Source organism: Macaca mulatta, chromosome 16 (genome assembly GCF_049350105.2).
Source record: "Macaca mulatta isolate MMU2019108-1 chromosome 16, T2T-MMU8v2.0, whole genome shotgun sequence".
In the NCBI taxonomy this organism is placed as follows: domain Eukaryota; kingdom Metazoa; phylum Chordata; class Mammalia; order Primates; family Cercopithecidae; genus Macaca; species Macaca mulatta.
The window spans coordinates 53,472,137-54,048,852 of NC_133421.1; the positions used below are offsets into that span (position 1 = coordinate 53,472,137).

Sequence of the window (576,716 nt, forward strand, 5' to 3'; positions counted from 1 at the left end):
CAAAATGGTCTTAATCACATGCACTGCAGGGGGATTCAGATGAAAATAAATAAAGCTGGGTGTGGTGGTGTGAGCCTGTAGTCCTGGCTACTTGGGAGGCTGAGGTGGGAGAATGGTTTGAGCCCAGGAGTTCAAGTGTAGCCTGGGCAACATAGCGAGATTTTATCTCTTAAAAAAACCCTAATTAATTAAATGAGACCATGTCAGTAACACATTTAGCATACTGTTGGGCACACAGCAGACTTGCAGTAAATATCTGCTGTTGTTATTTATGAAATCATTCAGGAAGATAGGAGGAAGATTTGCTTCATCTGTGGAGGACACTGGTTTCTATCCTTCTCCTTCTTCTCTAAACTTCCTTGGACCCTTCCCTGTCTTTTTCTTTTCCTTCCATCTTCTTCATGCTCTAGTCTCTTCCACCTTTTTCAGTCCCACCCACAACTTTGAGATGATAGAAAAAGATAGAGTTGTTTATTTTGAGAGTAAATTCAACATTGACCCTCAGAAAAAACGACCCCTGCAATACGCTCTATTACCACGTAAGCGTCACATTTAAACAAAGCCTTTTGGCCTGTACTGAAAATTACTGTCCCACTGGGAAGCATAAACTGGAGGGGCTGCCTGCATGAAGGAGGGACGCATAGCAGCTGGCAGGCCTATGTCCGCAGGAAGGAGGAGCCGAACTCTTTGCTTTATGCATTGATTTCATTTGGAAAACTGTGTTCCCCATTTTCCCTCCAAAGACAGGGAAAACAAGAGCAATCTGTTAAAATGTTGGAAGGCAGGAAAACAACAACTACCATATAATAAAATCAGTGAAATCCCTCTGCCCCCTTCAGCTAGCAGCGAGAGAATTCTGTTAGGACTGCAGAAAAGGTCCAATGATACAGTCTAAAAATGGCATGTTGTTATGACTTTGCACGAAATATCAAACAAACAAAAATGGTGGAGCAGAGGAACTTCCTTTTGCCTGGATAATAATAATGTTAATATTGGTAAAAGCAGACATTTATTGAGTACTTTTCATGTACCAGGCATTGAACTAGATGGTGACTTCACATGTGTAAACTCATTTACTCTTCACAACCAGCTTGTGAGAGATGTGCTGTTTTTATCTTCATTTTCACAAATGAGGAAACTGAGGCAAAATTCAGTAATTTACCCAAAGTCACACAGTTGATGATTTGAGCCCCAGCATTCTGGTTCTAGAACCCATTCTCTTCACCCACTTGTTTTTTTTTTTTTTTTTTTTTTTTTTTTTGAGACGGAGTCTCGCTCTGTCGCCCAGGCTGGAGTGCAGTGGCGCGATCTCCGCTCACTGCAAGCTCCGCCTCCCGGGTTCACGCCATTCTCCTGCCTCAGCCTCCTGAGTAGCTGGGACTACAGGCGCCCACAACCGCGCCCGGCTAATTTTTTGTAATTTTTAGTAGAGACGGGGTTTCACCGTGGTCTCGATCTCCTGACCTTGTGATCCGCCCGCCTCGGCCTCCCAAAGTGCTGGGATTACAGGCGTGAGCCACCGCGCCCGGCCCCACCCACTTGTTATACTGCCTCATTTGGTGGGAGATGCAAGTGAGTTTGCACACACTATATGTGCACACCTGCACACACCTAGCCAAGGACACTAAGCAAACATCTCTAAAACTGCATGGATCTTTCTCATAGACCTGACACTGTGTTGTCTTGGGTGAAGTATAGTCATTTGCATGCATGTCTTGTCGTCCCCTTAGAGATTGCAGAATCCTTGAGGATCTTTCCATTTTAGTGTTCTCTACAGGTCTGAGTACTGCACCTGGCATAGAGCAGGGGCTCAGTAAAGAAATGCTTGTTGAGTTGAGAACAGGTAGGTGCTAAACAAGGCAATGCTGACTCCAGGTGTGAATTAGACATTTCAGAGAAGATTTAGATCCATGAGGGACAGAGAAGCTGCAGAAAGGTATGGGGAAGAGATGGACCTTTAACATTTAGGTAGATAGATGACTGAAAAAAGGTGCTTATGGTGGGGGAAGGCACATGGGAAAAGGATAGATATAGAAAAGAGAATGGCATGGCAGGAGCTAACAGGGAGATCTGGTCAACTACAGTGAGCATGTGAACTTGGTGCAGCTGGTGGTCACCTGGGCTGGCAGAGAGGTTCTTGAGCTAGGACAGTGCCTTGAGGAAGGCAATGCTTTCAGGATCCTGGGGAGCCAGTATAGCCCGGTGGTTAAGTGCATGAAGCCCTTGTCCAGGGCTCTTGGGTGTGAGGGACGTTACAGGAAGGTATGTGTATATTTAAAAAATAAACAAATCTCCGGTTTATTTTTTAAAACATTAATATTTTCCTGGCACTGCTAGTTAGAATTACTTGTCTGGGTGTCCTCAACTCAGCCATTTTCCAGTTATGGGACCTTGAGCAAACCACAAGCCATACATCCCTTTGAGGGTGCTGAGAGGATTAAATGAGATGATATGTGGGCAGTGCGTAACGCAGTAAACAGTGCTGCCCTTATCTGTCTAAAGCCGTAAGTTGAGGGTGCCGAGAGGATTAAATGAGATGATATGTGGGGTGAGTCTGAAGCCACGGGCAAGGAGAACAAGAAGAAGAAGAAGGAGGAGGAGGAGGAGGAGGAGGAGGAGGAGGAGGAGGAGGAGGAGGAGGAGGAAGGGGAAGGGGAAGGGGAAGGGGAGAAGAAGAATCGCTAAGTAGCAGCTTTATACTCAGGCTTCTTGTTTACATAATGGGGAGGTGAGTGGTGTTACCCTACAATTTTATAGGAGTTTGTGAATTATTTGGGCTTACATGCACTCTGTCTGGCTTCCAGGCCAATGGGCTTTCTCCTACCATATCTTGCCAATGTGGTTCAGGATATGGAGGGAAAGGGAATTTTACTGGAGGAAATATCCCTAGGCTACAAGTTGGGGGACATCAGGTAAGTGCCCTAACTTTTAGGAGGCCTCTTTTAATTCCTTCTGCCTTTTGAGAAACACACAAGCCTCCCCAATCCTACCTCCCAGAGATTCTGCCAAAGGCACCTGTTCTCTTTCCTTCTAAAGAATCGCCATCATCTGTGCATCCCCAGTAACCGAGAAGCTTTGTGTGAAACTTAGTTTTCTGTAGTTTGTTTTACATTTCACTGCCATTTCCAAACAAATTTGTGACATTGGGTTTTAAAATTTCTAGGACTAGAAGGTAACCTCCACGAAGGCAGGGCCTTTGTCCAGCTTGTTGACTGTTTTATCCTCTTCACTTAGAACAACACCTGGCACAGGGTAGAAGCACAATAAACACTTGTTGAATGAACATACTTTTTCAAATGACGCATTCTCCTTGGGGATTCTGTGTATCCCTGGCACATATCCAGAAGATGACAGCTAGTATTATTAGTGTGGCAATAAACTTGCTCATTTTCCCAGCCCCAATTCTACAGCTAGACTGTTCATTCCGTACAGTCAGTGTCCTGGGGTCTTTAGAATCTTTTATATCTTATTTCTGAATTTTGTAAGGGGCACAGCACCAGCTAAGTGCTCAGTCAATGCTGAGAGATTGATTTGTTGGTGTTGGTTAAGTGCATGTGTATGTGTGCAGGTATGTGCGTGTGCAGGTGTGTGTGTGTGTGTGCGCGCGCACAGGTGGATATGGGTGTGGTTTCCATACCAGTCTGCCTTCCATGGGCTTGGAGGATGTTTGCTGAAGTTAGTCAGAATGGCTGGGACCCAGGACTCTTGGGTTCTCTTCCGATGATTCATGGGCATTCTGGGGAAGTCTATGTAGCCCTTAAACTGCAGTGAAAGCTGGTATTTAAAAAAAGAGCATGACTTCGTTCCTCGTTCCCTTTTGTACATTTTTCCACTAGCATACAGGCTCCTCCAGGAAATTTTGGATCTTTAGCCATCCTTAGAACAAGTCATTTCATTATTAGTATTTAGTTTTGCTTTTTTTTTTTTTTTTTTTTTTGCATTAGCTGTCTACGAATTAGGTATTTGCTTACAACATTTCATTCATTGTTTAACACTCACTTACTCTGCCCCTACTGTGTGGCAGACACTGGCTGACACTACAGAAATGAGACCCATCGCTGCCCCTGATGGGCTCCTGAGGTGGGGTGACTGATGAGGGCCTGGGAGCAGAGACCCACTAGAGAGATTGGGAGGGTGGGGCAGGCTGAGGGTCAGGGTTCAGGGACGATTTCCAGAGGCGGGAGAACTCTCTGAATGAGAGCTCACAAGGTGCCAGGAATCATGCTAAGCACGTTACAGACATTATCTCATTCACTCCTCACCACTCTATGAGGTAAGTGCTATTATCCCTGTTTTCATGTCACTTCGGATGAATTACTTCACCTCTGTAAGTCTTAGTTTCCTCATCTGTAAAATGGGATTTGTAAAACCTCGGAGAGTTATGGTTTAAAATGTACACAAGGTATTTAACATGTTAAGCTGGAGTTACTAGATGGCTCATAAATGTTACCTACTGTTATTATGATGAGTGCATGGGGCCTGCGGAAGGTGAGTGACTTGCCCAAGTTCCCCTAGAAAGTCAGGGTCAGAAGGCAGGTTTAGATTCTGTGCTCTTGGGTGCAGGCCACACCACCTTGTATGTCTGCGTGGAAGTTTAGGAAGGGTTTGGAGAGTTTGTCCTGGATGGAAAGGTGTATTACTGAAAGATTTTCAGGAGGGGGTGGCCGCCCCACACCTAATCTACTCTACTCCATGATCCCATTCATAGAAGATGTGTTAGTTATCTGGTTAACCTCTAACATGGACATGGCACCTCCTCCCTTGGCTTCTAAACACTATAGCCCTTGAGCTGACGTTTCCTCTTTCTTTGGCATTGTCCAGGAATTATCTACAGTGGAAACCATGAAGCCAGTAGAAGACTAGGGATCCTCGCCATGGAGTTTCTGGGTGGCAAATAACAAAAAGAAGTCATTTTTAATGGTGGGGGGTGGGTGGAGAGGAAAAAAATAAAATAGAAATAAAAGCAATCTATTTCTGGCACTGGAGTTGTTCATTGAAATCATTTTTTATCCTCCATACAGAGTCACGACCAAGTTCTTCTTGGAGCCACCTCCCAGGGCAGTTGTAAGGAGCCCTGATAAAGATTTATGTGGTTTGTTTTCTTTCCCCAAACTTTTGAAGATCAACAGAGGAGGTAATGTTTATGGTTGGTTGGTTAACCCTATGGCTCTCTGGGGTCTCCTTCGGCGACCCCTGGGCTGTTTCTCAAGGCAGGAGGCAGCAGTCCTTGGCTGCCACATCTGGGGAACTGGCTGTTTAAAGGCCAGGGTTGGAGAGAGTTTCAGGCCCAATAGTTCTGGAGGCTTTGCTCACCACAACGGCGTCATCCCAGCCGAACGCCCCCACCTCTTCGGAATAGAACCAATTTATCCCACAGGGGAGTGAACGCTTGAAAATCAGCGTCAAGAGGAAAAAAGAGGTTGGGGGTGACGCTTATAAGGTTCGGTTAGCGAGACACGAATATATTTGGCTCTGAACTTGTTAATCCTGCTCAGGTGAAAGCAGAATTGTCCAGGGCTCTTGGGTGTGAGGGACGTTATAGGAAGATATGTATATGTTTAAAAAATAAACAAATCTCTGCTTTATTTTTTTAAACATTAATATTTTCCTGGCACTGCTGGTTAGAATTACTTGTCTGGGTGTCCTGAACTTCGTTTCTGAGACCCAGCTGAAAACCCTGGACAGCTGGAGGGAAGCAGACACCTTGGAGAACCGAAATATTTGGTATGCCTTTCAGACCTTATTAAAAAACAAATCCATTTGGTTTTTTTTCACATGTTCCTCTACATCCTAGGATAGCTACTGAGAGAACATTGGAAAAACATGTCTTTTTGGAGTTTCATTGGCCTACAGTTCAGGAAAACATAGCTCTTTGCTTCATGCAGGAAACTCTGATCTTAAAGATCCAAATCTTCCATTGCTGTTCAGGAACTCAGGAGCTAGCAGTGGGAGTCTTTAGAGTTACTCTCCTGAGTAACAGTTATAGGGGTTCCTTTGGGAACTTCCACTAAGAAGAAATGTTAGTTTACCTACCTATTGATTCATTTATTGGTATTCTTTCAGTCAACAAACTGTCCACGAGGTACTCAGTAAATTTTCAAGTCATAGCTAAGATTTTAGCTGGCCCACAGCAGTCCTATTTAGGGTAATGGGAGCAATTCTAACCTATTATGGCCAAGGAAACTGAGGCAAGGTGAGGTTGAATAACTGGGTTGCACAGCATTTATGACTCTTTTCACTACTCCAGGCTGCTTTTCCCCAGAACCTACGGTGGAACAGTTCTAAACTTGGGAGCCAGAAAGACCTGAGCTCAAATTCCGTGCCTTCTACTTACTTCAGGTAAGGCCTTGGGCAAGTTGCTTAATTTCTTCAAGCCTCAGGCCATGCATCTGTAGAATGGGGATCAAAGCAGCAATAGCAACTTTGCCAGGGTGGTGGTGACAATGAAACCAGAGGAGGTGTTCAGAGTCCTGTATAGATAGGTTCTTCATCAGAGTATGAATATTGTCATTATTAGGTTGAAGCTGTTATCTTTTGCTCTCATCCTATGGTCCCAGAGGAGTGCTGCAAGTTGACAGAAAGCCTAACTGGCTTTTTTAAGGGGTAGATCCCATCTCGGGTGCTGTGCTATCTGTGTTGGGAGTGGTGGTCTTGAGAACTGTTAGCTTTGGTTTCTCCACCAGGAGGTAGAAATACTTAACATAACACAGTGACCTAATCAGGGGCATACCAGATGCTATCATCCATAAACAGCCATTTATTCAAGTCAAGCAGGCCCCACATGCCACAGGTAAGCTGGGGAAAGAGAGATTGAATTGTTCAGTTTTGTAGGAGTGGAGGCCGAACAGAAAAGCAACACAACCCTTACTCATAACTTCCAATTGCTGAAATATTTTTAAGCAGGTTAAACAGGCTTTCCACTGGAAAGGTGTGGAAAAGACCCAAAGCAGGACAATGACAAAATTTTATTTTTTACAGAATTATCTTCCTCCTGGCTTTCTGCAAATTCTCTCATCTCAAACCATTCTGTCCCCATCCCACATTTTAGCATTTGTCACTGCTCCTGTTTCCCACCACTGAAGAAACATGGAAGGCACAAGTTAGCCTGATTCGACTCCATAAAGACACAGTCTTCCCAAATGAGCAAAATTATTCCCACTTAAAAATATACACAAAATGTTTATGAAATGAGAAGGGGGAGATTCAGAAGTTATAGGAGCTGGCAAAAAGTAAGTAGTGCCCAATGTACGTGAGAGCACCTCTGATGGTTTCCTTTGCAATTGCCATTTAAAATGTGTAGACATGTTCTTGCTCCCTCCCTGGAAGGCCCCCCACTCCCCACCCCCAGCCCCAGCTGCACATGCACACAAAAACCCACATATATATGCATGCTTGCTTTGACTGAGGAATCCAGCAAAACATGGGACTGTTCTTTATAGGCCAGGGAGCTTGTTGTTTTAGTCTGTTGTTTTCATTTCTGTGCACCTGCACCCCTTGCCTAAGACCCCCACCACATTGCCTCTGCCTTGGCCAACAACACGGAGATGTGTGTTTCTGAATAAGTCACACATTATGCAATTTGGTTTCCTCAGGAATTTGGTAGAAAAACTCTGGATCCCGGTGAATTGGGCTTAATTGCATCCTTCAGGTCCTGGGCATGTTTCACCTGCCTTAGGTTTACTCTTTGGGATTCCCCAGTCTCCATCAGTTCCCTCCATCCCTCCCTCCCCCCAGGAGCTGCATGCATGATGAAGTTGAGGTCTTTACCTTTAGCAGGGCAATGAGCTGGGTATGTGGGTGGTAAGGACAGCCTGGGCTGCCCAGAATTCCAGTGGCCAAAGGGTGGGTGGAGGGTGGGCACCAGACTCCAGGTTGATGAAGAGTTATTTCCATGTATTTCACGTCCAGCCACCATGGGATCCTGTTTACAAATGCTAAGTAACCCAGTCAATATGGTACAAATTATCAATAGCAGCAGGGGCAATGCTGACTGCTACAGCCTGGGCTTTGAAGAGATTACTGTGCTCTTGGTGCAACCCAGGGCCAACAAGGTCTTAAATCCAATTTCCGCTTGGTAGGTCTCTAAATCATGGCGGAGGTGCCATTGCAAAAACAAAGCAATGGCTTCTCCATGGTGGGAGCAAGCCAGTCTGGCCCCAAATAAGATCCAGAGGAAAATCATGCCAGGGTTGCTTTGCGTTGCTATGAAGGTGACCTTACTTTCTTAACCAGAGAGAAGATTGAAGGTTAGGAAATCAATGGTGGCTGGTTGCAATATGAAGAATGAGATGAAAAATAAAGAATTTGGGTTCTAAGCTCATACTCATGCACTCAGTGTAGATATCACCTTTACAGTATCCTGAGAATTGGTGGTCCTGCTTCTGGTTGAACACAGGGATCTCACTGCTTCAGTTGTGAGTGGTACCATTTCACTCTTAGACAAAAGTTATCATTTGCAATTATTTTTTCTATTAAGGTTAAATTGGTTTCCTTCCCAGATGAATCTTTTGGTCATCGTATTACTTATCTATTGCCGAATAACAAATTACCCTACAAATTTAGCAGCTTAAAAACAACAAACATTTATTATCTTACACAGTTTCTGTGGTTCAGGAATTCAGGAGCAGCTTAGCTGGTCAGTTTTAGCTAAGAATAGCTCATGAAGTTGAAGTCAACATGTTGGATAGGACTGTAGTCGAATGAGGCTTGACTGGAAGTTGGACAATTGCTTCCAGAATGGTTTGCTCATATGGCTGTTGGCAGGAGACCTCAGTTCCTTACCAGCTGAGCCTCTCCATAGGGCTGCTTGAGTATCCTTAGGACATGGCAGCCAGCTTCCCCCAGAGAAAGTGATCCAAGAGAAAGAGCACAGAGGAATCCACGATGCTCTTCTATGATCTAGTCTTGGAAGTCACACATAATCACTTCTGCCACATTTTAGTCAATAGAAGTGTGTCACTAAGTCTAACCCACACTCAAGGGAAGGGAAATTAGGCTCCATCTTTTGAAGGGTATCAAAGAATTTCTAAACGTGTTTTTAAACTATCATAGTCAATTCTCCTAAATGATGCTACATAAAATAAATCTATTTAACGATTGTCACAATAATCCTCCAGGTATTTCACTGCAGTTATCATACCTCAACACCTCTGGCTAGACAGCTTCAATTTCTTTGACTATTCTGTGCATGACTTGGTATATATCTCTGTATTATCCTTGTATAGTGTGACAATGAAGCTAAAACATGGTATCCTGGATTGAACATAAAACTCAGACTATGAATTAAGAGTACTATGTAATTCCTAGAGCTCATTAACACATTCTAAACACAGTGCCTGGCATGTAGTAGGTATTCAACTAATGTTTGCTATTGAAAGAATGAACAAAAGAATGACTATATGAATGGATCTACTTCTGTTAAAATATCTAGAGATTGCACTAGTGGACTTTTAAAAAAAGCAGCTTTTTATACTGTGCTTAATTCGAGCTTGTTAACTAAAACACTTGAATTAATTTTTTTCCCCAATCCTTTGCCCAGCTAAGATTCTCTCATCTTGTTCTTTGATTACTTTAACCAAATACGGAAATTGTCTTTAATCTCTATTAAATGACATCTGCTGGTCAAGACCGTTTTGAATAATAGTCTATCATCTAGCATAAGCTATGTTTCTTAGATTTATATGGTCTAAAAGTGTAATCTAGGAGTTGTCTATACAAGTCATTGATCAAATATTGCTTCATCAGGCAACCAATTTGTTTCTTCTGTGCAGGTCTGCTCTGCCACCAGGGCTCCTGATTTCCTGCCCCTCTCTCTCACTGGGCTCTGTATGCAATCAGCACTCCAAAAATGACAAACCACCCATAACTAACTTGTTCTAACTGCACTTAAATCCAAGCCATCCTCAACAGATGTGACTCGCTCCCTCAGTAAAGGCCTTTAGAGAGGGAGATTCCACTGCCTCCCACAGTTATCCATTTCCAGAGTCCAACATCTGGAGGTTAGGGAGAAAGGAGTAGGGAGGATGATGTATTGGTAGAATAATTGGGGTGGAGAGGATTTATTCTTGGCCTTTTTAGCAGGAACCAAAGTCTTTTTGGGGGTGAGTGGGTGGAGGGAGAAGTGGGAGCGGGAGGATGGTTCACAATCAAAATCTTAACATCCAGCGGAGGTGGCCATTTTAAAAACAATACAGAGAATAAAGAGGGGATGAGTCCCACACAGATGTCAGTGTCTGGGGCCAATTAAGAGAGTTCATTTGGATGAACCCAAAGATGTAAGGGGAAGAATCTGAGTTTTCTTTGCTCAAATTAGACATGGCAAAATTCTGGGCTTAGTTTATTTTCTTTTTGACTTACTTTATTATTGTTTTAAATTACAGAAATAATATATGCTTTTAAAAATAAAAAGTCAAATAATTCAGGATTGTGTAAAAATGTTAATAAATTCTCCCTTCCTTTTCCTAGCCCAGACTCTGAAGTTAACAACGTATGTTTCTTTTCATATTTATTTCTATGTATGTTTATATATATACACACACACATATATACATATATATGTACATATAACATACATATGCATATAATATAACTTAAAACAATTGCTTATAGCAGGCTGGATTACAAAAATACATTTTATTCTCCCACCTTCCTTCCTTAGCTTCTTCCTCCCAATCCATCATAGAGATCTTTCTAAGTCAATGTAAATGGCCTTTAGTCATTCTGCATAACAATACTAAAGATATAGCAGAATTTGTCTAATTCTTTTGCTATTTGTGGGCACTCAGGTTGTCTCCAGTTAGTTGTGTCACAACCAGCAACTTTGCAATAAGCATGTTGTACAAATATCTGTATCTACTACTGATTTTCTCTCTATTGGATACATTTCCCAATGTATTGATTTTACCTGGTAGCAAGTTTTACATTCTTTTATGCTAGTCAATGGTATGATTGACTAGCTACTGTCTTCTCGCCCTTCTCTTTTAATTTGCTAAGTCATTATTCTGTTTTGTTACGCAGTACTTTATTTTTCAAAGTGACTATTTGGCTGAAGTAAAATCCAGGAAAATGCATCTGTTCACTGTTTAGGTGGAGGAGTGAGGTGGGTGAGTTTGTTTGGACCCAGGTTTGAGATTGGTCTGTATGTGTTGATGAGTGTATGTATACATATGTGTTTGTGTGTGTTTTAAATGACTCAGCTGAAATGCAAGGACTAACCATATTAAATATCACTCCATGTTGATGGATTTTAATATTGAGGCATGGTATAGGATTTAAAGTCAGAACTGCATCTGAATTTTCCGTTTTTTTTTTTTTTCTACAGAAAAAACTGGATAAAATATTTTTTTCTACAGAAAAAATATATTTGGCTATATTCTCTTAGAGTTGGTATCTTCATTAAAAAAATGGGCACAATCATACTGCCCACCTTATACATTGTGAGAATTAAGAGCAAGATTACTTTGTAAACCATATAGCCTTTCCCATGTGTTTTAAATTTATTTAATGCTAGCAAAACACTCCAGAGGAAGGTGCTGTTCTTTTCAAACAAGGCAGCCAGGAAGCAAACAAACAAACAAAAACATAAAGTTAGAAAGAGGTCACCAAGACCTTATGTTGAAGGGGTCTTCCAGAGACCCAGGAAGGCAAATTCCAGTGGCATCCAGGGACCACAGAGGGGATGGCCAGGTTGAGTGGAAGGAACCAGAGGCTAAAGAGTAAGAGTGTATTTCAAAACAGCCACACACAAAGGGCTGTTCAAACATTTTCCGCATTTGAAAGTTCTTAAATCACCTGGCTGACCAGGATTACTTTCTTTTGGAGAGCTGTCTGGTTTTGGTAATGGGTCTAAAGATGATTACTGATAGATTGAGGCTGTTTGCTGCAGTTTTGTGCTAAGGAATCGTTGTATACTTTTCAGGTGTTTTCTTCTTTCACTGAGGCAACCAGTTCATTGGTGTGGCCAGTACTGTTCTGGTTTTAAAACTGAAAGTCCAACGTCCTCAATGCTAGGCTCACTGGACAGTTGGTCATCTTATGTCTTGATCTTCATATGTGAATAATTAAAATTGTTCAAAGAAAATATGTCGTGATCATGAGAGTTGTCCTCCATCCCTCACTTCCCTAGGGGCTATTCTTGATTCTTTAATTTTGCTTTTGTAGAATATTAATGTTCTGTGAGATGAAAGAAGGAACTTTTCCATTAAAATGGAATAACAGCTATTTTTTCCAATTAACGGAAAAAAATTAAAATGACAGAATTTTCTCAATTTTAAGTCCTCTGTTCATCATATGATTTACCATATTATATTATAACATATACTATGATTATATGTTAAATAAGAATTTTATATATAGATATCATGGTATACTATAAAAGACTGTGGCTTTTAATGGGCTTTATGCTATCGAGTAAACTTTAGGGCCATTTTAGAAGAGATTACCTTGATGGAGTGTTAAATAGGAACTCTTTGAAAGACTATAAAGGACGGGGATCCTGTGTCCCAGTTTTCCCAGGTAGTCCCTGGTAAGCCAGCGTCCCAGAGTTCTGTCCAGGTAGCATCCACTCTCACTGTCAAAAATTTGATTAATAAATTTTATTTTCTCTCCCTTTATAAGGGACTTGGCAGGATGGAATAATCTTTGTTTCTGGCTAACATTTGCCAGTGACACAGCAGGCATTGGTTTGATCACTTTCTACGCATTTTGCTCATTTAACCCTTAAGACCGTAAGTAGGCACTGTCAGAGCTAAAGAACCTAAGTCCCAGAAAGGTTAAGTAACATGCCCATGTTCAAAATGCTATTAAGGGACAGACTCAGGAGTAGAACCCATGTCTGGCAAACTCCAGAGCCTGTGTGCTTAGCTGATATACTGGTCGGAGATGTTGGACTTGAGTCCGACCTAGCCACCTGAAACCCTCAAGAATTCCAAGATGTAACCTCAAGTGGCCAGCAGGGCTTCCTCCTGGGGAAGCCGTGTTCATTGCTTAGAGAAAATGAAGTGTTTGTACTCATCTGAGTATTTCAGATAATCCGAGGGACGCCTTGACCATCCCTCATGGGTAGGGCTGGCTGTTTACAGGCATGCTGAGTTTTTTTTTTTTTTCTTTCGCAATTAGAGTATAACGAATCTGCTAAGACCTTGTCCCACAGAGCCCTGCCAGTTGGGTGTTTCGGGGTAGATAAAATGAAGAAGTAGGAGTCCAGCGGCCTGCCCCGGGGTGAGAAAAGGGCATATCTGTCTGTGCCCTAGTAGCCGGCCGCTCTCTCTGTGCCGTGGCCTGTTCTGGGACTGCCAGCTGAAGGAGGCTTGGAATTGCTTAGACCTGCCTCTGTGCCTTTAGCCGTCCGGGTAAAAACATCACCTCTCTGGAGGCCTGTGCTGGAGCACAAACCCACGTATTGTCTGGCCCCTGGCAGGCTGGTCTGTGGAGGGGACACTCTAAGAGCTCTATTTTAATCTTTTGGAGCTGGGCCAGGGTAGGAATTCAGCTGCCAGCCCCAGGCTCCCCACCCCCCTGCTCTCACCCTGCCCCCCACCCCCTTCTCCTGGTTTCATTCGCTCTGACCTCCCATCATGAGAGGTGCTGGTGTTCTTTCTTTCTCCCTTTCTCTTTTTTCAACTACCAGGGCTCTTTCATTGATTTGACCTCCCAAAGTGAGGCAGACCAGGGCTCCTCAGTGGGCTACTCGGGGCTCAGGGCTGGCATGAGGCCAACCCTTGAATCCTGAGATTTACCTCCAGATGTGTGTGCCTCTGTGCTTGTAGGGATGTGTGTATTTGTGTTGTGTGTGAGAGATCTGCATGTATTTGTGTGTTGATGTGTGTTTTTTGTATCTCTGTGACTTTTCTTTCCATGTGAAGAAAATGTATGGATGGAAAAGTTGAGGAGAGGAGATTAGAGGCAAAGAAAAAGGGTGGCCTAAGTCCATAAACCTCCTCCTCTCCCTCTGCCATCAGTGCTTTCCCTGCCCAGAGTCGGATAATTTCAGCTGTCCCTCAACAGGGTCTTCTTATTCCCAAGTTTCTTGGGTCTGTTTTTCTGCGTAGGCCTGAGTCCTGCAGAGAGACCACGTAGTAGAATGGGCATTGGACTCCTATATTAAACTTGAATTCCAGGCTTGGCTGGTTGTGTGATGCTGGGCACGCAATTTTCCTTCCTTTGAGCCTCAGTTTCTCAGTCTGTAAAATGTGGATGATGATGCTACTGCTTTTCACAAGAAGTATAAGGTAGACGATTAAATGGTACTCAAAAGACGACCCATAAATGTTAGCTCCTTTCCTGCTTACCTATTTCTCCCAGGATCAAGTCCTAAGGCAGCAGTTGGGCCTGGCTCCTGGTCCCAGGGAGGAAGCCCTCAGCTGGTAAGGAGGGGTCATGTTCTTCCTAAAAGGGTGGGAGGGGGAAGAGGGTGTGGTCTTTCTTTCCCACTGGGAATCTCCCATCTTCTCTCACCCCCATCCTTCTGGCCTCTGCCAATGATGTGCATTTTCCCCTCTGCACCGGCCTCCCAAACTGACTCATTACCTCGACAGGGTAGCAACTTCCAAAACAAAACTCTTTCAACCAAGGAAAATATAACTATGGAGAGGAAAACATTTCAATATCAGGCCTCCTGGGACCCAGGGAAATGTACTGAATGTTTGTCAGAGAGTGATCATGTCCTGACTTCACAGACTCTGCTGAGGGCAGAGGGAGAACAATGCCTGACACTTGGATCTAGCCAAGCCAAAATGGCCCAAGCAAAGTCCAAGCTGGTGCTCAAGTTGGCCCAAACTTGGAAGAGTCAGATGTGTGTCCAACGTTGAGCTGTTAAACAGACCCACTGTGGGCTGATAAACATCCTTCATAAAGTGGGGCCCAGTACCCTGTTCTACACCAGTCTCTCATCTTCTCCTTGACCCCAAAGGAGATGCCCAATTCAGGCTTGCTGTCTGGCAGAGGACCAGCTTGCTTCATGCCTGGGTTCTGGGAAGTGGCTAATAGAGCACATTCCACACTTAATAATAGTGCCCCCTGGAGTTGTGCAATGCCTTGACCCTTTCTGGGACACTCCAGGGAAGTGATCTTACAGCAGTGATCAGGCAAGATCTAAGAGAACAGCTGGTGGGCGGTGCTGGTGTCAGATTAGATGCTGGGGAAGGTCCAAGGGATATTCCAGACCATATTCGCTGTGATCCCAGTGGCTGGACAGCAAGGAGAGGGGAACTGAAACAGGTGAAATTGTTTTCTGAGAGAGACAGGGGTCAGGTGAGGCAGAAGACTGACCTAAATCTTTCTGTAATGAAAGATTTCTTGTGGGGCAGGGGAATATTGGGGACACTGAGCATGGATTTCTCACAGTTACTTTCTTTCTTTATAATAGATTCAATGTCATCTACATAGCTCCCGCAACCTATGCACACCCCAAAAAACAACAACAACACAAAACGCATCCCCCAAATAGAAACATTCTGAGAATCCCTTCTTATCTCTGATAGGTAGTCAATGTGTGTGTTTTAAATTCATGGAATTTCAAAGCTGAAAAAGAGTTACACATTTTATAGACATCTTTATCTGTAAGTTCAGAGAGGAAAGACACACAAACTCTTTCGCATGAGGCCCAGGTTCTAGCTCAGAGTCAGGCCCTCTGTGACTGTAAGAAAAAGTGTCTTGGTTGCAGTCACAGAGTGCCTGACTTTGCCTTGGGGGAAAGGGTTTGTGTGCTTTGTTGTCCCATTTGGCTGCATTTGCCATTGTTATCTGTATCTGTGTAAATGTCCCCTTGCATGTCTGGCTGTGCAGGGTGTCTTCCACAGAGACAGCTTCCAGTGGCCTTTTAATTTTTTTTTCTTTTCTCAAAGGACCTAACTCAATGGCACGTGGCACTCTAGAAAGTCAGGAGTCCTGGGCCCTAGTTTTCACTCTGCTGAGCCTCACTCTTCTTATTTGTAAAGCGGAGATATACGTTCTCGCCCTGCTAATCTCATAGGGCTACTTGTCAGGCTCAGAAAGGATGGTGCTTGTGAAAAGTATTTTCTAAACATATAGAAGATTGCAGTTATTAAAGCTTGATGAGGAAAATGGTATGTGCAAAAGCAGCCTTACTGGGCATGAGGACAAGACTTTTGCAGGTTTTCTGGGTATGCAGTGGGTGCGGCTGGGCTGAGTGATCTGCATGTCAATCCAGTGGTACCCAATCACTGGGCAAGATATCATGACACTCAGAAAACTGCTGGCCATCTGGAGGTGCATCTTGCACCGTAAGAAAGGGCAGGTTTTTCCCCAGACCCTTGGCTTCCATCAGGTGGTCCAGTGCCAGATTGGACGGTACATTCCCACCCAATCAAGGTACTCTGGAGGTGATGCGTGGGGTAAGTGGTGGAAGTTTTCAGGAAATCCTAAAGAAATACTTTCAAGGTAACCTGAGGGGATAAACTGAGCTTCATCTGAGCCATTTTAGAGAGTTGCAGGCTGGTAGGCATGTGAAAAGGTCTTCATGTCCATTCTTTACAGAGGAATTATGCAAGGTATGGGATTTAACCTGATTTTAAGTGCGCTCTCTACAATTTCTGGTGGTCATCGGTTTATCATTCATTTAACAGATATTTATGTCAGGTACTATAAAATGTGCTGGGGTGGGGTGATGGGTAACAAAGCAGCCAGTTGCTTTTCATTTAGAACATCTGGTCTAGTCTAGTATGGAACTGGTGCCTGAATTCCTGTAGTCAGTATCTAACACTAGTACTTTCTTTGGCAAAATATCTTAATGCAATGTTTGATAGGACAGGCCATTAGAAGGCGCATCATGTAAAGATGGGAATGCCACATGCTACCTGAAGAGGAAATGCATTTGCATGGTCAAAAAATCATTGCAAAGATCTAACTTGCTTGACATTATAATATCGGTAAGATAATTTCCTTATGAATGTTTTTCTCCTGTCTAGGAGTCACTTTAAATTGATAAGAAACTCTTGGTTTAAACTTGCTTACTTCCCTAAAATGATTTCTTTTTATTATAGAGAAGAAGGAGTGATTTCTCGTTGGCAGATAGAAACACTGCATATTGCTTGGCATAACTTATCAAAAGGGTTAGGCATTCCCTGAAGGCATACTTCTCACTTAGCAGGTTACATTTGAAAAGCCTCCTCTTACTCTTTACCTCATTCTCTCCCTACTCCAATACCACCCCAAGAGTGCTCATAGAAGACAGGGGATATTAGAGAAGAATGTCATCTGTTTGGTTTGAAAAAGAGGGTAAACTTTTATTTAGAGAAAGAATTAGGAAAAGAAAGTAATGGTTTGCTTAGAAAGATGACAATTTACAGAGGGAAAACAGCATATTTGGCCAGGACAACAAAACAGCCCTCTGAGACTGTCAAGAAAGCTGACCACAAACATGCCAATAAAGAGTTGAATTCGTCTGTGTGTAAAAGAATTCTGTAACACAGTGTAAGACAAATACGTGGTCCAAAGCAGCACATTTCCCATCCTTGGGAATTCAGGGGAAACTTTGTACAGGTTCCTAGGGTGGAAGCAATCTCTTTGTAGTGTTCTCAAACACAGAAGAAATCTCAAATCTCAGCCAGCGGGAGTAGGGGCAGAAGGAGCTTCATGGGTGTGGAAACAGAAAGGTTGGAGAAATTGAGATGGGACAGCGCATGCAGCAATGCACCGAAGACATTTAAACGTGCATGCAGTGGAGGAAGATGCGAGATTATGATGGCCAAGCTCCTGGGTGCAACTTGGTGAGAGTATTTGCTGTGACGATCTGCTGCTGTATTTTCAATACTTGGCAATAATCAATTATGAAAGAGAAATAACTTGAATGGTACTGATTAATCAAGAGCCAGCTGGTCAGACTTTGCTGATAATTGCCAAAGCAATGCCACAAATGATAATTCTTCCAAAGTTTCAGTGAGGAGATTTTAAAAGCTTAGGCTGAAAAATCTGTGTCTTTCCTGAGACAAGGAAAAGCATTAGGTAAGTCAAATATTAAGAATTCTATTTATTATTGAATCAACATTTTTCCACAGTTAAGACAAATGGGCTTGGAAACTGTCCCTTGAACAGCAAAAAACCTAACGAACAATCAAAAATATTTTTTGACTTCATGCTTGACTTAGATTTCAACAATATTAGGAAAGACATAAAGTATAATTAATGCTTATGAAATAAAGTCATTCCCTCTGATAGCTTAGATTTCTTCTGTCAACAATTTTTCTTGAAAATACACTTAGGCAGGTAAGAAATTACCAAAAATACAGGCCATTAGAAAAATTACCTTAATTCTCATTAATCCCTGACCTCTTATAAATTGGTAGGTTGAGGAGGCATACATTTTACCAGTGCTGTTTTTGACTGAGGGTACTGGACATTTACAATATACATTTAGATTGTTCAAATAGTTTTCAAATGTACATACAATAAAATATTTTTGTTTCAAGAGTGGAAGTCACATTTAACACATCATACATGATCATGATTCATCTGCATATTTACAGAGGTTTAAAGCACACAAAATTGTGCAGATAGCGTACTGAAGTCTAAACTTTAACACACGCTCAGTTGCATACACAGCAACAAGATACAATAAATTCTGAACAAATAACCAACAATCAGCCAGATTGCTATGTACACATTAGGAAGGAAGCAATTAAATACTGCCAAATAAGAATGTCACTTAAATTACTTTTTCTATGAAACATCTCTCTGACACCACCACACACACACGCACACACACACACGCACACACACACACGCACACACTGTTTTAAAAAATCACAAACATCAAACTGATGCTTGTGGTCACATACATGGGATACCCCGAAACATCTGATTTTCACAAGGCAAGAGGCAACACAGCAACTCAGAGTGACTTACAATAATTTGCCAGACTTGGCTTTTGAAAATCAGTCACTGGAGGGTGATTACTGTGAAAGTATTCAGACTTTCATGTCATGGACTGCAGGAAGAGGAGCAAAGAGCCTTAACTAATAGCTTCATTACTTTTGCCACTAAGTTAAACATTGGCTTTTGCTAAAATAAAAAAAAAGTATATATCTGTAGGAGAAAGACTCTATGATAATATTTAAAACAACAACAAATCTCCTACTTCCTTTATCACAATAGAATATTTTTCACAGCCCACCTATACAATTATTAAACAAAACCAATCATCCTTTTGAATAACTGTTTTACAAGGTCATTATTAGTGGAAATAGAATAAATAATTGAAAAAACAAATATAACTGCTGTGTGCAGATGCGGTGGAAAAAGCAGAGACCAGAAATATGGCAAAATCAGTGCTTCATAAACAGTCAATGGATTTTTCTAAAAATACTTTTTGCTAATGGCAAAGTTCAACACCTCAGAAAAAGTCTGTATTAAGATCTTAGAATAAGTTTCCAAGCGGTACAACATGGTTTCAAATACACTACCCTTGTTGTTTGTAAGGCCGCATTGAAGTTTAGCTTAACAGTCATAAGCCACGTGTTTGAACATCTTATGAGAGGTGACCAGCAAAGAAAACAGTTTTTTTCCTTGCTCACCCTATTACCTATGAAGAGATACCATTGCTTTCCGAATAGCTATTTAAAAAATTTCCTTAAAGATATGACCTTGAAGAAAAAAGTCCAGGTTTGCTTCATTAAATCATCTGGAAAAATATTTAGACTTCATAAAGTGACTATGCAACAGTTTGAATTCTCAGAGAGTGTTCTTTGTTAATCTATAGCTACTTTCCCTAATTGGTATGTGATAGCTTAATAAGCACATATACCAAGAGATGCACACTCTTTGCTGTAGCTCTGCTACATACAAAGTTGAGAGAGCTGTAGAAAAATGTTATCACCTTCCTAACGTGTACATTTTCAGAAGTCAGTGAATTCTGTGTCTTGTTGACATAACTAGGCAACTTAAATGCATTGCAGACATACCTAACTTAAGCTGTTAAGTTAGTTCTCCAAGAGAAAGTAAGTACATCTTGGTTGGAGGATGAAGAACCAGAGGAGACCAAGGAGGTATTTTCTGGGATGTCTCCTTGTCTAACAGAGTTATCTTCAAGGGAAGAGCTCCAAACTCACCAGGGCTCACATTTGTGTGGCAGGATAACAATGAACGAGGGGCCAGTCCTCCTTTCCACTTGTCTGGCATGATCTCCTGGCAAGGACATGGTAGGTGTTTGCCAGGTGGCTCCTGGACAAGGTTTCTTTAGGGGAGTACAACAAGGCTTTAGTCATTGCTTTTCATAAAGTGCTTTGGGATCCTTCAGGAAAGAGGACTGGCGAAATATTATTACTAACTTGCTTCAATTTTCAAACCAAATGAAACAATTTTCTCCAGTGTAATTATTGCTTCGAACATTAGTGAATGTTCTTTAAAGGGAATGACTCTCATCTTTAAGTACCTGCTTCTTAAAATACTCATTCCTTGGAGTGAATGTTTTTCATTACTGTCTCCCAGGCACCCTTTCCAATTAAGAGGATGTTTTAGCTTTGTTAAGTAGTTGCCAAACATATACATCTATGACTTGCATTTTCCAGATTGTACTCCCTCAAGAGTCTATACAGTGAGAAGAAATCAAAGATGTAGCCCAACATGCACTATGTCTGCCCGGCTGAGGAGACAGGCTCCTGCCTCTTCTAAGAGATTGTTGAGAAGATGTATGGTGAACATATGGTTACATTCTTAGATCAGATTGTGAGCTTTTTGTGGCCCAGGACTATGTTTCACACTTGATTCTTTGGATCTCAATGGGACTTAGAATCGAGACAGACATATGGGAGAACCTCAATCAAGGATTTTTGAGGATTTTCACAAATGATGAAAGCCAATCAAGCATGTTAGAAAAACCCTGGAAAAGAAGACCTGGGACAGTTTCCTTCAGAGGCTCTCATATTGGATTTAAAAAAAAAGCAAAACAAAACAGTGAAAGACAAAAATCCATTGTATCCAAAATTAAACAAAACAAAAACAATAAAATAAAACAAAATATCCTCAGACATTGTAAAGTCTCTGTAAGTAGGAGATCGGCCAAATGAATAAAGCACTGTGAATTAGAGAACACAGTTGTCTCTCACAAGAATGTATTAATTTAAACTGGGCTCACAAAATATTGCAAAGTGGAGGTATGGGGAAACCTACCTGAATAATAGCTAATTATGGAAGCTATAAAATACCCACTTTTATTTAGGAATATTGCTAATAAAATGCATTTGCAATTGATTTAAGTATGCCCGTTAAAATGTAACATGCATTATTCTTTTTGTGGGCATGCCTTCTTTCCTCACAGAAGATGAAAAAATAACCTTATGTCCCCAATATAAAATAGCAGGTTTAAAATTAATGCTATTTTGGTCCAGTATGCCAGAAGTTACCGACCAAATGAGGGGTCCGAAGGGTGGGTCAGTTTCTGCCTCTGCTGTTTGTTGAATGCCTCCCACCTGATTCAGTTACAAACTTCCTCCTATGCCACCGGAATGATCAGGATCAGGAAATCCCTTGGATTCTTAGTTCTTCACAATCCTAGAATATCATCTCACAAACTCATTGAACAGAACAATCCATTTTATAATTAGAAATAAGTAGAAACTGAGTGCAAATGACTTTGCCATTCTTGTTATTAACTAGGAGGCATAATTTGAAATGTTTTTCCCAAATTTACTTTTTAATTAATTGAGATGTGTATTACATGAAGTTGGTATTCCCTGGCAACAAGCAGCTCTGTAATATTGGAAACTTGTTAGGTAAAGGCTGAATTTGAAATCAGAAGTAGGTAGATGATCTACAAAATAGGAGGCACCCTGTAGACAACAATCAAGAGTTAACTAGGTATGGACCAATTCCCAATGGGACGGCCTGGTATAAAGGGAATGATTCTAGTTCTGATCCTGTCTCTGAGACTAAACCAGCTCCATGACCTTGAGCAAGTCACTTAACCTCTCTGGGTCTTAACTGCCCTACCTGGAAACCCACGACTTAGATGAGTTTTATGGGCCCTTCTAGTTCTAACACTCTCCCTTTCCATGCACATAGAATTCACTTAGACAAGAAAATTGCATTTTAAAATCCTCCCAGGCATGAAAAGGCAGCTGTAGTGATTCTGATCAAGATTCTTTGGGGGTTTCATTGAGTATAAAATCTCTTAAAAAAATAAAGTCTGAGCTCTGGGCTTTAGTTTTCTAATGACCATAGGCCATGGGCCAAATCTGTACCTTTGCAGCAGGGTAATTATTTATGTTTAAATCAAATGTTTTTAAAATGGAAGGGATCAGAATAACATTGTGAACAGGGGACTTTGTATGAACTCCCCTGAGGAGGAATGGTAGAACTCTGTGGACAAGGATAGGGCCATAAAGAGCAATATTTAACTGAAATGCCTGTGAAGCAGAAAAGGATCATTTAGAACGTCAGTGAAGTGAGTGGGTCTTGGCTCCAGGAGCTGAGGAGACTCGTGCCTTTTCTGAATATGCAGTGTGATTTGTCTAATTTGGATTCTTGTGAGAAATTCAGATAGGAGGTAATGAGACCAAAGCAAAATTTCCAGATTTTTTTAGCACATCCTTGGAGTGAACCACTGGTAAGGGCTTCTGAGCATACTTTCTCTGATGCTAATTGGGCCAGATGATTTTGGGGCCAATTTGATGTAAGGAGAGGTAAGATGAAAGGGGAAGGCAGCCACCCTAGCCCTGGACAATCTGACTCTTGATCTATGATGTAGGGTGAGTGGATATGCCTGTGGGATTGTGAGGAGCCCATTGCTGACTGGCCCTATCTGCAGGGCACTTTGTGGTTCAATGACAATTTCATCACCAAAGAATCTGGAGCTGATCCACTATGATTTTTAGAGACACAGCCCCCATGGACTTACATCGCTTAACTTAGAATTGTAAAGGAAATATATTTCTGCCCATGTCTCTCTCCCTCCCCTGTCTTATCTGTAATTTAGGCTTTCACTTTGTTTAGCCATCTCCTTGACCCCTGTAACAATCTATGGTTCATTTTCATGCCTGGATGGGAGCTGGGTATACAGGAAGGGCTACTTTCTGTCCTATTCTGTCTTTGCAAGATAGAGCTGAAAGAGAAGAATTCTCTACTTTTGTTTCTGGTGGTCTCCACATACCACTATGCGAAGAAAAAAAGGCCTGTCAAGGCCTATTTAATCAGATAAGTACTGATGGATAAACTGATAAGGTGAGCCCTGAGAACTCTGTACTTTGGAATGACCTAGTTTAGCTGACAGGGAACCAAGGTCAAGCCCACTTGACCCCAGTGCCCTGGAGACACAACCTGGTGTCTTTCCCTCAAACTCTTCTGAAGGTTTGGAATGGAGGGAGAAAGGATGCTAATCTTATTTTCATTTATGGAACTTCTCTTCATCAATCACAAACTCGTGAAAGAGCCCTAAACCAGGGGTCAGATTACAGAACCAGCTGCAGAACAGAGCATCTCTCTTTGGGCTGGCCAACTTCAGTCATAGGTGCCACCAACAGGGTGGCATGTTTGAGTCATTGCATGTTGTATTCCATGTTGACACAACAACTCCCCCATGCCCTTTCTAGGCTGAAGTGGGAATGGCACTGGCAACTCTGGCCTCCACCCCCGACTCTATCTAAAAAAGGAGGACCCTGAACTTGTAACCTTTGGATTTAAAACATTCAAAACTCTTGAAAATGAATGGGGTCACAGTGGGGCAGGATGGAGGTAAGGGTGTAGTGATGGAGGGGTGGACAGCCAGGATAGGTCTCCCTAAAGCATGCTGCTGAGTATTTCTGACACGGGAGAGGCAGTGGGGCCCCCCTCGCTCACGTCGGGGCCTGTGGGGCTGGGCAGGGTGCTGCGGCCTCCAGAAGGCGGGCTCAAGCCAGCCCATGGTTTTTCGTCCTGGGGCACCAGGGCCGCTGTGTAAGGCTCCACGTAGAGGCGGCGGACCGAAGGCCTCGCGTTCTGGAGACTGCTGTTCCGCTCCTCAGGAAGACTGGCAGCGTGGGCCAGAGTTAGGCCCCTGGGACCATCAAGGGCAGGGCCGGGCCGCTTGGCCTCCTCGGGCTCCTGGGCCAGACCACAGGCCCGGGACAGGTGCTGTGTGTAAATGCCCTCAGAGAGCGATAGCGACTGGGTCTCGCTGTGCATTCGCAACCAGCGATGATGGCGGCTGAAGCCGCCGTAGTGGGGGTGCTTGCCTGGCTTCCGTTTTCCCAGGAAGCCTAGCGGCGGCCGCGCACCTGACACAGTCTTGGCGTGGTTCTTGGGTGTGAACCCGGTGAGGGTCAGGCTATGGAGGAACTCAGCACATGAGCGATCGGGATTTGGGCCCTCGCCCTGGGGATCCTGGCCGGGCCCCAGTGGGGTTTTCACGTCGTGCACTTGTAGGACGTCGGGGGCGCTGCCGCTTAGGCCAATAAGGGTCTGCTGCGCAATGTCGTGCGATGACAGGTAGACGAGGTCCAGGTCTCGGGGGCTCAGGGCATCGCTGGAGTCATAGTCACTGTCGGTGGGGAGGAAGACTTCTGAGCAGCCTTCTTCATCAGAGCAGGGCTGTGAATCTGCGAAGCCAGAAACTGATGTTAGGAAAAATACAGTCTTAGCTGGAGCCCGCTTCACAGGCATAGGATCAGTGCATTTGATCCCGCACTTAGAAGGGTCCTGTGCTTCGTTTAATGCCCTGCTGTCACCTCCTGAAATGCTTACACATTTTGAACAAGGGTCCCCACAATTTTCATTTTGCACAGGGCCCCACAAATTGTGTAGTGGGCTCTGGTCTTAGCGGGAGGAAAGGAAAGAGAGGAACTCTGACGGGTCCAGCCCAGACAGAAGTAGGGCAACCTTCCCTCATTCCCATCACACACGCTTTTATTATTAGCTGGGCAGCTGCGGAGAGGATGAAACAAGCTAGAAAGCTAAATGTTATTCATTTATTCATTCCCTATTATTTCAGAGGTGAGTTTTGCATTTGACAAAGTAGCAGGAATTTAAAAAGGTGAACGAAGAAGAGGAGACGCCAGTGGTGGCAGTTGATAAACCTGGCTTCAAATCCTAGCTGCCGTCCACCTCCATATTCTGAAGGACTACCTTACTCATTAAAAAATACAACAGTTAATTGAAGAAAAAGCCCACATTCTAACCAGGTTACAGTTAGTCTGCTGATGGTGGAAAATCAGACATGATTATCCTCGGAATATTGCAAAATTCATGGATAAAGTTTGATTTGTTTGGGAGTCAGTATCAAGGTTTCTTCTATTTTAGGGACTAGAACTGGACGGAATGCTTTTTTTTCCCTTACTATAGGAGATGATGTGCATACTTGCTCTTAATTGGCAGGGCAAGATGTCAGTTTTGCCTTTTCACTCCTGGTTGTTACCCAGTATCCATTATCCAGTATCCATTATTATTTGTTTAGTTACAAAATCTTAATTTTAATTGGGACACCAATGCACTTATGTAAAAGACCACCTTTTTTCAGCTTCCCCTGCAGCTAAGCATGGTGATATAATTAAGTTCTGACCACCGAAATGGAAATGGAAGTATAGTATGAAACTTCTGGAAGGCTACATATAGGGACCTGGCTTAGCTGGGTCATTACATTCTTTCTCTTTCCTTCCAGTTTACCTGTAACTAGATGTGTTGGATGAGGTCATGGAGCGACCTTGGAGATAGAAGCCACATGCTAGGATGGTGGGGCTGAAAAATAGAGCTTGTTGCCTGAAGACCATTAAGTCTGCATATCAACCCTACTTGTCTCCTTTTGAGCTTCTTTCACACAAGACAGAAAGTACCTTGTGTTTTTGACATTCTTATTTGGGTTTTCGGTAATATAAACCCAAACTTTATCTTAACTGTTAGAAACCTAAATATCCACCAAGAGGAGTATGGCTAAATGAACTGTGGTGCATCTGTACTATGGAATACTATCCAGCAGCTACAAAGGATGAGATCAATTTATATGTTCTTCAAATAATGGCTACCAATAAAAGGATTCCCTCTTCTGCCTTTTTGAGTTCTACTGATCTGTTCAAGGTTTTCCTCAAACAAAACCTCCATTAGGAAGCATCCCCCAACTGTTGGAGATATTTAATTACTCTTGGGGCAGAGATATTTAATTCATCCATTCATTCACAATGAAGATTCTATATTACTTGAGATCCTGCTGTAATAGAAGCACTGTACTTGGTTCTTGAGTGGAAATAAAATTAATAAGAAATTATATCTGTCTCTAGGGAGTTTACTGTTTTAATGGATGTATAAAGAAAGTATGCATCTGTGAGACTGTGGCAGAGCATAGGTTTTATAAGAGAAGTTCAGCAAATAAGTGCAGGTATGTAGGAAAGAGGGATTATATTTTATTGGGACAGGATTGATGAAATACTCTATCATTTCATTTATTTTTCTCCTTCCATTCATTCATCTCTATGTCTATATTAATTTATGTCTTCATCCACTTTAAAAAAATGACTGGAGGTAGCTTTTAATAGCAAATATGCAAACGATAAAAGGATTAGAAACAAGAGAGGAAGAAGAAAGAGCACAAGTAGTCCTGTTTTAATATTACATGAGTTGTATAAAATGTTAAAATTGTTGGGGGCTGAGGGAAGGGTGCATGAGACTTCCTGTATATTTCTTTGTAATCTTTGGGGTCTATAATTATTTCAAAAACCATTTTTAAAAACAGCATTTAATTTTTAAAAAGGTAGGGTGGAACCAGAGGAGGGTACTGAATGCTTAGATAAGGAGTTTGTACCTTATTTTGTAGCCAGTGGGTAGTCATCAAAGAATTTTGCAGAATTGACAAGATGAGAGCTATGATTTAGGATAGTAACTAGGATGTAAGATCAACTTGCTGAGGAAGAGATAGCAGGGAGGCCAGCTGGGAAGCTGTGGTCCAAGCTATATTTTCCCTCCAAAAGTTTATCTTGTTCAGGCTGTGGGGCTAAGCAAGAGCTGTGGTTGTGTGGAAGAAAATAGAAGTCCAGGAAAGTCATTCATGGAGAGATGTTTACGGAAGAGTTATTTTGTGCTAGACAGACATGGTCTCTTCTTTCAAATAGCTCAAAGAGATTGGATTAGACAGTAAGTCAGAAAACACATAAGATTAATTTTGGGTAGTGTGAAGTTCTGTGAAGACAATGAAAGTGGATTTTAACTAGACAGTGACTTAGGAGGAAGATGCTTTTGATAAGGTGGCCAGGGGAGGAAGCATCACTGTACAAAGGGGAGTCTAGGTGAGAACTCAGTGATCAAAGGAACCGGCTATATGAAAGTTTTAGGGACAAGTGTTCCAGATAACTGGGAGAAGTGAGTGTATAGGCCCCAAAGCTATTAGTAGATATCAAACTGTGATTCCTAGGAAGACAGGAAATTAAAGGAGTTAAATTTCAGCCTTGATTTGGATTGGGTGGTAGAATGGATGGTAAGTTTAATTTGGGACAGGTTGAGCTGAGGGAAAGCCAAAACGTCAAGGAGGGGATGAACTGAGAGCATGTGGGTAGCAAAGCTGAAGGAAGGTATTTGTGAGTGTAGAGAAGAAGAAACTATTGGAGAGAGAACGGTTGAATATATGAGTGGTGAGGTTGATGAGATAATAAAGAGGGGTGATCAATTGTGAGCACCAGTGCTGGCATTGGTGCTTAGTGAGAAAGAAGGAACGACACATTGTCCTTAGAGGTAAGTGGTTAGGAAAGAAGAAACATATTTCCAGGTTAAAAGGAGAGAAATGTATAAAGGCCTGGGCTCAATAACTTTGATATTCTTTAAAAAGCCTTAGTACTTTTTCCAATCTTTAGTGGGAAAAATAGGACACTGCAAGTAACAGGATTTCAAAATTGTTGATTGTTTTTGATGATAGCAGGGGTAGGTGCCTTAGGAGTGAGGAAGAAGAGAAGATAACTGAGGATTTGAAATTGGACTTGAAATAGGACCCATCCAAAGAATTCGTAATTGACTAGTTGAACACCCTTCTTCGGTTATCTGATCAGTGCGTTCAGCTGTGTGCATGTACTTGTGTGTATCCACAATGGTAATAAACAATATCCGACATTTACTTAGTACTTACTGTGAGCCAGCCATAATGCTAAGAGCTCTAAGTGCTTTATTTTGTTTAACACTTACAGCAATTCTCATTTTGCCGATCAGAATACTGAAGCTTAGGCTTATCAAATTTTCCAATTTGTATTCTTGATAAGTGGTAGAATAGGCAGCCAAATGTAAATCTGTCTCACTACAAAGACTTGCTATGCTGCCATCCACCTTAGCATTTCCATGACTCTGTGTGGAAACTTCCTGAGGAGTGGCACTTAGTTCATCTAATTCACTTTTTGTGGTACACAGAGTTAAATTACTTAAACTCTCAGGGCTTCTTGACATTGCTGCTACTAGAGAAACATACTAGATCTTGTATTAGTTTCCCGTGGCTGCTGGAACAAATTACCACATACTGGGTGGCTTAAAACAACAGAAATTTATTCTTTTACAGCTCTGGAAGGCAGAGTTTGAAATCAAGGTGTCAGCAAGGCCACACTCCCTCTGGAGGCTCTAGGGGGAGAATACTTTCTCTTGCCTCTTCCAGTTTCTGGTGGCTGTTAGCATTTCTTGTGAACATGCCACTGCTATCTCTGTTTCTGTCTTCTCATGGCCTCTCTTCTGTGTCTGTGCCTTCTTTTCTGTCTCTCATAAGGGAACTTTTCACTGGGTGTAGGATCCACCCATACAATCCAGGATGATCTCATCACAAGATCTTTAATTACATCTGCAATGACCCTTTTTAAAATAATGTCACATTCACAGGTTATGAGCGTTCAGGCATGGACATAGTTTTTGGGGGCCAGGAGAAGACTGATAGTAAAAATTACTAGAACTAGAAGTAACCACCGTAGTATGTGACACTTTCAGTCCATAGTCAAGCACTTTGCAAAATCTGTCTGTATTTTGATCTCCCAACACACGAATAGTGAGAACGTATTGTTGGGAGGAAACTAAGGAGTATATGAAATGTGCCTTAAATGAGCTGACAGTCTAATATTTTAATGGAGTATCATATTTTAAGACCCAATCTCTCAAGGAGAGGCTGTATTGTTTCCCCCAGGTGGAGTTAACTGCTCAGTTCTTTTGCCTCTTAGAGCATTTTAATCTCTGTAACTGCATTTACCAAGTTTTATTATAAATTATCCATTTTCCTATTTGTCTTTCTCATTGGACCATGAACTCTAGGGAGCATGCAATATGTATGTCTTACTCATCTCCGCTTAGTAAATATTGAGTAAGTCAGTCAACAAAGGAATGGACTAAGGAACAAATCAACCAAAGGGATGTGTAGATTCTTTTGTATTTCCCAGATCATATAGTCTGAACATGGATATATGAGTGGACTATGAGGACCTCCCAACTACACTGTGTCTTAAGCATCATTGTATTATTAACCTCTTGTGCTATAAATGGTACATAGAAGACTCTCAGTAAAGCATATTGAGTGGAATTGAAACTGAAACAAATATTGAAATCTGGGAGCATAATGAATAGTGATATTTGACTGTCTCTTAGAAATAATACTAAAAGCAAAGCATCCTGAAAGGATCTAATTTACTTAATCTACCATAGATTCCTGAAAACAATCACCCAGATAATTTTGCTTTATCTTTGCTGATATTTGACTGAAGAGCCAGCCCAAATATAGCAGAAAGAACAATTGTCTTAAAATTAGACAAACCTGGACTGAAGTCCTGTCTTGCTACCTACTGCATATATGATCTTGAGCAAATCACTTAGCTTCTGTGAACTGGTACTATGAATAAGTACTATGAGGAGTAATTTAGTTTGTTAAAGATACTTTAAGTGGGCTGGGTACAGTGGCTTACACCTGTAATCCCAGCACTTTGGGATGCCGAGGCAGGTGGATCACTTGAGGTCAGGAGTTCGAGACCAGCCTGGCCAACATGGTGCAACCCTGTGTTTACTAAAAAAAAAAAAAAATCCAAAAATTAGCCAGGTGTGGTGGTGGGCACCTGTAATCCGAGCTACTCGGGAGGCTGAGCATGAGAATCACTTGAACCTGGGAGCCAGAGGCTGCAGTGAGCCAAATTTGTGCCACTGCACTCCAGCCTGGGCAACAGAATAAATCTCTGACTCAAAAAAAAAAAAAAAAAAAAGATACTTTAAGTGCCTTAAAAACAGAAGATATTAATATTATTGAAATTCTCTTTACCCTAAATACAGAATAACATATTAATATCATTAAAATATAAACCAGTAATCAGATATATTTCAAGGTGAGAATGTTGTTGATAATAAAGGTGAATAATAATTTCTTGTATGGTATCTTCTGCTGGTGATGATCTAGTCCAGTAGATTTCCTAACCTACATTTTAGAGTGAATTAGTGAGTGATATAACTGATTTACTGTAGCTCCCAGAACATGAGAGATAGGAGATTTCGTTTCAGGAAAGATGGGGAGATGACATTTCAGGAAAAACTATTGACTCAGAGCTTCTCTTGATTTCAAGAGAAGACCTAGTTATAACCATAGTAACCTAGGAAGGAGATGCAAAAGAGCTTGAATATTAAGTGGTAAATATTATCTCCTTGGTTCATGGACCCACACTTGGGAAACACTGCTGTAGTGGGAATCTAAATATTTGACTTGCATGGTGATTGTATTATTTATTAGAAGACTTAGTGGAACCTATTGCTTAGGGTGGGATAACCCCTCCCAGAACAGTCTGGGAAAATCTCCAGGATGCCAGCCAGGGCACTGAGGAGAGTTTCCAAGGACTTAGGCCACTGCTGCTCCCTCCCTTCCTGGAAAAGAATGCAAAGTGCAGCTTCCATCCCCAGATTCAGGCCATATGCTCCATTAACCATTGTAGGCACCTTGCCCAGTTGTTATTTTAATAAACTTGCTTATGCTCCTCCATTTCCCTGAGAGGGCCCACTGGGCAGGCCAGGACTGGTAGAGCCTTGAATTTCCCCTCTGGTTGACCCAGGAGCTGTTTGATGAAAGTTCTGCTCATAGTATTAGTGCTGGCTTAGGAAGCTTGGCTTTCTTGCCATTGTAATGAGTGTTGTAACTCCTGGTTTCTGTGGGTCAGGCCAACAACAGCAGAGTAGAGTTGATGTGGATTTTGAGGGCGTTATGGGGAGATGACATTTCAGGAAAGAATAATTGACTTAAAGCTATTGCTTTTTTCTTAAAGGCAGGGGGCATGGCAGGACAGAAAGAAAAGAATAATAATCCATATTTGCCCCAAAATCTATCTTCACAGTTTTAATGTACCACTGTCTAAATATATATATATATATATACACTTCTATATATACACACTTCTATATATATATACTTTTATATATATATACTTATATATATATACATATATATATATATATATAAATAAAATTTGTGCTTCAGTGAATTTATTTCCACTGTGTCTGAGTAGTCTTTAAATAATTTATAAATGAAGACTTTTACTGAATCTTTCATCAGGCCTTGGGTAGAACCTCCGGGGTTTGTTCACCTTCTGATATCCCAAGAGAAATAATACCTTCAGATTCCTGTTGATTTTTTTTGAGCTATGTATTTTCTGCCATAGTGCTCTTAACATCATCTGGAAAAAGGTTACCAAGATTTACATTTGGAAGATCAGGATAACCTTCAAATGCATCCGAAGGAAACAACACCCCCCTCCCCTCTATTGCCTCACCCATGTGTCACTAGGAGTAACAGCAGTATTGGAAAAAAAAATTGCTGCTGCCTGTGACCACTATACCCACAGAAAAGGAGTGGGAGAGGAAATACCCATGTGATGGACCAAATAATTCCACCCCCTGCCTTCAGCTGCCTTTTCTAGGAGCCAACTTTCCCCCTTGGGTCCTTGAGAGATGCTTAATTTTAATTGACTCACAAGAGTTCTACTTTGTGTTTTGAAAACCACACAGAAATGGGAAGTAAGTGAAAGAGTTCCACTCTCCATCCCCTACTCCTAACAGATATACGCAAACAAATTCAAGATACTCAACAGCCTTAAAACAGAATCTTGGGCTGGCACCAGAGGCTAGGTTTGTGATAGGCTCTATATTTCTAGTAGGCTCTGTAGAAGTTAGTGAATCCTATACACACAGAACGGAATTGTGCTGCAAACTTTGCCCTGTGGGTAACCCAGCAGGTATGTTCCTCTAAACTGCATTTCCGCCCTTTCATGAATGGCTTTTGAACAATTCAAAGTGGTCACACTTGTGAGAAGGACAGAGAATGCAGTGACAGATTTCATTGCTCTGAAATGCTTCTGCTTTTGTGAGGGGTAGGACACTGAATGTTTCTCCCCAGCTTTCAACAGCACTTCCCCTTCACTGGGTTCCATTTCTCATTTGCAGCTTTCCACATCTTTGTGTTTCATAGCTCATGGAATCTTGGCTTCCAAGAAGTAAATGGACCCAAGAGAGAGTTATATTTTAAGAAACAGAATGATGATCACTCACATTTTAAGTTAATAATAAAATCTGAATGTAATTGGCCAGATCCTCTTAGCAGGGAGTGGTGCAACCCGTCCTCAGGCCAACGTGAGAGTTTGGCACTTCTGTGGCATAGAGAAGGCCACCCTCATAGAGCCAGGGAGGAATCCACTAAGGACCCTGTGGCCAAGAGAAGATTAAACACTGGGAAGGTTCTGTGAGCTGAGAGGGCAGACAAGGGCTGCAAAGGTGGAAATAGAAATGAAGAGTTGTTTGTAGAGTTAAACAAACTGTAGGACATCATAGCATACATAGCTTTCCTGCCTTAAAAAATGCCCTTTCAATCCTATACTTCTCTAGCTACTACCTTCCCTCCTTCTTCCCTTTTGCAGCCAAGATTTTAAAAGAGTGAAAATTCCTGTCCTACTTCTTTACCTCTCATTTACTCCCTGATTTGCTTCTGTTCAGTTTCTATTTCTTTCCCTTCAAAAACGGCTCTCATCTAGATCACTGATGACTTCCTTGTTGAGAAAAGCAAAACAACTGAAGCTTTTCAGTTTTTGAATTTAACCTTACTCTACACATTTTGATTCTGTGACACTACTCTCTTGGTTTTTTTTTTTTTTTTTTAATCTTTCTCTGGTTGTTCCTTCTTAGTGTAATATGTCTTGATGCTTCATTCCACAGGGATCCTTCCACAGTCTCCTCTTCTTGTTCTACCTCCTCTTTCTAGGGAATCCCAAGCATTTTCCTAGCTTCAAACGTCATTCACATGTTAACGAATTCTTCAATCTATATTATTAGCCCAGTTTTCTTTCCTGAGTTCTAGACTCCATGCAGCTTGTTTTCTCCTGAATGTTTCTTTTTGTACGGAATGTTCCAAAGCCAACGCAAATTCAACATGCCCAACCACCCAAGCTTGTTTTTCCTTCTCTCTTACCTTTTTTTGGTATGTGCCATCATGATACCACGAGGCACCCAAGCCAGAAAACTTGGTGTCTCCTTCGTTAATAACTTTCTAAGTTGCCTCCTTGCTTCGATGTTTCTCCCTTATGGTCTCTTCATACAGCAACCAGATTTGATTTTAAAGAGTAATTCAGATTATATCAATCCTTGTTTAAAAGTTTCCAATGGCTTTCCATCACAAGCAGGATACAATCCAGACTTTTTCTATGACCTACAGAACCCTGCCTACTCTGGCTTCTGGCTTCTGTCTTGCTCTCTACCCTATGTCTCACAATCCACCCTTTTGTTCACTGTGTGTCAAAGATCTTGGCCTTCTTTCTATCCCTCACCTACCTCAGGGCCTTTTGCTGTTATATTGTCTGGAATATTCCAACTCCAGATCTCTGCATTACTAGCTTCTTCTTCTGGGGTTGGTTCAAATGTCATCTTTCCAGATAGGTCTCTGCTGAGCATCACCCCAGTGAATTCAACACACTTCCTGCCTACTCCCACCCCTACTGCTGTTTTGTATTATATGCTGGAATTTTCACGACCTGAAATTATCTTGCTTGTTTATGTTTTCATTGTTTGTCCCTCTTTCTAGAATGTAAGTAAGCTCTACGGGAGCAGATACTTTGCTTTATTTATCACTGTATCCCTGTTACTTCAGAGAGAGCCTGGCACGTAGAGGGTGACCAGTAAATATATATATTTTTTTAAATAGAAAGAAAAGAATGAACAATGTTCTTAGATCCTGAGTTTCAGCCAAACTGCTTGCAATTCCCTAAACTACAAACAGTTGTATAATCTGCTTTCTCTGCCTATAATACTCTTCTCTTTCCTGTTTTTCTGCTCAACTCCTGCTTATCCTTCATACAAGATTCTGTTCACCTCCTCCAGGAAGCTCTCTTTGATCATAGGAGTTTAATATTTAGTGCCTCTGATAAACTTCATAGCAAGTATGCAATGATCAGGTAATTTTTTGTTAATATATCTGTTTCTCTTATCAGCCTATCTTCTGGTAGAGATATTTGATTTGTATCTCTAGGCCAGTGGCAGTCTATAAAAATGCACTCTAGAAACTCTACTTAAATATTTTGTTGAGTTATTTGGTAAGTCACAGACTCCTTTGGTAATGTAAATTAGCTGTCTCCTAAGTTCTTCCACTTGTCAAGTTTTGGCTTAACACATTGGAGTTTTTAAAATACAGGTGCAGACACAAACTTACTCAGAGAAAAGGCTCAGATTCCCAGTAAAGTTTTCTATAATAAAAATAACATTAAATATGATATTGACAATATATTGTGTATTATATACCATGCATCTTTGATATAGATTACCTTATTCACCAGTAACTCTTCAAGGTATAGGTATTATTCTCATTTTACATACATGGAAACTGAGAGTCAGATGTAGTAATCTGTTCAAGCTCATACAGCTAGTAAAACAAACCTGGGATTTGAATCCAGGTCTCTGATTTCTAAGTGCAAGCTCTTTCTGTTACACCATGCCGCCCTCTACGGGACAAGTCCACAAATCAGGCCTATTTATTAAAAATATTATTATGAAGCTTACAAAATTGGAGCTCTTACAAACTATAGAATCAAGAAAGATGATTTGAATTGCCATTACTTTAATTGACTAGAAAATGGCACTAGTCTTAGCATGGCTAGGCAAGAGCTTTTTATTGCCTTTACCTAGTATGCTTTCTCTCTACTTATAAGCATAGAGGTATTTTGTAGAAATTTATATTAACCCGGTCAGGTTTTTGCTGTTACACTTAATACCCAAGGGTGGAGAGGTGCCTTGCTAGTTACCTTCTCCAACTTGTTTAAAGTTCATTATATTCATGATGAGGCCAAGCTACTTACATGCACTCAGTTTCAGGATTCTAGTTTGTCCAAGGTTTCTCTTTCCCACCTTGCACTCTAGAACATTGTGCTATGTGGATGGGAAGTTTTTCCCGAACTCTCACCCAGGTTGGGGCCTGCTTCCCGCCTCATTCTTGTCAGATGCTGTTTAATAGAGGTTGGGCCTGTTCTCCTTCCTTAGTTTGTCTTGCTCAGATTCCCTTGGCTTGTGTGGCCCTCACCTGACATCACAGTGGTTCCCATTCTGCATCTTTGAAGCCGTACCCCTGCTTTATATCCTTTTGCATCTTGTAAGTGTGAGCTAGAACTAGAATGAATCTTCCCTGCCCCCAAAAGGCATTGATCTTAGGTTACTGCTCTAGTTTCCTATTCCTCTACTGTTCCGATTTTGTTTCCTCTATGCTGTTAGACTCTGACCCCTGAGCAGTGTTTTCAACCACTTTCTGGAACCAGTACCTCAGCACGAAAGTCCTTATCAGTGGAGAGAGGACCAAAAGTCCAGGGACTAAACAACAGAACTTCAGATCTCCCGGCTTACCACTCACTGCCTTTCTTCTGTGCATCTCTGGGGATGGGGGTGGGGATGGAAGACAGTCTATATGTGATGATGATGTAGAATTGATCTTCTTTAGGTTCTGCTCATCTGAGGGATCTATCAGCTTAGTGATGGGCAAGCCAGAAACTGGTTGTTTGTATCTTGCATACTGTAGAGCATCCATGATCCATCTCATTTCCCGCCAAACTTCATCTATTTGCTTTGGAATAAAATGGTAAAAGACAGTAAGTTATCAAGTAGTGATTAAAAAAGAATACCTTTCCCTGAGAGTCCAAGATGATCTGATCCATTTTCTACAATATTGGTTTTGGGCAAGAGTAAAATATTTTTAACATAGATTTGTTAAGCCAGAAAATACCTCTTTTTTTTTTGTAATATTTTGTGTTTTGCATATTTTTACCAGAGAGGCTCTGTCATTTAGTGAAAATAGTGGAAGACTTGGATGCTAGCTGGGATATATCACTTATTAGCGATATACTAACTCGTAGCAAGTCACTTGACCTTTCTGAGCCTTAGTTGCTTTATTTGTAAAATGTGGCCAAAACATTTTTCCTTTATATCTCCCATGGTTGCTGGGCTGATTAGTTGAAGTGATGAATTTGAAAGTGCTTTGTGATGCTGCAGGGTACATTGCTCACACATATAAAGGGTTATTATCTCTCAGATTCTAATTAAATATTCCTCATTAAGATATTGTGAAGGCATATGATAAAGCCGAATTTCAGAATATCTTAAGAAAGAAATGTAGTCGTAGTTCTTATATGTGAACTAGAAAAGCAAAGCTGTACTGGAATATTTTTGCTAAGTAGAGATTTTTGGACCTATGTTAGTAGAAAATAATTGACTTTATATATTAAACTTACTGCATTCTTACATATAGAGTAAGGGCTTCTAAAGTTCAAAACGGCCTAAACAGTTTATTCTTAAATAATTTAAACATCCTTGCATTTTTGGAGTAGTCCATTTTAAGTTGTTCCATTTTGATTTTTGAGTTATCAAAGTCATTTTAATGATATTTTCATTATAAAGTACAATAGTAGTTTCCTTGAAGCCTATTTGCATAAAATTCACTCAGATTTTTGTGTCTCTCTATACACAGATGACAAAAATTTTCCAGATCTTGATAGACATGGGCTATGAGCTTTTTTGTTATTCCATCTCAAGGAGGGGCTGTTGGTTAAACGTATTTTTTCTTATGACCCTGGAATTTGTGGTAGGCTTTCTATTTAAATTCACTTGATGACGTGGGTAAGCCATTAACTTCTTTGGGCCCATTTACTCAACTGTAAGAAGAGGTAATTAGTCTATATGATGTCCAAGGTCCCTTCCAGCTCTGAAACTTTAGGAGTTTTGAGGAACATTTGGAAATTTGGTATTAACTAACTTCCAGATAGAAGGTGTTCATTATATGAGTCATGCAAGGTTAATCTCTCTCTCTCTGATTGTTGAAGTTTTAAAACTAAAACACTGCCCAGTGTTATATTTTATTTTCAAAATTTCTTCATAGGTCTTTAATCTGTACTTAAAACCTACTCATTAAGAATATCCACAAACCTGGTCCTCCCAACAAACACAGAGTAGGTCCGAAGTTGTGACATTCAGTCTGCCAAGTTGAGTGAAAAGCTAGCTAGAGTGAACTAGTGAATGGAAGGGTATGGTCTACAGCCGTTTTCCCTTGCTTTCTAGTTCTTGTCAGTCCTGTGGTGACAAGACTCAGCAGAGTATTCCGGGCCAGTGATGAAAGCATGATATTGAGCTTCAGGCTTTTTTAGCTTGGTCAGTTGTGCAGGAAGTTCAGCAGTAGGCAGGTCCATGAGGAGGCACTAAGCCATTTTGAAGGGAGAAATCTAAAGTCTGGGGATAAAGCCAAAGTGGGAATCCCAGATGAGACTCAGATGAATTTTCCCAATGAGATTGTTGTTCTCTCAGCTGGCTTTTACTGGCCCTACCTCATGCAGCATAAACTTGTTGAAAGTTATTTTAAAGGCAAAGCATGACTGTGGAGAGCTTTTAGAATGCCCGACAAGGACAGGGATTGTGTTTTGGTATTTTTTGCTTTCAGCTTTGCAGAGTAGGTATGCACTCAAAAAATGACTGTTTAATGAATGAATGAATGATCTAATTCTTTAGATCTCTACCCGCAAAGAGAGTTATTATAAGGATTAAGTAAGATAATGTAGATGAGTGTACTTTATCAACTATATATTGTTATAAAATGTTCAATTTTTATAATGACAATCATGATTACTGTAGTGGGCTAAATATGGAACCCCCCATAATACATCCATATCCTAATCTGCAGAACCTATAAATATTATTTGATATGATACAAAGTAATTACTTTATATGGCAAAAGATACGATTAAGTTAAGGATTTTGAGAGGAGGCGTTTATCCTGGACTTTCTATGTGGATCCTAATTCTAACAATAAATGTCCTCACAAGGACATTTTTATAAGAGTGAGGCAGAGGGAGATTTGTCAGACATAAGAGAAGGAGGCAATGTGACTACAGAAAGAGAGATTGAAGTGATGTGGCCAGAAGTCAAAGAATGCCAACAGCCATCAGAAACTGAAGAGACAGAGACAAGATTCTCCTCTAGAGCCTCCGGAGGGAGTGTGGCCTTGCCAACACTTTAATTTCAAACTTCTGGTCTCCAGACCTGTGAGGGAATACATTTCTGTTATTTTAAGCCACCCAGTTTATAGGAATTTGTTACAGCAACCCTAGGAGGCTAATATAATTATTAGTAAATAATCTACCTGCTCTCTTTGGATAAGATTGTTTCAGCTTTATTGCTGAGGATGAATAGAGGGATTTAGTGTAGAATTTTTTTTAGAAATATGTAGAAACAATATTTACTTCTTAATTTTTCTCAGTGATGTGAAGAGGTCTTAGCTGAAGGAAAACTTAAAAAACCATATGGGTATAGGGAGGCCTGTGGATTGAGTTTAATGAGACTTAGCTAATTGCTCCAAAAGAAGGCCAATTTTCACCCATTTTACCTTATACTGTTGATCTAAAAGTAACTGACAACATAATCCCCCTGATTTTAAGGTCCAAATTCACCTTCTAAAGACTTGCTGACACATTTTAAAAAAGAAAGACCATGAATTCCCTAGGTCTGTTGATTAAAAAATCTGTGTCCATTTCTCACCCTGCCCCTTAAAAATTTCAGTTTTCATCTCGTAAATTATATTCCTTTCTCTGTACTCAGGCAAGATAATATTTTTATTAAAATGTAAAGGTGATTGGTTTTCTCACAGCACAGCTACAAGGTGCTCGAGGGGATGATAGATTGGCTATATTTAATGAGCTGTGTTTCTATTACAGCTTAGGAGCATTTGAAGCATTACAGTGTATAAATTATAGCCTAATTGCCCTTTAGGCTTTAGCAGCTCAAAATATGCCAAGCTCCAGGTCTTCACACTTTGACATTTCTGTTGCATGTGCTGTCTATAAAGCCTGTATGCGTTATCTATGATTTTCTACACCTCCCCTGGTCTAGCCCTCCCTCTTTCTGGCTGCACTCCTTGGCTTCTTTTCCTAACTGTATTTACATAGACTCCCTTGCTCTTTACAATGTTTGGTTTGTGTAGTGACTTCAACACTGTCTTAGATCTGGAATCATACAAATGCTCTCATGACTGGCGGTCGCCTCTGCAGGTTATGGTGTGTGGTGGGCTGAGCTGTGAACACCAATGGGTGAGTGGCTACAGCTGGTTTTCATTTTGACAGAGAGAGAGAGAGAGAGAGAGAGAGAGAGAGAGACCGAGACCACAAAGTCAACATAAAGGGAGAGATGATATTGAATTGTCTCCACTCAGTGAAATTATTCATGTTGGGAGAAGCAAGGTGGTTCACTGAAGGCTACGGGTATAGGGAAATGGTCTTGTTTCACCCCGACCAAGAAGTTATATTTTGAACCCTTTGAGAATTGGCTTTTATCCAAGTCTGCGTGTACCTGGCTGACTAGAAGGGAAGTATGTAGAGAGGGCTCTCAAGTTACCTGCTTTGGGAGACCAGAGCAGGCTAGAACTTTGAAGAATTCCCAGCCTGGCCTGCCTTTATCCAACCCACTTAATGGTGTGATATAAAAGAAAGAGAAAAAGGCAGTGGAGCCCTAGGCTACATGAAAAAGAAAGGAGCAGGGGTAGTAGTCAGGGAGTAGGAATGAGGCCAGGGAACTCTGGGAGGAGTTTGAGAACACAACGGACTGAAGAAAGTCAGCCTTCTTGTTGGAGGAACATACTGGATTCAGGGAAGCGTAAGTGGAATAAGGCAGAAACAGAACCTAAGGCATGGGTAGAGAAGTGTTCCTCTAAAAATATCTCTGGTTGTTAAGTCATAAAACGTTAGAGCCAACTAGACCCACAGAAGCCATCTAGTCCAGTTCTTTCATTTTACATATGAGGAAATTGAGGCCCCAGAGATCAAATGAATTGTCCAATACTCCAGAGTTTATCAGAAGATTTGGGACTAAAAATGTATGCTCCTTGATTTCTTTTTATTTTTTGTTTGTATTTAATAGAGATGGACGCTCACCGTGTTGCCCACGCTGGTGTTGAACTTCTGGGCTCAAGAGATCCTCCCGTCTCAGCCTCCCAGCCTCCTCTGGGACCAACTTCTGATCTGTTGTTATTCTTACTATGCTCCACTCTCTCTTATAGGGGTTCAAAAATAAGCCAGTCTTTCATATTCTCCTCATGCTGCACTCTTCCTTTTCCCTCCCCTTCCCCACCATCTGTGTTCCATTTTTACTGGAAATGAAATCAATGAAGTAAATGTTTTGAATGTTTAAATTCTACATTCTCAGGCCAATGGAGAAAGTAACTTCTTGAAAGTTATTTCTCTATTCTGAGAGGTCACCTAAGATATCTCATTCACAGGATGAGGAAAGTAGGATAAACCTAAAGATTTGTCTGCTCTCCACTTTGCAAGTAAATTACAATATTTTCTTCCTGAGTGTTTCAAACACCTCGAATCTCACATATTCATATTTCAAAGAATTTCTCCTTCTTGTGAATGAATGAATGAATGAATGAATATACAAAGTACTACACATTTACTGTGTACCAGGCATTTTGCCAAGTATTTTATATGTATTATCTCATTGAATTCTCTCAGTAATATTATGAGGTAGCCTATTATTATCATCCCTATTTTACAGATGAGGAGATTGGGACTGTTGGGACTACAAGAGATTTCTTTGCCCAAAGTTCACAGCATTTGTTCATCTTAAGTCCTCATTACATCTTGTCTGGATAGCTATAATAACTTCTTATTTGGTTTCCCTGCCTTTAGTCTTGTCCTCAAATCCTTATTTGGTGAGCATGACCAGAGTAAATGCTTACAATAAACAACCAGTATGGCTATACCACTGTATACGGAAAGAGTATCCTTCCCATATACATAGATTCAAGAGTATGCTCGAATCTATCCTAAACAGAATTGTGAGAGCCTGTAACTTAACTTTCTTCAAAACTTTGGGTAGCTCCCTATTGCCTACAGAAAAAAGTACAGATTTCTTAATCACGGCTTTTAATAAAGCCCTTGGGATCTGCTGTCATTGCCATCTTTCATTCTTGCCTGATTTCTACCTCTCATCACTCAATGTATGTCCCAACCAATAGCTTGACTACTTACCATTCCCCAAATACTATTTTTCTGCTCTGTCTGCCTTATCTGTTTATACTTTCTCTTTGAATGCTCTACATTCTATTTCACCTTACTATAATCTAACCTATCCTTGTAGGCCAGGCTAGATATCAATTATATCCTTCACGGGAATGTTTCTGATACAAGGGAAAGTAAATTTTTACTTCCTTGTGTTGATACAGAGCTTATTTGTTTCTTTGTTTTGTTTTGGTATATCTTTTTTTGGCACCTAGCACATTTTACAAATTATGTTTACATACATTTCTAATCTACCCTGATGGATTTTAAACTCCTTAAGATCAGAAACCATGTCTAATTCAACTTTATATCTCGCATACAGTGCCTGACACCTGGTTGTTTAATAAAGGTTTATCAAATTGGACTGAATATGTATCATAGTGATATTTATCATGGGGCTATTGCTATTCTACTCATTTTGTGAATTGAGTAACTGATGGACAGAAAGATTGACAGGTTTGGCTAAGGGATTCAGAGGCAATTTCAGGCCAGATCCAAATTCTCTTGACTACTAGTCAGTACCCCTTTCACAAGACCCTAAGGTGTTACCATAGGCTTTACCAGACAAGACCATGGGAAGGGGAACACATTTTCTGATCTTAACAGCCACATATTAAAGTGTCAATTCTGTGAGAAAGAAGCCCAAAACATGAGGAATTTTAGTTCTAATTGGATCTGGGTTAACATAAACTGGTAGGTCATTTTATTTTCTTTTTCTCTGAGATATTGAGTTAATTAATACCATTTTTCTTTCTATTAGAATTGTCAATGGGCTACAAGGTAAGAATAATATTCTAGTTACTGCTTCTGGGGGGTGATTTTTCTCTCCTGTATGGAAAGCTACCACTATCTACCATGGTGACTGATAACAGTTCTTCGTAATATTGTGATTTATCTGTAACTTTTTCTTAAGACTCTGTTTGAAAATTTATCTCCCTGAGCTCCACGTTTTAACCAACTCAATAGGCTACTTAGACACAGTGTTCTTTGAATCAGCCTGGACTGCTGTCCTTTCCCAGGCTTGGCTGTAGCTTTTTCCACCCTGCCTCTTCTCCCTTCCTTTTACCCCAGAAGAAACACACAATTACCTGAATGAAATCTAAAACTTGCTGGTGTCTTTGTTTGGCAGCTGCAACCTCGCTGTCTGAGATCGCTTCCCTGAGGGACTGTTGGGTATTCAGAGAATCCAGCTCCACAACAGCAGAAAGGCGGCAATACAGACTAATAAATTTCTCTCTGTAGCTGCAAAAATGAACTGGAAAATGGACAAGCAAAATAAAACATGTTAAGATCTGGTATCAAAATAGAGAAATTCATACCTCAGAGAAAACAAGTTGAATGAAAACATGATTTATTAATCCTATCAGTGGAAAATATTAAGCCATAAATAAATTATAAATGTGCTCTTAAGGGGCCAGTTGTCTGGCTTTAGTCAGACAGTATTCCCTTTTAAGGTTTACCAACTCCTAGTAAGGTATGGGGAAGTGGGGTTGGCTAAAGCTGCAGTTATGTGGACGTTTCCCTAAAGTTGGGGCTGAGTGTGTGTGTGTGTGTGCGCGTGCACACACATATATACACACACATACTGGGAAAATAAGCTTGCTTATCACTTTAAAGAAAAAAAGCCAAGTAGCAATTTGAAACCTAGTTTTGGGTTTCACATCTGATTTCCAGTACATATCTTGCCTACTCCTTTCCAAGGCCAGAACCCCCAGAAGACAGAAGACATGCTTTTCTCAGAGTGTCTTTGGTCTGACTGCAAAACTTCCCCAAGTTATGATAGGCTTTGATCCTCTTCTGCCTCTCCCCTTCTTGGCCCCTCTGGATGGATGATAAGAGCTGTTGCTGCCTGGACAGACCATTTTTTGCTTTCAGCAGACTTGGTTTTCTTCTCTCAACAGATAATGGGACAGAGACCACAGGAAAGAGTCCAGCCTTCATCTCCATCATTTCCTTTTTTTCAGGAGGAACAGAGCAGTGTAGGATTGAGCCTGGTGTAGGCAGCTTGAGATGGTCAGATTTCCTGTACTTCTCTGACCAGCTCTGATCATATACCGTAACTTCGGATTCTAGTAGGAGGAGGAAAGCACCCTGTTTCAGACTATCATAGTACTGGCTTCTTCCTGGGCATTGATGAATTTGGAGACTCATTCTTCAAGAACCTCTTTTACTCTGTTTACCTCTGACCTGTACCAGTGTGTTCCATGCTTTGGAAATAGGGCTGTTACCACTCACAAGTCTGTTGAAACATTTTTATTCTGGCTTCTTTAGCGAGGAATTCTAGGAAGAACATCTAATTACAGGTAGTAATTACAGGTAGTAATTAGATGTTGATTCCTGAGACCCAGATCTGGCCATTTAGGGAAGCTAAAACCACACTACCTCAAAATGGGGCATTGGTCATCTCTACACCTCAATGAGGAAGCCCTACTTTTCTGCATATTGAGAGAGATTTCTGTGCACCCTACAATTCCCATGTTACCACTGCCTACTACTTCCTTGCTTTCTTTTTCTCTGGGGATAAATCTTAGGTGAATGCCAGGGCAGTGTGCTCTGTCTTTCCTCCCATGGAAGTAGAAGAGAAGAATGGGGTGAGGGTGTGAGGGGTCCATCCTCACTCCAGCTATGCTTCATTTCAAGGAAGTGTTTCTCAACTTGGGAGGCCTCCGTCTTGGGCTTGATTTTTCTCTGTGGTGTCAGATCCTTCCTTCCCATCTTCTCTGCTCTGTTTAGCGCTTTGTTTGCCTGACACAGAGAACTGATTTCATATGCCCTCTCAGTAAATGACAAGCTATGGAGCTTCTCCCAAATGATCTAATTCTCATACTATTTCCCTGCTTAAAGACTTCTACAGAGCTCCCTCTGGACCTGAGGATAAAATCCAAACATCTCCCCATAAGGAAAGCTCCCCGCGATCTAGGATTTGAGTGTATTTTCAGTCACACCTTCCCTCATGCTGCCACCTTCCAGCCCTAGTTCCTCATCAGTCCTAAGCTTTGGTCAAGCTGAACTTACTACGAGTCCCTTTATACTTCCATGCTTTTAAACATGCCTTTTCCTCCTCCTCACACACCTTTCTTTACTAATACCTCCAGGTCAACTTGTGATACGTAAATGTTTTCTCCTCAGCCAGGTTTTCACTGCCATCTCCCTGCCAGGTGGAACTAGTTTCTCCCTCTTTTGTGCTCCTGGATCACTTGTTTCTAAACATTTCATGACACTATCCTACTACATTGTACTTATCTGTTTACTTGACTACCTTGGCATTAGATTGTGATTTCTTTGAGGGCAGGAACTATGCCTCCTATTAATTTTTATGTCATTGAAACCTGGAACATTGTAGCTTGTCAATTAAGGTTTATTGACCAAATGAGTAAATGAATAAATGCATGAACGGATCTTTGAGCTTTCACCCGGAGGCTCCTCTTTTCTCCATTGTCTTTCCTTTACTGTGGGCTTGATTTTCTTGTTTGGAAAGCTGTTTCAGGTCTGTGATATTTCCTGGCAGCTCCACAGGAAGGAATCACCACGACTTTTTAGCTTACTCTTGACCCTGGTAGCTCCCTGAGCGTGTCTTTATGACTTTCAAGGAGGGATTATGTCCTGTTAGCACTTGACAGATGTCCTCTCTTGGCTGGAAGTGATGAGAGTGAAGTGTCTCATACCCTGCCTTTCTAAACCAAGTGGTAAAAAAAAAAAAAAAAACTGGCTTTTTTCCCCTTTCCAAAATATGACTGGAAAAATAGGGAGAGGCACTGAATAACTTCTGTAAAAGAAACACTATCAGTCTGATGTGAATTCTTACAAGCTAGGGAGTTCACAGCTTTCTCTTGTTGTGTCTCCGTGGTGGGAGCCTTGGATCAGTGGGTGGTCTCACAGCACCCACACCGTCCATGCCACGCACCACAAGTGAGTTATGAGGAGGTTTCAACTATAACGCTTCAGTTTCCCCGCTCTTGTGTTTTTTTTTTTTTTTTTTTTTTTTTTAATCCAGACCCTTTAATGTTACTTTAACAAATGTTACTTTAACATAGTCTTTTGTGGTTTAGCAATGATACATTTGGTAGCCATAACCCAGGCAAGAAAGATAGACTGGAAGCTTCTAATTTTTAAAAATGTGAATCTCATGCATTTTATGGATAAAATGGTATAAGGCTACAATAATGTCATTAGCTGGACCACATGATTTGTTAGTAATTCACAGACTAAGATGAATTTTCTGTGGTATTTTTCTCCCTCTTTTTTCTACATAAGATAGTGGCAGACTAAAATAAGGTTGGCATCAACACTAGGAGTATAGTACAGTGGAAAGTACGTGGGCTTAGCTATCTGACAGACCTGGGTTTGAACCATACTTCTGCCACTCACCACCTGTGTGACAGTGGGCATGTGACCTCTGGGAGTCTCAGTTTTCTCATATATAAGACAGGGATTATAATGCCTACCTAGGATTAAGTAATACAATGTATATAAAGTGCCCAGCATAGCATATGGCACATACCCGATACGAAATAAATGTTTGTCCCTCCACCACACCTTTTCACCACCCGTGAAGAATGAGGCATTTAGTGGTAGTGATTAGAATATTAAAACAGGACTGGGATTAAAATAGTCTTCCTAAGGATATCGAACTCACTAAAATCCTAATCAGTCTGGGCCATGTGATCTAGTTTGGAAGCCAAGGAGTCAACGAGATAACCTCCTGGGGTCAGTTTAGTTCAATGAGTCTTTGCCAAGGTGTCAGAAAGAACTGGGGCACAAGGTGCACCTCTAAAGATTCCTAGTAGTGAATGAGTTGACAGGTGGAATAAATCATGTAAAATAAATCATGTAAAATGGGTATTAGGAATGAAGGTTGACACTATGCCATTTCTCGCAAGCCTGTGGCCTGAATTCCATTAGGCTCACTGCTTGGATATTCCATAGGTTCCTTGAAACTCATCATTTGTCATACTGACCTCATCATCATTCCCCTGCCCCAAACCTATTTCTCCTTCCTATGGCCCATTTCGGTAGATGGTAACATTATCCGTCTAGGCACTCTTATTCAGACTCTCTGGCTCCTTCATCTTGCTCTTCAGCCACATCAAATCAATCACAAAGTTCCATCATTTTAACTCCTAAATTCCTCATCTCTCTGCTCTCTCTTCTATACCCCCACTGAGGCTGCCTTGGTTTGGGCTCATGGACCCATGAGATATGACCAGGTGGACCCGCGAGGTAGTCTCTTAATTTACCCGCGAGGTAGTCTCTTAATTTCTTAATTGTCTCATTGTATCCAATGTCAGCCTGATTTATTTGTTTTTTACTCTCCTGCAATCAGTCCTTCATGAGCTGTCAAAATCTAATAAGACCACATCATCCCTTTTCTTAAAATCTTTTCTTTGCTTCCTATTGCCTATGGGATAAAGTTGTACCCCCTTAGTGTTACATAAGTAGCCATGTATGATTTTGATCTTTTAAACTTTTAGCTTCATCTTCTGTCACTCTTCCTCAGGTGCCTTAAGCATTCATCAGAGTGAGCTACTAAGAGTGTACTTAATCAAGCTGCAGGTCTCTGAGCTTTTGTACATACTGTTCCTTCTGCTCAAAATGATTTTCCTTTTCTGCCCACCTTTTCTTTCCCATTCTGAATGTCTGTTTATCCTTCAAGATACAGCTCAAGTATTATCTCTGCAAGGAAGAATTAGATGTCTTTCCTTTGAAACTCAACAGCCTGCCTCGTATAGCACTGCTTTCGTTTTATGAAGACTATTGGTAGGGATACCTATATCCTCTAATGGATTTTGAGCTTGTGATGGGCAGATGGTGCCTTATTAATGTCTGTGTGGTTCAGTCCCAGCACAGTACCTGGCATATAGCAGAAGCTCAGTAAATGTTTGTTGAACGAAGGATGTAGCCAAGCACAAGCCGAGCATGAAATATATAATACCAGGCCTCAAACTATTATTTTTAAAAATTCCTTAGTTTTTTTTTTGTCTTTCTAGTCCAATTGGTGTAAATCATAAAGCCAAGGAAATCAACAAAAACCAACTTTCCTTGTTATAGGCCTGCTGTCAGTTGTGAGCACCCACAAGGTCAGGGCAGGGTGACCTCCTCTGTGCAGGCTAGGCAAGTCCTCAAGAGGCCACATCACCTGATAGAGTTTCTAACGGCTCATGATGCTGCTTTTCCTTCTGTTCCTGGGAACTTTGTAAACAGTGATGCTTGTAGGCCCCCAGAGACATGCTTTATTACTGCAAAAGGGTCCTATCCTGCTCCCACACAAAGGATGGTAGAGTGTCAACCTTCAGGCTGTGGAAAGAGAAGTGGGTTTTTGGTGAATCTGCTTTGTCCCAGCTCAATCTTCCTCATCCAGGTCTCACAACATCCTCCAATAGGACAATTTCTCCTGACCCCACAAGTAATCCTATGAAGGAATAGCCTGTGGGTTTGCTGCAGTCTAGTCCTTATTCTAGGAGACAGAGAACTAAGCTCCTTTATCATTTTGTTTTTGCTAGATCTACGCAGTACTGGAATAGGCAGAGATGCAGTTTCCATAGCTGGTTAGAAAGTCATTTATGATTCACTTAGGCCACTGGCAGAAACAAGGTCAGTTTGCCAAATCTCAAATTATTTCATGGGGACAGGGATGACTTATACAAGTCAAACTGAAATATAGTGCAACCCTTTATTCTATTATAATTTACATATTCCCATAATTCACACCTTTTTAAGTTTCATTAGAATTCCCATGTGGTTATTAAAATTTTCTGAGTTCTGACTGAATTTCCAAAACATTTTCTCCTTTCTCAGAAATGCTTAGTGTATCTCTTGACCCTTTACTGTGTAACTACCTATGAATGGAATTTCCTACTTATAGAAAAAACAATGCTTAGCATCCTTCTTAGAGAGGCTTAGGTCCACTGTAGCAGGTCCTTGGAAGTTCCCATATAAGGTGTCACTAAATGCTTAGTGGCCAGATGCCTAATGGAGGAAGTAGTTATGATAAACTTCCTCTTGGAAAGCTCTGATTGCTTGGGGATAAGATGGAGTTTGTCATGATTCTTACTGAGACCAAGGCCCAGAAATGTTTTTGAAATTGTTGCTGGTGGTGCTTAAGTACAATAATTATTGTATTAGAGCATGTATTAATTTTCTGCTACTGGCAACGTTTCTTCTGTTACCTAAAAAAAGACTAATAGAATTGTTTATGCCCATGGAACTGAGCCCAACCAAGTGGTCTTTTCTAGAAACTTACATGGTCCTCATTAATCAGTTGGATGACCAATGATATGGCAACAAGGGAGGACTAAGAAGGTGAGAAAGTATGCCTTACTCTAGGAAAAACCATCTTAAAGTCAGGCTTTGATGTATGGCCTATTTTTCATAAATGGAAGATAGTATCTGATGCTCTCATATTGCTTCTAGCAATGTGAAGAGGTAAAACAGGTAAAAAGGACAGGCACAATTGAACTTGGCTGAATTCCTGTGTTAATCACATCTCTAGTTTTGTATTTATGTATTAATCTCTTTGTCATAGGCAATGCTACTTAAATTGTGGTCCATGGATTGGCAGCTTTAATATGACCTGAGAACTTACTAGAAATGTAAATTTTCCAGCCTCCTGCTGGGCCTACTGACTCAGCATCTCTGGAGTTGGGCTCCAAGAATTTGTATTTTAACAAACTCTCCAAGTGATTCTTATGCAGGTTAAAATTTGAGAAGCACTGTTCTAGGGCTATCATATCCCAAAGTATATGTTCTACGGATTATTAATAGGTCCCATGCAAAACATTGCTCTAATCATGGTCAAATGAATTTGGAAAATGCTGGGTTAAACAAAGTTGAGCTTTAAAAAATTTTTTTTAAATTTTTTATTTTTTAGGGGGATGACCACTGGATTTTACAGAGCTTTTCATATGTTACTCTGCCACTCAAAATCCTTCATTGGATTTCCAACATACTTAAAGTAAAATCTAAATTCCTTATCACGGCCTGTGAGGCCCTGCATGGTCTAACACCCATGACTCTCTGACCTCATCTCTTATCTTTGTTGCTTTTGCTTACTACACTCCAGATATGCTGATCTCTTAGCCAAGCACACTCTTACTCTAAGGCCTTTGCACTTACTGTTCTCATTGACTGGAAATATTAGGTCTCTGCTCAAATGTTTCTTCTTCAGAGAGGCCTTCCCAGATCACCCAGCTGTATAAAGTGCAGCTTACTTCACTTAAGTCCCTTATCCAGATTTATTTTTCTTCATGACCTTCACTTCTCTGATATTTACAATATTATGGTTTATTGATTGGTTTGTTATTTGTCTCTTCCACTAGAATGTAAGCTCTATGAGAAGTTTTTTCATTGTTGATTCTTCAGTGCCTGGAATAGTGCCTGGCACATAGTAGGTTACTCAGTGAATATTTATTGATGAATGAATGAAAAACTGAATAAAGAAAAGAAATGGATGCTAACAGACTTCACCAAATTATAGAATGGAGAATAACAACAGTGGGACAAAGGGTGGCTACTCAGGAAGAGTGTGTGAGCCTCACAGGAACAGACTAGAGAGGATATTTGCAAGGCTTGGACCTTCAGGGCCTTAGGAGTCACATGTACTCTAATGATTGATACCAAGTTGTAGACTGTTCCCACCAAAGCCATTGAGGCATGGGGGAATGAATTTCATGTATTTTTGCCTGTAATCATGGAATAACAATGACTGTTTAACACAGAATGGAATCCTGGTTAGCTCTCCAATGAAATGTTTTCTTTAATTCTTTTCTCTGTCAATTATATATCCCTGGGAAATCATTCATTTTCACGGTTTCAGCTGTTATTAATAGACACTGGACAGATTTCTGTGTTTAGTATCCAATTTCTCTCCTGCATTTCTACTGCCAGTGAAACATGTCCACTTGGATGTTGACTTAGCACCTTCAGTCTCAACATATTCAAAGCTAAAAGCATCACTTCCTTCAGCAAACTATTTTTCCCCTCTGATTTCCTTACTTCTGATAAAGGCAGCAATAGCCTCATAGTCATTGAAGCTGAAAACAATGAGATTATTCTCTAGACTTCTCTTCTCATTTAAATAGTTACCTACTTTTGGGCAACTTTTTTTTTTTTTTTAATATCTATATTTCTTTCTTTCTTTTTTCTTCTGTTTTTGGTTCCTACCCTAACACTGGATGAATAAAATAATCTTTGAAGTTTTTGACCTCTGCTTCCCATCTATCATAAACAGATTCCCCAGCCTGATGCTGGAGATATTGCTCAATATGGCCCCACCTTGTCTGTACAGATTTATGTCCCACCTTTTCCTCACATTTCTCTGATCGAGCCAAACTGGACCACTTGTTCTCTTCCCAATTCTTTCTGAATTCTTCTGTTTTCATGTTTTTGCTCATTCTACTTGCCCCAAAAGAAAGCTTTTCTTTTTCTTTATGTTTATTAACATCCTGTTTGTTCTTCAACACCCCATATCAGATATCCTCCCCTCCATGAAGGTTTTCTCATATCTTCTTTGAGAAAATGTGCTTTCTTTCTTTCAATATTAACACTTCCAATTTCTGGCATATTCTTCCTTGTTTTATAATAATTTGTATTCTTATTTTACTCCTGCCACCATACGAAAGCACCTTGAGGGAAGAACGTTCGTCTTACTCGCCTCTAAATCTCCACAGTGGGCAGCCAATAGACACTTATGGAAATACCCTGCCCCAAACAGTGTTGTTATATTACAGACTAAAAATGCTTTTTGGCTGAAGAACTCATTAAATGGTCACATTCACATCTAAGCCTCTTGGGAGTGGTATGGCCAATGTGATTAATTGTGTGACACAGAAAAGGTGTAGAAAGGTTAAGCAATTGCCAGTGTCATACAATAGGGAAACTAGGACTCTCAAGTCCCAGTCTACAAGTCTGATTTGAGCTTCTTGTAAGAATACTCCCTCCTCTAGAAAGCCACAATTGCTGTTCATCAGCTTTTGGGCATCTGAAGTGCTTGGAGCAAGGGAAACTGAGAGGCTTAAGCAAATCATCCTTGAGGGATAAATTCAGACGCAGATGCCCAGGGCTCAAATGAGACATCAGGCAGCGGCCTTGTCTGCTTTTAAGTCTGGTGACTGGGGAGCAATCCAAAGAGGGTCTGCCTCTATTCCACCCACCCACTCTCTCACCCTCCTGCAAATGGTATAATTCATTTGAACTGACTGAACTCTTGCTAATTGCCTCTTACTGGCCTGTTTCAAGATGAAGCATGGGAAGGCGACAAAGCCTCCCTATTCACAATCTCAGTGGGCAGCAGGGGTCTCTGCAAAAGTAGAGAAACTGGAGCCCAGGCTATTCATTTTTGAAAGTCAGGACAAGATCTTCCACCATTCAGAATCCCACATTAAAATCACAATATTGCATCCTGGGGGACCCTGTCCATTTCTCAAATGGTCTGTCAGAAATTTAGAGTCTATTTAATAAGTCAGTGCTACTTAAAATTATAGACTTTTTTCGCCTCCAAAGTGATACACACTCTACATTTTAATTTCATTATTATTTTTTTCTCTGGTTGGGGGTGTGGGGAGGGTGAGAGAGAAAGGGAAGAAAGGAGAGAGAAAGGAAGTGGGGAGAGAGAGGGAAGGGGAAAGAGAAAGAGAGAGAGAGAGAGAGAGAGAGAGAGAGAAGGGGCAGTGCTTTTCATGAAAACATCGGTTTTTATGTTTATGTTTTAAGAAAGCAGAAGGGAGGCAAGAAGTCCAGCCTGATAACTGAACTTTCTGTTTAGAATTCCTTCTTCTCCATTGGGCCTTTGCTAGGTTTCAATAATTATTGCTCAGGCACATAGTCTTGGAGCTTTGCTTTTTCTCAGACTTGTACACAGTTCTAGGAAGGGTTGTTGCCAAAGCCATCATGTGATTTATTGACCCTCCACTGGGACAAGGGGGAACAGATATAACTTTGTGATTTTATTATAAGGAGGCTGGGTTAATATTTCTAGGTGAAACAAGCTACTATACCAAGTTCAAACATCTGAAGAGGGAGGTTAAGAAACCCTGAGTGTGGGGTGTAAGGATTATTCTGTCCTGGGGCTGTACAGACGTCGTCTGAGGCAGGGAGCAGGAGAAGAAAGGACACATTGTGACCCATTTCCAACACCTCCTGTGTGTAGAGGCGGAAGTTCCTTGCCTGCAGAGGGACACGCGCGGAGGAAAAATAGGAGAGTTACAACATGGCACTTACATAAACAACACCAAACTGGCATAAAACATCTAACAAAATTACACAACTTCAAGCTTGGAATTTTTATACAACATAAATATTAGGGTTCAGCCCATTTAATAATGCTATATAAAATCAAGATTTAAGGCAGTAATGTTCCACATAAACTCTGAAAACAACATTTATGCTTCTTATAAAAGCAGAAAATGATTGCATTCTGTGGGCTTTTCAAAATGATGACTATAATTACATGAAGCAACAAAAATGGATTGAATTAAAAATCCACTCGTTTCAATTTAAGCTGGTTAAGGGGGAAAAACGTAGTTTCTGGCCAAGGACTGAGAAAATTTTACAAGTATCCAAAAAAAAAAAAAAAAGTTGTATGCACTCTTAGGCAGTTAGGCAGCCTTCTCCCAACATGTATATGTAGCCCAAGAGTCACCAATGAAATATGAGATGCTTCAAACCTGCTAAGTCCAAGAAACACTTTAATAGTATCTACTGTCACAAGTAGAGCTCTTACTTTTTTTTTCTCCTAGTGAACACACAGCCACCCCTAGAATAATCTAGTTGCTTCCCTATTGTCTTTACGGCATCTTGTGCAATTTAGTCTTGATTAGTGTTGGCTGCTTTAGACTTAAAATCAAAAGAGCACCCCAATGGAAGGACATTCTTAGAACTCGAATTTATCCTTCTGCCTCCATGGGTTAGAGGCCAATTCATGGTTCTCTCTTGTATTTAAAAAGAGGCAGTCACTCCTATAATGGTCTCCCAGTTAACAGGCTAAACTTGGTTCACTGTGTGTGTGTGTGTGTGTGTGTGTGTGTGTGTGTGTGTGTGTGTTTTGGGGAGGGAGGCAGGATTGATGAACATAGGCCCCCCCAAAAAAATTCAATAATGCTACCTCATGTTAACCTATTGGGCAGAGCCTAACAAAGTTTTACTATTTTCCTTTATGCCAACAGTTTTTCTTGAAGTTGCTTATTAGTGGAGGTTAGATTTGTATATTTTGATTTAGATATGACAATAATTTTGACAGAAAGTTCTCTGGGAAAAAATAGCATGGCATATCCTTGGGACATTGCTGTAGATTATAGCACCATCATCCTTCTATTCTTAGAGAAATCATTTGTACATGTGAGTACACCTTTATTTATTTGTATGTTCTCTTTGCTTTATGCTATCTTGAAGCCTTGAAGCTGAGCCTGGTTGGCTTTCAAGGTAGACTAGTCATTGATTTTTTTTTTTTTTTTTTTTTTTTTTGCCAACCAGACCATAGTTCAGTGGGGTCCAGAAAACGTGGACGAGGTCCAACACAGAGGAGCTGGAGGAAAGGAGCAGAAGTGCAGCCTGTGTCTACCTGTGGGCATCAATTCAAAACGTGCATGGACGTGCAAAGTGGTGTTTAAGTAAAGGAAAATTCACACACATACACACACACACACACACACACACACACACACACACACACCCACCCCAGACTTAATGTTACAATGCAGTTTCCATGAGCCATAAAAAAAGAAGATAAAAATGGTAAAGTCTAGTACCTGGTGTAGAGGTATATTGATCTGCTGAAGGAGAGCTTTCACTGCCATCTGGAGCTCGTAGAAGAACAATTGCATGGGGCAGTCAGAAGTATGATCCACACTTTCCATAGATTCAGAGCCAGAAAGTTTTTGGATCCATTCCCATTCCTCTCTGTATGTTGAGTCAAGTTAAAATTAGAAATACAACAAAAGTTCAGAACACGGCTCAGAACTTTCTTAGTGTATGTATCCAGAACCTGGATAACCAATACTCGGTGGTGAAAACTCAGTGTGATTCATGAAATTTGAACGTTTTGCCACCCAAATGGAGCTTAAAATGATCTCTTGCTAATTTCAGCTTAGTGCACCTATGAAACCACATATACCTCAGAACAGCAGGCCTAATTTGTATGAATCAGTTTTCGAGATTGGGGTTCTCAAATATTTTGTAATAATTTCCTGACTGTCCTCATTTTTCTTTCTCTGCAGACCCCCTGTAAATTCTAAGATCCTACATTTTACCACAGGGGCATCTGCTGGCTAATTCTGCAGTTTAGTAACCACAGGACTCTGGTCCAACTCAGGCAACAAACCACTTGGCACATTTCAACCCTGGCCTGTTGTAATCATGGAGGATATTTTGGTTTTTCTCCCCTTCCAAAAGTTTGAGGAGAATCACAAACAGGAACACCAGACAATTCCAATAAAAGTAACCAAGGGATGCATATCACTGCTTCTATCCTCCTTACGAACCAGTCATCTGTGTCTTTATTCTGCATACTCTATAATCCTTCCTAATGAACTTTTCCAAATGTCACACAGAAGGGAAGGGAAAAGAATGGCAGTGGGAGGAAAGCACATCTGGTTTGCCCCCAAAGACTGCTCTTCAAAAGGAGCTTGAAAAGATCAAGGTAAATGCCTCTTGGGTAACATTGTTTCCACAGGTCTTTCAGCACAAGTCTCTAAACACATTCAGTTGGCCCAGTTTCTCCTTGGAACTCTGCAGGGAGCAGCAGTAGGCTCTCAGGAGCAGGCTAGAGAGGAAAGGAAAGCCCTCCTTTCAGGGGATGGAAAGAGAGGAGGTGCTGACATAGGTTCCCACCCTAGTGAAAACTCTCCGAGGCTTTCCCCAAAGGGCTGTACCAGCCTGGGCTCCAATCTGTGGGTCAGAACACCAAATTGATTGTGGCATGAGCTTTTCATCAAAAACCACTCTCTTTTAACTAACTACCCTCTTAGAAAAGTTTCTGTTTTCAAGATATCTGTTTCATTTCAAGTCTCACACTGGACAAGACTATGGAAAATTTACCCTTTGTCCCAGTAAGAAAAAAAAAAAACCCTCAAAATTAAATCCTACTTCAATCTGGGCATACTGTTGGCTTCACAAATAATTGAAATCTTTGAGAACCTGCTTGGGAACTATTTTTTTTTTCTCCCATCACTGATACGGAACAAAATGAGAGTTTTGTGACTAGCATATGCACTCATAAAACCTAAAGGACAACAAGGCTAAAATAGGGTTTGTAATCAAGGTAGAAAATAAATTACCGGTAGGACTATCGTGAAACACCTACCACTAATCAGTTTCTGCTAGAAGGATGAAGGAGATGGAACTGACAGAGAAAAGGTTACTGGAATCTTTTGTACAAATGAAAACTGGATCCTTGGCAAGGGAAAATTCACTGGTATAACCACTAGGAGATGGAGTCTAAGCCTTTAAGACACAAATCTAGAAAATGGATGAGTGTAATTATTACTAAGTCAACCCACAAATGAACCATGTAACCTTTTGGGAAGGACTGAGGCGATAACGAATGTTGATTGTGGCAGTGACCACCAGATGGCAGACTTAAAATCCAGGTGTAGTTGGTAAGTGAAAGGAGAGAATATAGTAGTGAGTTCCCTCCTCCTCCTCCTCCTCCTCCTTCTCCTCCTCCTCCTCCTCCTCCTCATTTCCTCCATTGTCATCAAGCAATACTTAAGAAACCTAGTGAGACATTAGAGTTGATAAAGTCTTGCCACTTTAGGGATCACATTTTAAACGACCAAATTAGAGTCTCCTTTGGCTAAGCAAATCCATGAGTGTAACTGGAATCTAGTTTATACTCTTTGGGAGTATCTAGTTTATGCCCTTTGAGGTCTGAAGAATTCTGGATAATTTCTTTTTTTTTTTTTTCTTGTCTATTCCTTCCTTTCCTTTTTTTCTTTTCTTCTCTTTCTTTTTTTATGTTGAGCACAATTCAGTTCATTATAGCAGACTTTCAGAGGCCTGCTATGAGGGTTGTAAAGTTGAGCCAGATTACCAAGATTGGGCAACTTTCCCAAAGCTAACAGGGTAATTCACCAAATGCCAAACTGTACAGCAAGTTTCCAGAAGCTCAGGCCTTGTTACTTCTTTTCTTCCATAGAGAATTATAAGGGTTGTAGAAAACATACAAGGTCCTCAGGCCAGACGGTTAGAGTTAGGGAGAATGAGGGTGAGGAGATATTTTAAGATAGGGGGAATCATTGGCTCTATAAAACCCATTCCTATAGGCCATATATAAAAACAGAAAACAAAAAGAACATGACTGTTTTAGATTACACAGAAAATATCCTGTAAATAGCAATGTTGAAAGAAAAGGTCAGCTGTTCAGTAACCAATTGAACATCAATGGTTGTACCATGAGTAATGCAGAGAGGAATGTGAAAGGACAGTGTCCTCTTTAATGGGCTCATGCCTTCCACCAACCATCAGGCAAACTCTCGTAATTCTAGCATTAAAACTAAACTCTGGCCGGGCACGGTGGCTCACGCCTGTAATCCCAGCACACTGGGAGGCTGAGGTGAGTGGATCACCTGAGGTCGGGAGTTCGAGACCAGCCTGACCAACATGGTGAAACCCCGTCTTTAACTAAAAATACAAAATTAGCTGGGCGTGGTGGCACACACCTGTAATCCCAGCTACTTGGGAAGCTGAGGCAGGAGAATCATTTGAATCGGGGAGGCAGAGGTTGCAGTGAGCTGAGATTGCGCCATTGTACTCCAGCGTGGGTAAAAAGAGTGAAATTCCATCTCAAAAAACAAGAACAACAAAACAAAACACAACAAAACAAACAAACAAAAAAACCCAAAACTAAGCTCTGCCCTGCTCCAGTGTGGCACCTGAGGACACCTCACCGTAAAAACTGCACTGGGAAGTAACACTTCAGTTTCCTTCTGGAACATCAAGTTGGTCATTTGAGCCACTGTTTCATCACAAGGAAAATCTTAACTCCTGATCACTTACCTAGAAATGTTATTGTTTTCACGGATCTTTACGTGGCAGAGAATGTTGGGCAACTTTTGGGTAACGAGAACTTTGATTTGATCCACAGAGCTACAGAGCTTTAGGTAACCCAGATATAATCCAGGAGAGAGACGCTGATGACTCCTTTTGTGATAGGAGAGAATATCCTGTAGAGTAAAAAAAAAAAGAAAAAAGAAAACAAGAAAACACCTTGAAGGGCAATCTCAAAACCTTTTCCTTTCTAAGGCAGGCTGGTCATGGATGAAAGGAGCTGTCACTAAGTAATTAGGTGAGAAACCTCAGGTATACCATGAATGCTGGGGAAGTGGTGGCACAGCTACTGTTACCTTCAGGGGAATTCTCCTCTTGGCCAGTAATCAGTTTTTAATATATTCTATATGCTTATTTGCCTAAGATTTCTGTGCCAGCGTAGATGTGTGAGTTGTGTTTGGGAATAGGTGGTGGTGGAGGCAGCTAATAAAGAAAAATAGAGTTGATAATTTCTGTCCTTGAAGATTTTAATGTTTAGCTGTGAGAAACAGATATTTGCAAGTGTAAAAGCTGACAGAACAGTTACGGAAGCTTTGTAATTTCTGGATTGTTAAAATGGAAAAGTTGTTTAAGTAAAACGATTTAAAACAGAATCCAAATTTTACAGTAAGTAGGCTCCTTATCTTGAAAATTAAAAAGGTACTGCCAAGAGGTTTATTGAATTTTATGTTAACATTTAAGTTGTAGCTATAATTATGCACTAATTCTGAGAATGAAGAAAGAGTGAATCAAGCACTGGTTCTTTTTTGGCTTAATTTTTAAAACTAAATTGTATGGGCCGGGCGCGGTGGCTCAAGCCTGTAATCCCAGCACTTTGGGAGGCCGAGGCGGGCGGATCACAAGGTCAGGAGCTCGAGACCACAGTGAAACCCCGTCTCTACTAAAAATACAAAAAATTAGCCGGGCGCGGTGGCGGGCGCCTGTAGTCCCAGCTACTCAGGAGGCTGAGGCAGGAGAATGGCGTGAACCCAGGAGGTGGAGCTTGCAGTGAGCCGAGATCGCGCCACTGCACTCCAGCCCGGGCAACAGCGTGAGACTCCGTCTCAAAAAAAAAAAAAAAAAAAAAAAAAAAAAAAAACTAAATTGTATGATAGCTAAAATGCTACTACTTATATTTGACTTTTAAAATGTAATGATGAAGAAGATAATGTTTATAAAAGTATTTGAAGTCTTCACATTTTTTTTCCTGGCATCTTTTACAAAATGTTGATATTCAAGTCACACTCTTATGAAATCCTTGTTCGTGTTATGTTTTGCAATCCTTAACTGGTCTACCACTTCTAGATTCTCAGTTGTCAGTGACTTTGCATGTGATTTGATTAGGTCTCTACATCATCAGCTTCACTGAATTATGTATCTTTTACAAGATTTTAAATTTTTCCCTGTAATGGATTTTCATTGAATTTGCATTCTATTGTCACATCATAATATTCCAAAAGCAGCAGAGACTGAACAAAGCTGTTGATTCAATAGTAAGTGTCAACCAAGTTAAGTACAGGGATGTTTAAATGGAATCTTATTTTTTATGTGGTCAGTTCTCCAGTGAACTATTTGGGTTGTGACTTTTGATTCTCTCTACAATTGCAGGGACTCAGATAATGAATAATTACAAGATTCAGATACCATCCCCCCATATCAGTAGGTACAACTTTTTACATTTAGGCAGTGGGGGTTGTGACACAAAGTTAGGAGTGGTGAATCAGGTAACTTAATATGGTTTGGATTTGTGTCCCCACCCAAATCTCAGGTTGAATTGGAGGAGAGGCCTGGTGGGAGGTAATCGGATCATGGGGGTGGGTTTCCCTCTTGCTGTTCTCATGATAGTGAGTTCTCACAAGATCTGATGATTTAAAAGTGTGTGGCACTTTCTGCCTCACTCTCTTTCTCCTACTCTGCCATGGTAAGACGTGCTTGCTTTCCCTTCACCTTCTGCCATGATTGTAAGTTTCCTGAAGCCTCTCAGGCATGCTTCCTGTTAAGCCTGCAGAGCTGTGATTCAATGAAACCTCTTCATAAATTATCCAGTCTCAAGTAGTTCTTTATAGCAATGTGAAAATGGACTCATACACTTATTATAGGAGAAAGTTTCCTGTAGGTTAGAGCATATCCTGGTTTTCAAAAAAACAAGGGTTAAATAACTAAGAGAGTAAAGTTCAAGTGCCTTACCACAAAAAAAATGATAAGTAAGTGAGGTGATGGATATGTTAATTAGCTTGCTTCAGTCATTCTACATTGTATACATATATCAAAACATCAGTTTGTACCCCACAAATATATTAAAATATAATTCATTAATTAAAAATAATACCAATGAAAATAAATATTTTTTTGAAAGGGTAAGGTAAAGGGAATCAACTCTACCATTAAATTCAGGGAAGGTGAGAAAACAAACATTGAAATGTCTATAGAATTCTATATGGAATGGAAAAGTATGGGATCTTCCTTGACCATCATACTCTGAAGGAGTGATCTTTCCTCTGTTGAATTAGCCATCTGCAACATCTAACAGATGTTATTATGTATTGTTTCCTCTGTCTCATCCTTTATCAAACACATATTGAGTCCCTATAATGTGTCAGGCACCATGTGAGACATTGGGGTTTCAGGTGAATATGATGTCATCCCTACTTTTGAGGAGGTCAAAAAGGACAAGTTAACAGATGATCACAATATATTGAAATCAGTTTTATAATAGAGGCAATGTTGGCATACAGCAGAAGGAGTACTTATATTTTTCTTCTTTTGTGTTATTTTCTTGAAGTGGACTGTGAAATTAATGGTAAGGCTATGTTTTTCGTTGCTTTCAGTCCTTAGTACCCAGTACTTTTCTGTACTATGAAATTATGGTAAGGCTATGTTTCTCATTGCTTTGTGTCCTCAGTATGCAGTGCTTTTCTGTATAAAATAGGTATACAACATGTGGAAAATTAGGCCAGATACCTTAAACAGACCATAAGGGAATAGTAGAAGAGGGATAGAATAAGAATGGTCACAACTGGGAGAAACATCTAATGAGCATGCACAGAAAAGCAAAATCTAAACAATTTTTTAAAAGATCACTTGGCCAAAAAAAAAAAAAAAAAAAAAAAAAAAAGGCTAGAAAAAAATTTGATCTCATGATCAAGAAGGAATTCTTATTAGTACCAGGACGGATAAAGCTGAACTTTTTAATGTCTTCTATCCTGTCTCTTCAGCCTAGATCACAAGTAAGTAGTTGACTACAAAAAATTCAGCCAAGGTGGAATTTGGGAAATGAACAGTAATCAAAGGGAGAGAAATGGTTAATGAGGAAAGGAAAAACGGAAGTATTCAAATCCACTGAATTTGATGATATGCACCCTAGGGATACTTGCTAAACAAGCAGATGTGGCTACTGACTCACAGGTCATTATTTTTGAGAAGTCATGGAGAACTAGAGAAGTCCCTAAAGACCAGAAAAGGACAAATATGGCTGTCTTTGAAACAGGAAGGGGAGAAACATAGAATGACCCTAGTAATTAAAGACCGCCAACTTATTGATCTTTAGGAGAAATGAGAAAGAACCATCAAACAATCAATTTGCAGTCATCCAGGAAATCTGGAGACACTAAAGAGGAGTCAGCATGGTTCTGTGAAGAGCAAACCATACAGATTACCTTAATTTATTATAGCAATAGAACAGGATTCCAAGACCAGGGAGAAGTCTCCAGTGTAATCTGTTACACTGGATAACATGGGAAAAATAGAATCTGGACCATGTTGCTTTTACCAAGCTGAATATCTGGGTGGGAGATTTGTACATAATGGAGATGGTGAATAAATAGTAGACATATTATTGAGTGATGGTCCAGTAGGGATTGGTCCTGAGGACCCGTCTGTTCAGCTTATTTACTGACATTCTGGACAAAGAAATCAAGAATGTGTGCATCAAATTTGTGGGTCCCAAATTTGGTATGGTTTTGCCTTTCTGGAAAATAGTAATACAGTTCTAAATGACCCTATGCATTGGAAAAATAAGCCTATGATAATTAGGGTTGAAACTTAATAAGAAAATGTGCTTGTAAAGACCTACACCCAAGATTACAAATATAGGATAGGTAAGAGTATCAGAGAAAAACATGTGGGGGTCAGAACTGACCACAAATAGAATATGAGTTAGAAGTACACTGTGGTTATATAAAAACCAACAGCATTCTGGGATAAAGTAATTCACTCTTTCATTCAATTTTTTAAAAGACTATCATTGAGCATCTACTCCGTGTTTTCTTGCCTTTATGTTGTCATTTTTCCTTCTTTAAAATGTTTTGGAGCCTGAAAAATGTGTGGGAATGGAAAGAAGCTATCTCATCCACATAATCTATGATACGTTAGAAAGGCCATCTGTTTTTTTTTTTGAGATGGAGTCTCACTCTGTCGCCTAGGCTGGAGTGCAGTGGCTTGATCTTCTGCCTCCTGGGTTCAAGCGATTCTCCTGCCTCAGCTTCCCAAGTAGCTGGGATTATAGGCATGCGCCACCATGCCCACCTAATTTTGGTAGTTTTGGTAAAGACGGGGTTTCACCATGTTGCCCAGGCTGGTCTTGAACTCCTGACCTCAGGTGATCTACCTGCCTCGGCCTCCCAAAATGCTGGGATTATAGGTGTGAGCCACTGCACCCAGCCTAAAAAGGCCTTCTAACACCAAATTGAATGCCTGTGGTTCTACATATTACCTGATTTGACCTCTAATCTGCTTTTATAATCTCCATTTCCACTATAGCCCTTTTGTGTTCCTTATCTCTAGTCAAAATGGATTGTTTTTTCTTTCCCCATACATGCCCTAATCTCTCTGTTCCGATTGTTTGTTGTTTCACAAATTCACTCATTCTACCAACTTTTACTGAGCACTTACTATGTATCAGTCATTGTGGCTAGGATATTGATGATACTGAGATGAATAAAACACGATCCTTCCCTTCATGGAACTCACATTTCAGTGTGAGAGAATCATGTAAGCAAGTTTTTCTCACCCAGCATCATAGAGGCCATAAGAAGACTGTGGAAGGTCCATTGTGGGCCTATGGGAGGGTGAAATCCATTCTTCCAGTTTCTACTTCATTTCTTTATCGTGGTTTCAATTTAATTTAATTCTATCTATTTAATTTCTTCCTTCTTCTCTCCTTCCGTTTGTTCTTTCTCTCTCTCTCTTTTTTTTCCATCTGGTTAACTTAACTACCCTCATGGCTCAGCCAAATGCCACCTCTTCTGCAATGCCTTCCCTGATATTTTCAGGCAGAATTAATAGCTGCTTTGTCTGTGTTCCCCATAGTACACCGTTTGTACTGCGATCAGGCTCTAGTTTAATTCTGTCTTGTATTACCTTGATTTGTTTACAAAACTGTCTGTCTTCCTTTGAGACTAGGGACCTTGACTTATTCATTTGTTTTTTTCTGTAGCACCTAGAAGAGTGCCTGGCACCTAGTTGACACTGAAAAAAATATTCATTAAATGTGAAGTGAGAAGACCAGAGGAGGTGGGGTCTGGGGCCGGTCTTTCAGGAGAAAATATGCTGTCCTTACACAGTGACTAGGAAGGGTATATCCACCTTCTCGTCATTGATCATAGATCCTGAGCTTGTTAGAGTAATAATAGGTAGTTGCTTTTTCAATAACTACAGTACTTTTATTTTGTTGGATGGAGTATGAAAGCTCAACCATCTGCGATGGTAGAGGTGACAAAATGATGGCTAGTGGTCTTTGTAGGACCAAGATTATATGGACTGCAAATAATTTAATTTTCTGAATTATTTTCCAAATTATAAAAATAAAAAGACTTTACCAAAATTTTTGACTTTCAACTTATCTTCAAAACACTGAAAAATTTCAAGTCTGGGACCACTTTCTTCCATTGTAATTAGCTGAGGCTGAATCGGAGCTGCTCTCTTTAAAGACAGAGCTGCTCTACTTTCTGTCTTTAAAGGGGACAAGATTAATGCAGTCTTAACTTACACTTGTTTCTTTTTATGTTAATTGAGCTATAATTCATATGCCATAAAATTCACCCTGTTCAAGTGTATAATTCAGTGGTTTTAGCATATTCACATGGTTGTGCAACTATCACCAGTGTCTAATGCCAGACCATTTTCATCATTTTAGAAAGAAACCACACATTCATTAGCTGTCATTCCCCTATCTCTCCCCCTGCTGTTCCTGAAACCACTAATCTACTTTCTGTCTGTATGGTTTTGCCTATTCTGGGCATAGCATATAAGTGGAATCATACAACATTTAGCATTTTGTGTCTGGCTTCTTTCACTCGGCATTACATTTTCAAGGTTCATCCATGTCATAGCATGGATCATATGTTATTCATTTTAATGGCTGAATAGTATTCCATTATATGGATATACCACATTTTGTTTGCCCATTCGTCTGTTGTTTGGCATCTAGTTTACTTCTACTGTTTGGCTATTGTGAATAATGCTTCTATGAATATTGGTGAACAAGTTTTTACATGAACCCAATTGTTTCCTAAGTCCAGCCCATTGCCTCATTTCCAGCAATCTTTCTGATTCCTGTAGGTTTTGATCCTTGTGTTTCGAGCTGCTTAGGGGTAGAAAGAGTAGGAATGTGCTGGAAAAAAAGCAGAAAAAGGAAGAAGAGGTCCTGGGCACCTAGGGTGTAAGAAGAAGAGACTGAATACCTAGAGGTGACAAGGAATGCCTAAGGAGAAGAAAAGGAAAACAGGGATGAGAAGGAACAGAAGACACATTTCACCACAGCTTCCCTACAATCACAAAGGATGCAGAGAAAAGGAGGGGGAAGGGGTGTATAGCAGCCCTATATGGGATGGGAAGGCCATCAGTCTAGGAGTCAGAAGTTGTGGGTTTGGTCCCTCTTTTGGCTGATAGGACCTTGACAAGGTACTTCCTTGAAATTCATGGCTTCTTATGCAAACTGGATACAAAATGACTCACTCATCCTCATTGGGTTTGCAGGAGGATCAAATGATATCATAGAAGTGACAAATGTTAGAAAGCTGAATATATAGTACACATGTGAGAGATTAAGCTTCAGGAAAAAGCTTGCATGTGAGGCTTCCAAGGACTAAAGTGATCCCTGAAGAGAATGGTCGGAGAAACTTAGCATCTGAGAGGGGCCTTTCTGTTGGAAATACTCTCATTGCCGATTAGTTTGCTCATAGGGGCTCTTGTCCACAATAACTCTTTTCCTTCCCAGGCAAGGGTGAGGAGGATTTTTTTGCTCTTTCACAGATAAATGAGAGAGGCCCAGATTTTGTTAAAGCCCTTATCTGTTTTGAAAACCCCATCGTGGATCATTAGTTTTATACAGCTTTTCCTTAGTTGTGATGGAAAGGTAGAAAACGTGATAAAATGCCCGATGAGATGATTAGGCCATTACCAGAGGTCTCCGTGGACTGGGTGTGTCTTGAGGGCAGCCTAGCATTGTTTGAAATTTTCTGAGACATGAATGGTGATTATTATTAATAAAAAGTCAAGAAACAACAGATGCTGGCAAGGCTGGAGGGAAATAGGAAAGCTTTTACAGTGTTGGTGGAAATGTAAATTAGTTCAATAATGTGGCAGATGGTGTGGCGATTCCTCAAAGACCTAGAATCAGAAATACTATTTGACCCAGCAATCCCATTACTGGGCATATACCCAAAAGAATATAAATCATTTTATTATAAAGACACATGCACACATATGTTCACTGCAGCACTATTTACCATTACAAAGACATGGAATCAAGTCAAATGTCCATCAATGATAGACTGGATAAAGAAATGTGGTGCATATACACCATGGAATACTATGCAGCCATAAAAAGGAACGAGATCATGTCCTTTGCAGGGACATGGATGGAGCTGGAAGCCATTATCCTCAGCAAACTAATGCAGGAACAGAAAACCAAATACTATGTGTTTTCACTTATAAGTGGGAGCTGAAAAATGAGAACACATGGGCACAGGGAGGGGAACAACCCACACTGGGGCCTGTTGGTAGGGGCAAGGAGAGGGAGAGCATCACAGCATCAGGAAAAATAGCTAATGTATGCTGGGCTTAATATCTACGTGATGGATTGATAGGTGCAGCAGATCACCATGGCACACCTATGCAACAAACTAGCACATCCTGCACTTGTACCTGGGAACTTAAAATGAAATTAAAACAAAAATGAAAAAAAAATTTCTGAGACATAATAAAAATCACTAATATTTATTGAGCACTACTTTGTGCTACTCTTTTAATCATTTATGTACTAACTCACTTATCTTCATTAGAACCCTATGAAGTAGGTTTTTTGCAGAGGAGGAACTGTGAGGGATGAGAAGTTAAATAATGCCCTGGACACATAACCAGAAAGGGTGGAGTCGGTATCACACCCAGTCATCCTGATTTCAAAGCGGTGCACAGAATGTGATGTGATGTAGCAGAAAGAAGCCCAGGCTTCCAATGAGAAGGCCTGGTGGTCACCACTCCACTACCCCTGAGAAAAGAGAGTGGTCTGTGGCCTGTTATTGTGGGAATTGCCAGCCTGCTTTGGGTACCACCAAGACCCATCTCTCCCTTTATGTTGAATTGGTGGGGCCAACTCCTGACATAATTAAATCTTAAGTCTAGGAGGGATTGGATACCAGTCCTCTTGGTTTTATTTCCCATTTCCTCTCTAGTGTGAGACTTGTATGGGAAGGAGGGGAGAGAGAAGAAGTAGGGGGAGGAGACGGGAGAGTGGGGGTGGGTGGGAATGACATCAGGTGGGAATGTGCCAGTCAGCGGGGGTAAATTTTCCACTTGGATCTATGTGGAAACCCGATCCTGCCTCTATTTTTGGTTTCCTTCTCTAACAACCTTTCACCAGATTGGAATTTTTCTGCACCTGTAACACATTTTTAATGTAATAAGTCTAGGAGAAACCAGGTATTATATCATGCTGAGGCCTGTGCTGTGTTTCTAGGAGCAAAGGTAGCCCAGACCCTAGTTTATCCCTATAGGGGATTAGTGTATTAGTCACCCTGTAAAAGCTCAATTTATTATGATTTTTTAAATGTTTCTTTTAGCACTTGCTTATAAAAGGTGAAGAGGGGAGCCTCAAATGTGTCTGTGTTCCCTGCCCCCACCTGCTTCACACAAGCCCATACTCTCTGTCAATTCCCTATGAACCCAAATTCCACAAAATTAAATCCAGAGGTATTGGCTTTGACCAATTAGCTTACCTTTGCTTCACTGGCCTTTGTCCTGGTTTGGGCCAGTGTGAGGAATGAAAAAATGAGATTATTGTACTTGCCACCCCTTGGCGGGGAATGAAAGTAACTTAGAAACTAAGTTAGCTGTTTAGGGTGACCACAAATGGCTCCTGGGACGGAAGCTCAGATTTGGGTTGTTTCTGTGCAACTGGGTCCTTCCTTCTCCCTTACTCCAGGTTGGCTATCTGTGGATATACCACTGCTTGTATGGGGCTCAGTGTAGATGTTTCTGCCAATTTTTCTACCTAACCGAAGTGTCCTATGCAATTCATTCCTATCACTGGGTTAAAAAAAAAAAACAACAACAAAAACCAAGAAACAAAAACAAGGAAAGAAAGAAAAAAAGAAACAGTTTGAAGCCTACGTTCACAAAAGAATGTGTGAGGCCGAGAGAGCATGCTGGACTCAGGAGCATACATGGGTTGGTGTCCCAATTCCACCATCCAGGCCAAGGGCTGCATGTAAGCTACCTGGATTTTGAATTTTGGTGGATATTCAGTATTCAAGTAAGTCTTTTATCCTTTATTTCATCTCCTGTCCCCCACTCACTAAAATCCTGACTTCTACCTTAGAATGTGATATAATGTAGCAGAAAGAAGCCTGCTTCCAATCCGAAGATAGGAACTGAAGCCTCAGCTCTGCCATTTTCTAGCTGTGTGCCAAAGGACAAAATCAAGTTTTGTGGAGACGCAAGGGGATATAGTTTCCGGTGTCTTTTTTAAGGAAAACGACACAAAGTCATGAATGCAAAATTGCTATGGTCTTTGAGAGGACCTGGAAAGGGCTTGTACAAGTGAAGGCTGAAGGACATCAAAGCTTCATTAGCTTCACTAAATTGCCTCTGTGTGTAGCCCTATGTCATTCAACCTCTTTGAGCTCTAGTTCTTTTCTTTTTTTTTTCTTTTCTTTTCTTTTCTTTTCTTTTTTTTCTGTCTCTCTCTCAACCTCCCTCCCTCCCTCTTTCTATTCTTTTTTCTTTTTTAGATGGAGTCTCACTCTGTCACCCAGGCTGGAGTGCAGTAGTGTGATCTTGGCTCACTGCAACCTCCGCCTCCCAGGTTCAAGCAATTCTGCCTCGGCCTCCTGAGTAGCTGGGATTACAGGCAGCTGCCATCACAACTAATTACTGTATTTCTAGTAGAGATGGGGTTTCACCATGTTGGCCAGGCTAGTCTTGAACCCCTGACCTCAGGTGACCTGCCTGCCTTGGTCTCCCAAAGTGCTAGGATTATAGGTGTGAGCCACTGGGCCTGGCCTCTAGTTATTTCATTCCTAAAATGGACTTAATCATGCCTCTCTGTCCCAAGAGAGTATTGTAAGGAATATGCAGGAGTAAATATGTGTGAGGGTGTTTTTGTACATACACATGCATGTACACACACACACAAATACACATGCACACATATATATACAATTTAGAAATGTATTATTATTACAGTTCGTTCAGATATTGGTTTATTGTTTTGATTACACTATCTAGAGTTTCCCTATCCCCTACTCAATTATTTGTCTCAATGGTTCTTTACTTTTTTTCTTTTCTTTTCTTTTCTTTTTTGAGATGGAGTCTTACTCCGTTGCCCAGGCTAGAGGGCAGTGGCATGATCTTGGCTCACTGCAACCCACCCCCCAGGTTCACGTGATTCTCCTGCCTTAGCCTCCCAAGTAGCTGAGATTATAAGCATGCACCAACATACCCAGCTTTTTTTTTTTTGTATTTTTAGTAGAGATGGGGTTTCACCATGTTGGCCAGGCTGGTCTTGAACTACTGACCTCAGGTGATCCACCCACCTCGGTCCCAAAGTGTTGGGATTACAGGCATGAGCCACTGCGCCTGGCCTCAATGTTTCTTATTGGCTCATTGGCCAGGGTATGAAAATGCTTTATTGGGTGCCCACTATTTGTATTGCCGAATGAATTCCAGATCTAGAGAGTGATAAATAAAAAATAAGCTGCATTTGCAACAACATGTCTCTGGACCCTCTCCACTCCATCATTGCATATGTAAATGGCTCTTGCTATATTTCACTAGACCTTCAATAATTGTGTTTGGAACCTTAAATATACCAGGGAAGTAAGAAAAAAACTACGTACCTGGATGGTTATCAGTAAAATGTCTAATGCTGTTGGCTCCTCAGGTGTTGATAGAGACTTTCTCTGGCTTTGCAGCTTTGAGATCTGCATCCATTTGCCATTAAAAAATGAATAAAGCATCTCCACCTCCCTGATGGTAACTATGAGTATGTTTCCATGTCGATCTTTAATGGGTTCATAGTAAACTCTTCCCAAGTTGTGTGTCCCAAGTAAATTCTGGAAACAAATGGATTACTGGTAGCATAGAGGGTATTATGCTAATAAAGCAGCACAACAGCAACAGAAGACACTGTGAATAATTATCTGATTGCTGAGAAGCTGTTTGCTCTCTCTCTCTTTTTTTTTTTGCACTTAAACATAGAATATATGGCATCATAGAAATGTACTTCACAGAAACTCAAAGAAAATGTCTTTACAAAGACATTGGTAAAGATTGCAGAGCCTGCAAAGATTACAGCAAGACGCACAAAAGTTACGTTTTTTTTAAAAAAAGCAAATTCAGTATCTGTAAATATTTCTTACCCACATAGACGCAACAGTACATAAACCTCAGTTACCAGCGCTTGAAGAGAATCCCAGATGTTTTAAAGAAAAATGTCTGATATTTAAAGTATGCTTCTGTGGAGTTCTCAAGAGATCTGCAGTAAGCTGGTATGAGGTGGGGTTGTTTAAAATGAAGAAGTGAATTGACAATGTAGCACATTGTACAGGTCCCCAAATGACTGCACATTCCCTTCAAGATACTTTCATTGGGAAATTGGCCTGGTTTGACTTATCTGTATTTCAGGGGCTTCTCTTTATTTAAAAACCTGTTAAAATTGCTTATAAACTGGGTCACCTGAGGCAGACAATACTTTTAGGAAGGTAGGAAGGGAAAGATGCCACACACTCAATGTGGAGGGGCTCAGGTTATTCCTAAAATAAACAGGAGTTTTACAAATATGCAGGCTTTGAAGATTTCTAACGTAGAACACTGGATGAATAGAATAAAATCCCCTCTTGCTTTAAATATCTATGATTTCTAAACATTATAAATCATCTTAGAGCTCCTAGCTGTTACTTTTGTGAGCTCACATAAGTGGTGGTGAGATGCCCTGTTAGCATGAATACAGAAATAGAACTGGGATTTGTAAAACTGACGAGGACAACCTAAAAATGAATGAGCCCGGAAGTCAATATCTACATCTATGAAAGCCCCACAATTTTCCCTCACAGGTAGGGACTGCGTCTGAAACCTTATCTTCTTCCTCACAAAGACCAGACATAGGGCAAGTAAGGAATTTCATAAGTAATTTTTGACATAAAAATTCATTTAGCAAGATGATGATTTTTTTGCAATGGCCTAATCACTGAGTCATATTTTTTCTTTCCAACATTTGACTTCTAAATCATAGAGAAGTGGATGAGGCTTTGAGTCCAGCCCTGTGGGGTACTAATAAGTAGAGTGATGTTGGTAAACTGGCTAGCCAAAAAGGAAAAAAAGAAAGAAAAGAAAAGAAAAGAAAAGAAAGGCCTGATTTGTAGCATATGCCAGTTTCAGTGGTATAAATACTCTTGCTGTAGTGGGATTTCAAACTACCCAGAGTTTGACAACATGCTTTCAAAATCCCTGAATATTTAACAGTTGGCTCTCTTGGGCCAGTACAAGTTGGTTCCAGCCTACCATTGCGATTAAGACTTTACTTATATTTGGTATTGAATTTCAGGGTTGGCTACCATTTATTAACTGTTGGACTTCTGAAAAATTATTTACCCTCTCTGGTCCTGAGTATCATCATCTAAAAGTAAGAGTCTTTACAGCTCAGACAGCTGTTATGCTAATCCTTATCTCAGTGAGTGTTTGAGGGATTAAATCAAGCAACTCATGAAAAAGTAGTTTGCAAACTCTCAAGCTTGATACAATGTAGGGTGGGGGCTTTCTTTACTGCTCTAATTGGAATCCCACCCAGGCTTACATCTACTCCTTTCCAAGACCCATCCCAGATTTCAACTCCTCTGGGAAGACTTTTCCAACTCTGTAAGGTAGACTTTACCATCCCTCTTTTGTCCCTTACTGTTTCCTGTACAAAATTCCATCTTAGCATGTCTCTGGCTTTACTGCATGTATTGGCATATGAGTTCACGTTATGAATTCATAGTTGTTTCATCTCCGTGTATCTGTGTCCCTTGCACAGTGCCTGCAACATGGAAAGAACTCAGTCACTTTTTGTTGACTTAATTGACATTTTGTATTATCATTAAGAGGCTGGAAAATGTGATTCACTTTGGACCAAAGCTGATGGGTAGACATTGATTATGGTGGTCTTTTCACTTAAACAAAGTTATTATCAGTGGTTCACTATCAGCTGTAGATAGGTTTTCTAAGGGGTTGAATAAGAAAGCACTAGAAGTCTTCTTGAAATTTTTTATTAACATCAAATTAGGTTAGATAGCTAGCTTTGGGGAGAGCCCAATTTAAAAGTAGAATATTGGCTGGGCGCGGTGGCTCAAGCCTGTAATCCCAGCACTTTGGGAGGCCGAGACGGGTGGATCACGAGGTCAGGAGATCGAGACCATCCTGGCTAACACAGTGAAACCCCGTCTCTACTAAAAAATACAAAAAAACTAGCCAGGCGAGGTGGCGGGCGCCTGTAGTCCCAGCTACTCAGGAGGCTGAGGCAGGAGAATGGCATAAACCCAGGAGGCAGAGCTTGCAATGAGCTGAGATCTGGCCACTGCACTCCAGCCTGGGCGACAGAGGACAGAGCAAGACTCCGTCTCAAAAAAAAAAAAAAAAAAAAAAAAGTAGAATATTACTGTGAAAATAAATTGCAACCATCTTCCATGAGGGAGAATTCAGGGTTCTTTAGGGCCTAGAGGAAAAATAGACCATGTTAATACAGGTCATAATCAAAGTTAGGTGATCTGGGGCTCCTGATGATCCTACAAGAGCCACCTGATGGCTAACAGGAATGCATCTAGGTTATAACCAGGACAAATCACAGGGCTGTCAATAAGCCCTAGGCAGAGGCACAATATTTAGAGGCCTTTATTCAGTTTGGGGTGGCACGGACATGGGAAGGTGAAGGAAGCCCAGAGTTGGGATAAGGAGGCCTGAAAAAGAAGAGCAAAATTTTGGGAAAATCTTTTTTCCCCCTTAACAAATGTAAAGAACACAGTATTCATACATTGGTACTTACCTCTTACTCACTAACACTCATTTCTAAAAGCTACGGAGGAGGAAAGTTTAGCACAACCTGCAGTGTCAGAGTTTTACTCTTTGGGGGATAAGTAGTTTAGACACCTTTCAATACAAGAGCAATGTACACTTCTCCCTCTTGGGGCCCTGTGTCATTTTCCTAAGAGAAGGAAGAACAATGTGGGCTCTTGGTCACTTACAGGCTTTCTCATCTTAATTTTTGTTTCCCAAATGCTAAGATACTTATCTCTCCTCCTGCCTAGGTAATTTTAATTAAGAATAGACTCCTTTTTCTTTTTTTACCATAATATGAGTAATTTTTTCTCTTTAAAATTTTGCAAATTACTACACAGTAAGATGATGAAGAACTGGAAAGAATGCAGGCTTTGGAGTTATATAAATCTGGATTTGAATCTAGAATCTGCTACTTCCTATCTGTGTAACCTTGGCACAAATGAGCCTTCCTAGGCCCTAGTGTTGTGATCTGTTAAAAGAATACCAATAATAGCACTTTCTCATTAGGTTGCAGTAAAGATTAAATGAGATTAAAGTTTGTAAAGCACTCAACACAGTGCCTGGCACCTAGTCTGTTAAATAAATGCAAGTGGTCACTTCATTATTATTTACTATTATATATTAAAGGAGCTCACTAGAGAGCAGAAACCCAGAAAACAAGGTGCAGATTGCACAGTGCTTGATATGCACTGTGATAAAGGTAGGTCTCCTGACTTGGACACAGTGACTAACCCAGTGACTATGAGTGCAGATGCGGGGGAGAAAGTTCACGACTGAGGCCTTTGTGCGCTGTGATAAAATGTCTGAGCCACAACCGGAGGAGTCTAAGTCAGAGAATGCCTTGGTCAGAATCTTTTAGATTGGCTACTCTGGCCAGAGTATGGAGAGTGGATTGGAGGGTGTTAAGATTGGTAGCAGAGGGATGACTTTGGAGGCTTTTGACCTAATTGGAGTATTCAGGCAGTAGTATACAAAACTGGAAAGGAGAGGAGAGTAAAATGAGATGCCCCAGAGGAAAATCAATAGAATTTATTTTTGGTTGATGCCAATCAAACTATGTATAATGCATTTTTACTTTCCTCAGAACACTGTTATTTTACTTTATTTTTTTATTTTATTTTATTTTATTTGTGAGACAGAGTTTCGTTCTTGTTGCCCAGGCTGGAGTGCAATGGTATGATCTCAGCTCACCACAACCTCTGCCTCCTGGGTTCAAGCGATTCTCCTGCCTCAGCCTCCTGAGTAGCAGGGATTACAGGCATGCACCACCACATCCAGTTAATTTTGTATTTTTAGTAGAGATGGAGTTTCTCCGTGTTGGTCAGGCTGGTCTTGAACTCCTGACCACAGGTGATCTTCCCGCCTTGGCCTCCCAAAGTGCTGGGATTACAAGCGTGAGCCACATTGTAAAATATTTTAAATTAGTAGAGTGATCTAACTTATTAACTATGTGTCAGTCCTCAAATTTCTTTTTCTTTCCCTTCAGAAAAGTTTCTCTGTACCTTACACCTCCCTTCCACCTCTCTTACCTCCCTCCCCAACAAAAGGTGCCTTCAGTATTTCCAGACATTTTCTTTGTAGAGACTAGTAAATAGTTTGGGCAATAGGTCCTACCAAAAAAAGGTGATGAACGCAACTTTATCATTGAACTAGGCATACGGAAACTTGGAGAGAAGGGCATGCATACAGTACTCAGGCCTTGAAGGGGGCACTGTGAAGGTGACCATTTATTGAAGACTATGAGGCTCTCTGGTCACAGTGCAGGACTGGAGAGCTATCCATCCAGGTGATAACTATGCTACAAAACATTTCTGTGATCCCTTTTCCCTTTGGCTAAAGTTTCCCTCAAGTATGAGCATTGGGGTACGTGGGTTTGGATTGACAGATATGTTTATTTATCCAACCTGTACTTACTGAGTGTCTACCACATGCCAGGCATTGGGGATATAGTGGTAGCCAAGACAGACACATTCGCTGAGCTGAGGAACTCACAGTCCAAGTGGGTCACTAAACAGATAATAATACAGATAATAAACTCTAGGATTCTGATCACTTTCCTGAATGACGAATACGAGTTGCTATGAGAGTGATTCACTTAATCAAGGGATCAGAGAAAGGCTCTTTAAGGAAGTATAAAAATTAAGCTGAAACCTGGAGGATATGTAGGAATCAGTAAGGCAAAGTGAGGAAAGAAGGGGATTCCAAGCAAAGGAAACAGCTTGAAAACTAGCAAAGGATACTGAGAAAGACCAGCAAGTCGGAAGAAAATCAGGAGAGTGTGAAACTGTAGAAGCCAAGGGATAAGCCAGTCTACACAAGGAGTATGGAACCAAGCGTATAAAATGTTGCTTAGTGAAACTGAAGTCATTGGCAAGACTAGATCCAGGTTTTGTGGGGGCCTGAACCATACAATTTTGAGGCACTCTTTAAGACAAAGAATACAAAACTACAAAAATAAAACTAGGTATGAAAGTGACTCTTTATCTAGAATGATTAAAGAAATCTCCTCTCCAGCAAATACTAGAGTGTTTGGAATTCTGGGTCCCCTTTCCCCCTGAAATTTCTTTAGGTAGTTTGCAAGAAATGCTTCCTGACTGCAATCCAGCTTCCCTTCTGTAAAACACTGTGGGTTCCACACTCACAGGGGTCCCACGCTCATAGCTCATGCAAGTGAGGTGTCCTGAAGCTCCATTTTGGCAGCATCATCTGCCTCTGATTTCTGGTGCCCTTAAAGACCAGTTTTGTATGTATCACGGTAGCTAAAGTCAGAGAGAGGGTTGAGAACCCGTAGAAAATGAAGATATCAGTGGAGAAAGAGGATGTTGGTAACTCTTCCAAGAAGTTTGGGTGTAAGGAAGAGAATAGTTTGGTAGCTGAAGGGGCATGTGGGGCTATGGGAGGAATTTAGGGGGAGATTTAACTGGAAAGACTTGAGTATTTTAAAATAAAAATGAGAGGGAAGAGATGGGACCCAGAGCACATGTGGAGGAAGGAACTTAAGTCAGGAAATGTGAGACTTTATCTTCTGAAATAAAAAGGAAAACAAAGAAGGTTCGGTCTGTGCAAGGAGGTTTATAAATTTGGCAGAAAAAATCATTAATTTCCTTTTTTTCCTTGATGAATTATACAGTGAAATCATCACCTGAGATGTGAAGGAGAGTGTGGGGAAGGAGAAGGGATGTGGGAGAATGAAGAAGGTTTTTATTTTATTTTATTTTATTTTATTTTTTTTGAGGCAGGGTCTTACTCTGTTACCCAGGCTGGAGTGCAGTGGCACGATCTCAGCTCACTGCAAACTCTGCCTCCCAGGCTCAAGTGATCCTCCCACATCAGCCTCCTGAGTAGCCAGGACTGCAGACATGCATCACCACGTCCAGCTAATTTTTGTATTTTTGGTAGAGATGGGGTTTTGCCATGTTGCCCAGCTGGTCTGAAACTCCTAAGCTCAAGTGATCCACCTGCCAGCCTCCCAAAGTGCTGGGGAGAAGGTTTTAAAATAGTTGCTTTACAGTGTGAGAAAGCAAATTTAGTAGAGAAAGGAAATTGGACCACTAGGTAACATTACATGTGAGAATTGTAGTCATGAATTTAACATAAAACCAGTCAGCCCTTTTTTGTGATTTTTTTAATGTGGCAATGTGTAACTACTTTAGACATGTTGGATTCATCCAGGCGTGGGATTTTTCCAAATAAATAATATGAAGGGAAAATATGGAATATTTTCAAGGAAGTGATTAAGATGGGCTAAGGAATCTAAGCTGGTCAAGGAAGGAAATGACTTCAGAAGTGGGCTGATGCATTATGAAAAGGGGTGAGGTCTATAGATTTGGAAGCTGAGGAAGTCCAAAAGTATTGTAATGGGAGTAGTTGAGTAGGGTCACACTGGCCATCATTGCGTCACTCAGTGTCTGACTGCACTGACTTGTAACAGCCTGATCCTTCTCATATTGCTGATATGAGATTAAAGTTCTAAGAAACCTCCAATAAACACATAATAAAGAGCCCCCCCTTGAAATTCTAAGGTTTTCCAGTCTGTGATCCAGGCATGTCTGGGCTGTATGGTAGGGTGATGGGAGGGTCCACTAAGGAGTCTGAGGCTCTTGGGAATGTATTTTATCCTAAAGAAAGAGTAGCGTGAGGTGCAGTGGCATGGGCCAACTCAAGTGGGTCAGTGATGAAAGGACGAGGCACTTTGAATTCAGCAGTCATCATGGTCTGCTCCAAGAACTGCTTCTTGAGTTGGAAGAGAAGATTATGCAATCAAGAGTGAGTTGAGGCCAGGCACAGTGACTCACGCCTGTACTCCCAGCACTTTGGGAGGCCGAGGCAGGTGGATCACCTGAGGTCAGGAGTTCAAGACCAGCCTGGCCCACATGGTAAAACCCTGTCTCTAGTAAAAATACAAAAATTAGCCGGGTGTGGTGGTGGGTGCCTATAATCCTAGCTACTCGGGAGGCTGAGGCAGGAGAATTGCTTCAACCCAGGAGGCAGAGGTTGCAGTGAGCCGAGATCACGCCATTGCACTCCAGCCTGGGCGACAGAGAGAGATTCCACCCCATCCCCCACCCAAAAAAACCCCGAGTGAGTTGAAATGAACAGCTCTGTTTGCTAAAATCTCACCGATCATACAAAGCAGCAAGCAACCTGTGTAATAGAATATATCACAGAGGAGCAAAATTTAAATTTCGGAATTAATTGTAATAGCAACAAAATATTGCAGGAAGTTGAATTGTTATGATTGTGAGGGTTCAAGAAATGACATTCGTATAATTGCAGGTGGGGGACAAAGCCATAGAATTTTTTTTTTTGTTATTATGACCCTATTTTTATGCTGTGACCTACATGGCCTGGCCAAACACAGCTTACATAGATTCCTGATATGCATATTTCTGGGGTTGATGTAACTGCAGATTTGCAGGTAGATACCCATTACTGATAAAGGCTCAGTGATCTCTTAACGGCCCCAATCCCATGTAGCAGCTATTTTTTTTTCTGTGCTAAGATCTACAAATTCACTTAATACTAGAAAACAGTAAGACGAAAACTCAGAAAATCTTGGTTAGAATTTAATGTTACTTCTAGGAGGAGCTCTGTAACCTACAAAGATTGGGGCCTTGATCTGATGTGATTGAGAATATGGAAGGATAAATAAATTCAGGCTTAAAGATAATCTTTTAAGAGTTGCTTTCTGTTTGTTTGTTTGTTTTTATAAGTAAGCAAAAATGTCTGTGCTTTACCAAAATCATCACACCAAGAAACTGCTCAAAATATCTGCTCGTCTCTTTTTTCCATCTCCATATACCCCTTAATGCATAGGACACCAGAGCAGCAGCTGTCCTTCAAGTGATCTCATTAAAGTTCTTTTATTTTGCAGGTGATGAAACTGGGGCCCAGAGAGGAGAACTGAGTTGGCTGATTAATATCAAATCTAGAACTCAAGTCTCCTTACTCTTTGTTTAATGAGTTACTCCTATACACTGTTCAAGAGAGACTCACTTGGAGGAGATTGCTAAAGGTACAGTTTTGCTACATGAAACCTGCACACCTACAGGGATGCAGCTCCAGCTGTTCAAGAAAACTTCATATTCTTAGGGGTCTGAAAGAGAAGGGAGCCCACATTTCCCTTTCTAGGTGGGACTGGTAACTGAATTATCCACGTTCAAAGTATTTTCCTTGGGGGCCTGGGTTGAAACCTGGTCCCTTACCTGTAGCTGTGCTGTTGCTGAAAGCATCTTCTGCCGAGTTTGCAGCACTGTGGATGAGGATGAGGATATTGGTACGCTTTGTCTCAGCCACCTTATATCTTCCCACATACAAGACAGCTGCAAAAGAAGGCACACAGTCATGTCATCGTCCAAGCCAGTACATGATTTAGGTTGTGGCATCAAAGCAAAGCAGGGAGAAAGAAATCTGACCCCTGATGTTTATTCTCCAGTCCATTTTCAGACACACACGAAACAACTTTTTGATCTCTGTCCAATTGGAAAAAGATCTGAATGCTAATGAAACGGTCAGATCCACATTTTAGTCTTTGCCAAATGATCCCATAACTCAGAACAGTGGAGACACATTGTGATGGGATGCAAGCCTCTTTGCTTTGAAAATGTAGTGTACATGTTACTTTGGTGCTTTTTTTAATACGACATAGGGCATGCTAGGGCTGAAAAAGACCTTTGAGATACTTTATTTCTACTCCAAAACTTTGATCGCTGGAGACCCCTCAACTAATGTTTCAGAGATTTGTGTGCAGCAACATTGGTACAAAGTAGAGAAAAATGAAATCAGAACTTAGTATACCTTCGTGAACCACAGAAAATCTGGTGTAATAGAACTGGTGTGAGAGTCATCTATTTCAACAATTGGTACTTGGTCTTCATTGGTGACTAAGATATTGTCTTTATAATAAAATATAACGGCTATGTAGAGTCCCCTAAAAAGAAAAAGGAAAATAAAAGTATTGTCCTCAACCATCTTGGAAAAATATTTGTTTTGGATGTGATAAAAGATGAATTTAAAATATACCTAGGAACACACTCCTTCTAAGCATCACAAGTTCACTAGTTACAACTCAGAGAGAAAATTACTGTCTTGCACAAATTCTCAGGAGAAAAGTGAACTTTATTCTTTTGAACACAAAAAAGAAATTTCTACCAAGTTTCCACTCAGAACCAAAACCAGCGCATTCTTGAAAAGTTAAGATTTCCTGAAAAAACTACATAGAACCCACCGTTTTAAGGTCTTCACAAACTTGTTTGAGGAATGGAACAGGTGTTTCAGGCTCCTTGAGACTGACTGCTTGCGGCCTGTGGTTTGTAATTTTGTACTTTCTGGAATGTATTTTAAAAAATACAGTATAAATTCCACTGGGCAGATCAACACTCCCAATTCTGTCTTCCTACCTTCCTGCCTTCCCCTCCCCCATCCCTTTAGTGTCACTTATCCTCAGGTTCATGTAGGGATTCTGCTCGTTCATGCCTATAAGAAGCTCCTGTGGCCGGGCGTGGTGGCTCTCACTGGTAATCCCAGCACTTTGGGAGGCTGAGGGGGGCAGATCACGAGGTCAGGAGTTCAAGACCAGCCTGACCAACATGGTGAAACCCTGTCTCTACTAAAAATACACAAATTAGCTGGGCATGGTGGCATGCGTCTGTAATCACAGCTACTCAGGAGGCTGAAGCAGGATAATCGCTTGAACCCAGGAGGCAGAGGTTGCAGTGAGCCGAGATCGCGCCAGTGCACTCCAGCCTAGGCGATAGAGTGAGACTCCGTATCAAAAAACAAAACAAAACAAAACAAAAAAAAAACCTCTTGTATCTTGAGATGCCAGTGGTTAACTCAATGAACAACTCCTCAAAAATGCTGGAGATAAGTAGTATTTATAACTGCAGAGGAGACCACCTGTGTGTTCTGTTGATACTCTTTGCTTGGAAATTTTTGATTTATTTTAAGGTAGGATAAAAAGACATGTAATCAACTCCTTTGCCCTTCTCCCTACTCCCGCAATTGCCTTCTAATATTCATACAATTCTCAATGCTGCTAAAGCATTCCCTGTAAATCTACATATTCCATTAACTTTTTTCATTATAAAATTATTATAAGCACATTACAGAAAGTCTGGAGAATAGAAAAAAAAAAGAGCAAAACCCCACCCATATAATCTCTTCACTTCTATATAACCACTGCTAGCATTCTGGAACAGTTTTTTTCTTCATTGTGTATGTTGGTTTACAAAAATGGCTATAGGGACGGGTATGATTATCATCCTCATTATTCAGAAGAAGAAACTGAGGCTGAGAAGTGAAATGAATTGCTCAAAAAGTGAGTACCTGGGAAAACAGACATTCATTAATTGGACAAATATTTATTGGGGGCACTACTATGCATCAGACTCTGCAGCTACAGTGGTAAGCAAATAATTCATTGCCTCTGTTCAGGTCTTCTGCTTATAACATGGAGCTTGCCCTAATAAAGGTAGTAGACTTCCTATACTTCCTATAACAGCCTTTGCAAATAATATTGCACGGAGCTGGACTACATTATCACTATTGTAACTCTCATATTCTATGTAATGAAGGGAAGCTGAGGTTGTTGGCATCACCACCAGACTGCTGACAGACATGTCACTGGAGACGAGAATATGGTCCATATCACTGCTGTTAGGCATAGAAGCCTGGGCAGGTGGCCCATGACGGAGGGCCAGTGTGTCTTTGGTTATGATTACATAGGAACAGCTGACTGACACAAGCGTTCATGCCAGTTTCAAGTTTGTGTTGGTAATGGTTATTCCTTGCAGAACACAGCAAAATCATTCTTTTTTTCTGACTTGAACATGAGTTTGGCTGCTTGGAAATAATGCTGCTGGGACTTCCAGTTAAATATGCAAGAGTGAACATGTTTGTTACATACTGCCCTTTCCCTAAACCTCACTAAAAGCAGAGTAGAAATTAAGAAAAGAAGGAAACAACATAAATTTTAAAAGACAAAGTGATGGGAAAGGAGACAAAAGTAAGTAAATTTCAGTAGCTGGAAAGCAGATGGATAGAAAGATTTAAGACTCAGACAGATGAAGTCGAAGGCAGCAGTGGAGAAAGTTCAGAAGTGATCTGATTCACTCCATGGTCTCCATGGACTGCTCAAAGTGAGGGGTGAGTGTGAGCTAAACACCAGAAGAATTTGTGGAAGTCTGTTAAAAAAAATAGTTAGACTTCTTGATCTCCTCCCTTGTTATATGACTGGACACATACCTCTTCCCCACTCTAGAAGAAAGCTAGTGGCTTGTTCTCTGGAAGTCAACAGATAAACAAACAAAAACCCCAAAGAACAACAACAGGCATCTCTGGAATGGGAGACACCAGGTAGTGTTGAAAATGGAGTGCTGATGATGGTGGTAGTGTACCCCAAATGGGCAGATTTATGCATAAGTTTTTATACATAACATTTCCCTATTGAATTCTCAGAACACTGGTGTCCAAACTTCTACCTTCCAAGCAGGACACTGGAAGAAACTTCTGTGGAAAATTTGACCAGCCTAAGAGAACCTACCCAAAGATTCTGACATTGGGAATATCCCAATGGAAAGGTGGTACCAGGTCACCTTACAATGAATCCTGTAAGTAAAGAGCCCTATGCGTGTGCTCAGAGCTTCCCAATGGCTATTGTTTCCCTTCTCTGAAATCTGAGTATTCATTGAAGGATCACCAGGCAGTTGAGAAGAGCATCTAACATGAAATATAAAGGCCAAAAATTAGTGAACAAAAGATGAACTTACACAAAAGAAAGATTATTCTGAGAAAAGAAAATATAAAATGAAACAAAGCCTGCCATTAATATTCTGAGAAGTAAGAGAAGACTTGCATCCTTATAAACAGAGTAAGAGTCTATAAAAAGAACCAGAGGACAAAAGAGAGCACTGTCAATTAAAAACATGTTGTCAAAAGCTGAGAAACCCAATAGAAGGCTTAGCAATTAAAGCTGATGAAATCTCCAAGAAAGTAAGGCAAAAGGATGTAAGGATGGAAAGCAGAAGAAAAAAAGAAAAGAAAATTAAAGGACGAATGTAGGAGAACCAAAATCTGAATAACAAGAGTTCTAGTAAGATGGAGGAGAGGAAAAGAAGGCCAAGAAATACTTAAAGAAGTAATTTAAGAAAATGTCTCACAATTAAAGGGTATAACTTTTCATGTTGAAAGGACTTTCCAGGTGCCCAGTATAACAGACAACAGATGCCTTAGTACATCATTGTGAAATTTTAGAACATTGGAGTCAAAAGAAAACTTAAAGTCTTCCAAATAGGGGAAAAAAAGGTTTCATATAGAACCTCTGGAATTAGAATGACATCAGATTTAGTCCTGAAAGCTGGAAAACAATGAAACAATACCTTCAAAATATGAAAAAAAGGATTTCAACCAAGAATTCTATACTCATCCAAAACCTTGAATAAATGTTAAGTAGAATAAATACACCTTTAGATATACAATGTCTCCAAATATTAGTTCCCAAGCCCCCTTTCAGGATGCTGCTAGGGGGAAAGCTCCACCATGCGATGCAGAAAGAAGGAACCCAATACTGGAGAGTGATAAGAAGAGTCCTCAATACCGTGGTAAAAGGCAATCCAAGGGTGACAGTTGCACACCAGGCAACCAGTGACCAGTCTAGACTGGAGCAGGACAGAGGACTCCATGAATGTTTCCTTAAGAAGAGGCAATAGAAACATGTAAAGCATCTGATTATATTGAGAGAAGACTGATCCAATTTGAGAATAGTTTGGGGATTAATTATTATAGCCATAGAGAAAAACAAGCAAATGCACAATAAATGGTTGTTAACTCAGGGAAAACAAAAAGCTATACAGGAAAGGAAAATAATCATATAATTTATCATTATAATGTAAACAGTAAATACTGATCTTACTAAAATTCAATATACATGTATTTGGAGATTGAGATGATAGGAACTATGCATGCAAAGAAGGGAGGGGTAGGGTAAAAAGAGATGCATCATTACTTTCTTTAGTGAGGTAATGACTAAAACTGAAAAACATAATTAGAAATATGAGCATGTTATTTAGAGATATGGGGAAAATACTAAAAAAATTAGCTAAAGGTTAAGAGGTTACCTTTGGGGAGGAAGAAAATGGAAGAAGGAAGAAATTGCTTTTAAGAAAACATTAAAACTGTTTTGTTTTACTGAAGTCATTCAATCCTTAAACAATGAATGAATGAGGTATATATAATTATTATCTGCATTTTAGAGATGAGAGAAATGAAGCACAGAGTTGTTTAGGCAGTTTGCTCAAGGTCACACAGCCAGCAAGAGTAAAAGTACAGCCCAGATTTGAACTCACGCAGTCTGACTTCAGAGACACATTATAGTTATATATAGCTTACATAAAAATGAAGATTAAACTAAAAAAACCAGACTACAAATAAAAAGAGAAAAATAAGAAATACTACTACCAGCTGGGAAAAGGGCACATGCAAGCATTAAATATTCTAGGTCTGGTCACATGGTAAAACTGTACTTTGGAGCCCTTGTGGTTGAATGGGGCCATGTGACCACCTCTGGCCGATGAGTTTTGGGTGTAATAACATGCAGAAAGTCTTGCCCATATGAGACCTTCAAGAGTTTTTTTCCTCTCTCCTATGGTTGCTGGCAAGTATTTCCAGAGAGAGGATGATAACAACACAGAAGGACTCCCACTGATCAGTGGAAAATGCATAGCATGAGGGAGAGAGAAAGGTTTGGGGAATCATTTGGTTACTGTAACATAGTAGGGTTCACCTTGACTGACACATGGTCTAAACTAACTTTTCTCCTAAGAACCTTGCGGCTTCTCTACTGTTCTTCTCTGCTTGGTTTGGAGCTCTGGAGCAACAGTTCATTTTCTGTACTCTGAATGCAGTAGTTCCCTAGCTTGTAAGTGCATGGAGCATAGGAGTTTACTTCATTCATGTTGGCATATCTAGCCCCTACTATGTGACCTACAAATTACATAGTAGGCAGGGTTCCAGTTAATATTGTTTTGCAGGTTGAATAATTGGATAATAATATAAATTCATCCCTATAGGATATTGCTATGATGAACATGATTGCTGTTTTAATATTGTAATTCATTATGTATGCCAGTGTACTCACCTTGTGAACAATGAAGTTAGCTTAACATCTCCCTCGAATTTTCATCCCAGTGCTAAGCATGCAGATCGGCTTTGGCCAGTTCTTTAGCCAAAATGTAGAAATTAATGTAGATGTCGGTACCTCTTATTTAGGAGTTTAGTAGGAGAAGTGATTTTTATTATTACTCCCATATTTGGAATATGTTGTATAGTTAGTGAGTCATTAGAGGGTCATTACAGTTCAGTTACCAATTACCCTTCAATTCTAGGGAATATCCATAAAGTGCTGAGGATGGACAGTGGCTCCATTCTCAATGGGAGAAAAGTAAGCCATAGTTTGCCAGGTAAAGACTGCATCAGGTGAATTTAATGCACCTAATTTACTCTTCATAGCAATCCTGCAAGATAGGTAATATTATCCTGACTTTGCTGATCAAGAGGCTGTGGATGAGAGTGGTGAAATGCTCTTCCCAGTAATGAACAGCTTGTAAGTGGTAGAATTGGAATCTGAAATAATTACTTTTTCTAATTGTAAAGTTGGTAAAAGTTTATGTCCCCAAGAAACCACTTAGTATTTCAATGTATTTGAATATTTTAAATAAAAATGTTGTAATAATAAAAAATAATGGATAATAATTTGGTAATTCTCTGTAAGCAATACATATATTATCCTTCATTTATCCTTCTGTACTTAGGGTTATGTTAAATCATCTTAGATTCATTCTTTGTGTGTGTGTGTGCGAGGTAATTTATTTTGGCATATTATAAGTCAGCATTTCCCAAAATTTGTGCTTTGGAATACCGATACTGTGAAAAAGTTTTACATGGCTAAAGAAGTTTGGAAAATGCTTGTTTAAGCAAATGTGATATGTCTCTTTATTGGAGTCTTTAATATTCTAAAGTATATTTTAAATTTCTAAGAGAAGATGTAGAATTCAACATTTCCAAAACTTACGTGACAAGAGAACCTTTTTCAGCTGAGCATATTATTGGACCACTGATCTTTGGAACATACCTTGAGCACTGTTTAAGTGTCCAGAGTATATTTCATATAAAATATATTCTTCTTTGTTGGAAAGTTCTACCTCATGCCTTACTTAAATCTTTCCTGATATTGTGTGCAGATTTACATTCCTCTGGGGGAAAAGCATGTACATGACAGAAGTTGGATGGAAACTATAGAAACGATTGGGCCATCTAGGAAATCATTTTTTGATTATTAGATAGGAATCCAGTGGTAATAGGGAGAGCATGAATCCTCAGACAATATTAAAAAAACTCTCATTCTCATGAGTAGTTTCAGCTTTTCCCCTTCTGATCAAGACCAAACACACAGTGGCTTATGATTTTCCAAGAATCATCTGTCCACTTGCTTTGTTGCCTTTGCTGTCACACAGGAACCAATGGCCAGGGATGTGATGTAGAGGCAGAAGATGAGAAAGGAGCTTTGGTAACAACTGGCCTGGTTAAATGAGCCCTCAATAACCGAAAATTAAGTAGGCTTCGGTCAGTGTGGAATATACTGAAGGTCCTGGTCTGGGTAAAGACTTCTTAGAGATCTGGGAAGGGAAATCCCACTTGGGTTTCAGAGCTACTCCATGCATATTTACATATCCTAATGAACTCGTCACTAGAAGAATATTATTTTCTTGCAAACACTTGTCCTCATTTCTAGCTAGAGCCTACATTGCTGAAGGACCCTACTGTGATAGCTATGTAGTAATTGGGAACAACCTTTTACTAACGCCCAGTATGATTTCTCTATAGCAAGCTCAAACTCAGTGAGTATCTCTTAGTTTCAATTGTGGATTTTTTTTTTCTTTTAAAAAATTGTTATTTTTAGAGACAGAGTCTTGCCCTGTTGCCCAGGCTGGAGCACAGTGGCATGATCATAACTCACTGCAGCCTCGAACTCCTGGGCTCCACAATAGTGGATTTCTTACCCAGCTGTTCCAGCAGTGCCCTAAATCTACAGAGCACAATGCAGTTAGAGATCTGATGGGGGCATGGAAAATGAAAACTTTATGTAGGCTTTAATTCTCCAAATAAAACTAAGTACCTCTTCCACGAATCGTTACACAGATCAAAAATCTGACCCTGTCCCAATTGAGCAGCCCGAGTAGAAAAGAAGCTTTTAAAGCCTTCTCAGAGATTCTCTGGGTGTAGCTGGTAAAAGTCTAGGGAATATGTGCTCTACTTTCCTGTGAGCAGTGGTGCAGAGGAAGATTAAAATTCAGGAGGAGGTTACAGTTCAGTACCCAGTCCTGATGTAAGGGTGCGGGACAAAAATGAAGCGTGTCAGGAAGACTGGACTTAGAACCAGAAAAATCCAGCTTGGAGTCCTGATTCTGTCTTTTCCTGGCACTGTGACCTTGGGGAACACCACTTAGCCTCAGTGGTAATTGCCAAAATGAGGATGAACATGAGATACTGGGTGTGAGATTGCATCGTTATTATTATGCTATTATTATATAATTATTAATATAAATATTATTATTAATTATTAATAATTATTAATAATTATTATATAATTATTGTAATATTATTATATAATATTATTATATTATTATTATAATATTATTATATAATATTATTATATAATTATTATAATTATATAATTATATAATAATTATTATATAATATTATTATAATATATTATGCTATATTATTAATAAATATGGAGGTTTATTATTATTATTGTTATTATAATTGGTTTGGTTCCTATAGGGATACTCAGGGGATTTTTCTTGGAGGCAAAATGTTTTTGGGTGAATATCCCAAAGAGCTAGCCCCACTGAGGAGTCTTGTGAAGGGACAATTCCGAGAGAAGGGAACTCACGGCAGCTGCTGTTTTTCTTGTGCTTGTTTTCAAACCGTTCGGACAGAGGGAGAGGGAAAGGAAGGGAGGGAAGGAGAGAGAAGTCTCTTCTGAAGGGTTAAAGCAAGATAGTGCTGTAAAGTGATTCCAGATGTACAAATATTAATATCTCTCTCCCTGATGAATGAGAAGGTATGACCCAGTTAGGAAACTGCTAAAATTACCGGCGCCACCGAGACCTCAGCTGATGGCCCGGCACAGATTTTTATCCTTACCCCGGCAACTGTAATGCTGATGAAGGGCTCGGACCTGCTGCAGCAGACCTTCCAAAACTTCACTCTGTCCCTTGTGTCTGGGCTCTCTGTCGTCATAGTCTTTCCAGTCTATTGAACAAAAGAAATAAACAGAGTGAAATTTTAAAGCAGGGGAGGCCTCTTCCTTGCCCTGCCTCAGGAGCCGGAGTTTTGCTCATACTACCCACAGACTCCGCGGATGAGTATCCCGCACATGCAGAGCAAGCGGGCGATGCTAAGGATTTGGAAGCTGCCATTGTTCAGAGCTCTGTGCAAAACAGTAATTGTGGTTGGTTTCTTGTGTCGAGCAGTCTTAGGGCAAGAGAAAATGGTAATTGAAGGCCAAAAGAAAACAGGAATTTGGGAGTCCAATCTCACCTCTTCCAACCCCTTCTCCCCTTTTAGCCTTCTATATCCTAACCAGTTCCTCTGCCATCTCTCCACTGAGCACCCCAAGTCTCAACTGGATTTTCACAGTAGGAAAGAAAGGGGTGGGAATGTGCAGACTAGATGAAATCCACAGTCCCAGTGCTTTTATTGTAGGTTTCACACTTTTGGCCAAATTGACATTTCTTTCCAAGGAAAGAGCCCATGTCAGATGCCAAGAAATGGAAATCTACATTTTGCTCTAATGAATGTCTGCTTTGGTTAGCTGGCACAGCAGCCCCTGCACATACTCTGAGCCACCAACCACCCTGTCTGCTCAGTCTCTAAATATACAGTATTAGCTTACAAGGCAAATTTAAATTGCAATACCCACTGAGATTTTTCTCCCCCTTCTGTTTTCATTCCGTTTAGCTATAATGATATCAAGAGTAATAACCCATATGGGACTAATGTCAAGATTGTAATTCTGCTGTCTCCAACTCTTGATTTTTTTTTTTTTCTAGCAGGTCAGTCATTTCAGAGTCCATCCCTTCTTCCTTCTATTTTCTTTCCTCCAGTTTTCCTTTCTGGAGGAAAAAACAGAAAGCAGCAACTTGATGTCCTTCTTAGTGGAGATGCTTTCGGTAAAATTGCTAGTCCTTCTTCCCCAGAAAAGCCAGTTAGTTCATGAGTGTATCTTGGGCTTAAATTCTAGTTGAACAAGTTTCAAACTCCTTCCCCCACAGATTTATTTTGAAATATGGGGTCTTTTTCATTCAGAAACTTAAGTAGATGTCATGACAGTTAAAGTCATGTAAAAGCATTCCATAGTGGTTCATCCAAGGCCCGGGCATATAGCATAGTTAGGAGGACCATGGGTTCTGAAGTCAGGTAAACACAGGTGTGAATCCTGGCTCCTCCAATTCCTAGCTCAGTGTCTGCAGGCAAGTTACTTATACCAACAGGGCCTCTACTTCCTAACATGAAAAAATGAGGATAGTATCTACTTTGCAGGATACTTGTGAGGATTAAATGAGAGATATCTTAGGTATCTGGCACAATGCCTAGTACATGATAGGCATTCGGTAAATATAACTTAAAAGGAAGGGAATTCATGATGGAAACACCATTTCTTACCCTATCAGATGATTACCTATGAAGAAGGGGGCCTCAGCGATTTTCTGATCCTTCTTCCTTTCCACCCTCCCCCATGTACCTGTCTTTATTTTACTTTTCAGAAGACCGGGACTGATATAACCAATCCAGTTGTATATGACTCAGCTTTTTAGTGGCACAGCCAGGGCAATAATAACATCTCCTGACCCTCAATATATTGCTCATTTCATATACCATGGACATGATTTTTATTTTTCTATTTTCTCTTGGGAAGGAAGGTCAGAAGCTTGGTTGGCGTTTGTGTGATGTGGCTTAATTGTGGTCAATGCTGGAGACAGGGAATTGGCATAGGTACCTTTTGTAGAGTCTTTGTTCCTTGTGGTCAAGAACCATGACTTAATTTCTCTTTGCCTCAGATTTTTTCTTTGTAAAGTGAGGTTTTTCTTTTCCTTTTTTTTTCTGAGAAACAGTCTCTCTCTGTCACTCAGGCTGGGGTGCAGTGGCACAATCTTGGCTCACCACAACCTCTGCCTCCCAGGTTCAAGTGATTCTCCTGCCTCAGTCTCCCGAGTAGCTAGGACTACAGGTGTGTACCAGCAGGCCCGGCTAATTTTTGTAGCTTTAGTAGAGACAGGGTTTCACCATGTTGGCTAGGCTGGTTGCGAACTTCTGACCTCAAGTGATCCACCTGCCTTGGCTTCCCAAAGTGCTAGGATTACAGGCATGAGCCACCGTGGGCCTGGCCTGTAAAGTGAGGTTTCTGTTTTTGTTTTTTTGTTTTGAGACGGAGTCTCATTCTATTGCCTAGGCTGGAGTGCAGTGGCGCAATCTCGACTCACTGCAACCTCCGCCTCCTGAGTTCAAGCGATTCTCCTGCCTCAGCCTCCCTAGTAGCTGGGACCACAGGCGTGTGCCACCACGCCCGGCTAATTTTTGTATTTTTAGTAGAGACGGGGTTTCACCATGTTGTCCAGACTGCTCTTGAACTCTTACCTCACGTGATCCACCTGCCTCGGCCTCCCAAAGTGCTGGGATTACAGGAGTTTTTAAGTCTCTTTTTAGTTTGTCTGAGGTTTAAGAAAGCAAAGCACCATCTGGGGCACAGAGCAGAGTCATTAAATGTTGGTGAGGTGTTGTGAATAGAAGCATGATGGTGTTCAGTTAGGATAAGGTACGAAAGGATTTTTACTGGGAAGTTAAAAAATGTTTGAGGAAATAAACACTTGGTATCCTTTAGATCGTTTTTAGCACCCCCAGAATTGGGGCACAGTCAGAATAAACGTTGCTCTCATAGATTCCCACAGGCCATTAGGAGTTTGTTCTCTTAGTTGGATGAATGCATCTGACATGCTCATGATCAGATAAGCAAGGTTGTGTGTTTGAGTAAGACTCCTAGGTGGCTGAATTACTATGCGTCCCTCAACATGCTAATGCATTCTAAGGAGTGTGACTGCTGCCATCAATGCGAGGAGAGCTGAAACAGGCCTGTCTCTTTCAGCCCTATTACATCAGAGGCGAGCTCCATCTGATGACTTTATGATACATTAGAAAATTGCTAATGCTAAATTGCAGCCCGAGCGAGCACTGGACATAATGCCAAGGTTTTTGGAAAGAATGAGTTTTTCTCATAGATGTTTGGAAGGTTCTGACGACTACATAAAATAGGAGACTTTAGGGATGAGGGAGAAAATTGAAAATATATTAAGAAATCAGGAACCTGACAGGAATAAACTTAGCGTGGTAGGAAAAGAGCAGATTGTGCCACATAATACAGCTCACTGTTCTGGTAATGAGACACTTCAACTGCAACACAATGCCGAGCTTACATTCACTGGCGATATCGGGATTTTCCTGATCGTAACTCAGACAAGCCTGTCTGGGTCCTTTTCTCTTATTATGCACCATACCATATAACATAAGTCTATAAAAACACATTAAGGCCTTTTGTGAAAATATTAAAAAAAAGTTTTTATAGCCTACTGGAACATATTACCAAATTTCCAATTACCCTGTCATGTTAGAATACATTGTCCTCTAGTAAATATCTGAATACCGATATATGTTACATCACAATGTCATACTCTGTTTATAAATAGGAGTGTTTTTATATTGTTCCTCCCAAGCGATAGGGCATGGCTGCAACAACTATAACCACATGTTAGGATTTCAGTTCTTTGTCAGTTATCCCTACTAATCAAACGTATCATTTTAGAAAGTGGTGGCTATTTGATATGTTAATTACCAGTTAATAAGTGACTCCTCCCAGTCCTGAACAACTATTGTGGTCATTCTGGAGACAGCACCTCAAATGGGCTGTGACAGATAGTGTCTGAATGGAACGTGCAGCTTATAGAAACTGAACCTCTGAACTTTATCAGCAAATGCATCTATATGGAGATCAGAACTTGCATTTGGAGTGGGGTTCCCCACCCACCTCCTCACTTTCAGGTCAACTGAGACTAGCATTTTTGTGCATTTTCTGTCCCTCCCATAATACACACACACTACTGGCCATCCCCAACATGAGATTGGTTCCTTTTATCTTAATCTTAGAATCCCCAGTTTGTGTTTCTGGCAAATCATTGGTAAAAAGACAACTAGAAATAAATGACTAGAAATAAAAAGGTGACTAGTCCAAATAAGACTAGAATGAAGAAGTCATCAAATGCCAGGAGAGTCAGGGACCTTAGGGATCTCAGGCATCGGTGGTCCAAGGCCCTGTCTGACCTGGTGTAGTTATCTGAATCCGCCAGAGATGGTAGTCAGGCATGGATGGCTGGCTCTTAGTCTGCCCGATAGCAGGGCAGTAGTTACTGTAGCCTCGGAGACATGCCACAGCCTTGACCAATTCAGGCTGGAATCCTGGTTCAGCCATGTACCAGTGTTGTGACTTTTGGAAAGGCAACATCCCTGATCCTCAGTTCAGATGCTGGGCTCTGTGTATATATGCCTCTATGTTTATAGTTCCCTCATCAGTAAAATGAGCCTAATAATAAAAATCACCTCGAGAGGTACGTTAGGAAGATTAAATTAGTTAATCCATATGAGGTACTTAGATTAATGCCCTCCATATAATGAGTCTGATAAAAGTTCTTTCCAATGCTGATAGAGATGCAGATGATAGTGACAATGATGCTTAGTTACAAGACAGAAATAATGATGAAAGATTGCTGCAAGGATTAAGAGATACTGAATGTGAAAGCCCTTTACATACTGCCTGATTCGTGGCTGGTCTTGAGTAAATGGTTGTTATAAAAAAAATACACAGACATATTTTAAAAAACTAAAAGAGACCATAATCTCATAACCCAAATGTCCACTGATAAATTTGGAGAATTATTAAGGCAATGGACACACCCTATCTAATTATATGCAAACCTACAGTTGAATGTCATGTGAAAAAAAAATCCCACATTTTGCATTTTTTTTAAACATAAAACATAAAAGTTACACAGTAGGAGTTTTTTCTTTTTCCACACAATGAGTGTTTTCTAAAAAGACGATGTTTAGTGGTTGTAGTTACGGATATAAAGATAGATATATCATACTTTACTACTAAATTAATATTGGATATTTGTTCTCCCTACCGCACATGATGCTTCATTTTATGAGTGCATTGCTACACACCATTGTACAGACTGGTTTGTTTGCATTTCTTTCTACTTAGGGTAGAGTCCTAGATGTAGAATTACGGAGTGAAAAGAAACAGATTTTCTTAAGGCAGTTGGTACAACATGGCAAACTGTGTTCCATAAAGGATGTAGCAGTTTGTTCTGTCACAAGAAACATATGATATCACTTTTAACTCTCACATTAATAAAGTGTTTTTAAAAAATGAAAATACAATTTGGAGCACTGGGTTCATTACATAGAAAAATCTATGGTATGATATGTCTGGAGATATTTATTCTGGCTAATTAAATTTTCTGGCTAATAGAGAATGCTGAAACATACCAGACATAGATTGTTAATTTTCAAAGAATCAGAAGGCCTTTGCTGGGTTTCTCAGTCACCACTACAAATGCGATAGACAATGTTTGTGGGTTTGCAGCAGAATGCTGTTAGTAAGAAAGCTTTTCTTCTGACAGAGTGTCAGATCCATAAGATTTGTTAGATTTCATTTTCTTATCAGGTCAATATGGATGTGTGCCCTGCGGGTGAGGAAGGGAAGAGGAGAGCTACGATGAACTGTATGTACTCTGGGCTGCCACTCCCACAGTGGCATCTGATCCATCCCCACAAAAACCCTATGAACGGGTGTGGTTAGACTCGTTCTACAGACATGGAATTGAGTCTCAGAGACTTGGTTTTGTTTTTTTCTTTAGAGGCAGGGTCTCCGTCCGTCTCCCAGGCTGGAATGCAGTGATGCGATCATAACTCACTGTAGCCTCGAACTCTCTGACTCTTAGGCTCAAGAGATCTTCCTGCCTCAACCTCCCTAGTAACTGGGACTACAGGCATGAGCCACCATGCCTGGCTGTTAAACAACTTTTGAAGGCCACACAGATGATAAGAGGCATAATGAGTATCAAATTCGGCCTTTCTGTTTCCAAATTCCCTCTCCTTTTACTCCATTAAGCTGCTTCCCCAGGAGCATTTCTGCAGGGGAATCATTCATTATGTGGCCCAGATGCTGCCCTGAGAAGGTCTTATTGGTTGCAAGCAGTGGGGGAAGGGAACAGCAATGGCATCCTGAAGATGGAGTTGCAGTTGGAGTCTGTTCCCGTGCTGGAGAGAGTTCACAGCCAACACCTACTAGAAGGAGAGGCACATGCCGGTGTCGTGGTCTGAGCAGGTCCCCATCCTTTCATATTGTAAGCCGAGACTTGAACATAGTACTGTTGGCCCTGCAAAGTATTGAAATGATGCATCAGGCATTTTATTTGATCATTTTTACCCTAGACTCTATGGGCATAGAGTTTAATTACTATGTTTGATTAACTCCTTCATCTCTTTGAAGCTCTGTTGCCCATACTTTAGCATTCTGGTTTTTCTTGATTATTATGTTTATATGTCACAGTAACCATATTTGAAGTTGCCTCTTAGTGTCTATGCACTTTCTTCTTTTCAAAATTTAACTATCATAATGACTTTTCCTGACCCCCCTAAAACTATATATAAATTTTTAAAAGTCACATAGTTCTACAAGGTTTACCAAAAATAGCAGTTTCCACTCTCACATCATTCTCCTTATTTGCCCCTTCCTATAGGCAATAGCTATCACTTCTTTTAGTGATCAACTTGCTTTGGAAAATGAATAAGTTATAATAAACATCTTTTCAGAGTAATGCATTAAATACCTGCCTTGTTCTTTTTGTGGCTGCATACATTTCACTGGGAGCCAATATTCGGTATCATGTATTTAACCAGTCCCTGATTGGTGGACATTTAGATGGTTCCCACATTTTGTGCAGGGAAATAACTATGCTGCAATAAACATCCTTCATTCAGCTGCACACACATTTAAAAAAATTAACTCTTTGATGTGATTCAATTTCAAAGCCATTCTTAAAACAATGGCTTATATTCTTTAATGGTCTTTTGTGACATTAAGAATTAAGGAATTGTTTTTGTTGGCTGATCATGTTTTAAAATCTTTTGTATAGTTTTTATATTTTATATTTCGCCTTTATATATTTTTCCAGTGAACCCAAAGGGCATTTGAGAAGCCAGCATTTGATGAAACATTGCTTGTAAAAATCGTAAAAATGATGTTTGAAGTAAAAAAAAAAAAAAGCACATCTTTATAGAGACTTTTCTAGGGATCTTAAAATATTGACCTTACTATGTTAGGAAGTCCATTTTTTAAAGTTGAAAATGGGTTTCTATGCCCCTCAAAGTTATAGAGATTGTGTAAAAGTGTAAATCTACTCCTAGGCTTTTATATGATTACAATAGTGTCTGCGTTTCTATCATTAGATGGTCAAGTGGAAAAACTTAATCCCTATGGAAATTAGTTCAGATATTAGAGAAACTCTTTATGGAGAGTTTTCCATTTTTATCACTGTATCACTTTTTCTTTTAAGCAATGAAAATTCCCTAGGGTTCCTTCTGGCCCTCTTCCATCTTGTGAGCCATAGGGTTGGAATCAGTCTTCTGCTGATAGCATCTCTGGGGGCCACCCACTCAGGGGTTTGTTTGCTCTGGTAATCCACAGTTCTGGCCCCTGGTATAGATATGCGATTAGGACTAAACGTCAGGATTCCGTGGTGATTACCCAAGCATCAAAAATTCCATTAGAATAAGCAGGTTTAAACTTGAAGAAATGCAACCTGATGTATTTTTTTTTTAAGGCTGGGCTTTAGGATTATACTTTGTAAGTAACTGTTTTAATCAATCAACCTTTAAGAAAACAACAACAATAAGAACAAAATTATCCCTCTACTTCCCTCATCTGAAGGTCCTAAGATATTAAATATTTGAATTGGACTGAAAAAGGTTTGATTTTACTTTTAAAATATTTTGAGAAAAAAGAATTTTATCTTTTGCATTTTAATTGCTTGAAGAAATACAGGGTTTGCTCTAGTTTGAACTGATTTACAAGGCGTTTTTATTTTTTTGCATTTCATATGCTCATATATTCATAATTCTAAATAATTAACTTTTGAGTTTATATTAAACAAGTAAGTGCAGTTTGTTCCAGTTTTTCATTCACAATTTAATTGGTTTAGGTTACTGAGAAACATAGCTCCACCATATATAGTTTCTTTTTTGTGAAAGCATATTTAGACAGACCTTTTTTTTTTTTTTTAATCAAGGGAAAAGGATTTCTCTCAGGAAATTATGTGACTGCAATTGATGACTGATCTCAACCGGGGCTGAGGCTGTGGGCATGAGGGTGAGATGAAGCTGTTATTTTTACCATCAGACAGGGAGTCAAAACTGGATCTCTTGGAGCCTTTGATCCACTCCCTGCTTCCCCCCAAAAGATTAGACTGTGATCCAGAAAGCAGCAACTTTCAAGGCTTGCATGAGGCCAGTCTTTTTCTGATCTTCTTAGAACACAGCAGTTTACAAAATGATTCATGCCGTCTGCTTACTCCTTTGTGAAATTCAGATTATAGATACCAGACATATCATGCTTAATGAGTGGCAGTTGTTGCCAGAGGACTGGACGTTGGCTGTTGCTTTCAGAATAGGCATTTGCTACTAATATCCCAGCACAAATATCAGTGATAGAGAAATGGAAAGTCTACTGGGGACATTTACCATTGTAAGTCCTGTGATTGTGCATCTCAGAGTCTGCAGATTATCCATGATGATTTCTCCAGCCAAAGGAGAAAAGTCTTTGGACATACTCCATTCCACTGGAAAGAGGAGGGGGGGCAGGGAGAGAGAGAAAGAGGGAGAATAAAATTCAGTCACACATCAGGAAGTACCATAGAAACTCTGGCATACAATCCCTCTCAAAAAGGGTTAAGCGTACCCTCCTTTCTTTATATTGGTGTTTCAGACAATGTTCCTTGAAATGTCAACTTAGTTTCCAAGTTCACATTTTTTTAAAAAGAAGAGCAGAAAAGAATCATAAAACCTTATTAGTTTTTTGAGCCTTGATAAATATAATGTATATTGTGGTACATGTACACTTATGTGATGTTCTTAATGTCAGATGTAAGTTATATTAAATATATTGCTCATGAGGCCATTGCCATATAAACACATTGTGTGTGTGTGCATTTGTGTGTGTATTTGTATGTGTATATGTAGATACACACACATACTCAGGCACAATACATATAACAGTTTGTTCTATATAGTAGATAACTTATTTACTGCATTTGAGAACCAAAGGATCCACTAGGACATGACCTTCTATTTGCTCTCCAAGCCTGACATCTGCTTCACCATTCTACTGAAAATGATCTCTTAAGGTCTGAGTGAAGATTTTCATTCCAAATAAAGAAGCCTCCTTTCATTATCTCCACATCATTTGACACCTTCTCTTTCTGAAAACATTCTCTTCCCCTAATGCCTTATATACTGCTCCCTTCTCCTTCTTTCCTTCTCCTCCTTGATACCTTCTTCCAAGCCTTTTCACTGGAAAAGGGGTTTGTGGCTAAGGTGTTTCATGTTGTTCTCCCTTGACATCCCCAAGGTGAATGCTTATTCCTGGCTAAATCATGCAAATTCTAACACCCCATTTTACTGTGATAGCATATGCTTTCATCACATTTTCTATCAGTTGACAAAGCCATGGTCAGGAAAGATAAATTGTGCATCATCAGTAAAAAGTATCTTAAGTAATTGCTTATACCTGGTGGGATTTAAGGCAAGCACAAATGAAGCAGGGACTTAAGGGACTTAAATCCCATGAGAAGCAAGGCCTCTGTTTCTAAACTTTGTGATAAGCAATAGATCTTAAGATTTAAATGACATTCTCTACATAACACTTTAATACTTCAAAATCAAACCATCTCCAAAGTCTGCTGTGCCACTCAGAGTCACACAATTCCTCTGCTCTGGATGCTCCTGCATTCTCTCCTCTTCTTCAGAATGTTCCTGGGCATCTCGCTTGCTTTCCACACACTCTTGAAACTGCTGTCCTAAAATTCCTCATGCTTTGATCATCAGCAACAGCCTCTCCTTGGGAAATCTTGCCATGTTTGGCCTTCCTCACTTTGTGCAACCTTTTTCTCCCCTGGTTTTGGTTGCACCTGCCTTTCTACTTCTCTTACCCTTTAACTGCCTCTTTCTAGACTCTTCCTGGTTTTGCCCCTTCTCCTTCTCCCTTTGATGTGATGTTCCTTGGGAGTTTGATTGCCTGGCTCTCTTTTCACTCCACATGTTTGTCCTTGGTAATGACTTTATCCACTTTTATGGCTCTAACTATGAGTCTTAAAACCATAATTCTATGTCCAGCCTCCCCCTTGAGCTCGAACTTCCTTCTGTTAATCTCTACTTGAGTGCCTCCCATTCCGAGGATCCCCTAAGTACTTTTTTTTTTTACCAAAATATGTTTCTTCTCTTATTTCCTCAACTTTAGCTAATGGCACTGTCATGTATCCAGTCACTCAACCAAAAATCTCAGTGCATTATTGTCTTCTCCTTTCCCTCAATTCTTCAAAATCAGTTCATCACTAAACTAAGTAGTTTCTGGTTCTAAAATGTCTCCTATAAGTTGCTCTCTTCCCCTGATAGTGTGATTATCCCAAAGAATGGCTTTATGAATATGAACATCAACTCTGTAATAACTCTTTAATTGATTTTTCTGCTTGTTTCCTCATCCTTACATATAATCCTCTTAGGCTGGAGGACAGTGGCTCATGCCTATAATCCCAACAATTTGGGAGGCCAAGGCAAGAGGATCGCTTGAGTTCAGGAGTTCAAGACCAGCCTGGGCAACAAAATGAGACCCCATCTGTGCAAGATACACACATATATATAATATATATATAAAATAGCTGAGTGTGGTGGCATGCCCCTACTGTCCCAGCTACTCAGGAGGCTCAGGTGGGAGGATTGCTTAAGCCCAGGGTTTAAGGTTGCAGTGAGTTGTGACTGTACCACTGCACTCATCCTGGGCCACAGAGTGTGATGTCTCAAGAAAAAAAAATCCTTTTACTATATCCTGAATTATAGCTGAAAAAATGAAGCTGTAATGATTATATTCCTCCACCTAGTATCTTGTCATAGTGTCCAGTTGCTTTGAAATAAGATGAAATCTTAGGAAGGCATTCAAGGACCTTCTTATCTGGTCCCAACTATATATTATTTTTCTAAATTCCTGCCATTTTTCAGAAGAAAGTCTTTATTCTGTAAGTCTCTGTTACCTGATTATTTTGTGCATTTTCTGCTTCTGTGGCTTTTCCGCATCTTCCAACTTCTGCTTGGTGAAACTCTACCAATCTTTGAGGACCTAGCAAAGTCATCTCTAAATTCATCAGGAATAATTAATCAAATACACCTGTTTTTCTGCTCCCTAAGTCCCTTGTTTCTGTAAAAATGAGATTTATTATAATGCATTATGTTTTTTGGTATGTATCTCTTTCTCTTGATCATGAGAAACTTGAGAACAGGAAAAGTGTCATTCATTTTTTTCCTTTCTAGTACGTGGGTCTGTGCTTGGTGCATTGAGGGTGCTTATTTAATACTTACAAATCAAATGCATGTATATGTACACACACACACACAGACACACACACACACACACAGACACACACACACACACACACCCCTAGATTAGTTTTTCCCAACACAAAAATAATTTTCTTTGATGTGAATCTTCTCCTTTTCTAGTTTCTTGCCCCTTGAAGCTCTCAGGTACATTATATAATCTAGTTATAATCAAATGATTAAGATTATATATTAACTCAAATCGGATCTATACCTCCTTACAAATATGTATTTGAAAACACATATTTATGTTTATATATATGTATATGTATTACATATATGTTTCCATTTTTCAAAATGTTTTATTCTACTTACGAGCTACTAACTCTTGAAGAAGCCAAGTCTCTGAAAGTCAAATTGGGGAAGGTTTGCAATCAGAGAATAATGTTACACCTAATTTAGCTATGGAAGAAAAACAGTATGCTTGAGTAAGTTATAACAAACAGAACAAAACAAAAATGAGTAACAAATTTGCAAAGAAATTTAGGAAGAGCAAAGAATATAGGAAAATTCTGGAAACAAAAATATCTTTGGTTGCTATTGAAACAGACATGATTAGTTGCTGTGGTAGAGCTGTAAGCTGAAGGTTGAGAATCGAGGGCTGTGACTCCAGACTAAGAACTCAAGAGAACTTGCCAAAAGAAGAGCAAGGGATTAGTGGGAATAATACCAGATTATTTGGCAAATGATTAATGAAAAGTTTTTCAGAGATACAGTTTTTAGAATTTCTAAAGAAAACTCAATTTATTTTTGAAACTGCTCAAGTTTTACTGAAACATGTTTTACAAAGCAAGTTTCAGGTAGAAAAGAGCATCAGGCTTCTTGCAGAACAAAACATAAACAGAAGCTGGTTGTAAGAAGATGTGGTTCTTCTTTGGGAATTAATAGAGGGTTTTAAACAGTTAAGTCTAATTAGATTTTATAACATATCTGAGTTTCAAAGGGGAAGGGGCTAGAAAAAGAGAAGACTCACATCAAAGGCAAACAATTCTCCATATTAGAATGGCCAGTCTATTCTGGGGCAACCAACAGTCTTTTTCCCTTTGCTTATTTCCTTGGGTTGGTGGACTCCTTTTGGCATGAAGCCATAGAAAGAAGAAAGGAATTTCTGGGCATTTAAAGAATGAAGAAGGAAACAGAGTGAGCAGGAGTCACTTTGAGAGCGACTGGGAATTCTTTTTTTTTTTTGAGATGGAGTTTCGCTCTTGTTGCCTAGGGTGGAGTGCAGTGGCATGACCTCAGCTCACTGCAGCCTCCAACCTCCAACCTCCGCCTCCTGGGTAGAAGCGATTCTCCTGTCTCAGCTTCCCAAGTAGCTCGGATTATGGGCATGCACCACCACACCTGGCTAACTTTTTTGTATTTAGTAGAGACGGGGTTTCACCATGTTAGTCAGGCTGGTTGCGAACTCAAACTCCTGACCTCAGGTGATCAGCCCACCTCGGCCTCCCAAAACGTTGGGATTACAAGCGTAAGCCACTGTGCCCAGCTGCAACTGGGAATTCTAAGAAGGTTAACTCAGAATGGTCTCTTTGGAAAGTTGTATGTAGGCAGTTTACAGACTTACCATTAAACCCTGAGAAAATCACATGTAAGCCGGTTCTAAAACTATAGAAAACTTATAATATTTAAGATCAAGATGAGAGAAACTGTTTCTACTTGGGTCGGAGAAGGAAAAGCAGGGCTTAATTGCACAATGGCTCTTAGCAGTTGAAAATTAGCAAGAAAGGTACTTGATAAAACCTAGGTATTCGTATTCCCTAAAATTTGGCTCTGGCTCAAACTGTGATTCATTGTATTTATATCAAATAACAATGACTATTTTAAATGGGATTCCTTGTTATTTTAATGAAAATTTAATTTTTATCTAGGTTTCAGATATGTAGAGTCATTTGGGCAGGGAAGTTCTACCTGAACACTGCCATTATCTGATGGCAGCTATGTAAATCACAGGCTGAAAGATTAAAAAGAAAAAGAGCCCCCGAAGCCTGGCCCTGTCACCCTGAGGTCTATAATGTAATGGGAAATGTCACAGAATTAGTTACAGGACTAGAAAATTCACAACTCGAAAGAGTTAGGGTACCCAAGCAGAAAACACAGTATAAAGCTCAGGGAAATTTCAAGGCTTATGATGTGGATTACATAATACACTGTGTTTTAGCCGAAAACACTCAAGTTGCAGGCCAGGTTTTGGAGAGGCGAAGACTACGCTAATGTAAAGGTATAAAGACAAAACAGTGCAGCAATGTCTAATTAATTTTTATTCAATTGATCCAAAAAAACCTCATAAAACTTGCTGTTGCGCAGATTCTCCCTGAAATCTCAAATGCCTCAAAGCTCAGAATTGTTTTATCCTGTTCACACATCGGGTAGAATATTCTGTAAAAGTTACATACCTTCTTCTTAATCAAACATCACCCAAATCCTCCACTTAGCCTTATTGGTCACTTGCCCTTAGACCCATCCATAGCTTATGCTGTTTTCTCCTGTGGTATGGCCTCTTCTTCCACAAAAACTTCTATCTCTTTATTCAAATAGTCCTGGTTCAAAGTCCTTTCCTTTTTCTAGTTTTCTCTGGCTTCCCAAGGGAATCACCCTTGCCAATTTTCCCTTAGCAATTTTAATATGTCTCACACATTGCACTTGCTTTATTGTTTTATGTTTTTTGTTTCTCAGTGATCCGTCTCCTCTGTAGTCTACAAGCTCCTTTGGGCAAGGACCATGTCTGATTAATACCACTTTCCAAAGCACCTATCATAGCACCCAGCAGAGGGTAGGTGGCTCAGGAAATGTTGGGTGAATACTTGATTCTTGACTTTGGAATGCTTAAAGTCTACAGTAGACAGGAATTTCATGCTGGTACAGACAGCATAAGAAAACTGTCAGAATGGAGGGAAAAAAGTCAAAAGGAGAATGGCAGTTACTTGTACTGCTCAGTTAGTGGTTGAAATGGAGATTAATTCCTGGCCTCCAGATTCCAAGCATCCTGGACTCTTCACTTGTCCATACTGCTTCTCAGAAACCAAAGAAACTAAAAGTGTATTTCCTATTCCCTATCAGCTCTTTGATGGAACCAAAACAGCATTCTTACTGGCCACATTCACCCTGGCGCCTTAGCTAATGAACGGAATTTGGCTAGACTGCCCAACCCAGCACCAGAACATTATGAAATCTTCCCCCATCTATCTAATTGTGCAGTTTCTAACCTTTCAGGCCATCCATAGCACAAGAAGAAGAGAGAGGGAGAGAAGGATGTGCCGAGAAACGCAGACTGAGATCAAATACAGTCATTTCTAGAGATGAGAAGATGTGTCTTGCTGCAGCATGAACCGGCTCAACACTTGTGGGTTTTAAATTAGGAACTGACGTGAAAACTCTGGATCTGGGAATTCTGTTTAGCTCTGGCAAAATATGAGGTCGGAGCTGCTTGCATTTTTTATTTTAAATTCCCTTGGTAGTCTTAGGAACAGGGGCATGCATTACTTTCAAACAAGAATCTTTATTGTTTGCATAGCACAGTTAATTAGAAAAACATTTTTTTCCCAAATTAAATTTCCCTAGAAAAACAATGATTTAAATTAAGGGCAAAAGCCTTTTTCGTCGTCTTCTTTTTCTTCTTCTTTTTTTTTGACACTAGAAAAACCTTCTTGCATGTACTATTTCTAGAAGATTAAAAGCAAAGTTGGAATCAGAAGGCTAGATTCATTTATTTATTGGCAGGTTCTGCCATCCACAAAAATAATATGTGTTTCTCTGCATATATCGTGTACTATCCTAGTTTTGCTTATCATATGATAGATCTACATACAGATACAGGTAGGGAGCAGAGGTGTCTAAATGTTCAGGATTTTGAAAAATTCATCAGCACTACAAGTAACCAAGTAACCACAAAAAGTCTCCTCCATAGTCTGAACCATTTGCTTGTTAATTGCTCGCCTAATAGTTATTATATTATGGCTCTTGCCTAAGTTTTTTTTTTTTTAGATGGAGTCTTGCTCTGTCATGCAGGATGGAGTGCAGTGGCACAGTCTTGGCTCACTGCAACCTCTGCCTCCAGGGTTCAAGCAATTCTCCTGCCTCAGCAGAGAAATTTGCTGACCACTGGCTGAGACTTAAGAAAGTGATGGAGAAAACGTTAATAATACAGACTAAAGATTTCTGTGACTGTTACAGTTGTAAATTGCACAAAAAATTGAGGAAATATTCTTCTAATACTCAAAAACTATTATTTATTTCAACAAAGTTGCTTATGTCATTGATGAATAAGTTCTAAAACAGGTCTTTGTTGCTCTTTGTTTTACTTCCTTAAAGTAAATGAAAATATCAACCGACATTACATGGGAACTGCACCATTCCATTAACTGCAGCCATCATTTGGCTGCAGATTCAAAAGTTCAACAAAAATAAACAAAAGCATTTTGGTAGAATCAACAGGTGATAAATAATCTACAATACAGAGTATTGTGTATTTTATTATTATTTGTAAATTGTGTGCTACACATTCTATCAGTAAAATTTACAATAGACATATGCATATATATGTCTGTGTGATGATATGCATATGTATATAATTATAGGCACATATAATCTATATATATATATATATAGATTTTTCTTCCCCAGGGTATCAGTTGTTAAGCATTTACCATCACATCACTGCATAAATGCTAGATGATTGCTGAGGCGGACTTTGGAAGGTGGATGTATCATGATTAGCAGGTATAATGAATGTCTGAGGCATATAGACTGCTTGGGCATAATTTAGGTAACATCCTGATATCAGGAGTCAGGAATGAGGTACTTAAGCCCCTTTAGGATACAGGAGTGGCACAGTGAGGGATTCTGGGGCAGAAGGTCAGTTACCAAGCAGTCACCACCTGGGAGGTCTGTGCAGTGGTCAGGCTCCAGGTCTTGGGCAGTACAAGAGCCCAGGTTCCTTGCATTAGCTCTTGTCTAAGCCAGGCCTGGCCCAGAAACTAGTGAAGGACATAGCCTGCCGGGTGGGCATCTGTGGACCTGACTGAGCAATAGGACAGCAGTCATGGACTGACAAACTAAAGGCTGTTCGTATGGATGGCAGGACATACCAGGCCACTACTCCCAATAGCATAAAAGATTATGCGTGAACAGGACTAACCATGCTTATTACTACATTTTATCACCATGTGTAGTAATATTTTATTATACATTATTACAATATTTTATTTCATGTTATCTGGACCTTATGAATAAGCACTTTTAGGACACCGAACCAAAAGTAGGCACATAGGTCACTAACTCAGACAACCTCTTCTACTTTCTCTTCTTCCTTGAAACCCTGCCATATCCTTCAGTAAGATGTCCAGATAGATTGTCACTTGTTTAGACTAGTTTTTTAGGAGAAACTGTCATGAAAGAGGTATGAGCTTTTGAAAAACAGTAATTGATGTAACTGAACAATAGCAAGAACTCAAAACCCAGTGACAATTGGAGATCAGCAGGCTTGGGCTGCTAACCCCACCACACCTCCCTTGAAAAGAGGCAGCCTCTGACAGCGCTTCCATGGGGCAAGAGCTCTCCTGGAGATGTTTCCTGGGATTCTGACATTTTTGTTTTGTTTTGTTTGCAGCAGAGCGATACCCATGTTGCTTGCATGGAGAGAGCTCCAGCAAGCTATTTTACATTCCTAAAGGAACAGAGCAAGGAGAGCACAGGATTAGCTGTCTGATTTATACACACAAAGACCAAGGTATGTAGTCAGTTTACATTCACAGCTTTCTGAGTCCTGTTGGGCCTTCCGGAAATTAAAATCACGAGCCACGGGGGCAAAAGCAAAAACAGTTCAACTTTCTTGCCAGATGCTGAGCCTTCATTTAGAAAGGGGCGCTCTGTTTCGCTTTTCTTTTATTCACCTACCTCATCCATTGAAAATATCCCATTTTCCTCCTCATAATTTTAAGTAATGAATTAAACTCCTTGAGGACAGGATCAATGCCAGATTGATCTTTGGACATCCACTCCCACTTTATCTTGTGGAAGTACAGAATCGGTGCTCAGATTGAGTGGATTTGACTTATGTGTGGACATTGATAAGGGGAGGACAATTTTCATAGTTCCATTTTGTTCCCTGGGAGCCGCAAAATAGGGACATCTTTGCTGAGCATTTACCCTAATTTGTGAACCTTAGTTCACATTATTCCCTGCATTTACCCTGTGCCCAGGGAGGAAAAACCATTTAATGAAAATCCACCAGCTTGTTTTACAGAAAATTTCATCATTATTTCTCACAATAAATAATTTTAACATTTATCCTCACAATTCCTGAAAGATGGGCTAGGTCAGTAATTTAGTAATTCTATCCATTTAACAAGTGGCATAACTAGGAATTAAAGTTAGGTCTGCTTCAACCCAAAACTCCCTTACCATTTCTGGAAGTTCTCGATCTTTCCCCTGGCCTACAAGGCCTGGATGGTCTGGACCTTCTCCATCTACTAGTTTCAGTTCTATCATGCTTACTTGTTTTCTTTCTGTCTCTGGTGTTTAGATCCTCAAACATGCCAGACTCCTTCCTGTCTCAGGAAACTCATGCATACTGTTCCTTTTGCTGGAAATGCTCTTTCTTCCGACTTCCAATTTCTATTTCATTATCTATTTCTTCCTTTTCCTTCAGCCATCAATGTAAGTGTGAGTTCTACACGGAAACTTTCTCTGATCCCCAAGACAACATTGGGTCCTGGTATATCCTCTCAGAGCACCAAATACTGTTCCTTTGTAACACAGTAATTATTGATTTGTGCAATTATCTATTTAATCCTGGTAAGCTCCATGAGGACAGTGACTATGTCAATTTTATATGGCCCTATAGACCTCAGCAGCTAGCATATGCCATAGCATGCAGAACACCACTAAATACTTTTGGAATTGATGTTAGTGTTTTTAGCAGTTGCCATTAAATTTTATTTTCCTTTATATTTTCAAGGTATACAACATGATGTTGTGATATTCATATACATAGTGAAATGATTATACAGTCAAGCTAATTAACATATTAATCTCTCACATAGTTACCTTTGTGTGTGTGTGTGTGTGTGTGTGTGTGCTAAGAGCATCAAAATCTACTCTCTTAGCAAATTTTTCAGTATACAATGCAGTATTACTAACTGAAGTCTACCTAACTATAACTTTTTACTGCTTGATTTACATCTCCCCATTTTCCCTCTCCCCACCCCACTGCCTCTGGTAACTGCTATTCTACCATCTTTTTCTGTTCATGACCTTTTTTAAAAAATTAAAGATTCCACATACAGGAGAAGTCATACACTACTTTTTCTGCATCTGGCTTATTTCACTTAGCATTATGCCCTCCAGGTTCATCTGTATCACAAATGACATTAGATTATTGATCAGCTAGGTTGTAGGGTTATGGAGAGGCATATGACATGATCTCTGACCTCAAGTAGCTTACAGTTTAATATCATGGTCCATTTCTTACAGATGAAAACAGGAGGACCATTATTTTCCCCCATCACAATGACTCTCCCTTCTCTTCTTGTCAAAAACCTATTCAAGTGAAAGACTTGTGATCCATCAACTTCAGGTCATTCTCTCGGGTCCTCCAGAATAATTTCAACTGTCATTCTTTCTGGCATTAATATACTCTACTTCATATTATAATGATTTATGTGAATGCATTTTCAACTCTACTAGCACACTATATTTCAAGTAGGCCTCCTATTAATTTTTTTAAAACTCCATTGCTATAATTACCCTCATCCAAGCCAGAATTGTTTCACATCCATACTCCTACAACAGTTTTATAGCTGAGCTAGTCTATCTGCCTTTATTCATACCCCCACCAATCCACTGACACCAGAACAATCTTTTCAAAGCATAAATCCTATCACAATACTTTCTAATATAGAAAGCTTGTACGGTTCTCTAATGCACCTGGAATAAAATCTAAACTCCTCAACATAGTCTACAACAGGACCTGGCAAACTGAGATCTGTGGGCCAAATCCAGCCTGCTGCCTGTTTCTGTACAGCCTGTAAGCTAAAAGTGGTTTTTATGTTGAAGAAAAAGCAAAATATTTCATAATGTGAAAATTATGCAAAATTTAAATTCAACTCATTGGCTTATGCATTGTCTCAATAGAAGGATTGAATAGTTGGCATAGAGACCATATAACCTGCAAAGCCTAAACTATTTAAGATCTGATCCTTTACAGGAAAAGTTTGCTAAGCTCTGGCCTACAAGGCGTTGTGATCTGGGTCTTGCTTGTTTCTTTGAAAGCCCGTCTTCTACCATTCTATCCATTGTGTTTCATCTGCACTTTCTGTTTCTCCAACTTAGTGAGTGGTTTCTACCGAGTCCCTTTATGCCTCTCCCCAACGCACTATCTTATTTTATTTTTTATCACTTATCAGTATCTGAAATTGTTTTGTTTCTTTATTTACTTACTTGTTAACTTAAGAAAATGTGAGATCCATGGGCTTGTCTGTTTTTATCCCACCGTATACAAGAGGATATCTACATGGCATTTAAAAAAATTGTGTTAAAGGAATATCTTATCTTCCCTGGAACTTCTTCAGTGCAGACTCTGCGTCTAACTCACTTTTGCATCCCTCACAGTGGACAACATTTGTGGAGTAATAGTTCCCAAAATAGCTATTTAATGAATAAAATGACAGTCACTTCACTTCTCTCTCCTCCTAGGACAAAATGAAAAAAAAAAAAAAAAGCATTTGTCAGCTGGGTCCCAAGAAACCATAATGTGTGCAGCATCTTTTTCACCTCATCTACACTCTACTGGATGAGAGCACATTCTAAGAAGGGGCCATGGATCAGGTGCAGTGGCTCACGTCTGTAATCCCAGCACTCTGGGAGGCTGAGGCAGGCAGATCACTTAAGGTCAGGAGTTCAAGACCAGCCTGACCAATATGGTGAAACCCCATCTCTACTGAAAATACAAAAATTAGCCAGGCATGGTGGTGGGCACCTGTAGTCTCAGCTGCTTGGGAGGCTGAGGGATGAGAATTGTTTGAACCTGGGAGGCGGAGGTTGCAGTGAGTGAAGATTGTGCCACTGCACTCCAGCCTAGGTGAAAGAATGAGACACACCATCAAAAACAAAAAACAGAAAACAAAAAAAACAACAAAGAAGAGAAAAGAAAAAGGGGCCATGAATTCCAGTATAGTTCTCAGAGAACAGTTACTATGGGGACATCAAGTGTCCTAGTGAAGGGTATTTCTAGTTGGTGCTGAGTTAGGCCAGGTGTCTTCTGATAATGGGAAAGAACCACTGGCAAAGTGTGGGGTTAGTAGTTTTTCCTAAGAAAATTGCTCCAATTATTTTAAAAATAATCACCTTTTAAAATATAGCATATAATTAATGTCACAAAAGGTGAACGGTAAAAAGAAAATCCTGAAACAAAACCACATTGGTTTATAGGAGCTAACACTTAGTCATCTTTGGAGGATGCTGGGAGACCGTCTATTAATATTTACTGGAGCCTTGTGCTTTAGTTATAAATATTTCTTTCTGTTTTTTATTTTTATTTTTATTTTATTTTTTGAGATGGAGTTTCATTCTTGTTGCCCAGGCTGGAGTGCAGTGTTGCAATCTTCTCAGCTCACTGCAACCTCTGCCTCCTGGGCTCAAGCAATTCTCCTGCCTCAGCCTTCTGAGTAGCTGGGATTACAGGTGCCTGCCACCATGCCTGGCTAATTTTTTGTATTTGTAGTAGAGATGGGGTTTCATCAGGTTGGTGAGGCTGGTCTTGAACTCTGGATCTCAGGTGATCTACCTGCTTTGGGCTCTCAAAGTGCTAGGATTACTAGCGTGAGCCACCGCACGTGGCCATAAATATTTCATTTAATCCGTCTAATGCTCTTATGTGGTAGGTAATATTCTCTTCATTTTATCGATGAGGAAATTGAGACTCAAAACTTTTAAATAACTAGCTCAGATCCACACAGCCCATCAATGCAGAAGCTGGATTCGAACCCCTGTCTGTCTCATCTGCCTCCCAAGTCCATATGGGGAGAAAATAATAAATGGATTAATAGCCATTTTGAGGTCTTTTTGGCTAGAGAAAGCTCCACTATGTAGAGCTCAGATAGTCTGTGAGATATTAGACTTTCACTGACTGAATCTAAGGCAGGGACTCCTGGTTGGCGCCTCTGTCCCCTTTCCCCAAGGGCTAGGGTTGTCTCTAATACTGTGATTTCCTTGTTACACATTTCAAGAGGGAGACAGGGTTGGGGGCAGTGACCACCAAGCAGAACAAGGGGTTGTACTGAGTCTGTGAGTCTCATGAAGGTGTTCTGTATGTTCATATCAGCTACGTGTGGCAATGGTGGCCAAGATAAGTACTGAGTAAAAAAATAAATAAATAAACAGCAATGTAAACAGTCACAGAAGACTCGTGTACACTGCTGGCCCATAACTGGAGCCTGGTTCGTGTTATGCAGCCTTACTGGTGCCAAGTCTTTCTCCTCCTCCCCGTCTAATAGCCTACTCTGAGCACTCTCAGTTCTGGATAAGGTTCATATCTTTTAGTCACCTGTTTCTCTCTCCTCTGGCTAGAGACATGTAAGCCAAGGTGAGAGACAGGATGGAAGACTTGGGAACGAAACAACTCCAAAGGAGCAGCAGGTCCTCAGGACCCAAAGGAATTTGTGGGGAAATAAATAAAAAAGAGAAAACCAGACCCCCTTGGGAGGCCAGCCCCAGTCTTCTTCCCTCTGTGTCTCACTAAAAAGAATGTGCTATTTTGGGCTTTTTTCTTCTGTATTTGTTTTCACATTCTCCTGTAAATTACTCAACAAGGTGCCTTACTGATCCTGAAAAATCCAATCTTTAGATTTTCCCATCAAGTCAAGAAGTTTCCGCAGCTTCCCAGGGAAACAAAGAGCCTTGTCCTCCATTCCCAGGCTCAGCTTCTGCTTTTGGGATGATCACACTGGCTGATGTTGAGACATAAATCTCCATAAGGTCACATGGGAGTTATTTTTTGGGGGATTCTAAAATAGCCTTCAGCAGATCAAAGAAAACCCTTTATGTTATAAGCAAGATATATGTATTTTTTTTTTTCAGATCCCTGTGAAAGGTTAAACATCTCAACATACATGGCATAACCCGGCAAGGGATATTTGAAGGACCTAGTTACTTTTCTTGGGAAAGTGCTGTAGTTATCTCTATTTTGTGTGTTGCCTTTGGTTTCCGCGTGTCTAGAAATGTGATATCTCTAAATTTTCAGCATTCACAAAACACAGTTAAAACAGTAGCTTTGACCTAAAATGCATAATGTGGAGTATTTTCCAGCTCATCTGTTTAACTGGTAGATTGACTCACGCCTGCCTTTTATTTTGGTCCATGACAGTAGCTGGCACATAGTAGGTATCCAATAAAGATATCTTAAATCAATGAACGCAGTTGTTCAATTAGTAAAGAAGACTGTCACATTGACAGCTGAAAAGGAAGAACAAGACTGCTATTTGGAAATATCCAAAAGAGGCCACTCACTATGGGCAGGAGAATATGGTTGAAAGAAAGGAACTCTTCAGATTTTGAAAAGTTTTATGTATTCTAAAGTAACCAAGGTGGGACAGGAAAGTCATTGACCAGGATTAAATCTTGGGAGTAAGGTACTTGGCCCATAGACAGGAAAGATAATTATGTGGACTTATTGGAGGGAAATATACATAACAGGTTTTAAATAAACATAATAGAAATTTTTGAATTTTGTATCTTTTGGACAAATACTAAATACCAAGCTAATTGCTGGTACATTCAGGATAAGAAATCAAATCCAACTTTAAATATAGTGCTAATTGGCTGACTGATTTATCAGACTCTAACTGACACCCTTCTAGGGACAAGGAAATGTCCTGGGGATGTAAATATGAATAAAGCCCAAATCTTATCCTACAGACAGTAACAGTACAATGGTGGGGAGTGAGGCAGTCAAGTCAATTTAAGATTATAATACAATCTGATGAGAGTAATGATAGAGGCAGGCTCAGATTAGGGTCACCCTAAACAGTCTGGCAGGGAGTGGTTAGGGATAACTCACTAGACAGGCTGGCTCCTGGCAGACTTCTGAAGGATGTATAGGAAAGAGTGGCTAAAGTCATTCCAGGCAGAGGTTGCTGTGTGTGCAAAGGCATGGAGTCATGGTGTGGTCAGGGAATTTCAAGGCAATTACAAGGAACAGGAGAAGGGGTGAGGTGAGAAGGGAGTGTGACTTTAGAGATAAGATGGGACCGGAGACAGGAGCTCAGGTTATGCTAAGAAGTATCAGCATTATTTGAAAGCATTTTGGAGCTCTTGAAAGATCAGGCCATTATATGATCAGATTTGCATTTTAGGAAAATTACTCTTGTATTTTGTAGGAGGGAAATTGGAGAGAGTTAATGCTGTAATTAAAGAGACCAGAAAGACATTGGTGCTACGATCTATGTGAGATGTGGTACCAGTTCATTGTGGACATTATCTCCACCTTTGTGAGCAGGAGGAAACTTCCGGACTTTCTGTTACCCACCAAAACCACCTTTTCCTATTCATTGAGCCATCTGTGAGCCAAATTTCTATGTAAACCCAAATATTTGGCATCACAGCATCACAAGCTCTCATAGGAATGCTGAATACTGGAGTTCAGCTACTTTTTTTTTTTTTTTTAACTAAGAGCTATAGCAACAGTGTATACTTAAAAATTTCCAAATCAAATATCGTGGTCATATCAAAAACCATGCTCTCTCTCCAGGTGTATGTAACGGGTCTCAGCTTTACTCGAAGTTCAATTGCAAACAGTAATAAAAACATTGGCATCTCATTGCTCACTTAATATTTATGTAGCTGTCACCATCTCAATTCTACACATCTGAAACCTCAGAGTTGGTTGGAGTTGAGGTGAACTGAAATCCCCTTTGACAGTAGGTTTTTTGGGGGATGCTTTCATCCTTAAATGACTTTCAAAACAACACTCAGATAGTGGCAAGAGATCAAAGAAACACTCTGTTACCACAGGGGCTGCTGAAACTGTTATTTCCCCCCAAAAAGTTTCCCCTTTGCAGAGAATAAAGTAGATCAGCCTTATTAGGGATTGGAGCAAATACTCTGTCAGGAAAAGCAGACCCAAGTCCAGACAGATGTACATTCATACTGTTTCTTCTGCAAGGAATCCAAGAGAGGGATATGGGGGAAGAAGCAACCAAGGAAGGGGAGACTGGGGCTAACTGTCTACTTCTCACTACAAGAGTAACACCTTGAAGTTCCATAACACTTTTACTTTGAGACACCTTCTTCCACATTTTTCTCCTTTGATTTTCACAACGACCATATTATGTATTTTTCTCATTTTAGAGGTGAAGTTAAGGCTTTGCCAGACTGAGAGCACACACTGGGAATGAATGCCAGGGCCAGATTTCGAACCCAGGTCTGCCTGGGTTCAAAATCCAGTGCCTCTTTCTCACACAGTTTAATGAAACTTCAGCATGTACTCAAAAGTGAGGAAAACAGCAGTTGTAGAGAAGGAATTGTGGAGGTACACAGGTCTGTAAGTTTTCATTTTGAGTAAGTCTGAGGGGCGGTACAGTTCTATGGATCAGTGCAGGCCCATGATGAAGGGTAGAGTTTTATGTCTTTAAAGGTGTCATCCCTTGGTGCACCCACCTGCTACCCTGTAGGGCTCTGGAAAAATCGATAGCATCTATTTTTAGAAGGACTATAACACCAGTTCCTTCAAGCACAAAACTCTGAGACTAAATTCACCTTTTATTTAGGTTATTTACCTTCAATTATAGCAATTACTACTTTTTAATGACACTTTCCAGTTTAAAAACACCTTTATGTACTCAGGTTTCTACATATAAAGCCAATCCATTCCTGAGCATCTTTAAGATTGCTGGATGACAGGGATGTAAACATAAATAAGAAATTGTCTTTACCCTAGAATTATCACAGCCCAGCACACAGATGGATAAAGATACAGACAATTACAATAAAAATGTGATGCTCCCTATAACAGGCACATCAGCAAAGTGCTGCTGAAGTGCCAACGACCAACAGAGTTGGGGCAGGGAGGAGGATGGGATAAGGGAAGGTAACATTTGGTCTGGGTTTTGAAGATTGAGTAGGATTTAACTCAACCTTGGGGCATTCCAGGGAGAGAGATTGAGAGCTGAAAAATTCGGGCGCAATCAAGTGAAAAAATGGATGTTCTGCAGAAGAGGAAGAAGAGGAAGGCAAGACGTAGGGGCTGAGGGATGGGTTGATATGCGGAAAGCCTTGTGTGCAATGCTGAAGGTTTATGAGCAAGGGAATGAGCTGATCAATTCCTGGTTTAGTTTGATGACCAGTGTTGGTGTAAGGAGGGGTCATTGGAGACATTTAAATTTTACAAGCTCTGCTATTCTTACTCATATTTCAAATCAGCGAGCTGCTTCTTATACTGTTTCAAGGACTTTGCCCGCTACTAGCTAGTAGGGGTAGGAATCGCCACAGCTTAGCTGTACAATCTCTGACTTCAATTCCTATTGACACCACGTGTCTGTATGATGCATGACTCCAGCCTACTTGCTTTCTGCAGTCTTTGGTCTGTAATATTTGGGGTGATCTGCTCGGCTCATTCACTGTCAACACTGCACAAATCACCTAGATTTCCCTTGAAGGATTGCCCTACATGAGAACAGTGACATTTCTACACTTTTTTTTTGTTTTTACTTCAATTTAGTTATTAAAAGGAATCTCCTCAGAATAATTGCTGGATGGTGTTGACAAAAGTTTGAATCACATCATCTGACTGCAGTTGTGCTGACAGCAGTCCCTGGAGAACTCTGCTGCAGGGACCAATGGTTGCTTTCACCCTCCTAGGGCAGCACCAGGACTTTGGGAACCCAAACAATTATAGTTACAGACCAAACACGTGGTCTAGCAAAAGCTAGAGTCCAGCTGAGTTAAAAAGAGTTATGCAGCTTTGGCCATCTTCTTTATGAAACAGATTCCTCCATTTTTTTTTAGTGGAAAATGCTAAAAAATTTTTAGCATTGGGTCAAGGGTGAAATCAAGAATTTCGGGGAGTCTTCATGGTCACCACAATAATTTATTTCAAGTTATTTTGAATGGTAAGGGTTTATCAAATGTTCATCATCCTCCTCTGAAGGCTTAAAATAAAAAGAAAAGTAATGAGGATCTTGCGCTTCAAGGTTTTGATTTTCAAAAAGCATATGCAAACATTGGACACTGATTATTTATCTAAAAATTGTAGTAGCATATTCAGAAAAGAAGTAGTTGAAACGTGTGTGCGTGTGTGTGTGCTTGCGTGTGTGTGTGTGCGTGCACGTGTGCGCGTGTGCATGTGCGTGTGTGTGTGCACGCGCGTGTGTGCGTGTGCGTGTGTGCACGTGTGTGTGTGCACGTGTGCGTGTGCGTGTGTGTGTGTGGTGGCAGCAGGGGTGGGGGTTTGACTAAATGCTGCCAGGACTGGAGAATGAAGAAAGTTTGTTTATTTTAGTATTTACCGTATCAAAATATCTGGTATAAAACTACAAGGTCCAATAAGGCTAGGAAAATCAATTTACAAGTAAAAGGCCAAGGAAACCCAATAAAACATTTTGTGACAGATATAAGTACCGTGTATTAGCAAGGTGCAGTGTGAACATGTTGCAAAGAAACTCACTTTTAAAATGCATAATTTATGCACAAATTATCTGACTGGTATTAGGAGACACATAGTTTTAAAATTATGTATACATTTGGATAAAATTAGTTTTTATTTTCAGAAGACTTTGGAAATATCTGATTTTTCTAAGTGTACTAATCATTTCACTCATTGAGAGGGATAAAAATACAGGTGAAAGTGGTAGATCTGACATATTTCTTTCAAAAAGAAATGTGACATCACACACGAAAAAAATATAATTGTTGCAAAAGGTTATATCCCCCCTTATTTGGTGTCCCAGAGGCATGCTAATATGAGTTCTTGATTCTCCTTTTAGATATTTTTCCATGTATATAAAGACAGAATATATTCTGATGAACCAGAGTGAAATTACGATTCCTCATGAGTAAAATGAGGCAATATTTCACTGATTGGATTGTTCAATGACATAATGATATGAAAAATCCTTGAACTTTTGGAGGGTTTGCAAATTTTAACCGATTACAGCTTCTTAACCTGGAGTCTGTGGACCTCTAGAAAAGTCTAAAGCTTGGTTTCCAAGTGTTGTAGACACAATATACAGGGTATGTATCCTCATGTATTATTATAATTTGTTTTGTTTTGTATTTTTACTAGGCAGACAAAGCCATGATGGCCAAGAGTTTCTCAAAGAGAGAGTAATCCCAAAGAGGTTTAGTATCAGCCTTTAGAGCCTAGTGCTGTTTTTTTGGTTTGTGCCCTATTCATTGAATGAGCATCAGATGAATGAGAGGAGGAAGATTGCAAGGTGTTAATAGTTGTCCTTGGGACTCTCCCACTCCCTTTTTCTAGACCTCTCTCCCTGTTCTGGCCTTCATCCATAACTGACAGACACTTCACCCAGTGCCTATGTGTTCCTCATTGAGGCATCTCATTCCTCTAACTAAACCCACTGTCTTGCACCATTGTGCCAAGCTTCCAGAACTACCTTCCAGCCTTCTTTCATCATCAAAACTCTGAACCTAGCTATCACAGAGGAAAACACTTCTAACTAAAAATTAAAGATACATCTAATGATAAACTACCTTCCCTCAAAGTGTGATTAATGGTAAGGGCATAGAGACATGCCCTGAGACCATTTTCATTTTTGTATTTTAACTAATTATTTATTTGTTTACCCCCACCCTCCACAAATATTTTCATTTTAAAAGAAGGAGTCAGCCGGGCTCACGCACTTTGTAATCCCAGCACTTTGGGAGGCTGAGGCGGGCAGATCACAAGGTCAGGAGATCAAGACCATCCTGGCTAACACGGTGAAACCCTGTCTCTACTAAAAATTACACAAAATTAGTCAGGTGTGGTGGCGGGCACCTGTAGTCCCAGCTACTCGGGAGGCTGAGGCAGGAGAATAGTGTGAACCTGGCAGGTGGAGCTTGCAGTGAGCCGAGATCGCACCACTGCACTCCAGCCTGGGCGACAGAGTGAGACGCCATCTCAAAAAAAAAAAAAAAAAAAGGAGTCAGAAGAAGCAACATAGAATATTAATTTCTGCCACGGAGTTTCCAGGCCTTTATTTTTGCAGCACACATAACGGATTATGGGTTCTCATATATGCTGAATTCCTATCAATGTATCCAGGGTTATGCACAATTACCTGCACCCTAGGTATAATTTCAACGCTTTCATACTAAAGATAGTGTATCAGAATGCGAGTGAGTAAAAATAATATTACATAGATAACTTTGAGTTTCCCATAACATTAAAAAACAAAAGAAATAATTTCCCAACTTTGCCACTCCAACTTTAGTATCATAACCACTATTTTAACTATTTGCCATAGACCTCATAAGTAATAATCACAAGATTGGTGTGGCCCACAAGGATGCTGAGACTATTTATTAAGATAATAGAGGTGTAATTTAACTTTTTTGAATGGGAGCTGGAATGACTCTAAGTCAGCAGGTTCTCTAGTGCTCCTTAAATTATATGTATTCATTCCTTCATTTTCCATCCATCTATTCATCTATGCAGCCGCTTATTTGTTCAGTCTAGATGTTGGGGAGAGGTAGAAAGGCACGTCATGCAGGGGAATAACGTGGTGCAATGGCATGAAGGCATGACTGTATATGAGATTATAAATACCAAGGTAACATGAGCTGCTCTGGGGATTTGGCCATAGACTGCAGGATAAGTGGTGGGAGATGAAGCTGGAAAGATGTGGAGAACCAGGTTATTAAAAGATTGTCTGTCTATTTAGTACTACGGACCCATGCAGTCATTGCCCCACGAAGCTGGTTATGCTTAAAGGGAATCCATATACAGAGCAAAATCAAATTATTGAATTTATATATATATATATATATATATATATATATATTTTTTTTTTTTTTTTTTTTTTTTTTTTTTTTGAGACAGGATCTCTTTCTGTTGCTCAGGCTGGAGCACATAGCTCATTGTAACCTATAACTCCTGGGCTAAAGCTATCCTCCGTCAAGAGTAACTAGGCCTCTTGAGTAGCTAGGCTGTAGCAGTAGATACTACAGGTATGTGCCACCATGGCTGGCTATTTTTTTTTTTTTTTTTATGTTTTGTGGAGATGGGGTCTTGCTATGTTGCCTCAGGTGGTCTAGAAATCCTGGCCTCAACTGATTCTCCTGTCTTGACCTCCCAAAGTGTGGGGATTACAGGCATGAGCCATCATACCTGACCCAAATTTATATCTTTTTTTTGTGAGATGGAGTTTCACTCTTGTTGCCCAGGCTGGAATGCAATGGCAAGATCTCGGCTCACTGCAGCCTCCACCTCCTAGGTTCAAGCAATTCTCCTGCCTCAGCCTCCCGAGTAGCTGGGATTACAGGCGCTCGCCACCACACTCGGCTAATTTTTTGTATTTTTAGTAGAGATGGTGTTTCGCCATGTTGGTCAGGCTGGTCTCGGACTCCAGACCGCAGGTGATCTGCCCGCCTCTGCCTCCCAAAGTGCTGGGATTACAGGTGTGAGCCACCGCACCCAGCCCCAAATTTATATCTTAACATCATGGCCAGGGCCATGGAGAGGAGAGGCCAGTGGGCTGCTCCCATCCACTGACAGGGGGTTAGCCAACTGCCTGGAGATTCTGACCTAATGAGTTGGTTCCCATGGTCCACTCAGTTAAAAATGCAGAGATCTAAGGGCTGAGGTGTGAACCTCTGAAGCCATTAGAAGTAGCAAAGGCCTAAGAGTTCTCAGCATGTTACTCTAATCCCCCTGAGATCAGAGTTGAACCAAGCTTCTCTTGTTGAGAATGCTTAACTTCTACAAACTCAAGAAATCTCACCTCAGTCCTACAAATTGCTCAGATCCTGGGCAAGGTGCATTAACCCTTGAAGTTCCTAGCCTAGGCTTCGGACTCTCTGTCGTTTCTTGTATTTTTTTTTTTTTTTTTATAACTTAGAAAGTAGTATGCTATAGGGGAAATATAATGAACTGGGAGTCAGGAGTCTTGCATTTTTGTCCTGGCTCTGCCAAATAATTTTGTGACCTTGAGAAAGTCCCTTCACCTTTCTGGGTCTCAGTTTCCTCAGTTTTAAAAGAATAAATTGGGCCAGATAATCTCTGCTTTTATTTTGTTATTAAATTCCAGACTCCTGGGGTTTTCTTTTGTTATTATCACGTATATTTTAAAGGGCTTCTAGTGTTTTATTATTTTATTCTAGGTTTTTAAGATCTCATCACACTGCCATCTTAAGCAAAACTCTACGAAAATCAACTTATACATTTTGATTTTTATTTTACTCTTTTCATCACTCTGCATTACTCTTACTGTTTTAAAACAAAGAGGCTTCTCTTCAAATCATTTTAATCCCAGTTTAAAAAAACTATTACAGGGTTTTGATTTTCCAGAACTGTATCAGGCAATATGAGCAAAAGATCCATGAGGCCAAATTTTTATCCTCTGATCTCAAAGAACATCAAACCAACACAAACACAACCTTCACTTTTGTTAATTCCTCACCAAATAACAAAGAATTTATCACCACAGTGTCAAATAGTTTCAATTATTTAAATGTGGAAGAACAAAACATCAGGAAATAAAGGGAGGTCTTATTTACAAGGATGCCTCCAGAAACCATTTAATAATTATGATCAAATAAAATTTACTAAAAAATCCGGGGGAAATTTTGCCAAACAATTTCTATTGGATAGTAGAAGACTTCTCACATAAAAGTTGCAAGAAATTAGATTCCCTGCCCCTGACTAGTAAAGCAAACAAAGTATATTCTGATTCAAGAAAACACTCATGTAGAAAAGATGAAGCCTCGCAGAAGTGCTCATCCTCCTGTGTGAACAAAACTATCTTAAGACCTAACGCCTTGAAGAAACAAAAGAAGGTGGACTTCAGAGAGTTCTAGTAGGCTCCCAGTTATAACACAGGGCAAAAAAAGGAAAGTCTAGAGTGATATCAGCAACATAATGGAATAGAAAGCTCCTGCTTATCCCTGCTCCCACAGACTCAATGAATAAACACCCACATATGTATCAATTCTCTTCAGAGAAAGTGGAATCCACTTGAAAGACTGCACACTGGGTGACTGAGCAAATATCCGTAACAAAATGGGTAGAAAAAAGGCAGATGCACTCATGCGCTAACCCTACCTTGGGCACAGAGCCTTAAACTCAGGAGAAAACTCCAAATCCCAGTTTCTTCCTGAGGGGACAGGGACTTGTACCACACATATAGTACCTGACTATATAGTCCCTGCTGCAGAGCTTGACTCTTAAGTCACTCTGCTTGAGAAACAGCAGGGACAGGGCATCAACGAATTTCCAACAAACACAAAGAACAAAGGGATCTTGAATTTTTGTATTTTAAAAAACTTTTGTGGGTACATAGTACACGTATATATATTAATGGAGTATAAGAGATACCCTGATACAGGCATGCAATGTGAAATTATCATATCACAGAAAATAGGGTCTCCATTCCCTCAAGTATTTATCCTTTCTGTTACAAACAATCCAATTATACTCTTAGTTATTTTTAAATGTGAAATTAAATTATCAATGACTATAGTCACCCTGTTTGTCTATCAAATACGAGGTCTTATTCATTCCTTCTAACTATTTTTATTTTGTACCCATTAACAACCCCCACTATCCCCTGCAACCTCCCACTACCCTTCCCAGCCTCTGGTAACAATCCTTCTATTCTCTATTTCCATGAGTTTAATTGTTTTGATTTGTAGCCCCCACAAATAAGTCAGAACATGTGAAGTTTGTCTTTCTGTGCCTGACTTATTTCATGTAACCTAATGACCTCCAGCTCCATCCATGTTGTTGCAAATGACAGGATCTCCCTCTTTTTTATGGCTGCATAGTACTCCATTGTGTACATGTGCCACATTTTCTTTATCCAATCATCTGTTGACGGACACTTAGATTGCTTCCCAATCTTGGCTATTGTGAATAGTGCTGCAACAAGCATGGGAGTGCACATACCTCTTTGATATATACTGATGTTCTTTCTTTCATGTATATATCTAGCAGTGGGATTGCTGGGCTCTATGGTAGCTCTATTTTTAGATGTTTTTGAGAAATCTCCAAATTGTTCTCCATAGTGGTTGTACGAATTTGCATTCCCACCAACAGTGTACGAGGATTTCCTTTTCTCCACATCCTCACCAGCATTTGTTATTGCCTCTTTTGGATGAAAGCCATTTTAACTGGGGTGAGATGATATCTCATGGCAGTTTTGATTTGCATTTCTCTGATGAGCAATGATGTTGAGCGCCTTTTGATATGCCTGTTTTTCATTTGTATGCCTTCTTTTGAGAAATGCTTACTCATATCTTTTGCCCATTTTAAAATCAGATTATTAGATTTTTTTTTTTTTTTTCTGTAGAGTTGTTTGAGTTCCTTATATATTCTGGTTATTAATCCCTTGTCAGATGGGTAGTTTGCAAACATTTTCTCCCATTCTGTGGGTTGTCTTTTCACTTTGTTGATTGTTTCCTTTGTTTTTTAACTTGATGTAATCCCTTGAGAATTTTTGCTTTGGCTGCCTATGCTTGTGGGATGTTACTTAAGAAATTTTTACCTAGATCATTGTCCTGGAGATTTTCCTCCAGTGTTATCTTGTAGTAATTTCATAGTTTAGGTCTTAGATTTAAGTCTTTAATCCATCTTGATTTGATTTGTATATGGTGAGAGATAGAGGTCTAGTTTTATTCTTCTGCATATGAATATCCAGTTTTCCCAGCACCATTTATTGAGGAGACTGTCCTTTCTCCAATGTATGTTCTTGGCTTCTTTGTCAAAAATGAGTTTACTGTAGGTGTATGGATTTGTTTCTGGGTTATCTATTCTGTTCCATTGGTATATGTGTCTGTTTTTATGCCAGTACCATGCTGTTTTGATTACTATAGCTCTGTAGTATAATTTGAAGTTAGGTAAAGTGATTCCTCCAGTTTTGTTCTTTTTGCTCAGGATAGCTTTGGCTATATGGGGTCTTTTGTGGTTCTATATAAATTTTAGAATTTTTTTTTCTATTTCTATGAAGAATGTCATTGGTATGCTTATAGGGATTGCATTGAATCTATAGATTGCTTTGGGTAGTATGGATATTTTAAGAATACTGATTCTTCCAACCCATGAACATGGGATATGTGTCCTCTTCAATATTGTATCCTCTGCAATTTCTTTCATCAGTGTTTTATAGCTTTCATTGTAGAGATCTTTCACTTTTTTTGGTTAATCCATAGGTATTTCATTTTATATGTGGCTATTATAAATGGGGATACTTTTTAAATTTCTTTTTCAGATTAGTCACTGATGGCATATAGAAATGCTACTGATTTTTGTATATTGATTTTTGTATCTTGCAACTTTACTGAATGTATCAGTTCTAACAGTGTTTTTTTCTGAGTGTAAAGCCTTTAGGTTTTACCAAATGTAAGATCATATCATCTGCAAACAAAGATAATCTGGCTTCTCCCTTTCCAATTTGATTGTCTTTTATTTCTTTCTCTTGTCTGATTGCACTAGCTAGGACTTCCAGTACTATGCTGAATAACAGTGGGCATCCTTGTCATGTTCCAGATCTTAGAGGAAAGGCTTTCAGTTTTTCCCCATTCAGTATGATGCCAGCTGTGAGTCTGTTATATGTAGCTCTTATTATGTTGAGGTATGCTCCTTCTATACCCAATTTTTTGAGGTTTTTATTTTTCTTTTTTTGAGACAGGGTATCACTCTGTCACTGAGACCAGAGTGCAGTGGTGCGATCTTGGCTCACTGCAACCTCTGCCTCCCAAGTTCAAGTGATCTTCCCACCTCAGACCTCAGAGTAGCTGGGACCACAGGTGCACATCACCACACCTAGCCAATTTTTTGTATATTTTGTAAAGATGGTGTGTCACCATGTTGCCTAGGCTGGTGTCAGACTCCCGGACTCAAGCAATCTGCCCATCTCGGCCTTCCAAATGCTGGGATTAAACACATGAGCCACCATGCCCAGCCTTTTGAGGATTTTTATCATGAAAAGATGTTGAATTTTATCAATGCTTTTCAGCATCAACTGAAATGATCATATGATTTTTATCGTTCATTCTGATTATATGATGTATTATATTAACTGATTTGCATATGTCAAATCAATTCTTTCTCTGTATTATCTCTCTGCATCCCTGGGATAAATCCTGCTTGGTCATGGTGAATGATCTTTTTAATGTATTGTTGAATTCGGTTTGCTAGTATTTTGCTGAGGACTTTTATACCAGTATGCATCAGAAATATTGGCCTGTAGTTTTCTCTTTTGATGTGTCTTTGTCTGGTTATGGTATAAGTGTAATACTAGCCTTGTAGAATGAGTTTGGAATAGTTTGAGTATGCATTGTATTTGTTCTTTACAGATTCAATGCAATCTCTTGATTAAAGATTCAAGGTAATCAAAATAATCAAAGCAAAAATAACAAAACTGGATTTCAGAATATGTTATAAAGCTATTGTAATCAAAATCGCATAGTATTGTCATAAAAACAGACACATCAATCAATGGAACAGAATAGAAAGCCCAGAACTAAACCCATGTATTTACCATCAGTTGATTTTCGACAAAGATGCTAAGAATATACAGTCAAGAAAAGACAATCTTTTCAATAAATCTCACTGAAGCAGGGTAGAAAGGTGGTTACCAGAGGTTCGCGGAGAGGTGGTGGTGGGAGCTGGAGGTGGACAGATGGGGAAAGGGAGATGTTGATCAAAGGACACAAAGTTTCAGTGAGACTGGAAGAAAAAATTTTAGTGATCTATTGAACTGCTTGATGATCACAGTTAATTAGTAATACATTATATATTTCAAAATTGCTAAAAGAAAAGATTTTTAAAGTCCTCACCACAAAACAATAAGTTGGTCAGGTGATGGATATGTTAATTAGCTTTATTGACTTTTTCTACAATGTATACATAGATCAAATCATATTATACGCCATAATTGTAAGCAATTCTTTGTGAATTAAAAATAATAATAATAGGCCAGGCATGGTGGCTCACGCCTGTAATCCCAGCACTTTGGGAGGCCGAGGTGGGTGGATCATGAGGTCAAGAGATCGAGACCATCCTGGCCAATATGGTGAAACCTGGCCAACATGGTGAAACCCTGTCTCTACCAAAAAAATACAAAAATTAGCTGGGCGTAGTGGCACGTGCCTGTAATCCCAGTTACTTGGGAGGCTGAGGCAGCAGAATCGCTTGAACCTGGGAGGCAGAGGTTGCAGTGAGCCAAGATAGCACCACTGCACTCCAGCCTGGCGACAGAGTGAGACTCCATCTCAAAAAACAAAACAAAACAAAACAAAACAAAACCAATAATATAAAATTAAAATAAAGAAAATGAAAACTCTGTCATTTGGGGTTTTACCTCCTAAAATTGGCTTGCCTTTTCTTCTGCTTAATAGTACTCTACTTTCAGTTTTTTAAAAACATTATATATTATATTAAATAATGGTGCATCCATTTTCATGACTCTGAAAACAGAGGCACTGCTTTCCTATTTTAAGAAGGCCAGAGGAGTTAAGTAACTTGTTCAAGGTCACACAGCTAAGCAGAGGAACTGAGAACAAATTCAAATTAATGAAGAAGGTAATTGTGATTGCTTATGTTTAAAAAATGGTACCTGTTTTCCCCTTATTAAACTAATGTTTTAGAAAAAAGTTGGGCATAATAAGAGTATTATAATCATGAGGTAGCTGTCTGGGAATAATTTGGCTCAATCAGGAGGAACAAGGGTTATGAAGTCCATTTGAGTCTCCGTTAAAGAGATGCTGATTAACTTCTGTGAGGGCTCTCTTCATCACAGAACAGTCAGCTATCAGGATTCATTTTGATGGCTTTAGGAACAAACTTTTAAATAAATGAGACTAGTATGAGATGTTCTTCAACTCCAAGTCCCAGAAGTCACCTCTGGGTTGTTCTTAGGCTCTGAGGCTCCTAGCTGGTCTGCTTTCTTTTTTCACCTTCCAGGGTCTTCTTATGCTTGTTTTATGTACAATGTTAAGTGTTTTGGGTTGCATTTAGCAGGAAGAATGAGGGAAAGTACATCTGCTCCATCTTCCTGTAAGTGCAAACAGTCCCAGGATGAGATTTTAAGATTATTGAAAGCCAGCTGCTTTCTTGGAATCTCATAAGGTGGGGAAACAAATCATAAGACACAGACATAAAATTAATCTTGGCCTGGCACGGTGGTTCACGCCTGTAATCCCAGCACTTTGGGAGGCCAAGGCAAGTGGATCACCTGAGGTCAGGAGTTCGAGACCAGCCTGGCCAATATGATGAAACCCAGTCTTTACTAAAAATACAAAAATTAGCCGGGCATGGTAGCAGGTGCCTTTAATCCCAGCTACTCAGGAGGCTGAGGCAGGAGAATTGCTTGAACCCGGGAGGCGGAGGTTGCAGTGACCCGAGATCGCACCATTGCACTGTAGCCTGGGCAACAAGAGCAAAACTCCATCTCAAAAAAAAAAAAAAAAAAAAAATATCTTAAAAGCATTTACCATTTTGTTTTCTAAGTAACATAATCTCATAGCTGCCTCCTAACTCTATCGTTTTTTAATTTTTGTGTTCAAACCCAGTCTAAAGTGAGAGGAGAAACTTCTGTTTTTACATCAATTTAATCATCCGTATAGAATCTGCAATGCTGATCTTTAAGGAGCTAGTTACCTCTGTAACCAGGAAGGATGCTCACATCACAGACTACGCCAAACTTCTCTCTCTCTTTCTTAGTCTGGCATAAATAATTTTGAAATAGGTAACAGAAATAAAATCTTTCACTAGTCCAATAATCTAACCTTAGAATCTCTGACCCTCTCCTCTCTTTTTCTGCAGTATATGTGAGTTGAATGTAGTTTTTGAGAATGAAGAATCTGATTGCTCTTTCTTCACCAGCAAGGTAATGCAGAGTGCATCCCTGGTGGGCCCACATAACAGCTTCCACCATTTTCACAGGTGTATGTATCCTAATCCACTGCTAGCAATTTATACCTATATTAATTCATAACAGGAACTCAGAGTTAACTAGAGTGCCTTAAAGAAAGAAATGGAGAAAATATGGTTAACAAACACTCACATAGGAAGATAAAATTTGTATAAACATCTTTGATAATATTCAAAGAGACACTCAGAATATTATAATGGGCCAACTGATTGACCATTATAAATAATTGAAATATTGGCTGGGCGTGGTGGCTCAAGCCTGTAATCTCAGCACTTTGGGAGGCTGAGGCGGGCAGATTGCCTGAGGTCAGGAATTCAAGATCAACCTGGCCAACATGGTGAAACCCCGTCTCTGTTAAAAACACAAAAAGTAGCCAGGCATGGTGGCCTATGCCTGTAATCCTGGCTACTCAGGAGGCTGAGGCAAGAGAATCGCTTGAATCCGGGAGGCGAAGGTTGCAGTGAGCCGAAATCATGCCACTGCACTCTAGCCTGGGTGGCAGAGGGAGACTCTGTTAAAAAAAAAAAAATTTTAAATATTTAGTTATTTGTGCTTAACACAATTCTCTTCTAGAAAGTTTATATTAAAAACAGTTGTAGTAATTGGCATTATTGAAGAAAGCATCAAGAAATTTTATTGAAACTTATCTCTAAGATCATTCTAGTTTAACTTATTTCTGATACAGAAGTACGTAGCTAAAATGTCCTACAGTTACTGTAGCCAAATAGTCTTTGTGATAGTGTTCTAATCTATTTGCTAATTTATTTTTAATCCTATGGTAGTTTGGGAGTTCTGAGATGAGAGTGGTTGGATTCCCTTTAATTCAAGCCTATGATTAAGAGCCCATAATCAAATACAAATAATCTATCGATCATTAGTAAGCTCTACAGAACAATACATACAAGCCTGAATGTATATTAATATTGATGGAGCTCTGATTTGATGTTATGAGCACACACTTCAGAGAACTATGTATTCTGGTTTCATCACTTACTAGTTGTTAGACTTGGGCAACTTCTTAATTTTTTTGAATCTGAGTTTCCTCATCTACAAAATGCAGTTAAGAATATATCCTACCTCATAAGATTTTTGAGAGGATTAAATGATATAATACATATAAAACATTTAGCTTGGCACCTGGTAAGAGCTCAGTAAATATTTCCTAGTATTACTGCCACTGCTCCTACGTCATTTCTCTCATAAATCAATCTAAGGGATAGCACTTTGTTCAAAATGCTCTGTATGGTAGACTGTTTTTAATCAGATACAGATTTTGTTTACTCTGGTAAAATAATTAAACCTCTTTCTGGGTTCCATGCTAACCTCCAAGTTTGAAAACAGGTACTATTAGACAGTTTTAGCTTATCAAATGTTTATTTTTGGAACCCCTGAGCTACGAAATTACCCACATTTCCTTCCCCCTTTTCCCCTCCCTATTTATACCTGGCCCCATGCCAGACACTTCTTCGGGCTAATTCCAATCAGCATCCATTACAGATCAATCTAGAAAAGATTGGTTATTTATTGTCAGGTGGATACATGAACCTTGGCAGTTTCAGAAACCAGAGCTAAAGTGATCTTATAAAGTTTTAGGTAGATCAGCATGGTACTGTGCTGGTCCCATGATGACTTTCATGAAATTACCTCTGAAATGCTATGCATTTTCCCACTCAGAACCTCACTCTAACTCTATAACTTATACCAAAGATCACACTGTACCTGCTCCTAGCCTTGTAAGTCTCACAGAAGCCCTTGGCCAAAAGCAATAAAATTTGACCTGACCTAATCCTGGAGTCACAATGGATAATGTGTGTATTTTTCATTCAATAATTTAACGTAGAAATTAACTGCATGTGTCACATATTCCCCATCTGAAAGAGAGAGAGTATATGGTTCTAACGTTACGCAAAAATTAAGTATGTAAACACTCCTGTCATTTAAGACTCTTCTCTTTCTCAATAGCTTAAATAAGCATTATAAAAGACTCTTTTGGGGAAATTTATTATTTCATTCAGTATGGGAGCCTGCTCCATGAAATTCACCCTCCGTGGTCACAGAAATGATAGCAATGGAGATATTTTTCTTTCTCCCTGAAAGATTTGAAATAACTTGCCCATTTTGGCTTACTGTATTGTTTTCTCCTGTTTGTCAATATAGAGGGAAAAAACATTGTGGAAATTTACAGAAAACTTTGTTCTCTCTGTCCCTTCTTTCAGGCATACTTTTGAATATTTTCTATTCCTGGGTATGGGATGAAAAGAGTCTGTACCTGGCCTCCTCATTTTGACTGCCCTTACGTGATTTTAAAGACTATTCCTTTATGGTAGCCTTCTGTCAGACCTATTTTTTTCCATTGCCTTTTCCTCTCTTGCCTCACTCTGCTTCCTCTGTATCTCATTAACTTTATTTTTATTTTGATCTTTTTATTAAATTAAATGTTTTAAACAGATCTACATGGTTAAAAAACCAAAAGGTATAAACAGTTATAAAGAGATAAGACTCCCTTATTCCTTATCTACCATCTTCCCAGTTATTAGATTTTCCCTCCACCATAGATATTCATTGTTCTTAGTGTCCTATACATCTTCCCAGAGTTTCTTTATGTATATTCAAGCAAATTTGAATATAGATCCTCCTCCCTCAATTTTACACAAAAGGTAGTATGTACCTTTTGTGTAAAAGAACACATATGTATGTTCTTTCAATTTTTTAACAATATACTTTGGAGGTCCTTCCATATACAATTCAAAATGAGATCCCACATTCTTTTTTAAAGCTGTTTTATATGTACGTGTATGATAATTTATTTAACTAGTTCCTAATTGAAAGATACTCTATATTTTACTCTTATAGACAACATTGATGCAATTTACTTTTTAAAATTCGTATAAACAACTCTTGTGCATATGTTATTTTATACATATCTAGGTGTATTTGTAGGATAAATCCCCCTAATTAGAATTACTAGGTCAAAGATTATTTGCATTTATACTGTTGATAGATATTGCCAAACTGCTCTCCATAAGGGTCATAACAATTTATATGTCTGCCAGCATTATATGAACTTGACTGTTTCCTAGAACTTAATCTACAGTGTATATTAAACTTCTGAAGTTTTTGATATTCTGAAAGGCGAATAGTGATACCTCAAGTTAGTTTTAAGTTGCATTTCTTGCATAATGAGAAAGTTTGAACATCTTTTTATATGCTTAGGAGTTGTCTTTGCTTCTCTGTGAACAATCTTTCCCTCATTTTTTCATATATATTCCAAAAGCTATTTATATATTAGAAATATGGATACTACTGATGCTCTCTGGAAAGAGCCACCTCTCGGCAGGAGGCCATCCAGCATAAAAATAGAGCGTTAAACCGCCATAGCTAAGAATCCTCATGGAGTTCATTGCATCGCCCCCCACCACCACCTCCACTGGAACAGGAGTTGGTATCCATGGCTGACAGACCCATAGATGGTTCACACCACAGGACTCTGTGCAGACAACCCCCAGTACCAGCCTGGAGCTAGGTAGACTCTCTGGGTTGCTAGACCCAGAAGAGAGACAGCAATCACTGCAGTTCTACTCACAGGAAGCCACATCCATAGGAAAAGGGGGAGAGCATTACATCAAGGTAACACCCCATGGAACAAAACAATCTGAACAACAGCCTTCAGCCCTAGACTTTCCGTCTGATAGAGCCTACCCAAATAAGAAGGAACCAGAAAACCAACCCTGGTAATATAACAAAACAAGGCTCTTCTATATCCCCCAAAATCACAGTAGTTCACCAGCAATGGGTCCAAACCAAGAAGAAATCCCTGATTTACCTGAAAAAGAGTTCATGAGGTTAGTTATTAAGCTAATCAGGGAGGCACCAGAGAAAGGTGAAGAGCAATGCAATAAAATCCAAAAGGCGATACAAGAAGTGAATGGAAAAATATTCAAGGAAATAGATAGCTTAAAGAAAAAACTATTAAAAAGGCAGGAAACTTTGGACACACTTTTAGAAATGTAAAATGCTCTGGAAAGTCACAGCAATAGAATTGAACAAGCTAAAGAAAGAAACTCGAAGCTCAAAGACAAGGTATTCAAATTAATTCAATCTAACAAAGAAAAAAGAATAAGAAAATATGAACAAAGCCTCCAAGAAGTCTGGGATTATGACCAAAACCTAAGAATAACTGGTGTTCCTGAGGAAGAAGAGAATCCTAAATACTTGGCAAACATACTTGGGGGAATAATCAAGGAAAACTTCCCCAGCCTTGCTAGAGACCTAGACATCCAAATACAATAAGCACAAAGAACACCTGGGAAATTCATCACAAAAAGATAATCACCTAGGCACATTGTCATCAGGTTATCCAAAGTTAAGAAGAAGGAAATAATTTTTTTTTTTTGACAGAATCCTGCTCTGTCACCAGGTTGGAGTGCAGTGGCACAATCTTGGCTCACTGCAACCTCTGCCTCCTGGGTTCAATTGATTCCACTGCCTCAGCCTCCCGAGTAGCTGGGACTACAGGTGTGCACCACTATGCCTGGCTAATTTTTTGTATTTTAGTAGAGACTGGGTTTCACCATGTTGGCCAGGATGGTCTCGATCTCCTGACCTTGCGATCTGCCCGCCTTGGCCTCCCAAAGTGCTGCGATTACAGGCGTGAGCCACTGTGCCCGGTTGAAGGAAAGAATCTTAAGAGCTGTGAGACAGAAGCATCAGGTAACCTAAAAAGGAAAAAGTATTGGATTAGCAGCAGATTTCTCAGCAGAAACCCTACAAACCAGAAGGAATAGGGGCCCTATCTTCAGCCTTCTCAAGTAAAATAATTATCAACCAAGAGTTTTGTATCAAGCAAAACTAAGCATCATATATGAAGGAAAGATACAGTCTTTTTCAGACAAACATGCTGAGAGAATTCACCATTACTAAGCTATCACTACAGGAACTGCTAAAAGGAGCTCTAAACCTTGAAACAAATCCTGGAAACACATCAAAACAAAAGCTCTTTAAAGCATAACTCACACAGAATCTATAAAACAAAAATACAAGTTAAAAAGAAAAAGCCAAAAAATCAAAGTAAACGGGCACCAAAGAGCATGATGAATGCAACAGTACCTCACATTTCAATACTAACATTGAATGTAAATGGCCTAAATGCTCCACTTAAAAGCTACAGAATCACAGAATGGATAAGAACTCACCAACCAACTATCTGCTGCCTTCAGGAGACTCATGTAACACATAAGGTAAACTTAAAGTAAAGGAGTGGAAAAAGGTATTTCATGTAAACAGACACCAAAAGCAAGCAGGTGTAGCTATTCTTATCTCAAAGAGGGACATTATATAATGGTAAAAGGCCTTGTCCAAGAGGAAAATATCATAATCCTAAATATATATGCACCTAACACTGGAGCTCCCAAATTTATAAAACAATTACTAATAGACCTAAGAAATGAGATAGACAGCAACACAATAATAGTAGGGGACTTAAATACCCAACTGACAGCACTAGATAGGTCATCAAGACAGAAAGTCAATAAAGAAACAATTAATTTAAACTATATCTTGGAACAAATAGACTTAACAGATATATACAGAACGTTTCATCCAACAACCACAGAATATACATTCTATTCAACAGCGCATGGATTCTTCAAGATAGACCATATTACAGGCCATAAAGTGAGCCTCAATAAATCTAAGAAAATTGAAATAATACCAAGCAGTCTCTCCGACTACAGTGGAATAAAACTGGAAATCAGCTCCAAAAAGAGCCTTCAAAACCATGTAAATACATGGCAAATGCATGCATACTGCTCCTTTTGGGTCAAAAACAAAAGTAAGATGGAAATTAAAACATTCTTTGAACTGAACAACAATGACACAACCTACCAAAACTTCTGGGATACAGCAAAGGCAGTGCTTAGAGGAAAGTTCATAGCCCTAAATGCCTACATCAAGAAGACTAAAAGAGCATGAACTGACATTCTAAGGTCACACCTCAAGGAACTAGAGAAACAAGAACAAACCAAACCCAAACCCAGCAGAAAAAAAGAAATAATCAAGATCACAGCAGAACTAAGTGAAATTGAAACAAACAAACAAAAATACAAAAGATAAATGAAACAAAAAGCTGTTTCTTTGAAAAAATAAATAAAATTCACATAGTATTAGAGATTAACCAAGAAAAGAAGAGAGAAAATCCAAATAACCCCACTAAGAAACAAAACAGGAGATATGACAACTGACACCAGTGAAATACAAAAGATCATTCAAGGCTACTATGAACAGCTTTATGTACACAAACTAGAAAACCTAGAAGAGATGAATAAATTCCTGGAAAAATACAACCCTCCTTGCTTAAATCAGGAAGAATTAGATACCCTGAACAGACCAATAATGAGCAGCGAGATTGAAATGATAATTTAAAAATGACCACCAAAAAGTCCAAGACCACACAGATTCACAGCAGAATTCTATTAGACATTCAAAGAAGAATTGGTACCAATCCTTTTATCACTATTCCACAAGATAGAGAAAAAGGAACTCTCCCTAATTCATTCTTTGAAGCCAGCATCACTCTAATATCCAAACCAGGAAAGGACATAACCAAAAGATTGGTTACACACTACCTGATTTCAAACTATGCTATAAGGCCATAGTCATCAAAACAGTGTGGTACTGGCATAAAAATAGGTACGAAGGCCAACGGAACAGAATAGAGAACCCAGAAATAACGCAAATACTTATAGGCAACCTATTTTTGACAAAGCAAGCAAAAACACAGAGTGGGGAAAGGACACCCTTTTCAACAAATGGTGCTGGGATAATTGGCTAGCCACATGTAGGAGAATGAAACTGGATCCTGGTCTCTCACCTTATAAAAAAAAATCAACTCAAGATGCATTAAAGACTTAAACCTAAGACCTAAAACTATAAAAATACTAGAAGATTACATTGGAAAAACCCTTCTAGACATTGCTTAGGCAAGGATTTCATGACAAGGAACCCAAAAGCAAATGCAATAAAAACAAAGATAAACACCTGGGACCTAATTAAACTTTTGCACGAGTTTTTTGCACAGCAAAAGGAACAGTCAGCAGAGTAAACAGACAACCCACAGAGTGAGAGAAAATCTTCACAATCTATACATCTGACAAAGGACTAATATCCAGAATCTACAACGAACTCAAACAAATCAGTAAGAAAAAAAAAATCACATCAAAAAGTGGGCTAAGGACATGAATAGACAATTCTCAAATAGACAATTCTCAAAAGATAATATACAAATGGCTAACTAACATATGAAAAAAATGTGCAACATCACTAATGATCAGGGAAATGCAAATCAAAACCACAATGCGATACCACCTTAATGCTGCAAGAATGGCCATAATCAAAAAATCAAAAAACAGTAGATGTTAGTGTGGATGCAGTATCAGGGAACATTTCTACACTGCTGATGAGAATGTAAACCAGTACAGCCACTATGGAAAACAATGTGGAGATTCCTTAAATAACTAAAAGTAGAACTATCATTGGATCCAGCAATCCCACCACTGGGTATCTACCCGGAGGAAAAGAAGTCATTATTCAAAAAAGATACTTGCACATGTACATTTACAGCAGTACAATTCACAATTGCAAAATCATGGAAAAACACAAATGTCCATCAATCAACAAGTGGATTAAAAAACTGTGATATATATATATATCTCACATTATGTATATTGCATTATACATTGTGTGTGTGTGTGTGTGTGTGTGTGTGTGTGTATATATATATATATATATAATGGAATACTACTCAGCCATAAAAAGGAATGAATTAACAGCATTTCCAGATTTCCAGTGACCTGGATGAGATTGGAGACTATTATTCTAAGTGAAGTAACTCAGAAATGGAAAACCAAACATCATATGTTCTCACTGATAAGTGGGAGCTAAGCTATCAGGATGTAAAGGCATAAGAATGATACAATGGACTTTGGGGACTTGGGGGGAAGAGTGGGAGAGAGGCGAGGGATAAAAGACTACAAATATGGTGCTGTGTATGCTGCTCGGGTGATTGGTGCACCAAAATGTCACAAATCACTAAAGAACTTACTCACGTAACTGAATACCACCTGTACCCTACCTATACCCCAATAACTTATGGAAAAATAAAAACCCAAAGCCTAAATAAAGGGTTATGACTTGTGTGTTGAGAGATTTAAAAAAAAAAAGAAAGTGAAAAGAAATATGAGCCTATGTCCATTGTTATGAATATTTGTCTTATTTACTTTGCTCATAGTTTTTTTTTTGTTGTTGAAGTTCTCTTTTAAAAAGTGAGGTTGAGTTTTTTTCTTGATATTAAACCATGCTATGCTATAAATGCCTTTCCTTCTGTAGTTATAAAAGATTTCTCCCATGTTTTATTCTAGAACTTTTATTATTTTATTTTATATGGAAATCTCTGGTCCCTTTATAATGTACTCTGGAATGACGTGAAAATGAATACAATTTTATTTTACTTTTCAGATGGTAACCCAGTAGCCTTCTTATTGAAATTTATATCTTTTCCTCACTGGTACGTGACATTATTTTTATTTTATACAAAATTTCTGTATTTGGAGCTACTTATGAATTTTCCCTTCGAATCCACTGGTCTATTATGTACCAGCAATGGCATTGGTCTATTATGTACCAGCAATGGCATTGCTTAATTATTTTACTTTTTAGATGGTAACCCAGTAGGCTTCTTATTGAAATTTATATCTTTTCCTCACTGGTATGTGACATCATTTTTATTTTATACAAAATTTCTGTATTTGGAGCTACTTATGAATTTTCCCTTCGAATCTATTGGTCTATTATGTACCAGCAATGGCATTGCTTAATTATTTTGCCTTTATGATGTGTTAATATTATGACCTTTATATTAACCTAATAGTGATAGCATTATCTCACATTTGTATGGCACATTATAACTTACAAAGCATTATAACTTACATTATCTCATTTATTCTTCATAATATCACGTGGGGCAGCTGGGACAGTAATACTCTCCTTATCGGAAGAGATGAAATGTTTTCCAAGATCACAAAGATGTTAGGTGGCAGAGTAATGACTTGTCTCTTAGTTCTGTGTCTCTGCCAATTCATGGTTGTACCTCTCAGGGTATCTCATATAATCTCTGGGTATCTCTTCACCAGAGAGAGCTGGTTCATTTCCATAGATTAACTCTATGCTATTGAATACTAAATTTATGCAGGATCATCAGCTTTATTTAACTTTTGGATTGAGGAAGGGACTAAATAATGAAATTATGGAGTTCTATAGAAGGAGACCTGAGAGATCACAAATTAATCTAGTTGTTTTAAAGAAAAGGAAACCAAAGCTCAGAGAAGTTATGACCTTTGTACTCAAGGTCATATAGTTAGCAAGGAATTCGGGCCAAGCCATAACTCAGACATAGTTCTTTACACTTGGTTTAGCAATAAAGAGAAGGAGGAAAACAATGTGTTTTCTTTACTGAGACTAATTATATCCATGTTCACAGGTACTTCCAGGGCCAGAAATGAGAGGTATTAATTCAGTCATTTATTCATTCGCTCAATAATGTATTATGTACCATGTGCCAGCTACTGGGCTACTCATTGGGTTTGTAATGGTGAATTAAATAGGCATAGTCTCTGCTCTCACGGAGAATATAATCTAGAAAAAAAACAGATATTAAGCAATTAATATATAAAGATTAAATTACAAAGTGGGCAAAGGACTGTGAGAGAAACTTACATGGTTCCCTGAAAGCATACAACAGGAAGCCCTAATTTAGACAGTGGAGTCTGGGAAACCCCTACTCCCACCTCCCCTGGCACTTCATGTTGTCCCATAGGCATCTCTGTGGAGACCAAAATTTCCATAGATGTTTGAAAACCACTGATCTAGTCTTATTCCCTAATGTCTTCACAGGGGAGAACTGAGGTTTAAAGAGGAGATATGACTTACTCAAAGTCACCTATGTAGTTAGGGCAGAACCAGAACTAGCACAATAGCCTCCTGACTTCAGGCTGGGTCTCTTTCCTCTACATAATTCTGTCTTAGTGAAGACCCTGGTTCTGCTACCAAAGTTTGCAATGACCTCATCCTTCCCAGGTCATGGGCTCACAGGGGATTTTGTCACTTTGGCTTAGTTTATATCATGCCATAGTTAACACACTGTATAGAACAGACAAGTCAAGATTTTGACAAACACTTGCCATTGATGTGAGGCATTTTTTAGAATATAGTTAATCTCATTTTTCTTGAGGGGTTCATCAGTCATTGTAATAAAGAGTCGCAAGAGTGGGATGGACTTTCCTAAACCAAGTGCACATTGTTAGAATGTAAAGCACTTTGTAGAACAGACTAAATCCTTCTTTTGGCAGTGGACAGTTCTTTGGCAGTGAACAGTTTAACCTCCATTCCCTTGATGAATTGTTTCTATCGATCGGTGTAGTCCTTAGCACACACGCCATCAGAAGTGGAAATGGTTGACTAGAAGATCTCCAAACCTATTTATTTAGATGTGGTGAATGTGTAGGCAGCCCATCCTGTTTAGCCTGCTCTCAGCATTCATGGATGTGCTCCCATTTAACATCTGAGGCAGTGGGATTAGTTAGGGGTGATGGATCTTCATCTATTTAGATGCCAATTTTTGTTAAAATGTAAGCTACTTGATCCATTTTTTTGAGTATGAGTATAAAATTAACTTTATAATTTTATAAAACTATATATAATTTTTCTAACTTTAAAAAATTTTCTTAATTTTATAGTTCTTTTCTTTGGAGGTGGGGTAGACTGGTAGAATAGGAGAGTTTGATATTATTTCCTACACTACATTTAGCTTTCCGCAACTATATGATTTGAAACAAGAAAAATCAAGATGGGGGAAGAAACTATTGGAACTTTCCTTTAAGCTGATGGGTAGTGAAAAAGCTGGTGGGATAGTGTAGTCCTTAAGAGTAGAGACTCTGGGATCAATGATTGGGATTAAATTTGATTCTGGCATATACTAGCTGTGGGACCTTCAGCAAATTATTCTCTTTGCCTTAGGTTCCTCATTCATTAGGAGAGGATAATAGTAGTACCTACTCCACAGGACTCTGTGAGGTTTAGAAGAAGCAATGCTATAAAGTCCTGACCCACTTGACAAGTATTCATCATTATTTTTAGGTAGGTATAATAATATTATAATTATTATTAAATATATAATCTCAACTTTGTTATAAAATGTCAAAAAAAATACCAGAAGTTTCTTCAAGGAGTAGATTTCTTTGGGATATGAAAACAAGAATGATCTTTTCCTGCTTTTTGCAATGTTCAATACTCTCCTTCCTTCCTTCCTTCCTTCCTTCCTTCCTTCCTTCCTTCCTTCCTTCCTTCCTTCCTTCCTTCCTTCCTTCCTTCTTTCTTTCTTTCTTTCTTTCTTTCTTTCTTTCTTTCTTTCTTTCTTTCTTTCTTTCTTTCTTTCTTTCTTTCTTTCTTTCTTTCTTTCTTTCTTTTTCTTTTGACGAAGTCTCGCTCTTTTGCTCAGGATGGAGAGCAGTGGCGCGATCTCAACTCACTGCAACCTCCGCCTCCTGGGCTCAAGTGATCCTCTTTCCTCAACCTCCTGAGTAGCTGGGATTACAGACATATGCCACCACACCCAGTTAATTTTTGTATTTTTAGTACAGACAGGGTTTCACCATGTTGGCCAGGCTGGTCTTGACCTTCTGACATGATCTGCCTGCCTCAGCCTCCCAAGTGTTGGGATTAGAGGTGTGAGCCACCGTGCCTCGCCCGTGGCCCCTTCTTAAAATGTGCTCTCAAACAGTAGGATGTAGATGAGATGAAAAAGATGCTGCACACATTATAGTTTCTGGGGACCCAGCTGACAACAAGTGTTTTTTTTTTTTTTTTTTCATTTTGTCCCAGGAGAGAGAAGTGATATCATTTTATTCATTCAATGGCGGTTTTTGGAACAATTACTCTACAGATGTTGGCCACTGTGAGGGATGCAAAACTGAATTAGACGTAGAGTCTGCACTGAAGAAGTTCCAGGGAAGGGAATCATGCTTCCCCCGATCTTTGTTTTCTTTTTTGAGACAGAGTCTTGCTGTGTCGCCAGGCTGAAGTGCAGTGGAGCGATTTTAGCTCACCGCAACCTTCACCTTCTGGGTTCAAGTGATTCTCGTGCCTCAGTCTCCCAAGTAGCTGGGATTACAGGCATGCATCACCACGCCTGGCTAATTTTTGTATTTTTAATAGAGATGGGGTTTCTCCGTGTTGACCGGGCTGGTCTCGAACTCCTGACCTCAAGTAATCCTCCTGCCTTGGCCTCCCAAAGTGCTGGGATTACAGTTGTGAGCCACGGCACCCGGTCTACAATGTTCTGATTATTATATTGGTTTTTCCATTGGTACTCTAGAACAATTTGTCTTTTCACCCTGGAATTCTTTATGGACCTTCTCTGTCCCACTCTGTGTCTTTGGGAGGCTGATCCCTATGGACTGCATCACCCAGGGCCCCTGGCCCTCAGGCTGCTAGTTGGGTACAGCCAGTGCCTCCCTCTGGCTGTGGCTGTGTCTTTTCACACAACAGCATCTGATTGGTGCTCCTCTCATCCCACCTTTTACCCTACTCCCTTTCAAGTGTAGGGGTGATAACAGCGGCCCAATGTTGTTAGTCCCTAAGTGCTTTAAAATCCCTTGTCCCTTCATGAAATAAACCCTTCATTAAAATTTCTTCAAAATTCAAGATGAGCATGGCTTCTGTTTTCCGCTGGAACCCTAACTGATATAAGGAGCCTACATTATTTTTATAATTGGCAAAATTGTATTAAAACAACACAAAGGGCCACCTCCACCTTCCACCCCCCACCTCCCAAAGGGAAGTACTCTTTAGGGACTGGAGCGGCCCCTCAGCTTCCAGACTTGAGGGTGATTATTTTTGTTTCAGTTTTGAGCCTTCTCATGAAATTAGGCTTCAGGCTACAACACCTATTTCTTAGAAAAACACACTTTCTGCTGGAGAGAAATTCTAGAAAGCAGTCGCGGGCTATTGACAAACTATAATGCTGCAAAGGGATCTGGCCAAAAATGATTCAAGAGAAAAATCTCTGGGGGGAGAAGGCGACCTAGAAAGCAGCTCATCATCTGCAGTGCCAGCTGCGTGTCCAGTTGGGTAGTCACAGACAGAGCTCTGCTTGAGTCTGCATGTGCCCTGAGTGGAGACCTGCCTATGTGGCCACTGGAAACTCACCAGCCCCTGAGGCGTATGGGCTCAGCAACTGCCAGGCTCCCACGGGATAAGTGATGCCATTTGTTCAGTCCAGGGGTGGGGATTGTGGGGATGGTGGTAGCTGGGGGGCAGGGGAAACTTGGCACGTCACCGTGCACTGCTCCACTGTTAAATCTCCACTGGCAGGCTGACTTTTCCCCAGGAGGAAGTGTGGAGAGGAATCTCACAGTTGCATGGCAATAAAGAGCTGCCTGGTGGGCCTCCATCTCCGCCAAGAAGCTTCATGGCTCCAGAGTTCCGGAGGAGTGTGTGACAGGGAAGAGGGAGGAATAAACTGCTCTACTAAGTTGGTGACATAATCACCTTTGCAGAAACTTTCCAGTGGCAAGTGTGTTGAAGACAGTGAGCTTGGAGGAGCCACCATAGTGTGAGATGAAACTGAAGACAAGGGGTGGGGGTCTGAGAAGAGAGCTGTGAACCACAGTACTTACAAAAGAAAGGGATTTGAGGTGAGGCTCACTGAAAGAAGGGTGTTGGACAAAGTCAGTTAGAAAGTCTCCCCTCAACACTTTGGTCAATGACAGGCTTTATTTTCTTTACACTGCAAAGTGAATTCTTATGTTGGTGAGCTTTGTTTACACCACTAACATCCAAGCTCCATAAACAAGGGAACTGTGTTTAGTCTGTTCATTGTTGCATACTCAGAGCCTTGTGCACTACCTGGTGTATCATGAACACTTAGTATTTGTTGACTGGTAAAGGAATGGATGCCTAAATATTAGTAAATTCCTGCACTGCTTGGCTAGGAACTCCACTACTATGGCAGGAACTGTGCTGATCTTATTTACTGCTGCATCTGTGGTGACTAGAAAAATGCCTGGCACATAGTAGGAACTTCAGCAGTGCTTGTTGAATGATAGGTGAATGAATGAGTGAATGAATGAGTAAATGACATCTTAACTACATGCTCCCTGTGGGGAGAAATCATGTATAATACATCTTCACTGTGCCCACATTACCTAGCTGAAGGTTTTTTGAATAACAAACAAATAATACCTATTCCTGTGTTTTCCTTTTGCTTTTACACAGAATTTTTGCTTTCATAGTTGTTTCTCATCAAGAGTTTAGTTCAGCTCAACAACTAGCCAGGTACTGTGCACTGACAGTTAATAAGGTGTAATTTCTTTTTGCCCTCAAGTTATCCATAGAGACAGGCATGCAAATAAATGTCATGTTGTCTAATGTATTCAGTGAAAATAATGTTCGCAGGCCACTGAAGTGTTACAGAGAATGTAAGTGGCTGGTCCTGTATGGGCGGGAGGTGGGGGCCAGTGAGGGCTTTGTGAAGGCAATGCCTGCACAAAGTTTTGGAGGATGTCTAAGGGTTTATTGGGCAGAGAAAAGGTTTGGAGGAAGGAAAGAACATGTCTAAAGACTGAGTTAATGGTGAAATTTCCACTGGACTCTTTCCTGCAGTGACTTTAGGTGGGAAGAGTTTTAGGTGGATTCCTCAGAGGTATTGTATCCAAATGGCCAAAGACTCAGTTCTGTTGGTATCAGAGCCACTCAGGCCACAGGACTGAAGGTTTTGTTTAACTGTGGGCCTTACACTTAGGAGAAAGAGTCACCATACCATATGAAGGCCAATGAAAGGAACAGGGGATATTTTATAGCCTGGAACAAAATGACCTAAGGCAGGAGAAAGAGGAAGGTGATAGCAATTTCAAATATTAGAAGAGCTGCTATTCAGACTTCCTGGGTGCTCTTGGAGGTCAGAGCTAAAATCAGTGGAAAGTTATCAGAGAGCTTTTGCATATGACAGGAGCTGGCACAATGCGAGGCATATGATAGATACACAGTAAATATTAGAGAAAGTTTCAGAAATATGGTTCCTATAACTTCTGATGCTAATCCTGATTCCACAATCTGGAGCAAATGGATTGGCAGATGGTCCTGAGATTGAGAAAGCCAGATAGACCCTGAGCCTGATTATTGGCCAGACTGTAAATCATCTCAACAGTTGTTTATTTTTGGTTGGTTCTGAAATTTTTCCATACCGTGTGAAGTATTTGGAGAAGATTAGGAGTTTCTGTAGTGTGTTTGCTGTGCCCACGGTGTGTTTATTTTATCTGTGACTCAGCCCACCTGATTTTAAAATGAAGGACACAAGACAGAAAGGTTAGAAACTCCCATTCAACAATGGAAAAGCTGCCCTACTGGGAGGTGCATCCCTTGTGTGTAGAGCTATTCACTCCAAGGCTAGAGACGCCCTCTAAGGGACCTGTTGGGGTAGAGCAGAATATGGGAGATGGGGCTAAATGACTGTCTTGCCATCATGAACAGGACACTTCCTTAGGTTTTAGGTGAGTCAGAGACCAATTCATGCATTTGTTTGTTAATTCAGAGACATTTTATCACCCAGGATTTGCTGGTGGTTACTGTATAGGCCCTTGTGCAACATTGCATGGGTTCAACTCCCTGCTCAGCCCTTACTTACTAAGGGACCTTGCACAAATTTCTTAACCTCCTTGTATCTCAGTTTTCTCAACCATGAATTGACGCAATAATGCCTCCTAAAGATACGCTGTGAGAATTAAGTCAATTCATGTACATAAAGTCGTAAGAACATGGCTTGGCATGTAGGAACCACTTAGTATATATTATTATTATTCCATAAAATGTAAGCTCCATGGAGATGGGGATTTTTGTCTGTTTGTTTATGGCTACATCTCCACTGCCTAGAATATGGTCTGACACATAATAGCTGTCACTAAATTGTTAATGAATAAATATATTAATTAATTGAGTACCCATTGTATATATGGGTACATCCTATGCTAGGAATACAGGGATGAACAAAACATTCTTGCTTACATGAGACTTACAGTCTGGTGGGAGGGATAGATATTAAAAACTTGACCATATGTTCTCAGCCTAGATGAACATTAGCATCACTTAGTAGCTCTTAAAAAATATGTATTCTTGGGCCTTCACCCTGCAAAGACTCAGATTTGATTGGTCTTAGAAGGGGCTCTGGCATGGATCACCAGTAATTCTAACGTTCAGCTTGGTTTGAGAGTTCCTGGTCTAAATATTCTGAAGGTTCCAAGAAACATTTTCCCCATGAAACATCCAGTGATGGTCAAATTAAATTCGGGAAATATTTTATTATATATAATAGATGTGAAAGACTCTAAGAAGTTCTATAATAAAGAAATCTGTTTAAACTTAAAAATATACTATATAAATAAAAAGATGCTTGCAGCTGTAAATATTACCTTGAAGAAAAGGTGGAGGGCATAATAGCACTTATGATAGGCCTGTCTATAGTAAATACTTAGAAAATGATTCTCTGAAGACATTTATGTGGCCAACGAACATATGAAAAAAAATCTCAACATGGCTGGGCATTAGAGAAATGCAAATCAAAACCACAATGAGATACCATCTCATGCCAGTTAGAATGGCAATTATTAAAAAGTCAGGAAACAACAGATGCTGGTGAGGATGTGGAGAAATACGAACACTTTTACACTGTTGGTGGGACTGTAAATTAGTTCAACCATTGTGGAAGACAGTGTGGCAATTCCTCAAGGATCTAGAACCAGAAATACTATTTGATCCAGCAATCCCATTACTGGGTATATACCCAAAAGATTATAAATCATTCTACTATAAAGATACATACATATGTATGTTTACTGTAGCACTATTTACAATAGCAAAGACTTGGAACCAACTCAAATGCCCATCAATGATAGATTGGATAAAGAAAATGTGGTACATATACACCATGGAATACTATGCAGCCATAATAAAGAATGAGATCATGTCCTTTGCAGGGACACGGATGAAGCTGGAAACCATCATTCTCAGCAAACTATCACAGGAACAGAAAACCAAACACCACTTGTTCTCACTCATAAGTGGGAGTTGAACAATTAGAACACACGGACACAGGGAGGGGAACATCACACACTGGGGTCTGTCAGGGGATGGGGGGCAAGGGGAGGGAGAGCAATAGGACAAATACGTAATGCATGTGGGACTTAAAACCTAGATGATGGGCTGATAGGTGCAGCAAACCACCATGACACACATATACCTATGTAACAAACCTGCATGTTCTGCACATGTACTCCAGAACTTAAAGTAAAATTTTCTAAAAAAATTAAAAAAAAAAAAAGAAAACATTTCTCTGAAGAAATGTCTTTTAAAAGACACCTGAACAATCAGTGGGCAAGTGAGTAGGAGAGGCAGTGTACCCAGCACAGGGACCATTGTGTGCAAAGGTCCTGTTGGGGGGGAACTTATTCAAGAGCAAAAAGAAGGCCAATGCTTGTGTAACGTTGCAGGTATGGAAAAGAAATGAAAAAGGCATGATTTCCACCTTCAAGGAACTCGTATCTCAGGAAAAAACTCACATATTCCAAAAACTTCTTAATACTCCGTGGGTCTATAATTTTCCAAATATTATAGGAAGAAGAAGAAATCAATGTCAAGAATAATCCTTCTCCAACTGACATAAAACCTCAGTTTTATATTTGTCTCTAGCCAACTTACACAATTCTTTGAAATACCAGATATACTTCCACAAGTGTTGACTTAAGCTAATGTTAGTCTGAGGTCATGTTTACTGAGCATACAGCCTGAATAAGAAGGAGAAGTGACTTGGAACTTGAATCAAGAGGCCAAACCAACATACTTGCCTACCTACCCCTTTTCTCTCTAAATCCTTTAAAAGGTAAACAAGGTATTTTAAAATGCATCCATTAGCTAGAAAACAAGAAAGGGAGCTATACACACCCTCTTCCCTCTCCCTCATCTCCTCTTGGCAACCACTAATCTGTTCCCTATTTCTATTATCATTTTAAAAGTGTTCCATGAATGGAATTGTATAACATGTAGACTTCTGGGATTGCCTTTTTTACTTAGTAGAATTCTCAGAAGATTCATCCAGATTGTTGTATGTATAAATAGTTTGGTTTTTTAATTGCTGAGTTGCATTCCATGGTATGGATATACCACAGTTTAACCATTCACCAATTTAAGGACATCTGGATTATTTCCAATTTGGCTACTTGGCATAAAGTTGCTGTAAACATTTGTGTACAGGTTTCTCTATAAATGTAAACTTTCATTTTTCTGGGATAAATGCCAAGTGGTAGGATGTATGGTAGTTGCATGTTTAGTTGTTTTTTCTTTTTTTCTCTTTTGTTTGTTTAAGAAATTGCCATTGTTTAAGAAATTGCCAAACAGTTTTCCAGAGGAGTTGTACCATTTTACATTCCCACAATGTATGAGCAATCTAGTTTCTCCAAACCCTTGCCAGCATTTGCTACTGTCACTATGTTTAAACTCTTTGTTACTGTGATAGGCATGTAGTGATAGTTCATTGCAGTTTTAATTTGCATTTCCCTAATGGCAATCCTAATGAGATATTACTATGTAGTGGAACAGGAGTAGAGAATATGCTGAGAGGGAAAATAGGTACTACTCTTGGGGAAATACGTAATACTCTGAAAGGAACATTTGAAAGGAAATGAGAATATGTTGATTGTAAATAATGTAGAAGAGAAAAAAGGTAATTAGAGATATGAAGAAAATACATGGGAAAGGAAATATAATCATAGTACACTGCTTGACTTTGCAACATCAAAAATGTGTACACTCATAATGTATAAACATAGTTGACAATTAAAATAGAAATATAGCTATATTGAGAGAATAAGGGAGTGCAGAGGAGTGCAATATTATGAGAGTTAAGGGCTTTTCTTTTGTAGCTATAATTGCATAGGTATTGACAAATCAAGAAACAGCTGACTGGGTGCAGTGACTCATTCCTGTAATCCCAGCACTTTGGGAGGCCAAGGTGAGTGGATCACTAGAGGTCAGAAGTTCAAGACCAGCCTGGCCAACATGGTGAAACCTCGTCTCATTAGCCGGGTGGTGGTAGCATGCACCTATAGTCTCAGCTACTCGGGAGTCTGAGGCACGAGAATCACTTGAACCCAGGAGGTAGTGGGGGCAGTGATGCAGTGAGCCAGGATCACGCCACTGTACTCCAGCCTGGGTGGCAGAATGAGACTCCGTCTAGAAAAAAAAAAAAAAGCCATAGAAGCTTATTAATTAGATGTAACTGATAGAACTAAAAAAAGTTAAAAGTGGCTGACTCTGAGAAGAGAGTAGGAAGAATGAAGTAAACCACTGCCTATTTTTCATTATAAGCTTTTCAGCACAAATTAAAAAAAATCCCCTATATCACCTGGGACAAAACGATTAAATGTGTATATGAAAAAAGACAGACTCTTAGATTGAGCATATAGATTAACTATATACCCTTTACAAGAGACAAATGCATTGCAAATGTCCTAGAAAGGAGAACAACAGGGAGAGAAAAGACAGCAGGCAATGGAAACATAGACGAAGCAATGTGAACTACAACTGAAATAGAAATCAAGTCAAACTGCATGAAGCAAGACAAATCAAGCAGCTTTTTCAGAGATCAAAGACCAATGGGACAAATACTTTAAGGAAAAATCAGGGTTCTTAAACAATACACATACACATTCATACTTTATAACCTAAAGAGTTTACACACTCTTTTCAAATATCACATATGGCACATATACAACTGATTCAGTAGTTAGCCACAAGTAAGAATGTTAAATTCCCAAAAGGACTGTAGTCCATATTTTTGGATTTTTAAAATATGTGCATAATAAAATTAGACATTAACAATAAAAATACACCAAATAAAATCTGGCCACTTGGAAATTTAAAGTGATTCCTTGAAAAACTCTTGGATTAACATGGAAGTGAAACAAATTACAAATTGTTTACAAATAAATGATACTTACAATACCACATTTTAAACGTTTTGGATATGGACAAAACAGTACTCAGGGGAACATTTATAGCCTTAAACCCATGGATTAGAAAACAAGAAAAATAAAGGAACAAGCAAATTAAGTTTCAAATAAAAGAAAAGCAAAACTGGTAAGGAAATAATAAAGTAAGCCCCTAGAAAGTAGCAGGAATTGGTAACATTAAAACCCAAAATTAATACAATAGAAAATAAGCAAAAAATAGGTTTTATGAATCAAAAAGCTCTCCAAACAAACAAACAAAATAGTCAAATGTTCAATAATTCTAAAAGAAAAGGCACAAAAGCACAAGCTTTTGAAATATTAAAGGGACTATAATCACAGTGATTTAAACATTATGTTCAACAACACTGTATCAATAATCGTAATCCAGATGAAAATGATGATTTCTAGGAAAAATAGAGTAAAATCACGATATAATTTAACATATCTTTCTTAAACAAAATAAAACAAAAACACTTTTACTAAGCTGGTAAGAAAATAAGACCTCTTTAATTTGATAAAGGGTATCTACCAGAAACTTACAGTAGAAGTCATACCTAATGGTAAAATATCATATGAATTTTGCTAAAAGCAGATAAGAGAGTCAGATACCAACTCTCACAGCTACTATTCACAATATAGTGGGAACTGAATTCACATTGATGCTTGTCAAAGAACTGAGATCAGAAAAAGAAAAAAAAATTAGAAAGAGACAAATGCATCCTTCTTAAAGACAATATGCAAAAAAAAAAACCTCATGAGATGCAAGACAATCTACTGATAAAAAGCTATTAGTAAGAGATTTTAGTAAAGCAGCCAATTAATGTTTTTTTAATTAGCAATACTCTTCTATTGTCCCACAACTAAATGTCCTGAAAAGAGAGTTCATTCATAACAGGCACAAAAACTGTAAAATATAGCTAGCATGAAACTCAATAGGAAGTATAGAATATCTATGTAAAGAAAATAATTAGACTGTTCCGAATATATACAATTCAACCTGATTAGGAAGACAGCTCATGGATGAGATTCTCCCCAAATTAATTTAGGAATATGATGTAAATCCAACAAATAAGATTTTTTAAAGTGAACTTGACAGGCCAATTCTAAAATTCATTTGTAAGAGACAATGTGTGTGAATAATAAAGACATTTTGCAAAAGATTGTAATGGTGAGGAACTTGCCTTACCAGATGTTAAAATATACTGTAAAATTACAGTATACATGATAGCAACACTGGTATAGACAGATCAATGGGACAGTGTGTGAATCCACAAACTGTCCCTTCTGCTTCTAGTTAACAATACTAGAAAAATATTCTCCAGATAAAAGAGAGACACATATAAGGATTGTAACATTATATAACAGAAAAAATTAAAATAACCAATATCCATCCATAGGAGAATGATTATACCTTTCTGTGGAATAGGAATATTATACAACTGTAAGAGAAGTCAAACACATTTACATAGATGTGTAATTTATACTGTTGAACTGTAAAAATATCACTGAGTGGAAAAAACTCCAGTTGTAGGATTAGAAAAACAATATAATATTTGTATTAGAGCACACAAACAAAACTATAAATCTTTGTACATATCCATGTGCATATATGTATCGAAAAAGAATTTGTAAGGACATACATCAAACTCACTACAGACTTTGAGGTATGAATATGATTGGAAGAAGGGCGAAGGACTTTGACCTTTTTTTTTTTTTTTTCTTGAGATGGAGTCTCGCTCTGTTGCCCAAGCTGGAGTGCAGTGGCACGATCTCGGCTCACTGCAAGTTCCACCTCCCAGGTTCACACAATTCTCCTGTCTCAGCCTCCCAAGTAGCTGGGATTACAGGCGCCCACCACCACACCTGGCTAATTTTTTGCATTTTTTAGTAGAGATGGGGTTTCACCGTGTTAGCCAGGATGGTCTCCATCTCCTGACCTCATGATCCGCCCACCTCGGGCTTCCAAAGTGCTGGTATTACAGGTGTGAGCCACTGCGCCCGGCCTGACTTTTATATGTATATATATTCCTATACAATATTGTTTGAGGGTTAACATTTTGTTAAATGATGAAAATGCAGAAAAGCTGTTCTTGACAATATACATTATTGGAGAAAGGTTTTGAGGTGGTTTACAAGACGGTTGGAGAATAAATTGGCCGGATCCTAACAACTCAGCAACTAGTGAATGAAAGTAGGATGAGTAAGGATGTAGAAGCCTTAGCAGCTTAGAAGAAGTGACTCTTGAGCAGTGTTGCCTTTCATTTTTCATCCTCTCATCCCCACCAGACTTGTTATTTTTCTCCATCATACATTTAGTCACTAACCCCACTTTCATGTTTTCACCCCAACACAAAAAATGTTAATCCACTAAATTTCATGTCCTCTAGACAACATTTCCTGCTCCTCCTCATTGTTCTCATCTGCAAACCTTTGGCCTCCTCCTCACCTCTCTTTCCCCAAAGAGGCTAAAGAAAGTTATAAATACTTTTGCTTTGTGGAATTGTATCACTTCAGTCTAGTAATGAAGGTAGCTACCTCATACCTATGATCAGATTAGTCCTTCAATAATTAAACATAGAAATAATTATATTCTTTAATGGAATGCATTTTTCTTGATAGGTAACTATCCACTCAACTACAAGGTGTAGGAGGAAAAAACAGAAAGGGTATAAAGAATACATAACACAGCAATGGGCACCCACGCTCTGTAAGGTCAGGGTTTTCTCCAGTCTTGTAGAAAAGATGGTCCAAGTCATCAGGTTATGATCAAGTTCTCATTATTATTATTATAAATGATCGACCCTGAGGGTTTTAATGTCCCAATGGTAGACTCTCCTTCCTAGAAGCTGAAATGCCCTTATACACCTCCCTGGAATTTTTTGGCTGCTTCTCCTGAGAAAGAAACTGAAGGTGGTAGTTGGCAGAGATAGGGGCCTGGTCTCTGCAGAAGCAGATACACTATGAGCTCCTGAAGGGCCCTGGCAGTTTCTGCAAGGAGAGATGCTTTTTACTTTAAAAAAACGTCATCAAATGACTAGCAGTTAAACAATCTGCTATTACAAGTCTTTGTAGGAAGGAACTAGGGTGGTGGTTTCTAATCTGTTAGGGAATGAGGTAGGAAAAGACGCGGGCAAGGGTACCACCCAGAACCCGGGTACTGCACACAGGCAATGCAGCAACTACTGCAGCATGTTGTAATTAGCAAACCCCAATGTGTAGCCACTTCCAGGCCTGATTAAGAAAAAAAAAAAACAAAAACAAAAAACTAGAAAATGTTACATCTTGTGGATGGAAAAGAGGTATTGTACTGCACCTCTTTCAGGATGCTTTCCTAACCATCCCCCGACCCTGCAAGGAGCAGTAAAATCACTTTTGCAAATATTTTCTGCCTCAGGCCTGCAAAGAAATGACATAATCTGCAAATGAGAGGTTCAGGCAGGTGACCCAAGGCAGTGAGGAGAAAATGTGGAACAAAGTTCTGGCTATTGTCCAAAGCATCAAAGCATCTGAAACAACTACAGGTTTTCCTCTGTCAGCCATAAAAATGGGTGAGATGAGACCAAAAGATGCAAACCTCCTTTGAATCCAAGGAGAAAACACCGAGAAACAGACAGTAGCTCTCCTAGCCCTGTTTTACTGCATTCAGGGGGAAATTCAGAAAAAATCACATGGGTCTCACTGAAAACTGTTTCCTAGATTTGATGTGGAAATTGATGCCTTTAATCTCCAAGCTGTGATGGCAGTTGGCCTGGTGCATGTCCCCATGGTGTGAAGAAAACTTCAAAAGAGATGCTCTTAAAAAGATGTCTACATATCAGCGAACTCTTATAAAACAATATGTTGATGCATTGAGTGTAAACAAATGAGAAACAGAAGGATTTAGATTTCCTTTCAAATATACCCTAGCTTAAGCATGAAGGAGGAAAACATTGAGTTGTCAAAATAGGCTTGAGGTTTTGCTGAACCCAGAAATTCTGGAGAATAGTCTGAGATGTTTTTGCCAAACCCTGAATACCGCAGGGGCAAACTTTCCCTCTAACCAATTAGATAATTGTCATTTCATTCTGTAGATTTCCCAGTTGTTTCTTCTTTTTCTTTTCTTTCTTTTTTTGCAAATAAAATGATTATCCTGTCTCAGGGTAATTTTGCTAATATTTTCATAGTTAAATAATGATTTCAACCCCTGAATTAAAAACTGCACTGCTGTCCCTGTGGATAGAGTAGTCTACCAGCTGTTCTAAATAACCCTTGAGAGTGGTCGGGTTAAGGACTCAATTTATGACCTTATAAATTAACACAAGGAAACCTACTCCATAATGCAACAGACAATTCTATTTATAATGCTTAATTAATCCCCTCCAGTCTCTAACAGAACCCACTTGTGACCTTTCATTTCAACCTCACCCAAATGCAAGTCTCCTGAAATGAGAAGTGTTAATATGTGAATGCGGATAGAATTTGCCAGCATTATGGGTAAGTATTAAATTGCTGACAGTCTGGACACACTGGTTCCTGATAGCTCACTCATCAAAGTAAGAAGGAAATGTCAAGGTGGGCAGCACTGATGAAACTCTTCATCAAAATCCTGAGCTGGAGAGAGGCAGAAAGAAAAGAAAATACCCATATCTAACATTGTCTACAAACACTTGCTCTGAATTTCAGTCTTGGCAGAACAGACAACCAAGAGAAGGTATCAGAGCTGTTTCAAAGGATGGCTGTGGGGGGCCATCCTGGGTGGTTTCATTTATCTGCTGTCCTTACTACCCTAAGGCTGGTTTCTCTTAGACTGATACAGAAAATCCAGGGATAATCAATTCAATGCTGCCTTATCTAAAGTATTACAAACACAGTGGCGTTATCTGGAAAATTCTAAGTACCCAAGAAAGCTACAGGGTGTGGGCAGAGTAAAGTTTGCAGAGACATATGAAGTTCCCCCGAGGGACAGTCCTGAGAAGGAGAAAGGAAGGCATGTTCACCACTTGGACATGTTTGTGGGCAGAGAGAGCCATAGTGACCTGAATGCAAAGAAAGTCCACACTGTAGCCTGGAACCCTGGAATATGTGTGGAGAGTTTTATCAGCGTTTAGGGCTGTTCAGTGTAATTCCATACATCCTTGTGAATCCAGAAAATAGCTTTCCTTTTTTGTTTCTCGTATTCAAGAGTCAGCATAACGTGATGAATCTGGCTCTGTTGTAAGCATTTAGGCAAATTCCTTAACTTCTCATTGCCTCTGTTTTTCCATCTGCAAAGTTGGAATCATAACAATACTTGTCTCATGAGATCATTGTGAGGATTAAATAGAGTTAAAACTTTAAACGGCTTTAAATGGTGCCTGGTGCATAGTAGGTGCTATGTAAGCATTAGATGTTATCATCACAATACTTCTGCAGTACCTTTTTCCTCTGGGCTTTCCTTTTCTTTTCCCAGTGCTGCCATCGTAGCCAGGTCAGGCTGTTATGATTTCCTTTTGAATAGGTTCATAATTCATTCCTTATTCTAAATCTGTATTTCTCTCAATAAATCATACACAGTATTACCACTCCAATCTTTCAAAAGTCTACCTCTGATCCTGTCCCTACCTTATTCAATGGTTCCGCAGAATTCATCACATAAAGTCTAAACTCCCTAGCCTTAATTTCAAGCCTCATTCCATCCTTATCTGTTGATCCTAGTTTCCTTCTTTAATCTTAACATCTTACTGCACCTTCTCATGACCCTACGCTCATTTGGAGCCATGCTATTTTCTATTCCCTCTACTTGTTCCCTTAGTTTGCTCTACCTGTTCTGGTATGTTCTTGTTTTTATACCTGTGTTCATTGTCCTTTCCATTTGGAATTTACTTTCCCCCTAGTATCTTCCAGTCCAAAGCCTATTTATCCTTCATAGCCAGGCCTGAATGCCACCTCCACCCCAGGGGACCCTTACTGATCCCACCATTTTATCTTCCATTTGTTCTTTCCTGACCTCCAATGTCCTTTATCTGCATTTCTGAAAAACCTCAACCCTGTTACCTGGCTTTAGTTCTTTTTTTTTTTTTTTTTTTTTACCGCTATTTAGTATGTTCCATATCACAGCCCCTCAGATCCTTGGATCAAGTCTGATTCTTCAGTGTTTCCTACTCAGACCTGTCCCCAGCCCTACGCTGTGCATAGAGCAGGACCTCTGCAGACATGAATGAAACAGTAATTGAGGGGCTTGAAATGACAGCCTGGTCTTGTGGTTCTTCCTTTCTGTGACATTCTCAGTCACTTGATTGTTCCTTTACATGAGCGCCTATGGAAATATTTCAACTCCAAAAGTCAATGGGATAAACACGTTCCTATCAGCAGGAAAAACACACACAAAAAAATGCACAATTGATTCTCAAATAGCAGATGCTTTTTTAAGAAGGAGTGATGAAAAAAATGCCTTGGGTCCAGTACCTTTATACCTGGTAACTACAGCTGCATTGACGCTAAGAGGTTCTTGGAAGCTGACAGTGAGTGATGTGCTGCTGGTTACCATGAGACAGACATTGGTTGGCATCTCAGGGGCTCCTGGGACAGAAGGAAAAACACAAGGATCTTAACACAGCAAATCCTTTTCAAACAACGTTCCTCCCTCTTCAAAGGATACCCTGAAATACACACTATGGAAACATTTGTTTGTAGAGCCTAATAGCTTTTGCTTTTGAACATTTTCATTAGATGTCTCAATGGCTTTTATTTGTTGCCATTGGGGTCTTATTTGAGCAATAGAACATTTTCCGAAAAGGTAAATAATACCAGTTAAGCCTTCCTAAAGCATCCTGCAAACATGATAGGAGATTGGGCTGGATCAGTGAAGAGAAGGGCAGGAAGGGATAGCAGGATCCTACATTGTCTGTGGACGCCCTTATGTTTTGTAAAGTACATCGTTTCACTGGAGGCTTTTTGCAGCCCTGCTAGGTAGGAAGGGCAAGTAATGGCACCCTCACTTTTGGTGTGAGGAAACCGCAGCCCCAAGTGGCCAAATTCCTTGTTCAAGAACACAGTGAAGACAAACAGCCAGGATGACAGCCCCTGGCTTCAGATGCCTACTTCTGGGCTCTTTCCAGTATTGATAGAATTCTAACTCACCTTGCTCTCAGGCTTTCTCCTATTACAAATGAGCAGTATTTTCTGAGAAAAAAATTTATGGGTGGATGTCATGTCCACTAACCTCAGGTTTTAAAGGACTCCTGATGGCTTTTGGTATTGCTTAACACGTAGAAGGTGTTTTATAATTTAGAAAATTACAAAAATTGACATCAAGTCTGAAAATATGTCTGTTTCTAGTATTACGCTGTCCTAAATGGGGAACAATAGCAAATGCATTTATTAAAGCAAGTGCTGAATCTCTTTAAACAAACCCATGCACCCTCCAGCCTTGCTGGAGAGTGTTGATGCTGAAATCAAACTTTCATTAATGTTGCTAAGTTATTTGCTCCAAGAGAAAGGATTAGGCCTAGATTTGGTACTTAGTGTACAGTAGTACTTAAGAAAACATCATCACTGTCTTTGGTCTTTGTCTACATCACAACTAATGTTCCTACAGCAGAGGCAGAGAATTTTCAAACTAATGAAATTTCCCTTATATTTAAAATTTCAAGCCTAATTTTTTGTTGTTGCTGTTTAGATAAGATCTCCTTCTAGAATGAGAGTTTAATATTTCACAAGTGTTTGAATTTTATATTTTGTTTTTATATCAGGAGCTACACTCAGCATTACTTTCCGGTGCTAATGAGTATTATCCAAAAAGAAGGCTTTTCTTAAACTAACAAAAAGAATTGGTAAAGAGAATGGAAGTGCAGACAAAAGCATAATTCTTGAGTTGACTGACTGTTCTTTTCGGTTGCCTGTGTTAACTGAAGTTCACTTTATAGCTCTATATAAAAAATGCAGTGGAGAGTTGAAAACAACTTAAACTTGAGCTTGAAGCAGAAACTGGACAAACAGGCAAACAAATACTTTTCCACCTCCTTATCCCAAAATATAGCCACCTAGGGCATCAGACCATCCAGGTCATTAGGCGTTAGGGCATAGTGGGTGGAAAGTGCTAGATGAGTGTGACATGGTGGAGAGAGGCCAGAGGCATGAAGCCTCATGGCTGTGGTCAGAGCACCCATCAGGAGCCAGAAACTCAAGCAAGACAAAAGACCCTTTGACAGCCTCTCAGAGCCCTTGCTCCACACAGGCTGACAACGGCCATCCATGACCCTGTAGAGCTGAAAAAAAAAAAAAAAAAAATCATTAAAAGAAGGCCTGGCTGTCTCAAACTGAAGCTCAGTCTAGTGAAACGTAGACGTTTTCTGCTTATACTCACTGGCATGCTCAAAGCCTGTTTTCATGCGTCTGTAGAGCCGATACCTCCACTCCCAAGCTTTCAGCTGTTTCTCTTTCTCTGTGTTGTCCAGAGTGAATCCTTCATTCTCCACCTGGGCAGACAGTTCACTCACCCGCTCCTGGGCTTCCTGGACCAGTGTGTTGAGGTGCATTGCTCGGCTTTCCAGGCTGACAACTAAAGGGAAAGAAATGGGATTACTTCTTTCTTGCTGGGGAAATGCTGCTTCATTGGAAGGATATATCCCAGAGTCTACTATGATTTGGAAAAAAAAAAAAATGCCTGGGAAAAGTGGGATCTGTGTTTGTTATCAAGTACCTTACTATGATAAGGTCTAATTAGTGACACTTGCGATCAGATTAAGTGGTAAATTCATCACATTAATATATTCCCATTGCTCTCTGGCCCTCCTATAACACGCACTTCAATTAGCTGCTTAACTCAGCTAATTAGAATTCCACCATCAAGTACCCAAAAGGACCACTTCTCATCCAGAGAGTACACATTTGTTGCCATGACCTCCGGAAGGACAAACACGAAGGGGCAAAACTCCGTACGGCCAGGAAGACCCTAGGAAAAGTCATCCATGAGGCAAGTTGCATTCTGATGAAGTTCTGTTTTGTTTTTGGTAGAACCTGATTCAGATTTTCTGCCTTTAACACATTCTTCCCAGCTTATAGACATTTTTGTATGTGTATCTTAGAGGCATAGTTTTATTATTGTTAATCAACGTATTTATTGCTTACAAAGAGTTCCACTACTGCTGCCACAGTTGAGCTAGTGAGTTCTGATGACTGGCTGACTTGAATGTGATCAGAAATTGATCTTTGATTGTGGTATAATGGTAGGAATGATCTCCAGAGATACCAACGCTCAAAAGGATAAGTTCTATAAAGCCCCTCTTGCTGAGAGAGGTTGGAGAGCATGCTATTTCTATTTTACCCAATATGTGATAGTCTTCTTTGGTTTACATCACATTGTTTAGCCATCCTGCCCTTGTGTTCATGTCAATGAATGGCAAGGAACATTTCCCTTTCTTGTGGTGAGCAGTGAGGCTGCCTCTTATGATCTCCTCATGGCTGTTATGCACATGAGGGCCTGCCATGATGGTCACTTGGTCACTTCAGAGCCCCTTCTGGTTAACTGACAAAAGATGGCCTCAGCATGGGAATATGGTAGGGGATAACCAAGTAACCAAGTAAACCCGAATAAAGTCCTGCAGATCTGTTGCTGAAATGTGTTTGACACTCCCTGTGACCAAAACAATATTTCTCTCTGGTGGGTGGGAAAGAAATATAACTATTTCATACTTCTAATTAAGGGGGAATATATTGTGAAGATAACTCAAGTGAAAATTTGTTAGGTGTATTTTGAAATGGAAATTAGGTGGTTATATATTCATATTCTCTGTGTTCATAGGCATGTTTGCATTAATTACAGGAAATGAATACTAATTTATTATTGCCTCTGTGCACCATCAGTCTAAACTTATTTACAGATGAGGTCAATGAAAAATGAGTTGAGTCTTTTTTCTTTTTCTTTCTTTCTTCTTTCTTTTTAAAGTTGCTGTTTAGAACACTCAGGACTGTGTTTCGCTGCAGATTTGTCATGGTTAATGAATGTTGCTGTAGCAGTCAATCATGTACTCTAAATACTGTCACACTTTTTTTTTAAAAGCCTCAGTCATGAGCCATGACAGAAAAATAAACAAATAAATATAAAGCTAAAAAACTCTTTCACTGAGCAGCTACACTATGCAGAATCCCTGGGGAAGGCTAAAGGAGGCCAGAATAAATGATAATATAAGTGCTGTGGACGTAGGGAAGCAATGATGGGGTATGAACGCAGAGGTTCTGGAGAAAAAAAATACACACACACACACGCGGGCGCACACTCCAGTGGAAAAATTGGCAATATTAGTAGCCTCAAGGTGCAATTTCCTGGAGCAGTGAGATTGACAAGTCAGTACTAAATGCTGTTAATTTAACTAACTTCAGATTAATGGTAGAGTCTGCTATGACTGAAGCCCTCAAACACAGTCTCATTATAGCCTTGCTGGGAAGGTCCTAAATATAGGCATTGACAGTTTAAAACAAATTCGTATACATTTGTGTATTTTTAGACATAGGTTAGGCGTCAGAGTTTGTGTCACAGTTTTCAGGTTGATTAATTGACCCAGTAACTGCACTCTCTACCCACTCCCCCCTCCTTCTTCCACTCCAAATTATAGAGAAAATGGGGGAATTGTCCTTGTTAAGTTATCCAGTGAGCTTTTTATTGTATGCCTGATGTTTGAATTGCATGCATGCGTCAACACTTGGGTGATAGACACATGATTTATAAAAATAAATTTTTCTAATACTATGAAATCCCCCCTATTAATTTTTATATCCACAACAGTTATTACTGGTATGAATTCCAGGTGGCATTTCAGATGGACAGCTTCTCTTGAGCTATGCTTGGCTCCTTCTGACAATTTTTCTGCTTTCCCTAGAGCCACACATTTTGTTTCTGCATTTTCCCTTTCCTTCTAGGCTTTAGATGCAATTTGCGTTATAATGGTAAAGGAATTCCACCTCTTCAAGATAATGCATTTTGCCTCTTCAGAAACTTAAAGACAGAATTTTATAGCTGGGTGAGCCCTGCAAGATTATTTAGATCCCAGTGCACCTCAAACTGGGATATCTAAACTCTAACGTAATATGGTAGTGATGGTGGGTGAAGTAGGGGGAGAAATGATCATCTCTAAAAACACAATAGGAAAGAATGTGTCTTCTTGGAGCATCTAATTTTACGTGCAGATTTTGATTAAGCATATTATTTAGAAATTAAATAGGTCTATTATGGAGAAGAATGGAAAGTGTTTTCAAAAATTGAAGATTTTGAAAAAAGGGAAACTTGGTAAAACTCTATCCCTTTTTTCCAGGTTAAGTCCACAGGTGCCCTTGAGACTATCATTTGCATCTGTTGTGAAAAGTAATTGCATGCACAAGTCAGAGAAGGACTGACTGAGCCACTGGTTTCCAACCATTTCAGCAAGCAAATCTTTATTTATTTTTTCCAGTGGATTTTTTTAATAGCCTAATAAAACACCCTCTTTTGAAAGTTTTTTTTTTGTCTACCAAACCAGCTGACTTATAAAGTGATCAGGTTTCTCCCTATTATTAACGACGTATATAACCATCAATAGAAGCAGCATCTGTTCAGAATGAGATAATCAACCTAACAAACTGGGTTAATAAATTTTAAGTAGAAGCAAGTAAATGTGATAATTATATTAGACTGTGTAGTTTATCTTGAGTAATGGTGTGATAGTTAGGCTTTTTGGAAGCTTGAAAATTGTTCTGGGAATCCCATTTCTATTTTTGCCACCCTGGAATGGGGGCATATTCTTTTCTTTTCTTTTTTTTTTTTTTTTTTTACAATTGAGAAATCATATTAAATAAATCATTATCAATTTTTTTATAATGTTTCAAGCCCATTCTTTGTTGATAGCCTCCACATTTACATGGTTAAGTCATTGTTGCTGTGTTTCTTACCTATGACATTATTTTTATCTCCTTTCATTTGTGGATCTTAAGATGTTGCAGAAGGTTCATTCCTGTACCCCAATACAGATTCACTTCCTTTAGCTTCCTTTTCTAGCACCAATATGCTTTAAAAAAATGCACAAACAACAAGCAGTGACAGTGGCCAATTCCTCCAATGTCCAGATTAATAACTGTAGCATGCTAAAGAAAGGTGTGTGTAAATAGCTGGAGATGGTGTATGGTCCAGAGTCCAGCATAAAATGTATTTCCTTTCTGAGCATTCCCTCCATTCCCCTAACCCGAATACATGCATTAGAATGTAGCAAAACCCTTTGGAAACTTCCGTTAGCTAACTGTAAACTCATCTGTTGCCACAAGTGCAAAGGGGTAGGATGTGAACCAGTATATCACAAAGCTCTTTAGCCACATTCGTTGGCGACAGAACACAAAAGGAAAAAATTCCTAAGTATACACATCAGTCTGTCTCTACTTTTTATAAAACTGGAATAAAATGGAAAAGTGCCATTTTTACTAATCCTAATTGAATTTTAAATGTCCTTTTGACACAAAAAGGTATATACATGACACAGCTACACAACCTGTTTTCAACTGGACGACAAGTATCAAAACCCTGGGGATGCATGGGGTAAAACAAGATTGGTCAGGAAAAGAGAATTGTTCCTATAACTGGTAATCTGACATGATGTCCTATTGGCATTAAAAAAAAAAAGGTAAATTTTCAGTCTATTCAAGTTTGTTTTCATGGTGTTTTATCCCTCTTGATAAAAAAAAAAAAATCAGACTTTTGTAACTTGTGTATCAGAATCAGTGGTGTCAGAATATCTATAATGATCAGGTTCATTGTCACTAACATCTGGTGTTACAGAAGTGTAACTATTACCCTCTGGATTTGATGGCAGAATGGGGACATTTTCAACTTCCTTATTTTAAAGATGAAGAAATTGAGACCCAGGGAGATGGGATGACTTATTCAAGATCTTCATCTAAACCTTAAAGAACTCGGTGGATTTTCTCTAAACCAAATAGAACACAGATCAACCTATTATTGATATATTGCAATTTCTTGATTGTTATCTATTTGGTATGAAATTGGTGAACTCAGTTTGACTGGTTGGTTTGATTTAGAAAATAGAAAGGCTATGTCTGTTTTTATCATTCCTGCCCATCCACTTCTCTTTTTCTTGGATTCATTTCCCTTTCACTTCCACCCACAGGACACTTTTCCCTGGAGGCCATACTCCTGATCTCTTTGCAAGGTTTGGTCTTTTCTCTCATTGCAATTGGTCCCTTCTCCAGCCAAGCAGCTGTCCCTCTGAGCAGCCATGCCAGCACAATGGAGGGTCTGTGACTGTGTGGTAAGCAGTCGGCAGGGGCAAGACCAGTCGGTGGCTCCTGAAACAGGCTCTGTGCTATTGTGGTGTTTAATTATCAACAGCATTTCTACCTCCCAGTGCTTCTGAGTGGATATTTGTTATAAGACCTACCCAGCTAATTAACTACGGGATGGGGTGGGGGGTGGCGCGGGAACTTTGTGTTCAAAGAATACAATTAGAGTTACTGTTTAAATTCCGAGATAAATAATGATCAGGGATTGAAGGGATTTTCTTCACCATTAGAATCTAACCTATGGATTGCCACTTACAGTACAGTTTCTTAATTTTGCCCTTGCCTGCAATTGCTAAATTTGGGCCCGGTTGATAATTGCTTAAAGCTTGAAAATACAACGAGTGTAAAATGTAAACTAATTTTAATTTTTAAGGATTTCAGGGAGCAATTTATTTGGTTTGCTTGAAAAAGACGGACATATTTATCCATTACTAATGATGTGCCATTTTTCGATTTAGTGACAGCTTTTCCATTATTATTGGTATGTTCCTCTTTTTTAATGATGATAAAATGAGGCAGTAAGACAATCATTTCATCTCAGAGTTAGAAGGAAACCTTCCAACCAACCTCAGATACCTCTCCTTAAGTACCCTTGGTCCTGTATAATTTCCTGCATGAGGAGAACTCACTGTTTACTGAGATGACCTTGTCCATTTTCATACAACTCCGAATTGGAAAGGTTCCTTATCCTGAACTGAAATTTGCTTTCCTATTACAGTCATGTGTCACTTACTGACTGGGGTATGTTCTGAGAAATGCATCGTTAGGCAATTTCATTGTTGTGCAAACATTACACAGTGTACTTACACAAACCTGGCAGGTACAGCCTACCACACATCCAGTCTATATGGTATAGCCTATTGCTTGCTCCTAAGCCACACACCTGTACAGTATGTTGCTGTACTGACTATCGTAGGCAGCTGTAAGACAGTAGTATTTGTTTATCTAAATCTATTACAACATAGAAAAAAGTACACTAAAAATACTAAAAATATGGCATAAAGGATAAAACATGGTAGAGTTATATAGGGCATTTACCCTGAACGGTGCTTACAGGACTGGAGGTTGCGCTGGGTGAGTCAGTGAGTGAGTGGTGAGTGAATGTGAGGACGTAGGACATCACTGACACTATTGTAGACTTTATAAATACTATACAATTAAGCTACACTAAATGTAGAAAAAATTCTTTCTTCAATAATAAATTAGCATACCGTAAGTCTTTTGCTTTATAAACTTTTAAAAACTTTTTGAGTCTTTTGTAATAACAGCTTAAAACACAAACAAACAGTACCACTGTACAAAAATATTTTCTTTATATCCTTATCCTATAAGCTTTTTAAAAATTAAAAAAACAATTTTAAACCATTTTTGTTAAAAATTAAGACTCAAACACACACACTAGCCTACACCTATGCCTAGGGTCAACATTTTCAATATCACGGTTTTCCACTTCCACATCTTATCCCACTGGAAGTTCTTAAGGGGCAGTAACACGCATGGAGCTGTCATCTTTCATGGTAACAATGCCTTCTTCTAGAGTACCTCCTGAAGAACCTGAGGCTGGTTTACAGCTCATCATTTTTTTAATAAGTAGAAGGAGTGCACTCTAAAATAAGGATAAGTATAGTAAATATATGAAACAGTAACATAGTAGTTTAGTGTCATTATCAAGTAGTGTGTCCTGTACATAATTGTATGTGCCATACTTTTATATGACTGGCAGCACACTAGGTTTGTTTAAACCAGCATCACAACGAACATGTGAATAATGCATTGCACTGTGGTGTTATGACAGCTACAACATCATTAGGCAATAGGAATTTTTTAGCTCCCTTACAATTTTATGGGACCACCTCCATATACATAGCTTAGCGTTGACTGAAATGTTATGCGCGTGTGATTGTACTTCCAAACTGCAAGCAATGCGGTAAAAGGGCTTTGGGGTCCTATAGATCAAGCACTGCCCTTACATATGGGTGATCCTAACCAGTTACTCTGCTATATTGAGCCCAGGTTTCTCATTTGCAAAACTGGCATTATAATAGCACTTGTCTTATAACTTGTAACAAACTAATGATAATCTTTACATAGAAGACTCTCTTAGTGGAGGTTTGCTTATTATTATTGCCTCCATTGATCTTATATTTTTAAAAGCACACAAAATAAATCAAAATACTTGTTTTATAAAATAACTCTATGTTCTTCCATCAAAAACCCCTCTTGCCTCAAATAAAATTTTTCCATCCTAGTTACTGTTCAGACATATATACTAGTAAGTGACAGCAATTTCAACTCTGTTATTTCAAGGCAGAAAACAAGGTCACTTAGATTTGAACCTTGCATTGTAACGAATATACTCTGGGCAGTTAATAAAATTTATTTTTGCTGATTATAAGCGACAACCTTCTAACAACTTCACCACTGACTTGTTTTAAGGTAGGAATGACAAACAAAGCAATGTAGGGGAATTCTAAAAATTAAATATTTTTAATTAGAAAACTCTTATACCAGAGAAACACAAAACTTGGTTCCAATTTACCCGTCTTAAGATTCAGGACGCAAGACTTATTTTGGCTTCACTGAGGTCTCAAGTTGTTATTACATTTTCAGATTTTCCCAGGGACATTGAGATGTGGTTCCAAAAAGGTTTTAGAGATCTGGAGATTAAATGTTTCATTTTAATTACTGTGAAACTTTCTTCTCCTACAACTTATTACACCCAGACATGGGGATCTGAAGTGTTCTCTGCAACTTTCCAGCGGAATGTTGACTCACAAAGTCCTTATATAACTTAGATTGTAACTGGTGATTTCTTAAGAAGCCAGACCAAATGACACAGAAAGGAATTTTTGGTACTCATCAAACTCAAAGGGGAAAATGGACATCTTCTCTAAAAGCACAACATGCAAGACACTTGAGTGGATTATTTGGGAAATTCAAAGGAGATTGCCCCATGACATCACTGGAGGTTTAAGTAATGAAACAAGATAACCATGTCTTCTGCCAATATTTTCAGTGCTGTCCATAGACGTATAGTGTGAGCCACATCATTTAAAATTTTAGTCATGACAATAAAAAAGCAAAAAGAAATAGGTGAAATTAATTTTAATAATATATTTTACTTAACTCGATATAACCAAAATGCTACCATTTCAACATGTAATCAATATAAAATTTATTAATTTTATATTTTATGTTATTTTTGGTACTAAGACTTTGAAATCAATGTAATTTTATATTTAGAACACTTATTCATTTGCACTAGACACATTTCTTTTTTAAATTTTATTTTATTATAAATTGATAATAATATCATATGTATTTATGGGATACAAAGTAATGTTACGATTTGTGAATACAATGTGGAATAGTTAAATCAAGCTAACTAGACATATTCATCACCTCAAATATATATCATTTTTTTTTTGTGGTGAGAACATTTGGAATTTACTCTTTTACCAATTTTGAAATGTACAACACACTGTTATTTACTATATTCATGACATAGTGCAATAAATTTAATAAAGCCAATTATTTCTCCTAACTGAGATTTTGTACACTTTGACTATCATGTCCCCATTGTCCCTAACCCCCTGACTCTGTAACCACCGTTCCACTTTCTGCTTCTATGAGTTCAATCGTTTTAGAGTCCACGAGACTCTAAATAAATGAGAACATGAGATATTTGTCTTTCTGTGCATGGCTTATTTCACGTAGCACCATGTTCTCCAATTCCATCGATTTTTGTCACAAATGACAACATTTCCTTCCTTTTTAAAGGCTGAATAGTATTCAACTATGTGTGTATATATATATATATATATATATAAAATATATAACATTTTAAAAATCCACTCGTCTGTTAATGGATACTTAGGCTGATTTCATAACTTAGCTATTGTGAATAGTGCTGCAGTGAACATGAAGTGCAGACATCTCTTTGACAAACTGATTTCAAATCTTTTGGGTAAATACCCAGAAGTAGGATGACTAGGTCATATGGTAATTCTATGTTTAGGTTTTTGAGGAACCTCCACTCAGTTTTCATAATGGCTGTGCTAATTTACATCCCCACTAACAGCGTACAAGCGTTTCCTTTTCTCCATATCCTCACCAACACTTATCTTTCATCTTTTTGATAATAGCCAGTCTAACAGGTGTTAGATGATATCTCATTTCTCATTGTGATCTTAATTTGCATCTTCCTGAAGATTAGAGGTACTGATCACTTTTTCCCATAAATCTGTTGGTTATTTGTATGTCTTCTTTTAAGAAACCCTATTCAGGTTCCTTGCTTATTTTTACTTTTATTTTTATTTTTGAGTTGGAGTCTCACTCTGTCGCGAGGCTAGAGTGCTGTGGCACAATCTCAGCCCACTGCAACCTCTGCCTCTCATGTTCAAGCAATTCTCCTGCCTCAGCCTCCCGAGTAGCTGGGATTACAGCCGCCCGCCACCATGCCCAGTTAATTTTTGTATTTTTAGTAGAGACAGAGTTTCACCATGTTGGCCAGGATGGTCTCAGTCTCCTGACCTCATGATCTGCCCGCCTTGGCCTCCCAAAGTGCTGGGATTACAGGCGTGAGCCACTGCACCTGGCCACCTATGTTTAAATTGGTTTATTTATTTTCTTCCTGTTGAATTGAGTTCCTTACATTTTTTGGACATTAACCCCTTACTGGATGTACAGGTTGCAAATATTTTCTCCCAATACACAGGTTGCCTCTTAACACTGTTGTTTCCTTTGCTGTGAAAAAGTTTCTTAGTTTGTTTTAATCCCATTTGCCTACTTCTGCTTTTGCTATCTGTGCTTTTGGGATCATATGCAAAAAATCATTGCCTGGACTAATGTCATGTAGTTTCTCCTGTATACTTTCTTCTAGTAGTTTTACAGTTTCTGGCTTTATATTTATGTCTTTACTCCATTTTGAGTTGGTTTTTTTATATGGTATGAGATAAGGGTCCAATTTCATTCTTCTCCATGTGGATATCTAGTTTTCCCAACACCATATATTGAAGAGACTATTCTCTTTCCATTGTATGTTTTTGGTACTTTTGTTGAAAATCAATTTACCATCCATTCATGGTTTCATTTCTGGGCTCTCTATTCTGTTCCATTGGTCAATGGAAGAGATATATTTCAAATGTTTGATAGTCATATGTGGCTAGTGGATTCTGTGTTGGACAGTGTAGTTTTAGAGCATAAAATTATACAAATTTTAAAAAGTGCTTCTATTGGTAAGTGTTTTGGAATACAAACTATATAACTAACGGGTAAAATATTTAAATTCTTTACCAGGAACTCTTGGGTCATTTTATTTTGTTTTTGAAAGTTAGGTTGGCTAACAATTTTTAGAAATCATTTACAATTGGCCAGGTAGTGTGATAAATGTTTTAATGGTATTATTCCACTTAATTCTCAACAATCTTATATGGGTAATAAGGTAGCCAGCCTCCAGGAGGGCCTGCAGTGACCTATGTCTGCTTGTATTCACACCCTTGTATAGTTCTCGCCCACACTGTACCAGTGCTGTTCTGTGAGATCAGCAGAATTCTGGAGAAATGACACTATGTCACCTCTGAGGTTAGGTTATAAACGTCACTGTTGCTTCCACCTAGGCTGGTCTCTCTTTTTCTCTTTCTTAGATCATTTTCTCTGGGGGAAGCCAACTCCCATGTCATAGAGTAGCCATATGGAGAGACCCATATAGCAAGAAATGCGGGGCTCATGCCAGTAGCCACTATGAGTAAGCTCAGAAGTGGGTCCTTTAGCTCAGTGAAGCCTTAAAATGACAGCAATCTCATGGGGTCCCATGAGATGATGACTGAGCCATAACCATCCAGCTAAAGCCATTCCCAGATCTCAGACTCACATGAGACAAACATTTACTATTATTTTTGGTTGCTGTTTGGGGATAATGATTACACAGCAATATATAATAATACAAGTTAGGTACAATTATTATATCCATTTTACAAATGAAGAAATGAGGCCACAGAGAGAGTAAGGAATTTTTCCACAGCTATAAAAGGTCAGTTGTGGGATTTGAAGCCAGAACACTCTGACCTCAGAAATTTAATTTTTAGCCTTTTCTAAGGGTTTAACTTAAAAGCTGCACCCCAAACAATTCTATTGTTGTTGTGTTTATGTTAAAAATCATGGGGAAAAGTCTGCATACACTCTAAACTGATAACAATGAATACATTTGGGGTTTTGAGGGATGGGAGCCTAGATTGTGTGTGCATGTGGGGGTGAGTTGTGTGGGCTATCAAAGATACTTTTTAACTTTATCTATAATCTTTCCATTTCTGACAAGGAGAAGATATGCTATGTTGCATGTATATTTAAAAATTTTTTAAAAAGAAAAAAAAGATGACTATAAAACAACATGGATGAACCTGGAGGACATTATTCTAAGTAAAAAAAGACAGACACAGAAAGACATAATGGATGATCTCACTTAAATCTGGAATTCTAAAAAGTCAAACACATAGAAACAGAGAGTAGAATAGTGGTTGCCATGGGCTAGGGGTGGGGAAAATAGGGAGATATTGATCAAAGGGTACAAATTTCTGATTAGAAGATGAACAAGATCTGGGGATCTAATGCACAGCATGGGTGGTGATGGATCTGTGAATTAATTTGATTATGATAATCTTTATACCACATATGTATATCAACTCATCACATTGTACACCTTGAATGTATACAATCTCATCAATTAAATATTTTAAGGCAAAAAACAGAAAAATGCAACTATCAACTCAAAGAACAGGTAACAGGAACTTAGACTTTGGCCACCTGGTGTTTAAATAATTATTTGAAAACATAAAAAAGATCAATGAGCCCAACATTAAGTAAAATCATTCTCTTCGTAAGGGATAATATATTCACCCCCCTCCAAAGAAATAGGCTTGGGATTGATTCAATTAAATTCAGTTGAGTGTCTACTGTTTGCTGGGGATTCAGTAATAAATGAGAGAGGTGCTATCCTTTGGAATTTATGTTCTATTGCAGAAGAGATGAAAATAAGCAAATAAAAACATTGAGAACAATCATAAGTGCTATACACAAAATGACAAGACAGTGATGTGATAAGAAAATGTCATTTTAGACTTTGGACTTGGTGGCCAGAGAAAGCCTCTCTTGAAGATGTCACATTTAAGCTGAAATGTGAATGTTAAGAAGGATTTGGCCATGTAATGAACAAGATTAAAAGCATTCAAGCATTCCAAATAGGTGGAATAGCCAGTACGAAGGCCCTATGGTAAGATAGCCTGGCAGGTTACAGGAACAGAATGGAGGATGGTGTGGGTGAGGAGTACGCAGTATAAGATGAGTTTTGAGGAACAGATTTGTAAGTTAGGGTGAAGATCTATACCCCTATTTTAGTGAAGCAGAAAAAAATATTGAGGGCTCATTCTAGAGACCTGTCTAAGGCTTGTTCTTTACATATTCTTATTGGCTGCAAATCTTTGTCCTTTGAGGGTGGATTTGATTTCAGGAAATCTCTCTAAATAATTTGAAGCCAAGTCTGGCGAACACAGAGGGTGATGACGCTAGGCAATGCTGTTTTGGAACAAAAATCAGGTGTGACTCTCAGCAACGAGTCAGATTTTCTCATAAACTGACTCCGAGGACAATTCCAAAGTGTTCAGAGCAATGGCAGCACTGTTGGGGCAAGTGTGGGGTCTCCCAGGAGGACCATGTGGAAGGATAACATTCGCTTGGATTGTAGACTTTCTACTGTGTTTGTTTACATAAAACCAGCCTCATTAGTTTATAGTCACACCTCTTAAGACATGGCCTGACCAGTCCCAGCACAAACACGAACCCCTTACTACTGCAGAAATGAGTGGTGCATCCTGACGAGACTGCCAAAATTGTAACATTGGTGTCTGCACCATACGCAAATGACAGCAATTCTGCAGTTGCATTTTATGAAGTAACTGGACACAACAAATTCTGAGTGACACTTTCTAGTTCCACAGGCAGCATCTGAGAGAAAGTGAGAGGGAGGCATTCACCAAGAAATTCAGAAGGAGGGGAGAGGGACTAGAGAGAAGGAGAATGTAGCTAAGGGAAAGGGCAAAAAGACTGAAACTAGGAGGTATTCCACCATTCTTACTGGTCCATATCATTAAATAGTGTAAAAACAAAAACAACTAGGGCTACATCTACAACCAAATTCTGTAACAATGTCTGGAAAACAATAACAACAGTATTAACAACAAAAGATACCGCAAAGTTTAAGTTACTGGAATACTTGAAGGTTTTTTTCCATACATTCTGTGTATATGCATGTGTGTGTGTGGGTCTGTGTCTGTCTAGGATACACATAATGAATGTATATGTGCACACTAAGACTTGACATCTGTGACTCCCAGTAGCATAAGACAGGGCTGTCACAAAGGCTAAAATTTCAACTGTAGGCCGGGCACGGTGGCTCATGCCTGTAATCCCAGCACTTTGGGAGGCCGAGGCGGGCAGATCACAAGCTCAGGAGATAGAGACCATCCTGGCCAACATGGTGAAACCCCGTCGCTACTAAAAATACAAAAAAATTAGTTGGGCGTAGTGGCGGGTGCCTGTAGTCCCAGCTACTGAGGAGGCTGAGGCAGGAGAATGGCGTGAACCTGGGAGGCAGAGCTTGCGGTAAGCCGAGATCACGCCACTGCACTCTAGCCTGGGTGACAGAGTGAGACTCCTCTCAAAAAAAAAAAAAAAAAAAAAAAAAAAAAAAAAAATTCAACTGTAATTTTCTGAGCATCTACTATGTACTAGGTACTAGAGTCAAAGAATGAAATAAACTCTCTGTGAGTGACCAAATTTGTACACGATAGGCAAAAGAGCTAGTTTCTTTATGATTACTATCTATGGGGCCTTAATGGCCATCTCAGAAAGGCAAGACTCCCATCCATGATTCAGCAAATTCCTCCCGGAGGCTATTGGTTTGAGGGTGGGGGCAGAATATGAGTTAGTCAGAAAAAGGGAGGGGTATATGACTGGGGGCTTTTGTATACAGAGACAACAAGTCTTTCTTTGATAGCAGTTGTTCAATTGAGCATGAGTCATAGTGACTGGGATCCTAAGTGTATGAAACAGTCCATGGCATACCAATGGGTGTCCTGTGGTTCCTCTATACATTGGCTTTCCTAGTTGCAGTCCTTTCAGATTTGCTGGCTGTTTTCCTAAGCTCAGCACATCAGTCTGCAAGAAAGTACTTGGGACTGTACTTCAATAATGGCTGATTGTTTTTCTGCAAGGAAAGTATATTATTTTGTGCTGTTTGCATGAAGATAGGAGGAACAGAAAAAAGTCACTGAACAAAGATAGTGGATTCATCTAATGAGTAGGCTGGGGTTCTGCATATATTTAACTTCAGAGCAGTGTGCAAGTTTAGATGACCGCTTCTGGGATTTTTCTATGAGTAAGGAAACACACATGGTTGAGTTTCAAGCTATGCATACAAAGAACACGTCCATGTGGCTCTGGCATCAAGGGGTTAAAGATAGAAGACAGGCCTGACCAATGGTTTAGGAGTTAAGTCCCTAAACCCTCTGTGTCACTGTGATTCCTGTTAAGAAATGGAAAAAGCTACTGAGGATGTTCTGAATTGTGTGAGGATACTTAGTTGGCATAGTGAAAAGAATACTGGGCTAGTTTTCAGAAGGGAATACACAGAGAAAGAGAAGAAAGAAAATTAACCTTGTTAGAAACCCTGGCCTCTGCACTCTGCTTTGAAATATGTAACTGTCATTAGAAGAGGAGCAGATGGAGAGCCAAAGCAGGGAGGAATTGAGCATCTAACATGTAACAGTGAGCATGCCAAAGCTTTCTCACAAACACCAAGGCAGTTCATACAGATCTGGGTTTAAATCTTGACTCTACCACCCATTAACTTTGTTGTGTTGGGATAACTACTTGACCTTTAAAATTCCAATTTCTTTATTGATAAAGATGAAGAAAACAACTTCTACCTCACAAGCCAGTTGTGAAGATCAAGGGAGATGACGTAGACAAAAGCATTTTTGTAGGTGTAAAATACTCTAAGAGCTTCAGACCTCATTGTTACTTTTCCTCTCTTATATATCCTGCCTCTTTGGCTTCTGAGGAACAGTTTACGGCAGGTGTTTGCTTATCTGGTTCTGGTTGGCAGACTGGTTTTTCTCTTGGGCTTGCTCAAACTCATGTACAGAAGCATTTCTGCTTCTTTTGTACTTGATATATAAAGTGAATTAAAAATGCCTGAAAACACTATGTTTTTCTATCCTGCCTCTGTCCAACAGGACTGACACCTTAGTGCACAGAATAGAACAAAGAAATACATCATATGACTTTAGCAAACAGTAGAAAGGGAGAGGTGCAGGGGCCCAGAGGCCACAGCCCTCCACATTGGTTATGTGGAAAGGCAGTGAGTTTGTGCAGAAAGATTCCAGGTGTTGGCATCCTACAGATTTGGACTTGAGTCCTTGGCATCCCTATTCATTTGCTGGATGTGTGACCTTGGGACAGTCAGTTAACTTCTCAGAATCACAAGTTCCTATCTTTAAAATGGAGTCAATAACCTTATCCTGCAGAGTTGGTGTGAAAACCAGAGATGTCGCATGTGGAGACTTCATAGGTACACAACCAATATTGCATTGCCATTTTTACACATGTGAGTCTATATGTGGTAGTATCTCTTTGCCTTCTTAGGTAGCCAAGGTGACTTAGGTGTCATGTTTCCTGGAGATTGAAACCTGGGTTTATCTCCCATCATTTGTCCTTTACAACTTTGTGATGGTAACATGGTTATCATCCCAGAGAGAATGAGGAGGAAAACCAGGGACCTCTTGAACAAATTTGCTTTTGGTTTCACTAGATATTTAGTACTTGAGTTCTTTTATAGAGGTTTAATTATGCACAGGGGGCTTTGGGAGGTAGGGAGTCTTACTGTTTTCACAGAAAAAGCAGAGTTCTTTGTAGTGTCGCAGGTAAGTAAGTAGGACTAATGTTTCATCCAGCCCAGTGCAGGATGGCCATGGCAACATCTGGATGAATGGTCTCCTTGTTCCTGTAGAATGGGGCTCAGTCTGCGTTCTCCATGTTCAGACCCTCTGATTGTCTCTCCACCCTTCTCTCCCTGGATCTTTGGGACAGACGTTGTTGCAGAATAAATCAGAAGGCAGCAAAGATGCCATTTCAATTTCTTCCATCCTCATTTATCATCCTTCCAAATCCTACAGTTCCACTAAAAAGGGGCAGCACTTTGACTATAGAGCTCTTTTGAAGAGCTGAAATCCTACTGAACCCAAATCTTCACTGTCTCTGATATGGATGTGGTGAGCTTAGCATTTTTAAAATAAGAAATTTTCTGATACAAGGATCTGCTTCTGTACCTAGTCTTTGGGTAGTGGTGATTTATGAAATTTAGGAGCAGAGATGTGACCTCTAATTATATATTTGCTTGCTTCTCTTTCAGCCTTCTGGGTCTCACCACTTGGAAGTAAGTGAATCAGTATTAGTGAAACTAACAGTTTGATGAGTTTACTTTTTTCTTTTAGGAAACATAAAAACAGTGGCTCACAGCCATTGTGGTCAATGGGTCAGAGAGTTTTCACTAAAGGGAATGTGAGTGCCTACTTCATAATGTTGCTGTGAGGATTAAAGGAGTCAATACATGGAAAGTGCTCGGAAAAGTGCCTGACACAGGGTGAGTGCTGCATGATATTATCCCATCCACTCCTGCGTGGGGTCTGCCATTGGCCCCAGTGCAGCTTTCTTCCCCAAGTACTATCAGTGCTACTTCAAAACACATCCAGAAAGAAGCCAGTCACAAAAGACCATATATTATATAATTCTGTTACATGAAATGTCTAGAACAGGTAAATCTATAGAAACAGAAGTTAGGTTCATGGTTGTCAAGAACTGAGAAGAGCTGGGGAGGTTGGGGAGTGATAATAGTTAAATGGTATGATGCTTCTTTTCAGGACGATGAAGTTCTAAAATTGACGGTGGTGATGGCTGCAAAACTCTGTGCATATACTAAAAACAATTGAATTATATACTTTAAATGGGTAAATTTTAGGTATGTGAGTTGTATCTCAATAAAGCTGTTAAAAATATATCCAGGGCCGGGCACAGTGGCTCACGTCTGTAATCCCAACACTTTGGGAGGCCAAGGCGAGTGGATTACGAGGTCAGGAGATCAAGACCATCCTGGCTAACACGGTGAAACCTCGTCTCTACTAAAAATACAAAAAATTAGCCAGGCGTGGTGGCAGGGGAGGCTGAGGCAGGAGAATGGTGTGAACCCGGGAGGCGGAGCTTGCAGTGAGCTGAGATTGTGCCACTGCAATCCAGGCTGGTGACAGAATGAGACTCTGTCTCAAAAAAAAAAAAAAAAAAAAAAATATATATATATATATATATCTCCAGAATTCTGATACTACTCAACATCACTGTGTTGTTAGTCCAAGCATCCAGTCTGTCTCCTGGACCACTAAAATGACCTTGTAACTGGTCTTCTCAATTTCACAATTGCCTCGCCACTGTCTCTTTTCCATAGAGCACTCTAGTGATCTTCTAATGTAAATCAGAATATGTCATTTATCTTCCTAAATTGCTCCACTGCCTTCCCATCGTACTCGCCAAAATTCAAGTTGAACACTGACCATGGCCTCAGGGTCCTGCGTAATCTGGTCCCTGTGACTTCTCCCTCAGTCATCATTCTCCCTCTTGCTACTTTGCTTTGGCCCCATTGACTTTTTTTGTTCTTCCAATATGTCAGTCTTATTCCTGCCTTCCTCAGCATCTTTCTATTTGCCATTCACTCTGCTGAGACTCTGACCCCCACGTCTTCTCATAGCTCATTCCTTCATATCATCTAGAATTCAACTCAGATATTACCACATCAGAGAGGCTTTTCTTGCCCAACCCTATTTATGTATTCATTTTTTAATTGACATATTGTAACTGCCCATATTTATCGGGTACAACTTGATGTTTTCATATACATTTATGTTGTATAATCATTAAATTAGGGTATTTAGTGTATCCATCACCTCACGCATTTATCATTTCTTTGTGGTGAGAACATTCAAAAGCCTCTCTTCTAGCTACTCTGTAATATACAATACCTAACTGTTAACCATTCCAACATCACCCTACTGTGCAGTAAACAGCAGACATTCCTCCTATCTAATTGTCAAAATTAAAAATAGAACTACCATGCAATGCAGCAATCCCACTACTGGGTATATATCCAAAGGAAATGAAATCAGTATGTTGAAGAGATATATGCATCCCCATGTTTATTATGGCACTATTCACAATAGCTAAGATGTGGAATCAACTTAAGTGTCTATCAACAGATGAATAGATCAAGAATATGCTGTATAAGCCAAGCAAAGAAAGATAAACATGCCATGATCTCACTTATATGTGGAATTTTTTTTAAAGTTGATATCATAGAAGCAGAAATTACAGTGATTACCGACAGCTGAGGGGTTGGGATTGTGAGAGATTGGTCAATGGGTACCAACCCATTTCAGGGCGATGGGTTTAAAATAGTCCCTTCCCTATCAATCTCTAGCCACTCATCCATTTTATTTTTTTTCATAGCATTCATCACTATTTGAGTTTGTATTTTATCTATTTACTTGCTCATTGGAAGTCTTCCCAACAAGCATGTAATTTCTGTGAGAATAAGGATTTTTGTCTTGTTTGCTGTTACATTCCTAGCACCTAGAACAGTGTCCCGCACTCGGTGTTTCTTGAATGAATGAATGAATGAAGCCACCGCATTGACTGTGGATACAAAACAGAAACACGCAAATGCTCATTCTTCTATGTATATCTCCTATTCTGTATCCTTACTTGGAGTATCTCACATAATTTAAAGCTCGTGATAAAATTCTTAGAAGTTCTTTGGGGCTTCCTTTTCACCACTCAGCATATTCTATTTAGAAAGGAATTTGATGCTTAGACCAATAAGTGCTGTCATTATTTGCATGAAAAGTCCATGAAAACATCCAAGGGCTATCAGAGTCTATGTTTAGTCAATCATTCCTGCTCTGAAAGTCAGCAATGGCTATTTTGGTGGCATAAGGCTGGAATCTGTCTTTACCAGTACATGTGTTTATTCTCAGGTTACTTACAGTGTGGACTTTCTTGGGCCCCTGTCCTCAGAAGAATCCTCGCAATGGGCACATTGTTGGTCATGATGGCAATATCCAGGGGTGTCAAGCCCTCGCTGTTAGGTGTGTTAAGGTCGAGTTCTTCTGGTGTATACTGACACAGGAGGATCTGCACAGCATCCATGTCCTGCTGTTCGACTGCCTCAAACATGGCTTCATTGCCCTGGAAATTCTAGAGAGGAGCAAAGGTAGATTAACAAAATTTCTTAAACCAGTGTGTCTTTGTAGCTTAGCTCTTTTGAAGTTTAGAGACTGTTTCAGGGACTGCATGTCCACTTTTAAGTGGTATAACTACAATTTATCTCAAGGTCTCCAAAGTAAACACTCCGTTGGACTTCCCCTCCATCATTTCTAATGGATATTGAATAGATGCACTGAGAGAATACAGGATAGCCTGGCTAGGCTGTAGATAAGAGCAAACCTCAGCTTTCCCCAAACCAGTCTTCTGAAAAGTACTCCAATAGTTCATTTGGCTGGGCATGGTGCCTCACCCCTGTAATCCCAGAACTCTGGGAGGCCGAAGTGGGCAGATCACTTGAGGCGAGGAGCTTGAAACCTGCCTAGCCAACATAGCAAAACCCCATCTCTACTAAAAATACAAAAATTAGCCGAATGTGATGTTGGGTGCCTGTAATCCCAGCTACTCCAGAGGCTGAGGCAGGAGAATCACTTGAACCCAGGAGGCAGAGATTGCAGTCAGCTGAGATTGTGTCACTGAACTCCAGTCTGGGCAACAGAGGGAGACTCCAACTCATGGAAAAAAAAAATAATTAAGAGATGTTCTATGAAGAAAATAGCATGTGGTCAAATCAATTTGATAAACATTAAATTAAACCAAGTGTACCCCATTATTTCCCTGTAGGCTTCCTCAGGGTCTTTAATAATTTTAACATGTATTTTATTGCATTTGCTTTGACTGTTCCTGGAATGGTGTTCTACAGAGCACAGTTTGAGAAATGCTGGCATATATAATGTTAAGGTAGCCGTTATGGCTAGCTTGGAATTGACAGTACACTTGCTCTGTTTTTCCTCAAACTCACTCCCTCCCTCCCCATCCCCAGCCTCTACATTGTCATCTCTTGTCTGGACCATGGCAATGACCTGCCTGCTGCTAGTCTTGGGCTCCCCCAGTTCTCACTCTATACTGATACAAGAATAATCTTCTTAAAATATACATATTACATGTTACTTCTGTATTTCCAAATATCTACTAGCTCCACGCTGCCTGCGGGCTGATAGTTTCTGAGCCCTAAGATGAGGGGTCCGAGTGTTAGTGTTCAGGGAGGGTTTCAGTGACTGGATGGCAAATTGGTTTTGGGCCTCATGGGACTAGAGCTGAATATTTATAGAATACAGTTCACTTACAGAAAAAAATCACTTAAGAAAATATGGTTCCTTTGAAAAGTTCTTTCAAAGGATTAATAGTAAACAAAAGAGAAGAACTCCAGAATTCTTTTAGGTACATATTTCTTAGCATGTGGGAGAAGACCAACACACGTATTATTTACACATCTATCTGGTATCTTCACCAAGAGTTGCTTGGTCTTTAAAAGAGTTGAAATACCACTGGTTTTGACGTGCATAGGGATCACCTGATTAACATGTGGAAGATCTCCAGTCACCAAATGTTCAGGTGGTCAGGTTTTATTTTTAGTCTCATTAAAAATCAATTCTCCCTATCAAAGGCTGCAGGTCAGCTTTAGCTGAGTACATAACACAAAATTGAAATTTGAGGAAAATACAAAGCTATTATGCAAATGCTTGTTTTGACAATGGGGACCCAGGGAATAAAGCTATTTTGGTATGCAGTTTTCTTTGCTGCAAGACAATCTGCTGAATGGTAAAGTGTTTTATCCACAATCTGCTAAACTGAAGAGCCTCTGATGCTTAGGCCCCAATTTAACCACAGCCAAGTCCTCCAAAAAGATGAGTTTGAAATTAGAAAACATATTAGAAAACAAATGAGTTCAAAGTTAAAGTGCCACCCCATCCACAGTCATGTATTTGTTTTTGGCTCTTAGTATTCCTAATTTCTCATGTGCCATATTTACTCTCACTCTTAAGTCATTTCCTCCTCCAAGCTTTTGTTGGCAAACTTTGGCATGCTTCTATCTGGAAAGGCTAGGACTCATTTCTGTTTTAAGAGCAAACAAATGGTGCCATTACTCCCTGCAAAAATCCCCTTGCTGAGCATGTTAATATTATGCTCTCAGCTTTTACTGAGGGCCATTCTAAGAAACTATTATATGTGAATGTCTGTAACATCATCAGTTCCACTATTTATGCCATTCTCTATTACATAACTCACTATGACATCTACAAGGTCCAGAAGACTGAGGAGCAGGTGAATATTCATTTCTCCTGATGGACTGAGACATTTTTAGCTATCAACAGATGGGATGCTATAACCAATTGCGTTTCTTTTTCTGCTTTGACTTTCTGGGAACTCAGAGATGAATGTAATGATAAATTTCAGGTACAGGTACTATATTTGCCTAGATTTTTTGATATATCTATTTTTATTCTTATATCCAATATTTTCTTTTCCTAGTTTTTGTGTGTGTGTGTGTGTTTTGTGTTTTTTTTTTCTTTTTTTTACATTTTTCCTTTACTTTCCTTCCTTCCTCTTCTCTCTCTTTCTTTGTCTATCATATAAAACATGTATATTCTTTGGATTCTATTTTGAATGCCTTTGGAAAGAATGTGTGGTATACACAAGAAATCACTAATAATATTATTATTTGAATGAACACTGGAACTCTCAGAAAGCCCATTTAACCTGAAACGTCATATTTGTCAAGCTGCTAGTTTTTGGGGTTTATTTATTTTTTGGTGTAGTAGTGAAATAAAAATTAAGGGAGAAGAAAAAGAAACAAAAAGAAAGGGAAACAGCTCACAATCACTCAGGCTTTGTCTAAAAACATTAATACATGCAGTTACCGCCTTACCTGACTATTCCAGCATTTATAAAATTGCAAGCATCAACTTCTGAAATAAACGTGAATCATCTTAGAATATACTTAAACCCAAACATAACTGAATAAATCAAACTGACACAAGAATAAGAATGGTTTCATTACCACTGAGGTCTTCCTGAGACTCAGCCGATCAGTTCTTGTCCTAAAATAGGCCTCATCGAAGGAAGAGTGGCTCCCCTTCAGTTTCTCAGAGAGGTTCCTGTACAGGCGTTTGGCTGCGTTGGGAGATGAGGGAGCACTATGCTTTTTTGACTGACAGAGATGTAAATTTTGCATTTGTTGGGTCATTTTCACACAACAATTCCTAAGAAGAGGAAAGTCTGATGTTATATCTTTTACACCACAAATTATAAGTTGACATATAATTTTATCATCTCCAGTCAGTATCTGGAATCCAAATACAATATTACAGCTGGTAGGGACCTTAGAGATGATCAGACCCCACTTTTTAATGTTTTAAATGAGAAAGCTGAAACCCAGGGGAAGGAAGCAGCTTATTCATGGCCACAGAGCTAATTGGTGGCAGGAATGAAATGACAACCTCCATTTACTATATAAACATATTCATTTACATACAGACATATATATGATTGAACCTCGACTCAAGTCTTTACTTCTCTATCCCAAGTGAAGAAGCGTCTCTCTGTAACCTAGGGGGTCTGTTCAATTCCTCTTGGGTATATACAACTGGGAGTTTTCTACTTACATCCCCCTAGATGCTGGCGTCTGCTGGGTATATAAGAAAGTGTGGCTCTGTCTCAGATGGACAGACACAAGTTAACTTCTGCATAGCCCCAATCTCTTGAGGTAGCAGTTAACTTGCATCTGTCCTCTGTCCATCTGAGGTTTGGTGAACTATCCCAGTACTCAGAAGCTTGGGGAATTTGTACCCATAGGCCCATCCCTGCTCACCTCAGATACCCTGGATGGGGTCCACCAAAGCACTCACTACTGGCATTCTTCAATTAGTACTTGACTGTTGTTTCAGAAATCTCCAACGAGGTCCCCACCAATGTCACACCTGAAGTCAGTTTCCAGATCAGCCATGCCATTCAAAAGCCACCCACAATGACTTTGGGTGTTGATCTCGAAATTTTGATGCTATCAAGGCTGTGGCTTCCTGGCATGTGTATATATGTATATGTATTGGATGAACAAAGGAATGAATGAAATAACTAGTCAAGGCAATTCTGTGCAAAGTGTCTCCCTGGTAGAGCCTCTGATGCACTGGGCCCAGCACTCTCTGGAGCATGTCACTGCCTTCTCACCACTTCCCCTCAAATGTTTTAAATTTAATTTTTAAAATTAGTACGTAATAAATATACACATTTTGGGGTATATTTGATAATTTAGTACATTTATATAATTTACAAAGATCAAATCAGTGTAAATTCCCATCACTTTAAATATTTAGGAGCCTAGTATATAGGAAGACTCATAGTATCTAATATTTTTGTTGTTGTAGGCATTCAATAGATAATTGAGAATGAGTGCACATACGAGAGTCTATTATATTTAATATACTAGAGCACTACCCAGAAAGTTAATTTCATCTTCATGCCTTTGAACTGGATTCCATGTCTGCTAGCACAAACTAACTTCGATTCACTTTGACTTTAAGAAATGGAGATTCATTTTCATTACATTGTTAAATGTCCTCAGGCTTTTTGTTTGTTTGTTTGTTTCCTTTTTGTTTGATTTCCAGCTTTTAAGTTCATGGCTACATGTGCAGGATATGTAGGTTCGTTACATAGGTAAATGCGTGCTATGGTGGTTTGCTGCACAGATTATCCCTTTACCTAGGTATTAAGCCCAGCATTCATTAGCTATTCTTGCTGATGCTCCCCCTCCTCCCAGCCCGCAACCTCTGACAGGACCCAGTATGTGTTGTTCCTCACCATGTGTCCATGTGTTCTCATCATTCAGCTCCCACTTAAAAGTGAGAATGTGTAATATTTGGTTTTCTGTTCCTGCATTAGTTTGCTGAGGATAATGGCTTCCAGCTTCATCCATGTCCCTACAAAGAACATATCTCATTTCTTTTTATGGCTACATAGTATTCCATGGTGTATATAAACCATATTTCTTTATGCAGCCTATCATTGATGGGCATTTGGGTTGATTCTGTGTCTTTGCTATTGTGAATAGTGCTGCAGTGAACATATGCATACATGTATCTTTATAATAGAACGGTTTGTATTCCTTTGGGTGTATACCCAGTATTGGGATTGCTGGGTCAAATGATATTTCTGCTTTAGGTATTTGAGGAATCGCCATGCTGTCTTCCACAATCGTTGAACTAATTTACACTCCCACCAACAGTGTAAAAGTGTTTTGTTTTCTCCATAATCTGGCCAGAATCTGTTGTTTTTTGACTTTTTAGTAATAGCCATTCTGACTGGTGTGAGATGGTATCTCATTGTGGATTTTATCTAATGATCAGTGATGTTGAGCTTCTTTGCATGTTTATTGGCCACATGTGTATTTTCTTTTGAGAAGAGTCTGTTCATGTCTTTTGCCTACTTTTTAATGGGGTTGTTATTTTTTCCTGTAAATTTGTTCAAGTTCCTTGTAGATGCTGGATATTAGACCTTTTCAGATGCATAGTTTGCAAATATTTTGCCCATTCTGTAGGTTGTCTGTTCACTCTGACGATAGTTTCTTTTGCTGAGGCACCTTTTAAGTTTTGTCTGCAATTTCCTTTGAGATAAAAATACTTCCTAGATCCTTTTAAGGTGGTCCTACTTAGTCAGTCTTAGTGATGTCCAGGAGGCCCTACCCAGTTTTAGCTAAATGGACATATTTACATTTGGAAGGATGATGCAATGCATTGTCTGTAATGTATATATATGTATATGTTTTTATAAATCTTTAATAACCTTCTCAAAAGTAGAAATGGAAAGGGAGGTGATTTGGCATCTTTTTTCTTCCATCTACAAATCCTTTACCTTTGATTCAATAGCAAATAGAGGGTTTTCTCTCACTTATTTTTTTCCATTCCCACAAAAATTCCAGATTCATATGCAAGCTGGCTCACATGGGGATTGCTTTAACCTCCTTCTTTCTGCCTTCTGTCTCTAGCTTTTTCCTTCAGCATTAATGCCCCAGTTCAAGCCATCTGTTTTCTCTACATCATTGTTGTTCCCCAAATAACTCTACATTCTTTTGTATCTCCCACAATGCCCAGAAGTCCAGTAAATAAATTCTTGTCTATTGATCAAATTCCAGCTACTTGCCCTCTAACTGATGACACCTACCCACATGGCCCCTTTTGTCTTTGCTCATCTCCCATCTGTTCCCTTCAGTCAACATAGGTTGACTTTCTCTGTCTCTCTGACTTCCTTCTCATCCTCCCCCAGCTGTCCCTTCCTTCCAGGCTATTCTGTAGCTGTTTCCACTCTTTTAGCTTCATCTATCATTATGTTTTCTTTTTCTACTCTATATTTAAAATTTTGTCAGATAAGATGGTGAGAAAGACAACTTTCTGTTATTCGTTATTACAAATATGCCCCTCCCAACTAATTGTACTCTTAAATTTTTACCTTTATGGAAAGAGACAAGCATTTGAGAATCAGTGTAGCTTTAGTTTTGGAATTTGGCAGACCCAGTTGGAATCTTGATATTGTTACCTACAATCTATGTGACTTTGGGAATCTTATTTAAATTCTATGAGTTTATTTCATCATTTATCAAAAGACATTTATCAAAACTCTTTTTTTCTAGAGTTGTGAAAATTAATCAACAAATGAAAGGTACCTATTCTGTTTTGTGCATAGTATCCACTCAATAAAGAGTAGAAATTATTACGTTAAGTATTTTTCTCAAAATAGAGACACCAAATATATCATAACAATTTAAATAGTTTTATTGCTTGTTTTAAATAATGTCTTGAAATTAATTTTATGTACTCAAGTAGAGACTTCCGTATGTTTGTTTATAGTAACATATAATAAAACAGATATAGGAAGTAGAAACTTCAAACTATTAGAGGGAAGGGTAGAATAAAGATTAATCTAAAATAATTTAAAAATTAAAAAATAAAAAACATAATAAACAGAAAATGTAAAATGAAGTCATAAGGTTAATGTCCTAATATTATCTTTTCATAAATGATGAAATAAACTCAGGGAATTTAAATAAGGTGCCCAAAGTCACAGAGACTGTAGGTAACAATATCAGAATTTGGGCCTGCCATTCCAGAACCAAAACTATAGGTTGACTATATCTGTGCTCACAACATATTCAAAAGTTTATTTTTCCTAATAAAAGACAAAGACTCTCCGACCAGAATTCCTAAAAAGCCATTTACAAATGGTACACCTAAATAAACATTTCACATAAAGATTGAAAATAAAAAAAAAAATAATATGTCAATGGGAATGGTAGAGAAAGGACCTCCAAAAGTCCCTTTCTCTATAAAAGCAAAGAGAACCATAGAAAAATGGCTAAAATTAACTTTTTCAGGATCTGAGAAGTTAACCAAAGGCTTGCAGCAATCCAGGATGTCTTTATTCAAGAAAAATGGCTGAATTTAGTAAGAACAGCAAGCTTTGTGGCATTCTAACTTGCCCTGTTCCCATATTCTCCAGGTCTGTGGCAGTCTTGGAAACCAACAGTTTACATTCATGGTAAGAGCAGTGACCTGTCCCATCAAGCTACCATTGACTTCCTTGGCAGAATTACAAAAAAACTTATTTAAATTTCATCTAGAACCAAAAAAGAGCCCATATAGCCAAGATAATCCTAAGCAAAAGGAGCAAAGCTGGAGGTATCATGCTGTCTGACTTCAAACTATACTACAAGGCTACAGTAACCAAAACAGCATGGTACTGGTACCAAAACAGATATATAGAACGATGGAACAGAACAGAGACCTCAGAAATAACACGACACATTCACAACCATCTGATTTTCAACAAACCTGACAAAAACAAGCAATGTGGAAAGGATTCCCTATTTAGTAAATAGTGCTGGGGAAACTGGCCAGCCATACGCAGAAAACAAAAACTGGACCCCTTCATTACATCTTATACAAAAATTAACTCAAGATGGATTAAAGACTTAAATGTGAAACCCAAAACCATAAAACACCCTAGAAGAAAACCTAGGCAATACCATTCAGGACATAGGCATGGGAAAAGACTTCATGACTAAAACACCAAAAGCAATTGCAAAAAAAGCCAAAATTGACAAATGGGAGTTAATCAAACTAAAGAGCTTCTGCACAGTAAAAGAAACTATCATCAGAGTGAAGCGGCAACCTAGAGATTGGGGGAAAATGTTTGCAATCTGCCTCTCTGACAAAGGTCTAATGTCCAGAATCTACAAGGAACTTAAATAAATTTACAAGACTACCAGAGTTGCTACATCATTAACAAAATGCTTAATTTTCAAGAAAACTATGCGTGAACCATGCACAGAAACAAAAATTATGTCCCATACTGAGGAAATAAAGCAGTCAATAGAAATGATTCCTGCAGAATCCTAAATGCTGGACTTACTACACAAAGACTTTTAAATTAGCTATTTTAAATACATTCAAAGAACTAAACCATATCCAAAGAAACAAAGAAAATTATGAGAATGATGTCTTGCCAAATAGAAAATACAATAAAGAGATTGAAATTATGAAACAAATCAAGAACCAAATAGAGATTCTAAAATTTAAAAGCATGTTAATTGAAATGAAAAATATACTCAACAGCTGATTTGAGCAGGCAGAGGAAAGAATCAGCAAACATAAAGACAGATCAATCGAGATCATCCAGTGTGAGGAGTGAAAAAAATATGAAGAAAAGTGAATAGTGCAGAGATCCTTGTAACACTGTCAAGTGTACCAACATACAAATAAAAGGAGTCCCAGGACAAGAAGAGAGGTATAGAAACGCTATTTGAAGAAATAATGGCCAAAATATCCCCCAATTTAAGTATGCATCCACAGGCTCAATGAATATTAAGTAGAATAAACTCAAAGAGAGCCACACCTAGATACATCATAATCAAACCATTAGAAACCAAAGACATAGAGAGAATGTTAAAGATAGCAAGAGAGAAAAGACTCATCACATTCAAAGGATCCTCAAAAAGATTAACATTTTCACCAAAAATCATAGGGGCCAAAAGGAAGTGGTACGATGTAATCAAAGTGATGAACAAAAAAAGACTGTCAAGAATTTCTCTACCCAACAAAACTACACTTCAAAAATAAAGAGGAAATTAAGATACTGCCAGATAAACAAAAATTTTGATATTATACCCACTCTACAATAAACACAAACAAGACTCCTTCAGGTTGAAATGAAAGGACACTAGATAGTAATGCAAATCCACATGAAGAAAGATAAAGCATTGAGCAATGACACATATAGACTCAAAATAAAGGGATGGAGGAAAAGCTACCAAACAAATGGAAAACAGAAAAAAGCAGAAGTTGCAATCCTAGTCTCTGGCAAAACAGACTTTAAACCAACAAAGAACAACCACAACAACAACAAAAACCAAGAAGGACATTACATAATGGTAAAGGGTTCAATTCAGCAAGAAGGTCTAACTATCCCAAATATACATGCACCCAGTACAGGAGCACTCAGATTCATAAAGCAAGTTCCTAGAGACCTTCAAAGAGACTTTGACTTCCACACAGTAACAGTGGGAGACTGTAACACCCCACTGACAATATAAGACAGATCATCAAGACAGAAAATTAACAAAGATGACCTGAACTCAACACTGGAACAAACGGACCTGATAGATATCTGTAGAACTCTCCATACCAAAACAACAGAATATACATTTTTCTAATCGCCACATGGTACTTACTCTAAAATTGGTCACATGATAGGAAGTAAAACACTCCTTAGCAAATGCAGAACTGAAATCATATCAATCTCTCTTGGACCACGTTGCAATCAAATTAGAACTCAAGACTAAGAGATTCACTCAAAACCATATAATTATATGGAAATTGAATAACATGCTCCTGAAAGGCATTTGGGTAAATAATTGAATTAAGGCAGAAATCAAGAAGTTCTTTGAAACTAATGAGAACAAAAAAACAATGTACCAGAATCTCTGGGACACAGCTCAGGCAGTGTTAAGACAGAAATTTACAGCACTTAGTGCCCCCATCGAAAAGTTAGATCTCAAGTTAACAACCTAACATCACAACAAAAAGAACTAGGGAACCAAGAACAAACAAATCCTAAAGCTAGCAGAAGACAAGAAATAACCAAAATCAGAGCTGAACTTAAGGAAGCAGAGACATGGAAAACCATTCAAAAGATCAATTAATCCAGGAGTAAGTTTTTTGAAAAAAATAATAAAATAGATAAACCATTAGCCAGAATAATAAAGAAGGAAAGAGAGAATATTCAAATAAACACAATCAGAAATGATAAGGGGGATATTACCACTGACCCCACAGAAATACAAACAACTATCAGAGAATATGATAAACACCTCTATGCACATAAACCAGAAAATCTAGAAGAAATGGATAAATTCCTGGTCACATACACTCTCCCAACACTGAACCAAGAAGAAATTGAATCATTGAAGAGGCCAATAAATGAGTTCTGAAATTGATGCAGTAATAAATAGCCTACCAACCAAAAAAAGCTCAGGGCCAGATGGAGTCACAGCTGAATTCTACCAGATGTACAAAGAAGAGTTGGTATCATTCCTACTGAAACTATTCCAAAAAATTGCAAAGAAGGGACTTTTCCCTAACTGATGCTATGAGGCCAGCATCACCCTGATACCAAAACCTGGCAGAGATACAGTAAAAAAGAAAACTTTAGGCCAATGTCCTTGATGAACATTGATGCAAAAATCCTCAACAAAATGCTGGTAAACTGAATCCACGAGCACATCAAAAAGCTTATCCACCACGATGAAGTAGGCTTCATCCTTGGGATGCAAAGTTGGTTCAACATATGCAAATCAATAAATGTGATTTATCACATAAACAGGATGAAAGAAAAAAAGCCGCATGATTATCTCAATAGATGAAAACAAGACTTGATAAAATTCAACATCTCTTCATGTTAACAACTCTCGATAAACTAGGTGCTGAAGGAACATACCTCAAAATAATAAGAGCCATGTATGACAAACCCACAGCCAACATTGTACTGAATGGGCAAAAGCTGGAAACATTCCCCTTGAAAACTGGCATAAGAAAAGGACGCCCTCTCTCACTACTCCTATTCAACATAGCACTGGAAGTTCTGGCCAAGGCAATCAGGCAAGAGAAAGAAAGAAAGGGTATTCAAATAGGAAGACAGGAAGTCAAACTATCCTATCCCTGTTTGCAGATGATATGATCTTATATCTAGAAAATCCCACAGTCTCAGCCCAAAATCTTCTTAAACTGATAAACAACTTTAGCAAAGTCTCAGGATACAAAATCAATGTGCCAAAACTACTAGCATTCCTGTATACCAACAACAGTCAAGCCAACAGCCAAAACAGAAATCTACTCCCATTCACAACTGTCACAAAAAGAATAAAATACCTAGGAATTCTGCTAACTAGGGAGGAGAAATATCTCTACAAGGAGAACTAAAACCACTGCTCAAATAAATCAGAGATGACACAAACAAATGGAAAAACATTCCATCCTCATGGATAGGAAGTATCAATATCGTGAAAATGGCCATACTGCCCAAAGCAATTTATAGATTTAATGCTATCCCTATTAAACTACCATTCACATTCTTCCCAGAACTAGCAAAAACTATTTTAAAATTCATATGGAACCAAAAAAAGAGCCCAAATAGTCAAGACAATCCTAAGCAAACAGAACAAAGCTGGAGGCAGCACGCTACCCAACTTTGAGCTATAATACAGGGCTACAGTAACCAAAACAGCGTGGTACTGGCACAAGAACAGAGACACAGACCAATGGAAAAGAATAACGAACCCAGAAATAAGACTGTGCACCTACAACTATCTGATCTTCGACAAAACTGATAAAGACAATAGGGAAAGGATTCCCTATTCAATAAATGGTGCTGGGATAACTGGCTAGACATAAGCAGAAGATTGAAACTGGAACCCTTCCTTACACCATATACAAAAATTAACTCAAGATAGATTAAGGACTTAAATGTAAATTCCAAAACTATTTAAAAAACCCTGGAAGACAACCTAGCTATGCCATTCAGGACATAGGCATGGGCAAAGATTTCATGATGAAGATGCCAAAAGCATTTGCAACAAAAGTAAAAACTGACAAGTGGGATCTAATTAAACTAAAGAGCTTCTGCACAGCAAAAGAAACTATCAGCAGAGTAAACAGACAACTTACAGTAAAAGAGAAATATTTTGCAAACTATACATCTGACAAAGGTCTAATATCCAGCATCTACAAGGAACTTAAACAAATTTACAAGAAACAAACAACCCCATAAAAAAGTGGGCAAAGGGCATGAACAGACACGTTTTCTTCAAAAGAAGACATACATGCAGCCAACAATCATATGAAAAAAGCTCATCATTACTAATCATCAGAGAAATACAAATCAAAACCACAATGAGATACCATCACACACTAGTCAGAATGGCTACTATTAAAAAGTCAAAAAATAACAGATGCTGGCAAGGTTGTGGAGGAAAAGGAACACTTATACACTGTTGGTGGGAGTGTAAATTAGTCCAGCCATTGTGGAAAACAGTGTGGTGATTCTTCAGAGATCTAAAGACAGAAATACCATTTGACTCAGCAATCCCAATGCTGTGTATATACCCAAAGAAATATAAACCATTCTTTTATAAAGACATACATGCATATGTTCATTGCAGGACTATTCACAGTAGCAAAGACATGGAATCAATCTAAATGTCCATCAATGATAGACTGAATAAGGAATATGTGGTACATATACACCATGGAATACTATGCAGCTATAAAAAGAACAAGATTATGACCTTTGCAGGGACATGGGTGGAGCTGGAGGCCACTATCCTTAGCAAACCAACACAGGAATAGAAAACCAAATGTTGCATGTTATCACTTATAAGTGAGAGCTAAATGATAAGAACACATGGACACATAGAGGGGAACAAGAGATACTGGGGCCTTTCAGAGGGTGAAGGGTAGGAAGAGGGACAGGATCAGGAAAAACAACTAATGGGTACTAGGCTGAATACCTGGGTGATGAAATAATCTGTACAACAAAACCCGATGACACAAGTTTACCTATGTAACAAACCTGCACTTGTACCCCTGAACTTAAACCAAAGTTAAAAAACAGAAGGCACTGAGAAGGAAATTATACAGACAAATATAAAATACAGTATAAATATAAAGACGGCATAAACTTATCTTTTATTTTTGTATTTTTTCTCCTTTCTGATTTAAATGACAATGAAATGGAAATGAAATCAAGAAAACAATTTAATTTACAATAGCATCAAAAAGATTAACATACTTAGAAATAAATTTAACAAAACAAGTAAAAAACTAATTTTCAGAAAATACAAAACGTCATTGAAATAAATTAAGAAAAATATAAACAAATGGAAAGACATTCTTTGTTCATGGATTAGAAGCCTTGATATTGCCCACCCAATGGGAGGCACTGACTGGAAATTGGAGAGTAAGGTAGTGGTATTTACCCCTCTTCATCTGTGGGGTATCCCTTTCAATTCAACTTATTTCCTCTGCATTACAGAAATTGCTTCCTCCTTTTGTCCCTGCAGGCTTTACCATTCCTTACTGGTTTTCACTAACTTGCCCATTCTTTTGTAAGTGCTCTTATTAATAACCTCCCCTCTGTTCTTCTGCTTGAATGCACTGTATGATTCTTGCTGGGATCTTGAATAATACATCATATAATCCCTATAACATCCATGAGAGTATCTTGAAATGGATAGCAACAGTACTCTTTGCAACTTTAAACTGAACTGAAAAAAAATACTCGTGTTAAATAAATATAAGGTGGGCAAAATAAATACAGAGTCCTTTAAAAAGACTGGACAAGGAAACTGTATCTGTTGTGTTAAATCTGGGATATCACTCTTAAGAGAGCATTCCTCATTAGCCATTTTCACTGAAAAACCCACAGGTTGAAGTCTATCATTACATTTTATTCCATTCTTTTTTTAAAATTATACTTTAAGTTCTAGGGTACGTGTGCACAATGTGCAGGTTTGTTACATAAGTATATATGTGCCATGTTGGTTTGCTGCACCCATTAACTCATCATTCACATTAAGTACCTCTCCTAATGCTATCCCTCCCCCAGCCCCTCACCCCATGACAGGCCCTGGTGTGTGATGTTCCCCGCCCTGTGTCCAAGTGTTCTCATTGTTCAATTCCCATCTACGAGTGAGAACATGTGGTGTTTGGTTTTTTGTCCTTGTGATACTTTGCTGAGAATGATGGTTTCCAGCTTTATCCATGTCCCTGAACAGGACATGAATTCATGCTTTCTTATGGCTGCATAGTATTCTATGGTGTATATGTGCCACATTTTCTTAATCCAGTCTATCATTGATGGACATTTGGCTTGGTTCTGAGTTTTTGCTATTGTGAATAGTGCTGCAATAAACATACATGTGCATATGTCTTTATAGTAGCATGATTTATAATCCTTTGGGTATATACCCAGTAATGGGATTGCTGGGTCAAATGATATTTTTAGTTCTAGATCCTTGAGGAATCGCCACACTGTTTCCACAATGGTTGAACTAGTTTACACTCCCACCAACAGTGGAAAACATTCCTATTTTTCCACATCCTCTCCAGCATCTGTTGTTTTCTGATTTTTTAATGATCGCCATTCTAACTGGTGTGAGATGGTATCTCACTGTGGTTTTGATTTGCATTTCTCTGATGACCAGTGATAATAAGCATTTTTTCAGGTGTCTGTTGGCTGCATAAATGTTTTCTTTTGATAAGTGTCTGTTCACATCCTTTGCCCACTTTTTGATGGTGTTGTTTGTTTTTTTCTTGTAAATTTGTTTAAGTTCTTTGTAGATTCTGGATATAAGCCCTTTGTCAGATGGGTAGATTGCAAAATTTTTCTCCCATTCTGTAGGTTGCCTGTTCACACTGATGGTAGTTTCTTTTGCTGTGCAGAAGCCTTTTAATTTAATTAGATCCCATTTGTCAATTTTGGCTTTTGTTGCCATTGCTGTTGGTGATTTAGTCATGAAGTCCTTGCCTGAGCACCCAGATTCATAAAACAAGTCCTTAGAGACCTACAAAGAGACTTAGACACCCACACAATAATGATGGGAGATTTTAACACCCCACTGTCAATATTAGACAGATCGGTGAGATAGAAGGTTAACAAGGATATCCAGGACTTAAACTCAGCTCTGCACCAAGCGGACTTAATAGACATCTACAGAACTCTCCACTCAAAATCAACAGAATATACGTTCTTCCAAGCACCACATCACACTTATTCCAAAATTGACCACATAATTGGAAGTAAAGCACTCCTCAGCAAATGTAAAAGAACAGAAATCACAACAAACTGTCTCTCAGAGCACAGTGCAATCAAATTAGAACTCAGGATTAAGAAACTCACTCAAAACCGCACAACTCTATGGAAACTAAACAACGTGCTCCTGAATGACTACTGGGTAAATAACAAAAGGAAGGCAGAAATAAAGATGTTCTTTGAAACCAATGAGAACAAAGACACAATGTACCAGAATCTCTGGGACACATTTAAACCAGTGTGTAGAGGGAAATTTATAGCACTAAATGCCCACAAGAGAACGCAGGAAAGATCTAAAATTGACACCCTAACATCACAATTAAAAGAACTAGAGAAGCAAGAGCAAACACATTCAAAAGCTAACAGAAGGCAAGAAATAAGTAAGATCAGAGCAGAATTGAAGGAGACAGAGACACAAAAAACCCTTCAAAAAAAAAATCAATGAATCCACGAGCTGGTTTTTTGAAAAGATCAACAAAATTGATAGATCGCTAGCAAGACTAATAAAGAAGAAAAGAGAGAAGAATCAAATAGACGCAATAAAAAATGATAAAGGAGATATCACCACTGATCCCACAGAAATACAAACTACCATCAGAGAATACTATCAACACCTCTATGCAAATAAACTAGAAAATCTAGAAGAAATGGATAAATTCCTGGACACATACACCCTCCCAGGACTAAACCAGGAAGAAGTTGAATCTCTGACTAGACCAATAACAGGCTCTGAAATTGAGGCAATAATCAATAGCCTACCAATAAAAAAAAAATTCCAGGACCAGATGGATTCACAGCCGAATTCTACCAGAGGTACAAAGAGGAGCTGGTACCATTCCTTCTGAAACAATTCCAATCAATAGAAAAAGAGGGAATCCTCCCTAACTCATTTTATGATGAAGCCAGCATCATCCTGATACCAACACCTGGCAGAGACACAACAAAAAAAGAGAATTTTAGACCAATATACCTGATGAACATCGATGCAAAAATCCTCAATATAATACTGGCAAACCGAATCCAGCAGCACATCAAAAAGCTTATCCACCGCGATCAAGCTGGCTTCATCCCTGGGATGCAAGCCTGGTTCAACATACACAAATCAATAAATGTAATCCATCACATAAACAAAACCAATGACAAAAACCACATGATTATAGCAATAGATGCAGAAAAGGCCTTTGACAAAATTCAACAGCCCTTCATGCTAAAAACTCTCAATAAACTAGGTATTGATGGAACATATCTCAAAATAATAAGAGCTATTTATGACAAACCCACAGTCAATATCATACTGAATAGGCAAAAACTGGAAGCATTCCCTTTGAAAACTGGCACAAGACAGGGATGCCCTCTCTTACCACTCCTACTCAACATATTGTTGGAAGTTCTGGCCAGGGCAATCTGGCACGAGAAAGAAATAAAGCGTATTCAATTAGGAAAAGAGAAAGTTAAATTGTCCGTTTGCAGATGACATGATTGTATATTTAGAAAACCCCATCATGGCCGGGCGTGGTGGCTCACGCCTGTAATCCCAGCACTTTGGGAGGCCGAGGTGGGCGGATCACAAGGTCAGGAGATTGAGACCACGGTGAAACCCTGTCTCTACTAAAAATACAAAAAATTAGCCGGGTGCGGTAGCGGCGCCTGTAGTCCCAGCTACTGGGGAGGCTGAGGCAGGAGAATCGCGTGAACCCGGGAGGCGGAGCTTGCAGTGAGCCGAGATCGCGCCACTGCACTCCAGCCTGGGAAACAGAGCGAGACTCCGTCTCAAAAAAAAAAAAAAAAAAAAAAAAAAAGAAAACCCCATCATCTCAGCCCAAAACCTCCTTAAGCTGATAAGAAACTTCAGCAAAGTCTCAGGATACAAAATCGATGTGCAAAAATCACAAGCATTCCTATACACAAATAATGGACAAACAGAGAGCCAAATCATGAGTGAACTCCTATTCTCAATTGCTACAAAGAGAATCAAATACCTAGGAATCCAACTTACAAGGGAAGTGAAGGACCTCTTCAAGGAGAACTACAAATCTCTGCTCAATGAAATAAAGGAGGACACAAACAAATGGAAGAACATTTCATGCTCATGGTTAGGAAGAATCAATATCGTGAAAATGGCCATACTGTCCAAGGTAATTTATAGATTCAATGCCATCCCCATCAAGCTACCAATAACTTTCTTCCCAGAATTGGAAAAAACTGCTTTAAAGTTCATATGGAACCAAAAAGAGCCTGCCTTACCAAGACAATTCTAAGCAGAAAGAACAAAGCTGCAGGCATCATACTACCTGACTTCAAACTATACTACAAGGCTACAGTGACCAAAACAGCATGGTACTGGTATCAAAACAGAGATATAGACCAATGGAACAGAACAGAGGCCTCAGAAATAACACCACACATCTACAACCATCTGATCTTTGACAAACCTGACAAAAACAAGCAATGTGGAAAGAATTCCCTACGTAATAAATGATGTTGTAAAAGCTGGCTAGCCATATGTAGAAAGCTGAAACTGGATCCATTCCTTACACCGTACACAAACATTAATTCAAGATGGATTAAAGACTTAAATGTTAGACCTAAAACCATAAAAATCCTAGAAGAAAACCTAGGCAATCCCATTAAGGACATTTTATTCTATTCTTTATGGTGGTCTTAAGCACAGTATTAAAAGTATGACTCTGATAAGAGGTTGATTGAACTTTGTTTCAGCTTTTTAACTTATTAACTATATGACCTTGAGCAACTTACTTAGCTTTCCTGAACCTCAATTTCCTCATAATTAATATTATTCCTCACGTTAATAGTAATAGTCATGTATTGTCCAAAAAGGGATATCAGAATTTTAAATGAGCAAATACATATACATTGTTTAGTAGCATGCTGGAAAAAATAGGTGTTCAATAAATATTAGTTATTATCTTTTAACAGGTCTTTTGAGTTATAATTAACATAAAATAAACTGCATGTTTTAAAAAGTACAATTTGATTAGCTTTGACATAAGTGTTCACTCATGAAACCATTGTCACAATCAAGATAAAGAACATATACATTATTCTCAAAAGTTTCTTTGTGTCTTTTTGTAATCTTTTCCCCACTCTCCTGATTGGTCAAAGGTGGGCTGTTCTCTACAACTTGGCTATAGGACAAGGCTTTAGGAGATATTAGCTAGGAGACTACCTTTTATGGGAACGTTAATTTCTAGTTTTACATTTTCTTTTTCTGCATGCTAATAATGTATCCTAAAATCTTTAATAAATGCCATGTTAAATGTTACAGCCTACCAAACTTTTAAGGAATGATACCAATTCGACACACAACTCTTCCAAAAATTTGGCTTCATTTTCAAGGCTAGTTCCACCCTGATACTAAAACCAGGAAAAAGGCAAGACATGAAAACAAAGGTATGGACCAATGTCTGTCATGAACATGGAGGCAAAAAATTTCAACAAAATGTTAGCAAATTAAATCCAGCAATGTATATTATAAAAAGGATAAAGCATCATGACTAGCCAGGGTTCATTCCAAGAAGGCAAGGTTAGTATAACATTTATCTACCCGTTAATGTCAACGTAATTTAATACATTAAACGAGAGGATAAGGAGGAAAAATCATATGATCATCTCTATAGATTCACAAAAAGCATTTGGGTTTAATGATCTACATTTATTCATGGTAAAAAAATTTTACAGGAATGTAAGGGGACTTCTTCAACCTGAGTAAGATAATCTTTTAAAACCTATAGCCAATATCATACTTATTGAGTAAACATTAAGCTCTTCTATCTAAGATCAGAAACAAGGCAAAAATGTCCACTCCTACTTTTTCTACTGTATTGGGCATCCTAGCCAGTGAAGTAGGGCAAGAAAAATAAGTCAAAGACCTATATATTGGAAAGAAAGAAGTGAGATAGTCTTCATTTGCAGATGACATGAAAGTTTACATAGAATAATCTACTAAATCTATAAAAATCTACTCATGAAAAGCCTGGATGCTGAACATGACATGATATTAAATAATTAAATTAAAGAAGAGCTATATATGTATATACACAATGTGTATGTGTGCATACACACACACACACACACACACCCCTTGTTCATGGATTGGAAGAATGGGTATTGTTAAAGTGTCAGTTCTTCCAAACTGACCTATACATTCCATGCAATCTCAATCGAAATCCTAGCAGGCTTTTTATTTTAGTAGAAATTGACAAGCAGATTCTAAAATTTTTATAGAAATGGAAAGGATCTAAAATAGCCAAAATGATTTTGAAAAAGAACAAAGTTGGAAGTTGTGATTTCAAAACTTCCTATGAAGCTACAGTAATTAAGACATATAGGATTGGATTAAGGATAGCCATATAGATAAAGATAATATCATAAAGATAGAAATATACATAAATGAAACAGAATAGAGAGCCTGGAAACAACCTGTACATATATGATCAATTCATTTCTGAAAAAGGTGTCAAGGTAATTCAATAGGAAAAATGATAATCTTTTCAACAAATTGTACTGAAACAATGATATATCCATACAGAACAATTTAAAAACCCTCAATCCCTATTTCACATCATATACAAAAATCAGCCTAAAATAGATGATCCTAAACCTAAATGTAAAAGCTAAAACTATAAAATGTTTAGAAGAAAACATAGGAAAAAAATCATACAGTAGCCTGGAGAATGCAGATACAAAATGAGGAGTAGCCTGTGCAGAGTGGAGCCTCCTCACATTGGCTTCACAACCACCTGTTCCCTGGGCTTTGCAGCTTACATAAACAGAGAGCCTCGATTGCCACCATCATCCTGTCTCCTAACACTACCAGCTGTCTCAGGTAGGGGGCGTGTTTTGACATGACCCCCATCATGCTGGTTGTGACAGTAGCTGCAGCAGCCCTGACCCATCAAGACCCACAGAGGCCTTAGCTTTGCTTGTGGCTACCCTAAGAGACTGAGTAACACCACTAAAATGGAGAAAATTGGACCGGTGAGACACAGGAGACTTTCAGTAGCCAGTAGATAATTTCCTCTCTATTCCTTGTTGTAGATTGTTCTGAGGGCTACCTGGAAGCCAATACATACAAAAGAACAACAAGATGTGTCTTCTTGTGAAGCAATTGCTATTTCAGTTACAGCCACCTTGTTTTCCTTTCTTCCTTGACTCACTTCCCTTTTTTCTTCACTCCTGATGCCCTGAGGTTGTATCTCAATATCCAATGTATCATTTGCAATTGGCTTTACCTTAAGTTTTGTTTGTACATGCTAAAACAAGATATAACAATAATTCTCTGAGGAAATAGCTACTTTTAACTATATTCTCATTTTACTGAGGCCCAGAGAGGTTAGCTAACCTGTCCAAGATGTTACAGCCAGTAAATGGAGCAGCAGGATTTGAACTCTGGCTCCAAAGTCCACACTTATAACAACTCTGCTATTATTATTTCTAAGGGACCTTGATCTGGCTGCCTGTCAGCTTCATCTTCCTAGATCTTGATTCTGAAGTCAAGACTTCTTGCCATGTTGTGTGTCCTGACACCTCCAGAGTTCATGTTTCACTGGAGCTTGGTTGTGGGACTTTCTTAGCATATTTGTACTGTGACAAAAGATCTGAGCCAGTCTGGATGAGAAGCAGTCGTAAGACACAGCATATTCAAATAGGAGTTCTAACCATGTTTGACAGCTGAGTAGACAGATATAGTCAGTGAGAGGGACATTTCTGACTGGGAAAAGATTGCTCTTCTAGCTGTGATGTGAACTAGGGGACCTTAAGGCTTCAACCTGCCTGTCACTAGGCAGAAAAGGAAGTTAAACTCTTTCCATTCCCCACCTGCTGTTAACATAACAGGTATGTCTTTTAGTGTGAAAGGGCGGCCAATTCTATTACAATGATGACACAGAATGGAAGCCACCTTTCTAGTTCCTGTGCCCTTTAATGTATATATATTAAGTGACAAGTTTTGAAGAGTCAGCTGTCACTCCATGGCAAGAGGAACACTAATTTTGATGTACGAAAGCATTTGTTTATGAAGAAGAGGATAGAAAGATGATTAGTATTGATTCTATAGTTCATCAAGTACTTATGGATGATCTACTTTGTAACCTGTATCCTGTGATAGATCCAAGGGATTGAAAGTAAGTAAGACAGTATCCCACATAGGGTAACCAACTGTTTTAGTTTGTTCAGGACTGAGAGAGGGTTTCCAGGATGCAGTACTTTCAGAGCTAAAACTGGGACAGTCCTAGGGAAATTGAAATGAGCTGGTTACCCTACCTGTTCCCAAGGAGCTCATAGGCTAGAAAGGTAGTCAGTTATGCAAATGCATAGCTATGAAATAGTGTGGTATGTAAATAATACTAGCTTATATTTCTTGATATGGCTTGACTGTGTCTCCAGCCAAATTTCACCCTGAATTGTAATAATCCCCACATGTCAAGGGCAGGACTAGGTGGAGATAATTGAATCATGGGGGCGGTTTCCCCCATGCCGTTCTCATGGTAGTGAATAAATCTCATGAGATTTGATGGTTTTTTAAATGGTAGTTCCCCTGCACAAGTGCTTTTGCCTGTCGCCATGTAAGATGTGTCTTTGCTTCTCCTTTGCCTTCTGCTATGATTGTGAGCCCTCCACAGCCATGTGGAACTGTAATTCCACTAAACCTCTTTACTTCATATATTACCCAATCTTACCTTTATAAATTTCCTTAATAGCAATGTGAAAACAGACTAATACACTTCTATAACACTTTCTATGAGCCAAGTGCTATTTAGAATAATGTATGTCTTAGTCCCTTCAGGCTGCTATAACCAAATACCACAAACTGTGTGGCTTATAAACAATATACATTTATTTCTCACAGTTCTGGAGACTGGAAAGTCCAAGACCAAGGCATCCAGAAGATTTGGTGTCTGGTGAGGGCTGACTTTCTGGTTCAAAAGACAGAACTCTCTTGCTGTATCTTCACATGGTGGAAGGAACTAGTTAGCTCTCTGGGGATGCGCACTAACTTCAATGATGAGGGGTATGACCTAATACCTTCCTGAAGGCCTCAGTTCCTAATACTACCACCTTGGGGGCTAAGATTTCAACATTTGCCTTTGGGAAAAACATAAGCATTCAGTGTGTTGCAGTGTTTTTACATGTATTAACTTATTGAATCCCATCACAGCCATATGAAGGAAGGACTATTAGTATCTCCATTTTACACAGCTAGAAATTGAGGCACTACTAAAGGGTAGTAAATCTGGGATTCAAATCTAGGCAGTATGAGTCTAGATTTGAGATCTTAACCTCTAAACACTTCTCTCAAAAAACCTAAGACATAGAAGTAGCACAGAGGGGTGAGTGATGAACTTTCTGGGTGACAGGATGTGGTCATTGGATAAGAGGTGGTGAGAAAATGCGTTAGAGAAGGAGATGCCTGAGAAGGATTTTGAATGATGAATGAGGAATTAACTAGCAGAAGGGCAAAAGGGGCATTCTAGGAATAATAGTTCAGGTTAGGATATAGAGATGGGAAACATCATGGTGACATTGGTAAGTCAGTGCCAGTGAGGGTCCCCATGAAATTTTTCTGGGCTCTGACACTTACGGTGGTACATTTCATCAACCATGCCAGGACATTTGGAAAGAAGCCCAAAGAGGTAGCAGGGCCAGACCACCAAAGGACTCTTATGCCACGATAAGAATCATAGACTTTAACCTTTACCTAACAGGGCAGCACTGGAGACTTTGAAGTAAAAATTGAGATGTGCTTTTTTAGAGAATTGCTGTGGTAGCAACTAGAGGATTGCTGGAAAGGGGAGAGATGTAGGAATAGTGGCAGGGGACAACCAAGTATGAAGCTCTTAAAAAATTACCCCATGAGAGCTGGCGACTTCAACTAAAGCTTGTGGCAGTGGGGATGGAGTGGGCTGGACGGATTCAAAAGATGAAGGAAATAAAATGGACTAAATTTTGTTAGTGATCGGATGAAGGGGCTAGAGAGATCAGGAAACCCAGTGATAAATTCTGTGAGCCTTATTAGCTGACTGGGTGAATGATAGGTCACCCCCCTCACACACACACACGGTTTTTTTTTTGTTTGTTTTTGTTTTTTGTTTTTTTTTTTTAAAGGAACATAGAGAAGTGAGTTTAGAAAGGGAAAAGATAGTGAGTCTGGTTTTCCACAGTGTGACTCTCAAAAGCCTATAGGAAATCTAGATGGTATTGTCTAATCCAGATATTCCATAAAAGAAGGGAATAACTTGCCCGAAGGGTACTTATTTTTCTGATGAAGAGTGAAATAATAATTATAAGTGAAGTTCTTAGAGACAGGTATGAAGCAAATACAAAGCAGAATAATTAATAGAATACTAATTCCACATCCTTTGGGTTACCTTTGAAGTAGAAAAAAATTAATACACTCATTTATCATAAAGTATCAGTGGCTTACTTTACTATTTCCTCTTAGAAATGTTTGAATTTTATGAAAAAGACATCAATACTTAACTGAATCTCTGATGAAAGAATTTCAGGTACCCTAATACAAAGAGATGGGACAAATTTTGGGGGGTGGAAATCAGCCTTCTAGAGCTTCTCAAATCATAGTACATTTGCAGCTGCTAATTCCATACGCATGGGTACAGGAGCAATTTGAGCAGCTGAAAGTTGCCTGCCATAGTTCTATACATGGATTATACCCATACCTGAACTACCCTCTGAAAAAAATACTTCCATGTTTGTTTCAAAACATTGATGATCTTTAGGATCTTGGGGTCATAAGTATAGCAAGTCAGTTATCACTAATCAATATTTTAAAAAATCCTATTTATTTACATGACCTATTTATTTGAACTTGAATTTTTTTAACACCACTTCTCAGCTCCTTTCTCCTCTTCTAATTCCCTGAGTGTGATCATGCTTCCTTCAGAGTGTTCTGGATCTCTTAGATGAGGGAAGGGACATGGATTCCCCTCATCCTCACATAAACTCTCATCTGTGTATTTCTGATGAATGACCCCTGGATTAAAGTACATGAACAATGATCTTGAATACCTAATGCATCATTTAACAAAAGAATCTAAAGTAGTATCTCATGAATACATTAATTGAGCTTAGCATGTCTTCTTTGAAACAATTAAGAATAGAAGGAATGGCAGAACAGAGATCCACAGAGGCTAAGGAAATTTCCAAAAGACACATCTTTAATCTGGGAACCAGCACAAATACGCGACTATCCTGACATCTCACCAGTCCTGTAACCAGTAGGCAATTCGGTCTCCTTGCTATTAGAATGCCATCATTTATGAAATGGCCAAATCACCTGGGAGAATGACCTTGGCTCTTGTGATTGAGTGGCTTGGAGATCCTTTCCACCAGGCAAAACTTCACCCATCTCTCCAGTTTCCTAACTTTGGTTTTTATTTAGAGAAACATGCTGCTCACTGTTCTAACATCATTCATCTTTGTCAGCATCCAAGGCCACAACTTTGTCTGAACAGCCAGTGATATACTGCAGATAGAGTACACCAAAGACATTAAACTCTATATGACACTTATATGGACTCTGAGTTCACCAGAGATGGATTGATGCTGCCATAAAGCCTTGGGGTAGCCAGACAAACAAAAGACTAAGGAGACTGGTGGGGGCGGGGATGGTGGTAAGGAAAGCAATATCTTTCTACAGTCACTTTCTCTCTCTGCTGAGGTTGGCCTATATCTTATTTAGAAAATGAAGAAACCAAGTGAGTATGGGGATTTTTGGAGCCCAGTACAGAAGCAAACTCAGCCTTGATTATCAGTGGAGTTCCTGATGACTCTGACCAGGCCAGTGATCAGCACGGGTAACTGGATACTTAGAACATCCCACTTTGAACCCAGTGCACCTCATCAACCATATATCTTTTATGAAATAAAGAAAAGACTTAAATAACATAGATGCAAAAGTAGTGGTGGATCAAGCAAGGGTTTAAACATACATCCATTGATTCCCTTGACAGATATCCTCAGTATCACAGTCATAATGTTATTTATGGGCATGCTCACCCAGGATGAACAGAGTGCCAGCATTCCACTCTGCTTGCCCAGTCTGAAAACTGGATTAAAGACAGTAATATATCTGGGTTTGCATTCAGGATTATCAGCACGATGGAACTCATCTTTACCTGACCCAACAGGTGTTTTGTTAGGGACTCAGGAACCTGACTGGAAAATGATTTTACACAACAAAACAGCAATTTATTTTTCACAGCTAATGCTAATCAGTTATGCAAGCACTTAATGTGATTAAGCTTACTGCAAACAAAATGCCCAATTATCAGAAATGGGGCTTCCCTACCCCCGTCCTGTCTCTCCACAGGGACGTGTATGTACAATTGCAGACCACTGTGTGTGTGTGTGCTTGTGTGTATTCTTCATGGACCACCTGCAGCTAATTTTGGAAGATACAGATTTTTAAGTGTTATTTAAGCCACAGCAACATATACACACAATAAAAATAATCAGTGACTAAGAAAGCTCCATATTCGCATGAAGAAAAACAACAATAAATTTGACTTACCAGTTTATGCTGTTCGAGGCAGCAGAGGAACAAGTTGTTGGTAATTGTCCAGTGCTTTCATTCAATAAATCACATTGGCTTTGCTTTCTCCTGTGGCTCAGCCTCTGTGCAAAGCAAGCGAACTTCCTTCCTATTCTGCGTAAAGAATGAAATGCGAACAGGATCACTACAGGCGAGAGCCGAAGTCCATGATCACCAAGCTACTCTTAATGCAAAATAAAAGAGCAAATGATGCATAGGGAGAGAAAGGGAGATGTAAATAGCTTGGCTCAGAGGCTAGGTGTATTCTCTAGACTGCAGCCTGGGGAAGGCTTGATTCCTGTAGCTTGTGTGCATGTAGTAAAAGGATACCATGACTTCAGTGTGTGTTTAGCCTATCATATCTGTGAGGATCATTTGAAATGGCTTACAGAGACATCTAGCTTCATGGCAAACAAGACTGAATCCGAACTGACTGTCACTCAGGGGTGAGCAGAGGGGCAGTCGGTCACTACATCAACGGCAGGGAAAGAAATATTGTCTGGCATCCAAGAGCTCATCCAGCAATCTGTGAGTGCAAATGATCTACAGCCCTTCTGGGGCCAGACACCCCCTTGTTTCCACAGCCGTCTGGGACCAGAAGCACATAGGTGGCCGTCACATCCCTCTACCACAGGGCACCTGCGCAATTCCTTACAAGCCCCTAGCAGGAGCTAGGGGGCATCTTAAGAAAGCTCTAAATCCAGTCAGGGCTGCTGAAGCTGTGCTTGGGTTTTTGTCTGAGCAGGTTCAGAGAAAGCAGTCAGCAGACGTGGGACTTAGGGCAGCAAGAGGCTCAGTCTCAGGAAGACGATTCCAGTGCTGCTTCTATGCCAGCCACATATGGGTATACCCGGCTCCTTTCACAGCATTGTGCTTTACATGACTAAGGAAAGACGCAAATAGATTTCCTAGAAAGCTGCATATGTAGGCATTTTTAATGGTTCTCACTGAAATAAAATGGCAAATGACCTTCACAGGCTGCTTGTTATGTTGGGGGGTGGGACTTGCCGATTGATGGCACATATGAATACTGCACACGTGCGCGTGCACACACACACACACACACAGCAACACATGGCCCTAGCAACAGCATTAAGAATCTTTCTAAAGCTCTGTTCTGATTCTTTCTCTACCAAATGAATGTTTAGCTGCTGTGATGACTTCAGGAGTAATTTTGGACTCTTCTGCTAGGCACTGACTAGTCTGTTATCTATACCTGGAGCCAAATAAACTCTCAAATTTTGAATGAGAATGTAGCAAATCAGGAGAAAGTCTCTTGATCATAAACAAGAGGGTGGAGAGTTAATCTTTGGCCTGGTAGTTGCTTAGAATCCTGGAAATGACATCTTGTATTCCCCAAACTCTCCCCCTTTCTAAAGACATTATCTCCCCCCATAGCTCGCTCGCCCCCAACAGGTGGCTGTTCTGCAGCTCCGATCTGAGGCAGGGCTCAGTGACTCATAAAACCTGGGTGGCCAAAGGAAGAGCTTGGTTTGGCTTTTAACAATTGTCTTACTTTTTCTTTTCTTATTAAAAAGGCAAAATATCTTTTTTGAACATTTACTATCACTTTCTATCCTTGGATTTATTTGTCCATGGAAGCATTGCTATGAATAATCTAATTTAGTAATATTCATGCCCTTGAGGCTTAGAGGGCTATGTTTTTCATCAAGGATTAAGAAAGAGTCTGGCTTCTCTTGCACAGCCTAGGCCAAAATGATTGCCAGGTAAAACTCTACCCTTTCATCGAGAAACATTTTGGCTTTAATGCAGATTTACTTGAATTACATCTGCTGTGGTAAGCTAGGTGACTGAGTAACTCTACTAAGGTTAGGGGGTTGCCTCACAGGGGTCATGAGTTACACGTGCCATACAGACCTAAGAGGACAGTGCCTCTGATAATAGTAGCAACACTTTCTAGAGCAAATACTCAAGTTGAGTCAAAAAGCTCATGTTTATTGCAAAGGAAATTCATTAATTCATCCATCTATTCATTAATCTACTCTTCAGTAGACAATAAGTATTTAGTAGGTTAGATTCATTGTGCTACATACTTTAACGTTACTTAGAGCCTATTGATGAAGTATAAACTCCTCGACATACCCTAGAAAAATTTCCCATATTCTGGCTCTTCTTGTCTCTCTATCCTAATTTCTTACCACCTTTCTATTTGCATTCCATGCTGTAGCTTTTTTGAATATCTCTTAGTTCCTTGGACATGCTATATTCTTTCTGAATACCAGATTATCAAATATGATGGGTGTTCTTCTGCCTGGATGCTCAGTTCCTTATGTCTGGCTAACTCCTGTACAGCCTTGGAATCTTGGCTTACACATCAACTCTCAGAGATATTTTTCTAGCCCCTAGGCTGTTAGGATCCCTGTTCTGTGGTCTGAAAGCATGACACCTTATACTCTGCCATCATTATATCCATTATATTTTATTGCATTCATTGTTTAGCATCAGTCATCCCCATTATATTGTCAGAGTTTAAGTGCAAAGTCTCTTATTCTCTGCTGTATGTCCAGGGTTTAGCAGAGTTCGTGGCACATAGAAGGCATTCAATAAATATTTGATGTTTTGTTGAAGTGCTTAGCATGTATTTATTGAATGAACACATAAATCACCTCAAGGAATAATGGGAAATGGGGTCTCAGAATTGAAAGGAATCTTAAAGTTCCCTTGGTATGTCTAATCTTTCTTGCCAAGTGACCATCCACAGAAGGCTTGCCTCCTCCAATTAATCCTTCTGGATTAATCTCAGCCCACATTGATCACACTCTTACTTTGTCTCCCATTTTCTAGCACTTTTACAGGATGTTCTTCCTTTTTGTTCTCTGGCTGTTTCCTGGACTTCGTCTCATCTCTGCAAACTGGTACTCTGTAACTCTTAACATAAGCCTGCAATTATCTGATGCTTGATTCATTGAACATCAAACACTTGAACAGGGAGTTAAATGATCAGAGTCTTGTTTTAGGAAGATTTCTCTGGTTCTGAGGGAAGTATAAGTGAGATTAGCCAGACCTAGAGAAGACTCTAATAATGACTACAGCAAGAGATGGGATCTAAAGGCAGCTTTGCCCTTTCTTTCCTTCTACTCCTCCCCCATGACTCCACCCTCCATGTCATAATACCAATGTTCTCATTTGGAACACTGAGAATGTTTGTTCCACACTCAGAACTTCCCCTCCACCCAATTCCACCCCCACAGTTATTTAACTTGCTTAGGGTATTTGCGAATGTGTCTCACTGATTCAATTAAAGGCTCCTTTAAAGGCAGGGATTGTGTTTTATTTTGCATCTTTCTCCTTCAGCCACTACACCTCCTGCCCTAGTAAGTGCTCAGTAAAAGTTAAGAAAGAAAATCATGTATTATATGCAGTGTATTAAATGAAGCAATGTGGTTGGGAGGGTGCATGGCTCCCATTCAAAGATGAACAGGGCATCTTTTCAAAGATAAAAGAGATATATTTAGCAAGAGATATGCAACCGATTACAATACAAGGCAGAATTAAGTAAGTGCCATAAAAAAGTATGAGCAATGTGTTAAGGGAACATAGAATTATTACTTCTTTCTGTAATGCATAGAAAAGATTTACCGAGAAGGTGGCATTTGAACTGGAACTAGAGGAATGAAGATCTCTCTACAGGTTGAAAAGAAGAAACAGGTTTGGAGTCAAGGCATAGTGTCAATGCATAGAGTTCCAGGGCTCTTAGGGAATGACAAGTAGTCCAGTGGTCTGGAGTGAATAATGTAGGGAAGAGCTGATAGAATTTGTCTCAAAAAGTAAGCAGGAGCTAAACTGGGGAGAGCTTGAACGCCATGTTAAAGAGTGTGGACGTTATGCCATAGGTGACAGTGATCTGAGCAGGAGAATGCCGGAACAGTTGATTAGGATCCACCTGGCCTGGCCATCGTGGATAGCGGTGAGAACCCAGAAGCAGGAAGACACTAATGATATGAAGATCCGTGAAGATGTAAATTAGGAGATGAAAGTCCTATCTTTGGAGATAGAACTTACAGGATTGTCAATAGATTAGGTGGAGGACGGGGAGGACGAGAGAGAGAGACAAGTTGAAGGTGACTTAAAGTTTTAGCCTACATGATGGCGGATGATGATGACATTAATTTATTCTAGTATATACACCTGGAGATGATTATGGCATGCAGGTTATGGTCTGTGCTCTTTTTTTCTAAGACAGAGAAAAGAACAGAAGCTGAGTCCTTGGAGTCATGTCAATGTGCCTAGACATTCATAGAATGCTTTGAAGAACCCATTTAGTACCAGGTAAAGACTTCAGTCCAGGCTGTGACAGATGAGCTGCCTCTAGCAACATTCAGGGCCATTTCCAGGGGGCATGGGTACAGGGTTTCCATTAAATGTGAGTTTGCGGCTTCCCACTGCAGTTGTTTAGCTCATTGGAAAGAACCTGGGTCTGGGAATGGGGAGTTTGAACTTGAGTCCTTGAGCTGCCCTTCACCAGCTGTGTGATCTTGGGCAAGTTACTTTTTACCATTAGGCTTCATTATTCCCACTTGTGAAATGAGAGAGTTGGACCAGTTAAATTCAAAGGTTTCTTTTAGTATACTCTCCTCTGATTTGTGACATATGATGTTTAGAATTTCAGAATACTTACAAAATTAGGCCAAAGCCCACCAATATCAGAAGCCAGTAATGTCCACTTTCCCCTGCAAAATCCTGACCATATTTTGAGAATGTCCATATATCGCTGCAAATGCATGTCTGCCCTGTGGTTAGTTCCATGTGGTTTGTTTGTTAGACATAAATTTAAATTGATCACTTTTTGATGGCTATTTTCTAACAATTTTTCACCTTTTTTTCAGTGAAGATTTTTTTTTTTTCTTAGGGAGTGCCTTTTCATCAGTATCTCAAAATTAAATTATAAGAAGTGGCTTCCCTTACTGTGGTCAGCAAAGAGCCTGGCCAGCCTTCTTCCGTTCCCTAATCTCTTGACCTTCCTTAGGGCGCGGCTACTCAATAACGGCTCCAATTCTTTTTTAAAAAATAAAATGTGCTACTTACCGAAAGCTGCTAAAAAGGAGACAAAAAAATAGGAAAAGAAAACTAACACCCCAGGGTGTATCTGAATATGCTTACTATGTGTGAAGTTGTTAGTAATGAATGTGAAACTCTTCCTCCTCCTCCCTCTCAATTTCTAATCCCCAAAGAAAAAAGAAAAGGGGTGGGGGAGTGCATTGGCTATTCAATCCAAAGCAGACTTTTTTTTTTTTTCCTCTAAAGAAAAGATGCAGACTGCTCACGGGCATGCTAGTTCTTGATTATTTTGTTTTAAGTACCAATTGACCTTTCAGACTAAAAGTAACGGTCCCAAAATATCCTGAGAAAGCCTCTTTCGGAATTTTTCTCTAAGTCTTGGAGACGAGACACATTGCATTCAAAAAGACTCTTCAAAAAGAGATGGCCCATATTCCTGGTAGTGCAATCCGATGACAGAGTGTTTATCTGAACTAATCATGTGGGATTTTCCAGTGCCACATTTATGAGAAACGGGATTCTCTTAAAGGAGGTTACAAACACTTCACTGAAAGCTTTCCAAGAACGGCTTCATCCATCCTCTCAGCAGCCTCTCACCGGGCTGTAGCACCGACGTGATAATCAGAGTCCATGCTTCTGAAAAGCCTTCTTGTCCTGGCTGCCACCCTCCTTTCAGTCATCATTAGAATTCTCAAGTTATGAATCCCCTATTGTCTGTATGAGCCCAGGATCCCCCACACCATGCCGAGGAAGGAATGTGAGCCTCCTGGGTCTGGCTCTAAGTCTCAACCTTATCCAGCAGGTCACAAAGCCCCATTTATATGTAGCTCCAACATTTTATCATAATTCTTTATCTGCTCGGCCCCATATATCCTCTAGGGCAGTCAGGAGACATTTGGTAATGAAGCCCATTTATCCTCATTTTCTCAATTGGCACACTTCAGGTTCTAATATTTATGTTCACACTGTCTTAATTTTGGATGTCAAAGATACTATATTAGACAAGTAGCATTGCCAAAGGATAATTGAACCATGTGGAAGAGTTCACCGGAGTCTGATACATGATGTGGTTTGTCATATTACCAATCACTGCATCAAAATAGTTACTTTTAATAGCTCAGTGGAAAAATAATAATAAATGCTGCCATTTATTAAATACCTTCTATGTGCCATGCAAATGGTATCACTGAATTCTCACACCCTACAAAGTAGGATCATCCACTTTTTATCGATGAGGAAACTAAGGTTTAGAGAGATTAATCAGCTTGTTTATGTGCATTTAGGGACTGAGCTGAGACTCAAACCCAGGTCTCTGCAAAGTTTGTGGTATTTCCACCTCATTCCTTTGCCAAGAAATAAGAAATAATACATAATATGTATAATAATATAATAAGAAATATAATACATTTCATTAGTTGCTTTACATTAATGTAACATAATTATTTTTCACCAAAAACATGTCCATAATTATGAAATTCGGGCTGATAAAATGCTTTGGCCGAGAAATGAGATCTGCTCTGATAAGCATTAGCACATCAGGTCAGAGTAGGAATTTGTAGCATAAATTTCACCTATCAATAGGTGGCAGTATTCACCTAAATCTCTTTAAAAGGAGCCAGCACAGGTTGCTTCTTCTTATGACCAATCCCTAGGCCATCTGTATTCTTTGATGCACTAGATTTGGTCATAATGAATAACGTGTGTAATAGGTTGGTGGCTAATTGGACCTCAATCGTGCCTTTGTATAGTGATATCTGGACTGTAGTGCAGTTGTGGTAGAGGACTATTATCCACGGCAGAGATGTTGGTATCCCTCTCCATCTACAACACTCATTTTGGCCGTTCCTCTGGGGAAGTCTTTTATTGGTGCTTCAAAGCTGAAGATGATTTTTGTGTCTTGGATTACTTTAAGGATGTTATGTAGAATTCTCAAACAATTTGAAAATGAAATGGTTAATACTCTAGGATTTGATAATTCATAAACCAATGCTTGTCTAGATTAAAAAATAAAACATTTATCAGACTTCAGGGTTTCAGCTTTTTCAAAACCCTATGTGTATGTACAGCTACCCGTCAAATCATATGAATCTTCACCAGTAGGCACGGAAGCTGGAATCCATAAGGTGACTATTCAATAGACAAGTCAAAATGGTTGAGTTGATTAGTCAAAATACTGAAGGATAAACGACTACTCAATTTTAGGCAGACCCTTCCTCCTCCTCTTACTCCTTTGTCTATGTTTTTTCTTCCTCCTCTTTTTTTTGTAAAGAAAATCTTAACATTGAAATACCTGTAGTTAAAAGTCACAGATTCAGTAGCTATTTTCTACTTGCCAATGGGAGTCCACTTAGGAGAATTTAGCTTTATAAAGTCAAGAAAACAGGTAGATAAAAAGATAAAAGAATAAGCTGAAAGACTCTTTGACCTATCTTTATGCTATCTTCTCCATTTTCATTTGAGATACTTGGGAACAGATCATTATCAATGACGACCAGCAAGCACTTAGAAATTGGATAGGTGAGTAGTCTTAACTCTCAGAACTAAGAAGTTGACTCCAATAAGATTCTCAGCAGACCAGATTTTCTTAAAAGAATACAGATTGGCTGGTGGAATAAGGAAGGTGGCCCTGAAGACAGCCCATTCACCTCTCTTTTATGTTCCCAGTGGAATGAGTGTCTTTCTCCTCTCTCCTTGTAGTATTTATAACAATGTTAACACTCTCAGCACAGCCTAACTTCATTAGAGGTACTCGGGGCTCTATGTAATTCCCTTACTGGATTGAAATCCCCATGAGGGCAGGACCCGGGCCTCACTGATTTTTGAATTTTCCTCTCAGCTCTTGGATTGGGGCCCTTTGCGTGGTAGATAATTTTCAATACATATAGGTTTAATTGAGCAGAATTAAAGATTACTCAGAGGAATGCATTTTATACTTTTGCCCAGTGTAAAGAAAAAGTGCGGCGTCGGTGTTGGATGCTATGCATGCTCATATTTCTAATTTCTCATCTGCTTCTTCCATTTCAGAACAGTACTGGTGATGGTAGACATATCATGCCAAAGGCCAGCACCCTCCCCCAGAAGCATTAATTATGTATTTTTACATCCTTGGCAAGGCCATCTGATTTTGTAGAAAAATGCCCTGGTGATATGAAGGTTAAATGCAGAGGCAGGCCAAAAAATAAAAATAAAATTTAAAAAAAGGCAGTTACAAGGGACATTAAGTGACCTACTGTGTCATTCCAATCACTAATATTTCCTGCCTTTGTGGTTTGGAGACTCAATCCGCACTAAAGAGCTGAACAAGGCAACGCTATTTCCTGGTGGCGGTTATCATTGTTTCCCATATTAGGACAAAGCTAAGCACAAGGGGAGACAGTGTGTATCATGTCTCACAAGGGAAGAGGAAGCATCTTCAAAAGCTTACAAAATTACATTGAACCCATTTAGGCATATCAGGACATATTGCCAAGCTGGAGAAATGAATTACCCAGCTGAATATCACAGGCATAATGAAGTTGTCAACAGCAACAGTGCAGCTGTAGATTGTCTGATTATGTGTTGACTGTGCTGGCCATTCAGGGACACACCAGGAAGGAAATTGTTGTCATATTGTCCACCACATTCCAAGCCCCATCCCAGCCATGGTGATAAACCTGATACCCTGGGGAGTACGTGGAAAATAAAAATAACAACAGCAAGCCAGAAAGAAAGAGCATCCTCTTCTGATGGTCTCTTATATCTAGCATTGCTGGAGTCTCTCCCCCTCCGTGACTCCAATCTGTCATCTTCTTTTAAAAAACTGACCATGACAAGGAATGCAAGTTTAGATTCTGGCCCTCCAAACAAACATTTCACAATGGGCTTTTTAGCCTTTGTTCAATTCAAAATAAGCAGGAGTTCAGCAAGAAAGCTTTAACTACGTGGGTGGTATTTACACCTTTCCTATGAGTCAAAGATGAAGGCAAGGCTGGAGTTTTCCCTTTTGCTGCAGCATCTAAAAAGGTTGATTTGCAATGTTTCTGGACAGCAACTGGAATGTTCTTGAAGATTCTTCTGGCCTTTTTTTTTTTGTTTTAAACACCTTCACTTTTCTCCTCTAAGTGAGGGGGTCATGCTAGATGACGTTGAAAATCATTTCTAGCTCTAACATGCTATGATATCAAGAAGCCATAAAGCACTTAACACATAGAAGAACTTCTCTGCCACAAAGGAAAAAAAAATGCTTTATTTCAACCCAGCTAGTCTTGGTTTGTATTGGACATATAGTCTAATATTTCAGAGTCAATATATGTGATCTCTATTTCCAGAGAGTGTGCTGAAATCTGCTTTAAATGTTATTTATCAGGAATGTTTTCTTTTTTTAAAAGGAACTAATGTAGATTTGCCTCATTCATTAATAGAATTCTATTCTCTATTCAGGTTTTCTTCAGAGAAAGCCAACAAGATGTTTCTATGAGTGGGACTGGTGCTTTTTAAATGCTTACAATATAGCACAGGAGCATTTGATCCTTTAATTACCCTAGGTGGCCCCACTCAGTGGGTGGTGATTTGGGTGAGGAATCTGGATAGCTTTAATGATCAGTCAAGCCATAGAGAAAACTCTCCTCCCTCCACCCTCATTTATTGTTCTCTCCTGAGTGCCAATGAAAATGAGTTTTTTGTTTTTTGTCAATTCTTGTAGGAATACTTCTGTTTGGCATTTGAGTCCAGGCTTAAGTTAAATTTTAGGCGCCCAAGACCAAATTCCCAGAAGGGTCCTCGCACTCTTGGTTAACTGCTAAATAAATAAATCTCTAAAGAAGCCTTCCATATTTTCCAGGTCCTTTTCTCCATTTCTTTCACAGCCGAAGTGTTCCTTAGATGATACTCGTGTGGGTGGCTTGTGACCCAGTCTCCTGCCAAATTGCTCAGCTTTCTACCACCATAAGAAATACCTCCTCCCTTTGACAAATGGAAAAGCCTCCTTGGTTTATCTCCACAACTTCATGGAATCAGATCCTTAGTATTAAAAAGAGAATTCTTTGTCATTAATCACAGTAAGAATTTGAAATACTAAGAGGAGCAAGGAAGTTAATTCTATTTGCACATTCACACATAATAATGAAGACCTATAGCTTGTAATAAGACCCAGCAATTATAAAGGCCATCTGCACTATCAGTTAAACATTGTCTGTAAATGCCACTTTACCCATTAAAATTACTCTCAGCTTAAAATAAAAACTTTGTCCCCTTTCTTCTAAAAACATCAGATGAAGTTTGCTGTACAAATGCCAGGAGCGTCTGACCTAAGGCATATGGCAGCAAAGAGGCATTTAATGAATTGGAGAAGAAAGAAGAACAGAGGAGGGGGGAAAAAAAAAGAAAGTTGAAGAAGTTGTAGGAATACTTTTAAGAAGGCTTGACTGATTCATCTTGTTAAATTGTAGCCTCATCTCTATTATTCCCATCTCCTCTTCACAGACATTGGTGCGACCCTTTTATTTCTGGCCTAGTTCTTCCATCTTCAGACTTCCGTCCAACTTCTCTTTATTCATTTTGTCCCAGACTCTGAACTCCTATGAAATTAGATAGAGCAAGGTCTGAATGGGCTGCTGTGGCCACTTTCTAAGGAGTAGAGGAGCTTTCTAAGCTCAGAGGAGCTTTCTCAAGGACTGCATATGCCAAATACTCAATGTCATTCTTCCGCATTGTGAAACCTACTGGATGCACCTTGCAGTACAGCAAATGCATTGAATGGAATTAAAAGGTCAATGGCTTATTCACTTCCTTCACCATTTTGGAGAAAAGTACAAGATTTTGCTCAGAGAGGATTAAAAGGACAGCAACAGGCACCTTCTGTCTGTGCTGCCCTGCTAGCTAGCATATCTCCGCTCGGTTTGAAAGGGGAGTCACAACGTTTCACCCATTTGTCAGATGCTCAAACTCAGTCTGTCAAGTACAACTATCACCAAGGCTGGCTATCCATTCTTATTGTTCCATCAGTGATTTATCTTCAGCATCAAAGAAAAGTGGGAGTTTTCTATGACATTTGCAGCTTCAAAGTACATTTAATTCTTAAAGAAAAAGACAGAGAAAGAGAGAGAGCGAGAGAATGAATCATGCTACATATTCACCATCTCCTCCAGCTATTCTAGTGAGAAAATCAAGCCTCAGGAGCATTAACACTTCATTAACCAAATATTAACTTACTGCAATGTGGCATATGGACAGGAGAAATTGTGGTTATTTTAACTGATTGAATTAAAACCAAATAGGCTGAAAAGAGTTACATGTAGCCCAGTGAAACACATTTGCACCTGAACAAAAAAGGGCTTATTTTGAGCTTGGCAGCATTGAGTAGTTGACACTGAGAATACCTGCCTGAGAGGGTATCAGGTACCAAACAAGAACTCCAGAATTAGAGTGATGGTTTTGAGGACTATTAAAAAAAACATTATGTTGCTTTCAGTTAATGTAAAATCATTCACCTCTTCTTTTGTCTACATCCATACATTTTTTGACTGTGCCTTTATCTAAAATGTCCTGAGGTTCAGGATGCTGTAAAGGTTACTGATGAGGGCAGCCTAAGCTTGAGACCCATTGTAGGAAAAAGTCCAGTATACTGGAAATGAAATACCAGTTAGAGTCAGGAGATATGAGTAAAAGACTTGGGTTTGCTACTTATTCGCTGTGAATCTTTGTAGTCTTTGGCCACTTGACCTAAGTCTTAATTTTCTTATCTATAAAATGAAATTAATAGTAGTCACACAAAAGACTAGAATAGACATATTACAATAGAAGATATACAAATGGTCAATAAGCACATAAAAAGTGCTCAATATGATTAGTCCTCAGAGAATTGTAAAATAAAATTAAAATGAGATACTAGTTTACACCCACTAGGATGGCTAAAACCAAGAGTTGGTGAGGCTGTGGAGTAACTATAGTGTATTTAGGTTGCTGATTGGAGTATAAAATGGCATAACTTTGGAGAACTGTTTGACAGTCTTTTACAAAGTTAAATATACTATACCTTATGACTTAGCACTTCTACTTTTGGGTTCTACCCACAAGAAAGAAAAGTAAATGCTCACAGAAAGAATTACACAAGAATATAGCAGTCTCAGTTAAAACAGCCAACCTGGAAATAGCCCAAATATCATCAATAGAGTAATAGCTAAACAAATTGTGGTATGTTCATTCTATGGACTATTACTCAACAATAAAAAAGGAATAAACTACTGAGACATACAATAATGTGAATGAATCTCAGAAACATCAGATTAAGCAAAAGAAGCTAGACACAATAGAATATTTACTACACAATTACATTTCCATGATGACCAAGTACTGAAAAAACTGATCAGTAGTGACAGAAATCAAAACACTGGCTGCCTAGGTAGGACTGGGGTGGTGGGATATTTGATTGGACAGTGGCAGAAGGAAACTTTCAGGCCTGTTGGAAACATTCTGTATCTTGATTTAGGTGTTGGTTAGGAGGGTATATACAATTATTGAAACATAACTAACCAAAACACAAAATCTATTCATGGTATTGCATACAAATTATAATTAATGAATAATGCCTGTCCTAGCTACGTCACAGAGATATTGGAAGAGCAGATGAGATTTGAAGCAAATGTAAAATGCCATGTAAATCTGAGTTGTTATCATTTGATAGATGAGATCAAACATAGACTAATCTAAGAATGGGCAGGCATATGGAGATGGGTATTTCTAAGCTGAGTGCAAGATCCCAGGATGTGGACCCAAGCGGCAGCCCAAGGACCAACAGAAAAGGACTGAGAGCCATCCTCTTTTCACCTCAAGGCTCAGATTGCTACTAGCTCATACATTGTCTTTATGAGGCTCAGAAAAAGAACCACTTCCTTCCCCTTACGGTGGCAAACTGCTTGGGGAACAGAGCCTGGCTGGGTTTCAGCATTCCCTTTACCTCCTGGACCAGGCTTGTTTGTGCCCTGAACAATTTGCACAGGTTCATATGAGGTCCTCTTTAAGGCCTTTGCGCATACTGTTCCATCTGCCTAAAACATCTGTCCCTGTTTCATGGGACTGGCTCCCTTTCATCTCTCAGGTCTTGGCTTAAATATCATTTCCTCGGAGAGGAAATATCCTTCCCTCATGTCCATTAATCTTTATTTCAGCACCCTGTTTTTTTTTTGTTTGTTTGTTCGTTTGTTTTGTTTTTGAGATGGATTCTCGCTCTGTCACCCAGCCTGGAGAGCAGTGACGTAATCTTGGCTCACTGCAACCTCGCCTCCCCGCTTCAAGCAATTCTCCACCTCAGCCTCCCGAATAGCTGGGATTACAGGCACCTGCCACCATGCCACCATGCCTTGTATTTTCAGTAGAGATGGGGTTTCACCATCTTGGCTAGGCTGGTCTTGAACTCCTGACCTCGTGATCCACCCGTCTTGGCCTTCCAAAGTGCTGGAATTATAGGTGTGAGCCACCGTGGCCAGCCCCCTGTTGTTTTTCTAAAAGCACCAACCATAGTTTGTAACTACTACTTGTTTGGTAATCTGCTCCCTTTTAGACTGTGAGTTGCATGGCAGCAGAGAATCCATCCCCTATTCACAATAATACCCCAAGGTGTAGCATAGTGCCCAGCACATAGTAGGGGCCCTACAAATATGTGATGAATAACAAAATCAGATGGAGGTTGGAGAGGTGTGAGGCTGGAAGCTAGTGACCTTTCCAGTAGGTGATCAGGTAGCAAAGGCTGAAAAACTGGAGACCAGCAAAGGAAGGGAGGTCGGTGGAGGACCATGGAGGGCCAGAGATCTGGCAGTTAGGGCAGCTAGGATTAGGAGAGAGGCTCCGAGAAAGTGGGAAGTACCTATGTTAGGGATTCAACTAAAGGAGTGTGAAAGGAGGTGCTGGGAGAATGGGTCAGAGTAAGATCCGCAGAAATAATGTTTAGATGCTAACCCTGAGGTCTCCTGGGATCGGCTTTCTTTTATACTCTGGGTCTAGACTACATAGGCAGCGCTGGGCCACAGACAGCATCAAATCAAAAGGTCTCTGGGAATTGGCAGCCAGACATATGTGGAAAATCAAGCACCTTCTCACAGAAAAGTATCATTTAATTTTAAGCAAACCAGAGCCAAGCTGGGAGTGGGCAGAAGCACAGAACACAGGTCTACTGTCAGGTAGGCGGAGGATGGCTTCCAGTAACCACATGGTAGCCCTCAGCATGTGGAGGGGCAGACCTACTACGGTCAGACCAACACTGGGTGGTGGGGGTGAAGGAAGATAATGTCCAATGGGAATAGAATATTTAGGAATGACTCTTGCTTTGTAGAACCAAGTTTTTGGGTGAACTATAGACCTGAAAAGGAGATTGCAAAGAGTTCTAGATTCTGTGATCAGAGAGTGATCACAAAATAACAACACTGATATCACAAAATAATGGGACTACAAGTTGAGTATCCCTTCTCTGAAATGCATGGGACCAGCAGTGTTTCAGATTTTGGATTTTTTCTTGGAGTTTAGAATATTTGCATATACATAATGAGATACCCTGGGGATGTGACCCAAGTCTGAATACAAAATTCACTTATATTTCATACACACCTAATACAAATAGCCTGAAGGTAATTTTATACAACATTTTTTGCTAATTTTGTGCATGAAGCAAAGCTTGTGTACACTGAACCAACAGAAGGCAAAAGCATCACTATCACAGCCACCCATGTGGACAATCTGTGGTTGTTTGGCATCACTGCCATTCCTGCTTCTGAATTTATATGCTACCAACAAGCAATCATGTTTATACGTTTTCACACATAAATACTTAACAGTAAAAAAAATGACATGCATTAATACAGTGAAAAGATAATGTACTCAGGGTAGGTTGTAGTGTCACATTGGCACTGAAAAGTTTTGTAGTTTGGAACATTTGGGATTTTGGATTTTTGGATTAGGTATGCTCAATCTGTACTTGATGAGTCCCTTATGCTCACCAATTCTTTTGAACCCCCCAGCAACCCTGTGATGGGATGTAGCATTAGAAGCATCTGAATTTACAGATGAGAAAAGTGAGGCCCAAATCTCATGGCTAGAAGGTGGCAGAGCCAATACTTTGTAAAAAGAATCACCTTCACATGAACTGTGAGTAATGGATAAAATAAATGTGGTACACACACACACACACACACACGAGAGAGAGCAAGAGGGAGAGAGAGAGAGAGAGAGAGAGAGAGAGAGAGAGAGAGAGAGAAATATTATGTAGCCCTAAAAGGGGGAAATTCTATTATCTGTGACAACATGGATAAAGCTGGAGGACATTATGCTAAATGAAATAAGAAATAAACCAGGCACAAGAAGAGAAATACTTCACGATGTCGCTCTAGCGTAGTATCTAAAAAAGTTGAACTCAGAAGCAGAGAGTAGAATGGTGGTTGCCAGGATCTGAGGCCAGGGGGAGGAAATGGGGAGACACTGGTCAACGGTCACAAAATTTCAGTTACACAGGTTGACTAAGTTCTGGAGATCTAATATACAGCATGGTGACTATAGTTAATAATACTGAATTGTATACTTGAAATTTGCTAATAGAGTAGATCTTCAATGTTCAGACACACACACACACACACACACACACACACACACACACACACACACAAAGTAACTGTGAGGTGATGGATATATCAATTAGCTTGCTAATGATAATCATTTCACAATATATATCAGAACATGGAATTGTACACCTTAACTATATACAATTTTTAATTTTCCAAAGCACAGCAGTCCCTCCTAATTTGTGGTTTTGCTTTCTGTGGTTTCAGTTACCCATGGTCCACTGCAGTCTGGAAATATTAAATGGGGAATTCCAGAAATAAACAACCATAAACTTTAAATTGTACACCATTTTGGATAGCATAATGAAATCTTGCACCACCCCAGTGTCCTGCCCAGGACGCGAATCATCCCTTTGTCCAGTGTATCCATGTGGTATACACTACATGCCCCAAGTCATTGATTTCATCTGCTCCTGATCCCTAACTATTGACACCATCATGGCTCAATTATCCAGGACCATGTGAAGCAGATAATCCTCTTTATGATGTATCATCAGAAAGTCAGGAGTAGTCTAGTGCTACATCACAATGTCTGCGCTAGTCACCTCACTTCATCTCATCCTGTAGGCATTGTCTCATCTCACATCATCACAAGAAGAAAGGTGAATGGAGTGCAATAAGATATTTTGAGAGAGACAGAACACATTTACATAACCTTTACTACAGAATATTGTTAAAAGTATTCTATTTTATTATTAGTTATTTGTTGTTAATAGCTTACTGTGCCTCATTCATAAATTAAACTTTATCATAGGTATGTATGTATAAGAAAAACGTAGTGTATATAGTGTTCAGTATCATCCAGGATTTTAGGCATCTGCTGGGGGTTTTGGAATGTAGCCCCTGTGGGTGAAAGGGCACCATTGTACCAAAAGAAAGCCAAAAGAGATTTCAAAAAATTCTTCCAATCTATGAATCAAAAAAAGAGCAGAAATCTATGATATTGCTAATAGAAAAACAACAGAGAAAATCAATGAAACAGAGAAAATGTCTTTAAAAAGATAAAATTGGCACCTCTAGTAACTGTTGAAGAACAAGAGAGAAGATGCAATTTATCAATATTAGGAATTAAGTGGGGATGTCATTACCAATTTTACAGATATTAAAAGGATAATAAGGGACTACAATAAACAATTTTATAACTATAAATTTGATACCTGTAATGAAATGGACCACTTTCTTAAAAAACAGACCATCACAACTCACCCAATATGAAATTGATGATTTTAACTGTCTTTTAACCATTAAGGAAATTGAATTTATAATTTAGAAACATCAAAAAAAGTAATGTCTAGTCTCAGATTGTTTCACTGGAGAATTTTCTACCAAATGTTCCAAAAAGAATTAAAGAATTAACACAAATGTTATACAATCTCTTCCAATCCAAAAGAGGAGGGAATACATAATATTTTATCTTATAAACCTAATATTATCTTGGTAACAAAACTGGACAAAGACAGTGCCAAAAAAGAAAATATTCCTCACCAATGTAGATGCAAAAAAATCATTAACCAGTATTAGCAAACAGAATTGAGAAACATATAAAAAGAATAATATACCGTGACAAAGTGGTGTTTTGGTGTTTATTCAATGGATGTGAGGCTTATTCAATATTTGAACACCAATCAATGTAATTCACCATATTAACAGATAAGAGGTGCAAACTCACATAATCGTATCAATTGATGAAGAAAAAGCCTTAAACAAAATTCAACATTCATTCATTCATGATCATAACGCTCAGAAAATATCAATAGAATGAACATCCTCAGCTTGATAAAGAACATCTACCAAAAATTCAACAGCTAACGTAACAGTAAATGGTAAAAGACAATGCTTCCTCCTAAGATCAAGAATAAGTCATGCCTACTCTCATCACTCTTATGTATCATAATTTTGTGAGTTCTAGTCAGTAATAGAAAGCAAGAAAACACAATAAAAGACATTTTATTGAAATGTTAACTAGAAAAAAAATTATTGGCTAGAAAAAAATAAAACCATTCCTAGAATTGTGCAGATGAAATGATTGTCTATAGAAAATCTGAACAAATCTACAAAAAGACCACTAGAACTAATAAATGAGTTCAGGAAGGTCACAAGATAAGAGATGAACATACAAAAATCAATTGTATTTATGTATACTGGCAATGACTACATGGATGTAATTTAGAAGTGTAATACCATTTACAATTGCTCAAAAAAATTAAAATCTTAAGTGTAAATCTAACAAAACACATACACGACTTGTATGCTGAAAACTACAAAATGCTGATGAAAAAAAATCAAAATCTTAATCAATGGAAAGACATACTGTGTTCATGGATTAGAAGATTCAACATAGGGCCGGGTACAGTGGCTCACGCCTGTAATACCAGCACTTTGGGAGGTCAAGTCGGGTGGATCACAAGATCAGGAGATCAAGACCATCCTGGCTAACACAGTGAAACCCCATCTCTACTGAAAATACAAAAAGTTAGCCGGGTGTGGTGGTGGACGCCTGTAGTCCCAGCTACTCGGGAGGCTGAGGCAGGAGAATGGTGTGAACCCGGGAGGTGGAGCTTGCAGTGAGCCAAGATCGCGCCACTGCACTCCAGCCTGGGCGACAGAGTGAGACTCTGCGACAAAAAAAAAAGAGAAAAAAAGAAAAAAAGAAGATTCAACATAGTAAAGGTGTCCATCCTCCCCAAGTTGGCACTACATTTAATACAATTCCTCTTAAACCCTCAGCAAGAGTTTTTTTAGATATGGAAAAGATTTTTCTAAAATATAGTTGAAAAGGCAAATGAACTAGAATAGCTAAAACAATTTTGAAAGACAAAAATAAATTGGGAGGAATAAGGTTACTCTGTTTCAAGACTTACTGTATATCTATAGGAATCAAGAATGTCTGATGTTGGCAGAGAGATAGACACATAGACTAATGAAACAGAACAGAGAATCCAGAAATTAACCCATACAAATATGCCAACTGAATTCTGACAAAGGTGCAAAAATCATCCAACATAGAAAAGACAGTATCCTAACAAGGGATGCTGGTACAAGTGAACAACCAGAGGCAAAAAAACCGAGCCAAAAAAACAACCCTCAACTTAAGCCTCACATCTCATACATGAAATTTAGTTCAAGATGAATTACAAATTTAAATATAAAATGTAAAATTATACCACTTGTAGAAAAAACATAGAAAAACATCTTCAGGATCTAGTACTGGGAAGAGTTTTAAAACGGCACCAGAAGCACATCCATAAAATTAAAAAATGACAAATTGAACTTTAACAAAATGAACTTATATTTTGTGAAAGATCCTGTTCAGCAGCTAAAAAGACAAGCTACAGAGTGAGCAAAAATATTTTCAAGGCATACATCTGACAAAGAACAAGTATCTAGAATACATAAAGATTTCTCAAAACTCAACAATATAAACCAAATATTCCAATAAGAAAATGGGCAAAAGACATGAAGAGATATTTCACTGAAGAAGATATGTAGGTGGCAAAAATGAAATCAGCATTTGAAATAAACATGTATTCAACACCATAAGAAAAGCTGCAGAGTGAGAAAAAATATTTTCAAGCTATATGATATGGTTTGGCTGTGCCTCCACTCAAATTTCATCTTGAATTGTAGTTCCCATAATCACCATGTGTCATGGGAGGGAGCCGGCAGGAGGTAATTTAATCATGGGGGTGATTACCCTCAGGCTGTTCTCATGATAGTGAGTGAGTTCTCACAAGATCTGATGGTTTTATAAGGGGCGTTTCCCGTTTTGCTTGGCACTTCTTGGTGCTGCCATGTGAAGAAGGATGTGTTTACTTCCCCTTCCACCATGACTGCACGTTTCCTGAGGCCTCCCAAGCCCTGCAGAACTATGAGTCAATTAAACTTCTTTCCTTTATAAATTACCTAGTCTCAGGTATGTCCTTATAGCAGCGTGACAAAGAACAAAGAACAAGTATCCAGAATATATAAAGAATTTTCAAACCTCAAGAATAAAAACCAAATATTCTAATGAGGAAATGGCCAAAAGACATGAAGAGATATTTCACTGAAGAGGTTATATGGATGGCAAAAATGCAACAAGCATTTTAAATAAATAAGTAAAATTATACTCAACACCATTAGCCATTGAATAAGCTTGTTAAATTATATTCACTATCATTAGCTATTAGGGGAATGCAAATTAAACCACAATCACAACAAACCTATCAGAATAACTAAAATAAAAAAAAGACAACACCAAATGTTTGTGAGGTTGTGAAGAAACTGGATCACTCATACATTGAGTAAGAATGTGAAACTGGACAACCATTCTGGAAAACAGTTTGGGAGATTATTTTTTAAACTAAGCATGTAATTAACATATATTCCAGCAACTGCACTACTAGGCATTTATCCCAGAGAAATAAGGACTTTAGTTTGCACAAAAATCTGTACACAAATGTTTATAAAAGCCTTATTCATATTAGCCAAAAGCTGGAAACAACTCAGTTGTCCTTCAACAGATGAATGGTTAAAATAAACTGTTATTTACATCAATTCCACAGAATATTACCTAGCAATAAACAAGAACAAAATGTTGATATACACAACCACCTTGATGAATTATCCTGAGTGAAAAAAAGCCAACATTAAAATGTTACATACCATATTATTCCATTTATATAACATTTTTGAAATGTAAAATTATAGAAATAGAGAACAGATTAGTGGTTATCAAGAGTTAAGGAGGGGGTAGGGACAGGAGGGAAGTAGGTGTGGTCATAAAATGGCAAGTTAAAGGATCTTTGTTGTGATGGGAATGTTCTGTTTCTTGACAATATCAATATTCTGGTTGTGGTATTGTTATCATTGGATGGAAGATGTTACCATTAGAAGAACCTGGGTAAAGAGTACATGGAATCTGGACGGGTGCGGTGGCTCACGCCTGTAATCCCAGCACTTTGGGAGGCCAAGGCAGGCGGATCATGAGGTCAGGAAATTGAGACCATCCTGGCCAACATGGTGAAACCCTGTCTCTACTAAAAATACAAATAAAATAAAATAAAATAAAATTAGCTGGGTGTGGTGGTGCACACCTGTAGTCCCAGCTACTCGGGAGGCTGAGGTAGGAGAATCGCTTAAGCCTGGGAGGTGGAGGTCACAGTGAGCCAAGATTGCGCCACTGCACTCCAGCCTGGCTGACAGAGTGAGACTCCATCTCAATAATAATAATAATAATAATAATAATAATAATAATAATAATTTTTTAAAAGTACATGGAATCTCCCTCTATTGTTTCTCTCAACAGCATGTGTGTAGAGCTACAGTTATCTCAAAATAAGAAGCTTAATTAGAAAGTTGATCCACTATGAAAATAGCCTGCTTCAATAGTCTGGTTTAACCTTCTTTAGTATGCCTCCCATTAGTGGTTCCTTGGCATAAAAGCTAAAATGAGCATTGTGGAGTGGTTCTGGTGTTACTATGGCTTTGTCAGCTTGGGTGGCAACAATTTGGTGTTGAGCAGCAGATGAATTTTGTACACACTATTTACTCCAGTGGCCTGGAGGTATGCTACCAGATTTACCACTGTTTAACCAGAATCTAGTGCAGCACTTTGCACACGCCTGTACTCCCACCCCCAACACCAACAAATCAATAGGTATTTACTGAATGTAATAATAAATAAAAGGACACTTTCATGACTCTGCTAACTGTACTGCCTCAGAGTTGGACTGTGTTGATTTTACCTCAAGTCTAATGGAATTGTCAGCTTTTAGATTCCCTCGTGATGAAGTCCAAAGGAAAGATAAAATTACTTGTCTGAAAATTTGGTATCCAACTTACTGAGAAATCAACAACACCCCTTGGTGGAAGCCAAAGGAAGTGGCCTTGTCTAGTAGACAGAGCATGAGTTACATATTATCCTATAATTATCCATCACTGAATGTGCAATAACAAATAAACAGGCAGCATACATTTCATTACAGTAGTGCCTCTAGTCACCAAAAGTTGAAATCAGTCAAACTATTTAATGGACTTTAAACCATGACAATTCTTATAATAGAATACCATGCAGTGATTTAAAGGGATCTGGTAGGTGTGTATTACTGACACAGCAAGATATTCATGAAGAATTTTAAAAAGCAAGTTCTAGAACAGTTCTTGTTTTTGTGTAAAAAATTTGTATGTAAGTCTCTTGGTTTGGTAGTTTATACATAGAAAAAATAGAAATACATACTGTGTTCTATTAACATGATTATCTTGTGGGGGTAGGATTATGAGGAACTTTAAACTCTGTTCTCTATTTCTTTAAGTTTGTATGGAATGGATTTCTATTAATATCAAGAACTTTTGTTGTAATTAGACAAATACGTTTTTCTTTTTTCTTTCTTCTTTTCTCTCTCTCTTTTATTTTTATTTTTATTTATTTATTTATTTTTTTAGAGGCAAGGTCTCACTCTGTTATCTAGGCTGGAGTGCAGTGATGTGATTATGGCTCACTGCAGCTTTAAACTCCTGGGCTCAAGCAATCCTCCCATCTCAGCCTCATGATTAACTGGGACTGCCACCATGCCTGGCTAAGTTTTTAATTTTTTGTAGAGATGAGGTCTTGCTATATTGCCCAGACTGTTCTCAAACTCCTGGTCTCAAGTGATCCTCCTGCCTCAGGCTCCCAAAGCAACGGGATTACCGACATTTTTCTTTTAATGAAAGAGTATGGGCTTTGGAGGTTAACAGACTTGTGTTTGAATTCCAGCATTTTTGTTAACTATGTGAATTTGGACAAGTTACTTGGTCTCCCCAGTAAGTAATTTTAGGAGCCCCAGTTTCCTCATCTGTAAAATAGGGAGAATGATACTTACTATAAAGTTCTGTAGATTCAGTGAGGTAATATATGATCCGGGACCAGGCTTAAAGTAATTAATCTATAAAGTAAATTCCTGCCAAGGAATTCCTTTTTCAATTGCCAAGACTGTTGAAGAGTGGTAGATTTCTGATCATTGCACTTGCCTACAACATCTCAATCACATAAAACCTTGATATCCACCTGGCCCTGTGGACTCACTGAATTTCTAAGACAGCTACCTCCTGTCAGTTGTTTTCTATTCTCATCCAAGATCCAAAGTCAATGTCATATGCAGTCTCAGTGCCCTGGTTTGGTGTTCATGTTCTACAGACATACTTATCAATTATTCTTCATTCAGCCATTCAGGTTCAAAATTTCACCATTCTATTTCTATTATAAGTTAATTTACTGATGGAGAGAAGCCCTTTAAAGCTCTGTGTCTTCATCATTCAGTAAATCTAGCTAAATGGTGCTAGGTGTAGAAGCAACCAGGATGTTCTTTGATTGGATCTCTTATTTGCAACTTTGTTTTGGGAGACAAGTGTTCCCCTAGCTTTTGGCCCCTGGGGCAGAGAAAGACTTAGCTTGGGCCATTACACTACAGAGTTCTGATGTTGTGTAGTAAAAATGGGTTGAGATAAGCCAGCCAGATGATTTTAGAGCATTTCAGATTAAACCAAGCCATTATGGTTGATTAGTTCCAAACTATTACATGCCATACAATGTAAGACTCTGTGACCCTAAGTGTCCAGAAAGATTCAGCCCATTATGGCAGTGAGCATGTTGCCAGGAAGGAGACAAATGAAAGATGATTGCCAGCTGAGGGTAGAAGAGGTGACATGGCTAACAGCATGGAGCTGATGCAGGTCAAACAACTCCAAATATCCTCTCTTATGGCTGAGAGGTGGTACAAACACATGGGACATTTCTGCCTGCACTGTGGATATCTGGGACATTGAGAGTAAATCCCTTCAGTTACAGGAAACTCACTAACTTTGGAGGAATGCCATCTTCACCAAGCTTTGTGAGAACATTGCCTATGGCTACTAATACAAGCCTGCCAAATTCTGTGTTTTCTCTCTAGGGATGATGTGGAAAAAACAGTTACTATGTTTTGGAATTAGTGGCTACAATTCTCTTAGACTACTTGCATGCATGAGTTTCTAATGCTGAACTTCAGGATTTGACCAAGGTGGAGGGACCCAAATTCTAAGCAACATGGAACAGATCTCTTAGTATAGAAGTACAAATAGAAAGACCCTCAGGCTGGTGGGCAACCAATGAAATATCTGAGGACTCCATCACAGTACACTGCCAATGACTGACATCTGCCTAAGTGTGGAATCTATCTTCCTATCACCCTTAGGAGCAGCAGTGAAAGATGACATTTTCTCAAATGCATTGCTCCTGGAGCTTATCTGTCTGATCCATCAATACTGACCTTGAGACTTTCAGTTTGATTCGTTGTCTTTTAAAAAAAACAACAACACAATTTCCTGTGTCTAAGGGAGAGAGGAAAGGCTAAAAAATATCATTATAAAGGCTCCAAAGATTTTTGGGACATCAAATTGCTCTGACAAACCATTTTTATGAGTTAAGTGTAAAGGAAACAGAAACATGCGGATTAAATTTCCCTTAAAATACACATGGGCTTAAAAATTAAGGGGGGAAAGAAGGACTTGGCAACGTGGGTTTCAGGCTTTGCCAAACCCCAACTCCTGAGAAATAACTTGAGATGCTTGACAAACCCAAAAAGCAGCTGGTTTTGCCCTGTGCCCTCATCGAGCGACATCTAGAGTCCTGTGTGATTGGAACCTCTAACTGAAATGTGCTAATTTACGAACTCATGCTCTGATTCTTCAAATTACCCTAAGCATTCCCTGTTTATAAGATTTCTCCCTAAAGGCCTAGTCTTCCTCAGGTTTTCCTTGTACCCAGGCAGAGTCAGAGATCAGCGTTATAATTCACATTTCATGGGTGAAAACACGGAGCTCCATGAGGTCTAAACTAGAGAACTGGTGGCAGGTTTCTCAAGACAGAAAATTGACCATATGCACCCCACACTTGCCTTAAGTACAGACAATCCTTGATTCATCAAGTTCTGTGGTGAATTTGCAGACAGATGACAAGTATAAACTTTTTATTGAGCATTGAGAATTCAGAGCGGTGTGTTTAAATTTAACTAATAGCATTCATTCATTCATTCATTCAGCCAACACACAAATGCTTATGGAGTTCAAATGTACTATTCGAATTGCAATGGAAATAAAAGCTGCTAGCTCTTATTTGGGTTTACCATGTGCCAGTTATTGTGCTAGCCCCTTGACATGCAGTATCTCATTTAATGCTCATTTCAACTCTCAGAGGTCTGTGCTACAACTATCTCCATTCTACAGATGAGGAGGGTGACATAGAGGAATTTGATAAATTTCCTAAGATTGGTCAGAAAGAACAGATCTGTGATTCAAAGCCCAGACTGACATTAGAGACACCTGGATGCTGCCTGCTAGAAGCTTGGGAGTCCTCTGGGAAAGCTAAGTCATATTCAAATGTAAATATAATAAAGAGGGATAAATATCCCAAAGACATTCAGAACATACAGGGATTACTTTCTGCTAAGATTGGGAAGGCTTTATGTAGGAGGCAGCTTTTGCAAAGAATTTTAAAGGATGGGTACAACCTGAATATCAGGGGAGGGGTCAGAGTCCTTCCGGATGGGGAGACCATCCAAGGATGGGGGAGAGGATATTAAAGAGAGAAGCCCAGGGAACGCTGGAAGTTACTGGAGAGATGCAGGGAGACCTCACCACATGCAGATTTGACCTAGGCAAATGCACTTGTGTACTATCAGCCACCGAAACAAAAAACAAATCCTCCAATGTAATTTAAATAGCTCAGGCAATTTCATCTGCTATTGCCCAGAAAATGAGTATAAGATAGAAGGAGTCTGTTATTTCCTCATTTGGGTTCTGACTGAGACTCTCTTGTGGTGTGAGCATCTCACAGTGCTAAAGTAATTAAAGGTGTACATTTTTGCACAACATAGCCTCTGCCACGTTGGCTGGGACTCAGAAGAAGTCTATTCCAAGACTGTTCCAGTCTACGCCGGTATCACCAAGATGGGGTAAATGTGATCATATGTGATATTGGCTGTATTTTCTGATTTTAGAACTTAACTCTCCTGTATAAATGCAGATCCACTATATCTGCTTACTTTGTAAATGAACTCTTGAAAGAAGGGTTAAGTTGTTAAAAACACTTTGAGAAGATGCAGCAAAAAACAAATAAATTCAAAGAAACTGTACATTGTGTGTGAAAATATATGTAAAAGTTAAAATTGTTACTAATGGGTGAAAATATATTATTCTCTCTCTATATATATAAAGAAATATTGTGCTTAACGAAAAAACAACTATTTGCTTGTTTCTGACCAAAAAAAAGCAAAGAGATCTTTGATGAAAATGTTGTTTGTAAATAATAGCAGGGGGCTTTAAGACTTGGGGGTGGGAAAGTCAGTAAATAAGCAGCGAAGCTGAGAAAATTCATCAAAGAAAATACAGGGAAGTTGATTTGTAAGAAAAAGAAATTGAAGAACACTGAGGATGCACGAATGGTTAAATCTTCAAGACAATCTTAATATGGTATGAGCTGACATGATACATGTGTAGCAGAAATACATAACTATTCTTTTGACTTTTTTTCTCTAAATATAAAAGCAAAATATACTCATTTTTTTAAAAAGTAGAATATACAGAAAAAAATCTCACAAAACATAAACAGGAAAAAGCAAAAATCATCCATAATTCTATAATAGAGAAAACTACTATATCTTTTGGTGCATTTTCTTCCATATGTATATGTTTTCCATTGATTTGGGCTCTATATCAATTGATTTCAAAATTTAACACACATCAATTCACTTGGCTATTAAAACACACAATTGCTCACCCTTGGAGTCTCTGACTCAGTAGGTCCAAGGTAGGTCCTGAGCATTGGCATTTTTGCCAAGTTTCCAAGTTTCCAGATGCTGCTGCTGCTAGTCCATGGACCACACTCTGAGATCCACTGCTCTACAAGGTTTTGGTTCTTGCTGTTTTCTCTGTATATTGCAGTAGGAGCATTTCCCCCCAAGCCATTAAAATTACATAAAAGTATATTTTCTAATGGTTGCATAATGTTTTATTACATGATTTATTAACCATCCCCCAGTGTTGAACAGTCTTTCCATACCCATTAACTGGAGGTTTCATATTTCTTTACCAAAATAATTCTAAGATGACTGAGATATACCTCTAGCCTTGAGACAGAAGCACACCTAAGGTTGTGAGGCACTAGGAGACGTCTTATGGTTACTTTGCATTTTAGAGGATCAGATCACAACACTCACACCACCAATAGGAAGGCTCCTGATTAAATAATTTTAGGTGTGTGCAGCAAGGACCTCATAAGCTGAGGAAAGCTGCATGTCCCATGAGGTTGCTACCAGTGACTTCTACAATGGACTAGGTGGTTCTTTTGAAGGAGATAATCAAAATGGGTCTCAGAGACTGCTGTTTTGATGTACAACTAGCTGAAATAGTAACAATCTTGTTCCAGAAGCTGCTTGATAAACTTATGGTTCCAAAGAGACCTTGGAAGCTCTTGGTGAGCAGACTCACCACAAACAGAATCACGAGTAGATTGCTCTCGCCCTCCTGCCCTTTTCTCATCCTCAGCAATGAGCAACAGAAACAGTTAAACCGCCAGCAGCTCCCAAACAGTGGTTTCCGCCCTTAGCGACTGCCAGCCCCTGCAGGCTCACCACACACAGCCTCAGAGGTCTGGCTCTGAAGCTCCTCTCTGCCCAGACGCCGTAACAATAAGGAGAAAGGAAAACTGCGGTCACCACAGAGCTTCAGAGGCCAGTGATCCGAAGCAACCTCCACTCTTACCCCATGGCCTGTGCCTTTCTTCTCATCCATTACCTTTCCCCAAAAGTTCACAAATATCAATGACTCTCTTTCTCATTCATTGTCTCACACTCTGCCTGAAGAAAAATTCCAGAGATCCAATGAATCTACATTTCACAGGAAGTATTCTCTGGATACTCTTGTACTATTCAACATGGGTGAGCCCAGTAAAATAATAGTAACAAGGAGACCAAGTATTGCTTGATCAGTGATATTTACCAAGCATGCGATGTGTGGGTATTATCTAATTTAATCCTCATATGAGCCCTGGGAGCTCAGCACTATCAGTCTTCCCATATTACCAATATAGAAAGAGGACCGCAGAGGTTAAACTACTTGCCCAGTGCCACTCGGCAGTGGACTTAAGTCTGTCTGACTCCAAAGCTCATGCTCTTCACAGCTGTTTTTGTTTGTTTGTTTGTTTTGTTTTTTATTTTGAGATGGAGTCTCACTCTGTCTCCCACGCTGGAGTGTAGTGGTGTGATCGCAGCTCACTGCAACCTCCGACTCCTGGGTTCAAGTGATTCTCCTGCCTCAGTCTCCTGAGTAGCTGGGATTACAGGCACATGCCACCATGCGTGGCTCATTTTTGTATTTTTAGTAGAGACAGGGTTTCACCATGTTGGCCAGGCTGGTCTCAAACTCCTGACCTCAGGTAATCTGCCTGCCTTGGCTTCCCAAAGTGCTAGAATTATAGGTGTAAGCCACCTCGCCTGACCCACAGCCGTTTTAATCAGCTTCTTTTACAAAGATATCTAGTATTTAATCTTCTGTTCATAAGGCTCATTTAAACGCCAAAGGCCAAATATTTCACTTTTTTTTGGAGAATCTTAAATGGTAGAGCTGATTCTTAATAATCTAGTTTAACTTAGTCAATAAAATGTTCTCTGATTTCTTAGACGGCTGGTTCACACCGTGCCCCTCACCTCCGTGCTCAGATCACAGGGAGCATGTGGAGGTTGGTGTAGAAGGGACTTAGAGTTATCACATCAAACAGCAAGAGGTTTCAATAAAAGCTACTACCTTAATTAAAAAAAACAAAACCCTGAATTTAAAAAATCCATAATTTGGTACATATATAGCCATAATTTTATATATTTAATACACGTGTATCCATAGTGGTTTGAATGTGCCCCCCAAAAAGTATGTGTTGGAAAATTAATCCCCAATGCAACAGTGTTAAGAGGTGGGACCTTCAGGAGAAAGTTGGCCCATGAGGGCTCCACCCCGATGAATCCTTAAAGTTCTTAACTTAGGAGTAGGTTCATTATAAAGGACGAGTTTGGCCCCCCTCTTCTCTTTCTCATTCTCTCTTTCCCCTTCCACCATGTGGTGCATTCTGTAAGATGGCCCTTGCCAGAAGCTGGCACCTTGATCTTGTACTTCCCAGTCTCTAGAGCTGTGAGAAAAAATTCCTGTTTATTATAAATTAACCAATCTGTGGTATTCTGTTATAGCAGCACAAAACTGACTAAGACAGTAACTGAACACACACACACACACACACACACACACACACACACACACACACGGCTTTTTAAAAAATATCATGGTAGACCCCAGATTTCTTAATGAAGAGTAGAATAGTGGTTTTCATGTGTCAACATGCATCAGAATCATCTGGAGGGGTTGTTAAAAACTGCTGGGCCCCACCCCAGAGTATCTGCTTCAAGAGTCCTGGGTGAGACCCAAGCAGCTGTTTTCCAGGTGATACTGATACAGGTATTACTGGTCTTGGCATCACCTTTGAGAATGATAGAAGTAGAGGATATACCAAGGCTTGACTCTGTGGAGAAAGGAGACTCTGTCACAATATTTTAAAGGAAATTGCCCTTCTTCCTTGAATTCACACTGCACTGCCTTTTCGCTGAAATGAGTGGTGATATAACTAGAAAGGCTGACCATCTCAAGAATTGGGCCCACTTCAAACCGAGTCTTTTGTATCATGACATGGGGTTTCCCCAAGGAAGGGTTGTAGCCCTTAACTCCCAGGGGTGGTCATTAACAGATTAAAGCCAGAGGAAACCCAGTGTTTTCCAATAGGCTGGCTTAACACAGTCTTCTCTTTGTCAATAATGGGAAAAGATACTGGCTTCTTTGTTACCTGATGTAATTTCAGAGATGGTCACAAACAAACTCAGTCATTTTCTGTAGCTGTCACAGAAATTGGACTTTCCTCCTGCTGCCAGAAAGATCATGGTCTCTTGCTAGAACGATGATTGCTTCCCAAATTTGCCCATCAAAATGCCCTGTGAAAGTTCTTCCAGGACTCAATGGCTCAGGCCTTGTTCTGTATGCATTGATTCTGGAAGTTTCTTTGTGCACAGAGTAGAGAAAGTTTAGAATTAGTATTTAGTAATATTTTCATCTAAATTAACGGGTTGAGTTCTGTGGCAGAAAGTTTCTGCTGTTTCTGCCAGACTTGGGCTGTCCCTGAATGACACAAACAAGCAGGTCAGGCCCTTGTTCCAGTTTGAAATTCTTTGTGTCTTGCACTATTTTGGTAAAGTAGAATGGCATCCAAAGTGCTGTACTAGGCTACACATTCTATATTATCAAACAATCAAATTCTCAAACCTCTGCTCCCTCTGCCCAGGAGGGAGAAAACCAGTCCAATTTCCAAGGCTTGCAGTCTGAGAGAGAAGCAGAGAGCTAGAAAATGTAAGTCTGTTTTCTTCTTTGATAAGCTTCCTTGGCAAAGTCCAATGACCTGAATTATGGTGTGGCCTGTGGCCTAAGAATCTTGAAGTTGGCTCCTCGCTTCCCCTGCCTCTAGCCTCTCCTCAGGCAGTGGTGCCTGGCCCATAGTGCTGTGGATCTATCACTTGGTTTCCAGTGGCAATCATGCATTCTCTTCTTGATTATCGGCTACTGGAGGGAAATAGGGCCACAGATAACCCTAAACAGAGCTAAACAAGAAGCCAATTCTAGTGTTTGGCTTGAGAAGGCATTATTTGGTTTCTTTATATAGCTATTTTGTCCTTCTAGCTGATGGCAAAACAAATTTTTGTTCCCTGAGTACATAAGGTCTCATGGTGATGGAGGTGAACCAACAATTTGCTAATCAGGGAAGAAAACAAAGCCTGAAATTTAACAAACAGATGACTGAATATGCCTCTAAAGGATTCCTCCTTTGCGGAGAGCATCTGCCAGGTGGCTAAACCACACGGTGAAAACGTTTATGCCTAGGTTATTAAGAAGGAAGCTTGTGAGGGCCTGCATTCCAGATCTGTTCCCTAGATCCCTGGAGAAGGGATAGAGGCCCTGGGACTGTAAGAGATAATTAGGGCCCAGCTCTCACCCTCAAGGAGCCCAGGGAACAACAAATGGCCTAATACTTAGTCATTCATTTAGTGAATATTTATTGAAGACTTAGTATGTGCCAGGGAGATTGTTTTGGCAATCAAATCTCAGAGTAGAAAGAATCTCTCGATTTGGGGTCAGCAATCTCCTGGGTAGCATCTGTTCTGGGCTGTCCTTGGTGGGTCATCACCTGACCTCCAACCACATCTCACCTTTGTGAGGCAGCTTATCCCGCTGTCCCACAGTCACCATCACTTAAAGGTTCACTTTGTACTGTCCTGAATCTGGGATCTACCTTCTTATGTCTTACCCTGCACGAAACCAGTGCATATTTGCAAGAATACGTTGGAATAACTCAATAACCTTACTCACCCATCTGAAGTCTACCCTCCTCTCCCTTTAAAATGACCACAAACATGAACACACACAAAACCTGAAAAGTTGTGTTTGTTTTTGCTTCTGTGCTTAGTGGTGATGGTGGCATTTGTGTGATACAATGAATTAAAAACAAGATGGGGGAGAAGATTAGGATAAATATTTGTGTCCCTGTGCCTAACACGGTGCCTGGCATGCAGTAGATCTTCAGCAATGATTTGTCAAAATGAATAAGTAAATGAATGAATGAATGACCAGATGAATGAATAAAATATGAATTACTAACTAGACCATAAATTTTTAATGTTATGGACTTTGTCTCATATATCTTCATATACCCAGTACCTAAGACAGTACTTGGCCCATTTATAGGGGTTCAAAAATAAGTAATTTCTGAATGAATAAGTGAAGTCAGAAAATTGATAACCATTGGCATATAAGTGGGCATGAAATAAATGTTGTCTGAACAAATGAATGAATGAATATGCAAGGCAAGGAAAGATGCTTCACTCGGGATCGTTATTAGATTTCAGCTGGAAAGACATTGTAATTATAATGGGTAGGTGAACAAAGTATGACTGTTTAGTAGGGTTATGGTTGCTTTTTCAGCATGAGAAACTTTTTCCTATTGTTGACTCAGTAGCCCAGGCAGTCAGGCTTCATCCTGTGCTGTTTTCTAGCGTGCTAGTTTTTGCTAGGTGAGATGGTAGTGTTTTTTTTTCCCCCCAAATCAAACTGCTTTGCTTAGAGATGCTATATTTGCTTGATTCACTTCCCAGTTGCTTAAGGGAATGTGGGATGTTAACTAGAAATGGTTACAGATGCTAACACAGAAGTTTTCTGGTTTGGTATTGGAGAAAAGAAAAATATGGAGGATATGAGCAACGCATACTGATGTCTGTGCGCCTGTCCTCCTAGGACCACCTGGAGACCCATCACAGACACAAGAAAAGAGTGGACATTCCATTTCTTCCAAGAGATTTCTTCTTGAATCTGGAACACTCTTGGTAGAGCAAGTTTATTTCCCCCAGGCACGGTCCTTAGCTTCTTAGAGTCACACTCTCTGAAGAGGAGATCGTATTTTTCTTTTGATCTCATCATTTCTGGCTCCTGGAAGGCAGCCCAACATGGTATAGGATTAAGAGTACTAAAACCTGATTTGACTTTCCTCCTGCAATTGTTAGATCCTTAACCTCTGAGTCAGTTTGGCTACACTCCCCAGGAAACCAAATTTTACTTTGTCCTAGCAAAAATCTGACTCAGCTTATGCCTCTTTGGAAGGCATTGTGATTTCCATGCCAGTGATGAAAAGGAAAACCAGGGAGGTACAAATGATGCCCACTACTTAGCAACAGGCATTCTCACAACCTCCTCCTTCTGAGATGCCACCTGATTGGCTCTCCTATGCTCTACTAAAATGAGGAACAAAATACTAGCAGCAGTATTTGGGGGATACAAAAGGTGCAGCTCTAAAGGTAATAAAAATTTGTCATAAACTTTAGGAGAATTACATGTAGCCTAGTGGATTAAGTACCTTCCTCTCTAAGCTAACTAATTACTGGTTCTTTGTTAAACTAGGGTCATTTGACAATTTATTTGTGAGGCAAGTATTTGGTGCTAAAAAGATACTTTAGAGAAATAAGTGAATAGGCTAGGGAAGCTCAACAGATGCCCTGAACCATGTGTCAGAAGCCATCACCCTCCCTTGCTTCAGAAGGATCCCTGAAGAATTTCTGGATGGCCCACAGAAAGAGCCAGTAGCATCCTAGGTGGCTGGGCCATCTGCAGCAAAGAACTACAGGCCAAGTTCACAAGATAAGCGAAGGGTACTCAAGGCCACTGTTAGAGGCAGCTGGCCAGTGTTCAGGTCTGCCCAGCTAAATGAAACCAGGTAAATTAGCTGGGATAAATCATAATAATCATCACAATAAATAAATAATAATAAATAAATAATACCATAAGACCCCTAAATGTATGGCTATTAGACATCTGGGTATCAGAAGGTCAGTTCTGTGCAGTAGGATAGCACATGTCTATTGACATAGGCTTGACCTGGATTAATTTGCCCTACTTGGACGTTACTTGTCATCATAAGCAGGTATCTCCCAGTCATATGAGTGTCTTCTGTTACAAGAATGAATCCACTCAAAATAGACAATCCCATATGTTTAGTCAATAATGAGTTAAAATACCATCCCAGACAAGGAATTTAGGGAGATATAAAAAACATTCTGAAGAGACATAGTCCTAGAATCAAATACACACAGATTTTTGAAATGATCCAGTGACATTCTCCTGTGGATGTTTTGCCCCCTCAGAAATTATTGACAGCTTCCACAGGGGTCTATCTGTTCTGATCATTTGTCAGGATGGAACGGGCTGACTGATCCAGACTCTTCTTTTCAAACTAGAAATAATACATAATACTTTTAAGAGTTGAGGGGCATGGTTTTGAGATATTGCCTTTCTTTGCCTCTCTAAATTAGGATGGAAGTATTTAAATCCTCATTTATTAAGTCATTGTTCTCTAAGCATTCCAGTCCCTCATGGCTTGGAGGCTGGAGACAGGCACTCATGAAAGCTTGTCTTCACGTCGTTAATTTTCAGAGGAGGGAAGGAAATGAGATCAGACACTGTTCCAAGAGTAATTTTGATATCAGATATTCTTTCAAACATCTGCAAATCAATAAAAATTGAGGTGAGAGGGGTCACTAAGAAGCATGGTACAGTGACTGATGAAACTAGTTACCGTCTATCTGCCTAAACTGGACTGTAAATAGATAATTTAATACTTTCACTTTCAATTTCTGAGATATCCTTATTTACAGTACCAAATAGACTCAACTCTTCACTGGACTCTTAGAATATTTAGTTTGCGTGTTTCCCTAAGTAGAAAGGATGGTGGGTGAGAATGCCCTCGGGTTTGGCTGCAACTCAAATGTGCCAGTTTAACATTATTCAAAATGTTAAGAGAAGGTTAAAATCACTACATCAAGGCATACATAAATTTGATCTAAAGAGATAGGTTATACGTAGGTCCTATATCAATATTTCCTTGGGCTCTTCTGGCTTAAGAACCTATACAATTCTATTATCTTACAGTTACACACATGATATTCTTATTTCATAGCTGGAAAAAATGAGTCACAGAAAAGCAAAGAGATTCCCTACGAGTTGTTTAAGTTTCTGTTGAAATTGCTGGGTGAACGGTAAAGTTGGTGCTGTAATTCTAGAGGGTTCTTGGTCCTGCCTGAAATCCTTGTTAGAACAAGAGAGTTGAAGAGAACGAAGAGAAACAGATTGAGCAGGAGGAAGAAGGTAAAAAAGGAGCAAGGAATGGGTAGAGGAAAACAGAATTGGAGAGAAAAGGGAAAGGGGAAAATTAGAAGGGTGGAAAGGAAGAGAAAATAAAATACCCAGTCATGGCAGTGAAAGATGTAATGATCTGGGAGTTTGCATCCCAGCCCTACAACTAACTAGCAGCATGATTAGACTGTCTGAATCTCAGTTTTCTTATCTGTGAAATGGGACTAACTATATCTGCCTTGTTTTTTTCACAGGGCTTGCCAGACCACAGGAGACCAAGTATATGAAAGAGCTTTGGAAAACACAAAATGCCGTTCAACTCCTTAAGGCAGCACTATGGCAGAAACAGTTACTCCATATTAGGGATTTGGGATTTTGGTTACCCTGGAGGGTCACTTAAGACGTTTTGAACTCCCCATTGCTATTGAGTGAAGAGTGCCACACATTACAACGGGGCCAATGTGGGCTTCCTTTATAAACAGTGAGGATTCCAAAGCAATCCCGAAGGGAGGAGGGTAAGCTGCCCTGAAGCATGGGCTCCAGGCGCCAGGAGAAACGGAGCTGTCTCCCTGCTTTTGGATGCCAAGACATCAACACTTAAAGCAGCCACAGGGCAAGTTTGATTCTGAACCAGCAAAGCAGAGAAAGAACTCAATTGAGATGCCCTGCCCTGTAGGCAAGCTTCCTGCTGACGTGAATGAGAACTTCACACTGGTAAGGAGCTGAGGACTGGCTCGTAAATTTTAAGTATCCCTTGGGTTTTCTTATGAGCGAATCTGCTGTCCTTTTGGCCTTGGAAGCAGAATTAGAGGCCTTATAGTCAGGCCTAAGTGATGGGCAGAAAAAAAATGGAAAACTATTTCTGAACGCCAGCAAAATGGCTGTTTCTGAGTCTACAAAGCAACTTCTAGGACTCTAAAGTGAGGCTCTCCCCTAGCCTCATGGCATAACTCTTAGGAACTATAAACACTGATTAATTTGGCCCCTTCACTTGCCTCTCATTAACGGCAAATATCAGACTGCCTAGCCAGTAGAACATTCAAGAACATTTTCTTGAAACAATGAGAGAAAAATGCAGGGCCTTTCCATGACTCTGGTTCCACCGTTACAGAAATGGATACATACACAGTTACATTTAAATGGCATCTGAGGGTAACTTGCTGAAGGCCTCCCAATTGTGTTAACCTTGTGCTCTGCCCAGCCATCAAAGCTTGGCCCACTCAAAGATCATTATGTAGCACCCATTCCCACACTGTGTAACAAAGCAAACCTCCCTAGCCCCAGCAGCCTCTATATTCAGCCTTTTGAGCTGGAGATTTAATATTAGCCTATATCCCATTCAGTAACATCTGTTTAGAGGAGTTTGAGAATTGGTTGCCCGTTTCAAGGTTTCACTTACAAACTTATGAAAAAGAACAATATTTTGCTATGAAAAAAAGATCTAAGATGATTGGCTTGCCGTGTGATTTGAGGATGGGTCCCACCTACACCTAGATGCAGAATACCTTTTGTTTGTCATGGCCCAAATCAGCATTTACTTCTTCAAGATCTTTTTAAGAAAACCTGGCTCTAAATGTAGTGTGTCAGCTGTTAGATCACACACCATTATCAAAATTAACTTCTTAGGTGCTGTTTGGTGGTCAAAGATGTGTTAGGCACCATCCTATGCACTTCACGAATATCATTTCATCTCATGGCAGGAACTAAACGCATGAGGTAGGTTGTATTGCCTTCATTCCAAGGATAAGAAAACTGAAAGTCAGGGAAGTGAAACTCTTTGTCCAAAGCCACAATGCTGTAGAACCAGGACTCGAAGCCAGGCTTGTCCGATCTGAAGTCTGGGCTCAGACTACAGTACTGTGCTGCTTTTCTGTTCGTTGAGGTTGGTTGGTAATAGAAAGAAACCCAATGCCACATGTCACTGACTGCACTGAGTCCCAGCTCTGTGACTTTGAGTAAATTATTTACCTTTCTGTATGTCCTTTCTTACCTGTAAAATGAGAGAATAAGGCCTCCCTTATCTGCTTCACAGAGTTGTGAAGACCAAATGCAAAGATTCTTGCAACTGTAACACGCCTCACAACTACAAGGGATTAAAGTATTTCTGATTAGAGAAGCCTCACCCCCATGTCACAATATCAGGGAACTCATCCTAGAAAAATTTTGATAGAAGGAGGTAACAAGAATGGTGACCCTTTGCCTATGGTTGGCAGGGTTCTTGGAAGGGGTGGCTGATTATATTTCCCAAATATATACATATATGTATACACATATATGTGTATACATATATGTATACATACATGTGTATGTTTCTATGTGTTTATATATATATGTGTGTGTGTGTGCCTGTGTGTGCATATACATATATGCCATACCATATGATCATCTTACAAAAAGGAGTGTAAAGGTGGTGGTCTAATGTTCTTTGCTCTTGAATCTGGGCAGTGGGTTGCAACTTTCATGATCAATGTAATATGGTAGAAGTCATGCTATGTGACTTGAGAGTTGATTCTACATCATTTAAAGGATACAGTCTCCATCTGGCTCAGGATACCTGCCCTTGGAATACTGCCGCCATGTTGTAAGGAAGCCCCAATCACATGGAGAGGCCATGTATGGGTGTGTTCTAGGCAACAGACACAATGAGGCCCTCAGCTGACAGCCAGCATCAACCTCCAGACATGTGAGCAAATGAATTTTCAGATTATTCCAGATATTTGATATCTCCAACCTTTGAACCTTCCAGCTGAGGCCCCAGGCATCATGAAACAGAGACAAACTATCCCCAACATGTCTGAACTGAATTTCTGAATCACAGAAACTATGAGGAATAATAAATGACTATAGTTGTTTTAAGTCACTAAGTTCAGAGTGGTTTGTTATGCAGCAATAGATACCTAATGTAGGGAAACACTAAAAATAGGGTCAGATAGACTCCAGGATAACATAGTTTTCTCTAAGATTCATCCTCCCAGGGGAGCTTTCCATTCTTGATGTTTGAGATGATGCTGGGAGTAGGAGATGTTGAGTCTTGGCCAATTTGGAATTATAGACTTGAAGGATGAACCAGCTGCAGGCCACTAGAAAATAGCTAACCAAGCAGGCAGAGCAGGATACTGGATAGGGTAACTTTTCCACACTGAAATGCTTTATACATTTTTTTTTGAAAGTGAAAAGGGGTATAATTAAAATAGAGTCACTCTGGGACTCTGGGACAACAGGTATAGATGGAGATGTCCTGGGTAAAACAAAATTTGTGTTACAAAGACTAGGTCAACACTGGGGAGATCAGTAGGAGGTGATCATCATCATCATCATCATCATCATCATCATCATCATCATCATCATCATCATCTGACAGGCTGCCCAACCACAGCAGGGGGAAATCAGGGAAGAGGATTATTTGGAAAGGAAGAGGAATCTCTTCTATTTAGACTATTTGGGGAATTGAAGAAGAGGAGTATTGGGAGGAAATCGAGGAAGAGGACTATCCGGGCAGCGAAGTCTGTGTTTGCAACAGTTATGGAGTCACAAGTTGTGGTGAAGAAGCAGGAGTTGAGTTATACATGGGGAGAGAGGAGCCCAGTTTTAATGACAGAAAAGCTAAGAAGGAAAACACATCAGCGTTATACTGCTCCAACACTGAGCAGTATCTTAATTGAGAGGGTGAATTTCATCTACATCCATTTTCTTTTGAGAAAAACTCCTTAACGAGAAGTGGAATAAGGAGGAAAAAAGGCATAAAGGGGACATCTGGAGAATTTGTTATGTATGGAGAGCAGGCAGGCACATAAGAAAAGGAGCAGGCGGGCGCCTGTAGTCCCAGCTACTCAGGAGGCTGAGGCAGGAGAATGGAGTGAACCAGGGAGGTGGAGCTTGCAATGATTACGCCACTGCACTCTAGCCTGGGCGACAGAGAGAGACTCCGTCTCAAAAAAAAAAAAAAAAAAAAGAGAGAGAGAGAGAGAAAAGAAAAGAAAAGGAAAGAAAAGGAGTAGAAGGAAGTTCTAGAGGGAAGATATTTTTGGGCAGACTTGGGCTAGGGTGCTGGTAGCTGTAGATTCTTAAATACATAAGGATGGTATGCCACCTCCAGCCCAGTAGTTCTAGGGAATAAGTCTTTAGGAGCTTGTCCAGTGTCTGCCTCATACTCTTCAGAGACTAGGAATTTGCCTGCAAGGGAAAGACCACACACAGTCCCCAACCACACCCCTGCTGTCACCCTAAGACATTGTTGTGGTTCAATTAAAATTTTGTGAGAGAGGAACAGATTACAAGGACATTGTAGTTGTAGATTTCTCCATGAAGTGATTTACTGAAGTACTCAAAGATTCCTTTTTATCAAAAATGGTCACAGAAGAAATATGATCTTGACTTGTACTGTATATTTTACATAGCTCATTCCAGGTAATTTGGGTCTTTCTGACATGTTTCTGACAATTATGGCAATTGTTTCTCCTCTAGGGAGTTGGGGAGAATTTTCCTGCTCTTCTTCACTCATCTCACTAAGGCTGTGCTCAATGAACTAATAAAGCTTCTCTTTAGGGCTGCCTAGGAATTTCCTGTTTGTTCCTGGACCTCTTGCACTTCTATACATCGACACTCCTAAACCCCAGTTCTTATGCCAGATTTGAATTTTCTCACCTGTTTTGTGGAGTGGACATTTTGTGCCATTGCATGGTGCAGTGGCCTTCAAATGTTTCTGACCATGACTCAGTAAATGCATATACTGCGTATGTAAAACTGAAACAAAAATTTCACAAAATGTTATTGACGTCACATAGGACCCTGCTTTGTACTCTAATGGTTTCCATCACATATTGTTTTGAGCTGTGCTTTCTTATGCCAGGTGATTCTATTAGATTAAGTGAAATTCAATCACTATAAATTGGAAATCATTAACCCTGACTGGAAACATTTTAGACTTAAGAATTGACTATGTGTTTACTTGTGAAGAAAAAGAAAAAAAAAAAAGGAAATATCATAGAAGTATTTTCATCTCATACTTTTAAAGACAACTTTAAAAGGTGAATTACAATTGGAAATTTTATACTTCTCAGTATCCTAGGAATGGAATTTGTAACAGTTAAGTCTGTTGCTGAAATTTTACATGCCAATTTTCCCACAGGAATTTCTCAGAGGAAATTTGAGTATGTTGTATGTATGAAAGTAGGACAGAGCCTATAGTGGGATTTCAGGAAAATCAATCTCTTCTCTCATACATGAACATGAGTGTTTGCCTGTGAGTGTGCGCACACGCACACACACGCACACACACACACACGCACACACACACATTTTCCAAATCTCTATGAAACTCTTGTGAAATACCAGGATACAGAGCATTTAATTTATCAGTCAGATGTGTCTCTGAAAGTCTATTACTAGGTGAGGAAACACACAAACTATAACCTAGTTAGTCTTTTGAGTCTTTTGAAAGTGGTAAATAATATCAGACTATTTTCTATTTTTAAAGTGGCTGGGTTGTGGTGGTTAAAAAAGAATAAATAAGATTTAAAAAATTATTTCCATAGGTTTTGGGGGGAACAGGTGGTATTTGGTCACATGAGTAAGTTCTTTAGTGGTGATTTGTGAGATTTTGGTGCACCCATCACCTAAGCAGTATACACTGAACCTAATTTGTAGTCTTTTATCCCTCACTCCCCTCCCACCCTTTCCCCTGAGGTCTCCCAAGTCCATTGTATCATTCTTATGCCTTTGCATCCTCATAGCTTAGCTCCCACTTAAGAGTGAGAACACATGATGTTTGGTTTTCCATTCCTGAGCTACTTCCCTCAGAATAATATTCTCCAGTTCCATCCAGGTTGCTGTGAATGCCATTAATTCATTCCTTTTTATGGCTGAGTAGTATTCCATTATATGTATATATATCTCACAGTTTCTTTATCCATTTGTTGACTGATGGGCATTTTGGCTGGTTCCATATTTTTGCAATTGCAAATTGTGCCACTATAAACATATGTGTGCAAATATCTTTTTCATATAATGACTTCTTTTCCTCTGGGTAAACACCCAGCTGTGGGATTGCTGGATCAAATGGTAGTTCTACTTTTAGTTCTTTAAAGAATCTCCACACTGTTTTCCATAGTGGTGGTACTAGTTTACATTCCCACCAGCAGTGTAGAAGTTTTCCCTTTTCACTGCATCCACACCAACATCTGTTAATTTTTTATTTTTCTCATTATGGCCATTCTTTCAGGAGTAAGGTGATACCGCATTGTGGTTTTGATTTGCATTTCCCTGATCATTAGTGATGTTGAACTTTTTTTATGTTTGTTGGCATTTGTGTATCTTCTTTTGATAATTATCTATTCATGCCCTTAGCCCACTTTTTGATAGGATTGTCTGTTTTTTTCTTGCTAATTTGTTTGAGTTCCTTGTAGATTCTGGATATTAGTCCTCTGTATAGATGTATAGATTGAGAATATTTTCTCCCTCTCTGGAGATTGTCTGTTTAGTCTGCTGAGTGTTCCTTTTTCTGTGCAGAAACTCTTTAGTTTAATTAAGTTCCACCTATTTATCTTTGTTTTGGTTGCATTTACTTTCAGGTTCTTGGTCATGAAATCCTTGCCTAAGCCAATGTCTAGAAGGTTTTTCCAATGTTATCTTCTAGAATTTGTATAGTTTTGGGTCTTAGATTTAAGTCCTTGATCCATCTTGAGTTGATTTTTGTATAAGGTGGGAGATGAGAATCCAGTTTCAACCTCCTGCATGTGGCTTGCTAATTATTGCAGCACCATTTGTTGAATAGGGTGTCCTTTCTCCACTTTATGTTTTTGTTTGCTTTGATCTAGTCATCTAATATGAGGAAACAGTTCCCTGAAGAAGTAAAAATCTCTGTAAAGAGAAAGGTGAAAAGGGGCTGGTACTTAGCCCAGGTGTTGATACTTAACCCAGGTGTTAGGTGCCTGCTAACACATCAAATATATTAATTCATTAAAGCATTACGATGATAGTGTGAGGTCAGTATTCATTCATTGAGCCACATAATCTATGCAATATATGTGGCATCTACTTACCTATTATGTTTTAGGTCCTGGGATTAATAGTAAGCAAAGCCCTCAATGAGCTTACACTCTGTAAAGAGATTATGCTTAAATGCTTTGCAGGAGAGGCTCCTTGTGTTATATATATGAATATCTAATTAGTGGATCTGAACTGAGGTTGGGGCTTCCCTGGAAAAATGACTTTGAGGACAGAGAGGGTGTGTAGAGAACACTCAAGGCTGATTACTTAGGCTGAGCAGCATCCCTGAACAATATTGAAAGCTGCTAAAGAAGCTGGTGTTGTCAGAGTAAGCCTGCCATACTCTACAAGTTTGTCCAGAATAGTCCTTTATGCTTGAAGCTGAGTATGGTTAAAAGAAGAGGGGAGAAGAGGGTTTTTCTCCTGGGTATCTGTACTTGTTGTTCAGCAGGGACACTGGTGTTGGGAGCTGTCATGCAAACAAATGCTTCTCCCTGTGCTTTACAGAAGGTGTGGTGTGTCTGTGTGTGAAACATGGAGGTAGGTGCGGGTTGGGGGAGGCTTTATTCCTAGATAATTTATTAATTGAGATTTTGTTATATCACATTTAAATCAGTTTTACCCTTTAGCTTTGTAGACATATTTTCATATTATTGTATGGTTATTAATAGAATTTGGTCTATGGAATGTGATTTCTGGACATAGTCCCTAGCAAATATTTCATGATGAATATGCCAAAAGCAACTGCAGCATAAACAAAAACTGACAAACGGGACCTAATTGAACTGAAGAGCTTCTGCATAGCAAAATAAACTATCAATAGAGTAAACAGGCAACCTACAGAATTGGAAAAAATATTTGCAAACTATTCATCCAACAAAGGTCAAATGTCCAGAATCTATAAGGAACTTAAATTAACAAGCAAAAAAACAAACAACCCCATTAAAAAGTGGGCAAAGGACATGAACAGACACTTTTCAAAAGAATACACGCACATGGCCAACAAGCATATAGAAAAATGCTCAACATCACTCATCATTAGAGAAATGCAAATCAAAACCACAATGTGATACCATCTTACACCAGTCAGAATGGCTATTAATAAAAAGTCAAAAATAATAGATACTGGCAAGGTTGCTGAGAAAAGGGAACACTTACATTGCTAATGTGAATGTAAATTAGTTCACCATTGTGGAAGGTAGTTTGGAGGTTTCTCAAAGAACTTAAAAAAGAACTACCATTTGACCCAGAAATCCCATTATTAGGTATATATCCAAAGGAATATAAATACTTTTACCATAAAGACACATGAACGTGTATGTTCATTGCAGCCTTACTGACAATAGCAAGCACATGGAATCAACCTAGATGACCATCAGTGGTGGACTGAATAAAGAAAATATTGTACATATACACCATGGAATTATTTGCAGCGATTAAAAGAACGAGATCATGTCCTTTGCAGCAATATGATGGAGCTGGAGGCCATTGTACTAAGTGAATTGAGGGAGGAATAGAAAACCAAATACTGCATGTTCTCACTTATAAGTGGGAGCCAAACACTGAGTACACATGGACACATGTATACTTAAGGATGGAGGGTGGGAGGAGGGAGGGGATTGAAAAACTACCTATTGGGTACCATGCTTATTACCTGGATGATGAAATAATCTATACACCAAACTCCCTTGACATGCACTTTACCTATATAACAAACCTGCACATGTACCCCTGAACCTAAAATAAAAGTTAAAAAACAAAATAAAATCATATAGGGTAGCAGTTCCTTTCCATCTGCTACCATACCTAAGGGAAAAAAAGGATGTGATTTCCAGTATGACATTTCTTATGCTTTTTTTTAAAACTTCAATTTAAAGGTATTTTGCTAAAATTGCCAAGAGTAACAATTCATAAAGTGAATGTGCCAACACTTTGTCAAAGCTTAAAGTTTAGGTACAGATAGGTACAGATCACTCCTAGTACCAGGCTTTCAAAAAATATTCCTAGTTAGAGTGGGTTAAAGGGTGCTGCGTTCATTTCTAAGTTATAAAATAAACTCATTTTGTTGGATGTAATCACTTCAAATATGCAGATGAAAACTGGAAACTCAGAGCTATATCATTGTTTAGCACCAGTTCACTACTGCCATCATCTCAAACTCATCTTTGTCTCAAGAGACTTCAAAAATTAAAACACTTTATAGTACTTATATAACACTTTATAGTTTATGAAAATGGTTTTTGAAATTTTAATTTTTGATGTACGCTTACATACGATATTTTAAGTCTGATGAGTTTTAACAAATGTTTCGATAAATGTATATACCTACGTAACTCACACCCCAATCATGATAGGAGATTTGTAGCACACCAGCGAGGTCTAGTCTATTGCACACCCTCTTCCCTCCAATACACACACACACACACACACGGCAACTGTTCTTCTGATTTTTATTATTATATAAATGCACTCATACTGTATGCATACTTTGGTGTCTAGCTTCTTTCACTCAGCATGTTTTTGAAATTCATCCATGCTGTTGTTTGTATTAGTAGTTTACTGCTTTATATTACTGAGTACTAATATACCAAAATTTATTTATCCTTATATCTGTTGATAAATATTTGGGTTGCTTTCAGTGTGGGGCTATGATGAATAAGACTCCAATAAACATTCATATGCAGGTCTTTGAATGGACACATGTTTTCCTTTATCTTAGGTAAATAGTTAAGAGTAGAATTGCTGGGTTATAAGGTAGGTATATGTTTAATTTTATAATCAATTACCAAATAGTTTTCCAATGTAATGATTCCATTTTATACTCCCATGAACAATGTATGTGAATTCTAGATGTCTACATCCTTACCAACATTTGGTATTGTATTTTTAGCCATTAAATTAGTGTGAAGGGTATTTCATTGTTATGTTAATTTGCATTTCCTTGATGTCTAATGAGTTTCAGTACTTAAAAAATGTGCTGCTAATCATTTTTATATCTTCTGTGAAGTGTTTATTCAAGTTTTTTGCCCATTTTAAAAATTGGGTTGTCTTTTTGTTGTTGAGTTTTAGTAGTTCTTTATATATTCTGAATATAAGTCCTATGTGACATGAATATATTTTTCCAGCCTGTGGCTTGCTTATTCATACATTTTTAAATGGAGTCTTTTGAATTTTTATTTAGATGAAGTACAGTTTATCCTTTTTTAATAGGTATTACTTTTTGTGTCCTGTTTGAAGTCTTTGCAAATGGTTTATCTTATATTTTCTTCTTTATAATTTTAGCTTATACATTTAGGTCTGTGATCCATATAAAATTAATTTTTGTGTATGGTATGAGGTAGGGGTTGAGATTCTTTTTTTACTTCAAATTATGATCTAGTTTTTCTAGAACCATTTATTGAAAATATTTTCTTTTCCTGATTGAATGGTTTTGGCACTTTGGCTGAAAAATCAATTAATTATTTCATAAGGGTCAAGTGTTACATTATCTGTTCTCTATTGGCCTACTCATCTGTGCTTACACTAATACTATATATCTGGATTACTGCAGTTTGATAGTCTCAAGGCCTCTGTATTAGTCCATTTTCATGCTGCTTCTAAAGACATACCAGAGACTGGGCAATTTACAAAACAAAGAGGCTTACTGGACTTACAGTTCCACATGACTGGGGAGGCCTCACAATCATGGCAGAAGGTGAAAGGCCCATCTCACATGGTGGCAGACAAGAGAAGAGAGCTTGTGCAAGGAAACTCCCCTTTTTAAAACCATCAGATCTCATGAGACTTATTCACTATTATGAAAACAGCACGAAAAAGACCTACCCCTCATGATTCAATTACCTCCCACTGGGTCCCTCCCACAACATGTGGGAATTCAAGATGAGATTTGGGTGGGGACATAGCCAAACCATGTCAGCCTCCAACTTTGTTCTTTTTTTGCAAGATTGCTCTGACTATTCTATATCCTTTGCATTTTTATAACATTGTGGAATTTATTTGTCAACTTCAACAAAAGAACTCTGTAATTTTGTATTAGCCATGGTTCTCCACAGAAACAGAACAAATAGGATATATATAGATATATCAGAGATTTATTATGGGATTGGCTCACACAATTATAGAGGCTGAGAAGTCCCATAATATGCCATCTGCAAGCTGGAGAACCAGAGAAGCTGGTGGTATAGAATTGAGTTCAAGTTCAAAGGCCTTAGAACCAGGGGATCTGACAGTGGACAAAGACTTGAGAACTGGAAGAAAGAGCAGGGTCATTCTGGTGTAAGTCCTGGAGTTGGAAGGCCCAAGAACCAGCAACTCTGATGTCAGGAGGCAGGAGAATATGGTCATCCCAGTTTAAGAAGCCAATCGCCCTTCCTCTGCCCTTTTATTCTATGGGTTCTCAGTGGATTGGATGCTGCCCTCCCACATTAGTGAGGGTGGATCTTCTTCACTCAGTCTACTGATTCAATTGCTAATCTCTTCTGGAAAAAACTCACAGATACACATAGAAATATATATTAACCAACTATCTGAGCATTCCTTAACCCAGTCAAATTGGCATATAAAATTAACCATCACAGATTTTCACTGGGGTTGCATTAAAACTATGGGTAAGTTTTTTACAGTTTGAGTCTCACAACAGAGATGAGGAAACTGATGCTCAGAGGATTCCATGGTCCAAGCTCAGAGGACCATGGAGCTAGAAAAGACACTGGATAAATTGTAGTTTTCTTTGGTGGTTCCCTAACTTTGTTGCACATTGGATTCAACTGGGAATCTTTAAATAAGACATATGTGGCCAGGCACGGTGGCTCATGCCTGTAATCCCAGCACTTTGGTAGGCCAAGGTGGGTGGATCACGAGGTCAGGAGTTTGACACCAGCCTGGCCAACATGGTGAAACCCTGTCTCTACTAAAAATACAAAAAATTAGCCAAGCATGGTGGCATTCACCTGTAGTCCCAGCTACTCAGGAGGCCAAGGCAGGGAAATTGCTTGAACCCGGGAGGTGGAGGCTGCAGTGAGCTGAGATCACACCACTGTACTCCAGCCTGGGCAACAGAAAGAAACTCTGTCTCAAAAAAACAAAAACAAACAAGCAAACAAACAAAAAGACATATGTGGCTCCCAACCTTAAATATTCTGATTTAATTGGTTTGGCAAGCAATCTGGGCATCAGGATTTTTAAAAGCTCTCCTTTTAAAAGGTGATTCTGGTGTGCAGCAAACTTTGGGAACCACTGGTTTAGTGCTCATATTTATAATGTGAAAACTGAGGCCCAGAAATGACATACAAGTTGCCTAAATTTTCAAAACTTACAAATAGACTCATTTTAAATGTCATATGAATATTTTGTTCAATAAATGTGTGTAGACCTTAAAAATCAACAACCACTGCAGCTTCCAACCCAAAGCTAATAGTTGTCACTTTTCTGCCAGAAGACAATGTCATCTAGCTCTTTGTGTGGCACTGAGCAAAGTTCTATATATGAATATCCTCAGGGAAGCAACAAAGAGAAAAAACAGAGAGAGGGGGAAGACTGGAAGAAAAAACATAGGCATTAGGACCAGGTGTGTTATTCTACTCCTGGATGGCAAGTCAATAGCTGTCTTTGTGTTGTCAATTTTCTAGCTATAAAAACAAAAGACTATCTGAAGAAATTCTATGAAGCCTGAAGCCTTATGCTTCTTGGGTGAAAACACAGAATATCTGATAATATTACTAATTCAATATCAGCAATTTCTATTTAAATTTCATTTAGAGAAAACTGCTTTCAGACATCACAAGAAAAAAGAACATTGCTCAGCATGCACATTTATTATTTTTCTCTGTGGGATTCCACTTCTTTCTGTTTATAAAATGGAAATTATAGGACAATAGGTGGAAAAACTGATGTTATATAATTTTTAGTTCTTTGTATTGGGTATATTAGAATTTGTAATTCCTTTTATTTTCCAGCATAAGAGTTTTTAATCTCCTCAAAGGCAGAGGCTACACTTTCTTTAGCTGGTATATTCTCATTAGCACTGTGCATGGCACAGAGAGGGGTGTCAACAAATGTGGAACTGACATATCTCACTAAAGAAGAAAAACTAAAGGACATATTAAAATGCTTCCAGCAAAAGTCTCACAGCTTTTACTTTAAGAATCAGACACTGTTCATTTTGAAGCTTAAAAAAAATCCACACTAAATAGATCTTTCACCTTTAAGCTTCATGTTGTACATCTTTCAAAATAAATGTCATAGTTTCAAAGTTTTTATCACTTCAAGGCAGTTCAAGACAATAGAAGACTATTCTAATGTCCCTGTTCAGTTCAAATGTCTGAGCTGTTCAGCTTTGTTTTTGATTATTTGTATTTGGTCATAAGGCATCTTTCAAGATGTCTTTCCAGCTGTCTCTTGGTCATCCACTCTCGGAATTACTGTTGCCAATAAAAGATCCATTCTCGGCTTTGCAGACGCTGCCGCCGAGGAAAGTCCTGTACTACTAGCCATGGTCAACCCTACCGTGTTCTTCGACATTGCCGTCGACGGCGAGCCTTTGGGCCGCGTCTCCTTCGAGCTGTTTGCAGACAAGGTTCCAAAGACAGCAGAAAATTTTCGTGCTCTGAGCACTGGAGAGAAAGGATTTGGTTATAAGGGTTCCTGCTTTCACAGAATTATTCCAGGGTTTATGTGTCAGGGTGGTGACTTCACACGCCATAATGGCACTGGTGGCAAGTCCATCTATGGGGAGAAATTTGAAGATGAGAACTTCATCCTAAAGCATACAGGTCCTGGCATCTTGTCCATGGCAAATGCTGGACCCAACACAAATGGTTCCCAGTTTTTCATCTGCACTGCCAAGACTGAGTGGTTGGATGGCAAGCATGTGGTCTTTGGCAAAGTGAAAGAAGGCATGAATATTGTGGAGGCCATGGAGTGCTTTGGGTCCAGGAATGGCAAGACCAGCAAGAAGATCACCATTGCTGACTGTGGACAACTCGAATAAGTTTGACTTGTGTTTTATCTTAACCACCAGACCATTCCTTCTGTAGCTCAGGAGAGCACCCCTCCACCCCATTTGCTCGCAGTATCCTAGAATCCTTGTGCTCTCGCTGCAGTTCCCTTTGGGTTCCATGTTTTCCTTGTTCTCTCCCATGCCTAGCTGGATTGCAGAGTTAAGTTTATGATTATGAAATAAAAACTAAGTAACAATTGAAAAAAAAAAAAGATCTATTCTCTTGTTTTTTAAATAGAACTTAAAAAAAATACTGGTGATGGGCAAGATGCATATTCAGAATTAGTCTGCATATTCCTAAAGCAATAGGAATTTTTTGAACTGGAGTTGTATGTGGGGTCTACCCTTAAAGCTGTCCTGTTTGGACTGGGGTCAAATGAAGAAAGGAGACCGGCAACATTTTGAAGTTTACTTTTGGGATAGTAGAGGATAAAATGAGACTTCAAAGAGATATTTCTTTCTGTTATTTTTATCTGCCAGATTAGAGGAGAAAATCATGATGGAATAAACATGTACTTAATACCTAATTTGGGAATTTTGGAGAACTTAGATCCAAGAGGATGGCTGAGGAGGGGAGTGATTGAGGGAGGGTGTGGGGCAACAGGGAAGGAATCCTTCAGGGATCCTCTTGCCAGAACCTGAACTGTATTCCCCAGTGGTTACCTTTAAGAAGGAAGAGAGGTTGGCAAAGAGCCATTTAGATGAGTTAAGTCTTCCTTCAATGTGAGATGTAAGCTGCTTTGATCATTTTGATATTGTTGTGGACAGGTAATTCAAAGGAGCTTTTATTGGGAATTGCTTTTAACAAGTTATCAATTGATAATATAGAGCCAGTTTATCTCTTGGTATTTGCTCTATAAATGTTTACCTTCCTAAGGAAGCAAGGGATTTTCAAATGACCCTTATCAGACATTCTGACACACAGAGTGTGTATCATGTCTTGATCTTATTTGTAGAGTCATATATTGAAAAGGTCACCTGTGATGATGCCACTGACAGTGATACCATTGTCTCATTATTTGAAATACTGTAGATCATATGACTCAATATTCTCTTACATGAAAATATACCTATACTGCTAGCTTTCAGGTTTTGATAAAATCTCTCTTTGAATGTATCATTTCTGGCTAAAAATATAATTTTATGGCGATGAGCTAGATAAAACTCAAACTCTGAAGGGTTGCAAACTCAGTTCTCAAGCAGTGTAGACTATGGCTAATATGGAGTTAGCCATATTTGGGTTTGATTCTGGTCCTGACATTTATTATCATGAGACTTTGTACCATTTTTTAAATCTTTAATGACATCCTCTGTAATGGGAATACAAATACTGACTTGTCAGGTGTACTCGGAGGATGACATAAGAAAATGTACATGAAGCATTCAAGATAGTGCCTGGCACATTGTAGGTACTCAATATGTGAGAGTGATTATTATTATTATTCTTAGCATTATTATTATTCTACTACCACAGGATAACTCTGTAGGTCAATAAATGAATAAGAAATAGTCTTAAATAAAAATAAAGAGCTCACAAGATTGATGTCCTGCAAGTCAAACATGTAGAATTTGGAACTGTACATTCCTATACTTCTCATTACCAGTTTGTCTAGGAAGTGCTTAGTTATTATTCTAGAATGAGATCAAAGTTACTTTATTAGTGTTGATTCAAATAGGTATTTTATTCTATTGAATACTGTAGGAACAATTAACAGAAGCTGGATGTACCAAACAGCTACCATCTGATAGTCATTCCCTTACATGGCAGTGGGAGCTTGGCGTGAATGGCTTCTATATTCTAGATCATTATTTTTTAGCTGAGATTTTAGGAGTTAGTGGGGGTAACCCATAAACATTACTACCATTGTGCATAGAGTACACTTTTGTTTAAGAAGCCTCCTTTCCCTTACATAAACCTCAAAATGGAATTTGTCACAATTCAAAGGAAATGCAGTGAAGCTGGGGCTCCCTCAGCAAAAAATCATCTCATTCAAAGCATTTAAATTATAGCCTATGATGAACCAAAATAGATCATGAATGAGAAAAAATCTGGGGAGAGGTAAGTTATTTAAAATAAAGGGAATGAATTTTCTGTGGGAAAAGGAATAAGAATAAATTCCCTTTCAGCTAATACCCAGAATCTACAAAGAACTTAAACAAATTTACAAGAAAAAACAACCCCGCCAAAAAGTGGGCAAAGGATATGAACAGACACTTCTCAAAAGAAGACATTTATGCAGCCAACAGACGCATGAAAAAATGCTCATCATCACTGGTCATCAGAGAAATGCAAATCAAAACCACAATGAGATACCATCTCACACCAGTTAGAATGGCGATTACTAAAAAGTCAGGAAACAACAGATGCTGGAGAGGATGTGGAGAAATAGGAAGGGTTTACACTGTTGATGGGAGTGTAAATTAGTTCAACCATTGTGGAAGACAGTGTGGCGATTCCTCAAGAATCTAGAACTAGAAATACTATTTGACCCGGCGATCCTATTACTGGATATATACCCAAAGGACTATAAATCATGCTACTATAAATACATGTATGTTTATTGCAACACTATTCACAATAGCAAAGACTTGGAACCTACCCAAATGTCCATCAGTGATAGACTGGATTAAGAAAATGTGGCACATATACACCATGGAATACTATGCAGCCATAAAAAAGGATGAATTCATGTCCTTTGCAGGGACATGGATGAAGATGGAAACCATCATTCTCAGCAAACTCTCCCAAGGACAGAAAAACAAACTCTGCGTGTTCTCACTCATAGGTGGGAATTGAACAATGAGAACACTTGGACACAGGGTGGGGAACATCGCACACCAGGGCCTGTCATGGGGTGGGGGACTGGGGGAGGGATAGCATTAGGAGAGGTACTTAATGTGAATGATGAGTTAATGGGTGCAGCAAACCAACATGGCACATGTATACCTACGTAACAAACCTGCACATTGTGCACATGTACCCTAGAACTTTAAGTATAATTTAAAAAAAAGAATGGAATAAAATGTAATGATAGACTTCAACCTGTGGTTTTTCAGTGAAAATGGCTAATGAGGAATGCTCTCTTAAGAGTGATATCCCAGATTTAACACAACAGATACAGTTTCCTTGTCCAGTCTTTCTAAAGGACTCCATATTTATTTTAGCCACCTTATATTTATTTAACACTTGAGTATTTTTTTTTCAGTTCAGTTTAAAGTTGCAAAGAGTACTGTTGCTATCCATTTCAAGAAACTCTCATGGATGTTATAGGGATTATATGATGTATTATTCAAGATCCCAGCAAGAATCATACAGTGCATTCAAACAGAAGAACAGAGGGGAGGTTATTAATAAGAACACTTACAAAAGAATGGGCAAGTTAGTGAAAGGGACAAAAGGAGGAAGCAATTTCTGTAATGCAGAGGAAATAAGCTGAATTGAAAGGGATACCCCACAGATGAAGAGGGGTAAATACCAGCAATTCCACTTGTGGAGACACTCTCATTGAAAGCATGGTCTCATAGCAACCCATCTTCATAGTAACATTATCCACAATAATCAAAAGGTAGAAGCAACCCAATTGTCCATGGATGGATTAATGGATTAATAAAATGTGGTATATACATACACTGGAATATTATGCAGCCTTAAAAAGGAAGGAAATCTTGACACATGCTACAATGTGGATGAACCTTGGGGACCTTATGCTAACCTTGAGGATATTATCCTAAGTAAAATAAGCCAGTTACAAAAAAAGACACCTATTATATAATTCCACTTACATGAGATTCCTAGAGTAGTCAAATTCATAGAGATAGAAAATAGAATTGTGGTTTCTAGGAACTGAGGGGAGAGGAAACAAGGAGTTGTTTAATGTGTATAGACTGTCAGTTTTGCAAGATGAAAATAGTTCTGGAGATAAATGGAGGTGATAGTTGTACAACCATATCAAAAGTAGACTGAACTGTACATTTGAAGTGGTTAAGAGAGTACTTTTAAAGGTATTATACCATAATAAAAAATAGAAAAGTAAATGCAACTTTTGAATTATTTAATTTTCCAGGTCATGATTAGGACAGGTGTCCTAATATTGTAACAAAACCATGTTTTCTGGGCTCATTATGATTAAAATGTTTGCAACTGTAGTCTCTCCAATAACAACAGCTACTATTTATTGGGTACCCTTTTTATATCAGATCTTGTGTTTGGTACTTTATACATTTGATATTATATAACATGCTGTTATCATGCCCATTTTGCAAAAAAGGAAACAAGCTCAGGGGGGGTAAATGCCTTGCTTAAAGGCAAATTGTCAGTGACTTTCAGGGGCAGGATGTAGGCCTTGGCTTACCCAACTCTGGCTGCAATCTCCCTGAGTCACTCTGGTCTCTTGCAGGTGCCATGTCCCAACTTGTCTTATAGCATCAAGCGTTCTAATATTCCATGGATTTGGGTCAGAAGTTGTTCCTCTATCACCTGTTTTAGAATCCCCTGCCCTTCCTGGTCACTGTCACAGCAGCTGCCTCAATGGCCAGATGCTTGAGAGCAATGCATCGATACCACCTTATCCAAGAGAGAAATGGGGTTCTTCTAGTGTCTGCTTGCTTCTGCTGCTCTAAGACCAGGAGACATTTATTTCCCTGGCTTCTTAAGCTTATGTATGATTCTGGGTTAAACAGTTGTCAAGGACAGTCATTCATTCACTCACTCATTTAAATATTGAGCTACTTCCCTGTGTCAGGTATTGCTTTAGGCACTGAAGATTCAGAGGTATCTAAGGAAGAATGGTCCCCGACCTGGAGCTTACAGTTTGGTGGGGGCCAACAGAAATAATCATATAGGCCAGGCATGGTGTCTCACACCTGTAATTCCAGCACTTTGGGAGGCTGAGGTAGGTGAACTGAGTCCAGAAGTTTGAGACCAGCCTGGGCAACATGGCAAAACCCCATCTTTACAAAACACACAAAATATTAGCTGGGTGTGGTGGTATGCCTGAAATCCCAGTTACTGGAGAGGCTGAGTTGGGAAGATCGCTTGAGCCCAGAAGGCAGAGGTTGCAGTGAGATAAGATCATGCCACTATGCTCCAGCCTGGGCGATAGAGCAAGACTCTGTCTCCAAAAAAATAAAAATAAAAAAAATTATTTTACAAACAATGGCACAATTACAATAATGTTAGGTGGTGGTGCTAAGTGCTAAGAAGAAAAACACTAAAGAGCAATTTAGGGTAGAGGTACTACTATAGCTTGAGTGATAAGGGAAGAGGAGTGTCTGAAAAAAGAAAGCAAGCATAAGATGGAGGTAGCCATATGACTGCAGGAAAAAGAACACTACAGGCTGAGGAAACAACAAAAAGACCCTGAAACTGAAATGAATTTGACATGTTCAAGTTAGAGAACAGAAGCTCTTTCCCTGCAGTAGAGTGAATGAGGAGAATCGTAAGGGCTGAGGTTGGAGGAGTCAATGAGGTTTGGTCATGATGACTACTTTGGCCATGGTGAGGAATTTGGGTTTTATTTAAGGTACTCCAGGAAGTCATAAGCCAGGGAAAGGCATGCTCTGATTTATATCTGGGATGAAGGAGGTCAAGAGTGGATGCGGAGCCACCAAAGAGGAGGGGGTTGCCGGAATCTAGAGGTAGGATGATGGTGACTAGGACAGCTTACCTTGGGAGCAGAACTGTCTTTCCCTGGGGTGACTGTCTTCTTCTGAGCCAGCAATTCTGTAGCTTTTCTCTCTTCCTGCAGCCTCGGAGGCTGGGCAGGACAGAGAAAACCCTTTCCCTCCAGTCTGCCGCCTTGTCTGTTTCTTGCTGGGCCTTGCGGTGGTCCACATGGGCCTGGTCATGGGCAAGCTGCCCTGTCTCAAGCTTCTTCAGGCTCCTCTTGTGAAGCCCCGTGACTGTGGAGCCTCGGAGACTCTGCTAACCAAAAATGTCCCTCTCAGTCTCTAAGCAGATTGGGGTGTGCCTGTCCACTAGGCTCTTTAAGTGCCCAACTTTGTTACATGTGCTCAACTCAAGCACGAACATGCCAGTAAAAACAAAATAAAACAAAACAAAAAACAAAACAAAACAAAACAACAAAAAAACACAACTTCCAATGGCTTACTAAAAGGAAAGGAAAAGATTCCAAAAGATTTTTGGACACCAGATAGCTCTTCTTAAACAGAGCTTGATGAGTTAAGTGTAAATGAATCAGAAACATGTGCGTTGGATGTCTCTTTGCAGGCACTTGGGTTTAAAAATGAAACACAAGGGTTAGGGGAATGAGGGAAAACATGGTTGAGTTTTGCAAAGACCTGAATGAGAACTTCACAGAACAGAGGGCCCCAAACATGGTGCAATTTTTCCCTACTCTAATTTATTTCATCCCCAGACTGTGAGAGCTGCTTGATGTATGTGGCATTCTGTTGCATTTTCCTTGCAGACACTATGTCCCTAGTATTCCTTGTTTCCTTGCCAAAGGCCTTGTTATGCTGTGGGTTAAAACTATGCTTCACCAAAACTATTTTGACTTAAGCATCTTAAGAAGTTCACAGACTTTTTTTCTCATGAAATCCAGGCTTTTGATGGCGAGAGCTGACTCTATCTTTTAGGCTGTGCTGCAGCCTTATGTAGTTGAGAGAGAACACTGTTTTGGCACCATTCAGAAACTTACATGAGCTCCATGCCCTTGGGCAAGTCAGTAATGATACTATCTCAAAGCCAACTTTCTCATCTGTAAAATGAGGGACAACTCCTTCATTATTTGCTTCCAGAGTTGTTTGGGAGGGCTGTGTAAATTGCAGAACACATATAAATAAAATGGACGATTACGATGAACATACGAGAAGGGTTGTAAATGACTTTAAAATGGTACAATCACCTTATCTGGAAGAGATGTCTGGTAGAGGGGACAGTGAAATGTAGTTTTCTTCTTTTATGCTGAGGAAGGGTCGGAATGAGAGAAGAGATGAAAGTCAGCATGACTTCCTGTTCATGTTACACAGCTATCATGACTTAGAACCCTAGAATTCTAGGGCTTGGATGACATTGTGTTAGACTCTTTATTTCACACTTGAGAAATCTGAGTCAAATGGGGAAATAACTGGCCCAGGTCATGTAACTACCCCCAAAAACTGCCGGGATGCCTGTACCTGAGAGAATAAGGTGCATTCTTAGCAGTGGAAATGTCACAAAGATAGGAGTCAGCTATTTGTAAAGCATTTTCTCAGCATTTTGTGTCTTTATTTATTTATCTTAAATCTCCAGGGCTTAGCGTAATTCCTGGGATGACATACACATTTAATAAAAAATTGCAGACTGAGAAAGAGGGAAGAATGTCAGATAGGAAGAAGATGAGCTGAAAATAAAGGGAAAGCATGATTTCCATCCTGGAGAAGCTTATAGTCCAGCTTACAGTCTTGTCTGTGGAAACAAGATATATATGGAAAAAAAAAAACTTTTATTAGGCTAGCTAGCAGTTTATCAATCTTATTTATTCTTTCAAGAAACAAACTTTTGATTTTTTAGTCTTTTGTATGGGTTTTTGCATCTCAGTTTCATTCCACTCAGTTCTGATTTTGGTTATTTTCTTTCTCCTGCCAGCCCTGGGATTGGTTTGCTCTAGTTTTTTCTAGTTCGTCTAGGTATGATGTTAGGTTATTAATTTTAGATCTTTCTAACTTTTTGATATGGGTGTTTAGCACTATAAACTTTCCCCTTAAAACTGTTTTAGCTGTTATCTCAGAGATTCTGGTATGTTATATCTTTGTTATCATTAGTGTCAAAGAATTTCTTGATTTCTGCCTTAATTTCATTATTTACCCAAAAGTCATTCAGGAGCAGATTGTTTAATTTCCACGTCATTGTATGGTTTTGAGAGATTTTGGTATTGATTTCTATTTTTATTGTGCTGCGGGCCAAGAAGGTGGTTGATATAATTTCAGTTTTTTAAAAAATTAGTTGAGAATTGTTTTATGGCCAAGTGTGTGGTGAGTTTTAGAGTATGTGGCATGTGTAGATGAGAAGAATGTATATTTTGTTATTGGGTGGAGTATTCTGTACATATCTGTTAGGTTCATTTGGTGAAGTGTTGAATGTACGTCCTGAACATCTTTGTTAGTTTTCATTCCATGCTCATGGACAGGAAGAATAAATATTGTTAAAGCAGCCATACTTCCTGAAATAATTTACAGATTTGGCACTCTTTCTATCAAAATACCAACATTTTTCACAGAATTAGAAAAAAAAAATTCTAAAAATCCTATGGAACCAAAAAAGAGCCCAAATAGCCAAAGCAATCCTAAGTGAAAAAAAGCCAGAGGCATCACGAGACCTGACTTCGAACTACACTTGAAGCCTACAATAACCAACACAGCATGATACTGGTACAAAAACAGACACATAGACCAATGAAATAAGTTAGAAAACCCGGAAATAAAGCTGCACACATACAACCATCTGGTCTTTCACAAAGTTGACAATAACAAACAATGGGGAAAGCACTTCTTACTCAGTAAATGGTGCTGGGATAACTGGTTAGCCATATGCAGAAGATTGAAACTGGACTCCTTCCTTTCACCATACACAAAAATCAACTCAAGATAGATTAAAAACTTAAATATAAAACCTAAAACTAACCTAGGAAATACCATTCTGAACACAGGCCCTGTGAATGATTTCATGATGAAGACTCTAAAAGCAATTGAACAAAAACTAAAATTGACGACTGGGACATAATTAAATGAATAAGCTTCTGCACAGCAAAGTAACTATCAACAGAGTAAACAGACAACTACCATAGGGAGAACGTATTTGTGACCTGTGCATCCAATGAGGTCTAATATCCATAATCTATAAGGACATTAAAAAAATTAACAAACAAAAATCAAACAACCTTATTTAAAAAATGAGCAAAGGACATGAACAGACACTTCTTACAATAAATTATGTCCTTTGCAGCAACACAGATGCAGCTGGAGGCCATTCCTAAGTGAATTAACACAGGAACAGAAAACCAAATACCATATGTTCTCACTTATAAGTGGGAGCTAAGAAGGGAGCAAGGGACACTGGGGCCTACTTGAGGGTGGGGGTGGGAGGAGGCTGAGGACTGAAAAACTACCTATTGAGTGGAGGAAAGAAGAGGCTGGATGAGTTCAGAAACTAGGATAAGGATCAATGACAACCAAGTGAAAGACTCGGCACTGAATTTCTTGGTAGCCAAGGCAGAAAAGAGGAGAGATGAATTCCTTTCCTAAATTAAAAGGAACAAAAACAAAAGCACTCCTCTAAACACTCTTGAGTTTTGTGGCTGTTAGCCACTAAACACAAGCAAAATGATTAATTGAGAGGGAAACATAATTTTTGTTTTTTACTGATGAATCCTAAGAAAAATTGGTCACATGGTTCTTCATATAAGGGATATTGAATTACATGGTCTTTAACAGAAAATTTACAAAAGATGCAGAAACATTCTTCATATGGCTGTTTCATTTATTGACATTCAACAAAAACCAAGGACATTATGAAATTATAGCTCTTTGTAGGAATGTCTACACTGGCAAACTAAGGTCATGTAGCCTGATACACTGTTTAGAAGATCTCAATTTACATAGGGATAGATAGGCTTAAGGACTCTTAGGAGGGACACTTAACAAGTTAACCCAGTGGAAACCACCAATGTGCACACAGAAGGTTATCACCTCAGTTAATTGCTAGTGGAGAAAGGTGAGAATAGGGTTCTGAATGAAGGGTATGTATGTAGAGCGATTCTGACAGTAGAGAGAAGGAGATGGAAGGGCAGGATGGAAGGGCTCAGGTTAAAGCAGCATACAGACTCATAATGATTCAACAACAATGTGTCTGGGAGGCCACAGAATTAGATTCAAATGTAGGTAAAATTCTCACAGAGTATAAAGTGCTTGTGCAATGAGGCCTACCTTTGAGACCCCGAATAAGAAATTAAAGAGACAATAAATAGCCCAGGGTTCAAAATGATTGTATTTCCAAATGGAAGAGATCTCCAACACCCAGATAAACAGTGTTATTTATGATTCAAGCACTACTGAAAAATGTCAAGAAAATCAAATTTTAACATTTACAGCTTACAAAAGTTATCTACTCTGGTGTCCCAGAGAAGAGCCAGTAGCTAGATACTCCTCCAGGTAATAAGACTTTTTTACATGTGTCCCTCCCCTATCAGATAATATGCCCTTTGACTGGTTACTTTGCCAACAGAGTAAGCTCTTTACATCTACAGGTTCTGCATCTGTGGATTCAACCAACTGAGGATTGAAAATACTTGAAAACAAAAAGAGAGCAAAACAATAAAAACGATACAGTATAACAACAACTTATATAGCATTTACATTGCACTAGGTATTATAAGTAATCTACAGATGATTTAAAGTAAATAAGAGGGTGTGTGTATGTTACATGCAAATACTATGCCATTTTATATAAGGGATTTGAGCATCCATGGATTTTTGTATCCATGGGGGTCCTGGAATACTGAAGGCCAGCTGTACAGTCCTATACTTGGCTTCCATGCTGTGAAAGTCCTTTTCAGGCTCCCGAAATCTCTAACCACAGCCTAAAATTCTGACTTTATTAAACATTGTACATGATATGGCTTGGCTCTGTGTCCCCATTCAAATCTCATCTCAAATTGTAATTCCCACATGTCAAGGGAGGGACCTGGTGGGAAGTGATTGAATCATGGGGATGGTTTCCTCCATGCTGTTCTCAAGAGAACTGATGGTTTTAAAAGTGTTTGGCAGTTCCCCTCTTTCTTTTTCTCTCCTGATACCTTGTGAAGAAGGTGCTTGCTTCCCCTTTGCCTTCTGCCTGATGGTAAGTTTCCTGAGTCATCTCCAGCCTTGTGAAACTGAGTCAATTAAACTTTTTGTTTATAAATTACCCAGTCTCAGGTAGTATAATTAGAGCAGTATGAGAATAGACTAATAGAGCACCATTTGCCCAAATCTTGGGATTGTTCTCAGAATATCTGTGGTTCTTTACATCCCACAAAACCCATGAGCCTATATCAACATATATTATTATTTTTAAATAATATTAAACTGGCATGGAAATGGATGCGTGGAGCAGAGAGAGTTAAGAGGGATTTTCAGAGTGGCTATAATTTAGATGGGGATATCACATAAAAATGCAAAAAAGTAGATGAGGATATGGCCTGAGCTAGAGGGCTGGGGGAGGGTAATGCTGTTTATGCCAAAAAAACAAAACAAAACAAAAAAAAACCCAAAGTATTTGTAGAGGGCAAATATAGCACTAATAGGTTTCATGGGTCCCAAATAAGATGGACTATGAATCATGGAAAGGAATTTTGAGGCCATTGTTAACAGCCCAATGTAGTAGCTTACAAATGAGAAAACTGAAGCCCAAGTAGACTGCCATTTTTCTAAGGTCAGAAAGTGGCAGAGCTAATGTTAGAATTCAAACCCACAGAATCCAAGGTCAGTGCTCTATGCTCACTATGCTGAAGAGTTGTGAGTATGGAAGAGCTGTCTTGTCATCCTGAGAACTCATTGACTTTGAGGGGCCTGAAAAGCACAGGGAAGATGAGATATGTGTGGGAAATGTTCCCAAATCAATAGAAAAGGAGGGAAAGAAAGTGTATGTAGACTGCAAACTTGAAATTTCCTTCTGATGTCTTAATGAGCTCTTGAAAACCAGAGCTGCTGGAAAATATTGAGAATCCTCTAAGTTTGGGAAGTCTAACAGGCAGAGTAGGCTTGTGATGCACAAAAGTTGCCCATGTCAGCCCAGGCAGGCATGTAGCCAGCAGGTCCGGCTGTTCATATTTCAGAAAAAGGGCAAAGAGATCGATGGAATCTTTCTGCAGAGGAAAAGAGGCTCCAGTATATGAATAAGTTACATAGCTCAGCCTCTTCAGAGACAACACAAACCCACTGTGGTTACCTGACTTCATTATGTGGCTTTCCCACAGATTTGACCAACATTTAGCAATCCATTTCCCAGAGTTCCATGGCATCTTTCTGTCAACTTGATTGATGGGCAGCTCCTATAGGAACGTGGATCTCTATGACCATCTTCAGTGAGACTACAGTACCGTGTTACCTGTCTGGAAAGTGAGGGACGTGGGAGTCTCACACAAAACACTTCCTCTCCTCTTTTCTTTGCTCTCTTCGATTTTTTTTTTACAAAATGTAATGTCACAATGGCAGCCTCAGAGGTTAGACTTCCATTGTTACTTGGCCCCTAGAAGGGGTCTTTAAATCTAGAACTGTTGAAAGTCCTTTGGGATGGAGGTTAAGGTACAACAACAGGTATCAGAGGGACTATGACAAATGAGAATGGTGTCAAAAGAGACTGTTCAAATAAACAGTTGGATGCTTGGACGTATAGTCTGAAGACCTCAGATCTTTCTCTCTCCTCTGTTATTCTTTCCCCCCAAAACAGAAGATTAAGTTTGCTGTGAACATGAGCTGATGAAAAGAATTCAAATAGTGCTTTGAATAGGACCCCAGTCAGACCCACAGGAGAGCTACAAATTGCTTTTGGAGACACCAGTCTCCCTTTACAGAAAGTTAGCAGAAAGCCCACATATCTTCTTTCTATAAGGTACTAACTTGTAAATTAACCTTTAATGGTGTATAAATGATGTTCTGAAAGAACTGCTTATGCAGCTATATTTATGATCTAGAAAATTGCAAATATTTACAAGATTATAGGTGTTAATGGTCTGTCAAAAATGTTTGTATATTGTACATACATTAAACCCCAGTTTCAGACCACCCTGGTATAAAAGACCACCACTCTCTAGTCCCATATAGTGTTTCACTTTGAATCCATATATGCCAATCCCTATAATTAGCCTGCTCCCTAATATAGATCAAGTCCACTTTATAGGGAATTCTCTCGATAGTTTTCATTTAGTTTAAATCCAGTACCCAGGCTGCCTATGTAAACTGTTTGCTAAATGGTCCAGGATGGCCAATCGATCTTATGTCAGCAATGCCTGTGAACTTGTTCATCTTGTTTCTGAGTTGGCCCCACTGTAGAGCCTAAGTGCCCTTGTTTGATTCCTTTCCGGAAATAAAATTAAGCATATATTCATGCCTCCATGACTCGACCTCTCTGCTAATGTTTGGTCATTCGAGCACAAATGCACGTGAGCTGCAGACATAATTCAGTTCCAAGAGCTGCTTAATGTTACAAAAGCATCTTAACTACGGTGCTTGACAATGGGAAAGGGCATGGACAAAGGGGGAAAAGAATCTTCTTTCTCCTGTAATTGTTACTCCTTTTGTGGTTCGTCTCTCTAACTATCTTGCTGTATTACTGCTCTGTGAGGGGGTATGGCAGGAAAAAAATAAAAAAGGTCACAGGTTGTTTTGAAATGGTTCTTCCATCCTCATCTATTATCTCATTTGCACATTTTCATTAATGTCAAACTGTTTCTATGGCTGTCTCAAGACGATCGTTCCCCGGAGGCATTTGCCAGAGCTATGTCTGCTTCGTAGGAATTTATAGAGCAAACTTATTTTCAAATGCTACAAAAGAAACTGCCTTCCCACCTACTCTGATAAAAACATGCAGGAATACAGTTGCCGAAAGTCTTGACTTGAAAAGGGTAACTTAAATTTCCATATAAATCTCCAAATAATCCCTCCAACCCTCCTCCCCCATCTCACCCTTAAAAACAGAGCGGGGAAACAATAAAATCAATTTTCCCTTAATCCCTTTAACGAGCCTTGATGACACACACTTAATTTTCTTGAAAATAAAATGGTGTTTGGGTGGCTGCGATGGATTGAAACCATTGAAGTTACTGCAGAAGTCTTAAATGGAACAGGCCAAATGGCTTCAGATTCCAAATGAGGAGCAGGATGCCCTAGATGGAAGGAAGAGGCTGGTGACTGCCCTGAGGCATCAGAAACTCTGTGTTGGGAAGAAGGTGGTGGAACCTTCAATCCTTTCCAGCTTCTCTCTGAGATGATTCTCAGAGCTACCAAGTCTTTCAACCAACCTAGTATTTGGGAAAGCTTTGTTAAAATTATATGAGAATTCTTGGAGGGCTTAGACCCAGAGAATTCCACTGGAGCCGATCTGGAAATCTCTTCACCTTGATCTTGAAATGCCTTTCAGATCCCTTAGGCTAATGATTATCCAACTAGAATCATGGCCCTTGGAGACCCAGGCAGGGAGAAATGGTCTTCTCTGAGATATTCCCATATGTCTGTGATGGTTAATATTGAGTGTCAACTTGATTGGATTGAAGGATGCAAAGTATTGTTCCTGGGTGTGTCTGTGAGGGTGTTGCCAAAGGAGATTAACATTTGAGTCACTGGATAGGGAGATGCGGACCCATCCTTAGTCTGGGTGGGCACCATCTAATCAGCTGCCAGTGTGGCTACAATAAAAGCAGGCAGAAAAACGTGGAAGGACTAGACTAGCTGAGTCTTCCAGCCTTCATCTTTCTCCCATGCTGGATGCTTCCTGCCCTTGAACATGGGACTCCAAGTTCTTCAGCTTTGGGACTCTTAGTTGACCACAGACTGAAGGCTGCACTGTTGGCTTGCCTACTTTTGAGGTTTTGGAACTCAGACTGGCTTCCTTGCTACTCAGCTTGCAGATGGCCTATTGTGGTACTTCACCTTGTGATCATGTGAGATAATACTCCTTAATAAAATCCCCTTCATATATACATCTATTCTGTTAGTTCTGTCCCTCTAGAGAACCTTAGTACAATGTCAGAAACACTCACCAGAGTTATAGAGCTACCCAGGTTCAACTGCAAAGAGGAACTAAGACATATTTTCTTTCTGTTAACTGAAATGCTAGCAACTCAATGTGTTTCATGTTGGTCTTCTTACAATGGCAGTTTTTGATTAATAAGAAAAATGTGAAAATTATTTCTCAATAACAGCATCTGGCGTGTAGACAATATTGTTCAAAATATAGTATCTGGGAGGAAAGGAAGATAACAAGGTCTGTGAAGGTGAAAAGTGCGGTGCCACTGGCTTAGGGGTGGGACTCTGCACAGGCTACTAAGCACCAGGTCACTGCTTTTTAATTTAGGTGCCAAATGAGGAAGCCAAAGAGTAAAGCAAACGCAAGATGCAGAACCCATTTAGGGACAGATTCCAATCTCTGTTCAATTTCTCTTTTATGTTTATCTAGGAGAACAAATGGCTGAACAGTCTACTGTATTTGCATGCTCTCAAAAGAGGAGTAAGTTACCTCTCTCTGTCATTTGGGAAGTAATCCTCTTTTGTGTAGGAAATGTGCATATTAAAATTAGGAAGCCACCCAGGCACTAAGCAGGTGAGACTGTTTGGACCTGGCTGTTCCCTAGTGTTGTTTAAAGGAGAGGTGGCTAGAGTAATCACCCAAACAGCCATGCTTCTACTGTGCCTGGTGAGGCTGGCAGGGCCTGGGAGGAATTCATCAATTGTTTCAAACTATTTTTTTTTGAACATTATGGGTTTGGCAAAACCCCAGACATACTTTACCAAGTACTTTTTTCCTTCATTTTTAAATCCCCTGTGTATTTCAAATGCAATCCGTATGTTACTGATTCATTTACACTTAACTCATCAAAAATGCTGGTTGGGATGAATTAGTTGATGCCCAAGGAGAAGTATGGTCTCCTTTTAAAGGAGATGTTAGAAACCTTGACCCCACCCACCCCTATTTGCCAAAGGCAGTGCAAAGTGAATCAGCACCCCTACCCTGCCCCACCACCACCACCAATTTTTAATAACATTAGAAAAGGCAATTCCAAGGAGTACTAAATTTGGGGAAATTCTTTATTCCACTCTCCCTCATTTAAAAATCTTGTGCATTTTAAGGGAAATCTAATCCATATGCCTCTGATTCATTTACACTTAAATCATTAAAATGTTGTTTTGAACAAGCCACTTGGTGAACAGAAATGAATATGAGCTTTCTTTTATTATTATTTCTTCCAGCTCTTTTCTGCAAAACAGGAAGTCACATTGGGAAAGCTGAATATCCTCCAAAAGTTTAAATTTGGTATGATAATTCTTAGGCCACCATGGTTTAGATAAATCTATTTTTGCCTATCCTTGCATGGAACCCAGTGCAGCTCTCTGCTTGGATGGCAGATGTATGCTTATAATTGCATGTAATCAGTTAAATTGCATGTGCAAGTATGTTACTTCCTTTGAGTAATTTGCAAAGTGTGTGTGTGTGTGTGTGTGTATGTGTGTGTGTGTGTGTGTGTGTGTTTGGAGGTGGGGTAGGGGAGTGATACCAACTCTTTTGGATCCTAAATATACCTGGTAGAATGGGACTGAAAAAGAAACTATATGCTGAAAACAGAAGAGAATTTACTTGAAACTGTTTATATATTTGCCACAAGCATTAACAGGAAACACATTAGATATAGTTTTCATTAACTACAGAGTCATTGAACTAGTATTATCAAGCTCACCGGCAAAGTTGCAAATTTTTAGTCTCCTTTTTCTCCATCCTCTGTGATAAGAGATGCCAGTGAACTTCACTCTCTTTTTTATCATTTTATTTCCCTTTCCTGAATCTCATAGTAGCTTATGGTATACATTCTACTGGGAACACCTCCCTACCCCAACCTTTTCATTTTACAGAGGAGGAAACAGAAGTCTAAGAGTTAGTGACAAAACAGGGACAATCCATAGAAAACTGGGCTCCTGAAGTCAGGCAGTTTCACCACTTTGCCCTAGCAGTACTTGCCAAAAATCAAATGCCTATATACAGATATATGGCACATCACATACATTAATCTCTTCCAATCCTTAAAGAAGTTCTAACGTAGGAGCCACTGCTACTCTCCTTTATAGGATGTGAAAATGGCAATTTTGAGCAATGTTACAGAGTTTGTAAGTAGAAGAGTCGGGATCTCACATGATCTCCCACAGGGGCAGCGTAGCATGGTGATTAAAAAGGAGGTCTGTGAAGAGTGTTTGAGTACTGGCTTCACCATTCAGTAGTTGATGATTTTAGGCCTGTTACTTCACCTTTCTGCATCTTTGTTCCCTCAAATATGGAGATAATGGTACCTACACGACAGAGCTGTTGTGAAGATTACACAAGAGACTCCACGTCACAGTGTCTAGATGTAATTAATAAGCACTCAAGTCACATGGACACTCTACATCTCTAATACTTTGGAAATTTCATCAGTGCAAAGGAAAACCTCTACCATTTAATTTTAATTTTTTTTTGAAATGGAGTCTCACTCTGTCGCCCAGGCCAGAGTGCAGTGGCGCCATCTCGGCTCACTGCAAGCCTCCCGGGTTCAGGCCATTCTCCTGCCTCAGCCTCCCGAGTAGCTGGGACTCCAGGCACCCGCCACCTCACCGGGCTAATTTTTTTGTATTTTTGTAGAGATGGGGTTTTATCGTGTTAGCCAGGATGGTCTCGATCTCCTGACCTCGTGATCCGCCTGCCTCGGCCTCCCAAAGTGCTGGGATTACAGGTGTGAGCCACTGCGCCCGGCCTCTACCATTTTATTAATAAAGATGCCAGTACTAGATGCTGTGGACCAGTTAAATTGTATGTATCCTGAAGTATTGCCTCTCTACCAGCCCCTTATTCCAAATTCTGCCCCATGGTAAACAGGCTCCAGGTGCACACAGGTCTGTGGCAGAAAGCACATGGTGTCACCATCTTCCCAACATGGAACCGAGCAATAAACCCTCACACCTTATGGGAATGTGAAAGCAAAACTGAGATAATTTAGAGGAAAAAAATAGCATCATAGCAACCATTTTACAATATTGTCTTTATTTTCACATCAAGAGCCTAGTGCTGTCTTTAAAATATAATTTTTAAGCCATAGTAGGGGGCAAACATTTCCAGTTTGGATCATGAGTCATGAAAGTTCCTAAAAGTTCACCTAACAGGTAAAGCCATCTGAAGCCCATTAAAATTGTGGAATGAAGATTTCATGGCAAATAAAAATACTATATCACTTTAATAAAATCATCATGTGCAGGTGAACATGGAAAGAAAACTGAACTGGATGTGTAAGTCCTTATCCAGCTCTACTTACTCTGGCTGAAATTGTAAACCTCCAAGAGAAGAGCCTGTTAGCAGCCACGTCATCAATCTGCTGAAGAAGCTGGTGTTAGTGTCTAGATCTGTCAAATATTCTAAGTGGAGTAATGACAGTGAGGCTTCCAGGGTAGCATCTGAATAGGGACAGAGTGAGCAGCTGACAACACGCTCTTGGAAGGTGGAGGGGTTGGAGAGAGGGAAGAAGACTTCGCCAGGTAAGAAACCAACATGTTTCCCCTTTGGTTCCAAAATCCTCTCCTGGAGCTCCAAATACTACTTGAGAAAACCTATGGGAACCTGTTTTCTAGATTGAGGGTGACACACCCTTTAATAATAATTTCTTAAATTGTCCAAGGGAAACTATGGCTATCTGTTTCCACCGTGATAAACACCTGGATGAAGGCTGGCGAGAAGGAGTCCCCTGAACAGGCCCTGTGTCCTCATTTCCTCGTAGCCTGGAGGGTAGGTGACTGTGAGTATACTGGCAAGGGTTCTGAGAGGGCATCGTCCTGGGAGAGAAGCTAAGTTTGGTGTGGAGAATGTTGGAAAATGCTCCCACCACCGTATCATCTGGGTGTCTGCAGGGCCTGAGCCTGTGAGATTTCCCCTCTTTTTCCAGACGTATGAGCAAGACAGAGACTGTCAATGTTTAAGGGCCGGTGAATAACCAGTCGCATTGCACATTCACATGAATGTGGCCCTATTGTTTGCAGTTCCACCTGCAGCCAAAGGCAAGGAACAGTGAATCCTATAGATGCTTAAGGGTTCCAGGATTCTAGGATCTCTGATCATTAACCCTCCAGTGTCAGTTTTTCTTAGTAGAAAAATGACATCTGTACCCCAAGTACCACTGCATTATCATCATCGCCATCGCCACCACCATTGATACAAAAACTATTGAGTTCTTACTATGTCAGGCACCAAACCAAGGCCCTCAAACAATCATTTCACTAATTTACTGTAACCCTTTGAAGTTGGTCCCATCACAATACTGCTATTTATAAATCAGTAACCCACAGTTAAATGAGTTAAGTGACTTGACTAAGGTCACCAGGACAGCGAGTGACAGGTCTAAGACTTGACTTCAAAGCCTGTGATGTTGCAGTTAGGCAATCTGGGACTAATATGAATGAATCAATGAATGAGTAGGCAAATAAGTATAAAGATCCATTCTGACTTGACTCCCTTTAGTGACTCTTGATAATATTAGGGGATAGTAGTATTTGGTAAGAGAGCTAGGCTTGGGTTTGAATTCCAGATGAGTCACTTTCTAGATGTGTGGCCTTAGGCTGGTAATTACCTATCTGAACTTAATTTTCTATCTGTAAAATGGAGGATATTAGCCACTCTATAGATTTGTTATAAATATTCTTGTGTATAATAGATAAAGGGCTTGTTTCATCATTGGTCCTTGATATGGGTTACATACTATTTTCTCACACTTTAAATGTTTGTTTCAATTAATCATTTCATGTGACCTAAAGCTATCATTCAGAAAAAGAAAAGTGTCGGATGGCAGTCTCATTTTCTGCCCCTCACTTCCTACAATTGTTATACCTTCAAAATGTAAGACTCTTCTTCTTCTGTTCTTTATTCCAGGTTTCACAACCCCAAATAATTCTCCACCATGAAAAAGCAAACCCTGCACATTGCAGCCTCCTGTAATAAGGACGGAGAACTAGACAATAGGCTTTTGTCTGCCATGAGGAAAATGCCTGAGTTTTGAGAGACTAAAAGAAATATTACATTGTTCTTATTCTGCAATTTGTAAATAATTATTTCCTTCCAAGCTCACAAACAAGGGATTAAAATAAAGACTTTCCCATTTCCCAATAAAATAGCTTGACTTGAGTTTTTGAAAATGTTTTCATTCATCTTTTCTAACTCCTTCGCAGCTGTTCTCAGACTAACTCTAGCACTGGTGATGTACATTGCTAGACAATGAAGGAATTCAGAATGGAAATGGCCACTCTTGGGGCAGGGTTCAGCTCATGATACATTCTTTCTTCAGACAAAATTACTATGTCTATATTTTATTTATTTATTAAAATTAAAATAGAGATACAGTTTTGCCAGGTTGCCCAGGCTGGTCTCAAACTCCTGGTGTCAAGCAATCCTCTTGCCTCAGCCTCCCAAAGTCCTGAGATTACAGGCATGAGTCACTGTTACCAGCCCCAAATTACTATCTCTAATGAGTTTTCTCCATGGCAATTTTGCAGTTCCTACATAAATTCCTAATATTAGATTATGGAGGCTTAACAAGTAATGATAAAATATAATCACGGTACTCAAACGTTTTAAACTTGATGGTCTTGAATGTCTAACATTTAACAAGCGTGTGTAAATGCTGTGCGACATATAATAGCCCAGTGAAAAGTTGACCCATTTACAAAGCGTGATTGGGTTACAATGCCACACTGACCTTCTTGCTTTGTAAACAGGCCACATTTTCATAGGGTAACATGTAGATTAAATTTCCATTAAAAAATAACTGCTTCTAAATGTACGCCATTAATTCTGACTTTTTTGTGGGGCCAAGGAAAAGATGGAAATGCAGTATTTTCATTTTTCCAGTCTGATTCTCACAAGGAATATCCCTCCCACACTGCCTGAGTCTAAAGAAAGTAATGATTGTCTTTCGCGGGGGCAAACCTCTGTGGTTAGGGGATTGTGTTGGCAGAGAAGGATAAACCCTACTCCTAGGTGTTTGGAGCTGTGCTATGCCTCAAAATAGGGAGGAATCTGAGTAAAGCTGAGACTTACTTCTTACTGTATCCCCTCTGCATCCCAAGCCACCAATGTTCCCTCCAGTATGTCTGAGGGCCCCTGGTTCAAGGACTGTGGAGACACAACCAACAATACCATCTTCTCCAAAACACCATCAACACAGGGCTGGCATAAAAGGGAATCATCTGAGAGTTGCAAGGCCATGGTCAAGGCTGGTTTAGAATGGAGGAATTCCTTCCATGGCTACCTTTGTCCCCATCCTCAGTCCTTTCTATATGGGTTTGTTGTCTCATTGCTCACTCTCTCTCTTTTGGACCTTCTCTGACAGCAGTCATTTAAGTCTTAGTGTTAATGGATTTCAGAGGCCAGACTGGTCTGATGGCTGGAGGCAGGATGTGCAGAAAGGGGTGAAAGAGCAGGGTTTTTTGTGTCTGGGGGTTGCCATATATTTGCAGCCATGGCTATAGATTTATATTCCTCCCTTCCAGAGCACAGGTTCTTCACTCTTTCATCAGCCTCCCTCCTTACTATCCCTTCTTCCCAGGGATCTGGGGCCCATGTTCATGGTGACCTCTTTTGGCCTCTGCTCTAACTCTGTCTTGTGAAAGTTCCATCCCAGAGTGGCTGAGGTCAATGCGACCTGGATGGAGGGCTTTTTCAAAGCTCCCCTGGTGATTCTGATGTGCCCTAGGGGTTGAGAAGCTCCTCAGAAAGAGGACCCTCGTTTCCTTCCGAGAACCAGCATGAATGCTAGGGAAATTAGGCTGCTGGAAATGCCAGAGGACAGCAGATATGGAGATAGAATCAAGGGAAAGGACATACTGGGACATCCCGGCTAGGGAAAAGAAGCACAGTCATTCACAAAATCTGGTAAGCACAACTAACCACCCTTAGATAATGAAAGGTACACACAGACAAAGTCAACAGGGCAGCTTTGTTGTAACTTTCAATGTGTAAAACCGCTATGATTCATCTACACTTAGGCTCCCATTGACCATGTAGTACTAATTGTTATAACTTTAAAATTGGTAAAAACATTCACACCTTGCACCCTCTTGGCACTGTAGCGCTCCAGAATAGTATAAATTACCAATTACCTGGAACAATGGTGAGCATGGGGCAGTGGTTCAGAAATCCAATATGCTGAAGGATTGTTTTATTTGTCTTTGCTCCTCTAAGCATTTTCTGACACATGTTCTGTTCTGGTGAAACATTAATTTTCATAAAAGACTATTGGGGTCAGCATTAGAAAAATTTCAGTAATACTGAATATTTGTTCTCCAAATTCTCAACAGAATATATGACCTTTATAACCTTGAATGTTCCATCTCATAGTCCTTATTAAAAACTAGTTTAAAGAGATAATAAATAGGACTTGCACAGAAGATATGAAGATACATATGTAAATGCCCAAAATACAATGTCTGGGCACACTCCAAAAGCCCAATCAAAGCAAATCCTTTATTATTGCTCTAGGTGATGTAAATCCTGGATATCCCTGAATAAAGCTGGGCCCTCAGTGAGCTGTATGTGTGGACTCATAACATTCTGGATTTTTTATTTTTATTTTTATTTTTGAGACAAGGTCTTACTCTGTCGCCCAGGCTGGAGTGCAGTGGGGTGATCTCAGCTTACTGCAATCTCTGCCGCCCAGGTTCAAGTGATTCTCTTGTGCTGTGGCCTCCTGAATAGCTGGGATATAGGCACATGCCACCATGCCCTGCTAATTTTTGTATTTTTAGTAGAGATGGGGTTTTACCATATTAGCCAGGTTAGTCTCAAACTCCTGACCTCAAATGATCTGTTCACCTTGGCCTCCCAAGGTGCCGGGATTATGGGCATGAGCCACCGCACCCGGCCTGGCCTCCTATCCAGATATTTTCATTGTCCTGGGCATTGTATACCCAATGGCCTTCAGAATGGCTCAGGAAACAACCTGTCAGAATTCACTGTTGAATTAATAGAAGCAATGTCTTTTCTGAGGACCTAATGGAGAAATTTCATTGAGGCTTCAGGGCGAGAACAGTTGTATTTCTTCTGAGAATCTAGACTCTTGATTTGATGCCTACCAAAATTTATGTTTTCATCCTTTCTCTGCTGCTAGGAAGTACAGCATTAATTGGTAGCCCATTTTTAGCAACTGTGTAGAATCTTTTCAGTGCATTTAGTTTACCAAAGCTACTTATTGCTTCACTTAATTTTCCTCATTCTTCTTTCTCACTCGAGATTACATCAATTATTATTATTATTTGAAGACAAATTCTCGCTCTGTCACCCAGGTTGGATGCAGTGACACAAACATAGCTCACTGCAACCTCAAACTTCTGGGCTAAAGCAATCCCCTCACCTCACCCTCTTGAGTAGCCAGGACTACAGGCATGCACCACCCTACCCAACTAATTTTTAAAAATTACTTGTAGAGATGGGGTCTCACTATGTTGCCCAGTCTAGTCTCAAACTCTTGGCCTCAAGTGATCCTCCTTTGTGGGGCTCCAAGAGTGGTGGGATTACATGTGTGAGCCACCATACCTGGTCCCTCTATTATTTTTATCTTATTATACTGTATTTTTATCTTATTATACTGTAAGTATTTCAATGATCTTATTATACTGCAATCCCCCTACCTCACTCTCCTTAGTAGCCAGGACTACAGGCATGGCATGCCCCACCCTGCCCAGCTAATTTTAAAAAATTACTTGTAGAGATGGTGTCTCACTATGTTGCCCAGTCTAGTCTCAAACTCTTGACCTAAAGTGATCCTCCCTTGTGGGACTCCCAGAGTGGTGGGATTACATGTGTGAGCCACCGTACCTGGTCCATCCATTATTATTTTGATCATATTGTACTGTAAGTATTTAAAATTTAAAAGAAAAAACATGTAAGAAGTGGGAGGAAACCAAACAAGCAAACAAATAAATGCAGCTGGACTAGAAATACATTTAAATAATTATGTTGCAGATTTTATGCCCTCATTTTCTCTGTAGTGAAAAGAGCATATTACCAAGAGTTCTAGTCTTGGTGTCATCATCGGTTAGCTGTGTAACTTGAACAAATCACTTTACTACCTCCAGGTCTTCTGTTTCTTCAGCTACAGAATGAAGAAGTGGAAATCCATGATGAAAGTTACTTTCACTAGTCACAACCTTAGATGTATAAACGAATTTGCTTCTCTGAGCAGATATAATCAACTCACAAAGGCTCTGAATGGCAAATAGAAGCTAGCTTATCATCCTCTATTATTCTGTGGTTAAGCCGGAGTCTGTAATTCATAAAAAATTCCTGATAGTTAATTGTCTTGAGCCAACTTGGTACCTTCTAGGGAGTTTATAATCTAATAGATATCTCTAAAATTCATTCTTCTCAATATCCTAAGGAGAGCAGGCATGCAGTAAGCATTTACTAAATACATAGAAGGATGAATGAGTGGATGAATACATTCTTGAATAGCTTTTCAAAGTTAGGATTCTTTTGTAGGGTCTCAGAGATCTCTTTTTACAGAAGCTAGGAGTATTGGTGACTTTTTTTTTTTCTCTTCTTTTAACTCTCTTGATAGAACATGCATTTCCATGTTAGCTTTCAAATTTCATCTGGAGTGGGACTCAAAACAAATGAGATGAGGTCAAGTGGATGGTTGTTACCATCAAAGCAAGTAAGTAAAAATAACCACTGTGCAGTTCTGAGATAGATGGCTAATCTGGAACTTGGACAACGGGGAAAAACCTTTTGGGTAGGGAGAGATTCACATACTCTGCTAACTGCTTCACAAAAGTCTTTCCTGATCTATGTGCAATTAAGTCAAATGTTGGCTTAACTAGAATAAAACTTGCCCCAAACAGAGGCTTCATTTTTAAGAAAATCAATTACATGCACTTAAATAAGATTTCATTTATTACTTTACTCTTCGGGTCAGATATTGCGTTTTCAGAGTCTCACTCTGTTGCCCAGGCTGGAGTGCAGCTCACTGCAACCTCTGCTTCCTGGGTTCAAGTGATTCTCATCCCTCAGCCTCCCTAGTAGCTGGGATTACAGGCATGTGCCACCATGCCCAGCTAATTTTTTGTATTTTTAGTAGAGACAGAGGTTTCACCATGTTGGTCAGGCTGGTCTCGAACTCCTGGCCTCAAATGATCTGCCCTCCTTGGCCTCCCAAAGTGCTGGGTTTATGGGCATGAGCCACTGCGGTCAGCCTTCAGAAGCGCTTTATCAATGTGACAGTTGAAACGTTATTTCACAGCATTGCAAAGCTGTGCATAGCTCTCATGTTAAAGGAGACCCATTAAAGAAATACTGAGTAAATACAATTTAGCTTTCTTTGGGGAAAAAAAAATTACCAATCTTTATTTTGTCGTTAACAAGATTATATATCTGGCACTGTGGTAAGCAGTTTCAACTTGTTTCTGGAAAGAGGTGAGGTATAAATACATTCAATAAATAAAATGATGTGACAGGTTTAGCTTGCCCTCCAACTTTCCTGCATGGGAAAATTGTCCAAATTGTTAAAAAGTAATAAAGCCTCAGATAATAATCAATGATAGTTATACTATTTTAAATACATGGCCATACATAATGGTCTATTGTACTGAGAAGGGAAACCTTGGGCTGAACACCATATTTCTTAATCAATTGTTGGCTTGCTTAAGGCAATTAACTCTTGATGGTACCCTTTTCCCATCACTTAAGAAGAGCTGGGATACGATGTATAGATCTACTTTGTGTGGCATAGATGCTTTAAGAAAAAATACTCTGTGTGCAGAAATTGGTACTGATTTACTATTTTCAATATTAATATCAAGCTCCCTGGGTGAATGATGTAATAATTATGTGTTTAGTTTTGGATAGGAACATGTCAATTAAAGAAGGATAAATTCTTGGCAAGTATGCCATCACTTTCCCCTACTGTGCCTATGGCAGACATGAGTAAACAACTCTGCCCTTCTTTTTCAATAGCTGCGCTGTGACTTTAGGATCATTTGAACCACTGTTTCAGTGGATTGTAGTGCTCATGTAAGATGCAGCCTGATTTCCCATGCATTTTGAAGCGGGCAAAATGTACCAGAGGAGGGTCCATGGAATGTTTTAAGTAGGTGTATTTCAACACTAGATTCTAAATGAAGAATAAAACCGGGTTTTTTGAACTCCCAGTTTCCAAAGGAAATAGAGAAGGGAGTATTCTTGGGTTATTGTTGTCTTTTCTGCTCCATTTTTTAATGAGAACATGGGCCTCTGTTCCTACGGATATGCTGGGGGTGGGTGTATCAAGGGGCAACCAAGCAAGTTGGGCTCCAACGTCCTTACCTTTGTTTCAACCACTGTATAAATGTGTACAGTAACACCATTCCACAGAAGTTTGTTTTTGCCTTGGAAATAATGCTAACAATGGTGCAGCAGAAAATCCAGAAGCCCTGGAAACTGCCCCAGTGACTACATCTCCATTAGTGAGGTGGGACAGTTGGCTTTCTATACGGGAAAAAGTAAAATCCTCTCCTAATTTACCTCCGTATAAAAAACCAGCAGACCCACAGCACTGAACAATCTACCATTTCCCACTGATGTCTCCCCACTGATGTCTCACGATTTCCACTTTTGTTTACCAGGGTCCGCTATGGGTCCATTTCTGAGATCTCTATCCTAGTCCAGCATCCCCGGGACAATACATACTACCTTAGTGGCTGCAACTTGGTAAGTCTAGCTGACTATTCATGGCAAGTTTGCCTAATCTTTATTCTTTTTTTAAAATTGTCTTGGCTATTCTGGGACTTTTGTTCTTCCATATGGAGTTTAGAATCAGTTTGTCAAGTCCTATAAGTAATCCTGTTGGGATTTTTATTAGATTTCTTTTGAATTTACAGAGTCCTGTGCTGTCATCCAGGCTGGAGTGCCGTGGGGCAACCTTGGCTCACTGCAACCTCTGCCTCCCAGGTTCAAGCGATTCTCCTGCTTCAGCCTCCCGAGTAGCTGGGATTACAGGCGCCTGCCACCACGCCTGACTAATTTTTGTGTTTTTAGTAGAGATGGAATTTCACCATGCTGCCAGGCTGGTCTCGAACTCCTGACCTCAGGTGATCTGCCCACCTCGGCCTCCTAAAGTACTGGGATTACAGGCATAATTCAGATTTACTTTTATGTCTTTCAACAACATTCTCTTAGGAAAATCTCAAAGGTTAGGATGATCTTAGCTATAGGTAAATTACTTGCTGAATGATACCCCAAGCTATTGTAACCAAACTGTAGGTGATCTGGAATTTTTCAGCTCTATTCTATGCTGTTTCCACATAACAGCGTTCTCTTCACCACCTCCCCTGTACCCTTTGGTCCTACTCACTCCAGTAGGATTAAGTTTGGTTGCTCACAATGTGAACTTATTGGATAATGGACCTTTTTGGCTGTCTTCCCTTTTGTCGCTCACTTCCCTACTCTCTTACTCATGTTTCCTGGGATCGCCTCCTAATAAACCACATGTACTTTCATCCTTCCCCCAGGATCTGCTTCTGGGGAAACCATGACAAGTGTTAAATAGATTTCCAAACCAAATGTAATAAAATCTAATTCTCAGAGCCTAGAAGCAAAACCTCCATTAATAGTAATCTCTGGGTAGAGTCATTCCTGGGCAGAGGATAGGCTTTGGGGTCTGGTAGATGCTTAAATTCCAGCTCCTCTACTCATACTGCATGGCCTCAATTCACCTCTGCCTTCCACCTACATGAAAATAGTAATATAAGCCTCATAATATTGTTCTGATCATTAAATGATGTATAAAGTCTTATACTCATTCAACAAATATTTATCCAGACATAATATACATTAGGAACATAGTTAAGTAACTAGTACAGACGGTTGTACAATAAGTGGAAACTATGGGATTGTGTATACTAATGAATTAGAAGCAGAACAAACGTTGAGGGAACTTGTGACAACAGCAATATTTGGTAGTAGAGGGACACACGTCTGCCAGAGAAGAGGTCTATTACCTCTTCTTCTCTCTGCAGGTGCATGCACCAAGCCTTCTCATACTCTGTATCACGAGGTGAGCCTCTGAGGGCAGAGGCTGGGTTCAAGTACCCTGTGTATTAACTCGATCTTGTTAAGTTCTCTAAGACTATCTGTAGGATGGTAATCATGATATCTACATAAAGGATTATGGTGAAGAGTCAATGACGTAATGGACCAAAAGGTCAGGCTCCAGTAATGTTAACTTCTCTTAATCGTCCTTCCTGAAAATCTCATGGTTGCTGACTGCTAAGTAAATTGCATCATTCTCTTCTGAAATGATAATGTGTTCCATTCAAATGTTGTTTAGATAAGTCTGACTGCAAGACACTACTCTGTCCAATTCTTCTCCAGAATTAACAGCAGTTAAATCAACATTGCTTTTTATACATTTGATATAGGCCACAAACAAGACCCTGCTAATCATTGTCTAAGAAATTTTCTAGAATGGGGCTTTGAAGAGAACATACCAAGGTCAAATTAGAAGTCTGGGGAAATGTAACAATTTTATTTAGTTTTAATAGACAATCTTAAGAAGGAGACAAGTCAGTGTGGAAGAAAGCAGGGGTTTTGGTCTCAGACTTGATTTTAATTCTAGTTCTTCCATTTTCTAGTTACATGTGATCTTGGGCAAAATGATTCCTCTTTGACCTTCAATTTCTTCTATAAAATGGAATCCTTATTTTGTGGTGTTATTAATAGGATTAAATCAGGTAATTAGGAAAAATCACTGGTATAAAATACTCATTTTAATGCTTGGCACCTAATAAATACTCAAAACAATAAATTTCTACTATGTAGCTACTTGTATAACTCTGAAGTATTTATCTTCTTTTTTTTTGTTGATTTGTCTGTTTGTTTTTACCTAGGGTTGTTAGCCTAAGGCCTGAAATATCTGTGAAAAGTCTGTGGCCGGGCGCCGTGGCTCACGCCTGTAATCCCGCACTTTAGGAGGCCGAGGTGGGCGGGTCATGAGGTCAGGAGATCGATGTCATCCTGGCTATTACGGTGAAACCTCATCTCTACTAAAAAATAAAAAAATTAAAAAAAAAATCAGCCGGGTGTGGTGGCGGGCGCTTGTGATCCCAGCTACTCAGGAGACTGAGGCAGGAGAATGGCATGAACCCGGGAGGCAGAGCTTGCAGTGAGCCGAGATCATGCCACTGCACTCCAGCCTGGGCAACAGAGCGAGACTCCATCTCAAAAAAAAGAAAAGAAAAGTCTGTATCTTACTTCCAGTAGATGTGGTGCTCGAGTTTTAAAAGTTAACTTTCAAATGACCTGCATTTTTGTTTATTATACATTTAAATCTCTAAATTTTCTTTTCTGTGTCAAATTCAGACTTACACCTTAGCTTATCAAAGAACCATTTCAAGTTTTCTTTATGTGGTGCTGCTTGCCAATCAGATTTCATGGCAATGCCAATGTTTTCTGCAAAGCAGCATGTATTTGTCAATTATCTGAGTAGCTTATTGTATTTCTGTTATTTTATAAAAATGAATGGAAAATGAAAAAAATGATAGGATTCTAGTAACATGCATAGATTTAAGAAGGAAACCATTCTACTTGTTGAAACCAACAGATCTTTAACTTTAGCTTGATGTTCTTTTGACATAAGCTAATTAACTGTGTTTTCTGGTAAAGAAAAATTAAACAGAACTCTGGGATAAGTAATTGATGCTTGAAGCTTGAACATAAAAAGGAAGATGTAATCGGGAATTTTATAATGCTTTTTCAGTTTCTCCGAATAGAAATTCCCCCACAACATGTATGACTACCCTTTAACAGTCACGTACCAGATTATATCATAATTATTAGTTGTGTATTATATACATCAAAGGAAATGGCCTGTGTTTTTTAAAAGTCTAATTGAAAATGTGAAGTTTCTTTGTTTCTTTACGGAATTGTAACAACTCACATATGGCATCAGTCAAATCAAAGTTCTGATTGGCAATTTGCAATTTTGATTAATACAAATTATAACATTTATTGTTAGTTAACTATTTACTTAGTAGGCTAAGCCCTTCAAGGCATGTGCTCCACCAGGGAAAAGAATTGCAAAAGGAGTTTTTAAAGAAAATACTAAGAAAAGGCTAGAAACCAAATAGGTCCAACACACATAGCTTGAGCTGTAGCCATTAACTTTAGTTACAAAAGTGGGTCAATGGCTAATATTATGATGTATCTGTTAGAGACTTGATATCTTTGAACATATTATTTCCTTTCTTTTTTATTATCTTAATCTGAATACAGCAGATTATTTTCTTAGGAGAGGAACAGATAAAAGGTCTCGGTTCAACCCTCACTAAGCCTCTGCCCGTGATACTACACTTCATCAGAGCCAAAAGGCTGAGAAGTGATTGCCCATGATACTATGAATGAGTCAGGTTTGCTCCAAACAAGCAAATTAGGAAGAAGACCTCTGAGTATCCCAAGTTATATTTCTGATGCAGTTCGGAATCACACTGCAACTCCTACTGATTCATCTGATTAGAGGCAGTGGGCTGTAGAACTATAGAAAGGAGCAACTTTGATTGTGAGTGCCTGTTTCTGGAAAAATAATATACGTGCATCTATAAAGAGATGCTATATTCTAATAGGCAGGACCATTTTAACTTGATTCAGGAGAAGGGGCCCATCTGCTTTTTTCTCTTTGACCTTTTGGTAGATTGATGCTACCTGTCTTTGTCTTACTTTTTAATACATTGTAACAAAGCTCTCCTATTAAAAGAATCCATAAAACAGGACTTAGTGCTATAACAAAGCTACAAAAAGCAATTACCAGCAGGGCTCCTGCAGGTCTGTGTTGAAACGTCAAAGTAGGATTCTCCAGTTTCCTTAGAAAAGTGCTTTTCCCTTGATAGTGTCTCCCAGCTTCCACTTCTGTTTCATCTTCATTTTAATGACATAATTAAAAAGCACTAGAATGTTTCTACTTTAAAACGTTATAAATGAATTTTTATCCAGATAAAACAGTATTATTTTAACTGTTTGCTATCAGCTTTAAAATGTTACTGATTAAATTTTAGAATTGCTATCAAGTCACAGCTCATGTGGGATTTAGGGTTTAAAATTAGCATATAAGGTAAAAATAATCAATTGTCAAAATTAGCGGTGAAATTTCATTAAATCTCCCATAAAGTACACTACAGAACCACCTTTCAATAAGTCCAGCAGAAGTGTGGCAGGAAGGATCGCTGGTGAGAACCAGATAAAATAGTTGTCTTCTGTTGAGGTGCCATGATGTTAGAGAAGAAACAAAGGAAAAACCCTCTAAATACTAGATTCACTGTCTATTTGACGAGCTCTTGACTCTGTGAGAGTTATAAAGGGCAGGGAATGAATTACCTGAGGAACCACAGCTTCAGACCCTCCACTGATTCCTGTGCCTAGTAAAGGGTTAGTGTGTGGAAAGGCATACAACGTTTCTCACATGATTTAGCTGTTTTTATTTTCCAGAATGATACATATTTAAATTTGTCTTTTGCAGAGATAGACTATTAAATACAAAGAATTTGAAATACAAGTAGGGTTTTTTGGAGCTATAGCCAGCAAATTTCAAGGAGCTATAGACAAGTAAGCAATGTATGATTCATATAATCAATATTATTGAAAGACTCTTTTGAGAAACATATATTGAAATTAGAAAAACCTTAATTACAAAGACTAAGGAAAGATGTTGAAATCTGAATGGAACAAAAAAATTGGCCATCTGAGTGATCCTTGTCTAAATTAAACCCTTCCAAACACAAAGCAGTGGCTTAAATTGTCTATTTTACTGAGGAGCAAACTGGGACGAGCTTCAGAGAGCCACAATGGAAATTCTAGGAAGCTTGGTCTCTGTACGCTCTATACCCTGCTGGTACTCTTAGTAAGTACAGCTCTAACTGCTCTGCTAAGGTCATCTGGACCCAGCAATGCTCATTCCTTGCCTGCTGGCTGTATGCAGCCTGCCTGGATTCATGAAATGACTGAGCATATAGTTTCAAGCACAAAAATCCAAAAACCATAAAGATGAATGGTAACATCACTCACTCCTTCAGCTTTCTCACACCTTGGTATTGAGAAAACCCTTCTAAGCTGAGTAATTCCGTTCTCTCCTTTGGCTGCTGGACCCTGAGAGTTGAAGATTGAGAAGTTCATGATGCAATAACTTTGAGTCATGGAGCCAGCTTCTTCTGGGCATGTGACTTTGGGTACCAGCACACAGGGAATGCTATGTCAAATCTTACTGAGGAAATATTCCCGTAGAGCTATTCTGCCCCATCTTCACTTTACCTTTTCCACTGGAATATAAGCCCCTTAAGGTAATAGGCATTGTCTGTCTTTTTTTTATTGACTTCACCTAGCACAGTGTCTGACAAATAGTACATGTTGATACATATTTTTAAAAGTAATGTGTTTAAGTTTACAAGATGTGAGTAGAGAAAGAAAGCTCATCACTTATACAGTATTTTATAGTCACCACTCCTTTTCTGCCGCATGCCACATTCTATGTATGCCACTCAGAACTTCTCTCCAAACAACACCCTGTCTCCACCTTCCTGCTTTCCTAGTGGTCACTACTAGTTCCACTCCCCACCCCTGACATGTCATGAGGGTCTGTGGCTAAACTAGGGCTAACTGGCTTCTCCACCCCAGTACAATGAAGTTTCATTTAACTAAAAATGCCTTCAAAGGCCCAGAACTACAGAACATGATAATTGCGTAGATTTCAAATTTTAATTAAAAACCTAACATTCTTGAAACACTCCTTAGTGCATTTGGAGATTAAAACTAATTCCAGATTTAAAGTGCATACGTGTGTGTGTGTGTGTGTGTGTGTGTGTATGTGTATACATAATTCTATAGATCACAAGTTAAACTGAAAACTAAGGAGATAAACAGGGGATGGCATGCGGGTGGAGGTGAAGCCCTTAGCCACCTGGGCTTCCATCTGGAATCAGAGCTAGGAAGGGCTAGAATCAGGGAGGGCTAGGAGTTTAGCACCTGTAGTTTACCACAAAGTAAAAATACTTCATATCAAGTAGACATCTGAAGATGCGCTTACTACTTGAAACCAGGAGTAATGTAGGTCTTCTCAGTTTGTCAAAGGGGCAGAAATAGGTCACTGTCCTTGAGACTATTGAGTTGTGGCCCAGGAAGGCTGGAAACACTGGCTTCACCTTACAGGCATCAACTGAGCCAAACTATCACTAGCTTGGAGGCTTGGCTCTTGGATAGTCCCAATGTCACCATGGAGCAGGGGCATAATCCCCTATTAAAGGTATGGTTGGAATGGGAGTCTTGGGTGAGGCCCTCAGTAGAGGCAACAGCAAAGCCTTTAGATAAGGAGGACTAAGGAGAGTGAGATGGAGGGAGGAAGAGAAAGAGAGGAAAGTCTCAAAGAAAGTAAGATATTCATAAAATTCCCAAAGCACAAAGAAATTCAATGCTAAATAAATGTAAAAAAGAATATAATGACAACCACAACAACAAAAGAAAATTATAGACTATTCTTGCAAGTGAACATAAATGAGAAAAATTGAATGGAACATTTGCAAATTGTATAGCAATACATTTTTAAAAAAGCATTACCAAGTAGACCAAGAATGCAATAATAGTTTAATGTCAGAAAATCTATGAATATTTCACATGAAAGGATCAACAGAACAAAACCATAGCATCATCTCTATAGAGGCAGAAAAGTATTTGATAAAATTAAATACACAATCGTGGTTTTTTTTTAAATCCTAGTAAACAAGGAATGAGAAGACTTTTTCTTAACCTAATAGAAGTCATTTAACAAAAAACATACAGCACACATTATTCCTAACTGTGAAATTTTAAATAAATTCTTATTAAAGTCTGAGACAAGTCAAGAATAGCTATCAGCATCCTGGTACTCAAAATGAATTGAAGACCCAAAGCAATGCAATAAAACCAACAAAATCAGAGGCTCAAGAATTAGAAAGCATGATACAAAATTATTCTTATTTGCAGAGTATATGATTATAGACAATCTTTGAATAATCTACAGAGATACCATTAAAAAATTAGAGAGATTAGTAGTGTTGCTGGATTTAAAATCGAACATGAAAATCAATTGTATTCCTAGATAGCAAGAATAACTATCTGTAAAAAGTATAAAGATCATTCACATTAAAACTATACTAATAAATACATCAAAAGGTATTTCATAGTTTTGTAGAGAATACTATAAAACATTTTAAAAGTTTATAAGAGATTAAATATATTATACAACATGTTATACCCATGGATGCAATAATACAGTATAACAAAGATGCCAATTCTCCTGAATATAAATTCTATATAATTTCATCAAAATTCTTATAGTGATTTTTGTGGAAATTGACAGACCAATCTTAAAAATCACACAAGAAATTAAAAGACAGAGAAGATATAGATAATACTGAAGAAAAAGATCTAGGTACAGAACCTGGTCCTATCAGCTACTAAAAATTACAGCAGTCCTACCTTACTTACAGTTTCATTTTCTGTGGTTTAAGTTACCAGTGGTCAAACATTATCCAAAAGTATTAAATGAAAAATTCCAGAAATAAACAACTGTTAATTTTAAATGATCCACCATTCTGAGTAGGGTGATGAAGTCTCACACCATTCCACTTTGTCCCAGCCTGGCGTGAATCCTCTCTCTGTCCAGCATATCCACGCTGAATATGCTACCTGCCCCTTAGTCACTTAATAGCCCTCTTGGTTATGAAACTGATTGTCATAGTATCCATGGTATTGTAGTGCTTATGTTTATAAGTAATCCTTATTTTACTTAATAATAGCCCCAAAGCACAAGACTAGTGATATTGGCATATTGTTTTAATTGTTCTATTTTATTATTAATTATTATTAATCTCTTACTGTACCTAAGTTATAAATTAAACTTTATGATAGGTATGTTTGCATAGGAAAAGACATAGTATATATACTATAGGTTTTGGTACTTTTTGCAGTTTCAACCATCCACTAGGGGTCTTGCAACTTACTACTCATGGATAAGGGGAGATTGCTGTAATTTAATGCCACAGTATTTTAAGAGAATGTGCCTTTGGGTCAGAGAATGATCAATAGGCTATTTGAACAGAGTAGATTCCTTAGAAACACATCCAGACATATGGAAAGCAAGCTCATGATAGAGAAAGCATAGCAATTCCATGGGGAAATCATGGACTGTTTGTTTGTTACATCATGTGGGGTGAGTTGATTTTCCAAAAGAAAAATATAAAGTTAGACCCCCTACTTCACAGCATACAAAATATAACTTTCTTTTTTTGTTTATTTTTTTTAGAACAGGGTCTCAGTCTGTTGGTCAAGCTAGAGTGCAGTGGCACAATCATAGCTCACTGCAAACTTGAACACTTGGGTTCAAGTGATCCTCCTGCCTCAGCCTCCAGAAAATATAACTTTCATATGGATAAAAAACACAAATGCGAAATCAAAACTTTAAAACTTACATAACAATGTACAGAAGCATATCTTTACATCATCAAAGTAGGAAATAAAAAACGTTTTAAATGAAAATCTTAAAAATATAGATTATGTTAGAATGTCAATGTCTCTATAATTAAAATGATTCTACAAAAAGTTAAAAAAAAAACACGCCAACAACAGAGTTGGAAAAGGTATTTGCATATAACATACAATAGATTACTAAATGGAAGAGATAATTAACTTATACAAAACCATAAAAATAAAATAGTAACTCATTAAAAAATAGTAAAATATGTGAATAAGCAATTCACAAAAATATGACCAAGAAACATATTAAAAGATGCTCAATTTCACTAGAAATTTGGGAATTGAAAACTGGAAAAATGACACACCATTTTACTCCCATCATATTGAAAAATATTTTTGAGGTCTGAAAATAACCCATGTTGGCAAAGATTTGGGGAAACCGAAACTTACATGACCTGCTCATACAAATGTAAACTGGCCACCCTAGGAGGGTTATTTGGCAAGATCTGGTAATATTAATGAGATATATATTTTATAATCCAATAAGTTTACATCTTGGTATCCTGGAGAAAATTCTGCCCAGGTGCATGAAGCTACAAGGATAATCACTGCAGTATTTTTTTAATAGCAAAAATTGGCAACAACCTAATTGCTCACCAATAGAATGAATGAATGAAGGAAGGAAGGAAGGAAAATAGCAATATATTCATGCAATGGAATACAATCTAGAGTTAAAATAGCGAATCATACCCACATGTCCAGTTGAATAAATCTCAAAAACATAATGTTGACTGAAAAAAATACAGAATGGCACATATGACTTGGTATCATTTATGAAAACTTAAAAATTATGACACAATGATGGATATTGCTCACTGAGAGAAAAACAAGGATAAGCACACAGGATTGTGATTTTTTTTGGAGAATGATAGAACAGAATCAGATCAGGAAAGGGGGCATATGAAGATTTAATTATATTTAAAATAATTTATTTCTTTAAAATCTATAAAAATCTGAACCAAAAATTGATGTACTCAAATTAGTTAGATGTGAGTGACAAAACATAGGTACTCATTATATTATTTTCTCTATGTTTGAAATATTTCATAACGCTTCTTCTTCTTAATGAAAAAGCCTATGAATACTACACTAAAAATGTCAATCATTATGTTTTTCTATTCACAGCTCCCTAATATGTAAGCTGTCTTTGCCCATAGTCCTTGATGTTCCTCTGACCCTATCCTTTCCCACAACTCTGCTGGAGTCACATCTAATGGAACCAGAAGTGTTTCAATCTGAGGAATCCCATTTGTATGCTGACCAGTAGCCTGCCAAGGAAAAAAGACTTGAACCATGTGAATTTTTTTCTTTGGAGTTTAGAAATCCTTGTGGATTTCCCAAGTGGAAAGAGGAGCTAAAATGTCTAATCCTTGATGCCTGTGGCTGCCATTTGGGGACATATACAATCTGGAGAGTAAATAGTTTGGCCTTGTCAACAGAGGTAGGTGATACCATGAGGCCCCAGAGAGAAGACAGCAGCTCTGATTCCTTTTAAAAAATATGTATTTTAGTTTTTAAAAGGTTGATACATTTAAAAAGTTGTACACATTTATGGAGTGAAAGGGATATTTTGATACATGCATACAATGTTGTAATGATCACATCAGGGTGACTGGGATATCCATCACCTCAAACATTTATTTTTTATGTTGGCAACACTTCAATTGTTAGCTTGTGGCTATTTTGAACTATTGCACCACATTATTGTGAACTACCTTTCCCTACTTCACTATTGAACACTAGATCTTTTCCCTTCTATCTAACTGTAATTTTGTAGCCATTAACCAACCTCTCTCCATTTCTTATGGAGCTCTGCAGTTCAGATTAATATACGATGCAACTAAGCTTTTTTTTCTATTTGTGGATTTCATTAAATATCTGTACCTTACAATCCTCTCCTCCCCATTCTCTTTAACTTGTGATTCTTGTAGTCGAAAAAATTGTTTAGAAAAGATAGAATGATGAAATCTTTGAATCATAATTAATACTAAAGATGAAAATATTTTCATGGCAAGGATGGTAGAAACTGCCTGCTGAAGACTTAGGAGATTGTCTCTGATCTTTGGCAAAAGTCTAAAACAGATTTTAAAAAAATTGTAATGAGAAAAAAAATAAACTTAATATTCACAATCATATCCCAATCTCTTCTTCCCACTTCCTATCCTCACTGCTCTCTAAAGAGGAAGGACCAGTGTTATGCTAGAGATGGTTTGTACCAGTTTGCCGGGGAGCAACTGTCAGATTTTCAAGAATTTGTAAGCTATTTGTTAAACACAATCATTGCTACAAATTAAATTATTCAAACTTAGTTAAATAACTTGCATTAAAATCAAGGGACTCATGGTATGCTGTCTGCATGAGACCCATCTCACATATAATGACACCCATAGGCTCAAAATAAAGGGATGGAGGAAATCTACCAAGCATATGGAAATTAGTAAAAAAGCAGGGTTGCTACCCTAATTTCAGACAAAACAGACTTTAAACCAACAAAGATCAAAAAGGACAAAGAAGGGCATTACAAAATAGTAAAGGGTTCAATTCAACAAGAAGGTCTAACTATCCTAAATATATATATACTGAACACAGGAGCACCTAGATTCATAAAGCAAGCTCTTAGAGGCTTACAAAGAGACTTAGATTCCCACAAAATAATAGTGGGAAACTCCAACACTCCACTAATGGTATCTTTGAAGACAGATCATTGAGGCAGAAAATTTGCAAAAATGTTCAGGACCTGAACTCAACATTGGACCAAATGGGTCTGATAGACCTCATCAGAACTCTGTCCCCAACAACAGAATATACCTTCTCCTCATCACCACACGGCACATACTTTAAAATCGACCACACAATTAGACATAAAACAACCCTCAGCATATGCAAAAGAACTGAAATCATATCAAACATACTCTTGGACCACAGCACAGTAAAAATAGAAGTCAAGACTAAAAAAATTGCTCAAAGCCATGCAATTACATGGAAATTAAACAACATGCTCCTGTATGACTTTTGGGTAAGTAGTGAAATTAAGGCAGATACCAAGAAGTTCTTTGAAAAGTTCTTTGAAACTAATGAGAACAATGATACAACATACCAGAATCTTTGGGACATAGTTCAAGCAGCCTTCAGAGGGAAATTTATAGCACTAAACTCCCACATCAAAAAGTTAGAAAGATTTCAAATTAACAACCTAACATCACACATGAATTAGAGAAGCAGGAGCAAGCCAACCCCAAAGCTAGCAGAAGACAAGAAAAAACCAAAATCAGAGTTGAACTGAAAGAAATTGAGACACACAAAAAACCATTCCAAAAGATCCAGGAGTTAGTTTGTTATAAAAATTAATAATATATAATCTACTAGCTAGACTAATGAAGAAGAAAAGAGAGAAGATCCAAATAAACACAACTAGAAATGACGGAGGGAATGTTACCACTGACCCCACAGAAATAAAAATAACTATCGGAAACTACCATGAACACCTGTATGCACACAAACTAGAAAACCTAGAAGAGATGGATAAATTCCTGGACATATACACCCTCCCAAGACTGAACCAGGAAGAAATTGATTCCCTGAACAGACCAATAATTAGCTCCAAAATTGAATCAGTAATTAATAGCTTACTAACCAAAAAAAGGGGCAGGACTGGATGAATTCACAGCAGTATTCTACCAGATGTACAAAGAGATGTACAAAGATGTGGGTGTTTAGATCTGGTACAATTCCTACTAAAACTGTTCCAAAAAATTGAAGAGGGAACTCTTCCCTACCTCATTCTATAAGGCCAGCATCATCCTGATACTAAAACTTGGTAGAGACACAACCACAACAAAAACTTCAGGCCAATATCCTTTATGAACATTGATACAAACATCCTTAATAGAATACTTGCAAACCAAATCCAGCAGCATATTAAAAAGCTAACCCACAACAATCAAGTAGGCTTCATCGCTGGTATGCAAGGTTGGCTTGACATATGTAAATAAATAAATGATATTCATCACACAAACAGAACTAAAGACAAAAACCCCATGATTATCTCAATAGATGCAGAAAGGCTTTCAATAAAATTCAACATCAGTTCATGTTAAAAACTCTCAATGAAGGAACACAGCTCAAAATAGTAAGAGCTATCCATGACAAACCCACAGCCAACATCATACTTAAAGGGCAAAAGCTGGAAGCATTTCCCTTGAAAACTGGCACAAGTCAAGGATGCCTTCTCTCACTCCTCATATTCAACTCATTAGGTTGGTGCAAAAGTAATTGCGGTTTTTGCCATTATAGTAAATGTAAAAGCCACAATTACTTTTGCACCAGCCTAATAGTATTGGAAGTCCTGGCCAGAGCAATCAGGCAAGAGAAAGAAATAAAGAGCATCCAAATAGGAGGAGAGGAAGTCAAATTACCCCTGTTTGCAGACAACCTGATTCTGTATCTAGAAAACCCCATAGTCTTGGCCTAAAAACTCCTTCAGCTAATAAACAACTTTGGCAAAGTTTTAGGATACAAAATTATGTTCAAAAACCACTAGCATTCCTATATACCAACAACAGCCAAGCCAGGATCCAAATCAGGAATGCAATCCCATTCACAATTGCCATGAAAATAATAAAATATCTAGGAAGACAGCCAACCAGGGAGGTGAAAGATATCTACAATGAGAACTACAAAGCATTGCTCAAAGAAATCAGGGCCAGATGCAGTGGCTCACTCCTGGAATCCCAGCACTTTAGGAGGCCGGGGCAGGCGGATCACGAGGTCAGGAGTTTGAGACCATCCTGGCTAACATGGTGAAACCCCACCTCTACTAAAAATACAAAAAATTAGCTGGGCATGGTGGCACGTGCCTGTAGTCCCAGCTACTCGGGAGGCTGAGGCAGAAGAATCGCTTGAACCTGGGAGGCAGAGGTTGCAGTGAGCTAAGATCAGACCACTGCACTCCAGCCTGGGCAACAGAGTGAGACTCCATCGAAAGCAGGAAAGGAAAGGAAAGGAAGAACGAAAGAATCAGAGATGACACAAATAAATGGAAAAACATTCCATGCTCATGGATCACGGATAGGAAGAATCAATATTATTAAAATGGCCATACAGACTAAAGTGATTTACAGATTCAGTGCTATTTTTATCCAACTACCAATGGCATTTTTCACAGAATTAGAAAAAATAATTTCAAAATTCCTATGGAACCAAAAAAGAGCCTGAATAGCTAAAGCAATCCTAAGCAGAAAGAACAAAGCTGGAGCCACCACGTTACCCAACTTCAAACTATAACACAGGGCTGCAGTAACCAAAATAGCATGGTACTGGCACAAAAACAGACACATAGACCAATGGAACAGAATAAAGAGCCTAGAAGTAAGGCTGCACACCTACAACCATCTGATCTTTGACAAAGCTGACAAAAACCGTCAGTGAGGAAAGAACTCCCTGTTCAAGAAATGGTGCTGGGGTAACTGGCTAGCCATATGCAGAAGATTGAAAGTGGACCCTTTCCTTACATGTACAAAATCAACTAAAGATAAATTAAAGACTTAAATGTAAAACCCAAAACTGTAAGAACTCTGGAAGACAACCTAGGCCATACCATTGTGGACATAGGAATGGGCAAAAATGACATGATGAAGATGCCAAAAGTAATTGCAACAAAAGTAAAAGTTGACAAATGGGATCTAATCAAATGTAAAAGCTTCTGCACAGCAAAAGAAACTACGAAGAATAAACAGACAATCTACAGCGTGGGAGAAAATATTTGCCACCTATGCATCTCACAAAGGTCTAATATCCAGCATCTGTAAGGAATTTAAACAAGTTTCTAAGAAACAACAACAACAAAAAAACATTAAAAAGTGGGCAAAGAACATGAACAGACACTTTTCAAAAGAAGACATACATGTGGCTGAGAAACATATGAAAAAAGTCAAATATCACTGAACATTAGAGAAATGCAAATGAAAACAACTGTGAGATACCATCTCATACCAGTCAGAATGGCTATTAGTTAAAAGTAAAAAAAATAACAGATGCTGGCAAGGTTGCAGAGAAAAGGGTACACTTAGACACTGTTGGTGGGAGTATAAATTAATTCAACCATCATGGAAAGCAGTGTGGTGATTCCTCAAGGAGATAAAAACAGGACTACCATTCAATCCAGCAATCCCATTAATGGGTACATACCCAGAGGAATGTAAATCAGTCTACCATAAAGACACATGCATGTGAATGTTCATTGCAGCACTAGTCACAATAGTAAAGATATGGAATCAACCTAAATGCCCATGAATGACAGATTGGATAAAGAAAATGTGGTACATATATACCATGGAGTACTATGCAGCCATAAAAAAGAATGAGATGATGTCTTTTGTGGGAACATGGATGGAGCTGAAGATTATTATCCTTAGCAAACTTATGCAGGAACAGAAAACCAAATACTGCATGTTCTCACCTATTAGTAGCAGCTAAATGATGAGAACTCATGGACACAAAGAAGGGAACAACAGACACTGGGACCTACTCAAGGGTGGAGGGTGGGAGGAGGGGGAGGATCAGAAAAAGTAACTATTGGGTACTAGTCTTAGTACCTGGGTGATAAAGTAATCTGTACAACAAATTCCTGTAACATAATTTTACCTATACAACAAACCTGCACATGTACCCGTTAACCTAAAATAAAAGCTTAAAAAAAACCCAAAGGAAATAAGTGCTAAAAACTCATCACTTCTTAATTATTTTGCTGCATTTTAAATTACGTATGCTTTTTAGTTTATTTGCATGTTTTGTATCCGTATGGTATGAATACCATATAAAGGTGTGTTGCTGCACATCTTCCTAATTACACATTTAGTGACATCACGTTAACTTGAAAATGGCCATGGCAGGAGCATTTACACCACAGAAATTGGCAAATGCTACCAACCAGGTCTTGATTTATTGTTTTGTTGATCGTCTATGTTTAAGAAAGTTATGGGACTGTTACTAATGCAGATTAAACAAAAAGGAATGTTCTGTCTGTAGCTGTCATACTGTAACATGGAAATTTGAGGAAATATTCAACTGTATTCAAAACTATTATCCAGTTTAGCAAAGAAGTTGTTCACATTACTGATGAAGAGTGGACCTGTGATGTATATCTTTTCTGTTTCATTTTTGTCTCACTCATTAACATATATATATAAATATCAACAACGTTTACATGGAAACTATACTCATTCATCAATCATAAATTTTGTTACACATCTATTATATCAGTAAAAGTCATAATATATATTATACATTAGGCATATAATATATAATGTACACACACACATACACATAGGCAAACATACACATCTTTTCACATGCCACCTGGAAGGGCCACATAAAATTATATAGGGAATGGAGGAGTTATAGACAGAAAAGATTAGGCTAGTAATTTAGTAGTTCTGGAGAATTGGACATGATTAGGAGAGAAGAGGTAAATGAGAACAAAACAGCACATTTTGTTTTTATAAAGCAGAGAGAGAATGGTAAAATGTTTCAGTTGTTACTCAAAATGAGAAATTTGGGTTAAGAAGATCTTTAGAATATTTTGCTGTAGAATGTAACATAATTCCCCTTTGAAGGACTTCGGTAAAAATTTACATTGTTGTCACTTTTTTAGATGTTTTGAGTTTTTCATTTTCCAATGCATGTCTGAGCTTAAATGGCCCACGAAACAGTCAGTTATATTCAGATCACACTAGCATTTTGATAATAAAATTATTAGTTGAAGTCAAGATGGGTTTAATATGAACAAGTTATACCAAAGTTATTTTTTGTTCCTCTTAGGATTGGGTGGTTCTATTAGCATATATTGAAAATAATAACAAAAGCAACAACAATACAACTATTACTACTATTAATTATTATTTTTATATTACCAGTAATTTTTCTATATTCTTTACATGAAATTTGAGCATGCATTTACATGCCTCACAAAAACATTATGAGGCAGACACAAATAATTTATTGTTACATTTTATTTGTCAGGAACAGACAAGGTGATCTAATTTGCTCCAAAGCACATAACCAGTAAAGTCTAGCAAGATTAGAATTCAGACTATCTAGCCCTTGAGGTGGCACTATTAGTTAACTCTACAATGCTACAAAATTGCCAAGCATTAGCAGTATAGTGTATTTTAAGTATTTATCTTAGTTTCTAAAGGGCACAGATATCAGTTTAAAGACCGGTTCCAGTCTGGGTGTTAGAAAGCTACTTTGTATTTGATTCCGTTGATCGAGTTAATATAAGCATTTACTGAGCATCTGGTTGTTTAAGAGAATATCACAGACATTTCAGGAGAGACAAAGATGAATAAAACATGGTTCCACCTTTGAGGAGCTTAAAATCCAGATATTCACTGTCTTTACCAATCTCTTGAATGAAGCCAAGAGGCAGATTAAGCTGGCAAAGGATTTAAAATAATTCAAACTCAAAAAACTCCGAATAGTTTCACTTATATTCTGAAATTACTAAGTGTTGCAGGGATAAATGTATTTTGCATCATATTCAAAACCAAGTGCAAAGATACATGACTGAAAATCTGTTTTTGTAGCAGCTTTTGTATCTAGAGGTTTTAGATTAACCTCAGGACTAAAGTGCTGTTCAAATTTTTGATGTGCTCTTAGTTATTGTAATAAAACTAACACACCAGAATGAGCATTCCTTTTTGTTTTTGTTTTTCCTAGAAGCTCTATACTGGTCAGCCATCTCAGCAGTATTCTTTTCATTTCAGGCTGTAACATTTTAAAAGGAGCATTGAAAAATGCAACTGGGATACATGGAAAAGGATAACTAAACCAAGTCATGCGAAGAATGGCTGAAGGCATTGAGGATGTTTAGCCTGGACAAGGAAGACTCAGAGAGTATATGGGATCAGATTCCAAAATACTTGAAGGGTTGTCATGTGGGGAAGGAGTCAACTTCTGAGCTGCTCCAAAAGGTAAAACTAGCACAAATGACCCAAAGTCAGACGGAGGTTATCTCAGGTTAGCAAAAGAAAGTTTGAATGCTGAGCTATTAAAAAATGGATTACGTTACCATGTGAGATAGAGGAAGGGCTTCGAGAGAAGATGTGAGGACAACTTGGGGTGGGCTGCTGAACTGCATCACATTGAAAGCATCTTCCAAAATCAAAGTTCCATGATTTATGATTTATGATTCCATAACAGAAGTAATTCCCTAAACGTTTGTAACACACACACAGTAAAATCATATTTTCCCGAAATATGTGAAATTTGGGGGATTGTAATTAACATATGAGGAGCAATTAGAAGTACAAGAAGCAGTGATATTTAGGTCATGACAAGAGAAGAAATACGTGGCCTTTGTGCACGGAAAGCCCAAGAACAATGGGCATAGGCCCTGGGAATCCACTCCACGGGAAACAGAGGACTGTTTTGATATAAAAAAGTGAACAGAGAAAGAATACAAGGTTAACACTGGATGCAACTTTAAATCCTTCAGCACAGTGCCTAGCAGCCATAAAAAAGCAAACAGAAGTCTGCAAACCCTTTCCAGAGGCGATGAATAGAAACAGAACAAATCACTCTCGCCTAGATAAATGCTACATCCCTGTACTGCTTTGCTGACCACAGACCTCCTCTGCAAAGGGCATTAAAGCCGTCGGGAAGGGGAAGAAAAGGCACCCAGAATGAGGGCAAAAAATTCTGGTGCATAGCTCTTGAGCTAATTTACACAAAACAAGTTAATGTAATTGGCAAATGGATACTTAGAGATGGAATATTTAAAGAAAATCCCTCTACAAGAGGCCAAGGAGACAGTGAAAGAGACTGCTCTAGGCTTGTTGAATACAGGAAAAAAAATGAAGAGAAAAGATTGATGTTGTAATCCAAACAGAGCTCCGTGGAGAGGCAAGAAGAATTAAGAGAACAGGTCTTTGCCCAGACGATGAAAGACCCAGCTAAAATCCTAGCCACACCATGCAATTTATTAAAAGATGTTTCTTCCCCCGTAACCAACCAGCTTCCACTAGTCTCTAGCGTTCTTTCTGACTTATTTCATTAACATTTCCTTCTTTTTCTGGAGCAGTCAGGGCCCCAGGGAATCTTTCTTTTTCCCCACCTCACCCCCACCAATGGGGCATTGAATGAGAGCCAGGGTGTTGTCTGTGAAAAGAGAAATTGCAAAACCACAAATTGCAGAAAATGGTTACTGCCAAAAATCGAAAGGAACACACGATATCACCATGCCTCTTAAAAAGCAATTGCGCATTTTACAGGCCTCTGGATAATTCAGGTTTGTTTGGCAACTTTCTCACCCATACCACCCAGAAGATAATTCTCTTCCACCAGAGGCAGTGGTCCTAAAGAATATGAGAAGTTGAAAAGAAACAAAAGAATGTGGGCACAAGTCTTTCCAGAGCACTGACCTGGCCCAATAGTGTTCTATTTTCTTCTATTGTGTGGTATTAATTTGAAAGCCCAAAGCTTGCCACCAGAATCCCAAGGACTCCCACTAAAACAGGGAGGGTCTCCAATAATTTAATAAGATTATTGGTAATACAAAGCATTTTTAGATGGTAGAATTTTTCCAAAACATTATGTTATGTGATTATCACAACAACCCTTTGAAGAGGTCAGGAAAAATGTCTTCCTTCCTCTCTCCTTCCCTAAAAAGATACTTTGAAACTGAAGGGTTAAGTAACATACTCCAAATCATACTACTGAAGGAGTGAACTGGGACTTAGCCATTAAGAGTTAGCCTTTTGATTTTTGCTCCTGAGTTCCTTCCACCACCCAGCCTTATTCCTCTATGGGGGCATATTTTCCTGACTTGGCTGAGGCTGTCCTCCATCTGTGGGTTGGGATTTTATGTGTTGCATATACATTTGCAGGACCTTCACTTGGAAAGTCTCCTGTCATTCACTATAGATGTAAGCCTTGTCTGAATGGAACGTTGATTAGGTCGTTTTCCATTTGCATTGGTTGAATAATACAATCATCATGAGGACAAAATGTCAACTCCAGAGGGGCTGATTCCACGTAGCTGCCAAAAGGAACCCAGGTCAAGACTGCCTGGTGATTTTAATGTGTTTCTGTGACTCCGTGGGTCAGACCAACCTTTCCCCAGTTGCTCAGAGATTGCTTGGGGAGCTGGGTAGACCCATTTTGTCTGGATTGTGTATAATTCCAGTGCAATCTTCCTTCTTCTGAAAATATTTACTAATGAAACATATAGGGTCACTAAGCACCCTGTATGTTTCTAAGAAAAAAAAATACGAAAAGAAAGCAAACAATCACAAGTTGAGACCTCTAAGGTAAAATAGCTACTTTCCACCCTCTTTTTTTATTTTTACTTTTTTCAGTCTGAAAGATAAAGGGCACTTTCAACTGAAATTTTGATGAAGAGATCCTAGGGTAACACGTAGGTGTTTAAATTTACATATAGTGACTTAAAATGCTGCCTTAAATTGCCCTTCATCAAATTTTCATGATTAATATACACCAAGTATCTTTCGGTATCTAACATTAACTCATTTAAAATACTAGTAAAACCTAAATAGGCAGTAACAGTATGGTAAAGAGCTACCAAATATGAATATGCAAGAGAGTAAACATAGGCAATTTCCCCTGAACAGCTTTCTGTGTTCAAAAGAAAGAATACAGTCAAAAGTTAACATTTGTACAAACAATACACTCATGATAGCACATAAAAAGGAGACTACTCATAAAATCTAACATGACTTTCTTGGTAAAAGCTGCTTAAAACATTCATAGCATGCAGGTGTCTTGATAATGCAATAAAGACTAAAGCAAGATAATACAGAGATTGACATTTAAAAAAAATTCAGTGAATGCGTAATATGTTGACATTAAATCTGAATGTTTTGAGGGTGAATGTCTTTTGTGCTAACGCTTGAATATTTGATGTATAGCAGTGGGATCAATTTATTCTAGAAAGCAAACAAAAAACTATCATCCAGGGAAATCAGTTAAAAACTAAGTTTTTCCTGCAGTTCAGCTGAACATATAATCTTCTCAGGGACTGAATGATTCAAAAGAGAATTTATTAGAACATGTATAAGATGTACAATTTAACTGTGCTCTTTGGTTTCTGATAGGTACTAGAATGTCTAATTAAATGCTTCAGTGACTACTGAGATGCATTCTCTGCTGGAAATTCTGTATGAATTAGAAGCTGAGAGTTGATGTAGCCTCCATGAGTTGATGTAGCCTCCATGAGGGTACATGACTCAACCATCTACCTTAGAGTTGTTGATTACTTGCTTAGTGACAAGCAACTTACACATTTTGAGGTAGCTTTGAACAGCTAGGGTCTTTATATTACAGCTAAATCTACCTCCTGCTTGTGGACATTGGATATTATTAAATTACACCAGAGACATATGAAACTTTCTTTTTTTCCTTTGTTAAAATTATTCTTACCTTCATTTCATTAAAAAAGAAAAAAAAATCACCCTAATTCCAAAGACAAAACTCAGGAACTCCCAGTTCAGATCTGCTATAATTTTATTTGGTCTTTCAGAATAGAGGGGATTTGTAATTTAGGTATAGACACTGGAAGTACTAAGAATAAAGAAACATAATACACAGGAGATTAGTTCTGGAGAGAATACTGGTTTACAGAGTGGCCATAACGCAGTACACACAGGAAGGAATTATTAAGGTTACTACCATGCTGTTAAACAAGAAACAGTCTGTGACTACATGGTGAGGAGCAAATGGAAAAAGAATAATAAATTAGTCATTTAAGAGAACTGAATATTTAAATGTTTAGTGTCACATGGTCATAATATATAAATGAACATTGCCTATTTTTTTATTCCTCACTTTTATCTAGTTTTAGATGCAATATTGTCACAACCACAATTAGGCTGCATCTGCTTCCAGAATGGTTTCTGAAATGCTCCATGGTGTTATACAAATCAATAGTATGAAATGTTAGATTGGCTGTGTGTGTTGAGCCAGACTTTAAAAATGCAGCAATGTGAGATGGGAGCCTTAAAGATTAGGAGGCTTAGGAATTACAGCTGAGAAGTAGATACCATTTCAAGGAGGAAACGTACTTACATTTTGCTGCAAGTAAAATGCCTGTCTTTAAACAGTAGCCTCTGAAACAAAGAAAGAAAAAAAGTATGTTAAAAAATTATACAGCAATTAATTCAAAATGAAAAAGGAGTCACATTTGAAGCCACTGACTGAAAAAAAAAGAGAGAGAGAAGCCTAGCCTACGGAAGAATATATATTTATGGGGAGATTTTTCTTGGGGATACAGGAGGCTGTAGCCCAGAAAGAAAACATTTATGCTAGCTGTTGTATCTCATCACATGCTCTGCTCCCTGCTCCTGAATATCCTAGAATTTCAAGACTACTTGACGCTTGCTTTGTCTCCCAGGTCCAATCTTGGAGACAGAAAACATGGTAAGTCTGGCTGGCTCATTCAATGGCTTAGACGCTCATCACTCTCTTGCTTCTGGTTCACACTGACATTGTACCTTGTTCTTGTTGGCCAAGTTCTGACATATTGTTCCTTTAAATGAAACTTCTCCTAAAAATATGGTTTTCTCAATTCATACTTATTAGGCTAAATGGACAGTTTTCTTTTCCAAGAAATAGAAAGCTTTTGTGGGAGATGCGAGGAGGGGGATTGAAACCAAAGACAAGTTTCTCTTTATTCAAGATGTTGGTGAAAGGGGAGGGACAAAGAGACTGTGCCTATGCTTGGAAGGCCAATTGTGCAGGCAATTTGTTCAGTGTGGCAGCCCACCAGACAATTCAGCTTGCTTCCAAATCCATAATTTATTGAACCTATTGTGGTTATATTGAAAGGGGTACTTTTTAGTGCAGTAGGTTTAATAGGAAATGGCAGGAAAGTCCCTATGATTGATATGAACTATTTGCATTCTGAGATTCAAGTGATTCCAGATCATCTCTCAGAGTAAGCCCTCAAATTGTGGTGTCCTCAGACCTACAGAAAGATCTTTCCACACCACCCACAGTGATCTGGATAGGTCAGATTAGTTACTTCAGTGGACCAATGTTTTTCCAAGCTCTGCCATTTCTTAATAATAGTGTGATTTGGGCAAATTGGCTCAATGCTCTAAAATTGATAGAAATATTACTAATGGCTATTTCAAAGAATTGCCGTAAGGGTTAAATAAAATTATATATATAAAATAGTTAGATAAAGTCCTCCTCATGTCAATGTGCTCCAGAAGCAAGAAAATGATGAAAGTCTTAAGCCATTGAACTAGCCAACCAGACTTACCATATTTCCTCTCTCCAGCACTACCTGGTGTTATTACTGTTGTTGTTATTATTATCAGCAGACCAAGTTGTAAAACCAAATTAAGAATATATGATAAATCCATGAAATGGGAGATGGGAAGGTAGCTATGGAGGTCTCGCTTGGGTATCCATTTATGACAGTCAAAGCTGCACCCTTGTCCCAAATTCCTCTTCCAGATTGTTTTTCTCCAATTTTCATTCCTCCAACTACTCAATATCTCCAGTCAACATCCTTATTAAAAAATCCCTACCTGTTTTAGCAAGCCACCTAATTCCTCATTTACTATCTGTGAAGATGGTTAGGAGGGGGGCTTATTGATCGACAAATTGTTAAATTATTAAATTTCTGGGCCCACAAATAATACAGATAATTCCTCTTTATACAGGTAAGAGGTTGATACATTTTTATTGGACTGAATTTCTCAGACAGATTCTATAGTTTGACCCAACAAGGTCTCACATGTGTCACTAACTGGAAGAAGTTATTATTATTAGTTGTTAGTTATTATTCTATAGTTTCGGAGCCAACAAGATCTCACATGTGGCACTAACTGGAACGCTGTTCTGATCACAGCCTGACACACATTTCCTCCCACCCCCTGGCCTTCCAAACAAAAACAGTGCACTGAAAATTCTTCTGAAATTGTGTACCCTTCAGCTCCTTTGAAGAACTTGTTGCTAGGAAACAAATTTGGAACATTCTCACCTACTGAGAAAAGTTTTTACCGCTGCCTCACATAATGGGTTCTTCTTTGGCCACAAAAGTATTAACAAAGAAAATTATCTGTCTATTACTTGACAGATTCATTGGACAAGAACTCTTCATTTGGGCAACATTTTCACAGCAATATCATTGATTACTTTGAAAACTATTCAGGGATGTCTTTGAGACTACATTATGTATCTATTCAATTCAATGTTACTGATCATTTTTCTTGAGGTACAAAATAAATCAAGCAGTTAAACATACTGTGGCAGTGTGCTTTTTCAGACCAGAGAGTTACATAAAAAGACACCTCTGCTTTTTTAAAGCTTATTTCCACAACAGACAAAGAAAAACCTGAATTCTTAAAGGAGAAAGAGAGGCCTTCAAAGTATTAACTCCTTCACTGAATGCTTATGGAGTGCCTACTATGTGCAAGGCACTGTGCTGGGCCCTAATAACACATCCCCTCCCCTCGTGATTAACCTCTGTCTGGCTGGAGAGACAACTGGACAGTTTAGAGGGATTGCATCACAATGTAACACAAAGTTACAACAGTGGTCAGTGAGGAGGGAAGGTGAAATTGGGTAATCAATCCAGACAGAAAGGTCAAGGAAGTCTAATTTGGGGAAGCATTGAAATAGCATCTGGTAAAAAATTCATATTTAATAATAATAACAGTTACTATGGAGTGCTTAATGCATCAAGAACCTCCTAATGTACTGTGTAGTTTATTCCTCATAGTAACCCTAGGGAGATATTATTCTTACCCTACAGCAGGACATAAGAAGGCAGATGGCGAGTGTGGAGCAGACCAAGCAAGGGAACATCACTGAGTGCAAGACCCTGGGCAGGAGGAACTGGCTCATTTGAGGGACCACCATTTGTATTATTTGCATACACTTTGGCGGAGTCCATTCTCCCACCACACAAGGGTCTTTAAGAGATCATAAATGGGGATCTCCTTATGTGGATCTTAGAAGACTTTAGCTAGGGAAGCCTAGTCTCTCTGCTCCCACCTCAGGGGAGATGTGAGGTACATCCTGGCTCTGCCCTGTGCTATGCCCACCTCAGAAGATCTGCATGGCCAGCAGGTTATCCTCAGATCATGGTAGGACATGTGCCTGATTCAGTAGCAAGGTTCATACAGAACAGACTTTGCCCGAAGCCCTTGGGACACATTCTTTGGTCCCTTTGCTGAAATCCACTTTCATATGAACTGTGCTGAACACTGAGGATACATCTCTGTCTGTGATCTCTTCTAAGAACATCTTATCTTTAAACCAAGTGCTCAACTAGGGGATTCCCCATACCATTCATTGATCTCAACTTCTCACCCTGGTTCTTGTGGTTGATCCCATCATGTTGTCATCTGTAACCTACAATTGATACTCATTAGAAAATAAGATCACTTAGATTTCTGAGTGTTCTATGCTGATTAGGATATCTGGTTTGAGTTGTCAGTTATTTAAAATGTTTATGGCTTATAAAAAGTTGCATCAATGCAAGTATAATTGTATAATGTAACCTATGGAGTAAAATCTCCTATATACCTATTCCTCTTTATGATACACAATAATCTAGTTCCTATATGTTCAAGATTATGAATTTTGAGATGAGGTGGCTACTGCCCTCTTATTCTGAATTTTGAATTAATTCTATCTTATGTTAATTTTACTTATTTGCTTAATGCTATGGTAGGACTACCTATTCTCTATCCCACTTATTCTCGGGAGTATAGGTAACCACTTAAATTACCTGTGAAATTAATTTAAGAATGAAGGTTTTATTTAAGATAGAATATGCCAATTATCAGGTAATAATAATAATAATTTATGAATAGTGTATCTCCTCTTTGCTTTGATCAAGTGTTCTTTAAAAGCCAAGACTATGTGATGAAGGCATAGCGATGTGATGTCAAGAATTGTAGGGGTTCTGCCCATGGCCCCCACTCTGGGGACAGAAGCAATATCAGAGGGCCAGGAGTTCAAGTCTCGATTCTTCCACCAACCTCCAGTGTGACCTCTGGCCAGTTATTTAATCTCTCTAAGTCTCGAGACCTTCATCTACAAAATAGAAGTAAGAGTAGCACTGTACTTCTCCTAATATTGTTGTGTTTATTGGAGGATAATACATATAAGGCATTTGGAAGAGAACTGGCCCAATCCTAGTGCTTACTGTGTGACAGTTATGTTGTCTTCATTAAGTCCAAACTGAAAACTTATTGTACAAAGAACTGTACCACCCATTGGATTAAAATATTCTGTACTAGTTCCTTAAATGGTTATAATCGGGGGACATGACCTCTTTTTTCTCTGTGGGTTCTGATTTGACCCCACAATGAACTCAACTTCAAAAAGTGATATCAGATTGTTTTTCATGACTTCTAATAATTTTGCTCACAGTAGCTTTTTAATCCCTTGGCCTCACTCGTATTTTACTAATTTTATAAACACTGCCAATGGCTTCTCCTACGGTATTGGAATTTGCTGCTTTTTGCTTTTCCTAGCCTTGACTCTGTGCCTTTGCTGAGGCCTTGGTGAACCATTCCACTGACTTAGCATGTTTATTTATAAATGACTCCTTGTGTTTTGATTTCTTTATAACTTTTTTAACAGTTACAAATATTTTTAATTTAAATAAGCAATTTTCATTATCAAACATTTAGAAAATATTAAAAAACCCACTCAAATGAAGTAAAAGAACTCAGAACTGCACAGATTTATTTTGAAGCACACAAAGGAGTGAACGCTTTGCCCAACACCCCCATTTTCCAGAAGTAATTCTATCAACAGCACATGAGGGTATCCTTCTAAATATTTTTATGCTTATGAAAGCATGCATATATAAACCTTTATCCATACATATGTACGTCATGAAAATTTTTACAACAAAAACAAGGTCATGCTAGATAATTTTCTATAAGTTAAGCTAGATAATTTTCTATAATATGCTTTTATTCTCTTAATGATATTTTTGTGGACACTGATTCCAAGTCAGTATATAGAGATCTTATTCTTTTTAGTGGCTAAGTAGGAATCATTTATGGACATGTCCTAACTAATCCTATATTCACAGATATTCAGGTTGTTAGTAATTTTTTGCAATTACAGTGGGCTTGTAATGACCAAGCATTTTGAACATTTGCTTTTAGATGTGTGGTCTTATACTGTAAAGTAGTTCTTAGAATTGCAAGTACTTTATAATAGGGTAGATGCAGCTTAATATTAGATGGGTTGTGCAAATCACTCTTCAAGAAGGTTGAAACTATTCATCCTCTACCAACAAGAAGATGTGTCCTCCATATGTATTTTTCACTTAGCATGCATAATTTCCATTTCTTTGAGTTTTTCTTCTCTGTGTGCTAATCTTCCACCTGAACTTCAAGACACCTTATTCAGTTTTCAGCAATGTTTTTGAGTTTCAAGAACTCTCTTTTTCTTGGATCATTCCTTTGTAATAATTTCCCTAGTCTACCTAGGAATTTGCATTATTTTCTTTTAGTGTCCTTTTTCTTTCTTTCTTTAAGACTACCTCACAGAGAGCCACTTGTTCTGATTGTGTTGTTCTTTCCTCCTTCAAACTGCTGAGTCATCTTCAATGCCTTGTGCATTTTTTCTCCTCACTGTTACTTGTCTGCAAACATCCAGATCTTTCTAACCCATTACAGGGAAATGAGTCCTCAGCACACGTGTAGACAGACTTTTGGGGTAGTAGTGGGTCTGCAAGTTGTGAGAGGCAAAGGAGGAACATTTTCCTGATGAACAGGCTGGTAGGCTAGGACCCCTCAACTGAGGGTGCAGGGGAGGCCTCCAAGTTCTCAGGATCCTCCAGACAAGTGCAGAGTGTGGCAAGTCTCTTTGTGTTACACAAAAAGAGTATCTTCTGGGCTCCTCCCCAGCCATACATCTAAAGCAAGCAGTCCTGCTGAGAACAACCTCTAGGCCAGTGCTCCTGGGACGTGGATCACCTGGGACCTTGCTAAAAAGTAGATTCTGGTTTGGAAGGTCTCGGGTGGGGACTGGAATTCTGCATTTCTTACAAGTTTCCACATAGGGCAGTAGGCTCTATGGCGTGGGCCCCTTGGACTGAAGAGAAAAACAGCCTATGTTCCCTGTTTCCTGGGAGGCAGGCATCTTCCCAGGCTTCAGTGCCCTCACATTACCCAGCCCTGTAAATGATGGTGTCCAAAAGCTGCCAATCACTGGCTGAATCTGCCCATCACCTCCAAAACCTGCAAGCCAGGGTGTCGGGGAATCCTTCTGCACTGCCAACAAATGTAGGCTGAGCTTTTCCCATCTACAGATAACTGTATTCAAAATCGCTTTGTCACCCCTGCAGAGAGCTGGGAAAGAGTTCCTTCAGGTAAAGTTCATCCATGTTTCCAAGCACTTCAAATTATATTTGGACTTCTGTATATCTTGATTACTACAAGAATATTTGAATTTTATTTTTAACCATTTAAAATTGTTCTTGATATAGACTTATATCTGGCTACCACTGAACTTCTTAACAAAAGTATTAATTTCTTGTACATCATATAAGCTTCTGTTTGATTCTAATGTTTATTGACATTTAATTTTCCTTATACATTTTCATAATTTGGTCACCTTTCATCTACTTCAGGCCTTTCATCAATAGGCATATATACAAGCAGATGTATAAATATGGCATATATTTATATATTTGATATAGTTTCGATGTGTACCCTGCCGAAATCTCATGTTTAAACATAATCTCCAATGATGCAGATGGAGCCTGGTGGGAGGTGACTGGATCATGGAAGTGGATTTCTCACGAATGGTTTAGTACCATCTCTTGGTACTGTCCTCACGATAGTGAGTTCTCATGAGATCTGGTCATTTAAAAGTGTGTGGCATCTTCATGCTCTCCCTCTCTCTTGCTCCTGCTCTGGCCATGTGACCTGGCTGCTTCCCCCTTCACCTACTGCCATGATTCTGAGTTTCCTTAGGTCTCTCCAGAAGCCGAGCAGATGCCAACATCATAATACTGTGCAGCCTGCAGAACCGTGAGCCAATTAAACCTCTTTTCTTTATAAATTACCCAGTCTCAGGTATTTATTTCCTTCCTTCCCTCCTTCCTTCCTTCCTTCCTTCCTTCCTTCCTTCCTTCTTTCCTTCCTCCTTCCCTCCCTCCCTTCCTTCCTCCCTCTTCCCTTTTCCTTTCCCCTTTCCCCTTTCTCCTTTCTCCTTTCTCTTTTCCTTTCCTTTCCTCCCTTCCTCTTTCTTTCTTTCTTTTTCGATAGAGTCTCTGTCACCCAGGCTGGATTGCAGTGGTGTAATCACAGCTCACTGCAGCCTCGACCTCCCTGGTCTCAGGTGATTCTCCCACCTCAGCCTTGTGATTAGCTGGGACTACAGACACGCCCCACCACACTCAGCTAATTTTTGTATTTTTTTTTAATAAAGATGGGGCTTTGCCATCTTGCCCAGGCTGGTCTTGAACTCCTATGCTCAAGCCATCTGCCTGCCAAGTTGGCCTCCCAAAGTGCTAAAATTATAGGTGTGAGGCACCGCGCTCAGCAGGTATTTCTTTATAATAATGGGAGACTGGACTAACACAATATTTAAATGTGTTTTGTTTTTGTTCCCATTGTATTAACATAGCTTCAGGGCTAATGTTTTATTATTTTATTATCTGCATTAATTAATTCAATATTTATGAATATCTCTTTTTCCAGGTATTGTATTAAGCATGAGAGTGATCAATAAGTGATGAGCTCTACCTTTCAGGGGCTTGCATTTCATTTGGGAGTACCTTGTTGAACGCTTTCAAGCTTACACAGTTTTTCCATAGATCATCTCATGTAATTCTCATATCACCTTCGGAAGACAGAGAATAAATTTATCAGCACATTAAGTTACTGGTAGAAACAAGAATCAGTGAGATTGAATGATCATCTCCAAATCATGCTACAAGTGATTTGAACTAGAATACAGATTTTCTGACTTCAATATTACTGCCTTTTAAGGTCATTTTGGATTTGAGCTTAATATTAAAAAGCCAAGGGTCTCCTAATACCTTTAATGAAACTGCTGTGACAGTTTGTGCTGGTTTCAGTAGCCACCATTGGGGCAGAAAATGACCCCAAATAACTCACAATTGAGTTGTGGTCTTTAGTTGTGGTCTTCTTAAAAAACAAAACACACAACAGCAGCAACAAATTCAAAACTGACTCCCAAAACAATAAAAAAGATTTCAATGCCCATGCCATATTGAGAAGCCAGACCAAGCACCAACTCTTATCTTCAGGATAAAGACATTAAGAAATGTACTTAAACATGGCACTCTCAGAAAGCATGTCAATATCATAAATTATATTCTATCTTGAATATTAAAATATTTTATCAAAACAATGATATTGGCTGGCCATGCTGGCTCATGCCTGTAATTCCAGCACTTTGGGAGGCCAAGGCGGGTTGATCACCTGAGGTCAGGAGTTCGAGACTAGCCTGGCCAACATAGTGAACTCCAGCCTGGGTGACAGAGTGAGACTCTCTATCAAAACAAAAAACAAAAAAACAAAACAAAACCAACAACAAAAACAACAACAAAAAACACAACTACTCTTTTTGTTTTTTGAGACTGAGTCTCGCTCTGTTGCCCAGGCTGGAGTGCAGTAGCGCTATCTTGGCTCACCGCAAGCTCCACCTCCTGGATTCCCGCCATTCTCCTGCCTCAGCCTCCCGAGTAGCTGGGACTACAGGTGCCCACCACCATGCCTGGCTAATTTTTTGTATTTTTAGTAGAGTCAGGGTTTCACTGTGTTAGCCAGGATGGTCTCTATCTCCTGACCTTGTGATCCACCCGCCTCGGCCTCCCAGAGTGCTGGGATTACAGGCATGAGCCACCGCGCCCGGCTAGGCACCTACTCTTTAACATATGTGAATTATTAATAGCAATGAACTAGATTGTCCTTTGTCCAATGTATTTATTTATCAAATATTTATCATATTTAAAATGTGTTCTAGGTATTGGATGTATAACGCTGATAAAAACATGGTGATTATTTTATTATTGAGGCATTGTAGTCAGTCTATTGTATATGATACCTATTAGAAAATGACTCTGCAATTATAGGGATGTGTGAAAAGTACTGTAATAGAGCTATGCCTGGGGTATCTATAGGAGCAAAGAAAGCTCTTCCTAAATCAGATTAAGGCAAAATTTTCCAAAAAAAGATGATAAAAGGTTTGTGGAAAAAAAATAAGTTAAATGTTCAAGTAAGTTTGGGAAACATTGGATCACAGATAAATATATCTTTTTATGGCAGTCTTTTTCCAGAACTTGCAATATTCTGATATTGGGCATGAATTCCAGGGAGAGGGACTGTCACAAATTTATGTGATGAAAGTACCCTTTACTCCAAGGGTATTTGAGAGACACACATATTGAAGGATGGCTCCAGTGATACACAGACACTCTCCCAGAGCAGTGATGCTCATGTCGGAGCTGAGATTTCAAGATGATTAGGTGCTGGGCAAGAGGAAGAGGTGGAAAAGATTATTCTTTGCTGAAAACAGCATGTGTGAAGTCCCCGAGACAGGGCATGTGCTAAAGTAACACAAAGTAGCTCAAAAAAATTAGACTAAAGAATTACACATGGAAGAGTGAAAAGAGGTGGGACAGAGACCAGCAAGAGTTAGATCACCTCAGCCAGGTAAAGGGTTGAACATTATTCTGAAAGCCAAGAAAGGTATTTAAAAGTTGCCAAAATAGGGAAGAAGTATGAATGGATTTATACAGCATGGATTTTAGAAAGGTCAACTTGGAGAAAGGAATAGTCAGAAGGAGTTATTTAATTAACCCAGATATCCATGTTGAGGGACTGAACCAGAGGAGTAATATAGGGGAGGGAAGAGGGGAGGGAGGGAGGGGGAGAGAGAGAGAAAGAAGGGGCTAAGGAGAAACAGGTTATAGGACCAGGTGATCTATTGGATGTGGGCAGGGGATTAGGTGACACCTGGAGAATGGGGTCGGTGACATGGCTAGCCACAGAAATGATCGATATGAGAGAAGATTTTGTTGGAATCTAATGACTCACTAGGAGGTAGCATACAGGTGAAAAAGGACGAAGTTCTAAGCTATAGCTGTGGCCAAAGTAGTGTTAGACATGTTGAATTTGCGGAGCCATTGGGACATGTAACTGTTGAGATCCTAGCAAGTAAATCTATTAGAGATAATAGTGCTAGAAATCTAGAAGTCACATAATTATTCTTCAGGGAACGCAGACATCATTTAAAAGTTCTATACCCAAAACCTCTTAACTGGGGAAAGACAAGTACAAATTATTTTAAAACATAGTATGGTGAAAAAAAATACTATTCAAAAGCTAAACTGATTGGTTTCCTTTGCCTTTGAAGGGGAGATGCACTTACTCATATCAGTGGGAAAATAAATTTCTATATTGGTTTCTCAACCTTAGTACTACGGGCATTTGGGGCCTGATTGATTCTGTGTTGTGGAGGCTGCTCTGTGCATTGTAGGATATTTGGCAGTGTCCATGGCCTCTACCTGCCACATGCCAGTATTATCCTCTTCATCATTTGTGACAACAAAAATGTCACATTTGTGACAACAAAAACATTATCAAATGTTGCTGGAGGGGCACAATTGCTGGGCCCTTCCTCTCCAGTTAAGAACCACTGCTCTATGCATTCCGTTCAACATAATGCGGTGGAATTTTGAAGAACTCTGCTAACACTTTGGAGTCACTAAAAGGTGAAACCATGAGGAAATGGTCTTTGACTTAGCAAATGCAAAGTTGGTCTAGACCTTGAATCAGTGGTCTAGGAGCCAAATGCTGCTACAGAAGACAGTGAGAGGAATGAAATTCCTAAAGTCAGCTAGGGGGAGTTTGTTGAGCAGTAGAGAGGTGAGACCTCTGGAGAAGGGAGGGCGGTGTGAAATTTTTGCTGGCTGGGAGGATGGAGGGAGGACCTTTAATGACAGGGATGCTTGGTATTCAATCCTCAGTTATTTACTGTTCTTTAGAGTAAGATTTCTCCCTTGTCCTAAAGTCCTGATGTGGGTGAGAGAATGTTATCTCCCAGGATTTTGCAGAGATTTTAAGTGTGGGGTTTAAGCTTATAAGCTTTGACCACACCACTGTCATCTTCTCTTTCTTTTTATATTTTCCTTTTTCTTCCTTTTATTTCACATCCTGCAACAGAAGCTTTCCTTCTTTGAGCATAATTTATTTGCCTAGAATCCCCAGTAAGCTTAATTACCCCGTGGGACGCTGAATTTGAGGTGTAGGAGGCCAGAAAGGCCCTTTAGGCTGATCTGGGCAGAGTATCACCTAAAGAGTGGCATCATTAACAATGTGGGGTCCTCCACCTGAGGCTTTGCTTTACAGATGGGTAAACTGAGGCACAGAGGCGTGTGCTTTGTTTAAAAAGTAGAAATTAGGTCTTTTGGCTCCCGTTTTTGTGCTTTTTCTAGCAGAGCATGTCATCTATGGAAATCACCCTTCTCTGACTAACTGATCAACATTTAGAAAGGTCTTTGATTTCTGTACTAGCCACTTCAATGTCATAACCCTGCTAGAATGAAAAAGCAGAATAAGAGCTGTTTGACTAAAGACTCTCCAATGAGGCCTTGAAGTTCCATTTGTATTCACATCTTTTCTACATGATATCATTATGATCTGACTCTGAATATTTTCAACTTTCAAACATTTCAAATTTCCAACTCCAAGTCGTCAGCTGACAATACAGACTCACAGAAATCTTTCGTGTCTCGTAGGTTACTGTCCAAATGTTATAATTAAATAATAAATTTCTAAGGATTAGTTATTCCAATATCAAAGCAGTAGTTTTTGGTAAGGAATAAAGGATCTGCTTTCAAAACTGCTGTGGATAATATGAAAGCTGATCCATGGCCAGTGTTTACCTATTCAGCTATCAATTTTAATAGAACATTTTCTTTGAGGTCACTTACAGAAGAATATTATGAAGTCTACATACATAAAAGTTGGGGGAAAAAAAGGCCACACTGAAGTTCTTTCTCACAAAAGGTAACCTCAATTGATGCTACTCTAAAACCCTTCTAACAGGAGAGTACATGGTTTGAATTCCTTATGAATCGGCGCATGAACTCAGGCAACTGTTGACTCATCTTTTTATCCTCCATGGTGTCTAGCATATTCAACACACCGTGGCTATTCAATAGAGTGTAGTGAGGTGAACAAATCTCTAGGCTTCCTCAGTCTGCCCAGCAGCCTCCCACCCACACTGCCTCTGGCACCAATACCTGTGCCCGGGACCAGGTACATAATTTGTGGGGCTCAGTGAAAAAATGATGCCCCATATTATAAACTTATTAAGAATTTCAAGACAGTGACAGCAGAGCATTAAACTGAGCACAGAGTCCTGTGTGGCTTCACTGAGTGCAAGCCCATGGAGCTGGCCCTATCTGTACCCAACTAGTTTTACAACCTTCTGCTTCTTTCATCCACATGAATCGCACCTCCTCTGCTAAGTGAAAAACCTATGCTTGGGCTATCCTGAGCTCCTTCTTTCCTGTTTCAATCAGATACTTTCTTCTTGGGCCCATGCCCCTCCATCTTCCTGTTCTTGTCCCTTTCATTGTGTTTTCTGGACCCCTGTTCTAAGTTGAGAAAAATCACCTCTGTCTCAGCCTTCTCCATGTGTCTGCTCACCTTATTGGTAACGGGCTTTCTCACACAATAACCCTGTACGGTAGGTACTATTCTCATCCCAATTTACAGATAAGGAAACTGGGTGTGGTGAAGGGCAGACAGAGAGGTTAAATACAATGCCCAAAGTCACAGCTGATATGTGATAGATTCAGGAGCTGGACTCAGGCAGTGTGGTGCTCTCATACCTAACCACAGTGCTCTGCTGCTCCAGGGTCATCCCCAGTCAGGGCTAAAGTGTACAGCTTCCTTGTACAGAGCCCAACTTACTTGGCCACATAAGGTGACTCTATACCAGAGGCAGGAGTTTGGAGATGAGGATGATAGATAACCATAAGTGAACATAAGCATCATGCAGGAAATCCTCAGAGATATTGGAAAAGTGGGTGGATTTCCTCCAGTTATGTGGATGGGGACTTAACTTATTTAACTTGGTTATGAAAGGAAAGGGTTACTGCCCCAAAAGGCTAGAGGCCTTGGGGCACTTGGGTTATACATATCAATACACATTGCTATACATCCTTATTTTTAATAGTTGTGTATTATTTGTTTGCCCATTTTTTTTCATAGAGGACAACAACAGGAGATAATGGAAACCATTAGGAGAAATAGACTAAAATGGGCTGAATATGTCAAGTGGGTTAAATATTCCAGAGGTCTAAAAGAATGAGGGCTGACTAGTAGCCTTTGGGATTAGTGATGGGACAGGTCAGAGGAAATCTTAGAGAAAGGTATTTTGCAGAGTGGAATGAGTGGAAACCAGGTTAGAGAGAATGAGGAGTAAGTGAGAGCTGCAGCTGAAGAAAGAATGAGGTGGGGAGACACTAGCATTCTTTTTTGCTAACCATGTATGTATGAGGCATATGCATTACCTAATTTGAATCTCCAAATCACCCGTGCAATGGGGAGCATCACCCCATTTTTTAATACATGAAAGATGAAATCTCAGAGACATAACTCTCTCAGGCCACACTCCTGGCTCATCTATTTTCAAAACTTGCTTTTCCTACTCTTTGAAAAATTTTGGCTTAGAAAGCCAACAGCCCCTCTGGGAAGCTTTTCTTGATGCCCTCCACCCTCAAGTTTCACCATCCCAAACAGAGATCATCACTGTGTATCTTGGATGTACACTTATTAGTGCATATTTGGTTGTTCTAAAAGTTTTCTACTAAAAGAGCTCTACAACAGAGGTGAGTAAAGGCACATCCCCAGAGGTGTGAGGATATGCCAAAGAGACCTCCCCACATTTTTGTGAAGTCTGATGGGTCCCAGCTACTCGGGAGGGTGAGGCAGGAGAATGGCGTAAACCCGGGAGGTGGAGCTTGCAGTGAGCTGAGATCCGGCCACTGCACTCCAGCCTGGGTGACAGAGCGAGACTCCGTCTCAAAAAAAAAAAAATAAAATAAAATAAATAAAAAAATAAATAAATAAATAAATAAATAAATACAGGCTAATTGTGTTTCTGCTCCCAAATACATTCTTGTTTGTGTTAATACTAAAATGTTTTAAATTAATTACCACTGAGGTCACTCAATCCATCTTTTATACCTATATTTCTGGAGTAAGAGACACACTAGTTTTAAAACTTCTTCTGTACTACTGTCTTGCTTCCTGGGGCATGAGAATGCACATTTGGGATGTGTGGATATATATTAATGACAAGTCTTCAGGACTGTCCTCCCATCCTTTGCCTCCCTGGGCACAGTACGATCCCTAACATATGAAATGTTTAAGTGAACTGAAGTGAACTCAAAGGGATTTCAGCATATATTAAATAGCCATGTGCTTATTGCTTTAAGAACAGCTTTTGGGGTAAGAGTTATGTGGACTGAAATCCCAAATTACTTCAGCCTCAATTTCCTTTGTAAACCAGAGATCATATTAGTCTTCTCCCAAGACTGTTAGACAGTTGAAATGTGTTACTCTATGGGCAGCACTTAGGATGGCACCTGGTACATAGCAAAACTTTCTTAAATCAGGGGAAAGGTATAGATAGCTTAAATAAATGGAGAGGGAGAAATGTTTCTCCTGCCTCCTGCCTCCCTCTGTTTTCCTTGAGGTAGAGGCTTCCACACTCCCACACATGAGTGAGAGATGTGAAGTGAGAATGACTGACCCCTCTCTTCACCCTTTTACTTTCTTCTCTGTCCAGGAGGAGATCGTCTTACTAGACTGTGCGAAACCAGACATCCAGTGTGGGCCATGTTTCTATGGTGGGTTGGCTTGCTGGTTACAACCACTGCTCTTGTGTGCACAGATACTTGGGTTTCTGTGTTGATGCTGCGAGTCAGGGGCCTGCTGTCTTGGGGCCAGCTTTTCTGCCTGTGACAGGATGGTTGAGTCACATTGCTCTGGTGCCAGCTCCAGGCTCTCCAATTCAGAGAAGGGCAGTTAGAAACCCTGGTTTGGCTTCTTTAGTCAAGCTTCCCAGCTGCTCTGTATTTTAAAGTTACTGGATACTCCCTGGCTATCAATAAAGTTGATACTTTGATACCACTTAGAGAAGAAGAGGGGGTGAAGGATTAGCATCTCAATCCCAATAAGTTAGTGTACTGCCTGGAAACGTTAAGAATAAATACAAAGAACTCAGATGTGAGGCTGCTGCTCTTGGTACAGCTGTTGTGAACAGTTTTAGCATGAATGGGCAATGCCAGTCTTAGTTTCTGGCTTGCTTTGGTGGCAATGGCTTATAGTAAATGTGCTGCTGAGACCAACGTTGTGTTATTTGGACCAAGTAGCAAAAAATCCCCAGCTAAATTCCATGCAAGGTAAAGAGAACTAAAGTGAGTGGTTTGGGCCTTTTGGTACAGTGCTAGGCACTGGAACTACTAGCTCAGCTGATCCAAATTGGGTTCCTTTTTTTTTTTTTTTTTTTTATATGGAGTTGCATAGGCTCAAGGAGGACTGCTGAAAGACTAATTTCTCATTCATGTAACCTGCCCACAGGCCCCCGGGGCTCCCTGCCCAATGGTCTCAAACTGGATTCTTTCATAGAGCTTATTTCTTATCCTGTTGACACTATTCCAAAAGAGAGAAAGAGAGAATCCTCCCTAAATTACTGTATGAAACTGGTATCACCCTAATATCAAAACCAGGAAATAACATAGCAAAAAAAGAAAACTACAGAACAATATCTCTGATGAACATAAATGCAAAAATCCTCAACAAAATCCTTGTTAACAGAATCCAACAGCATATCAAAATGATAATCTATCATGACCAGGCAGGTTTCATACCAGGGATGCAGGGATGGTTTCACATCTGCAAGTCAATAAATGCGATACACCACACAAACAGAATTAAAAACAAAAAGTACATGACAATCTCAATAGACACAGAAAAAGCATTTGACAAAATCCAGCATCCCTTTATGATTAAAACTCTCAGCAAAATCAGCATAGAAGGGACATACCATAAGGTAATAAAAGCCATTTATGACTAACCTACAGCCAATATTATACTGAATGGGGAAACGTTGAAAACATTCCCCCTGAGAACTGGAACAAGACAAGGATGCCCACTATTCAACGTAGTACTGGAATTCCTAGCCAGAGCAATCAGACAAGAGAAAGAAATAAAGGGCATCCAAACTGGTAATGAGGGAGTCAAACTGTCACTGTTTGCAGATGTTATGATCATATACCTAGAAAATCCTAAAGACTCATCCAGAAAGCTCCTAGAACTGGTAAATGAATTCAGAAAAGTTTCAGGATACAAAATTAATGTATACATATCAGTAGCTCTGCTATACACCAAGAGCGACCAAGCTGAGAATCAAATCAATAACTTAACCCCTTTTACAATAGCTGTAAAAAAATTAAAATACTTAGGAATTTACTTAACCAAGGAGGTGAAATACCTCTACAAGGAAAACTACAAAACACTGCAGAAAGAAATCATAGATGACACAAATGGAAACACATCGCATACTCATGGATGAATAGAATCAATATTGTGAAAATAACCATACTGCCAAAAGCAATCTACAAATTCAATGCAATTCCCATCAAAATGCTACCATCATTCTTCACAGAACTAGACAAAACAATCCTAAAATTCATATGGAACCAAAAAAGAGCCTGCATAGCCAAAGCAAGACTAAGCAAAAAGAACAAATCTGGAGACATTACATTACCTGAGTTCAAACTATAGTATAAAGTCATAGTCACCAAAATAGCATGGTATTGGTACAAAAAAATAGACATATAGACCAATGGAACAGACTTGAGAACCCAGAAATAAAGCTAAATACTTATGGTCACCTGATCTTTGACAAAGCAAACAAAAACATAAAGTAGGGAAAGGATACCCTATTCAACAAATGGTGCTAGGATAATTGGCAAGCCACGTGTAGAAGAATGAAACTGGATCCTCATCTCTCACCCTATACAAAAATCAACTCAAGATGGATTAAAGACTAAAATCTAAGACCTGAAACTGTAAAAATTATAGAAGACAACATTGGAAAAACCCTTCTAGACACTGGCGTAGGCATAGACTTCATAATCAAGAACCCAAAATCAAATGCAACAAAAACAAAGACAAATAGATGGGACTTAATTAAGCTAAAAAGCTCCTGCACAACGAAAGAAATAATCAGCAGAGTAAACAGACAGCCCACAGAGTGAGATAAAATCTTTGCAATCTATACATATGACAAAGTACTAATATCCCAAATCTATAAGTGATATGGTTTGGCTCTGTGTCCCCACCCAAATCTCATCTTGAATTGTAATCCCCATAATCACCATATATCATAGGAGGGACCTGATGGGAAGTAATTGAATCAAGGGGGCGGTTTCTCCCATGCTGTTCTTGTGATGGTGAGTTCTCATGAGATCTGATGGGATTATAAGTGTCTGGCATGCCCTTGCTGGCACTCATTCTCTCTCCTGCCACCCTGTGAAGAGGTGCCTTCTACCATGATGGTAAGTTTCCTGAGTCCTCTCCAGATATGCCGAATTCTGAGTCAATTAAACCTCTTTTCTTTATAAATTACCTAATCTCAGGTATTTCTTCATAGCAGCATGAGAACGGACTAATACAACAAAGAACTCAAACAAATCAGCAAGAAAAGAACAAACAATCCTATCAAAAAGTGGGCTAAGGACACAAATTGACAATTGTCAAAGGAAGATATGCAGATGGCCAACAAACATGAAAAAAAATGCTTAACATCATGAATTATCAGGGAAATGCAAATCAAAACAACAATGTGATACCACCCCACTTCTGCAAGAATGGCCATAATCAAAACATCAAAAAATAATAGATGTTGGCATGGATGTGGTGAAAAGGGAACACATTTACACAGTTTGTGGGAATGTAAACTAGTACAACTAGCATGGGAAACAGTGTAGAGATTCCTTAAAGAACTAAAAGTGAATAAACCATCCTGATCCAGCAATCCCTTTCCTAGGTATCTACCCAGAGGAAGTCATTACACGAAAAAGATGCTTGTACACACATGTTTATAGCAGCACCATTCACAATTGCAAAAATATAGAACCAGTTCAAATTCCTGTCAGTCAACAAGTGGATAAAGAAAATGTGATACATACATTATCTGTCTGTCTGTCTATCTATCTATCTATCTATCTATCTATCTATCTATCTATCTATAATATACATACCATGGAATACTACTCAGCCATGAAAAGGAATGAAATAATGGCAGTTGTAGCAACCTGGACGGAACTGGAGACCATTATTCTAAGTTAAATAACTCAGGAATGGAAAACCAAACATTGTATGTTCTCACTTGTAAGTGGGGAGCTAAGCTATGAGGACACGAAGACATAAGAATGATACAATGAACTTTGGGCACTCAGGAGAAAAGGTGGGAGGGGGATGAGGGATAAAAGACTACACATTGGGTACAGTGTACACTGCTTGGCTGATGGGTGCACCAAAATTTCAGAAATCACCACTAAAGAACTTATTCATATAACCAAACACCACCTGTTCCCCAAAAGCCTATTGAAATAATAAAAAAGTTGAGGGAGGTTCCAAGATGGCCGAATAGGAACAGCTCCAGCCTGCAGCTCCCAGTGTGAGCCACGCAGAAGGTGGCTGATTTCTGCATTTCCAACTGAAGTACCAGGTTCATCTCGCTGGGGCTTGTCAGACAGTGGGTGCAGCCCACGGAGCAGGGCAGGGCATCACCTCACCCAGGAAGCGCAAGGGGTTGGGGAATTCCCTTTCCTAGCAAAGGGAAGCTGTGACAGACGGTACTTGGAAAATTGGAACACTCCCACCCTAATACTGCACTTTTCCAACAGCCTTAGCAAACGGCACACCAGGAGATTATATCCTGAGCCTGACTCAGAGGTTCCCACGCCCATCGAGCCCCCTCACTGCTAGCACAGCAGTCTGAGATTGAACTGCAAGGCAGCAGCAAGGCTAGGGAAGGGGCATCTACCATTGATGAGGCTTGAGTAGGTAAACAAAAAGGCCAGGAAGCTCGAGCTGGGTGGAGCCCACTGCAGCTCAAGGAGGCCTGCCTGCCTCTGTAGACTCCACCTCTGAGGGCAGGGCACAACTGAACAAAAGGCAGCAGAAACTTCTGCAGACTTAAACGTCCTTATCTGACAGCTTTGAAGAGAGTAGTGGTTCTCCCAGCACAGAGTTTGAGATCTGAGAACAGAGAGAACGGACAGACTGCCTCCTCAAGTGGGTCCCTGACCCCTGAGGAGCCTAACTGGGAGACACCTCCCAGTAGGGGCTTATTGACACCTCATACAGCTGGGTGCCCCTCTGAGATGAAGCTTCCAGAGGAAGGATCAGGCAGCAACATCTGCCATTCTGCACTATTTACTGTTCTACAGCCTCCACTGGTGATACCCAGGCAAACAGGGTCTGGAGTGGACCTCCAGCAAACTCCCAACAGACCTGCAGCTGAGGGCCCTGACTGTTAGAAGGAAAACAAACAAACAGAAAGGACATCCACACCAAAACCCCATCTGTATGTCACCATCATCAAAGACTAAAGGAAGATAAAACCACAAAGATGGGGAGAAACCAGAGCAGAAAAGCTGAAAACTCTAAAAATCAGAGCACCTCTTCTCCTCCAAAGGAACACAGCTCCTTACCAACAATGGAACAAAGCTGGATGGAGAATGACTTTGACAAGTTGAGAGAAGAAGGCTTCAGACAATCGGTAATAACAAACTTCTCCGAGCTAAAGGAGGATGTTCAAACCCATTGCAAAGAAGCTAAACACCTTGCAAAAAGATTAGACGAATGGCTAACTAGATTAAACAGTGTAGAGAAATCCTTAAGTGACCTCATGGAGCTGAAAACCATGACACAAGAACTATGTGATGCATACACAAGCTTCAGTAGCCGATTTGATCAAGTGGAAGAAAGGGTATCAGTGATTGAAGATCAGATGAATGAAATGAAGTGAGAAGAGAAGTTTAGAGAAAAAAGAGTAAAAAGAAACAAACAAAGCCTCCAAGAAATATGGGACTACGTGAAAAGACCAAATCTATGTCTGATTGGTGTACCTGAAAGTGATGGGGAGAATGGAACCAACTTGGAAAATACTCTTCAGGATATCATACAGGAGAACTTCCCCAACCTAGCGAGGCAGGCCAACATTCAATTTCAGGAAATACAGAGAATGCCACAAAGATACTCCTTGAGAAGAGCAACTCCAAGACACATAATTGTCAGATTCACCAAAGCTGAAATGAAGGAACAAATGTTAAGGGCAGCCAGAGAGAAAGGTTGGGTTACCCACAAAGGGAAGCCCATCAGACCAACAGCAGATCTCTCAGCAGAAACTCTGCAAGTCAGAAGAGAGTAGGGGCCAATATTCAACATTCTTAAAGAAAAGAATTTTCAACCTAGAATTTCATATCTAGCCAAACAAAGCTTTATAAGTGAAGGAGAAATAAAATCCTTTACAGACAAACAAATGCTGAGAGGTTTTTTCACCACCAGGCCTGCCTTACAAGAGCTCCTAAAGGAAGCACTAAACATGAAAAGGAACAACCGGTACCAGCCACTGCAAAAACATGCCAAATTATAAAGACCATCAATGCTAGGAAGAAACTGCATCAATTAACGAGCAAAATAACCAGCTAATATCATAATGACAGGATCAAATTCACACATAACAATATTAACCTTAAATGTAAATGGGCTAAATGCCCCAATTAAAAGACACAGACTGGCAAATTGGATAGAGTCAAGACCCATCAGTGTGCTGTATTCAGGAGACCCATCTCACGTGCAGAGACACACATATGCTCAAAATAAAGGGATGGAGGAAGATCTACCAAGCAAATGGAAAACAACAACAACAAAAAAAGCAGAGATTGCAATTCTAGTCTCTGACGAACAGACTTTAAACCAACAAAGATCAAAAGAGACAAAGAAGGCCATCACATAATGGTAAAGGGATCAATGTGATGAGAAGAGCTAACTATCCTAAATATATATGCACCCAATACAGGAGCACCCAGATTCATAAAGCAAGTCCTTAGAGACCTACAAAGAGACTTAGACTCCCACACAATAATAATGGGAGACTTTAACACCCACTGTCAACATTAGACAGATCAGTGAGACTGAAAGTTAACAAGGATATCCAGGAATTGAACTCAACTCTGTACCAAGAGGACCTAATAGACATCTACAGAACTCTCCACCCCAAATCAACAGAATATACATTCTTCTCAGCACCACATCACACTTATTCCAAAATTGACCACATAGTTGGAAGTAAAGCACTCCTCAGCAAATGTAAAAGAACAGAAATTATAACAAAACTGTCTCTCAGACAATAGTGCAATCAAACTAGAACTCAGGATTAAGAAACTCACTGAAAGCTGTTCAACTACATGGAAACTGAACAACCTGCTCCTGAATGACTACTGGGTACACATAATGAAATGAAGGCAGAAATGAAGATGTTCTTTGAAATCAATGAGAACAAAGATACAATGTACCAGAATCTCTGGGACACATTTAAACCAGTGTGTAGAGGGAAATTTATAGCACTAAATGCCCACAAGAGAAAGTAGGAAAGATCTAAAATTGACACCCTAACATCACAATTAAAAGAACTAGGGAAGCAAGAGCAAATACATTCAAAAGCTAGCAGAAGGCAAGAAATAACTTAAGATCAGAGCAGAACTGAAGGAGAGAGAGACACAAAAAACCCTTCAAAATATCAATGAATCAGGGAGCTGGTTTTTTGAAAAGATCAATAAAATTGATAGACTGCTAGCAAGATTAATAAAGAAGAAAAGAGAGAAGAATCAAATAGACGCAATAAAAAATGATAAAGGGGATATCACCATACCACTGATCCCACAGAAATACAAACTACCATCAGAGAATACTATCAACACCTCTAGGCAAATAAACTAGAAAATCTAGAGGAAATAGATAAATTCCTAGACACATACACCCTCCCAAGACTAAACCAGGAAGAAGTTGAATCCCTGAATAGACCAATAACAGGTCCTGAAATTGATGCAATAATTAATAGCCTACCAACCAAAAAAAGTCCAGGACCAGATGGATTCACAGCCGAATTCTACCAGAGGTACAAAGAGGAGCTGGTGTCATTCTTTCTGAAACTATTCCAATCAATAGAAAAAGAGGGAATCCTCCCTAACTCATTTTATGTGGCCAACATCATCCTGATACCAAAGCTGGGCAGAGATACAACAAAAAAAGAGAATTTTAGACCAATATTCCTGATGAACATCGATGTAAAAATCCTCAATATAATACTGGCAAACCAAATCCAGGAGCACATCAAAAAGCTTATCCACCATGATCAGTTGGCTTCACCCCTGGGATGCAAGGCTGGTGTTGAACGCAACGCTGATATGCAAATCAATAAATGTAATCCATCATATAAACAGAACCAAAGACAAAAACCACATGATTATCTCAATAGATGCAGAAGGCCTTTGACAAAATTTAACAGCCTTCATGCTAAAAACTCTGAATAAACTAGGTATTGATGGGATGCATCTCAAAATAGTAAGAGCTATTTATAACAAAACCACAGCCGATATACTGAATGGGCAAAAACTGGAAGCATTCCCTTTGAAAACTGGCACAATACAGGGATGACCTCTCTCACCACTCCTATTCAACATAGTGTTGGAAGCTCTGGCCAGGGCAATCAGGCATGAGAAAGAAATAAAGGGTATTCAATTAGGAAAAGAGGAAATTAAATTGTCCCTGTTTGCAGATGACATGATTGTATATTTAGAAAATCCCTTCATCTCAGCCCTAAATCTCCTTAAGCTAATAAGCAACTTCAGCAAAGTCTCAGGATAAATAATCAATGTGCAAAAATCACAAGCATTCTTATACACCAGTAACGGACAAACAGAGAGCCAAATGATGAGTGAAGTCCCATTCGCAATTGCTTCAAAGAGAATAAAATACCTAGGAATCCAACTGACAAGGGATGCGAAGGAACTCTTCAAGGAGAACTACAAACCACTGCTCAACAAAATAAAAGAGGACACAAACAAATGGAAGAACATTCCATGTTCATGGATAGGAAGAATCAATATTGTGAAAGTGGCCATACTGCCCAAGGTAATTTATAGATTCAATGCCATCCCCATCAAGCTACCAATGACTTTCTTTACAGAATTGGGAAAAACTACTTAAAAGTTTATGTGAAACCAAAAAAGAGCCCACATTGCCAAGACAATCCTAAGCGAAAAGAACAAAGCTGGAGGCATCACACTACCTGACTTCAAACTATACCACAAGGCTACAGTGACCAAAACAGCATGGTACTGGTACCAAAACAGAGATATAGACCAATGGGACAAAACAGAGCCCTCGGACATAATACCACACATCTACAACCATCTGATCTTTAACAAACCTGACAAAAACAAGAAATGGGGAAAGGATTCCCTATTTTAATAAATGGTGCTATGAAAACTGGCTAGCCAGATGTAGAAAGCTGAAACTGGATCCCTTCCTTACACCTTATACAAAAATTAATTCAAGATGGATTAAAGACTTAAATGTTAGACCTAAAACCATAAAAACCCTAGAAGAAAACCTAGACAATTCCATTCAGGCCATAGGTATGGGAAAGGACTTCTTGACTAAAACACCAAAAGCAATGGCAACAAAAACCAAAATAGACAAATGGGATCTAATTAAACTAAAGAGCTTGTGCACAGCAAAAGAAACTACCATAAGAGTGAACAGGCAGAAAATTGTTACAATCTGCCCACCTGACAAAGGGCTAATATCCAGAATCTACAAAGAACTTGAACAAATTTACAAGAAAAAAAATCAAACAACCCCATCAAAAAGTGGGCAAGGGATATGAACAGACACTTCTCAAAAGAAGACATTTATGCAGCCAACAGACACATGAAAAAATGCTCATCATCACTGGCCATCAGAGAAATGCAAATCAAAACCACAATGGATACTATCTCACACCAGTTAGAATGGCGATCATTAAAAAGTCAGGAAACAACAGGTGCTGGAGAGGATGTGGAGAAATAGGAATGCTTTTACAGTGTTGGTGGGAGTGTAAACTAGTTCAACCATTGTGGAAGACAGTGTGGCAATTCCTCAAGGACCTAGAACTAGAAATACCATTTGACACAGCCATCCTGTTACTGGGTATATACCCAAAGGATTATAAATCATGCTGCTATAAAGACACATGCCGCACTATTCACAATAGCAAAGACTTGGAACCAACCCAAATGTCCATCAATGATAGACTGGATTAAGAAAATGTGGCACATTTGGGAGGCTGAGACGGGTGGATCACGAGGTCAGGAGATCGAGACCATCCTGGCTAACACGGTGAAACCCCGTCTCTACTAAAATACACAAAAAATTAGCCGGGCGAGGTGGTGGGCGCCTGTAGTCCCAGCTACTCGGGAGGCTGAGGCAGGAGAATGGCGTAAACCCGGAAGGCGGAGCTTGCAGTGAGCTGAGATCCGGCCACTGCACTCCAGCCTGGGTGACAGAGGGAGACTCCGTCTCAAAAAAAAGAAAAAAAAAAAAAAAAAGAAAATGTGGCACATATACACCATGGAATACTATGCAGCCATAATAAAGGATGAGTTCCTGTCCTTTGTGGGGACATGGATGAAGCTGGAAAACATCATTCTGAGCAAACTGTTGCAAGAACAGAAAATCAAACACCGCATGTTCTCACTCATAGGTGAGAATCGTACAATGAGATCACGTGGACACAGGGTGGGGAACATCACACACTGAGGCCTGTTGTGGGGTCGGGGAGGAGGGAGGGATAGCATTAGGAGATATACCTAATGTAAATGACGAGTTAACGGGTGCAGCACACCAACATGGCACACGTATACATATGTAACAAACCTGCACGTTGTGCACATGTACCCTAGAACTTAAAGTATATATATATATATATAAAAGAAATAATAACAAAAGTCCCTCTCCTAAAAACAATACAACTTATTTCTTATATAAGTTATTATTTCTTAAATGCATATCTGGTTATGACCTCTGATTTAGGAGACCCTGACTCAGATAATGGTCAAAGAGAATTGGGGCCCCTGGTTTGTTATCTTCAGGCATTCAGCTAAGTAGTATATTTAAAAGGCTGTTTTCTTGACAATCTGTTTATTTCACACTAGGGTAAATCCATTCTTCCTTAACTTTCTGAGTAAGTTTACCCTAGCGCTGTTATTCTATTGATATCCAACCATCAGGGATATTGGTCTGTAGTTTTCTTTTTTTTGTTACATCCTTTCCTGGTTTTGGTATTTGGGTGATATTGGCTTCATAGAACAATTTAGAAAGGATTTCCTCTTTCTCTATCTTTTGGAATATTGTCAATAGGATAAGAGCACTAGGGTAAATTTGCTCAGAGAGTTAAGGAAGAATGGAATTGTTTAAAACACAGGCTTTGATCTTGCATTTAGAATATGAGCTATTGGAAATGAAAGAAAAATGATGGAAGATGCTTTGATGAGTGGAAGAAAAGTAGTTACTTCTTTAGGAAAAATGTTGTTATTTTAGAGACTAGGTTGGATGATATAAACCTGAAAAGTTTTAAATGCTCTTAAAGGCATACGCCTGTAGTGCTAGCTAACTCGGGAGGCCTAGGCAGGAGAATCGCTTGAACCCGGGAGGTGGAGGTTGCAGTGAGGCAAGATCGTGCCACTCCAGCCTGGTGACAGAGCGAGACTCTGTCTTAAAAAATAATAATAATAACAATAATAATAATAATAATAATAATAATAAAAGAGGCATCATGACTGGTGCCTAAACATCCAACAAGCAAAGAAAGAAAAGAAAGGAGACCACTGTCCCGAAAGATTGTCCAGATGCGGGGGACTAGTAGGAGACGTACTCTTAAAGCTGCTGCATTGAGGAATAGGAGAGCCACACTGAATAGCGTGTAAAATTTGTATTGGACTATAAAGGATGACCAGGAAGATCAGAGTGAAATTGTTCAGGGATTATTTTACTAGTGCCAAGATGACACAGTTATTATAGCGGTGAGGCAGGATCAGTGGATATCGTGAGGAACTGCGTGCAGGTAATCTTCTAATGGAAGGTTCAGGGAGAATGAGATAGCCAGACTAAGGCACTGGCTTTCCCACTGGGAGATTTTTCACCTCACCCCCAGGAGACAGCTGCCAATGTCTGGAGACATGTTTTGATAATCAGGATTTTGGGGGGCAGGGAGGGGGTGAAGCTACTGCCTGCTAAAAATCCTATAATGCACACACAACAAAGAATTATCTAGTTCAAAACATCAGCAGTGCTGAGATTGAGAAACCTTGTCTAACGGCTGGGTGTGGTGGCTGATACCTATAATCCCAGCACTTTGGGAGGCCGAGGCAGGAGTTTAAGACCAGCCTGGCGTTGGTCAGGTAACATGGTGAAACCCCATCTCTACTAAAAATATTAAAAATCAGCCAGGCTTGGTGGCATGTGCCTGTAGTCTCAGCTACTCTGGAGGCTGAGGCAGGACAATCGCTTGAGCCGGGGAGGCAGAGTTTGCAGCAAGCCAAAATCGCTCCACAGCACTCCAGCCTGGGTGACAGAGAGAGTGATACTCTGTCTCAAATAGGAAAAAGAAGAAATCTTGTCTAAGGAAAGCCAGTCTGGGCTACAACTTTTGAGTCCAGATGGAGTCAGATGTCGGGCTGATGGGTACAAGTATCCTGCTTGGAGAGTTAGACGTGGACAGGATTTGCTTAAACTATGGATATTTTGGCAGCTTCTGAAGTTACTGGCTTCACATCTATTATTAAGGAAGATCTAGAAGGACAACATCTGGAATAGTATCATAAAGAAAACAAATGAATGGGGGTGAAAGCAAAGAGAAAGAGAAAGAAAAAGGAGAGAGGTGCTATGATCCAGCCAGGGTATTAGCAATACATATGGAAAAGGGAGGGAGCCAAATTAGGAAGAATATTACACTTTTACAAACAGCTGAGTTTGTTTGAAAAGAGTGGAGAATGATAAGACAAATGAAAGAGCAGAGGCCTTTGCCACTGCAATAGGAATGAAGGTGGCAGAGATAAATGTTCTGGCTATCAGTGAAGTAGCATAATTCACTCAAGGCCTGGAGATTTAAAGACCAAGGAAAGGAAAAGCACATGGTAGAGGATGGAATGCCTACCTAAGCAAGCCAGCTGCAGCTACATCCGTAAAAGCTTCAGTTTGAAGATCTGTTGAGATAACTATGCCAGCAGAGGAGGTGCATCACTCAAAGACATGACTACAGCAGTGGTTCTCAAACACAGCGTGCATTAGGATCACCTGAAGAGCTTGTCAAAATCCAGATTGCTGGGCCCCAGCTTCAGAGTGTTTGATACAATAGGTCTGCATGCAGTTTGAGAGTCTGTATTTCTAATGAACTCCCAGGTGATGCTGATGCTACTGTTCAGGGGGCACATTTTGAGAAGCACTAGTCTTCAGAACTCCAGTGTAGGAAGCAAAGACAATAGACACTGCCTCCTGTGATTCTGCTGCAGCTGCAGAAATATAAAAAGGAGAGCAAGATTGAAACTCTGGGGAAGGCACAACCATGCACCTTGCTTAGACAGGGTCCTCTCACTCTTGGAGCACTCTGCTCTGAGAGGTAGAGGATGCTGGGCTATTGTAAAAACCTACCCTTGATTGAACATTGAGGAGGGGGCAACATGTAGGGCTCAAATCTGGAATGGAAATTAAAAACATTAAAATGTATAACATAGAACTGAGCCACAAGGAGACCCAGAGACACAGGCCACCATTGAAATTTCTTAATTTTGCAAGTAGAGAGGAATGTCTCAAAGTCCAGTCTCGGAGAAAGGAAACAGGATGCATGGGCCCATCGCCATCTCTTGCCAAAGGATATGGGAAGCACGGGGATAGTATTAATTTCTTCATATCGCTTGGCACAAAATTTCTATGTTCAATTATTTATGCTCCCAGGTCACAAATGCTAGAGCGGCATTCTTACAAAACTGAAACCAAAAACATTTTCTCTTTTTTCCAGATGTTTCTGGCAACCTTCTCCCCCAGATAACACTGTGATCCATAGCTGATAACCACAGTGTGGGCCTGGTACTTTCCATCCCATTGACTTCTTTGCTATTCTCTGTGCATATATTCTACCAGCAGAAAGGGGGGTTGAATAGACAGATTCAGGCCACAAACTCCATCTGTGCTTCTCAAATCTAGTAAGAGACTGCTCAACTAAACTATATACATCCATCTACTAAGGGACTATCATGTAACCATGGGCCATGGGGAGGGGAGAACTTAATGAACAGTTGTAATTACTTGGAGGAAAAGCTCATGATACAATGGAAAATAAAGCAGAAGACAATTGAATAGATAATAATATGAATTACATGAAAACACAGCAAATAAAATACTATATATAGACAAAACTATAAATGGAAATGCACTGAAATATATACTAGGGCTATTAGTAAGTGGTGGGCATTTTGTCCGAAATTTTTTATAATGAATTTAATATATAATAGGAATAATAAACTTTATCAACTTTAAGTATTTTAATGCAAGTGTTAATATTATAAAGTCATGAGGATCTTGATTTCTCAAAGACAGGAAAAGTAGAAAAATAAATTTCAAAATGGCAAGGAAAATGTGGATGGAAGCATGCTTTCAGGTGATAAAGAGACTTGTGATCTGATAGAGGATAAATGAAGAGGAAAGGGTGATTACTTCTCCTATAGGGGAGGGATTATTAACCAAGAGATTCTGTCATTTCTTGATATTTCAGGACTAGTGTAGATTTGATGCACTAGTGTAGAAAGATGTCAAGCAAAGCTGGCCTAATATTGCTAGCGAATTGCAGAAGTGTGAAAGAAATTTTAACACTCTATAGATATAATGAAAATCAACAAATTTGGGAATGACTTAATGAATACCACATGGAAAAATAGAATGAATTGGCTATGAAAAAAAAAATCAGAAATTTCTCCTTGAAGGGATGGCTATAGTATCACTTTTCATTATAAATGAGGAATATAAACACACTGTCAAAAATACACATTGTCAAATGAATTCAAACAAAAATATTTTAGCTGTCAGTTGAGTAGAAAAAGTTTATATTTTAATTTAAGTATCAAGAGAAAGGATTTAATGGCTTATGAGTAACTTTGCAGAGAGCAGGAGCAATAAAAATTGCAAACAGATGATATGTAAATAAATATTTGTATCAACTTTTATAAATATTTAGAAGTGCTGACAACTCCCAATTATTTTGTTTTAACTGGTTCACACAGAAACTAATTTTTGACAATTATACCCAGCTAATTAATACTTCAGTAGCTCAGCTAATGTCTTTAATGTGAAGAGTGCTTTGGGGAACAAGACTGGGTAGTCACCCCTTTGTACTAGGGAGAAATAAACTCTTCATTCAGTCCTGAAATCACAGTGATTTGCAAGCCTCCTTCTGCAGCCAAGGAAATTTTGATTCAGGAGAATGGAGCCAAGAAGGGTAAATACAAAATTTTTGTTTTGTTTTGTTTGTTTGTTTGTTTTTTGAGACAGAGTCTCGCCCTGTCGCCCATGCTGGAGTGCAGTGGCGCCATCTCAGCTCACTGCAAGCTCCGCCTCCCGGGTTCACACCGTTCTCCTGCTTCAGCCTTCCGAGTAGCTGGGACTACAGGCGCACGCCACCACGCCCGGCTAAATTTTTTGTATTTTTAGTAGAGACAGGGTTTCACCGTGTTAGCCAGGACGGTCTCGGTCTCCTGACCTCGTGATCCGCCTGCCTCGGCCTCCCAAAGTGCTGGGATTACAGGCGTGAGCCACCACTCCTGGCCAATACAAAGTTTTTAAAACCAGGTGCTGGGATTACAGATGGGGAGGAGGTACAGGGGCAAAGCTCACAAAAAGCGTTTGACATTGATTTTGAAATGTCTATATTATGACAATGGTTTCCAATCCATAATGTATGATCATAAACAGTGCCTGAGCCAGGCGCAGTGACTTGTGCCTGTAATCCTAGCACTTTGGGAGGCCGAGGCGGGCAGATCACTTGAGGTCAGCAGTTCGAGACCAACCTGGCCAACATGGCAAAATCCCAGTTCTACTAAAAATACAAAAATTAGCTGGGCATGGTGGTGGGTGCCTGTAATCCCAGCTACTCGGGAGGCTGAGACAGGAGAATCACTTGAACCTAGGAGCGGGGGATTGCAGTGAGTTGAGATCATGCCACTTCACTCCAGCCTGGGCGACAGAGCAAAACTCCATCTCAAAAATAAAAATAGGCTGGGCATGGTGGCTCACACCTGTAATCCCAGCAGTTTGGGAGGCCGAGGCGGGTAGATCACCTGAGGTTGGGAGTTCGAGATGAACCTGGCCAACATGGTGAAACCCCAGTTATACCAAAAATACAAAAACTAGCTAGGTGTGGTGGTGGGTGCCTGTAATCCCAGCTACTCAGGAGGCTGAGGCAGGAGGATCGCTTGAACCCAGGAGGCAGAGGTTGCAGTGAGCCGAGATTGTGCCACTGCACTCTAGCCTGAGCAACAGAGTGAGACTCCATGTCTAAAAAATTAATTAATTAATTAAATTTAATATAAATAAATAAACAGTACCTGATTTCCCAAGAGGGACCACTAAGATATCATTTCAGAGAAAAAGCAGGCATAGCCTGAAAGTTTGCCCATTTCTTGCCCCTCTTCCTCCCAATTTATATCCCACTATGAGCTTTCTTTGCTGGTTATATACTTTTTATTATAAAAATAGATGCCCCTGGCTAGATTATGCCTAACTTGTATTCTAAACCAATATCCAACTTTTATTGAGCCTCATAATAGTTACTTACACTCTTTGCCAACTGTTTCTGACTCTCCATCTTCTAGGTACATGGAGAGCTGACTTCCTGACTCCTTTGTACATGAATGAAATCACATGACTAGTTCTAGCCAATGAGTAAAGAGCAAACACAAATAACAGGAAGTTACTTCCTTGACAGCTCATTCATTTGCTGAGGCAAGACTCTGGAAACTCTGTTTGCCCTCTGGCATGGCAACCAGTCAGGCTCAAGATGGTGGGCATTCCCTCAGTCCCTGAGGTCATGTTTTAGGAAAATGAAGCTGAACACAGTGTGATGCGCGGCTTGGAGACTAACCATGGAGATCAAAGTCCTAGAGATCAGGAATGAATATTGAGGACCTGGACTTGGCTAGGGCAGTCAGAAAAGCACCATGAGGGGAGCATCACCTGATGATGGATGTGAATGGGCACAGGAGACAGACAGGGCAAAGGAGATGTCTTCATTATGTCCCTTATTAAAAGTGTGGGATGTGTGCACTACAATTTGAGGCACTGAGGATGAAAAGGCCTAAGATGTATGTATGTCCTGTGGACATCTTAGATACTTAGGGAGACCTTCAGAATGATGAAATATTCATAAAAACAAAAAATGTCCCAGGAAACTTACAGTAGATTACCTACGTCATGGTAAGAATTAAGAGAGAGAATATTCATCAAGGTCTGAAATGGCCTGTGTGTATCCAAAGTCCACGTTCATCATGTCTTTTATTTATTTTCCTTTATAATAAAAGTAGAGCATGTTACAGAAACTTTAGATACCACAGAAATCTAAAAACACAACAGTGGTAGTAACTCAAAGTTCCCTGACCCCAAAATAATAAGGGTTAACATTTTAACCAACATTTCTCATTTGTATTTTATGTGTGTATACATGTGTATGTATTTTTAAAAATTATAAATGCAGTTTTGATTTTTTACTTTTTACAGTTACGTGATAATGAGCATTCTTTCACATCATTATATTTTTTTCAAAATCTTTTTGAACAGTTCCATAATATTCTAATATATGGACACTCCATGGTATCTCCCCCCTATTATAATGGACAATCTACCCCTATACAAATTCATGTTCTTCCATTATGAATCACTTCATCTGAGCTGATGACATCAAGGACATCTTCTTGGAGGAGGCAGAATATTTATTGGTCCCCAAAAGATGAATAGGTGAATGGTGAAAAGGGTGTAGAGGGGGGAAATGGAACAGGTACAGCATGGGTGATGTTTGGCTTCCTTGGTTCATCATACATAGGTTAATTGGAGAGGAGAGTAGGGGCAGACTGGAGGGTTAGCAATGCTAGGATAAGAAGCTTCCTCAATATTCCACAAATGGTGGAGAACCTAAGAAGGCCCCCACAAGTGTCCTGTCTGTGCATACAAGTGTTTTAAGAAGATTATGCTGGTAACCATACAAAGGCCACCCAGACTGGAGGCATGGAGATGAGTTTGGAAAGCCCTATTCTAGGCTGGGCTGAGGAGAAAGTCTGACTCTTACTACTCATTTAGGTACTGATTCTGTAACTCTTGGATGTGATACTATTGCTGATCATATAATTTAATTTGGGTACCATGAGGGTTAACTGTTTCTTTGAGCTCACATCCATTTCCAACTCTCCCCCTGCTCTGTTGTATATCAAGTGTAATCACTTCCCAGGCTACTTTACCTTCTGGCCTCTGGAAAAGAGCTGGAAAAGATTAAAGGACTGGAGGAATGGGGAAGGACATTTCTGCCCTTTGCACTTTGCCTCCAGAAGCATCTCTGGCAGAAGCAGTTTTTCCTCTGTGCTCGGGCTCCCATGGACATATCCTCCCACCATGGTCTCAGTGTCCACTGGATGGCCCTAGTTTATTTCTTCTTCCAGTACAGGGATAGTAGTAGTTTTCTGCATTGCTAACTTGTGAGTTGCCTTATGGTCTCCTATTGAGTTTTTCAGTGGTTTTACCCCTGTGGAAATATTTTATTAAATTTTCTGTGTTAAAAATGCTAGAGTAGTCTTTCCCCACTTGTGACTGATGTGAATAAAACATTAAATCACAATGATTACAGATATATAGAGAATTAGATATACTGAATAGCTAAATTGTTTTTTTCCAAATAACATTTGATCAACCAAAGCACTCATTAGTTCTTAACTCTTGTGGCAAATCTTTGTAAAAGGTATGAACACATTTCTCTATCTCGTAAGTAATTTAATCTATAAATATTTATTAAGGATATATTATATGTCAGACACTGTGCTGCTGGATTTTTATGGGGTTTACAGTTTATAGTTTTGTAAAGAAGACAGACATTAATCAAACAATCGCATGAACAGGCATGGATATATAATGATAACAAGTGATTGTGAGGATATGGGCCACTATGACAGTGCACAATAAGGCAGTCTACTTACAGCTGAGAAAGCAGCACTCAAATAAAGGTCTGCTGGATGAGTCAGTGTTAACTTGGAAAAGAGAGAAGGGAATAGTTTTCTAGGTAGAAGAACAGCGTATGTAAAGGCTTGACGGTGGGAGGAACTATGGTGGGTTTGAGGAGGAGCCTCCAGGCTAGAAAGAGAGTGCTTGAGAGGTATCCAGGACTGGGTGAGCTTCACTGAGGGCTGTTCATTTTATATTAAGAGCAATGAAAGGCAACAGTAATGGTGGGAAGGCTGCACTGTGTGTGACATGGTGGGGTGGTCATTTAGAAAGGGTCACTCTTGAGGAGGCAAAGAGATTGGATTGTGAGGGCTCCACCATTAGAAGGTGACTGCAGTGGTCCCACCCACTGGAGCTATTCTGGAGGGGTGCAAGGAGAAATCTAGCATACCACAGAAATTAATCTTTTTATGTAATGCTTCAGAATCTTCTGATGACCTTGATCATCACTATGACTATTTTTATTAAATGAGACTATAGCTATAGAGGATTGGGATGACTTCAGACTAATAGATTCCCTCTGCTTCATCAAAGAAGAATCAAGAGTAGAAATTAAGCATTGGTGACTAGAGATGTTACTCTCTATACATCTATATGCCTATCTCTTCTCAGGTAATCTGTACTTGATTATTATACTACAGTATCATGTACATATGTCAAAGCAGATTGGGATGCTGGTCTTGAAGACTGTACAGCCCAAAGGTGTCCATGTTCTACAGAGTTCCTTAAGGGGCCACTCTGAAGGGCAAGGGAGAGTTGAGTCGGGGAACCCTGGACTTGCTGCATCTTCTTTAAATAGAATTGCTCTCTTTTATCTGCATTACATATTGAGGTTCTATGTAATATTTCATTTCTAAGGACCCCACTACTAAAACAATGCTTGATAACCACACCTATTCCAATGGTCTTGTTTTATGGATGAAGCAACAAAAACCAGGAAGTTGAAGTGATTTGTGCATGGCCAAATAGCCAGTTCATGGTAGAATCAGAATTTGATGTCAGGTCTCTCGATTCCATTTCAGTGCTCATGGTTCTTTCTAATAATAAAAAGATAAAGTGATATATTCACTTATCTTCTGAATTTTAAAAAAATCCAGTTTTGAAAAGTTTAAAAACTGACTGTACTTTTCCCTTTTTCTTGGATTCTTTGGCAGTTAGTAGACTCAGTCACACCTGTTTGTTCCTCTACTTAAGCCTCAAAACATTTTACAGTTCATGTATTCCAGTAATATTCAATAAATAGTTGATGATCTGCTTGCCATCATTCATGCATTTTGAAAATCCATTTAACAACCAAATGCCTAGGATACATCAGCTGCCAGTAGCTTCTGAGGATATGAAGTAGCAACTGAACATATCATTATAGCAGAATATTAACCAAATGATAATAGACAAATGTGCATAGAGATGTGTGATCCCAGAGGTGAACTTGGCTTCAGAATTAGAACTGGCACTAGGGTTGCCAGATTTACCAAAGAAAAACACAGGATTCCCAGTGAAATCTAAATTTCAGATAAACAACAAATAGCTTTTTAGTATAAATGTGTTCCAAATATTGCATGGGACACATTTATACTAAAAGCGTATTTGTTGTTTATCTGAAATTCAGATTTCACTGGGTGTCCTCAATTTTATCTGGTGACCCTGCCTGGTGCACCTGGACAGACTAGAGGATAAAGTTCCATGGGGTGAGTGTTAGAAAAGGGAGCTCTTATCCAAGACACAGAGAGATGCTGGAATGCACTAAGGGGAGTCAAATCCAAATGCCAGGAAAAGGAGGATATTTAGGGGCTGGGCTGGGGAGAGAGAAACATCAAAGTTGGGAGATCAAAATTGATTTTGTGATTTTGTATTGTTCTGGAAGTTCAGGCCAATGTAATGAGAACCAGAGCAGAAATGAAGAGCATGACCTTTGCCTATTGGAAAAGAGAAAAGAAAATAATTATTATCAGAAAATAACTTCTTAAAAATCCCCTAAGAATTGACTAAAAAAATGTTGGAATAGAAAAGAGTTCAGTAGGGTCATAAAGTAAGAAATAAACATTTAAAAAGTCTGTGTCTTTTCTTTTGTAACAGCAATAACAAGCTAGAAAACATAATGGGAAAAATTGTATTTGGATTATCAACAAAAAATACAAAGCAACTGTAGGTAAACTATACAACTACGAAATGTGCAGGACTTATAGGAAAAAATTTATCAGAGACGTAAAAGGAGATGAAAAGAGGGGGATCATGCCATATTCTCATATGAGCAGAGCAAATACTGTAAAGACATAAATTTTCTCAAAATGTATTTTTTAGCATTAATGAAATTTCAACCAAGATCTCAGTGGAATATATCCAGAACTCCAAAATGATTCTAACATTTATCTGCAAGAACAAATTACTAAGAAGAGCTAAATAGTTATTAAGAAAAAGGATTAAAGAAGGTGGTAGCGATCCCTACCTGACATTAAAACATTCCCAATGCTACATTCCTTATATCAGAGTTGTGTTTGGGAAGGAATAGGCAGGAAGATAACAGAATGGAGTGGAGAGCCCAGAAACAGACCCAGGCGTCTGAAACATCTCCTTACACAACATGGGAGAAAATACAGATCAGCGGGGAAGGGAAGGATCATCTAAGAAAAGGCGTTATAAATCGTTGAATATCTAATTGGGAAAAAAATAGCAATTTTTACCTCATAGGAAACACTAATTTTCAGATACACTGAAGAGTGAAATGTGGAAATAAAACCAAAAAGAAGAAAATAAGGACAAATGTTTAGCTCAGGGGTCCCTAACCCCTGGGTCGCAGACTGGTACCTCTTGGTGGGTGGCCTGTTAGGAACGGGGCCGCATGGCAGGAGGTGAGCAGTGGGTGAGCAAGCAAAGTTTCATCTGTTTACAGCCACTCCCCATCACTCATTACCACCTGAGCTCTTCCTCCTGTCAGATCAGCAGCAGCATTAGATTCTCATAGGAGCGCCAACCCTGTTGTGAACTGCGCACGTGAGAGATTGAGGTCGTGCGGTGGAACAGTTTCACCCTAAAACTGTCCAGTGGTTTGTAAAAGGGTAGTTTTAGTAAAACCTATTTTTATTATTCCCATATATGAGACCTCTCCACAATTCAGGTCTTTCAACCTCTGTGCCTAGCATAATCAAATTCAGTGCTTCCCAAGTTCTACGTTTTGTTTTCTCAGTCTCTGGAAACACAGTACAACTAAGTTCCACTGTAATCATCCTGAAACTGCTTCATCTCAGATCATCAGGCATTAGACTCTCAAAAGGAATGTGCAACCTAGATCCCTCACATGCACAGTTCACATTAGGGTTGTTTTGTATTTTCTGAGACAGTCTCCTTCTGTTGCCCAGGCTGGAGTGCAGTGGCACGATCATGGCTCTGTAGCCTCGACCTCTTGGGCTTGAGCAATCTTCCCACCTCAGCCTCCTGAGTAGCTGGAACTACAGGCACGTATCACAGGCATCCCCCACCTTCCCACGTCCCTGTGCGTGGAAAAACTGTCTTCCATGAAACTGGTCCCTGGTGCCAGAAATGTTGGGGACTGCTGGTTTAGCTGATCTTTGGATATAAATTATTTTCCACTTGGTTTAAAAGTCTTTGAAGGCAGCCATAAAAAAGCATGAGTTCGTGTCCTTTGTAGGGACATGGATGCAGCTGCAAACCATCATTCTCAGCAAACTATCGCAAGAACAGAAAACCAAATACCGCATGTTCCACTCTTAGATGGGAATTGAACAATGAGATCACTTGGACACAGGAAGGGGAACGTTACACACCGGGGCCTATTGTGGGGAGGGGGAGCGGGGAGGGATAGCATTAGGAGATATACCTAATGTAAATGACGAGTTAATGGGTGCAGCACACCAACATGGCACATGTATACATATGTAACAAACCTGCATGTTGTACACATGTACCCTAGAACTTAAAGTATAATAATAATAAAAATAAATAAATAAAAGTCTTTGAAGGATATAAATCCAGGTATTAAGAAGACATGAAGGGTTTTTAAGGGGATTTGTCCTTTTCAGAGCATTTGCTAACTGAGGAGAGAGTTCCTGCAGTCAGCAGGTTAGTTAGAAGACCACTGGAATAATCATCCAGAGACGCCAGGAGCCTTACTAAAGTTTAGTAGTGGGGAAAACGCAGAAGAAAATGAAAACTAACAGCAGCCTCCCTAGGAATTTGCTGTGTGTAGTATGTGTCTAGACACAAAGGAATACACTCGGGATACCTCTGTCCGATGGTTTGTAAAAGGGTAGTTTTTAGTAAAACCTATTTTTATTATTCCCACATACAAGACCTCCCCACAATTCAGGTCTTTTAAACTCCACGCCTAGCATAATCAAATTCAGTGTTTCCCACTTTCTATGTTTTCTTTTCTCAGTCTCTGGAAACACGATATAACTAAGTTCCACTGTAATCGATAAAATATTATACAGTGTGTGCAGAATCAGATAGGTCTGTGTTTTTATAAATGTACATTAGAGAGGGACAGGACTGGAACAGAACAAGGCTGACTTGTTCATGGTTTTTAATATAGATACGCTGTACTAAACAGCATGATATGTCATAAAACGAAACCTAATATTCGAAAATGAGATTGCAGTCTCTACATGTTTAAATGGTTTTCCTGGGAGACAAATCTTCTTTCAGTTGAACAAACACAAAAGTGTTTTTTATGAAGTACTAGGAAATATCCAGCAGTAAAGTTGTGTCAGTGAAGTAAATACTGACACAAGTCAAATCAAGACACACTTAGACCTGCTCACATTAGGATTTCAAATTGCCAGGTTAGAAAGGGTCATTTGCATGACACAATGGGCATGACCTTTCTGATGAGCCATAACTTCTTCCCAAATCCTTAATATTCTATCAGGCACCAGAACAGCTATGGCAGCTCAAAATGAAAAAGAGCATCAGGGAATCTTCCTTCTCAGGATTTTCTGTTTTATTCGTTGTGACAGGGTCTTGCTGTGTCACCCAGGCTGGAGTGGAGTCATGCATTCATAGCTCACTGCAGCCTCAAACTCCTGGGCTCATGCAATCCTCCCACCTCAGCCTCCTGAGTAGCCAGGACTATAGGCTATATGGTGTCATGCTCTGCTAATTAAAAAAAAAATTTTTTTGTAGCGACAAGGGTCTCACTATGTTTCCCTGACTGGTCTAGAATTCCTGGCTTCATACGATCTTCCTGCCTTGGTATCCCAAAGTGCTAGGATTACAGATGTGAGCCACCATGCCTGGCCATTTCTCAGGATTGAAAGGCAGTTGAACCAGTCCTCCTGGCTGCAACTCTGATTAAACCTTCAATTCTCGTACTTGATTCCCTGGTAGAATTACTTGACTGAGTACATGGAGGAAACAATAATTCTTTATATCTACATGTCCCCTAAATGGTGTCATGACTTCACTTTTGTTGTTGTTGTGGTTGTTGTTTTGCCTTTTTGGAGACAGGGTTCTGTTGCCTGGGCTGGAGCACTGTGCTGCAATCGTGGATAAGTGCAGCCTCAACCTCTTGGACTCAAGTCGATCCTCCCAAGTAGCTGGGACTACAGGCACGAGCCACCACACTTGGTTAATTCTTGTATTTTTTGCAGAGATGCAGTTTTGCCATGTTACCCAGGCTGGTCTCAAACTCCTGGTCTCAAGTGATTCTCCTGCCTCAGCCTTCCAAGGTGAGAAGGCCCATAACTTCACATTTTGAATGCTTTACTTGATATCACCTTTTTTCTTAAGTATCCCTTTTTATGTTAATAAGAAGTAGTGTTAAAATATTTGAGGGGGGAACTAATTATCCTGTAATGTGGCATATATATGTACAATTCCTGAGCATTTTTATTTTTTCTCCTTATTTTATTTTTTCTTATTTAAGCACATGGGAACATCATCAATAAAGATACACGCCCTGTTATGGAATGGAAGCTGAAAAGCTGTAGGCACACGCAGAGCGAAAAGAATAATATGCTGAGGGATACTTTTAGTTATTTGTCCTGAGTCTGGCTGCTGTCATAGACCCCTGAGAGTTTACTTGATGGGAGAAGGAAATGGACTCAGAGTTATTCTTTTTGCTTTGAGCATATAAGCACCTGCTTCCTTCTGGGTCCTGGGTTTTCCTACATAGCCAGTTGTTTAAGACTGGATGTTTGGCACCAGGCACAGGGTTAGAGATAATGACACAGAGGAAATAAGGCAATTAGAGATGGGGGCCAAGAAAGAGGAACTAGGAAGAACTGAGTTTGCCTCTGGACCCGTGATTGTGTAAAATAAAATCCTCTATAATACACTTGTCCCATATACATTTACCAAGGACTTGTCTGCAGGAGCTAGGTAGACCCTTGAAAAGGCAGAGATGAATTAAACACAGATTTTGAGAAGCATAGAGTCCAGAGAGGCAGAAGACATGATTTCTGGATGACAAGTTAGTTTTTAACATTCAAAATGGTAAATGTTCTATTTGTATTGTGTGCAAAGTGCATGGGAGCACCAAAAAAACCATCCAACTTCCTGAAAGAGCCAAAGACGATGCTGATCTAGATGGAGGAGTTTGAAGGTCAAAGGAATATTAACGCTCTTAGGGTGAACTGTTCAAATAGGTTGATCAAATATTCATTGTAATACAAAAAGGGGAGCTAAGAGATGCATCTCATGTGCCTGCTCCTGAGGTATCTTCTGTTTCTTCTCTCCCCTTTCATTCATGAAACATCTTCAGCTGTCTACATGAGTCATAGAGAACAGAGATGAATAATAGGAAGGAGGGAAAGGACAGCTCACCTATATTGTTGTTTTTTGTTTTAAATAGATTTTTATCTTTTAGAGTAGTTTTAGATTCACAGCAAAATTGATAGATGGTACAGGGATTTCCCGTATATCCTCTGCTCACACCCTGCCTAGCCTCCCTCACCAGAGTGGTACATTTGTTACAATTGATGAACTAACATTGACACATCATTATCACCGAAAGTTTACAGTTTACATTAGGGTTGACTCTCAGTATTGTATATTCTGTGGGTTTAAGACACCTGTATTAATGTGTATCCAACATTATAGTATCATACAGAGTACACTACCTAAAAATCCTCTGTGCTCTGCTTAAACATCCTTCCCACCCTGCTAACCACTGGCAACCACTCATCTTTTTATTGTCTTCATAGTTCTGCCTTTTCCAGATCGTCATATAGTTGGAATCATACAATATGTCGCCTTTTTCTTACTTAGTAATAAATATTTAGGTTTCCCCGTGTCTTTTCATGACTTGTTAGCTCATTTCTTTTAGTGTTAAATAATACCCCATTGCCTGATGTACTACAGTTTTTCCATTCACAAACTAAAGGATGTCTTGGTTTCTTTCAACCTTTGGCAATTATAAATAAAGCTGCTATAAAAATCAGTGTGCAGGTTTTTGTGTGGATATAAGTTTCCAACTCCTTAGGATAAATAGCAAGGAGTGTGATTGCTGGGTACTACAGCAAAAGTATGTTCGGTTTTGTAAGAAATCACCAAACTGTCTTCCACAATGGCTTGCATTGCTGTCAGCAATGAAGAGAGTTTCTGTTGTTCCATATCCTCACGAACATTTGATGTTCTCAGCCTTCTGGATTTTGGCCATTCTAATAGGTGTATAGTGGTATATCACTGCTTTAATTTGCGTTCCCTAGTGACATATGACATGGAGTACCTCTGCAGGTGCTCACTTGCCATCTGTATATCTTCTTTGGTGAGGCATCTGTTAAGATCTTTGCCTCTTTTTAAAACTAAACTTGTATGTTTTCTTCTTGTTGGGTTTTAAGATTTCTTTATATATTTCAGATGATAATCCTTTATCAGATGTCTTTTGCAAATATTTTCTCCCAGTCCATGGCTTGTCTTTTCACTCTTTTAACAGTATCTTTTGCACAGCAGAAATTTTTAATTTTAATGAAGTCTGGCTTATCAATATTTTCTTTCATGAATTGGGCCTTTGGTGTTGTGTTTAAAAAGTCATTGTCAAATCTAAGACCATCCACATTTTTGCCTGTGTAGCTTCTGGGAGTTTTATGCTTTTTGTTTAGGTCTGTGACCCATTTTGAGTTAATTTTTGTGAAATGTGTAAGGTCTGTGTCCAGATTTTTTTTTTTTTTTTTTGCACATGGATATCCAGTTGTCCCAGCATCCTTTGTTGAAATGGCTGTCTTTTCTTCATTATACTGCCTTTGTTTCTTTGTCAAAGATCAGTTGACTATATTTATGTGAGCTGACTTCTGTGCTCTCTATTTTGTTCCATTGAAACCACAAGTTTTAGAATTGTATTTATGAATGATAGAGCAGAATTACAAGTTCAGACTGAAGTGTTGTTTATTCCAGCTGTGGTAGGCTGAATTATAGCCCTTGCAAAAATGTCCAAGTCCTAATCTATGAAATCTGTGAAGAGGTAACATTATATGATAAAAGGGACGTTGCAGATAGTGTTTTTGGAGCTGTTTATGAATCATGAACTGGCATTAGATCCTGCAGTTAAAGGGTTCAGTCCCACGAGACTGTATCGAACTTCAGATCCCAAAAGTCCTAGGTTGTCAACTGGCTATAAAGGGAGGGTCCCTGCATCCCCTTCCTCATGTTTGATACTTTGCTATAATGGCTCACAAAAAGTCAGGGCAACATTTACTTACTTAGGTTTACTAGTTTATTATAAAAACACAACTCAGGAACAGCCAGATGGAAGAGACGCAAAGGGCCAGGTATAGGAAAGAGGTGTTGGGTTTTCATGTTCTCTAGAGGTGCACCACCCTCCTAGTACCCCCATGTGTTCACCAACCCAGAAGCTCTAGTTCAGGGATATTTATGGAGGCTTCACCACATAGGCATAATTGATTAACTCTGTCTCCAGTCTCTATGCTCTCCTTAGAGGATGGTGAAATGGGACTGAAAATTTTGAGCTTCTAATCAAGGTTTGGTCTTTCTGGTGACTATCCCCCATCCTGAAGCCATCTAGAAGCTCATCAAGAGTTGCCTCATTAGGGCAAAAGACACTCCTATCACCCAGGATATTCTGAAGGATTTAGGAGCTCTGTGTCAGACACCAGGTCAGGGAACAAATATTAGCACAAAAGACGATTCTAATACCCCCATCACTCAGAAAAGCATAGGTGTTTCAAGAGCTCTGTGTTAATAACTGGGAGCAAAGAACAATATGTGTATTTCATATATATAGAACTTATTTTATTTCTTATATGTAATAAGAAATACATATGCATATACATATTTAAGAAACACATATACTTATTTAATACTTATAATAATTATTATCTCTTATTATTTCATAGGCAGACTCTAGAAGCTGAAAAAGACAAGAAGAGGAACATCCTTTAAATCCCCTAGGCCTTTAAGGGAGATTCCTCTTCCTTGCCTTTTTAAAAATCAATGACATTTTGATTTTAGACTTCCGGTTCCAGAACTATGAGAATAAATTTAGGTTGTTTAAAGCCATTAAGTTTTGGGTAATTTGTTACAGAAACACTGGGAAGTTAACCCACCAGCTCTTCATCAATATAGATAGAAAAAGCGACCTCAAAGCCAGTGAGTTCTTAGGCAATATCAAAAGGCACAGTAACTTACATTAGCCCCATGCGATTTTTAACAACACCTTTAGGTAACAGGATGCCATACATTAGCTCCTCATTTTGCATATGTGTTTTAAGCAACACGCAGCTAGTCTGTGCCTGAACTGGCTGTAGGTGATCCTTAGCACTGTGCTCTTGTCCTGGTGTAGACCATTTCTCTGATATGTAGGGAGCCAAGGGATAAGTCATTTCCTGTGCCAAATAGTTTTCTTCTACACAAAACGACCTTAGAGATTTTTGTTCCAATTCATACATTTTTGCTCTTTTGCGTCACAGTGGGCAACGTGGAATGCTCTGGCGCCAGGACGTTGTTGGAATCACTGACCAATTCTTAGTAGCTCCTTGGACGAGCCGCTTAACCCCTCTTGAACTGTAAAATGGTATCACAACACAGATCATTCTTAACTCAAGTTACTGAGGATCAAACATGATAATATATGTGAAAGGGCTTTATAAGTTCTATTATGCCATTTAGATGTGAGAAATTATTATTTTTATATGTTCAAGAAGGCTGGCACGGCCCCTCTCCCAGGTGACTAGAAAGCATATGTGATTTTTTTATTTGTTCCAATAATTTTATTCTTATTAGTACTTGTTCAGTATACTACATGGATATGCACAATGCACAAAGCATTTATTCTTCTGGCTGCAGTAACTACCTACCCCCCTCCAAACTTACCCTTGTAAAAGCAAATAAGACTTGTAAAACAAAAGAAAAGTAGAAAGGGGGGAGATGGCATTATTTGTAACTGCACGCCATCAAACAAACTCACCTGTCACTTGAAACATGAGCTGCCTTTTGAGAGTGGACAGTTAATTCTTTTGACCAAACAACTGCCCAAACTAATGGATCTATTGCTTTTTCTTCTTTCTTTTTTTTTTTTCACTTTAATTTTTAACGTGGTTTCCTAACTCTCCACTTCAGGAGGTAAATACAATTCTGGCGGAGTCCCGGTCGAATTTAGTTTATTAGGGCTTTTACTACAAGTTTTTAAGCACTTGCTGATTTTCAAAAACATATTAAAATGGCCGTGGCCAATCTCGTAGATTGGTACAAGTCCACATTTCCCAAACGACTTAATAGTCTGCAACTTGTGCCAGACAGAGAATGATTTCACCATTCTCTTTCCCACAACTTAAAGGCTGGACATTGTTTTTAACTCTGTGATGGGAGGGAGCGGTTTGCTTTGCCACGTTAGTCTCCTCCCTAGAATTCCTTCCTACAAGTTTTATAGGTCCCACTGTCCTGGAGGGCACATTAGGTCCCCAAAGAACATCTTTGTAGGCCATTTTTGGCACAACCAGCCCTGCTCTGACCCATTCTTGGACAGAGAAGCTCTTAGGGATGTTTTTCCAGACAAAGTTTGATATTTTGGGCAGGGGGGTTATAAAGGTTATGGAGACCCTGTCCTATGGCAAAATAATTAAAACTGGGATTTATGTCTCAAACTTTTTTCCTTTTCTATTTCTCCATTTCTTTTCCAATTGCCAGTAAATTCAGCAAAAATTTATGCAGAACAAATACATGAATGGATAAATATTTGAGATCTTCTACTACTAGGCTCTATGCTGAAAACCGGATCACAGAAGTGAACTTGCAATCTAGTGGGGGAAGTCACATCAGTACATACGTACCATATAACACCCTGGGATGACACTTGGGATTGAGTTTAGGTCGAGATTTCAAGGTGGTACAAGGTGAACTACATAGTTAACTACATGGACAGAGATTGATGAAAAAGAAAGATGGTGAATTCTCCACAAAAATGACAAATACACCCATGAAATGCTATTACATGAGCACTGTGCCTGAGATTCCTGTTCTGTCGCTTACTTGAAGGTTGACATTTTATTTCCATCTGTTAGCTTGTGTGCAGCCCAGAGTACTATTCTTTGCCTGAGGACCTATGGAAGATAGCACAATACTTTAATATTCCGGTGTAACAGTTGAGGGGGAGTTCTGGTTTGAGTTCTACCACAAGTGGTGAACTGACCTTGGATGTGTCACTTCATTTCTAAGATGAGACAATAGCAGAGGATGTGCCAACCTCTCAGGGTGGATCTGAGGATCAAATGAGATCATGAGAATGATGATTTATACTTAAAAAGTTTGAAAATTTTCTCAAATGACACTGAAGCATGAAGCAGTGCATATGTGTATATGCCTTGAGGAATTACAGCTACAAATATATAATGAAGTGGTTTTGAATGCCAAAATCATAGTTAATGTTTATATCATTTGCATGTAGGAAACAGGCCTACCTTGGGATAATGCGAGCTGAGATCCACGCCATTGCAATGAAGCAAATATCACAATAAAACAAGTCACGTTGATTATTTTGTTTCCCAGTGCATATAAAAGTTGTATTCACAGTATACTGTGGTCTATTAACTGGGCAACAGCATTATGTCTAAAAAATAATGTACATGTCTTAATTTAAAATATTGTTAAAAATTGTGTACAATCAACTCTGAGTCTTCAAGTCTTAACCTTTTGGCTGGTGAAGGGTCTTGCCTCTCTGTTGCTGGCTGCTGACTGATCAGGGTGGCGGTTGCTGAAGGCTGGACTGGCTATGATAATTTCTTAAAATAAGACAACAATGAAGTTCACCCACATGGACTGACTTTTCCTTTCACAAAATATTTCTTTCTACAGAATGCTGTAGAAGGATAGCATTTTACCCACAGTAGAACTTCTTTCAAAATAAGAGTAAGTCCTCTCAAACTCTGCCACTGCTTTATCAAGTAAGCTTATGTAATCTTTCAAATCCTTTATTGTCACTTCAACAACGTTCACAGCATATTCACCAAAGAGTGGATCTCATGGCAAGAAACCACTTTCTTTGCTTATCCATATGAAGCAACTTCATATCCATTCAAGGTGTATCATGAGATCGCAGTAATTCAGTCACATCTTAAGGCTTTACTTCTAATTTTAGTTCTCTTATTATTGGTACCACATCTGCAGTTTCTTCATCCACTGAAGTATTGAGCCTCTCAAAGTCATCCACAAAGGCTGGAATCAACTTCTTCCAAATGCTGGTTGTGTTAGTCTGTTTTTGCATTGTTATAAAGATATACCTGAGACTGGGTAATGCATAAAGAAAAGAGGTTTAATTGGCTCACAGTTCTTCAGGCTATATAGGAAGCATGGCACCAGCATCTGCCTGGCTTCTGGTGAGGCCTCAGGGAATTTTTACTAATGGCAAAATGTGAAGCAAAAGCAGGCATATCACATGGCAAGAGAGGGAGCAAGAGTGAGAAAGGGGAGGTCCCAGACTCTTAACCAACCAGATCTCATGTGAACTAACTTTGAGAGAACTCACTCATTACCAAGGGATGCTAAGCCTTTCATGGGGTATCTGCCCCCATGATCCAGTCACCTCCCACTAAGTTTCACCTCCAACACTGAGGATCACATTTCCACATGAGATTTGGAGGGGACAAACATCCAAACTATATCACTGGCTAATGTTGGGTATTTTGACTTTCTCCCATCTACGATAAATGTTCTTAATGGCATCTAGAATGATGAATCCTTTCCAGAAGTTTGTCAATGTATTCTGCCAGGATCCATCATAGGAATCACTATTGATGGTAACTATAGCCTTATGAAATGTACTCCTTAAATAATAATAGTTGAAAGCCAGAATAACTCCTTGATCCATGGGTTGCAGAATGGATGCTGTGTTAGCAGGCATGAAAATGACATTAATCTCCTTTGCAGATCTCTATTAGAGCTCTTGGATGATGAGCTGCATTGTCAATGAGCAGTAATATTTTGAAAGAAATCTTTTCTTTCTGAGCATGTTTCAATAGGGGGCTTAAAATATTCAGTAAACCGTATGCTGTAAACAGATGTGCTGTCATCCATGCTTTCTTATTCCATTTATAGAGTACAGGCAAAGTAGATTTAGCCTAATTCTTATGAGCCCTAGGATTCTCAGAATGATAAATGTCCACTGGCTTTGACGTTGGCCGCCAGCTGCATTGGCCTCTAACGAGAGAGTTGCCCTGTCCTTTGAAGCCAGGCATTGACTTCTATTCTCAAGCTATAAAAGTCAGGAATGGCATCTTCTTTCAATAGAAGGCTATTTTTCCTACATTGAAAATCTGTTGTTTGGTGTAGCCACTTTCACCAATTATCTTAGTTAGATCTTCGGAATTACTTGCTGCAGCTTCTCCATCAGCACTTGCTGCCTCACTTTGCACTTTTATGTTATGAAGATGGCTTCTTTACTTAAACCTCATGAACCAACCTCTTCTAGCTTCAAACTATTCTTCTGTAGCTTTGTCACCTCTCCCATCTTTCAGAAAATTCAAAGAGTTAGGGTCTTGCTCTGGACTAGGCTTTGTTTTCAGGAAATGTTGTGTCTGGTTTGATTTTCTATCCAGACCACTAAAACCTTCTCTATATCAGCAATAAGGTTGTTTTTTTTCTTATCACTTGTGTGTTCACTGGAGTAGTACTTTTAGTTTCCTTCAAGAATTTTCCCTTTGAATTTATAACTTGGCTTACTGCTTGGCACAAGAGACTTAGCTTTTGGCCTCTCTTGGCTTTCAACATGCCTTCCTCACTAAGCTGAATCACTTCTAGCTTTTGATTTAAAGTGAGAGATGAGCGGCCCCTTCCTTTAACTTGAACACTAACAGACCAACGTAGGGTTATTAATTGGCCTATTCTCAGTATTGTGTCTCAGGAAATAGGGACATCCAAGGAACAGGAGACAGATGACAGAATGGCCCATTGGCAGAGCAGTCAGAGTATCAGTAAATGCATGCATTTATCGATTAAATTTGCTATCTTATATGGGAGCACTTTGTGGTGCCCCAAAACAATGACAATGGTAACATCAAAGATCACTGATCATAAATCACCACAACAGATAAAATAACAGCAAAAAAGTTTGAAATATTGCGAGAATTACCAACATGTGACACAGAGATACAAAGTTAGCATATTCTATTGGAAAAATGATGCCGATAGGCTCACTGCAGGGTTGTCACAAACCTTCAATTTGTAAAAAATGCAGTATCTGCAAAGCACAATAAAATGAGGCACAATTAAATGAGTATGTCTGTATACATAAGCACATAAAACATATATACACACATATATGACATATGTGTGTATATGCATTCATACATGCATATGTAATGGTCGTATATGCTAAGAAGAGAAAGAAAACAATAGGCGACAAGCAGTGATCTGATCACCGGAAGTTGCATTTCACTGGTCTACCGCTGTAATGGATGACTGGAAATTCATCCTTGAAAGCCAGCCTGCCTGAGCTTAACTAGTAGTGCTCCCACTCATTGTCATGTCATCTTAGATTAGTCACTTCACCTTCCTAAGCCTCAGTTTCATCGTCTGTAAAACAGACACATAACAGTGCCTTCCTTGTCAGGTTGTTGCAAAGATGAAATGACACACTATTTATATAAAGTATTTTGCAAAGGATTTAGCACACAGTAAGTGCTCTATAACTAGTAGTTATTGCTATTATGAAAATGTGCACTTTCTTAAAAATACTTTGGGGGAAATCCTCCAGTTTCAGAGATCAGAATACAAAAAGAATATTAAAAATATGTAGGAATAGCTCTAAAACTTTCCAAATAAAAAAGCATCCATGCAAGAAAAATGAAACTTCTTCACTGTGTTATGCTATAGATATATTGACATTATACAGAATTAACATTACTTTTCTAATAACAAAGAGCATCACTCATTCCCTAGACTCAAACAGCCAACTGGACTCTGGGGAAAGGCATATATTATGTTAGCAACTTGGAATAGAAACTCCCTTTGAAAGCTGCTCAATAAAGAGCCCTTAATGTACTACAAGTAAGGTAAGGCAACATGTTTTGTAGTTAATGAACCTAAAAGCTAAAGCCAATGGTGTGGCTTAGAGAACAGCACTCCTTCCTCGATGCTACAAGGTAAATTAGCATCAAGTCCTATGTCATGAAACTTTCAATAAAGAACTGATTATATAAGGCATTAAGTCTTTCTCTAATTACAGCTATAAATATAGATAATCAAGTCATTCTGAGTACTAAAATCAATTTTACTGTTTATGCTCTTTCCATTTTATATATTTAGCTGTTGACTTTTAACTTGAAGACATAAGCAGCTGGTGAAAAATATGCTTAGAATACGAATTATGCTGTCATGAGGGATACCAATATATGTTGCCTGTAGGAGAGTTAATAAGGATTGGAAACAGTATAATTGTTTTACCAATGAAAACACTATATACTGGGGGAACCTATGATTTCATTTTATAAATTAGATGCTGAATACATTACTCTGGTGATTTTCAGTAGTGTCATCTCTATAATAAAGTTCCTTTTAACTGCTTAGTTGAATGTTATGTGGAGGCCTGAGGCTCAGATGAAGGCTTCTAGGCTGAATCTTAGGGTTTGCACATTTGGGTAATGTGAGGAGGTAAGAACGGGCTTACAGAAGAGACCCTGAGTCCCCTCACACAGCCATAAACATGGATGAGGACCACAGACACGGTGACACACCTAGCGACAGGCAGTACAAAGAATGGCAGGTCTGCTAAATTTGGCTCTATTCTACTTGTAGCTCAGAGACAGAATATGACCTTGCCTCCTAGAAAAATGTGGTCTAGTGAACTGTCAGAGTAACCACACTTCTCTGTTGGAGAAGGTCAAGTAAAGGGTAGAAAGAGAGGTCAGAAGAGTGCCCACCAATACTCCATGGTGAGAAGAGGAATGGAAGGCTACATGCATCCCCTGGATATCACTTCTTCCTCTGTGAATCTATGATTCTGTTTGTTGACTTATGAGTATTCACTCATACAAAAGTATTTATTGAACACCTTCCCTGGTTAGTCATCAAGCTATGAGATGAGCTCAATCTACTTGTTTTCATACAATAGAATGTGCAATGAATGCTTCTTGAATCAAAGTCAGCTTAAAGAAAATTGCTTCCAGATTTTGGGAAGGAAGGAAGGAATGCTTTATTAGGCTTCATATGTCTCCACTAAACACCAGGCTCTGTACTGGGTGTCTTACAAATATGATTTCATTGGTACCTCAGAGAACTCCTATGTAGGCAGACAAAGATTTAGACTGGTAAAGTGACTTGCTCGAGGTCACACAGTTTGCAAGAAGTCAAGCAGAGATTAAAATTCATGTCTCAGATGGCGTTTCTTCCTAACATTCAGCTCCTTCAGGTCTCTGTGTTTTCCCAGCCCGAGCTAGTGGCAGAAAAGCCAAAGCTCATTCTGCTGCCCTACAAATGGCACTTGTCTCAATTTTTGCCTGCTTTTTTATCCCCCCTCTGGCGCTTTGAAAAAATGTGTTCCGTTCTTCAAGTTGTCTGGAGCAGGAGTACTGCGTTTCAAACAGGCCAGGGATGTATCAAACAAGGCCAGGTCAACACCAAGAGAACAATGGTGACTGGCAGGAGCCTAGTCTATTGCTCCTGGTTAAGAAAACACAGGAGAGTTTGTTTTCCATGCCCTTGTGTGACTAAAAGCTTAGAAAGTGTTAACAGGGAGTCTCTCTACTTTGCCTTCTCCTTTCCTAAGCCTAGAATTTCCCTAAGTATGTTTTAAGGGACATTTGACCTGTGATCACGAAACGTGTTCAAATAGGCTTTACAACTTGGTTAAAATAAAGCTGGTATGGATTTGCAGGGGAGGGTGAATGACATCTCACCGCCCCCAAGCAGTTCTTATGATTCTCTTGGTGCCCTCAAGTCATACAATACATGAAGCAGCCTGATGCGTCAGATCGTTCTGGGGTCTCATCAGAGTTTAATCCAGGCCCAGCTCACCTAAGTCTGCACCTCTCCCTCTGAAGAGTCTTACAACATTTTAGGACTTTTCAACCTGGTTAAAACAAAGTTGGTATGGACTTTCAGGGGAGAGCAAATGACATCCCACTATCCCCAAAAGACTGGTAATCAATTTTAAGGGCTGGTTACATTAATACACAAGAAAAATTGGTAAATTTCTTTAGCAGTTATTATGCATTTATAACCAATTCCACTGTGACGTTCCTTAAGTGACAGTGAAATCCTAACTAAATAATGTACTTAATTGGAGAATATTGCATAGAAAATAACTTAAAAATTAATAATATAGTAAAACAAACTTCAGGATCTCACAAAAACAAACAAAACAAAACAAAAACAAAAACAAAACCCTATGTTGGCAGTTATAGTAAAATTAGGAGCTTAGGTAGTTAAAATACCAATATCATAGAAAATAATATTTTCACATCTTTATTTCTGCTGTTGCAGACATCACGTACTTCAGCCTATAAGAGGAATGTGTTTTCTCAAACAAATGTTATATTGATCTTTTATCTTGTGAGGCACATTCTGATTCCTGCAACGAAGTCCATCTGGAACGTGGGAGTCACTGATGTGTGGGCTTGAGCATCAGCCAAAGGAGGAAAATTAATTGTAAGTGGATTATGAAAAATGTTCCCTCGTAACCTCTTTCAACAGGGCAGATGGAACAGGAATCTCCAGTTTGTACTTGGCTCTTGCTTCTGAGAGGCCTATTCAAGCCCAAGGTGAGATGATTTTTCACATCACACATACGCATCATGGAAACTTGGAATTCATTCCCATGTTGGGAAACCAAAATTTCATCTGTGTTGTTGGGCAGCGGCAGAAGGGCATGCACACAGTGGCCTGAGGCTGCACCCTCTTAAACATGGACCCCGTGAAGCTTGGCAAGGTCATGCAGTTCTGGCATAGGCCTGTGGTTAGATGGGAACCCCTTGGGAAAACCAAACCGAATGGTTGAACAGAATCCAGGGTGGCTCGTCAACTTTTCACTCTGCCAGTTAGGCTGGAATCATGTCATTCACCGAGAAGAAAAGAGCAGGAGGCCCTTTCACCTGGGGGCTCTGGGGAAATGCCTACCATTCTACAGTCAAAAAGGGCAAAGGTGGCTTGAGTTCCTGGTAACCCCAACCTGGCCTTCTTGGAATTACCTGGCTTGCTTGTTTTAAGTGATAATAGGATTGAGTGATATTCCTTAGGGGAATAGCAAGTGTTTCAGCCTGGACAAAAGGTATTGTGTTCTGTGAGACTCCATATTCCCAGTGATAGGGTGATTTTTTTTCTTTTACAACATGTAATCAGTCCTGAGCCAGTGACATTACAGGGAAATAGAAGATACACTAGAGTGTTCAGCTCTTTCTGGCTCTACCCTCATCTTTGTCCTTTGCTTCATATTATCTACTCTCTCTTCAAAGAAGTGTTTTCCTACATACAAGACAGGTGACCTAGTTCAAGGCTCCATTTGCACGTAAGTCTTTAAAAAGTGCTTTTAGTACCTTGGGCCAAATTCTCTTTCTCATTTAATGTCTTTTGAGGGCCAACGATGTTCAAAATAAGGGATCAAGCACAGACTTTGACATAGTGACCACAAGGAATGGTGAAGACTGTCTGCTTTGCTATAAATGGAGTTCTCTTAACTCCTTGTGCGCATTGAATGGGTTCCAACCTATAACAAACACTCCAATCCCATGCATTCCCAAGTGCATATGCATCAAATCCAAACTTTAAACTTGAGTAAATATATCTGTCTTACAAAGTCCAAGGTATTTATTACAGGGATCACCCACTTCAGGAATTTAAACAATGTTCAGACCAAGGAAAAATTCCTTACCAGGGGTTTTAAACTCCATTTCCCCTCTCTCCAGCTGGCTAGCAGAGCCTGGCATGAAAGCAAGCGAAGCGATTGCCATTCTTCCCTCCTTCAGTCCCTGACTCCCTAGCCTCTTTAACCCCTCCTTGCCCAACCACATGGATTTGCATCATTTACTAAAAAACTGCATTAAGTTGGTGCCAAGCTGGCTGGAGTTCCCCAAGGGACTCACAGCAGGGTGATAAGAACCATCCTCCCCTCCCAGTACCCCGCTTCATGTCACACTCTGCAAAAATCAAATAAATAGATTTAAATTAGAAGATCATTAAAAAGGTTTTTTTTTTTTGACTCTCTCTCTCTCTTGCTTCCCCTTCCCAGACCCCCCACTCCCAATCCCCACCCCCCTACTATCTTATAATAGGCTATTAATTCCAGCCATTTCAGACCGTCTGAAGTGTGGTGTGTAAACTGTGGCTGCATCAATCAGAGTCGTGTGTCTAGTTATTTCAAGCATTCCCTGTTGGCATAAAGAAAGGCTGGTTTGTCCTGCTCCAGCCCAAGTGCAGCTGAAATCTCCATTGATTGATAACTGAATGCATAGGGCTGGAAAGTTCTACAGCTGGGACGGCAGGAGTAAGCATATCTGAGTAGTCCAAGGAGGGAGTGGGGAATGGTGGAAATGGATGGTGACAAGGCATTTTATCCAGTGAAGGCAGGTGGGGATCTGGACTCCACCATTGCTTGCCAACTGGCCTCACTGGCTCTGACTTCATGAGCTGAGTTGCTCATTTCTGAAGATGTCTCACAAGGGCTTTGCAATGTGTGTAGGAAATTCCCCAAACAATTCCACTCACCACCTCACAGCACCAGGTATGGTGGCATCATCTTTGTGATAACACAGGGCATTTCAAGATGCCGATGTCTGTGAGTGGTAGTGTCTTCACCCCCAACCAGTTATATCTAGGTGTTTTGTTCGCTGTTATTTTTTGGTTTGTTCGTTTTACCTCTCACCTTGTAAAAACAAAACAAAACAAAAACAAACAAAGCGACAACAACTAACTGTCTGGCACCCAAAATTCCTACCCTGTCATATCATGAGTAAACTTTTCCAGACTAAAAAATGACAATTTGAAATAGGTCCTCAATCAATGGAGTACATATTTTGATATCTTACTGTGTATAAGTAAAATCCTGCAGACATCAAAGAATAATGGTGGACGGTAGTCTGGGTGTAAAAGTTAGAAAATATTTGCTTAATGCAAACATGGATATAGGTTTTCTTCCTGTATTACTCTTCATTTCAAAAGGTGGGTGGGGGTGATCAGGAAGCAGGAAAAGAAATTGTGACACAGAGAGACATAATTAACTCCCTCCCACTGAATAAAAAAATAAATAAAGAAGGTCCACTTAAGCTTATGTATCTTATAGACTCATTTTGACCTGAGTAAATCCCATTCCCTGCCACTCCCTCTCAAATCCCCAGGGTTAAGCTTGGCTTTCAAACACTGACATTCAGTCTGGGGGAGGGGAAAGATGAAGGGAAGCATAAAGGTGGGAGGAGGGGCTCCACTAGGGAGATCAATCTTTGTTCATCCTTATTCTCTGACGTGGGAGTCAGTGAATAGATATGAGAGTTGAGTAGGTAGGGGTCTGAGTGTCCCTGGAGACTTCGCTGGGCAAAACACAAACAGGGAGCTGTAGCTCTTGTGCTCTGTCTAATTATAGGACCCTTAGCAGGAATGAACAGCTGATCCATAGGCAGAAAACAACCATGAATCACCAAAGATGATGGTGAGAAGGGGGAGAGGCTGTCCCAAAGGCACAGAGAGACTCCAAGGAGGGGGAGTACAAGTAATTGCACCAGGTCTAGCCAGAGAACCCTCAAGCAATTCACTAAAAAGATCACCGCTTAGAAGATTTGGAAGCCAATCTCAGTCTCCGCTCCCTCCTCCAATCCAGCTGTCCCAGAATGTGGCTGCTTTGCACACTTGCTAGGGATTCCAGGTGGCATCAGCTCCAGGGTCCCCTGGCTAGGCTGCCTGAGGCTTTGCAGTGAAGAGTGTCTCTGGAGGGCTGAGTGGGCTCACAAGCCTTTGAAGGGCTGCTGGCAAAGAGAGAACCCTGCAGGCATCTGGCTCTGTGGACAGTCCAGGAAATGAAAGCAGCCTCCAGAGAATGAATGCAGTCCCTCCCCTCCCAACTGCACCACCGACAATGTCAAGCTGACCCACGGATTCTTGGAAGGCAGCAATGGCACCTGATAGCACAGCAAGTACAGGGGAACCTGGCAGATGGCATGGACCTGCCTGGCCCTAGAACTCAGCTATATCAGAGAAAGGAGGCAGGAGTCTACCCTGATGAAGAAGGAGTACTCAGGGCAGATTGTGGAGAATGTCAGCCAAGTCGTTAATATTTGGGATCAGGGGGTCTCAGAAATCTGAATTTCGACATTTTCCAGATGATACTTATTCATTCACCAAATATTTATAGAGTATCTTCTCTGTGCCAGGCACTTTTCTAGGAATTGGAGAGACAGTATAGTAGTAAGTTAAAAGGACAAAAATCTGGCTGGGTGTGGTGACTTACACCTGGGATCCCAGCATTTTGGTAGGCTAAGGTGGGAGGAACGCTTGAGGCCAGAAGTTCAAGACCGGCCTGGGCAGCATAGGGAGACCCTGTCGCTATAAAAAGAGAAAATAAAAAATAGCTAGGTATGGTGGTGTGCACTTTTAGTTTCAGAGGCTGGGGTGGGAGCATAAAAAAAAAAAGACAAAAATCCTTGTAATTTCCATTCTTGTGGGAGAGAAAGTGAAGTATATGGCAAGGTGGTACATGCTGAGTTCTATGGGGAAATATGAAGGCGTAGGAAGCACAGGCATCTGTGTAGCATAAACCAGGGTGGTAGGAAGGTTAAGGGAAGCCTCATTGACAAGGTGATACTTAAGCACATACTTGAACATGGTGGTAAAAGAAGCCATACTCATGTCTGGGGAAATACATTCTTTGCAGGGGGAACAGAAGGCAATGGGTGAAGGCAGGAATGTGTGGACAACCGCCAGGTGGCAAAGTGGCAGAGCCCAAGAGTGATGAGGAGTGACCAGAGAGGGGAGCCAGGAGCTAGCAGAGGACAGGCACGCAGACAGATCCACAGGCAAGCTGACATTTGAGGACATCATTCTAAAACTACAATTATTGGAGCTAGTTGATAAAATCCACTTCCGCAAATTTTACTTAGGGTCAGATAGAGGCCCAGGGAGTGGATGGAGAAAGCCAACCTACAAGTGTAATTGGCATTCTTGCTCTCAGCCTGCCCTCTAGGACCTTGTATCACAGTGGTGGGGACTGAAAACTAACCACACAGCATGACGTTTGCCAAGAGCTAAGTGTGCGGTGCTGACAACAGATGATACAAGTGCTCCAGGGAGGGATCTGTGTGTCCCTATCTGCTGGCTGGTTCCAGAGGACTTCCTGAAATGGGCCTTGCCTGACCGGTAGTATCAGTTGTCAGGTAGTGTCTTTAAGACAGCATGGGACAGGGGCCAATTGAGAAAGTGCTCCCACTCCAGTACTCTCTGGATGCCCCACATGGGCTCCCCAGGCCAAACAGCTTGTTTCAGCAAACACACCCCATGCTCCTGTCTCCAATTACTTGGCAGCTCCCCTGGCTCTTAATCCTGGGCTCAGCCTCTAGACTCTGAGTTGGCACCCGCCATGTCCTGCTCTTGGGACCAATAAGAGCTCTCACTGCCACCACCTAGCACTGAGCATGGTAGCTTTCATGGCCCTGTCTTTTGTATCACACTGAGCTTGTCACCGGCTTGCTGCTTCCTAGTCCTGAATCTGCTGGATACAGTTCCTCCCAGCCTGATGTCTTGGCGTTTCACTTGATATGATAATTAAAAATCAGATAAGTGAAAGAGTGAGAAGATACTGCTTGCAATCAAGGATGCAGAAGAAGAAAGCTACAGGAATTGTTGAGGAAAAGAGGAGTAGACATACCATTTTCTCTAAAGTTAAGAGGTAAATAAAATGAATAGTGCATCACAGCCTTTCCAAAAGACGTATTCTTTCGAATTAGACAGGCATGGATTTGAAATCAAGTTCTGCTATGTCTCATCAGAGGCTAAGAGCTACTTAATAACATTGAGATTAATTTTTCTCATTCATAAAATAAGGATAATAATACTTACCTTTCAGAAAAGCAGAGAGTATAAAATAAACTACATTAATCATTCATGTATATAACAAAAACATGGTAAGCCCGCAATTAAACACAGACTTGTTTTTGTTTTTTGCTATTATTATTATTGTTCCTGATAACAGCAAATACCAAAGGATGCTGGGGATTAAGTTCTAGAAGATCTTGATCAAGGAGGTTAAATGTCAGTGTGATAAATAGAAAAGCCAGGACAGAGACCCTCCTTGGTTCTTTTGCTAGCCCTGCTAGCTAGTAGTTTCCTCCTTAAGACATCAGGGTATGTCTGGGTAGAGTTTGCATTTCAGTCACATGTTTCCCTGCTGTTTCTGTCTTCTCATCTGTGCCTGGCCAGTCTTAATGGGTCCGTGTGAAGACCCAGACTCAGTATATGTGACCCAGCTGTGGACAGCCTCTTGTTTCAGAGAATTGGCCTCTTCTCAGAGGGATACCAAAATGAAGAAAACTTTTCCTTGGCAGTTTCTACAAAGTGAAATGTCAGTCCCCAGCCTTTGGATTTTTTTCCCCTTCTGTTCACCCACGCTGTTTATGGAAAATGAATCATGCCACTCATTCACACAAATGGAGAGGTAGTTTGGGGATAAACAACACAACTTCCTGGAATGCCCTTGGCTGCTCATTACACTGCTGTTATCACCAATGCTGTTGACCGTTGGTTTGCAGAGAGCCTCCTGGGGTACAGAAGGTGCTGTTTAGGTCAGAGGGAAAAACACAGGCTCCTGGCCCATCCACCAGGCTAATTAATGCCAGAGGCAGAATTCCCGTGTGTACGTTGTTCCTTCCCTGCCATGAATCAAAACCACTGGCTCCAATCTCCCCAGCACTAGTCCCTCACTTCCTTCAAAAGGGAGAGTGAGTACAAAAGGCCAGGGGAGATGGAAAGAAGACAATGCTTCCTCGTACTTCTGCTTTCAAATGGAGAGTTCCTAGTGAAGCCCTGAGGCCATTTCCCATCATATGCATTTCCCTGCCAGTGCTGGTTCCTGCTTCCTTCAGAGACTCTCATTGAGTTTCTAACTCCTGCAAATCTCTCTCTTGAGGATCAGCCCCTGCCACACCTGGTCCTGAGAAAGCTTTACCACGCCTGCTCTCCATTTCCTTCCAGCCCCCAAAGATAAGTTTAAAAGTTGTTCTTATTCCAGAGACTTACATCAACTTGAGAAAATAGGGATGTATGTGTGTATGGTGGTGGTAGTAAGGGCAGATAACTAGATATATAAATATGGGGGGTGTGTGTGTATATATATATATATGTGTATATATATATTTTTGGACAGAGTCTCACTCTGTAGCCCAGGGTAGAGTGCAGTGGTGTGATTTGGCTCACTGCAACCTCTGCCTCCCAGGTTCAAGAGATTCTCCTGCCTCAGCCTCCCAAATAGGTGAGACTACAGGCATGCGCCACGATGCCTGGCTAATTTTTGTATTTTTAGTAGAGATGGGGGTTTCACCATGTTGGCCAGGCTGGTCTTGAACCCCTGACTTCAGATGATCCACCCGCCTTGGCCTCCCAAAGTGCTGGGGTTACAGGCATGAGCCACTGCACCCGGCCTGTTAGGTTATTTTAATACATTTAATGAAGACTGGCATTAAACACATCCCTCTACTTCCTGATGATCCACTTAGCTCCAGCAGCCTGTCTGCCTCCTGCAGACTCTGTCGCTCCCGCTCTGAGTTCTTATAGGTCTTATACCTATTCCTGTATTCATATTGGCAATTATTTGCTTAGGTGTCTGTTTTACTCTCTGGGCAGGTATCCCTGAAGGGGCAGGGAGCCTTCCTTCTTCCTCATGGAGGAAGTTCAATAGGAGGAGCTCAATAAATGTTGACTGACTGAGTGAATGGGTGCCTTCACTAATAATTTTCTTTGCCTCCCAGGTCATTTTTGGAAGATTCTTCCATATTTGTTTTTCAAGATGGAGCAAAGAAGGTGAATGAATCCTTGAGTCTTAGAACAAGAGGACACTCTCAGGACCTGAGATGGGGGCTTGCAAGGTCTTTTTTCTTTAGCATGGCTGCCACTGATCCATGTGGATTTACCAGATTGGCCTGATCAGGGCCTCTCTCTGTTAACCCAATCTCTGCAGTCTAAGCTTCTGGATAGATGATCAGATTGGCCAAAGTCAGTGAACCCACTTGATTAGGATTACAAAGAGCAGCCTTGGGGCACTTGCTCTTGCCTGCTGCCTCCCCAGCACAAGCACCTTTAGGGTTTGTCGCTGAGGCTGCCAACAGGGCAGAACAGGGTGTAGCAGTGCAGCTTGCCATGGATGTGTTACTAACATCTCTACACTAAGCCCTCGGGATGGCTTGGTACTGTCTCCTGGGATCTCTAGGAAGCCTGCTCTGCCACTCTGATCAATGCTCATCTTACTTTTCTGCTCTCCTTAAATCTGCCACTCATCCTGCTACCCTTCATCCCTTTCCTCCTCACTTGGTGTATGTACTACTTCATAAAAATATTAGAAGGCTGGGCATGGTTGCTCATGCCTATAATCCCAGCATTTTGGGAGGCTGAAGTGGGAGGATCACCTAAGGCCAAAAGTTGGAGACCAGCCTGGACAACATAGTGAGACCCTGTCTCAATAAAAACATTAAAATATTAGCTGGATATGGCAGCGTGCCTGTAGTCACAGCTACTTGGGAGGCTGAGGCAGGAGGATTGCTTGAGCCCAAGAGTTCAGGGTTATAGTGAGCTATGATTGTGCCACTGCACCCTAGACTGGGCAACTGAGTGAGATGTCTCTGAATAATAATAATAATAATAATAATAATAATAATAATAAACAATAATAATTTTAAATGGAATTAGAAGCTCTCAAATGGAAATTAAATTTTTCCTGCCAGGGTCACACACCTCCCTGCCTCTGCACACTTCCTCTGCGCCTTTCCTTTAGCTTCAGAGGAGAACATGCCCCTCCTTTGGTCCAGGGCCAGGCCTTCAGATGATTTCTAGATGTGCCTCTTTGATGCTCTCTAAAGACCATTGTTTTCCCTGCTTTCTCTTACATCTCCAAACTCCCCCTGCCTTCCAGATCATTCCTCACAGTATTCAAACAGGCTCGGTTCCCTCCATATTAAAACGAAAACAAAACAAAACTCCTTTGAAACCACATCTCAATAAAGGCAGTGATCTTTAGTCAAAAATTCTAGAAGCAATGGTCTAAGCCTACTCGCTCCACTTATCCATTCACTCCTCCACCTCCCTTTCCAAATAGCCTCTACCCCTCTAAAGTAACTGCTCCAATTAGGGTGATGATGGAATTCATTAGCACCTGTATGAAACCAGCATCATCATGCTAACAAGATGCCTTGTAATAGTAATGAAATATAGGCTTATCAACAAGTTGCGTGAATTCTAAAAGTGTCTGTGAAAACAAACAAACTAAACCAAAACAAAACAAGAAAAAACAAAGCTAAGAGCTTACGAGGACGTCTATCAATATTCTAGATGTGACAATTATCCAAAATGGTAATCCAAAATGGTAATCCAAAATGGCAAAATGGTCTTGCAATTGATTATAACCACAAAAATACATTTCCTGTGAATTTAAAATAGCCTATGAAAAACAATTGCAAATTTCTTATTTAAATTATTTAGTGAATATTTATTGAGTAATATGTGCAAAGACTTAAGTTTGAAATGAAAAAGGAATAGCAAACACATATACAACTTGTCCCAATTCATTAGGAAAAAAAGAGGAAAAACACCAACAGTTGCTGAAGGCCTGTCCTATCTGCCTGATGAGGTTATTACGTTTCATTCTCCTAAGAGTACTACACAGTAGTCACAGTAGTCATTATTATCCTCATCAGCCTTTTCTTTTCTTTTTTTCTGTGACAGTCTCACTCTGTCATCCACGCTGGCAGGATGATCTCGGCTCACTGCAACCTCTGCTTCATGGGTTCAAGCAATTATTGTGCCTCAGCCTCCTGAGTAGCTGGGATTACAGGCATGCACCACCATGCATGGCTAATTTTTGTATTTTTAGTAGAGACGGGGTTTCGCCATATTGGTCAGGCTAGTCTCAAATTCCTGGCCTCAAGTGATCCGCCTGCCTTTGCCTGCCAAAGTGCTGGCATTACAGGCGAGAGCCACCACACCTGCCTATTCATCAGACATTTCTAGTGGTCACTGACATCTGGTTCACTTCTCTTTCTGAGTATGTGGAAGCCTGCATTTTCCAGGCTCACTGAGGTTGGGTCTATGACTAGAAGTGACATAGGTCACTTCTGTGTTGGCCATTAATTGCTTAAGTGAGAGCCTTTACACTCTCTCTCTCCCTCTTCCCCTGCTGTAGCACTGGAAGTTTTCACATGTTCCAGATGACATAGTTGTAAGGTGGTGAAGCCTAGATCCATCAGCCTAGGTCCCTGAGTGACTACATGGTGCAGAACTTCCTGCTTGCCTGCAATGGATATGTAGTATGAGTGAGAAACTTTTGTCATGCTAAACCACTGAGATTTTGGAGTTGTTACTACACTACAGTGTAGTACATCTGAATATACACAATGAAGATATTCAGGAGTTAGGTAACTCACCCAAAGTCATCTAAGGCAGAAAAGTGGGGCAACAAACCCAGATTTAATTGGGCTCCAAAGTTTGCACTGCTTTACCACACCATGCCAGCTTTCATAATTATGTGAAGTCCTTGGCACACAATTGGAATTTAGTATTTTATCCCTTATTATTGTATCATTATTACTGATAGTAACTTAGACATTTTCAACATTTGAGCCAAGGTTTTCCATTATATATATATATATACACACACACACACACACACGTATGCACACACATATGAATGTATATATGTAACATATATGTATACATGATATATGTTTATATAGCATGTTTAACATATAATATTTATGTGTATATGTATATTCATTTAACTTCCACACTAAGCTCATGAGGTAGATCTTAGTAAATTTCTCTCTTTATGTCCATTTCTTCCTTTCTTCCTTCTGTTAAACAAGTCATTGATTTTCTAAGCTATGCCAGGCACAGCACTAGGGGCTGGGTATAGAGTGATGGCTGATCCAATAATTAAAGAGATTCAATGATTTATCTCATGACAACTAATAGGAAGAACTGGACTTTGAACATAGGTTGTCTGATTTTAAATTTCAGGAGTTTATAATCTAATGGAAGGCAAAGAAAGCTACACAAATATTCAATACAGTAGTCAAAAAGCTAGAGAGGGGATATAGAGTTTGTCATCAATATATGTTATAACTAAACGAAAAAATACTATGGGGATTCAGGAATGAAGGGCATGGTCACGTCCAGCTAAGTTTACTGGCAAAGGCGTCAAGGGAGAGTGGAACTCACCTGAGCTTTGTAGGGTGGGTCAGATTTTGACTGAAAACTGTGACTGAAAACATTTTAGGCCATTCCTGCGGCCTAAAATGTTCAAAATGCATTTAGAGGAACTGTTCAAAATGCTGTTGGCTGCAGTATGGGATTCACGTTAGAAATAGTAGGTGGTTAAGATGGAAAGAGACTGTAGGATTGCTGAATGTTAGAGCAGGAAGCAACTTCAGAGATCACACCATCTAGGGAGGTAAAGGGCTTTGATCTCAAAAGTTAACTGGTCTGTTGGAGGTGACTGAATGCATAATTTTGAAGCTCATTAGGGCTCAGTGAGAAAAAGCCAAAGATCAATTAATGATGAATTCCAAGGACACTATAGGAAAGTAGTGGTGCCTGAATGTCATTTATCTGGCATCTCTGATCTTGTCCAATCACTTCATTCATTTCACATACAAGCAAACTAAAATCTAGAGAGGAAAAGCAACTCTTCAAAGCTAACTACAACCTAGACAGGGAAAGTAACTCTTCCAAGGTCACATGGTTACATTGTGGCATAACTGGAATTAGAACAAAGACCACCTGATTTCTTTTTTTGCGCATTTTTTCTTCACACTAGGCATCAGATTTTGGAAGACCTAGTGCATTTGAACTTCGGTAGGTGAGAGGGAAGCTCTGCAAGTTTTTCAGCAGGGAGATTGCATTGAAATGATGATGAGAGTATAGTGGGCAGACTGACATGTGGAAAACAGAGGCAGGGAAGGTTAGGTAAATTCCCAAGTAGAATTAGGAATCATGGACTAGGGTCTGAATTGGGGCACTAGAAGTAAAAAGGATGGATGAGTGTGATTTCAACAGAAGAGGAACAATTCTTGTTGTTAGTAACAACACTGGCACTGTTGTTCATAAACAGGATCAGATCTCTGTTCTGGAAAGTGATGTTGAAAAGAACATTTTCCTCCAGAAAACCCAGACTAATCCCATGTTTAAACAATCCTTGGATCCTGTATTTCAGGCTGAAGTTGATTGTTTCTCTGAGTGCCAAACACCCATATGAAAACTAAAAAAAAAAAAAAAAAAATGAGTCCAACATCTGAATGTTTGGTTTATATGACGCCAAGCATCCCATGCAGCTGATTCAGAGGCAACAAGAGGGTGTGTGATGCTGACTGTTGGTGTGGACATTTTATAAATTCCACTAGAACTCTGAAAAATTTGGGTATGTAGAACACGTTACCTAGACAACACTTTTTTGAATCCTTTTGGCAAATCTACTTCACTTGACAAGGAAATGAGACATAAAGCATACCCTATCTCATTTAAATAAAATCCTGCTTAGAATAGTGAGTGGCCTAGTTAATAGTGGTCGGTCTTGTGTAATATAGAATAGCAGTCTATGTAATAGCAAGTGTAATGGCATGGAACACTGACTCGATGGGTGATTCTGAAATTTTTTTTTTTTTTTTTTTTTTTTTTGAGACGGAGTCTCGCTCTGTCACCCAGTCTGGAGTGCAGTGGCCAGATCTCAGCTCACTGCAAGCTCCGCCTCCCGGGTTCCCGCCATTCTCCTGCCTCAGCCTCCCGAGTAGCTGGGACCACAGGCGCCGCCACCTCGCCCGGCTAATTTTTTGTGTTTTTAGTAGAGACGGGGTTTCGCCGTGTTAGCCAGGATGGTCTCGATCTCCTGACCTCGTGATCCACCCGTCTCGGCCTCCCAAAGTGCTGGGATTACAGGCTTGAGCCACCGCGCCCGGCCGATTCTGAAATATTTTCTGTTGTAATTGCTAAGCCATGAGCTAGATAGAGGATGGTATAGAAAGAAACAGATCCTATGTGACCTTAAAGGAATCTGCATTTGGGTTTACTCAACTTTAAAACATTTAACAGAATGAAAGGCACATAGCAATATCAATTTTCATTCCATGATACTGACACAGAGCTTAAAGTTCATAAGACAACTTGAGTGAACCCTATTTTACTGGACGAAAAGCAAATTAGGTGGGCTCTGAAACATTAACTAAGTTGTACAGTGCCACCTAACTAGCGAATGATGGGGATCAGGTTTGATGCCTTTTGGCTGTAAATCCAGTGTACTTCTCACTGCACCATAATAATGAGCATTTTATGTATATTACCATTTCTTCTTAGTAGGTTATAATTTTGGCAATCTGTACTAGATTTTATTTTCCAGTATGGCTTGTGCAATAGTTATCACCACCAAGTATTTTTAACTGACAGAACAGATTTCTATTGAGAAACAAATTGAAGTATTATCCTGAGAAACTGACTGAACTTTATGATGTGAGGCCCCAAGAATAATCTACAGGTCACAGACAATTTTCAACTTAGAATCTGGGGGGCATTTGACTGTGTTAAAAAGACTTTGCTATTTTCAAATAAAGAGGCCTTCAGAACTTCCAGATTGTTGATTGTTGATATTAAGAAAGCTGTGTCTCTAAATTGTTCTTTTTCTCATTTAATTAATCCATTTCTTCATTCAGTCATTGATCTAGCCATTAAACATTAATCATGTGCCAGCTACTGTGCTAAGTAACTGTGTCAGCTACTGGAGAGTAAGAGGTGAGATAGACAGTCCCCACCCTCAAGCATCACAGAGTCTGGATAGAAACAAACAAACTCACAATGAATTAGGGTACAACATGAGAACCAGATCCAGTAGAGATGGGCAGTATACTATGGCATGTTGAGGAAGGGCATCTGACTGAGACCAAGGAGTAGGGAGATGGGCAGAGAAGGAATAGAAGAGGATCTGGCATCTAGGCTGAAATGCAATACATGATTAGAAGTCATCTGGGTATAGAGAAGGGTGGGATGCAATGGAGGTCTTTCTGGGCCAAGGGAGCAGCAGATCCAAAGGCACAGAAGGGTGGAAAAGCAAGGTGAGTGGAGTATGTGGCCAGAGTAGATGGGAGTAAAAGACAAAGCTGGAGATATGGATGGAAGAGAGATCATGAGAGGCCTTGGGGATCCACATTTTTACTGTTTGACTCACATGGGGGATTACTTTTTTACACCAAAGTCACACCTGCTATTGCTGATGTGGATTTACCCAAATTCCATGATTATGTGTACAAACACCAAAACACACACACCACACAAAACACATCACTCTGAGGGAAGAGTAATAAACCAAACTGTTCTGCATGTCTAGATATTTTCTCCCTTATAGATGGGAGTTGGCACCTTCACTCATGTAGCTTGTGTGCTTGTTCAGATTGTCTTCTAAGTCTGATGGATTAATATTCACAGGCATTGGAAAGGAAGGAAAAGGAAGGCAAACACTATTAGGTAGAGTTAAATGGACAAGTTCCCATTGATGGGCAGGCCTCATGGCACTGCTATGCGACTTTTCACCCTACAAAGATGTCAACAGCACAAACTACCTCTTAACTTTCAGGAGTAAGCTACCTCTCAGTTCCTTGGTCAGTAGAAACCTGTTGCCAAGGGCACATCTTTCCAAGGAAACATAGGTATGGAGGTATGGAAGTCGGCATGGGTCATGGAAGAAGCCCACAGGTATGTTGTGTTGAGAAAATGTGAATCACAGAATTATAAACCAGGGTTGCTGGAAGTTTTAGGAAGCAAGCTAGATAGTCCAGGAGACAGCCAGGACTTTCTGCACCATTACATGACTATTATTTGCTTCATGTATTGCTTGAGGCTGGACAGTGTCAAGTTTAAACAGTGGCTAGTGTCCAGATGAAAATCTGTATGCGTAGTGGAGGTAATAATGAGTCATTTCTGCTTGGCTCTGCTCTTAGAAAAATCTCTCTGAACAATGTTATAGGCAAAATTGGCATCTCGGTTAGAAAGGGTTTACCAACTTTCATTTGTTAAGGTTCAAGTATGGGTTTCAAAGAGAAAGAACGGGTTGGGGGAGAAAAACCTGTTTATTCTGATGAGCTCAACCAGCAAGTATGGAAGTTAAATAACTCTGTAGACTTTACTAAGTGATTACTCTTTTTTTTTTTTGAGACGGAGTCTCACTCTTGTCATCTAGTCTAGAGTGCAGTGTGCAATCTCGGCTCACTGCAAACTCTGCCTCCTGGGTTCAAGCTATTCTCCTGCCTCAGCTTCCTAAGTAGCTGGGATTACAGGTGCCTGCCAGTATGCCCGGCTAATTTTTGTACTTTAGTAGAGACGGGGTTTCCCCATGTTGGCTAGGCTGGTCTTAAACTCCTGACCTTAGGTGATCCACCTGCCTCAGTCTCCCAAAGTGCTGGGATTACAGGCGTGAGTCACTGCACCTGACCAATTACTCCATTTTTACTAAAAGTGTTATAGATAAAATAGGTGTTTGCTAACTGATATTTCCACTCATTTGTGTTTACAACATGCGGTTACAGCCTAAATTGTGTTCCCTCACCCAAATCCATATGTTGAATTTCCACACCCCAGTACTTCAGAATTTAATTCTATTTGAAGTTAGGGTCTTTAAAGAAGTACTTAAGTTAAAAAACAAAGTCATTGAAGTGGACCCTACTCAAATATGACTGTGTCCTTATAACAAGGAGAAATGTGGACAGATATGTACAGAAGAAGGACCACACGAAGGCCCAACGACAAGATGGCCATCTATAAGCCAAAAGAAAAGCTTAAAACAGACCCTTCCCTCATAGTCCTCAGAAGAAACCAACCTTATTGACACCTTGATCTTGGGCTTCCAGCCTCCAGAACTGAGAGACAATAAGTTTCAGTTGCCGAAGCCACTCAATCTGTGGTAGTTTGTGAGGCGGCCCTAAGCAAATAAACGTAGATGCATACTTATTATGTATAGCTATTATTAAGTTTATAATGTGGACATTTTAAATTTGGTTACAGAACCCTGACTTCTTTTAGGTAGGGGAGAACTACCTATCCTTAGTTTTATGTACTCTTGGTGAGACACTAAATAAGACCCCCTGCCCTGACTACACTTGGGGATGGGGTGGACATGTGACCCAAGTGACTTTCCTGGGACTTTGACTTTGAAGTGGAACTAGGATGAAAATAACAATAGAAACTTACCAGTGAAGCTGGTAAAGCTTCTGCTCTCACATCTGTGTTGCTGCCTGCATCCTGCATTTTGGCAAGCATGGTTGTCCAACATTCCTATAGACTCCGAGAACTGTTCCATATCTTCTGCAAATTATTTTCTTTTAAGTTAGGAAAACACATTTTCTATGGCTTGTAAGCAATTATATTTCTAATTCAATTCATGAATTTTTTTTTTACTGAAATCTAAGAGAAAAGTTAATTTTTTTAATTTAAAAACTTTTCCTTGCCTAGTTCTCTTTTATTCTTCTCTACAGGGTTTATGCAATAATTCATCATTCAATAAATGTTTATTAAGCACATATGTGTCATACATTATGTTAGCTGATTTCATCAAACTAGATGTCAAAGGATGTTCTGTGTAATGTGGGGAATTATGGAAATTTAGAAATTAGTTATTTCGTAGATTAACACATTGCATTATATACAGCCTGTATAAGTTTGTATCAGCAGCTCAAGCAAATTTCATTTAAATCTAGAATTTTTAAATCAGGAAGTAATTATTGAGCACTTACGGTGTATAAGTTTCATATCAAAGTAATACAGAGTGGGATACAAAATGGAAATAATGATTATCTTTCCTGAAGGCAGTTACTAGGACCCCTTCAGATACATTTCTCAATTAGTAAATAGGAACAAGTTCTGTAGTAAATGCCAAACCTTACGAAAATGAGAAAAGTTATTCTGAATCCTGTTAACCCTATTGATACAACCACGATGGAATTTGTTGTGTTTACACTATGCTAAGCAATTTAATGCATTTAATACTTACAGCAAACCACTGAGGTGGATACCATCATAATCTTTATTTTACAGAGGAGAAAACTGAGGTTGAATGAGACTAGGAAACTCTCCAGCAACCTTTATAGTTCTTAAAGTGGCATACAAATCTCCTCTAATCCTATTTGATCTTTGGCATCACCACCATCTCAAGTATTAGAGGCCAAAAGAACCCTCTTGTTTTTTCAAAATAGTTAACAGAACAACGTCACACCCTAAGGTTCAATAGCATTAGAACCTGAACACTATGTGCCACTGTCTCCTGTCTTGTCCTGGGTTTAGAACTTTGATTTATTTGATCATTCCTTCTTCACCTCTAAGGTATCATAACTGTTTCATTTCTGAGCCTGGAGGGTGTGAGCTTTGGCAGCAGTCTCTACCAAGACTGGAATTTCAGAATAAATCAATAGGCATCTTCCACAGGATTCATTACAAAGGGATTTCATACTTATCATTACTTGGCTCCTAGACTAATTTAATGGAAGCAATTGGCAGCTCCCATCTCTTATAAAAGTTTCCATAAGACAAAACATGAGAGCTCTGTTCCATTTTTTTTTTTCCTGGAACTCTTTATCTCTTATGAGCATCAGTAATCAAAGTGGCATTTACTAGCTTGGCAAATGAATAAACCTTTACTTTCCCACAAGTTCGGTTGTAGGCATCAAGCTCTTCTAAAGTTTCCATAGCAAACAGACTGCTGAATGTTGTGGAAAATAAAGAAAAAGAAAAAAAAAAGAAAAAGAAAAAAAGAAAGAAAGGAAGAGAAAAAGAAAGCTAGCTATAAGGAAAAACTGTGTAAAAAGGACCACACTGATTCTACATTAATTTCCTAGAAACTTGCAGAGTTTGTAATTTTTATCATTTACCTTTCTCTCCACCACACCAATTCCTAGGGGAGGGTTCATTTTTTATTCATTCTGAAAGTTTACCATCAATCATCCTCTTAAAGAGCTTGCCAGAAACTTGGACAGAGCCTCATAATAAAATTGCAGAGACAGAGGACTAATTGATTTCTATAAATAATGTTTAGCTGTAAAGATATGAAAGGTGGTTAGAACCACATGTATTAATCTCCCTTTTGCTCCATCTGTGTCTGCAAAAGCAGACTATACCTTGACAAAGTACCCTGACTATTTTGCCCTGCAAACACACAGCAGGAGATTAACACCAGATGGCCCACCCTTCCCACCCTTCCCATCTCTCTGCCCTGCCCTCCTGCCCTGCCCCCACCTCTGGTCAAATCCTCTAATTACTCCTATCCCCCGCCCCCGCCCCTTTGGTTATATCCTATAATTTTAAGATGCTATTTCCATTACTATCCCTGCTCTAACAACATGCAGGAAAGTTGACCGTGCCCCATTTCTCTCTGCTCCTCCAGCTTTCTGTCTAACGAACAAAAACACAACCCAAACCCCAAATGCAAAAGCATTTAATCAGACTGCAAGACTGACGATGTTCAAGAAAAACAGTAACTACTGGTGCTAAAGTGTTATTAATGCATGTGTCTTGGAAAGCGGGAGGGTAGAAGTTAGAGTGTGTCTCCAACGGACACTCTCACGCACTACTAGCTTTAATCACATCACATAAAAACACTTAGCAGTTATTATTTGTCAACATCTTATAAAACGGGAACAAAATTATATCTGGGGAAATATACGCTGGTTGGACAAAGATAATGTTCTAAATCTCATATTTATTTCAGAGTTGCTGAAGAAATGCTCAGAACTCACAGAAGTACTATCTGCTCAGGCTAACTGTGACATGCTGAAATAAAAGGCGAATTAGAGACAGGGCAGGGGCTGTGTGATAGATGTCCAATCCTAAATTATGAAATTAGGTCATTCCAGACTCAAGTGCTGACTCATAAGGGCAGCACTGTAGCCTGTTCAGTCAATCAGCTGGTTCCAATCCCAACTAAACACAAAACAAAATGTCACACTTAACATGGAATATCATTTTCTCAATATTGATTAAATGCAGAATGATGACTTTCATTCAGGAGACAGGGAAAGTTCTCACGCTAGACAGAATTCAACAAAATTGGCCCATTTCTTTCTCTTCTTCTTCTATTTCTTCTTCCTCCTTCTCCTCCTCCTCTTCTTCTTCTTCTTTCTTTCTTCTTTCTTCTTTTTCTTTTTTTTTTTTTGACCTAGACCACTCCTAGATGGTGGTAAATATTTTCTATACATAAGAATGCTAGGGAATCTTGTTAATGGGGCAACACAAATGCCTAAATTGCTGTAAATAAAGCAATTCTGTATTAGTTTACTTCTGATGGCATCAAGTATTCCTGATAATTATCCTACTTGAAATATGGTAATAATTTTAAAAGCTCTCACAGATACCTTCCTTTTCTGTAGCTTTTTATATGAGGCAGATCAAAATTCCCCAAAGCTTTTATTTTAGGGGGGAAAATACATGCGGTGTTTAGCAATTTTAAGCCTCAGTAAAGTTAACCACACTTGTAAAAAATCATTTATTTTTAGCATGGGCTCCTCTGTAGCATTCCCTCCCTCTCCACATGCTGTGTCGTTGTCTGTCTTTACCCCCTTGAATCTGCTTGCTCAATTCATTTCAGCAGTTTCATATTTTGATGGTACATTCCAAGAAAGTAGAAGCTGATCTAGCTCCACTTGCTTTGTCCAAGCTCCCAGTGACTTAATGAAGGCTATTAGCACTGATAACAGGCAGCAGTGTTTTAGATTTGCTGACCTTTTCTTATAGTTTCATTTCATTTCATTTCTGCTAGGGTTGTAACCTCATCTAAGCACCAGGATGGAAGAAGGCAAATGGAAGGGAATCATTGTGGAGGCTAAGATTGCTTTTCTTCCTCCTTTTTTTTTTTTTTTTTTTTAAAAAAAAAAGGTCTTGGGATGGGAGGATGAGCCCATGTTGGAACTGGACTGTCATGCTACTTGAACTCAGTTACTGAACAACTTCTAGGAATTAGGCAAGATAACCACTGGGGTGTATGTGAGAGGAGTTGCTCAGTCTGTGGATTAGCTAGAGTGTTAGGGTACTGGGTGACTGATCCAACCCGGAGTCCATGGTGTTCAAATGGCTGAAGCATTCCCAGCAAGTGAAAATTTAGCACATCTGTTCATTAGATCAGTGGGAGGAGCCTACTGAGCCTGAAACACCATGGCAGATGGGTCTGGTGGATTATTTAGCATTCCTAAAAGCTGGGGTGTTCTCCATGTAGGCTGGCTGGAAAGTTATGAGTGCCAAGAAATACATGGCCCTATATTTATATTACCTGGAGTTGAAGAACTGTGTAACTCAGTTTCCACTGCTTAAGGCAACAAGCCTGAAATCGGGAGTGGAGTGGAACATGTACCGGTAAAGTTAAAGTTCGGATTCCACGTATCCAATCAAGTGAAGCCTCCACTGCTTTCTGACCTATAGATTTACACCTATAAATGTATCCTCAAGCACTAGATTAAAACCTTGAGGTAGGTAAGTAATCACTTGTCAAGACTGAATGCATCAGTAAGTTTAAAGGCAGTGGAGTCTGGGTACAAGAGCCTATTTAAGTGCATCAGTGGGAACTTGGAAATCCAAACACTTGAAGCCAAGCTATGAGCTTCCTGAGTGCCAGGCAGGGAAATAGTCCCTGGTAAGAAACCATAGTCCACACATACTCCTAAAGTCTCGGGAGAGAGAGGAAGGAGGAGTCATCAGAAAGACCCATATGCATTTGAACTGTGGTCTCTGGGAATAAGCAAGCATTGTTTCCCAGTGTGCTAATGATGGTCATCCGGGGGTATAAAGTGATGAGCAGCCCTGAGGTCTGGCTGATCCCTGATAGGTGTGTCCCAGAGAGACCCACTCAGCAGTGCACATTCAAGATGTGGTCGTCAGATGAAGCTGCTGCATTGCCCATATCCTGAGCCCTCTACATTCCTCCTCACCTGTTTTAGATAGCTGTCTCTGGGGTCTGAAATAGCTAAGGGCAAGTATTTGGGATTCCCTTCTTTTCTACCCAGGTACCTATGCCCAGAGTCCCCATCCTCTCCCTTTTCTGTCCCCCGCCAGGTGACCAGTGTGTTTCTGTTGGCTCCCAGTGGCCTGAGATCTCTCACTGCAATATTCCACCAGGACAGTGCTCTGAATCCCTCTGTTTTGGAGACCTAGAGAGGCCGGCCCTTCCTATTTGGTAATATCTAAGCTAAATACAATAAAGCCATGCCAATTAAGGGAGAAGAATGGTGTAGATGGGGGGCTGGCAAACTTTTTCTGTAAAGTGTTGGCAAGTAAATATCTTGGCTTTTTTGGGTCTATGGTCTTTGTTGTAACTACTCAACCCTGCTGTCCTGGTGTGAAAACAGCCACAGATAGTATATAAATGAATGAGCATGGCTGTGTTCAAATAAAACATTATTTATAAAAACAGAGGGCAAGCTAGGATTGGCCTATGGGGCTGTAGTTTGCTAACTCTAAGCGTAGAAGAAAGAACATGAGGCAGGAACAAAGAACCTGGCCCCTAGACACAGCCCTGAACTTAACCAGCTGCAAGACTTGGCACAAGTCACCTTACTTCTTCCTTTTCCACCTCCCACATTCCCAAAGGGAGCAAGGTATAAAGAGGATAATATATGAAACCCACCATGCACCTTACATTTCCAGTGGTCTTGCTCATCTGTGGCCCATAGTGCAAAGGTTATGGGATTAGTTTGGACAACAATGCTATCATTTTAAGCAGCTGCTTTGAGATGACATATGTAATCTCTCTGCTTTCATCTTCACAACTCATTGAGGTAGAAAATGCGATCCCTCTTTACGAGGTGAGGAAACAGGCCGGGCGTGGTGGCTCACACCTGCAATCCCAGCATTTTGGGAGGCCAAGGTGGGTGGACCACTTGAGGCCAGGAGTTCGAGAGCAGCCAGGCCAACATGGTGAAACCCTGTCTCTACTAAGAATACAACAACAACAAAAATTAGCCTGACGTGTTGGTGCATGCCTGTAGTCCCAACTACTCGGGAAGTTGAGACATGAGAATTGCTTGAACTCTGGAGGTGGAGGTTGCAGTGAGCCAAGATTGCACCACTGCACTCCAGCCTGGGCAACAGAGTGAGACTCTATCTCAAGGAAAAAGAAAAAAAAAAAAAAGAGAGCGCGCGCGCACGAGAGAAATGAGGAAATGGAGATCAGGGAAGTTAAATAACTTGCCCAAATTACATAATAGGTCAGCCTCAAGATCAAGATTCAAATCCAGGCCTATCCAACCATATTCAAGTTTCCCAGACACCATGTGACTTCCCACATAGGCGGCTTAGTTTCCAAGCCCTTCACTGTAACTAACCACTTTACAGTTAGGGTCTCTAAAACACTGTTCTCTGCACAGTTGCTGGAGTGATCAGATATAATTATTTCTATGTAAAAATTTGTCCAATGGCTTCCCATTGGTCCCTATCATGACCTATAAGTCCCCTGTGATCTGCACTATCTCACTCCAACCTTCTGACCTCTCCTCTCTGCTTCACTCTGTTTCTGCCCCGGGCACCTTGCTTTGCCTTAAGACATGCCAAGCTGACTCCCAAATCAAGAGACTCATACTTACAGGGGTGCTCAGCCTGGAGCCCATGCTATTCTCCCAGTGTAAGCAGGGCTCATTCCTTCAGTTAACTGGTGCCTCAGCTTAACTGTCACCTCTTCAAAGAGAACCTTCCTGACCACACTATCCAGAAAAAAGGAAACTTCTTGGCTTTCAGTAATTACCTGTTGATTGTTGAATAAATGAAAGACTATATTGGAATGAAGTGACAGAGTGTGTCTGGCTTAGGACCAGCTGCTTGGCACATTCCAAGGGCAGAGATTCAGACCTCTCAGCAGTGAGAAGCCTTGTCGCATGGAAGAAAGGATAGCTTGCTGGCCCATATCGGAACAAATAACGGTACTGCTTTGTGTCATTCTTCAAAAGTACCTAATATAGGAGAAGTGGCACCAAACTGGGAGAGATTAGTCTCATGACTCTGAATGTCAGAGTTACAAGGGACCTGAGGAATCCTCTAAGGTCTAGCATTTTCCAGCTTCCAGTCTCTGAGCCACTTCTTGCTCTACCTCTTCCTGTATGTGCTATGTTACTCTTTACAGCAGCTGTTCTTGACCAGACTGGTCTCCCTCTCCCAAACCCTCCTATCCTCCAGGCTTGAGGGTGGCATGAAGCCTTTAGATAACTACTTTTGTTGGGAAAACACTGTTTTCATTTAAACTCTTTCACTTGATGGATGAAGAAACTGAGGGTTAGAGAACTGAAATAGTATGGCCCAAGTTCTGCCACTAATTAGTGCCAGCTCTGAGTCTAGAGCCTAAGTCTTCTGACCACAAGACTAGTCCTTGCTCTACACTTCATGGAACAAATGGTAATAATACTCCACACTGTTCATTCAATTCAATTCTACAACCATAAATGGAGCCCCCCAAATGCACCTGACCCCCTAACTGGTTAGAATCAGGGGTAAAATATTGGAAACTGTATAGTTCTTATCCCCAAAGGGTTTACTATGAATACACAGTAAAAGGAATAAGTGTTTTTTTGTTGTTGCGGTTTGTGTGTGTGTGTGCGTGTGTGTGTGTGTGTGTGTGTAGTGGCATATTGGTTAATAGGTTAATGCAGTAACCAGTTTAAACTCAGCAAGTACTTCAAGGTACTGATCTCAGAGGTTCCATAAGTAGTTATGCTTAGGCCTCACTCTGGATGTGATTTTATAAGGAAGGAAGGAAAAAGAAAGAAAGGAAGGAAAAGAGAGACAAGGAAAGGAAAACTGAGCAGTTCTCTGGCCTCCTACTTTCATGCCTTACTTGCACTTATCTCTGCTTTTCTCAAAGGTCTTAAGCTGCAGGCTCATTCTTGAGAAGCTTTTTGGTAAGGTCCTCACCTACTCTAAACTCCTAAGGGGAAGTGAAGGCGCTGAATCAGTTCCTCCTGTTAGTATCCCCTACCAGGACCTCAGCCAGGACTTCAATAATAACCTTCTGAATTATTGTAGAAACCTGTGATTAGTATTAACCAAGTCAATAACAGGCATTTCTTCCATCAACCAAAGGCACATTTGAGGTCTTCTGGACCAACCTGGATCAGTAACAGGGATTCCAATACCACCGACACAGCCCACAGGGTTCATATATGTCAATCAGTCCCTGTCCTGCCTAGCGCTGGCTCAGCTCTTCAGAGATGACCTCTTACAAAAAAAAAAGTCCACTTCCAACTTTAAAAAAAATTTTACTTCTCCATCGTCATGACAATAAAGTCCATAAAAAGTGTGAGAGAGAGAGAGAGAGAAAGGAGAGAATCCATGCAGGAGAGAGTGAGAGTGCATGCACAGTCAGCAATCATGAGCAAGAGTTGGCATTAACATGGAGACAAGTAATCCCTGGTTTCCTTGCCTTTATTATAAATAAAAATGATAAAGATAAAAGAGAAAATAAGACAATAAAGTAAAAACTTGCCTCTGGGAGCCTCTCTCCTTTCATCTCCCATTTTCCCACCTCCCAAAAGACAAAGACACACATTACAGACCCAAACTACTTCGGATCAACACTTGCCTGTTTACAGAAACGAAACCAGCTTTCCCTCTGCCTGACCAGGGATGCTCACCAGCTCACGCCCGAATTCACTCGCCCACTCAACTCACATTTTCCTGCCTGTTGAATGCAAAACAATGGTCTCCAAACACCAATTACCGATATTCAGAACTGTTGTTTTCCTACCCTGGTTAGAGACGCCTCCATGAGAGACACAGGACTGAGCTCTTGAGTTGAAATAGGACCTGGGGGGTGGAGGGAAACCCCTTTGCGAATGTCCACACGGTCCCGTTGCCAAGGGAACCCTGGCTTTATCCAGGGAGACTGAGCATGGCTGCCTCTCCCACGGCTTGGCTCCAGGAGTGTCCAGATTACAGTGCAGGGTCAAGAGGAGAGGCAGGGGAAGTGCCACACAGGCTTGGTGACAAAGAAATCATTTTCAAAGAATGAAAGAAATGGTGAAAAATATCTTAGGAGGTGCCCGGTGGGGAGGGAATAAGTTTATTGATGATGCTGCGATCAGATTTGAGTTGGTCTTTGTGCCCCTGAAAGGGGTGGGATTCGAATGCATATCTGAAAGGAGACAGGGCGGGAAGGAGAGAGAGAGTGAGATGGAGAGAGGAAAGGTTGAAAGGGGTGGGTTTCAGCCTCCTTCTGCGGATGCTGAATACTAATCAGGTAAACAATTATTTAGTTAAGATGCTCAGTTGAAGCTTTGAAATGGATTATTTTGGCTACTGCATTGGTTGGAGGAGCTGTCTGGCTATTTCCTAGAAGTCTGGTGGGAACTGGAGGGGAGATGATAATATCTTGATAGTCAAGCAAGTTTTTATTTGGCCTGCACTTTAAGGGCTGAGGTTGGCCTTGCTTTTCAGAGTGAAATCTCTTAGGAAATGTGCCAAAGGAGGCACATTATGTGCGTGCTTATTTTGAAAACCCATTTGTCAAAGGAAGAGTGTGTTGAGCAGTGGTTTGGAGAGTTTGATTGGACCCTGATTCCTACCCTAGTGCCTGGCACAGTGTAGATGTTCAATAAAACATTTGCCGCCTGAATGATTGCTGAAGAAAAACTTGTTTCCAGCAACTTGCCTGTCCAGCAAGGTATCAGGATGAGTACTTTGAAGCAGTTGAGGCTCAGGGGATGTGGCTTACCTATTGACCCACAGATGAACGGGAACGAAATAAAGGACTTGAGCATAGAGCCCCATTACCCTTGATCATGATGTCTAACTGCTTTTTTAAAAAAAGAGAATTCAAGGGAACTCTCCATCTAAATGTTGCGGCTACTATACAATAGGAAAAAAATGGCAAGTAAATGAAAAGAAGTAATAACAGGTATCTCTGCAGGTGATCTGGGCTAAACATGGAGTGAGGCTATTCACACTGACAGTGATGCACTCAGAAAAATTAAACACACACACACATACACATACACACACATGCGCGCACACACACACACATATATATATTTCCCTGCAAGATGGTGAGCTTCTTATATTACTCATCTTCCAAGGCTTAGCTCTGGCATCAGTTACTCCAGGAGCTTTCCATTACTATCCCCAGCTTCAGCTTCCATAGTACTTTTTACAGTTTTTCCTCAGAATGCTTATCAAATGGATTTAGTTGTTGCTGTATGTGTATATAATCCCAGGAATAGCCCTCTACCAGAATAGACTCTCCTTGATGGAAGGCACCATGCTTCATTCATTTTCTTTAAAAAAACTTTTTAATGCTTAGTAAAATGCTTGTTACATAGGAAGTGCATGATACATATACTCAAGAATTGAACAGCAATGAGTCAATTTGTGAGTGTTTTGTTGAGTGTCAGCTACATTAAGCTCAAGGGAAGATTCAAGTAAAGGTGAAGTTATAGTATCTGCCTGCTTCGAAAAGTTTAAAATCTATGTAAGATAAAGGTGACTTGGTCTTTAACATTACTTAGGCTTATTGCAGTAAGTGTAGCTAAGAGTAACAGAAGTAATGCTTTTATTTAATGGATAAAAACCAGCTCTCTCAGTGGTGCTGTTGGTCAGATGGTGGCTATGAAATCCCAGAAACTCAGAGTTACAAAAAGGCCCAGTTAGGCTTTCAAGGTACATGCTTATTTCTTCTTTTCAATACCCTTGGCTTTTTCAGCCCATCTCCTCTAAAGAGACCCCATTTAAGGGCGTGTTTCATAGTAGTAGACAGGCTGGAAATAGCCCCATCCCAGCACTTTCTCCACTTTACCATGCTGCTTATTTTATAAAAAAAAAAAGTCATCTAAATCCAACAAAACCTACTACCAAAGTGCACAAATTACAACTGCCACATAGCCACAAACCCAGCATTTTAGACATTCATATCATTTGGGAATATCTGGACCCAGATTTCCTTCTTATTTTCTTCAGGGGATGATGACATAGTACTTACTTTGCATGGCTGACAGTGCTAATCTTTGGAAGATTCTGACCAAAGGGAGCAGGGTCCTGTCCTCACTGCACCCTCATGATGAAAACAGCAGGTAGAGGGTGTTAGGTACCACAGTGAGTAATAGAGGACCAATGCTTTAAGGTCATGAGGAGATCACAGATGAAGACTGAGGCCCAGAGAGGTGGCTGCATACTGAGTGAGCAGAGATGGGACTACATTCTTAGCCCAGAAACGCTCAGCCACAGCTTCGCTAGTGGGCTCCCCATGTCAGGTCCCTGTCCCTCCATCCTGCCTCTCACTCTGTCCCCACAGTGAGCTCTCCAGGCTGATCATTCCACCTGCTCAGGCCACTCTGTTCACTTCCCCAGTGTCCCAAATCCTTTCCCAAATAATCAGCTAATTGTTTCATCACATTCTTTCTCTTGCATTTTCCTTTGCCAAAATCTGACTCAAGTGACAGCGATGTCACTGATATCTCCCTGAATCAGCTGGCAAGATCACTCTGCTTGGGCTAGGGAGCAAGAAGCGAGACATCATGGAATGAGAGTCTTGGCAGAAGGAGGCTAACCTGGGGTTATGTTACACTACAGTGGCAGGAAGGGACAATATTTTGGTGCCCAGCATTCATCAGAAGGTGCTGAGCATTTTGGGAAGAGAATGTGATTAGCAGAAGAATGCCTAAAGGAAGGGGAAAGGAATTTGAATTCAGTCATATCTATTACTCAAGTGCATTTATAATGTCTGGGCACCAACTAGCTTCTGCTTAAACCAATACCATTACCACACATTGGGATCTCAAAGTTAAATGCCTACAGAGGCCAGCTAAGTGAGACATATGAGGGCAGTGGGTTTTGTGTCAGGTAATAAAGAGTGGTGGAGACTGTGGCAAAATAGGGACCAAATGCTACATGTAAAGGGGGTATCAGTAACCCAGCTCCAGCTGCTTACTGACATGTGGGGTTCTGACCCAGGAACTTTTTGTATTTTCCAGGGCTTTTTATATTTTTAAGAGAAGCTAGAAATGTGAAAATGTGTGAAACTTCCCAGCTTAATCATGTTGATTCCAAGTGTTAACAAACATCGTATAGGTCAAAGAAAATTACATATCAGTGGGCCACATCTGGTTTCTGGGCTGCCACTTTGTGACCTCTGCCCTATATGGAACTTTCCAGTGTATGCATAGATATCTGCAGGCAGGGGTTTGTAGCTGTTGTCAGTAATTCGGGCGAAAAAACTTAGGTAGAAACATTCTCAGGGCAACGAGAGTCATAAACAATGTCACCATGCTACTCAGCAAAAGAGAGGGTGATCTGGTGAATGGATAGAAAGAATGGAAAAAAAATAATATAATAAGATCTACACCTCCTCAGAAAGCATGGCTTTGTTCGAAGTGGTAATGGGATTGCTAAAGGCTTCCTTCCAACCTTGGGAGCTGGACAGCTCCAGAGGCAGTCTTCCCAAATCCTCCTGCAGGGCGGCTGGGCTTGTGGAGGGGTAGGGAGGGACATCGTCATGGAGAACAGGATTACCATGCCAGGTGTGTAGACACACGTGTGGTTCAGCATAGGTTTTTCTTTTTCTCACTGGCCTCAAGCATACTTCTCCCAGCTCTTAGCCAACATAACCTCAAGGCTTCACATCTGGGGAGGGGCTGACAATGATGAAATTCCCCTTTCCAAGGAAGCTCTTTCTTTACCTGTGACCACCCGTAGAGGTACTGGCACAAGTGCATGCGGCCCAGTCATTCACAGTGGTTGCCCTGCCTCTAGCCCTCTCTGTTTAAGCATGAAGAGGAAACAATGCTGGCCTTCAAAACCCTTTTCATCTACTTTCTCACAGTGATGATACTATGACTGTACCTCCTGAGAACTCGCCTTTGGTGCCATTTCAGCTCTTCCTTTTCCTTTAGTTATGATTCAAGTCTCACCAGTTATTTTTCTACAAAGCTTACTCATCCCAAGACATCATTTTCTATTTCTACAGCCACCATCCTTTATCCACGTGCCCAAGATTTCAAATTCCTATTACTATTCATGGCCTGTGAAAAAGGGGTTTCTTGCCTCCAGTCTCTCCCCACTTGCCCCAAACACCACTTCCATCATGTCATCTCCTTCCCTATTATTTATTATCTCAAATTAAAATACACAAACATGACCTGAGAAGACTACCCTCTCCCACCCCCCACTGCCTCCATGTATAGCCTATCCAGTTACCTTCAGGCAACAGAAAGAGAATACATTTTGGAATCACACAGACCCATTTATGTCTTGACTCTGCCATTTGCTCCCTATGTGACCTGAATGAATTATATGACCTCTCTTGCCTGAAGTCACCTCATCTGAAAATTGGGAAATTAATACGTAGCTTTCATGGTTGTTGGGAGAATGACATAAGCAAATGTATGCTATCTCACTGTAAGTACTCAAAAAATAGTAGCAGTCATTAACATTACTCTCCACAAATATAGCCTTAGAGAGACAAAATAAGAGGGTGTTTACATCTGTCAGCACATGATAGAAATGTCAAAAGAATCTGAAGCAAAGTAAATAATTAATGGAAATGTGCACTTATTTGTTCTGCTATTGAGCAAAAGAAAATGTTTAAGAATTTATCAAAAGAGAAGATAAAAGTCTACTGCTACCAAGTTTTACCATTTTTTTTCCTCCTAAACATTTTAGTTGTGTCATACCTATGTTCTCCTTCAACACAGATAGGTGGTTTTGATCAAAGTCCCTGCATGTCCCCTTGTAAACAACTAGAACATGCTCAACCTTGTGCAATCTGGCCTGCAGTCACTTTCCACCTTCATACCACAATTAAGAATGGCAGAGCAGAAACATGCAAATTGTCTGAAGTCAAACAAACCCAAATGTGAATCCTGTCTCTATTAAAGTCCTAGCTGTGGGACTGCAAGCAGGGTATTCGATCTCTCCAAGCCTCAGCCTCTTTCCTGTAAAATTAGGAGAATCATCCCATTCATGTAGGGAATGCTAGATTAGTGTCACTTTGAAAGGGATTCACCTATTTTAACGATGCAATAAATGTTACCTCCCATTTTCTTTCCATTTAAGTGGTCTCCAATGTTTACAGCTGCTAAGAAATTTCCTTGATCAAGTCCTCTTAACGCTAACTGCTACTTTACTCTGCACCATCTCATCAAATGAAATTTTAAAATTTTAGAATTACAAGAAAAAAGAGTTTTTGAGTTAGACTGACTTGGTTTTGAACCTGGTTTCAACAATAACTAGCTGTGTTATCTGGATAAGTCTCAGTTTCTTTATCTGTAAGACAGGAGTAACAACAGTTCTTCCTTTAGAGAGCCTTTATGAGGATTCAATGAAATAAGGCTCAGAACAGGATCTGGCAGAGAAAAAGGATCCAGCAGAGGGTAGCCACTCTTATTAAAGTGGCAAGTAGAAGAAATTGTAGCTAACAGGTTGAGATTTTTATCTTAACTTGACACAAATAGTCCATTCCCATAACCTCTCTGTTTCCATATCTGGAAACTGAAAGTCATATACCTGCTTTATATCCCAGGAATCTTGTGAAGACGAAATAACATCATGGATATGAAGATTTCTTGAAAAATGAAAAGTACAGTGATATATTTTGGCTGTGTCCCCACCCAAATCTCATCTTGAATTGTAGTTCCAATAATCCCCACATGTGAAGGGTGGGACCAGGTGGAGATAATTGAATCATGGGGGTGGTTCTCATGATAGTGAATTAGTTCTCATGAGATCTGATGGTTTTATCAGGGGCTTCCCCTTTTGATCAGTACTCACTCTATCCTGCTGCCCTGTGAAGAAGGTACCTGCTTCTCCTTTGTCTTCCACCATGATTGTAAGTTTCCTGAGGCCTCCCTAGCAATGTGAAACTGTGAGCCAATTAAACCTCTTTCCTTTATAAATTACCCAATCTCAGGCAGTTCTTTATAGCAGCATGAGAATGGACTAATATAATAAATTGGTACCCGTAGAGTGGGGTGCTTCTATAAGGATACTCGAAAATGTGGAGGCGACTTTGGAACTGGGTAACAGGCAGAGGCTGGAACAGTTTGGAAGGCTCAGAAGAAGACAGGAAGATGTGGGAAAGTTTGGAACTTCCTAGAAACTTGTTGAATGGTTGACCAAAATGCTGATAGTGGTATGGACAATGACATGTCCAGGCTGAGGTGGTCTCAGATGGAGATGAGGTACTTGTTGGGAAATGGAGTAAAGGCAACTCTTGTTATGCTTTAGCAAAGAGACTGGTGTCATTTTGTCCTTGTCCTAGAGATCTGTGGAACTTTGAACTTGAGAGAGATGTTTTAGGGTATCTGGCAGAAGAAATTTCTAAGTGGCAAAACACTCAAGAGGAAGCAGACATAAAAGTCTGGAAAATTTGCAACCTTATGATGCCATAAAAAAGAAAACCCCATTTTATGGGGGGAAAAATTCAAGCTGGCTGTAGAAATTTGCATAACTAACAAGGAGCTGAGAGTTAATCACCAAGATAATAGGGAAAATGTCTCCAGGGCATGTCAGAGACCTTCATGGCCAGGGGGTAAGAATGGTTTCCTGGCCCAGGGTCCTGCTGCTCTATACAGCCTTAGGACACAGTGCCCTGCATCCCAGCTGCTTCAGTTCCAGCCACAGCTAAAAGGGGCCAATGTGCGGCTCAGGCCATTGCTTCAGAGGGTGCAAGTCCTAAGTCTTAGCGGCTAACACATGGTGTTGGGTCTGTGGGTGCACAGAAGTCAAACATTGAGGTTTGGGAACCTCCATCTAGATTTCAGAGGATGGATGGAAATGCCTGGATGCCCAGGCAGAAGCTTGCTGCAGGGGCAGAGCCCTCATGGAGAACCTCCACTAGGGCAGAGTGGAAGAAAAATGTAGGGTTGGAGCCTCCACATACAGTCCCCACTGGGGCACGACCTAGTGGAGCTGTGAAAAGAGGGTCACTGTTCTCCAGACCCCAGAATGGTAGTTCCACTGACAGGCTGCATCATGCACCTGGAAAAACTGCAGAGACTCAACGCCAGCCATGAAAACAGCTCGGGGGGGCTCATGCCCTGCAAAGCCACAGGGTAGAGCTGTCCAAGGCCATTAGAGCTCACTTCTTGCATCAGCATAATCTGAATATGAGACATGGAGTCAAAGGGGATCATTCTGAAACTTCAAGGTTTAATGATTGCCCTACTGGATTTTGGACTTGCATGGGGCCTGCAGCCCCTTAGTTTTGAACAATTTCTCACATTTAGAATGGGTATATTTATACAATGCCTGTACCCCCATTGTATCTAGGAAGTAACAGATACAATCAAAAAAATAACAGATACAAAAAAGGCTCAGATATTGTAATTCCAATAATCCCCATGTGTCCAGGGTGGGACCAGGTGGAGGTAACTGAATCATGGGGTTGGTTTCCCTGATGCTGTTGTTGTGACAGTGAGTTAGTTCTCATGAAATCTGATGGTTCTATCAGGGGCTTCTCCCTTCGCTTGGCACTCAGTTCTGCTGCCCTGTGAAGAAGGTGCCTGCTTTTCTTTTGCCTTCTGCCATGACTGTAAGCTTCCTGAGGCCTCCCCAGCAAAACAGGTGAGTCAATTAACCCTCTTTCCTTTATAAATTACCCAATCTTGGTCAGTTCTTTATGGCAGCGTAAGAATGGACTAATAGTATAGGTTTTACACATCTGCTAGCAAAAAACGTTCTATTTTTCTGATTCCCTTTATGTCTGTCTGTTGGTCTGACAGCTCATTGAAGTCAGGGAAAGATCCTTTAATTTCTTTTGTACCCATTGCATGGTTTCTAATTCCCATTGCCTGCTCAGTGCATACTCACTACTTGTTTCTCACCCATGCCTGCCTTATAGAACAAGATAAAATTAAAAACACCTACCCCTTTTGTGTGGGCAGTGTTTCTGCCAAGGCAACGATTCAGCTCCTGCCTGGTATGAGGGCCTGAGCTGCCCCAAGGAGAGGGGAAAGATTAAGCATCTATAATAAATGTTCCCTAGGCAGGGAGGGAAAAATCACCTAACGCTCTTGTGGCTTTTAGAAAAAAAAGGGGAAGAGAAGGAGGAAAAAGAAAACCCTGAGCTTTAAACAAGTGGCCGGGCTGTTTGTCATCTGTAAAATGAGGCGATGGAAAGCAGGAAAGGGCAGTGGTCCCTGGGTCTGCTTCAAGGATTCGTGCCTCAGACATCTGCTCCAATGCTCTTGGGCTGTCCATCTGCAATTTCTTTTTTCTTTAACAAAAACAGAGAACCCTCACTGGGCTGAAGTTTCCCACCTGGGCTGAGTTTTCAGACCTGGCCTAGGTGGTCCCTAAGTAAATATTTTTATCCTCACTCACTCACCTCCTCCTGAGGAAAAAAAACCATCTTTTTGCTCAGTGAGAGAAGAAAGCACCCAAACCAAACAACAGATTCTTTGCAGCATTTGAACCCTCATTCTAGGGACTCCCACAAGGGCATGTGGTTTAAATCAGAGTACCCAAGCTACTTGTCTATCTTATGGACAAATCTGATTAACATGGACTCGGAGAGAAAGTTTGGATGCATGCCAAAGTACTTTAGTACCTGTGCAGACTGGTGCATGGACTCTTCCCATTACCCAATAGTTCTAGACATCCACCTGCAGGCAAAAAGTAAAGAAACAGCTTAACCTAAAGTGCAAACTATGGTGTACTCTTGATTTTTCACATGGAGCCCTTCATGATTTCGCCATAGCTGGCAGATTCAATAGAAGTCCTCCTGCTGTAGACAGAATTTCTATGGTCCTTTTGCCTCTGCATTCATTTGGTTTGGGCTGAGTAGTTTTTTTTTCAGATGCGCCTCCATTTGTGTCAGGCACTTGTGCTGGGCTGGAGGGATCCAAAGATGAACAAAAGACAACCTCTGCCCTCCGGAAGCACACTGCTCTTGTGATAAGGATAAAAATCCAGACTGATGATTATAAAGTGATCAGTTTGCTAGGGTTCCTACAGCAGATTGTCACAAACTTGGTGACTTGAAAAAGCCTACACTTACCCTCTCACAGTTCTGGCGGACAGAAGTCTGAAATCCAGGGGTCAGCAAGGTTCATTCTTTCTGGAGACTGTGCAGAAGAATCCATTCCGTGCCTCTCTCCTGGCTTCTGGTGGCTGCTGGCAGTCCTTGGGATTTGTTGGCTTGTAGCTGCATAATTCCAATCTCTGCATTTGTCTTCACTTGGCCTTCCCTTTGTGTCACATCTCCCTCTCCTTTATCTTATAAGGACACATCACTGGATTTATAGCCCATACTAAACCCAGGATGACCTCATCCAAAGACCCTTGAGTTAATTATATCTGCAAATATCTTATTTCCAAATAAGGTCACATTCATAAGGTAATGGGGCTTAGGGTTTGGATATATAGTTTGGGAGAACACAGTTCAATCTATAGCAAAGATCAAATATGATATGTACTATAAAAATAGAGGCAAACACAGGACATGATTGTAGCAGAGAAGAGGATGGTCCATTGCAGCTGACTGAGAGTCAGGAAAGGGCTCTAGAGGAGGTGACTCATAAGGGGAGTTTGGGACGACAAGCTGGAGTGTGTCCTAAGGAGGGGCTGCTTGTGTGAAAGTGAAGAGGTTTGCACGTGTCATAAAGGGGATGACTCCATCTTTGGTATTTGAGTGTTGGCAGGATCCTGGGATCCCTTCTGTGCTCAACCTTCTTCTCCACCACTGCCTTTGCTACCTGACAAGAAAGACCTCTCTGAGCTGGCTGGAATTTCAAACAGTGTAGCCTCTAGCCTACCGTGCATGAAGCCCCCCAACTTGGCCTCTCATCTAAACATAAAAAAGTCCCAAACTACCCCCCAACCCCACCCCTAATTGTTCTCCTTCTCATCATTGGAATTCTTTGCAATGTCTTCCCTTTCTGAGAATCTCAGCCTGCTGTGAATACTAACTAAACATTCATTCATATTCATTGGTGAGTGTCATCTGGGTGAGTGATCAGATCCTGCCTCTGGGTGAACTGACCAAATAGAAAAAATGGTGGGAGTGGGGAATCATAGAGAGTTTGTGTGAATGGGGTGTGTGGAGTGTGAGTAGGGTGGAAGAGAAGTTAGTTCAGATTGGAGAGGTAAACAGAAGGCAAATTATGGAGAGTCTATCATAACAAAAGTCCTACAGCAAACACAAACTGGAAAAGGTGTATTGAAGCCAAATGGCTCAAATTCACCTGTAAAACACAGGTGCTGCTGCTAGGGGACCACCCTGGTTTTTAAGAAATGAAGGCTTAAGCATTAGGAAATACAGGATAGGATGGATGAACAAACAAAAGTCTGAAGCACAGAGAGCCTTCTAGAGGTGGAGCTTCCTGTCTTTAGAGCCAGAATTTTCCAGGGTCTGAATTTCATTCTGTAAGCCTGTTTGAGGTGAGTTAACCCTTTAGGCATGTGGTGCAGATGATTAAAGTTCTTGGGCAGTGTCCTTTGAGCCCATCACTAGTTTATAAATCTTATGTGCTTGCAAAGGCATCTTTTGTTGGGCCAGAGGAATGATTTACTCTTCGTGGAGTAAACTTGGCCAATAGCTACTCTTGACATAAGTGTGGAGGGACAAAACAATAAGGAGATTTTCAACTAGTCATTTCCATCCAGTTGACAAAATTATCAGAGCAGCATCGGTGTGACTTCTTTTTTGACTCCCATGAAACTGCCTAGACCATAAAGTAAGCCCGAGCTGGCCAGGTGCGGTGGCTCATGCCTGTAATCCCAGCACTTTGGGAGGCCGAGGCGGGCAGATCACGAGGTCAAGAGGTCGAAACCATCCTGGCCAACATGATGAAACCCCGTCTACTAAAAATACAAAAATCAGCTGGGCGTGGTGGCGGGCACCTGTATTCCCAGCTACTCGTGAGGCTGAGGCAGGAGAACCGCTTGAACCCGGGAGGCAGAGTTTGCAGTGATCTGAGATTGCGCCACTGCACTCCAGCCTGGGCGATAGGGCCAGACTCCATCTCCAAAATAAATAAATAAAAAGTACACTCTGGTTATGAAAAAGAGGGGGCTATCTTACACGCTGACATGGGGTTGGAAGTGCTTTTTGATTAAGGATGTCTGAGGTTGCTTTGGTGTGAAACAGTTCATGAATTTGTGGCAATTATCCACCCCCACACTGATTGTGCTGCTTCAGCTGAGGTCACAGCATCAGGGTGAGGATTTGTGTGGAAATTCAAACTTCACTGGAACGCTGTCCTCAAAGAATTCTCCCCGCTTCACTGCCCCCCGCCCCGCCCCACACACACCCTGAGGAGTTTTTGCGAATGATCCTTTATCCTAAATACCCCACCACTCCAGGAACACTACATGGCTGATTCAGAAGGCCACATCCCATGCATTCTTGTTGTCCTTCCAAACTCATTATTTATGTGTGGCTTTGGATGGTCTTCAGAAGATTTGCTGAAGCATTCACACCACTCCAATCCAAAACTTCACTCTATTGCTAGACTATTCTTTATGTGACAGCTATGGCATCCCAGATCATTTTAGAATCAAATGTCAGGTACATACCCTTTCAAAGATAGAAAATGGAGGGAAAATCGCCAGCTGCCCTAATCTTCAACTACTTCTCCTTAAAGGCCCTATGGTATTCCATATTAGAGGCTTGGAAAATCACCACACGGCTGTCAGCAAACTGCAGGAATTGTACTGGCAAGATTGGCTTGTGGTGGCTCTGTCTACAAATTTGTGTTTCTTGTCTGCCTGCCAACACCCACTGTCCCTGATAAATGTAGCGCTCAGAGATGGCTAACAAGAGAGGTAGATTGTAGCACATACACCAAGCCCCTGGAGAAGATCAGTGAGGGGAGGTTTAGAAATAAAGCAGAGATGGTGAGATTGAGAATTGGAGAATCTGGGTGCACATCCAGAAAGCCAGGAGCAAATCAATGTTTCAGTCATTACTTGCATATCTCTGATAGGTAAGACTGATAGTAGGGACTGTGGAGATATAAAGAAACACATGATGTGACCTTTACTCTAAATGAGCCTTCAGTCTGTGTGGGTGGCTAACAGATGTCCTATGCAGGAGTGTAAGTGACAACATAATTTAATAAATGGAGGAGATAAAGGTTATGTCTATGATATATTAATAGTGAACATAGGGGAAGACATATATTCCAATTTGGCATAGTTAGATGATTTGAGTTTGAGATGATTATAGACTTCTAAATATACATGTCCATCAAACAATTGCTTAAGTGGGACTTGAGCTTAGGAAAGTGGTCAAATTTGAGTTTATAGATAGATTTAGGAACCATTAGTGCAGAAGTAATACAACTGCTCCAAGGGATAGAAGAGCAGAGGTTAAGGACCGAACTTTGTTTCAATCCAGTTGCCAGAGGAAATGGATTAACTAATAAACAGAGAAAAGGATATGAAGAAACTTATAAAACTGAGATAGTGTAACATTGTGGAAACCAAGGGAAGATGATGCAAAAAAGTTGGTAATGTGGTCAGTAATGTGTAATGCTGCAATGAGGCTACGGAGATTGGGGAAAAAAAGTCCTATACAGCATTTAAGGGCCAGAAAAAAGACAGTGACTTCTGAGCAACCCATATGAGTGGGGTGGTCCTTTTCTCACTTCTTCAGGCAGTTTGCCTGTTCTGTTAACATTTCCTGATATAGAATGGTTTTAACGTTTTCAACCTCCTATCACTTTCCTCTGTCTGTCAGCAGAAGAGCATAATTGGGAGGAAAATCACATAGGCTCAAATCCAAATTTGTTTTTACCTCTGCCGGTAAAAACAAATTTGGCAACCAACTGAGCAGGTCACAAGCTGAGGGCAGAACCCCTGATTCTCATGGCACAACATTTCCTCAAGCCTGTCAGTCTTTGAATGCAATTAGTCAACTGGGTGTGAATCCATTTGAGATATTTTGTTGAATGTCTGGTTGAAATTAATAAGTGCTATGTTTGGGAGTAGTCCCTTAATTTATCAGCATAGTAAATTTTAGCTCAAAGGCAAATGAAGTTAACCTGCCATGATTTGTTCTTAGTGAACAATGGTGGGTTCTTGGTGATCACTTTATTGGTTGTTTGGGTTTTTAGCCTATAGTTTAATCATCTTTTCTAGAATTTTGTCAAGGATTTTAATAATGGCATTAAAAATAAAATAAAAACATACAAATGTTTATGAACATTTAGGTTTAAGGAATTAGATATTAGTAAATTTGGATAGCTTCTGATCACTAGCCTTCTGAGAACTCTCCCATTCATTGTATCATCTGATAGTTAATAAGATTGTTAAGAGGACATATGTATATTTATTTTAGAGCTTACAACTTTCCAACGCCTAAACAGTTGAGCTCATGAGTGCCTAATTGTTCTCCCTCAATCTTGACTTGAATTCCTTTTTTATATTGTTTGTTTCATTGAGTGTAAAGATAATTCTTGCTAGAAAATAAAAAAACTAAAGAGAAGTTGAGTGTTGTGGCTGGGTGCAGTGGCTCACACTTATAATCCCAGCACTTTGGAAGGCCAAGGTGGGTGGATCGCTTGAGGTCAGGAGTTCGAGACCAGCCTGGACAACATGGTGAAACCCCGTCTCTAACAAAAATGTAAAAAATTAGCTGGATGTGGTGGTGCACATCTGTAATCCCAGCTACTGGGAAGGGTGAGGCAGGAGAATCACTTGAATGCAGGAGGCAGAGGTTGCAGTGAGCCGAAATCATGCCACTGCAATCCAGTCTGGGTAACAGAGCAAGACTCTGTCTCAAAAGAAAACAAAAGAAAAAAAAAAGTTGAGCTTTCTTCCTTCTCTCTGTTATTCAGGACAGCAGTTCAGTCTGATAGCTGTTTAAGCACCCACTCTGTATGCATGCTATGAAAGGCTTCAGTGATATGAGGATCTTACCCAAGATTTACTTCATTCTGTTTTTAGTGGTCAGCAAATAACTGGCACTAATACTGTATCTTCACATTCAAACCCATTTTCTGGATGAATTTTTTTGAGATCTAAATGCACAAACCCCCACTACGTATCCAATAGGGTTCATGAGTTGCCCGTTTCCTTTTATCTTTGGTGGGATTATTTTCAACTGAGTAATCACAGTGTTAACTCTCAGTATTCCTCAAATTTAGAAGTCCTCAGTCTCTTTAGATGTCTTCTGGATGTGGACTTGCTTCTAGCTATTCTCTGAATTTCTTGAAGCCTTAGGTAACATGTCCAGCAATCCTTACTGTATCTTTAACCTTTTGGAGAAGGTTCTCTCAAAATTCCTGTTAATTCAAGACTGTTTTGAAGGCCAATTCTAAGTCAAAGGGAAATTCATCTATGTTTTCCCTCTGTTTGCTAAATGATAAAATTGTCAATGAGGCTAATGTTTGTGAGATAGTCTAATTTTAATGGAATCAGACTTCTGGTAAACATATGTAGAGTTAAAGTCTCCTATCCTATTATCTCTGTATTTTAAAAATATACTCTGTATTAGGAAATAATTTTAAATAATTTATATTAGAAAAATATCCTTAAACACCATCTGGCTAGGTATCCTATGATATAATTCCACCAAAACAGAACTTTTGATTCTCTTTCCCTTTATTGCAATTGATAGGCTTTTTACTTTACTTCCCCTCTCCAATCTATAGGTTTTTATACTAGTATATGACTCCATTATTTACAGGTCTAAATTCTTCTGCTTTTTCTCTGCTTGATAGGCAATATCCCACCTGGTTTCTTCAGATGGGATTAAGAAAAGATTTACAAGTAAGCAAGACTTTGGCTTGCAAGACATTGGCTTGCAAGACAAGCCAATGTCAAGCAAGAAAGGCTTGAAATAGATTGGAAGTTTCTATGAGGGCTCATCAGGGCTGGCAGTAAATAAGGGAAACTTGGGCAAGGGATTTGCCTCATGAGAAACTTCTTTAGCAGTGCTAAGATTGACCCTGCTTAAGCACCCAACTTCTGATGTTTTGTAAGATTTGTGTCTTATAGAGCCAGTCCCCTAAGGGAATACATCATTTTCATTCATCCACAAACCTCCAAAGCCAGTATTCAAAGAAGGGTCACATTTTCTGCTGGGAAACTCATTCCCTTTCAATCCCTTTCATTCCCTTTCATTCCCTTTCAATAAAAGTGAAATGATTTTCACTTTTACCCCCAGTATACCTCCAAATACACCTGACCTGCTGGATTTAAAATATTCATTTTTCACATCTCTCTTCCCTAACAGATTGCAACCTTGTGGAGGGCAGAGGCTGTGTCTGCCTCATCTGTGCATTTCCACCACCCAATCCATAGTAGATGTTTCTTGAATAAATGATCTTATTTCCTTTGTGAGCAGTTACGGTGGATCCCAGGTAAGGGTGTCTGTTTGTATGTACCAAGAGTAACCCTAGTCTTTCAGAGCAACAGAATTCCCATCTTTTGTGACTTAGCAAGGGCAAGAATTCTGGTCAGAAGTATTTGCCATTTAAATGTGTTTCTCTGGATAGGATTAATATTCCTCTTTTGGCTTTTTTATAATGGTTCATTTATTGTATATTCTAGTCATAGGCTTCACCATGCAAATAGAGAAATATCTAGAAGGTTGCATATATCTTTGAATCCTGACATGTCAACTGTTTGTCCCCTCTACTCTGTAGGTTTGGTATATAAATGACATTTACCATTGCCTAAGAACTACTAAGAACTTCTGCCCGCCCTGTGCTTCATCTTGTTATGTCAGATATAGCATCTTCCATATAATTCTGTTTTGCAGTATATTTGGCCTTTTTACCTCTCTCTGACAAAAACCCTGTTTCCACTCTTGTTGATCAGGGCAGAATTGTCTGCCAAATACATTCTTCCCAGTCTTTGTGACGTGTAGCCAGATTCTACAGATTCTAGCCAGGACATTTGTTCTGATGTCATAGGCCACAGTCTAGGAAATTAACATCTTCTCTTCAACACTGTCTCTAGCTGTTCGCTCCCTTAGCCTCCTTTCTTTTCCAAAGACATGACGTTCAGCTGGAATAGCTTAAAACATCACCTGTGTCCTGAGTGCCCATTTACAATTTTCCATACAGAACACTGGGGTCTCTGGGCACCCAACCCACCATTCGTTTCCATGGGGGCCAGTGAATGGTGAGATTCAGGGGTCTTATCTTGTATATTGCCACATACCCTCTCTACTGTGGTCTTGTGACTGACTGTCCATGCATAGGTGCCTCTGGATGGCACACGTCAAACTCTTCCTGACATAATTTCCTCCAGGAATAATAATGGGGTTCTTTTATGTGATAGCCCCTAAAAATCTCTTTTATTGTTCTTAGAGCATGAAATGATACTTTTTATCAAAATATCTCATAGCATGCTCCACTACAATCTCTGTGGAATTTCCTCCTTTCTTCTCATTCACATAACTTTTGACATCTATTTCTATTCATAATTTTGGCATCTTTTTCTACTTGGTTGCTTACTTCCTGGATTAGTTTTTTCACTTCCTATTATGTTCATTCTCTAATAAACTAGAATGTAACAAGGTGATCCTCAAACTTTTTCTTTCATTTTTAATGGCCACTGAAGCTTGAACGTAGAGTAAATAGAACTCTTAATCAGAGGAAGACAAACACAAATAGATTCCAAAGGTCAGAAAGCTCTAATCTGTACATCACTTCCAAGCCTGAAGAACAAGAAAACATCTTGGAACGGCAGGGAACGATTGTTTTCAAGCCCCACTGACTGGAACAAAGTAATGACCTTCTCATTCATTTTCTGTTAAAAGGGCTCTGTATATTTGAGAATCTTCATGTGGCTTCTCAGCAGCTGATACTGACACATTAGAAAGCCCATAATCAGCACCATGATGTTGTTAAAAGAACACCAGGTAAGGAATCTGGAGAACTGGGTTCTAATACAAATTCCTCCATTGTGTGGTTTGGGGCTATTTATTTGAATTCCGAATCTCATTTCCTGATCTATTGACTTGGGGCAGAAAATAGTCCTTATTGTTTTTCACTGGGTAGTTGTGAGGTTAACACACACACACACACACATTTTACAGAGTGAATAGTGCTGCACAAATACTACATTTAAATTATCATTGCAGCTTTAAGGCAGCTTGCAAACCTATAGCCCTCATAAAAAGGATAAGCTAGAATGAATAATCCTAGATTCTTTGATTTTTTGTTTGTTTGTTTGTTTATAGCAGAGGGGTATCTATAAGAGATTGATCAGGCCACTCATCCTGTTTGAGAATTCCGCTATCTGTGAACTGGGGATGATAATAATATCTGGCCTTCTAAGTTCTGCTTTCTGGCCTGAGGCTCAACCTCTTCACCTCATGAATGACACCAGGAAGATTCAGCCTTCAGGAAAAAGAGTGCCCCTACTCAACTCTGAAATCACAACTTTACCTGAAGAGTCCATCAGGACAACACAACAGAAGAAAAAAATAATAAAACCAACATCTATACATACATGCCTTGTATATAATAGCTGATTGAGACGGAGGTAGAAAGAATTGACATTTCTTTGCACTAGGGTATTTTATACTAGGGTACAAAATAGCTTGAAGTAGAACGTATCTTTTCAGCTTACAGCTTTTGATAGCCATGCCATCCTTAATTGGTTATTTGATTTTCTATCTACAATTCTTTATTATACTGTGAAATAATAAGAAATACACATATTGTCCCCAGTTTCTGGCATAGAGCTGCTAAAACCCTTGCAATTTCCTGAACAATAGGGATGCTAGGAGGATCTTTAGTTCTAATATTTGGTCTTCGAGCCTGGTTCTTGACACAGAGCTCCTAAATCTCTAGGAATTTCCTGGGTGATAGAAACATCTTTTGTTCTTTTGAGGTTACTCTTGGTAGGCTCCTGGATATGGGCCGGTCACTAGAAAGATCAAGCCATGATTCTAAGCTTGGAACTTTCAGCCCCAGCCCCCATTCTCCAGAGAGGGGAGAGTGGCTGGAAATGGAGTGAAAAATAAATCATGCCTACGTGATGATGCCTCCATAAATATCCCTAAACTGTGGGGTTTGGAGAGTTTCTGGTTTGGCAAATGCATCCATGTGCCAGCAGCACGGCACACCCCAATTCTATAGGGTCAGAATCTTCTGTACTTTGGGACCCTTTTCAACTTCACCCTACATATCTCTCCCACCTGTCTGCTCATCTATATTCTTTATTATATCCTTTACTAATAAACTGGTAAATGTAACTTTCCCCGAGTTCTGTGAGCCATTCTTAAACCCAAGAAGGAAGTAGTGGGAACCACGATTTACAGCCCACATACCTATATAGTACACTTGTGTAGTATAGGTAACATCCTACTACTTGCGATTGGCATCAAAAGCTGGGGTAAGTCTTACAGAACTCAGGCCTTAACCTGTGGGATCTGATGCTATCTGCAGGTATGTAATGTCAGAATTGAACTGAATTGTAAGACATCCAGCTGGTGTGTGCTAGAGAACTGCTTGTTGTATGATAAAATATCCCTATACATCTGGTGTCAGAAGTATTATGTTGAGTGGTCTGTGAGAGTAGGAAAAAAAAACACTTTGGATTTATTTTTCTTATCTCTAATAGTACAGTTCAGCCAGAACTACAGATTCAATGATTGTCTACACTGACAAAGCTTGAGAATCAAAGAGAGAATGACATTAGTGGGCACAGACTCAGACACATGACATGGAAATGTAGAGTGATGGAATGTAGCCCAGAAAGCCCAAAAATCTATGAGCACACAGGAGGAGATATAGATATGTATACACACACACCACACACACACACACACACACACACACACACACACACACACACAGGTATACACCTCCCAAATGGTATCAGAGCTGAGAACAAACAGGCGCTGCTATTCTATTTTTAAGGCTGTCATTTTTCAGCAGATCAGAACAAAGTAAAACACAGTAGGAGAAAAAAGCGAACTGAGGGTTCTATTGCTTTTGTTTGAAGTCATCCATGCTGAAGTTGATTTTAATTTAAATGTGGGGTTAGTTTACCTTGGGGGTCATAGTGCACGTGCAAGCTAAGACCCTCAGCAATTATCTTGCACCATGTAAAAATCAACGAACCTGTGCACTTGAGGAAAGGCTATTTGTTACTTTTTCACTAGAAATAAATTAACCAGCCAACTCAAGGATACATACACTTAATGACAGTGACAAAAACGAGTCGATACCTTCTTTACTGACTTCCCCCAGCAAATGTAACGGAGAGTTGACTTTCCTGGGTTGGTATCTAGAAAGGTAAGCCTGAATGGTTATTTTTTAAATAATCTCTCATGTGTAAACAGAATATACTTCCCTGTTTTGTATTTGACACTTGCACCAATGTAGCGATTTTAAAGTAAACAATTTTGGACTAGAATCCTCATGACTTGCTATGGTCTGAATGTTTGTTTCCCCACAAAATTCATGTCTTAAAACCTAATCACCAAGATGATGGTATTAGGAGGTGGAGTCTGTGGGAGATGATTAGGTCAGGAGAGCTCCCCACTCATGCATAGGATTAGTGCCCTTATGAAAAAGACCCCAGAGAACTAGTTAGAGGGCTACCCTTCCACCATGTGAGGACATGACAAGAAGTCAGCAGTCTGCAACCCAGAAGAGCGCCCTCATCCGATGCTGAATCTACAGGCATCTTAATCTTGGACTTCTTAGTCTCCAGAGCTGTGGAAAATAAATTTCTGTTACTTATAAGCAACCCATTTTAGTGTATTGTTATGGCAGCCCGGACAGACTAAGGCATGACTTTTCCCAATGACCTACTGTGTCTGTGATTTATTGATGTATTCCAATTTGAGGAAAACCCATTAGAGACAGTCCTTGCTTCATAAAATTGAAGAATTGTGAATAAAGAAAATATTGGTAGATTGAATCTCTTATGAAAGATACTAGTTAACTCATTACAGTGGAGCCTTCACAGTTGCAAGAGGTGCCCTGAGAGCAGGTGGCCACATATGGCTATGCAGAGGAGCACTGCCCCATGCCAGGTCACACCTCTTAAACAGACCTGAGATCTCCAGAAAATGCCAAAGTTGCTTTAATGCCATGTTTCTTCATTTATCAAATGGGGAGAGTAAATGCATCCTCACTGAGCTGAGAGGATTAAAAGATACTTTCATATTAATTGAGAAAAACAAAACTGGACTGAGATGCGGGTGCTTGTTTTGCACGAAGTGATCAGCCTCTGCACATCATCTTCGTAGCTCAGAAGATTCAAATTAAAAAGAAATCATGAACTACCTATCATGAGTCACTTGCAAATAGCTACAACTATGAACAGTAAATGAAGCCATGAATTCTTACATTGAAAGGAATTCATGATTACAACTTTTAATTTGAGGGTCAATACAATTAGATTCTCAAGTTAGAGTACACCTTTGTAGATTTCAGAATAATTCTATTCCTCAGAGGAGTCTTCATATGATCAAAGATTCACCATAATGTTCTCATCTTAAATTGTTTTTAGAGACAGGGTTTTGCTACGTTGTCCAAGCTGGTCTCAAACTCCTGGGCTCAAGCAATCCTGTCTCAGTCTCCCAAAATGCTGGGGTTACAGGAATGAGCCACCATCCCTGACCATAGAATTTTCTTAATAGTGAGATTCCCACATAATTTTAAATCTCTTTAAATAACCTGACTTTGTAGAACCACACTGCGGTGAATTCTTGCTACATTCGTGCCCAGAAGGATATACTATTGATCACATCATGAGATAGTTCTGAATTCTTGGGTAATTAATGTCCTTGGAACAGGTTCAAGATTGGAGTCCACTAGAAAAGGTCAAACTCTAAATGAGTGCATTTTGTAAAAAGAGGTACATAATTAGAGTCAGAGATTATTTATTTATTTATTTTTGCCAACTGAAACAACTATGGTGGCTTCAGAGATTTCTGATTCAGTGGCCTTAAGCGTTTCATGCAAACTTTCATTTAGACAGTCCTCAGATCTTCAGGGCATCCTATATGTAGTAATGGGTTATTTCAAAAGCTGCTACTAAAAACCTACTGAATATTCTACATGTACACATATTGAGGCTATACAGATACAGTTTGTTTCAAGACATAAGAAAGAAGATAACAAATAGCATTATGGATGGTGTATTGAGAATCACTATCTTATGTTCTAGCTACATAGTGAGTCAAAATATTCAATTGCAAAGTGACAACTTCCATTTGCCCTTTATCTGCCTGGAATTTTCTGACAGTTTCTCCTACAGGTTTTTGAGTTCTTTGGTATCATATAGGTTTAGTCTTTACAGCACAAAGCTGGGTTCCTTTCAGCTGCTCCTGTCTTTGTCTCAGATGCCCCATTCAATTTAAGATATATGCCTTTTTGCTTCTGTGAAAATGTAATCTTTTAAGTGACTCACAGAATAAGAAAAAACAAATTGAGTTAGAAGCCTGACAAACACCCAGATCAGCCAGCCTCACCCAATTCAGTCCAAGGAGGTTTGACAAGTTGCTATACAAAAAAGCAGTCTTTTGGAGGCAAAACTGCTTGCCAGTGTGCACATCAACTCTGACTGAGGGCAAAACACCAGCTGCCTGAATACGCTCTCAGGCTGCATCTCCAGGAGCAAAAAAGGGCTCTTCAGTTTCAGCAAAGTGAACCGTCCTCCCCCCAGCTAATCAAAACGCCCCTTGGTTGGCAGATCGAAATATCCTTCAATCCAGTAAGCCTGCATGCATGACTTTTCACAGCTAACCTCTGCCCAGGGAGAAGTCAATAAAGAAACAAAATGCAAATAAATTAGCATTCATCACTGCTGATCTAGTATAAATATTTATAAGGGAAAGATGCAGCAATTTTGAGTGATACCATGATCTGGACCCCACATAAACAGTTAAAAACAGCCATACTTGAGATATTGCACTTTGCATTTTTTTTTTCCATTTCACATCACCATAATCACCCAATAAATATTTAAATGGACCCATTTGCTGTAACTATAAAAGAACCGTGTAAACTTGTTGTCATCTAGACACATTAGCCGTGGTGGAGTCAATGAATTTCAACAGTCACTTAATATCGCAGCCACTAGCTACCTTAAAAACTGCCAGCGAGGGCCTGCCAGGAAGCTACTGTAACAGGCCAGATCACTGCCTCCTGAGCAAGACACGAGCTTCATTATGAATGCGAGCATTGCTGCTCTAATTAGGCCTGGGAGAGGTTTAACAACCATCCTACAGTCTTGCTGCTGACAAATATAAAAATAAAGCCTTGTTCGAATTAGCAATGTGAAGTGAGAAGGTCTAGAAGCACCAACTGTCTGAGCGGCCCTGGGACGGCTCTAATCTATAGTGAGGTTATTTTGGTTCATAAACTGCTAGTATGTTACCTGCAGGAGGTCTCCCCTGTAAAATGAATTATAGTAAGCTATATGTGATAATTAACCATGCATTAGCAAATATCTTGAAACAGGGAGGCTCTGTTTTCTCTGTATTTTGACTAATAAAAGCATGAATTTGTTCAACAAATGATCATTTAGGTTGTGGAATTCTAACCATATTGGAAGGACACAGTGAGCAATACAACATTGTGCTGGTCTAAGGGTTTCCTTACCCAAACAGGCTGCTTAATAGGCTGGCTCCATACTATGATGCTATTCACAGACCTAAAAACCACAGCGTTGAGAAGACAAATACAATATACATTTAAAATAATATGAACCTTGTGTTCTTATTTACTTTAAAATCACCCTATATGTGACAATTAAAAAAATACATGGGTAAAGTTCTATTTCAGAAAGTAACCTTATGTTTTGTTTAAAATATTTAAAAAGAATTCCCATGACTTTTCAACAATTAAAAAATATATGTATCATTGTACTTTTTTTTTTTTTTTTTTTTTTTTTTTTACAGTGTGGGTTTCTAAGAACTTTCTTTAGATGGTTTCAAACATGCTCTGGAAATAAAAACTAGATCACAACATTGAATAAGACAACACTGTCTTCTGAATTACTTAATGCATCATCCAAAAGAGTACCAGGGAGTATATTGTACAGGTATCAATGACTTTGAAAGAAGTGTTTTGGGTGCTGCCTTGGGGCTGAAGAGTGGGCTGGGCTGAATAAAAAGAATCAAGGGAGGTTGATGAGAAGAAGCGTCATCTCCAATTGTCAGGGCATTCATGGAGAACAGGAGTTCAGGTGTTTTTATCATTTAGGAAGCTACATGATGCTAATTTTGTTACCAGAGCCTGCCAGCAATAGAAGGTACCAATGATGTCTTAAAATTAATAGGTTTTCCCTTGTCCTGCAAGACACCAATTGCTTCTTTATAAAAAGGAATATCTTCTCCTTTTTTTCTCCTGCTCTTCTAACCTCACAGCTAAAATGCATATTTATATGGAGTATATATAAACACATGCACACATACTTACACAGATCTAAAAATAATTCAGACAGACCACGAAGGCAGCTTCAGTGTTTATTTCAAATCTGTGACCAATAGTTCTGCTTTAAATAGTCTATCCAAATCCATCAATAAGTTGAGGTTATCCCTTCTAAGCAGTTCCAAGAGTTTATATGTTTATACCCAAACTGTTTCCATGGGATATTAATAGATGTTAGCTAAAAGGGTTCTGTGGTCAGATATATATGAGAATCCCTGGATTAAGTAAAGTGACATAGGTTTCTTTACTGTAGGACTTCTCAGAGCCTTTACTACTGCCTTGGGAAATACTGCCCCAGTGCAAACATTAGATACACATAGCCAGTTCTCATTAGAAAGAGCATCTAGTTTTATAAAAAGTTTCACCAGTGATGCAGAGATGGAAAGAGATGTTGTTTCTGAAGATCTTGAAAGCTTTGTGGGACTAAAAACCAGGACATTGTTACAGACCAGAACATCCTATACTCCTATACTCAATGAGAGAACATTCAATCCTAAGTGAGACTGAAGTCTTTCTTAGTTTGGCTAAGGGGCAACACTCTTGATAATCAAAACATCCTTCAGTTGCAAGTCATTCACCCACTTCAGGATTGTAAGGAAAATCACAAAGCAAACACATTTTGTCATCTCAGCAAAGAATCCCTTCTTTCCATTGCATGTCAAGTCAAAGTATTTCTACTCGTAATCACTCAGCACCTCCCAGGAAAAAGAAAAAAAGTGGCTACTGGCTTCCGGGAGGGAGGTAAAAACACACCCCCTAGCTCTATACAGTCTTTCTAGCTCTTTCTGAGCAAGAGCGCTCTTTTTTTTAACCTGTCAATGAATTGGGTGGTTACAGTGCAGACTATAAACTCCTATGAAAGCAGAAATCTTCAAGTTGAGTGAAGATCCTGGGAAGGAAACGGGAAGAGGACTGGTGCTGAAATAAAATGAATTCTGTGAAGTTTGAGGACTTGGTTTTGGTGTGTTTCATAGCAATAGTTTTGTCATTACATAGCAGGTGCAGAAGCCTGGAGAGACTCATTGAAAGGAAAACAAGCAAGGATCTTCCAGACACCAACAAACATCTTTGGAGGCTGATGGCACAGGGAATACCTCCACTACCTAGCCCCTCAGTTCTTCCTTTCTCCACAAACAAGCTTTGCTGAAAAAGTGAAGAATTTTAGTTAAGGTCTTTGAGTCGAAATGGAATTGTAATCTACAAGGGATTAGAGCTTTTTGGCACTGGTTTCAGGCTTTGGTAAAGTGATTGTGGGGGTCTGAGACTAAGTGAGAAAATAATGCATTATGAGCAGAAGATCCTAAACCATTTTTTGTCTGATAGAAAAAGCTCAGGCTGTCTGGGTGCGGTGGCTCACACCTGTAATTCCAATTTCAGCACTTTGGGAGGCCAAGGTGAGCGGAACACCTGAAGTCAGGAGTTCAAGACCAGCCTGGCCAACATGGCAAAACCATGTCTCTACTAAAAACACAAAAATTAGCTGGGCGTGGTGGCACACGCCTGTAATCTCAGCTACTCAGGAGGCTGAGGCAGGATAATAGCTTGAACCTGGGAGGTGGAGGTTGCAGTGAGCGGAGACCATGCCACTGCACTCAGTCTGGGCAACAGAGCAAGACTCCATCTCAAAAAGTAAAAAAAAAAAAATTTAAAAAAAGAAAAAGCTCAGGCTTGGAATCAATCAGACAGACCTAGGTTCAAATCCCGCCTCTCCTACATACAAGGACAATATATTTAGTCATTCTGAGCCTCAATTTCCTCATCTACAAAATGATGATAACAAGATAATGTATGCAAAGTGCTCAGTGCACAGTAGGAATTGAGTAATTACTTGTTATCCCTCATTCCTGTCTAACGGTATTCAATATAAAGACTCATTCCATTATTACACTCCTGTGCTATGAGCCAATCTGGACCTAGCTTCAATGCCCCTTTTAAGAGATAGAAAAAGTTGAGTACATAATAGCTACTCTTTTTGAGCATTTATGATAGATGTGCCAAGGCATTGTGCAAAGCAATTTTTTGTGCATTTATCCCATTTAATTTTAACCATCTCCCCATGATTTAGAGCTTCTATTTCTAGTTGATGAAAAGTCAGAAAAAAAATTTAAATCTCTAGTAATGAGGCTGGTTTCTTTCACCCCATTCTGCTTTCATCAGGACCAATCTTAAAGCCTGGTGCTGTTTCTGCAGTATTTTACTTATCAAAATGGTATTATTGATTGGGCTTGGGAGCAAGTGCTAAGAGTGCCCCCTTTTGGTCCTGGAGAGCCTTACAACTTATCCAGGAGAATTAGGTGTGAAGCCTCCTCTTTGCGAGCGCATTCAGGGTTATTTGTGTCTCCTACTGTTGTGTCCCCTGGTCGGTCTGTATGTGGCTTTTACATTCCTTAATAAAGTAATAGACATGAAAGAATTCTGTGGCCGACGCCAGCAGCCACAGAGAACACCAAGTCTAAAGTCAGCAAAAGGTAAACATATGGAGCCATCCAAGGAATGTAGCAATAAAAATTGGAACATATGACGAAGCCTCCCCTCCCCCCTCTATTTTTCTGGGATAATTGTGTCAAGGAGGGGGAGAAAAGCATCTCCTTGCAGACAGCATGCCTTCATTGTGATCCGCTGTCGTCTGGCAGGGGGAGCCAGTCAAGCAATCTTTCAAGAAATAGTTAGCCCCCCCCTTTTTTTCTCCTGAGTGTTCAATGACCAAAAATCTCTGAAATCAAATCCAAAGACAATTATTTATTTTCCAGACTTAATTTAATAGCAAAAACACCCCTGGAGGACTGAATGTGGTATTTGACTTTTATTTGGGCCACTCTGGGCATCACCAGCAGTTTTATTCTCCAAAGTGTGACTTTGCAGTGAGCTCCTTGGCCCACAGAACAGTCCAGGGGCACTGGCTGGGATCCTTGTTCCCCACACAACAGCAGCCCCGGGCAGGGCCAGAGACAGCACATAAATAATGCTTCTCAGTGCAAGTTTGACTCGGTATTTCTTCCCCGTGGCTCATAGTCTTCATTCTCATGAAGGGAAAACATGACCCCGGACTGTGCCCAGACCACCTTCCCAGCCTTGCCTGGCACCATGGTGGCCCCTGCTGGCCTGTCTGCCCCTGCTGTGTGGGGTGCATTGCTGCTTCCCTCTCTTGTCTTGCCTTTGCTCATGGCTTTACCTGCGCCTGGAGCATTTCCATCTCTACCTAGAGCATTGGTATTCAAAGTGCATGCTGTGGAGTTCCAGTGATGGATTCAAATCATAACTTTATTACCCACATGCCTGGAGAAAGTGAATTGGTCTCTCTGTGCCTTTCCTTGTGTTTCCTCATCTGTAAAATAGAAATGATCACAGAAACAACTAACTTTACAGGGCTATGATGAGGATAAAATGAGCACATGGTCTAGCCAGTGTCTGGAACACGGTAAGCACACAATACCTTTTAGTTATTATTATAATTATTAGTAATCCCACTATGGAAGTCCTACTCACCCTTCGAGAGAGATCAACCACATTTCTCTTATGAGACCTTCAGGGAGTCTCCTCCTCTGTTCCCAGCTTCCTTTTTATTAAATTGTTCTTCCACCTCTGTGGTTTTTGTTCCTTCATTATACCAACTATTAGTCTGACTTGGAATAATTTCATTCATTTAACAGCCACTTACTAAGCACATACAATGTGCAAAGCATATTGCTGGAGATAGGAGGACCAACCAGATTTGGAGCTCCCTTTAAGGAACCAAAGATACAAAGGGAAGCCACAGCTCAGGCTGCCCATAGTGAAAGGTCAAAAGTGTCAAGTGCTATGAGACACATGAAAGGAAGATGCTGTTGGGCAGGGGGGTATAGAGAAAAGAGAGGTCAATGTAAGTTGAGGTGATTAGGAAAGGCTTTATGGAAAAATGGTGTTTGCAGTAGATTCCTCATGTTTTATGCATTTAAAGATGGGAAGAGTGGGGAAAAGAACAAAGCAGAGAGACAAGTGACTGGTTATTTGCTTTCATTATGCAACTAAAATGTTAGCCCCAGGAAGCTAGAGACCATCTCAGAAATAGTATCACCTTGCCATTAGGCATGTCAGGAGGTCACACGGAGACCAGGAAAGAGAACCAAGGACAGCATGGGTTAAAAATATGGAGAGAAAAGGGCTGGCCCCTTGAGGGTGTGACTGGCAATGGCAAACAATCCCAAAGGCAGGCTTGTTACTCTAGAACATTCCAAGTGGTATTCTAATTCATTGGTTCCATCCAAGGGGCAGAGTGAGGGCCTGTAGTTGTGTCTAGTGGCTAGTCCAACAAAAGTAATGGGAGTCGTTCTGAGTGTCTGATTGGGACAATAGAAAGTGGGCCCAATCCTAGGTTAGGAGTTGACTGGGGTCCTGAACAAGAGGGTTAGAGTGGGTAAAGCCAGACTCCTGTCCCAGCATACACCAAACCCAGGCACCCAAGAAAACAGTGGGCTGAGTAAACCAGCAGGGATGCTGGGGCCTGTCCTGTGTCCCAGTGCCAAGGACCACGTTTGTATGCCACCACACTGAGTCTCAAAGAAGCTGCAGCTTGAATGTGCATGTGTGCTACAGTGGTATATAACAGGAGCAGTATGGATTCTGTGGCCATCACACATGGACAGAACCCACTAGCTCCATGACTGAGCAAATCATTCAGTACTCTATGCCTCAGCACTTTTATCTGTCAAATGTGGAAATTCACACACATTATATTAGGATCAAAAGAGAAAATTATGTAGACTTTAGAGTGTGGTTCACAGACCAGCAAAATGTCTGTGAATTTGTTAGAAATATAGTCTCAGCCCCCGTCCCAGACTTACTGAATCACAATCTGAATTTTAACTCGACACCCCAGGTGATTTACATGTACCTTAGAGTTTGTTAAACAAAGGACTAACTAGATTAAAAGTTGGTATACTTGCTTTGTTTTCTGCGCACCATGGACCCCTCATCTACTGGTCAGCAGGTGTGACTAATTGCCAGCCCAAATTCAGAAGAGATTCCTTCTGGGGGTTCTTACTGAACCCCTAGAGTGGGACTAAGACTACTGGGGAATGCCTCTCATAATTCGTGTAGACTTGCAGTGACTTGCACAGTCTCTCTGTCTGTCTTTGTCTCTTTCTCTGTCACACACACACAGACACACACACAATCACTCATGCACACAGGCTCACACCCATAATGTACACAAGGCCTTTAGAAAAAAACAAACTTGAGTTTGTTAATCCATGAGCAGCAAGGTCCCTCTTTACACCTAATTACTCCTAACTTCTTGACTCATTTTTTAGATTTTCAACCTAGCATACCTACTGATTTCACACTTCAATGTGCTTTTCACTTACAATACTGATTTTAAGTGCAGTTGCTTTGATTCTCACTGGATAAAGGCCCATGTGGCTCCCCGCTATAGTAAAAATCTTCTGTGTGCTTTTGGGAGGCCTGAAAGAGGCTGAACTCTAAACCTGCCAAACACAGGTCACACAGGCCACAGAGCACTCTCCCTCACTTTCTGTTCTGGCCCACCAGATGGTTCTGGCATATTCCTACCCCTGACCTCCCTATCATCCTCAAGCCTATCCATTAAACTCCCATTTTGTGAGGTTTCAGCCCCCGTTCCCGCTGAGATGCTCAAAGCAGGAGCTGTTCCGCATTCTCAGAGTTCGCGAATGGAAGATGCAGCCACTCTGGTTGACATGGTATTGGCAGAAACAGTCAACAGCATGGGCTACAGAATGCAGCTGATGGACTTAGCACTAGCTAAAATGTGTCTGACCATATATTTAGCCACTTATTGTGTGACCTTGAGCACATTACCTAACCTGTCCATGCCTCAGTTTCCCTGTGTATAAAGTAGGGGAAATAATGGTACAGGTTTCAATGAACTCTTCCAAGGAAAATGCTTAGTATAGTTCCTGGCACATAATAAGTACTCAATAAATGTTTGCTATTAATATTAGGCTCACCTTATACAAAGAGGTTACTCTCTGCCCTCCTTTTCCATTTAATAAGCAAACAGACAGCTCAGACTTGGAACAGAGTTCTGGTGAGCTCCACCCAAATGGAAGCCAAGTGGTGCCTCATAATCCCTGAAAAAACAACAGGTAACCTCCAAACTACACACCCACAAGAGCCAAGACCAATGCTTTAGTGCCCATTAGTCCCTGTCTGGCTTTCTATAGGAAATATGACCACTTTTTTTCAGTGACTAGAATTTGTGGATTAATTAGACTATTTGATTTTCTTTCTCTTTCTTTCTGATGGCCAGAGGGCCTCATTAGCACCTCCATTAGCATTTGGTCAGGGACAGAAGAAGCAGTGGTGAGTTCCAATAGTCTGAAGCAGAAGAAGGGAGTATGGGATGAATGAAGTTTTCTCTATGAGATCCTGAGCTTGAGATGTGGACAGGGATGAACAATCTATCCATTCATATATCACATGCTTATTAACACCCTGTGTATACATACTATGCTTCTAATCATTGTAGGGAGTAGAAGAAGCAAACTGCGGTTGAGAGCAAGACAAATATACATAGAAAAGCAAATCCATGATATGGAAGTTAAACAGCGACAACAAAGCAGATCTCAGGCACGTGTCCTTCCTTTTAGGTTCCTCATCTATAAAATGAAGAAAGTACGTTATTATAAATTTATAAAACTGTAATTTCAAGGTTTGAAGGAGCCGTAAAGGTCTTCTAGGCCAATATTATGTACTATTAGCTCCAATGGTTAAAACTTAGATGATATTTTACTGAGAATGTATCTCCTATAACTTCCTCCTGTTGGTAGTATTTCTGAAAGCTGTCCAAGTCTTGGAAAGCCACTACTCAGACTGTCCAGTTCTAGGGGTAGATTCTTCCTATGCCAAGTTTCAGAATGTCAGCCTGTTAACTGGTCAGATCTGATCTTCAGCTAGTAGGTACTAGTGAATATGTGCTAGTTGTTAAAGCACCTCTGTACTAGGGTTAGATAACCACTGCCCAAACTATCACCCCGTCACCAACCCCTGCTACCCTAAAACTCCAGCACCTTCCTGAGGAATGTCTAACTTTGCCACGATCCAGAAACCAAAGGCGTCACGTCTAGTACAGCAAGGAGGCCCTCTAGGGCTCTACGTTCAACCTACAGCCAATATCCTTTCTAATGGATTCTTGTTTCTGCTGTACTGATTGCTAAAATATTTTCATATAACCCATGTTAATGACCCCTTTATTCTCTGGGTCACATGGACTAACTCTAAATATTTTTCTATAACTATGTGGAGACAACTGTCCAACCTACCAACCCTGAATATTCCCATTTTCAGATCTCTCCCCTACCCTTTTTTCTCCATCTGAACGTATTTCATTTGGTCACTGTCCCTCTTTGATGTGACATTCCTGGTGGAGGCTGAATCACACACAAGAGATCAAAGGTCCCCATATAATGAACACTTTACCTCTAGTAAAACAGCCAAAGATAATGTCATCTTTAAGAGTCTACCAGATGTAAAATTCTAAGAAATGAAAGACAGGCAAAAACAAGGCATTACATGACTAACATCCAGGACATGATTAAGCTAGCTGAGTGCTCTTAGCTCATACAATGGGAGTCATTAACACTAAGGTGCTGATTCTCTGAAAGATGTTCAACTTAAGAGAGTCTTGAGGAAGATGATTGTATGTGAGTGAAACTATACAAGCAAAGGAGAGAAAGCAAGAACAACTCCAGGGTGACACTGGGATAAACACAAGTAGAACACACTGCTTGGAATAAGATTTTTTTAAAAAGAAGCAGGAAGACATTAAAAAGATGAAAGGGTAGGATGGGGATATCTGGACATTATTTTTCAAATATATGGAGTCACAGGGTTTTTTATCTGGGTAGTGATATGATCAAAGTGCAGTTCTGAGCAGATTAATCACTGAGTGTTGTAAGTGAGGAACTAGGAAGACTAGGATATAGGTTAAAATGTCAGGGAAATGGGAAAATTGATAAATTCAAAATCATTAAGGAATTTGAGTAATGATGACTAAATGGATGATAGTAGAGTTGGTGGTATGGGGCAAGGGTTATAGGAATCAAAATGATATTAGAGTTTTGACTAATTCTAACATTACTGGACTAGTAATAGTTCTAGTTTGTACTGGAAGAACAAATAGCATACTGCCAGGAAAAGAACACTAAAGAAATGGAGCTGATTATGGCAAGTTAACACTCAAACCTCCTGAATTCAAGGTGATGGTGCAACCATCACTGGAGGTGTCAAGAAGACAATTGAAGTTGTGAAACAGTGCATTCTACGAAGTTCTCTATCAAGGTATATTACTCATCATATCAATTGGCATTGCGATTTTTCTCTTATTTTCATGCTTGTCCAAGGTTTGTCCAGATGAGGCTGCAGTAATCTGGTGGGCATTTTTCCTGGGTAGGAGAGTCATAAGAGTTGAATTCCACTAGGCATGGTATATTCCAAGATTGCCAAAGACCATTAGAACCACTCTAAAAGAAATCCTAAGGGTTGGATTAAACTGAGAATATCATATCCCAAGATTGCCAAAGACTATAAGAATCATTCTAAAAGGAATCAAATTCAACTCTAGGGAGAAAATATCACAGATCAATTCCAAAGGGTGATGAGAGGATGGACATAAGAGAACAGTGGAAAATGTGTCTTGTAGAAGGGCAGAATGGAGTGAGATGTAGAAATAGATCAAGTCAAGCAGTGTAAGCCCAGGACTGTGAATGGCAGGTTGATGCTGGGGAACTCCCTTTTATGGAATGATAATGACAATGATGACAACAGTAGATGATTAAAAATATGGCTGAGTAATGTAATCAAAATGGTAAAGCCATGTTGAAAAATTGAATACATGTTGATGATGGGAGAATGAAGCATCATTTGAGAATTAGGCTTAGGAACAGGAAACCAAGTTAGCTATTTGAAGCTTAGATTAATGGAAACAACATCCCTGCCAGCAATGAAAACCTAAGAAAGGATTTGACTAACACAAATCCCACAGCTGTGTGGAGCGAAATAATAAACGCTACCATTTATTGGGAGCTGTCTATGTGCCAGGTGTGATAATAATGATTTTCATATGCGATTTCTCATCATTGCAACAATCCTGAAAGCAGGATGAGGAAACTGAAGCTTAAAGCAATCAAATAACTTAATCTATACATGACAGGTCCAGGATGGAGTTTGTGTTTTTCTGCTACCCTGTGCCTAGTAAAACTTTCAACATTTGCTCAATCTATACACAAAAGGTGCAGGCAAAATTAATAAAGTATAATTGAACTTGGAACATAAATCATTACTTTCATACTTAATTCTTACCAATAGCCATAAGTACTCTTCTAGCATTTTCTATCAAAGGCAAAGTGAACCATGTTTCTTTCCCTGCTAGTTACTGCCCTATTCCAGATTCTTCTCTACCAAGCTTTTAAAAAGAGTTATAACATTTTTCTGCCTCCATTCCATCATGTTCTACTGGCCTGGTGTACTCTCCCACACTACCCTACCACATGGCTATCCAGAAGGTCACTAATAACTGCCAGGCCTCTCAATCCAAAGCGTCTTCACTCTTCTGGGCCTCTGAGTGGCATTCACAACTGTTGATGGCTCTTTTCCAGGAAACACACTTTTCTTCTGGCTTCAGGAGCATTACAAGCTCTTGTTTCTTGACTGCCTTGTCTTTCTTTAACTTGTCTTTAAATGTCAAAGTTCCTCGAGGTCTAGTCCTAGAAAGTCTTCTCACATCATTTTTTTACCCTTCCCCTAGGCAACTGTGCCCATGATTTCAGTGATCTATGGGACTCCAAAATTTATACATTGAGCAGATCTCTGTTCTAAATTCCAAACCTGTATTTCCAGCTGTTTATTATATGTCTCCCAGATCCCTAAAGATCAACATGTTCAAAAGAGAAACCATATTTTTTTCTGTCTTATACCCACCTTTCCACCTCCCCAAACCTCCATGCTCCTTAAGAAAACAGCACAACTGTCTTCCTGCCACCCCAACTGGAAACCTTTTTGTGCATCACTTTCCATATCAAGTTAATCAAAAATGCATCTTGATTTCATTTCTTAAATATCTTTCAAATCCATAGATTACAAATTCATTAAGGACAGAGACCAAATCTCTTTTGCTTATAGCAGTCAACTTGGTAAATTACATGGTATGCCTAGCAGAGAGGGCATGCTCAATAAATATTGCGGACTGAGTAAATAGATAAATAAATGATGTAATATGTTCACTTCTTAATATCCCACTACTGTTCCTCCAGTACAAGTTATCATTATTTCTCATCTAGACTATCTATTTTAGAGGATTGCTGGGAAGATTAAATGTGTGTTAACACATGTACCATACCTGACCAGTGACTGTAATATCATAAGTCCTTAATAAATTCTATGTATCATCATCAATAGCAGCAGTAGTAGCAGCAGCAATGTTAGTAAGGGACTAATAAGGGACATAAGTAAATATCACAGATTCTAAGATATAAGTGTACCCATTTGATTTTATGACAGAGATAGTTATATGCAAATCAGGTATTACAAGAAATGTATTTGAAAGTTAAAAGAATATGTGGGAAAACGAAAACTTGCATTCATTGCTGGTGGAAAAGTAATATGTTGTGGCTATTTTTGAGAGCAGTTTAGAAAACAGTTCCTCAAAGAGTTAAATACAGAGTTACCATCTGATCTACAGATTCCCCTTGTAGATGTATACCCAGGAGAAATGAAAACATATGACCCCGCAAACTTGTGCTTGCAGGTTCATTGTAGTGTTATGCATAATAGCTAAGAAGAAGAAAAAGTACAAATGTCCATTAACTGATGAATGTATACAAAAATGTAATGTATCCATGTACTGGAGTATCATTTTACAATAAAAAGGAAGGAAATACTGAAAGACAATAATGTAAATGAACCCTGAAAACATCATACCAAATGAAAGAATCTAGTCACAAAAGACAACATTTTGTATGATTCTATTATAAGAAATGTGCAGAATAGGCAAACCTATAGAATCAGAAAGTCAGTGAGTCTGGTAGCCAGGCCTGGAGAATTGGCAGAGATGGAGAGTGACTGCTAATAGGTACTAGGCTTCTTTGTGGGGTGATGAAGATGCTCTAAAATGGATTGTGGTGATGGTTGCATAACTTTATGAATATATTAAAAACCATGGAATGGAACACTTTAAATGGGTAATTTGTATGGTTTGTAAAATATAGCTTAAAAGAAACGTTACAGAACAAGAAAACAGAAGAATCTGGGAAAATTGCCCTCCTGGGATACTATTTGTCTTTGCATATTCGTTTTCCAGTTCTCGCCTTGGCTATCTCCTGTGTAATTGGTAGATCATGAGAAAGAACAGGAAGTCTAACTTTAAAGTAAATCAACATTTGAAGCCTTCTTGAGATAAATTTCTTGCTCAGTAAAAACTTCTCTAGAAGATAATTAGATTTTGCAAATGCCCCGGTAGTGTTTTTGTGGCCCATCCCATTTGGAGGGAAAATTTAAGGGCATTTATTTAAGTACTTTTGCAGTCCAGTGATGACTACTGTGAGCTCACAATCTATCTCCTGTTTTTCATCCATTCGATAAGAATAGTCTCCTAATGATGCAACTAAAATCAGGTGTCCTTTGTGATGTTACTGAGTGAAAGGCAATCACTTCATTCCTTGTTACTACAAGTATTCATAGAAAATTCAACAAATAGTCATTGAGGGCCATGTGCTCGGCCCCACTTGAGGCTCTGGGGACATGGTGATGAAAAAGACTGACAGTGGTCCAATCCTTATGGATTTAATAAAGGCATAAATTTATAATATAATACCATGGAGTGACAAGAATTATGAAGAAAAAAAATAAGGAAAATAAGTCAAGAATAGGAGCTATTTTAGATAAAGTGGTCAAGATGGACCTGTCTGAGGAGTTGAAAATTTTTTAACTTTTTATTGAAGAAGAACATATATACAGATAATTGATAATTTTTCACAGAATGAGCATATTTGTATAACTAACTCCCAGATCAAAACAATAGAATATGACCAGCATTCCAATAGGCCACCTTCATGCTCCCTGCAGTCACTATCCCCTGGAAAGGTAAACATCACATCTATCATGAGAAAGTCACATTTTAACTTAATGCAATCTTTTTTGTCTTAACTTGCTTTCTGTCTTAGCCTGTTTCTGTTGCTATAAAGGAATACCTGAGACTGGGTAATTTATAAAGAAAAGAGGTTTATTTGGCTCACGGTTCTGCAGGTTGTACAAGAAGCCCGGTGCCAACATCTGTTTCTTGTAAAGCCTTCAGGGTACTTATCTCACGGCGGAAGGTGAAGGGGAGCCAATGAGAGAGGAGGTAAAAGAGAGAAGAGGTGCTAGGCTCTTTTCAACAACCAAATTTCATGGGAACTAAGAGTGAGAACTCACTCACTTTCTTGAGAATGACATCAAGCCAGACATGAGGGATCTGCCCCCATAATCTGAACATCTCCCATCAGGCTCCATCTGCAACATTGGGGATCAGATTTCAACATGAGACTTGGAAGAGTCAAATAAACCATATGCAAACTATACCACCTTTCATTTATCTACTGGGTTGTAAATCCTTTGAGTGTAAAAAAGTACATCCTGTTTATAATAAGGATGTACTTTTAAGTAAGGCCCTATTATGTGGAAGGCACGAAATACCACAAAGAATAAAGCATTATGCCTGAATTCAAGAGATATACAGTCTAGTTGAGGAGACATATGTAAAAACAATGAATGCAATCTAGCATTCAGTATAAATATAGATAACATTAACAAGGCTGAAAAAAGAGGATGCTCAGTTCTACCTGGAGAGGTGGCTGGGAAATGTCAGGAAAGACTTTGGAGAGGTGATGTTTGAACTGAGTTATGAAAGATTTCCATTCCCCATATTGGCCACTGCAGTGCTCTATGCACAAAAAACTTAATGCATTTTTGGGAAATGGAACATTCAATGTTGTCCTCTAAAATGTAATAGCATAACTAGTAGAGAAGGTGCTAGAGAGCCTTGACTGTGCACCCTTGATTCCTGCCTTGCCATTCCCCCGTAGGACCAGGGGCTCAAGAGAACCAGAACTCTCCTGGCCAGGACTAAGAAAACTGGGAGTCCTGTGACTTCTAGCCCCAATGAAAATTCAGTCATTCAAAATTATCCTTTCTCCTGTATGCTGGAGCATTTTCTTCCCAGACATGTTAGCACAAGGTCCTTTTGCATTCAAGTGGACCAAACCAAAGGAGAGGTATATGTGAGCTGGGGAGAATGAGTCTTCAGGTGATCTCTCATTATTTTTCAATTAAATTTTATTTTAAAGTTATATAAGGAATAAACTTTTCAAACTCAACAGTCTTCCGCATGGTTATAACTGTTTTGTTTGTTTTCTGCACGGTTATAACTGTTTTGTTTGGCATGCATCCTTCCATTCACTTGTATGGATTATTAAAATATATAATTTAGTTGTGTGAGAGTGACAATTTTATATGATTGGTATATACTGGGTGCAGTGGTCTCCAACTTGCTTCTTCGGTGTGTTTTGTTTTGAAGGGAGAATTTGGCATGTTAGTTACTTACAGATCTACTTCATTCACTTTAACATCTGCTTACTATCCCATTTCATGGATAACATGCTGAAGTCCCTGCAATTGTTCATCAATACAAGCAATGTCGCAGCAGACATCCTTGACTGTGGTCCCTCAAATACAAATTGCAGTGATTCTCCAAGGTAATAACAAGAAGAGGAATGGCTGAGACAAATGGCACAACACATTTCGATTGAAATTTTAATAGAATTATATTAGTTTTCTATTGCTGCTATAATAAATTACCACAAACGTAGTGGCTTAAAACAATACAAAACCTATTATCTTGGAAGTCTGACATGGATCTCACTGCACGAAAATCAAAGTGTTGTTATGACTGCATTTATTTCTGGAGGCTTTAGGGGAGAATCTGCTTCCTTTCCTTTTCCATCTTCTGGGGGCTGTGCATACTCCTTGGCTCATGGCCCCTTCCTCCATCTTCAAAGCCAGCAATGGCAGGATGAGTCTTCAAAGCATGTTGACCTTGCTGTCATTATTTCTCCTTCTCTGACTTTGATTCATCTGCCTCCCTCTTTCACTTTTAAAGACCCTTGAGATTACATTGGCTCTCACTGGATAATACAGGAAATCTCTCTATTTTAAGATCAGCTTATTAGCAATTTTAATTCTATTTGTAAACTTAATTCCCTTTTTCCATGTGACCCAGTGTATTCAGAGGCTCTGGGGATTAAGACATGGATATTTTTGGGGTAGGAGCATTAATCTGCCAGGAGCTGTCCAAAGTGCTTTCCAAATGTATGTATTAATTTCTCACTCCTCACACTATGTTTGAGAGTACCTATTTCCTTATACTCTCACCAGCACTTGACGTTATACTCTAAAATATTTGCCAATCTGGATGATGAAAAATGAACCACTCCTAGCCCATTATAGGCACTCAAAAATTCTTGTTGACTGCATAAATGAAGGACTAACGTTTTGTCTTTCCCTGATTACTAGCAAAATTGAGCATCTTTTCACATGTGTGTTAGCCATTTGTACTTCCTGTTCTGTGAATTACCTGGTCTTCACTTCGTCCCATTTTTCTCTTGAGGTGTCATTTCTTTATTGATGTGCAAGCACTCTTAACTTGGTTATTTTTCTAAAAGCTGTCATCCAAAATCAGAAACAAGAAATAAAAAGGTGCTTTGGCAGACTCATTCTTCATTATATCTTTCTCTGTTTAACTAAAAGATGAAGAATAATTCAGAAAATATGAATATGGAGGAAACATGGACTTGTAGTTGGAGGCACAGATCCCAGTTTTGGTTCTCTTGCTTGGGTAGCTGTGTAATCTTAGGTAAAGTCACTTCTCTCTGAGTCTTGGTTTCTCATCTACACAATGAAATTTTTGTATTCCATGGCCTCTAAGATCCCCTCCTGTTCTGACAACTAATTAGTTTGCAATTAGAAGATAATTAATCATTTCCCTCTGGCTAACTGTACTCTGCTCTACAAAGGATCAATGAATTTCTCTCTAACATCTCTCCTAATCATATATCCATCTGACCTGCTCACTTGCCACTTAGTCACTGCGCAAAGACTCTATTTCTCCCTGTGGGTGTATGACTGTCTATTTGACTTATGATAATAATAGCAATAGTAGCTATTGTGTTCACTATTATTATGGCTAACAATTATAGAGCCCAACATTTATTTTCCAGGCACTGTGCCAAAGATTAGACATGCACTGTCTCATTACAACTGTCCTATGAAAATGACAACATTTCCATTTTATGGATGACAAGGTTGAGATACATGGAAGGTGTGTAACTTGTCCATGGTCCCGCAGTACACGTCCAGATATTCAATGAAAGCTTGTACAGTCTGACTCCACCAGCTTGTTTTCTACACAGCATGCAACAGGCTAAATAGGGCCCTTTCCATTCTTTTATCTTGCTAACTTTTAACATAATTAGCACTGCCTCATTAAAGAAGTCAGCTTGGGGCTCCTTTTCATTATGTATGCAGTTCTGAGCTTAAATGGTCTCATTTTCTTTCATTTTTCGGGTTCTGTACAGTTCTCAATGACTGTATTTTGCTTCATCTGAAGGTTTATTACACAAAAAAACGTAAAGATAGGGCTAGGTCCACCTCACTCCCAACCTTGGAAATGCAGCGGAAATCAGCATTGGCATGTGATTTTCTACCCACCAGGTTGGCAAAAATGAAATGATGAATAATATCTAGCGGGGTGAAGGCATGGCAAAAAGGGCACCATCACACACACCATCACACAGTGTAAATTAGCAGAGCACTTTCAGGTCACATGATAGTATCCCTGACAATATCAAAGTTTAAGTTGCATGTACAATTTAGCTCAGTCAATTGCTCTTTGGGGAATTCATCCTACAGAAATACTACGTCATATAGAAATGCTGTAGAAATACACACACACACATCAATTACATACACACATACCCACATGCATATATATGCATGTATATATACATCTGATACATATCTGTTATTGTGAAGAAACAGAAACCATCTAAACTCCAACAATAGAAGAAAAGTAAAATAAACCATGGCAATCTATAGAATGGAACACTATACAATAGTTTAAAAGAAATTAGGGTGTATCTATACATATTGGCATAGTTCTCTATAACATATGCTTAAGTGGAAAAAAGCTTGTTGCAGACCAAAATATATAGTGTGATTCTATTTAAAAGTTTAAGATAATCTAACCCCATGTGAATTTATTTTCATATATAATCTCCGTGTATGTGGTCCTGTTCATTTTTAGAAAACATTATCCAGTCAATGGTGGCTATATCTAGAGAGGGAAGGGAACAGATTTGGCTTAGATACATGGGTTAAAAAGAGAACTTCACTTTTTACTCTTTATACATCTGTTCTGCTTGGCTATTTTACAATCAAGTATTACTTTAGTAATTAAAAATCAAAAATGGGAGAAAAAAACCCAGAGGCTGGATAAAATTGATTTTAGTTGTAACCCGACTAGATCCTCACGTTATGACTCATAAACAGTAAATCAGATTAAAGTAGCAACCACAGCTAAACAGTCTTCACCATTCTGGAGGGAGGCCATCCTTTTGTAAGTCAACTCCCTCAGGAATGATATTAGAATGGTTTTAGTCATGAACAAGCTCTGGAATTATACAATGCATAACTCTTCCTGGACTGTTAAAAATGACTTCTTGCTCTAATAAAAGACTGCATCATAATAGCAATGGCCCTAAATGTCTGCATAATTTATATATCACTATGACAATTTTTTGTCAATAAAGCCTTGCATGAACAAATTTAATCTATAAGGTGAAGATAATTTCATCTGTAATTAGCCTCTTGAGAATTCTGTCATGCACTTAAGTAAAAATATATAGCCCAGGCAACATACTCTTGATTCAGACCATAGATTTCTCCCTCAGATTACCATTTTTGTCCTTGGTTCAGCAGGCTGTGCCGCTGGAATAGCAGCCATTCTGCTTGTTAAGATTTCAAGTGCTCTTCAGAGTTAATGGAGTAAACTCAATGAGTTATGTCACCACTGTTTTGCCATCCTCTTTTTTAAAAGATGTACTTTATAATTATGTTAGCTAGTTACCTAAAAACTTTAGCATTAATTATCTGACTTTTTCTTTCTGACCAATACCATCAAGTTTCATTTTTACATACCCCCAAACAGGTAATTTAACAAATTTAGAACTATGGGAGATGTCAGCTAAGATGCTTATTTTGGGGGTTTGCTTGTACGTTTTATTTTTATTCTAGCATACATTTGTACCAAGGGATTTGTTCCTAGTAACTCAGCTTTACTACAGCAAATCTTTTTTTTTTTGGCCATTTATGAGAAGTTTTGTCTTAAATATTTACTTGTATTACTTTTAGGTATGGCACGCATGGCCTCAGCCAAAAGCAGTATGATCATATTTCAAAGAGAGAAAGAGACTCACAGGCACACAAGGAGAGGCAGAGAGGTGGTGGGCAGAGAGTAAGTGGCATTTGAGCAGGTCCAATCGATGTGTGCCTGGGAAAGACGCAATGAGCAGCCCACTGATTCTCTGCAGACCAGGGTTCAGTTAACCAAGGAGAAAGTGATTACTCCTTACTGGAGGTGGAGGCGAGCACATGGGTGCGACTGGGCCCCAAGCCAGTGGGGAAGAGATTTGGATTCCCTCCAGGTTAAAGGAGGGAAGAAAATGGATTTCCATTCAAGTTTGGAAGGCCAGCTGCCAGGCTAAGGGTCACGGGGAGTGGGCCAGATGAATGAGGCCAAGAGCTACCCCTAAAACCTGAGAAAGAAGGGCAGACTTACCACCTGGGGCTCGGAAATGGCCTGTCAGTGCTCCCAGCCTTCAGGCTGTCCCCCTGGGCTCCAGCTTGAGGTTGCCCAGCCAGCTCTGTTTAGAGACTCTTCACCATGGTTCCCAACCAGGAACTGGGAGCTCTGTGCAAACACAGCTACTGTGGTGGCATGCATGCCAGGGTGAGGCACTTGGTCACTGTGTGTGCAGGTGGCATACCTTCTGCTAGGAGTGCCCTCAAGGAAGTGAAGGACCTGACATTTTAGGTTAGGACTTTTTCCCACTTTCCTTTCCTGGAAAATGTATTGTTGGGGTGAGTACATTGTTACCCGCAGCATGGTTTAAAGGAAGGATTTCAAAGCAGGTATCAGTAGACCTAGAGTTTAGTCTTGGCCTTCATTCATTCATTCACTTTGCCTTCTTTCATTCACTTTCATTCATTCGTTCATTCACTTTGCCTTCATTCATTTGTTCATTCATTCATTCAATCTATATTTATTGAGCACCTACTATATTCCAGGCAAAAGGCCCCGGGGTTACAAGGTGAGCAAAAGAGAAAAAGTCATGACTGATTTGGAAACCAGTAAGGGAGACAGACACTAATCAACTAATCCCACAAGTAAATATGTAATTACAAATCGTAATGTGTGATGAAGGAAAGGCTTCAGGTCTATGAACATTTATTAGAGTGAGGGTGGAGAAGGGAATATCTAGCCTGAGAAGTCAGGAGTGCTTTTCTGAAAAGTAAACAAATTAGTAAGAATTAACGAGATAAATGGGACAGGAGCCTTCTAGACAGGAGAAATAAAAGACCCCGAGCTAGAAAAGATGGTATCTATGGTGTATTCAAAGAAGAAGGCCCAAGTGGCTAGAACACCAGAGTAAGGTTAGCTTACAAACTAAGAGGCTGGACTGCTTTTAGGCAGGGCTCAACCAGGTTCTTTGTTGATGTTGTTGTTGTTAAATAATAATAGGAATCTTCAATTGACCAACAATATTGATTCATAAGAGCACTCTTTGCAATTAAGCACCACAAATTAACCAACCTCTCCTGGCCTGTAGATAAAAGAAAGCTCTAACAAGTGAGGTGTGAATTCTATGTCCCTACAAAGGATCTGTTGGTAGAGCCAGTTTGACCTATAGCTCCATTCTTCCCAGCCTGGCCAGCCCTGCATTGTGTTCTAATATCAATGGTTCCTAAGTAGTGAACTCTTCTTATTGTTGCCTGGCACTGTGTTAAACACATCACATGCAGTATTTCATTTAATCCTCTCAACAGCCTTAGATGGTTGTTTATTAGAACTGTTGACAGGTATTTCAGCTCTCCCCCTTCCCGATTTACAATAATACTGTACTTCCTACCTCCTTGAAGTTAGATTTGGCCAAGTGGCCAGCTTTAGTCAATCCACACTGAGGAAAAGTGAGTATGTCATTTTCATGTGGGAGCATTTCATTGCCGGTGTTCTGTTCAACCTTTCCCTTTTTTCAGCCGTTCTGATTGTTCTGCTTATGGCAGTGCATGTGTAAATCAGTGATTCTCAACCAGGGGTGATTTCTGCTTCCCATGGGACATTGGACATTTCTGCAGATAGTTTGGGTTGTCACTGCTGGGGGAAGTGGTACTACTGGCAGCTGGTCCGTAGAGGTCAGAGATGCTGCTAAACATCCTGCAATGCACAGGGCATCCCTCACAACAAAGAACTCTCTGGCCCCAAAATGTTAAGAGTGCTGAGGTGGAGAACCATTGGTCTAGGTGGAGGATCCATCCGCCGATGTCCCTGAGTAACCATAATGGGCAAATCCCTTCTGCTAACCTGCAGTGAACATAAGCTTGAATGAAAAACAAACCTTGGTTGTACTGAGCCACTGATAAATGCGAGATGCCTGTTACTCTGGCATAAGCTCATCCTGACTGATAAATACAGTGGTAGATGCAGTGACTATTCTCATTTTATAAATCAGGAATCTGAGACTCAGAGATGTCAAGTAAGTTGCCCAAGACCACACAGCTAGGCAGAGCTGAGACTGTTACCCAAATCATCTGAACTTTAAAGCCTATGTGTTAACCACTCTATTAATGATTAACCAAATGTTAGTCATTCAGGATCCTATTCACAGATCTCAGAGGAAAATGGCCTTAACCAAGAGCCACTGGGAAGAAGGTGGCTTATAAAATTACTCCTATTTATCTGATACCTGTTTGCGGAAAGAATTCAGAAAGATGCTGCAAAACAGGTTCAGCTTATAAAGCAAGATAGTATCTCAACATTGTAATATTTTGCTTTTGTTCCCCATACTTCCTCGTACATATACAATAAAAAACCTTCTTCCTAGTCCTAATTCTAGTACTTTGGAGATATCCTGTTACCTCCAGAAAAATTAGCATTGTTAGTTGTTCATTTGCCAGAACTCTGGAGTTAGGGTTTGAATGTCAGTTCTGCCCTGTACTAGCTGTGTTATATTGGTTAATTTACTTAACCTCTAATTGACTTAGTTTCCTTATTTGTAAAATCATATGGAGTAGCAATAGTACTCTTCTAGTGAGGTTATCGGGGGATTTGAATATCCAATATTTGCAGTGGTTGTCACACAGTGTGTTCTAAGCATTTGTTAAACACGAAGTTTCCGGTGAAGGAATGCAAGGAGAAAAGAAGAGTCGAAAGAAGAAAAGCCCTAGTTGCCATCTAAGATGACTCAATGTGTAGGCATGTAATGAAAGTGCTATGGGAGGCCGGGTGCGGTGGCTCACACCTGTAATCCCAGCACTTTGGGAGGTCGAGGTGGGCAGATCACAAGGTCAAGAGATTGAGACCATCCTGGCCAATGTGGTGAAATCCCGTCTCTACTAAAAATACAAAATTTAGCCGGGCATGGTGGTGTGTACCTGTAATCCCAGCCACTAGGGAGGCTGATGCAAGAGAATCACTTGAACCTGGGAGGTGGAGGTTGTAGTTAGGCTGAGATCACGCCACTGCACTCCAGCATGGGCAACAAGAGCAAGACTCCATCTCAAAACAAAAACAAAACCAAAAAAGTAGCCAGGTATGGTGGCGCATGCATATAGTCCCAGCTACTTGGGAGGCTGAGACAGGGGAATCACTTGAACCTGGGAGGTGGAGATTACAGTGAGCTGAGATCGTGCCATTGCACTCCAGCCTGGCAACAGAGCAAGACTTCGTCTCAAAAAAAAAAAAAAAAAAAAAAAAAAGGTGCTATGGGAATGCAGTGACAGTGAATGTATTTAAGGGTAGGAAGTTCAGAGAAAGCTAGTCAAAGGAACCACTGCTTGGGTCTTAGGGAAAGAGTAGGAGTTACCAGGTGAACACAGGGGAGGGGCCAGGTGTGAGGCTTCCAGAAGAAGGCTAATGTGGACTGAGGGAAAAGGCAAGTTTGGATAACGTGGAGCAATTCCCCCTGGATGACTGGTTTAAAGGTGTAATAAGAGAGAACACTAGCAGGCTCTTTGGGATCAGGAAAAAAATAATTTTGACTGTAGCTTAGTTTCCCAACAAGTTCCTTAAACACAGCCCCTTAAAAATAAAGAAAACACAGCTAGGCCCTAAAGCTGTGGGAGTGAATAATTGCTCTGACTTCACTCAGATATCACCTTACCTGACCTGTCCTTGTAAAATTCATTGCTATGACCCTCCAAAAACTAGCCAGATTAAACGAATAATGGTTTAGCCATTGGCCTTTTTTGGGGTACATGGATGGAGCATTCAGACAAGATCTAAAAACCACCAAGCTAGATGGGCAGAATTCCTAGTCTCCACTTACATCCTAAGTTCTTGGGCATCTTGAATCCTCCTTGAGACTTCAGGTAACTCCAGCCCAGCCAGTGCCCAGACTCCTGGGTTCTTTCAGCAACTGAACTGCCCCCTGCCATGGCTTCTGAGGTGGGAGGAAGCAAACACCCACCAAAGTTCATCTAGAAATCCAGGCACTTGATCCCTGACATCAAAGAAATGGGGCACTTTGCCCCTTGGATTATATGATTTTCTTTGGCACAAGGGTTGAGGCACATGCAAAATTGAAGCTTCCGTGATGTTTTTGGGGACAGCATGAGAGTGAAGTAGTATTTCAACTGTAAAAATCTCTCAGTGTGTCTCTCACCAGTAGATTCCTGGGAAAATGCCCACTGCTTCAGTTACCCAAGCTGGCTCCCAATAACAATCATTGTTACACAGAAACACAACCATTTCACTTTATACATTCTCAAGCGCCCTCCCTTGGATTTTCTATTTACTCCTCACCAAAATCCAGAGGGAGAAATTGGTAGGACTGAATGGCCTTCTAGAGGAGATTTTTGAGGAAAACCAAATATTATTATTCCTAAGTGAGAAGATGAGGGAAATACTTCCCAGAAAAGGTAAATACTTGCCAACATGTCATGATTAAATTATGACAGTTCTGGGATCAGAAATTGGGATTTCAGATTCCAACCCTCTATCCAAGCTGCTGAGAGAAAAGGAACCCACAGATTAATTTGGTGTTATCATCATCTGGCAGTGAAATCAATCTGTGAAGCCTACTGTTTGAGAGCCAGGTGGGATTGTGTAGCTCAGTCAGTTCTGAGGTCTCTGTTTTATCGGTAAGGGGATCTGAGGTCCATGCTTACCTTTGTACACATGTAACATAAATTGCATTTCAGCTTATGTGCTGCTTTCACAACACTCATCTCACTTACTGTTGTCCTCATAACAACTCTAGGAAAGGGCAGAGCTGGTATCACTGGCCACGGATTTACAAAGGTACAAAAAGGATGGGTGGGGCAGAGGTTATTGGAGCCCAGGTTTTAGAAACACAGCTGGTTGGAGTCCTGGCTGTGTGACCCCGGACAAGGTGACAGAAGTCATCTGTAAAATGGAGACAATAGTATCCTCCTTGCAGGGTTGCTTTAATGAATATATATTATAATATTTAGAAAGTCTTAACTCTATGTTGGGCTGAGAATAAATACTCAGTGGATGACAGTATTGATGTTATTATTATTAAAGTCTAAATCAAGGTTTCTCAACTTCTGCATTACTGACATTTTAGGCCAGGTCATTCTTTGCTGTAGGGGCTGTCATACACGTAATAGGACATTTAGCAGCATCCCTTGCCTTTACCTCCTGTCACCAGTAACACCACCACTGTCCTCTCACCACCCCAATTGTGACCATCAGAAATGTCTCCTGGGGAATGGGCAAAACTAGGTCTGGCTGAGAACCATTGATCTAAGACTTTCTGACTCAGTTCACTGTGATGTAACTCTCTCTCTCTCTCTGTCTCTTTCTGTTACACCCACACACCCGCACACACAGACCAAACAAACCCCCAAAACTCCAAAATTAACCGAACAAAAGCAATAAATAAACCCCAAGAAGGAAAGACAGACAGGAAGAGAAAAATGAAGAAATGGAAGGAAGAAAAGAAGAAATGGAGAGAGGGAGGGGAGGAAGTTGGGAGGCATGGAAGGAGGAAGCGAAGAAAGGAAAAGAGAGAGAGAAAGAAAAAAAGAATACAAAGGAAGGATGGAAGGCAGGGAGAGAGTGAGAGAGGGAGAGAACAATTTCATCCAAAGGCACTGAATTGTTCCAGAAAGCCGAGTATTCCACACGTGCCTTGGAGGTGTGCAGGGGTGGCTGGCAGACTCCCGTGATCAAGTGTGCATCTTTCTGGATCACTCTTTGTGTTCCACCTTGTCCTCTGCCAGTCCTCTCAGCCCACACAGATTGTGTTCCATACAGAACCAGTCACTCATCAATCCCTCCAAGTCCATGCTCCTTAACTATTGTTTCCACTGCCTGGAGAGGGTCTCCACATTCAGGGCTCCTGGTAAAAGCCTAGCCCTTCTTAAAGATCCTTCCCAGGTTCATCTTCCTCTGAGAGACCTTCTTACCCATTCCCATCCAGGCAAAGTGGCTGCATATTTCCCTCTGTACATCCATTATATGCTCTACTCTTAAACGATTTGTCATTCTCCATTAAAATGACTAATTTCCATATTTCTCTTCCCCACAAAACTGTGACATGCTTGGGAGCAAAGATCACCTCTCATTCATCTTTGATTCTCAATACCTGGCCCCTGGCTAAAGGAGGTTTTGCAAAGCACATCTGAATGCATGAATTTTTTAACGTAGTCATCCTGTGACCCTCTCAAGGACTCTAGAATCCTGAAACACCATTGTGCAAAGATTTACAATACTACCTGCGTCCCTCCTGACACCTCTTCTCTTTTCAAACATTACTCAAACAATTAACATCAGGAAGCAGAGCAGAAGCATAGGGCGCTGCCAAAGGGAAACATGGACAGGACAGCGCCTGCTATTTGTGTTGTATTTGTCATGCAAATCACCTGAGCCTCCATGACTACCATGGACACTGGCGCAGGGACCAGGAGAAGGACTAGCTCTGGGCACCTCCAACCAGCAGCCTCCCCAATCCTGATACCCACAGGGGACTATGCTTCTTTATTCTGAAGGTTGAAAAAAGCAGTAAGTGTGCTGAACTGTTTGTCAGAAAACCCTGATGGAACCCAGGTTCCACGACTAACTTTCTCTGTGACTTTGCTCAAGCAGCGCCCCTCTCTGGGTCTCAGCCTTCTCATCTATGAAATGAGGAGCTTACCTTTGACAAGTGTTTCACAAATTGAGAGTTGTGATCCATCAAGAGGTCTCAAACCATTATTTAAAAAATGAAATAGACTAGAAAAGAAAATATTGGAATGCTTTGTGCTTTGCAAAGGCAAGTATATTTTTGAGGAATGTTGTTTCCCAGGTGAGTGAATGTGGCTACAATCTACATATTAAAATGGGTTGCGGTAAAGTTTAAATGACATCAGGTCATATGATTGCTAAATTTCCTTTCAGCTCCAGTTTTTCTATTCCATGAGTGAGCCAAGAAGAAGACAGAGACACCCTCAGAACCAGAACCAGAGGATATCAGTGGCTTGCTCTGCTCATAGCCCTGTTTTATATTGGAGCCACATCAGAGAATATTTATAATTGCTGGGCATGCCACAAACAGCCAATCTATTTCCTTTGCCAGGAATATCCCTCCTTTCCTCCCCATGTCACTCTGACCGCTTGTGTACCTGGTGAAGTCCCACGGATCCTTGAAGAGCCAGTTCAAATATCACTTTGTCAATTTCCCCAAGGCCCCAGACAGAATGAACTGCTGCTTCCTGGATGGGCCCTGCAACTCTGTACATAACACTCTACCAGCCCTTCTTGTTTTATTTGAGGCAGCTGTTTATGTCTGCTTCCCCCTGCAGACTGGGAACTCGGGGAGCAGGATCTGTTTATTTCATTTCCTTATCATCAGCCTGAGACACAGGCTTGATTATGCTGGTTGAATGAAACTGAATTCTCTTTTCAGCAGATCCTACATCTGCTGGGCAGTTCAGGAAAAGAAATCACTTTTACCTCATGGAAGAACCACACACCCTATGGGACTTGGTGGAGCACTGTTGCCCAACTCGCTGCAAGCCCCTGGTCTATTGCTGGCAAGGAGAAGCCACTGCTCAAACTCCCCCATGATGCACGCTGCTCTCCAGTCCTCCTCCAGCAGATGTTCTCTAGAAGAAGCTCCTCTGTTCTACTTTCCTGCAGTGCCTTTGGCTTTGGCCTTTTCCAGACTTGATAACCAGAGGCTGCCACTGATGGCATCTGTGCCTTCCATCCTGCACCTTTGATCCTGCTCAGCTCAGCTCCTCTTGCTCTGCCAGGGATGCAGCCTGCAGAACTCAGGGTGTACAATTCCAGGCAGGATACATAGCATGGCAGAATGAGATTCTTTTTCATGTCACTCATTACCTGAATTGCCTCACTCTCTCCTTCAGTGCTGATTGACTTTTCAAAGGCGACTGCAGCCAGCATTTTTGCTCATTTTATAAATATCCAGATGCACACAGTCGCCAAGATCATCAAGGTAGCAGCCCTATTAAACGTCCCGCTGTGTTAACTACCAAATGGCAGATGCTCATTTACATATTTTCCTGCATACTATTTATGTAATATTTAATTATCAAACATCCATGTTTCTCAGAGCTTTGATTCCCCTACCAGACACAATTCTCTCCTAAGAACTTTAATACTTGGGTTACAATATTTTAGCGATAGGCTGGGCACAGTGGTTCATGTCTTTAATCCCAGTGCTTTGAGAAACCAAGGCAGGAGGATCACTTGAGCAAGGGTTTGAGGCCAGCCTGGGTAACAGAGTAAGACCCCATCTCTAATAATAATGATGATGATATAGGAATAGTGTTATTAACTCTGTGATTTCCAAAATCTGCCTGCATACCTAAGTCATGTAGAGAACTTGACAATACTGTTTCCTGTGACTCTACTTCCTGAAAAAAAATGGCTGGGAAGGGCTCAGGCATTTTTCAGAATCTCCCCCAATGGATTCTAATGCTTGTCCCTGTTTGAGAGCCACTGCTTCATATGACACTGTCAGGGAATGAGATGTTCCCTATTCATGAACTCCAGATAAATACCATTTACGAATTCAAGAATTTAACCATTTAACCATTTATGTAATATTGCTGTAAAATGTAATTTATTAAATTTAAACAGAATGTAGGGAACATAATTAGCCTTTATATTCATGACAAATGTCACCTTGAATCTTAAGTACTATGATGTAGTCTAGTGATGCGCTCATGTATAATTGACTGTATAGTTAAAGAGGCATTGTTTGCCCCTTCACTGAATGGCTCCAGATAAAATGACGTTAAAAGAAGGAGGATCTCCAGATTTTGGTTGTAGGGCAGGGGGGCAGTGCATTACTATCTGTTCATATGTACAAACTCTTTACAATGGGTTCTTTTTTGTACACACATAGGATGTGGCTTCACTAGTATATGGAGTTGAAACATTTCCCAAGTGTTGAAGTGGGGGGTTCCAGGGGTACTTCTTGGTGATAAATGCAATCTCTGCCCTTAAGGACAATCATTTTAAATGGCTGAAATGGGAATGGAATCTTTCAAAACTATGTTCAAATTGATATAACTAATTGCTTCTCAAACTACTATGAGGGAGCATCTCAGTTGCTTGTTTAAAACACAGGTCTTATAGCCCTACCTCTAGAGATTCTGATTCATTAGGTCCTAGGATAAGGCCCAGAATCTGCATTTTAAATAAGAGCTTCAGGTATTCTGATGCAAGGGACTGGTCAACACGTGCTTCTCAAACTATTTCTGAATGATCAGTTTTATTTTTTGCATCTCAATTTGCTGCCAAAACCTAGTCCCTCAGCTCATTCATGGAACTTAACCATACAAATTTGACTAGATCCAAACCGGTCTGTGTCCTATTCCACAAAAATTGTCTACTGATGATGTCTTCTTGTGCCAATGACAGTTTGCTTAAAAAGTTTCTAAGTACTTACTCTTGAAGACTGGCACTGGTGAACAGAGCACACTTTGACTAGTACCACCATATAACACATGCTAAGAAATACCTCATTAAAGTATGAGTTTCTGAGAAGTCCCTAACCCTAGTAATCCTAGGGGGTCCTAACAATCATGGCTTTTGACACAGATGAATATCTAATTGGTTAAAGTGTAGGTTAATGAGGAGGGAAGTTTGGCAGCATGTGATTTAGCTCGAGGAGAAGAGAATGGAATGATTCATCTGTGACATTGATTTGTTTCCTATATGGTAAAGGAGTGGGGAGGAAAGAATTGTAAGAAGACAATTGTCTTTGTCATTTCAGGTTGCTGTAATAGAATACCATACACTGGTGGATTAACAATAGACATTTATTTCTCATAGCTCTGCAGGCTGAAGAGTCTAAAATCAAGACTCTGGAAGACCTGGGGTCTGGTGAGAGCCTACTGTTCAATTCTGATTTGTAGAGGGCCATTGTCTCATTGTATCCACGTATGGCAGAAAGTGGGGGTGGGGGTGGAAGTGGATCCCAGTGTCTCCTCCTCCACTCTCATGACCTAATCTGATTACCTCCCAAAGGCCCTACATCCAAATACCATCACACTGAAGGTTAGAATTTCAGCATGTGAATTTCAAGAGGACACAGTCAGCCTGTAATAACAATGGTACAGAACCCTTGCTAAACAGTTCTGTGTTCTTAACCTAGATAGGATCCAAACCACAGGTGAAGCTCAGGGGAATCCCAAAGGACAAATTGGCTACATCCTAAATTTGGGAACTGGGACAGAATAGACTTTTTCTTTAAGATGCCCCTGAGGATGCTCAGGTCTAAGGCTTCAGCTGGAAAGCTTGGCTTGGAGAAGGGAAGGGATATCTGAAGACTACTAACCCTCTGTTACCCTACAGCCTCTTCCAATCTCTCTCACTAGGGGATTGCAAAAACACTGGAATTAACTTTAGAAATAGAAGGCCAAGAGCTATCATTATAGCAACTGTTTACTATTGCTACTTAATTAATATGCCATAAAATAATCATCATGTGGTCCACTAGATGCATGTCAGGGTAGCTTTGATGACTACACTAAAACATCTCTGCTACATTTTTCATGTGTAATAAAATGATCTGTCTACAATCTGAGGGAAAATATTGTCTCCAAACACAACAGGGCTCCATAGGTTATGCTCACTGTCTCCATTTCATCAGCTATAACAATCATCAGAAAAGTTGAATGGCACAGACACCTAACCTTAAAATCCTAGGATCCCCAGCAGGCTCCTTCCACGATCTCATTTTCCATATCTGATTCATTTGTAACTCCTATAACAACTTCCTTGCAGAGAAGATGGGACAGATACAGAATACTTGAGAGTGCACAAGTTTTTTTCAGTTTCTGGTCCTGCCTTCACTGCCATTTTGCAGCAGAATTATGGCTTGAATATTAGAAAGAATAATGATTTCCAGCAAATTATTAGTGCCTGTGGGGGTTCACTTATATCTAATTTGTTCCATCTTTTCTGTGTTTGTTGCCGCTTTCTTTGTTAGTTTCATCTCTTCCTTCCGAAATCGGCATAGCCACCAAACCAGTCTCCCACTTCTGCTCATTTCCCTCATCTATCTTCCTTCCATGTACGCCCAGAAGGGTGAAGTGACAAAGTCACTCTCCAGTGAATGTCCTTCTGTGAAGTCACCTACTGGCTAGAGTCCCAGTACTTGAGCCTGGTGGAATGCCTCATGACTTGGTTTTTTGTTGCCCCTCAGGCAACATTTTCCACCTCTGTCATCACCCTGCCCTCTGGCCATGCAGAACTATCTACTGTCTCTCAAATGAAGAACAGACTTTCCTCAATCTTGTTGGTTCTCTACCAGGAACCTTCTTCGCCTTAGATTCTGCTAGGAGAATTTCTACTCATTCTTTAAGACTGAGCTCCAATGTCTAAATTTCTGGCTTCTCCAGGATACCAAGACCTATTTGGCAAATAAGGACTGGGTTTAATCAACCTTTGTGTCCCCAGAGTGCAGGTGGCAGAAATCTAGTAGGCACTTAATCCACATGTGTTAAGCACCCTCAGAAGAATGGTAGAAGCATGATGAGTCAGAGTGGAATGAGGAGAGGAAAGAGGGAAGCTTGGAATTCTAAGATAGTACCAACTCCTCCCAGTCCAAAATCAGCATTCTATTCACCTGAAATTTTTCAGATATGTTACACGAAACATCAGTGAAGGAATAAAGCCAGAAAATTAAGCATCGAAGTAACTTGTGATCTGATCCATCAATCCCTTTCTGTGTTCTTTAGAGTGAAAGCCTCAGTTGTGCCCTGTTTGGCTAACAAGATTCAGCACTTAAATAGGAACCACTTTCTCTCCCCTTAATCACTGCTTATACAGGCTCCTGGGGTAGAAAATTGGTGCACAGAAAAATAGCTTGTCACTTCTGAGTTGTGACAAAGTAAGACTATCCATCCATTACAGCTCCTGTTCTAAACCTGCTGGGCAAATCATAAAATAGTAAACAATAACTTGGCAGGTGTGGACGGGCTGAAAGGATGCAGCTCACTTTTCTCTTAACCTCAGGGCATCTGAGCTTGGCAGATGTAACCTCAAAGACATTGTGTCCTTCTGTTTCTTTTATCCAGCACTCAACACACACATACACACACACACATACACACGCATGCACGAACACACACACATACACACCCCTCTGACTTCTAGAGATTTACTCTCGGCAGCAGTAGAATAAATGTATTTATTGCTACTTTTCTGGTCATACATATGAAGGTGAGGTCTGGGTTGCAGTGAGGTGTTGAAATATAAATTATAATTTCAAAGTTTCTAAGGTTCTTTATGCAGTTAAAGGGGAAGGCTTTCATTCATTTACTCAATAAGTAATTAGAGAGCCTTCACTTTGATCCAGGTACTTTTCCAGGTTCCGGAGATACATCAGTTAATAAAACAAAGTGCCTGCCCTTACAGAGCTTACGTGATGGAGTAGGAGATAGATAATACATAAATGAACTCATAAGTATATCACATGTCAGAGTGATGAATGCTATGAAAAACACTAAATCTGGCCGGTGTAATGGGGATAGGGTGGTGAGTGTATGTATGTGTGTGCGTGTGTGTGTAGAGGGCGCTATTTTTGTATGAAAGGGTCAGAAGACATCTCCCTTCCATTCTTTTCCAGCTTCTGGCAGCTGTCAGCAATTCTTTGACTTGTGATTGCGTCACTCCCACCTCTGCCTCTGTGGTTATATTGCCTCCTCCAATCTCCTTCTGCTTCTCTCTTGTAAGGATATTGTGATGGCATTTAGAGCCCACCCAAGAATCCAGGATAAACCCCCCTTTTCAAGATCCTTAACTAAAACTTATCTTTTCTATAGAAGATAACATTCACAGATTTTGGAGATCAGACCATGGATATATTTTTGGAGGGCTACCATTCAGTCCTCTGAATGTGAGGAATAATATTACCCACATAATATTGTACAGATAGGATATCTGGGGGAGCAGTGCTTCAGACCAAGAAAACAGAATGTGCCAAGGCTCTGAACCAGCATACCTTGCCTGATAAAGGAGGGGTAAGAAAGCCAGTGTGCCTGGATTGAAGACGAGGCTGACAGAGTGTAGCTGTGAAGATCATGTAGGCCAGAAAGGACTTTTGCAGCAGTCACTGGAAGGTTCTGAGCAGAAAAGGGATATGAACTGACTGTGTTTCACCTAAGGACTCTGCTTAGATTGCAGAGAGGGACTGGGCACAAACTCTACCCTAACAGACGATTGATGCATTTTTGAAGATGTGCAGATAAGCCTAGAACAAGCTTTCAGTGGCCCTGGAGTTTGAAAAATAAAAATTCTCAAGTAAGACAGAAACAAGCATTTTGGAGGTTACAAACTGGTGGCAGGAAAGAGAGAAGGGAGGATAGGGTGGACTACAGAGACAGGTCCAGTAAGAGGAAGGCAAGCTGGAATCTAAGGCAGGGCAAAACTGGGGAATGACCAGCAGGAAATGATCTTTGGTGGGCAGGGATATCTGGGTTATCTTAGCCACACAATCTTCAAAATCTTCACTTCTAAGTTCTTGCCTATATTGTCTCTTTAACTTTTATTTTAGGTTCAAGGGTACTTGTGTAGGTTTGTTATATAGGTAAATTGCGCATCATAGGAGTTTGGTGTGCAGATTTTGTCACTCAGGCAATAAACACACTACCTGATAAGCAGTTTTTTGATGCTCACCCTCCTCCCACCCTCCACCCTCAAGTACACATGTATCCGTCTGTACTCAATGTTTAGCTCCCACTTATAATCAAGAATATGTGATATTTGGTTTTCTGTTCCTCCCTTAATTAACTTAGGATAATGGCCTCTGGCTCCATTTATGTTGCTGCAAAGGACATGATCTCATTCTTGTTAGTGGCTGCATAGTATTCCATGGTGTATATGTACCACATTTTATTTATCCAGTTTACTGTTGATAGATGTTTAAGTTGGTTCTTTATCTCCCCTACTGTGAATAGTGCTGCAATAAACACACATATGCATGTGTCTTTACGGCAGAATTATTTATATTTCTTTGGGTATATACCTAGTAATGGGATTGCTGGGTCAAATGAGAGTTCTGTTTTAAGTTATGTTGAGAAATTGCCACAGTTTTCCACAATGGCTGAACTAATCCACATTTCCACCAACAGTGTATAAACATTCTCTTTTCTCTGCAACCTCACCAGCATTTGTTATTTTTTGACTTTTTAATAGTAGCCATTTTGGTTGATATGAGATGGTATTTCATTGTGGTTTTGATTTGCCTTTCTCTGATGATGAGCGATGTTGAGCTTCTTTTTTTCTATTGTTCCTCTTCCATTGTCCTAAACCTTCAGTAAAGATTTACTACGAAACGTACCACCCTTGGGTTAGAGTTCCTTTGGATAAAAGCAATTCCAACTGTTCTAAAGCACTTTGGGACTATTGCTTGGAATCGGAACCAAAGTCAGGTAGACTTGAACTCAAATTTCATTTCTAGGACTATCTGGGGTGGGCAGAGGCAGGCAGAAGATACTGAGAAATGAAAAAATGATAGAATGGTAACTAACCTTTGTAGAGCACAGGACAATAACGTCCCGGTAATCGGTCAGGTCATTTTATATCTCTCTCTCATCAGACGACCACATCCTGGTCTCTAGTTGGTGTGGGAAGAGCTATGCCCTGTGGAAATGTAGCTCAAAGCAGCTGTGGAGAAGGCCAATGTGGACCCATCATCTGTTGGGCACTTAACATGTGCCAGGCCCTGTCCATAAATTCTCTTTAATTTAGTGCTAACAACAACCTTAGAAGTAAACTATTATTATGGCCACTTTACAGGCAAGAAAACTGAGGCCTGGGAGAATAAGGTAAAATTGTTCGAGGTCATATAACCAATAAACAGCAGGGTTGAGATTTCCACTAGGCATCTCTGATTCCAAAGAGCCCACATTCTTTACATCAGACTAAAATCCTAGGGCTCAGTTAGGCCACTCTGTCCAAGGACTTCTTACTTCTCTGGGAATTTATTGACTTAACTAAGTCAGACATTGCACAGATCCTGCATTTTGGATTTCTGCTTCCATCGTGGACACTCCTGTGAGTCACAGACTTCTTTCAATGCCTGCCCAACCCAGTGACCTCCCCTGGCTCTCACAAGGAACTCAGCATGCTTTGCGTTCAGGGCATAAGCACTTCCCCCAGACATAAAGCCTGGCTTCTTTCTCTATAGCTTTGCTAGCTCTCTAGGACACCTCATCCAAATTAAAGCATTCAGACCAGATGTAATGGCTCCTGCCTGTAGTCCCAGCACTTTGGGAGGCTGACACGGGATGATTGCTTGAGGCCAGGAGTTCAAGACCAGCCTGGGTAACATAGTAAGATCCCATCTCAACAACAACAAAACCCCACAAAAATTAGCTGGGTGTGGTGGCATGCACCTGTAGTTCCAGATACTCGGGAAGTTGAGGTAGGAGGACTGACTGAATCCAGAAATTCAAGGTTGCACTGAGCTGTCATTGTAACACTTCCCTTTAGCCTGAGACCCTGAGTAAGACCATGTATCAGAAAAAAAAAAAAAAAAAAGTAAAGCATTCAACAAGCAGCTGGGTGGGTTTCCTCTGACCTTGTCCTGATGTTAGTCAGTCAAAGGGCTGAAAATAGTTACATTGCTCTTAAAAGGCCTATTTTTCCAAATCAGCAATATTCCTTATCAATACACAGTTTCGGCAAGTGTTGATGGGGGCCCTATATTTAGCATCTGTATTCTCTTGCTTGCACAGTACACGGGTCTCTCTAAATAAGCAGTTTCCACAAGTTTATACTACAGTGAGCCATTGTATAAAGATTTTAGGCTGTTTATTTGGGACTTGGAGCACCATTTAACCCTTACTGCTATTTGGAATTAACCCAAAATTCAGTTTTGAAACAGGCAGTTTAATTAGGATAGCAATGATAGCCAGCATTCACTAGTGCTAACCTCATTCTGAATACTTTACATGCACAGTCTCATTTAGTCCTCACAATAATCATATAGGAATCCATTTAATAGAAGAAACAGGCTGGGCACTGTAGCTCACGCCTGGAACCCCAAGACTTTGGGAGGCCAAGGTGGGTGAATCACGAGGTCAGGAGATTGAGACCATCCTGGCCAACATAGTGAAACCCCGTCTCTACTAAAAATACCAAAAAAAAAAAAAAAAAAACAATTAGCTGGGTGTGGTGGTGTGTGCCTGTAGTCCCAGCTACTCAGGAGGCTGAGGCAGGAGAATCTCTTGAATGCGGGAGACGGAGCTTGCAGTGAGCCAAGATCATGCCACGGCACTCCAGCCTGGCAGCCTGGTGACAGAGCGAGATGCCGCCTCAAAATGAAAAAAAAAAACAAAAAAAAAAAAAAAAGAAGAAGAAACAACTGAAACAGTATTTAAGTACAGTCATTTCTGCTACAATGCAATATATACATTCCTAAGCAATATTATCCTCCTATGCTAAAATTATGCTGAAAATCATAATTTTACTCTGCAAAACCATGAAATAAAATCCACAGGGCTTATGAGAAAATTTGGATTGCATCCGCATTAGTGTCCTATGGTTGCCATCAAAAATACCACAAAGTGCATCTCACTGTTCTGGAGGCCAGAAGTCCAAAATCAAGGCGTGGGCAAGGTTGGTTCCTTCTGAGGGCTGTAAGGTTCACTCTGTTCCATGCACCTCTCCTGTCTTCTGATGGCTTGCTGGCAATCTTTGACATTTCTTGGGATGTAGATGCATCACCCTGCTCTCTGCCTTTATGGTCACACGGTGTACTCCCTGTGTGAGTTCACAGATTCTTCCTCTGTACCTGTCTGTCAGCGTCCAAATTTCTCCCTTTATAAGGACAGAAATTACAATGGACAAGGACTTACCTGATGACTTCGCTCTAAATTCATTACTTCTGAAAAGACTTAATGTCCAAATAAGGTCACATTCTGAGCTATTGGGGATTAGGAAGACTTCAACATCCTAATGGTTGGGGAGCACAATTCAACTTATAACAGGTACCACACTCAAGAAACTTCATCAATGACACATTAAAATAAAGGTAGGGAACTCATAAAAACAATAGTATAGTTTTGGGCATATTACATAGTTAAGAAATACACAAATACTCCAATAAATATGGAACTTCACCTTGGGGCTTGATGCTTACTTGTGAAAGCAAACTTGGGAAGTGGTAGGAGGAGGATCGTCTGAAATCAGAAGGCAAGTTGTAGCACTTCTTGGATGGGTGTGGCTCATAACACATGCAGTGGACTGAGGAAGTCGTTTGAAATGTGTGCATTTTGTGTATTCCTAAATGCACATTCAGGGTGCCGTTTTTTTGCATTCACTTAGTATTCCATGAGAAGGAAATTGTGCGTAAGCAAATGGGAAGCCTGCCTGATGCTCAAAATCTCCCCTATATGCCAGTGTCTCTGGAACCATTGACATGTTCAAAACAGGCACTATAGCAGAAGGGACTTTAACTTGCCCAAGGTCACACAGCCAGAGTTGAGAAGCTGTGTTTTAAGCCCAAGTAGACTGACACCATGGCCCACATCCTGTCACTAAGCTGCTGAACTCTTGGTGCTAGAAGGAGATTAATAAAATAAACGATTTAATATCATGCCATCATGACAAGGCTTGGTCATGCTCCCTGTGGAAAGCAGAATCTCAGGATACCCCTCTCCCTCTGCCAAGGTGGCCCACCCTGATTCCTGGGACTGTGAACATCATGAGATATCATGCCTGAGATCACATTATGCTTCCTGGCATAAAGGATTTTGCAGATATGATTAAAATTATTCATTGGTTCATTATGAATTAATCAAAAGACATGCTAGCCAGGTGAACCTAATCTAATCACAGGAGCCCTTGAAGAGTAAACTGTTTTCTCTGGCTACAGGCAGAGAGAATCAAAGCATGAGAAAATTCCAAGCAACTTGGCAGGCGTTGAGTGTGGAGGTCCCCAAAGAGAGTGGTCTCTAAGAGTAGAGAACAACCCCACACCAACAGCCAACAAGGAAAAAGGGTTTTCAGTCCTATGACCACTTGAAACTGAATTCTGCCAATAAACTGAATGAGCCTGGAAGCAGATTCTTCCCCAGACCCTCCCAGACAAGACTCTAGACCACCAAAACCTTGACTTTGGCCATGTGAGATGCTGTGTAGCAAACTCACCCGACTTCTGACCCATAGAGCTGTGAGCTAATAAATGGGTGCTGTTTTAAGCTGCTAAATTTACAGCAATTTGTTGCACAGCTTAAAACACATATTACCAACTGGGCATGGTGGCTCACGCCTGTAATCCCAGCACTTTGGGAGGCCGAGGTGGGTGGATCATGAGGTCAGGAGATCAAGACCATCCTGGCTAACACGGTGAAAACTCATCTCTACTAAAAATACAAAATATTAGCTGGGTGTGGTGGCGGGTGCCTGTAGTCCCAGCTAGTCAGGAGGCTGAGGCAGGAGAATCACGTGAACCCGGGAGGCAGAGGTTGCAGTGAGCCGAGATTGCGCCACTGCACTGCACCAGCCTGGGTGACAGAGCAAGACTCCATCTCCAAAAAAAAAAAAAAAAAAAATACTACCTTACTCCCTGTGTCTACACTGCGATGCAGACAAAGTAAAACAAAAGAAAGAGCAAATTCCTTACTGGTTCCTCTAGGCAGATGGGTCTCTATACAGTGCAGACCATTTCTAATTTGTACCAACCCTTTTTTCCAGCTGCCCTGGGGGTACTTGTGCAGAAAGGCTACATTGTTTTTCTTTTGTAAACATACGCTTTATGATAATCTTTCTTTTGTTTTCTTTTCTTCTTTTAGGTATCTTGTTGCAAGCTTTCAAGGTAAGAGCAATTTGGAAATGCCATCCAATTAAGTTTGTTTCCGTAAGTGACATATTTAACTTAGTTCTAGAAATTATTTTAGGTGGGGGAAATGGTCCTCTCCCTATCGCTCTCCATGTCCCCACATGAAGTTTACATAGACATTACAGGGGATTACATTTCAATTCCATTAGTTAATACATTTACCTCTGCAGCACTAGCTGGAATCACAATCCTCTCAAATAAAGTGCTGTTCTTGACCACATAGTCTCTGGCTGCTTTAGGTTGGGTCAGTCCTGAGCATCTCCCTCTTTGGTTGAAATAATTCAAATCTGGACATTATCAGCATGGAAAAATGAGCTGGCTCCCAATTTGCTTTATAAGGAAGTCAGTGCTTTGAACACAATGTTCACTTCTTTTCAGATAAAAACATTTCTTGATAAGTGGAAATATTTTCTCAACAAAGAACCTGCTGCTCCACATTTGTTAAAAAGCTGGTTCAACAATCTGTTTCTATTCCTGTGTGAAATGTTGCAGTGAAAAGAAGGTTGAGAAATGAATTCTGTGTGTGTGTAGGGGTGTGTGTGTGTGTGTGTGTGTGTGTGTGTACGTGTGTGTATGTGTCATTTGTTTGGAAGAAAAATGAAGAATTTGAAAAATAAATTTTAGTCGATAAATAAATCCTATTCATTTAAAACACATATTGCAATATCAGTTGTCCAATTTTACTCAATGACCTTGTTGTATCATGCCTATGGTTTCATGTTGTTTTACAGTTTTGGTTAACGTTTTTACCATGTGTCTGTCATTATTGTTGAACCATTTGCCAACTTCTTTGCTTGGTTGGTATAGGACTTTATATCTCTCTTTCAGGTGCTACCATTCTCTACAGAATTCAGAATATTTTACTTATTTCAACAAGAATTTTTTGAGGCGCTACTACATCCTATGCTTTGGACCAGCTGCTGGGAGGAAAACAAGAATAAAGAGTGCACCAGTCTCTGCCCTGAAGATGCTCATAGTTTGTAACAATTGTTCACAAGTGTGTTTCAGAGATGGAGACACAGAATTCCTCATACTTTTTGCAAACACCACGTTGGTATTGGTATAATATATTTAAATTAAAGCAAACATCTAGCCAGGCATGGTGGCTCACACCTGTAATCCCAGCACTTTCGGATGCCTAGGTGGGAAGATCACTTGAGCCCAGGAGTTTGAGACCAACCTAGGCAACATAGGGAGAACCAATCCGTAGAAAAAAATTAAAAAATTAGCCAGATGTGGTGGTGCATGCCTGTAGTGGCAGCTACTCAGAAGGCTGAGGTGAGAGGACCCTCTGAGCTTGGGCGTTTGAGGCTGCAGTGAGCCATGATTGCACCACTGCACTCCAGACTGGGCAACAGAGTGAGACCCTATCTGAAAAAAAAAGCAACACGTTACAATGTTATGATGGGCCAGATACAATTTTGTATTAGAATCTAGTATAGACAGTGTTTGTGACTACCAAAGATTAAAGAAAGAAAAGCAAAAAGGCAGGAGAACACCCTAAGCACACAGACAATTCTACACCTAATTCTCTCTGTAGATTGGGAAAGGGCCATTGCTACTTTAGGTGATCATGGTTTGGGTTCATTGTTCTATTAGGAGAAGTCAGTATGGAAGCAAATTGAATATGGTGGGTTAGAAGTCCTTACAAAGTTTACCTTTCAGGTGACAGCTCTCTTCCTGTGCTTTTCTCCTCCAAAATTTCCAGCTCTTCTCTATTGCAGAAAGGTTGGAAACTTAACGACTTACCCGCACCTGCTACTCAGTGCTCACATTCTGGCTCATACACAATACAGCTCCCCATTTCACTCCACGACATGCTCTGCCCTAGCCACTCAGAACTGCGTTCTGTCCCCATTCCCACCTAGACATGCTCAGCATCTTTCTCCACACATTTTCCCACAACAGTTCTTCCCTCACAGCCCCATCTTTCTAAGAAACAAGTCCAACTAGAGTCCACAAATCTTTCCCTGATATCCTTCCCCTTTCAACAGTAAGCATGGATGCTTTCTTTTCTATCTTTCCCGTTCATATTGTATATACTTAGCAAAGTCTCTCTTGCCATGGCGGTAGTAGATGCCATTTTCCAGCCAATATGTGCCAAGTACAAGGTTATTATCATGCATATATTTGGATGAGAAAACAGAGTGCTCAGTGGAGATGACCCAGATGGTAAATAGCAAAGCTACAGTTCAAATACCAGGCTTTCTTTCAAAGACAGTGCTGCTTCCATTATACCCTAGAGTCTTCCTTCACTATTTTTATGGGGATATAGGCAGAGATGGTTCTTTTTCCTGTCTTTGTGCCTTATGCCTGGCAGCCACTCAAAATACATCTATTGAATTGAATTGAATTTATATTAGGTGGAGAAAAAGGTAATATCACTTTTCCTAGCTCCTACTGGCAAATCCTAAAATGATTGATACTATTCAGTATTGGAGAGCAGGTAGAAGAAAAATAATCTCTTTAATTCATTGTTAATGGGAGTGTTAATTAAAGCAGCACTTTAGAACTCTCTATTAGAAAAAAAAAATATGTACATGCCCTGGCATGCAATTCTGCTTTTAGAACTTTCTTCCAGAGAAATAATTAGAATCAAGTGCAAGGATATGTATATGGTGTATTTATTGCAGTATTATTTACGGTAGTAAAACCTTATGCAATCTAAGAGTTCATCAATAGGAAAATGAGTAAATACATCAGGGGATGTAGTATGATGGAGTATTATGCAGACATTAAAAAGGTTAATGTAAATGTGTACGTACAAAGACAGAAAGGTATTCACAATATATCAGTGACTAGATAAAAGCAAGTTTTGACATGATAAATAGAGCACTTTCCTATTTTCCTCAAAATGAAAAAAATCCCTCACCCTTTTAAAATCCTCTCCTCCACATACATTCATACAAATGCAAACTGTTCAAATTGACAAGTGAATTTTTTTTATCAGTATAGTGGCTACAATCCAAAGACAAGAACAAATGCTAAGCAACCTACATTCTAAGGAGAGCCACTAGCAACTGGCTGTGGCCACCCTCCTCTAAGCCAAGTTAGACCAAGCCAGAATGGATTCTACTACCAATATATGTATGCCTCCTTTTTCCCTCCTCTGGGCCAAAAACAAGAGTTGCTAAAGAAGCTATTAGCCTTGTGAGGTATACAGGGGTTGAAGTGAGAGGTTATCATTCCTCTTCTCAAGGGGGAGGGGAGCACAAGGGAGGACAAAGGTTACAGAAAATCCCATCTTAAGGTTAGAAGTGTGTGCTGTAAGGAGGAATCACAGTAATTTTCCCTGGATGGATGTCAGCTAGGAGAAAGGAGAACAGGAGGAAGATAAGTGGAGGGAGTCATGCCCCCAAGGTAGCTGGGGAGGAGATGAGAGTGGAGGCTGGAGCCAGGGCCTCTGCCATACTAGGGGATGGGGAGGCAGAGAGGAACATATCAGAGAGATGTGTGGTGACTGTCACTAGCTAGAAACCAGCCAGAAGGAGTGACCGGATGCCTCGAGGGGCTTCCAACGCCTGGCAACTAACCACTCATTTCCCCACACTGAAGCCACCAACAATCTTCATGGGGCTGACAGACAGACAGCAAGATTGGTAAGTTTGTCTAACCAAAGAGAGAAATGCAGTATCACCAGTAAAGTAAGGACCTTTAAACTTTTCCACCCCTCCCTCCTCATCCCTCTAAAACTGTTTTGTGAGTAGAAAAGGGAGATGGGATATATCTTGAAGCCAGGGAGTATGTTATCCTCAAGTAGCTAGGGCCATACTTCTAGCTGGTGCTAAAAAAACGAGATGTATTTATCAGTTTACCAGACAGAGACTTTTAATAACTGAAGGTGGTTGAAAATTATAAAAGTGGACCTAGATATCATTAAAGAAGGTTCTACCTGAAGGGAAAGTAAGAGCAACATGACTTAGGTATAGATGGTTACTGGAATTAATAAAACCTCTCATGCCTATACCTAATGGATTGAGCCTCAGTAAACTGTACACACACACACACACATATAAAAGTATGTACACAGAAAATATTCTATAGTCTAGGGCAGAGGTCAGCAAACTCTTTCTGTAAAGGGCTTTGTAAGCCATACACGCTCTGTTGTGACTACTTAATGCTGACATTGCAGTGCCAAAGCAGCCATGGATAATATGCACACAAATGAGCATGGCTCATTTAATAAAGTTCCGACAAAACTTTATTTATAAAAACAGGCAGTTGTCTAGTCTTGATCAGTGGCTGTGCTTTGCCAACTTCTGTTCTAGAAGAACTAGCAGGACATCCATCACGATGTTCCGTCAAGGACTGGGAGGCGTGCTCCAACACAAATTGCAACGAAGAAGTGGGTCAACGGGAACCTTTTGAAAAAGTTTTTGGAGGCTGAGAATGGAAACGGATGTCACCATCAAGTGCAGGGGAACCAGCCGCCTGTGATTCCACTGGTGTTGAGCTAAACTGAAGGGCAAAAGCAACAGCAGGAATCTAGAGCAGAAGGTAAGGTTTTTAGAGAGTGCTGAGTACAGAGAGACACAGCCTGGATAAAGAAACCACAGTCTCCCTGAAAGGACGTAGTGGGTTCCATGTGCTTTCCAAGGTCAGGTGAGGCATCATGGTCACTGCTGTCCATGGTCACTTCCCTTCTGAGAGTGAGGAGTTCCTGTGTAGTCCACAGTGCCCTTCTGGGGCAATCCAGGTCATGTCAGTGGCCAGATTCACCCATGGCTAAGGCTTAGCCATTGCCTTGTTCCCCATGATAGGCCCAGAATGTAGTCAAAAGTAGTACAGACAAAGAATCAAACAGATCGGGGAACAGATCCTGGCTCCATCAGTGCCATCACTGTGACTCTTGGATAAATTACTTAACCTCCTGAGCTACTCTCCTCAGTAGCAGTAGTGGCAGCAGCAACAACCAACATAAATGTTTCCTATGTACCATTTTAGACACATCATTGATGGTCTTCAAAAACTTCCTGCCAGATAAATACTGTTAATAATAAATGCTAAAAAGGAGATGATACTATCCCCCTGGCAGAATTATGTTGAGAATCCAAGGTAATTCATGCTAAATTCCTACTGTGGCACTTGACCTAGTATTGGAGTTCAAGAAATGATACTTATTATTATCCTTTTTATTAATCATTTTTCAGGAGTAGTGTGAACCTGGCACTAGGCATGGAGCTAGAACAGTCATCTACTGCAGGTCTCTGTGACTCTTTAGTAAGTTTCCATAGGACAATGTGCACATTTCTCAGATAACCAATAAAAGAAGACATTGTGGGCTAGGCCAGTGTTTCTGGAAGCCAGGTCTGCTGCCCAGGATGGGATTATCCCCAACATATGGTTCAGGTAAGAAGCCCTAGGCGAAGAATCCAGGTGAAGCCTCTGGCTAGCCTGATAAAAACCTTAAATGGGGGAAATCTGAAAATTCACTGACAAATGGGAAGAGTGGCAAGAGAAGACACTGGAAATGTGAATTTTGAAACTGTAACCCTTTTCCCAGTGGAGGCCAATCCACTTTCAAACATAACAAATTGATTTTTATTTTATTTGAGATGGAGTTTTGCTCTTGTTGCCTAGGCTGGAGTGCAATGGTGTGACCTTGGCTCAGTGCAACCTCCACTTCCTGGGTTTGAGCGATTCTCCTGCCTCTGTCCCCTAAGTAGCTGGAATTACAGGTGCCTGCTACTATAACAGGCTAACTTTTGTATATTTAGTAGAGATGGTTTCACCGTGTTGGCCAGGCTGGTCTTGAACTCCTGACCTCAAGTGATCTGCCCGCCTTGGCCTCCCCAAGTGCTGGGATTACAGGCGTGAGGCACTGCACTCGGCACAAATTGATTTTTAAAAGCTTATTTTCTCTACCATAAATTCTATATTTTATTTATTAAATTTTAAAATTTTATTTAGAATAAATTATATATTCTAATTATCTATTTAATGCTATGTTATATTTATTAAATTATATATGTTTTCCACCACCTTGTAGGTTCTTCACATTTCCTTCTTTTGCATCGTCTAACAACTAATCTTTTTTTGGGTCTTAAATTCAAACTCTGCAAAGAGAAGAATCTAATTGGTCCAATTTGTTCATCACAGCCTGCTTACAAGCTTGAGTCAGATGTTTTCTCCTGATAAACCAGCTGCCCCAAGAATGACATTGTCATGAGGTGGGGACCACGGTAACCTGAGCAGAAAGAACCACCTTGGATTGTACTCTCAGCAGGGAGCTTTGAGTTGAAACAAATGGTGTTGCTGCTTCTTGAAAGTCCTTTGTTTTCCATTTGCTTGGTAGATCTTCCTCCATCCCTTTATTTTGAGCCTATGTGTGTCACTGCATGTGAGATGGGTCTCCTGAATACAGCAAACTGATGGGTCTTGACTCTTTATCCAATTTGCCAGTCTGTGTCTTTTAATTGGACCATTTAGTCTATTTACATTTAAGTTTAATATTGTTATGTGTGAACTTGATCCTGTCATTATGACATTAGCTGGTTAGTTTGCTCGTTACTGGGTATATACCCAAAGGATTATAAATCATGCTGCTATAAAGACACATGCACACGTATGTTTACTGCAGCACTATTCACAATAGCAAAGACTTGGAATCAACCCCAATGTCCATCAGTGACAGACTGGATTAAGAAAATGTGGCACATACACACCATGGAATACTATGCAGCCATAAAAAAGGATGAGTTTGTGTCCTTTGTAGGGACATGGATGCAGCTGGAAACCATCATTCTCAGCAAACTATCGCAAGAACAGAAAACTAAACACCGCATGTTCTCACTCATAGGTGGGAACTGAAAAATGAGATCACTTAGACACAGGAAGGGGAACATCACACACCAGGGCTTATTGTGGGGAGGGGATGGGGGGAGGGATAGCATTAGGAGATATGCCTAATGTAAATGATTAGTTAATGGGTACAGCACACCAACATGGCACATGTATACATATGTAACAAACCTGCATGTTGTGCACATGTACCCTAGAACTTAAAGTATAATAATAAAAAAAATTACAAAAAAATAAAAGAAAGTCCTTTGTGCATACACAGATGGTCATCCCACAAAAGAGGAGAAGTCAGTTGCCAGGTCGTGGGCCTGAACTCCATTGTATTCATTTCCTAAAGCTGCCATAAGAAATTATCACAGACTCAGTGGCTTAAAACAATAAAAATTTATTCTCCCTCAGTTCTGGAAGCCAGAAGTCTGAAATCGAGGTATTGGTAGGACTGTACTCTCCTTGCCTTTTCCAGTTCTGGTGTTCCCAGATATCCTTGGCTGGTGGCTACATCTCAAGTTCTGCCTCCATCTTCACATGGCCTACTCCTATGTGGTTCTCTCCTCTGCACGTCTCTGACAAGGATACTTGTCAAAGCGTTTAGGACTCACCTGGTAATCCAGGATCACCTCATCTCTTAGTTATGTCTGCAAAGAGCCTTTTTTCAAATAAGGTCACATTCACAGGTTCCCAGGATTAGGATGTGGACATATATACATATATATACACATATATATGTGTGTGTGTGTATATATATATATATATATGTTTTGGGAGGGCAACATTTAAACAGTGAAGGCTAAGACACAACTATGAAATATTTAAATTATTTAATTAAATATTTAAATATTGAAATATTTAAATTAAATATTTAACATTAGTCCAACTCCTGAACAGCCTGGCACATATTAACAAATATTTGTTGGATAAATCGAACAACTGAGTACTTTAATTTTACCAATTGGGAAACTGAGACCAGGAAAGGTGATTTACCAAGATCACATATCTAGATTATATTAACTCTTGAACTGAGCCCAGATCGTCTGCCCTGGGTCTGAGGCTCCTGACTCCACAGTAGGCCATCACCTTATTGCTGTTACATTACAAGTAAGAATAACTGAGTTTCAGAGACACTTGACCAAACTCATTAACTTGTTACGAACTGGCCTACGTCCCCAGACCCTCAGCCCAGAGCCACTTTCCTCTCATACCACAACTTGAAGGCTTTCTTCATCAAGCCTGGAAAGGAAGTTTCAGATAGTAAAATGAAGTTCCAGAAAATCCAAGGAGAAAACAAAGAATAGCATGAGGTATATTTTATCAGTACTAAAGAAGGTTGGTGACAGAATCACATTCTATTTTTCCACCTTTTCTTATAAATTCCTCAAAGATACACTGTCAACATGCAGAAAGGACCAGGCCCTTGCCCAGTGGAAAAGCTTTTGAAGCACAGCTCGATATTTTCAGATACACAGCCAGCCCACACGATAGAGGCTCAGTCACCTCAGAACTAAGAGGGCCTCTCCTGACTTCTCTGAGGTGCTGCAAAGCCAGGAGAGCAGTGTGAGAGAAAAACCAAATGTGTCTTACAGGGAAAATCAGGTCTTATTCACACAACATCCTTCATGGTTTTTATCTAAATGCAAAAGCTACAAAAGAAAAAAGGGAAGAAGGAAGTTATCCTTTCCCGGTACCCCATTCTTGGTTGCCGTGACAACATCCAACTACTGCACATCCTGTTCATCCTCTTGGTTTCCCTTGTCCCCACTCTCTGAAGTGGCCATTTGCCTTCTGGTGCCTCCCATTGGTTAAACCTAACCAAAACATGTCTCTAGAGGATGCCTATTTCTTTCTTAAATATTGAGAAAGTTCAATAGAAGTCAAGATTTCCTGCTTCTTTGGAAACATCCTCGGCTCATGCCGGAGTCTGAATTCCACAGGGCTATATAAGGGGCTTGAATTTGGAGTTTGATGATCCCTCCCTCTGAGTACAGCCTCTCTAGGTCGCCCCATTGTTTCCACTTGACTGCTTCTTTCCTTCATGGTACCTGCCTGAGGGCATTTTAATTTTACTTTGAATCCTTTCTTTTTGTCAACTGGTATCCATTCAGCAGGTTTCAGCTAAGCATGTCATTTACATTGTTGTAAGATGACTACTCAAAAATAGGCAAGTGCTATTCATACCTAGCTTCACTTAAACTTTCAAAAGTGACTTCCACAAATGAAGGTCCTATCTAATCTCTCATACAAATTTGAGCTTGAACATCTATTGGATTTTCCCTCAGCCACCTTAGCTCTGCATCCCCACAACACCAGAGGTTTCTGCTCTTTGGATGCCAGTTTCTTCTGAGTACTGGACAGCTCCACTTTCATATTCTGCTTAAAGTCAGAACATGGGCATCTAAAAATATCTCAGTCATCACTGCACTGACATAATGCTTCGGTTGTTCTAAGAGCAGATACTCTGTCAAAAGAATCATTTCAAGAGCCAGTTTGGTTTAAGTTCAATAGCCACATGTGAAATGACTGTGAGCTTTCATTTTCTCTCTCTCTCTCTCTCTCTCTCTCTCTGGATGTAGAAGCTCTTTCTAAAAGATCTGGATATTGCAAAATAGTAGGAGGGAATGTGGAGAACAATTCTGCCTGGAATTGTAGAGCATGCTTTGACTTAGCATGTGCAAAGGCATTAGTCCCAAGCATATGTCTGACACACGAAAGGTGCTCCAAATACATTGGAGGGAAGATGGAGATAGGCTTCAGTTTCTCCATCTTGTTTTAGTAACCTTTATTGAGCACCTACAATGTGTAAAGCATTCTTCTAGGCACGGTTAAGTTTCATTGATTCACTTATTCATTTATCCATTCCCTGAATGTCCACTTGGCTTCCCTACTGTTCCATTTGCATATGTGATTTCAGTTCTCGACTGTCAGCTCAGAATCTTATCACTCACCGAAATATTCTTTAAGAGCAAAAGGCTGCTCTTATCATCAGCAGTTATCACAATACATTTGCTATCTAAATTTAACAGGAAATCTCCTGTATTTGTTCCACATGGTATACAAAAGAATCTCTGCAACCACTCAGGAAGAAAATTCTCTAGTAGCTTTGTCTGTAGGCTGGAGTGACTCACATCATCTCAAATTTACCTAAACCCTGGAGAGCTCACTGGGACAGGTGTAATGGCAACTGGTCCACTGGACCAAGTTCACTGAATGGTACCTTGCTAACATCTAGAGAGTAACTCACCAACAAGGAAGTCATTGTGTTGTTTCATCAGATTGTGATCAAGCCCGTCCACCTCCCCAAAGCATAATATTTGACAGGGACTAGGCACTCAACATACTTTTGATCCATGAATGAATGAATGAATGCACAGAGAATGAATGAACAAACAAGGCACCAGTTTTTCAAGTAAAATGGAGACCTAGAAATCCCTGGGCTTCTGTTCTAACCACTAAATCAATCACTGTCCTCCCCAACAGGAAATCTTACTCTCAATGGGCTGAATGCACAACCCTTTTCATTTTATATAATAAATTCAGAACTCTGACAAGGCTCAGTGCCTCATTTTTTATTTATTTATTTTTTTTTTTGTGGTAGGGATTTGAGAAAAAAAAATACAGCAGGTTTCCTTTACCATCTGACAACAGAGCCCATGGAGATTCAAAAATATCACATCTTCCAGACAAAACTTGGAGAAACCAAAAGGACAAAAACAAAAACAAAAACAAAACAACAACAACAAAAAAAAACTTGGTTTTATCACGAAGCAGCTTGGGCAGAGGAGAAATTGAACTGAGGTCTAGTTTCCATAAAGGCTTCAGCTGATTTGTATGGGAGCTTGGAAACTGGGATGTGTTACTAACTGGTAGCTAGTCAGATATGAACAGGGCAGGAGAGGGACCCCAAACCCCACCAGGAAAGTCAGGTGGCCATCAAGTGATGGTCAGGCCATTGTCACATTGCCTCTGTAAAATAATAATTGGTTGCAGCCAGCACCAGGGAAAGGCAGTTTCCTTGTAGATAGAAAAAACCTAAAACTGGTGATCAGCAGCTTCCTGATAAGATCTCAGGAGTTGGGTGCATGGGCTCACACATGCCCACTCAGAGGCAAATGGCAGAATTTAACTGGTATGTGACCTTCCAGGGGCATTCCACCAGAAAAGGGAAGAAAGCCTCAGGTAAGCATGTGTACAACTCCAGTAAAAACACACTGTGCTTGCTTACCTCCTAAGTGCTAGCAGGCAACCAAGCATGCAGGCAGCTCACCCTAAGGGAAGAATCAAGGGAAATGGAACACAAGATGCCAGAAGTAGGTCAGCATATAAAACCCTAAGTCAGGCCAGGTGCAGTGGCTCATGCCTGTAATCCCAGCACTTTGGGAGGCTGAGGCAGGCGGATAACCTGAGGTCAGGAGTTCAAGATCAGCCTTACCAACATGGTGAAGCCCCATCTCTACTAAAAATATAAAAATTACCTGGGTGTGGTGGCGGGTGCCTGTAGTCCCAGCTACTCTGGAGGCTGAGGCAGGAGAATCGCTTGAACCCTGGAGGTGGAGGTTGCAGTGAGCTAGATCACACCACTGCACTCCAGCCTGGGCAACAAAGTCAGACTCTGTCTCAAAAAAATGAAAATAATAAATAAATAAATAAATAAATAAATAAATAAATAAAACCTTAAATCAAAAGGTCAAACGCCACACTTGTCCTTCAAGTCGCCAGCTTGGTCCACTTCCAAGTATACTTTCATTCCTTTCCTTCCTGCTCTAACACTGTTTAATAAACTTTCACTCCTGTTCTAAAACTTGCCTTGGTCTCTTCTTCTGCCATATGCCTCTTAGTCGGATTCTTTCTTCTGAGGAGGCAAGAATTGAGGTTGCTGCCGACCTGCACGGATTCACCACTGGTAACAAGATGGACCTTCAGAATCATTTTAAAAGGAGGCAAGGGGCCAGGTCTTTGTATTCCACGCTCTTCCAGCATCACTAGATGTGAGTTGCCCCTCAACCCTGCAGAAGGGGCTTTAAATATGGAGGGGGCAGCCCCCTTTGACAGAGGGCAGTTTCTGGGGAGGGATTCAGTGATGAGCCATCAGCAGCTAATGGCTCAAGCATGTGGGTGAATGTGTGCCTTGTTCTTTAAAGGGCAACTAGGTGGCACACTACAAACATATACTGCATTATATGCATTTTCCAAAACACACACACTTTCTATGTCTCTATGAAAACATGAAACATGTATACATATACAAATAAGGGAAAATAGAGCATAATAGTTAAAGACACACACCCTGGAGCCAATCCTGAAAATATACTTAAGCTCTCTGGGCCTCAGTTACCACGTGGTTAACATGGTGGTGGACGGGGGTGGTGTGGTAATAATAGCATTAGTCATAGGGGTATAGGGAGGATTAAATGAGTGAATTAATACAACGTTCTGAGAATGGAGACTGACACATAGAAAAGCTTAGCAACATCCTTGTGCCACTCAACGATTATCTTGGACAAGCTTCTCTTTTATTTATACAGATGTACCTCATTCTTATTAGTAGCTGAATAATATTCCTGAATCCTGAATCTTGTGGATTAGCCATAATTTCTTTAATAATTCCCTTACTCTTGGGCATTGGAGCTGTCTCTGGTTTCTCTCAATTACAAGTCATGTAATAGCGAACAATCCTTGTACATATATTCTTACATACTTGGAAGAATGTCTATAACATGGATACCTGACTGGTTATCAAAGGATAAGCACATTGAATACTTTGACAGGTACCGTTAATTGTTCTCTGAAAAGACTGTATGGTTCTAATGTGGACTTCAACATCATGAGATGAGAGTGTCTGTCTCCCCCATTTCCATATCAACATTAAATATTAAAAATCTTTTATACTTTTGCCAGTCTGATAGGTGAAAAATGCATTTTCTTGTTTTATTTGCATTTCCATTAATCCCTGAGTAACTAATCCTTTTTTGTTTCTTTTTTCTTAGACATTCATCTCTCTGCTCCTGCCCAACTGTTCCTTTCCTCTGAGTTACCTTGTTGACATGTCTTTTAATTTATTATAAAAAGATTACCTTGCCCCTGTGTCTTTCAGCCTGCTGAGTGTGTCTCTCAACTTACAGAAGCTAAATTTCCATGTGCTCAAATTGCCAATGTTTTTTACAGAATCTAGATTCAGAGTTCTGTGCATGTAGGCAGTGCAAAAAGGGAGTCACCACCTTGTCATGGTCTGATGCAAAGCTCCCTTTTATCCTCAGAACTGCAAGATTTTTTATTGTTCCCAAACCCTTTATCTGCCTAGAGCAGGAAGCTTCTTTTTCCGTCATTTCTCTTTTTCTTTTTCCAGCCCAGTCTTGATAGTCAGAGTCTTAGACAATGTCTAATCTACAATCTCATTCTCACAGTATCTTTCACATGGGTCTTTCCTCTCCTCCTCTTTCTGACTCTATTTTTTCTTTTCACTTATTTTGACTGTACCTGGCTTGTGAGGATGAATGGGGCAGGTCAGTTTCCAGGAGCGTGTGTCATCATCTGGCTGTGGTCACTTCTCTGCTAGGCCCCAGTGCTGGTATCATCCTCCGTTTGGTCCTGGCACTAATGGTGCTGGTTCTGGCTCTGACTGGTTGCTAGTGTGTGATTGGAGCCAGTAGAGTGGGGAGGCAGAATGGAAGTGTCTATGTTTTCAAAGTGTTTTAGTGCATTGGGAGTGCTTTCTGACGCTATGGAGGCATCTAAGAAGTGCATCATTCTCAAGCAGCATCTGTTTCTGCTGCCTTGTGGCATGAAGGGCCTCCTCAGGGGCAGTTACCTTTCCTTTTGACCCTTGCCACACTCCTTATGAGAAACAACTTTTGGCTCCTTTTCCACAGATAGACTTCAAGCTCTGGCAGCAGGGGTTAGAAGAATGAGGTGGCTCTATTCGTGAGCCCCACTCCTTTAAGAGCTACAAGGCACTTGGATGGAGTCTTCTGCCCTCTTGATTGCTCTAAAATGCTGGCCTTTCCCAACCCGCTGGTGTGGTGTACTTTGAAAATCCTCCTGTCTCTAAAGTGAGAGCTGTTTGCTATGTGTCCTCTGTGGGAGAGGTGGCTAGGAGAGAATAAACACCTTACCAACTGTGCTTTACTCAAGAAAATAAGTCTTCCTCCTTTTCTCCACATATATGGAGACTCAGAAAGGGTGACATTCCCACACAGCTTCTGGAGAGAACCACTGCTGAGTGATGCAAATGTTCCAGAGATACATTTTGGCTCCTTTTGTCTGTCAGCTCCACGATGCCTGCCCAGGGTATCTGTGATTCTGTGACTCTCAGAAAGAGAGGACTTATTATGAGAATAATAATAAGAGTATTCACTCATTGAGCATTTCAGGAGTTCTGCATTCAGTATAGTGGAATAATCCCCCAGCAATCTAACATGCACAAACAGCAGTTATAAACTCTGGGCAAAATATTAAAAGAGGCAATATACTTAAAGACTATGGACAGCTAACAAAGGTATATGGATTTTAGATTGGAGCTAAAACTTGGAAGGAGAGATCAACAGAGCATGAGCTCCCCCATTTTTTTTCCTGCAATTTTGTCCTAGGGATGGTCCATAGTCATAGTATGACACAGGCTGTCTGAAAGCGTAAGAGAAGATCTACCATCTTTGTGGCCTAAGGAATTGAAGATATAACCCAAGGTGGCCACAGCTTCAAGAATGGGAAGAAGGAAGCCCAGAAAGGAAAATGACAGAGTAGGGGAGCCCTAGGTTCTATGTGTCAACTCTGGCTAAGTCTCTACCTTACTCCCAAACCACACATGAACAAAGAAGACTAAAACTAGCCCAGCTAAAATAGTTGAACTGAGATTTGAGCTGCTGCCTACCACAGGTGTCTTACTAGACAGAGTCTTACAATTTGAATTTAAACAAATTTACTGTCTGCTACAAGAAAAACAGTAACACTCTTTAGAGGAATATAACAGAATCTAGAATCTCCACAGCATACCAACACAATGACTAGAACACAATATAAAATTTCTCCATGAAATAGAGATAACAAAAACTTCTTTTTAGGAGTGGTCATGAGACTTAAACGAGATAACGTATGTAGCATAGTGTTTGCAAAGTACCTGGCATGCAGCTAATGGATGAGTCACAACCTATGTCTCCTTTGTTCTGGAGGTGATATCACAGGGAACTCCCACAAAGAGGCTGCCAAATGCAGTAAACATTCCAAGGTGGGAGAGAAAGCACATCTGTCATTACCAGCACATTTAGGATCCAGAACCCTAGAAGTAGGGGAAAGGCATTGAAAGGAAGATCAGCACTTGAGTTACTTGTCAAAGTTGTCAATGAATTGGCCAGAGAAGGGGAGTAAAGAGTTGTTCAGAAAGTACACAAAATAAGCCAAATGTGAAAACAATAGGAGCCAGGAGGCCAGTCCAAAAAGTACCAGGAGGATGAAAAAATCACACACAGGTATGTACATGTCAGGGCTGGAATAAAGACAAGAGCAGGACCACTTATGAAAAAGTTGGTGAGGGTCAAGGATTTGAGAATTTGGGAAAGCAGGTTTAGATCAGGTCTACAAGTTGCAGCTGAATTTTCCTTGTGATGGTGGGCACATTTTGGCTATCCATGAAGGGCATCCTAGCACTGCAACCCAAGGTTCTTTATCCCTTTATTGTCTCAAGAGGAAAGCATTTCAGAGGATGAATTAAGGGTTACCATTACCCTCCATGGGTAAAATGGAAGAATACAATGGTTGACCAACACAGTAGGGAAGCCTGTCTATTCTAGATGAAGAAGTATCACCTTCCCAATTCAGGACCAAGGCCAGCATAAGGCCAAGTTTAATTTCTCTCCAATATTATCTACCTGCCTCATACAACAAAGCCATCGATAACATTTGATTTGGGTGGTCTCCTTGTCTATCTATTACTCCTACTCAGTGTTAGATCAAAGTCTTACTTCCATGTTGAAAAATAAAGAGATACTATAAGAATGTAAAATCTTAGCAAAGATTTTATTTCTACTAACTATAATATCACAACCCTAGAGATATCCCAGAAATCAAATCTATCACAAGACTAATGCAATTCTTATTTTTGGAAAGGTAGGTTGGTGACAAACAGAAGAGAAATGCTACCTGCTGATGTTTACTCAAAAATATTTTAATTTTTTTCTTGTCTTTCTGCTTTATCCACCAAATTACCTGCATATAATAATTATTAAATTGTATCAAACAGTGTGCTGGTTGCATTACAAATGTTACTTCATTTAGTCCCTATAACAATACTATAAGGTAGATGCTATTGTTATTAATCTCATTCCACAGATGGAGGAATGGAAGCTTAAAGAAAGCAAGCTGCATTTGAAGGGTACACAGTAAGTGGCAGAGTCAGGATCCAAACACAGCAATATGGATTCAGAGTTAGTGATCTTAATCATTGTTCTCTGCTATCCCATGTGGTGCCCCCATAGTAGAGGCTCACTAAGTGAGGGCAATTATAACAATAATGAGAATTATATCTTCATAACATAGTGAAGGCAATTTCATCATGCATTGTCAATGTATTAATTCAATTAGCAGATTATACCAATGTGCTGAGAGCTTGTCTAATGAAAATGTAGTTCCAAAATGTGAAAAATAAATAAAATCATTTCTCTCTCCATGTACTTCTGCAATACCCATCTCTGGTATAGTAGCAGCACCTGGTGCCCTGTGGGTGTTGAACAAATGCATATTAATTTATGGCTCACACTGGTTATAGAACAAAATGATATAAATATTACTAGTAATATTACAATTGTTATGGATGAGAACTCCATATTACAGAAAAGTACTATTGAAATATTAGAGTACAGAATGGATCTTACAAGGGTTCAGACTGAATGACCTTTCCAAAATGTACCAAATTCCAAATTGTGTATCAGAGATAGGTACAAATACCAGAGCAATTAGTTCTGTTCTGTCCCTTAATGGTTCAAGAGGGTTAGTCTGTCTTTGAGGAACAGCATTTTCTGAAAAATATGTCAAGCCTCTCAGTCTTGTCATCAAGTTTGACCAATTCAGAAATTGTACAAGGGGAGGAAAAACTATCACTTGCCTATGCCTGCCATCAGTGCTTGATGTGGTCAGTCTTCAGGATCCCAGTTAACTTCTGTTTGAGAAAGCTTGCAGAACTAGGAACAAAATAATTACTAATGCACAATGTACCAGGCTGCAGTGTTCCAGCCCCTCTTCCCTTTCATGTTAAATTCACTGCCTTAACTAAGTGGCCCTTTGCAAAGCCTGCCTTGTGACTAATAGGCCTTTGATCAGGTTTAGCTTCCTGACAGCTGTACATATAAATGAATGTTTATCCCAATTAAGTAATGAACATTGATTCTTTCTACCTTCTGACTGCAAAGGGGCCTCTCATCTCAAAGTACGTCCATTGTTCTTATGCCATGAATAATATTTTTCATTTGGAAGAACTCTGCTTGGGGCTGGAGCATGTGCAATTTAGGACACTTTGGAGAAAAAGAGCAGAACTTGAGGAGGTGCTGAGAACAGATTTTCTAGAATTTGTTATCATGCTCTAGTTTGGGCAAGAAAACTACAACTTTTTGAATACCTGCAATTACTGGTATGCAAGGTACTTCACATATATTGTTTCATTTTAACTCATCTTATGAGTTAAGCATCATTAGTTCCATTGTACAGAGAAGGAAAATGAAGCTAGGGGCTAAATGACCTACTCATGGTTATGTGGCTTGTCAGTGGCTAAATCACAATTCAAATAGCCCAATTCCAGGTGCTACATGATTCCGCAGTTTTATTTTCCTAATACCTTGGACTCTCACTATCTTTTCCTCATACAGCAGCAATAGTACTGGGCTTGAGGTTTGGGTCTGTTTCCTGTTAGCTTTATGACCTTGAGGAAGTTCCATATCATTTTTAATCTGGACCTCTTCATCTGCAAAATCAAGATCCACCAGCACCTTCTTGCTTTACCTGACAAGGTTGTTGTGAACCTGATTTGCACATGATAACGTGCTGTACAAAATGTGGTGGGTTATTGGCATGCTTACAAACAGCCTTTGTGGCTGGCTCTGCTCCGCTCTGACTCTCCCTTTGCTGCTTCCCTTTCCTGACTCTCCTAAAGCAACACTTGGGTATGCTTTGCCAATAACAGATTTATTTTCATTATTAAGGATGATTCTGTCTTGAAGTTGGAACAGAAATGGCAATTGAATGTGCTTTCATGGGAATTTCAAATATTCCATTTTTCTGAGGGAAAGAAGAAATAGGAGCTAATGGGACAGCAATTAAATCCATAGTTTAAAAACAAATGCTACTAAGGCACAGATGACATCATGCAATAGTTGGAATTTCTCCTGTTTTCTCAGGCTGGTGGAGCAGGGGCAGCCCTATGAAATCCCTCACCAGCTGTCAGTGCCTGTTTCAGAAGCTACCACTCCCAAGCATTTCTTTGGCAAATTCCTCTCTCCAACTCAAACCTGTTGTACTGAGCTCCTAGCAGAACCCAGGAAACCATGAAGGGGTCTGGTGCTGCTTCAGCCATCAATAGCTCATGCAGTGGCAGAGGGGTCTCGCTCTATGTGGCAGTCTCCTGGAATGGAGACTCATTGATCATTCAACAGGAACCACTAACTGAGCTGTGGGTGTCCCTGCAGGTTATATCCACTGGGTCCCTCTAATGCCAGGTGAGTTGACATGCCTACAGGAGATGAAAGGAAACTGTAGCCTGTCTAATCAATCCCTCTTCTCGCATACCACTAAAATCCCTGCATATTTTATCCAGAGAGGAAGCTACTCAAGGGAAAAACTGAACAAGAGAACGATCCAGATTGAGCAAGTGATTTCCCAGGGTTCAAAAACCTCCTACCAGGGAAATAGTTTGACAGTTCCTCAAAAAGTGAAACAGAATTACCATATGACCCAGAAATTCTACTCCTAGGTATGTACCCAAATGAATTGAAAACAACCTCTGAAACAAATCCTTATATACAAACTCTCAAATAACACAATCTCCAAAAGGTGGAAACTACCCAAATACTCATCAGTGGATAGACATACAATTCATGATATTTGTATACAATGATCTCATTCAGCCATAAAAGGAATGGAGTACTGATATGTGCTAGAAGTGGATAAAACTTTCAAATATTATGCTAAATGAAAGAGGTCAGACACAAAGGCTATATATTGTATGATTCTGTTCACATAAAATATCCAAAATAGGTAAATCAATAGAAACAGAAATCAAATTGGTAGTCGCCGGGGATTGAAGGGAAAACAGAATGAGGAGTAACTGCTTAATTGATAAGAAGCTTTATTTTGGAGTGAAGAAAATGTTTCAGAACGATACATAGGTGGTGGTTGTACAACATTATGAATGTACTCAATACCACTGAATTATTAACTTTAAAGTGGCTAATTTTGTGCTCTATGAGTTATATTTTTTTAAAGAAAAACACTACTAAAAATCTGCTGCTTCCTTTGAAATGCACAAAAAATAAAGATGAACTGACAAATGAACAGACATAAATATGGAATAAAGCACTAAAAGTAACATGCTAATTGTAGAACCCAGGTGGTAGACACATGAGTATTCACTGTAAAAGTCAATGTTTCGATATGTTTGAAAATTTTCATAATAAAACGTTAGGAGGTTAAGAGAATAATAAAACCTTACTTATCTCAGCAGGCAGTTAGAAAGGAGGTACCAAAATCCTGCTTTCTAATATGGGTCTTCTGGTCTTGGTCCTGGCCAAGATACATTTGGGAATTTCTCAGGATATTCTGTGAGACTTACACACCTCCGTTACAGGCCAGTGCCTGTGCTAGGTGACTTACATTCACTGTCTCCAATTCTGAAAACACTCAAAGTGAGTTACTGAAGAGAAACCTGCTACAAGGATGAGCAACATCAGACACAAGAGTACATACATTTCATATAAGTACATTGTATATAAAGTAGGAAAAGAGACAGACAAAATGAATTTATGCTGTTAAAAGGGAAGATAATGCTACCTTTGGGAGGCAGCATTAGAAGAGCTCATGAACGGGGGTTCTGGGAAGTTTCCTGGTATGGAGACTTATTGAACATGCAATAGGAACCGCTAACTGAGCTGTGGCAGTACTATTTTGTTTCTTGATCTAGTGTTGATTATACTTGTGCAATCAAGTGTATTTACTTTGTGGAAATCCATTGAGCTATACTATGTGTACCTTTTTATATGTACACTACATATCAATAAAAGTTAAAAAAGGAAATGAATGAAAGACAGTTAAGTAAAATTAATCAGTAAGCTAGAAGTCAATTTACTGAACAGATTAGTTAAAAAGATAAAAAGAAAGTGAAAACACAATTGATTAATATTAGGAATAAGAAGAGATATAACTACCAATACAGAGAGCTAAAATTTTACAGCAGAATACTGTATACAGATTTATCCCAATTACCTCAAAAATCTTAATGATATGGATGCTTTTCTAAGAAAATGACTGAAACTGAGATTGCAAGGGAGCAGCAACCAATCACAGATGCCGCTGCTGCTGTCTGGAGTCTGAACAATAGTAGAATTCACAAATCCCTGGTCTCTTGCTGTGCCTGGAGGGCCCAGCAACATGCACTCAGAATGACCAATTAGTAAATGGCTAGGGGCCACTGTGAATGGTAAGTGCCTTGTTTTGCAGAAACTCCAAAACCCTGCCTATGAACGGTGGTGAAAGTCACTGTGGTTAGCGTCTAAATCCATTTCTTATGAAATTGCAAAGCACTGGGACATGTCCTTGTCTTGGTTGCCTTCCCGAGGCCAGGTGGTGACTAGATTAGACTAGGATGGCTCAAACCTATTGAACAGGTGCAAAGTTACATTGGGAGATGGATATAGTGTTTTTATTGTAATAGATATCCTTTTATATATATCTCTATATAAATATATAAAAACAAGAAGCCACCTTTTGTCCACTTTACAGGCAATTGGAAGTTATTTTTGCATTAGATTGATTCTTTTTTTTTTTTTTTTTGAGACGGAGTCTCGCTCTGTAGCCCAGGCTGGAGTGCAGTGGCTGGATCTCAGCTCACTGCAAGCTCCACCTCCCAGATTCACACCATTCTCCGGCCTCAGCCTCCCGAGTAGCTGGGACTACAGGCGCCCGCCACCTCGCCCGGCTAGTTTTTTGTATTTTTTAGTAGAGACGGGGTTTCACCGTGTTAGCCAGGATGGTCTCGATCTCCTGACCTCGTGATCCGCCCGTCTCGGCCTCCCAAAGTGCTGGGATTACAGGCTTGAGCCACCGTGCCCGGCCTTAGATTGATTCTTAAAGAAAAGTGAACCCAGTTGATATGGAAAGGAAGGAATACAACAAATGTTAAGTTTGGAAAACAATCCATCAGTATCTAGGCAGAATATTATTGAGGGAGTTTTTCTTTTAGCTGGACAACCCCTGTAAACCCTAACTTTATACTCCAAGGTCAGTGAGAAACTTCAAACAGGAAGAGTCATTGCAGAGGGAAACACAAGGACCAAAGAGAACCAAAGTTTATGGGGTTAAGTAGGGGTTTAGCAACCTGAACTTTCCTAGTAAATTCAAAAAGGCAGTTTTTGCAATGAGAGCAAAACTCAGCCCAGAAATGGGTGCGAAATGAAAGAGAGAAGGGATCCTTCCTTGTAATGGTTGTGGAGGGGGAGGCTTTTGTGAGGTGTAGGTGGTGTTAGAAAGGAGTTTCTATGTCAAAAATAGAATCAGTTAGAGAGAAGCTTGTTTGTTTAAGGTCAGAGCATACTTGCAGGATGAAGGGAAGGATCAAGTCAAAAATGTTAAAAATACAAAAGAGACCGGGCACAGAGGCTCACACCTGTAATCCCAGCACTTTGGGAGGCTGAGGCAGGTAGATCATGAGGTCAGGACACATCCTGGCCAACACGGTGAAACCCCGTCTCTACTTAAAATACAAAAAAACAGCTGGGCATGGTAGTGAGCACCTGTAGTCCCAGCTACTTGGGAGGCTGAGGCAGGAGAATTGCTTGAATGCCAGAGGTGGAGGTTGCAGCGAGCCGAGATTGTGAGACTGCACTCCGGCCTGGTGAGAGTGAGAGTATGTCTCAAAAAAGAAAAATACAAAAGAGAAAATGGAAATTATCAACAGAACAAGATCCTAGATTCAGGAAGATGAGACAACACGGACTCAAAAGGAAGGTTTGGCTTTGGAGAGGTGGCAGGTTAAGAGAACAATCATAAACCTCTATAGTGGGGGTACACAGTCACCCCAAAAAGGTATATTCATTTCCTAGCCCCTAGTACTCATGAATGTGACCTTATTTGGGAACAGTCTTTAAAGATATAGTTAAAGATCTCCAGATTAGATTATTCTGAATTTAGGATGGGCCTTAAATCCAATAACTGGGGTCCTTATAACAAAAAAGAGTGGAACATTTGACACAGGCATAGAGGAGACACATAGGGGAAAGGGCCACATAAAGAAGGCGACAGAGTCTGGAGTCACACAGCCCCATGCCAAGGAACTCCTGGAGCCACCAGAAGCTGAAGAGGCAAAGAACAATTCTCCTCTAAAGTCTTCTCCCCTAGAGGAAGGGCAGTGCTTCCCGGACACCTTTGTCAGAGGCATTTGAACCAGAGCAACTCCATCTTGAGTAGGGGTGAGGTAAAATGAGGCAGACACCTAGTGGGCTGCATTCCCAGATAGTTAAGGCATTCTAAGTCACAGGATGAGATAGGAGGTGGGCACAAGACACAGGTCATAAAGACCTTGCTGATAAAACAGGTTGTAGTAAAGAAGCTGGCAAAATCCCACCAAAACCAAGATGGGCAAGAGAGTGACCTCTGGTTATCCTCACTACTACACTCCTATCAGCACCATGACAGTTTACAAATGCCATGGCAAGGTCAGGAAGTTACTCTATATGATCTCAAAAGGGGAGGCATGAATATTTTACCCCTAATGTAGCATATAATCAAGAAATAACCATAAAAATGACCAACCAGCAGCCCTAGGGGCTGCTCTGTCTATGGAGTAGCCATTCTTTTGTTCCTTTACTTTCCTAGTAAACTTGATTTCACTTTACTGTATGGACTCACCCTGAATTCTTTCTTGCGGGAGATCCAAGAACCCTCTCTTCCAGACCCCTTTCCAATAACACCTTCATTTCAGGATTCTAGCCTTTAGATCACAGGAGAATGAATTTCTGTTTTCTAAACCACACAATTTGTGGTAATTTCTTATGGCAGCCCCAGGAAACAAACATACCCTCCAAACTTCAGGTTAAAGATTGACCTAGTAGAGGGAGCAAACCGAGATGCACCAACATACTTCAGAGATGTGTCCTCACTCAGTGGTTTGGTTAGGAGGAATGTCCAGTTGTCGCAGTGAAACTTTGTTCCTGGAATACTCATGCCTGTGTCAACCTCTCCCTTAAATGTACTCTTCATGGTCAAGGTACAGTCTCAGGTCAGCCTTTGCTTTTCACTACTCTAACTGGCATTTCACGCTGTACCCCAGACACTCCATTCCATCACTTCAGATACAAAGCATTAAACCCTCTGGTTTCTCTCTCCTTGCCACATAGGTTTATATGAAAAATCCAATTAAACAGGCCAGGAAAAAGTTTTATTATATATGAAACTTCTGCTCCCCAATTTTTATTCAAACAACTATATTGTTCTTCGTGAGTACCCACACAAACACTTCTTTTCATGGTTGGCCTAAATTATTGCTAATTCCTTCCACTTAAGTTCAATTTCCTCAATTCCTCATGATTAATGTGCCACCAACTACAGAATAATGAGGCAGTAATAATCATTCATTTGAATCATTTTAACTCCCTTGCTGGGATTCATAGGAGGGGGACATTAATTCTATATATCTAATTCATTGAGAAATTCCTATTCTAGAATCAACATACATCATGTAGGTTCCAAAGAGGGCTTTAGAAATACATATGTGATAAAGGAATACCTCATTTACTCTGTATGTATTTAATACCTACTCTTTACCAGGTATTTTGCCAGGTGTTAGAAATATGTGTATGAATGAGAGGAAGGAGTGTGACCTTCAAAGAACTCATTGTCTTTGTCTCATGTGTAGTTGGGGAAAAGCATTTCATTGAACAATGTGAATACAATATGAAAAAGATTATCCTGCAGTGTAAATGGTGCTGCTAAGGAGTCTTGAGAAGGGAGTGTTTCTGGAGAAAGAGTTTGTAGGATTGCGCTGGACAGTTTCTGCTTGCCCTCTGAATCTACCACCACCTTCTTCCACCTGCTCTGTGCCCTGGGGCTGCTGAGCTCTATGGGCACTCATGCCATTTGCCTTTCAGATGGCTCAGTCAGTGGGAGAAAATGGCAAGACGTGAGAAAGTGTAAGAGGGACATCTGTTTTTCTGCCACACTAGTTGAAGTCACTGGTCTACCTAGAGCACTCTTATGAGTCTGGCCATGTCCTAGCAACTCCTTCCTTCTTCCGGCTTCCAGCAGCAGCCTTAGGCTGCTTCACTGTGTCATCTCAATCTCTCTTAACACTGCCCACACTTCTGTAAATAGTTCCATCATTCAAGTCCCTTTAACCACTCACTGGAGTGTGACATCTATTTCCTGCTGAGACCCTGATGGATACTGGCGTCAAGGGATGCTTCATAGAGGGGTGATCTTTGAACTATGTCCTGATGAATGGGTAAGGTTTCACCAGATGCATAGAGGTGAGATGGGGTCTCCCAAGCTAAGGTAAAAGAAGTATGAAGGCTGGGAAGCCCAGGAGTCCACTGCACATTTGGGCAGTAATAAGGAATACTTTTCTTCACACAGAGAGGTCTGCAGGGAGTGGTGGAAAAGGAAACTGAAAAGCAGAAAGGCCTTAGATGTTAGGCTAAGGCTTTGGGGTTTTATTCTGGAAATGACAAGAAATTCCAAAGACACTGATGACATTCCAATGCCTTGCATCTCTAGATGCCCAGGTCTTTCCAGGAGAACCGTATTCCAGAAATGAGAAGCTGGTGTTGATCTCTGCTCTGAATTTATGCTTTGTTGGTTTTTGCACTCTTCCCTGCATGGTAGTTAATAAAATTTACTTGCAGCTGGTAAGCTGAGTAAACCTGTTGATTTTTTAAAAAATTAAACTACTTCAAAATCTTTTCTTTCTCAGTCCCAATTTATTGGGTCTTCTACTTGTGTATTAAGGAAAAAAAAGTAAAATTCCTCTTGAGAAATGTCAGTTTCGTCTAATTGCAAAAACACTTAGCTAAATGTGACAGCCTTTCATAGATCTTTATAATCTTAGTGGTTGATCAGAGCTGAGATTCTTGGCTTAGGTATTAGGGAAGGGGAAGGAGAGAAGCCAAACTAACACCTGGCGAAGGGTAGTTGAGGCTTCATGTATGGGAGTGAGAAAGAGAGGCCATGAGATAAAGGACGCATCAAGGAAGACAGAAAAGTTCAGAGCAGCACTGTTCAATAGACATATAATGTGGGGGGCACCCAAGATGACCGAATAGGAACAGCTCCAGCCTCCAGCTCCCAGCATGAGCGACACAGAAGATGGGTGATTTCTGCATTTTCAACTGAGGTACCGAGTTTATCTCACTGGGGCATGTCGGACAGTTGATGCTGGTCAGAGGGTGCAGCCTGACCAGCGAGAGCTGAAGCAGGGTGAGGCGTTGCCTCACCTGGGAAGTGCAAGGGGGAAGAGAATTCCGTTTCCTAGCCAAGGGAAACTGAGACACACAACATCTGGAAAATTGGGTAACTTCCACCCTAATACTGCACTTTACCAAGGGTCTTAGGAAATGGCACACCAGGAGATTATATCCCACGCCTGGCCCGGAGGGTCCCACGCCCATGGAGCCTCCCTCATTGCTAGCACAGCAGTCTGAGATCTAACTGCAAGGCGGCAGCTAGGCTGGTGGAGGGGCGCCTGCCATTGCTGAGGCTTAAGTAGGTAAACAAAGCTGCTGGGAAGCTCGAACTGGATGGAGCCCACCGCAGCTCAAGGAGGCCTGCCTGCCTCTGTAGACTCCACCTCTGGGGACAAGGCATAGCTAAACAAAAAGCAGCAGAAACCTCTGCAGATGTAAATGTCCCTGTCTGACAGCTTTGGAGACAGCAGTGGTTCTCCCAGCACAGAGGTTGAGATCTGAGAATGGACAGACTGCCTGCTCAAGTGGGTCCCTGACCCCTGAGTAGCCTAGCTGGGAGACATCCCCCAGTAGGTGCAGACTGACATCTCACACCTCACATGGCTGGGTACACCTCTGAGATGAAGCTTCCAGAGCAAGAATCAGACAGCAACACTTACTGTTCAGCAATATTCTATCTTCTGCAGCTTCCGCTGCTGATACCCAGGCAAACAGGGTCTGGAGTGGACCTCAAGCAAACTCCAACAGACCTGCAGCTGAGGGTCCTGACTGTTAGAAGGAAAACTAACAAACAGAAAGGACACCCACACCAAAACCCCATCAGTACGTCACCATCATCAAAGACTAAAGGCAGATAAAACCACAAAGATGGGGAAAAAGCGGTGCAGAAAAGCTGGAAATTCAAAAAATCAGAGCGCATCTCCCCCTCTAAAGGAACGCAGCTCATCGCCAGCAACAGAACAAAGCTGGATGGAGAATGACTTTGACAAGTTGAGAGAAGGCTTCAGTTGATCAAATTTCTCAGAGCTAAAGGAGGAACTACGTACCCAGCACAAAGAAACTAAGAACCTTGAAAAAAGAATGGAAGAATGGATAACTAGAATAACCAAGGCAGAAAAGTCCATAAACGAACTGATAGAGATGAGAACCATGACACGAGAACTACGTGACAAATGCACAAGCTTCAGTAACCAACTTGATCAACTGGAAGAAAGAGTATCAGTGATTGAAGATCAAATGAATGAAATGAAACGAGAAGAGAAGTGTAGAGAAAAAAGAGTAAAAAGAAATGAACAGAGCCTCCAAGAAAGATGGAATTATGTGAAAAGACCAAATCTACGTTTGACTGGTGTGCCTGAAAGTGACGGGGAGAATGGAACCAAGTTGGAAAACTCTCTGCAGGATATTATCCAGGAGAGGTTCCCCAACCTAGCAAGGCGGGCCAGCATTCAATTCAGGAAATACAGAGAACGCCACAAAGATATTCCTTGAGAAGAGCAACTCCAAGACACATAATTGTCAGATTCACCAAAGTTGAAATGAAGGAACAAATGTTAAGTGCAGCCAAAGAGAAAGGTTGGGTTACCCACAAAGGGAAGCCCATCAGACTAACAGCAGATCTCTCAGCAGAAACTCTACAAGCCAGAAGAGAGTGGGGGCCAATATTCAACATTCTTAAAGAAGTGAATTTTCAACCCAGAATTTCATATCCAGCCAAACTAAGTTTCATAAGTGAAGGAGAAATAAAGTCCTTTACAGACAAACAAATGCTGAGGGATTTCTTTACCATCAGGTCTGCCTTGCAAGAGCTCCTGAAAGAAGCACTAAATATAGAAAGGAAAAACCAGTACCAGCCACTGCAAAAACATACCAAAATATAAGACCAATGATACTATGAAGAAACTGCATCAACTAGTGTGCAAAATAACCAGATAGCATCATGATGACAGGACCAAATTCACACATAACAATACTAACCTTAAATGTAAATGGGCTAAATGCCCCAATTAAAAGACACACACTAGCAAATTGGATAGAGTCAAGATGCATTGGTGGGCTATATTCAAGAGACCCATCTATGTGTGCAAAAACACACATAGGCTCAAAATAAAGGGATGGAGGAAAATTTCCCAAGCAAATGGAAGGAAAAAAAAGCAGAGATTACAATCCTAGTCTCTGACGAAAAAGACTTTGAACCAACCAAGATCAGAAAAGACAAAGAAGGACATTACATAATGGTAAAGGGAACAATTCAACAAGAAGGGCTAACTATTCTAAATATATATGCACCTAATACAGGAGCACTCAGAGTCATAAAACAAGTTTTTAGAGACCTACAAAGAGACTTAGACTCCGACACAATGATAGTGGGAAACTTTAACATGCCACTGTCAATATTAGACAGATCGATGAGACAGAAAATTAGCAAGGATATTTAGGACTTGAACTCAGCTTTGGATCAAGTGGAACTAATGGACATCTACGGAATTCTCCACTCAAATCAACAGAATATACATTCTTCTTAGTGTTACATGGCACTTTTTCTAAAATGGACCACATAATTGGAAGTAAAACACTCCTCAGCAAATGCAAAGGAACTGAAATCATAACAAACAGTCTCTCAGGCCACATTGCAATCAAATTAGAACTCCAGATTAAGAATCTCACTCAAAACCACACAATTACATGGAAGTTGAACAACATGCTCCTAAATGAATCCTGGGTAGATAAGGAAATTAAGGCAGAAATCAAGAAGCTGTTTGAAACCAATGAGAACAAAGAGACAATGTACCAGAACCTCTGGGACATAGGTAAAGCAGCGTTAAGAGGGAAATTTACGGCAGTAAATGTTCTCATCAGAAAGCTAGAAAGATCTCAAATCAACACCCTAACATCTCTAAGAGCTAGAGAGGCAAGAGCAAACTAACCCAAAAGCTAGCAGAAGACAAGAAATAACTAAGATCAGAGCAGAACTGAAGGAGACAGAGATATGAAAACCCCTCCAAAATCATAAATCCGGGAGCTGTTTTTTTTTTTTTTTTTTTTGAAAAATCTAACAAAATAGATAGATTGCTAGCTAGACTAATAAAGAAGAAAAGAGAGAAGAATCAAATACACACAATAAAAAAAATGATAAAGGGGATATTACTACTGACCCCACAGAAATACAAACTACCGGCCGGGCGCGGTGGCTCATGCCTGTAATCCCAGCACTTTGGGAGGCCGAGGTGGGCAGATCACCTGAGGGCAGGAGTTCAAGAACAGCCTGCCGAGCATGGAGAAACACTGTCTCTACTAAAAATACAAAAAATTAGCTGGGGTGGGGGCAGGCATATGTAATTCCAGCTACTCAGGAGGCTGAGGCAGGAGAATCATTTGAACCTGGGAGGCAGAGGTTGCAGTGAGTCAATATCGTGCCACTGCACTCCAGCCTGAGTGACAAGAGCAAAACTCCATCTCAAAAAAAAAAAAAAAAAAAAAAAAAAAACCTACCATCAGAGAATACTATACACACCTCTATGCAAATAAACTAGAAAATCTAAAGACACGCATAAATTCCTAGACACATACACCCTACCAAGACTAAACCAGGAAGAAGCTGAATCCCTGAATAGACCAATAACAAGTTATGGAACTAAGGCAGTAATTAATAGCCTACCAACAAAAAAAGCCCAGGACTAGACAACTTCACAGCCGAATCCTTCTAGAGGTACAAAGAGGAGCTGGTACCATTCCTTCTGAAACTATTCCAAACAGTCAAAAAAGAGGGACTCCTCCCTAACTCATTTTATGATGAAGCCAGAATCATCCTGATACCAAAACCTGGAGAAGACACTACTGAAAAAGAAAACTTCAGGCCAATATCCCTGATGAACATCGATGTGAAAATCCTCAGTAAAATACTGGCAAACTTAATCCAGTAGCACATCAAAGAAATATACACCATGATCAAGTTGGCTTCATCCCTGTGATGCAAAGCTGGTTCAACATACATAAATCAAAAAACATAATCCATCACATAAACAGAACCAATGACAAAACCCACATGACTGTCTCAACAGATGTAGAAAATGCTTTTGACAAAATTCAACATCCCTTCATGTTAAAAACACTCAATAAACTAGGTACTGATGGAAAATATCTCAAAATAATAAGAGCTATTTATGACAAACCCACAGCCACTATCATATCAAATGGGCAAAAGTTGGAAGCATTCCTTTTGAAAACCGGTACAAGGAAAGGATCCCCTGTCTCACCACTCCTATTAAACAATTAGGCAAGAGAAAGAAATAAAGCATATTGAAAAAGGAAGAGAGGAAGTCAAGTTGTCTCTGTTTGCAGATGACATGATTGTATATTTGGAAAATCTTATCATCTCAGCCCAAAAACTCCTTAAAGTGAGAAGCAACTTCAGCAAAGTCTCTGGATACAAAATCAATGTGCAAAAATCATAAGCGTTCCTTTACACCAACAATAGACAAGCAGAGAGCCAAATCATGAATAAACTCCCATTCACAATTGCTACAAAAATAATAAAATACCTAGGAATACAGCTAACAAGGAATGTGAAGGACCTCTTCAAGGAGAACTACAAACCACTTCTCAAGGAAATAAGAGAGGAGACAAACAAATGGAAAAACATTCCATCCTCATGGATAGGAAGAATCAATATCGTGAAAATGGCCATACTGCCCAAAGTAATTTATAGATTCAATGCTATTCCCATCAAACTACCATTGACATTCTTCACAGAATTAGAAAAAACACGTTAAATTTCATATGAAATCAAAGAAGAACCTGTATATCCAAGACAATTCTAAGCAAAAAGAACAAAGCTGGAGGCATCATGCTACCTGACATCAAACTACACTACAAGGCTACAGTAACCAAAACAGCATGGTAGTGGTATCAAAATAGACAAATAGAACAATGGAACAAAATAGAGACCTCAGAAAACCACACATCTACAACCATGTGATCTTTAACAAACCTGACAAAAACAAGCAATAGGGAAAGGATCTCCTATTCAATAAATGGTGCTGGGAAAACTGGCTAGCCATATGCCAAAAACTGAAACTGGACCCCTTCCTTACACCTTATACAAAAATTAACTCAAGATGGAATAAAGACTTAAATGTAAAACCCAAAACCATAAACACCCTAGAAGAAAACCTAGGCAATACCATTCAGGACATAGGCATAGGCAAAAACTTCATGACAAAAACACCAAAAGCAATTGCACCAAAAGCCAAAATTGACAAACGGGATCTAATTAAACTAAACAGCTTCTGCACAGCAAAAGAAACGAGCATCAGAGTAAATAGGCAACCTACAGAATGGGAGAACATTTTTGCAAGCTGCCCATCTGACAAAGGTCTAATATCCAGAATTGACAAGGAACTTAAACAAATTTACAAGAAAAAAACAATCCCTCAAAAAAAGTGGACAAAGTATATGAACAGAGACTTCTCAAAGAAGACATTTAAATGGCCAACAAACATATGAAAAAAAGCTCAACATCACCGATCATTAGAAAAATGCAAATCAAAACCACAATGGGATACCACCTCACGCCAGTCAGAATGGAGATTATTAAAAAGTCAAGAAACAATAGATGCTGGTGAGGCTGTGGAGAAATAGGAACTCTGTTACACTGTTGGTGGGAATGTAAATTAGTTCAACCATTGTGGAAGATAGTATGATGATTCCTCAAGGATCTAGAACCAGAAGTACCATTTGACCCAGCAATCCCATTACTGGGTATATACCCAAAGGATTATAAATCATTCTACTATAAAGACACATGCACACATATGTTTATTGCAGCACTATTTACAATAGCAAAGTCATGGAACCAACCCAAATGCCCATTAACGATAGACTGGATAAAGAAAATGTGGTACGTATACACCATGGAATACTGCACAGCCATAAAAATGAATGAGATCATGTTCTTTGCAGGGATGTGGATGAAGCTGGAAGCCATCATCTGCAGCAAACTAACACAGGAATAGAGAACCAAATACTGCATTGTTTCACTTATAAGTGTGAGTTGAACAATGAGAACACGTGGACACAAGGAGCGGAACAACACATGGCAGGGCTTGTTGGGGGAGAGGAGGAAAAGGGAGGGAACTTAAAGGATGGGTCAATAGGTGCAGCGAACCACCATGGCACAAGCATATTTATGTAACAAATCTGCATTCTGCACATGTATCCTGGAACTTAAAGTAAAAAAGAAAAGCTGGAAGGTAGCAGAGGTTGGTTCATGAGGTTTAAGGAAAGAAGCTGCCTTCGTAACATAAAAGTGCAAGGTGAAGCAGCAAGTGCTGATGTAGAAGCTGCAGAAATTTTTCCAGAAGATCTAGCTAAGATCGTTGATAAAGGTGGCGACACTAAACAACAGATCTTCCATGCAGATGAAACAGCCTTCTGTTGGAAGAAGGTAACATCTAGGACTTTCATATCTAGAGAGAAGTCAATGCCTGGCTTCAAAGTTTCAAAGGACAGACTGACTTTCTTGTTAGAGACCAATGCAGCTGGTGACTTTAAGTTGAAGCCATTGCTCATTTATCATTCCAAAAACCAGGGCCTTTAAAAATTACGCTAAATCTACTTTTTTTGTGCTACACAAATAATGTAAAATAATGCCTGAATGACAGACAGCACACCTGTGTACGGCATGGTGTACTAAATATTTTAAATCCACTCTTGAAAAGTACTGCTCAGAAAAACAGATTTGTTTCAAAATATTACTGCTCATTGACAATGCATCTAGTTACTGAAGAGCTCTGATGGGGATGAAGATGATTTCCGATGGAGATCTACAAGGAAATTAACGTCGTTTGCATGCCTACGAACATAGCACTGATTCTGCAGCCCATGGATCAAGGAGTTATTTCAACACATTTTGTGTTTTTTTGAGACAGAGTCTCACTCTGTTGCTCAGGCTGAGTGCAGTGGCACAATCTCGGCTCACTGCAACCTCCGCCTCCTGGGTTCAAGTGGTTCTTCTGCCTCAGCCTCCCAAGTAGCTAGGACTGCAGGTGTGCGGCATGAAGCCTGTCTAATTTTTGCATTTTTAGTAGAGACTGGTTTTGACCATGTTGGCCAGGCTGGTCTCGAACTTCTGACCTCAAGTGATCTGCCCACCTCTTCCTCTCAAAGTGCTGGGATTACAGGCGTGAGCCACTGTGCCCAGCCTTCAAGTCTTGCTATTTAAGAAATATACTTCTTAAGTCTATAGATGCTGTATATAATAATTCCTATGATGGAGCCTGACAAAGTAAATCAAAAGCCTTCTGGAAAGGATTCCCCATTCTAGATGCCATTAAGAACATTTGTGATTCATGGGGAAAGGTAAAGGTATCATTAACAGGAGTTTTGAAGAAGCTGATTGCATCCCTCATGGTTGACTTTGAGGGACCCAAGCCTTCAGTGGAGGAAGTAACTGTAGATGTGGTGGAAAGAACAAGAGAGCTAGAATTAGAAGTGGAACCTAAAGGTGTGACTGAATTGCTGCAATCTCATGATAAATCTTGAGTGGATGAGGAGTTGTTTCTTATGCATGAGCAAAGAAAGTGTTTACTTTAGATGGAATTTACTCCTAGTGAAGATGCTGTGAACATTGTTGAAATGACAACAAAGGATTTTGAATATTACGTAAACTTGAGTTGATAAAGCAGTAGCAGGGTTTGAGATAATTGATTCAAGTTGTGACAGAAGTTCTGCTGTGGGAAAAATGCTATTAAACAAAATATGCTACAGAGAAATATTTTGTGAAAGAAAGAGTCAATCAATTCAGCAAACTTCATTATCTTATTTTTAAAAATTGCCCATTTATCTTTTTTCGTTTTTGTTGCATTTTCTTTTGGAGTCTTCATTATAAATTCTTTGCCTAGGCGAATGTCCAGAAGAGTTTTTCCTAGATTTTCTTCTACAATTTTTATAGTTTCAGGTCTTACATTTAAGTCTTAATTCATCTTGAGTTAATTATTTACATATGGTAAGGGATAGGAGTCCAGTTTCATTCTTCTGCATATGTCTAGCCAGTTTTCCCAGCACCATTTGTTGAATAGACTGTCCTATCTCCATTGCTTATTTTTGTCAACTTCGTCAAAGATTAGTTGGTTGTAGGCACTTGGCTTTATATTTGGGTTCTCTATTCTGCCCCATTGATCTATGTGTCTATTTTATATGAGAATCATATTGTTTTAGTCACCGCAGCCTTGCAGTATAATTTGAAGTCAGGCAATGTGATCCCTTTGCCTTTTTCTTTTTTTATTTCGCACTTAGAATTGTTTTGGCTATTCAGGGTCTTTTTCTGGTTCCATATGAACTTTAAAATTGTTTTTTCTAATTCTGTAAAAAATGACATTAGTAATTTGATAAAGATTGTGTTAATCTGTAGATTACTTTTAGCAGTATGGGACTTAATTAAAATAAAAAGATTCTACACAGCAAAAGAAAAGAATCAACAGAGTAAACAACCAACCAACAGAATGGAAGAAAATATTTGCAAATTATCCTTCTGACGAAGGACTAATATCCAGAATCTACAAGGAACTCAAACAACTCAACAAGAAAAGAGAAAAACATTAAAAACTGGGCAAAGAACATGAATAGATGTTTTTCAAAAGAGAAAATATAAGCAGTAAAAAAAAAAAAAGAAAAAAACATGAAAAAATGCTCAACATCAATAATTGTCAGAGAAACACAAATTAAAACCACAGTGAGATATCTTATGCTAGTGAGAAAGGCTATTATTAAAAAGTCAAAAAACTATAGATGTTGATATAGATATGGAGAAAAGGGAATGCTTATACATTGTTGGTGGGAATGTAAATTATTTCAACCTCTGTGGAAAACAGTACGGAGATTTCTCAAATAACTAAAAATAGAACTACCATTCAACCCAGTAATCTTACTATTGAGTAGCTACCCAAAGAAAGACAAATCATTATATAAAAAGACACCTGTACTCATATGTTCACTGCAGCATTATTCACAACAGCAAAGTCATGAAACCTGAGTACGTGTCCATCAGTGATGGACTGGATAAAGAAAACGTGGTGTGTGTTTGTGTGTGTATATATGTGTGTGTGTGTGCATATATATGTACATATATGTGTACATATATATATGTGTGTGGTATATATACGTATATATACACATATATGTATACGTATATATACCACACACACACATATATGTATATACCACACACATATATACCACATTAGGCATACACACACACAGACATAATGGAATAATACACAACCATAAAACAGAATGAAATCATGTCCTTTGCAACAACATGATTGAAGCTGGAGGCCATTATCTTAAGTTAACTAACTCAGAAACAGAAAACCAAATACCATACGTTCACACTTATAAGTGGGAGCTAAACAATGGGTACACATGGACATAAAGATGGAGATAATGAACACCACTAGGGACTCCAAAAGGGAGGAGAATTGGAGGTGGGCAAGGGTTGAAAAACTACCTATTAGATACAATGTTTACTATTTGGGTAATGGGTACACTAGAAGCCCAATCCCCACCAGTATGCAATATATCCATGTAACAAACAACCACACGTGCCCCCTGAATCAAAGAAAATAAGAGAGAGGAAAAAAAAAGAAACTGCCACAGTCACCTCAACCTTTAGCAACCACCACCCTGATCAGTCAGCAGCCATCAATGTTGAACAAAAATGTTATGACTTACTGAAAGCTCAGATGAGCATTTGTATTCTGTAGCAATTTAAGTTTTTTATTTGTATTTACTTATTTTTATTGTTTTTGAGACAGAGTCTTTCTCTGTGACCCAGGCTGGAGTGCAGTGGTGTGATCACACCTCACTGCAGTCTTGACCTCCCAGGCTCAAGTGATCCTCCCACCTCAGCCTACTGAGTAGCTGGGACTAATTCTTGTATTAGTCTGGCTAATTTTTGTATTTTTTGTTGCCCAGACTCTTAGGCTCAAGTGATCCACCTGCCTCAGACTCTCAAAGTGCTGGGATTACAGGTGTGAGCCACCATGCTCAGTCTGCAATTAAGTATTTTTAAATTCAGGTATATGCGTTGATTTTTTAGGTATAATGCTATTGTACATTTAATAGACTACAGAATACTTTAAATATAACTTTCATATGCACTGGAAAACCAAAAAATTCATGTAAATTTTGTTTTATTGCAATATCCACTTTATTTTGGTGGTCTGAAACCAAACTTGCAATGTCTCTGAGACATGCCTGTAATAGGCATCAGGGTCAGACTCACTAGCTCTATGACCTGGGACAAGTTGCAAAACATCTCAAAACCTGAGTTAGTTTCTTGGTGAAATAAGCGATATGGATGGTGGCTATTTTTCATGGATGTTGTGAGGATTAAATAAAAATTCATGCACATGTTTAAGTATCATTTTCTTATCATGAATTCTTTTCCTTTGGGTACATACCCAGTAATGGGATTGCTGGATCAAATGGTAGATCTACTTTCAGCTCTTTAAGGAATCTCCATACTGTTTTCCATAGTGGCTGTACTAATTTACATTCCCACCAGCAGCAGGTAAGCATTTTTCCCCACATCCACGCCAACATCTTTTTTTTTTTTTTTTTTTACTTTTTAATACAGAGTGATATAACGAACTTTAGAGACTCGGAAGGGGGAGGAAGAAGGGCGACTAGGGAGAAAAAAACTACCCGTTAGGCACAAGGGACATTACTTGGATGGCAGGTGCACTAAAATCTCAGAATTCACCACTATAGAACTCAACCACTTGTACTTCAAAAGCGATTGAAATAAAAATTTTAAAATAATATTTTTTTCCTCATTAATTAAGGAAATTGATTAAAAACCAACATCAAATGCTGGTGAAGATGTGGAGAAAAGGGAACCTACATGCACTGTTGCTGGGAACGTAAATGAGGACGACCACTGTGAAGAACAGTTTGGAGTTTCCTCAAAAAACTCAAAATAGAGCTACCCTAAAATCCAGCAATCCCACTGCTGGGTATATACCCCAAAGAAAAGAAATCAGTACATTTGAGATATCTGCACTCCCATGTGTTTTGCAGCTCTGTTCACAATAGCCAAGACTTAGAAGCAACTTAAGTGTCCATCAACAGATGAATGGTAGAGAAAAATGTCATATATACACACAATGGAGGACTATTTAGCCCTGAAAGGGAATGAGATCCTGTCATTTGCAACGTCATGGAGAGAACTGAAGTTGTGGTTATGTTAAGTGGAATGAGCCAGGCACAGGAAGACAAACTTTGTATGTTCTCACTTACACTTGTGGGTGCTAAAAATTAAAACAGTTGAATTCATGGAGATAGACAGTGGAAGGCTAGTTACCAGAGGCTGGGAAGTGTAGTGAGGTGGTATGGGAGAGTGGCAAGTGGGGCTGGTTATGAGTACAAAAAGTAGTCTGCAAGTTTAAATAAGGCCAAGTATTTGATAGCACAACAGTGTGACTATAGTCAATAATGATTTAATTGTACATTTAAAAATAACTAAAAGAGCATTACTGGGTTGTTTGTAACACAAAGAATAAAGGTATGAGGTGATGGATGCCCCATTTATCCTGATGTGATTATTACAAATTTTATGCCTATATCAAAATATCTCATGTACCCCACATATATATACACCTACTATGTGCCCACAAATATTAGTAGTAAAAAAATTTATGCTCAAAGCCCCTATAAAAAGTATCTGGTACATAGTAAATAGCATTAGTCACTATTGTGATGTTGTCATCTTTACTGTTATTATCATTATTACTAGTGCATTTTAGCTGCACAGTAGTGTTTTAATGCTCTTTTAGAACTTCTTTTTTCTTTTTTTTTGAGATGGAGTCTCGCTCTGTCGCCCAGTGCAGTGGTGTGATCTCAGCTCACTGCAAGCTCCGCCTCCCAGGTTCACGCCATTCTCTTGCCTCAGCCTCCCAAGTAACTGGGACCACTGTATTTTCAGTAGAGACGGGGTTTCACCATGTTAACCAGGATGGTCTCGATCTCCTGACCTCGTGATCCGCCCGCCTCGGCCTCCCAAAGTGGTGGGATTACAGGCGTGAGCTACCGCGCCCGGCCTCTTTTAGACTTTTGATCATTCCCTCATCCCATGTTAAATGAGTTGATGGTCCAGTGATTAAGAATGCAGACTCTGGAGCTAGACTGGGCTCAAATTGTGGTCCTACAACTTTCAAGTGGCATGAGACCCTTTTCTCTTCTGTCATGCCTTCTCATCCGCTGGCTGGCATATGTGAGACCCCATCTACTCTCCGGTATAACTTCCTTGTTTCTCATTTTTAAAAGGGAAATAATAATAGTGCACACCACTAGGGTTGTTGTGAGGTTGTTGTTGTTGTGAGGGTTGTTGTGAGGGTTGTTGTGAGGATGACATGAAACAATGTAGATAGAACACTTAAAGCATGGCCAACACACACAGCAAGCTCTAGGTAAGTGGAAGCTGTCATTATTAGGTGAGAGATGGGAATGCATGCAGTGAATAAAGCTGAAACCACATTTGCCCTCCTGAAGTATAATTTTGCAGAAAAGCTAGACCTTAAACCAATAATACACGAAAGATTGAGAAGTGTTATCATTTAGAAAGTCCTCCTAATGTCTTCCTTAAATACTATCGTTTAAAAGCCTCTTACCCTCTCCTTAGTGGACAAAAGCTTTATTCTTTCTCACAGGCCATGGACACACCATTTCTCCTGTCCATTCTAGATGTCCTTTCCTTCCTGAACCACTGCCCCACCACTTCCACTTCAAATCACACTCAGATCAGAGTCCAGCTTCCAGTAGTTCCCCAGTTTTATAAAGCAGTCCTTCTTCTAATAAGCCCTTGCAGACTGAAAAAATCAGTAAAGCTTCTAAAAAAAAATCACATGTATCAAACCTGCTTCTATATGGTAGGAAAGTCTTGCTCCCAAGACAGTGCTATTTCCCACTTGTGCAGGTCAGAGTGGGCAAATGCATGCTGAGCTGCTGTGTGGCTGCCACTGGGCACCCTTGGCCTTTGCACAAATCATTATTGAATGAATAAAAGAGATTATCACTGAAGCAATTTATAAGTGAGTTACCTAGGAGGTCAGGAAAGCACAGATTAATCTCCAAATGGATAAGACACAAAGCAGGAGAAAATAAAAGAAAAGATAACTTGAAAAAATTGTCCTCACAGCAGGTAGAAACTGAAAAAGAAGTATTCTAGAAATCTGATTTGATAGGGGTTGACATTCAGAAACCCTTACGCCCTGTCTGGCTTCCATCACTAAAGCGCATGCACTTGTGAGATCATTACAGGGCAGTGGAAACCACAAGACATGTTCCTTTTTTTCCCCCTGATTACCTTTGCTAGTCTTCACCTTCCCCAAAACCCCAAACCCACTCCGCCAGACATGAGCTTCAAATCCTGCCCAAGAAATGGGCTTAGCTCTATTCTGTCTCTGTTAGGGGAGGGAAGGAAGACAGAGGCCCCAAGGCATCTGCCAGGATTGAGCTCTAGGGCTTGGAAATATTCCAGGCTGGCTTCCCCTCGTGTAAACTCTGGCTCATGATTTTCAGGTGCCCTGGTACAGGGTGGAGATCTTCTACTTTTCCTTTCTTCATCCTTTACAGGATGGAAATCAGAGGCTGCTGAGCTTGATTTCCTCATGCCTGTCATGGACAGAGTGAAGGCACCTGGGAAGCTGCAGGCCTGTCCTGGGGAGGACAAGAATGCTTGGCTCACTAGGAGTCAAAGCAAGCTTTAAAAATGAGGGCCAGTACCATTTTACATCTCCTAATTTAGGGAGAGAAAAAAATAAAGAATCTAATGTGCATCAGGCTCTAGAAAATTGGTGTTTATCTGGACCATATTATTGATGATTTTGGAAAATAGAAACATGTTTCAGAGAAGAGTCCGGTAACAGGCATGAAAAGCCATAAAAAATTCATATTTTCTTATCTCAGTAATGTCAATGTTGAGAATTCAACCCCCCAGGAAGTAAAAGCTCTTAGGGCACAGAAATATTCATAAATGGCATTACAATTATGAAAAAAACTATAAGCAATTATATCCAACAATGGCTAAACAGATTACAGCATATCCATATAGGGATTAATTCATTCAATCCAACCACAGTTGATAATCTGTATGAAAGTTGTACTGAAATAAGGGAAAGTATTATTAAATAATACTAGGGAATAAAGCAAAACAAATACCTATATCTAAACCATGGTTATGACTATGTCAAAAATGTATACATGGACAAAGATTGGGAGATGGCACAGGGAAAAATCAGAGGTGCTAAAGGGGTGAGATTAGGAGAAGATCCTTTAAAAACACTGTAACGTTTCTGCGATGCGTTAATAGTAACAGGAAAAAATAAAGAGTCACAGGCATCAGATTATTCATATTGCCCCATTTTGTTGGCTTTTCCTGGGTTGCTTAAATTAGCTCTTCTCAACCTGTCTGCCAAGGCACACCACTGTGTCATGGAAGGGTCCAGATATGGTGTTGGCCCCTCGCATTGAGCCCTGTCCACTTGGACAACCACTTGAGCCCTCTTGCTACTCATTACCTGATTGGAACAGCTTTCTCCGTTTACCCCCATGTGTCATGGTGGGAGAAAGCATGGGGAGAACTGCCTCAGTGAAAGAATTTCTTGTAGAAGACAGATGGTTCCTTTCTCTCCCCAGTTCCCATCCCCTGGTTCATATTTCATTGTATGTCCCATAGCAACTTGGGAGCTGGGGCCCTGACCGTCCTGCATAATGGTATTCAGTTGTGCATCCAAGCATCCGGCTGACCACGCCATTCCTGGCCAAGTTCCAGCACACAGTGCCTCAGACTCTTCAACCCTCATTACACAGAGCTGCTGCTCAAAGCCAGCTCTAAGGATAAGCAGAGTGCCCCTCCGTGCTCCTTCCTTCTTCCCCCTTTCCGCCTCTCTTGGAGATGAACTAGTGTGCATTTACTGCAGATTCCCAAATATCTAGACCTTCAGCACGACATGCTGAGAAACATCAAAGCCTCTAAAGAAAGAAGCAGGGCAGAGAGGGGGATCCTCTGTCTTCAGACAACTAGGATATAGGCAACTTTATGACCAGATACACTTTTGCTCAGCACAATATTAACATCAGTAACGACCATTACCCAAAGGTATACAGCACTTTCCTACGCTAAGACAACCTGATGCTCACCGCAAAAGTGTTTCACAGCAAAATCATTCTTACCTGTCTCCTTTCAACTTCAATCTATCCAGCGTTCCCAGATAGCAAATTTCAGGGCTTAATAAAAAAAAAAAAAAAAAAAAAGGAAAAGGAAAAACTTTCCCGTAGTTCAAAACAGGTGTCAATGCTGAAATACCTCGTTATTTTCCCTAGGCTGAGAGGATGGGTAAAATGCAACTCATGCTTTTTCCGTGCCCAGACTGTGTTCTTTGAACACATTCAACATTGACAGTTGAGAGGTTAAACCATATTGGATTTGGTGCTGTTTACTACCAGCAACTCCAGCTGAGAAAAAGAGATACAAAAGTCACCCTCATCTTTTTGCAGCTAGAGGGATGTAAATACCCCTCCAGATTAAGGAGCTTGATGGCAAAGACATAGCGATCACACATCTGCAAAAGAAACTTGGGAAAGGAACCCTCTAGGGAGTTCTTTCACCTGGGAAAGCTCTTCTGGACAGTGATGTCTTTCTGCCATGCAGCCCACTTTAAAGACTGAAGAAGAAGAAGGAGGAAAAAAAAGAGAAAATATTTCCCACCTGCTGATATTTTTTTATGATCTGCAGAGAAAATGCAAGTGCGTGTGGGCACACTCCTGTACCTCCTTTGGAAGAGGAGGACAGATTTCAAATGCACTTGTTAATTGCTCCCAGCCTCAACCCACACACATATGCCCACCTCACAGCTGAGCCCCCTCCCCAGCATTCCTTTCCCAGCTGCAAAGAAATCATAAAATGCTACTCACATGCGGCAGCCTCAGCCTCCTTTTACCTCTTCCCAGCCTGTGCACGGGCTCCAGTCGCTGCTGCTGCTGCTGCTGTTGCTGCTGCTTTTCCTGTTGCAAATGAAACAAACCTTCATCGACAGAGATGGTTTTCCTCTGGGCTGCTTTGTCTGAGATTCCCCAGATGAACACCGACTCGTTTATGTCATTATCCGTGTTCGATAGCTCCCCTAACACAGGCAGGGCTTTGGGGCTGTTAGCTTCCACCGGCTGGGCTTCTGGTGAGAGAAACAACAGACCTGAAACTGACAACTGATCGCATCAAAACACTCCAGGGGATGGCAACCCAAGACTATGAAGTAACACATTAGCTAACAACGATACCATACAAAGCCATAGATCATCTGTCTACATTGGCACTGTGAGCCTAACCAAGTTGAAGAGACATTATTTATGAACTTACAGCATCCAGAATGGCACCAGGTAAAGCCATATAGGCACAGTGTCATAGAAGGATTCTGCAACCCTCAAGACATGTTCAACATTGTGGAAATCAATAAGGAGGTAATATCATTTAGTTAAAGGCTTTCAAATAGACCAGGGCTTACAGAAATTTAAGTAGACTTAGGTTTAAATGTGAGTTCTATCACTTCTTAGCTATGTGAATTTGGGCAAAGTCCTTGCCCTCTCTGAATCTCTTTCTTCATCTGCACATTAGAGATAATAATACTTACCCCACAGCATGGTTGCAAGAAGTGAGATAGTATATATAAATAATTGCTTTCAGTGCATATCACATAGTAGGCACCCCATATGAAATATAAAGATTCACCACTCTGCAGCAGTTCACTTTGGGGACTCGTCGTCTCTTAAGGAAAGTCCTTGTATTTGTATTATAAAATACCAGGATCATTCCAATGGTCCATTTGAGCCTTAATTGCTTCCTCAGAGGAAACAGGTTATGACACTTATACATATTTGGGGCAGCCCTAAATTCCATGTCTCAAGCATGTAAGAATTCTGGGATGTCCAATTCTCAGTTGTGGGAAACAGAACCACGGATTGATCAAGTATGCTCAGTACAAAGAAGACACTGACTTCTGCTGCTTTCCCTTAGAAACAGCCTCATAAGTAGAGAATGGGGAACTACTTTCACGGAAGCTCCTTGTTTAAAAAGGCTGGGGGTTTCTCAGGACTGACCGGTTTTGACAAGGGGACCCTCAGTAGAGAAATCTGTGTTCACTTCAAAACTTAAAAGAGAGTGTGTTCAAGTGATAAAAAAAAAATAAATAAATAAATACAGAGTGTTAATGCGTGAGTAGATCTCTAGGGCATTCTCATCCTAACTTCTCTTTTCCCAATTGGGAATATTGATGTTCAGGGTCTGGTCTTTACTGACTTCTCTCCTGCCTCCCACTACCCCCAAAACAGAAGAAGAAAGCTTGTCCTGTACCCCAACCCTTGGAAAAATGCCTATTGCCCTGTTTCAAGGGCTTTCTACTAGTGAAGCCAACATAAAGTAGACCCAGGGTTGGCAAATAGCTTAGCCCAGTCTAATGCACCCTATCTAATCCCACAAAGCAAGTTAGATGGAAAGTATGCTTCTGTGTCCCGGACACTACTATCTCAATGGATCAGGGTGAATGAGCAAACGTTAGCAACCTCAACCAGGTAAGTTGCTGGTCAAGTCTTCTCTCACGGGGATGACATGAAGGGATATATCATCGCTCAAGGCTTTAAAAATCAATTTGTGAATTTGTAAATGAACTTAAGATACCAAGGGAAAACTGAAGAGGTAATCAGTCAACCAAGTTACACACTGGTTCCTTCTAAGAGCTTTGAGAGCCTTAATAAGGCCCCATGAACATGGAAATGCCATTTTGTGAGGAATGTATACCAAGTGCTTGTACCAGTGTCTGCTACATTGTAAGTGCTCAATAAATGCTGGTAATTAATAATAATAACCAATAAGGAGGAAGATGAAAGAATTCCTATAATTTGAGCTCATAAGTTTTATCAGGCATCACACCAGCATTTTACATATGTTGTCTTATTCAATGCTCACAACCACCATGGGAGATATTATAATTCCCATTTTTTGGATGAGGAAATTGAGGCATAGGAACTGAAGCAATTAGAAGAGAATGTTCACAAAGTTCCATGACGACACTTGCCCAACTGCTAGCATCTGTGCCTGCAGACTCTGCCTCCTCCATTACTGTCGATGAATTGTTGCTTTCCTCATCTAAGGACACCTCCTGACTACTCAAGGACATCACTGCAGCAATATTCTTAAATCTTTATTTCCCTATCAATATTTCCTTCTCTACTGGATAATTCTCAACAGGTTTATGCTATTTGTTCTCTTCTTAAAAAAAAAATACAAACTTCAGCTGATCCCACATTCACCTCCAGCTTCTGCCCGTTTAGATATTCCCTTCTACATCAAAAATTCTCTCAAGAATAGTCAAGATCATTGTTTACATTTCCTTTCTCTCTTGAACTTACTCTAATCTGACTTTTACTGCCACCCATCAACTGAACTGCGTTTGTGAAAGTCATTGACGACCTCCAGAATTCTACTGTCAATCCTCATCTTTTTTGGCCTAACAGCGTCATTTGACACAGGTGATCCCTCTGCTCCTTCTTGAAATGCTTTCTTCAGTTGACTCTCAGGACCCCACATTGCTCTGTTTTTCCTTCTCCCTCACCAGCTGTCCTTTCTCAGTCTCCTCTGTTGCTAGCATCTCTCTTCTAGTTACAGAAGAGTGTCAGAAAGCAGTCAAAAGCCCAAACTCTAAAGGCAGAAAGCCTACGTTGAAATCCTGGCTGCACAAGTCAGTAGGTGTATGATCTTAGGAAAGTTACTTAATCTCTTTCTCCTAGTTGTGTCATCTATCAAATAAGAATAATAAAGAGTTCTTACCTTATGGGGTTGCCGTGAAGATAGTAAATGAATTAATATATGGGAGCACTTAGAGCCTGGCACCTAGTAAACACTGCATGAACAGCAGCTATTTTGATTATCCACCTCTTAACACTGAGCACCTGAGGTCTTAGTCCTTGCATGACTGCTCTTCTCTGAGCGACCTCATCTCTCATGGCTTTAAAAATCATTTACAGGCAGATTTAAATCTACAGTCTAGCCCTCTCTGCAACAAGGTGATCCCAATGGCCTAATTAGTATTTCCTCTTAGATGTTTACTGGGTACCTCAAAATTGAGATATCTAAAACCAAACACCTGTTTTTCTCAACAAACTTGCTCCTCCCTCAGGTTTCTTCATCTCAGTTAATGACAAATCCATCTTTCCAATCGCTCAGGTCAAAAGCTTACCTTTCCCTCGACTTATCTTTCCCTCACACCCAACATGCAGTCTATCAACAAATCCTGGTGGCACTGTCTCTAAATATATTTAGAATTTGCCACCTCCCACTTTATCCATGGCTACCTACCTGGTTCAAGCCACCATGATCTCTTGCACGGATCATTTCAATAGCCTCTCACCAGTTCTGTGTGCTTCCGTCACTTCCCTCCTGCAGACTATTCTCAACACAGTGGGATCTTTTAAAACCTGGCGCGGTGGTTCACGGCTGTAATCCCAGCACTTTGGGAGGCCGAGGCGGGCGGATTGCCTGAGCTCGGGAGTTCCCGACCAGCCTGGGTAACAAGGTGAAACCCCGTCTCTAGTAAAATACAAAAAAAATTAGCCGGGCGTAGCAGCATGCATCCGTAGTCCCAGCTACATGAGAGGCTGAGGCAGGAGAACTGCTTTGAACCCGGGAGGCGGAGCTTGCAGTGAGTAGAGGCCGAGATCGCGCCACTACACTCCAGCCTGAGCAACAGAGTGAGACTCCGTCTCAAAAACAAAAAACGAAAACAAAAAAAACAAAAACCAAAAACCAAAACAAAACCTGGGGCCAGATCATTCCGCTCCTCTGCTCAAAACTCTCCAGGAGCTTCCCACTGCACTCAGGAAACAAATGCCAGTGTCTTCATAATAGTTTCTAAGCCCCTAAAAGGTCCAGCTCTCTGCTTCCCCTCTTAAATCTCTTGAGGCTCATTCCCTTTTACTCTCCCATCACTTCAGGTGCCCTAGACACACAGACTTCTTGCTGGTCTTTGAACACACCATGCTCCACTCTGACCCCTGCCCCTCCAGGGCTTGTAAGCTTGCTTTCTATCTGCCTGGAGCACTCTACTCCCATATACCTACCTGATTCATTTCTTTACCCCTTCAACCTTCTTTCCAATGTTACCTTCTCAGTGATACCTTCCCTAATCATCCTATTTAAAATTGCTTTCTTCAGCCAGGTGCGGTGGCTCACGCCTGTAATCCTAGCACTTTGGGAGGCCGAGGTGGGTGGATCAGCTGAGGTCAGGGATTTGAGACCAGCCTGGTCAACATGGTGAAAACCCGTCTCTACTAAAAATACAAAAATTAACTGGGTGTAGTGGCAAGCACTGTAATCTCATCTACTCGGAAGGCCGAGGCAGGAGAATTGCTTGAACCCGGGAGGCGGAGGTTGCAGTGAGCCGAGATCATGCCATTGCATTCCAGCCTGGATGACAAGAGCAAAACTCCATCTCAAAATAAATAAAATAAAATAAAATAAATTGTTTTTTTCTCAGCACTCTCTCTTCTCCAACTGTATTTTTCTACATAATACTAGTCACTGAATAACATGCATTTTCTACTTATATGTGTGTTGTTTTTCTTCAAATGTCTCCCTTTATAAATATGTAAGCTTGATGAGAGTAGTTTTCTCTCTCTCTCTCTTTTTTAACTGCTGTCCGTCCATTGCCTAGAAAAGAGCTTGCACCAAATAGATACTCATTAAATATTTCTTTTGAACGGATGGATGGGACTAAGAGGATGAAACCTCTTGCCGGAGGCCACAGAGTTAATACATGATGGAGCTGGACTTAAACAGATCTTTCCGCTTCACAGCCCTTGTTCTTTCCAATGCACCAGTACTATCTCTACCGAAGTGTTGTGAAGACCATACTAGACTTACTAGTGCCCACCTAAACAATGTTTTAAATTCTTAGTGACTGATGGGTCTTATGCTACATTTCACTGGCTTCAGGCTGCCTGGCTCTCTGTCACTGCTTGCTAACATTTCTATCAACAAAATACTTCGTGAGCTGTGAGTGTATTTTACCAAAAGGCAGAATAGCCACTTTATTGCTTTGAATAGATTTATTGGAAGTCAGCATTCTGACTGAAATGAGAATTTTCCTTATGGTAGATGTCCTTGGCTGTCCATTCAAAGACAACATGCTGTCTGCAAGGCCTTTTAAATGTCTTTTGTGCGGCCAGGCGCGGTGGCTCAAGCCTGTAATCCCAGCACTTTGGGAGGCCGAGATGGGTGGATCACGAGGTCAGGAGATCGAGACCATCCTGGCTAACACGGTGAAACCCCGTCTCTACTAAAAAATATAAAAAACTAGCTGGGCGAGGTGGCGGGCGCCTGTAGTCCCAGCTACTCGGGAGGCTGAGGCAGGAGAATGGCGTGAACCCGGGAGGCGGAGCTTGCAGTGAGCTGATATCCGGCCACTGCACTCCAGCCTGGGCGACAGAGCAAGACACCATCTCAAAAAAAAAAAGAAGAAAAGAAAAAAAAAAGAAAAAAGTCTTTTGTGCACAAAATTATTTGACAAAAAATAAACAATACCCTGGAATAACTGAGTTTTTGAAGCATGTTTCAGGACCAGTGGTTGAGCACTATGAGGGATCAGAGACTTTGTGAGTTGTTTTCAATAATACGTGAGAAAATAAATTTGCTTTTCACTGATTACCTTTTGAATCTCTTTAGTGTCCATCGGGAAGGACATGCTGTCCTTACAGGGCAGTCTAGGAAGGACCCTCCACTGGGAGAGAACTCTGGTGAAGTTCAAAGACCTCTGGCTTAGCAGACAAAAATCCTAGGTTTCATTCCCAGTTCTATCCCTGACCATCTGGGAGGCCTTGGGGAAAGCTCTTCAATCCACTTGGCTTCTGCTTCTTTATCTATATAAAGCAAAGACTGAACTAGCTTATCTTTGTTGTCCCTTCTAGGTTTAAGTTTCTGTTAGATGACGAGTTCCATTCCCAGTTGTGAGGGTGAATGTGTGTTTTGTTACAGTGAAGTGACTGGTGACTGAGTTTAAGCCTGTAGACTACTCTGGTTCTAAGCAGACCAAACCTACCTGGTCAGTGTGAGAATGTATTCATTCATTCAGCACCCATTAGATACTTGCCACTCTGTTACATGTTAAGTATATAAACAGGAGTAAAACAGTTTGTATATTAAAGGAGTTCATAGCCCAATGTGCAATGCAGCAAAGCACATAAACAATTATAATCCTATGAGGATGAGGGAAAACAAAGGAGGGCCATTTGATTAAGTCTAGGACTTAGGGATGGCTTTTTGGAAGATGTGACCCTTAGGCTGAATCTTGAAGAATGAGAAGGAGTTGTCCTGGAGGAGAAAGGCAGGAAGGGGTAAAATGGGTGATCCAGACAAAGAAAAACATCATCTGTAAAGGTAAGAAGCTGCAATAATGGGCTCATGTTTAACCAACTGAGATTTTTGAGTAGAGTTCTGACTTTATATCTTATTTCTCCTACTATTTTCTGTAAATTTAAAAACTCTTATCTTTGTTCATTCCAAGGATAAGAAAGGAGATTTGCATTTCAAATTCTATTCAATAGCATTGTATAAGAAAGATGGTGAAGAAATTGACCCAAAGTGATATCTGATCATTATTTTTATATTTCTTTGCTAATGTTATCTTTGTGTCCTGCCATCTGTGTCTCCCACTCTGGCCCTCACTATTCTGCTGAATAAATTATGTACGTGTACCACAACCTGCCAGAATGTGTCAGCATTCATCAAGTAAAGATGTAACACAGCCAGATAAATCTTGCATGAGGAAATGTTTTATCCTGAGAATTAGGATGGGAGGCCCAAGGCACACACATCCTGGGCTTGAGTTCTGCCTTGGAACTCATGTTTTTCATCTATAAAATGGGAGGAAATGACAGTATTTACTTCAAAGTTTTGTGAATTAAAAGAGATAATTCATATAAAGCTATTGGCCCAATGACTGGCACAGGGGAGGAGTTTGATGACTTTTAGTTGATAAATTCTAGTACAGGCATTTTCTTAGAAATAGGCATCTGAAACTCAAAACTTATTTAGTGTTGTGTCACTTGACTCAATGCACTCCCTATATTAAACTATAAAACTTGGAATTTAATTATTAGGTTTTAGCTAGAATGCAGATATCATTGTTCAAGCAACTGTGAAAGTAATCCTATCAGACCCTAACTTGCCAATGTTCAGTTACTGGGCAGCCAGCGGCCAAGACTGAGGTACATGTTTAGCCAGCGGATCCATGAACTAAGACCAGGCTAGATTTGCCAAGGATGTTGCTCTTTTTAAGGTCAATTACAGTTTACAAACCTTTTTTTATTTGAGTTCCTGGGGCATGGATTGTCTTCAACTTTATATCTTCAGTGATTAGCACAGTGTGTGGCAATTGTAGGTGCTTTTCGAGGCTTTGCATTCATCTGCCATAATTGGTACCGCTTAGGCCTTGTAGATAATTAACTGCACATGTCCACTGTCATATTGCAGAGTTACATGGTAATTGTGCACCTATGGTGTCCAGTCACTGTTACAGAACTTGTGGGCAATGTAGCAAGATGGCATGTAGGTGCATACCAAGAACTTGGACCCTCATTCCAGATATGTATCATGGACATGAGACTCAAAAGGCAGTTTTTGCAACCATTAAGGTAACCTCAACATTGCCATGAGAAGGAAGTAAAATGATGTATGTCAAAATAATGAAATATACAATGTTTAGTAGCTATTGGACAAGGTAGGAGTTGCTGGAGCTGCCAGTCCCTACCACTTCTCAGCTTCAAGTTTCAACACGGTATCACAGCATAAGGATTCATGAGAGTAGGTGCAATACACTACCTTCAACACACTGCAGCCACGTCTGTTTGCTCACTGGAGAAAGGGTGGAGTTTGTCTCCAAAAAATATGTCCCTCAAGGATGTCTATAATATATTAACTTTGATATGTTCTTTACTTCTCTCAAAGTGGATGGTCCACTGGTTTAAAACGCTGTGATATGCCTGTAATCCCAGCATTTTGGGAGGCTGAGGCAGGAGGATCACTTGAGGCCAGGAGTTCAACACTAGCCCGAGCAGCATAGTGAGACTCGTCTCTACAAATTTTTAAAAATTATTTACTCTGAAGGGTCCTTCCTTTGTTCCCTGTGTCCCTTTTCTGTGAATGTCAACACTTTATTTTGGTGTAAACACAGGGATCTGGAAAATATATTGTATTTGAAATTTTCTTGGTTCCTGAGCTAATCTGTTTGAATTTGAATACTTAAAGGGTAGTGGGGTGAAAGGAGAAATAGGGAGAGATTTGTTTAAGTTTACAAAATTAAGCTATATAGGAGGAATAAGCTCTAGAGTTCTATACAACTATAGGATGAATATAGATAATAATAGCATATTACATAGTTTCAAATAGCTAGAAGAATGAATGTTGTTGAATGTTCTCAAAAAAGAAATGATAAACATTTGAGATGGTAGATATGCTAATTACCCTGATCTGATCACTATATATGTACGCAACATCACTGTGTACCCTATAAATATGTACAATGTTTGTCAATTAAAATTAAAAAAATAAAGCACTGATAAATATATAGGTAATAAGACAGGATTTTGGTGGAGGCGGCCATGTTAAACCTTGCGAAACTTGCAATATTCCCTGGGATAAAAAAGAAATTATTTGCCCTAAGAAGTCGAAGGGATGTTTTTGGACTGAGACTAACAATTATTCAAAAAAGTGAGGTTAACTTGACAGATTCCCATCTGCTGAACAGGGAGCCTACCCTTTTCTCACCTCCAGAGAAGTGATTTTTCATCAGAGGAGAAACCTGTCACACCTTTGGGCTTCCAAGCCATAAATCTTCTTTCTACCAACTTACTAATAGTTTTTCTTGCCACCTTTCCTGATAATCCAGAGTAATTGTTATGAAATATGGGCTTGTTCTGTCTTTCCCAGCTGCGGCCTCTCTGTCCTCTGCAGGTCCTGGGGAGAGGCAGAGGCTCTGTGTTTGTCACTGGCTGTTCGTTAGAAGCACAGCAAATGCTGTTACTGAAAACGTGACATCCCGACGAAACCGGAGGCGCCACAGAGCAGCCCTGAAATATGAGAGCCAATGGCCCCTCCTGCCCAAAACCTATCAGCAAGTGACCTCTGGTTTATTTAGAGCATTCTGTTTCTTGGGGAGACAGAAAGAAAATGACCCCTATTTAATCACAGGGATGAAAACATTCTTTCATGCATGCTTTTACTTTTTCCACAGAAATGTATCGAGCATCTGAAACTGTTCGGCAGAGTACTGGGTTAAGCTTGATGAAAATGAGCAATTTGACATATACTTGCACATCTTATAGAAGTCGTAATTAACTGAAAGGATATTTTCTCTGGGAAGAGTATCAGGAGACGTTGGGCTGGGGAAATTCAGAAAGTGTGGCATTAAGTCTCCCCTGCTCCTTATGAAGAATATGCTCAGAGCAGTGGCTAGGGGATTTTGCCTGCCCAATATGAGCTCCTGCCAGATCTTGGAAAACCCTGAGAAAGACTTGCCAAGCTTCTTGGACTCCCTACATGGATCCTGAAACCTCAACATTAAGTTTACAAAATTAAGCTATATAGGAGGAATAAGCTCTAGAGTTCTATACAACTATAGGATGAATATATTCACCCCACTACCCTTTAAGTATTCAAATTCAAACAGATTAGCTCAGGAACCAAGAAAATTTCAAATACAATATATTTTCCAGATCCCTGTGTTTACACCAAAATAAAGTGTTGACATTCACAGAAAAGGGACACAGGGAACAAAGGAAGGACCCTTCAGAGTAAATAATTTTTAAAAATTTGTAGAGACGAGTCTCACTATGCTGCTCGGGCTAGTGTTGAACTCCTGGCCTCAAGTGATCCTCCTGCCTCAGCCTCCCAAAATGCTGGGATTACAGGCATATCACAGCGTTTTAAACCAGTGGACCATCCACTTTGAGAGAAGTAAAGAACATATCAAAGTTAATATATTATAGACATCCTTGAGGGACATATTTTTTGGAGACAAACTCCACCCTTTCTCCAGTGAGCAAACAGACGTGGCTGCAGTGTGTTGAAGGTAGTGTATTGCACCTACTCTCATGAATCCTTATGCTGTGATACCGTGTTGAAACTTGAAGCTGAGAAGTGGTAGGGACTGGCAGCTCCAGCAACTCCTACCTTGTCCAATAGCTACTAAACATTGTATATTTCATTATTTTGACATACATCATTTTACTTCCTTCTCATGGCAACCTCATGAATTAGGCATTGTCTTTCATTGTGCAGATTAGAAAATTGACGCTCAGTTCCCCAAGGTGAAGTCAGCACTAGGTCTCAAGCTCTGGACTCCTTTGCTAATTCTCTTTCCATGACACCTCCTTCTGGCATTGTGCAAGATGAGAAATGCTCATCCTCACTCCTACACACGTACTTCTCCTTGGAATTGACTATTTGGTATCGGTGTCCTGATGGGAACATATTATACATGATAGCAGACAGGCTGAAGCCAAAGAAGCCAACAAAGTAAGGAGCAATGGAAAGTGCCTTGGGCTATCAGCCTAGTGTGGTTTAGCTTCAAATCAGATTCTGTATGCTGCTTTGATTTGAAAATAATAGCAATAATAATATTTCATTTGTGCCTCACAACCATTTGCCAAGGGGGTTTTCCCATCCTAGATTTACCTATGGCTGAGGCTAAAATAATTTTTTACTGAGGCTCTCAGTTGGCAAGAAGTTACTGATTCATAATCAAATTCAGAGTTTCTTGGCTCCAAGTCCAACACTTTTAAAATAACCTCTTAAAGCTTATATGAACAAAAATCAGGTTCATTAGATAGCCTGATAAGAAATGAGCTTATAAATTTTCCAGATCCTGCATGGAATTAATAATATGGTTAATCTGAACAACAAAAAGAACTGTATTACGACTGACCCTTTAATGATAAAAGTGTAATGCCTCGTACATAGGAGGTACTCAAGAAATGTCTGCTAAGTAAATGAATGTATGAATAAAAGAATTGAACTATACTGGCACATTAGCATACCTTGAAAGGTTGGACAACCCAGTGACAGGATTCACTGGTGCACAACTGACCAATTCACTGAATACTAAACATCAAATATCAAGTCTTCTGAAGTCATATGAAGCATCTCCTTACAACCCATTAGGGAGGCCAGACAACTTCCCCAAATCCAAACAGTGGTGATTTGATTTCAGGAGCACACAGAAGGCCAGGAGGCAAGTGGTCTAAGCAATCATCAAAATCTTCCCTGGGTGACCCTCACTGAGAGCAGGAGGTTTAACAGACTGTCACTTTGCTCCCATGGCCCTCCAGTTCCTACAGCTGCAGCCACTTGACTTTGACCACAAACTCAGCCCCATCCAAGCCTCCTAGGTCAAACTGCTGCTGCTGAAGGCTTTTTAAGGAGATAGGACTTAGTAGTGAGCTTCCTCAGGGTCAAGACAACCTTGCTTCTGGTCCAGGGCTAACCTTGTGCTTTTATTGGGGACTTACCTCATTCTTATGCTTAATCTTTTGCCACCTTTTATTTTATTCCCTTGAATCCAAGTCTCTATTTTGATAAACTGAGAAGTATCTTATGTTCTTCAAGCCAGGCCCTGCCTTGTTCCTATCAACTCTGTAATAGCCATGACAGACCTGCTTCAGGCTGCTATTGGTAACACTCCCAAATTCTGTCTGCACAGAACAACTCTTCTCATCGCCAGCTCCCAGCCTCCCTAGAGCTATCATGCTCTAACTTCTTTCTCCTATATCCCTCCCTTCCCCACATCTATTCAGTCAGTGGGTCTTGCTAAACACACTATTGCATTCAGCTGTCACTGCATTAATGTAGACCTATCTTATATCTCATCTGATGATTATAATAGGCATTCAAAATGTAATCTCTCCCAACAAGATGGTCTACATTGCCAGCAGAGGAATCTTCCCTGACCAATACCTATATGTATCCTCCCTATAACCCTGCTTAAAATATTTCCATTGTTCTCTACTATGTGTAGTGTGCTTGGTAGCGTAATGGCTCCTTAAGGATGTCCTAATCCTCAGAACATAAGAACATATTAGGTTATACGGAAAAGGATAATTAAGTTTGTAGATGGAATTGAGATTTCTCATCAGCCGACTTTAAAATAGGTAGATTATCCTGGATTATCTATGTGAGCCCAGTCTAATCACAAGAGTAGAAGAGAGTAGCAGAAGATGGCTCACAGAAACGTGACTTCACAGGCATTCAACCTGTGATTTGTTGTTTTGAAGATGGACAAAGGGAACCACAAGCCAAGAAATGTGGCAGCCTCTAGAAGCAGGGGATGTCAGTTTACAGCCAGCAAGAAAACAGGGACCTCTGTCCTAGAACTGCAAGGCAGTGGATCCTGCCAACAGCCCCAGTGAGCAAGGAAACAAATCCTTATCTAGAGCTCGAGTTTAGCCCCATGAGACCTATGCTGAGCATATGACTTACAGATCAATAAGATAATAAATTTGTGTGGTTTAAATCCCTACACTTGTAGTAAATTTGTCACAGCAGAGATAGAAAACAAATACTAAGAGATAAAGATAAAGCTCTTCCCGTGGACTGCCCTGGAATATGGCCCAGGGTGGTGTCTTCAGCCCTAATCCTGGTTCTTCCTAGCTGCTGCTTCTGCTCCAAGAACACCAAACTGACTGTGACATCCCCATGATTATCTGCCAGCAACACTCTCCCTTGTCTGCTCAGCCTGGGAGATTCATCTCTGGCTCTAGAAACCTCCTAAGTACCCCACATGTCTGTCCCTCAGTCTCCCAACACCCTGGCCTTAGGACCTCTTCTTTGTGCTCCCAGAACTCCCTGAGACTGTAAGTCTCTGTCTTGCCATGTGACACTCGCTTTATCTGTTTATATGTCTACTATATGTCCCCGCCCTATCCCAATCTGTAAACTCCTTGAAAACAAGGATCTTACCCAACTCTCTGGTGCTTTAAGCATTTAGAAGAGTGCTTAGTATATAGTAAGGCCTGAATAAATGGTTTTTGAACCAAACCTTCTGGGATTCTCTGGCACTGACATTTAAAGTTAGCTCTAGAGTATGTGGTTGTATTGGGGCAGTATTGTGGGGAATTGGGAGAAGGGGGATTATACAGAGCAGGCCTCATAGTCTACTTTAGGCTGAGATTATTTGATTCTTAGGGAAATAAGAACCCCATTCCTAGTCCATGCTTCCCAAACCAGCTTATCAGATTATTACATTGAAGCTTGGACCAAACCCTTCCTAATGATTATATAACAACTTATAGATATAGATAGATAATGTGTAGGTTTGGAGGGAGGGATATCCTTGGGTCCCCAGGTACAACACCATTTAATAGCATTCCTCAGACCCTCTAGATAGCACCTTTCCTTGCCTCATTCACAGTTCCTTCTTTTTTGTGAACTTGGGTTCTTCTGTTTACATCTCCAATGCTCATATGGGATCGTATCTAACATCTAACTTAGGATCCTTCTTTCACTGCTATACATGCAAGAACTTCCCATTCTGATAGAAAAAGTGGTTCTGAACACCTTGCTAGAGCCTTTCTACAGAGTCAGGAAAAGGCAAGAAATAAAGGTATTTCCTTCAATTCACATATTGTCAACTAAGCTGCAAACTTACATAACTTTGATCAAAGAATTCCAGTGATAGTTTTAAAATGTCCTTTGCTGATTTCCTGGGCCTGTCCTCTTTGCAGGATTCAGCCCATCTGGAAGTGTCTTGGTGTCTGGCTGTGGGGACTATGGGACAGCCAAGATGGGCCAGTGGCCATAGACAGGCAAACAGAGGAAGAACCAACCTGAACAGCCATAGCTCTAAATTTTCTCAGAGAGAAGCATGCATTTACAGATCACAAATGGTCGACTTACACATGCATCGAGTGGTTCTGTGGGGGAATGTATCTTGGCCTTCCTTGCAGGGGTCTACTTTGTCAGCTCTCAAAATGTTCAAGGGGACTGGGCATGGTGGCTCACGCCTGTAATCCCAGCACTTTGGAAGGCCGAGGTGGGTGGATATCACTTGAGGTTAGGAGTTTGAGACCAGCCTGATTAACACGGTGAAACCCCATCTTTACTAAAAATACAAAATTAGCCGGGCATGGTGGCAGGTGCCTGTAATTCCAGCTACCTGGGAGGCTGAGGCAGGAGAATCACTTGAACCTGAGAGGCAGAGGTTGCAGTGAGCTGAAATCGGGCCATTGCACTGCAGCCTGGGCGATAGAGCAAGATTCTGTCTTAAAAAAAAAAAAATCTGTGGGACTACAGAGAAATGGGCAGCTCCTGCCCACATCCAGAAGGTTCAGTTTCTCGGTTCTGAAGGAACGGCTTCCCTGTGTTCCTTTCAGTGTGCTCTAGAACTCACCCCTCCCACCTCTTCAAGGTATTTGCTTCAGCAATTTCTACTCCATCTCTAGCATTGCAATTATTTTCCTCCCAACCAGATAATTTTCATCAACATATAGTAATGTTTTCCCATAGAAAATCTTTTTGATACCATGTTTCTCTCTAGCTACCGTCCCATTTTTCTGTACCCTTTCCAGCAAACTACTCTTGAGTTATCTGTGCTTGGTGCCTCTCAATCCTCTCCTCTCATTCTCTCTTGAGCCCTTTCCAATCCTGCTTTTGTTTCCACACTTACACTGAAACAATTATTGTCAAGGTCAAACATGACAGCCAATGTCCCCTTCTTAACCTTCATTTGACCTATCAATAGCATTTTACATTATTGAATTATTTTTCTTGAACCATTTTCTTTGCTTATAGGACTGTCCTCTAACAAGCCATCCCCTACCCAGTTTCCTATGTTAATTTCTTATTTCTGTCCAACTTCTTACACAGGAGTTGTCCAGTTCACTCTTCTCTGTCCACGTCCACTCCCTTAGCACATTCATCCAATCTTAGGCTGCTAAATATGATCTGAACACTGTGGAGTATGCTCTTGACTTTAGTGTGGATCTTTCCTCTAAACTCCAAACTAATTTGTTGAATTGCCTCCTCACTATCTCCATGTGGATGTTAACACACATCCACATGGCTTAAACAAAGCCCACCTTCAAGCCTCTTCCCTCCTAAGATGTCACCATCTTGAAATTGTCATGTTCTGAATCTTGTTCTCTTTCTTTCATACATCTAACCCGACTAACCCATCATTCAAAGTTGACTCTCCCTTCAAAACATATCCAGTACTTTGCCATAATCCCACCATCCTCACCTCCTGCACATCTGCCCCAGGTCCAAGCAAGTCATCTCTTGTCGGGCTGTGAACAAGCCTCGTAATTGGGCTGTCGACTTCTGCCTTTGTCTCTACACAGCAAAGGGGAGATCTTTACAAAGGTGGTTCTGATTCTAAGCACAAAGCCAGAATGATCTTTTCAAAATGTAAGTTTCAGTTCCTGAATCACTCAAAATAAAAGCCACAGTCCTGACCATGGCTTTGAGGCTATATGGGATTTGGTCTCTGAGACCCCATCACCCACCACATTTCTCTGTCCTCATTTAACTCAGCCACGTTGACCTCCTTTCTCTTCCCAAAAAAATGAGAAGCAGGCTCCACCTCAGGGTCTGGGCACCTCCCTTCTCCTTGGCTTGGAGCACCTTGTTCTTCGTATATTCATGACTCATTCTCCTGCTCTCCAGATTTATCCTTCAAAGTTACCCACTCAGGAGACCCTCCCTTGGTCACCCTACATAAAATAGTCTTCCCTTTCCCACAGCAAAAGACCCAAATTTCTGCTTTTCTTCCCTGTAGCAAGAACAAAATATGACGGAGGGGGAAAAAAAGAAAAATACAGAGAAGGGAAGGGAGATACATCCTTATCACAAAATAACATCCAATCACAAGAGAAACAAGAAAATAAGGAGAGAAAGGAGCCAATTTCATGATGGGCTTGGGGCACATTGAGTGTAGGGGTGCAGGGAAGACTCCAAAGTGGAAACGCCCAGTGGTCAGTTATTTTACCAGGTATCTCCTGCAGAGACAATGCTTTGAATTGCTGGAGCATGAAGGAAAACTGAACAGGTAGCCTATTTTGTCAAGACTTGACTTGAAGGACATGATCACACCACCAAGGATGATGTGAATCTGGAATGCAGCCCCTTGTGATTGACATACCATCATCACAACCCCTTGTGTGTGCATAGAACTTTAGAGTTTGTAACTTGCTTGCATACATGTGGCTTTGTGTGACCCTCCCCACACTGTGATTTCAATGGGACCGGCATTACACGTCCACATCACACAGGAAGGATGCTTGTCATGTAAGCCTACCAGAAGGGAAAGAGGCAGCTGGCAGCTTGCAGGATCACTATCCTCAGCAAACAACAACAACAAAAACCAGCATACATAAAAAAAAACCCCAGAGTTTCCTGGGCCTTACCCTGCTTATTCAACTGGTAGTCTCTTGATGTATTCAGGAATCTGCATTATTCCCAGGTACTCCAGGGAATTCTTAGGCACACTAATAATTGTCCAACAACCTCCATCTTTGTTGTTTACAGTTGATATAAAGTGAACCCCCAAGTACATTTGTAAAACTCAGGCCACACAGGGTGTGAGTTATGAAACTCAGGCTCATTCAGCAGGGAGATTATCCCAACCACATAGCAGCTTTCCTGTCACGAGAATCAGATTGGCTCTAAGGCAACCTCCAGACCCTGCAGGATCCAGCAGGTCTTCCCTGGGCTCCTATCCCATGGAAGCAATGAGTACAGGGTGATACAGGAAGGCCCTGTGGAGCCCTGATGTCATAGGTGTTATCTTCATCTGCTAGGTTATTCCACAAGCCAAGCATCCATTTCTGTGAAGCCCTGGCCACCTGCTTGTCTTAGGAGTAGGTGGTAGCTACCAGGGTTGAGTGAGAAAAGAACCCCTCTTGGTCTGTTCTAAAGGCTAACCAGAACGGGGATTACCGAACTTTTTCTGTAACAGGGAAGAGAGTAAATATTTTCAGCTCCATGGGCCATCTGGTCTCTGTCACAACTACTCAGCTCTGCCACTGCAGCTCAAGAGCAACCATACATAATATCTAAATAAATGGGCATGGGTATACCTTAATAACACTTGACATACAAAAACAGGCCATGGGCTGGGCTGGGCTGGGCTGCCAGCCCTACATTGCCAACCTCTGCACTGGAGTCAAGACAGATGTCCCATCTTCTTGATTTTCTAAACTGATAAAGGTGATATGAATAATTCAAAGCAAATGAAAATATCTTTTAAAAAGCCTAAAGTCCAGCATTCTCCACACTCACTATATAGCTTTGGAAAGCATTACACTAGTCTTGTGGCCGCAGATTTAGCTTTCTAATTATGTTTTGCTCAGGATATTAATATGGGCTTACATTCTCTGAGCAGATCCCATTCAGGACTCAGGAGGAGGCCACAAGTGAATGTGCAGAGCAAAGTGAAAAGAAAAAAAAATAAAACAAAACTGGCCTTGGATTAAAATTAGCCACAAGTAATTGAGAAAAGACTGCCTATAACCTGCCAGTGGGAATGAGAGATGCACTGTGAGTGGCTGTGGGTTTATTAAATTTGAAAATGGCATCTCTCACCTTCATTTACTTGGTTCCCAAAGGCCCATGTTCAAGCAGGTGAAAGTCAGAAGGGCAGGGAGCTCTCTCCTGAGCCAAGGAGGATATTCTCCTGACATGCACATTCTAAATCAGGGAAGCAGGAAATGGTGGAGAGTGTTAGCATTTGTTGATTGCCTATCACCTATGAGACATGTTGTAAGTGGCTTTATGAATAATAATAATAATAACAGCTAATATTTTTTGAGCACTTGCTCCTTACTAATTTTTTGCATAAGTTATTTCATTTACACCTCCCAAGGATGCCACAGATTAAGTACTATTATTATACCCTTTTTACAAAAACTTAGATTAAATGACTTTCTCAAATTCACAGAACCATTTAAAATAGACAGTATGACTCCACAGTGCTCACTTTTAAGCAATGTTCAATTGCCCCTAAACTATCTATTTCTCACACACACAGACACACAAACCTTTCTATAAGGGAGGTGTTATTAGCTCCACTTTGCAGATGAGAATGCTGAGAATATAGGTGACATCTCCGGCTGAATACAATGTCAGAGGCAGCCCCAGATCCAGGTCTGTTTAACTGAGAGTCCATATTCTATTCACTGCCAGTTGCTACCTGGTGGCCTAGGCCGTGTCATTGACCCACCTAAACCTCCTGCCCTCTGCTGTAAAATTAAGATAACAGTGTCTGTCTTGCCTACCTTCCAGGACTGGTAGAAGGCTTAAATAATAATCCTACACTTTCAAAATCATGCACTTTAAAAATGAGACTGTACTGAGTAATTGCAGCTTATTGATTAGAGATATAAGCTTTGGAGTCTGATAAATCTCAATTCAGCTTCCGAATCTGTCACTTGCCAGCTAGGTAACCTTGGATGAGTTCCCAAGTCTCTCTAGTTTTACATGCTTTTATCGGTAGAGTGGCTGTAATAGTACTCTCATTCCCAGAAAGTTGTTGTAAGTATAAAATGAGATCCTGCTAGACCTTGCCACCAAGATACTCAAAGTATATAATTCCTTACTCATTTTATATTGATTAGAGAAATGGAAGAACTCAGAGGTTTTAAAACATGAGATTAAGAACTCTGGGAGTACAACTGCAATAAAAAAATTAATAACTTAGAGAAAGAGACTTTTGGCAGAGGTCATGTCCTTGCCTCCTGCTAGATGACTCCTTTCTTCTTGTTCAGATACCTCCACAGCTGTGGTCATATGAATACTTCTGCAGACACTGTGAAAATAACTCCCCTGGATCCTATTGAGTTATCTACTTCCATTAACAGAAACCTATACAGCCATAAAGACTAGGCATATAGCATTTATTGCAAGCAGGAGAGTCAGTGGGGAAGCCCAAACTTGGTTTCCCAATTCTAAAAATAAGGAAGTGGCTGCAGACCCAACTCTCTTGCCTCTGAGCCCAGTGACAGCCTCTCCAAACATGCTAGAACAGATTAGGGATTTCTGTAGATGTGTGCAGGCTTTGTCAGAGTTGAAGCAATTGGCCCATCAATGACAGAGACCCTGACCTGCAGAGTGTGTTCCAAAGTCATCTTCCTGCAAGTCATTTCATTCGAAATTAGGAGCCACTCCACCCCTATAAAAACAAGATAGTGGTTTGCTTCCCAGGCCAGGCCTCACATAGTCTTAAGCTGAGGAATAGCAGCCCTAGAGTAGTAAACTCATTAGGACTGCCAGTTTCAGTCTTTGTTTCCCCAGAAAAATGCATTACATATCCCATAGCAAGACAGGCATGAAGACCCAGGGATGAGCTGAATCACCAGCTGCAGCAATATGAGCCATTCAGTACCATGCCTTTGGAGAGCCAGGAAAATTAGGGGGTCAGAGAAAATGAGACAGTTTTTTTTGTAAAGCACTAAACAGATAAGAGGCACTTTTGTTATTGCTGTTGTGATGGAGATCACACAGACCATGGGTGACCAAGACTATGAAAGAGATTTTCCTCCATAACCGTGAAGGCTGCTTTACACTCTGTGCATTTTAAGACAAAAAAAGGATAATAATATTAGATATCCTTATCCTTTTGAGGACTTTGGAAAACTCTATGTAATCTCTTTTACAGAACTGCTGTTGGGAGATTAGCACTTTTCTTAAACGCTGACTGTAACTGTTAATACAATGTCCATTTTCATTGAGTACTGACTGTGTGCTAGATATTGTGATTTATATTGACTGTTGTGAGTACTTGTAACAACTCTGAAAGGTAAATATTCCCACTGTCATTTTACTGATGATGAAATTGAGACATCAAATTTGCTAACTGTCCCAAGGCCATGTAACTAATAAGCAGTTGAATTGGTATTAAAGCCCAGATCATTTTGACTTCAACACTTGTCTTTTTCTACCACATTATTACTCTGTTTCCTCAGCCTTTTTCCATTAGACTTTCTTTCTATATGGGTCAGTTGGAAAAAGCCATTTGCTCTGTGCTGAATTTAGAGCCTGCTGAGTTGTGTTGAAACATGGCTCTGTCTCTTTGACTAATTATCAAGAGTCTTCGTATGACCCCACACATACTTTGCTCTGTCAAAGAGCTTGAGGAAAGGATTGCAACATGAGTGTGTTTTATGATAGTCCCTGGTGAAATTAGTGACCTTGGATAAGGTTTCAGGATAATTCTTTGGACCATTGTTCTATATCCACTTCCTTTACCAGCTATCAAGGTAGTTCATATCATATTCTTCTTAATGGAAGGATCCATTTCCACCTCCACCTTGCTGCCACCAACACATACACATACATATTTTCACGCTGCTTTCAAATAACTCTATATCAATTAGCTCTTTTAGTTCCCCTTATAAAGGAAGAGAAAGAGATCCAGGCAATGGAAAGTTAAAAAGATATAGTTTATAATGCAAGAGCTAAGTCACTTCTACCTCAGTCTTTGAGATGTGCTTCTCCTGGCTTTGAAAATTCACAGAAAATTTTAGTCAATCAATAAATCAATAAAATGGATGCTTCATCCCCTTCTATCCTAGACTCCTGCAGTTGCTAAAATTATTGTGCAATATGCAAAGGATAGTAGACACGTTTTTCCCTGTAAGAGCATTTGCATAACCACTTCTAGTTTATATAAGCAGTGTACCGATTTATCCAATTTTTCTTTAGAGAAAACATGTTCTGCTCAGAGCCTGGTTCTGGTCTGCTTGGAGGCACATGATATCAACTTCTCCCAGCATGATTGTCATCTTAGCCTCAGTTTGATGTAGCTCTCTGGTCCTTGTGCCTTGTGTTCTCTTGTATCATGTCATACATTGAAATACTGTTTTTTGTTTTTTGTTTTTGGCTGTGGTTCAATTTGTTACAATTAATGAACCAACCAATACATTATTATTTACTAAAGTTCAGAGTTTATAGTAGAACTTTATGTGGTATGTTGTGTTTTATGAATTTTGACAACAGTATAATGACATGTATCCATTATTATAGTGTCATACAGAATAGTTTCACTTCCCTAAAAAATCCTCCATGCTCCACCTATTCATCTCTCCCTCCCCATACCCACCTATCCCCAGAACCTGGGCAACCAGTGATCTTTTTACTCTTTCCATAGCTTTGCCTTTTCCAGAATGTCATATGCTTGAAACTATATATTATATAGCCTTTTCAGATTAGCTTTTAAACAGTATTTTAACTTTTAAAAATCTGTGAAACTAGCTCTCAAATTCACTAGGAGTGGTCTACCAATTTGTATTAATTTTGCAAGGTCCCTAAACAAGGCAAAATCTAGAGGACTGATTTTACTGCTGCTATCAATTTCTGGGTTGCTGCAGAAATGTTTTGAAGAGTGAGGTGGTTTAGTATAAAAAGGTTGAGTCAATCATTTTCCCTAATTCCACAATCATTGACCCATTCAAAGTCTTTCATTTCTGTTTGAATTTTAAAATTTATCCATCTCTTTTTTTTTTTGGATGGCTGCATAGTATTCCATGGTGTATATGTGCCACATTTTCTTAATCCAATCTGTCACCAATGGACAAAAAAAAAAGGATGAGTTTGTGTCCTTTGTAGGGACATGGATGCAGCTGGAAACCATCATTCTTAGCAAACTATCACAAGAACAGAAAACCAAACACCACATGTTCTCACTCATAGGTGGGAACTGAACAATGAGATCACTTGGACTCAGGAAGGGGAACATCACACACCGGGGCCTGTCATGGGGAGGGGGGTGGGGGGAGGGATTGCATTGGGAGTTATACCTGATGTAAATGACGAGTTGATGGGTGCAGCACACCAACATGGCACAAGTATACATATGTAACAAACCTGCACGTTATGCACATGTACCCTACAACTTAAAGTATAATAATAATAAATTAATTTTAAAAAATTTATCCATCTCTCCATCCATCCATCCATCCATCCATCCATCCATCCATCCATCCATCCTATTACTTCCATACACTCTTATGCCACTATTCTAATATGTTGAATATGAAACTCTAAATTTTATGTACTCTTGTAAAATTCATAGCATTTTTATTGTTGTGAGCATGTTATACATTTACTTAAATGGCACTGTGTTAATAACAGCATTTTGTTTTTATGTTCTCCAACTGTTTCTGGTAAACAACCTAGATTGTTGCTTCTTCCTGCTAAACGGCATCCAGATGGATGTTTTCCATGTTGGCTCGCCCATTCCTCAGAACTCCCACTAGCAATGTGGTGATGAACAATTCAGAAACTACGTTGTTTGAATATAGTAACTCTTGAACAGTCATTGCTCCTGCAGCAAAACCAATTTGAAGGAGAACCCAGTACTTTCCTTTAACAAATTCAAGGAATAGTTTCATGTCAGCAAGGTCTTAAGGAAAAACATGATTATTTTACTGAGGATTTGGTGGAGAGGGAAAGATGAGAATGAACCACTTACTGTCTTATCCTTATCTCCAGGTTCCCTGACAGCAACTCTACTTCAGTTTCCATGTTTTTTTTTCCTGTACCCCCAACATTTATATCCCTTTTCAAAGGTAAAGTGGTTTCTCTCTCAGATCTCTTTACATTCCTCTCCCTGATCTGCAAATACAGGATCCTCTTAGGGTGATGTTTTCTTCTTAGAAAGGATATGTGTGCTGGAAGGTGGGGTTTCACATGGGATTACAGTTATCTATCATATGTAAGTATACATTTATTCAATTTTTACTTGATTTATTCTTTATTTTTATTTAGTGCAATAATAGACACATGCTAAAATTTTTACATTTATTATGGGGGAAATTAGTGGTACCTTATACAAGATTTTCCTTTTGAACAAGAATACAGAAAATTAAGATTGTTGTAGAGCTGCAATGAGTACAGTAAGCACATAACTGAAAGCCTTCATCATAGTGTGCATCTTTAATTACTGCTTATGTTACTTTGATCACGCTTTACATGAATTAGCATAGATTCTTCTCTAATTAACCCAAAGAAGAAAATGAGATTAATTTCATCACATGTGTACTGTTTATAATTATTATGTAGCAAGTATCTCTATGTTCAGTGATTAGAATACGTGGTCTTATTTAATTCTCAGAATAGTCCATTGAATCTTTTAAATCCCATTTTAAACATGAGGAGCCCTAGGCCTAGAATGGTGATGCATTTTTCCTGGGGTCACAGAGGCACTCCACCAGCAGCAGGTCAACCTGCAGACTTGCCTGTCTCTTCTACAGCTTACTCGTTAAATCTTTAAAGTAGAATAATCCATTCAGTATTGAAGGAAAGAGTTCCACCTCCTTTAACACTCAGTAGAATTTATAATCACCCATGCACAGATTTTGAGAGCCATAGGGTGTCTTATAAACAGCGGGATGTTATTGGCAACTGGGCAAGAAAATTCTTCCTCAGGCAATAAGTCCTCAGCATCCCCGGATGTTTAGCATCCCTCAAAGTTGCCCACCAAATACTAGTAAGAGTCTCAATTTATCTTCTAAAATATCCTCCAGAGTTCTAAACCTCACCTCTCTCACTTTCAGAGGAAGAAACTGAGGCACAGGAGGTGGATTAACTGAGTCACATGGGGTTTCAGCTCTGACTGAACTTCAGATTCACCCAGAAAGTGCTTTTTAAAATACTGATGCCTTAACAGAGTAGTTAGGAAACCAGGTGTTATAATCATTCTTTCTAGGTTCAAATATCAGTTCCACCAACTTTAGGCAAGTTGCATCATATCATATATTAAAGTGTCTCGGCTTTAAAATGCAGTTAGTAGCATTGACTTCCTGGGATTCTTGTGAGGATTGTATGAGTTAATATATGGAAAAGTAGCTGGCAAATAGTAATAGTAAATATTTATTATTATTATTATTGTTATTATTATTACTATTCCAGATTCCAAGTCTCCTTATTTGCTTACTGATATTCCTTCCACTAAGCTTTCAAAGATTTTTGGTGCTTTATCGACAAAACACAACCCTCAGGTCTGCAAATTCAGCCCTAAATCTACATGGAGGGTAAGAAGGAAGAACAAGTATGAAACGGTCTCCATAGGTGAGGAGGAAGGAGCAGAAAAGTCCTTCATGTACTGGATTATCTTGGATAGTGCCCCTCAGTGGGACAAATGATTCAGTGAACTGCTTTGAAAAAAAGAAGGGTCACTGACATCGGTTCAGGTGCCTTGTGGAGGACACAGCCTAGTAGCAGGAAAAAAAATATGAACTTAAGAATCAAACCAGTCTCCAAATCTTAGTTCTGCAGCTTCTCAGCTGTGTGACCTTGGGCCTAAACTCTCTGAGTTTCACTTTCTTTGATGGAGATAAGACAACTTGCAATGCAGTATTATTGTGGGCATGAAATTAAATAATGAGTACAACGTTCTTGGTACAGAGAAAATACTCAATGGGCATTAGTTCCCTTCCTTCAAATGCTTCTCAGAAACTGTCCCTCCCTTGCTCTTAACTCTGGTTTTCCTTTTTCTGTTCACCTCCACCATCTTCCTTGACTCTCACCTTTCCGAACCACCCCAGAAACTTGAACAGAGTGGAATTAAAGCATACCATGTTAGACTCACAAATACACAAGGATTGAAGAGGTTTAGGAGACCTGTTTAACAGATTTTGAAACTCTCCTGGATACCAAGGGAGAAAAGGCAGGGAAAAAAACATTGCATAACACATTAAAGCAATTTTGCCTCAAAAAAAAAAAAAAAAAAAAAGAGGTAGTATGCCTTTTTTGCCCCTTGTTTAGCTCAGCTAGTGTTTCCACTGTGAGTTTCCAGCTGGGCTCACTCTGCAATATTATGGGCTGTACATCGTACTCTGAAGACAATAGAAAAAAAGAATTTTGGACTTCTGCTCCAGATCCCTAAGTAAAAAGCCTGGAAGAAGCTTCCACATTGGACACTGAGCTTCGAACTGAGAGTACGCCAATGCCCACATCTCTGTGAGTATGTGTAAATGTTCAGTTGAAGGACAGCCTGAAACTGGGTCTGGTGAAGCTCAAGGTGCAATAGCAAATTGTAACATCCTGAATCTCTGTTTAGTTTCCAAAACTTTGTCTTGTAATAACCCATTTGATCCTCAAGTAGTTCTAGAAAGACAGTCTTCATGTTACAGATGGGGATACTGACACTCCCAAGAAGTTAAACTGATCTGCCCGAGGTCATAGAGAATAACCAGGTGACTTAAGATTTAAGACTCAAATCTAAGATGGTACCTTAGTCTGCTCAGGCTATATTAGTCCGGGTTCTCCAGAGAAATAGAACCAATAGGGGACACACATACACACACACACACACACACACACACACACACACACACAGAATTTATCATGTGAACTGGCTCATATGATTTTGGAGACTGAGAAGTCCCTTGATATGCTGTCTACAAGCTGGAGAATCAGGAAAGCTGGTGGTATAACTCAACTTGAATCTGGAGGCCTGAGAACCAAGGGAATCCATGGTGTGACTCCCAGTTTAAGGCCAAAGCCTAAGAAGAGGTGGGGGTGGGGTGGGTGGGGCAGGCTTGTACAAGTACCAGAGTCTAAAGGCCTGAGATACTGGAGCTCTGATGCCCAAGGGCAGGAGAAGATAGATATCCCAGCTTCAGAAGGGAGAATGAATTCCCCTTTCTCCACCTTTTTGTTCTCTCTGGACCCTCAACAGACTGGATGCTGCCCACCCACATGGGTGAGGGCAGATCCTCTTTACTCAGTCCACTGATTCAAATTCCAGTCTCTTTCAGAAACACCCTCACAGACACACCCAGAAATAATGTTTTACCAGCTATATGGGTGTTCCTTCACTCAGTAAAGCTGACACATAAAATAAACCATCACAGGCTGCTATAACAAAATACATGGAGTAGCTTATAAACAACAGAAATTTATTTCTCACAGTTCTGGGGTTGGGAAGCCCCAACTCAAGATGCTGGCAGATTGGGTGTCTGATGAGGGTCTACTTCCTAATCCTTAGATGGCACCTTCTCTCTATGTCCTCATGTCGTGGCAGGGGCAAACGAGCTCCCTTGAGTCTCTTTTATAAGGGCACTAATCCCATTTGTGATGGCTCCACTCTTATGAACGATTACCTCCCAAAAGGTTTCACCTCTTAATACCTACACCTGTGGGGTTAGAATTTCAACATGTAAATTTGGGGGAGACAAACATTCAGACCACAGCAGATGGCTAGCTAATTTCCATTCTTAGTATTCCAATTTATGGCCATCTTTATAAAATAGCATGGAAAATGTGAAGTCATTACTACTCATAACTATATTCCTATTTCTCCTCTGAAAATGTGGGAGAATTATATCTCTCTGGTTCCTGAAGTCATAGCCATATAACTTGCTTTAGCAAATAAAATGTGGGCAAAGTGATATATGCCATATCCAGGCAAAAGCATTTCATTGTCACTGAAAGACTCTAGATCAGGAGTTAGAAAACTGTGGCCTGCTGGCCAAATTCAGCCCACTGCCTGTTCTGTAAATTAAATTTTGTTGGAACACGGTCATACTCATTTGTGTTTATTTATGTTCTAAAACTGTTTTCATGTACACTGGCAGAGTTGAATAGCAGTGACAGATGTCATGGCCCACAAAGTCAATAATATTTACTATCTGGATCTTTAAGCTTACCAACCCCTTTTCTAGATAGTCCTTTCCTGCCTGGTGAGCATACCTGTGGTACAGATATAAGATGATGGAGGCTTCTTCTAACTGCATTGCTTAGCTTTTGCATGGAGAACAGTTGCCTTAAAGAGTTGCTCAGACCCATCATTGACTTTGTGTAAGTGAAAGGTAGGTCTTTATTGTGTTAGGAGACTAAAATTTTGGATTTTTGTTAACATGGCATCATCTGGCTTCGCTTGACTGATACACAAGCTGAGTCAGTAAATGCCGAGGATAAAATAAAAATACGCTGATCAGAGTTTGTTGAGGTCAGGATGCCTTGAAAAAGTTGAACGCTGAGTGATGGAAATGAACATAGCAGGGGTGGATGGGTGTTCCTGCTTTTGAAACTGGCACATCCTGTGATTTTAAAATGGAGAGTTGTGGGCCAGAGATTGTGGGGAAGTTTACATTGGTGATAACTCTGCCTACTGGGTTTAAGGTCAAGGGAATTTCCAGGTTACTCACTGGTGAGAAATAGTCATGTTTCCCTAAAAAGTTCTGTAAATTAAGTTTCTGCCTAAAGACTTTGAGTGCTGATGTGTGAAAGACAAAATAGGTTCGCAGTTCTGAATTGTTCAGGTAACACTCTGAGGGAATGTTCTGTTCCTTAGGCTTAACTATTTAATCTCTTATAGTGGTTGATGTTCAATATTGAACAATAGATTAACTCTGATGTTGAGGCAAATGTATCTTTGTTGAAAGACTGACTCTTCTGCAACAGGTTTAGCTGGTTATTTGCAGGTCGCTCTTGGTCCCAGTGCAGAAAGACCAAATCGGGGCTGCACTGGGACCAAGAGCGACCTGCAAATAACCAGCTAAACCTGGTGCAGAAGAGTCAGTCTTCCAACAAAGATACATTTGCCTCAACATCAGAGTTAATCTATTGTTCAATATTGAATATCAACCACTATAAGAGATTAAATCGGGGCTGCTTCAGTGGTTTTAGAATTCTCATAAGTGAACAAAAAAGGGACACAAAGAAATAAACATCACTTTCACTTCTAAATCTGGTAAATCCCCAGACTCCAAGGAATTTTTGTCAGAATATCGGAAATGAATTTCTAAACAGTTTGAGACAAATTCAGCAATGTTCCAGGGACACGGTGAACTTAGATGGAGGAATAATTGTGATCATAATGCCTTCTGTCCTATGTTGTATGTCACATGCTTAGGCCAAAAGGGCCAAGGGTAATGTAATTTAGACTTAAGATTCTGAATGAGGGCTGACCAGTATAAGCCCTTAGCTGGGTTCAGTGACAGTAAAGAATGGGCACCATGGATCCTAGAGGCATGTGTTACTTGGTGGGTGAAACAAACACATACCCAGTATAACTCACAGGGCATCAACTTACTGGATTCATAATATTTACCTCCTCTAACACATATTTCCAGTCATTGTCCTGCCTCTGAAGTTGGTTCCATCAACTTCTGGTGTAGACAAATGCAAACTAGTTCAGAGGAGAAAGGGGATATGAGTATACCAATGGGACAAGGTTTACATGGGGCATTACAGAGAGCATGAATAAAACTGGCTCTGGCTGCATCTGAGGAAGGGTTGCTGTTGACCAGTAGAGATGGTGGTGACAGAAACCTTGGACAATATAGCTGAAGAACTCCATAGACAATCCCTCTCCCAACCTCCACTGTTTTTGTTTGTTTGTTTTGTCTTGTTTTTTTTTTTTTTTTTTTTTTTTTTGAGATGGAATCTTGCTCTGACTCCCAGGCTGGATTACAGTGGCACGATCTCTGCTCACTGCAACCTCCACCTCCCAGGTTCAAGCAATTCTCCTGCCTCAGCCTCCTGAGTAGCTGGAACTATAGGTGCACACCACAACACCCGGCTAATTTTTGTATTTTTAGTACAGTCGGGGTTTCACTATGTTAGCCAGACTTGTCTCAAACTCCTGAACTCAGGTGATCCACCTGCCTTGGCCTCCCAAAGTGCTGGGATTACAGGTGTGAGACACCGTGCCCGGCCTCCACTGGTTTTTAAAAACACTACTTCTCATTTACCACTGTTCCAGAAAAAGAAATATAAAAATGCTCAATAAGTATACTCCTAAAATATAACCATTTTATCTTTGTCTTAACAACTGAAAGTAGCAAAGAACCAAGTAGCTAGCTTGTATCTTTAAAAACTTTTCTTCATTAAAAAAAAATCATTAATAAACATTTCAGAAGATTTAGAGGAACAGGATTCAGCACACTACCCATGAACACAACTGGAGACCCAAATTCTTGTCAAGAGAACAATTGGGATATCTTGTAACTACAGTGGCCTCCTTAACACTCTATTAAACCCAGTTTGCTATCAACAGAGGGCTGCTTTTCTTTTTCTGCAATTAGGGTTGTTTTCCTAATTATTTTAGCACATTACAAATATCCCGTTTGGATCAAGAGAATCTTCCACCAACTTCCTTACTATTTTATTAATCTACTTTCCTCTTCTGTGCCTAATCTAAGAATGCAAAAATAGCTCATGTGTTTGAATGCATATATCGCAAGTGTCAAAATATAACTGTTGAAGCCAAATGGGGAGCAGCTTTAGAGGACGGTGGAGTGAGGAGACCAGGGCTTCCCCCAGCACCCGCTTGTCTCACAAGGCACAAGACAACACTTGAACTGCTTTGATATGGGAGAAACACAGTTATAAGGGAGGAAGTGTGCACATTTCAGTGCATACCTAATTGTATTAAAAAATGAGAAACCAAACACACAGCAAAGGGGATGAGAATCAGGAGGAAAGATCCGGTTTCCATGACAACTGGAGAAGCACAAACATCAGCACGGTGAGAGGTCTGACCTGGAGCAGTTGTGATGAGAGCTTCACCAAAGGCCTGTCATCAGGTTTTCCCTTACCCCGTGTGCCTTTTTCAGTCATCCTCTGTCTCCCTAAAGTCTTGGGATGAATAGGGACTATGCACCTTCCTGCCTGCAGATAGGGATGGTGCTGGCTAACATCCCTTAGCTTTTACTGTTACAGAGGGAGATAGAAAATAGGAGTTTTCTTCAGATTATTTACCAACTCAAGCATCTGGATTAGAGTCCCATGCTGTCACTTCTGTGACCCTCAGCATTCCATATTTTCACCTTCCAGAGATACACACACACAACCACACACACAACCACACACACATACGTGCACACACACAGCGAGTGAGTTTCTGCTAGGGTTTTTGGTTATGTATCTCTATGGACAGCTGCACCCAAATCCGTCACCCAACATGCACATCTTCTGATGCTCTTCATGATAATCTGATGCTTCTTCACAAGGAAGCCTTTTTAACCCTCAGCAAATTTCATCATGAAATCACTCTTGCAAAGCAGATTAATTAAATAAGCAATCCTCAACACAGGACGCATATTAGAATCATGTGCAGTTTTATTTTTTCTCTAAAGTTTGGAAGGAAGGAAGGAAGGAGGAAAGGGAGGAAGGAAGGAAGGAAGGAAGGAAGGAAGGAAGGAAGGAAGGAAGAAAGAAAGAAAGAAAGAAAGAAAGAAAGAAAGAAAGAAAGAAAGAAAGAGAGAAAGCTTCTCTGATGCCCAAGTCCCACCTCTAGATTTGATTTAGTGTGGCTCTTAAACATCACCATTTTTCAAAACACCCTCCCATGTTATTCTAATGTGTAACCTGAGTTGAGTATATTTTGCTAATTCATTCAGTGATGATTTACTTAGTGTCTATTTGTGGGCTGGTCTGTGGGCTGGATCTTAGAAATCTGAAGATGAATAAGGCACCAGAGTTTCCAGTCTACAAGTGGGAGACAGATGTGTAGGCAAGGAAGTGCATGGAATCTTGTGGAGGTCTTAGGCTGGTCTGTAGGAGGTAAGTGAGAATATATGAGTAACTGGGTCTGTCTGGGGTCAAGAAAACATCATGCAGGAGTAGATGATGCCAGAGATCAGTATTAAAAGATGTTTATAGATGAATGAGGGAAGAAAGATCATTCTGGATAGAGAGGGTGGTGTGACAAAAGGCACAGAGAGCATGATATGGGAACTGAAATAGTTTGATACCACTGACATGTAGGTTTGAGGGATATTTTGTAGTGAGAGATGAATATGAATTTGTGAAATATACAAGAGGTCAGAAGAAAACATATGGATTAAAGAATGAACAGAGGAAAGGATAAAAATTATCCCCACTGCAAAAAAATAAGAGATATATGGCATTAAAGGTCTAACACAAATGAAATCCTAAAAAGAAGGACAAAAGAAAATAAGGAAGAATTGATGTTTAAAGAGATAGGGGCTAATATATATGGAACTGACAAAAATACCAAGCCACAGATGTTAAGTACTATGAAGCCCAAGCAGAATAAATATAAAGAAAATAAATCTAGACCTACTATAGTAAAACTATTGGAAACTAAAAACAGAAGGAAAATATTAAAAACCAGACAGAGAAAAAAAATTACCTTCAAAGGAATAAAAGTAAAATTGGCAGCTCATTCAACAGAAAACAAAAACCACAAGCTTGACAACCATGGAGCAATATGTGCCATAAGTTAAAAGAAAATAAATGCCTAAAACTGGCCATCAGCAGACCCCACTAAAAGAAATAGTAAAGTTCTCCAGAGAGAGGGGATATGATTCCAGATAGAAGAACAAAAATGCCAAAAGTAGAAAGAACAATAGAAAACACAAATACGTGAGTGAAAATTAACTGTATAAGACAATAATAACACATATTACATAATTTTAAACATACATTGAATCACAACATATGGCAATAAAAGCATGTAAGTTGGAAAGGACTAGGGTATAAGCGCTAATATATTTAAAGTTCCTGTACTGTCTGGAAAGTAGTACTAATTTATGTTAGATATTAACAAACCAGGGATATGAGCTGTGATTTCTAAGGTAAGCTCTAAAAGAATAATAAAAAAGAGATAACATCCAAGCCAAAGAGGAGGGCAGATGAAATAAAAACGAAAAAATAGCTCCATGAGTAGTAAAAAAAGGAGAGAAGAGGGGAAAAAAGGAGATGTGGAAAATGATAACGATAAACCCAAATGTATTTATAATTACATTAACTTTGAACTAAGTTTTCCAATCAAAAGATAAATATCAGACTGAATAAAAAAATAGAGCCACTTTTATGCTGCTTACAAAAAAAGAACTTAAATATAAAGACAGAGATTGAAAATGAAAAGAAAATTTCCACTTCTATGCATTTATATAAGAAAAATGAAGACTTATATTCACAAAAAGCCTTCACAATGTCTACAAATGCTTTATTCTTAACGGATCCAAACTGGAAACAGCTCAAATATTCATCAACAAGGGAATGAACAAAGAACTTTGCATACATACCATTATACTACTTGTCAATAAAAAAGGAACAAACTAGTGATTACATGTAACAAAAAGATGAATAAATTCACAAAGTGTTAAATTAAAGAAACCAGACATAAAAGAATAGAAAAAAGTAAACATATAATAATTTTAGTAGAGGCAGCACATTCCGTAAAGTTCAACACCCACCAATGAGAAACACTTTTAACAGATTAGTAATAAAGGATACATGTTTAAACTGGTAAGTGATATATATGATGACCCAGTATATACTTAATGGAGATATGACAAAAGGTTTACTTCTGAGAAGTCAAGCAAGAAAATAATGTCAACTATTTTATTTAATACTATACTGGAAGTCCTGCATAGCTAAAAAGGCAACATATTGGTGCAAAAGTAATTGTGGTTTTTGACATTGAAAATAATAGTAAATGTAATAAATGTACTAGAATCAGGGAATAACAAATTAGTCTTTTTTTGCAGATAGGCTGATTATATATGTAGAACATATGCAAGAATTTTTATTAGAATAAATTTAAAAACTTAGCAAGGTTTTTAGACACATTGTCAGTATACAAAAATGCATTGCATTTCTTTATAACAACAACAGATGGTCAGAAAAGGGCATCTAAAACATTTTATTATTTATAATAATGTTAATAAGATCAAATACTAGGAATAAATATAACAAAAGATGAGTGATAACTCTACCCCAAAACACTGTGCACTTTGGTTGACAGAAAATAAAGGAGCCATAAATAAAGGAGGAATATACCATTTTCATGGATTGGGACATTTAGTATTGTAATGACATCAATTCTCTGCAAAGTGATCTATAGATTCAGTGCAATGTCAATTGAAATCCTAAGAAGTTATGCTGTTTGTTTTTGATAAGCTGATCCTAAAAATTTTCATGAAAATAAAAACTATCAAGAATAGCCAACACAATCTTTTCTGGTGGCAATAGATGAGGTGCCTTTAATTTTCACCTGGAAATCCAAAGGGTTAAGAATAACCAAGACAATCTTGTAGAGAAAAAGGAAGAAGGGTGAGGAGGAGAAGTAGGAAAGATTTACTATAATCAATACCAAGATTTATTGTAAAATCATAGCAATTAAAACAATGCACACTAGTGCAAGGACTTATCAATAGGCCAGTGGAGCAACATAGAGACTCCATAAATAGAACCACATAAGTCAACATTTTATTTATTTATTGTTATTTCAAGACAGACTCTCGTTCTGTCGCCCAGGCTGGAGTGTAGTGGCGTGATCTCAGCTCACTGCAACCTCCGCCTCCCAGGTTCAAGCAATTCTGCCTCAATCTCCTGAGTAACTGGGATTACAGGCACCTGCCACCATGCCTGGTTAATTTTTGTATTTGGGGTTATAGGCCTGAGCCACTGCACCCAGTCAATACCTGATTTATAACAAAATTAGCCCCAGCAGAGCAGTGGGGACAAGAATCGAGTTTTCAATAAATGATGCTGTGTCAATTGGATATCCATAGGAGAAAAAGAAACTCAGCCCTTTTTTCATACTATACACAAAAATAAATTCCAGAAGAATTGTAGATCTAGCTGTGTAAAACAATAATGTTTCTGGAAGATAAAACAGAATATTTTTATGACTTTGACATAGGGTAGATTTCTAAAGATGAATATTGAACTTTGTTAAAATTATGAACTTCTAGTCATCTAAATATTTAATAAGAAAGTAAATATTTCTAAATATCCTAAATATTTCTTATTTCTAAATATCCTAAATATTTCTAATTTCTAAATAAGAAATCTAAATATTTGATTCATGTAAGTCATAAACCAGGAGAAAATATCTGCAGCACAAATAACTGACAAAGCATTTTTATCCATGATATATAATATCCACAAATCAATAAGAAAGCACGACACAATGTAAAAATGGGCAAGACATCTGAACAGGCTCTTCTCAGAAGAGAATATTCAAAAGGCAATACAAATATTTAAAAGTGCTTATCTTCAAAAGTAATCAAGAAAATGCAATTAAAACCACAAGGAGATCCTACTTCAATCTATTCATGGAGATGGAAATTAAAACCATACAATACTGCAAAAATAATCAAAAGATAAAATTCCAACAATAATGCCAAATGTTTTAAAGGATGTGGAGCAAAGGGAATTCCTGTAAACTGATGGTAATGTAAATTGGTAAAACTCCTTTGGAAAACAGTGTTACATTATCTACTAAACTAGACACACACCCTCTATGACCTAGCAATTTCACTGCTATTCCACCCAATAGAAATGTGTGACTGTATAGATTAAAGGCAAATAAAAGAATATTCATAGCAGGATTTTTCTATAATAACTAAAAATCTGGAAACAACTCCAAATATTCACAAATGTGACATATTCATAAAAAGGAATATTACACAGCTAGGAAAATGGAAAAACTATAGTTGCACAAAACAATAGGTATTATTTTAAATGAGATAATCCAGACCCAAAAGTGTACATACTGTATGCTTCTATTCATTTAACTTAACAAAAATGAAATCTAATATATGGTGTGCTATACTTTGGATGTTTGTTCCCCCAAACCTCATGTTGAAATTTGATCCCCACTGTTGGAGGTAGGGCCTAATGGGAGGTGTTTGAGTCATGGGGGAATATCCTTCATGAATGGCTTGGTGCTTTCCTCATGGTAATGAGTTCTCACTGTATTAGTTCCCAAGAGAGTGAGTAGTTTAAAGAAGCCCAGTACCACCCGCCTCCCTCTCTTGCTTCCTCTCTCACCACATGACCTGCACACATAGGCTCCCCTTTGCCTTCTACCATGAATGGAAGCAGCCTGAGGCCCTCAGCAGAAGTAGATGCTGGGGCTGTGTTTCTTGCATAGCCTGCCAAACTGTGAGCCAAATAAACCTCTTTTCTTTATAAATTGCCCCACCTCAGGTACTCCTTTCAAGCAACACAAATGAACCAAGACTGGGTGGAGAAGCAGCATAGTGATCGGGGAAGGGTATGGAATTGGGCTATTAAAATTCTCATAAACTTCTATTTTTGACCATTTGACCAGGATGGTTGTTGCATTATTCATTCAATGTGTGAAAAGATCATTGATATGTATACTTGTGATTTGTGCACTTTCCTTATACTTAAGAATGTTTTCTAAAAGGATTTTCATTTGACTTAGAGTGTTTTCACTGACGTGAATTCTAGGATCATTACTGAAGATTTCAGTTATGATAATAGAAATCTTGGGTGAACAAAAGAAAACAATATCTACTACATTCTATGAATGTTTTTGATCTGCAGTTTTAAATTTATTTTGATTTTATCCTTATAGATAAGCTGTAAGCAAAATGATTTTATAACTTGTTTACTGGCCACACAGACTTAAGTAATGTTATAGAAAGTCAAGTTTGTAGATTTATTTGTACTTTACTCAGATATATTAAGAAATATAATGTCTTATATTTCTCTATAGCTGATATGGTCTTCTTTATGAGCCCCCATCCATTGAATTGTGGAAGAAAAAACAAAAATATAGCCTAATTTATTTAACTTAATTCAGTGCCAAAACAAAAGTCTTTTTAGATAAGTTATTGATATTTTTAGGTAATATATGCATTCTTTTACATTTCCTTTCCCTCTCCCAGATCTTCTCCTCAATAGCATCTGGGTGTCTAGAGGAGGGTATGTGGCTGATGGCAATGGATGACAGAGGTCTTAGAGTCTGTAGAGCAGACATTTGTACTTGCTGCATAGTGGCAGGGCTGGTTTGCTCCCTTCAAGTGCCACTTGTTCTACCCCTGACCATCCTGCCTTGGCCTGCTGTGAAGCCCACCTGTGGTGTGCCACAGGATCTGGTCTCACTTGCCTTGGCCTGTGAGTTTTCCCAACATGATTCAACTTCATCTTTGATATGTCTCATGTTGCACAGTCCTCCAACATTCTACCCCCTACTCTACAGCTGGCCCCTGGCTTAGGTTTTCTATCTCACCTCTCAACACCACAGACTTCATGGTAGTCTCCCAGCTCTCCACTCAGATATATTATGCATCCTCCCCTTTAAAGACAAGCAGAAGTGGATAGAAATTTGGGAGTGCTAAATATCGATCCTTCCTCTACATCTCAAATTTTGGTGTGCAGCAAAACAGCTAATTTAATGATAAAGTTCATTAAAACACAGATTGTTGGTCCCCACGTCAAGTTTCTGATTTAGTAGGACTGTAATGATGAGGCCAGTCTGTTGATTTCACTTTGAGAAACATTGCTTACATGAAACCAAGTGACCTTTGTTTAACTCACCCCCAGATTGGTGTGCCTGCAAGGTGACTTCCTTCCAAACTCCCAAGTGTTAAGTGGGGCTATGTCCTCTCTACCTCCAACTGCTCCCTGACCTTTCCCTTCTTCCCACAATCTCTTGGGTCGGAATAGGCTAGGTTTTTGTTAGAGCTGATCATTATGCTTGCTTTTTGTTTTTTATTTTTTAATCTATCTGGGGCTTCTGCAAGTATTGCTAAAGCCAGAAGAGACTGACTTTCTTCTCTTTTTTTCTCCCACATTATTCTCCCCTTCTTCCCCATTCCAGATTTGAAAGAAAGCATTAGTGGTAGATGATATTCAAGAGAGAGAGATGAGTTTCCTGATAAAGATGTAAATTAATACTCCAAAACTTTGAATATATTTTAATAATAAAAATAATTTGAGGGAATATTGAGTGTCTGTGAAAATCTTTTTCCTTTTAAGTGAACTTAAACAATATTTAAGTTTGAAAACATGAAAGAGTAAAAAGAAGACCAAACTTAGAATGAGGCAAGAGCTTATAAGAGCTCATAGAAATGTGAGAACGCAGGATCTAGCTCTATCTCTCCAGAGCCTTTACTCGGGGCTAGTAGATCAAGACCAAATCTGAATGATAGCAGGAGAGCTTCTGTTCTAGGCCAGAGCACGCTGAATGTCCAGAGAGACTTTCATCCTGTGAGGACTCTGTCCCAGCAAGGATATGCAGACCTAGGACCATTCCCAGGCAATAAGCTCGATGGGTTCATGTGCTCTGCAGTGCTTAGGAACCAGAGAAGAGGAACAGAACCCCACATCCAGAGACCTGGTCGTTGTCACCAACCAAGTGCAGAGCAAACCCCAGTCAGCTGGTGAATGATATTAGATAGACTCTGTTTGACAGTCTTATGCCCAGGAAGGGTGGAGGCTCAGAAAATGCACAGTGTCTTGGACTCTAGAGGAAGGGATTCGGGCAGCAGCTGGGCTGTCTCACAGGGTATTGGGATGGGATCGTCCCTCTATTATGGCCAGGGGTGCAACCTGACACCACCAGCTCATTCTGACTCTTGTAATCTCTTGCAAGGGCTGAACAAATTCCAGCTCTGGGAGAGGAGCATAGCAACAGCTGCAGTGGGGCTAAGAGGAGCATGAGGATTGTCATGGGAAGTAGAAGGCCAAGACTCAAGGTCAACCCTTCACCCTCATATCCCAGGCCAGGAAGTGAAGCTCTGCTACTGAGAAATGTGGACTGGCATTCCTCCTCTATAGAGACAGCAAAGTGGCAGCTCCTCACTCCTGCTGTGGCTGTCCTCTAATGTGGTTACTAATCCCTTTCCTGTCTCTTTCATAGAGTTGCCATATGAATCCAAATGCAATGACTCAGGTGAGAGCATTATTAAGCTCCTATACAAATGTAAAGTTTGACATGCTGGGGATAACCAGGTTTATGCTCTATGCCAGCTTTAATCCTTTGGCTAAGATAAATACTTTTTTTTACAGCACTACGGCTTTTCAACTGAATCTCACATCGGCTCCTCTGTCGTGGCCTCCTACAGTCCTGCATTCAGCTTCCTCTTGAGTCAAATCCATCTCACATCATTTCCTCTTTTCAAACGAGAGAACAAGTTAATAATAGCATTTGGTTTTAGACATAGAAAGCAGCTCATATTTAGTGTTTGGAGATGGGGGGCAACACAAGTCCTTGGTTTTTCGTTTAACACTGTGTGGCTGTTCCTGTAGGGTAAGATGCTGAGTCTGGAGTGTTGGTGAGCAGGTGTGGGGAGTTACCATCTTTTAAAGCAAATGCAGCATAACCCCCTGAACTAGTGGTGCACAGGGAGAGAGAGGTATGGACATGTGAACACAGTGCCTGCTGTTTGACCTTGTCTCCAGTCTTTAAACTGGGCAGATTCTCCATTCACCATGCCACTGGAGCCATTACAATAAAAGGGCCTCTTTTTGCTATTTGCTGAACATTTTCTACATTTTATCGTCTAATTTCTGCTTCTGCTGCTCCTGCTTTTTTCTTGTTTGTGTCTCAGCTTTTGATTTTTTGGCTTGATTGCCTGTCTTATTTCCGCACACACTCTTTGAACTTGATGACAATAGTGAATTTAGTTCTGCCACTCTTCTTCCAGCTGTTTACCTATTCCAGCTCTGGCATCTGGGACCCAGCCACGGCATGCTCCTCCTTTGCTATTGCTGCTAGAGGCCTGTCTCAGTCTCCAACAGTGGATATAAGTACTTCCCTATAGAATTATTCAATCTGAGGTCAAAATTAATGGGCCCAAGCTATAAGATAAATACTGCCATATTATTATACATCCAGAAAGAAATGTGGCAGTGAGGGTTCCATTTATTCCTTTTCCCACTGTTTTCATCTCACCCATGTTCAACTTCGCAGCTACTCTTTGCCAACTTGGAGTCCATAGAGGGCTGTTCCCCACCTGGGTCTTCAGAGAGACTGGAGGAATTCCAGGAAATGTCCATATTCAGGATTTCAAAAATCCTGAGAGGAATTAAGTGTTTATCAAAGATAATGTTTGTCTGCTCAGGCAAATTGGAAATCAAACTCATTTGCTGTTGCTAAGGGAGATATCAGTTATTGCTGATAAGCATTTATACGGGTAACTCCTTTGGCCTTTTATATGACCTGTGGCTAAAGACATCATTGGAGAACTTCTGATCCGGTGGTCATAATGGAAGATGTGGGCAACTTGTAAATTCTACCAACAGTATTTTGGGTGACCATGTAAGAAATCCACTAAAATTATCTTTTCTTTCCAAAAAAGTACCCAAGAAGGCTCCCTAAAAGCAACAGCGTTAAATAATCAATGAATCTATCTCTAGTTTATATGTCATTCCTTTACCAATTTTAAAAAAGAGCAGATATGTAAATTCAACAGTTTTCTTACCTATGATTGCTTACTAATTTAAAAATCTGCTCATATAAAGGGTTTTATTTTAAATCACTGCCATGTTGTAGGTAAGTTTTGTCAAGTCCATTCTGGAAATGACAATATTGGAGCTGCAGGTGGCAAAGTGGCTGGCTATCTCCAGTAGGCATGTAACTATTTCCTAGTAAGCATGAGACATCTTGAGCTTAAGGGCACTGTGCACTCCTACAAGTAAATCTGGGCATTTCAGAATGATTTAAAGCTCCAATGATTTTGTTGCAGTAGCTGGAAAGATGATCATTAAATGACCTAAGCCAACAAGCAAAGTAAGTAATGAAAACACTTAGGAAACTAAGGCTTTCCAAAAGACAGAAGGCAAGTTTTTATTCTAGCATCTTCTAAACTATGCCTCAAGAGCATTAATGTCCCAAGATATGTTAGTAGATATTCCTAGGGTAAGAAGAATTCTGAAGTCAAACAAGTTTTGAAAATACTGCCTATATTTTTATTAAAGATGAATACATGAAAAGTTCTGAGCCCTTCTACAGTAAAGAAACACATTCAAATTTGTTTACCAACACTTTCCAAACTTATTTGACCACAAAATGACTTTTTGTCGTACAATTACTGTTGCCAAAATGTGGAATACATGTATTCCAGCATATGGGTTGAGAACACTAATTTAGACCAAAAAAAAAGTGGAAAATTGTCTCCAGTTTACAACAAAGAACAGGGCTAGGGGAAGAAATCAGTGGCCATGGTCATTTGCTGTCACTCGGCAGTATTCTATGGCCATGTGATTTTTAAAAAGTGAGGCACTGTCTGACTCAACTCAAAGATGACTATCTCTAACTTGACATTTCTACTTTACAGTGATTTATAATCATTAGACAGGGTATAATCTCTTTAAAGAAAGCATATTGGGAGAGCTTCTGGCAGTATGGTATGGTTGTGCTTGAAGCCCCCAAGACTGCTCCTGGGTTTGGAGATTCACTAGAGGGACTCATAGGATGCAGCATAGAGTCCTCCTCACAGCTAAAACTCATTTTCTCAGCAATGAGTTATGGCAACACCTGTGAAATGTTGTATACCAGGGAATCGTACTAAAGACTCAGTGGTCAAAGCTTTTATTGGGGCCTGATCACTTAGATGGCCTCCACCTATGATATGTCAAAATTTCAGAATTCTGGAAGGAAACTAGGTTTTCAACATAAACCACTTGTACTGTTACTGGCTTGTACTGTTGTAGGCACAATGAACCACTATTACCAGTTCTGGGAATGGTGAGAAGCCTCCAGATACCAGCCAAGGGCTAACCTTGCAAACAGGCCTCTGTAAGGATGGTATTCTCAGACTTGCTATACTAACTCTTTTTTGAGTGATGATAGATGATTAAAACAACAAAATGCTGGAGGAAATGTTGAAATCTCCTTTGGATCTAAAACTATAAAAAGAAATTTACAGAGGCCAAAAATCAAGTGAAAGAAGAAACCTGGGAGGTAAAGAAGAAACAAAGCCATCTTTTGCCATGCAGGTTCTGCTGAACTTAGGAGAATGTGAGCTTCTTCTTTGACAACCTGGATTCTAGCTCCTGCCATTCCTGGCAGAGTGCCAGGGAAGCTTAGCAGGGGGAGGAGATTGAATCCAGAGCCCACTCCAGATGGACAGTGTAGTTAATAGAATACTCCTATAAAAAGTCAGTACCTATATGGACTGCAAAGGACTGCATCTTCTTTGTTAAGAAAAAGCCTGCTGAACGGAAGATAACTGTAAGGAAATGTGCTGGTTTCTACCTTAGCATTAAGTGGAAAGGAACATTTCTCTTAGAATTTTAAACCATAAGCCAGGCCTCATGCACCTTTGTGGTCCAAATGAAAGTTATTCTTGTGAGATATCTATCTGTCTGTCTATCTATCTATCTATCTATCTATCTATCTATCAATCTATCTATCCGTCTACCTATCTACCTAATTATATATCTGTGGGATATATATGTAGCTATTCTTGTGATATATACATAGTTTTATATGATATAATTATACATTAAATATATAATTATATAATTATATAATGTATATATCATATACATATCTAGATACTATATATCATAGGTATATAAATATGTGATGTGTATATATATCATTATATAATAATGTAACCTCTGATATATATCTATGTATAATTATGTATGTTATATTATTATATATCACAGGTTATATAATTATATACCTGTGAGATATCTCACAGATACATATATATGTCTGTGTGTGTGTGTGTATATATATCACTCTCTCACAGGTATATAATTATACATAGAGTGATACACACATATCTCACATCCATCTATCTATCTATCTATCTATCTATCTATCTATCTATCTATCTCTCATAGGTATATTATTATATTTAGAGCTGGTACAGTTTGATAGTGCTCCCAGGACAGGAAAGAGCTAAAAAATATATAAATTGTCTCTGGAGAAACATGACTTTGATCTAATTCTTAAAATTAAATACCCTCAGATAAATTCCAAGAAAATGAGCAACTTACAGTCAAATATCACAAAATACACATAGAAACAAACCATCCTGTGACTATTAGCAGTACAAAAATAGCTAAATCTGATTTATAAATATTTTAGACATTGGAATTATCGGACACAGAATACAAGTTTTATGTTTAAAGGAATAAAGAAGTTTTAAATATGAATTAAAAATAAAATGATTTAACAAATGACAAAGCAAAATTTAAAAAGAGCCAAATATAATTTTAAAAAAATGAAAACCATGAAAATGGAAATTATAATCTTGACAGAAAATTAGACACAGCCAAATAGAAAATTAGCAAATAAAAAGTTAGACCCAAAAAATTATCTAAAATATAACATTGAGAAGCAAATCTTTGGAAAATGTGAACCTAACATTAACAGACATGGAAATAATTTAACAAATATTTAAATAATAATTCCAGAAAGAAAGGTCAGAGAGAATGGAAAGGAGGCAATGTTTCAAGAGAAAATAATGGGTCAGAATTTTCCAGAATTGTTAAAAACATAAGCTTCATATCCAGGAATCACAGCACATCTCAAGCAGGATAACCTTTACAAAATGTAATAGAAAAGCAGAAAGACAAAGGAAAGGGAGGACCTATTTCAAGCAGCCATGAAATAAAAATGAAAATACAACTTATCAAAAGTTGTGGGATGCAGCAAAAGTAGTGCTTAGAGGAAAATGTATAGCTTTTAATGCATACATTTAAAAAGAATATATTTCCAATGATGAATAGAAAGGTAAAGATATTTTTTGTAAACTGTTGATGATGCAACCATTCTAGAAAAAACACCAAATTATTTTTTTCTATTTTCTCTATATTGAAAATACTGCCAAAAATGTAGGAGAGACTGTTATAGAGACATATAGAACAGGTGGTTAACACAAATATTCTGTAATCACAATATATATGGTATTGACCAGCTTTTTAAGGTTTCTAATTTGTTGTGACTTCCAAATAAATATTGAATTGCCTAGTTAATTTTGGATTCATAATTTTGCATTATTTTTCTTAAAGAGATCCTCTCTTTCTCCTTCAGTTTGTATAAACTTCAGCTTCTCCAAAGCCTGGCCTCATTCTAATACCAGTAGTGACATTAATACCTGGCCACCAGGAGATAAAACAGTCAAGCTGTATCTCAAGAAATTGGACAATGTAGAATGAATGCCTTGAATAATTTACTATAGTCTAGCATCTGACTATATTAGTTCTACAGGCTCAGACCTGATTTTGTTAGTACATCCTAAACAGATCCATCTCTCAGAGAGAGACTCACATTATCTGAGCTCATGAGACTGATGTATTAAATTATAATGGCAGTTCATTTATTTATAGGGTAAAATTACTATCATAAGGATCAGAAATATTTGAAGTACATCTGTTCAGTACATTTTCCTTCTGTAGAAAACTGCATAGGAAGCCAATAAATTTATAATGAGAAATCATTGACAGAAGGGCTAGAAATACTTGAAACTGTAGGAAGCACATGTTCTTTCCCTGAAGGTAGATCTGCCTGGAAAACCAAATTCTAATGAGAAATTTACTTGATGAGCATGAAATCAAAACAGAGAGCTAGATAAATTGCATATTTAATGATCTCAGACTAAAATTCTGTTTTGAATGTTTTTGTCAATGGGATCTGCATATTTAAGACCAGACCACTTGGGTACAAACCAATACGCCCAATTCCACTCTAGGTATCATTCTGTTAGTGGGACTGGAACTACCCCAGGTCTCAATATTGAGGATACCTCTTCCATCAACAATGTTTAGATGTGACTTTCCTTTTCTCTAAGCTTTTATGGCTGGCCCTTTTTGGCCATAAATACTGTTACCTGTAAGATTATGTGAACTCTATTATGGATCTTAATATTTCATTTTCTGAAAAGCATACTGTATTTTATTTTAGACACAGAGTCACAATCTGTCACCCAGGCTGGAGTGCAGTGGCATGATCACAGCTCACCACAGCCTCCAACTCCTGGGCTCACACTATCCTCCCATCTCAGCCTCCCAAGTAGCTAAGACTACAGGTGCACATCACCATGCTCGGCTAATTTTTTAAAAGATTTTTGTAGAGACAGGGTCTCGCTATGTTGCTTAGCTGGTCTCAAACTCCTGAGCTTAAGTGATCTCCTGCCTCAGCCTCCCAAAGTTCTGGGATTACAGGTGTGAGCCACCATGCTCAGCCATACTGTATTCTTCATATATTGGGACTGTCCCCTAGCAAATGTCACTCACAATATTTTTTTAAAATTATCACAAACTCCAGAAATGGCCTAATGTATTATGACAAGGACATGACCCAGAACATTTTGGCTTACCTCTTCAATATACTATCATATAGTTAATAAGATTTAATATGTTGTAAACTAGATTGACAAAAATAGAATGCTTATGTTAAATGTTGAGTGAATAAAAGGCACACTGTATATGTGTATATGTGTCTATGTATAATTGCATATACAAGACATATACCAAATGTAAACAATTAGGTAAGCTTTAGAATTACAGTTGGTTATGGACAAGAATCAAAAAGGGTAACTTTTTATTAAGAATTTTATTTATATAGTTATAATCTTTACAGATCTAAACCATTTTCTAAAACTTTTACTTCTTTCTAGTTGATAGAAAAAAGCAGTTATCTGAATTCTAGTTGATGTAAAAGAGCAGTTGTCTGGATTTCAAAAGTAAATGGAATGTAGTCACAAATTGTCACAAGTATTTGAAAACTAGGTTTTCACTAATATCCATTCATTTGGTCATTTGTTTATTAAATAATTTTTAGTAAAGGCCTATTATGGATCCAGTGCAGATCAGACTCATATCTTATGAATGAAAGCATGGACATCCTACTAATTAAGAAAAGGGCAGATTTACCTAGTCCCAGAGGCAATCGATTGTAATAGACAGAAAATTGCCTGAAGTAGGAAAATAAGATAAAGGACTTTGAAATGTGGCCATCAAGTGGTTAAAATTCATTATTGCATCTGAAAATGTAAATTAGTTTGTTCTGGGAAGTTAGAGGTGGAATTCATGGAAAATCCAAGCTCCAAAAGCCAAAAATAAAAATTCTGACTTGGCCAGGCATGGTGGTTCACACCTGTAATCCCAGCCCTTAGGGAGGCCTAGGCGGGTGGACCATTTGAGGTCAGGAGTTCCAGACCAGCCTGGCCAACATGGTGAAACCCCATAACCCCATCTCTACTAAAAATATGAAAATTAGATGGGGGTGGTGGCGGGCACCTGTAATCGCAGGTACTCACGAAGCTGAGGCAGAAGAATCGCTTGAACCCTGGAGGCAAAGGTTGCAGTGAGCCAAGATCACGCCACTACACTCCAGCCTGGGTGACAAGAGCGAAACTCTGTCAAAAAATAAAAATAAAAAATCTAACTCAATGTAATCTCTCCAAAATTTGGCAGACCACAGTCTGCTTAAAAAGAACCAAAGCTTATGAGTGAGAACATGCGTTGTTTGGTTTTCTGTCCTTGTGTTAGTTTGCTGAGAATGATGGTTTCCAGAGTCATCCATGTCCCTGCAAAAGACGTGAACTCATTCTTTTTTATGGCTATATAGTATTCCATGGTGTATATGTGCCACATTTTCTTTATCCAGTCTATCATTGATGGGCATTGGGTTGGTTCCAAGTCTTTGGTATTGTGAACAGTGCTGCAGTAAACATACGTCTGCATGTGTCTTTATAGTAAAATGATTTATAATCCTTTGGGTATATACCCAGTAATGGGATTGCTGGGTCAAGTGGTATTTCTAGTTCTAGATCCTTGAGGAATTGCCACACTGTCTGCCACAATGGTTGAACTAATTTACCCTCCCTCCAACAGTGTAAAAGCGTTATTTCTCCACATCCTCTCCAGGAGTTGAACAACAAGAACACATGGACGCAGGGAGGGGAACATCACCCACCGGGACCTGTCAGGGGGTGGGGGGCTAGGGGAGGGACAGCATTAGGAGAAATACCTAATGTAGAAGACAGGTCGATGGGTGCAGCAAACTACCATGGCACGTGTATACCTATATAACAAACCTGCACGTTCTGCACATATACCCCAGAACTTAAAGTATAAACAACAACAAGAAAAACAACAACAACAACAAAGAACCTAAGCTAGTGAAGGGATTGACTTGTTAAAATAAACCTGTTAAATATACAATCTGCAATTTTCAATATAGGTCAGGCTTCACCAGTATTTAATGAAAAGATGTGGAGGTTTCACTCTGATAATCAGAAAAACAAATGGACTAATCCTAAAATACTACTTCCCTATACCCCCTCCCCCAGAAAATCAAATCAATCATGGATTCTATGAGTTCTGCTTCTTAAATATGCCTGGAATCTGTCTGTTTGTATTTACTCCTACAGCCACTATCTTTTACCAGGATTACTGCATCAGTTTCCTGCTTGGAGTCCCTGCCTCTGATTTTTCACCCAGTTCCTTCTCCACCTTACTATCAGTGTGAGTGTCCTAAAACACACCAGGTATTCTCCATAACCCTTAGGTTAAGTGAAACAGCAAACAGCATGATTTACCTGGTCTTTTGTGAACTGGCCCCTCCTATTTCTCCAACCTTTTTTATTTCCCTGGCTGTGTCATGCTCCCTCTTTCCTCTGAGTCTTTTCACCTGTTGTTCTTTGCAAGCTTGGTATACTCCAGTACCCTCTTCTGTCTACAATACCTTATTTTTCTTATGGCTTGCCATCAATTATACAGTATGTTAATAATCTCTTTACTTGTCTATATCTGTACCAAGACCATAATGCTGGTTGAGACCATGGTCATCTCAGTTACCACTGTACCCCTGATACCTCCCAGAGACTAGAAGCTCAATAAATATTTGTTGAATTAAGTAATCCAATATAATATGTTTCTAGCACATTGGAAAAAAGGATACTAATTGTCTGAGCATCTATTTTCTACCATAACTTATACCAGGGATCTAGCAACATAATTTTGTTAATCCTCAATGCTACACTGTGTGATGATAATATTCACCATATACTGAACACCTGCAGAGTGCTGGGTTCTGTACTATGTGCTTTTAAAGAATGTCAGACAACAGCCTTCATTTGTCCTTTTTTTCAAAAGGCAAAATTAAGGTGCAGAAGGGTCCCTTAACAAGTATTTATACAAAGTTAACTAAAAGTACAAAGTTGTGGCTGGCATGGTGCCTCATGCCTATAATCTCAGTGCTTTGGGAGGCTGAGGCAGGAGGATTGCTTGAGCCTGGAACTTGAGGTGACAGTGAGCTATGATGGTGCCACTGCACTCCAGCCTGGGCAATAGAGTGAGACACTGTCTCAAACAAAAATAAAAACAAAGTTACAAAGCTGAATTCTCTATTTTCATACCCCTCCCTGCATCTCAAAATTAATGTCACAGCCCCACTCTTATCTTGTCTCTGCCTCCCACCCTGACTTTAAAACTGTCATGAGTTCCTTTTATAGTCTTATGCTTAGAAACCACCCTTCTGACAGATTCCTAGCCTCAGAGGCAAATTGACCTGGAAGGAACTTGGGAGACAAATTAAACCAACTCTCTCCTAATAGAGGTGATATCACTGAAGCCCAGAAGAGTAAAGTAATTTTCCCAAAGCCTCTGAGTTCCTTCTTAGCTGGTCAAATAAGGTCTTCCTACTTGCTGTTATTTCTTAGGGTATGATATGATACCCTAAGATATGATATCATTTGTCTGTGTCCCTACCCAAATCTCATCTTGAATTATGACTCTCAAAATTCCCATATGTTGTGGGGGGAGCTGGTAGGGGATAACTGAATCATGAGGGCAGTTTCCCCCATACTGTTCTCTTGTAGTAAATCTCACAAGATCTGATAGGTTTATAAGGGATTTCCCCTTTCACTTGGCTCACATTCTGTCTTGTCTGCCATCATGCAAGATGTGCCTTTAGCCTTCTGCCATGATTGTGAGGCCACCCCAGCCACATGGAATTGTGAGTCCATTAAACCTCTTTTTCTTTATAAATCACCCAGTCTCAGGTATGTCTTTATCAGCAGTGTGAAAACAGACTAATACAGTAAATTGATACTGGGAGAGTGGGGGCACTGCTGTAAAGATACCCAAAAATGTGGAAGTGACTTTGGAACTGGGTAGCAAAGGTTGGAGCAGTTTGGAGGTCTCAGAAGAAGACAGGAAAATGTTTGGAACTTCCTAGAGACTTGTTGAATGGCTTTGACAAAAAGGCTGATAATGATATGAACAATGAAATCCAGGCTGAGGTGGTCTCAGATAGAGATGAGGAATCTGTTAGGAACTAGAGTAAAGATGGTTCTTGCTGTGTTTTAGCAAAGAGGCTAGCAACATTTGACCCTGCCTTAGAGATTTGTGGAACTTCGAACTTGAGGGAGATGATTTAGGGTATCTGGTGAAAGAAAGTTCTAAGCAGCAAAGCATTCAAGAGGTGACTTGGGTTCTGTTAAAAGCATTCAAGTTCAAAAGGGAAACAGAACATAAATTCTCAGAAAATGTGCAGCCTAAGGATGCGATAGAAAAGAAAAGCCCATTTTCTGAGGAGAAATTCAAGCTGGCTGCAGAAATAGGCATAACTAATGAGAAGACAAATGTGAACCACCAAGACAATGAGGAAAATGTCTACAGGGCATGTCACAGAACTTTGTGACAGCCCCTCCCTCACAGGCCCAGAGGCCTAGGAGGAAAAAGTAGTTTCATGGGCAGGGCCCACACACCCCATGCTGTGTACAGCCTAGGGACTTGGTGCCGTGAGCCCCAGTCACTGTAGCCATGGCTAAAAGGGGCCAAGGTACAGCTCATGTCATGGCTTGAGAGGGTGCAAGCCCCAAGACTTGGCAGCTTCCATGTGGTGTTGAGCCTGTGGGTGCACAGAAGTCAAGTATTGAGGTTTGGGAACCTCTGCCTAGATTTTCAGGATGAATGGAAATGCCCAGATGTCCAGGCAGAAGTTTGCTGCAGGAGTGGGGCCTTTATGGAGAACTTCTACTAGGGTAGTGCAGAAGGGACATATGGGGTTGAAGTCCCCACACAGAGTCCCCACAATGGCATTGCCTAGTGGAGTTGTGAGAAGAAGGCCACCATCCTCCAGGCCCCAGAAAGGTTGATCTACCAACAGCTTGCACCATGTGCCTGGAAAAGCTGCAGACACTCAACCTCAGTCCGTTAAAGCATCTGGGAGGGAGGCTGTACCCTGCGAGCCACAGGAGCAGAGCCACAGGGTTGGGTTCCAAGACCATGGGAACCCACCTCTTGCATCAGTGTGACCTGGATGTGAGACATGAAGTCAAAGAAGATCATTTTGGAGCTTTAACATTTGGCTACCTCACTGGATTTCAGATTCACATGGGGCCTGTAGCCCCTTTGTTTTGGCCAATTTCTCCTATTTTGAATGGCTGTATTTACCCAATGCCTGTACCCTCATTGGATCTAGGAAGTAACTAACTTGGTTTTGATTTTACAGGCTCATAGGTGGAAGGGACTTACCTCGTCTCAGGTGAGACTTTGGACTGTGGACTTTTGAGTTAATGCTGAAGTGAGTTAAAACCTTGGGGGACTGTTGGGAAGGCATGATTCATTTTGAAATGTGAGGACATGAGATTTGAGAGGGGTCATGGGCAGAATGATATGGTTTGGCTGTGTCCCCACCCAAATCTCATCTTGAAGTGTAGCTCCCATAATTCCCACATGTTGTGGGAGGGACCCAATGGGAGATAAGTGAATCATGGGGGCAGTTTCCCCTATACTGTTCTCATGATAGTGAATAAGTCTCTCAAGTTCTGATGGTTTTATAAGGGGTATCCCCTTTCACTTGGTTCTCATTCTCTCTTGCCTGCCGCCACGTAAGATGTGACTTTTGCCTTCTGCCATGATTGTGAGGCCTCCCCAGTCATGTGAAACTGCGAGTCCATTAAGCCTCTTTTTCTTTATAAGTTACCCAGTGTCAGGTATGTCTTTATCAGCAGAGTGAAAATGGACTAATACAGTGTATGTTTAAAGTTTTAGCAATACCACTGGTTGCTAATATTTTTAAAATACATGGTTTTCACATTTTATTTTCATAGGATTTACATAAGAAAATTATTTAAAATGTGGATACTGAGTCCTTAGTTTGGTGGTAGGGCTCAGGAATGTGTATCTTGTAACTAGTTTCTCTGGTGATTCTGACTCAAGTGCCACAGCAACCCCACTTTGGGAAACTGTTTTAACCACTCCTCAAGTGTGGTTCTTATCAAGTTATTTTAAAATGGGTGAGCCGCTGCTTCCTCCCAGACTGTGTCTCTCCTGAAGGCAGGTGTTAGGTCTCACTGCTCTACCCCCTATTTGCTGAGACCTGGGCAAACCTTCTGGATCAGTCCCAAGTAGGGCCGGGGTCAGGTAGGTCCGCCTCCCAGGTTCATGCCATTCTCCTGCCTTAGCCTCCCAAGTAGCTGGGACTACAGGCGCCCACCACCATGCCCAGCTACTTTTTTGTATTTTTAGTAGAGACTGGGTTTTATTGTATTAGCCAGGATGGTCTCGATCTCCTGACCTCGTGATCTGCCCACCTCGGCCTCCCAAAGTGCTGGGATTACAGGCGTGAGCCACTGCACCCAGCCTCATTGCTTGTTTTTTAATGATAAAAGGAGGACTTACTAACCAAAGAAAGCAGAGCAGCAAGGAGAACCCACAGATAACCTGTGCCACAAAGGCACAGGGAGAAAAAAATGGACAGATGACCTGTTGGAAAGATGCTAAGTAGAAAAAAAAAAAAAAAAAAAAAAAAGGCTGTCTCAGAGCTTAGTATAGATCTGGTCTAGAAACACACCTATGATCAAGTTTCAGGGACCTAAACAAAGCTGGAGGAGGAAGATGAAGCTATAGGTGAGAGGCAGAAGCTTAGGTACTAGGAGGGCAGGCTTAGGTACTAGGCATCAAAGTTGGACAGCAAATGAAATAAGAGTGACTGAGACCGTCGCCTATGAAAGCCATGTTGTGTGTGTGAGGGAGAGAGGAAAGGTGTCTGCATGCATTCATCTGTGCCTCCCTAGTGCTTATTGCAGGATCTGGGGCCACACAGGGTTGCTGCCTTGTGTTCTGATTCCTCAGGGCAGGTGGCCCAAAGCTCTGCACACATTGGGCTGGGCCTTCAATCTATTTGTTATGTTTCATTCCTTCTTCTTTTTTTTTTTTTTTTTTTTTTTTTGGAGATGGAGTCTCGCTGTATTGCCCAGGCTGGAGCCCAGTGGCGTGATCTGGGCTCACTGCAAAGCTCCGCCTCCCAGGTTCATGCCATTCTCCTGCCTTAGCCTCCCAAGTAGCTGGGACTACAGGTGCCCGCCCCCACGCCCGGATAATATTTTGTATTTTTAGTAGAGACGGGGTTTCACCGTATTAGCCAGGATGGTCTCGATCTCCTGACCTCGTGATCCTCCTTCCTCGGCCTCCCAAAGTGCTGGGATTACAGGCATGAGCCACTGTGCCCGGCCTCATTCCTTGTTTTTTAATGATAAAAGGAGGACTTACTAACCAAAGAAAACAGAGCAGCAAGGAGAACCCACAGATAATCTGTGCCACAAAGGCATAGGGAGAAAAAAAAGGACAGATGACCCATTGGAAAGAGACTCTGTTCCTCTTCCCCTAAAAAGTGAAAGAATGGCAACTTCCTGGAGCATCGTCCTGGCAGGCTTTAGCGAGGGGCTTTACTCAGTCTCGGGATGTTTCAGGAGGAGGTCCTCGAGCAGTCTCCCTTGAGCACAACAGACAGCAGTTTGCTTCCCATAGTGCCGCTTTGCTGGTGTCCGTCACCACGCTCCATGTGGTAAGCTGTGGTGGAGGCCGTGGAGGGTGCAGCGAGGACTTCCAAGGAAAAGTGGACTATAAATAATCTGGTGACAGAAGTATCGTGCTGTCTGTCCTTTCCCTTTCCCCATCACTTCGGGAGACAGCTGGGGGAGGCTGGAGCCCTTAGAGTGGCTCCTTGGCTCTTCTGTCTGGCTCTTCTACTTGAGAGATAACAGCACAACACTAGGGAAACTCAGCTGCTTATGGTCACTGTCCTAAAACTGTTCTTTGTGGCTTCACACTGGGAACCCTCCTTATTCATGCCTGTGTTCATCACATACCTAAGATGCTCACGCAACAGGGGCTGATGCAGCAGGGTTTAGGACACATCCAGGTGCTTATGATGGCTCTGAGAGAGGTGGGAGGAGGCAGCATAAGGAAATGCAGCCTTCCTGGCCCACAGTTGCCTGTCAGTGCACTCAGGTTGACTGTGAACACCTGGAGGGTTGGGAGCCAAAGCACAATCAAATTCCAGAACCTGCATGATCAGTACTAGGTGATCAATTAATGTTGGCTGAAAACAGAAATGGTTGATATTGAAATGGCAGGATATAAAATGCATTCTGAAGCTTAAACACCACTTCAGAATTGCCAAAGTCACAAGAGCTATGCCCGACATGGTGTTAGTCTCTTTAATTGAATCATTTCATTAACTACCAGGACCTTGAGCTGAGGAAGCTGAGGATTTACATAGTACTATACCGTATCCTTGCCTGTTATTAAACAGTTAATCACTAATAGATCCAGGATCAGTGCCCAAGCAGCCCTTTGCAAAGCCATCCACTCTGAAGTACTGTGCTACCCATCCCAGTTACATCTCAGCTCTATGTGGCTTCATTCTTGACTAAATAAGTACAAGTTCAAATGTCACCCCATTTTACAATGATTTTCTCATGGGGTGTCTGTTTGTATGGAGGTCAAAGTCATTTCTCTGAAGTTTCCCTGCTGAAGAAAAAGGCATTCTGAAAAATTCTTATTGGAATGATGTTTAAATCATAGATTTGATTGAGAAACTAGAGCAAAAAACCACCAAAATGCTTAGGAGGTGGCAGGGGAGGAGGGTAGTGAAGTTTTATTAGTGCTGCAAAGGACAGCTGTCTGGGAACCTGCAACTTTTTAAAACAAGATTTAGGGACCTGTGGTGTGGGAGCAGACTTCAAGGCACATTCTCATCTTATTAGACTGATAAATAGAGTGCTACTCTTGCAGGGCAAGATATGGTCTACAGGTTACTTCTGTCAGTACGGCTCCTAAAGAATAAGTTTATCCTTCTCTATCTTTCTTTACATAAGTAAGAGAGGGGAAAAGAACAAAGATGATGTTTACTTCAAAACTCATATTAACAAAAATATCTCAATAGCAAAAGTCACCTCTTCTTCCCTTCCACCCCCTCAGCACTTCTTTCTAGTTTTTGCCGGTATGATTTTAACTCATGACAGACCAAGCTAAATCCGGCAGCAAGGTTTTCGTACACCAACTGGAATGACTTCAGAGTTGCAGGCAAATGAAGCAAACTCCCCAAAATTGCTGCCCTTGAAAAATCAGACAAACATTGTTCTTCATGTGCTGGGAAAGCTGATGAACAAAAATGAGAAAGCCTTGAAACCTGATAAAATTACTTCCCTGAACCCCTGTGACTCCTTCCCTCTGAGAAGAGAGGAGAAAGGAGGAGAAGATGTCTGACTCGCACAGCAAATGGGTCATCTATTTGTGAGCTGTGTGTGAGATTTCCTGTGGGAGGGACACTAAGTGATAATGAGAACACCTGTCCTGGTTATGCCAACACAGAACTTGTCTATCAAAACTTGCTTCATCTCCAGCTGAACTTGGCGGTGTTTTCTCTCTAGAGGCAGTTGGAGTTTAGTGAAGAGAGGTGGACCAGCTTCAAGGAGGCTGGACTTGGGTTAGAGTCTTAGCATCTCTCTGTGACTTTGGTCTGATTATTTGAGACAATGAACTTCTGGAGAAGTTCAACGGACTTCTGCTGAGATATTAGATGGCTTTACTATCTTCAACTTAGCCCACAGGAATCAGGGCAGCCCTGTCTCATGTCACCTCTTAAGCTGCATCTTACATCATGTTTCCTTCTCCTGGTTCTTTATGATTCAGCCACACTGGCCTTTCAGTACCTCAAACTCTGCTCATGTGACATAATGCCCTGCACATACTCTTTCCTCTTACAGAAGAATGGACATGCCACTCTCATCCCAACCTCACAACTCTGCCTGCTGAACTCTGACTCATCACCCACCTGGTGAAGCATTCATTCATCCCTGTACCAGGCTAGTTATTGGCTCTCATATACAGCATCTTAGAGCTTCATTTCCAGCATGCTCCAGATATGTAATGAAATATGTAATTTCATATTTACTTGTATAATGTAGACAACCATAACTCCATGAAGGCAGGCATGTGTTTTGACACTTAGCAAACAGTCAATAGATAACAGTCCAGTCATTGAGTGACCTTTACTGAGCCTCAGTTTCCCCTTTTGTAAAATTGCAACAATAATACCTGTTTCACAGGATTGTGTCACAATTAAATATGTTAAAGTATACTGAAGTCTATTTAAGCACCTAACATGGTCCTGGTTTCCAGCCTCATTGCTCTAGTGAATGTGCTCCTGATAAAATCACCAAAGACCTATGGATAAGACAAATTCAAAAGTTACTTCTTTGTTTCTGTGGTAGAGACAGTAGTGCTCACCACATCCAAAATCCCATTGCATCCCTTACATTTCTTAGTTTCCTTGTAAGCAGTCAGAGTCATGTGACTAGTGCTGGTCAGTGAAATGTGTGCCAAGACATTGTGTCAGCATTGTCTCAGCAATATCTCAGCATCTCAAACTTAGCATGTCCGAGAGTAAATATATTACATTTTCTCCTATTCTCTTTTAGATGGAGGCAGTGATGCAGTCATGTGTGGTCTCCAGCCTCTTTTTTTCCATCCCAGTGGCTGGGATGGTTCAGGATCCATATGCTGTGGTTGGAAGATGGGGAAGCCTCAGTCGTTCCCAGGTCCTTGAGTAACAACATGGAGTATCAACCAGCAATGGCCATACAACACAAGTAAGAAGTAAACCTTTGTTTTCTTAAGCCAAGGGGGATTTGGAGTTAATTTGTCATTGTAGCATGTACCTAATGAATACAGACCTTATCATACTCCACTTCTGCATCATTTAGGATTCTTATCCACAACAACCTCTTTGGAATAATTTACATCTCTGGCTTCTGGAAATCCCCTCTCTCCTTATTCTCCTCCCTCTCAGACATTGTCTCAGTAGCCTTGAAAGTCTTCTCTTCATCTACCCATGTTACTTCAAGAGATTGTTCCCTAGGATTCTTTCTGTGGTTTCTATTTTCTATTGCTCTCCACACTTTCCATGAATTATTTTATAAAGGCCCATATCTGCAACAATCAAATTTATCCCAATAGGCTCTAAATGTATGTTGCCAGATCATTTCTTTCTTTTGAATAACAGGATCATATGTTTAATTACCCCTTGGACATCTGTGCCTGGGTGTTCCCATAAGCATCTCAAACTTAGCATGTCCAAGAGTAAATATATTACATTTTCTCCCAATCCCTTTTCTTCTTACAATCTTCATTAACCTAAACATCAGAGTATGTTTTTCAATACTCTGGGTGCAATTGCCAGAAATACATCACAAACTAGCACAAACAAAAAGAAATATACTGGCTTATATAATAACTAAGGTGCCTAGGAGATGGAACAGGCTCTGAGGCCTCTGGGAATCCAAATGCTGTCTCTATATCTGGACTTGTCTATGTCCAGTGCTTTCTTCTCCCTTTCTCTCTTTTCTATTTCTCAAACTCTTTTAGTCCTTTGTAACAGGGAAGTGAAAAAAGTGGGGGCAGAATACATGGCCATAGACTTTTCTAGCTTAATATTATCCCAGCTTAGTGACCTCAGAAAAAGAAGAAAGTCACTTTCTACAGGTATCTATATATAAAATATCAGGGAAGAGCCTGATCATTCCTTGGCAAATCACTGTGTACAGGGCATTAGTGAACTAAGATGACTATGAATGCATCACAAGCCCTATTCTAGAGCCAGAAAGCCTTGTATGGTTGTTGATAGAGGGTACAAAAGGGCCACATGGAGTGGAGAGTTATTCCAGTGGAAGGGGCACTATTTGTAGAGGGATGACAGAATATTGAGTAGACTTTTGTTTTCTCTATACTCCAGCTTAGTCTTGTACTTCTCCTTATTCACAAACCCTACATTCTGGCCATGGAAAACCCACCAGTTTTCCCAACACACCAACTTGATGTATGACTCTACTTCCTTGGATACTCTTTTATCTTTTCCTGAAACACTGAGACCATCCCAAAAATGATTTGGAAAACTCCTACTCATCGCTCAAGACTTCCTTTGGGAAGCCTGTCCTGATGGTCTTGCAAGGAGAAATGATCATTGCCATCTAGCGCCCAATGTGTTTTGTTTTGTTTTGTTTTTGTACACATCAACTACGACACTTATACCATATGAGAATATTCCTTCATACAGCAATTCTTAGTACACTATTTGGGACACCTGGAGGGTAAAGTGGATCATAATCATGTTTTCAATTTCCATACCTACATGGCATTCTTGCTTGAATGGCACAATAAATATTTGTCAAATCTGAACATAATTGTGCAATAACTCACCTCTTTGAGTGCACTCATTCATCTATTCATTTGGGAAATTCTTATTTTGTTCTTCCTGTGTGCCAGGCATAGTTCTAAGTGATACACATACATAAACAGCAAGACTGATGAGATGCAGACCCTCAAGCAGCTTCTATTTTAGTAGTGGGAGACAGACAATAAATACTTAAACCAACAAATAAAAATATTTTTTCAGACAATGAGGGAGATATGAAGAAAATACAATAGAGTAATGGGGCAGAGCTTGTAAAGGCTGAGGAATACTTTAGTCATGGAATCTGAGTGATGATGCCTACTGATAATTAGGCAGCCCTGCATAGGTCTAGGGCAGAGAGTATGTATCAGGAGCAAAAGGATTGATGAGTGTGCTTAGGGAACAGAAAGAGGCCAGAGTGAATGCAACATGGTGAGCCAGGGAGAGGCTGCTGGAAGATGAGGCATGACAGGTAGGCACAGGCAAATTATGTAGCACTTTTAAGAACATTGGATCTTGCTCCACTTGCCAAAGGAAAGTGAAAAGTGAGCAATGACATGATCTGCTAAATATCACTGTAGCTGTTGTGTGGAGAATGAACTGGTGTATGTTGGAGGAATGTGAGTATAACTGGCATGACTTAAAGCAAGGTTCCTAAGAAGGGGGGCAGTGTGTGGGTTCAAAGGAAGATGATGGTATATTAGAATAGGGGTATGGCAGACAATATTGTAAGATTAGGCCAGATTTGGAGTGTCGAAAAAATATACATATATGTGTGATATGGGTTGGCTGTGTCCCCCCCCAAATCTCATCTTGAATTATAGCTCCCACAATTCCCACATGTCATGGCAGGGACACAATGGAAGGTAATGAAATCATGGGGGTGAGTCTTCATGCTTTTCTCATAACAGTGAATAAGTGTCACAAGATGGTTTTATAAATGGGGTTCCCCTACACCCACTCTCTTTGCCTGCCACCATGTAAGACATGACTTTGCTCCTCTTTGCCTTTCACCATGATCATGAGGCCTCTGTAGCCATGTGCAACTGTGAGTCAATTAAACCTCTTCCTTTATAAATTACCCAGTTTCAGGTATATCTTTATTAGCAGCATGAGAACAGACAAATACAATGTGCTTCTCCCAGTTTCCCATCTAAGCAGATCCATGATCACTCCTTTCTCCCTATATGAACAAGCAGTAGAGGGCTTTCTTCATTCATCATTCATTCACTCAGTGGATATTTATTGAGTATACCCCAAATTCAATCTTTCAGGCTAAGAGCCAGAGAAGTGGTATTTAGCAAGATCAACTCAGCTTCTGCTATTCTATAGCTTGGAATTTTGTGGGGAAGGCAGGCATTAAACAAGCAAATATTTAGATAAATTAAGTAAATATCACTGTGATAAGTGAGTAAAAGGAGAATTAGAAGACATAAAAGAGGACAAAAAGTGATGTCAAAATGTGACCTGAAGGATGAGAAGGAAGTATGTCAGTAAAGAAGAGAAATAAGAGTAGTTGAGGTGGAGGAAATAGAACTTGCAGAAGCTTAAAGTGGGGAAGGAGAAGGTACTTGGAAGAAATGAGAAATGACTTGTACTGGGTCCTCCATCATGAGGCTGTCTGGGTAGAAAAAGATGAGGAAAGTAGAGGCCAGATTGATTGGGCCTTGTAGGTACTGATAAGGAGACAGGGAGTATTTTTTAAATTCAGAGTTTTAAATTTGTTATTTTTGCTTGACATGTGTAAATTATATATATTTATGGTATATAATATGATGTTTTGAAATATGTGTATATTGTGGAATGATTAAAGCAAGCTAATTAATATATTTGCCTCACATACATCTCATTTTTTGTGTGTGGAGAACACCCAAAATCTACTCTCTTAGTAATTTTCAAGAGTACATTACTCTTAACTTTAATTATCATATTGTACAATATATCTCTTAAGCTTATTCCTCCTGTCTCTTAAACTGATTCCTCCTGGATAACAGATTTTATTTCTTTTGATCAATATCTCTCCAGTCCTTTCCCCCAACCTCAGCTCCAATAACCACCATTCTACTTTCTACTTCTAGGAGTCTGAATTTTTAGATTATACATATAAGTGAGAACATGCCATATTTAATTTTCTGTGCATGGTTCATTTCACTTAACATAATGTCTTTGGGATTCATCCATATTGTCACAAATGTTAGGATTTTCTTCATTTTTAAAGGCTGAATAGTTTTACTTTGTGTATATGTACCACATTTTCTTCATTCATTGATGAACAACTTAGGTTGTTTCAATATCTTGGGTGTTGTAAATAATGTTGCAATGGACATGGAGTGCAGATATCTCTTTGACATATTGACTTCATTTCCTTTGGATATATACCCAGTAGCTGGATTGATGGGTCATATGGTAGTTCTCACTTTATTTTTTAAGAAAGTTCCATACTGTTTTCCATAGTAACTTTACCAATTTACATTCCTGCCAATAATGTATAAAAGTTTCTTTTTCTCCACATTCTTTCTGACACTTTCCTCTTTTTGATTATAGCTACCCTAACAGGTGTGAGGTGGTACATCATTGTAGTTTTAATTTGCATTCCCTAAAGATAGTGATGTTGAGTCTTTTCTCATATGCCCGTTGGCCATCTGTATGTCTTCTTTTGAGAAATGTCTGTTCAAGTCCTTTGCCCATTTTTAATTGGGTTATTTGTTTTCTTGCTATTGATTTGTTAGAATTTCTGAGATGGAGTCTTGAGTTGTACAATGGCAAGCCATCAAGGCATTTTAATCTAGCACTGAAGAAAGCTTTTTTTTTTCTTTTTTAGCATGTGTGCTGGCAGTGTCATGGAAGACCTGAGAAGACTTCTTACTCATCACTATACTCCCATCTGCACATGCAGATTGAGAAATTTAGCATGCAGCGAAACATTCATTTTTATTGCCCTCAACTCTCCCAGGGAGAAAAGGGTTTGGAACACAAATGGAGCCTATGGAGGGAAGAGTAAGATCTGGTGTGTTACAGCAAAGCACAGGCTCTGGGATCATGCAAACTTCCATATAAATCCTGCTTCATTATTTATTGAATGCAAAGTCAGGCAAGTATTCAATTTGCTTGAATCCTATTTTCCACCTCGGCATCATAGGGATGACAAATCTATCAGTTAGGAAACTTTGAACTGCAGGTCACACATACACACAAACACCCTGATTTACTTGAACTGATGCAGAAAATTTATTATATCACACTGCAGGAAGTTTTGAGGTAAGGAAAGTACTGTTGGTGAATTAGCAACTTGACATCATCATGCCCTCGGGGTTTTCTCCTCTCTATTTTCTCTCTATCCGCTTTGGTGCTTGTCAAACTCCCCTCATTGTCATGAGAAGGTAGTAGTCATTCCAGGCATCACATACAGACATAACAATGACCAGTGGAGGAAGAGGATGTGTTCTTCCTGTGGACTCTATGTCAACGAGGAAGCAACCCTTTTCCAGAGTTCCTGTGCAGTCTGCTTTTCATATCTTATCAGCTAGAATTGTGCTATATGGCTGTGCACAGGTCGATCACTGGTAAGAGTGACTGCATCATTATAACTGGCTTAGTATCATGATGATTCACCCATAAGGCTGCAGTTTCAGCCTGCTTCACTTGCAGCATAAAACCACAAAAGAAAAATGGACAGTTCAACTAAAATTGTTAAAAATGGAGAGGAGGACAATGACTTGTTGAGTAGGCAATCCAGCAATGTCTAATAAGTTAGTGTCTATCTTCCAGGGTTATAGTCAGTATTTGTAATAATGTCTCTAATAAATGGTAACTATTATTACTATTTCTTTTTGTTTGTTTGTTTTTGATGCACGGTTTCACTCTGTCACCCAGGCTGGAGTGCGGTGGTACAATTGTGGCTCACAGCAACCTCAACCTCCAGGGCTCAAGTGATCCTCTCATCCTAGCCTCCCAAGTAGCTGGGACTACAGGTGTGTGCCACTACATCCAGATAATTTTTTTGTTTTTCTCTCTTTTTTTTTTTTTTTGGTAGAGACAGAGTTTTGCCATGTTGCCCACACTGGTCTTGAACCCCTGAGTTCAAGGTATGTGCCCACTTCAGTATCTAAAGTGCTGCTGGGATTACAGGCGTGAGCCACTACACCTGGCCTATTGTTATGATTTCTAACAAGTTTTTTGCAAACCTTTTAAATCTATCTGTACAATTACAAATCTGTCTTGGTAATCATTAAAATAAATCCTCAAGGATCTCTACTGACTAGCCTAATAGGAGACGCTATTTGTAATTAAACATGATGGAGTGGAACTAATGTTTTTATAAATATGTGCAGTAAGACTTTGCCCAAATCCAGTTCATAATATTCCACTTCCTCGAGGTTAGTCTGATTTTACTCATCTTTTCATATACAGTGGCTGTTAAGCATATGAGCACCAGAGTTAGATAACTCTTATTTTAAGTCTTGCGTCTCTCATTTATTATTCATGTTAGTTACACTTTTTAAATCCTCATTTTTTTAATATTTAACACATGGATATTATCATATTACAAAGAATGGAAAAGATAAATAACACATGTAAAAATTTGTGGAATGTAGTGTATGCTCAACAATATTAGCTCTTTTTGTTATTATCTGGCTTGTATAGTGGGCAAGAAGATAAAATGAGATAATGTATTAATAGCAATGGCACATAGTAAATTATTAATATATAGCATCTATTATGTTTTCCATAAGCCAGAACAGTAGCTGCCTTTATTAGTACCATGGAGTTTTCTTCTACATTTTGATTGGTGGAACCCTGCCACTCTAATCATGCTACACGTATTAATTTTTCAGACAAAACCCATGGTTAATGTTTCAAATTACTGACTACTCCCTTCAGGGCCTGTCATGTTACACTAAATGGTCTGGTGTGGTCATTCACCAAACTAATAATTAAATGCTGGAATTTTGCTAAAACAAGTTATAAGCAAAAGATACTAGTCTTCAGCCTATACCCAGAAATGGGTGTTTTGGAAACTATATACTTTATCCTTTTAAAGATTTGACTTGTCCTTAATCCCCCCTAGCTGCTGTATTTATTGAATTCCTCAACCCTGTAAACTCTCAGGTTCACTGCACAAAGAATAGTTTCCTTGCATTTCATTCTTTAAAAAAGAAAAAATGTATCTTTCACAAGGGGTTTCAGTGGATCCTGACATAATTAATGTCATTTTGACGTAGACTGCTTTAAATTACTAAGTAGAGAGAGCCTTTGTGGTGAAGAATAACACACTAGTTGTGCCAAGAGAGAAGTAAGAGTTTAAGAATGGGTTTTTAAAGTGGAATTAAAGGAAGATGGGGTGGGGTGCTGCTGGAAGAACTAAGGTCAATAATGGCCCTCCAGTTTCAAGTCAGGAGAGAAGCTGGCACAATCAGATTTAGAAATTGAAGTTTCAGTCTCTCTTCCTCTAATTTAGTACCCGCAGACTCCCCACTCAGCCATACTAACCAGTGATGTCCCAGGAAGCAGCTGCCAATCATTGCAATCTCATTACCAGGAGCCTCCTGAGAACACCTGCCTAAAAGGCTTCATCCAATGATATACTCGAATGAGAGCACTAGAACTGATTATCAATCTCTTCTAAGTGGTTATCAAGACCAATCAACAAAATAAAAATGCAAACTATGGAATGGGTGAAAATATTTGCAAATATTCTCCATCTAATAAGGGTTTAACATCCAAAATATGCAAAGAACTTACATAAGCTAATAGCAAAAAGAAACAAACAAAACACACCAAACAGCAAATCACATGACAAAAAAATGGGCAAAGGGCTTGAATAGATATTTTTCCAAAGATATACAAATGGTGAATAGGCATATGAAAAAAAGCTCAGTATTACTATCACTAATCATTGAGAAAATGCAAATCAAAATCACAATTAGATATCACCTCACTCCTGTTATGATGGCCATTATGAAAAAGAAATAAGTACTAGCAAAAGTATGGGGAAAGCGGAACTCTTGTGCCTTGTCCCACCAACCCTACTCATGGAAGTGTAAAGTGGTACAGTCATTATGAAAAACAGAATGGAGGTTCCTTAAAAAATTAAAAATAGAACTCTGTACAATTCAATAATTCCACTTCTGGTACATCCCAAAGGAAATAAAATCAATATCTCAAAGGAATATCTGCACTCCAATGTTCAGTGAAGCATTATTCACAATACCAAAGACATGGAAACGATTTCAGAGTGCATGGATGAATGAGTGGATAAAGAAATGGTGGTACACCTATAAAATGGAATATTACTCATCTATAAGAAGGAGAAAATCCTGACATTTGTGACAACATGGATAAACATGGAGGACAGTAGGCTAAGTGAAATAAACTAAACCCAGAAAGACAAATGCTGCATGATCTCACTTATATGTAAATCTAAAAAAGTCAAAATAATGCAAGTAGAGAGTAAGATGGTAGTTTCCGGGGCTGGGAGTGGCGGAGATTGGGTGATGTTGGCCAAAGGGAACAAAATTTCAGTTATAAGAGGAAAAGTTTTGGGAATTGATATGGATTGGCTCTGTGTCCCCACCCAAATTTTATCTCAAACTGTAATCCCCATGTGTGGAGGAAGGGACCTGGTGGGAGGTGACTGGATCATGGCGGCAGTTTCCACCATGCTGTTCTCATGATAGTGAGTGATTTCTCATGAGATCTGATGTTTTTTAAAGTGTTTGGTAGTTCCTCCTTCACACTCTCTCTCTGTTCTGCTGCCTCGTGAAGAAGGTCCTGCTTCCCCTTCCCCTTTCTCCATGATTATAAGTTTCCTGAGGCCTCCCCAGTGATATGGAACTCTAAGTCAATTAAATCTCTTTCCTTTATAAATTACCCAGTCTCAGGGAAGTTTTTTTATAGTATAGCAAAAACAAACTAATACAGGAAACTGGTACTGCAGAGAGTTGGGTGCTGCCATAAAGATAATCTAAAAATGTAGAAGCAGCTTTGGAACTGGGTAATAGGCAGAGGCTGGAACAGTTTGGAGGGCTCAGAAGAAGACAGGAAGATGTGGGAAACTTTGGAACTTCTTAGAGACTTGTTGAATGGTTTTGACTAAAATGCTGATAATGATATGGACAATGAAGTCCAGGCTGAGGTGGTCTTACATGGAGATGAGGAACTTATTGGGAATTGAAGCAAAGGTCACTCTTGCTATGCTTTAGCAAAGAGACTGGTGGTATTTTGCCCCTGCCCTAGAGATCTGTGGAACTTTGAACTTGAGCGAGATGATCTGTGGAACTTATGTTTAAAATGGAAGAAAAGCATAAAAGTTTGGAAAATTTGCAGCCTGACTATGTGGTAGAAAAGAAAAACTCATTTTCTGGGGAGAAATTCAAGCTGCAGGAGGTTGCATAAGTAATGAGGAGCCAAATGTTAATAGCCAAGACAATGGGGAAAATGTCTCCAGGGCATGTCAGAGGTCTTTGTAGTAGTACCTCCCATCACAGGCCCCAAAGCCTAATAGAAAAAGATAGTTTCATGGTCCAGGCACAGGGCCCCACTGCTCTGTGCAGCCTTGGTACTTGGTGTCCCCCTGCATCCTAGTTGCTCCAGCTCCAGCCATGGCTAATAAGGTCCAAGGTACAGCTCAGTCCATTGCTTCAGAGGGTGAAAGCCCCAAGTCTTGGTGGCTTTCATGTGATGGTAAGTCTGCAGGTGTGCAGAAGACAAGAGCTGAGCTTTGGAAACCTCTGTCTAGGTTTCAGAGAATGGATGAAAATGTCTGGATGTCCAGGCAGAAGTGTGCTGCAGGGGTGGAGCCCTCATGGAGAACCTCTGCTAGGGCAGTGCAGAAGAGAAATGTGGGGTTGAAGCTCCACACAGAGTCCCCACTATGGCACTGCCTAGTGGAGCTGTGACCCTAGAGGGTCACCATCTTCCAGACCCCAGAGAGGTAGATTCCTTGACAGCTTCCACTGTGTGCCTGGAAAAGCCACAGGCACTCAACACCAGTTCATGAGAGCAGTGGGGGCTGTACCCTGTAAAACCACAGGGACTGAGCTACCCAAGGCCTTGAGAGCTCACCCTTTGTATCAGCATGCAATGGATGAGGAGCTTGTTTTGGTTAGGAGATTATTTTGGAGCTTTAAGATTTGATGACTGCAAGTTGGATTGGCATGGAATATGTAGCCCCTTTGTTTTGGCCAATTTTTCCATTTGGAATGGGAGCATTTACCCAATGCCTGTACCCCCATTGCATCTTGGAAGTAATTAACTTGCTTTTGATTTTACAAACCCATAGGTGGAAGGGACTTGCCTTGTCTTAGTCAAAACTTTGAACTGTGGACTTTTGAGTTAATGCTGGAATGAGTTAAGACTTCAGAAGAATGTTGGGAAGATATGATTGGTTTTAAAATGTGAAACAGGCATGAGATTTTGGAGGGGCTAGGGGTGGAATGATATGGTTTGAATTTGTGTACCCACCCAAATTGCATTTTGAACTGTAATCCCCACATGTCCAGGGAGGGACCTGGTGGGAGGTGATTGGATCATGGGGGTGGTTTCTGCCATGTTTTTCTCTTGATAGTGAGTTCTTATGAGATCTGATTTTTTAAAGTGTTTGGCAGTTTCTTCTTCACTCTCTTTTTCTACCACCTTGTGAATAAGGTGCCTGCTTCCCCTTCTCCTTCCACCATGATTGTAAGTTTCCTGAGGCCTCTCCAGCCTTGTAGATCTATGAGTCAATTAAATCTTTTTCTTTTATAAATTACCCAGTCTCAGGAAGTAATTTACAGCAGTGTGAACATGGACTAATACAGGCATCTAATAATGTATGACATGGGTGGGGATGAGTGCATTAGTTAATTTAATTGTGGTAACCATTACACAATGAATATGTGTATCAATCATCACATTATAAGCCTCGAATATATTCAGTCTTTGTCAACTAAATACTTTAAAATAAAAAAAGAAAAGAAAAATGAAAACATAATCCCGACAAAGGACCAACACTAAAAAAAAATCTGTGTAAGGGGATGATGCTGACTTTGTTATCCTAAACAAAACAAAACAGCATTCATTCCCTGGTACTGAATACATGATTGGGATTTTTGAGCAACAGGAAGGGGTGGAACTAGTCTTAGCTAAAGAACCAGCAGCATTAGTTGAAAGTCCTCTCAAGCAGAAACTTTATTTTTCCAACTTCTATATATTCTGGGATAGGGAGGTGATATGGCTTGGCTCTGCGTCCCTACCCAAATCTCACCTTGAATTTTAATAATACCCACGTGTCAAGGGCAGGACCAGGTGGAGATACCTGAATCATAGGGACAGTTTCTCCCATGCTGTTCTCCTGATAGTGAGTGAGTTCCCATGAGATCTGATGGTTTTATAAGGGGCTTCCCCCTTCACTTGGCACTCATTCTCTCTTCTGCTGCACTGTGAAGAGGTGCCTTCTGCCATGATAGTAAGTTTCCTGAGGCCTCACAGATATGCAGAACTGTGAGTCAATTAAACCTCTTTTCTTTGCAAATTGCCCAGTCTTGGGTATTTCTTCAGAGCAGCATGAGAACAAACTAATACAGCTAATACAGGAGGTAGGGTCAATATCGTACTGGCTCCTCATTCCAATTTTTATACTGTTACTTCTATTATCTCTTGAAAATCCTCTATTTATTTGAGGCTCCCTCCATGCAGATATACTTTCTTTGTTGCTATCATTTATCTAGTCATTTGTAATATATTGTAAAAACAATTAGCTCCTAGTTCATGCTTCTCTGCCTCATCTGATTTTGTGCATCATTCTTGCTGATATTAACACTCCCGTGTTCCATCCAATGCCCCAGCCTTTCTGTTTTTCAGCTCTGAAGACCTCTACCACTACATTTGCAACACTCTTCCTCAATTTCCCATTCAATATTATGCTCTGGGCTTGCCATTACCAAGAAGACAACCCCTTCCAATGACTAAGTATCTCATGTTTGATCATCACTTCCTATGCTTTTAGCCCACCTTCTCAAGTTCCATATGAACAATAATTCTTCAGTCTCTTCCCGTCATACATGCTACTAATCTGACCTCTGAAGAAGCATCCTTCCTCCTAAATGGCTAATCCTTCCCTTTATTCTCTGATGCCTATCTTTTCTTGTCTCCTCAACTGTGTTCCTTTGTCCACCTCTCTTTCTCGTACCTTTTCCATCTTACATCTTTACTGGCTCATTCCCATCATTTCCTAGCAGTAGCTTCTCTCATGACTCTGGTCTCAGCTTATGTAACCCATTTGGAAAAGCCCTGCCTGATCCTCTTATTTAAATAGCCCTTCCTCTACCATCACTCTTGATCACTCCTATGATTTTGTTTTGCTTTCTGTATAGTACTTACTACTCTATATAATTATCCTTTAATTAATTAATTGTTTGTTGCCTATTGTCTTACTCACACAATAGACTATAAATCCCATGAGAAAAACGACATTGCTTGTCTAATTCAAAGCTCCATCCCCAAGCTCGTTCCACCATGTGGAATGGTGCTGAAACTTCATGGTGCTCAATAAATATCTAATGATTAAATAAATGAATGGCATCTTCCATTCCCTCAAATAAAACACTCTTCTCTTAAATTCTCATACTTCTGTCACACTCATGCCACTTCTCTATTTCCCTTCACGGTCAATATTCCAGAGGTACCACACAAAGCCACTGTTTCTATTTCTTTGCTTTCTCAACCTATACTTGACTGACTTTCCCCTCCAATTTACCATCTCCCTGGTCAGTGGCAACAATTACCTCTTGCTGCCAAACTCAATGGCCACATTCCAGTTATTTTCCTTTTACACCTTCACTTTCCTATAAGAAACAGTGTTTCAATAAGAAAATCATCTCTGCATTGGACAGTGCAGATGGAAACCATTTTCATGGGTACACAGAGTTCCATTGTACAGTCTGCTCCAGATCCCTCAGGAGCATTTAATATTCTTGTAGTTTGACTCCTTCCTCACTACACTTTTCCTTCTTTTTCTCCTTTGAAGGATTTTTCTCTTTCAATGTATCTTTAAATTTTATAACATCTCATGGCTATGTCTTAGGCTATCTTACCTATCTCTCCAAATTCTCTTTAGGTAAATGCATTTATTCCTATTATTTTAAATGTCTTCTATAAGCCTTCAGGAAGGCTTTTATATCTCCCACCTTCTCTTTTGAGTTCCAGATTCATATAACCAATGGTCTACTTGATATCTCAAATTTTACATATCTAAAAGCAAGCTCTTGATTTTCTCCCCAGCTGTGTTTCTCTCTTCAGTCTTCATTGTCTCGATAATGGCACTACCATACACCCACGGCACATGCCAGAAACCTGCAACTGCCTGATGCCTCCCTAGATCCCAGGCCAGACCTTGCAAGTCTTGGCTCCTCCACATCTACCGTATAGTCCACTACACACACACACACACACACACACACACACACACACACACACACACACACACGTATATATATTCCCCTACTATATATGCCAGTCACACACACACACACACATACACATACTTATTATCCCCTCCCTAGCATGAGTCATCATCTTGGTTTGCCTGGCTAAGACATGCTCACCTTACTCTTCCTTCAAATACTATCATCCTGGAACAGCCAGAGTAACTAATTTCAAAAGAAAATCATATCCTGTTTTTTGCTGGTTCCTCACTGAATCTAGAATGAAATCCAAATTTATTTACATAACCTCCATTCCCTTTAAGACCCACCCCTGCCTGTATCTGCAACTTATCTCATGACCTTCTTTCCCAGAAACTCCTTTCCAGCTGAACAAAACATCTTTCTGTCCCTCAAACACACCAAGTTTTTTACTGTCATGGAGCCTCTACACATTGTCTTTACTGTCTGGGATATCCTCCCCACATTCTGTCCCTGACTCCTTTTTCCAGAGCCCTCTTCCTCAGTACAACTCTCAGACCACCTATTTTCCCTAGTTTCTCCTTTGAGTTAATATAACTAGAAACATAATAGATGACACACTGTATCATATATTTCCTATCTAAGGTGATGTCCCAATTTTTCTTTTTCAAATTAGTACATATTATAATAGTTACTTATTTACTTGTTAGGCATTGTCTGTTTCCTCTACTAGATAGTGGGTTCTGTGAGAGCAAGACTGTGTCTATTCTATTTACTAATTTATACCCAGGTCCAGCACATACTCAGGTTCTCATTAATATTTGTCAAATGAATTAACAGTGGAAATAGAAGATGTTTTTTGATGGAAGATAAATCTGGATTTGACTTCCTGCTCTAATCTTACCAGGATGATCTTGGATAAAACCGGAATACAGTTTTTCCTTTGTTTTTTTACACCATTAAATGTATTTAAAAAATAGAATTGGATACATGTTTTTAAAAACCTCTCTGAGCCCTAGCTTTTCAATCTATACAGTGTATGCTAATAATACATAGGTTGCTAGATTGTTGTGCTTGAAACATAATATGCACTCAAATGTTTTTGCATTTCCTTCACCTTCTTTTAGATGCAAAAACAAATATGAAGAGAAGGAACTGGGAAGACAAAATGGAAACGAGAAGTCAACCAGAGTCTCCCCTTTATTTTTAAATTTTTATTTATTCATTTTTTTTTTTTTGAGACAGAGTTTTGCTCTTGTTGCCCAGGCTGGAGTGTAATGGCACAATCTCAGCTTACCACAACCTCCACTTCCTGGGTTCAAGCAATTCTCCTTGCCTCAGCCTCCCAGGTAGCTGGGATTACAGGCATGCACTACCATGCCCGGCTAATTTTTGTATTTTTAGTAGAGACAGGGTTTCTCCATGTTGGTCAGGCTGGTTTTGAACTCACAACCTCAGGTGATCCGCCTGCCTCGGCTTCCCAAAGTGCTGGGATTACAGGCGTGAGCCACTGCGCCCGGCCAGGGTCTCCTCTTTAACTGACAAAAAGTCAACTTGGTCCTGGGTGTAATCAAGGTATCCTGGGAGAGGAAAATCACCAATCACCGGGATGGAAGCATTTCTCAATGAGTCTAAGTCATGGAATCATTGACTATACAGAGTTAAGTCCAGGAAAACAAAATGAGAAAAATTTTCATTCTACTTTGGTCAGATCTAGACCACAGTTGAGTCATTGGTTCTGTGTTTTACTATCAGAGTTGATGCTGGATGATTGTCTTCATCTCAAGGAACTTGGGTTTCTCCATCTGTAACATGGGAATGATGGGATCTACCTCTAAGGTATCATTATGACGGAATGAGAACAACATTGTAGACTGCTCAGCACAGTGCCTATAAAACACTTTCAGATATGCAGGAGATGTGAGTTTATTTTCCTACCCTCTCACGACTATAATGAATCTTTACAATATTCCACTGCAAGTCGGTGATAAATGCTGTGAACAGTGATAATAGGCAAACCTAGGCTCACGATTTAGAGTAATAATAATAACGCTAAAAAATAAAAAATAGATTGGGAGCAAGATGGCCGAATAGGAACAGCTCCAGTCTCCAGCTCCCAGCGAGAGTGACACAGAAGACAGGTGATTTCTGCATTTTCAACTGAGATACCAGGTTCATCTCACTAGGGAGTGCCAGACAATCGGTGCTGGTCAGCTGCTGCAGCCTGACCAGCGAGAGCTGAAGCAGGGCGAGGCATTGCCTCACCTGGGAAGTGCAAGGGGGAAGGGAATCCCTTTTCCTAGCCAGGGGAACTGAGATACACAACACCTGGAAAATCGGGTAACTCCCACCCCAATACTGCGCTTTACCAAGGGTCTTAGCAAATGGCACACCTGGCCGGAAGGGTCCCACGCCTGCGGAGCCTCCCTCATTGCTAGCACAGCAGTCTGCAATCTAAGGGCAAGGCAGCAGCCAGGCTGGGGGAAGGGCACCCGCCATTGCTGAGGTTTAAGTAGGTAAACAAAGCCGCTGGGAAGTTCAAACTGGGTGGAGCCCATAGCAGCTCAAGGAGGCCTGCCTGTCTCTGTAGACTCCACCTCTGGGGACAGGGCACAGCTAAACAAACAAAAAAAAAAGCAGCAGAAACCTCTGCAGACGCAAACGACCCTGTCTGACAGCTTTGAAGAGAGCAGTGGATCTCCCAACACAGAGGTTGAGATCTGAGAACGGACAGACTGCCTGCTCAAGTGGGTCCCTGACCCCCGAGTAGCCTAACTGGGAGACATCCCCGACTAGGGGCAGACCGACACCCCACGCCTCACATGGCGGGGGTACATCCCTGAGATGAAGCTTCCAAAGCAAGAATCAGACAGGTACACTTGCTGTTCAGCAATATTCTATCTATTGCAGCCTCTGCTGCTGATACCCAGGCAAACAGGGTCTGGAGTGGACCTCAAGCAATCTCCAACAGATCTACAGCTGAGGGTCCTGACTGTTAGAAGGAAAACTAACAAACAGGAGGGTCACCCACACCAGAACCCCATCAGTATGTCACCATCATCAAAGACCAAAGGCAGATAAAACCACAAAGATGGGGAAAAAGCAGTGCAGAAAAGCTGGAAATTCAAAAAATAAGAGCGCATCTCCCCCTCCAAAGGAACGCAGCTCATCGCCAGCAACAGATCAAAGCCGGATGGAGAATGACTTTGACGAGTTGAGAGAAGAAGGCTTCAGTCCATCAAACTTCTCAGAGCTAAAGGAGGAATTACATACCAAGTGCAAAGAAACTAAAAATCTTGAAAAAAGGATGGGATAATGGATAACTAGAATAATCAATGAGAGAAGGCCATAAATGAACTGACAGAGATAAAAACCATGACACGAGAAATACGTGACAAATGCATAAGCTTCAGTAACTGACTCGATCAACTGGAAGAAAGAGTATCGGCGATTGAGGATCAAATGAATGAAATGAAGTGAGAAGAGAAGTTTAAAGAAAAAAGAGGAAAAAGAAATGAGCAAAGACTTCAAGAAGTATGGGATTATGTGAAAAGACCAAATCTACGTCTGACTGGGGTACCTGAAAGTGAGGGGGAAAATGGAACCAAGTTGGAAAACACTCTTCAGGATATCATCCAGGAGAACTTCCCCAACCTAGTAAGGCAGGCCAACATTCAAATTCAGGAAATACAGAGAATGCCACAAAGAGACTCCTCGAGAAGAGCAACTCCAATTATGTAATTGTCAGATTCAGCAAAGTTGAAATAAAGGAAAAACTGTTAAGGGCAGCCAGAGAGAAAGGTCGGGTTACCCACAAAGGGAAGCCCATCAGACTAACAGCAGATCTCTTGGCAGAAACTCTACAAGCCAGAAGAGAGTGGAGGCCAATATTCAACATTCTTAAAGAAAAGAATTTTCAACCCAGAATTTCATATCCAGCCAAATTAACTTTCATAAGTGAAGGAGAAATAAACTCCTTTACAGATAAGCAAATGCTTAGAGATTTTGTCACCACCAGGTCTGCCTTACAAGAGACCCTGAAGGAAGCACTAAATATGGAAAGGAACAACCGGTACCAGCCATTGCAAAAACATGCCAAAATGTAAAGACCACTGATGGTAGGAAGAAACTGCATCAACTAACGAGCAAAATAACCAGTTAATATCATAATAACAGGATCAAGTTCACACATAACAATATTAACCTTAAATGTAAATGTACTAAATGGTCCAATTAAAAGACACAGACTGGTAAACTGGATAAAGAGTCAAGACCCATCAGTGTGCTGTATTCAGGAGACCCATCTCATATGCAGAGACACACATAGGCTCAAAATAAAGGGATGGAGGAAGATCTACCAAGCAAATGGAGAACAAAAAAAGTAGGGGTTGCAATCCTAGTCTCTGATAAAACAGACTTTAAACCACCAAAGATCAAAAGAGATAAAGAAGGCCATTACATAATGGTAAAGGGATCAATTCAACAGGAAGAGCTAACTATACGAAATATGTATGCACCCAATACAGGAGCACCCAGATTCATAAAGCAAGTCCTTAGAGACTTACAAAGAGACTTAGATTCCCATACAATAATAATGGGAGACTTCAACACCCCACTGTCAACATTAGACAGATCAACGAGACAGAAAGTTAACAAGGATATCCAGGAATTGAACTCATCTCTGCACCAAGTGGACCTACTAGACATCTACAGAATTCTCCACCCCAAATCAACAGAATATACATTTTTCTCAGCACCACATCACACTTATTCCAAAATTGACCACATATTTGGAAGTAAAGCACTCCTCAGCAAATGTACAAGAACAGAAATTATAACAAACTGTCTCTCAGACCACAGTGCAATCAAACTAGAACTTAGGACTAAGAAACTCAATCAAAACTGCTCAACTACATGGAAACTGAACAACGTGCTCCTGAATGACTACTGGGTACTTAATGAAATGAAGGCAGAAATAAAGATGTTCTTTGAAACTAATGAGAACAAAGATACAACATACCAGAATCTCTGGGACACATTTAAAGCAGTGTGTAGAGGGAAATTTATAGCAGTAAATGCCCACAAGAGAAAGCTGGAAAGATCTAAAATTGACACTCTAACATCACAATTAAAAGAACTAGAGAAGCAAGAGCAAACACATGTAAAAGCTAGCAGAAGGCAAGAAATAACTAAGATCAGAGCAGAACTGAAAGAGATAGAGACACAAGAAACCCTTCAAAAAATCAATGAATCCAGGAGTTGGTTTTTTGAAAAGATCAACGACATTGATAGACCACTAGCAAGACTAATAAAGAAGAAAAGAGAGAAGAATCAAATAGATGCAATAAAAAATGATAAAGGGGATATCACCACCGATCCCACAGAAATACAAACTACCATCAGAGAATACTATCAACACCTCCACACAAATAAACTAGAAAATCTAGAAGAAATAGATAATTTCCTGGACACTTACACCTTCCCATGACTAAACCAGGAAGAAGTTGAATCCCTGAATGGACCAATAGCAGGCTCTGAAATTGAGGCAATAATTAATAGCCTACCAACCAAAAATAGTCCAGGACGAGATGGATTCACAGCTGACTTCTACCAGAGGTACAAGGAGGAGCTGGTACCATTCCTTCTGAAACTATTCCAATCAGTAGAAAAAGAGGGAATCCTCCCTAACTCATTTTATGAGGCCAACATCATCCTGATACCAAAGCCTGGCAGAGACACACACAAAAAAAAGAACTTTAGACCAATATCCCTGATGAATATCAATGCAAAAATCCTCAATAAAATACTGGCAAACTGAATCCAGCAGCACATCAAAAAGCTTATCCACCATGATCAAGTGGGCTTCATCCCTAGGATGCAAGGCTGGTTCAACATATGCAAATCAATAAACATAATCCAGCATATAAACAGAACCAAAGACAAAAACCACATGATTATCTCAATAGATGCAGAAAAGGCCTTTGACAAAATTCAACAGCCCTTCATGCTAAAAACTCTCAATAAATTCGGTATTGATGGAACATATCTCAAAATAATAAGAGCTATTTCTGACAAATCCACAGCCAATATCATACTGAATGGGCAAAAACTGGAAGCATTCCGTTTGAAAACTGGCACAAGACAGGGATGCCCTCTCTCACCACTCCTATTCAACATAGTGTTGGAAGTTCTGGCTAGGGCAATCAGGCAAGAGAAAGAAATCAAGGGTATTCAGTTAGGAAAAGAAGAAGTCAAATTGTCCCTGTTTGCAGATGACATGATTGTATATTTAGAAAACCCCATCATCTCAGCCCATAATCTCCTTAAGCTGATAAGCAACTTCAGCAAAGTCTCAGGATAAAAAATCAACATGCAAAAATCACAAGCATTCTTATACACCAGTAACAGACAAACAGAGATGCAAATTATGAATGAACTTCCATTCACAATTGCTTCAAAGAGAATAAAATACCTAGGAATCCAACTTACAAGGGATGTAAAGGACCTCTTCAAGGAGAACTACAAACCACTGCTCAGTGAAATAAAAGAGGACACAAAGAAATGGAAGAACATACCATGCTCATGGATAGGAAGAATCAATATCGTGAAAATGGCCATACTGCCCAAGGTTATTTATAGATTCAATGCCATCCCCATCAAGCTACCAATGAGTTTCTTCACAGAATTGGAAAATACTGCTTTAAAGTTCATATGGAACCGAAAAAGAACCTGTATTGCCAAGACAATCCTAAGTCAAAAGAACAAAGCTGGAGGCATCACGCTACCTGACTTCAAACTATACTACAAGGCTACAGTAACCAAAACAGCATGGTACTGGTACCAAAACAGAGATATAGACCAATGGAACAGAACAGAGTCCTCAGAAATAATACCACACATCTACAGCCATCTGATCTTTGACAAACCTGAGAAAAATAAGAAATGGGGAAAAGATTCCCTATTTAATAAATGGTGCTGGGAAAATTGGCTAGCCATAAGTAGAAAGCTGAAACTGCATCCTTTCCTTACTCCTTATACGAAAATTATTTCAAGATGGATTAGAGACTTAAATGTTAGACCTAATACCACCAAAACCCTAGAAGAAAACCTAGGTAATACCATTCAGGACATAGGCATGGGCAAGGACTTCATGTCTAAAACACCAAAAGCAATGGCAACAAAAGCCAAAATTGACAAATGGGATCTAATTAAACTAAAGAGCTTCTGCACAGCAAAAGAAACTGCCATCAGAGTGAACAGGCAACCTACAGAATGGGAGAAAATTTTTGCAATCTACTCATCTGACAAAGGGCTAATATCCAGAACCTACAAAGAACTCAAACAAATTTACAAGAAAAAAAAACAAACAACCCCATCAAAAAGTGGGCAAGGGATATGAACAGACATTTCTCAAAAGAGGACAGGCATACAGCCAACAGACACATGAAAAAATGCTTGTCATCACTGGCCATCAGAGAAATGCAAATCAAAACCACAATGAGATACTATCTCACACCAGTTAGAATGGCAATCATTAAAAAGTCAGGAAACAACAAGTGCTGGAGAGGATGTGGAGAAATAGGAACACTTTTACACTGTTGGTGGGATTGTAAACTAGTTCAACCATTATGGAAAACAGTATGGCAATTCCTCAAGGATCTAGAACTAGAAGTACCATATGACCCAGCCATCCCATTACTGGGTATATACCCAAAGGATTATAAATCATGCTGCTATAAAGACACATGCACACGTATGTTCATTGCAGCACTATTCACAATAGCAAAGACTTGGGATCAACCCAAATGTCCATCAGTGACAGACTGGATTAAGAAAATGTGGCACATATACACCATGGAATACTATGCAGCCATAAAAAAGGATGAGTTTGTGTCCTTTGTAGGGACATGGATGCAACTGGAAACCATCATTCTCAGCAAACTATCGCCAAGAACAGAAAACCAAACGCCACATGTTCTCACTCATAGGTGGGAACTGAACAATGAGATAACTTGGACTCAGAAAGGGGAACATCACACACCGGGGCCTACTATGGGGAGGGGGGAGGGGGGAGGGATTGCATTGGGAGTTATACCTGATGTAAATGACGAGTTGATAGGTGCTGACGAGTTGATGGGTGCAGCACACCAACATGGCACAAGTATACATATGTCACAAACCTGCACGTTATGCACATGTACCCTAGAACTTAAATTATAATAATAAAAAAAAATAAAATAAAAAATATTCCATTCTGTTCTCCACCCCTTTTTACTGAAGTATAAATAAAGCCTTTTTCAATTGTTACTTAACTTTCATCTTTGCAAGTTCCCAGTTAATTTCTTTTGCTAACCCAGGTTGTGTGGCCCAGTACTTTGCTTAACTCAATGAATTTGCCACCACTGCAACTGCTGATGGAAATGACCAAATTTTTGCTTGCATGCTCCAAATTTAGCAAAAGATCATGACACTTAGATATTTCTTCAGGGAGTATTAATTGTAGGGGCAAAGTGACTGCATCCTATTTAGGTTGTCTGGAAAGTCAGAGAAAGATTATAATTTATAGTTACTATGGTAGTTAATTATACCTTCAAGAATATGCCAGTTGCTGTTTTAAAAAAGGCTTTGATCATAGATGAGACCCTTGTTGGGGGATCAAAGAAAATAAGAAAGTAGAATTTGCCATCTTGAAAAATACCCGGCTACTAAGACCAAATTTCTCTATGGAGAAAAAAATCATCTCCAGTTGTTTTTTTTCAGAGTATTAAGATTTACAAGACATTCCTAATAGCGTGGGAACAATATTATAAAATGTAAACCTGTGTGTTTTCACCTTTACTCTCTATTTAACATGTGGCTCTCCTTTATTCAAGGAGATGGGCATCATTTATCACATTTATGGCTTTGATTAAAGGTTTGGTCCAGATTATACCAGGACAAGACACATCTGGCAGAATATTCCATTACGGAGAACTAGTTTCCCTACAAACACTCTCATCACTGTAAAAGTCTAGGTAAAGATCAGGAGGTAAGTCAGGTGGAAGGAGAAGAGAGAGTTGTAGCTGGGTGTGGAGGGCTCTCCATTGTGCCTCATCTCTGTGGACTGAGTCCTGGGACGGGTCAATGAGGGAAGGGACTGGTGTTTGTTTTCTCACTGGGGCCTGGGAAAATCAGCAAGGTCTGGCAAAACCTAGCTAGGCCCCAAAGTCTTGTATGGCTCCCGAGTCATGTGAGAAAACATTTGAAAACTCCCCTGAGAGGGAAGCAAAGGGTACAAGGAGCCTAGAAGGCTGTAAGGAGCCAGTCAGATTGAGAATGGTGCAGTTTAGGGACAATGAGTGGAGAATATTGCAAGGCTGAACAGATACCAATGACCAGTAATCAGGTATTTATCTCCCCATCTCCCATCCCCTATCCTTTCCTGTTTTGAAAGCCTCTTAGAATTTAGATCCACCCCCCAAAAAAAGTAAATTCTTATTTAAATGAGGTTAATCCTAAAGCGCCTTTAAAAAATTATTGACTATCTTTTCTGTCACATACGGATTAAGTAGGATTCTAGAAGGATAAAGTACTTTGTTTTCTGCATACCTGAATTCATAGCTCTAAAAGTAAAGTTCAATTTCAGGTGAACCACTTATACCTACTCTGAAAAGGAAATAATTTCAAGTCCACAGTCTGAAGTTCTAACTTTCACCATATGTTTGAAAACATGGCACATCCAGAAAGCCCATTCTCATTCTCATTACCTATCCAGAGATACTTCCAAAAAGATGCACTCCTTCAGATCACATTCTATCTGATACCTCTGCTGTGGGTACCCATAATTTATAGAATTAAAAATTAGGCTGGGTGTGGTGGCTCATTCCTGTAATCCCAGCACTTTGGGAGGCTGAGGTGGGTGAACCACCTGAGGTCAGGAGTTCGAGACCAGCCTGGCCAACATGCTGAAACCCCAGCTCTAGAAAAAATACAAAAGTCAGCTGGGTGTTGTGGTATGCACCTGTAGTCCCAGCTACTTGGGAGGCTAAGGCAGGAGAATCACTTGAACCTAAGAGACGGAGGTTACTGTAAGCCAAGATCACACCACTGCACTCCAGCCTGGGCAACACAGCAAGACTCCATCTCAAAAAAAAAAAAAGAGAGACTTCTTAGTATGCCATCCAGCATTCTCAAAGATCAAACCCTCTCTTACCTGTCTAAGATCACATAAAATTCCTCAGGGTAATCTAAATTAACTTCTACAAAGGAAGTGCCCCTTCTTGACCTTGTAGTGTAATTTCACTTTCCTGTGTTTTTCCCATATTTTATTCCTTTAATTTGCATTGTCCCCTGAGGGCAACTCTTTAATATTTCATAGGGTGGGCTTTGGAATCTAACAGATATGGATTCAAGGCTCCAATTTGTGGTTGTCTCACTAACCAGCTAAGCAACTCTAGACAAGTTTCCTCTGATATAAACTTAGAGTAGACTCTAATGTATGAGATGGTTTTGAATTATAAATTAGATTGTGAGTAGAAAAATAGTTAATGAATGATACCTAGCTTAAGAAAAGGGGGAGGGGGTCTATTAACACAACTAACAAGTCAAAAGAAACCTTTCTTCTAATAATTGTTTATTTACCCAGCTTGCCAGGTAGGCCATCTGCTCCCTGGTGGTAAGAACTCCTTCAAAATCTGCACTGTCTGGCATTTACTAGGCATTGAGTAAATGGGAGTGAAATGCATATTTATATGGATATTTAAAACCCAGTTTAAACTACATGAGTTTTAACATATCTGAGAATCCCGCTCTGATCCCTCAGGCAGAATTAACAGCTCCTTCTTCTGGGAGCTGCTAATGCCACTATATGCCTCTTATTTCAATTTGCCTTCTTACATGTGGATTACATGCCATTTTCCAATTTTTTATATCCCACTTATTTAAACATCTCTCAATAAAATACTAGATATATTCTTGAAATACAGCTCCTTCATCTTGTTAGCCAACCACTCTCTCCTTGAAACTCTCTCCTTAAAACTATCACTGAACTTCAAATCAGAGCCTGGGGCATGATAGGTGCTTACTTAACGCTTGCTAAGTTATGCTGAAAACCTCAAATCATCTTTCCCATTTGTAGTGAGTCAATAGCATCATGTCTGTACTTGAAGGGCAAGGTAGGGTGGGGACAGGAAGGGGGAAAATTGCTGTGTATGTATTTAGGACACTCTGTCTCCACACCCCAGCATGGCTGAGCAGGGCTATCCTTGACTCCACAGGACAGCTGGACTCAACATGAGAGGAGAGCTTTCACTTTTGATCTTCAAGATAATATTTTTAAATATAAAGCAAAAAGAATTTGAGATAATGTGCATGCTGTCCTTTCAAACATGCCATATGGAATCTGAGCCCCTTGGGTTAAGAATTACAAGATACATTTACTAAATAAAGACAGCCAGGCTCCTGCAGAGCCAACAGGGAAGGACACAAATCATGGAACCACAGTAAAACTTATTCTAGGAAAAAAACAGCAAGAATTAACCCAGGAGTCACAGCCTCACACCCTCAGCAGGTCAAATCATACTAACTTCCACTTCCATTTCATTTCCCGCACTATCACTAAATAGTAATGGTTCCCAGATCCCCAGTGAATCAGATGTGTGGAAGATAGTATCCCTATTTGAAACAGTAGCATTCTTATTTGAATCAGCACTTGTAATTTTCAGGGCTGACCATTCACGCCTGTACAGGTAGCCAGTCAAGGTAAAGGTTTAGCAAGGTTATTCCAGGTCCTAGTGGAGGATGCTCACCACAGGCTACATATGAAGAATTAGACGGTGAAATAAAACAAAACAAAAACAAAAACACTCAAACCCTGTATTCCATTTTGCCTGGGTGGGTCAGTGGGTCTGAGGTTGTAATCATCATGCCGGTGAGTCTTCTGTAAGTTCTTTCAGGTTCAGGCTGATTTCAGTTGCTATATCAATGCATTCTCCCCAAACTTTCCACCTATAGTCACTGCTCTGAACACCAAACCTGGTTCTTCTGCACCAGTTCTTATCTAGAACTGAGCCACCAAAACAGATTGTTTTATGACATAAATAAAAGCAATTAGGACAAGACTCTATGATGTCTGGATAATGACAACTCTCCTCCAGAATCTGTTTGTAGAGTACAATTCTCAACAACCTTCATAAGGATAATGAAATTGGAAAGCATGCTGGAAGAGAAAGCTTCAGGGTCTCACAAATCCCAAGAGACTAGAAAAGTCTATGATAAAAGATACTATGTAGATCATGTGTATGTGTTTGGGAAGAGGCATGGTTAGCTCAGACGTATCACCTTGGTTTTACATTGAAGATGACGTTGAAGTGTCTGATTCTAGGAAGATATGCAACATACAGCCTGGATATATACAAGACTCCATCACTAATCTCAAATCATCTAGCATGAATTTGTGTGAGCTCCCTGTGTATACAAGATTAGCAAGAACTCCCCTACACTTTGTCTGTTCCTCAGTTTCCCGACCACTGTAGTTGGGCATACTTTTAATGGATGGCATTGGAAAAGAAAAAACAATAAGCTTTTCACTTAAGATTGCATATCTAGTCCATAAAAATGTTAAGAGAGTAAGTGGAAAGGGGATCAAATTGCCAGGAGGGAGGAGAATGAAGGGGGAGAGAGCTATACAAAATCAGCTCATCAATCCTTTTCTCTTATTGATCTTAAGCTTTTCAAAGCTCACAGTTGGTGGATATTATTAAATGTGTGTGTGTGTATATATATATGATATATATATAGAGAGAGAGAGAGAGGCTGGGCACGATGGCTCACACCTGTAATCCCAGCACTTTGGGAGGCCAAGGTGGGCAGATGACCTGAGGTCAGGAGTTCGAGACCAGCCTGACCAACATGGAAAACCCTGTCTCTAACTAAAAACACAAAAAATTAGCCAGGCGTGGTGGCACATGCCTGTAATCTCAGCTACTCGGGAGGCTGAGGCAGGAGAATCACTTAAACCTGGGAAGCAGAGGTTGTGGTGAGCCACGGTCATACCCACTGTACTCCAGTCTGGGCAACAAGAGTGAAACTCCATCTCAAAAAAAAGTATGTATATTTAATATATCTACACATCGAGAAATTTGTCCATCCATGCAAATGCAAGGCTTACTGCTTTGGGGGAGGAGATTAAGGTATCTGAGAAGGAGCAAGAGACAATTCAGGAGCTAAACATTCCCCAGTAGTCTGACCTGTGCTGCTGGTATTTAAGTTTATTTTCATTTAGTTTCCCAGGCGCTCTAGGTATCTAAGCTCCAACAGGTGATGTGATCACAAGGAGTATTATGCAGTTTTACTTTCAACAAATTTGACCTGGGAGGGAAGCAACCAGGATTTTCGGGGTTCAGCTCACTACATGCTACTGACCAGGAGCCAGGCCCATGAGGGCAGCCAAAGAGGGAACCCAGTCACTGGGGCTGGGAAAAAAGTTTTTGATAATAAACACAACGCCATACATTGTAAGAACTCGAATAATGCTTAGATACTGTTGCATGCCTGCCCCCATTTCATTTGTAGTGTGACCATCATCTCTGTTTGCCTGGAGCAGTCTCCATGTGCACCAATTGCTCTGGCATAATTATTAACAGCAATTCTTCTTACTGTAGGAAGTATCCTGGTTTGGATAACAAATTATCTGGTCATCTATGAGTTTGGCAAATTGAAATCTGAGGCCCAAAGAAGGAAGACAAATTAGTGGCAAGAGGAATAGAAATAGGAATGGGTTATAGGTTGGTTTGTTATGGCCAACACCAACAAAAATCAAAACAAACAAACAGAATCCAACTGCCACACACTGCATTAAGACTATCTATGTCTCTGTCTACCTCTTTGGCTAGATTATAAGGTTGCATCATAGCATCGTATTTCTCAATGCCAATCCCGTATCAGGTATTTGATTAATATTTGTTTGACTGTTACATTTATTAACATACTTTCATGTATATTGTCCCATCTAATTTTCCACTGACAATAACATCCATTGTAAGATGGATATTATTAAATAAAGATGAGAAAGCTGACAATCTGGGATATTAAACACTGAGAAAGTTAATAGCAAAAACCACTGAAACCCAGGTCTTCAATGTTTCTTTCCATTACATTATGCTCAGTGTTAGAAGGAGTCTAAATGTAGAGGGAATGTTTGCTTAGAGGGATGAGGCCGGAAGAGCCAAGAAAAATGTGGCAGGAGAGAAACACGGCTGTGGGCTCAGAGATTTGATTACTGGACCAACAAAATTGTTTTTTGGAGCCCTGTAGCTTCTTCCAAGATGGCTGCTCCTTTGAAGAGAGGAAGCACATCATGTGCTGCTGGCAGCGGGGTGGAAGGGGGTTTGGACTTAGCCAGGATGCCGCGAGGGGAGAGGTTCAAAGTACAGGCTAATGAAAAACTGAATGGACCTACACAGCAGCAAGGCTTGGGGCAGACCGACAAGGGTTTCCCCCTCACAAGGGCTTCCATACGGCACATCCAGGGCTCCATTCAAGAAAGTATCAAGCCTGGCATTTTCCCGGCTGTTTACTTAAAAAAAAAAAAAATTAAGGCTTAGCATTTTGAAAAATGTATTTCTTGGAGACAAATATATTTTGGCCCAATTCACATCCCACTAGTACTCACCACACAAAGTTTCCAGTTCTATCCCCAGGCCACAGCACCGCTGTACCATGAAGGATGATATTTTATTTATTTAATTTGTCTTTTTGTAAAAAATAATTCCCATTTCTAGCTCCTTTAGCAACTAGTCAGTTTGTATTCTTTTGTCTCTACATTGTCCTCTTTCCTTGGACTCATGAAGTCAGTGTTACGTCTGCTTACTTCCATGAAAACTTTTTTATTTTCAGTAATGAAAAAAAAATACTACCTGGCATGGAGCTATAGATGCCCTGTGGGGCCATCGGGAGCCTCCTTGACCTCTTCCTGGTCCAGATGCCATCAGGATTCAACCTGCCATAGGCCACCCTAGGAAACAGAAGATGTACACACTTGTTCAGATGGGAGATAACTAAACATTGGAAGGACATCTTTTTATCCTGCCTCAAAATGCTCTGTGTGGATTGTGGCTTCTCTCTCTCCTTTTCCGATTTTACCCTCCCCCCATCACCTTGAGTAAATATCTACCAATCCCATACAGAGTTATCAAAAGAAATAAAAGAAGACTTCTAATAAATTCTCACACCATGACACAAATCCCAATCTTCAACTGACATTTCTGGATCTTCCATCTATGTTAGGAGAACTAACAGCGTTTCTGTGGAATTCCTTCTGGGCAGTAGAGGGCACTTTGCCTTGTACCTGAGGAATCTGACCACAGTTAATAGAAACATATGGTGTGACTGCTGTTCCAGCAAGAGCATCTTTTGTATCAAGTGGTCCTCTTGGTTCATCGTGCTGCCTTCATCACATACACATGTGATCAGTGGTAGCTGTTGTTGTTATTACAATGACTAGTTTTGTAATATAATCAGGAGGAGGCAAGACTCTTCTGTGTTCTCTGAGGCCTCGCCTTCTTGTTACTTTCTCCTATTCAACATGGTGCCTACCCAAGCTACACAAGGGTTTAGTTAGTTCTAGGAACATTCCTATGAGTATTGCCAGAGAGGTGCCATAGGGAAGGGATGGCATCTCACCATAGAGGGCAATGATGATTCAGGAGGGCCTCTCAGGATTATTTTGAGGGGATAGGGGATCAGTCGAAGTACAAGAACCATCATTCTCATCGCAGGCACAGGATTCAGAGTCAAACCATAATCATATTGTGCCTCACTAGGGGTGCTATGGATAAATGTGGAGGTTATGCATTGCATGGTAGTCTGTAGAAAACTATGGCCTCAGGACCCAATCTAATCTCCTGCCTATTTTTGTAAATACGGTTTTACTGATATATAGCTATGTCTATTCACCTACCTATTGTTCATGACTACCTCCCCACTACAATGGCAAAGCTAAGTAGCTGCAACAGAGATCATACAGCTCTCAAGCCTTAAAATATATATATTATTTGGCACTTTACAGAAAATACAGAAAAAGTTTGCAGACCCCAGTGCTTAGTTTTTTAACCTAGTACACATAGTGGATGCTTAAATCATAGTTGTTGAATGGATGAATGAATTAATACATGAGTATAGACTCAAATACCAGCTCAGAACAGTCAAGTAATTAATCCTAAAGAAGTTTTAGTGAAGAAGATAAAAAGCAAAACAAAACAAACTTTGTAATGAGGAGACTTAGGTTCTAATTCCTACTGTGCCCCTGATTCGTTTGTGTGGCCTTAGATCGATCATTTCCCATCTTTATATTCCAGTTTCTTCAATTGTAAAAAAGATAACCCTAAGCCCATTTTATTGGGGCTATAATGTTGAATAAAATAAAATCACAAATGTCCAAGCATCATGTCCAGTGACTGGCACATTAATAGGAGCTCATCAAATTTTTGAAGTCAAAGCAAAGAGAAGGAGGAATCCTTTGCTTCTGAATAAAATATCTTCCCTGTCACACAGGAGTAAACAGAGTAATTCATACATTTAATTGGCAGATGTCATGGAAAAAACTTCAAGGAGCATTCTACACAAAGACTCCCAGGCTAGTTTGTGTTCAAACAAACCAGACAGCCAGCCCACAGCCGGAGCCAGGAGCCAAATATTTCAGACACCATCAGGGCTGGCTGCTTCAAGCTAGGCTGTTCCGCATGCGGCTGGAGCCAGGCCACAGGAAGTCCTTCGTGTCAGCTCTCTAGAGCCTAGCGAAGCTTCAGCATTTTCCTGTTCCTCTGTGTAGACCACTACTCAGATAAGGGAGATAGGGAGAAAGGAAGGGGGTCTCCATTTATAAAGGCAGCTGCTGTCCCAGCTGAACAAGAATGCACAGCTGTTTGGGGGCTGTCTCCAGACTAGCATGCCTTTTGTTTCCATCTTCTTCTGGGGCAGGGCTGGGGATGGGGTGGGGTGAAAGTCTATCATAATGTTTACCTTGGGGGATACTTTGCCACATCTCCGCCCAGATCTCATTTTATGGTGTGTGGAGTTTTATGGACCAATTTAACGTGGGAGAGGAGACGAGAAGGCTGATGTGTGAACTGAAGTTGAAGAGTCATAAATTCAAAGGAAAATTATTCCAGAATTATAAGCCCTACTTACCAGTGTCCAAGGGTAATAGCCACTGTTCAGGCAGGGGTTGGACTCCCAGAGTTATTTCAGGGGCCATTTGTAGGACAAGCACCCTTTCATTTCATTTGGATGGGTAAATATTTTTAAATGGGGTCTCCTAAATTGTTGGGATCCAGCCAAAGTCCCCAAATTCTGCTAGCCCTAAACATCCAAGTACTCTTTTCCCAGGACAGTTCACTTACGAAATAAAATCAGACAGAAAATGATTTACACTATATCTGCACAAAATAACAACCAGGCCTACAGTTTGGTTTGAACTTGAGACCCAAGGAGATTTCTAAAAAGTCTTTTGATTACTGGGTGTTGGATAAGATATAACAAAGCCAACTTCCAAAGTTCCCAGAGGATACAAGGCAGCAAAACAGATATTTTGATGAAACCTTGGTCTTGCACATTTCTCTGTTTGTAACAATAGCCTAGGAACCTATGTGGATGTTTTTGCACGGAACTGCAGAAAAGCCAGAAAATAAAAGGGCTAGATGAAACAACTGATCCAGCCAAAGTTATACACAACAGCTTTTTCATCTTCATGTTTCTAAACAACTAGAAAAAAATACTTAAGCCCTTTTAGGATCATAATGAGGAAATAAAAGTCATTCTGAAGTCCTCTGAGCATTACCCCAACACACCCCTCCCCAGAATACCTGTTGCCTGTCACCGTGTACCGCTGGCTTTTCCAGGGTCCTTTCTTGCAGGCATCTGATTTCCGCTGATTTTTCAGCAACAGCCCCACCAGTTTCTCTAAACATAACATCTCTCAAATTTCTCACACGAGACATATCATAATTAATATTCTCAAAAGCAGTGACAAGCCTTATCCTTTCATGTCTGCTGGTTGATGTTGGACAATGTCGGGTAGCCCTCATGCAAAATGAATAGTGGAGCTGCTGAAAATCTAGACAGTAAGAAGACTCTCTTACTGGTGTTACCATAGCCTCACACCTGACTTGAAAAGCCCTCTGCCAAGGCCTTTTCTTTCCTAAATTTTTGTTATTAGATTTTCATTTAAGAACTATGAAGAGAGTATGTTACCATTACCAGAGGTGGTGGCTTATTTAGGCACACAGTTATTTAAAAAAAATTCACCATCCATCTCTACAAATTCATGCATTTTGTATCCAAAGCATAATGAAATATTCGTCTGTTTGCCAGTGTTTAAGTTACAGGTTGGAAAACATTCAAAGAGCTTGAAATTCAAGCTGACGAGATAATGAGAGGACAGGGAATGCAAGCAGCCCTGGCAGCCATTCAAAATGGATCTTCTCCATATGAGGTGTTGAGTTCCATTTATAAATGGCAGAAAGTACTATTGGACTTCACAAGATTAGAGTAGAATCTAAGTAAATGCTAGTAATTGATAATGTCCCAGGCCTTAGCTTTTGTAGTTAATTCATGGTTAACCAACCTTCCTTCCTTCCTTCCTTCCTTCCTTCCTTCCTTCCTTCCTTCCTTCCTTCCTCCCTCCCTCCCTCCCTCCCTCCCTTCCTCCCTCCCTCCCTCCCTTCCTCCCTCCCTTCCTTCCCTTCCTTCCCTCCCTTCCCTCCCTTCCTCCCTCCTTTCTCTTTCTTTTTCTTCCTTCCTTCCTTCCTTCCTCCCTCCCTCCCTCCCTCCCTCCCTTCCTTCCTTCCTTCCTCCCTCCCTCCCTCCCTTCCCTTCCTTCCCTCCCTTCCCTCCCTTCCTCCCTCCTTTCTCTTTCTTTTTCTTCCTTCCTTCCTTCCTTCCTTCCTTGCTTCCTCCCTTTCTTTCTTTTTTATTTCTTTTTTCTTTTTTGATGCTCTGGCATTTGGGGCCTTGATCCTAGACAGATTGCCTCTTCCAGGCTAGCTAATTCCTAGAGATAACAAAAGACTCCTCTGGGAGTGCACCTGTGTTATACAAACCAATCAATCTGGAGCTCACACTCCCAACTATCTCCTTTATCAAAATCTCACACACCAGGCCAATACTCCCTCTGTCCTAAATTACTTGAGGGCCTGGTACTAGACAACTGGGGACCAGCCTTATAGCCCGGAGCCCATTGAAATTATTCAAACTATCCAGTCCTAAACTTAACAGTGTATCTACTCTGCCTCACCCAGTCATTCCCAGGAGAACCCCAATAGGAGCTCTGGGCATGCCTTGCCCCCTCCTGCTTCTGTCTCCCAGCTGATCTAGTGCTTCCCAATGTCCTGCATGGCATGTCCTGACTTCTGTGTCCAAGGATCTGTGATTTGTGAATATAGGCTTCTTCCTTGATCACAATCATTTCTGTCTGTGTGCCTTACCATATTTGACTTAAACAAATCCCACATACATTTTTAGAGCAATTTTGTGCAGTGAATACCCAACTGAATAAAAACTGAGTAGAATGTGGAAGGAGAGGAAGTTCATTGGGTTCCCAGAGCAGTGAAGGCCAGATGGTTAGTTATAAGAAGGCATCTGTAATACAAAAGAAAAAACAAAAGAGCTGAGCTGACAGAAGTCATGCAGCATTATAGTGAATGTGGAGAAAGGGTGCAGAGGACTAGAAAGAAAGATGAGTGGAAGATGATACGTTTTCCATCATTAAAATTAAAAGCCTTCCCAATGTGAGCCATTGGGTCTTTGAATTGGGAACAATTAAAAGAAGGAGCAGGAGGAGGAGAAGAAAAAGGAGGAAGAGAAGGAATAAGAGGAGAAAAGAGGAAGTGGGGGGATTTTGGAAAAGGGGCACCATTAAAGTCTTTGCTCTCAGGCATGCCTCTGGTTTGTGGTGCTGTTTTACCACATGGTGGGAGTGCCCAGGAGGCAGAACATTGTTTCCTGGGTTACTTTTCCAAGCTTTCTGCCCAGCTCTGATGTGGTGGTCTGCTTCCAGACAATCTGATGTTTATGGTTGAACTCCACTGGCTACCGTGAAATGCTTGGTTGATTCTACATTCACCACGAGATGCCTATCTTCCCAGCACATCTGATCTTGTTGACTTCTCTAACACTTAAAGAAAGCAAACTTATCTGCAGTTTGAAAGAGATGTGTGCAGAAAAGTTCATTTGGCCCTGCATGTTCTTTGCCCATATGTGTTTTCCACTAAAGGAGACCAGTCCTGAGGCAATTTCCACAAGTACCTCCCTGTCTGTTTCTTCTGAACCAGTCATCCACAAGGACCTTTGTGGCACGTCCAATGGAGGTTCTAAGAAATAATAAAGACTTTCAAAGAAATCAGTCTACTTAACACTTTGAGTTTTTGGAACAAAAATCTCTGCCTCAGAAAAATGTGGTGGAACTTGAACCCATCACATAACAACGAAAGTCAATAAAGTCCTGCTTTTTCCATGGTTATGGGATGGTGATGAAACTTTTATAGGGAAGATATGTAACTTAATTTTTTTGTAACTGAATTTCAATTTTGAACCCAAATTCTAAAAAGGTGGCAAAAAAATCAGTCTCAGTCAATTCAGTAATTCGATCCCTATCCCCTTCCTTTCACAGAGTTTGTCTAAGTTCCTCAGAGGTTTATCCATTGCTAAGGTGATGGCCGCTGCCCATGCTAGTCTCCTTGGAGATGTCCATTTCCCTTCTGATTGTCTGTCCTGTCTACTGGGCCTTTTCCATTTGGATTCTCTCTACTACTTCTGAGTCACTTTTGGGGGAATTTTTCTGTTGCATCTAAATCACATTGTACATGGAGAAAATCTATGAGGCTTTCTCAAGTCCTGTCAGCCTAGACTCACCACACTGTGCACCTCCAGGAATATGCCTTAGCAGTGAAATGTAAGGACTCTCAACATACTGACCTGAAGTCATTCTCTTCTGCCTACACCAGGTTTGGCCCAAGAAGCCCAGCACAGAACTCCCCCTACCCCGGGAATGGCCAGAGTCTATGTACTTGACACATCCTCCCTTACTTTTCTCCTCCCCCTTCTGAGGGCTCTATTATTTGAGGATAATAGAAGCCTGACTTCTGCTCCTCAAGTATTCTTTTAAAATCTACTCTTCACAAGCTTGGGTCCTTTCTATTTCCCTCAGTATCAAGGCTTTGGAAACTCAGAAACCAGAGGGAAAACGGTGTGTGAAACTTGTGTGTGTTGAGTGGTTGGGCGAATTAGTTCGTTGGGAAAAAGACCAAGGAGTAACAATAAACAACAATAGAAAACCCACTGGGTACTATCAGAAAACATAAAATACCTCTAGACTAAAGCTCCGCTGCCTTCAGGGACTTAGAGACCTACAGAAAGCCTTGTCAGAACAAATCTTGTTTTCTTGTTCTGAAATTTAAAACTTTTTCTTGATGCAATTTTGATTCAGAGCAAACAAGAATGAGAGGATTGAAGTTAAAATCTAGATGTATTTTCTATCAGTGTTAGACACATCGATACTTAAGTCAAGTAAGTGCTGCTAGGTGGGTTTCCCAAACCAGCTCCCTTCCCTTTCCATCATCAGTCTCTTTTTCTTTCTCCAATTCTTACACACACATCACACACACACATCACACACACACACACACACACACACACACACACACACACACACACAACACTGCTCCAGGTGGCAAAGCAAACAAGGCAGATTTCCTCAGCCTGTTTTCTAGCCAGTTGATTATACAGCACACCTCTTCTGCACACTTGGTGGTAAAGGCGTGCTTTCCACTTGTGACGCAACTTTTGAGACACTTTAAATGTAAGAATTATGAAAAAGATTGGCACATTGGCTGAGGGCATTAAATTAGATGACCTCTAAGGTTGCTTTCCTACTCTTTTCATCACTCAGATGACAGAAAATATCATTTCAGGAGAATAGACTGTAGGCAGTTCTCAATTATTCATGGGAAGCATATTAATTGTCCTGGTAGATTTTTTTCCATTTTGATTAAATAAACTCAGAAAGGGCTTTTAACACTTCAGTAACCTTTTCTACCACCACCCCAAAAGTTCTGGATGCCTGGGCATCTTTTATCTGTTTATCTCCATTTATTCACCATAGAGAACAAACCCCTCACCCAACACCATTTTATTAGCGACTCTTAAGATTCTTGCTGTCACTTTATGAATTTTCTCTTTTATTTTAATAATCAGAAGTGTACAGATAAAAAACATTGAAACTACTAGTTCTATCTTTAAATGTAATTACTGTTATCAGTTGAACATACATTCTTTGAAAATTTTTTATGCTTATATAAACACATACACATGAATTACTATGTGTGTGTGTCTATGCATGTGTATAAATGGAATTGTGGAAGACAATGTCTTTTCATAAGCATACAGCCATGAGCATCAAACCTCCACTTTCTAGCTAAAAGAAGCCCCATTTTCTAAGATGGAAAGAAGAGATCTCTTTTTTACTGGTTTGAGGTTTTTGTTTGTTTTGTTCTTTACAACTGAGATGTAACATGCATACTGCAAAGTTCACAAATCTTAAGTACAATGAATGTTTACATATGTATGCAGTCATCTTCCACCACCCAGCTCAGGAAACAGATTATGTGCATCACCACCTGGAGGCCTCATTGTACCCCTTTCTGGTCAATATCTCCTAGAGGTAACCACTATCCTGGTCTCTATCACTGCAGATTAGTTTTTCTAGTTCTTAAGTTCATATAAATTAATAATATTGTATATTGTCTTTTGTGTCTGACTTCTTCCAGCATTCACATAAAATTTGTTTATGTTTTGTTGCATGATTCAATAGTTTATTCTTTTTCATTGCTGTGTGGTTTTTTGCTACATGCATATTTCACAATTTATTTATTCTCTTGTGAATATATTGAACACCTTGGCTGCTTCCATTTTTGTGATATCATGAATAAAGCTATTGAGAACATTTCATGATATATAGTTTGGTGAGTATATGGATTCCTTTCTGTGAGTATATAACCCAGAGTAGAATTGCTGGGTCATAGAATATTTGTAAGTTTAGCTAGTTGATATCACCAAAGAAAGTTCAAAAGTTGCAGTACGAATTTACATTTCCATCAGCAATGTATGAGAGTTCTGCTTGCTCTACATCCTTGTCAGCATTTGATATTGTCAGTCTTTTTATTTTTAACCACTCTGGTGGCTATAGAGTAAATTTCGTTGTAGTTTTGATTTGTATTTTCTACATAAACTTTAATAACCTTTTCACATAAGTTTCTTGACCATTTGGATGTCTCATTTCTGAGTTATCAAAGGCTTTGGTCCATTTTTAATTGTTTTTCTTTTTATTTTTAATTTATAGGAACTCTTTATGTCTTCCAGATCCAAGTCCTTCATCAGATATATTGATTACAAATATTTTCTCCCAGTCTCCTTGTACTCCTTAATGATGTCTTTTGATAAGCAGAAGTTTTTAATTTTAATAAGGCCCATATTGTTAGTATTTTATTTTATGGCTAGTGTTTTTGAGTTCAGAGATTATTTAATTTTAGGGCAGCAGACTCCTCCTCCAACTCTGTGGATAGATCACGACACCTCTAAGCTGCCCATAGAATCCCATTCTCCTTTGTGTGATGCTTCTGCAGGCTGCTGTGCAGGCAGGTGTGACAATGTGCCTTAGTTCCAGACTATGAAATTAGGGCAACTCTTATGGGAGGTTTCTGTGAGAGATTATCTTGCAGAGTAGTAAAAGATTCAAGAAGAAGGCCTTGTTCTCTGTTCTCTTCAGATAGGAAAGCTGGTGTGGAGTCTGTTATTTGGAGCAGCTGCAATCATTTTATGACTGGGAGGGAAGGGCTAAGAAAATCATGAAGTTATTTACCCCACATTCGGACATCACTGGGTATGGAAATAATCCTTTAACAATTCCACCAGACTTCTTGTTGTATAGGACAAGATGCCTTTGCTATTTTAGCCATAGTTAGTCCAGAGTCTTGTATTTGCAGATTATAGCATTCTTTCAGATCAGGAACTCAGGTACACATACTCATCTTCAACTTATTTTTCTCTTAATGTATCATAGACATCATTGTAAGTTAATATATTCAATTCAGATTTACTTTTCTCTTTAAGGGTCACACAGAACTCCATTCTTGGGTGTACCATGCTTTATTTATTGTTCTTCCTATTTTTAGACATTTAGATTGTTACCATATTTCTACTATAAACAATGCTGCAATAATTTGTATAGACATGTCTGCCTAAGTACTTAGGCCTATTGATAGGAAAGATCCATTCTTAGAAATGGAATTGCTAAGTCAAAGTGTCTGCACATTTAAATTTGGATAGACATTGCCAAACTGGCTTCCAGAAATGTCATTCCCATTCAGATTTTCACAAATCATATATTAGAGAACCTGTTTTCCCCACACAGATGACTGCATAGCAAGTTACTAATTTTTTTAATTTATACACATTTTATAGACCACTGAATTGTATTTCATTGTGTAAATATGGACTTAAAATTATTGATAAGTTTGATAATGTTTTCCTGTCTTGTGCTTTTCATTTGCATGTGTGAACTACCTATTCAAAACTTTTGCCCACTTCCCTATGGGGCTATTTGTCTTTCGTATTGCAGCATTTCCCATGGCGATTATTGTTCCACTTATTTTAAAGGTTGTCTGGGCAAAACTGAATCCACAAGGTGACTCTTCTCTAAACAGGTTTAAAACATGCAGTTGGGCTAATCTGAACTGGGTCTTTACCAATGTTAATTATATATGCCATAAATATTTCCTTCTTTTAACTTTGCTGTGGAGGATTTTACTATACACAAGTTTTACAAGTTTCTGTATAAACAAATCTGTCTCTCATTATGCTTCTCAGCTTAGTGGTAGTCTTTGAAAAGCCTCCTCTCTCACAAGATTTTAATAATAGTTTTCTATCTTTTCTGTCCTCCACTCATTTTGTGTGTTTTAGTCTTTTATTTAACATTTAACATGTATCTATTCAGAGCTTAGTATGTGCCAGGCTGTGAACAGTGATAAATAATACAAAAGTTCTCAACTCTCATGAGCTTTTAGTTTACTGGGAAGACAGGCAATAAGCCCTTATGCAGATACATACTATGTCAGAAAGTGATCAATTCTGTGCAATAAATAAAATAGGTAAAGGGGAAAGATGAGCTTATGTGTAGGCACCTTAGCTGGGAAGCACAGGAAATGCCTCTCAGAGGAACTGATATTTGGAGAGACCCGAATCCTTGGAAGAATCTAACTTATAATGACATTATGGGAGAGGGGCCCAGACAGAGGTGGCAGACAGTACTCAGATCTTGAAGTAGAAGTGAATTATGTTTCATGCCTGTAATTCCAGCACTTTGGGAGGCTGAGACAGCTGGATTGCCTGAGGTTAGGAGTTCTAGAACAGCCTGGCCAACATGGTGAAACCCCATGTCTACTAAAAATACAAAAATTAGCCAGGCATAGTGGCACGTGCCTGTAATCCCAGTTACTTGGGAGGCTGAGGCAGGAGAATTGCTTGAGCCTGGGAGGTGGAATTGCAGTGAGCTGAGATTGTGCCACTGTACTCCAGCCTGTGTGACAGAGCAAGAGTCTGCCAAAAAAGAAGAAGAAGAAGAAGAAGAAGAAGAAGAAGAAGAAGAAGAAGAAGAAGAAGAAGAAGAAGAAGAAGAAGAAGAGGAGGAGGAGGAGGAGGAGGAGGAGGAGGAGGAGGAGGAGGAGGAGGAGGAGGAGGAGGAGGAGGAGGAGGAGGGGGATGAGGAGGGAGGAGGGAGGAGGGAGGAGGAGGAGGAGGGAGGAGGAGGAGGAGGAGGAGGAGGAGGAGGAGGAGGAGGAGGAGAGAATTACTTATGTCCAAGAGGCAGAAAGAGTCCACAGTGGCAGGACAGCAGAGAATAAAGGGGAGGTCAACAATGGGACCAGAAAAGCCATCCATCAGCCACTTCAGTTTATAATCATTTTATCAGAAAATTTTAAGCAGAGTACTAATGTGAAGTGAATCATTTAAGGGGAACAGAAGACACTGGAGCCTCCTTGAGGGAGGAGTGTGAGAGAAAGGAGAGATTCAGAAAACAAAACAAAATTGAGGTATTATGCTTAGTACCTGGGTGATGAAATAATCTGTCACCAAACTTCTGAGTTTACCTATATAACAAACCTGCACATGCACTCCTGAATCTAAAATGAAAGTTTAACTATTTAAATATATATGTGTGTTGCATGTTTATAGCAACATAATTCACAATTGCAAAAATATGGAACTGTTTTCACACTGCTGATGAAGACATACCCAAGACTGGGCAATTTACAAAAGAAAGAGTTTTAACTGGACTTACAGTTCCACATGGCTGGGGAAGTCTCACAGTCATGACAGTAGGCAAGGAACAGTAAGTCCCATCTAATGTGGATAGTAGCAGGCAAAGAGAAGAGAGCTTGTGCAGGGAAACTCCCCTTTATAAACTCACCACCTATGAGCTTATAAAATCAAAAGCAAGTTAGTTACTTCCTAGATACAATGGGGGTACAGGCATTGGGTAAATACAACCATTCCAAATGGGAGAAATTGGCTAAAACAAAGGGGCTACAAGCCCCATGCATATCTGAAATCCAGCTGGGCAGTCAAATCTTAAAGCTCCAAAATAATCTCCTTTGATTCCATGTCTCAGATGTAGGTCATGCTGATCCAAGAGGTGCATTCCCATGGTCTTGGGCAGCTCTGCCCCTGTGGCTCTGCAGGGTACAGCCTCTCTCCTGGCTGCTTTCATGGGCTGGTGTTGAATATCTGCAGCTTTCCCAGGTGCTCGGTGTAAGCTGTCAGTGGAACTACCATTCTGGGGTCTGGAGGACAGTGGCCCTTTTCTCACAGCTCTCCTAGAGAGTGCCCCAGTAGGGACTCTATGTGGGGGCTCTGATCCCACATTTCCCTTCCACACTGCCCTAGAAGAGGTTCTCCATGAAGGCTCCACCCCTTTAGCAAACTTCTGCCTGAGCATCCAGGTGTTTCCGTACACCTTCTGAAATCTAGGCAGAGGTTCCCAAACCTTAATTCTTAACTTTTGTGAACTCGCAGGTTCAACATCACATGGAAGCTGCCAAGGCTTGGGGCTTGCACCCTCTGAAGCCATGGCCCAAGCTCTATGTTGGCCCCTTTCAGCCATAGCTGGAGCAGTTGAGACACAGGGCACCGAGTCCCTAGGCTATAAAAATTAAAGAAAGAGAAAAAAAACATGAAAGTGGCTTGGTGGTCAAGACAGGTTAATTTTAGAGAAAACAAACCTGAGAGGGGCATCTGGCCAGGTTAGGTCAGAGGTACACTCTGTTACAGACTAAGAGTTTCTAAGGATTCAGGGTGGGAGAGCTTATCAGAGGCCTGGACTGCTTCTGTGTCTCTTTGTTGTGCTTATCTGGGAGGGAGAGTTGTGTGTCTGTTCCCATACATCCTTCTGTAACTGCAGGCATACCCACTGAGTCTACTTTTAGCTTCCCTATCTTAGTGCACCCAAAGGGAAAGGAATGTGCTTATTAAGGCCCACTGTTTTACTGGGGTCTATTAAAGCCCACTGTTTTACTGGGGCCCATTGTATGAGGGTGAAGTTTGGCAGTTTCCCAAGAGAATTTCCCCTCACCTTCCTCTGTGCCTGAGGTGTCTTATCTGTGTTCTACTGTCTGCTCTTTCTGGCTGCTTGTAGTTACAAGAGAAGTGATTTCCTTGAAATGCATGAGGCTAGAAAGGGAGCTGAAACTTAGAGTGGTGGTGTTGGTCTGAGATGATGGTGCTTCTGCTCTGCCATAGGCTGCACACACCATGGGGACCCTGGGCCAGACCCAGGAAAGCATGTTTTCCTCCTAGGCCTCCAAGCCTGTGATGGCAGAGGCTGTTGTGAAGAACCCTGACGTGCCCTGGAGACATTTTCCCCATTGTCTTGGACATTAACATTCAGCTCCTTGTTACTTATGCAAATTTTTGCAGCCAGCTTGAATTTCTTCTCAGAGAATGGGATTTTCTTTGCAATCGCATTGTCTGGCTACAAATTTTCTGAACTGTTATGCTCTGCGTCCCTTGTAAAACTGAACGCTTTTAACAGCACTCAAGTTACCTCTTGAAAGCTTTGCTGCTTAGAAATTTCTTCCACCAGCTACCCTAAATCATCTTCCTCATGATGAAAGTTCCACAAATCTCTAGGGCAGGGGCAAAATGGCACCAGTCTCATTGCTAAAATATAACAAGACTCACCTTTGCTCCAGTTCCCAAAAAGTTCTTCGTTTCTATCTGAGACCACCTCAGCCTGGACCTTATTGTTCGTATCGCTATCAGCATTTTTGTCAAAGTCATTCAACAAGTCTCTGGGAAGTTCCAAACTTTGCCACATTTTCCTGACTTCTTCTGACCCCTCCAAACTATTCCAACTTCTGCCTGTTGCCCAGTTCCAAAGTCGCTTCCACATTTTTGGGTATCTTTTCAGCAACACCCTAGTCTTCAGTGCCAATTTACTGTATTAGTCTGTTTTCATGCTGCTGCTGAAGACATACCCAAAACTGGGCAATTTACAAAAGAAAGAGGTTTAATTGGATTTACAGTTCCTCAAGCCTGGCAAAGCCTCACAATCATAGCAGAAGGTAAGGAGGAGCAAGTCCCAACTTACATGGATACCAGCAGAAAAAGAGAAAATAAATTGTGCAGAGAAACTCCCCTTTATAAACCCATCAGATCTCATGAGACTTTTTCACTACCATGAGAATAGTACAGGAAAGACCTGCCCCCATGATTCAATCACCTTCCACTGGGTTCCTACCACAACACATGGGAATTCAAATGAGATTTAGGTGAGGATACAGCCAAACAATATCACAACCCAAATGCCCATCAATCAACAAGATAACAAAATTGTGGTATATATAAATGATGGAATACTACTCAGCCATAAAGAGGAATGACTTAATGGTATTCATAGCAACCCCGATGGAATTGGAGATTATTATTCTAAGTGAAGTAATTCAGGAGTGGAAAACCAAATATTGTATGTTCTCATTCATCTGTGAGAGCTAAGCTACGAGGATGCAAAGGCACAAAAATGATACACTGGACTTTGGGGACTCGGGAAAAGGGAAGGGGTGAAGGATAAAAGACTACAAATTGGGTTCAGTGTATACTGCCCAGGTGATGGGTGCATCAAAATATCATAAATCACCATTAAAGAACTAACTCATGCAACCAAATACCACCTCTTCCCTAAAAACTTATGGAAATAAAAAATAAACAAACAAATGTGTATGTGTGTGTATCAGGACTTCCACTTCCAACTAGGATGAGGTAGGTCACAGCGGGCCAATGATTCCAATGCAGTAAGAAAAAAGTGATAAATTATTATCATCATTATTATTATTTATATATTTTAAAATTTTACTTTAAGTTCTGGGATACATGTACAAATTGTGCAGGTTTGTTACATAGGTATACATGTGCTATGGTGATTTCCTGCACCTATCAACCCATCATCTAGGCTTTAAGCCCCACATGCATTAGGTATTTGTCCTAATGCTCTCCCTCCTCTTGGTCCCCACCCCTTAACAGGCCCTGGTGTGTGTTGTTCTCTTCCCTGTGTCCATGTGTTCTCATTGTTTAACTCCCACCTATAAGTGAGAACATGCAGTGTTTGGTTTTCTGTTCCTGTGTTAGTTTGCTGAGAATGATGGCTTCCAGTTTCATCCATGTCCCTGCAAAGGACATGAACTCATCCTTTTTTGTGGCTGCATAGTATTCCATGGTGTATATGTATCACATTTTCTTTATCCAGTCTATCATTGATGGGCATTTGGGTTGGTTCCAAGTCTTTGCTATTGTGAATAGTGCTGCAATAAACATACGTGTGCATGTGTCTTTATAGTAGAATGATTTATAATCCTTTGGGTACATACCCAGTAATGAGATTGCTGGGTGAAATGGTACTTTTGGTTCTAGATCCTTGAGCAATCACCACACTATTTTCCACAATAGTTGTGGAACAACACAGCCTCACCAGCATTTATCATTTCCTGACTTCTTACACCATTCTAACTGGCATGAGATGATATATTATTGTGGTTTTTGATTTGCATTTATCTAATGACTAGTGATGTTGAACTAGAGAAGCAAGAGCGAGAAAATTCAAAAGCTAGCAGAAGACAAGAAATAACTAAGATTGGAGCAGAACTGAAGGAGATGGAGACACAAAAAAACCCATCCAAAAAGTAATCAATTCAGGAGTTTGTTTTTAGAAAAACTTAACAAAATACAAAAGAAAAGAATCAAATAGACACAATAAAATATGCTAAAGGGGATATCACCCCTGATCCCACAGAAATACAAACTACCATCAGAGTATAAACACCTATACATAAATAAACTAGAAAATCTGGAAAAAAAATAATACATTCCTGGGCACATACACCCTCCCAAGACTAAACCAGGAAGAAGTTGAATCCCCAAATAGACCAATAACAAGTTCTGAAATTGAGGGAGTAATTAATAGCTTACCAACCAAAAAAACCCCAGGACCAGACAGATTCACAGCCGAATTCTACTAGAGGTACAAAGAGAAGCTGGTACTATTTCTTCTGAAACTATTCTGAAGAGTTGAAAAGGAGAGACTGCTCCTTAACTCATTTTATGAAGCCAGCATCATCCTGATACCAAAACCTGGCTGAGACATAACAAAAAAAGAAAATTTCAGGCCAATAACGCTGATGAACATCAATGCAAAAATTCTCAGTGAAATACTGGCTAACTGAACCCAGCAGCACATCAAAAAGCTTATCCACCACCATCAAGCTGGCTTCATCCCTGGTATGCAAGACTGCTTCAACAAACACAAATCAACAAACGTAATCCATCACATAAACAGAACCAATGATAAAAATCGTATGATTGGCCGGGCGCAGTGGCTCACGCCTGTAATCCCAGCACTTTGGGAGGCTGAGGAAGGCAGATCACGAGGTCAGGAAATCGAAACCATCCTGGCTAACACGGTGAAACCCTGTCTCTACTAAAAAAAAATACAAAAAAATTTAGCCAGGTGTTTTGGCGTGTGCCTGTGGTCCCAGCTACTCGGGAGGCTGAGGCAGGAGAATGGCCTGAACCTGGGAAGTGGAGCTTGCAGTGAGCCGAGATCGCACCACTGCACTGGAGCCTGGGAGACAGTGAGACTCTGTCTCAAAAAAAAACTTCATGATTATCTCAATAGAGGCAGAAAAGGCCTTTGATAAAATTCAACATGCCTTCATGTTAAAAACTCTCAATAAAGTAGGTATTGATGAACCGTATCTCAAAATAACAAAAGCTATTTATGACAAGCCCATAGCCAATATCATACTGAATGGGCAAAAGTTGGAAACACTCCCTTTGAAAACTGGCACAAGACAAGGATGCCTTCTCTCACCACTCCTATTCGACATAGTATTGGAAGTTCTGGCCAGGGCAATCAGGCAAGAGAAAGAAATAAAGGGTATTTAAACAGTAAGAGGAAGAAGTCAAATTGTCTCTGTTTGCAGACGACATGATTGTATATTTAGAAAATCCCATTGATTAAGCTCAAAAACTCCTTAAGCTGATAAGCAACTTCAGCAAAGTCTCAGGATACAAAATCAAGGTGGAAAAAATCACAAGCATTCCTATACAACAACAATAGACAAGCAGAGAGCCAAACCATGAATGAACTCCCATTCACAATTGCTATAAAGAGAATAAAATACAAAGGAATACAACTTACAAGGGATGTGAAGGGCCTCTTCAAGGAGAACTACAAACCACTGCTCAAGGAAATAAGAGAGGACACAAACAAATGGAAAAAAAAATTCATGCTCATGGATAGGAAGAATCAATGTCGTGAAAATGACCATATTGACCAATGTAATTTGTAGATTCAATGTTATTCCTATCAAGCTACCATTCACTTTCTCCACAGAACTAGAAAAAAACTACTTTAAATTTCATATGGCACCAAAAAGAAGCCTATATAGCCAAGACAATCCTAAACAAAAAGAACGAAGCTGGAGGCATCACACTACCTTACTTCAAACTATACTACAAGACTACAGTAACCAAAACAGCATGGTACTGGTACCAAAACAGATATATCGACCAACGGAACAGAACAGAGGCCTCAGAAATAATGCCACACATCGACAACCATCTGATCTTTGACAAACCTGACAAAAACGAGCAATGAGGAAAGGATTCCTTATTTAATAAATGGTGTTGAGAAAACTGGCTAGCCATATGCAGAAAACTGAAACTGGACCCCTTCTTTACACCTTATACAAAAATTAACTCAAGATGGATTAAAGACTTAAACTTAAAAATTAAAACCATAAAAACCCTAGAAGAAAACCTAGGCAATACCATTCAGGACATAGGCATGGGCAAAGACTTCATGACTAAAACACCAAAAGCAATTGCAACAAAAGCCATAATTGACAAATGGGATCTAATTAAACTAAAGAGCTTCTGCACAGCAAGAGAAACTATCATCAGAATAAACAGGCAACCTACAGAATGGAAGAAAATGTTTTCAATCTACCCATCTGACAAAGGTCTAATATCCAGAATCTACAAGGAACTTAAACAAATTTACAAGAAAAAAACAAACAACCCCATCAAACAGTTAGCAAAGGATATCAACAGAAAATTCTGAAAAGAAGACATTTATGTGGCCAATAAATGTATGAAAATTATTTTTAAATCATTTTTTTTTTTACAAAAGCACCAGTTTGGTGAGAAATTAAATCACATTTTAAGACATTGGAGAGATGTATAAAAAATTACTAGAGAACCTAAACGTTCATAATAGAGGATATCCCAATGACCAAAAGTCTATCAAAAGGTTTTGTACAACAGTAATCTTCAGGGAAATGTGAATTAAGACCACAACTATATATCAGTCGCTTTGTCACTCAGGCTGGAGTGCAGTGGCATGATCTCAGCTCACTGCAACCTCCACCTCCATGGCTCAAGCAATTACCCTGCCTCAGCCTCCCAAGTAGCTGGGATTACAGGTACATGCCACCATGTCCAGCTAATTTTTTTTTGTAATTTTAGTAGAGATAGGGTTTCACCAAGTTGGCCAGACTGGTCTCGAACTCCTGACCTCAGGCAATCTGCCCACCTTGGCCTCCCAAAGTGTTGGGATTACAGGCGTGAGCCACCACACCTGGCCAGCAGTATCTATTAGAGCCAAACACGCTTACCTCAAAATAGCATTTTCCTCTTCCAGAAGCCCGAATCCTCCTGGTATCCTGGAAAGGGACAGTGGGGAGCTTTCTAGCATGTTGACAGTGCTCTATATTTTGGTTCAGGTTACATGGTGTGTATGTTTGGGTGGCGGTAAGAACAGAAGCAAGACAGATAGTTTGGAGGCTTTTGCAATAGAGATTATTGTAGCTTGGAGTAAGGTAAAATGCACACTGGAGTGGCTAATAAGCGGTACAATTAGGGATATATTTTTGTGGCAGAGCTTTCCAGTTAGATTCGAAATGGGTGGTTAGGGAAAGGGAATAAGATTTTTAAGCCATTTATAATTTGTCTTGTGTAAGTGTGAAATAAGAGTTTAATTCTTTGCTCAACCACATGTTCCAAATGTTTATTGAATAATCTATTCTTTCTTCGCTTAATACATATGAGAATATATATATTCATATGCGTATATAAAATGCATCTATTTCTGGACTTCTATTTGGTTTCTCTGATTTAATTATCTACTGCTGTTCAATATCACCTTTTAATTACTGTAGCTTCATAGTATGTTTTAAGCATTGGCAGACAACATTTTCAATTTTCTCGTTTTTCAAAGCATGGCAATTCTTATGCATTAATTCTCCTGTTGAACTATATTGACTAACATTAACTTAGCATTAACTGTATGCTAGGCAAGTAATTTATATGTATTAATGCAATTTAATCTTCCCAACAAAATAATGATATCAATACTATTATTAATATTTCCATTATACTTATGAGGAAACAGAGTCACAGAACGTTTAATAACTTGCCTAAAGATACAGAAATATGCCATTCTGAAATAGATTTGAACCTGAGTGATCTGGCTCCAGAATCCATTCTAGTACTCCATATTGACTTAGATGAGTTTGACCAATTTGTGAAGTTACCCACAATAACACTGTTGTTTGTTTAAATGGAATGTTATTTTATGGGGATCTTCTTTCGTTTTTTAAGTAAAATTTTATGATTTTTCATTATAATGGTCTTCAGGAACAGATCTCATGTGGGCAGGCTGACTTGAAGACTGTTTCAGCTGAGAGATGGAATGCCTGGACAAGCAATTTCTTTGTGACCACTCAGAAATAGGAATGGTTACCTTCTTCCTCCTCCTCTGCTTCTCTTCCTTCTCTTTCTCCTACTTACCTTTATTCTCCTCTTTTTTCTCCCTTTAACCTTTCATATCCAAACTTAGTTTTATTATTTGTTGTTTTGCAGTTCCTTTTCTTTGTCATTTTTTAGTTTGTAATTTTAGGCTTACAGAAGCGTTACAAAATAATACAAAAAGCTCCCAAATACCTTTCACCCAACTTCCTCTCACATTAGTATCTTACATAACCAATGTATAATTATGCAAACTTAGAAATTAATATTGATACAATACTATTAACTAAACTAAAAACCGTATCCAGATTAAACAATTTTTCCACTAATGTTTGTTTTGGTTTAGGATTCCACATTGCATTTAAATGTCAGGCCACCTTTGTCTCCTCCAATCATTTCCTCAGTCTCTCCTTGCTTGTCTGACCTGGATAATTCTGAAGAGCTTTGATTACTTATTATGTAGAATAACTTTAGGTTTAGGCTTACCTAAAGTTTTGCATGATTATATGAAAGCTATGCATTTGTTGGTGGAGGTTTGCCAAGACAACAAGAGACATGACATGACCTCATTTTGTCATATCAATAATTACATTATGTTGACATGTCTTATCCCTTGGTTAATATGCTTTTATCACTTGGTGCCTATTTCTCTCTTCGTGATTAACAGTTTGCTGGCAGATACTTGAGACTATGAAAATATCTTGTTTCTTTTCAAATTTTGCCTACTAATTTTAGCATCCATTTGTGGACCTTGCTTGCAATAGTTATTTTGGTGTTCTAATGGTGTTTGGAGCTGAATTATTATTTTTTTTTTATTTTACTTTAGTTTCTGGGATACATGTGCAGAACTGAAGGTTTGTTATATAGGTATACATGTGCCATGGTGGTTTGCTGCACCCATCAACCCGTCATCTAGGTTTTAAGCTCAGCGTGCATTAGGTATTTGTCCTAATGCTCTCTCTCCCCTTGCCCCCCACCCACCGACAGACCCCAGTGTGTGATGTTCCCCTCTCTGTGTCCATGTGTTCTCATTATTCAACTCACACTTGTGAGTGAGAACATACAGTGTTTGGTTTTCCGTTCCTGTGTTAATTTGCTGAGGATGATGGTTTCCAGCTTCGTCCACGTCCCTGTAAAGGACATGAACTCATTCTTTTTATGGCTGCATAGTATTCCATGGTGTATATGTGCCACATTTTCTTTATCCAGTCTATCATTGACAGGCATTTGGGTTGGTTCCAAGTCTTTGCTACTGCAAATAGTGCTGCAATTAAACATAAGTGTCTTTATAGTAGAATGATTTGTAATCCTTTGGGTATATATCCAGTAATGGGGTGGCTGGGTCAAATGGTATTTCTGGTTCTAGATCCTTGAGGAATGGCCACACTGTCTTCCACAATGGGTGAACCAACTTACACTCCCACCAATGTTGCAAAAGCATTCCTACTTTTCCACATCCTCTCCAGCATCTGTTGTTTCCTGACTTTTTAATGATCACCATTCTTAAAAAGTTGGTTTTTATAATTGTGGTTTTGATTTGTATTTCTCTAATGACCAGTGATGATGAGCTTTTTTTCATATGTTTACTGGCCACATAAATGTCTTCTTTTGAGAAGTGTCTGTCCATATCCTTTGCCCATGTTTTGATGGAGTTGTTCTTTTCTTGTAAATTTGTTTAAGTTCCTTGTAGATTCTGGATATTAGACCTTTGTTAGATGGGTAGCTTGCAAAAATTTTCTCCCATTCGGTAGGTTGTCTGTTCACTCTGATAATAGTTTCTTTTGCTGTGCAGAAGCTCTTTAGTTTAATTAGATCCCATTTGTCAATTTTGGCTTTTGTTGCAATTGCTTTTGGTGTTTTAGTCATGAAGTCTTTGCCCATGCCTATGCCCTGAATGGTATTGCCTTGGTTTTCTTCTAGGGTTTTTATGGTTTTAATTTTTAAGTCTTTAATCCATCTTGAGTTAATTTTTGTATAAGGTGTAAAGAAGGGGTCCAATTTCAGTTTTCTGCATGTGGCTAGCCAGTTTTCCCAACACCATTTATTAAATAGGGAATCCTTTCCCCATTCCTCGTTTTTGTCAGGTTTGTTAAAGATCAGATGGTTGTCAATGTGTGGCATTATTTCTGAGGCCTCTGTTCTGTTCCATTGGTCGATATATCTGTTTTGGTCCAGTACCATGCTGTTATGGTTACTGTAGCCTTGTAGTATAGTTTGAAGTAAGTGGTGTGATGCCTTCAGCTTCATTCTTTTTGCTTAGGATTGTCTTGACTATACAGGCTCTTTTTTGGTCCGATATTAAATTTAAAGTAGTTTTTTCCAATTTTGTGAAGAAACTCAATGGTAGCTTGATGGGAATAGCATTGAATATATAAATTACTTTGGGCAATATAACTATTTTCATGATGTTGATGCTATCTATCCATGAGCATGGAATTTTTTTCCATTTGCTTGTGTCCTCTCTTATTTCCTTGAGCAGTGATTTGTAGTTCTCCTTGAAGAGGTCCTTTATGTCTCTTGTAAGATGTATTACTTGGTATTTTATTCTTTTTGTAGCAATTGTCCATGGGCGTTCTCTCATGGTTTGGCTCTCTGTTTCTCTGTTATCGGTGTATAGGAATGCTTGTGATTTTCGCACCTTGATTTTGTATCCTGAGACTTTCC

General features: G+C 39.9%; 1 protein-coding gene and 1 pseudogene across 3 annotated transcripts; one reads left to right on the forward strand and one right to left on the reverse strand.

The window, feature by feature from the left end:
- Positions 1 to 21,625: 21,625 nt before the first annotated feature.
- Positions 21,626 to 411,933, reverse strand: ANKFN1 (ankyrin repeat and fibronectin type III domain containing 1). Of its 2 annotated transcripts, XM_028836325.2 has the most exons (19): positions 294,684 to 294,718; positions 197,957 to 198,091; positions 175,055 to 175,256; positions 171,936 to 172,146; positions 152,840 to 153,034; positions 150,940 to 151,053; positions 95,421 to 95,518; positions 92,968 to 93,058; positions 86,712 to 86,819; positions 78,733 to 78,832; positions 78,303 to 78,435; positions 77,711 to 77,827; positions 68,813 to 69,028; positions 57,447 to 57,613; positions 54,200 to 54,350; positions 52,451 to 52,619; positions 42,548 to 42,714; positions 35,767 to 35,983; positions 21,626 to 24,524 (listed from the first exon to the last, which is right to left on the reverse strand). In XM_028836325.2, the coding sequence occupies exons 3-19, from the start codon at positions 175,238 to 175,240 to the stop codon at positions 23,728 to 23,730; spliced, it is 3,237 nt and encodes a 1,078-aa protein (XP_028692158.2). In that variant the 5' UTR covers positions 175,241 to 175,256; positions 197,957 to 198,091; positions 294,684 to 294,718; the 3' UTR covers positions 21,626 to 23,727. The 2 variants fall into 2 exon arrangements, with proteins under 2 accessions (XP_028692158.2, XP_077827142.1); XM_077971016.1 differs by lacking the exons at positions 21,626 to 24,524; positions 35,767 to 35,983; positions 42,548 to 42,714 and adding an exon at positions 411,818 to 411,933 and having other exon boundaries at positions 52,318 to 52,619; positions 294,684 to 294,724.
- Positions 245,772 to 246,534, forward strand: LOC106993989 (peptidyl-prolyl cis-trans isomerase A pseudogene; annotated as a pseudogene). The gene has a single exon (XR_001440369.3). The product of XR_001440369.3 is annotated as a peptidyl-prolyl cis-trans isomerase A pseudogene (transcript).
- Positions 411,934 to 576,716: the final 164,783 nt, after the last annotated feature.

Excerpts from the sequence above, each read along its gene's own strand:
- ANKFN1 (XM_028836325.2), bottom strand. The coding sequence starts at position 175,240 with ATGACCCAACAAATGCAAAATTTACATCTCTGTCAGTCAAAAAAGCAT. Across the intron at positions 42,715-52,450 it reads TCTTCAGATGTTTGAACTTG|TTCATTTTTGCAGCTACAGA; the intron begins GTATAGTAGCTT and ends TCCATTTTCCAG. Across the intron at positions 35,984-42,547 it reads AAGTTTTAGATTTCATTCAG|CAAATAGATGAAGTTTGGCG; the intron begins GTAATTGTGTGT and ends TTTATTCCAAAG.